The 576,716-nt window shown below is 36.5% G+C and overlaps 3 protein-coding genes, 2 long non-coding RNA genes, 2 other non-coding genes and 1 pseudogene across 22 annotated transcripts; 1 reads left to right on the top strand and 7 right to left on the bottom strand.

Annotated features, from left to right (window-relative positions):
* Positions 1 to 29,832: 29,832 nt before the first annotated feature.
* Positions 29,833 to 79,679, bottom strand: Kcnmb4 (potassium calcium-activated channel subfamily M regulatory beta subunit 4). The gene is made up of 3 exons (XM_063255136.1): positions 79,209 to 79,679; positions 58,332 to 58,459; positions 29,833 to 30,763 (listed from the first exon to the last, which is right to left on the bottom strand). The coding sequence occupies exons 1-3, from the start codon at positions 79,542 to 79,544 to the stop codon at positions 30,595 to 30,597; spliced, it is 633 nt and encodes a 210-aa protein (XP_063111206.1). The 5' UTR covers positions 79,545 to 79,679; the 3' UTR covers positions 29,833 to 30,594.
* Positions 79,680 to 90,268: 10,589 nt separating this feature from the next.
* On the bottom strand, positions 90,269 to 183,269 carry Cnot2 (CCR4-NOT transcription complex subunit 2). 4 transcript variants are annotated; one of them, XM_063255131.1, is made up of 16 exons: positions 183,129 to 183,269; positions 156,451 to 156,523; positions 135,117 to 135,239; positions 123,487 to 123,553; positions 114,677 to 114,824; positions 113,807 to 113,989; positions 111,539 to 111,618; positions 108,838 to 108,963; positions 106,986 to 107,110; positions 105,993 to 106,113; positions 105,750 to 105,906; positions 102,581 to 102,642; positions 102,442 to 102,491; positions 100,625 to 100,725; positions 99,086 to 99,230; positions 90,269 to 91,432 (listed from the first exon to the last, which is right to left on the bottom strand). In XM_063255131.1, exons 1-16 carry the CDS (start codon positions 183,131 to 183,133, stop codon positions 91,346 to 91,348), a joined length of 1,653 nt encoding a protein of 550 aa, XP_063111201.1. In that variant the 5' UTR covers positions 183,134 to 183,269; the 3' UTR covers positions 90,269 to 91,345. The 4 variants fall into 4 exon arrangements, with proteins under 4 accessions (XP_063111201.1, XP_063111202.1, XP_063111203.1 ...); XM_063255132.1 differs by having other exon boundaries at positions 156,451 to 156,593; positions 183,129 to 183,265; XM_063255133.1 differs by lacking the exon at positions 183,129 to 183,269 and adding an exon at positions 144,708 to 144,765 and having other exon boundaries at positions 156,451 to 156,593.
* On the bottom strand, positions 98,031 to 98,133 carry LOC111753338 (small nucleolar RNA U13). Its single transcript, XR_002788153.1, has one exon. It is a non-coding gene; the product is annotated as a small nucleolar RNA U13 (small nucleolar RNA).
* On the top strand, positions 183,121 to 455,373 carry LOC111758592 (uncharacterized). 13 transcript variants are annotated; one of them, XR_010049366.1, is made up of 13 exons: positions 183,121 to 183,301; positions 184,474 to 184,529; positions 195,858 to 196,012; positions 197,464 to 197,681; positions 239,773 to 239,887; positions 397,805 to 397,912; positions 412,281 to 412,434; positions 428,527 to 428,672; positions 448,564 to 448,822; positions 450,797 to 450,905; positions 451,002 to 451,678; positions 451,790 to 451,819; positions 453,157 to 455,373. It is a non-coding gene; the product is annotated as an uncharacterized LOC111758592 (long non-coding RNA). The 13 variants fall into 13 exon arrangements; XR_010049367.1 differs by having other exon boundaries at positions 450,794 to 450,905; XR_010049369.1 differs by lacking the exon at positions 448,564 to 448,822 and adding an exon at positions 429,232 to 429,426.
* Positions 255,243 to 256,066, bottom strand: LOC100720811 (high mobility group protein B1-like; annotated as a pseudogene).
* LOC134477360 (uncharacterized) lies at positions 268,863 to 322,780 on the bottom strand. The gene is made up of 3 exons (XR_010049375.1): positions 322,573 to 322,780; positions 318,325 to 318,380; positions 268,863 to 268,956 (listed from the first exon to the last, which is right to left on the bottom strand). It is a non-coding gene; the product is annotated as an uncharacterized LOC134477360 (long non-coding RNA).
* Positions 430,146 to 430,247, bottom strand: LOC111753336 (small nucleolar RNA U13). The gene has a single exon (XR_002788151.1). It is a non-coding gene; the product is annotated as a small nucleolar RNA U13 (small nucleolar RNA).
* A 4,062-nt stretch (positions 455,374 to 459,435) lies between the features above and the next one.
* Myrfl (myelin regulatory factor like) lies at positions 459,436 to 575,786 on the bottom strand. The gene is made up of 27 exons (XM_063255582.1): positions 575,741 to 575,786; positions 547,147 to 547,295; positions 546,829 to 546,968; positions 539,331 to 539,501; positions 532,203 to 532,270; positions 531,854 to 532,109; positions 531,065 to 531,156; positions 524,765 to 524,915; positions 522,258 to 522,453; positions 519,215 to 519,291; positions 517,799 to 517,909; positions 515,616 to 515,706; positions 509,129 to 509,329; positions 500,957 to 501,065; positions 500,091 to 500,200; positions 483,229 to 483,392; positions 482,565 to 482,628; positions 478,119 to 478,204; positions 475,078 to 475,152; positions 474,925 to 474,977; positions 474,661 to 474,828; positions 466,271 to 466,330; positions 465,616 to 465,703; positions 463,479 to 463,553; positions 460,221 to 460,341; positions 459,831 to 459,905; positions 459,436 to 459,715 (listed from the first exon to the last, which is right to left on the bottom strand). Exons 1-27 carry the CDS (start codon positions 575,784 to 575,786, stop codon positions 459,629 to 459,631), a joined length of 3,084 nt encoding a protein of 1,027 aa, XP_063111652.1. The 3' UTR covers positions 459,436 to 459,628.
* Between the last annotated feature and the right edge of the window lie 930 nt (positions 575,787 to 576,716).

Raw genomic sequence — 576,716 nt, 5'->3', positions numbered from 1 at the left:
TGCCTTTGTTGCTTAGAATTGCCTTTGCTATTCTAGGTCCTCTTCTGGTTCCAGATGAATTTTAGGAGTGATTTCTCTAGATCTGTGAGGTATGCTAGTGGCATTTTGATTGGAATTGCATTAAATCTGTACAACAATTTTGGAAGAATAGCCATTTTCCACAATATTTGTTCTTCCTATCCATGAACAAGGGATATCTTTCTATTTTCTGAAGCCCTTTTCGACTTCTTTTTCAGGATATTATAATTTTCCTTGAATAGATCTTTTGCTTCTTTTGTTAGATTAATTCCCAAGTATTTCATTTTCTTGGATGCTATTCTAAAGGCTGTGGCTTCTTTTATTTTTCTCTCAGTGGTTTTAGTGTATAGTAATGCTATGGATTTTTGAGTGTTGATTTTGTATCCAGCTGCATTACTGAATTTATTTATTATGCCTAGGAGTCTTTCAATGGAGTTTTGGGGATCTTCTATGTAGAGTAGCATGTCATCTGCAAATAATGATAATTTAACTTCTTCTTTTCTTATCCTTACTCCTTTTACTTCTTTCTCTTGTCTAATTGCTCTGGCTAGTATTTCTAGCACTATTTTGAATAGGAGTGGTGATAATGGGCATCCTTGTCTTGTTCCTGATTTGGTAAAGGCTTTCAGTTTTTGGCTATTTAATCTGATGCCGGCTGTTGGTTTGTCATAGACAGCTTTTAACATATTGAGGTAAAGACCATCTATTCCAATTTTCTGTAAGGTTTTTATCATAAATATGTGTAGGACCTTATCACAAGCTTTTTCTGCATCTATAGAAATAATCATGTGGTTCTTATTTTTGGCTCTATTGATATATATGGTGGATTACATTTATTGATTTGCGTACATTAAACCATCCTTGCATGCCTCGGATGAATCCCACTTGTTCATGGAATATAATCTTCTTGATGATTTGCTGCATTCTGTTTGCCAAAATATTGAGAATTTTTGCATCTATGTTCATTAGCGAGATTGACCTATAGTTTTCTTTTTTAGTTGGGTTTTTCTAGGGTTTTGGTATTACAATAATGTTTGCTTCCAAGAATGAGTTAGGGAGAATTATTTCCCTTTTAATTTCATTGAAGAGTTTTAGGAGTGTTGGCATTAAATCTTTGAATTTCTTGTAGAATTCTTCAGTAAATCCATCTGGACCTTGGATTTTCTTTGTTGGTAAGGATTTAATTACATTTTCAATTTCATTAACTGAAATTGGGTTATTCAGCAGTTTTATATCTTCTTGACTCATCTTTGGTTATTCATATGTTTCTAGGAATCTGTCCATTTCTTCTGTGTTATCAAGCCTATGAGAGTACAGGTTTTCAAAATAAGTATAGATGATCTGTATTTCCACAGGGTCTGTAGTGATTTCACCCTTTTCATTCCTTATTGCATGAATTTGAGTTTTTTCTTTCCTTTTTTAAATAAAGTTGGCTAGAGTCTTGTCAATTTTATTCTTTCAAAGAACCAACTCTTTGATTCATCAATTCCTTGTATTATTTTCTTAGTCTCTATTGCATTGATTTCTGCTCTGACCTTTATAATTTCCTCCCTTCTTTTAACATTGGGCTTGACTTGTTCTTCTTTTTCTAGATGTTTGAGGTGTAGCATCAGATTGTTTATTTGTGTTCATTCTGTTTTCCTGATGTGGGAGTTCACTGCAATAAATTTTCCTCTGAGGATTGTTTTTATTGTGTCCCATAGGTTCCAGTAAGATGTATTTTCACTTTCATTTGCTTGTAGACATTATTTAATTTCTTCTTTAATTTCCTTATTTAATTTCCACTGATTGCTCAGGAGTGTATTATACAATTTCCATGTGTTTGTGGGGTTTTTGCTGTTTCTTTTGTCATTAATTTCTAGTTTCATGGCATTATGATCTGATACCATTCATGGGATAATTTCAATTCTTTGCATTTACTTAAGCATGTTCTGTAGGTTAGTACATGATCTATTTTAGAGAACATTCCATGTGCTGCTGAGAAGAATGTATATTCTTATGTTGTTGGATGGAATACTCTGTATATGTCTACTAAGTCCATTTGTTCACAAGTGTGATTCAGTTCTGTTATTTCTTTGCTGATTTTCTGTCTAATTGATCTGTCCCTTTGTGCCAATGGTATGTTAAGGTCTCCTGTTACAATTCTGTTATTGATTATTTGATTTTTCATTTCTGCTAATATTTGTTTTGTATAGCTGGGTGCTCCCATTTGGTACATATGGATTTGGTACATAGATATTTAAGATTGTTATCTCTTCCTCTTGAAGTTTTCTGCTAAGTAATATGTAGTGGCTTTCTTTATCTCTCTGGATCATTCTTGGTTTGAAGTTCACATTGCCTGCAAACAGAATAGCTACCCCTGCTTTTTGGGGGGATCCTATTGCAAGGAATATTGTTTTCCATCCTTTGACTTTCCATCTATGAGTTTCCTTTTGAGTTAGATGGCTTTCCTATATACAACATATGGTTGGATGTTGTTTCTTGATCCACTCTGCCAGTCTGTTTGTTTTAATTGGTGAATTGAGGCCATTTACATGGTGATAACATTAATATACATGATTATAACATTAGTGGTTATAACTGATTAATGGTTTACATGGTTATAATACTAATGGTTATAACTGATATATATTGGTTTACTTTTGACATGTTATCTTTCTGCTATTGATTCTTTACCTTTCTGCTCTGTTTAATTGTTTTCCTTGCTTAGTGATTTTTTTCCTATGTCTGTCTAGAATGTCTTTCAGTATTCTAGGTTGGTTTGGTGGTCATGAAGTTCTTCAGCTGTTCTTTGTCATGGGAGTATCTTATTTCTCCATCCATTTTGAAGAACAGTTTTTCAGGGTATATCAGTCTGGGTTGGAAGTCGTTTTCCTTTAGGTTCTGAAATACTTCACTCCATGATCTTCTCAACTTCATTGCTTGTGTTGAGAAGTCTGCTGTGGTTCTCATAGGCTTTTCTTTATAGCTAATCTGTCTCTTTTCTCTACCAGCTTTTAATATTCTGCTCTTATGTTGGACTTCTGGGATGTTGATTATTACATGTCTGGATGTAGTTTAATTTTGGTTATGGTTATTTGGAGTACTAGATGCCTCACAATCTGTATGCCAGTTTCTATTCTCATGTTTGGGAAGTTTCAGCTATTACGCCTGTAAATAGCCTGTTGATATCATTTGTGTTGTCACCTTCCTTTTTGTTTATACCCATCAGTCTTATGCTGTTTTTCTTTGCATCACCTTGCAGTTTTTGAATTCTTATTTCCTGGTTCTTTGTTATTTTTAAAAGATCTTTCCTTTCCTGTTCACTAGCTGCAATCTTGTCTTCAAGGTCTGAAATTCTATCCTCACTTTCATTGAGGCAGTTCCACCAACTTTCGATGGAATTTTTGATTTCCTGTATACCTCTTTGAATCTGCTTCATGCACACTGTTTGTTTCTTATATTGTTCATTCAGAGTTTCCATCTTTTTGCATTGTTCCTCTAATTTTTTAACTATGTTTTCTTTAGATGTGTTTAGCATTTCTTTCATTACATTTATCATTTCTTTTACCTGAGAGACTATTTATGTTTTGAGTTTTCTTATAGCTTCCCAGAGTTGTTTTTTTACTTCAGTTGTTATTATTTCAGGAATTTCAGGTGTATGGCTTATATTTTCTTTGTGTCCATATCTCCTAGGCTTGCTTGGGTTGGACTGGAAGTTTGAGATTGCATTTTCCTCTTTTTTTTTTTTTTTGTCATTTTCCAATATTTTGGGGTTTTGAGCAATGTTTCAAAGCTTCTCCTATGCACTGGGAATCACCTGGCCCACTTTTGGCTCCCAGGGAAGACTGCAGGCAACTGCTAGCCACTTGGAATTCACTGAGCATGGGCTGGTTAGGCCTGTGGGGACTCCCGTGCATCCCCTGGTAATTTCAGATGTAGAGTGTGGTCTTACTGGCAGGGAGTGAAGCTTCAAGGTTTCCCTGTGAGCTGGGATTCAATCCATGCATGTGTTCAGGGCCTGGGCTGGATTCCGGCCCCTGATAGTTGCTTGGAGTTCACTGGGCATGGCCCAGTTAGACCCATGGGTACCTCCCGTGCGTCCTAGCATGATTTCAGAGGTGGGACGTGGTCTTACCACCTGGGAGCAAAGTTCCAAGGTTTCCTTGTGAGCTAGGATTCACCCTATGCTTGAGTTCAGGGCACGGACTGGATTCTGGCCCCTACTAGCTGCTTCTATTTTTACTTCTGCTACCATCTTGTAGTAAATTTCCATCCACTGACTCCCACCCTGTCCTTAGTTATATATTCTACTTTCCCTTGTTAGAACTGGAGTTGGGTTTAATATCACTCCCTCACTACAGTGGCCTTTATATGTATTGCCAGGACTCCTCTTTGTATGAGTACAAAATCTGAATTAATAAGTGTCATGAATATTTTTTTCCTTAACAACTGCAATGATGTAAGAAAGTTTTGTAAATTATTTAATAAAAACATTTACTTCCCTCTTTGCTCCTGAACTCCTGATCCCAAGAAAAAATTTGGCATCTATTTCAGTCTTTAAGAAAGCACTAGCAATTACATGTTTTCTGTCTCTATTATTCTGCTGCAAGGCACTGGTGGCCAAGAAGTTTCTCTGTCTTTTTTTTTTCCCCCTTTTTATCGGTACCAGGGATCAAACTCACAACTGCCTGCTTGCAAGGCAGGCGCTTATGCCGCTGAGCTAAACCCCTAGCCCCCAAAGTTTCTGTGTCTTAAGGCTTAGCAAAGAGCTAAGGTTAAAAAAAAAAGCAAACAAACAAACAAAAACAGACAATAAGGAAATGGACAACACAACTGTAGAAACAAAAGGCATTACAAATGGAGAGGGTCAGAAGCCTAAGTTCTAACTAGACAACGCCATTTGGAAGCAATACAAATTTTTAAAGATGTATTTTGTTTCCTGTGACAATTGATGGTCTTCAACCAAGTGAACCATTCCTACTGCACTCAGGAGAGAAGACTACAGAGAAAAATGAGCATACACCTTCAAAGAATAACACATCAGGAATAAATAAAAGTGAACAGGGAATGGAAGAAATAAAATGAATGATTCTATTTTGTTGTCCAGGTTTGGTATAAGACTGAAGAGAAGATGACTGGGGAGTAAAACTAAAGGAAGGGGCAGAATTTGAAAGAGCATTTGAAGTCTTAGACCTCTTTGTTTTGTTGTTTGTTTGTTTGTTTTTTTGTCTTTGTCTTCTTTTCATTTTTATCGGTACCAGGATCGAACTCACGACTGCCTGCTTGCAAGGCAGGCACTTATGCCGCTGAGCTAAATCCCTAGCCCCTTTAGACCTCTTACAGTAACAGGATTTTCACATTCAAGATGTTCCAAGTCCTGTTTAAAATGCTTAGTCAGGCATGGTGGTGCACACTTTCTCAGCACTTGGGAAGCAGAGACAGGAGGATCACCATGAGTTGGAGGCTCAAAAACAAAAACAAAGAAAAGCAAAGCACTATAGATGAGCTGGAAATGTACCCCAGTGGTACAGTAAATGCTTAGCAAGGTCTAGGCCTTGGATTCAATACCCAGCACCACCTTTAAAAAAAAAAATCTATACACCTACTTATCTATATCTATATTCAATTAAATAAAAATACAATTTAAAAAGAGGATCATATTCAATTTCTGAATGGTCATTAAACCTGTCATATTTAGACAGCTTTTTTTTTTTTGCAAATTTTGAAAAGTTTTCAAAACTATAGTCTTACTATCTTTAAATATCACATAATACAATTTAGTAAATACCCCAAATAAAGAAGCAAATAAAGAAGCAAAGGCACAGAAAAGATGAAGAAACTTCCTAAAGTTGAGCAGAGTCAGAATGATGGCTACTGCATCTGATGTACAAACTGGGTGGTAAATGTTCTATAGAGATCATCTAAATTAACTCTTCATGCAACCTTTATTTTAGACTTCTGTATGGAGAAAGGGAAACTGAAGCTTAAATAGACAAAATGAATTTGCACAATGCCAGCTAGTGCCAAAGTTCAGCTTTCAATTTGGATCCCTCTGACTTCTAAAAGTGACCTCCTTATCTCTGTGTCAGTGTATCTGGAAGTCTAGTTCCCAGGCCGCCAGCTGCAGCAGCAGCATCTTGTTAAAAAGGTAGATTCTTAAATCAGCATATTCCATTCCTGTTGAATCTGAAACCATTGTGTTGGAAACCAGCAATCTGTACTATCTTAACAAGCCCTCTGGGTCACTGCCCACTGAGTTTGGGCAGCCTCTTTACTTTATAGCTTCCAATCAGTCAAATCTTTTTGGAAAGAAACACTACAACATGCCCTGCTACACAGAGCGATAGTAATGTTAATATTTTTGTGCCTTAGAATATAACATTTTACAGCTGTTAACAAATATTAACAGCTAGTTTGTTATATTCTACTCAGAACTACTTTGCCTGCATTATTTCATTAACCCTCTCCAACCAAATAAATAAATAACTTGCTCTAGGTCACATGGCTCACAAATGTCAGATGCTTACCTTGTACATGGATGGTGTCATTCTAGAACTTGTGTTCTAACTACTTCTTAGTCTTTCATGGGGTGGAGAAAAGGTAAAAGAAGCTTCACAGCTTAAATTAAACTCATCATAGGGCTTCTAGCTCTCAGTTTGGCTTTTCAGGCTCATGTACATGCTGTAAATCATTTTTTTCTGCATTATCTGATTCTTGCTAAGAGGTATATTTTTCCATTATCCCGGATGCAAATGCCTGTAGGTCTCAACAAAAATTGAAGCTTTCATGTGGTGAGACACCTTAGAAACTCCCTTAGACTGAAGCTTTCATGTGGTGAGACACCTTAGAAACTCCCTTAGAATCCAAGGCCTTTGAGCTTGTCTTGTGTCTTATTACTAACCTCAGAAAGGGCATCTCTCTCTGGAATTCCCTTACCCGATGGAGAAATCTTTTAAAAGAAAAAGAACTGTCTTAAACCACCAACCCCAGAAATCTCATCAAATAACCAAGAAAGAAAATCACCAGAGAAGAAAAGAAACTAAAGGTCATCATCACATTCAAGTAGACTTTTCACCTGTTCTGCGGATGACTCGCAGGAATTATTTGAGGGACTTGATCTACATAAGACAAACCGTGTCCACCCCACATATTCCTTCCTTCATCCCTCCCATAGCTCACCATGGAGACCCTCCAGAATGTCACAGGCACCTCTCATTCAAGTCTCTTTCTCTGCATGGGATGAGGCATTATTTAAGCTTCAGCTATCTGGCTTTTGATGTTACCAACTTTGTATGAGTCTGAGTCTACATACATTAAACAGCATATCTTTTCTCCAATTAATTTGTCCACTGTTGGTTCATTTCAGTGGGACTTTAAGTGGCAAACGAGACTTTCTTCACCTCTCCAATGCTTTCCCTGCATTTTGGACTGGAGTGATAGACAATTCCTTCACCTAAATTCTATGATATCTGTTCCCTCTGGGACTCTGGAATGCACTACTGGACAAGTTATAATAAATTCTTAGAGTGAAGGAACAGTGATTGTTCCCTGGAGAACTAATGGGTCAACTGACAACAGGGGGCATAAGGGATAAAGCACTACCCACAAAGAAGAATCCACAAATACAGTGGAAGAAATGGACCCTAAAATGCAGCTTTCAACTCTCAAGAGATTCTAGTAACTAAGGGGTATAGAAATCAGGCCCTGATGACAGTTGACAAAAAGAATGCAAATAAAACAATCCCCTCCCATATGTTTTGAGCAAGCAAAACAATGGAAGCAAACATTACCTCAGCCATAAAAGGGCAGAATTTGATAGGGAGACTAGGATCTCAGAGGTGCTATTGCTACTGTGCCCCCAAACTACAGCCATAGGAAAGTTGTAATAAAATTCTCACTTATTTCTTCCCATTTGGGTAAAGGCAGGATTAAACATCATCCACAGGCCCAGCAGGAAACACAGGGTACATCCAAATGAGACAAGGAAAGGTCAGCAAAGGAACAACTGGCCAAGAGGTGGGCAGCCTTCCTGGCTGCATTAGGATTTCCCTGGACCAGAACTCTCTGCAGCTTCCCAGGACCTCAAGGCCAAGGGCTGTACATGTACTTTGCTGGGCAGTATAGTACAGAAGAAAGCCATGGGATTAGAAGTAGAGCAAAATATGATATTGGATACATCTCAAGGGTCAGTTGCTTTTTCTGCTCACACTTCATGAACATGATGAAGTCATTCTTAGTACTAAGCATTACTGTTTTGATCAAACTTGCAGAGGTTCAATCCTTCCCCAAACCACTGTCCTGCCCAGTCAGGCCCCTCACCATCTCTCCAAACCCAGAGGTCTCTGTACTTCTGTCTGGCAGTCTAGTGTGTGTCCCACACCACCACGAGCCTAATTTCTCTAAATTACAGAGCTGACCACTGATGCCCAGTTACTCACAAAGTGCAGTCCAAGCTCCTTGGAAGTTGTATAGGCCTTCTATGTCACAGCTTGTGCTTTCTTCCCCAGTTTTAGCTGTAGTCACTCTTCTCCTTGCAATTTATTGTCTCAAACCATTTGTTGTATCTCAAAATGACTCCTGCAGTTTTGCACATTTTTCTTCCCATATATTCCATTTTCTATATATTTCCTAAAATAATTCTCACCTCTTTTCTGACACCCAGAACCCATCTCAGGGAGGGTAGAGATGGCAAGAAACTCATTGGCTATATTTTACCATAACAAAGGTCACAAATATAATTCATTTTAAACTTCTACAAAGTTTAATTAAAATCACAGAGATATGATAAGAACAAGAGATGCAAACATGTTTCCTGTTGCTTTGAATTCAAGCTATAGTGAGTAATGATAATTGATTCAGTGTATAGACATGCATCACTTAAATTAGGGATACATTATGAGAAATGCATCAATAGATGATTATGTCACTGTACAAACATCAAGGAGTATATTTAGTCAAAATAAGATGGCTATGGTATTAGTAGGCAATATATCTTAGGAGACAATCACCAATGTGTAATCCATCATTAAATGAAACACTGTTGTGCAGAGAATGACTGCAAACGACTACAATGCATTGTAAAGGAATCTTTAAAAATAAATCTTTTCACTATTTTGTTAATTGCATTCTTTTGTATTGCTGAGAATTGAACGCTGGACTCTGCACATACTAGTCAAGCTCTGTACCACTAAGCTACATCACCAGCACCATCACAATGTGTGCAACCTCTGAGACCAGCTTCTGACCTGTCCCTCAATTCATCTCATAGCAAAGGCATGATATGACAACAAGTCAGAAGAAATATCTTGGACTCTCTGATCCTCTCAGCCTTGAATTTATGTTCCCTCGGCCAAACCAAATTCAGTTGCAGCCAACTAGAAGATTTGGGTGACACAAACCAGACAGGCCAGCACAATGCTGGACAAAGTGGGCAGAGAATGGAAGGAGAGTGGAAGGCCAGAACTAACTCCAACTCTTCGGTCTGTGTTGGGTTCCCTTCCTTTGATATTCCCTAAAGCACTTACATCTCTGCTACCTTTCAGACAGTTAGTATATGTGCTGCCAAGTAGGCATATTTTTCAGGTGGTTAAAGAAAACTTTATTTTTATGCTTCTTGTAAAACAGTGTGAACTTTTTACAAATATATAAACTGCTTGGGAGGAGGATGGATCATCTTTTTAGTGTGCATCCAGGACACCTAACATGATGCAAGACTCCAAGTGTAGCCTCAGTAAACATGTGCTGATATTTCCGAATAGCACCAAACTGAGGAAAGAATAGGAAATGTCCAACCCTTCCCCAACCACACTCTGCACACCCTAGTGACAGAGACAAACTTGGAGCTCTGTGACCCAGGGTAACACAGTTAAAGAAGTCTCTCCACTTCTCTATGTTCTAGAAATGATTTTTTATTCTTCTCCACATGACTTACATAATGTACTCTCTTTTTATTTATAATAAGGTCAGGTCTAAACCGTCTAAATTCTCATTCATTGACTTATAAAGATTAAGTAAATTCTGTGGAAGCACTAGGGGAAAAAACCTGTTACTTTGATTTAACTAAACTTTACCTAAACTTCTCTCCTTCACCCAGGCCCCTGCGTTTTGACCCACTCTCAGCTTGGGCCCCCATGCATTCCCTTCTTAGTGGCACCCTCTGAGAGTAGGGTCACATGGAGTAAAGCATCCTTTATTCAGTGGTCTGGTCACACCATTACTAGTTCATTTCACCTCCCCGCTACTCCCTTCTTTCCATCCTTCTTTACTCCTCTCTACAAAAGTCCTTTTCTACCTGATATTGAAGTGCTTATAGATTTCATAGAACATTCTCCTTACTGAAATAGTCTAATTATTGTCACATCTTTTCCCCTCTTTTGCAATAGTCCTTTCAAACGAAACCTCTGCTAACTCAAGTCCACATCTATTGTGTCCAACACTGGTTTGGATTGTTTGGAGTATACGTCATTTCTCACCCATACAAGGTTCTAGACATCCTCATAGGCATAACCCAGAACCAGCATCTTCAAACAATGTTTGGTTCTAGTGACATAAATAATAGGAACTCTGAATAGGAGCTTCTACAACTTTTGAGCATATCTTCATCATCATAATCTGAAATTGATATTCACAGTAAGCTTTCTCAAGGACATAAAGTGTTGCAGTGGAGCTTCTCAGAAAATGTGTATTAGACCCAAGACAGCTGAGTTCTTACTACCTTTACCTTTGAGAAGTAATGCTGCTCTCTAGAGCTGGTTATACAAAAAGACCTATCCTCTCCACGTTATAAGTTCATTTTACTTTATTCTACTTTTCATATAGCATGTATTTAATTTCTCTCAGGACATAATATTTATACACCATCAATACCGATAAAAAAAGGAAAAAGACAAATAAATGGTATGACTGGTTGAGCCTAGGGCCTTGAAAACTAGACAATCTCTACTACTGAGCTACATCTCCAGCCTTTTTCTCATTTTGAGGTGGAATTTCACTATACTGTGCAGGCAGGACTCAAACTTGTTATTCTCCCTCCTCAGTCTTTGCACAAATTGAAAGTAAGAGCATGGCTAGCTGTACATTTTATGGAATACATATCATAACCTAATACATGTTTATAATGTGCAATGATCAAATCAGGAAAATAAGCACTTCAATCTGTTAAAAAAAATTTATCATTTTCATCTGTTGGGGATCTTGTACTCTCTTAGCTATTTTTAAATAGATCATAGATTGTTGTGACTAGTAATCACTTTCTGTGCCGTTGAAAACTAGAACTGTGTTTTAGTGGCCCTTATTTAACTTCTCTCAGTTTCTCTCCCTCTTGTAGTGACCACCACTGTACTCTATTCTTCTCTGCAATCAACTTTATAGTTTCCACAAATAAGTGAGAACATGTATTTATCTGACTGTGTCTGATTCATTCATTACACGTACCATAATGACTTCCAGGTCAATCCATGTTGCTGCAAATGCCAGGATTCATTCTTTCTGATGCTGTATAGTGTTTCATTGTAGATATGTGTATACATATATTTTTTCTTCATCCATTAATCCAGAAATAGTCACATCAGTTGACTCTATATCTTAGCTATTGTGAACAGTGGTACAATAAGCATGAGAGTACAGATATCTCTTTGTATAATAATTTCATCTCCTTTGAATATACACCCAGAAGCAGAAATTCTGGATCAGAAGATAGAAGTTTTTAGTTTTTTAATGGAATATAAAAGACCATTTTAAAGCTTATCTTTTTTAAGCAGTTCTGTGGTGCTTGAATCTGCTTTACAATATCCTTCTTACTAAATGCTTAATGCATATTGGGAAACACAGTAACTCGTTTCAGATTCAAACATCTGAGGGAAAACATTTCCCTCTCCTACAGTAAATATACCCTGCCTACAATTTCCATCCACTGGTCGTAGTCTTCCATTTTGGATTTTGGGAGTTGAATTGTACATCCTAAAAAGTTTATATGATAAGTCCTAGCCCCTAGGACTTCAGAATGTGACCTTATTTGGAACAAAATTATTGTAAACAGTTAGTTAAGATAAACTCATACTAGAGGGGGATGAGTCTCTAGTCCACCATGACTGAGCTCCTTTAAGGTTAATTTGAATACAGGTTAATTTGAATACAGAAATGCACACAGGAAGCATGGGAACACAAAGGCAAAGGTTAAGTGATTCATCTACAAGCAAAGGAATTCCAAATATTGCTAAAAGCTAAAAGACAGACTTAGGACAGATCTCATCCTCACAGGATCTCATTTAGGCCACTCACTTTGTGGTATTTATTAATATAGCCCTAGCAGTGGGTCAGGAGTATAGCTCAGAAACATGGTGCCTGCCTGGTAAGGGTGTGGTAGGGAGGTTGATTCTCAGTTCCAAACAAAACAAAACAAAAACAAAATCCTAGTGTCTTGGTTACTTTTTTCTCATTGCTGAGACAAACTACCTACACCCAAAGTTAAGGAAGGACAGGTTTATTTAGCTCACAGTTTGTGGAGGTTTCAATTCATAATCAGCTGGCTCCAAAAAAGGGTGGCACTTGGCATAGGGTAACAACAATTCACGGGAGTGGAAAACAGCACATGCAACAAAAACAAAAGAGGAGGAGCCAGAGAGAAGACTGTTTCTGTCCCTTATATTGTATGAAAGTCACACCCACTTGGGTGTAGCACTCACATCCATAATCCCAGCACTGAAGTATGAGTCATTCACAAACTCTAGACTCAACCATAAGACCTAGTAAACTAACTGAGAGTTTTAAAAGATAATAGTGACATATGTTGTCCAAAAACTCCATAATTAACTTTTCATCAATACAGTGCTATAAGTATATACCACCGATATTGTTATCTTATTATTCTCATATAATAAAATAATGGGCCATCAAATCTCAGAATTTCTGAGCTACAAGGAAAGGGGAAATTAAGTTTATAAACAGAATAAGGCTGCTAATCAACTTCAAATGGAGATAATGTTCTCAATTATCTGGGTGCAGCCAACATAATCACAAGATTCCTTAAATATTAAACAGGGACATAGAAGAGAGAAAACCAGGAAACAACAGTGTGAGAAGGATTTGGCCCAATTTTTATCCTTTTGAAAATGGAAGAATAGAATGATGAGCTAAGTAATGCAGAATGCCTGGAGAAGCTAGAAAACACGAGGAAATGGATGCTATTCTGGAGCCTCTAGAAAGAATTTGTCCCCACTGACATCTTGATTTTACCCCAGTATAACTCATTTTGGAGTTTAACTTCCAAAAATATAAGATATTAAATTTATGTTGTTTTCAGCTATAATATTTGTAGTAACTTAGTACAGTAATAATAGGAAACTCACATACTCTTGTTATGGTTGGGATCTTAGATGCCCCCCAAAGGGCTTATTTTCTAGAAGCTCAGCCCCCCAGTTTGTAGTGCTATCAGGAGGTAGTGAAAACTGGAGCATGTATGTTTATTACATGCCTTGCAGGCTGCCTGTGGTCCTGGACAGTTAGTAATCTGGTTTCATAAGGCCATAAACTTTAACATTGTTTTGAGTTTAACTTTTTTGTTGTTGTTTTGTTTTGGAACCATGTCGGTGTCGCTCCCGGCCGGCAGGAAAGACACATGACAAGGTCTGACGGTGGTCAGGCTTTTCTTTATTCTCTCCTACAGTCTGTCCCGAAGCCTCTACCGGTCCGCTCTCCGCGGCTCCTTCCGTGCTTCTCTTCTCCAGGGGTGGAGGTACTGGCTATATCTAGGATTGTGGCCTCCAATCAAATCAAGGCGGGTCGCATAAGCTGATTGGCTAGCAACATTAGTAGCTAGGCAGACTACCCTGCGAGGTGGGAACTTAGTGGGGTGATAGGGATCAGGAAGCAGGAAACAGGCGCCACACAGGCGGGCTCGATGAGAGGGGTAATCTAGCTCAGGCTTTTGTACTTTCCTACAGGCCTCGCAATCACCGCGTCTGATGACTTGACAGTGCCACGGCTCCCAACAGAACCAGAGATCAAACTCATGACCTTGCACTTGCCAGGCAGGCGTTTATGCCCCTGAGCTAAATCCCTGACCCTTTAACATTGTTTTGTAAGTTTTAGCAATGTTCCACATCTCAGTTGCATGTTGGCAACAATGAGGGGGTGCAAAGCTAACTCTACCATTTATACCTACTACACACTCGATGGAATGGAAACCCACATGTATCAGATGTTACATGTGATTTTGTAAGTTGATAAGTAAAATGTAGTGATTCCTGATAATATTTCAACTTATATGAAGACAGGCATTTATTGTAATATGCAGAAAGGTAAATTTTCTTATTGAATTTTAACTTTTTTTGGGTGTATTTGCATACCCACTCTCAATCAGCAAATATATTCTTGTGAAATTTCAAATGCAATGTATAGAGTTTCAATCAGATGTTAAACTTGAAGAAATATTTGCTTATATTCCTTTCCTGGACTGTTGTAAGATCTATCTTCCCAGAGAAAATACCCTTTACTTTAAAATTGTATCTTATCCATGTCACTGGACTTTGGCAGTACATACATTTATTAAAAAACCTATTTTCAATGATGATGCACATGAAGAGGAAAATTAGAAGCAAAAGTTCTGAAAAGCATCTTGAGAACTCACCAAGAATTGTGAACACTTCCATCAAACCAAACATTGATACACTGTAATTTCACAAAAACAAAGTCAGATATTCCACTAATTTTATGTTTGTTTTCCCCTTTAAAAAAATTCTAATAAATGTAAAAAAAGTTTTGTTATTTATATACATCAACTGTATTATATACCTTACATGTGGCCTAAAATAATTCCTCTTCACTCAATGTGATCCAGGCTAGGGAAAGAGATAGACATTTATGCTCTAGAAGGTAGGATGTAAGCATTGTAGGAGGAAGGGTACATATTGAAATGCTGTCCCGGCCCCAACCCCACCCCTCACTTCCTGGCCATAAAAGGTGGGCAGCTTTCCTCCATTAGGTCGGTCCACCGTGATATTTTACCTCACAGCAGATTTAAAAGCGGTGAAGCTGGTCTGACATGGACTGAAACCATGAACTAAAACAAGCCTTTCCTCCTTTAGAGTCTTTCCCCAGGTATTTTGTCACAGTGGCAAAATTCTCACTAACACAGAAAACTGATGCTGAGAAGTGCAGGTCATTACTATGATTGTACCTTCTATGTGGCATACTTTTAGAACTTACTGGCAGAAACAGTGTAGAAAAATTTGGAGAAGGAAGCTCAAGAAAGCCTCGAATGTTGTGAGCAGAGACTGATGGGCAATTTTGATAGGTGCTCAGAGGTCACAATGTTGATAGGAAACTGCAAAGCAGGCTCATTAGATTTCAGGTGGAAATGAGGAAGAACTTACCTATATTTTGTCCAGGCTCTGAAATTTTGTATGAGGCTGAGTTTAAAGGTGAGAGACTACTTTACAGTGGACCCTGGACTTACAAACTCATTTTCTTTCTGAGGTCTGGTTGTAGTTCAGGTTGTCAACTGAAGGCTCAGCTCCTTATACTACGCTTGAAGTTTGTCTTATATACAGGCGGATCTCGGTATCCTTAGAGAGACATTGGCCCAGGATTTCTCAATTAACCCCTCATGGGAAATGATGTTGTAATGTTCCTTCCAGAACTCTTTCAGGATTAATCTGTATCTAATCAGCACTCAGGAGGCTGAGGCAGGAGGATCATTGCAAGTTTGAGACCAGCCTGGCTGCAAAGTGAGCTCAAGGCCAGCCTGAACTGCACAGGGAGACCCTGTCTCAAAAACAAAAAAGAAAAAAAGGTTTGTATCTGAAAGGATTTTGCCCTAAAGGGGACACTGCAGCGGTGGGAGGTTGGGAGGCAGAAGGTCACCTTCCCCACCGCTAAGCAATTTACCTGTGGAGCTAAATAAATTCCAATGAGCTACCTGTGCATCAGTAATGTCCCTTAGGCTCCACCCCAAACCTAAGCTATATGTATGCCCCCCACACCACGCTTCTGGCAGAGAGAAAGCCAGACCTCAGTGGTTGGGGAGTTCTCGCTCCACATTCTTAAAATAAAGGCCACCTTACTTTATATTCTGTCTTCTAACTGCACTGAAAACTCTTTCAGTATCTGAGACCATCTGAAAGCACAAGGATCATAATGTAAGACTTTGGCCCTAAGTTAAAATCAAAATTCCTATTATAACCCACATTGTTCATATGTTAAGCTGGTAGAAACTACAGAGTTCACTGTATTAGGTAGAAAACATTTCTACAGCATCTGGGCAATGGCATAGGTATTGCTTGCTGCTTTCATCAGATTAATAGTGAAAATAAGTAATAAAAATAGAGTTGTAGGTCTTGAAAAACTTGCAGTTTGGCCCCAAAAGAAGCACAGACAAGGTTGGAGCCAAGGAAGATGTAACTTTTGAAAGAATTGGCACTATCAGAAAGAAGCCAATGCTGGTGTGATGTCAGCACTGAAAGGTTTTTGCCCTAGTATAAAAAACTGTACAGTTGTGGCAGGGCTCTAACATGGCAGAAGGCCAAAGCAGAAACGCATACACTTCCTCCTTCAGTCAGCCGTAATTGCAACTGCCTTTCCTGTCTGCGTGCAAAGAAAATTCCAGTCAGTTCCTCACATGTCATCAAGGTCTGCCCCATGCGCCACTTGTGATCAGAGGTCTTATATCCCTCTGCCTCTCTGTATGCAGTGGAAGGAGATAGTCCAGCCACCATGGGTTGTGTGCTCCTTTCCACATCCTGAGTAAATGCATTCTTTACGTTTTTACTTTTCACTTCTCTAGTGCCCGAAAAGCTCTAACAAGCACATACCTGTAATCCCAGCTATTCGGGAGGCTATAAGTAGGAAGACTACACATTCAAGGCTAGTATGAACAATTTATTGAGTTCAAAATTAAAAAAAAAAAGCTAATAGAACTTCCCCTTAACAGTATATGAGAATCAATTATATTATGCGTGATGAAATGAATGGCTACTTTGAAGAAAAAGACATTATGGTGTCCAATGTGGATACTGTATCATCATGCTGTGAAATCCAGTAATGCTATTATTCTTTGTTCAGAGTGGTTTTAGCTTGTTTTCAATATACATGAAGGTATGGACAGCTAATTTGAACCAGAACAAGAGACATTACAGCAGCCATTGTTGATTTTCCTATTGCCTGTAATGCCTTCATCCCTCTGTTCTGATCAGTTTAATACTATTTTGTTCTGTATGAATTCGCTGTATGTGAAGATACGGACAACTGTTTGGAAGAAAACAAAAGACATTACGGTAGCCACCATATATATCCTATTATCTTGCTTTGAAATCTGTGCCATTTACATTGTGTTCCTCTGATCTACTTTGTTCTGTTTTGTTATGTTTAGTTTTACCCTCTTAAAAAAGAAACAGTTCAAAACATGGGATGCCTGATGTTATGAAGTCTAGGAATTAATGGGAAGTCTTCCCATTTTTATTTTTAAAAGTCCACTAAACCTTGTATATTATGTAATATAATATGGACTATTGCACGCTAATCATTTTCAATAAAATATAATGTTTTTATAGAGCAAGGATTAAAAAATAGTAAATTTGAGAGAAGAAGTACTTTATACCAGTTCAATAGGAAAACTACCTTGAGGGCCTTGTAGAAACTGCCAGACCCTACCTACCACAGACTCAATGGTGTTAAAGCTTTAAAGTCCTTTGAAAGATGGCTTTGAGAAGCGAGCACCACGGTAACCTGCTTACAAATGCCACCCAGGAAGTTACTCCCCAGGATTTCCTTCACTGTGCTTAGCCATTCAGATACTCAGAGGATACTGAAGCTGTGGTCTTCAGTATCACCCATACAATGCTGCTTTTACAAGCGTGCAGAGTTGTGGTTTCCTCCCAGGTTTCAAAGGAAAGCTAGTATGCGCCAGGGTTAGTGTTTCTGCAAGCAGCCTCTGAGAGGGTGATGTATGAAGCTTTGTGAGTCAAATTGAAGTTGCATTGGTGACTCCAGGAAGTCAGAGATGCCAGAAATGTGGACAGTCTCTAGGAAAAGCCACAAGCAGCAAGCAGAGCCAGTGCAACAGAGAGGTTATGTGGGCAGCTGCTATGTAGCAAGGACAGAGGAGCAGGGCTCTTTGGGGATTACCATGTCACCACATGCCCTACTTAATAGGTAGAAGTGGAGCTACAAAATTTAATGTCTATCTTACTGGGTTACTGTCTTGCTTTGGTCCAGTTCTCCCTTGCTATTCTTCTATTCCTTTTTAGAAAGGAGCTGTTTATCCTATGTCATTGTATGCTGGAAGTATGCAACTTTCTGTTTTTAACAGGACTTGATAATAATGTCTCAGAAAAGATTTTGAATTTGGGCTTTTGTGTAATACCAAAAGTGTTAAGACTATAGAAACTCTTGGAGATGGACTAAATGGGTCTTGCATTACAAGACAGACATGAACCTTTGGGGACAAGGGGTAGAATTCTATAGTTTGAACTGAGATGGCCCTTAAAAGTTCATATTGAAGGCTTAATCCTCAATTGGTGATGCTTTTGGGAGATAGTGGAAACTAGCAGGTGGGCTTACTTTGAATAAGTACTACTGGTATGACCCTAGAGAGTGGATTTTGCCCCAGTTCCGGGTGATGTCTCTTTCTTTGTCACCCTCCCATTCCTCCTTGGTCACCAGAAGATGAGCATCTATCTTCCACTATCCTCCACCATGCACATCTGCCACAAACTGCCTCACTGTATGCCCAAGTCACCTGACCAACTGGCCATGGACTAAACTTGTGAGCCAAGATAAATCTTCCCGCTTTTAAATTGATTTTCTCAGGTATTTTGTCACAGATATGGAAAGCTGATTAACACAAGTTCTAATCCCTGTTCCATATGACAACTTTCAGATATTTATAGAGATATTATGTCCTCCTTTAGTCTTTCTAGGAAAAGAGTAGTTTCATAAAGTAGTCCCCACATGACAGTTTCCAGTATTAAACCCATCCTGAAAAATATGGCACCCAAGCTGAAGACAGTGCCAGTATAGATCTCGTATCATTTTTGTGAATTTCAATCAGTCTTTTGCCAAAATGGGAATTATAACTCATAAAATTTAAGCAATACTTTTTGAGTTAGAAATGTGGTAGTTTTCTTGTATTGACAAATTGGCTGTGAACTTAATGTTCCTACAAAATGAGTCATTTGAGTTGGAACATTAATTTATTTGAGCAGCCAGGTCCACATCACACTGAAGAAAGTGTCATTACTCTGTCCCTATACAGGTCTTCTCAGAAAAAGTCCCTGTGCTTGACTGATACCAAGGGCACAGGTGTCCTTTCTGCTCTCCTGCCCCAACTCTCTGAGCCCAGAGAAAGCAGTGCACCTGTGGAAGAATGTACAGTTGCCTGTTTTTCTCAGCAAGCGAAATAAATTACTTCTCAGGGGCCACATGCTTTGTATGAGATAGGATCTTCATGAAAAAATAATGAGTAGAGATTGAATCTTCAGGTTTGAGATAACCCACATGGCCAGTGAGAAGTGTTAGTGCATGATAACAGGTAAGCAAAGATAAAGGAACATGTATAGTTCTCACAGGAGTGTTTTGCTACTGGCTGTGTTAGTTACTTTTCTCTCATTGCTGAGACAAAATACCTGACATCTAAAATTAAAAGAGGGAAATGTTTATTTAGCTCACAGTTTATAGAGGTTTCAGTCCATAATCCATTGGCTCTACAGTGGGATGGCACGTGGTAGTGGGGCAATCATTTATTGCAACAAAAAACAAAAGCAAACTGGGGTGGGGGAGGGGGAGACTCTTTCTGTCCCTTATATTGCAAGCAGAGTACCTGCCCTAGGCAAGGTACAATACTTCACCCTTAATCCTAGCCAGGACGATGCCAAGCCAATTAGAGGATTGATTTAATAATCATACACTCTTAATCCCAGCATTACACATTCTAAATTCAGCCATCTCTGAAAAAGTCCTACAATCTTATGAGGCTTTTTTTGATGGTGGGGGTCATGGAGACACATATAGAGCTTGTTGTTAAACACAGCCATTATTAAAATTTATATAAGCTTGTAACTTAAATTTTGTTAAAGATACATGTAATAAACCATCAGTTTCTAATATACATTTTAGTATTGCCTTGAGATGTTTTCTTTTTTTGATCATATAACTGTATGGTTGAAATACTACATAATGCTGTTACTGTATATCTAGTGCCTTGTAATCAGCAACAGTGGGAGTATTTACACCTCTGAAATCAGCAAATGCTATAAATGAGGGCACCCTTTCATCCTTGGCTTGCTGTCAAACGTTTCCCAGCACACTACTTCCCCACAAAACGCCTTCCCATCCTGACCCCAGGATATAGCAGCACTGCACCCATGCATCTTCAGAGAGGACTGCAGTCATTGCTCTCATCATTTCATCCAATAATTATAAAGGGCAATGTAAACATTTCTGTAGATGTTTTTCCTTCTTTTAAATGTGTGAGTGTGTGTGTGTGTGTGTGTGTCTTTGGAAGATCTTATTCACACATTTATATGTCATCTGTTTCCTTTAAATTTCAGAGTCAATTTGAATTTTATAATAATAGAGTTGGCATGTTGGATATGCTGTCTCAGAAAGCAGTTTTAGGAGCTACTGGGGATATTTCAGTGTATTCTGGTGTTTCTTTGGTCTCTGATGGATGGGACCAGATGAGAAACCTACAAGGGTATCCCTCTTCTTAAATTATTTTTTTCATGATACTGGAACATGTAAAGATACACCAAGGTTTCTCCTGGACTTCCAGGTTCATTAACCTCATAACTTAATCAACATCCCCCTGTTTACTGGTAACTCTGCCCACTGGTAACCCTGCCCCAAATGCTTTTGAGATGTAGTGTTTTCCCCAATTAGGGAATGTAGTAGAAAGGAAATCTGTTTAATCTGTAAAATATTTTTCATATTTACTGTTAAAATAGTATACAAGGATGAGAGGTGTAATTCAGTGGTAGAGTGCCTGCTTGGTATTCAGCAATTCACAGCACCAAGAAAAAACAAGTCAGATAACCATAGGTCCTCCATTGAACGGAACATCTTCTGTGGAGGCTAAAGAAGGAGGAATGTAAAGGGTTGAACTCTTCCCTCAGCTGATTGGTGGCAGTGGAGGGGAAAAGAAATCAAAATGTAGATGAGAAGGAGCAAGAGTAGAGGGTCCCACCAGGCCGGTGGATGAGGAGTCAGTGATGACCTGTAATTCAGAGACAATGTGGAACTCACAAGTTGCTCAGAGGTCTCAGTAATAAAGGGCTAGGGGATGAGGGGATTTTAGTATAGCTAACATTCATTGAATACCTTTATTATGCCAAGAGCTATATTAAACACTAAGCATTTTTAAAGCATTTTGCATATATCCTCTTTCCATACATTATCTTACCATTTACCTTAACTAAATGACTCAGGAATAGATTTTATTCTCAAAGTATATAACAGATTTCCAAGAAAAAGATTTAGAAAATCTGGTTAATAATTATATGTAAAGAAACTCAATTTTATTTTATGGCTTCAAAAAGCTACATAGAGCCCAGAAAAGGATATTAATCAAATAAAAGGATATTAATCAAATAAAGCTGAGTTTATTAAATTTATCAAGGCTGAAGAGACTACTTGGATAAAATCTTGGAAGCAATTTAAAAAGGAAGTTAGGGAAGGATATTTATAGGATTTGGGGATTCAGGCCCAAGTGGTTTAAGCAAACTGTTTTAAGCACAGAACTTATTGGGACTGAGCCATACTTCTACCGGAAATCTTCCTTGTGTTACTTTATAATGGGATACAAACCACCTCTTACACTGACTGCTTCCACCCAATCGTCACAAGCTTAAAACAAGATATGCAAGTTCAGTAACTGCGGTCTGCTACAGGAGACAAATAGCCAAAGAGAATCCCTGTTCTGTTTGGTGAATTACATACATTTGTAAAATTAGGCAAAGAGAAAACAATTTATAGGTTCCTAAAATGGAGAATTGTATGCAGTGCCTTTGGCAGGGGCTTTGAAAGACTGGATACCTTTATTTGCTGTGAACATGAACTGGCATTTCCTGACATTAATATGTATCTTCCTTTTCTTGATTTATTACATCTCTATTACCATGAATGCTGCAACTCTTGATGATAGTTACACTTCTGATGCTTAATATCACTTTTTCACAGGAATAAAAACACTTCGCCAAAACTTCAAACATTTCCAATTCCTCCACTGACTCAGGGTGGTCTTGCTTGAATTTCTCATCACTTCTTGATGTTTGGATGTGCAAGCCCTAAACAGAACTTTTTCCATCTGCAGATATGTGGAGGTTGCATGATAATATTCACCAATCTCTCTGTTTTTGTAAGCACAGAGGAAAAGCCTTCATAAAAGTTAGTATTGGTCAGAAACTTGGTAAGGAGACACAGACTGTATTTTTTATATTCCAAACTTTTTATATATAAAATTTTGCCTCTTTTTAGAGGACTCATTAATCATACAAAAAGTTTGGAATATAAAAAAATATAATCTTTTTAAAGAAGATACATTAATCATGAAAAAAGTATCCTAGTCATTTCCAACAGACAGGCTGGACAAAGAGGGTTATATTCTTTGGATTTCATCTCTGAGAAAAAAAAGAATCCCAGAAATTGCTCTGTATCAAAGAAAAAAACACATCTTTTAATAATGTTAGAAATTGTAAAATATGGTGGAATGGAAAATTTCAAAATGGCAGTATATTAATACTGAAAGAAATAGAGAATTCAGAAGAATATGTACTTCTTCAAATAGGTGGTAATTGGGCCCAGGGATATAGCTCAGTGACACAGCACCTGCCAGGAAAGCACAAGTCTTGAGTTTGATTCCAGGTACTAATAAATAAATAAATAAATAAATAAAATAGGCGGTCTTTAAGAGTGGAAATAAAAACTACCAGTACTAGAACTTCACTTGTCTTAGATTCAGGAACTTAGAAGTATCTGATTAATAAAAACACAAATTGTTAGAGAAAATTAGTTTTGAAAACATTCTTAACTGAAATAATGCTATGCCATGACCATCATCACCACCTTCACTATAGCCATCATCACTATCATTGTTGTATTTATCGACTGTTATGCTTTATATCCAGATGTCCCCCAAAGTCTTGTGTGCTCACAGATGGGGCTTTTGGGAGGTAACTAGATCATGGATGTGTGACACTCATCCCTGGATTAGTTCACCGGTGGTTTTGAACGGGGGTGATGTTGGGAGGTGAAGAAGTGGGTCATTGGGGATGCAGCCTAAATAGACACATGCTCCTCCCTTGATCCTTCTGTGCTGCTGTTGCCAGAAGCTGATTCTCCTTCCTTGGCCCTCAGCCATGCTGCCCTGCCTTGGAGCCAGCCACCTATGGAATGAAACCTCTACAGACTGTGAGCCAAATTAATTCTCTCCTCCTTTAAATTGTAGGGGTTCAGTATTTTGTACCAGCAATGACAAAGTAACTAAAACATGGACTATATTGAGTACAAGTGTTTGTATATCCCTCATATTGTTTCATTCAATCATCTCCAGTGAGAGGGTATTTGTGTATCAATATCAGCTTCATTTTATAGTTGAGATAACTGTGCAAATTAGCTAACTTCTTCACTGTCCCACAGTTAGCAAGGAGAATTAGGATTCAAACTCACTCAGACTGTTCAACTTAAACTCCCTGCTTCCATTTGCTGTTTTTTTTTAAAGTTCTTCATAAGAAACCAAATTCATCTTAGTAAGCTATTGTACTCTATTCTTTTATAAAATCTTACATATCTTAATGTTTTATTTCTTACAAATTTTAAAATTTTCAACATTCTAGGAGACCCAGTATTTCATATAACTGGAATGCATTCAGAAAGATAGTGCTTCTTTTTTAGGAGGGGCACAGGGTCTCATACTGTAGTTCTGGCTAGCCTTGAAATTACTACACAGCCTAGGCTGGCCTTGAACTCACAAAAATCCTCCTGCTTCAGTTTCCCTGATACTGAGGTTAGAGGCGTATGTTATCACATCTGGCTTGGAAATACTTATTTTTTAAATAAAAGCCTACAGATTCTATTGTACATATACTTTATTACAAAATCTTTTAGCCATTCCTAACCCATTTCTATAATGATTTTACCTACAATGGCCCTTTACCTCTACCTTCTTTAAATGTCATAAAAGAAAAAAATTTTCCTGTTTTTTTATTAGATTTTAAGAAAATTCTGATTAATTATAATCATAACTAATAAAATCAAGCTTAATTAAATTTTAATCTTAGAAAAATGGAAAGTTATCTACATTTCAAGAAACAATCATTCTTTTCAGGATCCACTGTCTTCTCATATCCAACAGAGTTTATATTAATATATATATATATTTCCCATCCAAAAAAAGAAGGGTAGCAAGGAAGTGTTCATTGTCCTCACACCATTAGAATTCAAGCTTTGGAAGGCCTAGTTTGTTAACTAATGGTCAACTTGTAACACCCAGTTGAATTGAATCAGCACGGTTTTGGATGTGGAAGGCCCACTATGGATTGTTGCCAATACCATAAAAGGAGAACTGAAGGGGACGGTGGGGTGCTGTTGATTTTCCTGGAGAAGCTTGACATGCTGGTTTTCCTGAAATGAACTCAGTTCTCACTGGGTCCTTGCTGTGACTGTGGATGGCTGCTGCTCTCTTTGGGGGAAGCTCTGGTCCTTACCTTGAGCGTTGCTTCCTGGCTCCATTGTAGATCCCTCAGCCTGCTGTCACTGATCCTTCATCCTGCTATCACAGACTTTCTAGCTTCTACCACTTTGGCTCTTCTTTCAGTGCAGATCCTTGATACAGACTTGCATATAGATTACTGTCATCGGCTATCCAGCTCTAGCTGGCCTCACAGAGCACGCTGTTATGAGTTCTAGGTCTTCAGCTGGATTCTTTGAGTATGTAGTGTGTGGATAGACCTTTTGTGCTCTTCTGCATTTCTCACTTTTTGAGTGATTATAAAATAATCCTGTATGTGTTGTGTCAAATCTATTCCCTTGTGAATCCTGACCACAATATGACTACTTAGCAAGAGGCTAATTATCCAAAAGATATACACAGAATTGATGCACAGAACTTTTCACTTCCTAAAACTATACACTTACTCCTAACTTCTCTTCCTCTAAACTGACCACTGAAAAGAGACACACTAGAAAAACAATGAGGAAGTACAGCAAATCCCTGGACAACTTCATGGATTATTTCTGAATAACTACATGAAATAAAATAAATCCTATGAACTACTGTATTGGGGGTGTGCTACAGTGACTAAGCCTATATTCTTACAAGTTTTGACACTAGAATTTGTTGGATTAAATTCAGCTTCTGGCCCAATTCATTGGATGGAGAACTAATCACCAGTAAAACTATATTTGGAGATAGGGTTTTCAAATAGGTATTTAATATTAAATGAGGTCAGCTGGGTGTGGTAGCGGTCCAGTAATTCCAGCACTCTGTAAAAGTTGTGACAGGCAGATCACAAGTTTGAGCCCACCCTAGGCAATCTAGTGATTTACAAAAACCTGGTTTAAAAAGGAAGGTGTTCTCGAGATGTAGCCCAGGGCAAAGTCTGTGCAAAATCAACTCCTATTACTGTGAAAGAAGTTAAATGTGGTCATAAGGGTGGGTCTCAAATCCCATAGTACTGATGTCCTTAGAAGAGGAGAAAGAAATCCCAAGAATGCACCCTGTGAGAAAAATCTTAACAATGGACTCTCTTAAAGTCAACAAGACCCAGGAGGGATTCAAACTGCTGGCATCTTGAACTTGAACTTCCAATTTCTAGAAGTGTGAAAAACAAATTTCTCTTACTTAAGTCACCTAGTCTTTGGGATTTTATTAGTAGTTTTAAACACAAGTGGAAAAGTGCCATTGTAACTAAAATTTAAAATGTGTGACTTTGGAATTATTGTCAAGCAGTGGACTGTGAGGGAACACATTGAGGGATTTGATGTTTTAACAGACCATTAGGTAAAACTGTCACCAGCAACAGATCGAAAGGCTGAAAAACTATGGGGGAAGTGGAATGATGGGAAGAAGTAGAACGATAATGTACATTGGCCATTGGTTAGTAAGGTGCTGTTCTAGACCATTCTGTGTTGCTATGACCAATACTCCAGGTCGGGTAGCTTACAAAGAGGATTATTTAGCTCACAGTTGGTTTAGCTCCGAAGCGTGGCCCCTGCCTGCTCAGCTCTGGTGATGGTGCCATGCATGAAGGAGGCACAATTGTAGGGGCACATGTGAAAGTGATAATCAGAAGTGAAGAACATTACAAGAAAGATGCTAGTCTTTACAATTTGCTTTTGTGGAATCAAATCCAGTTTCATGAGACTTGAATGCATCCCTTCTGAGGGCTGTGCCCCATTACCTCATCTATTAAAAGTTCCACTCCTCCACACCATTGCATTAAAGACTGAGCCTCCAGTATGAGTGTCAGGTGCACAAATGATACCTGAACTATAAAGGCATACGCTAAATAGTTGAAGATGAAAAAGCAACGAAACAAAACTTAAATTTAAAAATGGTTTGCAAGTACATATATAGCTTTTTAAATAAGCTGTGGCTATGCTCTGAAATTCACCTGTTTCTGTACTCCAAAGAGCAGATGTGATTATCAGTCTTTCATATGAGTCTCCATTACGGAACTACTGGCCAAATAAGGAAATCAGTTCTGTAGAAGAGACTAGATAAAGGCTTTTGCATTTGCACTTAAACTTACTGTTCCAAAAAGCTTTAAGGTAGCTGTCATTAAATTGAGGCATAGATGTAAAGGTGAATAGTGACTGTAGGCTTAAGAATAACTCTTTGGTTATAGTCACTTTTGATTAAAAACAAATGGATCAAAGACCTACTGTAGTGGTTGTTTTGTTTTTGTGGTGTTAGTGATTGGGCCCAGAACTTTGCACTGAGCTACACTGCCAGCCTCCTAACCACCCCCGCCGCACCCGCCACTGCCCCCTTATTTCCCCGCTTTTTGAGATGGGAGTCTTGTTTAATTACTAAGTTGCCCAGGATGGATGTGGACTTTTGATCCTCTTTGCCTCAGACTCCCAAAGTGCTGAGATTACTAGTGTGTACCACACTGGGCTTCTCAGTTTTTGATGGTGTTGTATCCTCAATGCTGTGATCACCCTTAAAATGCTAGATCACACTCCACCACCAAAATTCACGATACAGCATTATGAATTGAGTTCAGATATTGCAACTGAAAATTTCACACACACAGACACACACACATACATACACACACACACACAGAGGTTATGAAAAGGTTCATAATTCACATCCTTTAGGGAAACAACAGGTTCCCAAGTGGATCTAAAAATCGTTAAACTGATTTGTAATTTATTACTCTTGGGTGTGAGGCTATTCTTGGGTGTGAAAGTTCCTGCAAGCAGCCCAGGTTTGTGTGAATTGAACTTCTCACTGAGGCCAGAGGAGGAGCCACTCCCAGCTTTTATCAGCTTCGCACCTAGCTGTGGTCTCCAAGGGGAAAAAGAGAAAGGTGAAGCTTGTAAGTGGTCAGAAATCAAACATTAAAAATGGAGTTGCGTCCTCATGACAGCCAAGTGAACCGCAGTTTATGTTTGTGACCCATAAAAGCTTATGTTTGCTTATCCCTAAGACTTAAATTCCTAAAAGCAATTTAAGTTTATAAATCTGCACAATAGAAAGGGTAGGCAAGGAGGCTGCAAAAACTGTAATACTTCTTACAGCTGATTTGGGGGTCGATTAGTAAGAAGTCCCTAAAGCTCAAACTAGGGGTCAAAGAAGACACTGAACATGGGAATTCTCTACCACAGCAAGCGATCTTTGCCATGTCTGCTCATGACTGCTGTCCATGTTGTCATTTACTCCAGGATTCATTTCTCTTCCCCGCTGGACTTTTGGTAGCACGTGTCTAGCTGAAGATAACAAGTGTCAGCTCTCCTTGAAGCTAGATATAGCTCTAGTAGTTCCTGATCAACTGTGGACATAGGGGAGGGGCAAAAGTTCCCGAGAAAGCTTGCTTTCAACTTTCTTTTCCAAGCTGGAAAGTTGCTGTCTTTCGAGGCAGCGATGATTATGGAATGTACAAGTCACATGATAATGAACAAAACACGGCAGACTAATCCTGAATACTTTAGTTAACTTGTAAAACAGAGGCAGCCAACTTGCTCTTGACACATTTACAACAGTACTTTGGGGTGGCTAGGTGAGGGAAAAATAAATCTGTTTTACACAAGTTATCATATCTTGGGACCCTGTGTGATATTGCAGCTCTACAAAAAAATATTGTTTCTTTACTTTTGCAATCTGAAATTTCCTCTTCTTGTTCTCTTGGGTTTTACCTTTAATGAAAAGTGTGCCTATTCATTTTATGGTCAACTTCACTGGATGAGGAGACTCCTAGAAAGGTGATTGGATGACTGAATATGTGTTAGGAGGTGGGACCCAGCTGGAGGTGGGTCATCCTCCCAATGGAGATATCTCTTGCTGGTGCTCTTCTCCTGTTCTCTGCTTCTTGCTGCCATGAAATGCGCAGCTTTCTTCCTCAAACCCTTCTGCCATGATATTCCTGCCTTATAGTCAGTTGACTGTGAACTGAGCCCTCTGCAACTGTAAGCAAATTTAAATCTCTCATTTATGTAGCAGATCTCAAGTATTTGATATCTGCAGTAATGGGAGTGTTGACCAATCAACTTGGTTATAAACTAGGAGACTCAAATTTAACTGCCTACAAATAACTCAGACCTTAAACCTAAATGTGACCTTCTGTATTCAGTGTGCTTTTCCTCTTTTTCAAAAATCAGCCTACAAATATAGTTGTATATATTTCTTGTAGATAAATGGAAGCATCTGGTTAACATAAATCATAAGTATGAAACTGACAAATGAAAACTCAGATTTATATATGTCAATTTTTTTCTAACATAGATACATGTCCATACACTACTGTTTGATGTACTCCCTGTAATCAATTAATTGTACATAATTGGATAAAGATAGAATGAATAAAGTAACTTCATCTACCATGTGATGCAAAGATGATTTTCTCGATTCCCAGTTTCCTGTTAGACTATGCTTCAAAATAGTTCGCTGCGTTGCTAAGACAACAAGGATCTTGCAACAGAAAACTGGGATTGAAGTCAAGGCAGTTAGCTGCCTCAAAGGATATCACAAATAATGTGTTCAAGGCCATTTTTCACAGGCCTGTAACACTTGAATAAAGCAAAAAATGTGATTGCACTCATCCAACATTTTTCCAGAGGACTGGGGCATCCTTGATAACTTGAAAATATGAGTGTGTAGACTGAATCAGAAAATATCATTCTATTAATACAGATGTTCTAACGCCCTGTGGAAATAACTGAGGAACTTGTCCTTAAATTCTACTTTGTCTTATTCTAATAGACGAATATCTGTAGAAGAAGCAAAGCAAAACAACCATGGTGTCAGCCATTTCTCCACTAAAGACATATATTTCATCTAAACAAAGGTTTGATTCGAGGTAGCAAATAAATATGGTAGATTTGATATTTGATGAGACCTGTGACTGATATTGGAATTTGAGTTTACGAACAGAGGCAAAGAAGAATGTTCTCCTCAGTGCACTTTGATCCAGGCACAGGAAGCTCAGCACCAGCAGTGGAACTGTAATGCATGTCCACGCTCCTCTCTGCAGCTTTGCAATCTTCTTATTGTAATACCCAAAGCATCGAGGCAAGCTCAAAGAAAAACAAAACGCTTGAACTGACTTTCAGTTGTTCCCTGACCTAAAAGAAATGAGAAATGAAAACAGCCTTTAAATATAAGCTGTAGAGTCTCCCTCATATTATGTGTATTTTATTGCACCAAGATAAAAATCCATCAAAAATAGCACAAGTACAGGACCTCTGTGCTCTCAGAGATTGGACAGGCCTTCTTCAGAATCCTTCTCTCCAAAGAAGGAATCCTGTGAACAATACTAGTGAGGCAAAGTCAGAGGATAGAGAATGTTTTCCCGACCCTAGAGAGAAAGAGAAAGGAGTGGAGACTGAGTTACCTTTGCTCGAGCAGGCATCAAAAGATACTCTTTAATCGTGAAAATCGGAGGTTATGCAGTAAGGTCAAGAGTTCTGTTGGAATTCCACTGTTAAGTAAAAGTTAAATCTACAGTCAAATAAGAAACAAAAAATCTTGTTTTTTTTAAATCCTTAGTGTTCTAAGCATAAAAAAGGAAATAGAAAAGAACACAGACCACTCTAGTTTAATATTTTTAAGTAGCAGAAATCATAATGGTTTGTATACTACACTATACAAGTAATATACTGTCACTTTCCAAAGAAAATCAACTTCTTATAGGGTTTTTTGGAACAGTCACTCCATACAGCTAAGGCTTGACCATTAGCCATCACTATGACACATGGAACATAAGCTACGAGGTTCCAAGTCTTCCAATTGTGCCTGTTTCTGCTGCCACTGAGACAGGAACCTCTCGGAGACCTGTCATGGCCCGTTCCATCTCCTGCGCCAGGAAATGCGAGCTCTGCAGGTGCGCGTGTGCCCACACGGGCAGCTTCTGTGCTTTGTTCCCATAAGCCTGCTCCCCTTTAAGAGAACTTGCGCTTCTTCATGGATTCTGCTTTCACCGCCAGGCTCTTGGCACAGATGGTCAGGACCACAATGAGAACACCCACCACAAATGTCACCAAAGGCCAGAGGAAGCAATGCAGAAGGACGATCTCATCATGTGTGCGTTGCAGGAGCACATCATCTGGTCTGCAAGACAGTGGGCAATAGGAAAGAAAGTGGTCAACCGGCTCAGCATGGCACTGGAACCTTTGCAACCAGGAGCCAAGCTTGCTTCCCAGCCCAAAGAGAGTAATTATTCTTGAAATGAAGTCCTCATTCTAGCCATAAATACTGTACTTTGTGGTCAAATCCATTTCAGAAATCATGAGCTCTTGAATCAAGTAACTGGCGCAAATTTGCACATCACTTGTCATTTGCATGTTGCAACTGTCAAAGGTGTAGCCATCACTCGGGCTATTATGTTCCTCATTGTGAGTTGTTTAATCATTCAATTTCCTCACTTACCCTGTAATATTTATTGGTCAAGCACTTTAACTAATCGAAAAATTACTGTTGGATAGGCTTTCTCCAACAAACTTACACTGGTCTTCAGAGCTTAGATCAGACTCGGATACACTTAATTCAGAAGGGGCTGGGGACTCAGCAGCATAGCACTAGCCTGCCAAGTGTGAGGTCATGAGTTAGATTCCTAATACCAAAAAAAAATTTTTTTTCAGAAAAAAATGTTACTTAAAGCCACTGTTTGGATTGATCAGACAGATGGAATAGCCTTCAGGTCACTCTGTTTTGCTGTGTGAACTACAGGCTTTTATTAAAAATGGGCAATGGTTGAACTGAATATATTTTTCCATGTTCCCGAGTGTCAGGATTAGTCATCATTCTGAATTACTGAGCACATCCCTAATTTTGTGATACTGGGTGCTGAACCCAGGGCCTTGCACACAGTAGTCAAGCACTCTACCAGTGACACATATCCCCAGCCTTAATCACTTTATCTGATAAATCTTGAAATCTCTTAGGAATATACTTGTCTTATCAATGTGGGGCTCTGTTTTTCAAGTCCTATGTTGGTCTCATGGATAGAAAGTAAAAATGAGATGTGCACCACAAGTCATGGTCTCTTCTCTAGCACTAGAGGTTTCCTGGGAGTTGAGCTTTCATATAAAAGGTTTGTTTTACAGGATACTTCAATTTCATCTGCAGGAAGTTTTGTTCAATTATAGTAGTGGCTGTGCCTCCTCCAGAAAGAGGAGGAAATAGTGCAGACTAATTTGCCCAGCTGCCTTTAAGAACATCACAGGCTTCAGAGCACAAGGACAGTGTTATTTAACAGAGAAACGCATTCCTGAGGAGCACTCATTAGGCAGAGCTCTCATAATTCAGAACCTATATTCCCAGAGGACTGATAAAGGCCATTGGGTATATTTTTTAACCTATAGTGAAGCTTCCAATGTGGCATTGACAGAAATAGTTACACAGACTGGCTTTGGAAATTATCTTATGCTTTCATTGCTTTTCTTTGTTACACAATTTCAAAATTTGCACATAAGGTGAGATTTTTAAATGACATTTTATTTCACAGCATTTCAATTAAAATTTATATTGAATGAGGGCCACGTTATTGGAACAATTAAAGCTAATATCCCAGTTTGCAGAAATTACTTGTTTCCGAATCCTATGGTGTCATGGTTTATGTCTGTATCCCCCAGGCCTCATGAGTTTGCATTGTGCATTTGTGATTGGTTCATTGTCTAGTGCTTGGATTGATGGTGTCAGTGCTCCACCCACACAGGGGTGGAGCCAGGATATGATGTAATGGCAGGAAGAAGATGTGTCTTGCTCTTTGCCGGTTCCTATTTGCTGTTTGCAGCCACATGCTTGCTACTGATAAGCTTGCCTCTTTTGAAGACTTACTGTCCAAATATATTGTTAAGACATTATATTACTGGGATCTGAAAAGTAGAGGCCATGGTACCAAAATAAGCAGGGCACAGGACAGTTCCTCACACTGCCATGATTCTCTTTTCAGCTGCAGTTACTCACAGCTGCAGAGATGGCAGCTATGTTTGCAAAGATAAAAGCTGTCTTCTAGGAGGATCTTTCTAGGAAAGACCACTTTACTGCTCCAGTATCTAGTGATACAAAGAGGAGCTCTAGATTCATCAGAAGGGATGTGCGTGAGGAGGTGAACAACAGTATGAAAGTACTCAGTGCCACTTGTTATGGTTTGGACCTGAGAAGTTCATACAGTGGAAGATTGGTCCTCAATGTAGTCATGTTGAGAAAAAGGTCATTTGGGAAGTAGTTAGATCACTGGGCTGTAACATCATCAAAGGATTAACACCCTGAGGGACATAACTTAATGCAGCACTGGAAAATGATGTAATTTAGGAGGTGGGGCTAAGTGGAGGAGGTAAGGCCCCAGGGTCATGCCTTTGTTTTGTCCCAGGACACTTCCTGTTTCTTGACCTCTTTCTTCCCCACCACCAGAAAGGAAGCAGCTTGGCTTCACACCACAGGCACCTAGTTATAATGTTCTGTCTCATCACAAATCCATGGCAGCAGGGTTCTGGAACCATAGACTGAAATTTCTGATACTATGAACCCAAACCACCATGTTTTCTCATTTAAGAATGCTGCTTTCAGGTATTCTGTCACAGCAAAAGACATGTGACTAACACACCACTAAACCGTATACTTCAAAATAGTTAAAGTGTTTTTAAAAAGGGAAGAAAAGAGAGGAAAAGGGAGTGGAAGTCTGGGATTTTTAACAATATTTTAGTAAATGTGCATGTATTTCTGTAAGTAGTATGTTTTTTGCAGCTAGTTTTCTAGAAAAATGCTTCAATGTGTCTCGTCCTTTGCATTCCTTCTCCAGTCACTGCAACTGATGCTGAGTCCTTTCTCACAATACTGTACAACCAAGTCAGAAAAACAGGCCAGATGAGAGAGGCTGAACCACCCCATACCTATTTTCATAAACAATCTTCTGAATAGGTACTGAAAACAACTATGAATTTAAAAAACAAAACAAGAGGGGTGACTAACTGGGAAATGCTCATCTGAGAATTTTATTTTGTTCAGATGTTTCTTGGAATTTTACCTCTTCTAAGAACGTGCAGGCAATACTTTTTTTTTAATTTCAAATCACAAAACGTCATCCACTTTGAGTGAGTCACGATGAATTTGTAATTGTTTCAAAACCTTTTTTGCGGTAGAAATATTATGCATACACACATTTCTTTAAAAATAATTCATGTCTGTTCTCATTTCATGCAATGCTAAGAAGCCCCCACTGTCTCACTTAATAGGAAAAATTTATTTCTCTGATTAATATAATTATTTCTGATTAATAATACTTAAATTTAGCACTGGGTTCTATGATGTACTGAGATTCTTTGAAATTAGATCTTTGTTCTAAATTTGGCTTACTGAAATTGGTATTGTAGTGCCTTAGTAGGAGGCAGTGCCTTGCCTCAGTTTCCTCTAATTTTACTAGGTAGGCAGCTCTTGGATTGGTTAGCCAAAAATTATAGAGTGTGACTTAGAATTCAGATTCCATAATTATAAGTAGATACTGAAGATTAACATGCAAGAATGCCCATTAAAAGAAACATGATTATTCTGTATCTAAATATCTTTACAAAGTAAGCAAAATCAGCTATGGTGATACACACCTGTAATCCCAACACTCAAGAGGCTGAGGCAGAAGGATTGTTGCAAGTTTGAGAGCAGCCTGAGCTACAAAGTGAGCTCAAGAACAGCATGAATTGCATGGTGAGACCCTGTCTCAAAATGACATGATAAAATAAAATACAAAAAAAATTTAAAAAGCAAGCAAGAGGTACAAATATAAAAGAAGAGAAAGTGCTGTATGTAATCTCAGAAAAAAACTTTCTAAAGAATTTGGCACTACCCTGAGTCTAACTTTCAGAATATATTGTGACAATTATTATTTGCTTTTGTTTTTTGAGACAGGATCTCACTATGTAGTTCAGGCTGGAGTTCAGCCTGTAGTTCAGCCTCAAACTCACAATGATCCTCCTGTCACAGCCTCCTGAGTGTTGAATTGTGATAATTATAATAGCATTTTTCTTGTTTTCTGAGTTTTAATCCTTGATTAATTGTATTATAATTCAAAGTTGTAGGATCCACATATCTGCTTTAAAAAAGCCCTGCTAGGTACATCTATCCACACTTAAAGAACCATTGTCTAAAGTTGTATAGTTTTTAAAACATACGAATAAACATAATACTTATTTAGTTACATCCTAAATTGCCTAACTGACACTATGTCCAGGGCATTTTCACGATCTCCACATACTGTTACACTGACTTTGTACTGCATAGAGGAAATCTGGGGTCAGGCAGGGGGGCTGTGAGGGAGACAGGCACAAGGCTGGGTACGGGGCTGAAGGGATGGCTATGCAGATCATGCTGCCCTGGCCCACAGGATTCCCTCTGTTCTAGATGGTACAAAGATACTTCCCTGGCTAGAAGCCAGAAGCCAGTGAAGTACTAGTCAAATAAGATAAAAAGATAAAGATTTGGTAATACATCACTCAAAATATAGAAAACATTGGTGACTTTGTCTCACCAAATAGGAGTCTTCCCATTCTACAGTGTTTTTTCCTGTTGACTACCAGGGGGAAAAATGATGATCTTTCTTCATTTCTTTTTTACTTCTATAATAGAAAGGAAGATTTCTTAAATTTAACCAGCTTATAAAAAAAATCTGAACTGCATTATAATTTACTAGTATTGGATGATTCAATTCAAAGGGCTTTCTCCATGAAATCCTAGAGAAAACATGAGATCTTTCTAGATTTGTTATTGTTGCCCTAAGCACATAATTTTTCTTTTATGGAGGAAGCTAGAAAGTTAAGATTTTGGCCTACCTCGGCATGATGATACAATGTTCTTAGGCTAACCACACTCCTAATGCCTTGCCTTTTTTTTCTTACACATTTCTAACTTATCCTCTAAATCTTCTCCATCCCTCGGGTATGCTACTGTGCCAGAGACCTGGGATCCCCACGTTTCTGTGTGTGTGTGTGTGTGTGTGTGTGTGTACTAGGATTGATGCTAAGTATGTGTTCTATCACTGAGCTGCATACCTATCTCCAATCCTCTCAATCTTTAGGAATGCATTCAACTCTTTTGAAATAGACATATGATACACAAGTGTCAATCAGGGGCCTACATTTACATATCAAATACATGATAAGGCATGGAAAACTTTTCAGTTGTGAAGTTTTATGGATTTTTATAAGAAATAAAGGACAGGAATTTGCACATATGCATTTTGGTGAAATCTTAAAGCCTAAAAGTACTTCATCATTACTTCAATCAAAATAATTCCACAGGCGTAACTTCATTCCCATATGCCAGGTCTCCGGCACAGAGGCATAACCGAGGGATACCAAAAATGTGATCATTTTATCCTCCAGCCTTCTGAACAGTGTTATCTAGGCCTGCTTTAAATCTTAATTATTATATATAACATGACCTATTTCCAAAAAAGAATCTGAAATAGATAACAAAAATTCAAACACAATAAAATCCTTAGTCTGACTGTCAAGAACAAGTACAATGTAATTAGGAGGGAGGAAAAAATAAAACCCTAGACTAAGAAAAGAATTCTTCCCAAAAGAAATGTATCTCTGACGCTCCCCAGCACCCAAATGGAGGAAAAAACGTAGTAAGTCACCCAACTGCTGTTATTACAAGGAAACATTACAGTTTTTCAGAATAAACTTTTTGCTGTCACTAAACTATAAAAATTTTGCATGCACTTTCATGTAAGTAATCTGTGTAACAAATTTAAAAGGTCTTGAATAGCAGTTTTACAAAGCTGTCTAGCAATAAAATCACTTGAGAAGTTTTTACAATACTGATTTCAAGGCTTCAGACACAGATTTCAAAGAGCTTTCCAGGCAATGCTGACAGCTGATCTCATCTGGGAACAATTTCTGAGTTAACCAATGCTTTTAAACATTAAATGTATCCCCCTAGTTTAGGGTAACAGTTTAAGACCCTCGTCACTGAGGAGCCTGGAGTACAAGCACTGTCCTTTGTCAGAGGAAATTCCCGTTATTGAGGGTACAAAATGAAATTTTATAATGAAAACCAAAGACCCTGACAAGCGTTCTTCCCCAAGTGCCTTTATCTGCTTAGAGCTGGGTTTCAGACAGCCTCAGAAAGATCTCCACATAAGTCTCAAAAGTATAAACAAATATTTACATGAAACACCACTGGTGAAAGAAAGACCACATTACAGATTTGCAGGCAGAAATTACCAGTCATTAATACCTAATCTAGAAATTCTTGATGTGGGTTATGTGATAATCAGCTTCCCACTGCTATAACAAAATATCTGAGACAACTAACTTATAAAGAGAAAAAACCTATTGTGGCTCACAATTTTGGGGTTCAGGTCCCAGTTGGTTGGCTCCATTAATGCAGACCTATTGTGCCACCCTGCAGGAGTATATGGCTGAGCAAAACAGCTGACTTCATCATCAGGAAGCAAAAGGGAAAAAAAGACCCGGATCACCCTATCCCTTTCAAGGGCATTCAGTGACCTAAAGACTACTTTAGGCCCTATCTCTCAAAAATACCACTATCTTCCAGTAATGACACCCTGGGACATGAATAACACAAAGGTCTTTGGGGGACACTCAAGACCCGTATAAGGGTATTATTAAATGTTGTAAGTTTTGTTAGGTACATTCCATGAGCTTTTTAGAAGGGTACTGAATGAAAACACACCCATAAAAATACCTCAGTTGATCTGTTGATAATGGTTGTTAAAATATTTCAAAAGTTTATTTTCTTCTAAAAGATGTTAAGGTGGTATAATTCAGAGACAGAGAATGTGCTTAGCATCATGTAGAGTTTAATTCTTCATCAAAAAAAAGAGTTGAATTTTGTTTTGGCATAACTGAGTTGTTATTATTGAGAGTAAATACCCACGTGTTTTTACTTGCTCTTGGATGCAATCATAAGACCTTGCGAAGAGAAGAGACAAGCACGCCTGCCTGCCTGCCTCCCTAGGTGACCATGGGAAGTACTTGAACAGCTGATCAACAAGAACTAGAATGTAAAGGTCTTCTGAAGTATTTCTGTTGAGTTGTTATACTGTGGGGACTCATTTGTACCCCTGAAGTTGGTACAAAAATTAAAGATGAAGACATGTGAGATTCAACATATGCTCAAAGAGGATTTTTAGGAGTTTCCCTTATTTGACTAACAACGGCAAATTCTGAGATGTGAGGCCACTACAAATTTCCTCTCTAGGGGTAGTTTCGTGATCCTAAAGAAGAGAGAAAGACCAGCGATGCCTGCAAAGACCAACATTGTCATACATGCATCCTCTGAAAAATCCTAAAGAAATCCATTGTCCCTCCCATTGAACCTTTTCTCCCCGTACCCTGGTCCCTATTAAGTTATATATGAAACCTTTGAATCTATCACTTCTCACTTTTCTCTGAAGCTCCTGTGCACATAAAATTGTATACCTTTCCTCCTGTTAATCTTGTTAGTTTAATTCACAGTTCTCAGACATAAACCTGCAAGAGTAGAGATCCAGTGTTATCTTCTTCCCTACACTATTATAAGTTCACTTTCTGCTCATGTGGATCTAGCAATGACATTGTGATAAAGGCTTTTAAAAGCATGGGAGGTGATATATAAACTTTATGGCTGGGTGTTGTGGAATATGCCTATAATCCCAGCACTTGGGAGGCAGACACAGGAGGATCACCATGAGTTCAATTCCAGCCTGGGCTACATAGTGAGAGCCTGTCTCAATGACAACAGCAGCAGAAGCAGCAGCAACAAAAAATTTTAAAAACAAAAAACATTCATGGCTTTGCTCCATAGAAGGCTTCTACTTACGAATGAAATACTGATTATAGAGTTGTGTTATTCACATCCTTGGATTTTCCATAACTGTCTTCTCCAAGCAGATTAAATTGAGGTAGTAAAGTGTCATTGCAAAAGAGTGGCTCCTCAGTATTACCTGCTCTTTGTGAAGGAATTTAAATCAAATCCAAACATGCAATATCTAGAGAAAAAAATTGCATTCACTTTTGCGGGCTATGCAGCAAACTGGTAGGTGTATTATTTTGCAGAAACAAGGAATGGAATCAATTAAAAGGAAGAAATATAGGTAGGTTCATTTTGATACAGAGAAAGAAACAGCCTTGCAAGCTTAGGACAGGGTTTCAGTCATGAACCTAAGTTAGGCAAACTGGGTTGAATATGGGCTTTTTAGCTTGTTAGCTACATGACCTTGAGAAAAATAGTCTTTCTGAGTCTTAATTTTCTTATCTGTAAAATGGGAATAATAATATCTACTTACTCCCAATGAGTAAATAATGTAATGTATGTTACTGTTTTTTTTTCTTTGAGACCTCAGAAGCCATTTTAGCTAAAAATTTCTGATTTCAGGATTTTACAAATCAGGTTGAGAAACAGACACATAAAAAAATTACCACACAGTATGTATAAAACTTTTTTAAAGTGTGCTATTCTGGGAGAACATAACTGTAGTTTTCCCCAGGATTTTCTCCAAAGACCTGGTTGACATAATTATTTGTCAGGGCTATATCTATGGGGGACAATCATGTTAATCAGCAGTATCTTACTAGTTATTGCTGTTTTTGTTGTTATTTGCTTTGCTGGTGATCAAACCCAGAGTCTCTCACACAGTAGGCAGGTGCCTTAATCAGTAGTACAGCTCTTGCTTAGCATGAGCAATGCCTTAGATTCAATCCTCAAGGAGACTACTATATCTGTATCTATATAGACATAGATATGGATAGATAAGATAGTTTATGGAGTAAGTTTAGGGCTCTAACTTGCTAATCAAGCAAGTGTAACTGAAGTTTTATGTTTGCTCTTGCTTATCTCTGCCTGGGATGTACATAATAGAACTGAAAATAATTATTTGCTTGTTAATGCCTGTTCTGTGTGTTAACTTCTGTAAGCCTTCCTATGCAGGACTGGAATGCTGACTGCTAGGGACATTGTAACTGAGATGAAATGAAGACGACTACATTAAAGATATTTTCACTTAGGGGCTGGGGATTTAGCTCAGTGGTATAAGTGCCTGCCTTGCAAGCAGGGAGTTGTGAGTTCGATCTCTGGTACCGACAAAAAGGAAAAAGACAAAAAAACAAAAAAAAAGATATTTTCACTTGATCAAAGGAATGTCCTGTGACTCTCCCTTCGCAGTGTTTAGTTGAGGGAGATATTGGGCAAGATACTACTAATGTTTAAAATCACTTTTTGATTTTAATGAAAACTATCATTTTCACTCCTTATTGAGCACTAGGGATTAGGTAACCCAAAGAGGAGTGACTTGCAAATCAGAAGGATCAAGAAAGTCTTAAAAAAAAAAAAAAAAAGGAAAATCAGTGAATCTGTTTTATCCTAAGGTCAGCTGGGCATTAAAAGACTTTATAATTAGAAAAGTTTTGTTGTTCATTCACTGAAAAACAATGGAAAGAGAATTTTTAAATTAGTTAGATATTCTCCAAGATTAGACTTAGGAAACCCACTAAACTTATGTGAAATCCTTTTTCTTTTCTGGTGGGGCCTGTGAAGTGCTCAGGAAGAGTGCCCTGTGTCACTGGCATGTCAGGGATAAGCCATGCTTCAGAGGAGGGTGTACAGTCCTCTGAATTCATCAGAGATCGCCATTTTAGAAACCAGATCAACTTGCTTCCAGACATTCTTGTGTGCTTTTCTTAAGAAGAGTATTCCTGTTCTTCAGGATAATTCAGTCTGTGGTTTCTCTCACTTACCAAGTAAGTTATTTATTTTATAGAAGACTGTGGTCTTTTTTCTTTGCTAAAGTGTTTAAACTTAAGTTTTAAACAGAAATGAAAGAGGAAAGAAGACACATACTATTTGAGATAGATTATTCTTATAATAGTTCTTATTTTATGTATCTACTTTGCAGTTATAATTTTAAATCTGGTATTTTAAATCAGTGTGGGGAAGATGGACTATTAAATGCATTTGTATTTGGGTAACACTGGAGACAAAAAACCACATTGAGTTCCATCTTATTCTTCACCCCCCCACACGTTCACACAAAATTCCAGATGGGTCCGAATTTTAACTATATAATGACACAGTGTGATTTATACTAGGACATCAAGTACTCAGTTCACTGACTAGGACAAAACACTGGAGCCCCTTATTTGTTTTGTGTAGCCAAATGCCAAAATGGAAAAAGAAATTCTTATTGAAAAGACTGCATACTCTGAAAAGATCAATCACTGACCAAAGGCTCTGTGTCCTTTGCTTCCTAAATGGTGGAAAAGATGGAGGAACCTTCTCTTTGAAATGAGTAAGATGATTATCCAAGGGACTAATGGCAGACAAGTTCTAGGTCTGCCCTAAACCTGATTCTAAGAGCCCTGCTTGTCACACCTGAAAGAAGTCAAGGCTGACACCAGCAGAGTGACAGCACACGTAGAAAAGGATGCTTTTGAAAGATCACTTTGAACAGCTACATTTTGTATCATTTCCCTAAGCTGAATCATGTTCTCAACCCTCGCTTTCGGCAGAGGACATGGAAAACGAGCCGGCGATATAATCACAGATCACACACTTGCAACGTGGGTGTGAGAAACTGTTTCTAGGGAGAAAATGACAAACATACTGATGTACCCAAAATATGCATCTGAGCAGGGATTCCATTGGATGCTTGGAAGGCTGGCAAGGGCTTATGAATTTTGGTTCTCAAGGAAATGAGGTGGGTAAGGAATCCCCTCGAATGTCACTGCATATTCTTACCATCTGAACAATACTGAGAATACCGTGTGCAGTTGAAGCATGACATTTAAAAAGAGGTCAAGAAACATTTTCTTCCCCACAATTTTTGATACAAAAACAGGATGACAAAGGCTTTTTATGTTAAAATTGAAGGGGAGGGGATGAAGCAAAGGGGCTTTTGGTGCAAATGTCCCCCAAACACAATGTTGTCCGTGGGTATCCCCAACTCCACAGAGGATGTTTTTCCAGGAGTTCCCATACCTAGGACAGCAACAAGCTCAAAAAATGTGAGTGAGATAGGACACGAGTTCAAGGAGGGGAGTAAAAATTCACATCACAGAATTTCAGTTAAATAAATGTTGTGTGTGTGGTAGTGGGGGCAGGATTTTAGGCATCAAAGCAATTTTTTTCAAAGGCCACATATATTTGTTTGAAATTGTAGATGCCAAAGACGTACTTGCATAAACAATCATGTGTATTTACTACTCGTGTTTTTACAGATTATGCCAACTATTTTCAGATAATTTCCAAGAACAAGTGGTCATATTTACTATTTTCTTTGTTATTACAGATTTCCTGTTTAGCTAAAAGATATTTCTAGTTCCATCGGTTTCACTGTATGCATGCCAACTGTTCTCGTTCCTTCAACTCAGCCACCCCGACTCAGGTGTGCAGCCTTCCTGCAGGAGCCTTCAGACTCTGCTCCTCCCAGGCCCACTGTTCAGCCCTCGCAGGGCAGGAAAGGCAGCCAGCAGCAGCTGAGTCAATACTGAAGGAGTTGCAAGTAGGTAAGCACACACCCTGCTTTTTTCCAAAATTCTGAAAAATGGTCCTGTAACTTATTCCAAAGTAATTCATTCCATGATTTACTCTCAGTAAATCACAGTAAATGTCTGATTAGGTTAAATTCAGTCAGTGAAGGAAGTCAGTTGCCCACAATTTCTTTTCTTTTATATATAACTCTGACATCAGTATTACACTATTATTTTGGCAGTTCTGAAGAGACATATCCTGGGTGGGGGAAAATTCATTTGAGTAACTTTTGATTATGAAAGCTCAAAAGAAAGGATACTTATTATTATAATGCTGACATTCTAGAAGGTTACCAATGGTTAAAAGCCTATTTTGTTACAATGTATTGTGCACCAGTTATTCTTTAATCAAATAGTTGCATAATATGATATGCTCTGCTACTACATGTAAGAAGATAAAAACAGGCTAGTATTTCTATCAAGGCTAGCAATGAATCATTCATCCTAACCCTTAAATTATACAGTAAGGAGCACAATGAATAATAACTTTACATTCAGTTCTGTTGTAGTCTGTTAAGTATTATATTTCTTAGTTAAAATTCTTCAAACAGAGAGAAACTAAAGATGGTGGATCAGTAAACAGTGAAATAGGGAGCCTCTCTGAGAGAACACCTCAGATGCTGGAACAAAACATACTGGAGAGGACCACACGGAAGGAGATAGACCCTCTTGACCCAGGAAGAAACTAAAGGGAAAGGAGCCACTTGGACTCACAGTTGTGGCGCTCTTGCTGGAGCTGCTCAGACTCACAGTCGCAGTGCTCTCACCACCAGAGCCGAAGTTGTGCTGAAGTTGAGGGTTGGCAAGACCAAGAGAAAGCAGAACTGGCGTGGAGACCTGCACTAACCCGTAGTGAGCGCTCAGAATTTGACCCTCCCCTGGGAAAGGCGTGACCCACTAGATGACATAATGGAATTGGGCAGGACGGGCCTGAACAAGGAACGGCAGTGACTTCAGTTGGTTGCTCCCTGCCCAGAGAAGATTGGTGGGATTTGCTTAGATGGGTCATGCCCCTGGCCAGTACCCAATAGCCAGAGACAAAATTGTCCCCAACGTTGTCCTGAACCGGTTCCGTCTGCATGGCACACACTAACATGGTGAAGGCCTGTGCTGGTTGAAGGACTTGGAGGGGAGGGACCAGCCCACACCACCCCTGCTTGCACTTCAATGACCAACAGCAAACTGAAGAGGGCAACCCCTAGCCAGTGCACTTCAGAAGAACCATAACAAACAAGGAACAGGACTGGGACCTCCACCATACATCTATATGGAAGAAACCAAAAACATGACAAGAGAAAGAAATCAGAGAATGCCTCCAGCCCCCAACCCAGGGAATATTGGTCCAGGAGAGGTAAATACAGAAGAGACTGAGGGCAGCAAACATGCAATATGGGACATGACATCAGCTGATACAAAGAAATATCTTTGTGACATTATAAATGAACTAAAAACTGAAATATTAATGCAAGTAAAATAAGATATAAGAAGATAAATAAAAGAAATGCTAAGCACCTCTCAAGAAGACACATATGGAAGAATGGAAGAACACACACACAAAAGGGGAGAGATGTTCAAAGAAGAATACAAAAAAAAAAAAAAACTAGAATACATGAAACAGATTCAAAGAGATTACCAGGAAATTAAAAACACCACTGAAAGCTGGAAAAATTGCCTGAAAGAAACTAGATTAACAAAACTTGAAGATAGGTTTGCAATGTGTGACTGCGGAAGGAAAGATCTTTTAAAAATAACAAGGAAATAGGCAGTAACAATACAAAGGCTAGAAGACGACAAGAGGGTCTGTAATTTAAGAATAAAAAGTGTGAGTGAAGAAGTAGGTGCAAATGCAAAGGAAATACAAAGGCTATTCACAGAAATAATTAAGGAAAACTTCCCAAGGATAGGAAAAGGAAATGATATTCAGATGTATGAGGCATACAGAACTCTAGCCATCTACAACCAAAACAGATCTACACCCAGAAATGTAATAATCAAGAGCCCAGAAATTCATCACAAGAACAGAATATTAAAAGCCATCAGAGAAAAGAAATAAATCACCTATCAAGGAAAACCCATCAAAATCCTGACAGACTTCTTGACACAAACCATCAAATCAAGAAGAACCTGGAGTGAAGTATTCCAACCCTTGGAAGAAAATAACCTCCAACCTATATGGATGTACCCTGAAAAATTGTCTCTCAAAATTAATGGAGAAACAAGATGCTTCCATGCCAAAGAGGAACTGGGGGGAGTTCTTGACCACCAATCCAACCCTACAAAAAATACTGAAGGACATTCTAGAGAGAGAGAAAAAATACCAAGATTTCAGGAACAGTGGCAAAGAGGCTTCAGTGAATGGGGCAGACAGTGGAATGAAGGCGAGAAGTAGAAAACCAATGGAAGAAAAGTAGCAGAGCAGAAATGAGGCAGAGAAGGTTGGCTATAATCTCTAACATAGATGGCCTTGATATACTAACAAAAAGAAATCCCAGGCAGAGTAGAACAGGAGACAGGGTCCATCGAGACGCTTTGTACAGGAAATATAATTAACCTGAAAGAGGATTTATGTACCAAAAGTCAAATATGAGAAAACAACGCTGTATGTGACAGGGAACCAGAGAGAAACAGGAGCAACTCACCCAGCACCTGCAGATAGGTTGGAAAGACAGGATACTTTTGTGCAGTAGAGAACTACTCAGCTATAACAAAGGAAAACCTTGAGGCTTTTGTAGGTAAAGGAATACAACTTAAGATCAAGCCCAGGGCAGAAAAGTTTATAAACACTTGGGTAAATAGCAGGTTGCCTCCTCTCTCCCAATCTAAAAACTAAGGGAGTTACTGGGACTGGAGGAACTGTCTAAAAAAGGCAGAGAAAATTGCCAATAGTGTATCAGCATTTAAAATCCACATTATTCTCACTGCTCTGTTTAGTTTGATTATATTCTGTTCCAGTTTGTCTACTTGTACTAGATTTGAGGGCACAGACAGCTATCCCCAAAATAGTAGGATATATTATAGTAACTATCCTTAATTTCCTATTAACTTAATATGAAGCCCTGTATAACTTACATTTTCTTATTATGACTGATTTTATTTGAATCTGGTTTGTTAGATTGCTGTTTTGTATTGACTGACTTTATTCGAATCTATGATTGACAGTATCAAGTCTGAGAGTATAGGCAACTACTCTGAAGATGACAAGATTCATTAGGACACCCACTCTGGTTTGACTATTACCTGCTTTTGAAGTCTTATAGTGTCTGCAATGTTTTGTTTTTATTAATATTGTTATGTACTGCTATGTTCAATTATACTATGCCTGCTGATATAGACAATTCTATTGAAGATAACAAGAGACATCATAGTAACCAGTGTAGATCACCTTGTATTATAGTTTTATATGACTTTTTTGTTTCATGTTTTTCTAGGAATTTGTTTTTTCTTGTTTTGTTTTTCCCTCTAATAAAAAAAGGATAGATATACGTGAAGAGAGTCATGCATGCATAGAACTTCTAAACAGTTTATGAGAACTGATTATATAATGCATGATGAAATGAGCAACTACTCTGAAGAAAAAGAGACACTAGGGTACCCATTGCTGATTCCGTAGCATCATGATGTGAAATCCAGCAATAATATTATTCTTTGTTCAGAGTGATTTTAGTCTGTTTTGTTTTGTTTAATTTCAACATACATGAAACTATGGACAGCTATTTTGAAGAGAATGAGAGACATTATGACAGCCATTGTTGACTTCCTTATTGTCTGGTCTTGAAGAGCTAAAATGCCTTCATCATCCTGTTTGGATCTGTATTATACTATGTTGTTTTGTATGAATTCACTGTATGTGAAGATATGGACAACTATTTTGAAGAAAACAAGAGACAATATAATAGACAGTGAAGGTCTCTGGTTGTCTTGCTTTGAAACCTGTGTCTCTTACATTGCTTTCTTATGTTCTGCTTTGTTCTGTTTAATTTTACCCTCTTTAAAATAAAATTAAAAAGACAAAAAATTCTAACAGATATTGAAATACTTTTGAATAGTAAAATTAGCTAAATTAATTTTTAGGCTCTTTTCCATGCTTATGACTATTTGAAGAAAAAGTACTACGAAGAAATATGCATAACACAGTTGTGGCTTACAGTTGAATAACAGAATTATAAAGCTAGAGTAATTAGAAAGACACTAACATTCAAGAAAATAGATGGAAGTAACCACCAGATTGGTAGACTGAATATGGTAAAGTTTGAAAAATCACTAAAAATTATAGGCAAAGTATTCCGAGGGAATTTAATTGCTTTATTTTCTTTTTCCATGAGTTTAGCATTAATATCCCACCCAGAGACTACTCCATCCAGGATCTTGCAGTGATAATGACATAGAGTAAAGGTACATATCTGTGATCCAAGACAGAAATACATAGGAAATCAACTTTTGCTGTTATAAGCTTCCAAGGTTTTCAAGTTGTTAGCATAGCACGTTTAGCCAGGTTAAGGTAAGGATGTTGCAATTTCACTAAGTAACAATAGGTAATATCCATCATGGTTGAAACTAATTCTCTCTCTCTTTTTTTTTTTTTTTTTTTTTGTCTTTTTCATTTTTCCTCCGTACCAGGGATCGAACTCACGACTGCCTGCTTACAAGGCCAGGTGCTTATGCTGCTGAGCTAAATACCCAGCCCGAAACTAATTCTCTCTTAATCTAAAGCACAAGAACAATTTTCAGATGTGAACATGGTATTTTGAAAGATGTTCTTGGTACTCTTTTCTCTTTAAGTCAGCCATTCAACATCTGGAGAACATCTAGGATACAGCAGGCACTGGGCCAGCCTGTGGGTATCTCTCTCTCAGCTATCAGTTGAGGATACAGGCACTCTCCTCTTCAGTCTTTACTTCTACAACCCAGCATAACACCACTGCATGTGCTAGATGTTTGTGAATGCCTGTTAGTTGCTTATGATTGAAGTGCATTTCAAAATTCAATGGATATTCATACACAGTGAAGAGATAATGAGGAATAAGAGTACTTAAATTTGTCTGGTAAAATAAAAAAGAAGTATCTTGTGAGCAGATGTGAAAGAATAGGAGTGTAGAGTTTGGGGGACAAAACAGATAATTTGTTGGCAGAAGACATGCACATCAAAGGCACAAATGCTTTGGCCTGAAATATCACATTATTTTGCCACCAATGGTAACTTCAACATGGATAGTGGCAATTTCATTGATTAGCTTTAATAGAGCTTCTTATGTTACCGTATTCCAATTCAGACTGGAATCCTGGCTAATGGTAGCAGCACTGCAGCAGGGGTTAGAAACACTGAACTCTGGAGGTGAATGAAGAGGCCTGAAGTTCATCTCAAAGAAGAGTAGAATAGTGAATTTTAGAGGTTGGGGAGGCATGAGCAAGAAGGGAGGGCAGAAAACAAGCCACAAAACACAGGGAAGACTAAATTGTAGCATTGTATAGCATTTAGGGTGACTATAATTCACAGCAAGCTAGTATGTATACATTTTACGAAGAACTGGAAGAATTTGCTTCAATTCATAGTTTAGACAAAGAAAGGATAAATGTATAAGAAGGTGAAAGATACTAATCATCATTTGATCATAACACATTTTATACATGTACCGAATCATGTACTTTCAATATATGTATAATTATTATGTGCCAACTAAGAGAAAAGAGGTTTGAATTTTGAATCTTGACAGCTATGTGCTTTAGGCACACTCTTTAATCTCTCTTCAGTTCCCCCATATATGAAGTGAGGCTTATAATTGATAATGCCTCATAAGATTATAATTAATAATGCAGATTTGGTGAGTTGAGATGTATAAAGCACTTAAATAGTTTCTGGCACAGAAGAAGCCTAATATATAGGTGGTGACTATTTTTTTTTTTTTTTTGGTCTTTTTGAGACAGGGTGTCTGTGCAGTTCAGGCTGGCCTTGAGCTCACTTTGTAGCTAAGGCTGGTTTCAAACTCACACTGATCCTCTTGCCTCAGCCTCCTGAGTGCTGGGATTACAGGTGTGAGCCACCACACCTGGCTAGGTGATGACCATTATTGGACAGGAAGAAGGAAATAGGTCCCTGTGTCTCATTCTTTTCTAACATCTTCATCAATAACTTGAATAAGGGAATTAAAGCCACTTTGACTTACTATTAAGATAGTCTTAGGAGAGAAGGAGCATGAATCAATATGATCAGTACCAGAATCAACATCACAGTAAATATAATAGACTAGGTCAGTCAAAAGCAACAGTATGTATTTATATGGGGATACCAAAAAATCTTGCATATAAATCTTGAATGCAAATCTTTGAAGTTTAGAAATGGGAGGAATTTAATGGCAGCATTTGCGAAACAGATGTGGGGGGAGGGTAGTAAGTTTAATTAATGATCAGCTCTGTATGAATTAACAGTGGATTACAGCTGCCAAAAAGCTAGTGCTGCATCAGGCTCAGTGACTCAGTTTTCACTTCTAGAGTGCACAGCGGTAGTAGAAATGTCTTGCCTTCCTCTGCACAGGCTAGCTCGGCACACTGTAGAGAACAACACAAATAATGAAAGGTCTGCTGCACTTGAGACTGCAGCAATAACCATGCTTTTTAAAAATTGTAATTGCAAAGATTCATATTATGAAACTTGCCAGTTCAAGCGCACGGTTTAGAGGCATTCATTACATTCATAATGTTGTGCTGTCAACACTATGTCCAAATTTTTTTCTTCACATGAAACAGAAACCCTACGATCACTGAGAAATGATTCCCCACTTACTTCCTCCCAAGTCCCTGATGACTTCTAACCTACTTTCTGTCACTGTGGTTTTGCCTTATGTAGGTATTTCCCAAGATGAACTTCTTGATACTCAAAAATGTTTGACAATGGGTTGGGCTTCTCCAGGAAGTGATGTCCACTGTCATCAGTTATTCAGGCAGAGTGAGAAACGCTTTTCAAAAAACAGTGAGGTGGTAGAGACTCACTTAGGGTTGGAGTAAATGACTGGAATGTCTGTCAATCTGTGAACCCCACAACACATTCCCAATGTGTCACAGGCTCCTTCTGGCCCCATTTTACCTAAGATGAAACTGAGGCAGAGCTCTTCAATAAGTAGCCCAGGGTCATTCAGTGAGTCATGAAGAGAGCTATGCATAGAACTGAAGTCTCCTGACGCGCAGCCCCGGCCTGCATTCCACCATCTGATGGTGCTGTACTCTGTGACCTACTTGTCCGACAGCACTTGTATTTTTCCTCCCAAATTCCCTCAGGGATTTGTTTGAAGGCTGTGTAAAGCATCTTAAATGGAAAGTGATTTGATAACATCAAGTTCTTAACTTTATTGCTCTGATGATAAAAGTTGTTAGAAGATGAATTTCCAAGCATAAAACCACTTTGATTAACCATCAGAAATCAGCCCCTCAAATTCACATTTTAAGAAATGTGTGCTGTTTTGATGTCAGCTTGAAAAGAGTGCTGGAATGTATTCCATATATATTCTACAGCATGCTAGAGAAGCTACAGCAACACTGTTTTTTTTTTTTTTTTTTTTTTTTTTTTTTTTTTTTTTTTAGTACAGAATTGGAGACCATACAGAGACTTCAATTCTGATGTAATCTCTCTTAATATGGAACCAGACACAAATGTACATGAAAAAGACTGAATTTGGACAAGATTCCAGATTCACTGTTTTGTTTCTTAAGACTCATGATATGTCACTGAACTCAGTTTCTAAAGAAAATGCAGTATGTTCCTTTTAAAAATAATTATGGAAACATTCTCTTCTCCAATGACAAATTAAGTTTCTCAGAGTAAACAGAAAACTAAGTAAGTTTTTACCAAATATAAAGTATCTTATTTCTCTTATTTAGTAATTCACTAAAAGGTCAACAAAATTTCCCTAAGCAATTTATTAAAAATTCAGGTCTTACACTTAGATGTACATTATTTATTAGGATTTGCATCCTAAGAAGTTCATAAGTAAAGGTGAAGTTTTTCTTAGTAATTTGTCCTATAAACAACAACAACAAAAAATGTCTTGGAAGTCAATAGTACAATTAGATTCCACATAGAAATAATTAAATGTGCTTTTAGAGCTTCATTTGTTTTTAGAGTTATCTGTTCCTAGAACGCTGCTACAGCCTAGATCTAAAATGTTCTCCTAAAGTCCCATGTGTTTAGAAGGTGACTGGATTATGGGGTGCTGCAGCTGACCTGAAGTTAGGAGGCTCAGCCTGGTTGGAGTGGGTAACTGGGGCATGAGCTGGAAGCGGGTACTCGGGTCCCCTGCTTTGCCTTTCTCTGCTTCCCATGGCATGGGATGAGCAGCTGTCCTCTGCCCAGTCCCTTACACTGTGCTCTTTCTCCCTTGGAGCCAGCCCAACTTACTGAATCCTTTAAAAACTGAGTTAAAATAAACATTTCCTCCTTTAAATTGTGAGTACTGGCTATTTTTCCCAGTGATAGGAAAGTAACTAATATAAATGCAAAGAAAATAAATACAACTTGCTAATCATTTTTTACTATACTGGTTATAAATATATTCACATGCATGTATCTAAGCATGTAATTCTTGTTACGCACAAGAAGTAATCCAGAGGTAGGCAGGTCAGTTGCCTGAGATATTTTAAATTTTAATGCTCAGAGATGCTTCTATTTTCCCTAAAATTTCTTTTCCTAGTATTTTCTGGAAGATTCCTACTTGTTCTTTAAAATTCAATTCAAAAATTTTTTCTTTGGAGGCTTTTCTGCATCCATGTCTTATCTCCATCCAAGCAGATTCAGTACTGTACTGTGTGCACACCTATATCTAACATTAAGGTAATTCTACCTGTGTTCCGATTACTTACATGTTTGTCTGCCTTACTAGGAAATGAACTCCTTGGGGAAAGAAGCAATCTTATTATTATCATTGGCCACCGATGCCCATATATAACAGGTAAGTAATAAATACTTGTTGGATAAAAAAAAAGAGTACAAATGACTGAAGTGATGGCATTTTTATGGATGAATTCTAGGAAATAGAAAAGAGTAACACTATGAAAGGAAATTAATAATCTATTTTGTGGCAAGAAGATCTCTGTACCTTCTCAAATGGTGATGGCTGTTTCACAGAGAAAAAGTGGAAACACATATGAATTTTCAAAATAATTTAAGTTTTGCTTTTCAAATTGAAAACAAACTAAAAATTTTTAAAAATATTATTGGCAAAAATATTTCTAAAAATGCATTACACATTTCCTTGCCTTTTAAGGAGACTATGTTGAACCAAATTTAACTTTTTTTGATGACTCACTGTCATCGTTATGAAACTCAATTACTGTTAAGGTAGGAAGACTGTCTGCTCCTCTATTAAATGGCTCCAGACTGTTAACTATTTATTTCTTTACTAACTTTCACTCTCTTGCGCCATTCGGATTTTATCTAGCATCTTAAATTGCTGCAATTGTACAACCTTTCAGAATTACAAGGTCAAAAAAAACCACAGAATTTGAGAGCTAAAGGAATCTTGGAGATCGCTTAATCTATCAGTCTATCAAATTTTATAAATAAGATGACTAACTCTAAGTAAGCGAGCAGTCCTTTTCTAATTGGTTGCTTTTAATTTTCTATTTTAATGGTTTTCAAACTGTATTGAGAAGAAAATTGTATTCAATTTGAGCTCAGGTCATTGTGTTCATGTTTCTTTAAAACTCTAAGGTAAAATATACACTAAGGGCAAACTCAATTTAAAAATACATACTACAGGCTAAGCATAGTTTGAATGAATTTAAAAATTAAGACATATCCATTCGGTATTACAGGTATAATTTTTTAAATTAAAACATGTCTTTTTAGTTTCTTGGGTGTTTTATTGATTTATTCATTAATAAATCCTAATTACTTACTCAACACATAAGCCTTCAATCAAAGAATAACCAGGCTACTCACTAATTGTTTCTTAATTTTTAGAAATTTATAAGGTAAAGGAAGAAAAATACATATATTTATTAAGTACTCACTATTGTGCAGGTGCTATACTTACCAAAACAAAACAATACAAAAAACCCTTAAGATACTCAATGTTACCCTCAGCTTATAGGTGAGGAAACAGAAATTGAGTGATTTATGCAAGCTGTATAATTAGGGAGGGGTAGAAGAGAAATGTAAGATGCTTGATGTCACAAGGCTGCTGCCCTTAAGGAATTCACAATCGGTAAGAAGAGAAAAACAGATATTCAACTAACTCTATAACAGTGTGATAAAAAGTGACCACGGTAATGTGGGCATACAGAAGTAATTAAGTATATCTGCTTAAGTGAGAGAATACAAAAAAAAAATTTAGGTGAATTTTAATGGTAATGACAAAATGCTAGCAAACACTTTTATAGGCGTTACTGTGGGTTAGGTATGAGTCATTTCATTGATCTCTTCACAATAATCTTTTCATGTTCTTCTTCTGCAAAAGGAACTGAGGCATAAATGGGCTGGCTGATTTCAGTGTTCATCTCAGAACACTGCTAGGGTGACTTTTTAAAAGTGAAAAAGTGGGGCCGGGGATATAGGTCAGCAGCGTAAGTGCCTGCCTGGCAAGCACAAGGTTCTGAGTTCAATTTCCAGTAAGAAAAAAAAAGCTTTAAAAAAAATGAAAAAGGTGAGGGTGTCCCCAGGTGAGGGAAGAGGCACATGAGCAAAAGCCTCCAGGTGCATGGCAAAGAGCAACCTGAGGTGATCAGAGCAGGCGGTGAAAATAATTAAACACTGCTACCATGCCCTACCAGCACTGGCTACCTGAAAGAGAAATCTAACCTGTGCCTACTTCTCTCTCCAGTATCAACCCCACACCTTTTCACTCCTAGTTCTCCTGCCATGGTGGTCTTTTGGGTCCTAAAATTCACCAAGCTCCTTCTTGCCTCAGAACCTTTGCACACAGTGATGCTTTACTCTGAGGCACACTTCCTCCCACTTCTTATTTAGCTAACTCCTGAACAAGTTAGGTCTTTGAATTTTCCCAGCAGGTTATACAGCTAGGCCCTCAGGTGTTCCTTCTTAGTTAGTGAGCATCACTCTGCTTCGTGATTGATTACATTAATGTTATCACTCCAGACTGTATGCTTGCATCAGGAAGGCAGGAACCAAGTCTGTCGTTTTGTTTGCTAATTTCTTTCTCCCACTGTTTTGTTTTTGTTTGCCTATGACTGGTACATGACTCAATGGCAAAAGTTGAAGCCTGGATTGGAAGAGCCTTGCCTTTATTCTATGGACAATAAAAAGGCAAATAATTAATCAAGGATGATGAAAAAATCCAATAGAGGTTTAAGTAAAGTGAGACAAAACCTAATGTATTGTGAGTGATAGGCAAGAGAAAGATCAAGTCTGTAAGACCAACTCAGGGTCATTTCAAAGTTTAAAGGCTTGAACTGTCGTCAGTGCTGCTGGGACAACTGTGTTGTCAAAAGACAACACAGATGATGGCAAGATTTATTCACTTGATGAAAAGCCATGTGTATTTGTGTATAAGCCTGCTTTGTGAGCTCAGTGAACTCTGTCCAGTCAGATTTATAAAACAAAGTATTAAAAACCAAACTTGTAGAGAAAAGTACATGTTGTCCATAAGAGGAAATTTTCAAAAGTAAAGATCGAGCATTCCTCTTTCTTAGATCCAATGAGGAACAAATAACTGTTTCCCAACAAACTTTCTCCTCCTTAAGGGACAGCCAGTTAAGGAAAAGGTAAAAGAGAAGTATTTGAAAGATACTATCTATACAGGGAAGCTTTCTGGAAATGGAATGGGGGCAGTAAACCATGCTTGTTAAGGGGTCAGAGTTGGGTTTTACTGAGAAAGGAAAAGCCAGGGAAAGGCTAAGGGGAGAAAAAGGAGCTCAGGAGGACTTTATTTGCACAAATAAGTATAAAAAAAGGAACCTACACATGGAAAGAGATTGTGAGTGTCAAGGCTGAGGGAGGCAGAGAACTGAAAAGTAATTAAGACAACCCTGAAAGACCAGACACAGGCTGTGGCATGAAGCTGTCGCAGATGACCATACAGGGACCAGCCCAGTGGCAGGCAGGGCTACTCTAGCTATTCTGGCCGTCGTGGGTTCTGTTCCTGAACAGCTTGACTTGATAAGGTTTAAATAGTAAAAAACTAAGATTCCAATAATTTTCATCTGAGATTTTTAAAAATAACATCCTTTTCTTGAAAAATGGAAACCTTTTGGTAACTATTCTCCATGATTTCCTGCATTTGCGTGAAAGCTAAAGGTTACTTTAAATATAAAGTTCATCTTACCAGAGCATCTGGAAGCCGATACAGTACGTGTATTTCAATTTCATATTTAGCAGTAGTAAAAAGTGTAATAGAGTAGATGGCACCAGGGAGCTGCCATTTCTCACACCTCCTAACAGCATTCTTGTTTCCTCTCACATATGTCACAATGAAAGAGCCAAACTTGAAACTTCTGCTCCTCCAGAGTCACTTAAAAATCATGTCTGGAGCACTCCTAGGCTGTGACAGACCACCCCTACTTCTAGCTACACCTCTGTAGTTTAGGAGAGGAGCAGTGAAATGATAGAAAATGAGTGTATATTTTTTCTGATGAAACTATGAGGCTTAAATTTACTGTACAAAAATTGATACAAGACATAGCCCATGATTTATTCAACCCCCTGATTTACTATGTAATGGAACCCATAAAACCCTAAACAACAGGTTTCATAGCTCTGGGTTGGTGAACACAGCAAGGCACTGGGAGGAGAGTAGAGAGGGTATCTCACTCAGTCTTCTGTCTGGCTGCTCTTGAGTTTCACCTAAGACAGTTAAGCTGGCTTAATAAGTCAAGTGTTTCCCAAGCCCTGGGAGCCGCCCTAGCACAAATTACTGAAGCAATTACAAGGAGCAGGACTGTGAAAACTGCCACCTTAGTGTAGGATGGTCAAAAGCATAGGTGGAAACTTGGCACCTAAGACTGCTCTCTAGAAATGGGCACAGTCTGGTAGCACTGAGACCTTTTACTTATAGGTTCTGATGCTAACTCGAGTAGACAGATACTGTCATAGAATGAACTATTAGACTAGCTGGTGCCCACAGTACACTGAAGAGCTCTTGGAGTGGGAAACTCTGCTCATTTGTTGTCTGAAGTCTGTGATGAGAATATGGAAAAAAGAATTTTCCCTTCAGCGTACAATATAAATTTTAACTCTTTTTAGATAGTTCACACTAGCCTGGAGAAATAGCCTTTCTTAACTGTATACTGAAGATACACAGGGTTCAAACGCTAATAAGAGGCAGCCTTCATAAAACCCGATACCAAAGGGGGAAAGGAGAAGTTTATAAAGATGATCACCAGCTGGTAGGACAGCAGGCAGAGAGGGTACCCTGTCTGCCTCCAACTGCAGGCTGAGGCTCACCCACATTTCCACTCAGAAACCAGTTCCCGGTGCAGGGCCAGAAGCTTCAGGAAGTCCCCAGTTCCACAGTGGGGGGCTCGGTCCGAGCTGTGCTGCCTGCTGGGCCTCTTCCCTGTCACCTCACAGGAAAACTCTCCCTATTTCTTGACCTGTTGACTTCATTCCATCTCATTTTCTTCAAGTCATGATCCACTGTTATCTCATTTACTACACAAATTCAATTATTTCTTCCTAGGCAATTTTAGTCTATAGCAGGTTCACTTCTCTGTATCCATTCCTGTTCTTTCAAACTTCTTTACCAGTAATGGAAAACTTTTATTTTGTTTGGGTTTAGTTTCATTTATGTGGTAAGAATATTTTTAAAATGAGGTCTCAGTCTTCAGCATACAATATAATACTATTTGACTGTGGTGCAATGCAGCGTGGCAGATATCTAGGACCTACTCATCTTACTTGATGGACTTCATGCCTACTGGTCAATAATTTCCCATTTCCTCTTTACTCCAGCCACTACTACCTTACCATCCTTCTGTGAACCTGACTATTCCAGACACTTCGCGTACGTGGAGTCAGAGTCTCTGCCTTACTATGACTGACTCACTATAATTAGCATAATGTTTTCAAAGTTCAGCCATGTTGTCACAATTGTAGAATTTCCTTTTTTAAAGGCTGAATAGCATTCTACTACAAGTATATACCATGTCTTCTCCTCCTCCTCCTTTCTTTCTCCTTTGCCTAAAATTGAGTCTTACTATGTTTGCCAGGCTGGTCTTGAACTCCTTGGTTCAAGTGATTCAAATGATTCTCCTGCCTCAGCCTCATGAGTATCTTCGGGTGTGGGCAGACCAACATGCCTTGCAGGTACTATGTATTTTTTTATCCATTCATTCATCTATGGACAGTTAGCCTATCTTCATAACTTGGCTGTGAATTGTGAATATTGTGGAAATGAACATAGAAGTGATCATATCTCGTCAAGATTCTAGTTTCAAGTATTAGTCTTGAAATCCATATCAGATTAGTGAATCATTTGGTAGATCTTCAAATTTTTAAAGAAACTCCACAGTTTTCCATATTGGCTGCTGTATTATGTACTCCTACAATGTGCACAGGATCCAATTTCTTCAAGCCTTTGCAACGCTTGTTTTTTGTTTTTTGAGAATAACCATCTTGACAGGTGTGAAGGCCTATTAGCATTTCTCTGATTAGTGGTGCTGAGCAATGACTTATACACCTGTCAGCCATTTCTCTATTTTGGAGAAATGTCTGTTATGCCTTTAGCCTATTTTTTAATCAGCTTAATAGTTTTTTTTTCGTCATTCAGTGGCAGGAGTTTCTTACATATTTTGGATTTTAACCGCTTATTAGACTGTGGTTTGCAAATATTTTCTCCCATTCTGTAAGTTACTTTTACACTCTGCCATTTAGTTTCATGCAGTTCACAGAAAATTTGACTGAACAGTTTCACATGTTTTTACTCATTCTAATATAAAAATTATTTTCATAGTGCTCACCATGGCCTGGTAATTGCCAAAAACAGTGAATTCTCTCACTTCTCAGCATCCTTCTTCTTCTTATTTTTTTATTTTTGTCTTTTGGAGACAAGGTCTCACTATGCAGTTTAGGCTGCCCTTGAACTCACTTTGTAGCCCAGGCTGGCCTCAAACTTCCAGCGATCCTCCTGCCTCAGTCTCTGGCGTGCTGGGATTACAGGCATGCACCACCATGGCTGGCTTTGCATCCTTCTCAACTACTTCCTTCTCCTTAAAACAGTCCCTTTCAAGACTATTCTATTTTGACTCTCTGGCTCCTCCTCCACCTCTGCCTTCAACTTCAATGTAATCCTGTCAGCATTTCACTTCTCACTCTGTGTCCTCCCAGTGTGCTTTCTTTCTCATTGCTACAACCATAGCTTGTGTGCCACTGATTCCCAGATCTGTATAACACTGCCCCTGACTTCTTGGTTCTGAACTAAAAGTCAGTATTTTTAGCTCTTTCAGTGTACCCTCCAGCTCTTTTATCACCCTAATTCTGCACACACAGAGCTAGACTATCGCCTCCTCATATCCACTTAAATTTGGCACCCTTCTTTTCCTTACACTGGTATTGTCATTAAGTTCTATTCATTGTAACTCGGAATGTCATTTTGCTATAATAATGCCTATTTGCTACTCTACCACTATGACTTGTTAGCCTCTCATGTGGGACCAGGAGTTGGTTAATATGAGCTCTGGGAATCACATCACTGGCTTTTATTTTTTTAAAAAAAAAAATCTTAGGGGGCTGGAGGTTTAGCTCAGCGGCATAAGCACCTGCCTTGGAAGCAGGCAGTCGTGAGTTCGATCCCCGGTACCGATAAAAACGAAAAAGCCAAAAAAAAAAAAAGAAAAAAAATCTTAGCAGCTGTGTTCACTGGGCAAGTTATTTCACCTCTGAACTCCAAAACTCTTGACCAATCTGCTCACTGTTTAGCTTACATGCACCCAGTACCATTCTCCAAGTCCACTACTAGTATACAATGTTCCCATTTAAAGGCACTGCCATTTTTAGTGTATGTAGAGAGCAAGCTCTATGATAGGAGTTCTCTCTTTGGCTGTTTTTTCAGTCTTTATATTACTCATCCCATACAGCAAGAAAGACTTTTTTTACATTCTTGAAAGCATCTTCAAGTTGTACCTTTTACCAAGTGAACACAAAATATGAATTGCCAGTGTAACAAATTTCATAGGATACAGTATTAATATGCACATAAATATTAACCTACCTTTGATATTGATTGAAATAGCAAGTAAATGGTTGGGAGCCAATTTCATCTTTCCAGTACTGTTGCCAATTCATGACATTTTCCAAGTTCTTCTGATTTTCTCTCTTGCAAGGAGGGATATAGGAACACTAACAAAATAAAACACAGAAAGTCAACATTATTCTATGGAAGGTTGAAACATAGTCCTTTTATCCTCAAAACCTTTGTTTTATCATAGAATACTGGTAGAGATTGATGGGAAGGTACAGATATAACGGGCAACCACTGTGCTGGTTAGAATTAAAGGACCATCTTGATTGCTATGAATGAGCTAAAGGTGTCACCACTATGCACCCTGGTTTTTCCAAGGCCGCTTATCAGCTCGTGACCTAACATTATGATTCTGAGACAGAGAAGTTCCAAGGAGCACTCTAGTCATCGTGCCCATGGGGCAACCTGCCAAAAAGTCATCTTAATGTGATTGAAACAGCTTGTCTGGGGCTGTCTAGAAGTACCCAGAGCCTTTAGCATCTTGCATTTGGCCCCAGAACTCAGTTCCTAGTACCTTCCCCCATTTGTTTTTTTAGAGAGGTGGTGTTATCTGCATAGTAAATCTAAATTAGAGATAATTTGAAATATAACCAAATTGAAATTACTATCTTATATTTTAAATTTCTAATTTGGTACAATGAAAAAAATTCCAAAGGTAAAAATACTTTCAGTGGTTAGGTTATATGGATATTTTATTTTATTTTGTTACTATTGGGATTGAACTCATGATCTCGCACTTGCCAGGCAGGCACTTGTGCCACTGAGCTAAATCCCCAGCCCCTATATGGACATTTTATAAACAATGAGTTATAATCTCATAGAAAATTAAAAGCATAACATGGCATACTATACAATAGATGAATATAAAAGAAATGTTGATTTTATCCCTAATTCCTATCTGTGGAACCTTGATAGTTTCCTCTTTAACTTTTAACTAACAAATCAGGTGTATAGTTTTTCTCTGGATATTGCTCTTAACTAAACTTAAACTTTCTTTTCTTACATTTGCGGGCCTGGGGATTTAGCTCAGTGGCATAAGTGCCTGCCTTGCGATTGTGAGTTTGATCCCCGGTACCGATAAAAAGGAAAAAGACAAAAAAAAAAAAAAAAAGATTCGCTTCTTACATTTGCTTGGACAAGAGAATCTAAAAAAAAAAAAATTCTTCTCAAATACAGAACTGATGTATTTTCCCAGCTGATAGTTTTCCTAGCCATCCACTGACAAACTAGTTCTCTTAAAGCGACTCAGTTACTCTAAGCAATGTACATTCAGCAACACGGCTCCTAACTCTAGAAGTTAAAATGAACCCTTACATTCTAGCAATTTTCTCCAATTCAGTCTTTTATAACCATGAAGATGTCAGCTTATATTTTTTGTTTACAATATGCTATCCACTCAGATGCTTAAGTGATCGAGCTTATGTACTTCTTACAACCTTCTAGTGATCTCCATTTTACAGATGATGAAATTCAGATTACTGTTACCTCCGTGACTAAAACTAGATTCTAGTGATTACCACACTTTACTCTCAGATGTATTACCAGGAGCAGAAAAAAAACTAATACATTAGATTTGAATTATTAGTCTGAGTCACATTGTTCTATTAAGATGTATAATGCTTCTTTTTATCTCCTGGAAAAATTCAAACTTTAGCATGAGGTTTGTAGTTCTTTCTGATATAATCCCTGCAGGCCTTCATCCTCACAATTCTAGGATACAGCCAAAAGAAGCACTTACTTCCCAAATCTGCCCTGTGTTATCACATCTACCTGTAGGAAACAGGCTTTTTATCTACTTTTAATGCTCTTTTTCCTTCTTTCAAGAGTCAGGTCTGGTGTTACCTGTTGGGGAGCCTGCTCTTGCCTGTTCCATTATTACACTGTCCTTTATGCTGCCACGGGAACTGAACCCCCTATCACAGCCAGACTCACACAGCATTCACACACAGGCGTTTTAGGTTATCCTCCCCAGTTGGCTGCCAAGTAGAGAACATTTTTCTTTTTCTCTTTTCTGTACTTCATATTAAGAGCTATGTCTGGTACTGGTGAAGTTTCAGAAATGTTGGCTGAATGAGTTAACACTCTTAGATACATTTTTATTCCTAATGATGAAGCTATTTTTAGTACTTCAATCTTTTAAAAAGACATCAACAATATAAATGCATTTAAACTTTTAGCAAACTTTGTTATTTGTATTATACAAAACATACGTATGCATCTATTATATTTGCAGTGTTATAGTTTTAATAACTTAATCACTGAATACTTATCTTGTGCACATATTGCTTCACTTCTATTACTGACAGCATTTAAAACTAAAATTTTCTATGAAATTAAAAATTCTGAGTTCCTTCTAAGCTGCAGTTAGACTCAGAAGCAAGGAAGACTATTTTATGGGGCTTCAGTCTGGGTTTGTAAAGTATCTGTCTGCCTAACTGACCTTTTCTGGATTTTGTTTTTCTAATCTGTAAAATCTCAAAATAATTTCTAGCTCCACAATTCTATAATTCTGTTCTTGGTAACATAACAAGGAAAAATCCACCATAAGGCAGAACTACAAACAGTGGTGCAGAATTTTTACCAGGAGGGATTCTAACCACTGGGGAGCAGGCTAAGAAGCCTAAACCCACCACTCCAGCTAGCCAGGAGGGTCAATGTGGTAGGTCCCTCCTTGGGAACTTTACTTTTCTTAGGAGAATATGCATAAAGGGACCATGATTTTCCTATTGTTCATTTCGTACAATGTGTTGGATATTTCCTTTCTATTAAAATATTTTTTTCTGCACAATTTATAAAGTCTGAAATGGTGCTAACTTACTGTACTCTTTCTAGAAAGGAGAAATTTCCACTTTGGAGCACAGATCCTGTTGGGTATGGACATCTAAAACCTTATCAGATTCCTTTTAGCAATGAGTTTACTTGACAGAAGAGACAGACTAAATATTTTAGGAAATAACAACAACCAAATGTGATCAAAGCATATTTAAAGTTTTACAAATTAACAGTTTGAATTCTTTATTATTTGGGAAGAAATGAGTATAAAAGAAATACTTTCACCAAATCTCAAATCTTAAGATTTACCAGGAGAATCACACCTACGTGTTTTTGAAACAGGCAAAAACTTTCAGTAAGTATAAAATATTTTGTGTTAAGGTTTCATTTGGAATGAAAGAAATGTTTCTTGCTTTTAGGAAAAAATGAGCTAATGTGAAAGAATTTGGAAAGCAAAGTACTTTTTTATATTGTATAAAATAAATGAGATTAAAATTCAAATTTTTTTATGGATTGCATTTTTCCCAAAGAGTATCATAGCTTAAATAATAATCACATAATATTCTAACAATTTTGTAAAGCTCACCTTGTTTTGCAAGGAAACAATTTCAAAGTCTAAATTTTTTGTTCTTAACAATCACTTTCTCAAATCTTTTGTTTTGCTTTTTTTTATAGTGTTTTTTTTTTTGTTTTGTTTTGTTTTTTTTGTCTTTTTCATTTTTATCGGTACCGGGGATCAAACTCACGACCGCCTGCTTGCAAGGCAGGTGCTTATGCTGCTGAGCTAAATCCCCAGCCCTTTTTTGTAGTTTTTTGAGACAGGATATCACTGTATAGTCCAGGGCTGGCCTCAAATTCCTGGCAATCCTCCTGCTTCAGCCACATGTAAGTGCTGGAATGCAAGCTTGTGCCACCACATCCAGACATTTCTTAAAGCTTTTTTTTTTTTGGTGGTGCAGGGGATCGAACTTATGATCTTGTGCTTATATCACTGAGCTAAATCCCTGGCCCAAAAATCTTGATTCTTAATGTCTCTGAATTTTCTATGAAGCCTGTCTTAGATTCTCTATACACTTTTCTCACTTACAATCAAGACTGCTAGAATTTAACCATAACACTGGAAATGAAGATTTAAAGGAACATTCCTGGAAAAAGAATTAGGGGATTCAGTCATACAAATTCCTTTTTTTTTTTCTCTCTAGGTATTCAAGCCAGATGGTTTTCCTGGCTCTGTAAAAGGCTCTCCATGATTCCTTCTCCTTTGGGGAGCCAGAAATAATAATCTCTGTAGGATTATCACCATCGTGGCTAACATTTATTGTCTATATGGTAAGCAACTCATTAATCCATATAAATATTATAATCACTCTCACTGCATAAATGAGGCAACAGAGGAACAGAGAGGTTTAAGAAATTTTCCTCAGATCACAATGGCAAATGGGGAATTCAGACTACAGCAGGTTCTTAACACTGTTCCACAGTACTGTCCACATTTCCAGGTGGTAGGGCTTTTCTGTGTTGTCTTTAGAGATCCCTGATTGAGGTTAAGGAGGTGCCCTGCCCCTTGTAAACCTCCTGGAGGCCAGTGTAGTGCTTCCATAGGAATGGGATTGATATAATTCAGATGACTGATGAGCTGAAGCAGAAGGTGCAGCCTTCTGCATTCCTTTATGTCCTCAGAAAATGAACTGTAAGTTTTATTTGTGCCTTCCTGTCCTGATTCGGCTTCAGGATTGATTTCTGGAGCCATGGATGAAATTTTGCTTAGGTGAATTTATGGCTGTAATGCCTTTGATCATGGAGGACAATACGCATTTCCTTGGAGAAACATCCCCATAATTTCTGACCTATTTTGTTTTTACTTGTAAAGTCAACACTGTTTTCACTTCTAATATCCTCACCCAAATACCTCCACTAGAATCTGTGCTGTTTGCCTCCTGAATTTATATAAGACCATTTTCTTTAAAAAGCTGAGAGGAAAAAAAAGCAAAAAATACATTCATGAACAAAGTTGATGGAACTGAGTGAGCTATTCTGAATACAAATACATAAAGGCTTCCAGTGAGTTTATTAAGAAACATTATGATCAATTGACACGAAATGTTTGATTACATACTTTTTACTTATTTTTTCATTATCTTTATTTTAGGATTTATCAAGATTTATAATAGCACTTTTTCAGCCTACCACAATGGATTTATATTTTAGTAGAAGCTTTCTTGAATAGGTACTTTGTCATAAATATCTTGAGGACTGCATTTCAATTATGTGGGCAGAGTAGGCAGAATTCACTTTCTTCTTTTACTGAGTCATTTAAAAATATATTGCATGAACACGTCGTCTGTTTAATTAAGTATTTTGTGAAGCATTATCTAAGAAACAAATAGAGAAATTTTTTTCTCTGGTTTCTTTTTTGAATTCATTGGTTCAGAGGAGTATGATTCAAAGAATTAATACTAGAAAGGGTTTTGCTAGTTAAACATTTTCCAAACACGTTTGGTTAGAAAATAAATTAACACATTACCTACTAAAATACAGGTTGAGTTACATTTCATATAAGTCCCTTATTTTTAGTAATCCTGTGAGAAATCTGTATCAGCTGCAACTTTGTAACTTAAATGTTATTTTGATAACATAAACATGTAATCAGAAAAGCTCTATAGAATAAAAAATATCACTGAATCACATAAATTCTACAATGCTCACACACACACACACACACAGTGTGTATGAAGGTAGGTTAATCGAAAAAAATACATGAAATTATACCTCAGCTAAAAAATAAATTCTAGGGCAGGGGCTCCAGAACGTAGATCCATATCTGAATGTTAAATGAAAACAATCTTATAGAAGAATTTGAAGGGCAAATAAATGGCTTAGAAAATGTGAAAAGCAAGGCTAGCTATGAGCAGAAATTAGAACGAGCTCTTAGGTGATAGGAGGCTGGGTAGAAACCGACCAGTGTGATACACCGTTTATTAAAGTCTGTTCCACAGAGACCTGTCAAAAAGATTCACCTTTCTGAAATTCTGATTCATTAAGATGAGGAATTTGCATTTTAGCAGTTACCCTGCTGCCTTTAAATGACAGGTTTTTAGAACTGATAATTTATGCAACAAGTCATTCTTGCTTGCTGAGTGCTGGGTAGGGAGTTATTACTCAGTCCTCCCTCTCTACCTCCCCAGGAGCATGCATTATAGTAGTGGGACATTTTCACCAAGTGCTTTGTGATTGCAACAAGAGAATGGGAATATTTTGGCCATGGAGGTAGGAGAGGTGGCGTCACAGAAGAGATGACTTTTTGTTTGTCTTATTAGGGTTGAATGGGAATTTGCCTGTTAGGGAACAGGCTGGGAAGGTGACATTCCAAGTTGGAATGGAATGGGAAAAGATTGTGTAAAGATATTCCAGAAAGACTGAGTCATCTAATATGCTTGAAGGAGAATGGGCACGGGTGATGGCGCTGGAAAATGCCCAAAAGAGCTGACCTATTACTCACCAAGAAACCTTCTCTCTCAGATGTTTCTGGGAAAAGTTGCTCACTCTCTCCCAGATAGTATTCCCATTTACCCACCAAGAGTGTTGATACTACTGCTACTGGTTTTTTGTAATTTAATAATATTCATTTAATTTTTGGACTCAGGCAGATATTATTAAAATTGAGAAAAGCTCAGAATGTTCCACCTTCAAAAGAAAATAGCTCATTTAGCTTTACAGTAAGAAAATAAAAATACCTGTCTCTGCCAAAAATAGAGGCTGCATCTGAGTAGAAGCAGCCAGACCAAAACAAGAAATTATCATCTGAATGAAGTTCAACATTTATTACTTTTTAACAAGCATGACAGAGCATGGAAAATATTATTTGGTGGCTTATGATCAAAATTTTAAAGTCCTAAGAGTATAACTCAGTGGTAGAGTGTAGGCTTAGCATGTGTGAGATCCTGGATACAATCCCCGGCAACTAAATCAAATGGAAAAAAAAAAAAAAAACCAAAAAACTCAGGAGGATGGACAATACTCTATGCAATATAAAACACTGAGATGAAATTTCTTAAATTTTCACACATTTTCAAATTCATTAATAGCACTATGTGTTATACTATGTATTCTAAGGTACACAGGTTCAACATACATACACACACACATAATATTCCATTAAATATTACAACCATCATTTATGCACAAAAGGATGTGACAAACTCTTTCAATAGTTCCCTAGCACCGGGAAGGATAAATGACATTGATGAAATCTGGTACTCCTATTTGTAGCAGAACATATTTTTTAAAGATAGTTAAACTAATATACATTTCATCTCACATACTCTTACAGTGTGAGACTGACCCTTCTCTATGGAAAGCTGAAGCATCATTCTTCTCTTTCCTAGAACATTAAGAGCCCCCAATGACAGCAGAAATGGTGCAGTGTGACTTTTAAGGCTAGAGAAGAAGAGGTGATAAAGCTTCTGGTGCATGTCTGTCTTGGGAATGCTTATCCTTTGAACCAAACTATTCTGTGAGAAAGCCCAAATTAGCCAGTGCAAAGAGATCACATAAAGGGGCTTATATGGCAAGGAACTGAAGTTGGAGTCCCCAGCTAATAGCCAGTATCAACTGGCTGACAGGTGAGTAAATGAGCCTTCAGATGACTCCAGTTTCTAAGTGTTCCACTTGGGACCTCAAGTATCAATGTGCTCTGCTTGAATTCCTGAGCACAATCTATTAACACAATAAAACAATGTGATTCCAGGAGATCTTCAACAGTAGATAATGGATTATTAGAACCCTAGGCCTAAAATAAAATAGGTGGACAATTTTCTAAGGTTCTCTTTGATTGTATACCAGAGTGCGCTCTGGTGAAATAAAGGCTTAAATCAAGGCGATACCCTTCAGGACTTTTATAATTTATTTCCTTGGCATCATATTTAGAAAATCTGTTTATCCCCCGAAATTAGCTATTTATCTGTATTTTTACTTTCATAATTTATTTTTCTGCCTATCACCTTTTTATCCAACTAAAACTGTAATTTGGGGGGAGGTACTGGGAATTGAACTCAGGACCTCATTCTTACCAGGTAGGCCCTGCACCACTAAGCTAATGTCTAGCCCCTAAAACTGTAATTAAAGTTAAGAAAATTTCATTTTTGAAAATTCTTAATACCTTGCAAATAATTTAGAAAATTTATATTTAAATATATGTTTTTCAAAATAGTAGGCTGGTCTTAACACACTTTACTGAATAAGATATCTGTTTATAAGTTATTTGAAACACCAAAACATGTACAGCAAATCTCTATTATTTTGGGGGGTCTAACAGCTATATGGAAATATAATGTATACAGCATTCAATTCATGCAATTGAAATGTACAATTTAATGGCCTTTAGTACATTCGCAGGAGGTACACAATCATTATCATGATCAATATTAGAAATCTTCATCACACCGAAAGATACCCTGTACCCTTTAGCTATCATATCTAATTATCCTACACATTCTAGTTGTAAGCAACCATTAATCTATTTTTCAGTCTCTATAGATTTCCATATGCTGGACTTTTTAGGTAAATATAATCATATATATTTGTTTGCTTCCTATACTTCCAAGGTTCATTCATGTTGTAGCATGCTTCATTCATTTTTACACTTCATTTTTACAGGTGAATAATTTTCCATTATAGAGATATAACACATCTTGTTTAATCATCAGTTAATGCATGTTTCAGTTATTACCATGCTTTGTTATTATGAATAGCTCTTTCATGAAGAGTCACAAGCTTTCTGTGGACATATAAATTTGGATATATAACTGGGAATAGAGCTGCTGGGCCATGTTTAGGAATCAAACTCAGGACCTTGTGCTTGTCAGCCAGGAGTTTATGCCACTGAGCTATATTCCTGGTCTGTTGGGTCACATTTCATTTTCAACTTTGAGGAACTGCCAAACTGCTCTCCAAAGGGGCTACATCTTCAACATTCTTAGCAGTAATGTATGTGTGTTCCGATTTATCCACATTCCCCACAATACTTGTTCTTGGCTTCATTAAATAACAACTCTTAGTGAAGTCTGAAGTGGCATCTCATTGCAGTTTAGATTTGTACCTCCCTGATGACTAAGGAAGATGAACATATTTTCACATGCTTTTTGGCCAATTGCATACCTTATATATGAATGCATACCCTTTGTCCATTTTTCAACTGGGGTATATGTCTTGTTGTTCGTGAGTTGTAACAGTTCTTTACATGTTTAGATATCAGTGCCTTACCAAATGTTTTATTTTTTTTCAATTTTTTGATGGTTTCCTTTGAAGCACAAATGATTTTAGTTTTACTTATGCCCAATTTATGTATTTGTCTTTGGTCATTTGTGCTTTTGACATTATGCCTAATCCAATGCTATAAATATTTATGCCTATGTTTTCTTCTAAGAGCTTTAATTTTTAGCTTTAAATTTTAGCACATACATTAGGTCTACGATTAACTTTGATTAATTTTTGTATACAGTGTGAGATCAGATCCATTCTTTTGCATGCAGATATCCATGTTGCAGATTTTTTTCCTTGTTGAATGCTCTTGATGCTTTATCTGGAATGAATTTGTCCACAGATGTATGAGTTTATTTCTGGACTTTCAATTCTACTCCATACATTGCTAAGTCTATCCTTATGCCAGGTCCATAGTTTTGATCATTTTTGGGAGCTGTCATCTCAGACAAGGTCATTGCCTCTCATGAGTTTGGCAGGGTCCCGTCAGAAGTGTATGCAGCTCAGAGAGCTGATGCTCAAAGTGACTAGCCCTTCCCCCGAGATAATACAGACAACAGCTTTCTTGTTCATTGTGTAACCACCAAGGAATGATGTTTTGTTGAAGACTTAGTTGTTCTTCCTGTTCTGAATCTTACCCTACCCCTAAAATTCTCTCTAAACAGCCTCTGAGGCCGATTGTATAAGTAAACACATTGCAGTTGTTGGGCACCTTCTTCCAATCAGGAGAGAGGCCACACCTGATCTCCGCTCTCTGTATCTTGACTGTTGTTTTTGTTTCTTCCTCCTCCACCATCCTCCCTCTGGAGCTTCAAGCTGTGCTGGACATGGCAGAAAACTAGTTTTATTGTAAATATTGAAATAAGGAAATGTGAGTCTTCTCACTACATTTTGTTTTTTCAAAATTGTGCTTTAACCCTTCTGGGTTTCTTGCATTTCCCTATGAATTTAAGACCAACTCATCAACTTATGAGAAAAAAATCCAGCTGGACTTTTTTCAGCTAAATCTGTAACTCAATGAAAGGAATACTGATATCTTACTAATAAGTCAACATAAGGATTCTTTTCATTTAAGTCTTAATTTCCTTTAATGATGTTTTGTAATTTTCAATGTAGGTCTTATACTTTTGTTAAATTTATGAAATGCATTCTCAGGTATCTTATTATTTTGATATGATTATAAATAAAAATGTATTCTTCATTTCACTTTTGGACTGTTGCTACTGTATGAAAACATATTTTGTATATTGAGCTTATATTCTGCAAACTTGCTGAATTCATTTATTAGTTCTAATGCCCCCTTACCAGAAGCCATCGATATAAGAGGAGGTGATTTTCTTTCACTTTAAAGCAAAAACACCCCCAGAAAAATCAAGAAGCAAACAAACCAAAAAAAGAACAAAAGCAAAATGACAACAGCAAAAAACAACACCACCAATATAGGGTTTCAAAACAAGATGATAGGAATTTAACAACTGCTGTCATATTGCATATTGTTATCTTCTAAATAATTGCTCAAGTTATCAGATACAGGAATAAAACAAAACAATAAAATGGAGCAAAGTGTTGGATTTCAAAAACAAGACAGAAGGAAATGCCCCACAGATGCTATAATGCATACTGTTATCCTCCAAATAGATGCTCCCACCTTTAGGGTTGCAAAGTTAATCACACAATAAATCATTATGTTACCTATTTTTTTTTTTTTTTTACTTCAGTTCCTCTTATCTCAGTTGGAGCTCCTCCAAATTAGCTGGTTGTTTACAAGGGCAAGGGAGCATTGCTCTTCTGGTCTCCAAGCCCACTTGCAAGGTGGCTCATGGGAAGGCATGGGTTGGCTTCCTGGCTTCCCTCTCAGCTCACATGGCTGCTTCTGGTTCATGGGAAGGCATGGGATGGCTTCTTGATTCTACTCCCAGCCTGCATGGCTGCCTCTGGCTCACAGGAAGGTGCAGGTTGGCTTCCCAGCTCCCTTTCTGGTTTGCATGGCTGCTGCTCGTTCACAGGAAGGCATGGATTGGCTTCTTGATTCTCCTCCTGGCCTGCATAGCTTCCTCTAGCTCACAGGAAGGTGCGACTTAGCTTCCTAGCCCCGCTCCCAGCCCGCACGCTGCCACTGGCTCACAGGAAAGCATGAGTTGGCTTTTTGATTCTCCTCCTAGCCCACATGACTGCCGCCGGCTCACAAAGATTAGGTGATTTTTTAACCAAAACTGTTATTTCTTCTTTTTTCATCTGGTTGCCTAATTGCTCTGGCTAAAAACTTCCCTGCTTTGTTGAGCAAAGTTAGGATTAGTAGATATTTTTCTTTTTGCTCATCTAGGGAAAAGTTTCCAGTGTTTCACCATTGAGAATATTAGCTGTTAGTTTTGCACAGGTGCCTTCTATCAGGTGGAGGAAGTCTTTTCTACTCCTTTTTTTAAAATAAAAAATCCTGATCATACTTTGTCAGTATTTTTCTTCATATATGGAGAGAGTCATGTTTTAATATCTTTATTCTGCTAATATGGTTTATTACATTCATTGATTTTTGCATGCTGAACTTTGCATTTCTGTAACAAATCCCACTTGTTCATGATACATAATCACAGACCACTTCAAAAAACAGGACAAGGAAGCACTTCTCAACTCATTATGATGACACCAAAATCAGATAAAAACACCACAAGAAATTTATACACTATATGAATACAAAAATTCTCAACAAAATATTTGAAAATAAAACCCCAAAACTTACAAAAAGGATTATATATCATGATAAAGTGAGAGAATGAGGAATGAGTGATAATGTATATGAAATTTATTAGCAGTTGATGAAAATATCCTGGAATTAGAGTGGTGACAGTTAAAAAACTATGGGAATTAGTAAAAACTGTATTCACTCAAAGGACAAATATTACTTATATCTCAATTTCTTTTTCAAAATTAATTTCATTAGTACTTTTTTTTACCCACATAACAATCCCATGCATCACTGGGAATTTATTCCTGTACATATCTTTTTTCCCCATTTCTCTCCCTTCCCTTCAATCCTTTCCTTCTCCATCTACAAAACCATGTTTCTATTGTTTTCCTTCTATTCTTTTTTTATTTTTTTATTCCTATCCCCTTCCTGCTCTTCCCTTTCCCACCTCCCTTGTTGATTTTCCCAATTGAACATTTTATTTCTACTTTCCAGTATTTATCCTCCATTTTGGTCCTTATTTACTCTTTGGGTTTCTCACACAAGAGAAACAGTATGCTATTTAAATGTGTGTACAATTTATTTCACTTAAAATTATGTTTCTGACATGCATCCATTTACCTAAAAATGTTTCAAGTGCATCTTTCTTTTGGCAGAGTAGTATGCCACTGTATATAAGACCACATTTTCTTTATTCATTCATCCATTGATGAGCATATGGGCTGTTTCCAAGTTCTGGTTACTACAAATTGTGCTGCTATAAACATGGGTGTCCATGTGCCGCTGTGGTCCAATACTTTTAACTCTTTCATGAAGATACCTAGAAGAGGAATAGGTAGGTCAAATGGAATCCCTAGTTTTGGTGTTGTGAGGAATCTCCATACTGCTTTTCATAGTGGATGACCAATTTACACTCCCACTAACAGTGGAGAAGGCCTCCTTTTTCCTCACAGCCTCAACACCCTTTTCATTGGTTAATTCTTGATGATAGCCTCTTCTACTTTATCTTTTCCTCCTTCCCACTGCCTAGAAGGCAAACACAACACAAGACAGGAAAAACATGTTAAGGGCTCATAGAGTGAAAAAGAGTGAGGACCGAGGTCTTTTAAGACCAGCTGGATCACAATGGCACGGTTCCACAGCAGGCAGGGTGGTGCATACCTGTAATTCTACCTGAAGCTGAGGCACGAAGGTCACTGAGTTTGAATCTAGCCTGAACTACACAATATACACATACTGTCTCAAACAAACAAAGTACTAAAAGAAAACTATGCTACCATTGATAGGAACAAAAAACCCTCTAGTTTGTGGGAATAATGCTGAATTTTTTCACTATTTCTTAACCCTTGAAATATAAAAAACAAAAGGTAATGAAATTAGAGTTGAGAATTTAGCTTGTTTTCAGTTGTTTAGATAGATCTAATTTGAAATGAAATTGTTCTGATGAAAATTTACACACATGTTGATTACAAAGGGAAAATGGATTAAACTACTTTCTAGAATTGAGTTTTCTCCAATGAAATACAGCATCAGTATGTGCTGCTGCAATATAATTAGATCAGAACTAGGGATTGGATAGGGTTTCAGTCCACTGACTCTACTGCCTCAATTAGATGAATTAGAAGGAAGAAACAAGTCTGGCTATTTCTTTGCATGTGGCTCAGCATATGGAACATCTTCCAAGTGACCTAATCTGCTAGATTCTGTTAAGAAAGTAAATGTAAAGTGAACTTGTTTACTTTATAGACAAAAATAATTTAATAAATGTAATGGTTTGTAATCATAACACTGCTTGTTTTAAAAGAGCAAAGGAAGGTATTTCTTCAATTTAAAAGTAAAAATTTTTATGCACTGATTTACATGTCCTAGAGAAAGTTTAAGGCACAGCATGAAAGATGGTTAGAAACATATGCAATAATAGCCATGCACAGGGGCGCATGCCTGTAATCCCAGCACTTAAGAGGCTGAGGCTAGAGGATAGTTGCAAGTTTGAGACCAACCTGAGCTACAAAGTGAGATCAAGGCCAGCGTGAACAGCATGGCGAGACTCTGTCTCAGAAAGACAAAAAAAAAAAAAAAAAAAAAGAAAGAAAGAAAGAAAATAAACATATGCAATATTAAAAACAATTCTGTTCAGTATTTTACTGTGAGCAATTATAATATAAATGTACTGGATTTAGGACCTGAATTGATCATGAAATTCTGTTAAAGACTGAAAGAAAATGTAAGCCTAGGGGAAATAAAACTTGCCATCTTCATTCATAAATGAACGTCAAAAACATTTTATTATAAATAAACAAAATGTGTCAAAAACTTACTAAAAACCTCATAATTCTGAAGCACGTCTGTGATAAAGTAAATGCATTTTTCTCAAACTATTGCTAAAATGTATTGCAAAATCACAAATCTCTTTTGATTTTTAGTTTCTAATTAGTTTTCTGATATAATTTTTGGAGACCTTATAAATATCATTGAGATCTTCATACATTGGGGCTGGGGATTTAGCTCAGTGGCATAAGCACCTGCCTTGCAAGCAGGCAGTCGTGAGTTCGATCCCCGGTACCGATAAAGAAAAAGATCTTCTTACACGACATCCCCCAACACAGGTTGGGGTTGGATCATGAAAAGTAACCTCATATATATGGATTTCTGTAGATTAGAGTGTTTCTAACGAGATGTAACATAGATGAATAATTAATATATTCTGACCAAGTCTTTGAATACCTAACTGTATCAGTCACCTGCTTAAAAATGTTTTAGCTTCTGTATTACTTTCACTGTTGTTACACAAACTCAGGGACTTAATACAAAACAAATTTATTTTCATAATTCTGGAACTCAGAAGTTCAGAAGCAGTCTTCCTGGGCTAAAATCAAGACTCCAAGTGGGCTGCATTCCTTTTTCAAGGCACAGGGGAATATCTATTTTCTTACTTGTCCCTTTTGGAAAAACAGGTTGAGACTGCCTGCATTCCTTGCGTCACACCCCTCTTCCTTATTCAAAGCTACTCACAATGGCTGGAGAGTCTTTCCCAAATTACATTACTCTGACTGTCTCTTACGCTTCTGTCTTCCCCACTGAAATTCTTGTGATTACTCTGGGCTTTACATGCATTATTCAGGATAATCTTCTATTTTAACATCAACTGATTTGCAGCCTTAACTCCATCTGTAACCTTAGTTCCCCTTTGCTATGTAACATAAGATATTCAGAGATTTTAAGGATTACAATGTGTACACCTTAGAGAAAGAGCATATTATTCTCCCGTCCATGATCCCTGAGAGTCCACCAAATCCATGCTGGTTGTGAAGGACCTCTGCACTCCTGATACTCCTTTGCCTACATCTACAACCCTGCCTCCAAAACTTCTCTCTACATGTCCAGTTGCAGGCTGCCAGTGTACCTGCTGACCTCTCCCAGTGCACTGCAAATTCTGACCACACACAGCTTGGGTCCTGGCACTTATTTTACCGTGCTGTTCTTTCTCTTCGTCCCCCACCTCTTTCCTTACGACTAAGACGAAAAGTTTTCTCTGAAGACTCATGGCACCTATCTTTTTCTCCAGGAAGCCTCCTCTCTCAATATTCATATTGTCTCACCAGAACCTGTAGAACTTGACAGTTTGCTATGTTTGACAGTTAACTATTATCCTCTGGTAGATAATCTTCTTGAGGCCAGCGCCATGAATTCATCCCCATTTGTATGTCTGATAGACACATGTAAAACATAATCCTTGATCTTCAGCTACATTCCTCCAATCCTGCTTCTCTAGTTTTTCCTGCCCACTAAAGTCCCAGCTGTGCTAGCCTTAGAGTCATCCTTCACTCCTCTTTCCCACACTACCCATTCATCAGTGAATTTTGCCAAGCTACCCAGCTATCTGTGATCTAAGCCATCTCCACCTTCTGTCTATTCTGCTGGACTCTGTTTCCAAACGTGCCTCTGCACCTGTCACCTTATACAAGTAAGGGTATGTGCATGCATGTATGCACACTCAGGCACATACATGTGCACACACAAACTATATTTTCAACTCAGCAGCCAGTGGAATCACACAGTTTTTAAAGTCTAAATCTTATTGTATCTCCTCCGTGTCAGGTGCTTACCATCATGCTTAGAATAAAATCTGAAGTCCTCTCACCCGGAGTCTCCCGGTCGCCATCGCCACGTTATTTGAGACTCCTTTACAAAAGAGCATCTTGTGCTTCTCCCACCACGACCCATACTTTCACCCTACTTGAATTTTCTTTATTCACGTATCATTACATGACATTATATTTATTGTCTATTATCCTCCATCAAAATGTAAGCTCTATGAATGCAAGGTCTCTGTTTTGATCTCTTTTCTAGTCTCAGAACCAAGAAGTCCATACAGCATATAGTACTTACTAAACATTTGTCAATCACTATGGAAATCAATACGGAGATTGCTCAAAAATCTAAAAATAGAAATTCCATTTGACCCAGATGCATGTCGTCCAAGTATCCTGAAAGAGGGTAAAATGATACCTGCACACCCATGTTTACAGCAGCATAATTCATAATAGATAAATTACAGAGGCAGCCTATATTAACTGCCATCACCTGATGAACAGATACAGAAAAATCTATACACTGGAGTACTACTTGGCAATAAAGAAAGATAAAATTCAGTCATCTGTAGGAAAACGGATGGATCTTGAGACCATAATACTGACAGAATAAATCAACCTGAGAAGGTTAAATACTGCATGGTTTCTCTATGAGAAACCCAATATATAAGTAATTTTAAGAAAAAAATAAGAGATGATAGGAAACAGGGTGTAGAGATGGGAAGGGGATCAGGGAAAGAGAGGAGAGGGAACCCAAGGTGAAAAAAGGGGGAGTAAAAACATTCAAGATATGATACGTATATGTACCAATTCTCTAAGAAGTGTGTTAGATTATGTATTAAAACATACACTACTAAAAAAGACCTGGGTAATAAAGAAAAAAATTGTCAAATGAACAAACATGTTGCCCAGTTTTATGCTCAGTCTTTTTTTTTTTTGAGACAGGGTCTCACTGTAGTTGAGGCTGGCCCTGAACTCACTATGTAGCCCAGACTGCCTCAAATTCACTGTGCTCCTCCTGCCTCAGCCTCTTGAGTTCTAGCATTATAGGCGTGTGCCACCAAAGTACTTTGATCATCAGAGACCCTCAAAAAGCATTTGCTCAATTGAATTTTATACACATTTTCAAATACTATTTAATATCACTGAAGAAAAATGAGGCAAGCTACTTCATAATAATATAATTACTGTACAGCAGTGGTCACAACTTAGCCCTTTATTACATACTTCAATAAGATGGACTTTCCTGAACAACAAAGTACTTTTAATTGAAAATATATTTCAAAGAAAGACTTTTACAAGTTATCCCAGAAGGCCATGCTTTCTACACAGTGTATTGGGACAGAGTGTATCACTGTAAATCTCAAGAATATCAAGAAGGTGATTCTACATCATAATGCCTCAAAGTAGAGGACATCCAGCTATAGGGAATGTGCCCATAGATTCTTTTTTCTGTCCTTTTGAAGCAGGGTCTCGTTAAGCTGTATAGGCTGGTCTTGAGCTTCCTTATTTAGCCCAGGCTGGCCTCGAACTCACAGCGATTCTTCTGCCTCAGCCCCGGAGTGCAGGCATGACAGGCATGTGTCACCATGTCTGGCTAAAGCCTGTATCTTTTCTAGTCTTACCTAAATTCTTCTCTTTAATATATTTCTTTCACTTTAGAGTTCTAGCTTCTTAGAAACAGCCTTATCCTTTATTTCTAACTTTTTATTACCAAAAGAACAAATAAGCTCAAACATTAAGTGTACATATAGTCTCTAATCATCTCTTTTTCGAGTAGATGGTTTGCTTTATCTTACATTGTTTTATCCTAAAACCACTAAGAGAATGGTTTTAAAAATGCATTCTTCGGGGCTGGGGATTTAGCTCAGCGACATAAGTGCCTGCCTTGCAAGCAGGCAGTCGTGAGTTTGATCCCCAGTACCAGTAAAAACGAAAGAGACCAAAAAAAAAAAAAAAAAAAAAAAAAAAAAGATGCATTCTTTTTGTGAAAGCAAATGTCTAGAATTGTGTGCCTCGATTTCATTTAAACTAAACAATGTTAAATAATCATGTCCAATGTTAAATAATAATTTCCATAATTTTAAATAGTCATCTTTCTTCAAATTTCCTTTGTCTTTTTTTGTAATCAACCTCCTAATATTGAGTAGCATGAACAACTTTAAACCTGAAAACACAAATGTTAATCAGGTAATCCTTTTTGGTTCTAATGCTGTTTTTTCACACAGTACATGATGATATTTTTGTAGACAGTGGTTTTCACCTCTTTCCCACATAGTAGAATCACTTGCAGAACTCTGAAAAACCAAAACCAAAACCAAAACCAAAACAAAACAAAAAACTCCACCAATACTCAGGAGCTATCCAAGATCAAATCAGAATTTCTCTGAGGGTTGGATCCAAGAACAAGAATGTCCTTTTGAAGTTCCAGATAATCCCACTGTGCAACCACAGCTGTGAATGCAAGCTCTTCATGCACAAAATTGTGAGTCTAATGATGGGCACAGTAGCTGACCAAAAATTAAGGTTCTGCTATGGTTAATCCACACACCAAGTCATCTCTCTGGAGATAGTTAGTTATTATATACCTGGATATACCTACTGCTACAGGCAATAAGGATTTGATACAAAACAAAAATAACCTGAATAGCACTTAAAGACATTTTAAAGAAATAAGCAAAGATTGTTATCTTCTTCAGAATCTGCGGCTTAACAAGGTATATATCTGTAATATGCTTTCCCTCCCCTACATTTTACTACAGCAACCTCAAGGGAAAGAAAACCTATTTTTTTTCTAGGAAGGGATTGCCTCAGTGGATTCTTATTGTGGTGGCTCTTGAAAAAGAAGGTGGAAGGTGGGTAGGATCCACAAAACAAAAGAACTGGCAGGAAACCAGGCCTTCAACAAATAGATGAGTAAGATAAAGCAAAGCAAAGATCTGGGTGGCCAAGATGTATTAGGGATGAGTGACCGGGCACCATCTAATTGCAAGGGCACATTGCAAGTAATCAGCTTATGTACTTGACATTGCTACAGTATTTTGATTGCACTAAATTTTTCCATCACTAATTGTTTTCAGAAATTCTAAAATTGAGCATTTTAACTGATCAAAAATAGCTGATGCTAAAGAGAAGACTTATATTCTATACATGCTACAACACATCAAAAAGAGGATACTATTGATTAAGACACATCAGTTTGGCTGAGAAAATGCTCAGAATTGTAGGAAATATTATTTATCACTTTCTGTAACATGAATACATTACTTTCCAGTTCTGTCATTTTCTGAATACTTCATTTAATAAAATATGGTTCTGTTCAGGTACTTCACCAAAAACCTGTTGCCAACTGGCAATGGCACTGGGAAAAAAAAAAAAAAAACCAATTTGCAAGTGAGCAAGAGAGAAATTGTGATTGCTTCCAACCAATTTAAAAATCATTGTCTTAATGATTTCAATTTACTAATTCTGCCATGTCCTGCAAAACTGCCTAGAAATTGTAAAGAAGTCTTTGTGTAGTAAATTCCAATTTGCCAGTCATGATTCGGTAACTATTTACTAGTGTATGTACAGTTATTAGTGACTGAACTACTATCTTAAAATTATTAGTGATGTGTCACCAACAGAAACAACTCCCAAGTGATGAACATAATTTCTCAATCACTACTATCACTTCTTGGTTTAATACTGAAAAAAGTTTCTATGACTCTGAGACTTCTTTTTAAATTCCTAAGCATCAAACATTAATTTACATCATCCGTCCTTGAGATAGTATAACCTCCACGCCTAAGTATTGCACGCCGTATTCTAAATTCTTACTCCTATACTTACTGCTTCTGTTTTATCTTCGTATTGAAGACAAATTACTATTCATTTAACAGAACTTTTCTAAGAAGTCCTAATTTCAAAAAGCTTATTGCTATTTTCCAAAATTCAATTTATTATTTAGGAGACAAGATCATGACTTTTACTGTAGATAGTAAGCTTGTATTAAGCACTTTAAAAATCCTGACTCGTATTGTTTAGATTAGTATAAATGTAGTTTGTCATGCTTAATAGAAAGTTTTCCTTTTCTTTTGCACTAGTTTCCTGCTTGTTATTCAAGGGTTGTCCTCACAAAGAAAAAAAGCTTCAGGAACTTTTAATAACAGATATCCCTTCGCTTTGACAGTTAAGCAACAAGGACAGAACCAAAGATGAAGGCAGCAATGGTAACCCTTCCAGCAGAAGCAGGTGCACGAGAAAACTCAATTAGTTCACAGGCAGAGGACACTGCCTTGCTCTCTAGGGGGAACAGTTTTCTGAGTCGGCTCTGCTCTCCAGTGCCTGAGTCTTAACCAGGTGGGTTTCCCTTCCTCCGCCCCCACATTTTGCTTAAGACAGGGAAAGAAGTCACGAAATGACTATTTGGTATATTCACTGCAGACTTTCTGCTTTCAGTAAGTTTTAACTTTGGCAGGCCGCACTGGTGATGACAATCTATTAGGATACCTCTAGATATCCTCTCCCCAAATGGGCCCCCAAGAAATTTCGCATTTGGTGACACGGTGGTTGCCGACCCCCCAAAACTCTTTAGATACCAAGTTAATTTAAAATGTCTGGTGAGAGCTAGAAGGCAAACAAACACTCTCTGTATAAGTTTGGAAGCGCTAAGTGGCCCCCTGGACGTCCCGTCGAGGGTCTGTCCATCTGAATTCTTAAGGCCAGTACAAGCTCTGACCGCCACCGGCCCTGCGCGGAAGCAAAGGGATGCCCGCTGCCCTACAGCTTTACCCGAAGAAAAAGTTTACTTTCTCTGCTCCTTGCATTTCTCCAAACCCCGGACCTGGGCTGGGTCGGGTCTCAAAATCTGAGACCCAGGCAAGAGAGGCGTGTAGACAGGGAGGCTGTGGGACACTCCCGCTAGCAGGTACAAACCACCGAGGGCCGGGCGTGCGCTCCGACCCGCCCCGCGGGCTCTAACCCCGCGGCTGCCCCGGACCCCGGCGCTCCTGGGGAGCGAGGCGCCCTCCACCGAGCTGCCGGCGCGGGGCGCGTCCTTACCTTGGGGTTGGTGAGGAGCTGGTGCTCGTCGCTGTGCAGCAGCGCCCTGGAGTTGGACTCCGAGTTGTTCACGTAGACCTGCACGCAGGGGTACTGCGAGGTGCCCCTGCAGTCGGCGCCACAGGTGAAGGTGCACTCGAACACCTCGCCGATCTGCTGCACCGACAGCACCGTGCAGTTGGCCGCCGTGGCTTGCAGATCCTGCAGCGCGGGACTGAGCCAGCAGAAGCCGAAGATGAAGAGCGACACGACGCCGGAGATGATGAGGAACAAGCCAAGCCGGATGCTCTTGTCCTCGGCTTCCGTGTACTCGTAAGCCACCCGGAGCTTCGCCATCGCCCCCCACTCTCTCTTGGCGGCGGGCGCGCTCCTCCGCCCCCTTCCGCCCCCGGCGCCCAGCCCGACCGCCTAGGGCTGGAGGAGCAGCCGCCGCGCGACAGCAGGGGAGTGGGCGGCGAGGGGGCGCGCGCGAGAACAAAGGGGCCGCGGCCGGCGACGCCCCCGGGCTCAGCGGCGCTGCTCCCCCACGGCCCAGCCGCCGCCCGGGCCCCCGGTGCGGCCCGCGCTCAGAGCCTCGGGCTCCCTCGGGCGCGGAGAGCGCGCCGACCGCTCCCGCCTCCGGCGCCCCCTGCCAGCCTCCGCCTCCGCGCGCTCCGCGCCTCCCCGACCCCGCCTCCTCTCGCCCGGAGTCTCCCGGTCGCCATCGCCAGCAGCCAGCGAGTCTCGGCGGCCTCGCCGGGCACCAGCCCCGAGGCCGGCAGCGGCTGGGGTGGGGCAGGCCGGGGCTCCCCCGTGCGGGAGGCGGCTGCGCCCCGCCCCGCCCCGCCCCGCTGGGGGCGTCTTTGGCTCTCCAGCTCCCGGCTAAATCCCCGGGCCGAGACCGCCAACTGGAGAGAGCCGTACGCGGAGGGAAAGTTAGAAAACGTCGAGAAGAGGGTGAGGCTAGCGCGAGCGGAGCGGCGGAATCTCCAAGTCCAGGCGGGGAGCGGTCGGCCAGCGCGGGGAAGCGGGCGCGGGCGGTGCAGGGGGACCCTGGCGCTGCCCCGGACGGACGGACAGACAGACGAACAGAGGCGACCGAGAGCGGAAGGCGCGGGCTGGGTTGCGCCCCGCAGGTGCCCCCGCCGCCGCCGCCCACCACAGCCTGGTTCCCAGCCCCGCTACCAGCGAGTGCTCAGGAGTGAAGGGCAGAGTCCGGCGGAGTTTACCGTGGAGGCTACACGCGACGGGGCACGACCCCGCAACTAGAAACGTTAGGAAGACTTGGCTGCCTGCGTCCTCGGTGGACCTCGCGGGGGGAAAAGGGCAGCTGGGTGGACCCCAGCTTGATTCACCCCCAGGCCTGGGGCTGAGACCAAAATAGGTGGAGACTTGGAGCTTGAAAAAGGAAAAGAGAACACTTTGCTCCATCAGGACCGTCCCAGCGCTGGAGAACCTATTCCTTTGTGTTGTTATTTAGACTTGCCAACCCCTGCCCTGCACGCCCTGGGGTTTGGTAGATGAGCTTTCCAGAGGCGCTGTGTTGGCGACAGTGGCATGCAGACCCACTTTGGGAGAGGTACTGTTTCTGGAGAGGCGCTCTGGTCTGTTCTTTTTGTTGCTCCTTTCACCCTTGCCTGTTCATGCATCCCTTTTGTGACCTTTGATAAGTTGTGGTTACCTTTTCCTAAACCACATTTCTGCCATAAAACCAAACTTTTAAGTATTATGAGATACGTTTTGAAGAATAAAGCCACAACATTCACCTCTTTTCAGGTACACTAGATCTTAGCCTTTTTAAAAGGCCAAGAAGCCATTCACCTCTTTTCAGGATATACATAGCTTTCTCTTAGTTTGCAAATCCCCAAAGAATAAACTTTTTGTTTTTTTGATGGAACAAAGCCAGTTTTAACAGAGTAGTGAAACTGGTACAGAACTTCACAGAAGAATAAATCTTAAACTGAATTTTGCCTCTGATGAATGTCAAACACAGAATCCTGGAATTACTCTTTCCTGAACTTTAGATGTTACTTAATTGGTATTGAGCACTACATTTTTTGTTATTTTGTACCAGGAATTAAACTCAGAATTTTGAGCTTGCCAGGAATGCTATTGAATGCCTCTGGGCTTTACTGAAGTTTTGATAAAATATTTCTAAAAAATGGACAAATCAAGATTAATTACAGGAAGACCCTAAAAGTGTTTTTCGGACTAAGAAAAGACAGGGTTCGGAAAACTTCCAAATAGAAAGGTACTATATTCTTTAATACCTGTCAAGTTTGAGGAGATTACATTTTTTTTAAATTTAAGAATTATTTTTTTCCTTTTCTGCTGTCACAAAGACAATTAAGATTACATTACCTGAAAGGGAAATTGAGTGTAATGGTTGAAACAAATTAACCTGAAATCAGTCTTCACTTTGAAATATTCCTTTGCAGATATTCATTTTTCTTTTTAAGGCTTAAGCCTCACCTAACGTTGGAAACAATGCTGAGCAAGAAATCCCAATTATGCAGAGGGATTGAGTTGAAGGCAGAAATGATTCAGATTAATGCTCAACACAAGGATGGGGGGACTCAGACTAATAAATGATTCACCTTTCAATGATTCTAGACCTCTGAGTAGAGCACAAAACATTTCAAAATTGAAGATGTTCTTCAAACAGTATCAGAAATAATATTAAATACATTATCAAAAAATTCTATCAGTCTAAACTCAAGAGCTTGCCAGGTGTGAGACCACAATGAGACCAAGTCTCAAAAAACCAAACCAAAACAAACCAAACCAAAACTTAAAAGAGATTTTCTAGTTCTGCATTTAGTCATTTTTTTCCTTAGGTTATTCTCAAAGTAGTTGAATGAATCGTTGCCATCCTCCCTGGTTAAACGTTTTCCAGTTTCCTATTTTAAAATTAGCTTGTGTTATTTTATTATTTTTTGAGGCAGGTTCTCTACACTTCAGGCTGTCCCAGAACCCATTTCTGTATGTAGTCCAAGCTGGCCTTGAACTCTCAATAATCTTGTCTTTACCTCTGGAATGCTGAGATTACAGGTGTGCACCACCATGCTGGCTCTTACTGCAAATGAAACATATCAAGACACTTTACAAATCAATTTGTTTTTATCCTTAAATATTATAAACGCTTGTCTGTTATTACACCTCCTTTACATAAGGTAGGCTGCCTTGTCTTACTCCCAAGGAAGACAATACATGAGATCCTCAGTTTTAGAAATCAAGCAATCAGTGATGTAAATCAGAAAGCCATGGACTTCAGAAATGCAAATCTGAGGTCATTTAGCATCACTCATTCCCTGTGAAAGGGCAGAGGCAGCACCAAGCAGCAGCTAGTATTTTCTCTAAATAGTGTTCCACCCATGAAGATGCTAGTCAAAACCATACTCTTATGTGTATTATTGCCTGTAGCAGTTTCAGTTGCAATATTTTATCTTGTATAAGTAGATTTTTATTAAAAGGTTAAATAATTAACAGAAAGCTTTTGTGTCCCAGGAGTAGAAATTTAAGAGCAATTAGGAAAGTGTTCATAAACTTTCAAAACACTGACACATTGTGAAGTATTTCAATGTATTACTACACGCTCAATTAAAACACAGGCAAGGAAATTTAGTGTCATCACTTCTTTTCATTAAAATTCACATTAGACCTCTGTATCAGGATGATTAGCTAAAATATATGATCCCACAAAGAAAACCATGTAAAAACATTGCTTCTTTTTGATCTAGCAGATACAACTGTGGAAAATTTTATGTGGTCCTTAAAATGTTTAGTTGTACTAAATGATTTCTGGCTTGTGGCTACCAAGAAATTAACTTTCTTTACATGTCCCATTGTGAATGTGAAACATTTATTAGAATTTTAAATGCAAAGTAAATTTCCTTTGTGGCCACTATTTTTTATTTTGACTGGACTAAATGGTACCTATACTGAATAATTATTGGTGAGAACACTATTTCTAGATACTTTAAGAGTACATGTAGAGCAGAAGATCCTATTTAGTTCAACATTAACATGGAAGCTGTTGAAGACTTATTTTGTTTGAAAGAGTATTTAAATTTTTTTTTTAAAAAAAGTTTAAATGTAGACTTGCCTTTTTATTTTCAAGAGGGAAAAACCCAGTGATAATCATTTCATGTTAGGAAATTCTTAATATCATACCAGTAAATCTTTTAGTTACCAGCTCCTAAATTCTCACTCACTGTTGTATCTTTGAAGTTAAGCAAAGTTCTATGGGTGATATATCTATTTTTATATATCTTATAGTCTTGTGAGGAACAAAATTCAGAGCAATCAAGTAATTTTTCAAGGCTCCACACATCAGGGCCAGGAGATTGCAAGATACATTGTTTTTTTACTATGCTACTTGTAAGAAGTTCTGATTTTAGTAATAGTGTAGGTAATGTAAAAAGCATTTGCAAAAGATTTCAAAAGTATGCATATACTTATATTCAAGGTTAGGGGGCCTGGGATATAGCTCAGTGGCACAGCACCTGCCTGAGTCATGAGTTCTGTCCCTGTACACACATACACAGGGTTAATCAAAATCTCTGTGAAACCTAATTATGAAGGAGAAAGTAGAGGGTTATGCAGCCAATGACTAAATCTGGTACTCCTGTTTAATCAAATTTGCATTGAAAATAGCTTTTTTCAGATGCATAGCATTTAAGTAATACTGTCTTCTGTGAGACAGACTAAGTGAAGTATTTAGGTACTTGTGGCTTGATAGGACTAAAGCTAGATTCCAAGTAAATATATTCAGGGGATATCTAGAAGTTACTAAATCACATCATTACAGGACTCTAGGGTCAGACATGTTATCCTCCTAATGCAGAAAGTCATCTAGTATTTCTAATAAGTTTTTCTTGCCTTTTGTTGCACACTTTCTGTGATAGAAAAACCATTAACTTTTGGGGAGGCTTTACAAAACTGAAGTACTTCCTTACTGTACAGTGAAATCTACTTTTGTCATAATATCCAAGTGATGGTTCTTATTCTGCCCTTTGGTTTTCTATAGGATATGGAATACTTAGTATACAGGAGTGGTGGTGAACCTATGGCACATGTGCTAGCGTAGGCTATTGGTATTGTTGAAACTCTAAAAGGTTCACCATCACTGTATAAATCCTTACATTTGACTCCACTGTAGATGCAGAAAGATAGCAATTATCTTTCCCAGACCTTTTACTAATCTTCCAGTTTCTTCAGTATTATTTTCCCACAGGGTTTAGGAAATGAAGGTTCTGTTCTTCCTCAAAAGGGTTAAGAAAAACAAGTAATTCAGAAATGGAAAGAATATCCACTTTAACATTCTTTAAAACACTGAACCTTTTCCACATTACCTAATCTGCAAACACTTCTAGGACAATGAATGTTATTTTCCCCACCAACATCACATAAGTGTAGAAAGCCAGAGAAATGATTTTGCTTAATCTTTGAGAAAACCTGTGTCCCCAAATAGCGTTTTGCAGGTCATCTAATATTCAAAATTAAGAATGAACTGGAAAATACTTTACATAAAAAGGCAGAAATGAGTTTTGCAAAGTGGCATAACTTGCATTTTAAAAAGATATAACTTTTATGTAATTATTTTTAGGTGTAATCATTTGGAGACATTACTTAGAACAGTAAAGTTTTCAGAAGAAGGGAAATATTTAACAACTCAAACAGTGCGTTTTTTATGCTTTTTTTTTTTTTTTTGTCGTTTTCCTTTTTATCGGTACCGGGGACCGAACTCACGACTGCCTGCTTGCAAGGCAGGAGCTTATGCCGCTGAGCTAAATCCCCAGGCCCTATGCATCTTTACATACAGTAATTAACACTACCTTCAAATAAATGTTCAGTATGTAAGATTTAAGAGTTAGCTTCTAAACATTTTGGATGCCCAAAATCTTTATTTCTATATGCAAGACGCAACTATTTGTCATCCTCTCATGCAATGGTTTCTTCAGAAAGGTATACTTTTGAAGAATGTTTAGAAGTTTTTCTATTGTAAATGACCATCAAGAGACCTAAGTAAAAAGAACTGAAGCACACTCATACATTGTGGACACAGCATACTTGAAACTTGAGGCATTTCTTCTAAAAATGTCTGAAGAACTCCTGTGTTATCAAATTATCTTACGTATGCACTAGAGAATAGGTTGACCTATTGTTTTCTCCAGTTAGTAGCCATAAACAGAGACTGCTTCTAGACTTACTAATATTGACTTGATAAGAAAAACATACTATAAAACCCTGTCATAGTACCAACAAAATTGGATAGTTGGATTTTTAAACTTCCAACTAATGAACATACTGATTATATAATTGCTAATAATAGTTTTTATGCATACAGACTAGCATGGTGATCCAGTGGTGATCTTGGATACAAAATCTAAGATCCATCAAAAACATTCCCAGACAACCAAGGTAAAGTAGCTTTGTTGTTTTATACTTAAGAATGCATTTAGCTTCCCTGTTTTCATACTATGTAATGAATAATACGACCTCTGCATTAGAAAACTGCATCTTGTCAAAAACGAATGCCTCTGATGGACAGGAAGTATACGAGGTTAACTTATAGCATTTCACCATAACTTGAGTTTATTCTAGTCAGTTCTTGTACAGTAGGCAGTGTGAATGGTAGTTCAGTAACTTTGGAAACCAGTTTTGGTGTCCCTTTCCTTTATTCCTAGACACCGAAAATCATAGTATCTGAAGTTAGGTCCTAAAATGGACCTAAATATTTCCTAAGTATTTCCCAGGTGATTCTCAGGTATATTAGTTTCAGAATTACCTATATAGAAGACAACTTTGATTTTAGTGAGTTCCCTATGGCAGCTGTAGTGAACCTATAGCATATGTGCTACACCTGGCCATTTATCACTAAAAGCTCAAAAGATCACCATTCCCCTAGTCATGTCACAAACTGAGCCTTTTAAACACCAAATGACTGATTTTCAAAAATAGGAAATAGTACTCAATTTGTGATTGCTACTGTAGCAAAGAATGCACACTAATGCAACACCATGTTTATTTCAAGCTAACAGTCTTGATTTAAAAACAATTTGAATGCAGAGCTAAAATACATGCATTTATGGTGAATATACAAAACATACTTTTATTTGTTGTGTTTTATTAATGTTTCCTTTTCCTAATATCAGGGAGGGGGGAAAACTAGGTAAGCTGAATAAAGTTGCCTTTTTAAACTTTGATTTAAATTTTTCAAATGCATATGCTTTTAAGTACATACTTTTTATCCCTGACGTCCCCAGCTTCAGATCAAGAAAAAGGTATGTATCAAAGCCTAGAAGTTATCAAATCCCAACTTTTCATTTAAAAAGTTACTCCTGTCAATGACAATTCTACCATCCAATTTTTTTTTTTTTTTTGTGGTACCAGGGATCAAACTTATGACCTTGAGCTTGCTAAGCATGTGCTTATGCCTGAGCTAAATCCTCAGCCCCTTGGGCTGTATTTTACAGACATAATCCTTTCTTCATGAAGCAGCCAGTACCCTGGGACAGTTAACAAAACCATAACTTGTCTCATTCGACTTCCTTCTTTAACACATCTTCTTCCTAAGTATTTCCAGTATTTAAAAACAATTGCCACGTCTCCCCTTAGTTGTCCTTTGTCTCTCTTCTTAGGTTAACATTTCATTAATTCTAAAATATGCACTTTACTCATCTAACACTGACACATCTTGTAATCAGTGGTTTGTCACATTTTAACTGTACTTTTTTCCTTAGTGGCACATAAAATGGTATACAACTTTGGGCAATTAGGTTTGCTGAACTGATTCTCCCACCCCCTATACTTGTTCAATTAAAATCATCAAAGCTATTCAGTCCAATTCCTTACCTTATGCACAGAAAACTGTCCAGCCAGTCTTCTTAGTTATGTTTTATGAGGCTGAGTCCAATGCTTTAAAAGCTAATTTCAAAATCTTAATTACCAGGCAGGTTTGTAACTCAGTGATACAGTTTTTGTCTAGCATATATAAGGCCTAGGATTCAACTCTCAGCACAACACACACACACACACAAAAGTACATTACTTTGTACTATTACACTAACATCTATTGATCCTTCTACTCTTCTGTAAGACAAGTGAACCCTGCCATCCACTGAGAGCTTGTGTATTTGATACTTGAAGATGAATACTAAGACTTTCAAAGTTTATTCTATAATGTTTAGCATTCCTACTTTTTTTGGTAAAATTTTAAATTTATTGAAAAATGGATACTAAAAGCAACCTCATGATGCTGTCCTTCAGACAGTATATAATAACATATGTAACAACAGTATTTCTTATAGGCCAAAGGCCTGCCCAGCTACTTCTCTTTAAATACAGCATCCTAATTGGCCCTGCCATTTTGGATGTGTGGTGACTATTTCAAAGACAGTGAAATTTCTGTTTTGTTTAAAGCACTGCACTTTTCTTAACATAGCTTAATATTACATTTGTATTATTGGCAATGGAATTCATGATCTGCTTATGAACCACTTTTTTCTATGAACTACTCTTAAGGCATGTCATATTCTACTGTCTTCTTTAATCATACAAACTGTAAAAATAAGTAACAGCCTGCTTCAATGTACTTTAACTTGATTCAACACCACACTATAGGGTAAGATTTAGATACTAATGTTGGCTTTCAGTGTATTTATGTGCGTTATCTTCTAGGTCTGCTAACTACTTGTGATATAATCTGATTCACTGGTAATGCCAATGGCAAAGAGAGCCTTGTGACATACCATTTAGGATCTACGCTCCAGAAAGTAAAAACATTTCAATGTATGGCTTATCTTATTCTCCAAAAACATACAGTGGTAGGGATCAAACCCAGGGCCAAGATCCTACCAGTAAGCTGTATGTACCCATGAACTATCTCCATTAGTGGATCTCTGCTTTTTATAAACTACATAGAAAAACCTTGGTTGACAGAATATTTATTACAGACACTGTCTTTGTTCCATACTCATTTAGGTTTTTAAGGGCTCTTTTTGCAAAATGGATGCTATTATTAATGCAAATCTAAATGAATCCTTCAAAGTATGCTCAGATACTTATTTTATGGACAATAGTAAGAATGCAAGACCTATGCTTTGTGAAAGAGGATTCAGAGAAAGGATCAATTTTAAGGTAGAGAGGAAATTTGAAAATTAACTAGAAATGCTTAGATTATTATGAAAATGAAATTACAGCAAGGTAGTAAATTATTTCAAAGCCCAATGTTTTAATTTGTACATTTTATTTTCAAATAGAAATAATAAATTGTACCATTCAATCAACAAGTATTCATCGAGCACCTTCTATGTCCCAGTTTCAGTGGCAAAAAAAGCAAAAGACAAGTTAAGTGGTTGGCTTTATATATATATATTTTATATATATACACATTATATATATATAAAATAATTTAAAGTTTCAGTTAATTAAATTGATTAAATCTAAAGAAGTTTTACAGTGAAAAACTCCTGAAAATGGAGTTTTAATATATAAATTATGATACCAGCTTGAAGAACAACAGATGTTTGCCATCAAACAGATTAAAGAACCTCCTTTTACAACTAAACAGCTTTGGTTTCCAAAGGGCCAATTATAGTTTAATCTCATAATTGATGTAACATAGAGAACGTATCTATTTTACTAGCTATACACGGAAAACTTACCAAATTAAGTATCAGGAGAAAAAAAAGCAAAATATAATCAGTTTAAATCAACTTGTGTATGTGTATTGCCACAAATTACAAAGTCAGGGATGTAAGTTTAATAGGCTAATGTAGTATTTTCAGTATTTTAAATAGGAATCATTTAAAAATTGTGTTCAAGTCCACTTGCTGATAATCAACAAGTTATAAGAATTGGTTAATAGGCAAGAGTTTCCTAATTCTGATGATACATGATGAAAAGAACTAAAAAAAAACCTGGAAAATGTGCATTAAAAATTCTCACCTATGGCAGTTAAAAAAAAAAATTAAAGCCAACACAATAATCCACTAAATATGACCTGTCTTGGTTTTCTGAGCCATCCATGTATTACTAGTCACGGCCATGCTTTGAATGAGACTTTAATGTTGTTTTCATAAGAATAAAGATTCCTTACCATGTTTTTTCTTCCTACCTTTTTCTCATAGTTATGTAGGAAAAGTTATTTTACAAGATAAATTATTATGAAGATGTAATCTTTTTTTTATCGTTTTAATTTTTTCTTTTTCTTTTTTATCGGTACCAGGGATCGAACTCACGACCACACACTTGCAAGGCAGGCACTTATGCCGCTGAGCTAAATTCCCAGCCCCTAATCTTTATTTTTTTAAGCACACTGATTTCTGGGATTTTACTCTGGTCAAATGTAACTGTGTCATTTTTGATACTGAGGAGATACTTTAGTTTAATTCTGAATAAAAATATCCTAATTTTTATGTTCCTAGTATCCCAAAATACATAGAACATGTAAATTTTAAATCCATTTTACATTACTGATACAGCGATGTCATGTTTAATTTTTAAACATGATTTGATAAATGTTAATGAACTTTGAGTCTTATAGAAAAATAGGGTAGAAATGAAATTTTTATAACTCAAAATTCACTTTTTCCTAATTTTCTAGCTGTAGTTCTGCTTTGGTAACCTCGGTCTTCAGATGGTTTCATATATAGTATTTTTATTTATATGAGAAAAGAATCCATCAGTTTTCAAATATGGACTATCCCACCTCACTTTTTGGCTTACCTTAATTTGCACATTACTTCATAAAGATAAATTTCAAAGGTCTAGCAAGAAATTCTTCACAAACGTATTCTGATTGGGTCCCGAGAATGTTCTGGATGTTTTACTACTAATGTTGTCATAATCCATTTAAATTTTTTTCTGTTACTATTTAAGATGGTCTACATTTTTTAACCTACAAGTGAAATGAGTCACTGTGGTTCCAATAAATTACTTGCTGGAAGCTGAAAAAAAAAGACATTTTAAATTTAATCACACTATTCAGTTTGATATTTATAAAATTTCAGGTATTTCCTCTATTTTTCATGTTGAAGAAATAATTTCACAATTTCAAATCAAAGTCAACACTGCAATGAGGAGAGCTTTTCTACTTTATTACAAAGAGAAGAAGCCTTTATGTGGTCAGAAAATACAAGATTGATCTTTTTCTCTTCCTATGAAACGCTGCTGTTCAAACAGCCAGAGTGAATTGTCTCAGTTCACTTCTTTAAGTCCCATCACATTCACTTGGGTATGGATGTCCTTGGCTGCTGAAAATCTGGCCCTTTAGTGCACAGGGCGACAAAGTCCCCTGACCAGCAGTTCCAGAATGTCCCATTTTCATATATTGCATCCATGCACACCTCCTAAAAATGAGGTACAGCAGGGCAAACATTTTCCAAAATAGATGTCATATATATAATATATACACATTCGTACATACATACCTTTATTCATGTGATGTCCAAAAATTTAAAAAAAATGTACACATTTATTACAAAATCGTAACAAAGACTGGACAGTGTTTTGCTCATTCTGGAAAGATGAAGCTCAGTAATAGCACAACCCTGGAGACCATCCAGAGATTGTGGCAATATCTTTCTTCTCAACAGTCAGATATTCTTGCATTTAAGATTGGCGCAACTGCCTTTCAAAAACAGAACGGGAAGTAAAATGAAGGAAGCAGACCTTGCTCATCTTTCCAAATGAAATACGAGAAGGATCTTCACATAAAAATGCACAAACATTTGTTATTTTATTACCAATAGTGCTACAATGAACAATGCGAATTTTGTGGTCTAATTTTGTAGAGTCTTTTGTGGGTTTTTTTGGTTTTTTTTTGTTTTGTTTTTTTTACATTTAAGAAACTAAATGGTAAACCTCTGTCAGTGTACTTGCTTGTTGTCTTTACAGACTTAAGTCTGTCTGCTGGCAAAAAAGAAAATAAAGGAAAAAATTCAGACCCTGCTCAAACTAGAAAAAAAAAATTACAAATTTAGTTGTTGGGCAGCACATAATTAGTAAGGCAGGACCTTAAATGGTGACCCTTTGCGTAAGCCAATTGCCAGATCCTCAAGGAATTAAAACCAGGGTGCCTGAGCCACATCAGTTCTGCAGTTAGGTTGAGTATTGTGCTGAGACAGCCATACCCCAAGAAAAGGGAAGTCATTTTAGAAGGCTTGCTGAGCAGGGTTGTAGTTGAAGGTGGATGGCAAGTGAGGCCGTTCTTCTAATTTGTCATATTCCAGATGGAACTCCTAAAAAAAGAAAATAAGAAATTCAAATAATTTCATCCCTTTTTGGTATCAAAATTCTGTCAGAATATATTTTACTACATGAACAATTAAAACATCTACATACAAAAATGACCACAGACATACATATACAAACTGTTTGCTAAGCAGAATACAGCTTAAAGAAAAATGTGTAGTTTTTGCTAAGTACAAAGATATTACTCATAAAGATTTACTTACTGAGATTCTGTGCCCTTCTAAACTTAAAAAATAAATGAGGAAATTACAGTGACTAAGGTAAAGCACAGAAAATTACACTACATTTAAAATAAAGCCCCCACTAATAAAGTGTAAAAACCTAAAACTTTCCATGAAAAGTTTAAAAGATTTTTTTCCAATTTATTACACTTTAAATTTTCCAATTTATTACACTTTTAAATTACACATGTCCAGAACTTACATTTTATAAACTCAAAACCCTAAATTAAAGATAATTCAACTGGCACAGTAGCAGGTAGTAGTACATGGCTATAATCCCCTACCTACCTAGGAAACCAATTAATTTGAAGGTAGCCTAGGTAATGTAATGAAACACTATCAGTACAAAAGAAAAAGGGTGAAAGATGTAACTCAGGAGTAGAGTGTTTGCCTAGCATGTACCAGACCCTGGGCTCAATCTCCAGCACTGGAAGGTTGGGGGCGTACTAGACAATGATTTTAATATATGCATACCTGAAGACTAAGTAGATTTCTCATTTAATCAAATCTTCAAAATATTATACTGACTCCATGGATTTTCAATTTAGGAATAGTAGCTTTTTATGCTATTTTTCCCTCAAGTTCAAGAATAGAGATGTATCCTTTTTTTCCTCTCCTTTTTTCTTGTTGGGACAGGGTTTCACTGTGCAGTTCAGGCTATCACTTGAACTCATTTTGTAGCCCAAACTGGCCTCGAACTCACAGTGACCCTCCTGCTCAGCCTCCCAAGTGCTGTGATTACAGTGTGCACCACCACACCTGGTGAGACGTTCGTATATTTTAAAAAAGAAAGCCAATACAAATTCATCTGCCAACTCCAAAAATGAGATGTTCTAAAATTGCTATATAAAATTAGCACAGACTACTACTGTATAACCCCATTTAAAGAATTATGAACCTTTATATGTAGCAAGTATTAAAAATTAAAACAAGTAACATTAGCAATCGTGGTTAACATATTTTGCCTTCTGTGTCTGGATTCAAACAGAATCCCAGTGAGTATTTCCATTACTAAACTAAAATGAAAACTTAGATAATAATAAATTTTCAGATAAAGAACCAAGTATTTAAAATTAAAGAACATTATATTAACAATTACAGATGTATCAGATATAATTTATCAAAAGCCTAGTAGTGCCTATACTGGAAATATTGCTAGGAGTATTCTAATCTTTATATTCACTCTGTAAGGTAGAAAATTGTTATTTTCACTTCATAGGAGAGGAAAAGAGGTTCACAGTAAATTATCAAAGTCATACAATAAACAGCATTTCTGGGATTAGGACTGTGACACCAAAGTGTGCATCTTTTCTAGTGCACCACATTCTTTTTAATATGTTTAGTTTGAGATGCAAAAATGGATTTCATTACACCTTAACCCTGATACATGGTTGAAAAATAAAATCCCTTGACAAAAGTTTATAAAGAAGGTGTACTATGGTAACATTAACCTTTTTTTAAAAGGATTTATGATACTAACTAAAGCAGGGGTTATCAGCTTACCAGTAAAAATGAGTGAACACCAGAATCATCATCACAACTACGTGTTTCCTGGACTACACTACATAGCTACTACTTTCACTTCCCACTCCTGTCTAACAATTAAAAGAATTTTATTTTTTGGCTAAAGATGAAGATACAAATAAGCAAAGAAAATTTTTTTGAAATTAAAACTGATACTTTAATTTTCAAAGTGTATACTGGGTGAAAGACTTGTTTGTAATTTTAACAAATCATAAGCTTAACTATGTAAGTTACATATATTAAAATTTTCATACTGATGAACTAAAATGTATTAGAAGTTAAATGAATTATCAATAAATGCACATATTTTGTCTACCTACCATGGAAAATCTAGGGAACATAAATAATAATTACAAAAATCTGAAAGGTTTTTAAAATAGAGATGATTTAGGTCAAATTTTATCTGATCAATTATAATATATAGGTCAATTTTGTCAACTGACTTTACTTTTCTGGCCTTCCGTGTATTTTTATCTTAAAATATATAAAATATATTAAATACGCTTGTACTTTTTGTTCACAACTTTATGTAACTTGATTATACTATATACAAGCATATTCTTTTCTGTAGGATTGAGAAATATGTTTGTTTGGTACTCCATTATCTAATGATTGGACCAGAACCAGGTCAATAATAGCTGATAAATTAATAAACACAAGTTTTCTTCATTTGCTATAGGAACAGAACATAGCTTTCATGTAATATTTTACATTTTTTATTTTTTATTTTTTGGTACCAGGGATTGAACTCACGACCTTGTGCTTGCCAGGCAAGTGCTTACACTGCTGAGCTAAGTCCCCAGCCTTTCAGATAATATTTTAAAATTATGTATCACAGGGCTTATTTGCATATTTACTTTTAATAGAAAAATAATTTTTAGGTTAAAGTACAATGACTTGAAAGAATATACATTATATATATATATATAGTACCAGTGGATCAAACTCATGACCTTGTGTTTACCAGGCAAGCAACTGAGTCGCTGAGCTAAATTCCTCATCCAGCTTTTAAAATGACTTTTTAATGACTTGAGTTTCCTTTCAAAAATAAAAATCAGGGTATATGTTTTCAAAAAGTTAGTTGCTTAGTTCAAGGAGAACTCAAATTTGCTGGATTCAGATGATGAAATTATTACAAAAATGTCACTAATCTACAATAAAGACACACTGTAGGAAATTAAACTCTAAAAACAACCTGATTTTTACTTATAAATCTGTATGAACTTAAATTTTAGGAGTACAAAACTATCTTAAATGTACTTAATAGAAAGGCTTTGAAGAAAAACACGTATTACCAAAATATAAAGATACATATTAATAAAGTTAATGGAAAAAAACCCACCAGATTTATACTAAGCTATGATACAAAAATTCCTAAGCATTAGAAATCTTGCTGGGCCAGGGATACAGCTCAGAGCACAGCACTTGCCTGGCAAGTGTGAGATCCTGAGTTTGATATCTGATCCCTGTCCCAATTCACTGTGGAAGAAGTTACTTTAAAAGTCTTATTCACTAAAGAAGCAACACAATAGACAAGACAAAGGGAACTGGGGAAGAGCAAAGGAAAAATAAAAAAGAGGATAACAAGCAGGATGAATTATAATCAAAATGCCACATTGCCACATTGAAAACCGGCATTTTGTAAAATTAGTAAGTACTAATATATATTGTAAGATAAAAATAAAACTCATTGAGATTATATATACTGTTTAAACTACCACAAATCTCTAATGGAATATGAGGTTTTTTTTTGGGGGGGGGTAGTAGTGGGGACTGACCTGTGTACATGACTACATACTTAACTTTATTAAATTTTTAAATTCTGAGAGAGGGTCTTGTTAAATTGCCCCAGCTGGGTTCAAACACGAGATTGTCCTGGCTCAGATTTCCAGACTGCTGGGATTACAGATATGTGCCACTACAGGTAGCCAATTCTAACAGAATGACATGGGTTAACAGATATAACTGCTTTTCTTTTTTCTTTTTTGTCTTTTTTCCTTTTTATCGGTACCGGGGATCGAACTCATGACTGCCTACTTGCAAGGCAGGCGCTTATGCCACTGAGCTAAACCTCCAGCCCCCAATATAACTTTTTAGAAAGATAAGGTTATCTAAACGAATAAACAAAAAACAATTTTTATGTACACTAGCAATCATTCTCTAGGCAACTCTGTAATAAATAGATCTGACTCTAGATCCATAGGGCCAAAAAATTTTAGGGATAAATACATCTGATTTAATTCATCTAATGCTTTAGTTTCTATGATTTTTCTAAAAATATTAAGTGATTTTTTAAAAAATCACACAAGATACAGTCTAGATTTAGTCTAGACTGTCTAGTCTAGAACAAATCTAGATATAGTCTAGATTTGTTCAATTATCTTACGATAACATAATATTTTATTAATTAGAATACCAATTCATACTGCAGGTTCCATCTGAGTTGAAGCTACTCAATGAATGTTTTTTACGAACAATAACCTACCATTTTACAGATGGTGACTCTCAAGTTGATGTAATACATGTCATATTCATGAATTTTCTGTAATTATATGAAGTCTGCTAATAAATATACTATGAATAACACCCAAATTTCTTAATTGCTAAGTAATTTTCTGTGAAAGCACTGAACACATTCTTAAAATCCCAATGTCAAAAATTTTATAAACACATAAGTTCATGAATTTTATTTCAACAAAACCAACAGGTCAGCTGCTTAATAGGTAGAAACTAATCAATAATTCTTGTTTTTCATCACTATGAAAACAATCTGGAAGAGCATTAATGAAAGTGGCTAGCAAAATTTACGATAAGACCTTTTAGTATATAATTTCATAATATCATCAAATGTAATTTTCCCATTTCACAGGTAAACTTTTTAAAGTAAAGGTGCTCAACTACATATGAAATATCAGATAAAAACAAAAAATTATTTTACATGTATTACATATAATATAAACTAAGGTATATTTTAGATAAGTAGCTATAGTTTTCTTTAAAAATAACAATTTTCCTATTCAGGGAACTGTCAACTAACTGACTTTTACTTTTTTATAAAAAAGTAAAAATGCCCATATTAATGCTTTGTTTCTGAATATTTTACTTTTGGGAAAACTTAAGTCTGGAAAACTGATTTTCTGACCTAACTTGATTTCCCTATACATATCTATCATTAATCAAGGACTGATCAAAATATAAAGTGAATGTTTAAATTAAAATAGTAAAAGATGAATTTCTATTGATGCTCCTCAAAATACTTGTGATGATCAATACAGAAGTCAACTTGAGAAGTTTAGAAATTTTACCAAGAGACCCAGCAGGGAGCTAGGATTCTTATTTTGTTAACATCCTCAACTGTGTAAGAGGAGGGCACAGAGGTGGTATGAGTGCTACACCTGCCCTGGAGGTGGGGATGGGTAGCCTGCTCATGATGTAAGGGAGAAGAGGTTTGTTTTCCCTCCTTTTACTCTGGCTACTTTTGCTGGCTGCCCCCTTGAAGTGCTGGCTCTCCCATGCCACCCTGCTTGGAGCCAGCTGATTATAGACCGAAACCTCCACAAAAAGTGAGCTGAATAAACCTTTCCTTCTTTCATTTTGGGTGCTGGGTATTTTGTCTCAGCAACAAGAGAAAAGTAATCAAGACAATAATTTATTCCCCTGAACATTAAACACTCAGCCCATAGTTCTTTCCACTTTTTAAAAGTAGTTCAAGAAGTCTTTTAAAAAACCAGTAAAAACAGTGACTCTTCATTTACCTGTTCATCAGATCGAGCATATGCTACTTCTAGCTCTTCCCCAAAGGCAAAATAACATGAAAAGCGAACATTCTGCATTAGTTTAGAACAATGAAGGTACTTTGACAGTACAACTAAAGATACTCATAAAAGAGGACTTGCAGAATGGCTTCAAACAAGTGATAAAAGTGAGCTAGACTAAATGGGTTGGAGGGGCAGTTTGAGAGCAAGTAATTGCAATGTATTTTTTACTGTAAAAAGATTTTAAAAATGTAAACATTCACTATATTTTTAAACACATTATGTGTATATATGTAAGAATATATACTGCAAGTATATATTCTCTTTTTACATATGTGAGTTTGGAACTTACAGTACTACTGAGCAAAAAGCTTCTAAATGAATGAAGAAAACTTCCGTTATTTACTAATGACTTTTTTCCCTTCAAAGATTATTTTTCTGTTTTGGAGATCCTCTAATTCAGAAGTGACTATGGCCCTGGACTAGGTCAGAACTACCTGAGATAATTTGAAAGCTCATTAGAAATGTAAATTCTCAGGCCCCAAACCCACAGACTTGCTACCTAAGAGAGTGGAGTCACAGTTCAACAATTTGTACTTAACATATCTTCCATATAATTCTGGTACAAGTTAAAAGTTTGAGAACTCATGAGTTAAGCAAGTAACAATTAGTTACAATTTTTCCATGTTTGAAAGATTAGTAGAAAGTTGTAACAATGATGATAAAAACAGCAACAACACAATCACTATCAACTACTAGCACCACCATAGATCAAATACCCAATATAGGCCAAGCGTTGTATTTAGGGTACGTGTGCATGTGTATTAAAATCTCAGTCTTCATAATAACCTAGAAGAAATTACCATCTTCATTTTACAAAAAGGAAAAGGCATGGGAAGAAAACTTGTGCAACATCAAAGCAGAAATAGCAGAAACAGGAGTTAAATTCAAATCTAAGATATAACAGCTATAGCTGTTACCAAGAAACCTAAAAATAATAATAACAAATATTCAACCTCTGGTAGTTTATCATTTTTGTGGTTATTTGCTGGGCTTATCCTTTGCTTTTCTTTTCTTTTTTTTCACGTCAGATAGGTAATGTGCCAACGTCATAACAAGGTTCAAAGGAAACATGTCATGCATGGAGCATGAGCACCCAATCATCACCCTTATGAACCTGAGGAGGGCTTATCCTTTTCTTTATCCAAATTTTATATAACATCTTCCTGGGATGTCAAACATTTGAGGTATGTAGCTGGTGAACATTCTACACTGCCTTTTTGAAGTATAAATATTTTATCAGCTTAATATAGCTGATTGAAAATACAAACCCACATATATACAAACCAATAAATTAAATATTCCAAAAAACTGTTAAATATGTTTTTCTTCTGCTTACATTTACCAAAACCAAATAAAACTAATTCAGTTTACAATCGCGAGTCACTGATGGAAAATTCATTCAGCAAAATACAACTGGTTCTGTGAAATTGGATAATGGGGCTACATTTTCCACTAGGGGGATAATTCACAAGGGACTAAACACAAGTGTGAGACATGCATTGACACAGATGGAAATTTTGCACTTGAAACAGGATTTTTGTGAGGCACAACTGCAAACTATAAGAATCAATCTTTCCCCACCATCCATTTTTCTTCAGTATTTAGCACAGTAGTCACAGGAATAGTAATGGCTAACACTTTCAATTTTCTTTATTTAAACAATTTGCAAATAAAAATTGAGGTATCTTATCTGCAATGAATGTAGGTTTAAAAAGCATTTACATATTCCTTTTATTTTCACCTTTGCTTAAACTAACAATATATGAAAATACATATTTGGGATCTTCATTTGAAATTCAATAGACACAGAAATACTTCAAATGGTACCAATTCAGGTGATATAATTATTACAAATGTTACCAAATCTTGTATAATATTACAAAATCTTTTACCAAGTTTAATAGTTTTCCCATATTAGTGAAATGAAATATTTTTGAACATTCATTTGGAGATAAAAGACTTGGTAAAGATGTAGCACATTATTGGAACACAAGTACTGCTATACATAAACAAATTAAAAAGGACACTTGTTTTTTAAAGTTTGAATTAATATACTTGCACATGGGGAAAAATATACCTTAGCTACTTTCCTCCAGTTAAGACAGTCAAAGAAGTAATATGTTCCCCTCTCATATGTATTGGTTTTCATTGTTGGCTCCATGCCTGGTGCCCTGGTTATCCATACTCGTTCTTCTTTGTGGTATCGCCAATCACGGTTAAAACTTCAATTTTTAAAAGAAAAAGATTATTAAATTTTGGTTTATATCAAACATTTTGTACATTCTATAAAGCTTTCTCAGAATAATTACATGTAACATACATAAATATGGGTGCTTCGCAATCTGACTTGAAATAAATGTATACTGAAAAACTATCAAGGAAGTACATTTTTTATTGAATAACAGATACTAGTTATGTAAATAAAATAAAAATTTAAAAGTTCTATGATTAATAGGATAAAAAGGAAGACCAAATAAAGATGTACTATAGAAACCTGGTCCCCCATTCCCCAAAAAAGAAAGAAAAGAAACCTGATTCCTTTCTTGGTTATCTTAACACTCAACAGAAACTAAATGTTATTAAACCAAGCAAAACCTTTCTTCCTTTTTGTTTTGTTTTGGTTTTCTTATTTTGGGACAGGGTCTTGTCATGTAGTTCAGGCTGGGCTTAAACTCACTATGGAGCTCAGGCTGCCTTTGAACACAAAACAATTCTGTCTCTGACTCTTCAGTGCTGGGATTACAGATATGTCAGCAGGCCTGGCTAAAAAGTCAACTATTTGGATTATTTGGTATGAAACTACTGTACAAAATCTATTTAAATTGTTTAGATTTATCTAATTTTCAAGCTGCTGAAAACAGTATCAATTTTGAAAATTTTGTGTATTACTTAATTTTTATCCATTTTTATTTGAGTCTAAATTCTAAAAAGCAAAGTAGATATTATCAGAATTTATCCAAGAACCAATGAAAATTTATCATTTGTAAACCACACAAGTAACACCCAAAGGGGATGTTAACACAAATTAACTTCCATATAAATAAGTGTTTTCTTGACAACACAAGGAGGTAGCTTTTAGAAATAATTAGATACGAGAAAAGTGCAATTACAAATAAGTGACACATATATTACCAAAATAGTCAATTTTATAATATAAAGTATCTGAAAAAGACCATTTATAAAAATACTATCAGTAAATCTACGATACTGAATGTGGACCTTATTTCATAAGCAACTGAAAAGACAACAAATATGCAGAAAACCTTGCTGATAATCAACAGATATTAAATAATGAATTCTGTCTAATCAGTATACATGGTCTCACAGGAACCACAATCATGACTCTTAGCTTATAATTCATACAAAAATTAAATTAATCAAGTCTATGACTGAAGTCAATTCTGTCAAATTTATAATGAAGATCCTTTTATGAATAGATTATAAAGACATGGTGATATACAGCTTAGATCTAAATTATTTTACCTAGTATAAACTATTTAAATTTCTTGAACAAAGATTTTCACTTAAAAAAAGTATAGCTATCATCATTGAAAACAGTTTTCAAAACAGTCAAGATCCACTACAGTGAAAAGTGATTAAAATATTTTAAACATACAGCTCTACTGCAGCTAGAAGTTGTAATACGTCTCCTCCATTCATGTAATAGAGATAGAAGAGAAGGTCTTCTCCATATCGGCCAAGTTTTATTGCAGCCAGCTGTAAAAGAAAAATTTTTATGAAATGCAAAACAAATTTTAAAATTCTAATATATAACTGCTACTACTAAAGTAAAAAATGGAAAGATAAACAGTACAGAAATTCTTTATAGCAGACAACTGTTATCACATGTTTGCAGACAAGTAATATACAATTTTAAGAGCTAAGTCATTTAAATAATTAGGCAATTAGATATACTAGCAGGAGGAAAAAAGCTAAATAAAAATTTCCAAGGAAAACCAAATGTAGATTATCATCTAATGACAACGCTAAAATAGGAGACCTAGGCCTGTAATCAAGTCTTAATTCTATTATTAATATGACCACATTCAAGTTATTTGGTATCTTTTGAGCTTTGGTTCTAAAATATGGACAATAGTAAATGGGTTACTAAAAACATACATGAAATTAAATTGAGAGTATCTAAAAGCATCTTGCAGCCCACATAGGCAGATTATAAGAAGTGTTTAATCTACATCAGATAAGGGATTCACAAACTGCTTATATGCTTTCAGCAAATCATAGGTAAGTACAAAACCATACAGATGACTTCATTTTGGTTAAGTGAATGATTGAAAGATGACTATATTTCCCTACATGAAGTAGAAAACAAGTACATACCAAACTGTAAACAGAGAGTGAATTCAAGTCTCAAATTCTTAATTACAATAAAACTTAAAAGTGCTCCAAAATAAAAATTTATCTATATTGCTCTAAATGTTTACTTAGCTGTTACAGCTTTTCTGTTCAGCTTTACCAATTCATGTGGCAACTGTCAATGCACCAAATTCTTTTTCATATTGGCATAAATAAAGGTTGTGGAACTATAGCAAAAGAACCCTTCTGAGGTGGCAGCAAACTGCATAATCCACAAATGTAAAGATACAAGCATTCCCTTTATTGTAATTCCTGCTTTCCAACTACTTAAATATTAAAAGACATACTAAAATACATATATTGTTCTATTTGTCTGTCTATAATATCAACATTCATTTGGCTGTGCAGTTGCATGGATATTCACAATGTATTCATTTAATTAAATAACTGTATTTATATATATGTATAACATACAAGTATTTTTACTAAATGAAATCAATGTACAAGATTAAGATTTAGATTCCATTATGTATTTTTCCCTAGCAGAAAGGAACTTCTTTTAGCTTTTTCCTCTAAAAACAATGTAATGTGTTCTTTCTTAGATCAAAAAAGATTAAGGCTATTATTTTAATAATTACTTTATAACTAAAATTACAGGTAGTTAAATCAGTGGAAAAGAAAAATGGAGAAGGGAGGAAAGTCACAGTAAATCATTTCAAAAGATATATGTTATTTCATTAAAATCACTACATAATACTTGTAAAGAAAAACTTTCTTATGGGTAAAGGCATAAAATGAGACTATCACAAGAAAGTTCATCTAATGCTTTAAATGAGCTTACTCCCATCAATTGTAAAGTTGTACCTTTTTATTAATTATAATAAATATTTTGCCAGTCTTAATATTGGTTTGTTTTAAAAATATTACACAGGATATCATTAAGACATTAAGATTATAAGCAAAAATAGAAGGAAACTGCTATACATAAATTGAATGGACATACAAAAGCATACCCCTAAAACAATTGCTAGTTCAAAAATACGGTGTCTGAACTGAAAACAGCACCTGAAAAATAGATAAAATTCATGCTGACTGAGTAGAATAATAAACTACACTCACCTTATCCCTAATGTGAATGTTCGTTAAGTACTCAGATGGAACATGGAAGTCTGGATAATAAAATAAAAAAAGCCTTATTAACTGATTCTCAGTTATAAATATTTTCTTAAAAGTTCTGAACACAAACAGATTTTCCTACCTATGTCTTGAGGTCGACAAGGTGAAGATGCCCAGGGTGATGCAAATTTGGGGTAGAGATTTCTGAATAAGGGGGGGAAAAAAAAACCACTTTGAAGTCCAAAGTAGAAAAATAGATTTCTAACTTAATTTCAGGAAAACTAGGAAAAGCAGACTTCAAATGTAAAATGAGCATCTTTACTTTTAAGCCCCTTTCTTGGGTTTACTGTGGCTTATACAGCAAAAAACTGCAACAGTTATCTATCTATAAAATGAAAAATACAATAGGATTGCTCCCATTAGTATTCCTGCAATACAATATAAATGACATAGTGTATTATAATATATAAAACATAGGATTTAAATTTTTGCTAGACTTCAACTAAGAATGCTTTAAACTCAACAATACCATGTTTGCAAGTGAAATTACTTTTCTATTTATATGCACCTCCACCCCCCAAAAAATCAGTAATTAATTATGAGAAAAATTTCCAATTCATCAAATAGATAGAGTGACTACTATATATGCCTGGCATTATTTTAGGTACTTGGGATACACAGTGAAAAAAACAAAGACTGGAGCCAGGCAAGCATGGGGGTGCACGCCTATAATCCCAGCACTTAGGAGGCAGAGGTAGGAGAATCACTGTGAATTTGAGACCAGGCTGGGCTACATAGTACATTCAAGGCCAGCCTGAACTCCATAGTGAGATCCTGTCTTAAAACAAAACAAAACAAAACAAAACAAAACAAAACAAAACGCTCAAGATGAAGACTGGTGACAACATGAAACTTACTTCTAGTTTCATATTGTACATTGTAGAAGGCAAGTAGTGGAACAGATAAATAGTAATCTTTTTTAGGGGAAATTCTGGGAGAAGAGATTGGCTGCTCAAGAGAAGTCAGTGTAGGTCTCATTGAGAAGATCAGATTTGAGCAAGCACAAAAGAGTATGAGGTAGCTAATCATATTAATTATTTGGTAGAAGACTATTCTCCTTAGAAAGAACTGCTAGAGCAAATAAGGTAGATATATGATTGATATGTGAGGTACACCAAGAAGGCCAGCCAAAGTGGAAAACTGAATAAAGGGAAAAGATGTTGAGTGGGAGCTGTGGAGAAATACCTTTTGTAAGGCTGTAAAAATCTGAGCTTGCAATTAAATTCTTACTGGGTAGAGTAAGCAAAGGAGTAATTTATCCAAAATGTATTGTCCTGGTTCTTATATGAAGAATGTGAATGGGACAGGGGAAAGAGAGAACCAGAGATACTTGGTGTTTGGTAGTGGACTATCAATGTAGGAGGATGATCAATCAAATGAGAGTGGTATCAGTTTTAAGAAGTGAGAGAATGTAGTCAGATTTTGTATGTATTTTGTGAAAAGATGCGATATGGTATATATAAAGAAGCAAGGAGTTAAAGATAAAGTATGCCAAAGTATTAACTGAGATTGGGAAGGCTATAGCTAGAGTACATATAAGTAAGACCATTCAAGAGATGTTTAATTGCAATGGGATCCAGAAATTCTAATTTCTGTTGAGGACAGAAATCAGGAATGGAAATAAAGGTTAGATTTCTCAGTACGTAAGAGTCTATAAAGTGAGGCTGGAAAGTTATCGAGAGGAAGTAAAAATCTAACTCAAAGAGGTCAAGAAGACAAGGAAATATCAGCAAAGGAAACTGCAAAGAATCAACCAGTGAAATCAGGCAAAAATGGTGTATTCAAATTCAAGGAGAAAGGGATCACTTAAGTGCTCACATAAGTTGAATTTGACTCACAGTCATCACTTGGCGACCTTTTGTGAGTATGGTTGTAATGGAATGGTGGAGGCAAAATCCTACTAAATTGGGCTTAACAAAGAGAAACGGAGAAAACAAACTGGAGAAATCTAGATGATTCTTTGAGATCTGCCTCAACAGGAAATAGAGAAATGGGATTTTAACTCCAAGAGAGGCTGGATCAAGAGAAGTCATTTTTTTTTTTTTTGTCTTTTTCATTTTTATTGGTACCAGGGATCGAACTCACGACCACCTGCTTGCAAGGCAGGTGCTTATGCCACTGAGCTAAATCCCCAGCCCCAAGAAGTCTTTTATAAGATGAGAAACAAAAATGTATCTATGGTTGATGTACATGATTCAATAAAGTATAAAAATGGTCCTATCTTTGAGTTTTTGAGAGGTGTTAGGCAGAAAGCATGATCAACTACAGTAAAGCAGTGGTCAAAGATAAGAACAAGTAGATGCAAACCATAACAAGCAAATCTGGTGGCAGGATTATGCTGATGCTCTCTCTTTCAATTGCTTTCACCTTTTTTAGTAAAGTAGAAATAAAAAAGGAAGGTTATTCCTCTGTAGGGACAGAGGGACAGGTTTTAAGAGGCTTGTAAAATCTGCAAAAGAGCTAATGGACTAGCTATGCCAGGTATGATTATGACTGGCAAAATTAGGGATGTATTTTTTGAGGTTACCAGTCATGAATACAAAGAGAAGACCGGACAGTGAAGTTGGACATATTTCTCTAGCCACATACAATATAACACAGGTTAGGAAAGGAATCGGTAGAGAAATAACCACAACTGTAGTTGTCTGGGTACCATGCAAATATGATAAAGTGGGAGAAGGGTGAAGAAGTCGAGAAAATGAACAATTCTGACTTACTAGTGATTTAACAACAGCTAAGAAAGTAAGTTCTCCAAAGAACAGAGACAGGCTATTGAGTAACAGTGAAAAGGCAGAAGAATCAAATGAAAGGTCTCATGGAGTCAAAAGATTATAGGAGTTAGCAAAAGCACAAAAGAAACGCAAAATAGGGTAGTTAGAAAGACTGCTAAGCATGAACTTAAAATTATGGAGAGACTACAGTTACTAGCAATGAGTATGGTTCAGGTACAACGAATGACATGATTTTAGGGAAAAGAGATTTAAGTAACCAAGGTTTCAGGATTTTGAAAAGATCACATACATGTATATTAAACATGTCAAATTGTAAAAGAACTAATATTGCAGAGTAACAGTGATTCAGGGGTTAATTTGAGAGGGAATTATTCAGAAAGCAAGCAGGTAACAGCAACAACGAAGGGACAAAAGGTGATATAATTGGATGATGTTAAGATTAAAAACTAGAAATCTGAAATTAAATGCTATAAATATTATATAAAATAGGGAAGGGGAAAAAAAAGAAAGAAAACTTACTCAGGAGAGTTCAAATTGAGGCCTAATGTTGTTAAGTCACTTCCTAAAGCAAGATGTACCATTCCTGGGTCTGTCTCTGCTGCCCTGATAAATGTTAACAGGCCAATCATTCCAAATTGGTCCGTCACCATCCCTTGAGGAATGTTAGTAACCCGACCTGGATAAGAAAAATAGTCATTTTACTTCTAAGGAAAAATAAAGAAAATATATTTTATAATACTTTTGACATTTATAGAGTCCCACCATCAGGTAACACCTGGATCCCTTTTTTCTGCTGATTATTATTTTGTGTTGTTGAACTTTTATCGCCAGGGAATTTGGGTCCATCTGTACTTGAAGTTGTCTTGCCAGATGTATTCAAATTCTAGCATGAAAAAAATTAAGCACGACATTAAAATGTGGTGAGGTATACAAACAGAAGTTTATACCCTGCCATTCATTTATTTTATTTACCTGGTTTTTAAGTTCTATATGAACATTGTTTCCATAACTGTTTTATCATATACAAATAAATCCTATATCCTCCACAATTGAGCAGTACCATGGACAAAAAAAATAATTCTCATTTACCTCATATTTTAAGTCACAGAAAAATATCTTTTGTTCAGGGCTTTAAGTTACTATTTTTCAAAGTTTTCCTTTACTAGAGGAATTACACTTGGTACACTACCTAAAGTATCAGCAAAGGAACCTCCAAAACAAGCTAGGAACACATGAATTTTTAAAATTCATACTTATTGAATCCTTGGCTAACAATCCTCTTTATTATTTATTTTAATAATATACAAACTCCCATCACACACACAAAAAAGCTAATTTCAGTTTAGTGTGGAAAAAATGAACACATTTGTTAAGTCAGAAAGAAGCTGAGTTGCCTGAATCAACACAGGTATTAAAATGCGTATAAAGATTCTTCAAGGAGAAAACTTACTCAAGAAAAACACAGCTCCTTAGAAGGCTATATTATCAAACTTCATGGGATCCAGCTGACAGGGACTACAATAAAAGTCTAAATTAACTCTGAGAAGTTCAACAGAAATTTGCAAACCTATATGAAATAGGAAAAAAATAGGCTATCTTCTAAGTTACAAAGTTTTTCCATATTCTTCAGAAGTTAGATTATTACAGATAGTCAAGATAAACAGTTTTGTAATAGTATTTAGTAAGTAACTGTTAATACAAGCGAAATCTGAAAGGAAGAAAACTACATTACTCACAGAAGTTTCAGTTACTTACAGATTTACTGTCATCATTACTTGATGTTGGATCTTTATAGCTGGAACCAGGTAATGCCGGAAAATCTTCGTTGTGTATTGAAAAGTCTTGGGATTGCTCATTTGCTGGTTTTGTTACCATCCCAACTACGCAATAAAAATAATTCAGAGAACTGTAATTGATATCTATGGTATATTACTACACATTACAAAAAGTTAACTTTCTTCATAATAATGTACCTAAAGTTTTAACAATATGAAAGCACACCTCAAAAAATTAGTTTTGAAAACAAGAACTACATTTTATGTACTGATTTATATAAGTAACTTAATACAGAAAATAATATAAGGGGAAAATGTGACAATTTTGTCATTCTAATCTAATGTCATACATAGATGTTCAAAATTATGATTTAATATTGGTAATGATTATTAAAAATTTTGGTTTAAAGGCTTGCTTTAAATATCTGACTAGATATAAATACCAGTAAACTGTCAAATAAAATGAACAAAAAAATTTTAAAAGAACATGTCAGTATTCTACTTGAAAGTGACTTACAGAGTGAGCAAATTGCAATCAATTATAAAACAACTCCATATTATTTCAGATTTTCTCGGACTCCATGTTATAGATGTAAAACATGCAAGAACTGGGAAGTAATCCTCCCACTATACTTGGCATTAGTCAGGCCCTCATTGGAGAACAATATCCAGTTTGGGGCTCCACAATTCAAGAACGATATGGAGAAACTAGAGATGGTCCAAGGAGAGCAACGGGAATGATTAAAGGGATGAAAAAATGGACCTATGAGGAAAGGTTAAAAACATTAGAGTCTGAACTGAGAATCAAGTAGCTTGGTACTCAACTTTCAGGGCAGATCACTTTGTTATTTTTTGAGAACTATTTGTAAGCTTTAGACTATAAACAATAAAGTTTTCCCTTCTTCACATATAATTTGTATTCACATTCTAAAAGTTCAGTAATCTTTTATTAACAATGGGAAAATATTAGTTTTAAATTAAAATAAATTGAGTTCTCTAAGTGAAATGCTTTGCTATTATTGGTCCCTCTCAGACCTTTCCAAAAGGAAACAGCTATACAATATGGCTACAATGCCATCACAGAACTTTCAAGTCTAAATTGCTTTGTTTTTACTTTATATATCTTTTTATTTTTATTTAGTTTCTATCACCAGTTCTCTTTTCCACTAGAACCCATGAAAGTGGGGAATGAAGGATACTGATGAAGACTAACAATCTATATAAACTATACAAGTCCATGAGCTGTGGTTCTCAACAGTGGGCAATTTTTCACCTAGGGAATATTTTCTAATGTCTGAAAACATCTGTGTCATAATGGTTGGGCGGAGTGTGCTGGCAGTGGAAAGTTGAAACCAGGAATGTTAAACATTCTATATAAACTGGAGTATCACCCTTTCCATACCCTCCTACAAAGAACCACCTAGCCCAAATATCAACAATGTGAATCTTGAGAAACCTTAGCTTAGAAATTTTTGTATTCTTTGAAAAATATGAGACCAATTAAGAAAAGGTAGACCACAAAATAAGCGACTTAAGATGAATTAATACAGAAATGCAGAAGAAAATAACTTCTGAGTACTAATGAGGACTTGCTCATTTGGCTTTTTATACAAGTTTTACCATTAAACTTTGTTGTCATGGAATTCTCAGAAGAAAAACCAGATTTCTAATATCAATTCTGACAAAAAAATTACACTAACTTGATTAGAAAACAAATACGTACCACTATGTACCTATACAATCTGTGCATATGTACATGTGTGTCTGCATGTACATATTTGTGTACATGCTGCAGAAAGTTTCTACTGCCCATCATTAAAAAGTTTAATTACCATAAGGAGCTCTGCCAGCCAAGGGATTTATTAATGGAGTTGGATTACCACTTCCTTCCCTTCTGTTTCGGTCTGCCAATGCTGGAAAATCTGAAAGGTCCAATCCTGTCACATTTTCACTTCCGTCTAAATAATAAGAAACAGTACTAGTTATTGATTTCATAAACATTTAAAAAAAAGATTGTAAAATCCAAACAATATAATATGAAATGCCTTCTCCCTAAATATAGAGCACAATACTGCATATACATTAGTGCTCAAAACATAATTGAGGCTTGAATTCATGTTAAAGAATTTCATGAACAATTGAAGAAAGCAATACATAACCAGCATATTAAAAATCCAAAACTCTATAGAAACTTACTGGGTACTATTTCCACCATGGAAGATTGTAATTTAAAATTCATAGTTAACTAACAGAGAACATGAAAGAGATGAATGATACAACTGTTCTTTTCACTATATCCATACGTAAGCTGTTAGCTGGAACGCTTGAAGCTTCAGTCACACACACGAGTAGCAAAGACATTACCTCCTACAAATAGCCAGAAAGATACAGGTGCACACAGGGGAGAGAGAAGCCTCAAGGACTTCTGCCTTGTAGTCTAGTGGTTTCATATGCAAGTGTGTGTGTGTTTTGAGGACTGAGGATTAAGTAGGACGGGAGCACAGCTCCCTTTTCTGAGGAGTGGGTAAAAACACTGTATAAGAATATGCTATAAAATCAGAAGTTTATATTACCTATTACACAGTATGCGCTCAATAAATATATACTACATAAATAAAATTTACTTTTAAAAATTAAATTTAACCCAACTTCTCTATTTTGCAAAGTTATACCCTGAGTTTTCCCCCTCAAATTTTATTATTCTTATAATCCTGCATTTAATTTTTGAAAAACCTAATTTTCTATCACCAATTCAACCCATGCTAGTTTTTCTTTAATCATTGATCTTGTGTTTATTTCACTTCTGTGTTGTTATTCAATTGATTTTTATTTCTCCTTGAATTTTATAATTGAAAGAATCTCAATTATTATTTCTAGATTATTTTCTGACAGAAAAACAAGTGACTCCATTAATGCTCCAAGTCAAGTGATAATTTAAAAATTATAAGAGTTAAGATACATCATGACTCATTGTTTAAAAAAAGGTTTAAATTTTCAATTAAAATACTATCACCTGAACAAGATAATAGAAATTGAAATGTTACATACTCTTTTAACTCATAAAACAACCTCAAATTATTTATATCTAACCTTTATCTCTACTGACTTTTAATACTCATCTTTAAACAGAATTTAAAATAGTCATTATTAGAGAATATTTTTAACCAAAAAATTTTAATAAATTATTTAATAAACAATTTGTATTTTAGGAAAAGACTTGAAAATCATTCTCCTCATAACTAGTAGAAACAGAATTTTATTTGATTTAGTCTTTTTAAGACAGGGTCTCACTGTGCAGTTCAGGCTGGCCTTGAGCTCACTTTGCAGCCCAAGCTAGTCTTGAACTCACAATGATCCACCTGCCATAGCCTCCCAAGTGCTGGCATTACAGGATTGCACCACCACACCTGCTGGAAATAGAATTTTAAAAACAATTCTAAGATTTTATAGCAGTGTATAAAACCACAACTCAGAATCTAAGATGGCATTGTTTGACACAATGAATGTCCCACTTAAAAACAAAAAAAACCTTCCAATTGAACTATGGAATGCAGCCTGATTTCATTGTTATTTAAACACAAAAAATGTGCATTTTAGAAACAATAAAATACTGTTGTATTTAATATCCTGAATACAAAATTCCCACATATGAATGGTAAAATCTGGAATTTTTCAAACATTTTGATACATTGTTTGATCAATCTATGCTGGAGCAAATATTAACATCCAAAAATTAAAAGCCCATAGCTAGAAATACCATCTCCTTATTAAATCTTCTGTGGAGCTTCTGAAATATGGCTCATCTTACTAATTCTTCTTTCACCTACCACTTCCTTTACATGTATTTCTCTCCCAACAATCCTCAATTTTGAACCTATAGTCATAACAGCATCCTTTATTTTCTTTCTCAGCAAAGTCTAGAAGTGAAGATGAACGAAACTTGAAGCAAAATACTAACACTATTCTCCATTTTCTTCTGCCTGGAATAGCTGATAAAAGAAACAAACTGTGCGAACTTTCTGTCAAAACTAGAAATGGTTTTCCAGGCTTTAAATTTTATATGTAAAACTGGATTAAAAATTCTAATAGTTAAGTGCCACAATCAGTATTATCAAAACTAGGATATGTAAAGGTTCTCTATCTAGGTCTCTTTACAATCAGATGATTATCCCACCTAACCAAGTCCAGATGGTATATTTTCACAGTGACAGACCCAAGGACAGGAAAAGTTTTGAAGCAAGAGACTGTGAAGAATAAGTATAGCTTAAGTAAATGTTTGGGCTTTGTCTTGCTGTTAAGGAAATAATCATGATGTTGTCACACGAATCACTACGGTAACAACACGCCAAATGGAAAAAAATTGCTTACTGAATTAAATTCTATTTCTGGCAATTTCTTACAAAATTCAGTTTCACCACATAACACAATTTTTAAAAAAAGTGTACAATATATAAAGACCAGTATGTTGCACTGTTTTATATTTTAGAAATCTACTGTATTTTTAATAGGATACTAGCTCCAGAATAAGCTTACCTGTTCCATTAAAAATGTTACTTGATAAGGAGTTATTCATTCCAAATGCCTGATTCCTGTTCATTCCAAATCCAGACATACTGGGTACACAGAAAATAATTTTAGATATACAGTAAGAACACTAACTTTGAAATGAAAAACAAAGTGTACGCTTTTGGTCTCATATAAAACAACAGTATGCTTCAAAATGTTTACTGATTTTATTTTTCTGAATTTAATCTTATTTTTATTTAAAAAAAAAATCTCTGAAGTCCTTTCATGAATAAGTTAAAACCAAGACAGCTCACACAAATTAACTAAAAAGCAAAGAATTTACATATGAACTTTGAGGGAAACTAAATTAGGGGTGTCATTTTATGTTCTTGGTGAACCAGTTGACTAAATATTATACGCATATAATCTCAAAAATATTCAGATAGGTGCAAGACTATCCTTCCTGAATACTTGTTTTCCTTGCCTTATTTGCAAAGCTTGCTGTTTTTCATAATGTATTTTCTTTCATGTAGTATGTATCTTTCCCAACTAAAATACAAGCTTCTCATGGACAGAGACCATGTGATATTATTCATCCTTGGATTGTCTTCCCTTTAGCATTTATTGAAATAAAACAGGCATAGGGCCAGGGATTTAGCTCAGTGGCCTAATTGTCGGCCTGGCAAGCGCGAGGTTGTGAGTTCAATCTCCGGTACCAAGAACAAAAATAGGCATTCAATAAATGTTTAGTTGACCTGAATTAAATGGTGCTTTGTGAATTCAGTGTTCCATATGTAGTGTACCTTCCATCTACTTAGTAAAAAAACAATAACAAAAATACCCTTTAGAGTACCCCTCTATTTCTGAATTAATATACAACTAGTATTTGGTAAATAATCACAAATGCTCCCTTTTTTATACAGAAAACTAAACATGAAAGGAAAAGAAAAACAGGCTACACTAGAGCAAAGTCAAATAACTAAAGAGTGCTAAGAATTATTAGTGCAGAGTCTATAATGAAACGTATATCCTTAGTTTCAAGTAATCATCTGGTAAAAGACAGTTTATCAGTGTTACAAAACAGAGCCAACCCATTTGAAGATAGCAGTTCTTTGCCTAAATTTCTAAAATGAACTCTGGTCAAGTGACTTTTTGGTAAAATATGTAACTGATGAAACAACACTCTAGAATAGGTAAGTCAACAGAAACATTTGTTTAATATCAAGTCAGAATTGTCAATGATATAGATGTTCTCATACAGAGTAAGTGTTCAAAGATGAAAACATTTTATAATCAATATAAGTACCAATAGTAGAAATAACCAAGGCTCTAAATTTTCATGTGGCATTCACAATCTATAAAGAAAGTATTTTTTAAAAATGTGAAAAAATATGGAAAGGCAAAAACTAAAATATATTCAATGAGTGATATTACACGAATTCAGAAAGATGCAATAAAGCATAAGAAATACACTGTTAGGAAACTCTTAAAATGATAACTTTGACAGCCTTCATAAATAATAACTTATTTAAAAATTAAAAGCAATAAAATTATAGCTGAAAAAATCAAAAGTCTACATAAAGGAATCAGAATGTATAGGATGACGATTTAGCAGAAAATGAGCTAAAAATCTATTTTAATTCAGATTTTATAAGTGCAAGACAGAAGTAAACAGGTGTGGTAACAACTAAACAAAGGTCTTCACCATTTCCATAGTCCTCAACTTAAAGAAACAGTTTTTGCAAAGAAATCTATCTTGAATGTGAACTCCTATATAAGTTACCGAACAGCTTGAAAAATACTAAAAAAATGGGTAATTTTTACTGCTATTTGTATAGCATATGCAATAGACAGTACAAATGTCCTGTCTTTTTATTTTGAAGCCCAAGATACAACATACTGTTTTAAAGTACTCTATGATTTTAAAAAGGCTTTGGTCAGTGTCTCCACCTCATTCATGAACCTAAAGCTCTTACCACATATGTGCCTAACCTAACTTAATAAAGCAATTATCAACAAAAATTTGCCTGACAATCCAAGAATAATTATTCTCTAAAAATAAAATAAAATAAATATTTAATGTGCTTTCTAAAATCAAACATATTTTCTAAAAGAGTGTATCTTTAGTTTTGGGGGAGTTAAAAGTTATGATTGTATCACAACCACAGCTCCTAAATGTATGATCAAATACACCTGATACAGAAGCCAAGCTTCAAGAATAAAGTGTTGAATATGAAAAAGCAAATCCAAAGATATCCAAGAGACAACTATATACAGTATCAATAAATATCTTACCTGTTCACAGTAAAAGGCTGTCGAGAAGGCTGCTGCTTTGGCATACATATTATGCTTGGCGAGCTTCTGTTGGGGCTACCTAACCCTGAACTGCTCATGCTATTTGTTCTGCTAGGAATTCCAATTCCCTGACCAACCTGGGAGTGGTTCATCATATTCCTAGGATTCATAGGCAAAATACCCCTGCAAAAGAAGTCCATTATACTATATAAGCTTTCTATAGTTACTCATTAATATTCTATATAAATAATCAATTGCTCTAAACCCAGAATCTCAAAAATACTTTTCAAACTGTATTTCTATTTTTTATTAAATTCCTGTGTTTTAGTCTATTCTAGCTCCTTGAAATGAAAAACCAAAGTAAACAAACAAACAAAACGCAGGTGGGGGGGATTAAAGTGAAATTAAATTAAGGTGATAGCTAAGATGATGAACTATCAGTGTGAGTATGATACAAATTACAAATGTACTTTACATATTTGGAATAATTTTACTCAAAATTCATTTCACTGTATCTTCTTTATACTAAATATGCATAATCTATGTCATGTTTTACTTTACTCACACTTAAAGCCATGATGTGGGGGCCAAGAAGCAAGGATTATAATTATATGGGGAGCCACTTGCACGTTTCAGGAATTAACCAGGTAGATAATTAACCCTTAATATTCACCCAATTAACTAGTAGGCTAGTTGGAGGATAAAACATTTGGTACTACATTTATCAATTTGTAAAAAAATAAAATGAGCATAGGCTTCCCCGACTATGCACTGAACCAGAAAAATTATGTAACTATCTTATTAAAAAATTAAAAGCTTGCTTACTACACAGATACAGTTTGAGAAATATTCTGGTCCATCAATAAATACCTGCTTGGAGATGGAGGCGTGTGAAGTGACATTGTTGGTACCCCTGTTGTTGGCGTGACGTGGCTCGGTAACTGAGTGCCTTGTGATAAGCTGCGATTTAACTGAGGGGTATTGTTGCTCATCCCCCTCATTGGAAGGCCTAGTGCACCTAATAGAAAGATTCAGAAGAAGGAAATTCATTGCCATCAGGAATGAAATTGTCATCCATCTTCTGGAGCTGGCAATTTAAAACATTTTTAAATGACCTAACATAATATGCAAATTTTAAATGGATAAATTCAACTTACTTCAAATGGACTCTAATTCTAACAAAATATTCTAGTCTGAAGTTTAATACTTTGAATATAATTTTCATATTTCTATTTTACAATAAACAGTGTCTATCAATGGTTCTAATACTAAGATACATTACTATGAACCAATAGTTTTTAAAATTATTAAAGGTGTATTTGTAAAGTACATAGACATACACCTTTAAAACATTTTACAGTCATGTGGTCTGAATTCACAACTGATGTACGCAGAAAGATATTATCCCCACTTTGCTGAAGTAGCTTTAATTTTTATATACTTTTAAAAATGCATTTTGAACAAGTATATAAATGTATACAAATTTATCAATATCATGTATTTTATAGATCCAACATAAAATGCCAAGAACTGTTAAAAAGCTTAACCTGACATAGATATGAAAGGCAAAAAAAGGGTAGACTTTCAAGGTATTATATAGCACTCCTGTGACCAGCTATAGGGACAGACATATCCCATAGATACTCTTTTTAATACCGCTAAGGGTTTACCATTCAGATATAAAACATGAAATACCCCATTTGGATAATTTTTAAGATGTATGACACTATTTACTTTTATTCAGATAACATGAAATATATACTTCTTAATGATTCATAATTTTCCTACAGACAGTTCATTTTGTATATTTATGTTTTTTCCTTTATCCCTCAAAGTAAGAATATACGGCTGTCATTTATGGTGGCATCCTTTCCTCCATCCTTTTTTTTTTTTGGTCTTTTTCCTTTTTATCGGTACTGGGGATCGAACTCACGACTGCCTGCTTCCAAGGCAGGCGCTTATGCCCCTGAGCTAAACCTCCAGCCCCATTTCTTCCATCCTTCTAATCTGTATGTTTAGTGCTCTTTTTAGTATGCTAAAGAATAGTGCACTGGTCAATGAAACTTACTGCGAATGAAAATTAAAAGCAGTAAGTCGGAGAGCTAATCAATAAATAGATGTCTTTCATGCTGTGGATTTAAGGAAATTTTTCTTTTCCCTTTTTGATCAAATTTTGTGTCAAATAATTTCACAAACCTGAAGATTTTTAAAACTATTGGCTTCTAAATAGATAGGAGTTCTATATATACCAAGCATATTTTCTTTCAAATATCTCTGTAAACTTTATTTTTCCATATACCATAATAATGTGTCAATTTCTAAGAGATCACAAGGATTTCACCTTTAAGTATCTGGAATTTGGCAATCTGATTTCTTTAACATGCCTAAAGGGAACTGGTCTAGATTATATTAGTCATTACTGACTGTTATTCAGTCACTACTGAATGTCTATTCAGCATACTGAATGCATGTTTGAATTCTGTGACCATGAAAATGGCACTAGGGGCCAGCAGTTTCTATGACTCTTCAACAAAATAAGGGATAACACGAGATTAGAAATTTGCTCATTAAAAATTTCTTAAGAAATCAAGTCTTTCCTCTTGCCCAAGCATATCAGTTTCCCTCTAAGCCTTCTACATGCTCCCATAATGAACCACCAAAATCATACTTTTCACATTATTCAGTCGAACAATCAGTGGGCACCTATTATTTGATATTATTTGATATGCACTATACTAGTTGCTAGAGACAGTGAACAAGATAGAAGGCTCCTAGTCTCAAACAGCTTAAATCCTACTCCCTAAACAAGATGCTCTTAAGTTACATGCAGATTTCCCAAAAGAATGTGCTTCTTACAGGTACTGATAACACACACACACACACACACACACACACACACACACACACACACTCAAAACAATATCTTATGCATCTTATAGAAAAAAGAAATCTGAGTGAGTTAACTGACTTTTCTATTCATTCATTACTATAAATATATGTTTACCAAAAATCTAGTGCTTTTTGGCCTCCTTTTAAAGCACTGGTAAAACTCTCTGAGGACTATTCACTATATCTCTCTATACATACTATTCTATGCTATGTAGTGAAAATTTGTAATATCAGAAATATTTTAGACAGTGGAGATTATCAAATATTAGCAAAAAAGTGTGGGAAAGCAAACAAGAATGGATAAGAATACTTAGCAAATTAAAGACTGGCATACTTCAATTAATTTATGATACTAAAAGACTATGAAATAAAAAGTATTACTGTTTAATTTTAGTCTACAAAATTTACCTTTTTCATAAAAGATCTAATAAATTCAAAATGTCTGAGTGGCATTTTGTGGAACTATGAAGAGATCATAAAGTAAAAACACCACTACAAAACTAGGTATGGTGGTGCATCCCTGTAATCGCAGTACTTGTGAGGCTGAAGTAGGAGGATCACTGTGGGTTTGAGGCCAGCCTGGGCTACAAAGTAAGCTCTAGGCCAGACTGAATTGCATGGTGAAATCTTGTCTCAAAAAAACATATCAAACCAAACCAAACCAAACCATCCCACACCACACCATTATAAACTGAATCATCAATTTCTGAATACTTAATGGGGTTAACTTTATAAACTTAAGTGCTTTAAAAGAAATAGCAATCAAAAGGAACATGAATATGTAAAGATTTATCTTAAGGAAATAAAATATACAAAATCATCAAATGTGATTTATTTGAGTCAAACTATTAGAACTAGAAAAGTTTAGGGGAGAAGAAAATTTAAACTTATCTCCAAAATATTGACTTAAGAATAGAATATACAAGTTAAAAAAAAAAAAAAAAAAAGCAAGAAGTTCCCCTTCCTCAGAGGGGACATAAAAGACCTAGAGAAAAAATATAAATATGCACAGATGAGCTTGTGCATGAGTTAGCGAATGGAAAGAGCAGAATAAAATTTGTTGACTACCTAACTACCAAACATTATGCTACTATTCTATTGCTTTTAGTTCTTTTTAACAATTCTATAGAAAAAATATCTAAGCCTTACTTCATAGGTTTAAAAAAAAAAAGGACAAACAAAAACCAGTTTAAAAGGTTAGAACTGTGAATTATTATTTTTTCTTTTAGGAGGACTGTAAGAACACACTCTAAAATCATTTAGCAGGGTGCTACATAATTAATGAACAAACTCAATTTTTTATTGATCATTTTTCAGAAACCCTAAAGAATATGATTTAAGACATAATTCCACAAATTATTTCAGGGGCACAAACTATGGTACATCTCTCTCTCTCTCTCTCTCTCTCTCTCTCTCTCTCTTTTTTTTTTTTTTTTGTCTTTTTATCAGTACCGGGGATCAAACTCATGACTGCCTGCTTGCAAGGTAGGCGCTTATGCCACTGAGCTAAATCCCCAGCCCCCAACTATGGTACATCTCTTAAATACTTATGGCAAGATGTGCCACTATAGTTGTTACTAACTTTTGCACTTCCCAGAGAACTTCAGTATATGGGTCCTATCTCCAAAAATTATGATTTAGTCTGAGTTTAGGTAATTCATGGGTAGTAGAATTTTTAAAATTCAAGTGTGCTGGAAATACATGCAAGACTGAGAACCACTATTATACAGTATTGAGTCTAATCACAATAGTATAGAATCCGAATAGTTTAGTCTTTAAAATTTTGCCAAGACCCAAACAACTTGCTCTAACCCTGCTTAACATTTTTGTATTTATATATTAAAATACTTGATTTATAATCTTCTTCCTTCTTTCCCTGCTCCCCTTCTCAAATCTCTCCCTGTACCTATACTACTCATATCATTCTTTTACTAAGAATACTTTTCTTGTTCCACAGAGATACCAAAGACTATTTAAAAGTAAATACATAAGTACTATAGTTCAGGTATCTTTACACAGTCTACACAGTGTTTCTGAATGCATGTAGGAGCGACCACTAATTTAGACTTAGGAAGAGATGTATCTGTGATCAGAAAAGGTTTCTTGAAGGAAACATAATATGAACTAAGTAACAAAAAAGATTTAACTAGGCATTCAGATGGTGTAGGCAGATGTTACAACAGTTCAATCTGAGAAAATGACAAGATATATGAAAATAAGGACAAAAAAGCTGGGTAAAATAGCTGTGGCTACTCAGGATGTTGAAGCACACAAGAGTTCTGGGCTGAGCAGGCAACAAATAAAAGGAAGAGAAAAAAGGACAGGATAGGTAGGAGGAAAAAGTGGGGGGGAGGAGAACAAGTCACACACCTGGAGGAATGAACTTACTCTCTAGCTGCTAAGAATGTATGAAACAAGAAATATGCGATAATGCCAACCAACTTTTGGTTGGCTCTTCATAGAAGTTCCACAGGATCTTTACCTGTGGAAGAGCTGTGTGCATCTTTCAAATATACTTTGTACTTTTCCTCAGCCTAAATACCTGTTATAGACTACTGATACTCATTCAGGTCTCAAACCTTAGAAATTATACTCGATCCCTCTCTGCTACATCCTACATCATCAAGTCAAACCAGCTCTACTCCCAAATATTCCAATCTGACCACTTCCCAGTAACTCCGCCTCTAACTCAAGTTACCCTATTCTCTTGCAGGCTACTACAGAAGTAGCCTTGTCCTTTGTGCCTTCTCATCCAGTTCATTTTTTATATAGCTAAGCAGATCATTAAAATTGTATGTTCAAAATTATCTGATGACTGCTGCTTCATTAGTCTTATCTATTACGCTGGGCCTCTTACTCCTCCTATAACTCATTAAAATTCATTCTTATATTCTTGAAAATTACAACTGTGATGCCTGGTGTTGGTTGTATTTGAAAAGCTCTCCTTTACATCATCCCAAGGACTTCGTCTCCGTAACATTTAGTTTTGCATTCAAACATGACCTCCTTAGGGACACTCTGCCTGTTCCATCTAAACTATTAATCCTATCCACTCATCCCATTAACTTGACTTAACCTGTGTAGCACTTGTTACGAGAGTTAAATTATTTACTTAGTTGCCAGCATGTTTACTCTATCTTTATTAAAACTAAACACCATGAAACAGAAACTATTATTTGCCATATTCTTACTAGTTCTTATTATTCATTTAGCTCTTGGAATAATAATCACATTCAAAGTGGGCACTCAAGTACATGATGTTCAATGAATAAATCCTATAATAATGTCTTCAGTAGAGTGCTCCACAAATTCCCGACATCTATGGATTGAACATAAGTAAGTTCTACCATGTAAAATGGCCCTGTAGGGTCATGAAATTCAGTGAGTAGTATTTAGCTTGTGGGTTTTAGAGAATCACAAGTTCTCAACTCATACATAGAATTATTCTTGTTATTGCAATTCTAGATCTACAGTTTACTATTTACATAACCTTGGGCAAGTCCCTTAATCTCTTTTGAAAATTAAGAAAGTTAATTTATATCATATGCTTAAAATAACATCAGGCACAGTAAACAAATATTTGTTGTTTAGTTTTTTTGGGGAGGAATTTTTTTTTTTTTTGTATCGGTACTAGGGATCGAACTCACGACCGCCTGCTTGCAAGGCAGGTGCTTATGCTACTGAGCTAAATCCCCAGCCCCTGTTGTTTAGTTTTTATGTAAAACATGTCTATGGAAAGAAAGTTCACAGGTAGTCTTATGGTGAAGATAAAATAAGATTACCTCATTAAATGATTATTTCATCACAGAATAGCTCTTAAATTTGGAAAGCAGCAAAGATCTTGAGATATATCCCATAGAAAAGTGAATACTATAGTTCTTCGCTGAAATTAATTTAACAACCTAAGTTTTCCTAGCCTTGATGCTAGGACTACTCTCAAAGCTATCCTATGATGTATTGTTTTGAGGACTAAAACAACTTTATTTGGTTTCTTGAAAGTCAATTTCAAACATGGTCTCATCTGTGAATTCTTTCCTTAATCATTCTTAAAGACAGTGATGATTCCTGCCTTTGAAATATCCAGAAAATTCTCAACTTCTTACCGTATAGTAAATGTATTTAGTGTTAAATTATATATGGGAACCCTATTTTGCTCATCACATATTCAACAAATGTTTACTGAGTGCTTGTTATGTACAGAGTACTGAGGACATAAAGGCAATAAAAACATGCAAAAAATAAAACTAGTAACATCACAGGAGCATATATACTGTACAAAGATGTCATAAAGGGAATAAATGGTTGCGTCTACATAGAGTTGCAGTGTCTAGCATGAAATTCAATATCTGTCAAATTCAATTCTTACCTCCTTTTGAAGCTTTATAACCACAATAACACACTGTGCTTTTCTCCCCAAACCCTAAAACACTGTTCATACCATTCCATACATGATACCCATATATTATTATCATGGGCTGTTAAGTAATAATTTATTCATATCTTAACTTCCTCAACTATAGCATGTGTTTAAAAGCGAGACTTCCCAGTGTTCAGTACCAATGACTAAACTTTAAGAGTCTGTTAAATGGCTAATGTGGAACTGACTTGCTCGCTTTAAGCTTGAAGTGATCAATATGTATCTTTCATCTATTTACACTGTTAACAACAACACTCTTGAACCACCTCACTTATGCTTTGGTTTTCTACAAACCCAGGAGCCTTTGCATAGGACTTCTTAAAATGAAAGGTCAAAGAGATGTCTGATAGAAGCCTGAAACTATGCCTGCTGCTACTCTAAAGCTAATAGTCCAAACTATAGGAAGAACTATTTCCTATCCCAACTGGAGGCTGGACCCTTGAGAATTCAAATACGAATGTATATAACAGATTCATCTGAGAGTTAGTTATATGCCTGTAAGACAGTACCACAAACTGGGAAGCACTCAATAAATGGTACTTTCTTTTTCCTTCAATTTTATAAGGCTCTCAATCCTACTGGTAAAAAAGCACTGCAACTATATCATCTCTTAATTTCAAAGCCCTGACTATCCAGTAGAAATTCATTCCTGAATCCCTGTTCATTACAATCTAGTAAACAATTTCAGTAAGTTCAAAAATCTTTTAATCCTAAAGGCATACTTCAAATCTTATGAACACATTCACAAAGATAAATAGAGAACACCATGGAATTTAAATATTTGAATATCTCGATGAAAAGTTAACTTTTAAGATATAATACCAGAATCCGAGATCGTATAAAGCTCTAGTCCAGTATTTTCAGGTTATCTCAAGCAGCAAATGATATTCTACCGAAATCTAGAAAGCCATCGGTTTAAATAGTTCTATACTCATTTCATGAGAAACACTCTTGTTTATTTCAGCAAGTCTTAATTCTGAAGAGGATGTTCTTCCTTCTTCAGTCTTCTAACTTTTCTAACCAGTAGAACCCACATACAAGTACCACAAAATCCTACTGAACTCGCCCAATATAAATACAAAGTTAATGGTGGTACCACAATGCACACGGAAGAAAGAACTTTGATTTATGTCAGTCTTGATGCGTTGTCACAGTAAGCTGCCACTAAAAATGGCACTCCCCTCTAATCCTTTCTCTCCACACTTAAAGTCAATTCCTCAAATATAACATTCTGACTTAAAACTATTAAAACCTTGACTCTCACTCAAGTACCACATGGAAACTTGAAACACAGGCCAAACAGAACACTGCTAGTTAATAATATTCCTTCAACAGGATAAGCATTTCTTGATAAATAAGCAATATATTTTCTGGGCAACGAAAAGCTTCTAAAATGCAATTAATTAGAAAAACCTGTTAAAGGAAGAAGAAAGGAAGGAAGGATGGATTTGTGTGTATTTACTAATTCTGTTTTAGTAAAACTTTGTTTCATAGATAGAAACAATGCTTATATACAAAATTAATTTCGTTGCCCACTAAACTTTAAAACCTATATGTAGAATAAAGTGGCATGACAAGGTATTCTAATACCTATCAAAATTTTTTATTTCTCATTATACAGGAAAGGTTCCAAGTCAATAAGTGATTTTTGTTTGAAGCTGGTTAATACTGTCAGTGCTCAGATGTCTCCTTCAGTTAATTATGATATATAATTGACTGGAATTTATACTTTTAATACCCCATTCCATTAATGGAAATAAGAAATCAATAGATTGTTAACACTAATGGAGAGGATAAATCTTTTTAATAGGTAGAATTTTTGAAATTTGGAAAACATGAAGATATTTTGTAATTGAGAATTTTATAATAACTAATATTTATTGAGCGCTTACTATGCGCCAGGCACTATGCTAAGCGCTTTAAAAATATTATACTTAAAGAAAATCTTATATAATGAAAAAAGAACTGAACTGTACATCAAAAATTTAAGATTCTATGAGACAGAGCTAAAGCAGAAGAAAAATTATGTGCTAAACAAAATATAAAACATCTACCAAACCAAATAAAAAACAGTAATAACCCCCCAAACCTCAGACTTTAAGTTTCTTTAGTTGAAATCAAGTAGAGTATCTACTTTTGTTTACCACTTTAAATATAACACAAAATATGTCAAAATACATTTGAATTTATCCTATATTCAATTTAGAATTAGTGAGGGCTAAAATAATGAGGTTTCTCTATGTAAATTTTTAAAAAAATACTAAAAAGTATCTTTTTTGTTAAATCCTACAAACCAAAAGGGCGGAGCTGCTTGCCCTTTAACAGTTACTTTTCTCTTTAAATAAATATCCCAGAATAAATACAAAATTCTTACTTTGTTGCCCGTATAAACTTGCCCCAAACTGAGACAGCTGACCTGATGTAGATGGCGATGCCAGCATCTAGAAACAAATTAATTATATTAGAGCATAAAGAACATAAAGCATTTTATTTACATTTTATAAATCTGTATTTCATATCACAATGTTAGCCTCTAATCCACACTCTTGTTCTTCCTAAAATATAAATATTATGTAACAAACCCTATTTTTTGTGAGAATACCATCAGTAAATGAAACCAAATTGTGCAAATGGAAACGTTTTAATAGTTTTGAAGTTTTTATAACATTACACTAAACTAAATTGTATCATCACTATTCACATGAAGAAAAGATTCAGGCTAAGCTAACAAAAACATACATGCAACATCTCAAAAAGTAATCTCTGTAAATCTGTAAGTAAAATTTCTTGATTCTCAAATATTAAATTATAAATTCAATTTAATACTTAGAGAAATTTTGTTTTTTCTAAGAATATTTCCTGATGTTTATATACAAATAAATGATTTATAGCAAAAGAAAAAAAAATCTGTAATTATACATTTTACCATAAAAGTGGAGAGGTGCAACAGTAGAAGATAGAAAAAAATGCTTACAAAAACGTAGACATGATAATGATTGATAAGGTTAATGAGTGACAGAAATTTCCAGATGCTCGTTACACAATGCCTTTCAGCTATGGCACTAATATCTTTTTTTTTCTAATATCTTTTTTCATAGTAGCATATAAAGTATTTGAAGGCACGTTACATTCATGTAGCATGCTATATTCACTCACATTTCGTAGATAGATGTATAGTAAAGATACATATACATATATATACATGTATGTATCTGTGTATTCATGTAAATATGTTAGATATTTAGGATGAGTAAATGAAAATGTGTATGTTGTGTATTGTTGTATTAGACAACGATCAAATGCTTAAATTAAATAAGATATGGACCATGTCATCAAGAGGCTTATATCTAATGGATGATACAATTACATTTGAAGCATAGTGTGAAAAATGTTATAAAGGAATTATAAAGCATCCCTGGAGGAAGGTAATTGTGATACCTACACTAGGGTGAGGTATCAGTGAAACGTTGTAGGTATTAACATCTGATGAAGGGTCTTCCAGGCCAAAAATAGGTAATAAGGTTAATGACACAATGAGAAAACAAATTAAGACATAGACTGTACAAAACAGGCTAAGTAGGAAAGGGAATAACATTCACCCATAAATGTAAATATAAGAATGAAAAACAGAACTTAAAGGCCTCATTGCAAATGGCCTTCTTAAATATCACGTAACTGACAAGCAACTATGACAATAAGGAAAACAATATTAAGCAAGAAAGTGACAAGATCAAAATGGGCTTTAGGAAGAAAATTCTAAGAGTCAAAATGAATGCAAATTTACAATATCAAACTAAAACAGCATAAGTGAGACTACAAACAAGATACCCTGATACCGTAGAAGTAAAAGCACTTCATGTCTTCCTGAACTAGTTGTGGTATAGCAAAAAGTGAGTGCGTGGGGAAAAAAAAAAAAAATCACAAAGCAGAGAATTATCAAAGGCTGCTCTGCAGTTTCCTAGGAAGGAAAATCATGCTGACATAGTTAAGAAAACTAAGAGGAATCTGTATATAGATTCAATGTAATTCCAATCAAAATACCAACAGCATATTCTACACAATTAGAGAAAACAATCCTGAAATTCATATGGAACCAAGAGAAACCCAGATAAAAGCAGGAAGTCTTGCAATATCTGACATCAAGCCATATTATAAAGCAATACAGTAGTGATAAAGAAGGCATGGTACTAGAAAACAGATATGTGGATCAGTGGAACAGAACAGATACAGAAACTCTGCAGACACATTTTGCTGTTTGATCTTTGACAAAAGGGCCCAAAAGCACAACTGGCAGGAAAGATAGTCTCTTCCACAAGTAGTCCTGGGAAACCCATTACCTGTTTGCAGAAGACTGAAACCCTAACCCTAACCCTAACCCTAAACTATCTCTTATCATATACCAAATTAAATAAAAATGGAATCAAAGATCTAAACACTGAAAGGGAAACATTAAGACAATTGGAAGATAGGACAGGTAAAATGTATAAAGATATAGGTGTACGAAAGGATTTTCTAAATAGGACCTCAACTGCACAAAAAGTAACATCAACAAGTGGACTAGAGAAAGGAACAGACACAGAGGAAAAAAATACAAATAGACAATAAATATATATGAAAAGATGTTCAACATCTGGCTATTAGAGAAATGCAAATTAAAAGAATGCTAAGATTCCATCTTACTCCGAAAGAATGGCAATCATCACAAAATCAAACAATAACAAATGCTTCATGGCTGTGATTAAAAATGAACCATCCTATAGTGCTGGTGGGAATGCAAATTATTACAAACATTATGAAAATTCATATAGAGATTTCTCAAAGAATTGGAATTAGAAATTCTATATGACTTAGCTACCCACCTTCCAGCAAGCTTCCCCAAAGAGCTTAAGTCATTATATTATAGCAATACATGCATACCAATGTTTACAGAAGCACAATGCACAATACCTAAATCCTGAAAGCAGCCTGTAAAATCATCAATGGATGACTGGATAAGGAAAATGTGGTATCTATATATAATGGAATACTACTCAGCTATAAAAGAATGACACATTTGACACATCTGTAGGAAAATGGATGCACCTGGAAAATAGAATGTTGAGTGAAATTAACCACACATATAAGTACCGTAAACCTGAGTGAGGCAAAGTACAAACAAAGAAAATGGTAAAGAATGCACAGAAGGGAATAAGGAAATGGATTTTTTGCAATAGGGAAGGGGTCTAAGGGAACAAGGCTGAGAGGTGAGGGAGAAGGAGGAAAGGGGAAATATGTAGAACAAAGATGTATCATGTACAGGAATCTAAGAGCCTCAAGGAATATAAGCATTATATGCCATAACATGAGCTAAGGTTAATAATACCAACAAGAATGAAAATCAGGAGGGGGAGAATTAAGAGGAGGAAAGGAAAAGGAAAAGAAACAAGCTATGTTGAGTACATGAACCCACTCCCAACATGACTAGAAACTACATGTACTGCAAGCTCTCACTAATAAAATTTTTAAAAAGAAAAGAAAAAACCTTTGAAGAAAACACTTTAACAATGGCAGTGTACAACATACATTTCATGTTTTTATGTCAAAATTATTGTTGTAATTATTCTGAAGTTTGTACAACTTTTTAGCCACCACTCCAACATCAGTGCTTACAGCAATAAATTTTCTAATAAAACATCAAACTTTATATTTTCTTAAATTCAGAGTTTCCAATGTCGACAATTACTCTAACAAACTCTATACATACTCTTGAATCTTTTAACCCAAAAGATCAAAAGATACCTACTCAAATTCTTTTCATTAGCACTATGGTCATAACTTACCACATTAACTACAAGTATTTTACAAACATACTAAACATTCACTTCCAAATTGCAAAGAGAAAATAAAAAATGTATAGTATATAGCAAAGCTTTAGCTGCAAACTAAAGGTAAAGAAGTCTATATAAAATACTGAAAAAATAATGACTTAATTATCATTATCAGCTATAAATGTATACAGTTGTTTCTAAAAGTTCCAAATACTGTATAAAATATTGGCTAGTAAGATTCCTTGGTTTAGAATGGAATGCTCCATGAGTATTTTCAAATGGACAATTTAAAAAATGTTACTCTTCTCAAAAATTTATGCCTAGTAAACATTCATTTAATATCCGAAGAATATACATTTTAGTATACTTTTTCACAAAAGTTACACATGTACAAATAGATGTATACATGTACAAATACAAGTGTGACAGTCATCACTACTCTCAGCATGGGAACAGGGAATAAGAAAGGAGAGGGTTACAATATGCAGGTAGAGACGTTGTGATTTCCAAAGCCTATGATTTGATACTAACAGTAAGAGGGTGATCAGTTCACCATCATGTGTACATTAAACATCATTTTCTCTATTTTATATGTGTACAAGTTAGTAAAGAGTGCTCTGAAATATGAAAAGAGTTTAATGTTACATTTAGGATTTTATAATCTTTAATATATTCATGTATTGTAAAAACTACTGCCTTAAAATGTGTCAAAAGTGCAAATAAATAATTTCTTATATAATCCACACCTAATGATATGTATTTTTATAATCTGAAATAGTGCTAAAATGGAATTTAACATAAGAATGTGAATGAGACAAAAATGGTTATGGAGTATGTCCTGGCAGAGTAATACTGAGTGTTGGTAGACAGCACAAAATTTAAACATCTCTTAAATGATAAAGAATGAATAATTTAGAAAAACATAACTTTCAGATCAAGAGACATATTACAGTAAGGATTGTGGTATAAGCAGAAAGAGTCCTATAAAGAAGAAAAAATTTCCAATTTGAATCTTGGTTCTTCAACTTACCCAAGGAGCTCTGGTTTCTTCCTGTAAGAGGAAATAACACTACCTACCTCACAGAGCTCAAGTGAAGATTAAGAAATGGAACATGGTGCTTAACAAACCATACCAACGGCTGCTAAATTAGAATTCAATCTTTCTCTCATTGTAAAACATCAGACAGAGGAGTGTTCAGCCTCTGGAAATTCAAAAGATAATATCCTAAATTTATGTAACGTTTTGTGCAAGGAGCTAAAGAAGTTTGTCTTGAGAAATCATAGGTAAAATAAGGTATAGAACTTGGTTCACAAAAGGTAAAAAAACTAAATGTCACATAATCAGTAGAATGATGAGACCAAAAAGTAGGTTATCGTGTCTGTAGTCTAAAACGATCATAATTATACATTTTCCATATTTCAAAAAATATACAATATACACTGTAATCAAACCGCGTGATAGTAAAACTCTGGAAGCTAGTAGAGGAAAAAGTAATGTGATTCTAGTTATTTATTTTTCTGATTCAAGAGAACCCTTTGTCCTTTAAAATAGAAAATCAACAAATCAGAACTACATTTAAAATAGTATTTCCACTGTTAATAGATCTAACTCTGGAACTCACTCAAAATTGTGTTTAAAAATATATATTTGAGGCAAGGTGCAGTGGCTCATGCCTGTAATCTCAGGACTTGGAAGGCTGAGGCAGGAGAACTGCTGTGAGTTCCAGGCCAGCCTGCATAGCGAAACTGTTTCAAACCAACCCAAACCAAACCAAAAATCAAAAACAGGTAACTTTAAAACTGAATCTGACTTCTTTTAGACCTTTATGACCAGAATTAAGTATTAAATCTTCCATTTCTCTCATGCTTCCTAACAGTGATTATGTCTCTTAAGTTACTTCATCTAAAAAAAAAAAAAAAAAAAAAAAATCATGAAAATATTTATAAGAAACATTAAAATCAGCTTGGTTAAGAAATTATTCTCGTGAGGCTTCAAAACACAATTTTATTAAATAAAAATTCCCTGACAATAATAAAATTGAAATAATCTGTTTCAAAATAATATAAAAATTCATTGCATAATATAAAGGTATGCTGATAATACAATTTCAAAAGAAAAAATTATTTCTGACTATATCTTAGCCAAAAAGAGGTAAACAGAAAGGAAGAAAAGTATGTCCAGACACATAAAGTATCTACATACTTAGAATCCTAAATCTACAGAGAATCTGGAGGACATTTTAAAATTAAAAACAGAATGCTTTAGAAACAAACAAACAAACCAGAACAAAATCTAGCAAACTGGCACAAAAAGAGGCTCGGAGATGATAATATAGTAAAAGAAAAAGAAGAAAAGAATAGGGGCGAGGGTACCAAAATATAAAGCAGTCATTAAGTCACAAAACCGACAGCTTATGAATCATATGCAATAAAATTACAAGTTTTACTATGTAGTCTAAGTAATTTTCACTGAAACCATAGAATTATATATAGAATATTTTTCAAATAGTGAAATATTTAATGCAATTAATTCCCAATTCTCTGTATTAAGTATTTAAGAGTCAAATTTTCACTATTAAGAGTCACATTTTTACTAAAAATATGTTAATAAACATCTTTATAAGCCACTGAAGTGTGTTTTGGGTTTTTTGTTTGTTTGTTTTTTTTGTGCTGGGTATTGAACTCATGACTTTACACTTGCCATGCAGGCATTTATGCTGCTGAGCTAAATCCCCAGCCTCCTTAATAAACATCTTTAGATTACACTGAATTACGAATTAGACCCACAGTACAAACTTACAGAAAGACATATGACTTAATTCTATACTTTTCTAAAAGGTTATATTACCTTTACACAGCAGTCACCTCAATGTTCTCTCAAAAAAAAAAAGCTAGAAATCCTCCCACCTTACCAAAACAAACAAACACACAAACAAACAAACGCTTTGTGGCAGTGCAAGTTGAGCAAACCTAATTTAAAAATCTGAAATCCAAAGAACTCCAAAATCTAAAAATTTCTGACTACCAGCATGATGCTGAAAAAGTATCAGATTTTGAACATTTTGAATTACAGATTTTAGATACAGGATGCTCAACCAAAGTCTATGTAAATATTCCAAAACTGGAAACATTTCAGATCTCGAGCACTTTGGGTAAAGGATACTCAGTCTGTAAAGTAGGAATACTTTCTTGTTGTTTAGATGATGATGATGGTATTAAACATTTATAAACATACTAATAATGTATTTTGTAGATAAGTCATTTTATGCCCTTTTTACAACTAAGCTTTTATTTTTAAAATTGAGTCTGAAGTTTATGTGAATATCAATGGGTTTAAGAGGTTTTTACAAAGTTCCTTTCAAATAATTTAAGATTTCAATTTCTTTAGAAAATATTCTTGATTTATTTACATTTAACTTTTATGACTTTTAGTTACATAAATATCATTGACATTTATATAATTGATATTTTCTTTTAAAAGCTTACACAATGATTTTTTAGGTATTTTGATAGTCCTACCTGCAAATACTTTTATTTTTCAATATTACACATTCCCTCTCTGTCTTTAACATTCATTGACAGTTTATATCTTATTATAGATTCTAAGATCATGGCAGTATATTAGGAAAAGTTCCTGTCCCGTTAACCTTACATTTTAGTGGAATAAAGAGGACAATAGACAACTAATAAGCATGTACTCTGAACAGATGCTATGATCAAATAGTTAGATGTTCAGCCAGATGAACCTTTGTATAAAGTTAAATACCAATCAGAGGGATGACAGTCGTGGTGACAGAAGTAACTATTTCATTATTACATTCTAACAAAATGTTATTACTGGCATGAGAGAAATCTAAAATTATCACCAACTGCAATAGAATAACACTATATAAAGTGAGGTATGAACTAAAAGATGGATATTGAAAGCTTTATGTTGGTAGAGCAGAGAAAAGTGAAGTAGCTGCATACAATTGATTCCAGAACACTAGGTTTCAGAAGGGTTATGATCTGGAGTTACTACATTTCATTAAAAAAAAAAGATTTCAGACTGGGGGAAAAAATAAAAAAAGAAACTAGGCATAAGTTCACAATGATTTGTCAAAATAAGTATTCTTATTAGTGTTAAGATTTTTTAAAAGCAGATGTCACATCTCATGTCAAAACAGCACACATTTAAACAAACAAAAAGAGATCCCAAGTTTGATTCTCAAATGATTATGCATAAGAATTGTCAAAATGAATACAAAAAGACAAAAACTTTCAGTAAATGTATGAGCAATTAAAATCCAAATCCATATCTGAAAACTACATGCTAGTTAGGTTTTTCAGGTTTTGTAAAGTCAGAAGACTTTACCGTAACAAGCTGGTTTCTGTCTATGAATTTATTTAGAAAGATAAAAATATCTGAGGAACCTATGTCTGTAATATGTGTAACATCACTTTAGTAAAAAAGCAAGTATATATTCTATTCTGTAGAAAGTCACATATATAGCTAGAAGAGCAAACGCAAATATGTATTCTGTAGGAAGTCATATATATAGCACTACAAAACCATCTTTAAAATTAAGGAATACTTCTGAAGAATTACTTAGCCATTTAACTAGCACACAATTTCAAATAGAATGTTTCCTGAAATACATATACAGTCATGCAGATGAAGTAATCTACTCTATGGATAAGGGAGTTAGCAGATCTGGATTTTTGCATTTAAGTGTATAGTTCAGTAACATTTATTATACTGATTTAAAAGACATTAGTTTAATCACTTCTTGGATACCATCAAAAGATATTAATTACTTCAAAACTACTGCTTCCTCTCAAAAATAAATAAAACATACAAAATTAGAAAATCAGAATGCTATTAAAAATTATAGAACAATATTTATTGAACATCAGTTTATCTAAAAGTTTTATAGTCATTCACTCAATCCTTGCATCTATTTATGCTAACGTTCCTATATTACAGGCAAGAAAACTGGGATACATAGACTGCAGAACTCATGTTGCTGAGATATATATACTCATAATAGTAGATTTCCAAAGTTCACATCCTAGTCACAAAACACTAATAAAAGTGCTTTGCAAGGCAGTTGGCTATAAAATAAATGCACACAAAAGTATCCTATAGATCAGTGAAAATAAATAGGAAAAATGAATGTAATGACAACAGTAACTATAAAACTCAATCATTAGAAAGTATAAAGAGCAATAGAACTAAAGACAGATTTTCTTCTAAATGGCTGTCAGTACTATAATGAGATGCAATAGTCAGAAACATTGTTATACAAAAAAGGATGTGGAAGACAATCTAACATGTGTATTCTACAAAGCTAAAATTAATAGCGATTCAAAACAAACTGCTGTTGTTTACACACAATCAGTACAATCAATCTGTTAAGTTTAACATCATACCCAAAACACTAATGTATATTAAAAGGAATATTTCAGTTATCCATAAATGAATTGCCTAATTCAGAATAGGCAATAATTGCCTGCAGATTGAATCCAGCATACTCCCTATTTTTCTAGGGTATGTGAACTGAGTGGTTTTTACATTATAAAGTTATGTACTCAATTTTGCTTCTTACTCCACAAAGCCCATTTACCATCTGATCCTTTAAACGAATGTTTTCTGACCCAGGATCTAATTAAAGCATAAAAAGTACTGGGGAAAATGGTTAACTTCACAAAAGAAAAAATATATGGCACCTCATAATTCACACTTTAAAATAAAACATATTTCTGATGGATTTAAGTTATGAGGAATAAAACATAAAAGAAGGTATTGGAAAAAGTTTTTCCAATCATGATTTCAAAAACTGAAAACATTAAAAAAATCTTCACCAAGAAATGATAAATGTTTGAGGAGATATGTTTAATCTGATTTAACATATAATGTATACATGCACCAAAATGTTAGTTTATACTAGTAATACATACAATTTTTATATATTTCTATGTATCAGTTTAAAATAACAGCAATTAAAATTTTACAAACTAAAACGTTGAAAGGTCATATTTAATAAGAATGATAAATATTTGTATACTATTATACTATTAAATGCCATAAACTAAATTCAAGGTGAATGACAAGAGGTTATAACCTTAATGCATGGAGAATATGAACAAATGAGACTCCTGATGTTATAGAAACATTAAATGGCATAAAAAACGGGTAATCGGGGCTAGGGATTTAGCTCAGAGGCATAAGTGCCTGCCTGGCAAGCACAAAGTTGTAAGTTCGATCCTAGTACCCAAAACACACCACCAACAACAAAAGGGGTAACCAACCATGGAAAAAAAATACAAATGGTCAATAACTATATGGAAAAGACGTAACATTTTGTGTATATTTGAAATTAGCATTTTTAATATATATAATAAACTTCTGTCTAGTGCTGATATTATATTTGAAGGTGCAGAGTAAAAACTGTTGTTAGTTTCAAAAATTTAAACCATAATATTTTAAAATTAAAAGTATTCAATAAAAACAAAAATTTTAGTAGTCAATTATTTCTGATAAGATTAATTTTTTGCACATGGTATTTTATTTTAGAAAGTAATAGCAACTGCAGTAATTAAAATATAATTACTATTTTATCACCATTTTTAAGGGTAAAGAAACTAATGATCCAAGTTGTTTTTCTAAAGTAGACCCAAATAAGTAAATGTATCACTTTGGGGCCCAAAACCTTAAGTTGTATGTCATATTACACCTTAAGTTTTAAAAAAGCTTTAGGAAGTAAATCATTCTGTCAGTTCTGTGACAACTAGATTGGAAAGGTAACCAAGACATATGAATATGGGTTTGAATATATAGACCAACTGATTTAAAAACTCCAATATATGTATAGTATTTCTGCTTTTCTAGAAGACAGATCTTGGCATTCATTTCCCACACATGCAATGTTTCAGAATTCAGTTTTAAGTATCTTCCTATTTAAATAACTGCTTTTAATCAAACCATGGTTATTTCACTACCACTTTTGTATCAAATTTCACTTTCACAGTATAATCACAGTAATACACAGATATTTTACTTTTATAATTTTGGCAATGATACTACCAAATACATATCCTCAATTATTTAATCTATAAAATCAATACTTAAAGACAGAAATCAGTAGATAATTCAAATAAATTTACAGTAAATAGCAAATAGCTAGAAAGGCAAGTAAGAAAACAAAATTAAATGACATTAAGGTATACTATAACTTATTAAGGCTTATATTTAAAACTTATATACTTTAAAAGTAGCTCTAATAATAAAACAATTGATAGTTTACATCAAAATGATACAATATTCATAAAATCAGACAAAAGAAAAACAGAAAAATGAGAAAACAAAAAATTAAATTTCTAACAAAGGTAGGTCAACTTAATTTGTGAAATTTTAAAAAGACAATGGAAATGATTTACTAATAGTTAACTTTCAAGAAAAATGAGCGCATTTGTTACATACCTTAGAACATTATCATTTCTTTAGTATGAATCTCATTAGATTAAACAGCTAGAGGAAATTGTTATGTGGATAGGAAAATTAGGAATAGCAAAGTTCATAAAGTTTGAAAGTAGGAAAATGGACAGGTACAACGTAGGAGAATATGCAATTGGTTTAACCACAGGGTATAAAATATAATCTACAGGAGCTTAATAAAACTTGAATTGAATTTACTTAAAAATGCTTTATAAATATTCTAATTATAACTTGGCTATATTCTAAACTTTTATGACAAATCAGTTATTGAACATACAATTTATTCTTCTACCACATTTTAAATATAGTTTTTCAACTTTTTTGTTTACTGTCTTACGACAACTACAAAGAAAGTCTCCACCTAAGGTCTACAATTACAGCCAGATTATGCAATAAAAAGAAAACTGTTCTGAAACTTGCCATTGTAAGTTTGCACAAATCTGTTCTTTATGTTACAAATACATTTAATATAAAACTTACTACTCATGGTAATTAACAAAAAATACAGATAACTTGTGACCTTCCTAGCACAGTATTAACTAATTTAAAATACATTTCCCATTAGAACGTAACTTCTTTGTCTCTAACCTAGGACCTACTGCTATGTCTAACACACAGTCATGAGCAACAGACATTATCCTGTGGTTCATATACTACTTTTCAGGAAGGAGAAACAGATAGATATTACTGAGTAAATGCCAATGTAATTGATCAACTTACATCTTTTTCTGACCGATGTGGAAACATAGAAGACTGGCTGTAGTACATGTTTTCATCATGGTAGTCACTGTCGACCCCCTCTACAAACTTCTTTCTTGAAGCACCAAACATGCTGTTTGTCACCTAAACAAAAATATTACTTTATCAAGAAGAATATTTTGAAAAATGTTCAGCTGTACCTTACTGCTATATGAAAACAGAAAAAAGGAAGCACCACTAAGTGTCAGAACTAGATCAACTAAGGGGTAAAAGTCATGAATCTATCTACAGTGATATAAGATTAGTTGTTTATTTCTGAGTCCTAAAAGAAGCAAATCTTACAGACTATTTTATGCAACAGTCTTACTTATTTCTAAGGAACTAAGTTATCATTTAGTCTTGAAAACGATAACCTCACAATTTTTTGATGCACAAATTTAAAAAAGTTTGCATTCAATCAGTAAACATCTTGACATGTTTCACTATCATCATCACTATACTACTTTAAAAATTGTTTTTCAAAACATTTTATCTTTATTAAATTTATTGAGATTCCAAATTTGGTATGTTTTTGTATAGCCATTATGATTAAGGATATGTTTTCTATTGTAAGTAAAAATGTACAATTTCTTTTATGTCTCATTTCAAAATAGGATACTGTAATCACCAGTATTTACCAATGGACAGACTTTATAGACCGTAATGGCCAAATTTTACATGCCAACTTTGCTGAAAGTACCCATGCTATTTAAAAATTGCTTTCTATCATAAATTCCCTGGTAAATTTATAGGAAATTAATTTATGCTTCTTAATGAGACATGAGATAAGGTTTCTCAAGCAGATAATGACAGATAAGTTAACCATTATTTTGCTGTATATATTAGTTTTTGGGCAGTGGACTCCATGATGAATTTCATATGATCTACTGTCTAATATTAAATGTGAGTTCATACTAGGATACTATGTGCCTATTCACCAACCTCCTGTGTACTTCTTAGCAGTGGGGGCAGGATGGTAGTGATGGTATTGGGTTTTTATAGTGAATTCAATTTCAGAAAAACAACAGTAGGAAAAAAATCACTTTAAAATGTACAAATTAAAACAGTATCTATGAGATTATAAAAGTCTGTTTTGCAAACATTAAGAACACACTTAATTCTCTTTACAGCACCTTAGAATTTATAGCTTTAAGTGCTAAGAAACAATAAAGTTCAAAAAATGACATTAAAATTACATAATTCAATAAATTTTCAGGTGAATATCTGGGCATCTCACATCAGATTTTACATATATAAATTAACTCAAATGGATGTAAAGCAAACTCTTCTATTAACAATGGTTGTAAAACATGCATCAGTAAAACTCATTACAGATTCCTAGAATTCCAAATCTAAAATCTGCATAGAATAAATAATTTCTTGCTTAAATATCATGCAAGATAAAAATGACTCCAACAAACACAAGTTCTTCTTCCACTTATCCCAGACGCTTAAAAGTATGGAGGGAAATGGGAAGAGGAAGAAATAGAAAGAAAATGCAGGAATTCACATTGATTCATGTACTCTGATATGGTAATACTTTACCAGTGAGAATTCTTATACAGCTTCAGCAAAAAAAAGACAGGTAAAAAGAGAATATTCTGCTCATCAAATATGAGCAGAATCTATCTAAGATGGTGCAGGAATGAGAAAAAGAATTCTGATCCTGAGAAGAGGAGGGAGATGGAAAAGGAAAACAAAATTTTCATGAAGCTGGCTTTGTTTTTTACTGTACATAGAACTATGGAACAGAGTAGGAAGATATTTTAGAATAGTCAGGGATGGTGAAATTGGAAAGAAAAGAAGCACAAATATAAATGAACCAACCAGGCAAATACCTGGAGGAAGAACAATTCCTACAGAGGGAGTCAGCAAGATCATTTGTGGTGAAATTCAAATAGCATGAATTAAGCAGCAAATGTTAGAAATTTAAGTCAGAGATACAATACTGGTAAGGCCCAGAATACGCAGTACCTTGCAACCCTGAAGGACTATGGTCTATCTTCGGTGTAAGATGGGAAATGAAGACAGTCATTTGGAAGAAATTTAAAAATGACATAATTTGGTATATAGTTTTAAAAACCGATTCTAGTTCATCACAAGAGATGGACTAAGGAGATAATTACAATGGAAGCAGAAAAATGGGTAAAGAGGGTGATAGATGTAACACAGCTTGGAAGAGAGGCCATAGAAGAGGTAGTGAGAAGTGGCTGCATACAGGACACACTTTGAAGGGTTGATAGGATGGAATAAATCAATGCATAATGGTGGTAGTACATAAAAGTATTCACACTTTCCTTCTTGTGGAGAATAAAGTTAGAGTAACTTAAAATCAATTTTGATCAATTTCAAAGAGGATATGTCAATATTATTTTAAATCAGTGGTTATGCCATGTACATTAAACTCAATTTGAACCCACAGAAATTTTTTAAACTAGGTAAAATTAAATTATACTTCCTCTCACATTTTGGTGCTATCATCTGTTTCTTCTTTGTAAAAGTGAATCCTTTTTGTCTGAGTAACTACTTTGAAGATAACGAAGCAGAGTATATTAATTATTTTTCTTAGTTTGTTATGAGATTTTATCATAAAATAAAAAGGCTTAAAAATTTTTGTTGTGGGGCCGGGCATTTAGCTCAGCGACAAAAGTGCCTGCCTTTCAAGCAGGCAGTCGTGAGTTTGATCCCCGGTACCGATAAAAAGGAAAAAGACAAAAAAAAAAAAAAAAAAAAAAAAAATTTGTTGCTCTAGTATGTATAATTTGTTGGCTTTTTCAAGCAAACATCCTATCAAAGGCTTACAAATACTTTTGTTACATTAACCACCTCTTAATCTCACACCTGATTTTTAAGAACAAGCAGAGATTAGGATTTTTCTAAAAAAGAATGATAAATATATATACTCAAAGTATATATATTTTGTTTCTTTTTTCAGTACAGATCTAAAATATTCAATCAACAAATATATCTACAAGAACCAAGCAGCATCTTCTAAAAAGTAATTAAACAAGTGCACTTACATTAATTTTATCAATCCTACTCCAGAATGAGTAGCCTCAAAAATAGTAAAGAGAGGGGCTGGGGATTTAGCTCAGTGGCATAAGCACCTGCCTTGCAAGCAGGCGGTCATGAGTTCGATCCCCGGTACCGATAAAAATGAAAAAGACAAAAAAAAAAAAAAAAATAGTAAAGAGAGAATTAGGCTAGGAAGCATTAAATTGACTGATATTACCCAGTTTACTTTTTTATCATTATTTAGTTTGGACTAGCAATAAATTCTCATGTCATAACAGTGTCAGAATAACTGCAGGAAAAGAATCTGCAAAACTTCCAAAAGAGAGACTCTAATCGACTTCGGAGATAGTGAAGTAGCCCTTGATACAGAAACATGAAGGTAGGACCTGCAGCTTTTTAAATGATCAAGGAAATAAAAGTAGGATATCTTTTAAATGTAACTTGAAAATACATGTATGTATAAATATCACCATGAAAGGGTGAAAAATACAGATTTTATCCAAGGCAGACAATATTTAATCAAACACAAATATACTTCAGAGAACTGTAGAGATCGTTTGCTGAAAATTTTTATTATCTAGAACCCTGTCAAATGCTATGCTAGGAATCCTAGATATGGAATGTTAAACATGGAATTCTACTCTACAAACACATCCCATGGCACAGTGGTGGCGTCCTGATAGCACATACAGACTAACTTCAAAAGCTTTCTCCATTTCTTAACTCAAGGTTCTAGTAGCATATTGTTAAGAGTTGCCTAACATTTCCTCTTGGAAAACACAACATAACAAACTAAAATTTGAAATTAATTTGCTGAGTTATTTTCCTCTACACATCCATCAAGTTACATGCTTTTTTCACAGTGGCTTTTACATTTGTCTTTTTTTGTCATTCTTCCTATCCTCACCTTAGTTTAAACTATGGACTAGGTGTTTTTTGTTTTAAGCTTAATAACTAATCTCCTCTTACATTTCAGCAAACACTGCTGAACGTTTATTACATGAGTTATGCAAAAAACTTTGCTAAACATATGCTGAATAAATAATAAATCCAGTGTTGAAAAAGCTCATTGTCTAGGGAAGAGACAAACATGTAATTAACAATTACAATACGAAAATTTTGTACAGTCCCAAATAAGTACCCAAATAAGGAAAACATCTAACTTGAGGGAAACAATGAAAAGTTCTATTATAAAAGAAGTAATGTCTGGACAAAAGAAGAGAAGGAGGAGAAAGGGCAGGAAAAGCAGTGAGGAAAGGAAGGTGGGGAGAAAGAGAGGAAAGCAATGTGTGAAATAGAAGGGAGCAAACTGGCATAAGAGAAAGCATACGCAAGGCTTCATAAATGAGAGAAGGCCTAGGAAACAAGAAAACTTCCAATGTGCCCAACCAAAAGGATGAATGGGACAACAGTGCTGGATGAGCAAAAGCAAGTATGGACTGCAGGGCTAGGCTAGGAGAAGAAGCACATAGGCAGGGAAAGCAGGTACAAAAAACTTTCCTCTATTAAAATTTTATTGCAATTCTGTGATCTTCAACAACTAACCTAAGCTAATCAAACTCTTAAATATTAGTCACACGAATATCTTTCCATCTCTATTGTCATTTATTAGCACAAAATACTTCAGCCACCAATATTAACCTATGCTTTTTCCCTTTAGATCCATTCCCCCTCATCATTCAACATAATTTATTAGGTAAAAATTTCTTTACTTTGTGGATGTGCTGATCAAAATTATTCAACAGCACTACCAAATCAGTAAATCTAACACGGTCCTATGTAATTGCTCTGACTTCTCTATTCACAGATGTCCCTATTCCTAGCAGTAAACTCCTGCCACACTTTCAGTTACTCAAACAAGTCCTCCCTTCCCTGCCTCAAGGCCTTTCTACATGCTGATACAGTTCCTCTAAGTATCTTTTTTCTCACTTTACTCTGAAACTTTCATAATGAGTTAAACCTTCTATGTGCATAATCACTAAAAATACTCTATCATACTTACAGCTATACAATAATTATTGGTCATGCACCAAGCAATATTTGAAATGTTTTAATCACCTAACAGTTTAACTCAAGCATCATTCAGGTAGTGTGTTTATGTACTGACTATATCTAGCATGGTGAGAGCAAGTGTCATTTCAACTGGTCAACTCCTGAACTGAGTAAGTTTGATGAAGTTGTCATTTTTATATTTTCTTTTTTACTTTCTTATAACAGTTAACTTTTAAAAATATGCAATTTTTGGTCATCCTATAGTAATTAGACTGGTAAGTGGTTGAAATTTGTCTATGTAATATCATACTGCTGTGAATTCAAAACAATTAATTGTCCTTGAGAAAGCTGAGGGCCATAGAAATTAGGGAACTTGCCCAAGGTTATGTATCTGATAAGTACTCACATGGGTATTGATCCCAGATGATCTATTAGAGTACTCTCTTTCAAACATTACAGTACACTGACAAACATACAACTTATAACTTAATCTGTGTTTTTTTCTGTGTGAAAAGTAGAAAAGATGAAAAAGTCCTTATTTTGTGGTAAACAATGGGAAGTATTTTATGTCATAATCAAATATTTTTGTGTAAAAAACATATTAGCAGAAGAAAGAGAATGTACTGACTACAGAAATGAAAAAAGAGCCAGCCTGTACAAGATTGGTTATTCCTATTTTAGAAAAAGTTAACTTTAGAACAAGACTGTGCTTTAAAAAATTATGTCAATTAAAAATTATTTATCAATGACTCAATCTGAGTAACACTTTGGCCATGCTTTTAAGATTAGGATATACAGTATATCAGCTATCGTTTATTCTATTTTGCTATGCAATTTTATTTTTTTATAGAAAAGTGTTTTTTATATTTTCTTTATAAACATCTACTTGTATTACATGAAAACAAGGTTGCAAGCCTATCACATGAAAGACCTTGGGTTAAAAAAAAAAAAAAAAAAAAAAAAAGAAAGACCTTGGGTTCAATTCCTGACAAGACAGAGAGAGAGACACACACATAGAAAGAAAGAGAGACAGACAGAGTGAGGGAGAGGGAGAAGGAGAGAAAGAAAGATTAACCAATGCAAGCCATCAGGTTAAAACCTACTTAAAAACTATACATGACATTTTTCCACATATCAAATGAACATTTCTAAGGATTTCCTAAATACAGTGAACATAATTTAATCCTCCAAGGAATTAGGATGATAACAACCAAATTCTTCTACATTTCATTATAAAGCCAGTACCAGAGACAATGCAGCGTTAAACAGGCCTGATATGTCTAGAAACTAGATTTTTTCAGAAAGGGCAAATCCCCAATAACTTTTGGGTTTTTTTTGGATTATCTAACAGAGAGAGGAGTTCTAGTGATGACACACTGTTAAAGTATCCCATTATAAAATTATATCAAAAAACATTAAAAATATCTGTACTAAGACTTTTCACCACTTCAGAGGCAACAAATTTCCTTTCTTGGCTAGAGTTTGTATTCTGAAGAACAGTGTGCCAACTACAGGTCAGACAGTGCTGAGAAGCAGAAAAAACACTGTCCCTTTCTTATAGTTTTCCTAGTGGAAATTTTAATAATTTGCCCTGTTTGCTAAAACAGATTTTATTTTAACTTATAACTTTCCTTCCCAACTCCATTTTCAATACCAACAGACATTTCATAAACATATATGCATAATTTTTCACTTATCTACAAAGTAGGTAGAAACTAATAAAGCTTATGCTCCAGTATACTTAATATTTATTTGACTTTACCAAGAAGTAATAATCATGAGAAGTCATAATATTTAAAGATAATCTAGTATTTTTACAAACGCCCTTTAGAAGGGAAAATAGGATAAGCAATCTACAGAACTAGAATATGTCTGTATCAGTTTATTGCTACAACTTGAAAATACTAAAGCCCAAGAAGTTTTGAGCTCCTTATCCTAATCTAAAAACCATTATAATTTTAAATTTAATTACTCAAAAAGACTTTAAGAAAAAAAAAAAAAAGCACACGAAAGAGATTAAAAAAAAAATTCTACCTTCTCAAAGAACAAAGATTTTAATTACTGAAAACCTTTGGAAAAGAACAACTGCCAGCACTTGGGAAGCTGAGATAGGAGGATTGCCATGAGTTTGAGGCCAGCCTGAGCTACACAGTACAATGAAGTCCAGCCTGTACTACATAGCAAGGCTTTGTCTCAAAACAAACAAACAAACAAACAAATAAAAGAATGATCTCTTTTTGTATAAGAAACATATTACCCTAATTCCTCCTGGTTCTAGATTACTCTGGGGCTTGGTATTTCTCATATGATAAACGTTCATGAGTTTGCCTACAATGGTTCAAAAAAACTAAACGTTTAGATTTTAAAATGTAAAATTTTAAATCATCAAATCAAGAGCATAAAAATAAAAGCAACTCCTATAGTAGTTTTGGAAAATACAGACTATCCAACAAATATTCAATAAAAGCCTTAATGAATATTGAAGGAAGCTAACAGGTAGAGATGTACAAGAACCATGACTTCAGTTAAAAGGTTTTGTAGCAAAAAACTAGGGCCTATACAAACATTTGCATAATCATTATTTTTGGTAAGCAGCCTGGCACAGAGTCTTTCCCACGGATTACAGATATGTTTTGTGTATTTCTGGAGAGCTCATTTTTAACGTTCTCCCTCCCAGAAATCTCAAATCAAAACAATGAAAAAACCCTAAAATTGTATAGATCAGGGTGCAAGAGGAGTCATTATTTTTCTGTACTTTGGTGTTTGAGGCAGCTTTGTTCAAATGTTATTCTCAAAAACCAGAGGTATCATATTCTTTAACATGCAAAAATATACACATTCTATAAAATATTATTACTAAAATGTCCGTAAATGCCATTCATCAATTTGGTTTTGATCTACGGTGGGTATGCTATTTATGCTTTAACTTGATAAATGGAATTTTTGTTGTTTTCCATAATCTTAATGTATGTAGCAATAAGTTTCATACAGATTCAAACTTGAATCATCAACTAGAAAGCTTTAAAAGGTAGGCATACCACTCTAAAACCAAAGCACAAATCATTTACAAGTCTTAATCCATAGGAAAAAGTTAATATTCATACAACCACAAGTTATAGATGAAAATTCATACAATAAAGAACAAAATTAAAGAGATTTTTTTTCTTAAATATTAGGGCATAAAATTGCAAAATACAAATAGAAGGGATGTAACAGTGAAAAACATCTAAGGGTAGGATATAAAACAAATCCTCTAAGCACAAAGGCAATACTCTAACAAAAGTGAGTATTTTAAAGTTAATCCTTAAAAGAACAAGAGGGAGGACTGGTCTAATAAAAAGGAAGAGAAGGATCTTTTAACATGTACAAAACAAATGGATCTATGGTCTTACTTTAGTGAGGGAGTTAAATAAATTCAAAATAGCTATGAATTTAAGAAAGTGGGATTCTTTATATTTAAGACATTTTTCATACCTGAAATATTAGTGGGTGCTCCAATTTCTTCAAACCTCACATACTCTCTGATCTTACTTCTTATAAGCTATATAAAGTTTTTCCTGACTTTAATTTTAAACATCTCATTATATGCAAAAGGATCCACAAATCACATGAATATGAATTATACAGAATAGATCTGGGCAAGCTAAGGAAACAATTTTCAAGCACTTTCTAAAAAGCAAGATCCTCAAGAGGTAGAAACAGTTAGAATAGTAATGAAGATCCAGGCTGCATCCATATGAAATTATTTCTAAAAATCACACCTTAAGACAGAAAGCATGTGTAATATTAGATCATGATTTTTGGTACAAGGAAGACAAACAGAAAATGATAAGGCCTTCTTCAATCAAATCAACTTCTGTCATGTGTTCTCTCTCTTACACACACACACACACACACACACACACACACATAAAGATTTGGTGAATATATTCATTCAACAAATGTTGCTGTCTGTATAACAGATACTATAGCTTCCCTGTATCTATACCTACTTTTTTTAGCCTCAAACCGAGAAGTCAACAGAAATGTCCTGGTCCTCCTGTCAAGCCTTCAAAGATATTGAACATTTCTATTCCATAAAAATTCAAAACATAAACTTGCCTAAAACCTCACGAAGCCCCAACCTCAAACTACTTCCTAAAACCTCAAGAAAAAAGTAGCAGCTTTAAAATTGATGAAAGAAACCTAAACTCCTTTTGAGATCATGTTACAAGTGGCAAAGCTGCATTCTATGGATGTAGGCCTTCTCTCACTTTTTTCTTAAGTTTCTATTCTAAACACCAGGTTTCTGGTCCTGCTACACTCTGTGGAGAATACAAAGATTTTTTTTTTTTTTAAAACTAACTTTTCTCTATATTACAGTTGTTTTTCAACTTAAGCTTAACTATTTCTTACAATGCTAGACTTTTATGTAATCATTTATGAAACAATTTTTATGAAGAAAATAATTTATAAGAAAATTATTATTTCTAAACTAACAACTCATGGGTAAAATGGCCCAACATCCACCCTCAAAATGTTGATGACCATACCAGTTTCCCCCAGCTTTTCCCACCGCATACTTACCTGTGCAAGTTCTTTCAACATTTGCTACTCTGGGGATTTGAAAGCTCAGAGCTGGAGGCTGAAGTGAAGAAGGAAAGGTTGGAGGGTGAGCCATGGCACCAGCCCCACACTAGGAGTTCCCCTGAGATATTACAGCAGGGTTGACACCATAGTTCTGAAGTTCAAACTCCAGCAAACGATAAGAAAGGAGTCCAACCAGAACATGATAAACGATGAAATTCTTCTGCTCTTTGAAAAATAAGGAAATCATGCTATAAAGATATGAAGGTCCATTTTCAACATTATGACTCCCTGTTCAACTGTTCACTATTACCCGACCCCAGAGTTATCTTTTAGATTGTATTAAAGAACAGAAAGCAGAGATCTCTATAAACCTGCACACTTTTCCAGACAATGCAACAGAGCTTACCTGGCCATCATGAAAACATCGTAAGACAATATGTTTAAATATTCTGGCTAACTGCTCCTTGTATAATCTCTTACTCTGCTGAGTATTCAACATTAAGTCTGAGGACTTCATACCTGTTAATGTCATCTACCAGGAGAAAAAAGTTGGGACTAGAGGGATGTACTTCCTAAAAATGAACCACTGAACTTACAAAAAGTAGGGATAACTCTGGTGGAAGCATATACCTTGGTAAGAAATTAAGTGTTTCATGCTGATAAAAACAAATGAACTGTTCCATTAGAGGGACAGTTTATCAAATGAAGTGATAAAAAGAAAAATGAAGATTTTTAAAAAACAAATCATCTGAAAATAGAATTTAATGTCATGTGCAATGAATTCCCCTGCCCTTTCTTTTTCCCAATGTCAGACTGAATATAGCCATTTGTGTATGTTAGGGAAGCATTCTACCACTGAGCTACCATCTTATGTCTTATTAACTTTTATAACCTCAGATACTCAATTATTTTTACTTCCCTTACTTAACATTACCCCTTCCCTCAACCACTTACATTTAGTTTTACTTCTTGTATCTTTTCTAACCTCACACTTTGTCTTTCACAAACCAATGTCATGTCATGTTAAATACACTAGAGTGTCTTATAATTTTGATGTCTGGTATTTCCTCAGACTAGATTGAGGTTATGTTTTTAATATAGTATCATAAATGTGCTATGACCTTGAATGAGTCACATGTGATGTACATATATTCCAATATTTGAGCAATGTATTAATATATCTTCAGATACTAACTTTGATGTTGGTTATGGTGGCATATTTGCCAATTTTTCCCAACATAGTTTTCTTTTTTTTGAAACAATTATAATAATGTTTTAGAGAAGTACTTTGAGAGCATGCAAATATCTACATGTTCTTAAATTTTTGCCTATTAACTATAGCACTGATCCAAGAATAACACCTCTGGCACCTATACGGTGGCATTCTAATGGTGATTTTCTTTCTCATTCCTTGTATAGGTTAACAGAAATACTTTTTAAAAATAAGTCCATGATCTGTAAAAAAACCTCTTAAATATGATGAACACAGAACAAACAGTATTTAGACCAAAGTGATATAGGGAAAAGCGATAATGGCTCAAATTCAAATTCAAAATTCTTTTGCACTCATTCTTTCAGCTTCATCATCGTGCTTTTGGCCTCGTAGAAAAGGTTTAAAATTTCATAAGCCCCAAGCATCCCCTTTTAGTGTTTCTGGCCATAAATTTAAAAACTTTTTTTTCCCTTGAAAAAGTATCTTTGTATAAACACTTTACAACACTAATTTATTGAGCCAAATTAAACAATAAGGATATAATACCAATGTACACTGAACACCACCCTATTTTATTTTGGTTTTGATTTTCTGATACAGGTTTTTTTTTTGGTGGTACCAGGGATGGAGCTCACAACCTTGAGCTTGCCACACAGGCTTGCTTAAGCCACAGAGCTAAATCCCTGTCCCCCTCAACTGGTTTTTGCAGTATTATCTAGGCTAAACTCAAACTTAATTGTCCTGCCTCAACTTCCTGCACTGAGGCTGAGTCCTCATGGGATTACATGGATGCACAACAATGCCAGTTAACACAGCTTTTTTGAGTGAAAACTACTAATTAGTAACACTATTATCTCATACAGGAAGATGACTGACTATTGAACTCATGGGGCTATTAGACTTGAGGGAATCTTGAGGGAGACAATTAGGATAAAACATTTGAAATAAACACATGAACTCCTTTCAGGGCTAACACATGGCTGGGATCTGTTCAGGCTCCTTCCAACAGGTACTCAGCACACTAAGAAAAGCACTGCCTCAGTAGTTGAAAAACTAGCTCTAATATAAAGGTTACTCAAATGGGAAAAAGACTACAAGATGGAAGGATGGGAGACGGAGCAGAGAGGAAGAGGATGCAAAAAAGAAATAAGATGTGTGAGGTACACGTAACAACTCCCCACACTAGTTCAAACACATACATGTCCACACACATACAAAAAGGAAATCTCAAAAGAATTAAGTATATCAAACACTAAGTAACTTAAATACTCACAAATTTCAAGAATTATCAGAAATAAATATATACAGAGTCCACCAAAAAATGTATACATACTTCAAAAAGAGAAACATTTTAATATTAAAATACTTTAATACTAAATTTACTAAATATTAAATTAATACTAAATTAAACATTTTAATACTACATTTTACTGATATATCATGAGATTAACACTAGTTACCTTTGGTGAGGATTCAAGTGGTGGCCATTACTTTTGAAACAATAATTATTTTTCTCTTCCTAAAGTATGTATATATTATTTTGGTGGACTCTGCATATTCCAATAAAATAAAGTCTCAAGGATTTGTAGCTAAATTAAAATCATTTGCTACTTAAAGCAATAAAATGCAACAGGTAAAAGGGAGAGAAAAACTGAAAAAAAAATCAAGAGAACACACAGTGTGGAATGACAGAAATGACACAAAAATTACATAGAGGATAGTTAGTACACAATAACATAGTAGAAGAATGGCATGCTGAAAAGATAAGCAAACTTGAAATCATAACAAGATTATTATTAAAAAAATTAGAAGAGAAAAAATGGATTCTATAAACAGCACTTCAGAGCACACTCATATATATGTGCAATTAGAATTGCCAGAGAACAGCAAATACAGAAAAAATATATAAAGAAGCAAAGGACAAAGAAGTTCCCAAATTTGTTACAAAACTATATGGACAAAATTTCAAGAAGCACAGCAAACCCCAAGTAAGAGTCAATGAAAAAGAATTAGACCAAGATAGATCACAATCAAAACTATCAAATATAAGTAAAACAAAACAAATTTAAAATAGTAGCCAAAGAAAAATACTATGTTCAGCAGATTTTTCAAAAGAAGTAATTCCAAAGACAAAAAAGTACCATCTTTAAAATTCTAAAAGAAAAACTGTCGACTATAAATTTCTTTTAAGAACAGAATATATTTATTGAGAGAAAGAAAACTGTCCAAAAGATAGACAGAAGGGGCCCCAAATGGGTTGCTGAGGACCCCACCTTTTGTGGGAATTTTTATAGAAGAAAACCACAAGGTAAGGCAAGCCTAAGGTGTAGAAAAATGGGAACTCACAACTATATATCTCTTTTTTTTTGTCTTTTTCCTTTTTATGGGTACCAGGGATCGAACTCACGACTGCCTGCTTGCAAGGCAGGTGCTTATGCCACTGAGCTAAATCCCCAGCCCAACTATATATTTCTTAAGCTTTTAAAAATGGGGATAAAACAAAGACATACAAAAATATTAAGTGTTCATCACAATCAGAAATGTATTACAAAAAAGTTTTTAGTTCTTTAGTTAGAAGGAAAATAATAACAAAGAAAGTAGAAAAATGAATCAGAAAGAAAGAAAGGAAATAAAAAAGGAATTAGGGAAGAAAAAGAACCACCAATGCTATAGTTGTAGATAATTATAAAATCAGAAATAATACTACCATTATCCCTCAAAATTACAAGAAACAAGATTATGTAAGTAGAAAATGTTTACTTTAGGAAGTAAAAATTTAACTGAGACCTATCAAACTATTAAAGAAATCAAAATGCTCCATTCAAAAATAATTAAAAATGCTGCATGAAATACTGATGCAAATATTTACTGTCTACTATATGCTAGATATTGCTTTTGAATAGAAATATAGTAGTGAATAAAACAGTTTAAATGTATTGTTGAGCCTGATAGGAATGAAGGGAAATTGAGCAAACATTTTAAGTATATAAACAAATAATTGGTACCACAGTAACATTCTGTAGCTACATTAGCAGTACATAAAAATCAACAGTGTCGTAGTGTGTTTGTCTTCCAAGCACTATGGGAGGCTGAGGCAGAAAGACGACAAATTTGAGTCCAGCCTAAACAATTTAGTAAGACTCTACCTCAAAATAAAAAATAAAAAGAGCTGGGAATGTAGCTCAGTGCAATGGCCCTGAGTTCAATGCCCAGTACTAATTGGGGGGGGGGGGGAAGACATGAGACAACACGTGACGGGGGCAGATAAAAGGTGGGATCAGCAACAAAATGGCACAAAGAAAAACTTGGTAAAACCTCAAAACATCTAAGATCAAGGGACAGTAAAATAGACCCTAAGAAACAAAGTAAAAGCACTAAAGATTAGTGATGAACACAATACAAAAACAAATTTAAAAAATATCTACAGGAAGTTAAAAGTTGATTTGTAGTAAAACTGATAAGTCCCTGGCATATAACAGAAAAATGAACATAGTAAGCAATCATAAGAATGAGAAGCATTTTGCAGAGAAAAACTATATTAAATAGTAGCATACTTTATCTTAATAAAACATACCTAAAAAATTTCCTTATTAAACATATCTAATAGTTAACAACTTAAAGCTTTCCTTGTATAACAACAGATTATTATTAACATTTCTTTTCTACTTTGTATCAAAAGTATTAGTGAGCAGAAAAGAAATGCAAGGCATAAAAGCTGTAAACAAAGTTTCAAAAGTGTCATTTCCAAATCATGTTTACATACATGAAAAAAAAATCCTTTTTCAAAAAAGTTAAGCTACCCTGATAGATACAAAAAGCCAATTTAAAAGGGTAACCTACTTTTATTTAGCAATAGCCCTATAAAATACAATCTTAAAAAATACCATTTACAACTCTTACCAAAAAAATCAACAAGAAAGTACTGCAGCATAAATTCAACTGAAGATCTGCAGTATATTGTTAAAAAATATAAAACTGGGCAAAAGTACAGAAGACCTCAATGTATAAATTCATGGACAGAACAAGTATGATATACCTATTAACTCTTCCCCAATAAAGATAAGATCATGGTGATTCTATTTGTAAATTCAATACTTTTTTGTTGGAGGAGAGTCTTTTCAAGAATATTTTGATTTTTTTTTTTTTTTTTTTTTTTTGTCTTTTTGAGACAGGGTCTCTCTATGCAGTTCAGGCTGGCCTTGAGCTCGCTTTGTAGCCTCGGCCGGTCTCAAACTCGCAATCATCCTCCTGTCTCAGACTCCTGAGTGCTGGGATTATAGGCATGAGCCACCATACCCAGCTCAAGAATATTCTGAGTTTGTCATAGAGCAAAATGGCTAAGCCATTCATGAAAACCAAGATTAATGGTGAAGCATGATTATTTAACACAAAGACACAAAATTTTAAAAACACATTGGTACAGGCACAGAAAAACAAATCAAAGAAATACAACAGAGACAGAAGAAAAAAACCTATGCATATAAACATAGATGACAACACAGCTAGAGAACTAGCACTACTGATTAATTAAAGAAGGTAGAACAAATTGACACATGATGTTAATAATGAATTGACTAGATAAGAGAGTAAAGGAAACTAGATTCCTCACACCATACACAAAAATCAATTCTGGATGTATTAAATTTAAATACAAAAGACAAAACAAAAAAATCTAGACTTCATTGGAGAATATCTTATTTCATAAAAATCAATTCTGGATAGATGAAGTTTAAATACAAAAGACAGAACAAAAAAATATATAGACTTTACTGAAGAATATCTTATTTAATTCCAGTAGGGAACAATGTCTCAAACACCATCTCAATACTGTGAAAACATTTAAATTCCGACATTATCAAATGTTAGATCAGAATGAACACTGTGGACAGAACTCAACATTGGTACAAATGCTCTCGATGATATTCCTAGAAAACTTCTTGTGAATTTAATGTTCCTGACATATTAGGGTATGGGTTTTTAAAAGATAGTATCTCTAATTTCATGTAAGCTCCCTCTTCCATTGTTTTCATGTTGTGTTTGAAAATATAATTTGTTTTCTGAGATTTTCTGGCTCTATCCCTCTCTTCCATTTTTATATGCACCTTCTTTTCCCAGTTGTCTCTGTTGTTTGCTCCCTGTTTTATTCTAATTTCTTTCCTTGTGCCGTTCCCCAAAGGCAACACTAGTAAAATCATTCTCAAGAGTTAAGATCTAGGCTGCGCCAGTGACTTTTAGCCTTATCACAGGTCCCTTGTGCAACCTAATGTAATTGACAAAATCTATCTCAAATTGGCTAGTTGTACTTACCAATGAATACCCACTGGATACTTCAAGTGTCTACTCCTAGCTTCATCATACAATGTGTATCTACATTTTTATTCTCAAGAATTACTAATGTCATTATTTTGTTAGTTTTTCTCTGCCAGTATTTTGAGGTTCCTTTGGATACCAAGTCACCAATTTTGTTACCAAAATTTTCATGAGTCTTGGTTTTGCTACCTAGGTGTTCTATTTTTATGAGAGAATTCAAAAGACTAAAAATAAAAAAGTTGCCATGTAAGGTCTCTGATAGTATTTTAAAAGATAAGTTTACTTGCTTGTGCATTTTCTCTGGTTCACAGATGTATCTGTAGCAATGTTAATTTTTCAATTTAATGAGTACATGCATTCCATATTCATAACTGAAGTAGATCGACTTATAAGTAAAGTACTTTACTGAAGGAGATTACTTAATATTTTATGCATAAAACCCAGGGCATAAATTCTCAAAAGTAGCCTAGGGAACACAGAAGGGTACCACCAGATTATTCTAAATCTTCTTGGAAAACAGTAGCAGTTGTCAGATATCATGTCAACTACTACTATAAATGACCTGGCCTAAATACGTGGCAGAAGTTCTTCTGGCTTAGAGGAACTATAGGAAAAAATTTATCAAGATACTAAAGGATGTCATAAAGCAAGGGTCTTAGTCAAACTTGCATCCCATTACAAAATAAATCAGAAGAGCAACTTCAATTTAGCAGCACTACTCTAAGTGAATGAAACGTAAATCATCCATTCTGAAAGGTTTTTTTTTTTCTACTACCTTTCTCTTCACCTGGTTAGACACAATAATTCACAGTCCTCTGTTGATTTCAAGAATTTTAAGAGGAAAGAGAAAACAACTGTAAACCAGTGCACTGGATTCAGACATGCACTTTTAAAACTCCTTTCTGCAATCAGGCACTTTCACTCAATGCCAAACAGCAACAATAACTCCAACCTCCATTTTCTCTGGGCGCCAGATCCGCCCTGACAAATTTTCAGCTGTTAAGTATACCCCATTATTGAAAGTTTTTATATTTATTATGTATCTTTAATACATATGCTGTAGACTCTAAGATTGGATGCTAATACTATTTTTAATCATACAAGAAAAGTAGCCATAAAAGTCAAAAGCTACAACTATGACTAAAATATTGTAACTTATGAGACCCATCTTGGACTGCACAGAGACAAACATTTTCAACATTATGTAATGTACAAAAAATGGGAAGTGACACTTTATTATTTATTTACACATATTTTTGCTCCAGTATAAAACAAAAAATGTTAATTTGTATATAGTATAGTATTACATACTAAATAGAAACACGTCCACTAGTACATTTATACATGTTACATAATTAGGTAACTTGTGTTATCAATGCTTTGTATTATGTAAAATCTTTGGTAAATAGACAGATGTTGAATCTTTATGCAGTATCTGAGAAAGTGTTTAGATGTTTGGATGGACTGGACCATCTTTTAAATATATCACCATAGGTATAATAAGCAAGCTGCAAAATATACATTCGTTAAAAACAAAGACAAATCACATCTGCACTTATAGTCATTAGTACCTCTGAAAAGATACACATCAACCCTTTAACAGTAAAGTTGAAAAATGAGCTTTATACTGCATTTTATAGCTTCTGTATTTTTCTTCAACATCTTTGCAATTGAGGCAGTTTTTACTTTTGTGATTTAACAAATCAATATAAAGGAAATGACTTCATGTTGAAAAGTTCTGTTCATAGGGGATGGGGGTTTAGCTCAGCGGCATAAGCACCTGCCTTACAAGCAGGCGGTCATGAGTTCGATCCCCGGTACCAATAAAAATGAAAAAGACAAAAAAAAAAAAGAAAGAAAAGTTCTGTTCAAAGCAACAAGAGTGAAATACCTCAGAAATATTAATTGGCTATTCAGCACATATCGCTATTTCTTCTTTTCCATTATTTCACTGTTTTAATTACACTTACTGAAAAATACGCATTGAGCAGCTATCTCTATATACTAAGCACTATGCTATGTATGGGCAGTATCAAAATAAATACAGTCTTACTTTTTAAGAAGTGTAATACATACAGCAGTGTAGTCTAATGCAATTTTCTGCAATGATGGAAACATTCTGATCTACATGGTTCAATATGGTAGGCATTAGCAGCATGTAGCCACTAAGCACTTGAAATGTGGCTAATATGACTCATAAGCTAAAATTTTAATATTACTTTAAGTAGTCATTTGTGGCTAGTGCCTTTAGTATTAGGTCAGTATAGTTCTATAAGGAGACAAAGACGAACAGAGAACTGCAATGTTATTATGGCAAATACTACACTAGAAGTATGCAGAAAGACTAAAAGCAATGGAAAGGAACAGGAGTCCACTGCAGAATGATTTATGGAAAAACTGCAATCTAATTCTTGAACTATGTGAAGATAAGATATTAAATGAAGGAAATCAAAACAAGTGAAAGCTTAAAGTATAAAAGCATGTTACAAGGAAACTAAAATCAGTTTTTTAAAACCAAATGGAAAAATTCACTATTGGGAATAACAGAAGAAACACTGGAAAACAAAACAAAACAGAACACCATGGGAGATCAGAACACAATAAAACTATGTGTGATATGTGACGGTGAACCTTTTAGAATTTTCAGTGATAATGGTCTACTGCAGCACTTGTACAATAGGTTATAGCCACCACTGGTCTCTAGGAGCTTGAATAAGAAAGTCACTGATCAGTAAGACAGATTACTAAAATGGTTTATATTTAAGCATGCTAATATCTAGGATAAATTAGCAAAGTAAAGGAAGATAAGAAAATTCTAACAAGAAACAAAAGGGAAACAAAAAACAAGATTGTATCTCTTTGAAAATAACTTTGTAACCCTCTCAAAACAAATGAACTAATGAACTGTGAACAATTTAACTAATTGTCTTACCATATACCAACCTGTGTATGCAAATAAACTTCAACTACTATATCTAAACTTCAAATATCTAACCGGGCTTAAATGTGCAGTGAGAAACTAAACATATAAAGTACGTATCACCATGAAAATCAGTACCTCAACCCATGTTAATCTGAAAAGCATCTTTACCAGAGAGCTAAGAAAGCATGTACCTTTGTGAACTAATAAATTGTGAAGGCTTTAATTCTGAGGTTTTAGGTAGGCCTAAAAGGAAATGAGTGAACTGCTATTCTTTTTGTTATATTCAGAAATATTATCCCATTGAATACTATCCCATTATCAGGATGCTTCAAGAATCAAGTACTCTCCAAAAGCTAAAGCCCTCAAAGATAAATAAAAAGTTTTAAATATGGATTAAAAGAAAATCTCACTTTAACCATGAAAAATAAAATGCTTCCAAAATAGAATTTTTAAAAATTAAAATCAGTTTTGTCTAAGATTACACAGTCTCTAAAACACAAATGTTACTTTGATGAGTTAACATCCTTTTGAACATTATGCTATGAATCCCATATGCTCTTAATATATTTATCATTAACACTCAACAAGAAATTATATCTAGATACATTTTTCAGAGGCTTCAAAATAATTTTATAATCCAGATTTATACAACTGTTATCAGAATATTTCAAAATGCAGAAGCATCATTATACAACAATAAAAGAAAAGGCAAACTATTGTCAGTCAGCAAAACTACCCAAAAGATATTTTTCTGGTAACCTTAAAAATCTGTATTATAAGTAATGTGACTAACATAATAGTAATAGCATGAACAAGAATAAGCCCATCTTTTTATGTGTGAAATACAATTGTTTTATTCCATTCTTAAGTATAAATTATGTAATTCTACGTGAATGTGGTTCTGTGAGGTAAATTAACTACTGCAAAATTGAACAAAATGTCTACACTTACATTTTACAAACAGTATTATGAACACTGAAATGCCACATAAACTAGAATCAAAAATTTCTTTTTTGGGTGGGTTGGGGGGAGTAACAAGGAATAAAACTCAGGACCTTGTGCTTGCCCGGCTATATCCCCAGTCCCTAGAATAAAAAAATTCTTAAAATACTTTGGCAGAACCCATCAAAAGATGCAAAAGCCCAAGAAGATGGTTGTAATACAAATTATCAAAGTCAAGCCTTTGAGGACAAATCAGAAGAAAAAACTACAGAAAGAACAGCATAGTTCCTGCTTACTCTGGCTCATTAAAATCATAAAGACCTGGCAAGAAACTTCATAATCAAGTTAGGTGAAATACAAAGAACATTAAGTATTAAAGTATCTATTGAGGACAGTGCCTAAAACCAAGACTCAGGTCTTACAATCAAAGACACTTTGTTATTATAAACCATAAAATCTAATTTCTTTTCTGTTCATATTCCCATTTTAAGGAAACAAAGAATTGAACAAATGATTTACAAATAACAAACTTAGCCAAGACTGGCTTAGCCCACTGTCTTCATACTTGAGGAATGACACTGGTGGAGTGAGGCGAAAGGAAGGTTTTTATTTCTACTTGAGCTTCATTTATTCTGTGTTCGGTATTACTAGATTATATATTTTAAAAATGTAACTACCAATGGTAAAGCAAGTTTCCTTTAAAAAATTAAATTCATATGTTATTCATTAAAAAAAAAAGTTTAAGAGTACTATCTTTAGAATTCACCTGCTAAGGAGTTGAAAACAAACAGAAATGTTTCAACTATTTTTACGACTTCCTTACACACTGCATAAGGGATGGATACTATTAACCAACTTATTAAATGAGAGAACAACAATCTGGCATAGTCAGTACAGCAAAGTAATAAAAATTTCACAAAATTTGGATCTACAAATATCTTGGATCTCTCATTTTTATTTTTCCTCTATCTGTCCAATTGTCTATATTTCTGTAGTACTTTTATTATGCAAGTTATAGCCTATGTCTAATGTTTTAAGGTTTTTAAGAATGTGTAAAAAAATCAACACTTCATTAGATGAACTATTCCTCTCTGAATCTAGCCACAAACTATATATCAATCTGAGTTTTGACATAAACATTAGAAAAATTTTGACACCAAAAATGTATGAGTATGCTTTATTTTGAAAAATGTTTCCAATTATTAACTATCAAATCCAATAAATATCCTTAAAATTTAATCAAAATTTCTCAAATTGAGTATAAGCTGAAATATACTAGTTATAATAAAATACAACATTAAAACAGTCTGTGTTAACTATATGACCAATAGAGAAAAAGAAAAAAGTCTTACCTGGTAGTTTCTTTTCTCAGATAATGTATGTCCATCAGTCCTCACCATAGAGTCGTGTCCTTTCCTCACAGTACTGGAGGCAATCAAATAGAACTGTCACTCAAGGGTCGTGTCACAGGAAGGACCGCCCACCAGTTCTCCCTCTAGAGTGGAATTATCCAAAAGCCATCAAAATTACTAACATGTAAATACAAGAACAGCAGCATATAAATATCTACTAAGAGACACAAAAACAATTAAAACAAAAACAGTCTAACTCATCTGTCCTCTTAAACAATTAGGGATGGCTAGACTGGTGGACATACTTTGAGATAAAATTATTAAATATTAATAAACCTTTCCTCTCACTCCTACTTTCAATTAATTATGAGTGTCCACCAGGCATCATACACAAGGATAAAACTTAAAGTGAATATAATAGGTCACCCATCAATTACACCTTTTCTTTTAAATAATCACTGGTTAATCTCTTAAATATCCAATTTATTCACACTCACTTAACTAGTTGACTAGTTAGACACTTAACTACACATCACTTGCCCAAATATTTAAGTTTTGGATAATACAGATATGACTCATTTATACAGCTACTGATCCATACCATTCTGTTTAGTCCTATGCCACTAAATGGGAATGTGTTATATATTTTAAAATGATTAATAAATGTTAATTCAATATTCCATTAAACTTTACTCCAACAAAGAACGAACACTTTCATGTCTGTTTTTGTCCTTTAGTCCTCTAGTTCATGTGTACTCCCAATAAAATTCAGATTTTGATATTGGTTTTTGTTATATCAATCTCCCCCTCTCCCCCTCTCTCTCTCTCTGAGACAAGGTCTTCCTATGGAGTCCAAATTGGTCTTTAACTTACTATGTAGCCCAGCCTGGCCTGGCAATTCTACTGCCTCAGCCTCCCGAGTGCTGTGATTATAGGCATGCCCAGTCTTTTAAAAAAGTTCATTTCCAAACCAGAACAGAGATAAAGAACATGACTAAAGTTTGTGCACTTCAAGTAGAAAATTCAGTGAAGCATAAGTGGTAGTCACCAGAAATGCTATAATGAAAATAAAAGTTCAAAAGATTCAAGCAGAGTGCCTACCAAAAATAATTTTTAAATGTTTTCAAGACAAGTATCTTTTACTTAAGTTTCAGTAAAACATCTGCCCTAAAAGAATAGGATGCATACTCAGTGAGCTAATGTTGCTAGCCACTATGATTTACATTCAAATTTAGTGATTACTTAATATTTGAACTGTATTTTGAGGAGATAATTAAACATCCAATATATAAGGACAATGAATCAGTATTAAAGGTGATAATTATGCATATGTGTGTGCTACCTCTAAAAAGCTACTTGTTAAGGGAAGAAAACATTTTTAAGGATAACAACTCACTAAAATGATCAAGTTTTTAAAAGAATCCATATGATAAAAACCTATCCTCTGGTTCCTACTTAATATATCTAATCATAAAATTTAGTTCTACTCAGTTTTGACCATCTTACATTTTATAAGTTTGACTGAAAAACTTCAAAATGCCTGACTCTGATAAAACTGTAATTTCTTCTTATCCAATTTATATATACTTTTATAATTGAAGATGTCTCTCAAATACAACATGGGAAAAGTTTCTTTTTTTTTTTAACCATATTTACTACTATAAATGTAATCCTTATCATTTGGCAAGGAATTGGATTGTTCAAAAGGAAAGGCTACCAAGTGAACTATATGTTCAAGAATAGTTAAGTGATACACTGGCTCTAACTTTTATCTGTCACATAAGAGAAAATTATCTTATTATGCATTTATAAAACCTTAATCCTTTTAGTAAGTTTTGAAATAGTATCCATCAACACTAATGTATTGAAGGTAACTTTGAATTCAATGGACAACAGTACAAAATCTCAGTGATTACTAACAGAGTAAGAGTATTTTCCTTCTTGAATAATGCTTATGTGCCTGCGTATTTTACTAATTTCAGCAAAAGATGTATTTAGAATCTAAAATTAAGCAAGGGGGCAATCAACTCAGGACCCCTACTATCAGTCGGTCTCTCTCAGACAGAAGCTTTCTTTTTCTCAATAAATATAATTCTGCCCTAAAAGGAAAAAAAAAAAAAAAAAAAAAACAGCAAGGTAATTTTCAATACCTTAATGCTGTAACAGCTTTAAGAATACAACCTAATTAGGCCAAAAAAAAAAAAAAAAAAAGAGAGAGAGAGAGACTTGAATTCTTATACAATGATATCTTCTTTCCTCCTCTTGGAATAACTGCAAATATTTTATGGCCTTTGGTTTCAGTCCACAGCCAGTATATACTCTAGTCAATATAAGAATTAACATTCTATATTAGAATAATAGCTCCTTTGGTAAACAAAGGGAAGATTTAAACCACTTTATTTTCTTCCAAGTACCCATGAGAAGTCAACATTCATGAAACCCATGAAAAGTCAGCACTACCATCACTGTATTAAATAAAAATGCTGTATTAAATAAAAATAAAAATGCACAAATGTATACATTTGTGTCAATACTCTTCATAGGAATGAATGAATGAATGAATGCACAATAAATGAAAGACGATGGAGTATATACATGGGATAGAGTACATGGAAAGGAACAGGCATGCCAGGCATGTCCAGTTTGCACTCCTAACTCCCATTAAAAGTTAAGAAGCTTCGGGGGCTGGGGATTTAGCTCAGCGACATAAGCACCTGCCTTGCAAGCAGGCGGTCGTGTTGATCCTTGGTACCGATAAAAATGAAAAAGGCAAAAAAAAAAAAAAAAAACAAAAAGTTAAGAAGCTTTGTCTTGGGCTGCACATAAAATACATAATTAAAGTAACAAAAATTTTTAAATATTTTTATTATAACATTAAGAGGGGGTCAAAAAAGGCAAGCTGCAAGTTGGGCATATCACCATTTTCCTGAAAAATCCTACAAATGATCAAGTCAAAAAAGACAACTATGCATTTGTAAAATTACAATGAAATTTTCTACAAAGCAAGTTATGTCTTGCATGACAGAAACAGAGAACAATTATTCTTCTACCTTAAATTACCAGAAAAGTAGTTTAACAATGGTTTTTAGACAACAGTTGTAAGTAACAGTCATCTCAGGACAGAAAGCATCAAGAAAATGAAGCGAGTTCTATTAGTTTTCCCAGTTCATTACTTACATAGTTCTAGGATTGATAACAAAGGGAAAACAAAACAACAACAACAACAACAAAAACCAGAAAATGAGAAGCTAATTCTCCCTTCCTGGAGCCCAGCACAACCCATGTGGATCCCAAGAAAAGAACAAACCAAATTCGCCCTGGGAGGAGTAACAAGAACAAGAAGCCAAATCACTCTTCCCAGGACCTGGTGTAAGCTATGTAGGTCTGGAGACAACAAGCCAAATTTGCCCTTCCTGTGAGTTAGTAGAAGCCATGCTGGTCTTGGGAGGAGTAACAAGAAGAATGAGAAGCCAATTCTCCCTTCCCTAGGCCAACCAGCATGCAGTCTGGGAGATAAAGAACACCAACCTCACCCCTACTTCCCATAAGCAACTGGCTGATTAGACAACAGCCTGAGCTAATAGCATCTGAGGTACCAAAACAACTAAATGCTTCTGTTGTTTGCATGACTTTGCAGGCTTGAAGCCAGTGGTCTGGGCATCAATTGAGAGGATAACTGTGTGCAGTGTAGCAAATATGGGAGATTTCCTTTTGTTTTGTTTTGTTTTTGAAATCTAGTATTATTCTCGATGTTTTGTTTTGTTCTGTTTTATTCAATGTTTTGTTTTGATCAATTTCATTCTGTTTTGTTCAATTTTGTTACATCTGATTATTGTTGATGATTCTGAAGAATACAAAAGGCATTATGATAGCCACTGTTGATTTCCTATTGTCCTGTTTTGAAGTCTTATATTGTCTTTTGCTTTTTTGATTCACTTTATTCTGTCTTGTTTGGTTTTATTCTCTTTAAAAATGCTTTCATTATTTTGTTTTGATCGGTTTTATTCTTTTTAGTTTTGATGATTTTATTGTATATGATGGTATGGACAACTATTTTGAAGAAAACAAGGGACATTACAGTGGCTATTATTGATTTCCCATTATTTTGTTTTGAAGTCCTGTAATGTTTTCATTTTCTGTTTTGGTTGGCTTTGTTTTGATTTTATTTCCTTTAAGATAAAAATTAAAAACAAAACAAAATAATCAAAGCTCAAAGCTCTCATAAAGCTAAATCAATGGTCTAAAAAATTCCAAGTTAAAGATACCAGGGTAGCTAGAATTTGCAGGACAAACAAGTAGAAGAAAGCAGCAAAGATAAAGTGTGTCAAAGATCTGAAGAGAACTCTCTGAAGAATCATTTAAACTGAGGGATGATCTGTGCGTGCAAAAAAAGTTGTGTCTGGACAAAAAGTTTCTAAAAAGGAATAGTCAAAACAATCCTCATGTTCATATTTATATCACAAGGACAACAGAAGGACAACAAGAAAATCAAGTACAGTTGAGAAGGTAATAAATACTTCAGCAATCAAATCAAACTTTAGAACCAAGATGTTGTAGAATGGCACTAACAAAGCTCCAGAAAGATCAAACTGATTCTAAGTAACATAACTGTATCCCAAAGCAAAGATCAACAATATGTAAAATAATACAACAAACTCTTAGCATAAAAACAAAGTAAACTGTTTTTAATTTTTAATTTTTTGGTACCAGGGATTGAATTCATGACTTCGTGCTTGTCAGGCAAGTGCTTATGCCACTGAGCTAAATCCCTAGCCCAAAAATAATGTAAAACTGTGTCTAGCTTTAACAAAAGACCAGGAAATACAATCTATTACAAGGTGAAATGTAAGAGGAAATAAAATTCAGCAACAATAGAGACGACAATAGACAAAAATAAGAAAAACAAACACTTGTCTCTATTCTACACAAAGAGAAAGAATGAACATGATAATAATTCAAGATATAAAATAAGACCCCAAATGGTAGTGCAAAGGAGTTTCCTTGCAGTCACAGAGTTCTGTATCTTGGTTCACATGATGGTATCACAGGATAAGAGAGATACACGGAAGAGGAAAGCATACAAAAGCAGGTGAAATACGAGTTAGAGCTGTAGCCTAATTTTATTGCCAATAAATTTCTGGTTTTGACAATGTAAGGCAGTATTTTTAGGGACAACTAAATTATGACATATAAACATTTGTAATTTCTAATTATTGAAAATTAAATTTTTAAAAGCTCAGGCTGACCAAGAGATAAAAATTCAAATGTAAAGAAAATAAACTGGGTAAGGTTAATAGATTAGATGTAGCAAAGGAAAAGTCTAATGAACTTAAAGACACAGCAGTAGGAAAAACCCAAAATAAACACAATGAGAAAAGGAACTGGGGGGAAGAAAAACTAGGAGACTAAACTATGGAAAAGTATTAAGCAGGACAGTAAACCACAAGACTTAATCAAGAGGATTAACATAAATGTGACTATTGTCCCATGAAGTGGAAAGGACAAAAAATAGCAACTATGTTTTTCTAAATTTGATGAGAATTCAAGCTCAGCAACAACTTCCAAGGAGAACAACAAAACCATCATAATATTTCAGAGCAAAATCACTGATTTTCCAGTTTTTAGTCTTTTGAGTAATCTCCACATTGATTTTCACAGTGGGTGTACTAGTTTACATCCCACCAATAATGTAGAAAGATTTCCTTCTCACCACACCCTCAACTCAGCATTTTATTATTTGATTATTTGATCATGGCTATCTATTCTTTTGGGGGTAAGAGAGACTCCCAATGTTGTTTTAATTTGTATTTCTCTGATGGTCAGTGTGCTGGCCATTTTTTCATGGTTCTGTACTTCTGTGATAAAGTGGAAAATCATTAAGCATGGCTGTGCAGGATGACATTAGGCTTCTCATCAGAAGTAAGGCAAGTCAGAGACAGTGAATAAAACTTTTTAAGTACAAAAGGAAAAACAAATTATCACTAAAGACTTAAAAAGCTCAGCTAAAATATCTTTTGAAAACAAAAGTTACTGCAGCCACTTTAGAAGACAATTTGGCAGTGGCAATATAACCATAGGCTCACCATACAACTCAAGTGTTTGTGCCCTGAAGTATTTTACCAAGTGAACTAAAAATTTACATTCATATCAAAACTAGTACAAGTATATTTGTACCATTGAAGAAGTCCCTTCAATAACAGATAAATAGTATATCCATACAACTGATTACTTAAGAATTCAAGAATTCATTTATTCAGTAGTAACAATATATGATAAATCCCGCATTTTTGCTACAGCAAAGAATCTAAACTAAAACACTCATCAATGATTCTACATATAGACATTCTGGAAAAAACAAAACCAGGAGGACTAAAAAATAAAATCAATTTCTCTTCCCTGGACTTAATTTTACAAAACTATAAAATAAGGTGACTAGGGGCTGGGGATTTAGCTCAGTGGCGTAAAGCACCTGCCTTGCAAGCAGGCAGTCGTGAGTTCAATCCCCGGTACTGATTAAAAAAAAAAAGGTGACTTACTTACATGAATTTTTAAAAGCATGCAGCTTCATATTTTGTATTTTAAATGTGTTATAAGGATAACTGACTCAGAAAAATAGACAATTATAGCTGTCTTTCTACATTTTTTCTCACACTCCACTGATCAACTGACTTATAACAATGTCCACACAGTTTGGAAGTTGGATGGTACTTAAAATATCTGTAATTGGTAGCCATACACTTCACTTTTAAGTTAAAACATGAGTTTAGTCAGGTTAAGGAATCTGAAACAGTTAGATTTTTAATTTTTATTTTGTAAATACAGACAACATTATATTCCAGTCTAAGTACTCATTAGAAACAACCCACTATTAGAAGATGTGACTAGTGTCACTGGAACTCCGTAAAAGTCAAAAGTAAATACACTCAACCATCTTCTTTAAAACCTAGAGTTTCTCAAATTCTAAAACTATGTCAAGAAACATTAATAGAGATTGCAATCAGACAAAAAATTCCTTGCTATTCTGACCTGTTAGTTTGATCACATGCAGTTTTTTTAGATTCTAAGTTAATAACTAGCAGTACCTCCAAGAAACATTAGCAAACAAAATAAACAAATAAAACACAAGAATTATAGTTTCTATAGCAATTACGCCACACAGAGTCTCTGAAAACTGCTATGTTAACTCAAACTAGTATTTCTGAATATTTCAGTATAAGTTTCACAGGGCAATAAAACAAAATCTGTAATTATCATGTAAGACAAAAAGTTGCCTATACTTACCAAAATTTTTTTTCATTATTTTCTTGAAATCAATTTACACTCTGGGCATCATACTTTAAATATTTAACAACTTAATTTTGTGTGTTTTTGTGTTTGTTTTCTCTATATTTGTCACAAATATTCCAAGCTTTCTCTGTACCTGACATAGTTCTATATGTCTAAAAGGCTTATAATTTCAAAACACTTGAAATTTTCTTCTATAAAGGGTTAGATGCCACAATGAAATAAAGGGAGCCCTACTGAACTTAAAGGATAACAGTTCAACAACTTCTGAATCACAGGCTTAAAGGGCATTTGTTTTAAGAGTTGAACTGGAGTCTAAAATTAAGACACCAGAGGAAATATCTTTCTATAATAGGCCCCATTTTTCTATAGTCTTCATCATGTTTAAATAAGTTGTTTTAAATTACTGTGGGATTCAACTTGTTATTCTATATGAAAATATTAACAGGTGCATATTTTACTTCATAGCCTATAGCAGGAGCAGTGCAGAAAGTGACTCAAGGACAAGCAACTTCTTCAAATGCAAAAAAAGAAAAAAGAGGTATTAATTTTTGGATTTAACAGCATAAAGTTCATAGAATAGTTTTGATGCAATGGGGAGGCACTAACTAGATTTGGTCCACAAAACATAGACATTTTTCAAAGAATTCTGCTATAAAAGTCAGAGAAAAGAGAAAAAAACAGGAAAAAAATGTGAAGTTCAGAGAGGACTTTTAAGACAGAAAAAAGTATGGAACAGCAAGAAGAGCTGATGTTACAAAACGGGAGTGTTATTACTAGAGTGATGGCTTAGAGATGCAAATGGAATATGCAGGACAGACTGGCCTAAACCACAAAGACACACTGACATAAAATAGATAGTAAATAAGACAGATTAAAGTATGTGGGTAATAGCTTGTTTTCTTAATAAACAGCTTGTTTTCTTAATAAAACAAGAAATTAGACCACCATCAGCTGAAAGGATATTGGAGGAGATGTCACAGGCTTAGGAGGCAGGAAAAAGTATGAAATACTCTAAGAAAGTGGGATAATGAAGAAATTCAAGGGAATACAGTGAGCAGAAAAGTCAAATAATGCTAAGAATCCACTCAAGTTGATGTTCTTCAGACACACACAGCTGCAGGGATGCAGGAACAAGTGTACACATAGGTAATGAGTATAATGACACATACAAAAAGCAAGATCCAGGATATAGGGAGAGCAAATTATTATGAATATATAAATATATATGTATTTTAATTTGTCAGAAACAATAGAACAATCACCAACAACGAGTGGAGATGAACAACTTGGGGTAATACCAACAGTGGCCGAGAGCTTCACAGAAATACAAATGAAAGAGTGCACTGTTAAAAATCACTGTCATGACAGGATAACTAAGCCCATGTCTAGGTTGCCTTCTCTGATACAAGACAACAGGCATTTCATACTGCAAGGGATATTAAACTTTTAAAGTAGCTCAGCCAAGCCATTAAAAAAGTAAACAAGAAGTCCTAAAAGAGGAAAATCGGTATCCAAAGATGTTGCAATACCTTATATAAAATGCCTTCACCCAGGTATGACATATGAAGAAAGGATAGCAGTAATAGAAAAGAGGAAAAAGCAGTCAACAAAAACTATCTGTATGAAGGCCAAGGCAATGAAGACAACAAAGAAAAAAATTTAAAAAATGTTTAATAATTTAGGGAAACAATGCTTAAAGAAGGAAAGCATGACACAATCTCATTAAATAATCTTTAATAAAGATGTTCAGAAGGACCAAATGGGACATTATAGTGTTCACAAGCAATATAGCAGCACAATTCATAATACAGTAGCTAAATCTTGGAAGTGGTCTATATGCCCATCAACAAAGGGATAAACAAAATGTGGTATTTATGTACAAGATTAGTACTCTGCCATAAAAAAAGGATAAACTTGAGTCATTTGTAGAAAAATAAATGTACCTTGATACCATACTCTTTAAGTGAAATAAATCAGACACAGATGCATAAATATTGCATAGTTTCTCTTCAATGAGAAACTCAAAATATAAACAAAGCAAAATAAAAGACAGCTAGCAAAATAGAGATAAATGTTTTGTAAAAGGAAAGGGACTAAACGATAGAGGAAAAAGAACAGGATGAAAAAAGAATTCAGATGTGTTATGTACATACACACCCTCTCTAATTCATAAAATTGCTGAAAAGTTAAATTTGATGAAAAGCATTAATCCACATGTTTAAGAAACTCTAGAATAAATGAGACTAATTCTTAGAAATAACACACTAGAAGATGCTAAAAGCCGAACTTTGAATAGCAAGGAAAATGCGACATGTCACACACAAGGATCAGTGAGATTAATTGACTACACATCAAGAGTGGTGACTGAAAAACTTTTGGATGACACATTCAAATGCTGAAAGAAAAAACTTGTCAAGGAGAAATTTTATATCTAGCTCAAGTATCTTTCAAAAAAGACAAACACATATTGACAGAATCCATTCCTATTAGACCTTATAAAGATAATTATAAAAGTATAAATGCAAAATTTTTCTTAAATTGTGTAAAACATAAGTTGTCTAAAATAATGTTAGCGTATTGGAGGGCCTACAGCAATACTGGAAAGAGTATTTGACTGTAACAGCACAAAATGGGAGAAAGTTAAGCTATTTGAAATAAAAAAAGGAGTAAGACAGCAACATGAATGCAGGATGAAAATACACAAAAAACAAGAAGGTTAATACAACATTTAGTTAGTATATATGTACTCTCCTTTATTCCTTATTCCTTTAAATAAAATGAAACTAAGGTAATAACTGTTGCAGCATATTGTTGGATTTGCAAAATATAATTATGTGTATAATAACATCAAAAAAATGAGAAAAAGGGAAAAAGGAACAGAGAGTTTTTGGAAGTATGGTTTCTGTATCTGAGATTAAATTAGTATAACCCAGTGACTCTAATTAAGATGTACAGAATAAGCCATGTAGCAACAACTAGGAAAGTAACACAAAAGAGTATTGTAAAAGTATGAAAAGAATTAAAATTAAAATCCTAAAGCATAAAAGTCATTTAAGGTAGTGCATACTACCACTCCTATCTTCCTAGCACTCTAGGAAGCTGAGGCAGGAGGCTCACAAGTTAAAGTTCAATATAGTCAATTTGTGATATAGCAAGACACTGACTCAAAATAAAATTTAGAAAACCATTAAAGATAAAGAGAAATTTTCATTATAATATATGGGCCAATCGTCAGAGAACTATACAAATTACAAACATGAATCTATGATGAGACACCCAAAATAACAAATCAAACAATATACTGTATTAATAGAAGACAAAAGCCACATAATCATATCAAACAATTTGAAAACACCCAACAGCCCTTCATGATAAAAATACTTAAAAAACAAAATAGAAGGGAACTTCCTCTAACTAATAAAATGTAACTATGAAAAACCAAATTATATATTATAATTTATAGTGAATGACAATGATTTTATCAAGAACAAGATTAAGCTGTTCACTCTTGATGCTTTTATTAAACATTTTATTGAAGACTCTTGCCAGAATAATTAGGCAAAAAAATGAAATTGAAAGCAAACAATGGGAGGAAGTGAAATTGCCTCTATCTGCAAATGACATGATCATATATATAGAAAATTCTAAACAAGTAACTGAAAGTGACAACATTTTACAGCAGCTTAATAATAGTTTAGATTTTAATACTGACAGTAAAGTAACATTTTACACCAATTAAATTAAAAATTTTACAAAGATTACAGGGCACAAAAAATCAATATGCAAAAGAATTGCATTTCCAACATTAGCAATGAGCAATCCAAAAATGAAATTAAGAAAGCAATTCCACTTCCTAATCAGAGATTAAAATGGAAAAAGCTTACAAAAGAACAAAATTTATACTCAAGAACCACACTGTTTAAGAAATTAAAGGACTAAATTGAAAATTATCCCATATCGATAGGTCTTAAGATGGCAATATACTCCAAATTATCTCCTAATCAACACAATCCTTATCAAAATTTCACTTAGGTTTCTTTGCAAAAATTGATAAATCTAAAACTCAAGGGACATAGACTAATCAAACAATCCTGAAAAAGAACAAAAAATTGGAGCAATATCATATTTTGTTTTCAAACTCAAGTTTATAATCCAAAAATACTGGCATAAAGATACAAAGATAAAATTGAATTAACAACCTAGACATAAACCCTCAAATATGTATTTGATTAATTTTAAATAAGGAGGCCAAGATAGTTCAAAGGAGGAAAGGTCAGACTTTGAATAAATAAACTCTAAACCCTGCACAGTTTTTATTATTAACTCACATCTTCACACAACCCATGTACATATTTAAATTCAGCAACATACAAATCCTAGAAGTTTTAGCATCCTGCTGCTAAAGAAATACAGGAAAACTGTGGAGGATATCAGTTGTACCAAATATGCATTCATTCATCAAACCCTTCACTACCAATAAGACTAGTGCTAGACCAAACAACAAAACACAACACCTAGCCAACAGAAATGAATGCTTCATGCATTTTTAAAAAATCATGCTGTAAAGAAGACACAAAAGAATACTTTTATATTCCATTTACTTGAATCCCTTAAAAACAATCTGATCCACACTAACAAAGCAAGTGAGTGGTTGCCTGGTTTAGAAATGATTCACTGCCTGGGTCACTGCTTGGAATCGGTGAACTTTGTGGATGATGGGAGTGCTGTTTATTTGAATCACAGTGATAGCTACACAGGTGTAAAACTTTGTCAAACCTCAGAGAAAGACACCTGATAATGTTCTGTATTAATTCCCTTAGCATACTTAATTTAAAAATAAAAATGGTTAGTTGTCTCTATGGACATTAAAATGAAAAAGTAGCTCTTGCTTTGAGAAAGAATACCTTACTAGAAAATAAGATACACACAAAGAATTTTCCCAATATTTCCTAATATTTAATTATCACATTAACTTGCTAAAACAAAACTTCAGTATAATAAAAGTCATAAGAAATCAGAAGCAATACTAAAAGCACTAACTCCTTGGTCTTAATTACATAATCCTTCTAGTGTAAGATTTAATTCAGCAGGTCTGGGGTGTAGGTCAGTTGGCAGAGCACTTGTCTAGCATACATGCAGTGCAGCACCAGCCTCAAAAACAACAAAAAAAGGTTAATCAAGCCACCTGTTTCTTTACTAGGTTGTAATTATTCTGCAGATTTAAATCATGTATGAACTTTCACTACTATACATGCACATTTTCATAATCTAACTGAATTACATCTTGTTTCCCAGTTTAAGAGTTATTTCTATACACTTGGCAGTTTACTTCATGGTAATACAAGTGATACACATTATTCAATAGAAACTATGTTTCAAAATTTGAACTCTGATCTTTTCCTGGGACAGGACTATTCACAATGCTGGACTACAGGCACAGGGGGCACAGCTCCCAGTCAACCAAGTGATCACATTAGTAAACAACAGATACTGTTTTAGAGCACCCAGTTGCAAAACGATGATGTCCAGTGGTTTAAATGAATTAACTGTACTTTTAATTTAAGATTCTTTCTTTTTTGTTTTGCTTGCAGCACTGGGCGTCTGCAATGAGTTACATGTTTTGTTTGAACCTAGGGTCTCTGCAATGAGTCACATCTACGTTTTTTTAATTAATTAATTTTTTTTTTTTTTTTTTTTTTTTTTTGAGACTACAGCTTGCTAAATTGCCCAGGCTGGACTTGAACTTGTGATCCTCCTCAAACTTGTCTTGGCCTCCCAGAGTGCTAAGATTACATGGGTGCAGTGAAGGTTTAATCAGAGTACTCATGCTGTAAACTGAAGAGCATCTATAGTGGCTTCTCAATAGAATGCTATTAAACTGGGGAATGAATTCAATTTAGTGTAACAACTGTTGAACAGTATATACTTTACCCTGAGTAAAAGCCAAACTTTATGACTGCTTACTAGCAAAAGTCCCATTTGCATAGGTTTCCCATGTTTTCTGTACCCATTCTCTTCTTTTTACACTTTAGCAACACATATTTCCTTGCAATTTTTAAATCATAAGACAAAAGAAATACTACACACGCAGGATATTTACTCTGTTGTCCCTTCACAGAATCCTTTTTCCCTAGATTTGTACAGAACTGCTTCCTCACCTCAAGCTCATCCGTTCGCCTTCTGGGAAAGGACTTCTATTAGCCTATTTAAATCTGTACCCCAAATATACTCCATATCCCTTTGGTTTCAACATCAACTACCAAACAGTATGTTTTATTTTGGACGCTATTATATTCTCTTATGACAAGTACCTAGCACATAACAGGAATTAAATAATTGGTATATTAATATGTAAATCAGTAACGAAGTACTGATTTATATATTAATAGATGTTACTTTCTTTACCTACTGCCCACAAAGCAAACCACTCATTATTTTAAAATACATCCACAGATACTAGTAATTTTGAAGTCCTCCAAACTGCGTAAGCTTAATAAATGATAATGCAATAATATGATAACACTTTGCACTTTTATATTAACTAAGCCAAAATTTTTCTCAAACTACATTTTTCAGTTTACCCAGTTTAAACCACTTGGTGATCAATCACAGGATAATATTTCTGTATATTAACTTTTTCTTATATTTGAGCAATATTAAAGGCTTACTGCACTTCCTCCAAGTATGGAATGATACCTGGCATGAGACCCGATTATTACAACATACTATTACCCTTACTCTTTTTATTCTACTTTTCAATGATAATAAAAAACATAAACAGAACTATTTAAAATATAAGTGATTATACAGTGAAAAACATTCGTGTCCAAAAAGCTAAAATACAATTTTTTTAACCTCTTATTTTTTGGAGACAGGATCTCCCTATGTCATTCAGGGTAGCCTTGGACTCATGCAGATCCTATTCAATGTTCCAAGTGCTGAGTGCTAACATTATAGGCACACATCACCACAACTAAACTATCAATTTATACTTCTAAAAATTTAAAACTTTGTTTTTATACTAGATTCAATATGATTGACAATGAACTGAAAGTAGACAATTCAAACAGCTGCTAAGAATATAAATTAGTTACAGCTCTGATTAAGAAGAAAAGCAAGAAAACAGCAAAAGCTTTGGAAAAAAATCTGTTGTACATTTAATAAATATTTGCCAGACCCTGTTTCAAATAGACAGTAAACAAGACTGACTTGATCCTCCTATTCATGATCCAGTACTGGAACGAAAAACAAAATTTTTAGAAGTTACTTAAAACGCAGATTATTGAATACTTGGAAGGCTGAGGCAGGAGATCACTGTGAGTTTGAGGCCAGCCTGGGCTACAAATTGAGTTCAAGGCCAGCCTAAATTGCACAGTGAAACTCTGTCTCAAAAAGATAAAAAAAAAAAAGGGAAAAAGAAAAGAAAGTACAGGTTAGTAGCTCTAATACAAAACCCAAAATCTGAAATGTTCTTATTTTCTGAAAAAAAATTTTAAGTATCAATATAGTACTTAAAAAGGTTCAAATTTTGGAGAATTCTGACTTCAGATTTCTCCGATTAGGGATGTTTTTACCTGTGAAGTCTATGTAAATGTTCCAAAAACGCAAACAACTTCAAATTCTCCACACTTCTGTTCCCAATCATTTTAGATAGAAGAGGATATTTAACCTGTAGATCCTACAGGAGGAATAGTTTAAAGGGAATTTTTTTTTGGTACCAGGGATCAAACTCAGGATGATGCACTTGCAAGGCAGTCCTTATGCCGCTGAGCTAAATCCCCAGCCCCAAAGAGAAGTTTTTCAATGAGAATCTTATTACACTACAGGCTATGATAAATGATACACATATTTACTCCTCCTTAAGTATTACTATAATTACTGTTACATGCGACAATGTTAAAGCCTGGTAAGTCATTTGACCAAAAAAAAAAAAAAAACACAACAATTAGCTAAACCTAGTGTTAACTCAAAAATTCATACACTTGTATACTTTGGTCATTAGACACTGTTTTGAATGAAAACTGAAAAATTGAAAAATTCTTACAATGTGGGCTTTGTTTTTGCTGTCACTAATTCAGGTTAAAATTCAAGGAGTATATCCAAATTTTTCTATCACAAAAATAAAAATAGTGCTTGTCTCTGGATGCCTCCTTTTTCATCCTTACCAATTTTTAAAATTTCCATATCATCCTATTGTCAGAGAGAAAACCAAGAGGCTGTAGCACTTACATATAGACATACACAGGAAATGACAAAATGATATTTGTCCCAGTTAACCGTTCTGAAAGTTACTAGGAAATGATTTTTTCCCCTTATCTTTACTTTCTACTTTCCTTATAAAAGTATATTATTATTACTTTTTACCATGTATCTTCTTTATCACATAACCTTCCATTTTATTTATAGCATATAGAAAATTTTAAAACCAATACTTGATAGTGCTTCCATGCTATAATATATAAGACAAGATTCTGAAATTATAAAATAGTAAGTAATAAAGAAACTATTCTAGTATGTTTTCTTCTTTTTAAATCTTTCGCTTACTTTATAGATCCTAAGGATTTAACTCAGAGATGCCCTACAACTGAGCTACACCCTCATGCCTTTTAAAATTTATTTTGAGACATGGTCTCACTTAATTGCCCAGACTTGCTTGCTTTGAGTTTGAGATTGTCTGCCTCAGCTTCTCCAGTAGCTGAAATTACAGAAGTAATCATACACTGTTTAAATCTTCCCTGAAAAAAACATCACCTCAGAATTCCTAGTCACTCCAAAGTATATAAAAATTTCTCAAATTTGAGCGTTTAATGAAAATCAAATAAACTGTTATTTTTCGGAGCCAATTGATACATAAGGTAAACAAGCCATTTCTAAAATAACACTACAGCTGACAGGCAAAAATTTTTGTATTGTATTAATATAGGGATGTAGACTATTATGAAGACTGAATTTTCTAGTTATATCTAGTAATTTTCCAATAATTAATCAAACAGCTGATATTGAAAACTTCTCTAAAAAGTGCTAAATTATCTTTCTGATCCAATAATAAACATAATGAATATAACTAAATATGTGATGACTGAGCATATTGCTGGGCCTGACAATCATGATTAAACTATCAAAATTATAAGTGGTATTATCTTAGCCGGGATCTGCATACTTCAGGTTTACTTCCTTCTAAGTTTCATAACCAATGTCTTATAAAAATTATTTGCTTAGTTATTATGAAAAAATTGGAGAAGCAACCTAAGGATGTAAGTGAGAATTTCAGTTTCTAGAATTTCAGTATTTGTTTTTGCAGAAAATATACTTTACTTGATTGAAAGCAGTTTTTATAGCAGTATAAACTTAAATTATCACCAAACCCAACAAGAACCCAAATAACTAGATTTTACAGGAATGGCAGCAAAAATACCTTTCCCTTCAAGGCACAGCATTTTCCACATTCATTATTTTGTGATTCACCTTGCTAACTTTGCTACTGCTGCTACTTAATACTACTCTGCTTTCTTTGTGTAGTTATTTATTTTTCATGTCTCATTGGTTCAGTATGCAAAAGATCTTACGGATTTCAGAAAAAGCTATTCAGCCATATATTACACATAAAGAATATATAATAGTTTTGAGCTATTGTATTGAAATTTTTAATGCTCTATAACTAAACTACAAATGAAATTCATAAAAGTATGTCACTTACAAATATGGTTAGCTAATGATGAAAAAAGTACATAGTTATAAAAATGAGACTAAATCAAAGACTAGTCATGACCCCCACTGAACAAAAAACAAAGATGAGATAGACAACTATATACTTATAAGCAGGAAGTACTGAATTAAGATTTCATTGTGCAAAAATATCCAACTGCCATAAAAAATGAACACGATGATTTTTGCCCACTTCAATAATCTCTCAACTCCCCTCTCCCAAAAGTCCAATAAGCCTGACCAGACATGTACCCATCTATGATCCCAGGACTCTGGGAAGCTGAGGCAGGAGGATCCCAAGTTTGCCTAATCCTGGGGCAAATGAGTGACTTAGTAAAAACCTGTCACAAAATCAAAAATAAAATAAGGGTTGGTGATACAGCTCAGTGTGAACACCAGGGTTCAATGGCCAGTTCCACCCAAAAACAAACAAATGGTAAGCCACAAATTTAATAAAAATGCATAAAAAGCAAAGCACAGGAATATAGCAGCATCATAACAGAAAAAATAAATGCATTAATCACACATCTTAGAAAAAAACTTGTTTCATTACAAGCACAATAGGCATCAGTACTGTAATGCTTTCAACATGTTTCATACTTAACAAACAAAACACTTTTGCTTTCATTATCTCAATTATCAGTAACACAGGGAGGCATAAATTATTTAAAACACTGAGTCCCTTTAGTACTAATCGATTTGCTCAAGCATACAGATAATAAATTCATAAAGCCCAGACTAAGATCCATCCTCTGAATCCAAGTGTGGAATCTTTCCAAAATAATCTATTATTTCTCCATTAAAAATAAGACTAAACTTATAATCAAAAATAAATAAATTGACTGAATTTCTCCACTTTTAAAAATAAATGTCAGGTACTGCTAAATATTTCCTCTGAACTTCCAGAATTTGGAAATACTGACTCAGCATGAAGGAAAAAGGGAAAGAAACTAACACTGTTCAGATCTACTATTTGGAGTTTCACAGCATCTTAATTCATAAAATAGACCTCAGAGAAAATACTTTATCCCTTTTTAAGAAACTTGAGGCAAAGAGAAGCAAACTCCTGCAAGTAAGTCCACAGTATTAAGACTGTCAATAACAGACATGCATCTTCTCTATCCCTTTTAACAAAGAAATTAAGTAGCACTTATGGTGCACTGTGCTGCACAGAGAACACTGCTGATTTGTTTATGTTGCTGCAAATATAATACTCCACAAAAAGTCACCTAAACAAAATTCCTAGTAAGAAAAACATGTCTAGACTCTTTTAAGAGCAAAGCTGTGTTCTTTTGGTTTACACTTGCAAATCTGATACAAGAAGGGCATAGTGTACTCAAATAAACTGTAGCTAGTTCTCCTATACTTCAGAAGCTGAACTTTAATGTAACAAGCTCCACTTTAAAAACAAAAACACACACACAAAATTCTAAACCCTTTAATCAACTCTATGACATAAATGTTATTTATCCATATTTTTCAAATAGGAAAACTGAAATCTAGAGATTAGTCACACAGTTAATTAAAAGCAAAAGACTAGCAATGTCAATTCAAGCTGGCCAGTTTTAGAGACTTTAGCATAATCATGTACATTTTCAGCAAAATATAACTGTCTTTAATAGAAAATGTTATCACCAATTCCATTTTATTTATCTAAACAATGAACTAAGTAGACATGCAAATCCCATGCACAGACACATTAGTTTTGGCTTTTTGAGATGCTATATAATGAATCCTACCAAATGATTTGCTCAAACTATATTAACAGGGAATCAATTCTTTTTACTTAAAAATATTCATTAGCTTTCTTCTGCATGGCAGAATTAATACACTGGCATTCTAAAAATCAATGCATAACATAAACAGTATTGAGTAACATATATACATATATATATAAATAAAATAAAGCAAGCACAATATAACAAATAGATATCAGCACCTGTGACTGATTTTATCATTGATTTGGTTATGTTGGTACTAGCCTAATTTATCCAAGTAATGTTAAACTTTATGCCTATAAATTATACCAAGTAAGTCATATTTTGCCTTCTCCAAAATTTATGTCACAAATTCCAAACCACTGTCAAAAATGGATTATATGTCACTGATTCACATACACATATCACAAGTTCTTCAGAAGATGCTAACTACAGAGTCTAAAAGTTAGATAATTCTTTGCAAAAATCCCACTAATATGAGTACGAAATGTTTAATTCATCTAATAGAGGAAAAAATCCTTTAAAACTGAGAGGCTTAGTACATCAAGCCTCTACAGTAATTTCATTTGTCAGTCAACTGCAGAATCTAAAACCTACCCCAAAGCACAGATCTGATCATTACTCTCACTGCTTTAAAAAAAGTCAATGGCACCAAAGAGACAGCGTAAAAGATAAAAGTTTCTTACACAGTGGCTTTCTTTACCTAACCTGTCTGAGATCCAGAATTCCATAAAGACTTCTACATGTTTATTCTACAAACCCAGCATATTCTCCAAAATATAATGCTGATTCCTATCTTCTTCCCTGGCAGTGAATTCCAAATCACCCTTCGTACCCAGTTCAAGTATCACCTCTCTGAAACTAACTCACTAACTCCGTCCAACAAGGTTACTTGCCTTAGATAAAAGTCTACCTACAACTATAAAACTAAAAATTCCTAAGATTTTGCTATTTTAAGGAAACATACATTGAAGAATGTCTTTAATTGACTCTCCTGTACAATTTACTAATAATACAGATCTCCCCAATTCTATCAGATCTAGAAAATATTGTCAATATCTTAATGAAAAGTAATCTTTCCTGCACATAGCTTCTGATAAAATGTATTAAAGACTACAGGGTACATAATATCATTAGCAGTGAAATGACAAAATTATGCCTTAATCATTTCTTCTCCTTGTTAGTGTTTTCTCCACTTTAAACTTTACAAAGTTTCTTATCTTAAAACATGCAAAGTTTGATCCTATCTCAAGGCCTTTTAGTTGGCCTGGAAAACCATTCACCCAGATTATCTGCATGGTTTTCTTTTTCAGTTTCCACTCAAAACAATACCACCACAGAGGTCATTTCTCAACATCTTCTTAAAAATAATCTCTATTCTTCCAACACTACTCAACTGCTATATTCTCAACCCCTTTAATTTCTTTATAAGTTATAGCTGTCTGAAATTATGTTTACTATCTAGCTCCTCCTCCAGAATATTAGCTTGATGAAGATGGAAACTTGATCACCATCATATTTCCCAAATCGATAACAATCTATAACAGTGAACATTCAAATTACTAAAGGATTTAGTTGATGAAAACACCTAAACGATAACATCCAACCACCAGAACCTAAAATTTAAATTAAAACAACTCGTATCCAAATACTATTCAAAAATTCTATGGAATTTTGCATCTGTACACAGAAGAAAAAGTATTAATTCTTTAAAAGTAAAGAATTTTAAGGCTTAGAAGTGACTTTAGAGATTAGAGGTCCAGTGGTTTTCAAACTGTGTTCTGAAATACCTTAAGTGTTTCATAAATTTGTGCTTCACATAATCACTGCTAGACTGGCTTACAACTGTTTACATATACTATATACATCTATTTTAGGAAGTGCGACTCAAATTTAAAAACACTATGGAGACTGGTACCTTATACGTTGGGTTCACTGGTTTTGCTGAAGACCTCTAAGTTTAGGCTGACATATTTAAGAGTAGACCTATGATTTCTTACTAAGTACATGAAGATTAAGAAACTGTAACTATTTTTTTCATACCAGACATGCTCACTCACAAAATTATAAAATTACATCCTTGAAACATTATTTTGTGCACTACTAAATTATGGCAATGCTCAAGGAATACCTGCTTAGCACATGATCTCCTATACCAACTGTGCAATAAGAAAAGGTGTAAAATGTGGTATATGTTACCTATTTTAATACAGTATTAGTTTTTTGTTTCTCAATGCATGTTTACAACTTTTAAAAATATACTATCAAAGTTGAAACAAAATTTCCTATCTCTCAAGCTTCTCTATCAATTTAATTAAATATCCTGAATCATCAAGAAAATCAAGTAACGACAAAAACATCTCTTTTGCTTATACCTACTTAAACTGACACGCTGTAATTTTCTCTATGGAGGAGTACTAAAAATAAATAGATTAGACTTTGAGTCTGTGATGAAAATGGCCTTCCTAATTCCCAACTTCTAATTGTCAAACTGATCAAAAGAGCCTAATTGTTCTATCTTGATAAATGTTAAAGTTAACATCAAAATAACAACCATATAAAACTGAATAATGTATGTGAAAATGTTTTGCAAGCCGTAAAGCATTTTTAAAATATTAAGCATCATAGCCAAAGAAATCAGGTCTTTCGAAATGCCATGGTAAATAATGAATAATAATATTTTGCTGGTCCAAAGTAAAGGAGAAAAGAAGAAAAAAAGTAAACACTAAATCTGTATGAAGGCTCAGAATTATGATTTACAATGTAAAAAATAACACAAAAGCACATTCCTGCCAGGTATGACACAAAGCCAAATGTTCCTCTCCCCAACACACTGTATTACATAATCAGTTATTACATTTTGTCCAGATGCTTATTCACAATGCAGCTATGTTTCTACATCTAAATATAGCAGAAAAATGGTGTGTCAATGTTTGAAGAAAAAAAAAGTCTATTCATTGTTACCAAAACTGCTAGTACATACTTCTATTTTACTATTCTTTGGCATAGTGAAAATTTACTAAGTGAGGATCCACTTTCACATAAGGCTTTCCATTCAGTAAAAGCAGAAAAAGATTGGCATCTTTAGTACAGGATCAAATTCTTCTTAAAATTCACAACTGTATCTCTAGCAGTTTTAATCATTAAAAAGTCCCTGGGAAATATATGGACAAGAAAAATGTATGAAAAAATTTCTAAAACTATAATTCAGTATTAGCATCACCCCTAAATGCCATTTTAGCTATCACTGATACTGTTCTGATTTCTACATTTCTGAAATAGATACAAGGTTGGCTCACAATCACATACCCAAACTCTTAAAGGCAGGACATTTCTCCAAATTACAATTTTTTTAGATTTTTAAAATGGTAACATTATATCTTCCTTCTGGCAATTTAGGTGCACCTGCAGTCAAAACACATTCCTAAATAAAAATGTTGGACATTAGTTAAAAGAGAATTAATTCCTGTTGACATTTGCCATGTTTACAAAAAAAAAGCAGTTTTTGAACTTTTTGGATTTGGGGCCTCTAATAAAAGATACATTAAACCACCTTATCTAATTTCCATAATTATGATGGTATTAAAGCTAGAAAATTTCCACTCTGCATTAAGTACTAGAGCAGGCAGTGGGAGGAAAAGGGTTGAGGCAGGGAGACCCCACAGATTCTAATTTTATAAACTCCAAAGCTACAATAATAGGAGCTCACAGTTAAGTAGTAGAAAACATATATTACCTTATAAATACAAATACAAAATATCTCCTCCAACTAGTGATACAGTAAGAAATACACATCAAATCCTGCCAACAGCAAAGCAGGGTTATCAATTGCTCTATTACTAAAATTCTTCCATTAATTCATATTAACCCTACGCAGTTTTCTAAAAAAGGATTGAGAAAGTGAAAGAATACAGAACACCCTTCTCCCTACATTTTCAAATTTGTTGCGTCTGATCCGTGGATTGAGAAGCAAATACACTGAGTGCATTGTGTCAAATGACAAGCAACAGCCCTGTCTAAAGCATACTTACTGAGAACTTACGAAGTACTATGCAGTATAGGGAGCCCCACGACTCTACGTATACACAAGACAGTGTTCCCTCAGGTGCTCACAGTCCAGAAAATTATGGTGGAGAGTAACATGGCTATGAATTACAAAACAGTGTGACATGTTCAATAATGGGACTTTGAAAAATAAAAAGCAATATAGCAGAAAGATTCTACAAGTCAAGAGAAATTTCATGAAGAGAGTGACACTGTAGAAAAGTTTTAAGAGCTGGGCATGGTGGCACAGTCCTGTACTCCCAGCACTTGGGAGGCTGAGGCAGGAAGATCATTAAGAGTTCAAGACTAGCTGGGGCTACAAAGTGAGTTCACTGCCAGCCCGAACTGCACAGGGAGACCCTGTCTAGAAAGACCAAAAAAAAAAAAAAAAAAAAAAGTTTTGAGTTATAATTTTATCAAGCAACACAAAAGTGACAATTAAGACACTCCACATACACTTATGAATGAGGAGAAAAAAATCTAGATCAACATAATCTTCAGTTTAAGTATATAAAAATTGTTTCTATAAAAGAAAAAAATCCTTTTTTCCAGATAATGGCTTTATGTTTCTATATTATAAAAACCAGCTCTTACCAAAAATATTGCAAACAAGTTTATTACTGCACAATGCAGCAGTCCCCAAGTGGTATGCTAAGAGATGTGTACCTGTGTTTCATAAAACAAACTGTCAGAAAACAGTAAAAATTTTACTTCCAGGTATATCTACTAGTCATAAGTCCACCTAATAGTATATAAATAAGCCTTATCAGCATTATTTTTCATAAGACTTGAATTTTAAAGCAGAAACTGAAAGATGTCAAAATTGGAAAAAAAATTATATATTATTTAAACTGAGATAGTTGAACTAAGAAAGCCAAGATACGAAATAATTTTTTTAAGTTAAAACCTTAATTCTTCTTGTATTTCTTTTCAGACACAACTTACTACAACAAAAATCAATTTTAGCACAGCACTTTCCGAAATATGTAGTACTGTACATGTTACAATAACATTCAATCCCTTCAAGTATCACGGGTAGGAATCATCCTTGGTGAGGTCAACAACCAGGTGAGGTCAACAAACAGGTCACAGCACCAGATGCCTTCATCAATACTGTACGTAATCCCAAACATCAAAACATAACTCAGATTAATTTCTGTCTTCATAAACGTCCTGTCTGGTCTGGTACCCTGGTTTCTTTTACCTCTTTTCAAAATCTAGCAATGTAGGTTAAGAAATAAAATCGTAAGTATTAAGACTGCACCACTATATGCATAAATTGTCCTCAAATGTCTATTTTAAGTAAACATGTGCTATCTAACATTTGCTTTTAAAACTGAATGGAACAGTTAACTTTCTACCGATAAAAATTTTAACTGAAAATACTATTACTCAACATTGTTTTTAAAGAGCAAAAAGTGAAGTACATATTTTTTATTTTCCTACATTATCAGAAAATCTTATGAAGCAAACTTGTCACTAAAAAGGTAAAAATAAAACCTCCCATGGAGTGTGAAACATTCTGTAATCTTTCAAAGTACTGTACTTTTAATATCAGGTATCTCTTCTACTCAAGAGATAAAAACCGGAACAACCAGGTTAGAATTTCTAACGAAATCTCCTAAACCTGAAGTCCTTAGTTTTGAACAAAAAACACTTTCAAGTTTTAAGTATAAACACCTCTGAAAAATCAAAAAACATATTAAATATCCAAAATTACAAAGTGAAAATAAAACTTAGTTCTTTTAGGGCAATTTATCATTCTGAATTTTATCAAGATCAGAAATGGAATTTTATCATTTCTTAAATGAAAAGGATATAAATTACTCATACATGTACTTTGACCTTTTTCCCATGATATTAATTTATGTGAAGGCATAAAAGAAACTGAAAACTTTTATAGGCTGCATTTATTATTTGGTTAAAACAGGCAATTCTCATTCTCCAGGATAAGATTATGCTACCCTTCAAATGTACAGAAAAGACCTCTACACACTGTATACTTAGAACGAAAGGATTCTGTCAGCAAATGATGCCTACATTAACTTATTTATATTGATAGAGCACTGTGAAATAGTTTCTCATTTCCTATTTAAAAATACAAAGATTTATGAAAGAAAATGGAACTCAAGTCTTTGGGGAAAATGAGGAAAAACACTTTAAAATTAAATGAAGATCTTGCAAAGTCAAGAAAGACATAAATGGAGTGGAAGGAACTTCTATTTTTTCAGCATATGCTGTGTTTCTTTTACTTTTCATTCAATAGTACAAAAATACTACAAACTAGAGTGTAACATACAATCTTAATGACCTTGGTCCATTAAGAAACATTTCAATGTAACAATTTTAATGTAGCAATTTAAACGTTTGAATGTAGACATTTAGCTATTTCAGTCTGCTGTGACTCTAATCTAAATCTGAGATAAAGTTCCTCTTCAAAATTGCAAGAGATGCAGTCACTTATGTTTGGAAAAGAACTGTTGTCAAATATATCAAGTTGTTCCAAACTCAACACAAAGCTGGTATGTAAATAGTTATGCTTAAATCTCTCTCACCAGGTCACACTACCTACACTGCTGTTTTAAAGGCAAACGAACCGGTGCCTTTTAATGATTCCTGAGCTGCAAAAAATCCTGGTATCAAGAATGAAAAGAAACGTGTTCAATTTTGAACATTAAATTCAAGTAAGTTCCGATGGTTAATGAATTCTGTTTGTATCACTGTGCTTACTTACTAGGAACTAACTAGACGATTAATACAGGAATAGGGCTCTAACGAAGAGTTTTATAAACATGTTGAACTTAGTATCTGGATGTTGAAAAGTAAAGATGTCTCCTAGGATTCGGACAAAGTTGATGTTTTAGGTTCTCCCCACGACAGTGATACCCGCATTAACACTTTTGTGGTAGTAACACTGTACCCACAGGCACTAGAATAAATACAAATGCAAAAAAACCCTAGAAATGTTTTTACAAATGAAAACTAATTTGCTTTCATTAAGGTTCAGATACCAAGGACTAGAAGCTTTCTCCTGGATATAACGAACAGTACCTCAATTAAAAAACATAGGGACCTCTTTTTATCTTACTGATTTCTTCCATGAAACTTTTAAGTTACATTTAAGAGCAAAAGGTGGAGAGGCCCCACCGGAAGTGGAAACCTGGGGCTTGCAACTTCACAAACAGGCGTCTCGGTTTCCTCCGGCGCCCCAGGACCAAACGGACTGTCTCTATAACACTAAAACATCCTCCGGGTGCAGTGAGAGAAGCATCACAGTTGCACTGTTTCTCCTTCCAACATGCACCACTCTCGGTATCCCTGGGCCTGAAGGCTCCCGAGACCCGTTATCCACTCCAGTGTCCCCCATCTTATACACAAAAACAAAAACACACAAGTGGCATATGATGTGCGTGTAACTGAGAGACATGTGAAGAGCCGGGGATCCGCAGCAGCTGGGACGGTGGCAGAGCGAACTAAAGTGGGCCTGGACTCGTTGGCTCCCGCCGCTACCGCCTTGTCTTCTACCCCAGGAAACAGCGCGGCGGCAGTGGCTACTACGCGCTGGCGGGAGCCCCAAGGAGAGGAGTCCCAGGAAAACCCAGCCGCCCGCGGATGGGACCCGGCCTAAGATCTAGAGCTGCCGCTGCAGCGGCCGGAGCACAGCGACGCTTTACGTCCACCCCCCCCCCTCACACACCCCCTCCCTCCACCACCGCCACCCCCCTCCCCGCCCGCTCCGCTCTCCCTTTCTCGATTGGAGCCGAGACAAAAGCAACGGGAAGCGGTGGGCCGGGACGCTACCCGCGGACCCCGGGAGGGACTGGCCCGGCCCCGAGACATTCCCCTGCCCTGCGGGGGCCCCAAATCCGCCGCCCCCGCCGCGCGCCCCGCTGCCAGACTTCCGAAAATTTGCCAAAAACTCACCGCATGAATTTTCTTGTCCCGCGGATCCAAGATGGCGACGTATCCACCGCGGAGGCTGCTGGGAGCAAGACCTTTACCCTCTGACCCCCGTCGTGACCCCCGTCGCTCTAGCTTCCCTTAAGGCGGCAGCGGAAGGTGGGAGCGGCGATTGCTCATCGGACACAGGATTGAGGGTGAGCAGGCCGCTTCCGCGCTCGTGTAAGCTCGTAGGTAGACGGGCTTCACTCTCCCACTGCCCTCACCGCGGCAGCACTGATTCTTACCGATTCTCACGGAGGCTTGTAGCCCACTGCTGTTGTTACAGATACCCGGGCCTCTGCAGCCAAGGCCCGGTTGCTTCGCGCTGGGCCTGGGCTATGGGTCCGAGGCGGGCTGTGGGGTCCAGGGGCGGGGAATGGTGAGGTAGCGTCGGCCCGCCCACCGGGGGGACTCTGAGCGTGTTTGTGTTTGTGTGGGACACCCCGCCCCCGCACTTCCGCACGGATCGGGTCCCCTCCTAGTTGCCACCTTGAGCAGATCTGACTGCTGTCTTTTCCTCCCTCAGTCCCTGCATCCTCCAGCGCCCTGTTGGCCGTCCCCTTTCCATCCAGAGTAGTGAGTTCCCCTGTGCCGAAGCAATTAGTGCCTACTCACTCCCTCTTCCTTTTATTTATTTTAACCTGGTAGTAGGAAGTACTAAGTAGGTTTTTAACGCAGTGTTGAGCAAAAGAACTTCAGTGGAATTACCTTTGCGGCCTGTTGTTTAGTTCTTGCTCCTGAGTCCCCTTGGTGAGCCTGAGCGACCAGCCGTGCCATCAGCGAAATCACTTGACATAGTGATTTTGGTGGAAACCTGAAGGAGTGAAGTCTGTGTTTCCACAAAAGTAGCTGTCACCAAAAGTGAAACTAAACTTACTTTCTTTGTAGATATCTCCCTTTATTTTGTGTGTCTGTAAACTTCAGTTTTTATAATTATACTAGATATTTTGACTGAAGAATGTTACGCATATGTGTTTTGGAATTGTGTAGTTTCATAACGTGGAAACTTTTGTTTCATTGATAGTTTATTAATGTACAGTTGGTTTAAAGTAAATAAAACTTATTTCCGCCTTCTTCCACCTTTCCTTCCCCGAAGAGTCATTATAACGCAATTTAAATTTAACACTGCAAGCCAAAGGCAAGAAACAAAGTACAGTAATCTTACTCTGAAGTAAAAGTTTGAATGAAAGGTACTTTGATCTGTTAGCAGATGTATAAATTTATTTAAACTCCAGAAGGTGCTCTTGTGGCCACTAGGATATGTATTACATTGCCCTTCAATATTCATTTCTTTAAACGTTTACTGACTTTTTTTTTTTTACTTTAGGAAAGTTTGCAGGACAATTGTCGTGAGTGTCTAGAGCACTCTGAACTCCGGGCAAGGTAAACACGCACGCCTTGTCGGGACACGGGGGGTACAGCGCTTGGAAAAGAAAGACAGGAGAGACACCTTTGCTGTCTGCACCGCGTTACACTGCACTGCACTGCACTGTACGCACAATCTTTATTTTAGGATTCATATATAGTAAACCCGATCAATTCACAGAGCCCAGATAATTAAGTAGTGAAAAGGCATTCTTTGTGGCAAGCTACAACGTGACAGACTACAATGTTTATTCTAAAACTATCTAAGTGAAGTAAATAATCACAACCAGTTCTCACAACTTCTCTAGCCCAGGAAGAAATTCATTAGCTCAAGAATGTTGTTAATTTGTCTGCTGTTAGTGTCACAAAGGGTGGCCAGCCACTTCCTCAAGACTTCTGCAAAACAAAGCCAGCTCACAGTATGGATTCCAGAGGGTGAGGGCTCACTGAGAACGGGCATTCCCGTTCTACCTCCTTCTCGCATACCAGGGCGGCTATTGTAAATTGCAGGTTAGAGGGGGTTGGGCCTACAAAGTGACACCTCATCCCCCACACTTCCTTCCTTTTTATTTTTTAACAACAATTTCCATAAGATCAGGTTATTAATAGCATTTCGTCTTATGTAGTAAAAATACACAAGAACTATGGCAATGAGAACTATAATTAAACTAAGTCCCATGCCACTAAAAGTGTGGGTAATGCTCTGCCAGATTCCTTTGGAATCTAATCTTTTCAAAGATTGAGCAAGCAATTGCGCGAATTGTGCTAGAGATTTATCATCATTTTGCTTTGCAAAATCCTTGTCAATTTGATTATGCAAAGATTCTATTTCCTCCTGGGCAGAGGTGTTTCCATTTAAATACATTCTAATCATTTCCCATTCATGTTCTGTCTGATTATAAGGTCGTTGGGTTATACAGAAAGTAGTTGAATTCCAATCACATTTTAAAAACACTTGATGCTGAAGAGCCAATATTTTTCTACCCATCCATTCAACTGTTTGTTTAAGGAGGTCTATTTGTTGTTGTAGTCTGGCGTTTATCTGCCACTGAGTTAACCAAAGTTTATGAGAATTCTCATGCCATAATTCGACAACATGTTTTTCTTGCAAAGAGGTTTGTAAAGCTACTCCTGAGACTGCTGCTAGAGAGGCTACAGTTATCAGACTTAACAGTACAGCAACCACTATTCCAATAAATCTTTTTGTACGTTTTAACAGATGTTTAAAAAATTCAGTAGTAACAGAAATTACCGGGTCTTGAGACCAAGGTCGAGTTAAATTTACAGGCAACCAAATATGAGTTTTTTGTTGTAACAGCATAACTGTATAAGGCTTAGTGAAATTTAGTGTGTTATTTAAGCATGTAAACAATTGACAATTTAAACAAGTACAAGAAAAATGTGTAAAATTAAAAGTTCCCACTAAAAAGACATAAGGCAGAGGTGCACAAACAGTAATATTATACATTTTAAACCTAGTAAAATTATAAGTAGTAGATACAGATCGACTAGTCCCTGAATATGAAACATTGTACAAGGTTACAGGTTGCATAGCGGCTGGGATCTTTCAAATATGATTTTGAAGGTGATGAGGGTATTCTTCGGCTGCAACAGCAGGGTTAGCGATTCCACCATCTCCCCACCACAAGAGAGCCGTCTTTTGTTGAAATATAGGAGCTCCGTTAGTTATTTTCTTTGGATCTGGAAGACTATACACAACAGAGAGATTACATCTTGTCTCATTCCATTCAGCACATCCATTAACGAATTTTCCAAATGGTCCCCAAATAATATACCCATCAATATTTTTAGCAAATTTTCCCATACATAGTTGCCAAATTATGGGATTATAAGAAATATTTTTATAAGTGAATTCAGGGCATACAGGAAATGTATTTGTATCAGGTGCTGTTAAATTTCTCCAGGTAACATTAAAGGTTTGAGCAGCCAAGGCTTGAAGCCTTGTCCTTTTGTTGCCTGCTTTTATTCCATGTTGAATCCAATACTGCCATCCCAGAGGGATGCAAGGCGGTTCCCCAATGCAAATAGGCCTTTGATTACCATAATAAGTAAAATTGAATAGTGTCCCATCATCTTGATTGTGGGGGGTTAAATCAGCCCACGGTGCTGACAAAATTTCTCTAGGTGTGGTATAAAGTAAAATATCACTAGTTCCCCATTTTACAGGTTCTAATAAAGGGGGGTTTGGAATATATGCCCAGTACGAATGCGGAGGTACCTCATTCCCCGATGCAACGGTGAGCAAGGCACATAAAGCTAAAAACAAGTTTTCAGGGTTTAAAGGCTTTCCTGCTTGAAGGACAAGCCGTTGCCCTTCTATGGTCAATTTTTTTAATTGTCCCCATGTAGGGAGGGGATTTAAATTTGGTCGCTGTGAGCGGCGGGATTTTCTTAGCTGTAATCTGGCCATGGCTGCGATAGGAACAAACTCAGCATCCTCAGCTTCTAGCTGGTTTTGCGCTCGCTTCTGAAGGCACGGTTCCGGTTCCTTGGGGAGTTGTCTCCGGGGCTGGTGAACAGGATCTGGAGACGCGGGTCCTGATCCATCGTCCAGGGACCCACTGCTGAATTCCATTTTCTGTGGAGATATAACCAAAACCTTTCCCCCTATAGAGCAATGTGCCCCTCTCCCATTCAGCCTCTGGAGCTGTTTTAGTCCAAATAGGTTCATTAATCACAAAAGGCTGTTGTTGCTGTTCAAAATGTTTTTCAGCTCTTGTTAATATTTCACCTTGTGGTAAATTGAGAAAATTTAAAATAAACAATGCTTGATGCAGTAATGTTTTTGGACTGTTTTGCAATTTAAACAGTATTGGTATCTGAATATCCTCCTGACTCCTCCTTTTTAATTTTTTAATTTGCAACTTAAGAGTGCCATGTGTTCTTTTAACAATAGCTTGACCCTGGGGGTTATATTCAATCCCTGTAATATGAATAATATTATGGAGATCACAAAATTGTTTAAATGTTCTGCTAGTATAAGCAGGTCCATTATCTGTTTTGATTTTAGAAGGAATTCCCATAACTGCAAAAGTCTCCAATAAATGTACAATAACATTTTTAGTGGATTCTCCCTGTTGAGCAGTAGCCCATAGAAATGAAGAATAGGTATCAATAACTACATGTACATAAGAAAGCCGACCAAAAGAAGGTACATGTGTAATATCCATTTGCCATAATTCATTAGGTTGAGTTTCTCGAGGGTTGACACCTGCGGGAATAATTCTTAAATGTAATGGTCTACAAATAGGGCAGGCTTTTACAATTTGTTTAGCTTTTGTAAAAGGTATCTTATATTTAAGATGCAAATGTCCTGCATTTGCATGATTAAATTGATGTTCTTTAACGGGTGTGGTGAACATAACTAAGGAATCCACTGCATTGTTACCTGATACTAATGGTCCGGGTAACTGAGAATGAGAACGTAAATGAGTAATAAAATAAGAATGATTTCTTTTTTGAACATGTATTTGTAAATTTTGAAATAAAGACAATAAAGCAGGCTTATTAGAATATAACACAGCTGAATAGATATTTGTCACTACTCCAACAGAATAGGCCGAATCGGCTATAATATTAATAGGTTGGTTATGAAAATCTAAAAACACTTGTAATATAGCAAAAAGTTTATTTTGTTGTACAGAGTTAAAATTTGTCTGACGTACCCAGTAAGATTTTTGAGTCCAATATGCAGCTTTATTTTTAGATCCATCTGTAAATATAGTCAAAGCTTGTGGAATTGGCTGTACAGCTAATAAGGTATTAACCACAAATTGTTGACGTCTAAAAAAATCCCATAATTTACTTTTAGGAAAATGATATGAAAAAGTTCCCATGAAATCTGCTAAAGCAATTTGTAAGGTTTCAGTAATTGACAACAAATATTCCCATTGTTTCTTAGTTAAAGGGATAACTATATTGTTTATATCTTCTCCTATCAAAGTTATAGAACGAGCTCTACCATTTATAATTAAAGCTGCAACCATGTCAATATAAGGCATAACATTTTTAGATTGCTTAGTTTTAGTGAATACCCATTCTACTAGCATAGCATTTTGACCTAAAACTGCAGAGGGATATTGAAAAGTATTAATAATATATAAAGTTAGAGGCAATTTAGGATCAATCCTAATTAAAAATGCATCCTTAATTTGTTGTTCTACAAACTGTAATTCTTGCTCGGCTTTTGTTGTTAAAGAACGAGGGCTGGATGGATCTGAAGAGCCCTGTAGAGTAGCAAACAAATGTTGTAATGCATGGGTAGGAATACCTAGTGTGGGACGAAGCCAATTAATATCCCCTAATAATTTTTGAAAATCATTTAAAGTGGATAACTTATCTCTCCTAATAGACATTTTTTGTGGAATCACCTTTTGTCTAGTAAGAATATATCCCAAATAATGACTAACTTCTTTCTTTTGAATTTTATCCTGTGCTATTACAAGTCCAAACGGAGAAAAATATTGAGGTAAAGTTTTTAAAATATCTTTTAAAACATTTCTATCACTATATGAGAATAAAATATCATCCATGAAATGAGCCGTATAAACCTGAGGCCATCGTGCACGCACTGGTTTTAATGCTGCATCAACATAAATTTGACATATAGTTGGGGAATTTTTCATTCCTTGGGGTAAAGTCCTCCATTGATATCTTTGATAAGGTCTTTGATAATTTGTTTGAGGAATTGAAAAAGCAAACCGTTTTCTATCTTCTGGATGTAATGGGATGTTAAAAAAACAATCTTGCAAATCTATAACATATACAAACCAACCAGCAGGGAGCGCTGAGGGTAAAGGAATACCGGGCTGAAGGGCTCCCATTTGAATTAAGGATGAATTTACAGCACGTAAGTCCGTTAAAAGTCTCTACTTGCCTGATTTCTTTTTTATCACAAATATTGGAGAATTCCAAGGAGATGTGGATGGTTCTATGTGATGTAGAAAAAGCTGTTGATCAATCAATTCCTGCGCTGCCTGTAACTTTTGAGTAGTCATAGGCCACTGATCTATCCAAATTGGGTCATCATTTTTCCAATTAAGCTTTAAAGGATTTATTTCCCTAGGCTGTAGAAACATGTAAAATATTAAAAATGTATATAAGCTCCCCATTGTTCTAATACATCTCTTCCTAAAATAGAAACTGGTACCTCTAAGATATAAGGTTTAATAACAGCAACTTGACCCTCTTCATTTTTTATATGTATATGCATTGTGGCTTGTCTAATTGTATTTACTGGAGTTTTACTTACTCCTTTTATATTACATGGAATAATAGTATAAGTAATATGAGAAGGCCAATCAGTAGGTTTAACAATAGTAATATCCGAGCCTGTATCTATAAGAGCCTGAATTTTCTTATGCTCAATAAAAATATTAATAAGAGGTTGTTGTTGAGATAATTTAGCTGTCCACATTACATTAATAGGGTTAGTGCTGCCGAACCCTCCTGTTCGCTGAACAACAGAGGATCCTATTGGGATATAAGGCAGTAAAATGAGTTGAGCTATACGTTCTCCCTTTAATAATTTATAATCTGTAAGTGAGGACATCAGAATCTGAATTTCTCTAGTATAATCTGTATCTATAATTCCTAAGTGAACAGTAATGCCTTTTTGATTTAAACTAGATCTACCCGTGAGCAAGCCAAAAGTTCCCGCAGGCAGAGGACCAAAAATTCCTGTAGGAATTCTCACGGGAGATTGTCCTCCTCTTAATTCTACATCTTTTAAGGCTGGTATGTCCACTGCGGCACTGTGTTGGGTGGCTGGCTGTAGGGAGAATACGGTAGAGTTACCCCATTGATTTGTCCGGGGCCCGGGGTAGGGCCCGTTCTCCCGTTTCCCTTTTGTTCAGCTGAATTAACTTGTTTACTCCTGCATTTACGAGCCCAATGATTTCCCTTCTTGCATTTTGGACATAAGCCAGGAGCTCTAGATCTTTTTTTTTGATCATTGCCTACAAGTTTTGGACAGGCCCTCTTTACATGTCCTATCTGACCACAATTAAAACATTTTAAAGACTGTTCCTTTTTAGATTGCCAATTAGTCCACGTGGTTGCCATGGTCTCAGCAAACAGTTGCATTTTCCTAGATTCTGAATTTAAATCTTTACATTGTTTTATAAAATTGTCAATCGTTCCAGTATCTTTTATTGGAATTAAAGCCCTTTTGCATTCATCATTAGCATTTTCAAAAGCTAACATTTTTAAGAGATGCTCTTGTAAGTCTTGTCCCACTACTGTTTTTTCTATAACATTTTGAAGTCTTGTAACGAACTCAACATACGGTTCATTGGCTCCTTGCAGAACTTTAGCCCAAGATCCATATTCTGATCCTTTAGGCCGTATTTTATCCCAAGCTTTTAAAGCAATATCTTTTAATTGAGCATGAATCTCTCTTGGAGCTCCTGCCTGATGCTCAACAGTATCAAAGAAACCTGTACCAGAGAGCATGGGATAAGAAAGGAGTCTAATATTCGGATCTCGATCGTCAGCATTTTGTCTTGCCTTTTCCGCACAACCTTCCATAAACCACATGTGCCACTGTAAATATTCTGGCTCCTTTAAAAGAATTTTGGCCAAGGCTTTCCAATCATAAGGAGCAAGATTACCATAGTGATCTGCTACTGATGTTATTAATTCTCTAGTGTAATGAGCCTGAGGGCCATAAAGGGTTACAGCCTTTTTTAATTTTGCTAAATCATCCATATTAAATGCTTCCCATCTAGGGGGAACTGCCTCTCCATCTATTGGCTGAGGCCTGATTACAGGGAAAGCAAAGGCAGGCTTTTCCTCATCAGAATCCCCTAATTTTGGTAAATCAGCCAAAGCTAGCTTGGCTTTACTCCAATTAGGGTTAGATGGAGGAGGTGCAGAGGGAACTACAGGCGGGTTCTGCTTAACGGAGAGTTGTTTCACCTCTTGTGTTAAATGCTGTATAGCCTGTAAAATTGGGCGATTGTCATAATTTGATATTGCTGCGGCAGCTAAAGCTGAGTCGGCTGTAGCGGATTTTACTTTTGGTTTGGACGCCTTTTCACTACTTAAAGCGATAGCGTCATTTTGAACTACATTCTGCTCCTCCTCTGTGAGGGGCAATTCCTGAATAACTGGCTTAATTTCTAGTTGAAGATTTTCTACAATATGTTCATCTTCCATAGCTTTTAATAAAGAGTACACAACCGACCAAATAGCCCAAAAACGTAAAGGAATCTTTTCCTCCTGTTGCATAGCCCTTTCTATACTAACCCTTGCCTTCCTCCATACTTCTACATCCAAAGTTCCTTCATCTGGAAACCAAGGATTATATTCTTTAATTGTATCAATACACATATCCAAGTCAGCTGACCTGAGCGATATGCCATATATAGATAATAAATGTTTAAGAATTTTTAAGAAAGGAGAGGAAGCAGATTGTCCCATTTCCCCGTAATAAAATTATACTTACCTTCCTAAGCGATCTTCGGAGTCCCTGTTCGGGCGCCACTTGTCGTGAGTGTCTAGAGCACTCTGAACTCCGGGCAAGGTAAACACGCACGCCTTGTCGGGACACGGGGGGTACAGCGCTTGGAAAAGAAAGACAGGAGAGACACCTTTGCTGTCTGCATCGCGTTACACTGCACTGCACTGCACTGTACGCACAATCTTTATTTTAGGATTCATATATAGTAAACCCGATCAATTCACAGAGCCCAGATAATTAAGTAGTGAAAAGGCATTCTTTGTGGCAAGCTACAACGTGACAGACTACAATGTTTATTCTAAAACTATCTAAGTGAAGTAAATAATCACAACCAGTTCTCACAACTTCTCTAGCCCAGGAAGAAATTCATTAGCTCAAGAATGTTGTTAATTTGTCTGCTGTTAGTGTCACAAAGGGTGGCCAGCCACTTCCTCAAGACTTCTGCAAAACAAAGCCAGCTCACAGTATGGATTCCAGAGGGTGAGGGCTCACTGAGAACGGGCATTCCCGTTCTACCTCCTTCTCGCATACCAGGGCGGCTATTGTAAATTGCAGGTTAGAGGGGGTTGGGCCTACAAAGTGACACCTCATCCCCCACAGACAATAAAACATTTCTTTATGTCTTTTTTTCCCCTTTCTTCTTTCCCTTCCCCTAAAAGTGTCTTCCTTGCGTTTTCTGCTTTCTCTTCCTTCTTATATTAACCTCTGATGTAAAATAGTGTGTTAAAAGATTGTCTCTGTGTGAATGTAATACATATGGTACGAATGTAGGCATATATAAAAACATTGCTGAACCCTTTAGCCCAGCTATTAACAATTCGAAAGTATAACTGTTAGTGACTTGGAGCCATAATATGAATTTAATTTTTTTTTTTTTTTTTTTTGTACCAGGGATCAAACTCTTGACCTCTGGCTTTACCAGGCACTGAGCTAAATAAGATGAAATATTATTTTAAAAAAAAAAGTGGGACAGGTATTTTGTTCAGTGGCATGAGCACCACTGAGGCCAGAGAGATTGTGAGTTTGATCCCTGGTACCAAAAAAAAAAAAAAGGATACAATTATATAGTAAGTATTATTTACTATTTTAATCTGTTAGTTTGACATATATTTAGGACCTTATTCAGACCTAAAGATGGACCACATTATTATCCCTGTATTTACTTAAAAAGCTCAAATTTTTTTTTAAATAGTCTGAACATGGTAAAATGAGAAAAATCACTCATAAGGAGACAGATCTGATTTGAAAGTTTTATTACTTTGAGTTTTTATTGGAAAAGATAGAACAACAAGCATTTTCATACTGAATGTGTAGAGTAGGAGTAGAAAAAATACACTAGTACATTGCTTTCTTTTATTTTCTTTTACCGGAAAGTATTTCAAACTGATATGTATTTGTGTTTCTGAAATATGTGTTAAATTTTTGGTACCCCTCAGAAAAATTGCTTAGATTGAAAAAAAATACTTTATTAAGAGAATGAGTTGGTATAACGTTTATGAAAGATATAAAAATGTTAAACTTTAAGTAGCAGTATTATCGACGTTTAATAACCCAACTTTGACAAAATATGTTGCACATTAATGTAGTCTTCAAGGAGTAATTTTAACAAATGATTATTTCTTGATAGTACTGGCAGAAGTTCAAAGACATAGAGCTTCTTAAACTGCTCAGAGTAAGTTTCTAGAGTGCAGTTTGTTAATATGTATCAAAAACCTGAGCCTGTGCTTTTGTCCCAGCAGTTCCTCTTCTAGAAACTGTATCATAAGAAAATGAGGATGTGTGCAACAAACTGATTGCAAGAGTAATCTTTACTGCATTGTTTACTGGTTAGATGAAGCAACTTGCATACTATGAAGTATGTAGAGAAAATTTGAAATGATTTATGGTCAAATACAAAAAGTTTTAAAATATAATTCTAATTTTAAAATTTTTTAAACTTACTTTTTTTCCTACATTCCATAACTAAGCACCAGGTCCTGTATATTTTACCAAATATGCCTTCATTCCACCCTTATGTATTCGTACAGCCATCCTTTTAAGTTGTAACTATAATTCTCCATCTGAAGTTTTGAAAGAACTTTTAGAACTGTTTGTCTTAGTCATGTTCTTGTCACTGGTACACAGTATCTGACACCTACAACTTAAAAGAGGAAAAGTTTATTTTGGCTCACTGTTTGCAGAGGTTTCAATCCATATTTGTGTGGTTCCATGGCAAAGCAGCATGGCAGAGGAGAAACATCTCATGGAGTGGTGGGAAGAAGCAGAGAGAAATCAAAGACAAGGGAGGGAGTTACAGGCTTCCAGACCACACCCCAGTGACCCTTGTCCTCCAGCAAAGCTTCCCCTCCCAACAGCACATTTAGCACTATATATACATATCTCAGTGGATTGATCCACTGGTGAGTACCATACCACTATGATCTAGTCACCTCTCCATGTCCCCACCTTGAGTGCACAAGGCTTTAGGGAGACATTCTGATACAAAGATCTTCCGGTATTTTACCTCTAGTGTTTCACACTATTACTAGATGTTGCTTTCTACTATGTAAGTCTTAGGAGATTTACCGACTGTGTAAAATCTTTGTAATGATGCCTGTCACCTACAGGGTAAAAATATAAATTTCTTCCATGAGACAAAATGATTTAATTAGGATAAAATGTAATTTGGAAATAGTTACAGTGGCAACAGAAGTAGCAGTTCAATGCATACTGAGCATTTAAAATATATTTTTATATTAACTCATGAAACTGATTTCTTATGAGGTAGGAAATGCTAATATACATATATGTTTAGAGGCTGTATTTTTTTTTATTAGTTGAGAGAAGGCTGGTGTGTCAAAGAGTACTTCACTGAGTAGCTGATTGTTTTATGTTGAATGGCATGTAATTTGGGTTGATAAAAAGGATGGTTTCAGAGTAGGGCATAATAAGCAATACTAGACAGTTTGCTAGGATTGCCATATGAAGTACCATAGACTGGGTGATTTAAACAAAAATTTCCTTCTAGAGGCTAGAAGTCAAACATGGATACCTTTTTTTCCCATGTTTTCACATGATCTTCTCTTTATGTTTATATGTCTCCTAACTTGTTATTTTTTATGGTACGGGGTATTGAACCTAGGGCTTTTGCACTTAGTTATAGCCCAGTCCTGTCTTTGTTTTTGCATTTGTTTTGGTTTTTGTTGTTCAGACAGTGCCTGCCCTGAATAGAATTTTCAGTCCTCTGACATTCACCTCTGTGCTGAGATTATAAGTATGTGCCCCAGTGCCTGACTTTTTAACTCATTATGAGGACAGTAGATACTGGACTTAGGGTCCCCTATGCAACTTTATTTACCTTAATTAAATCTTTACAGTCTGTCTACAAACACAGTTACATTCTGAGATAGTGGAGATTAGGATTTCAACATACAAATTTAGAAGGTGAAGCTACAATGCATATCAGAGGTATACACAGAAATGAAAATGGACCACTGACTAGAATCAGAAGGGACTGATGGGATTTATTTAGGGTAGAGTGTCAGGATTTTGGAGTATTTTAAATGCCAGGGACAAGAGTAGACATGATGGTTTTAAATCATGCCTAATCCAGGCCATTTCCAGTGCGTTATTAGCACCCTAGAAAGACGGAGAATCACATTAGAACAGTTTGTACTGCATGTCTACACTTTGTGTCATATCCACTCCTGTCACCTGACTTGACTATTCTTACTCAGCTAGAATAATTACTTCAGATACATCCTCCAATCACGTCAAAGTTAAAATGCTATGTAAGTTTTTAAGTCAATTTAATACAATAAAATATTTCCCCCATCATACAGAAGCAGCAAAACAATACTTATGCTGTGTTTTCTCAACTACAGTGAATCCTCGAGTTATGACCAGCCTGACATAAGAACAACTGGGGTTACAACCAGAATTTTAGGTTTACTTATGAAGTCTTGAATTACAACCAGATTGCTGGCCACTTCTGCAGTTGTAAATACAGACTTTCAAAGCCAGAAAAATGAATATAAGTGTAAGTAAGCATCGCTCTGAGCCCAAATATCTGATGTTAGTACCCTTCCAAACAATTCCCATCGGGGCCGGGGATTTAGCTCAGCGGCATAAGCACCTGCCTTGTAAGCAGGCAGTCATGAGTTCAATACTCAGTACCGATAAAAAGGAAAAAGACAGGGAAAAAAAAAAAAAAAAAAAACAATCACCATCTTCCATTTCATCCTTTTCCTGCAAGCCAAACATACCAACTTGATTGGTGAGTACAGCATGAAATTGTTGTTTCTGGTAAACTGAATACATTTTGAAACTTTTTGGTGGCAACAGCAGGAGAATTACTTGTGTTTCTGGTAAATTATACCCATTATACAACCCTTTTTTATTATGAAAAGATTAAAATTAAAAAGGAAAGATAATATTGGTTTACAACCAACTTGAGTTACAGCCAACCCGCATGAACAAATTGAGTCTGTAAGTCCAGGGTCCTCTGTACTTCATTTTAGGTGAATGTTTACATCGCATATACATAATTTCTATACGTAGTTTTAGAAAATGCACAAAATCATGAAAGTATAATACCTAAAAATACTTTTTAAAGCCCAGAACATAGTGTACTTTAGCTGAAACATTGACCATTCTAAAATGAGTGTCTAAGAGCTACAGTGGTACAATCTGTTAGCACATAGTACTTACATAAAATATTGTCTGTGTCTTCTGGAGAAAGGGACATGTTCAATTGTTTGTATTATTTTTAAGATCACTTGGTAGGTCTAAATCTTCCATATATAGGTTGAAGTTACTGTTAACTTACAAAAGCACTATATTGCTTGAGGATCCTTATTAAAACTTAATCTCAGACGTTTGTGAAATATCATGATGACTACAGTGACATTATAAGACATACCCACTTCATTTTTCCTGAATTTGTATATTTTCTCTACCTTTATTTAATTATATCCTGGTTGTGAATATAAAAGTAAAGACAGTGGATTTTGAGAATAACAGAAAAATGCTTCCACATCTTAACATAAAGCTCTGTTTTGACTCAATATTCATTTGTCATTCTAGTGTGATTTTCAGTTATGTGCCAAGCATTTGCATTTTGTCTTTCAAAGATAGGAACACCAAACTGTTTTTCTCTATTCTCTCACACTGCTAAACCTTCTGACAACAGATGTATGGGATTATTTCCCATATTCTATACTCAGCAATTAGTTCTCCAGCCTACACCACTTAGGTGTATCCTAATTTAATTCTGACCCTACTTGACCCTGTCCTCAGGTGTAATTTGTTAGAGTGACTTTCAGAACTCAAAGAAACACTTTATGTTTATCCATTTGTGTATAGGATATTACAAAGTATATGGGTGAAAGGGCCTGGAGATTTCATGCCTTCAGGTATGTTTCCTTCTAAGTGTGTCCATGTGTTTAACTCTAAAAGCTCTCTGAATCCAGTTTTTTTTTTTTTTTTTAGCTGTTTGTGGAGACTTCGAAGCATTAACATGATTGGTGACATCACTAGCCATTGATTAAAGTAATCTCCAAAGATTCAGGAGGGAGAGGTCTGAAAAATCCAACCCTGTAGTCACATGATTAGGATCCCCCTGGCAACCAGCTTCTAACCTGAATCTATAGAAGCCCACCAGGAGTGACCTCATCAGGACAAAAGATTTTTCTGCATAGTATTCCCAGGTATTTAGCAGCTCTCTACCAGAAACCAGGCGTAAAAACCAACCCTAAATATATATCTATATATGCTATTATAAGTTGTAATTAACATATTGTGATATCTATATATTATCAATTATAATTAATACATTGTCACTTAGTTCTCAAAAGAGTGATGAGATACAGTATAATCATGCCCTTTCTCAGTCTTATTATATGCCATATGTATGAACCAGTTCTTTCACAGTTCAGCACATTCACAACGTGGGTATAATTTATATTCCACGCAGCTGTGAACTACCAGTGGTACATGCTACCCAATGGAACAATCATGCATGTACTACAGATAAGAATGTGTTAAACTTTTATGACATATTTCCCTCTCAAATATCCTCATCCATGTGATAAGTTTCTGTTATTGTACATCATCTTTTGGAATTAATCAGAACAGTATTAAAGTGACTTAATTTTGTGAGCTGTATGCATCATTCATTTATTTATTCTTTATCATTGCCAGGACAATTTAATTTACATAGCTTGGCTATAAATGAAAACATGGATACAAATCAAGTGAAATCATTTATTTATATCTTTATGTCTTCCTTGTGATCTAAAATATATTGGTTTTAGATGAATTTTGAAATGAAAGTAAACTAGAAGATTTTTATGGAAAGTCACAGATACTAACGCATGTGGTAGTGAGTCTTTGGAGATTTGAGGAGTAAAGCTTTATGAGATGGAAGTTTTCAAGTAACTGAGATCTGTAATTTTATGCATTTAGGACATATAAGCTGTTCATGCTTGGGTAAATTGCTTAGCCCTTCCAAGCCTCAGTTTTGCTACATCAAATTTGTGCCTAGTAGCATTATTGTGCCTTTCGAGTTGGAAAAACTTTATCAGATAGCATGTGAAAACAAAATGAAGCAAATACTCAAAGTAATAGTTGCTTTGTTTATGATGATAATTTTTTATGTGGAAGACTACATGTAATCTAACACTTCTAAGTAGAGAAACATAGTAATTACTAATAAGGCATTTGAAAGAAAATAGAGTATGTAAGTGACTATTACAGAAAGAAATGTGCTAGCTAGCTGTTACCGTATTTTCTGTTGAGATATCAAGAGTAATCAGATAAGGTAGGAAAGTGAAACATTGCTAAGTGATTGTATTTTGTACTATCAACTAGTGATCGTGTTTTATTTTCTTGCCATTTGAATATTTTAGACAGTTTTTACATAAATATATTAACTAATCCTTTTAGCTCACATGATGGTACAACCTTTTACAATTACTACAAGGGTTTTTAAAGACCTGTCACAGTTAGGTGTGTTGGCACACTCATGGAAGCTAAGACAAGAGGATTGCAAATTAAGTCTCTCCTCGGCGACTTAGTGACTTAGTGAGATACTGCCTAAAAAGCTTCAACAAAAATTTTTTAAACGGTTGAGAATGTATTCAGTGCTAAAACCCTGAGTTCAATCTTTAGTACTGCAAAAAATTAGAAGACCTGATAGAAGGACCTCACACATAGTAGGCAGTTTATCATTAAGCTGTTTCTCCAGCACAAAATTAATCACTTATTAAAAAAATACTTACAAGAAAATAGCTACTAAATATTTGCAGTAATTCTCAAACTTCACATTTTTAATGCCTTACATAAAGTAGCATCTATAGTCATAAAATATTTTAAGACTAAGGGGCCAGGGATTTAGCTCAGTGGCATAAGCGCCTGCCTGCCAAGCATAAGGTCATGAGTTCGATCTCCCAGTACCACAAAAAAAAAGAAAAGAAAAAAAATTTTTAAAAAAAAGTTACTGTACTTTACTAATAATACTAAAGTTTCTGTTATTATCTGTATTATGAAAGTTACTACAGCTACTGTGTCTTTGATAAAGGTATACCTGGAGGAATATTGTCCCAAAACTTTTCCTTTTAAGCAGCCTACAGTATGAAGCAGTTCTTTGGTAAACCATGTGTTAATCTGTTGTCCAGTGTTAAATATTTGAGCCTGGTAATTTATCAAAAAAGCTCCCAGTTTTGGAGGTCCAAGAACATGGCACAGACCTCTGCCTAGCTCTACTGAGCGTTCCAATAGAAAATAATAGCAAAATGATAGGAATGTTGTATGAAAAAACTCACATTGTCTCTGGCAAGACAAGAAGCCAGAGAGCAGAGAAAAACTGGTCTTGCCCTTCTATACTTATATCAGTTCTTGCAAAAACTAAGATCTCATAAGAACTAGGTTAACTCTTTGCAGGTATAGTTTCCTCAGTCCCCTAACAACCTCTCACTAGGCTCTACTTTAAAGTTCTGCAGGCTCCCAGCATCATTACACTGGGAACCAAGTTTCCAGCAAAACCTGAAATCATATTCAGACCATAACAACTCACATAAGTGAGCATAGAACAGTCATGGCAAGACCCAGAGAATTAATTAATCACTGTTAAACTTAGCAGCTGCCCATGAGAAGATATTTGATATGAAATACAAGAAAAAGTCATAAAACATCAGATTTCTAAATGGTAGAGCACTTCTTTGGCAGTCTGACCCAAAATCTGGGAATGTTAACAAAAATGCCTTCTTTCTGTACTAACAGAAGAAAATCTGTATATTAAATCAACGTATATCATGCATATTTTACTTTTTTAATTACATTGAGCTTGTATGAATTTATATAGTTTCTTAATGGAAAGAGATTACAAAAGGAAGAGAATGAAGGAGAGAAAAACCCATGATGAATTTCTCAATTCTTCAGTACGTTAGTTTTGTAAGCAATTGGTAAGTGTTCTTTTATAAAGGAATCCATTGTAAATTAAGCATAGGAAATGCAAAATCAACCAAATAAATTTCACCTTTGGAAAATTTCACCACTTGTTATGTGTTAATATGTGTTCCTAAGTGTTTTAGTTTTTTTAATGAAGGTTTCAGTAAATATCTTACAAAACATGATTCCTAATTGTGTTTGATAAGGATATCATACTTAAAAGGCTGAGTCTGGGTTCCAACACTTATTTAAAGATTGAGAATCAACAACTTTATAAGGGGTTGATGTGAAATGTGAATTGTGTATCACAAAAGATGTTTTGAAAAGGGCCAGATGAGAGATTTCTTTTACTGTAAGTTTTACAATATTTTAAGCAAGATGTTAAACTAACATCTAAAAGCAGGACAGTACTGTATAAGGGTTGGTCAAAAAATAGCATGCTTTAAATTTTTTAAATATTCTGGAAAAAGGCATTGCCATTAATCCCCTTCATAATATCTTCTTGCTTCACACACAGTTATCCCATTGTCCTTGCTACTTTGTGGGTGTCCTCTTTCATGAGTATCTTTACAGCAGTTACCAAAACTATGGTGAATGCTGCTACCAGACGCTGTCCAGTGGTAAGGCAGGCTTAAAAAAATACCCTCATCCCTCTTATTCATTGGATCTTGCACCGTGCAACTTTGTGCTCTCCCCCAAAGTTAAAATGACCATGAAAGGTAAATAGTTTTAATGAGTTCAGGGCATTAGGGCACAACTGAAGACATTTGCAAAAAACTTTGAGAACTGCTTCAGAAAATGCCAACAATGATGAGATAAGTATGTTTGAAGAGGGGGAGTTTTTTGAGAGAACTTAATGGCAATGTGTCTTTTCTCTAATATTTTTTAAAAAGTTAAACATTTGCTATATTTTTATTACACCTCATAGTTACAGCTGTTTTGGTAGATACATGTATGCTATGACATTGAGAGTTTTTCATTTCCTATAATTATGATTATACCTCAAAGCTGAGAATATAATATATTAAATGCTCCTTTTCATAAGTTCAAAAATGTTAAATAGGCTAATTGTTTTACACTAAGTAATGTGACAAGCCTATCAGGGACTAAGATTAAAGGAGACCTTTTAAAGAAACAGTATTTGTAGATAAGGGCTCTGTCCAGTATGTAGTTGGAGTGAGAGGAGGGTGCTTGAAGAGAATCAGTTCTAAAGATTGAGATTACTAGTAGAAAGAGATGCATTTTTTTGAATATTGGCTTGGTAGGAGACTTGTTGAGCTCTGGGAGCTGTATAGAAGGAAAATAATTTGAAAGACATGATAGACTGAAAGAGGACTATGATAGATTGACAACTGGTGGTCAACTTGTAACATTCAGCAAAACTGAATCAGCATGGTGCTGGATGTGGAGGGACCACCTGATGATTTTTGCCAGAAGCATAAAAAGAGAACTGCAGGGGAAGAGGATGTGCTGTTATTTCCTGGAGAAGCCTGTCACACTGGCTTTGCTGATACGAATTTGGCTGTTCTTAACAGAGTGCTGAAGGTGCCTGCAGTTCTTTTTGGAGAAGCTCTGGTCCTTCCTTTGAGCATCACTTCCTGGCTTCAGAACAGATTCTTCACCTCACTGGTACAGACTTTCTAGCTTCCACCACTTAGACCTTCAACTGAAGGTCCTTGATACAAACTTGTGTGAGACATTTATGTGGACTTTAGCAGCTACCCTCATGGAGGACGTTGCCATGGGCTGTAGGTCTTCTGCTAGACTCAGGCAGGACATTGCCATGAGATCTAGGCCCTCAGCTGAATTCTTTGGGTCTCTAGTGTGTGAATAGATCTCCTGTACTCTTTTGCATTTAACTCTTCGGGTGAACATTGTAAAGTAATCCTATAAGTTATGTGTCCTGCATTTAATCTTTTCAATTGCAAACCCTGACTACAATAGGCCAAGACAGCAGGAAAGTGACCTCCATGAGAACTAGTCTGTGTGGCAAGAATAAAAGATTGCTGTGGGTGATAGGAACGCCAGAGAGTTAGATGAGATGAACTATTTTCTCAGTATGGAGACTACATCAAGAGGAGTGGAACAGGTAAAGATATCCAAATGACCACCACCAGGAAACTAGAGAATTAGAGGCATCTATGGGCTCCCCCCTAAAAAACCTCCCTGGAGAGCTACAGCTTTTGGATACTGTCACATAATTTAATCAATATCTAGTTAATGAGAATTGTGTTTTTCCCTAGTAAAAGATAAGCATTGGCCCTTTTCTTTATCCCTTCTGTCACAAAGCAAATGCACTAAGCCAAAAAGGGAAAGCAGGTGTTTGAAAGCAAGATTCTCCCACACAACTTCCAAGTCACTAGTGCTCTCCTCAAACAGGAAAGAGTAGAAGAAAAAGAGAAGAGGTTTGCAGTATACTATAGCTTGAAGCTGGAATGTTAAGATTGACTCTTTAATTTTAGATTATAATTGTTTTGAGAATCTAAAATGATTGAAAATCTGTGATTACCATTAAAGGAGACACCACTCAATGGAAAAATCATTAATAGTTATTGGCATGTTTTCTCATAATCCAAATTAAAATGTGTAGCTATGTTAAAAATTCAGAGATCAGTATTAAACTAGTTTTTTATTTTTCTAAGCAAAAGTACTTTAGATTTCCTAAGAAGAAAAAGATCATATTTTTAGTTCTATTAAAAAGATAATATTTGAATAAGTCAGCTGTTATTTTCTATGAGTGAATGGCATGAGCTTAAATTTTTCATAGTTTCAATAGAAGATTCAGCCTTATTAGTTAAAAATTGTGCTTTACTGAAGGAAGCTAGTGTTATATAAAATAATTGCTTCAATCATTAATAATCATTAGACAACTAGGAAAATAACACCACAGTTTACATCTGTCAGGCAAGCTTATGACTTTAGAACCTAAAATTTACAACATTGCAATATGCTTAATCAAGCTTGTTTAGTTTACATATTTTTATAATGTGCAAAGTGAAATTTAACCAAGAAATTTTCAAGCCAATATGTTGCAACAGATTAATAATCCTTTTTCTCCCTGAAATCTTTATAATAGTTAAGAAAGACAAATCATCTTTTGAATTTTTAGGCTGGGTACCTAATTAACTAGTGCAGGAAATTGGTAAATAGGCATTGAAATTACCATTGTAACAGATGTTTATAAAACAGTGTACATAATTTTAAATTTCAGTCCACCTAGATTGCTCTCTTAGATTGTACAACTTGCTGTTGGCCTAGAGAGACTAGATCACTGAATGAAATCTCTTCTCATATACTTTTTCTCAATTTACTATGTGACAGATGGAGTACCTTAATTAGCAAAGCACACCTTAGTCTCCCACTTGTGAGCTTAACCCATAAAATAAAGCAGAGAAGGAAAACGATAAAGCATAGAAGGAATATAGGACTCTAGGTAGAGTGTTGAAGGTTGCAGGACTGTAATACTAAACAGAATGAAAGAAAAATCCTCTCTGAAATCACTGAGTAGAAGCCTGGAGGAGAAAGAGTATAAACCATTGAGTACCGGGGGAAGAACGTTCCATGTTACAGTCAACATACAGTATAAAGATGAATAAGGCCTGAAAGTAGTGAGCAAGTTGGATTCTACCACGAGACAAAAGAAAGAAGTGAGAAGGAGGGAGGGAATCCTATGGAGAAAGGTACAGAATCTCAATCATATATCACTGTAAGCTATCTTGGTAAGTTTTAAATGAAATAAGCCATTAGATGTGAAGTAGAGTGATATTTTGTTGGCAAGGTTTAACTGAAGTATAGTAAGAAGCAGAAATAGGAAGGGCAGGTGTAATGCAAGAGCAATTTTCTAAATGAAAGGTGATAAAGATTTGCACTAGAGTTGTAGCAAAGATGTAAGAAGCAATAGATTTCTGAATAAAACAGAGCTCTCCAATCGTTTATCATGTTTTTAAATAAAATTTAACAAATATTTTACAATCATTTGTAACATATTTCCATAAGTAAAATGTTTGAAAATTACAGGTAACTGAAAAAGAGCAAAAGTGACTCAGAATTTGCTCTTAAAATGTAATTAATAGCCTTTTATTCCTTCTGTGTGTGTGTTTAAAAATACCAATCCATTTTACCAAATATAATTTTGTTAAACCTCTATTTTTTGTATATTATGATCATTTCCTATTTATTTAAATATTTTCCTGCAAGCCAGGCATAGCCGTGCATGCCTGTAATCCAGCACTCAGGAGGTTGAGGCAGTCATTGGAAATTCGAGACTGTCCTGGGCTACAGAATGAGTCTAAGGCCAACCTGAACTGTACAATGAGACCCTGTTTCAAAAAGACCAAAACATTTTGTTTTTCCTGCAACATATTGTGCCTGCATGGTAAGTGTGCATTTAACCAAAATATAGTGTTATTTAACCAGGATATAGTGTTATTTAACCATTGTGTACGTAGAGTACTTTATTTAAGTAGTTCTCCATTGTTAACCATATACACATTTTCCAGTTTTTTGTATTATAAATACTACTAAAATGAACACCTTTGTTGCTTTATCTTAGAATTGACTGCTGAATTTGAACTAAGAAGAAACCAGAAGGCAGAACTGTTACTGTAAACTGACAACTTAGATTTTTTTCAGCTATAACAATAAAAAGATTATTTACATCTTATGCATACTGACAGATTTTATAGGATACCAAAACTATTTCAATGAGAAATATTTATAAATTTTTGCTTAAAACTGAATAAGCATTCATGTATTTAAGAGTTTTTCTATTTTTAATAGGCAGTTGACCAATTGGAAAAGCTGTTAATATTTTAAAATTTCACATGAACTGTAGTCATGTTGGATCTCTGCCACCTAAGCTTTTATAACCTTCTGTTTATTGGACATTATGCCCACTTGTAAGACTTAATGCCAGTTTCTAAAAGTAATGTTTAAATAAAAAAGGGCCATTTATATTCTTTGGAGTGTAAACTATCAGTTAAATTATTGTACTAGAAACTGAACCTAGGCCCTTCACACTGAGCTGTATCTCCAGTCCTTTTTTTTTAATGCTTTATTTTGAGGTAGTACCTATGTCACTTTGAATTAATTTTTTAAGAATCCTTTAGTCATTTACTTATTTGAAGTAACTTTAAGTATATGTAGAAAACAAAATATGAAACTTGTGGCTCTACTAAGAAATAAATAGAATGCAAGAGTAATTGCATATGAAAAAGTTGAAATTAGAAAAAATGCCATAATTTATGCTTGAAAAAACACTTAATGTACTATTGAAGGGGAAAAAACCTAACATTTACTTGGTAACTATTCTGTATGAAATGCTTTTACATAATTTGGGCATGTAATTATCATAATAGTACTATGAAATAGACTTTGCCATCCTTCCTTTGCAAATCAGATTAAAATCTCACTAGAAACCAAACATATTAGTATTATTTCATTTTATTAGTAAATATTCTACAAATATTTCAAGTGACTAGTTTTAAAAGTTATTTTCCTCCTCACTCTGGGCCCCTCCCTAGCAAAAATTTTGTGAAGTAAATACTAATGTCCTGTACTATCATGCATAGTCAAAGAAAATTAGTGTCACACAAGTGTAACAATTAGATTTAAATTCAGGTATGCCAGCTTCATATATATATATATATATATATATATATATATATTTTTTTTTTTTTTTTTTTTTTTAAGAACTTACAGTTTTAACCACCAGGTTATACTGACAGTATTTGGGTGCTTTAGAAACCAATTGTTTTCATTTTGCCCACATGCTTCCAGTGTGTCCTTTGGTTTTTATTCTACTTAAGCCAGTCTTTTTTTCTTCTTCATTAGTTTCTTGTTAATTCAGTCTACATATGGAATCTTGTTTCTTTTGTTATCTACTTTTCATCCTCCCCACTCTAGCAATAGTGATAATGGTAATTATAACTGCTGAACTTACTGGGCACTTAATGTACCAACTATCTTAATCCAAGTGACAACTCTGTTTAGGCAAGTATTACTAACTCTGGATTTTAGTTGAGATTTCTGAGGTTTAGAGAGGTAAAGCAATGTATGTTTATGTTTGTATCTAAAATACCCCCCAAAATCACATGTATTCAGAAGTGGGGCATTTGGAAGGTGGTTGGAGGGGGCACTAAACTCATCAGTGGATTAATCCCACTGATGATTTATAATTCAGTGTGCCGTTAGGAGGTGGCGCCTGGTTGAAGGAGATGGGCCATTGAGACTAATACCTGGAAGGTATGTTCTTATACCTGGCCTCTTCTCTTTTTGTTTCCTAGATTGCATGAATTGAGTAATTTTTTGTCCTATGCCTTGCCCCACATTGTTTCTGCCTCAAAACCAACTAACCATGGACTGATCCCTCTAAAACTGTGAACTAAAATAAACAAGTTACGAGTGTTCAGGTATTTTTTCCCAACAACATGAAAGCTGACTATTGTATATTCTCATATTAATAAATGGTAGATCCTGCATTAGCCAGATCTGCCTGACTTCACAGATTCTCCTTCTTAAAAAATTAAGTTTTTTTTTTTTTAAATTAAGGTATAATGTACGTACTGAAGTGCCCTACTCTAGTTCTATGAATTCTGTTATGTTAGATACCTGTGTAGTAATCATCAACAACATTCTCAGGGAAGAGGCTCTCCTAGTGCTCCCTCCCCATAGATAATCCTCCAAAGGTAAACATCACTTTGATATCTTTCACTATGGACTTGCTTTGGTTATTATTTTGAAATTTTGTATATTTTATATTTTATACTCTGGAATATTATTTCTTTCCAGTCCTTTTTTTTTTTTTTTTTTTTTTCCCCAGTAGTGGGAATTAAACTTGTAGAGCTACATCTTCAACCTTTTTTATTTTGAGGCAAGATATTGCTAAGGTGGCCTCAAACTTACAGTGCTGCTTCAGTCTCTTAGGTAGCTGGGATTATAGACATGCAGTACTGCAGTTGGTTTAGAGTCCTCACTTTTAATGACTAATGGATACTTTCTCCAACTAAACTGCCAGATTCCTGGTCCAGTTTCCCTAGGTGAGTGACTAGTGCCCAATTTCTTGCTGAGTAGCTAATGTTAGTAACATAATAAGCTAATTCTTGCTAAATTAATGGGGAAAATGGATTAAGTTACTTTTTAAAAAAATAATTTATTATGTTTGACAAATGACTTGAAGCCTAGAAGAATAACCACTATGAAAATTTAAGGAGAGTCTGAGAGAATTTTTAGGAGAGAATATAGGAAGATTTTGATTTTGTTAATTATATACTGTTTTTAATTAGTTGTCTTAACTTTTGTGGCAATAACAAAATTCCACATTTCTATTATGTATATACTGGGCAGTATATATATATATATAACAGAAATCTCTCACACAAATGAAAGGTGGGGTGTTTAAAATCAGGAGACCAGCATGTTTTGTGTCTGGCAAAGGTTACCTTATGTTTTCCCAATGGCTCCTTGTTTCTGTGTCCTCACATAGCAGAATAAAAATTTAAAAGGGCATACATACAGTAGTTCTAATTATATATGATTATTTTATTTTATTTTAGTATCAAGGAGCGAACTCATGTCCTCAAGTTTCCCAGACAGGCACTTAACGTCACTGAGCTAAACCCCTGGCCCTAATCCTTTAATTTTAGGAAAGAACCTCATAGTATATAAAATGAAACACAAGACTGAAAAGAAACTAAAAGTACATACATAGTCTAAGCAAAGACAGTTGTGTAAATTTTGTAGTCTTGGGATAGAGAAGTGTCTTAGTCTGTTAGTGATGGTAAAACAGTATGCAAGACTGGATAATGTTTTCTGAAAAGAGAAATTTAGACCAAGTTACTCCCAGATTCCTCATCCAGTGAAGAGCTGTTCATTATGAGTGGTGTCATCCAAATGTCCTTACATGGAGGAAGGAGCAGACCAAAAAGCAGACACTCTTTTCTCATGTAGCAAAGTAAAAGAGCAAGAGATTATTTCCTTTTACTGGAGTTGTTTCGTAAGGGCACTAATTACCTCCCAAAGATTCTCCTCTCAACACTGTGGCATCTGTGCTTGAGTTTCAATGTGAATTTTGAAGGTTATAGAAATTAAACTAAAGATCAGGTATTTAGCTCAGTGGTACATGACCTGCCTGACAAGTGCAAGTCCATCAGTTCAATTCTTGGCACCAAAAAAAAAAAAAAAAAAAAAAGACAAACCAGGAAAACCAAAAACAGAAACTAAATCAAGTATACTAATATACTAATTCTGTGTCTTTTAAAATTATTTATAAAATTAAATTTTTACATGTACAAATGAAATTAACATTTTACAGAAGTGTTACATGCATAAAAAGATCAATGTGACATGAAAAATGAACATTGAAATTATAAAAGTTTTGGGTTCTGTTCCCTACTCTACAGTTTACTAGTTTATTACCTGACTTAAGTCACCTTATCTTTGAATCAGCGTTTAATATCAACATAAATATATTTTACATCCCTGACATCTTAATGTGAAGAGCAAATATGAAATAAGCTAATGAATGTTAGTGTGTGCTTTCTAAAGCCTCATAAAAATATGTACATAACTGAGGATGGGGACAGAGAGAGATCCTTCATAAAACAGCAAGTACAGTTATTGACATGTGTAAAATTGAATATTCTGACCAGATGATGTAATAAAAAGCCTTAGCAAAGTTGTTTTTGAAGAACTACTTTAATAATGTAAACTACCAGTCACTCGGTTCAACTTTGTCAGGTCTCTTTAGTAGGTGGATTTGTGAATGTATAACAGCAATTAGCAATTTGCTTCCCCATTTCATTTGATCTTGTTCTTACATTTCACATCTTAGTTCTAAATTTTCCTGGAAAACCACATGTAATGTTTTACGTATATCACTTTCCTTAGAATTTCTTATGTGGAACATAAATTTGTTTAGAGAATCTCCTGTGACAAGAATTACCTAATTGCCAACTCAGAGTGTGAAAAATGTATTATGGAGAAAAATGTGAAATAGTTTCTTAGGATAACCATATTCCTATTAATCTATAATCAAGGAAAAAATGAAAGGGTTGGGTAGCAGTGATGGGTAATATACTGGGCTTTATTTTGGAGTGCCACATACTGGTAAATTACTTCAAATGTTTCAAAAATAAAAGTAAAAATGATGTTGTGACATTAGAACAACTAAATGATTAGAGAATGACATCAACAAGATGGTAGAACAAGACAAACATTTATCTTCTCATAGAAACAGTCATACTTCAGAATACTTTCACAAGAGCAAGAGAATCTAGGTGAGAGATTAAAAAACTAGAGGTAGCATAAAACTTTTAAAATTAATAAAAGCTGCATACAAAAGGTCAACAAGGACACTTACACATTATTCTGGGCTGTAGTTTAAATATATCTCCTCCAAAATTTAGATGTTGATTTTTTCCTAGAAGTGCCAGATTTTGAAGCCAAGCAATACTGGGAGACAGCCCTTTTAATTTTTAATTTTATTTTTGAAACAAGGTTGTGCTGTTTCCAGACTAGCCTATAATTTAGGATCCTCTGCCTTAGCTTCTCAGGTAGCTGAGATTGTCAATATGGACCACCACATACAGCTCAGGTGTTAAAATTGAATAAGTAATGCTATAGAGTGCAGCCTTTAGAGGTGATTAGAAGAACAGGCCTGAACTGAAAATTTCATGGATACATTTAAGTAGACTTTATCAAGCCCCAAAAAGAACTAGTGAGATTGAAGACAGATCATTGAAATTAGGCATTGGAAAAGAAATTGGAAAGGAATGAAGAGAATCTATAGGACTTACAGAATATCATCAAGCAAACGAAAATTTACAAATAAGAGTTCTAAGAAGAATGGAAAAAGAAATTGAGAGAAAGTTTCTCAAGTTAGTAAAGGGAAATGAATCCCTGAAACAGTGAAGCCCAAAGAACACTAAATAAGTTAAATACAAAGAAAGCATCACTAAAAGACCTTATAATCAGATTCCCAAAAGTCAAAGATTAATATGTCATTTTGAAAACAACAAGACACTTGTCAGTAGGACCATTTAAGATGATTGCTGAATTTTTTAACAGAAAGCTTCCTGGTCAGTAGAAAATGGGTGATATTTTTGTAGTGCTGGAAGGAGAAATAAGCAAAAATCAAAGACAAACAAAATACCTCAAAAACATCCTTGGCAAAGATCTTTTAGAAATGAAGAGAACATAAGGACTTTTCCAGGCAAACAAAACTAATTTAAGTTCATTACCACTACATCTGCCTTGAAAAAAACATACAAAAGTGAGTTCTTAAAGTTGGAACAAAAAGATATTAACTAATAACATGAAAACCCATGAAAGTATAAAAATCACTATAAAATTTAAAAAGTCAAATTGAGGAGCTCCGATGTAAGTCAGTCCCAGGGCATGCTGGAGTCAATGCCCAGAAGTGAAAAAAAAGATAATACAGAGCCCAGAATACTAGTTCTATTACGGTAGTGCATGCATTACTTTTTAAACTCTAAGAAGTTGAAAGACCTCCAGGAGTGGTTGCATGCCTGTATTCCCAGCTATTCCGGAGACTGTGATGAAAGAGTCACTGAACAATACAAGCCTCGTTTCAAGAAAAAAAAGACAATGGTAGTAAAAGTTATTAAAGTTGTAAACATAGCTATAGTAAAAAATATTTTATGAATTTTATACAGTAACTTTATGTACAGTACAGAAAAGATATGAAATGTGACAGAATGTAAAATATAAGAGGAGTAAAAGCTGAAGTACAGAGTTTTTTATGTGGCCAAAGTTATGAATTCAAAAGAAACTAGTAAGAAGATTCCTTATGCAAACCTCATGGTGACCAGAAAGAAAGACAATGGCAAACAAAAGATAAAGGAAAAAATCAAAACACAGCTACCAAAAAGAAAGCTCCTATCAAATTATAAAAGAAGTTTTAAAAAATAGACTTTTAGAAAGAAACCACCAAGATTAAATTATATATTGCCTACAAGACACTTGCTTCAGCTATATAATCAGTCACACATAGGCTGAAAATAAAGGGATGGAAAAAGATACTTCACGTTAAAGTAAAGGGATAAAAAGAGATTCCATATAGATGGTAACCAAGAGAGCCAAGAGTGGCTCTACTTACATCAGACAAAATGTATTTTAGATTAAAAACTTGCAAGAAACAAGGTCATTGTATACTACGAAAGGTGTCAATTCATCAAGAGGATATGTCATTTATAAATAAGCACTCAATATTTATATACCTAAATAAATATGAGAAATATTAAAAAGTTGAAGAGATGGGAAGCAACAGTAATAGTAGGGAACCTCAATACCTCACATTAAAAAATGGGTATGTCATTGCAGACAAAATAATACGGAAACAGTGGATTTGAAAAACAGTATAAATGAAGAGCACGTAAGAAACACACAAAACTATCCACAGTAAAAGTACAGACATTCATTTCATACGCACAAGGATCATTTTCCAAGACTTAGGCCACAAAACAAGCCTCAACCAATTTAAGAAGATTAAAATCAACTGCCTTCCAAGCAAAAAACTGAGATGTGATGAAGCATTTCAGTACTATAAAACGTTAGGAAATCAGTAATGAGGAATTTTTTTTAAATATGCAGAATTAAACAACATATTCCTAAACAACCAAGGAAACATTTAAAATTTTGAGCCAAGTGAAAATACATATACCAAAAATTATTAAATGGAGAAGTAGTCAAAGAGTATTGTGTAGCAATAAATCCCTACATTAAAAAAGGCCAAACCTGGTACACCTGGCACAGGTGTAGTCTCAGCTACTGAAGAAGCACAGGCAGAAACTCTGAAATACAGCATCATGAGGAAGACAGGAAGGAAATGGGTCAGTGGGAATTGAAGCCCACAGAGAGAGCAAAGAAAAACCAAGGAAGAAGAAGGCGGTAGCTGGAGGCACCTTTGCCCCGAAATGGAACTCACTGCACAAGAGGAACTGTTCAGAGTTGTGATCCTACTGTCAGTAATGGGGTCAGCTGGCGACCTTGGAGGGCTCTGCAGAGAGACATGGCAGTGGAAGGAAGCGGCAGACATGGAGACTACACTGGCTGATAGTGCAGAGGTCTTAACCCTCCTGGGGAGAGCTATTTTGGAGACGGGCCTGCCTAGCTTAAAATTCAGAACTGCTGCTGACTGTGTCTCGCAGCTCCCAACTGGGAGCAGACCTGTGGAAATTGCTTAGACTGTGACAAGCCGAATGAGTCTGGCCTCAGGGCAGGCCCGCTGAGATTACTACCCCACCAAAAAGCAATGCTAACTTGCTGGCATAGATCAGTGTGATTCCAAACTCTGGCTCCACAGGTTGTCTGCTAGTGGACCCAGAAAGAATCCTGAAAGTGGACTGTATTTTTTTTTTCTCTTTCTCTTTCATTGTTTTGATATGAGTGTGAAAGTGGTTCTTAACCTTTTTATGAGTGTGTTTCTGTTCTGTTCTTCCTGTTATCTTTTCCATTTCTCTTTTCCTTCAGTCTTCTGCACCAGTTTGAGCATGTTGGTGTGATCTCCCTTTGTCTTCCAATCTTTTAATCTCTCTTTTTCCACTTCTGTATTTTCGCTGTAGTCCATTTTAAATTTTAACCCTCTAGGGCAAAATTGACAAATTACAGACTTATATATTGCATATAATTATCTGGTTTGTTTTACGTTTTGTTACATAATCATAAATTAGTTCATATGGTTAAAAGTTGCAAATTAAGGGTTAGCTCAGTTTGTTGTATTCTAGGCTGTTTTTGATGCTATTGGTACCAGTATAGCCAAAACTAACATATTTGTTCTAAGCAGCTAGTATTCCATCACTGAGATGAACTAAGAGTCACAGGAAATACAGTGGCACAGTACCAAAGAACCAGGAAGGAGGCCAAACGAGCAATGATTTCTCATCTCCAACAAACTGAAGCGGTAAGATCTTCCAACAGACTCAAAAGCCAAAAACTAGCTACACCTGGAAGATACCTCAGCGTATTCATTACCTAAGTGTACTAAGTACTACCAATGAAGTAACTCACCATAGGCAATTTACAAGTATCACCTTAGGAATTAAAACTAAAGAGAGACAAGAAAATGCGAAGACACTTAAGCAAAATGCAACCCCAGACATCCAGTTCCACTAAAGGCAAATTCAGGGAACAATCAGGTGGGACAATCCAAAAGCCCCCTACCAAGTCTCTCTGAAGTGGTAACAAGCAACTAAATGAGGCTCTAGAAAAAATGAAATCAGAAATAAAATAGATAACTAGAGATCACCAAAATACATACCATGCTTAGCAGTGCTAAAGCAGACACAGACAAGCCACTGTGGTAATCAGTACGGAGATTCCTAAAAAAACTAGGATTGGAAGTACCATTCAACCCCTTCCTGGGTATTTTCCCATAAAAACTGAAAAAGTCATGTCTCAGTGATATAAGTGCACCCGTGTGTACAGCAGCACAATTTGTAATAGCTAAATCTTGAAAACAACCAAACTGTTCATCAGCCATAGAATGGATGAAAAAAGATGTCTTTTTATGGAATGGAATATTACTCAGCTATAAAAGGGATGATCTTGAGGCTTTAATAGGTAAATGGAGACAATTTGAGACTCTTCATAAGTGAAAAATCAGACTCACATTTGTAAATACCATATTGTCTCGAATATAAAAAAATTAAAAATTGAAAGTAATAAGATTCAAAATATGTAATACATTGTGATAATGAAAGGGAACAAAAGTGCTCTAAAGGATATAACTGTATGTTTTAGTGTGCAAGATAGATAACTACATGACCAAGTTTTTTTTGTTTTTGTTTTTTTCATTTTTATCGGTACTGAGGATCGAACTCACGACCGCCTGCTTGCAAGGCAGCTGCTTATGCCGCTGAACTAAATCCCCAGCCCCTTGACCAAGTTTTTGTTAGTTCATCAAACAGAATAGTTTGTACTGTTATTGTTTGTCCACTTTTTATGCTTTGATTTTGTGACAAGCAACTACTTCTAAGATAACAATATGTAACTTATCAACTATTGATTTCTTTTTTAAAATTATGTACTATTTCTACCTTTTTCCTATTATTTTTTTTTCTCTAAATAAAAATAAAAGCACAAACAGGCAAAAAATAGACAAACAGGGAAATTATAGAAGCTCAGCATAGGGAAAAAATGCAATCCATAAACAGATTCAAGCAGATATCCAGGAGAATAAAAACTTCATTGAAAGTATTCAAAGTAGGGGCTGGGGATTTGGCTCAGCGGCATAAGCGCCTGTCTTGCGGGCAGGCAGTCGTGAGTTCAATCCCTGGTACCGATAAAAAGGAAAAAGAAAAAAAAAAAAAAAAAAAAAAAAAAAAAGAAAGTATTCAAAGTAGATTAGGCCAATGTGAGAACAGGATCTCAGCTATTGAAGACAAGCTTGCAGTTAGTGACCAGGAAAAGAAAGATTTCTCAAAAACAGCAAGGGAGTATGACAAATTGATCCAATAGCTACTAGATGAGACAAAGAATAACTTAAGATTGATTGAAATCAGTGAACAAGCAGGAGACACCACAAATGACATTTAAAAATGTTCACAGTTATGACAGAAAACTTCCGTAGTAGAGAAAGAGAATTTGACATACACATAAATGAGGCATATAGAACTCCAATTAACAATGATCAAAAAAATCTACAGCCAAGCGTATCATAGTCAAGATTCCAGAAATTCAACACAAGAATAGAATCCTAAAAGCTATTAGAGAAAAGAAAAAAATCACCTGTAAAGGAAAGCCCATCAAAATTACAGCTGACTTCTCAGCACAAACTAAAATCACGGGGAGCTTGGAGTGAAGTACTCCAAGTTTTAAAGTAAAACAACTTACAACCCAGACTGATATGTCCCACAAAACTATCTTTCAAAATTGATGGAGAAATAAGATACTTCCATGACAAAGAACATCTGAGGAAATTTATGACCACCAAACCAGCACTCCAAAATGTTCTGAAGGACATGTTAGAAAGAGATAATAAGGACAACAATTCCAAAGAAGGAATCCACCACAGAAGGCAAACAATTGGGGGAGGGGAGAGGTGTAGAGCCAGCAACAAGAAAATAACATGACAGGGATAAACCAATACATTTTAGTTACAATTATCAATGTTAATGGTCTTAATTCACCAGTCAAAAGACACAGACTGGCAGAATGGATCAAAAAGCAAGATCCAACAACATGCTGCATACAAGACACATTTAATTCAAAAAGAAATTCATAGATTGAAAGGCAAAGGATAGAAATCTCTACTTTGTGTGATGGGAACCCAGAAAAAAGCAGCAGTAGCTATTCTGTTTGCAGACAAAGTGAGTTTCAAGCCAAGACTAATCAAGAGAGATTAAAAAAAAGTCACTATATTCTTGTAAAGGGAGTAATACAAGAAGAGATAACAATCATAAATATACATGTAACAAATACTAGTGCACCAAACTATTTAAGACAATTGCTAACAGACATGAAAAGTCAAATAAGCCCTAAAACAAGTGTATTTGGAGATCTCAATACCCCACTGTCACAAAAAGCCCTAAAATAATTGTATTTGGAGATCTCAATACCCCACTGTCACAAAAAGATAAAGTAGACAATTGCAAAACAGAGCAAAATCAAACTTTTAAACAAATGGACTCAGTAGATGTCTATAGACTGTTCCACCCCACAACATCAGAATGCACATTATTCTTAGCTGCACATAGGACATTCTCCAAAATAGACCAGATAGTGGCTCATATAACACGTTATACAAAGGAATTGATATTATCCCATGCATACTGTCAGACCACAGTAAATGAAATTGGAAATTTGTGCCAAAGGAAACCACAAAAACTTCATAAACATGATAATTAAATAGCACACTACTGAACAAGCAACGGGTTACAGATGAAATTAAAGAATAAAGTAGACAGCTTTTACAGTTGAATGATAATGACAGTACAACATAGCAGAGCTTTGTGGGACACAATGAAAGTAGTCTTAATAGGGAAGTTTATAGCAGTAAATGCCCATATCAGGAAAGCAGAGCAAGTACGTCTCAACAACTTAATATTGAACCTTAAACTTCTAGAAAAAGAAGAGCAGGATAAGCCAAAAGTACACATGAGGGAGGGAATTCTAAAGATCAGAGCAAAAATTAACATACTGGAGACTAACACAATACCAAGAATCAAAGAGTTGGTTCTTTGAAAGATTAAATAAAACTGACAAACCCTTATCCACTCTTACCAAAAAGACTCAAATCCATGCAATTAGGAATTAAAAAGGTGAAATCACAACAGAAAACTATCTATACCTACTTTTAAAACTTATGTTCTAAGGAGACAGAAAATACAGAAGAAATGGACAGATTCCTAGATATGTATGAATGATACAAGCTGAATTGAGAAGATATAAAAACCCTAAATAACCCAGTATCAATAAATGAAATCAGAGATGTAATTAACAACCTATCAACAAAGAAAAGCTCAGGCCCTGATGGATTCATTGCTGAATTCTACAGGAAACTTAGAGAAGACCACCACTTCTCAAACTCTTTAATGAAATTGAAAGTGGAGCAGTACTTCCAAATTCATTACTGGAAGCAAGCGTTACCCTGATACCAAAACCAGGGAAGGACCCAACTAAGAGAATTACAAGCCAGTTTCTCTAATGAACATAGGTGCATAAATCCTTAATAAGATACTGGCGAACAGTGCAGGCAATCATGTAGAGAATTGGACAAAATGATCAGGTGGGATTCATCTCCGGGATGCAGAGATGGTTCAGCATAGGTAAGTCAATCACTGTGATATGCCATATTAGCAGAGCTGAGGATAAAACTCATATAATTATCTCAATAGATGATGAAAAAGCTTTTGACAAAGTCCAGCACCCTTTCATGATAAAAACCCTACAGAAAATTGGAACAGATGGTCTTTATGTCAATCATATAAAACCCATCTAAAACAAACAGCCAACATAATACTAATGGACAAAAACTGAAAACAGTCTCAAATCAGGAACAAGTCAAGGATGTCCACTGCCTCCACTCTTATTCATCATTGTCCTGGAAACTGGTTGGAGCAACTACACAAGAGAAAGAAATAAAAAGAACAAAGATAGGAAAGGAAGAATTTAAACTATCATTATTTGCACATGATATGATATTCTACTTAGAAGATCCCAAAAATACCACTAAAAAAAAAAACTGATAGATTTATTAAGCAAATTCAGTAGCGTAACTGGATATAAAGTCAACATTCAAAAATTAGTAACCTTCCTGTACATGAATAATAAACTCACTGAGAGGGAAATAATACATTTCACAATAGCATAAGAAAAAATGAAATACGTAGGAATCAATCCAACAAAGGATGTAAAAGACCTCTACATTGAAAACTACAGTATTCTAAAAAAGAAGACTGAAGAGAGTATTAGAAAGTGGGATAGCTATCCTGTGTTCTTGAGTAGGAAGAACTAACATAGTGAAAATGGCCATACTTCCAAAACTGTTACACAGGTTCAGTGCAATCTCAGTCAAATTCTAATAGCATATCTCACAGAATTAGAGGAAACAATCCTAAAATTCAACTTGAAGCAGAAGAGACCTAGAATAGCAAAGGCAGTCCTGGGCAACAAAGACAAGACAGAGGGGAATCACAATCCATGACTTAAAATTATACCTTAAAGCTACTGTGTTTAAAAAAAAAACAGTGTGTGTGTGTGGCGGGGGGGGGGGGGAAATAGGGATTTAGCTCAGTGGCATGAGCACCTGCCTGGCAAGTGCTAAGTAGTGAGTTCGATTCCCAGTACAAAAAAAGCAAAACAAAAATAATGTGGTACTGGCAATAAAATAAAATAAAATAAAATATACCCAAAGTTCAATGGAACAGATTAGAAGATGCAGAAAGAACTCTAGACGTAGGTAAGCCACTGTATCTTTGACAAAAATGCCAAACACATTCACTGGAAAAAAGCCTCTTTAATAAACAATGCTGGAAAAACTGACTCTACACTTGCCAAAGATTATAACTGGACCCATGTCTTTCATCATGTAAGATCTTAATATTAAAACATACATTAAATCTACTGGAAGACACAGTAGGTAAAATTCTTGAAGACATTGGTGTTGGCAAAGACTTTATGAACAAAACTCAAATTGCAAAAGAACTGTCACAAAGAATCAACAACTGGGATCTCACCCTATTGAAAAGCTTTGGCACAGCAAGAGAAACCACCAACAGTGAAGAGACAACCCACCATTGTGAGAGAAAATGTTTGCCAGCTGTACCTCAAGGGGTTACTATTGAGAACATACAAATAACAAAAAATATCAGTCATCTCAGACTTAGAGAGCCAATCCAAAAATGGGCATCTGAGATGAATACACACTTCTCAGGTGAAGAAATACAAACAGCAAGTAAATATGTGAAAAAAATGTTCAACATTACTGATCATTCAAGAATGCAAATTAAAATAACACTTGAGGTTCTACCTCACTCCAGAATGAATGGCTAATATCAAGAAATCAAGCAATAACAAATGCTGGAGAGGCTGTGTGGAAAAAGGAACCCTTTTCTACTATTGGTGGGAATAAAGACTGGTGCAACCGCTATGCAAATCAGTGTGGAGATTCCTCCAAAAACTAGGACTAGAGATCCCATTCGACCCAGCTATTCCCCTTCTGGACATCTTCCCAAAAGAATTTAAAAATCATACCATAGTGAAACATGTGCACCCATGTTTATAGCAGCACAATTTGTAGTAGGCAGATCTTAGAAACAACCTAAATGCCCATCGACTGAGGAATGGATAAAAAAGATGTGAAATTTTAAACAATGGAGTTACTCAACCATAAAGAAGGATAATCTGGGGACTTGTACAAGTAAATGGGTGCAACTTGAGACCATACTCATTAGTGAAATAAATAAGACGTGTAAACATCATATTGTCTCATCAGTATGAGAAGCTGAAAGAAATAACATATGTATATATATATATATATATATATATATATATATATATAAATAGTTAAGATAATTATACTACTGATTTCTCCAAGATCATTGAAGAGAAAGATTTGTGCCAGTATTATTTAGACAATTGAATGCAAATGTCTTGTGCTATGGGTAAATGACTTGGGGATGACCACATGCAATGTATGTACCATTGTTGCCCCTGATTGACATGTTCAGAAATTTTATTTGTTTCTTTTTCTCATTGAAATAAAGTGGATTTGCAGAAGAAAAAGCAGAGGCAAAAGGCTTGCAAGGTAAAGGCCAGTCTCAGAGACATTGTCTTGTCTCTATATAAACAAATAAGGCTTGGGATAGCATGAGGACCTGGCTTCAATCCCCTTATCATTATAAGTGACATCTCAAAAACAACCCAGTTTTAAACTAGAGAACTAGATACCAACTCAACTAAGTCCAAAATTAGTGGAAAGAATGAAATAATAAAAATCTGAACAAAAATAAAGACTGGAAAAATGATGAGACAAAGATGATTTTTCAGTAATATAAACACAATTGAAAACTTAGCTAAATTAAAAAGACTCAGATGATAAAGGACAGAAGAGATATTATAAGTGATACTACAGAAATAAATAGGATCATGAGACTACTATAAATTGTTTTGTGTCAATAATTACATGACCTAGAAGAAATAAATTCCTAGTAGCATATGACCAACCAAAACTGAACCATGAAATAATACAAAATTTGGAGCCAAGTGTAGTGGCATACACCAGCACTCTGGGAGGCTGAGGTAGGAAGAGTAAAAGTTCAAGTCCATCCTGGACAACTTCGCAACTTGACCAGACCCTGTCTAAACAGAAAGACAGACAGTCAGACAAAAAAATCTGTAAATGTACCTCATTGTGAAGGCCCTAAATTCAATCTGCAGTACTACAAAATAAGAAAAAAAAGAAAAAATTTTTTAAACAGATCAATATTGACAAAGCAGATTGAGCCAATAATTTTATACCCTCCAACAAAGAAAAGGTGATTTCACAGGTGAATTCTATACAACATTTTAAAAATTGTGAAATTATTTTGAAAATCTTTCCAAAAGCTAAATAGTTACAAACTCATTTTACAGGGTCAGGATTAACCTGACACCAAGACTAGACAAGCAGATGGTACAAGAAAAGAAATGATGGAACATTTTCCCTAATGGACATAGATGCAGAAAAATGTTATGTGTCCTGATCAAGTGAAATTTATCTCTGGGATACCAGGCATTGCAACAGGTGTGAATAAATGCAACGCATTACATTAAGTAAAGGACAGAAGCCATATACTTACCTTAGTAGTTGCAAGCTTCAACATTTATTTCATGATTAAAAAAGCAACAACATTTGAGAGAGAAGGATGTACCTCAGTATAATACAGACCACATATTACAAGCCTAGAGCTAAAATACTTAATGAAGTAAAGTTGAAAGACCTAGACTAAAGCAATTATGTCCTGTCTTTCCACTTCTATTCAGCAGAGTATTAGAAACCATACAGCAATTAGGCAAGAAAAATAAAAAGCATCCAAATTAGAAATGAAAAAGTACAATAATCTGTTTACAACTGATTTATAGAAAATTGTAAAGACTATCAAAAAACTTATAGATGAATAAAATATTTAGTAAAACTGCATGATACAAAAGCAACATGAAAATCAATTGTTTCTATATACTAACAATGAACTATGTCAAAAATAAAAAAAATCTCATTCACAACAGCATTAAAGTATAAAATATTTAGGAATAGATTTAGCTAAAAGGCAGAAAATTGACACACTAAAACTAAAAAGATGGTTAAAAGAAATTAAAGAGAACAATGATATTCCATATTTAAAGATTAGATGAATTAATAATGTTATCCATATTTCTCAGTGCAGTTTACAGATTCAATGCAATCTCTAGTAAAAGTCCAACAGAATGTGTTATACATATAGAAAAAGAATCCTAAAATTCATATAGAATTACAAAAGATCTTATGTAGCCTAAACAATTTTGAGCAAGAAAAAAATTGGAGGTGTCAAATTATCTGATACCAAATATACCACAAAGATAAAATGGACATGGTGTAATGCCAGCACTCCAAGAGGCTGAGGAAAGAAAATCGCAAGTTCAATACTATTCTGGCCAACAACTCAGTGACCCTGTCTTAAAATGTGGAAAAAGGGAAAGGGGCATAAAAACAGAGACCAATGCAATAGAATATAAAACTAAGTTATAAGCCATGCATTGTGGTCAACTGACCTTTTCAAAGTTGCCAAGAAGGAAAGGAAAGTTATAGAAATTTTATATTCATATGCAGAAGGTTGAAATTGCAAAAATCAACTCAAAACGAATTAAAGACTTTTATTACATACACTGGCTGACACTGTACAGTAGATGAAAACATAGTAAAAAAATGTCTTAATATTGGCCCTGGTGTTGAATATTTGATATGTTCAGAGGGTTAGCTCTTGTATACTGTTGTTGCAAATGAAAACCACTTACAGAGATTCCTCAGAAAATTAAAAATAGAACTACCATGAGATCCAGCAATTCTTTCATGGATATGTATCCACCAAAGAAAATTAAATGAATATGTCAAAATCCTCCAGTTTATTCCAACATTATTCAGAATAAACCAACATATAGCATCAATAACAATGTCCATCAATGGATGAATGGAAGATGTGCCATTTGAAAAATGTGGAAGACTCTGTGTGTGTGTATCTGTATCTGTGTCTGTGTCTGTCTATACAGTGGAATATTATTTATCCTTTAAAAGGAAGTTCTCTCACTGGGACAACATAGATGAACTTGAACATTATAATGAGCCAAATGCAGAAAGACAAACAATACATGATCTCAACATGTGTAACTAAAAAATGGAACTCATGGTTGCCAAAAGCTAGGGAGTAGAAAGGAATATAAAGATATCCATCAAAGGGTAGAAAGTTACAATTATAAGGGTAAGTTCTGAAGATCTAATTTACACAGGCATAATATTCTATTACTTGAAATAAGATGAGAGAACAGATCTTAAGTGTCACCACATACACAGAAAGTGGGAAATGGATATGATGATTATCTTGAATTTAATCATTTCATGATGTCTGTATATCAAAGTACATTATACATTGTAAATATATAATTGTTATTTGTCAATTGTACTTTAGTAAACAAAGTAAAAAACAGCAAGTTATTTAAAAAAACACTAGAATCATTGTGGAAAATTGTGTTGTTTTACTAATTTCATTCAATTATGAAAGATATTTTCTCACAGATAATTCCATATTCTGAACTCTATTCTGGACTACCAAAAGTGTGCATTGAGTGTTTATTGTGTTAATCAATTAAATATTCTTTACTAGGCACTGGTTTGCAACAGGAGTTAGTGAACAGGAGAGAGAAGTTTTCCTGACTTTTTGAAACTTTGAGTTAAGACTAAAAAGAAATAAAATGACAAGTGGATTTCTGCGATGATGTGAGCAAACCAAAGAGGCAGAGAATATTTGGTGTCTATGCTTTGAGGTAAACTCCTGTCAGGAAAAGTACTTTTGAAATCTTTAAGCACTTATTATTTATTCCCAAATGAGCACAGTGCCTAGAATGTAGTTTGTTAACAATCAGCAAATATTTGCTGAATAAAAGGATAAATTAGATTTGGTTATGGCCTTGAATAGATGGATTGACCAGAGCCAAACTATCACCAACTTTTCTTTTTCATCTGTTGTAGGTTAGTCTGACTTAAAAATACAAAAATATGATAGGAAACGTACTGGAAATGTATGCAGCATAATTGTTTCCTTTTAAGCTGATTCATTTTATAAACCTAATTGAGACACTAAATACAGATGAAAATGATGACTCATTTCAAGGCCACATTCAATTTACTACTAAATTACCAAAAAAGCAGGGCAAAGGTTATATACACAAAAATAAATCCAGATGAGATCAGGTGTGTACAGGTTAGTATGGCCATAGATAAAGGTATAAATGAGTTGATGTGTCATCTTAATTTTTTTGTACCTCAAATTTCCAAGTTCTGCGATTGAGCCAACCCATAAAAAATCAAATAAAAGGTATTCAGAACTGCAGACACCTTAGATGAGGGACTGTTCTAAAGGGTCTATTTCACTACCATGCAAACATTTATTGTTGCACTACAGTAATATCTTTATGCAGTCCTGCTGCATTGCTGTATCATGTGGCCTCTACTAGAGATGAGGGTCTACTAGAACCTCCATGAAATGAAATAATTGGAAAAGTAAAAATAAGATGCAAACTTTTATGGAATAATTAAGTGTTAACTTTAAATGTGATAGAATAATAGGGAAGAGAAATAAGTTTCACTTTTTTGAAACTTGCTTTCATTGATAGCATTTTATGCTGCATTCAGCAGATCTACCTGTCATGTACATGTTTTTTACACCCATAATCATATAGGAATAACATACCTACAGATACAACCTATGAGTATTTATGAGTATGGTAGAGATTATGGCTTTCATATATCCATTCTCTCCTTTTTAAATAAGAGAACCCAGGCTGGTGATATAGCTCAGTGATGTAGCACCTGCCTGGCAACTGTGAGGTCCTGAGTCAGAGTACTGCGACCAAAAAAAAAAAAAAAAAAAAAAAAAATTAAAAAAAATAAGAGAACCTTGATTTTTGTTTGGAGATATTGTTATCCAGAAGATTATATTTCAAAGTCTGCAACTTAACAAAAAGTCACAAGCTTTTGCCAATGAATTTAAGTGAAAATGTTGTATAGTACTTCTGGAAAACTCCCCTTGGAAGGGAAAGCACATATATTTATTCTTTTCTCTCTTCCATTTTGCTTTTTGAAATATAGAATAGATAACTAATTAAAATTCATATTGGACCAAGAGGACAAAGGCCAAAGCTGAAAATTGGAAACATCTCAGTTCTCTGATAATTGTAAAGCCACTGGATCAGCTACTTCTTGACTTCTTTTCCATGAGAAAGAAACATCTGTCTGGTTTATGACTTTGTGTGGTTTTTTTTTTTTTTACTCTGTTGAACTTCATCCTAATTAATCTTTTCATTATATGTCCTTTGATTAGGTAAGTACTCTCTAGTATCTTTCCAGATCTAAATTCCCTTTATCTATAACATTTTTTCATATCTTTGAGTCAAGGCCCATTCTCTTAAATTCTGATCCTCAAATAATACTTGCTTCTCCCCTTCTCCAGATATTCTCCCTCTAAAGAAGAACAGCTTTATTTTAGCTGAGCTTTTCCTGGTAGGTGCACTGTGCCGCAAGATGATAGACCACGTGATTGTGATGACAGACCACATGAATGTGTTTATCATGAGTAGTCATTTGGTTATTCAGTCTTGTTTCACAGAGGGGATGAATAATCAGGTTGAGGCAGAAAAGGCTAGCTGTCTACTAAAATTCATTCACTCAATGAACTGATGTTATTTGCTGTTAAGCATAGAATCCTCTTTAAATGGTGTTTGTCAGAGGCCATTTACTCCCATGGTTTTTGTTGCTTGCCCCTTTAGAACGAAGCCAGAGTTTTTTGTAAAGTTTTTAAGTTTTTGACTTATGCAAGATGTACATACTAGTTTGCACTTCACATCTTCCAGTTCGAGAGTCACTTTGTAATTGAAGCAATTAATCCTCCAATATGAGAATATAATGAGTAAACAAAACCCATGGAAAAAAATATATATATACATACATACATGTCAATCAGGGCTTTCTGGAAACACTTTTTAAGATGGAACTTAAGTCAGAATGAGGGAAAAGATAGAAGTCTGTGGATATGTTGTGATAAACTCTTTAAAGGCTCTTAAGTCAATTAGTAGCTCCTGTTCAATCTTCTCTTAGCACAGTCTAAAAGAAAGAAGCTTTAAAACACTAAAAAATTAGACTATCTGTACATATAACAAATCCATATCTAACCCCTTCATTGTACAGATGAAATGTCCAAGTCTTGACAATTTGACTAACTTAACCAAGAATATAAACTAGTTAATATGAGGGTTAGGATTAAAACTCAGATCCCTTAACTGCTAATCTAATGGATTTCCTCAATATTAGGGTGACTTAAGTCTAGGCACTAAATGTATGCTTATAGAAAAAAGCAAGAAAGAAATGAGAGAAAAGATGAGAGAGGAGAAATGGACGGAGGGAGAAGAAGACAGAGGAAATGAATAAGGTGGATCCTGCAAGCCTGATACCAAACATGGGGAATATGCAGGCTGTCAAGCTATGTTATCTCTTATGAAATGTCGATTTTATCAACTATATTTAAACAATATTATCTTCCAATGCTGTTGAGCAAAAGAAGGGATACACACACACACACACACACACACACAATATATATATATATTTGGACTCAGACTTCTTAAGTATCAGATGATATAATATTTCAAATCCAGCTTCATCTGATTTGGGCAATACTTTAAAGCAGTAGTCAAAGAATGAGTCTGTTGTTTCATGATGCCTGACTGGGTGCCACAGGAGTAAAAGTAAGGTCATGTTGGGTTTATTGGATATTTGTTCCTTATTTAGACTCAAAAAAAAAAAAATGAAGAGTAACATAACAAAGTCCACTGAAGATCTAAATTAGGAGGCACTGTCAATTGACTGAAAACCCAAGTAAAAGAGAGTACAGTATACCCCCATGAAGTCAGGTTCAGAATTCTCAGCTTCAGTCACTAGTGGGTTATTCCTTAGAACCTAACTAATAATTGTTCACAGAAGCCCCACAATTTTGTGGAAACCACAAATAATCCTCTGCAGTTGTCTTACTGGCAAGAGTTTGCAAGTAGCTAATCCAAAAGCATTATTTAGTTCTTGCTGCTGATTGGCTGCTGCCCTGTAACCCATCTACAGAGAAGCACCAACATCCACTGGTTTTATTCTTAAAGCTCTAAGATGCTACCAAAATATCCTGCACCTTATAGGACCTTATTAATACAGGATTTTATTAAATTACATAACAGAGGCAGCATATTTATGATTTAAACTATAAAACTAGACATTTATGGGCATTTTTCTCACCATATGTGTAATTTATTTTCACAATTTGTGTGTGCTCTAGAAACATAACCTGGGTGAATTTTGGGAGTCTACTGTAAACATAAGTTTAAACATATATGCCAGGAAGATAAAGTGTGAGTTTATCTCAAAAGCAACTAAATTGCTTGGAATTGAAATGGTTTCTAGCAATTCTACAAATAGAGGATAATAATGACAAGAAAAAGAAAAGGAAAATAATAACAGTTTCCAAAAGTATACAAGACTGCAATTTTGAATGGAGAAAAAAAATAATAAAGTGCAAGTATGTATTTATACATTCATGTAAATGCCATGATGAAACACAGTACATGTTTGCTATGAAATAAATTCTTTCAGAAATCAAATGCCACTGAACAGGAGATGGACCTCAGGCAAAACTGGATGAAATTATTTTTTTCTTTTTATTTTTCATTTTAAAGAGATAAGACAAAAGAGGACACAACAAAGCAAATCAGATCAGAACAATGCAAGTAACACAGCATTTTACCACAAGACAACCCATAATTAACATTAACTACCATAATGTCTCTTTCTTTGAAATAGGTGAGCATAGCTTCATATACCATAGTATCAAACATAACAAAACAGTATAAAACCACTCAAGAGAATGAAAGCATTACAGGGCTTTCAGAAACCAAATAACAGAACAAACAGTGGCTACTATATTACCTCATTTTCCAAAGAAAATTTGTTTATAGTATCACACATAATAATATCCAATAAGATATAATAGAACCACAGGAAACAGAAAAACAAAACCATAGTAGGACTTTGGAGTAAGATGATACTAAATCAGCACTGGCTATTCTAATGTCTTGTTTTCTTTAAAATAGCTGTTTATACTATCACAGATAATAAAATCAAACAAATTAGGATAAAACCATTCTAACTAATAAATGCAGATATTATAAGGCTTCAGAACAATATAATGGGGAATCATGATTACTATAAACTCTTATGTATTACCATTTCTTACACTAGGGAGACTATACGGTATTTATACTTATGAGTTTGAATTATTTCACTTATGAGTATGGTCTCAAGCTGTGCTCGCTTATTTATAAATATCTCAATGTGATCATTCTTTATAGCTGAGTAGTACTCCATTGTATAAAAATACCACAGCTTTTTTATCCATTCCTCAGTTGATGGACACTTAGGTTGTTTCCAAGAACTGGCTATTACAAATTGTGCTTCTATAAGCATGGGTGCATATATAATCACTGTGGTATGATGTTCTTAGTTCTGGGAATATGCCTAGAAGTGGAATAGCTGGAACAAATGGAACTTCCTAGCTTTTTGAGAAATCTCCAGACTGACCTCCAAAATGGTTGCACAGTCTATACTCCCATCAACAGTGCAAGAGAGTTCCTTTTTCCCCACAGCCTCTGCAGCATTTGTTATTGGTGGTTTTCTTGATCCTGGCCATTCTTTCAGGAGTGAGATGGAATCTCAGTGTGGTTTTAATTTGCATTTCTCTAATGAGTAATAATGATGAACATTTTTTCATGTATTTATTTGCTATTTGTATTTCTTCACCTGAGAACTGTGTGTTCATCTTAGAGGCCCATTTTGGATTGGGTCTTTGAATTTTGGGGGTCTGATTTTTTTAAATTCTTTATATGTTTTAGAGAGAAGTCCATTGTCTGAGGGGCAGTTCACTAAAATCTTTTCCCAGTTTGTGGGTTTTCTTTTCACTATGCTGGAGATTTCTTTTGACATGCAGAAACTTTTTAATAAGACATGATCCCAGCTATTGATTCTTAGAAATATTTCCCATACAGTTTGGTTCCTGTTCATGAATTCTCTACCTACCCATATGTCTTCAAAATTTTTACCTGTCTTCCAACAGATTTAGTGTGTGTGCTTTAATATTCAGACCTTTGATCCATTTAGATTTTATTTTAGTATATGGTGATAGGCATGGGTGTAGTTTTAGTTTTCGGCATGTGGAGAGCCAGTTTTCCCAGCACCATTTATTAAAGAGACTGTCGTTCTCCCAGTGAACATGTTTGGCCCCTTTATCAAAAATAAGGTGGTTGAGTGTGTTGGTAGTTGTGGTTGTATCTTCTAATCTATTCCATTGATCTTCAGATCTGTTTTTATCCAGTACCATATTTTATTACAGTTGCTTTGTAGTATAACTTCAAGTCAGGGATTGTGATGCCTCCTGCCTTGCCTTGGCTGCTTAGAATTGTCTTTGCTATTCTAGGTCTCTTTTGTTTCCAGATGAATTTTAGGAGTGATATCTTTAGATCTATGAGGTATGTTGATGGTATTTTGATTGGAATTGCATTGAATCCTTATAACAATTTTGGAAGGATGGCCATTTTCACAATATTTATTCTTCCAAGGGATGTCTTTCCACCTTCTGAGATCCTCTTCAATTTCTTTTTTCAGTATATCATAATTTTCCCTATATAGATCTTTTACTTTTGTGAGGATAATTTCTAAATTTTTCTTTTTTCTTTTTTTTCTTTTTGGTTGCTAGTGTGAAGGGTTTGGCTTCTCTTATTTCTTTCTCTGTGATTTGTTGTTAGTGTATAGAAATGCTGTTGATTTCTGAGTATTGGTTTTGTACCCAGCTACATTGCTGAATTTATTATATCTAGGAGTCTTTCAATGGAGTTTTGGGGGTCTTCTATGTAGAGTATCATGCCATCCACGAATAATGATAACTGAACTTCCTCCTTTCCTATTTTTGCCCCTTTTATTTCTCTCTCTTGTCTTATTGCTGTGGTACTGTTTCCAGTACTATTTTAAATAGGAGCAGTGATAAGGGTCATGCTTGTCTTGTGCTGATTTTAAGGTAAAGGCCTTCAGTTTTTGGCCATTTAATATGATGTGGCTGTTGGTTTGTCATGGATGGCCTTTATCATATTGAGGTAAAGACCATCTATTCCAATTTTCTATAAGTTTCTTAGAATGAATGGGTGTTGGACCTTATCGAAGGCTTTTTCTGCATCTATAGAGATGATCATGTGATTCTTACTTTTGGCTTTATTGATATGGTGGATTACATTTATTGATTTACATATGTTGAACCATCCCTGCATGCCTGGGATGAATCCCACTTGGTCATGGTGTATAATCTTCTTGATGATTTGCTGCATCCTGTTTGTCAATATTTTATTAAAGATTTTTGCATCTGTGTTCATTAGGGAGATTGGCCTATACTTCTCTTTTTTACTTGGGTCTTTCTAAGGTTTTACTAGAGTAATATTTGCTTCCAGGAATGAAAGGGAAGAATTGTTTCCCTTTCAATTTCATTAAAGAGTTTGAGAAGTGGTGGCATTAATTCTTCTTTGTATTTCTTGTAGAATTCCACAGTGAATCCGTCTGGCCCTGGGCTCTTCTTTGTAGGTAAGGACTTAATTACATTTTCAATTTCATTAATAGGTTATTCAGCAGTTTTACATCTTCTTGACCCAGCTTTGGTACCATATGTTTCTAGGAATTTGTCCATTTCTTCTTTGTTATCGAATCTATGAGCATAGAGGTTTTTGAAATAGGTGTTGATGATCTTCTGTATTTCCACAGTCTGTAGTGACTTTGCCTTTTTCATTACTTATTGCACGAATTTGAGGTGTTTCTTTCCTTTTTTAAATAAGGTTGGCTAGGGGCTTATCAATTTTATTTATTCTTTCAAAGTACCAACTCTTTGATTCATTGATCTTTTGGATTGTTTTCTTAGTCTCTATTGTATTAATTTCTGCTCTGATTTTTATAATTTCTTCCCTTCTTTTGGATTTGGGCTTGACTTGCTCTTCTTTTTCTAGATGTTTGAAGTGTAGCATCAGGTTGTTTATTTGTATTCATTCTGTTTTCCTGATGTGGGAACTCAGTGCAATAAATTTTCCTTTAAGGACTGCTTTCATTGCATTCCACAGATTCCAGTAAGTTGTATTTGTATTTTTGTTTGCTTGTGAGTATTGTTGAATTTCTTCCCCTGTGGCCCACTGATTACTCAAGAGTGTGTTATTCAGTTTCCATGTGTTTGTGGGATTTTTGCATTATCTTTTATCATTAATTTCTAGTTTCATGGCACTGTGATCTGATAACATGCATGGGATAATTTCAATTCTTTTGTATTTATTTAAGTATATTCTATGAGCTAGTATATGGTCTATTTTAGAGAATGTCCCACGTGCTGCTGAGAAGAATGTATATTGATGTTGGATGGAACACTCTGTATATGTCTATCAAGTCCATTTGTTCACAGGTGTGATTCAGTTCTATTATTTCTTTTTGATTTTCTATCTGGTTAATCTGTCCCTTGGTGTCAATGGTGTGTTAAAAGTTCTCCTGTTAGAATTGTGTTATTGCTAATTTGATTTTTCATTTCCATTAATACTTGCTTTGTATAACTGTGTGCTCTGGAATTTGGTGCATATATATTTAAGATAGTTATCTCTTCCTCTTGAAGTTTCCCCCTAACCAGGATATAGTGACCTTCTTTATCTATTAGGATCATTCTTGGTTTGAAGTTCACATTATCTGCCAACAGAATAGCTATCACCACTTTTTTGGGGGTTCCTGTTGCATGAAGTATTATTTTCCATCCTTTGACTTTCAGTCTGTGAGTTTCCTTTTGTGTTAGATGGGTTTCTTGCAGACAGCACATGGGGTTGCATATTGTTTCTTGATCTATTCTGCCAGTCTGTTTCATTTAATTGGTGAATTGAAACTATTTACATTAATGGTTATAACTGTTATATATTGGCTTATTGTTGACATGTTATCTTTCTGCTGTTGCATCTTTATCTTTCTATTCTGTTTAGTTGTCTACCTAGCTTAGTGCTTTTTTTTCTTAGGTGTATCTAGACTGTCTTTCAGTATTGTTTGCAGAGTTGGCTTAGTGATCATGAAGTTCTTCAGCTGTTCTTTGTCATGGAAGTATCTTATTTCTCCATCCATTTTGAAGGGCAGTTTTTCAGGGTACACCAGTCTAGGTTGAAAATCATTTTTCTTTAGGATCTGAACTACTTCATTCCATTCTCTTCTTGGCTTCATTGTTTGCATTGAGAAGTCTGCTGTGATTCTGATAGGCTTTCCTTTATAGGTGATCTGTCTTTTTCTCTCTAACAGCTTTTAGTATTCTATTCTTATGTTGGATTTCTGGGATGGTGATTATTTTATGTCTGGGTGTAGTTTTATTTTGGTTATGGCTATTTGGAGTTCTATGTGCTTCACTAGTCCTAATGTCAGTTTCCATTCTCTTTTTTGGGAAATTTTCGGCTATTACTTCTGTCAATAGCCTCTTTATATCATTTGTGTTGTTCCCTTCTTTTTCATTTATCCCTATTAATCTTATGTTGTTTTTCTTTGCATCATCTTGCAGCTGTTGAATTATTATTTCCTGATTCCTTGTTATTTTTAAAAGATCTTTCCTTTTCTGTTCACTAGCTGCAATCTTGTCTTCAAGGTCTGAAATGCTATCCTCACTTTTGTTGAGTGAGTTTTGACAACTTTCAATGGAATTTTTGATTTCCTGTATATCTTTGAATCTGCTTCATGTATTCTGTTTGTTTCTTAAATTGTTCATCCAGGGATTTTATCTTTTTTTTTGTTCCTCTAATTTTTTGACTGTGTCCTCTTTAAATGCATCTTCTTTTACCTGGGAGATTATTTCTAGTTTCAATTCCTTTAAAGCTTCCTGGAATTGCTTCTTTGTTTCAGTTGCTGTTATTACAGGTATTTCAGGTGTATGACATATATTTGCTTCTATTTACATGGCTCCTAGGCTTTCTTGGGATAGGCTGGAGGTTTGAGATTGCATTTTGGTCTTTCGTTTTGTCATTTTCCTATATTTCTGTGTTTCAAGGATTGTTCCAAGGCTTCCTCTGGATGTGTTGGAAATTGTCTCCTATGCACTAGGCTCCTGGGACTGGATAGTGGTTGCTGAGCATGTTCCAGTCAGGCCCTCAGGTCCTTCCGTGCCATCTTCAGTGTTCCATGTAGCTGGGCAGGCACCTAACCACTGTGGATGATGGGCTAAAGCTCTCCCTGGGCAAAAGACCAGTGCCCCGGACCTCCCTTCATCTGCTGTCAACTCCTGTAATTGAAGAAGGTTGCTGTGTTTAATATAGTCTGTCCACAAAACCTCCCTATGCTAGTCTAGTGTGCTGGGAGCTGGATGAGTCCTTGAGCAATGGGAGCAATGATCTTAAAATCTCCTGAGGCTCAGGATGGCACGTGGACCCCTCTCCCCAGCTTCCAGCTGAGTTTCCTGGTTTGAAAGAAGGTCACTGGGTGTGGCCTTGGCAGGCTTGAAACCTGCTGAGTGCAGCTTAGTGTGGCTGGGCTCTGGGTGGGTCCTTGAGCTCTGGTAGTGATGATCTTAAAGTCTCTCAGGGCTCGGAATGTTTCATGGACTCACTCCAGCTGCCAGCTGAGTTTCCCAGTTTGGAAGAAGGTCCTGGATGAAATTATTGAAGTGCCTTTTTTTAAAAGCATAAATCGCTATTTCCTTAGGAAAGGAGTCCACTAAATATGGCAAGAGATTTTCAAGTTAGAGGCTGGCTAACTTGAATCATTAAAAGATCCGGATAGACAAATCTTCGCTAATTCAAATGTATATAAAGACATTGTCCTGCAAAAGTACAATAGAAACCATAATTGATGAATCATATATAAAAGGGACTGAACTGAAAGGAGGAAAACAAGCTGTAGTATGACTTTTAGTAAAATTATACCTGGCCTTCAGTTTTAATGTGATATTCTACTTTATAATAAAGTAGTCAATATTTATCAACCTGGATTCTTGGGAGCCTAAAAGCTACAGCTTTACATGATTTCCCAGAAGAGTTAGGTATGACCTGGATACAGATTTTCCCCTTCTCTCTTCTATAAATCTGTTTAAAAATCAAATAAATATGGCCATCTGGAATGCTTTGCTCTTCCCAAACCAGCACATATGCTGCTTCTGATAATTTTCTTAGACCAGCAGGCTGTTTTGACAGAGGGCACTGTGTCAGCATTCATTTACTTCACTTTTATGAACCAGTCCAGGGAATCTTTAACCACCATCCTATTTCTTTTGCCTACTCGGTTCTGCATATCTTTCAGATTTAGCTTAAAAAGAAATTCAGTGAAATGTCACACTCTTCAGATTTTTAAAAACAATTATATCATATGTACTGTCAGAGCAGTAAATGGAGCACCAACATCTGTGAAGGCACAATGATAATTATAAAGAATTCACTGAGTACAGAAACAAAACAATCATTTGAAGGGTAGATTTTCATGTTCAGAAAACTTCAAATAAGTGTTTATGATTGAAGGAAACATTTTTAAAGTTCAACTAATATTTATGGGGTTTATTTGTGAGTACCTATTATATGGATCATTACTTTGCACTACTTTGGTTCTTACTGGGCTTGTGCCTCGGTGGTAAACGTCCTCAGTTCAATCCCAAGTACCATAAAAATAAATAATAAGATTCAAATACATTTCAGTCTTAGTCCATTTGGATTTCTATAAAAATGCCATATATTAGGCAATCCATAAATAACAGAAACATGCTTACAGTTACAGAGGCTGAGAAGCTTTAGATCGAGGCATTAGTAAATTCGGTGTTTGATGAGGACTGATTTGAGCATGAAACAGTCCCCTCAAGCTGTTTTTGTAAGGTAGCTTATCCCATTCATGCAGGAAGAACCCTCAAGACCTAATCACATCCCAGAACTACACTTTTTAATACTATTGTATTGAATAATTTCAACATATAAATTTTGAGTGAGGATAGTTATTCACATCACACCCTGTGGTTCTACTGGGGATAGAAAGGAATGAAACATAATCACTGCTTTCAAGAGACTTAGTTTACATAAAATAGATAGTTATATGGGGTGAAAATGTGGTAAGTGTAATGAAAGAAGTAAGCTGTGGATGCACATAGGGATTTGGAAAAGTTTTCTTTAGGAGTGGCTTTTTTTTTTGAGACAGTTTCTCACTGTGCAGTTCAGGCTATCCTTGTACTCACTTTGTAGCTCAGGCTGGTTTTAAATTTTCAACAATCCTCCTGCCTCAGCCTCCTGAGGGCTGGGTCGATAGGCATGCACCACCATACCTGGCATGAATGAATTTTTTAAAATTTTTATTTAAAGAAAGACTAAACAATACAGAAAATAGGTAGAAATAATACATACTTTCAAAGAAAAAATGAAAAGTAAGAAATCACTAGTTGATGATTAAAAGATTGTCCTTTTACAAATAGTTATTCAGGATACTAAAGTGGGGATTCAAACAGTGAGACTGCAACCAGTTCTGTTCAACTATCCAACATAAACTTAGAAATATGGTTATCAACCCTATACACTTAAACATACATGCAGTTATCCATATATTCAATTATGTTGAGATTGAACAAACACAAGCAGGCTAATATCACTCTGAACACAGAATAATACTATTTCTGGGTTTCATGTTATGACACTTCAGGATCAGCACTGGGCATTTTACTGTCTCTTTTTCTTCAAAGTATCTGTTCATATCATCATGTGTCATAAGATCAGTTCTCATAAATTGTTTATAGATTCTATACATGCATGAGTCTTAACATGTATTTCTATCCTTTCTATATTAGAGGGAGAAACAAAACATATTCCTATAAACATATGAAACGAAAAAGACATATAAGACTATTATATGAGGAGTTCTACCATAGTTCCTGTGTTGTCTCTATCATCAGACATAGTATAATTGAATATATCAGTACATAACAGTATTAATAAAAATACAACTTTGTATATGGTATAAAACTTCAAAAGCAGGCAGTTATCAAACCAGAATGTGTAATGTAGAATCTTGTTATCTTCTGTGTAGTTACCTATACTCTCAGACTTGATACTATCAATCATATCAGTTTTGAATAAAATCTTTTGATATGAAACAGCAATCAAACAAACCAGATTTAACTAAGATCAGTCACAATAAAACAGTATAAGTCATACAGGGCTCCAGAGTAAGATAATAGGAAATTAAAGATGACCACTGTGATATATCCTGATGTTTTTGGGATAGCTGTCTGTGCCCTCAAATCTGATGCAAGTGGACAAACTGGGACAGAATAAAATCTATCAAAAAAAATCTATCTAAGGAGAGGGGTGTGAGTAATGTGGGTTTTAAATCCTGATACACTATTAACAATATCTTCTGCCATCTTTTTAAAGACTCTCCCTTCCCTTTCACTTTCCCACAGTACACTGTGAATTTTTGGGTCTGACCAAGATCCTTGGTTTTAAATTGGGGAGGTAAATAGCAACCTGCTATTTACCTAAGTGGTTCCGAACCTTCTCTCTCCTTGACTTGATCTCTAATTGTGTTCCTTTACCTATTAAAGCCTGTCTTTCCAACCTAGCCACAAATACTGGTTTAGTTGCCCTTATTGCCCTCTGGTTTTGTGTCACAGAGAGCATTGGTTTCTCATATTTGATTTTCAGTCCATGTATTCTTTTTCATGTTAATTATATCTCCTATAAATAGCATCTCAGTAGAACCTGCTTCCTGATCTACTCCATGTGTGGTTCTTTTTTTTAAATTTAGTGTATCAAGGCCATCTCTATTGGAGATTATAACCAACCTTCTCTGCCTCATTTCTGTTATGTTCTTTTTTTGCCATCAGTTGTCTGCTTATCGTCTTCATTCTGTTTCCTACTCCATTCATTGAGGCATCTCTGCCACTGTTCCTGGAATCCTAGTACTTTTCTCTCTCTCTAGAATGCCCTGCAGTATTCTCTGTAATGTTGGATTGGTGATTGTGAATTTCCGAAGTTCTTCTTTGTCTTGGATGCATCTTGTTTCTCCATTAATTTCTAGAGGCAGTTTATCAGGGTATATCAATCTGGGTTTGAGGTTATTTTCTTTCAAAGCTTGGAATATTTCACTCCAGGCTCTTCTTGACTTGATAGTTTGTGTCAAGAAGTCTGCCATTATTCTGATAGGCCTTCCTTTATAGGTGATCTGTTTCTTGTCTCTAACAGCTTTTAATATTCTGTTCTTATATTGAATTTCTGGGATCTTGATTATTATATGCCTGGGTATAGCTCTGTTTTTGTTGTAGGTGGCTGGAGTTCTGTATGCCTCATATATCAGAATATCATTTCCTTTTCCTATGTTTGGGAAGTTTTCCTTAATTATTTCTGTGAATAGCCTTTGTATTTCCTTTGTTTGTACCCCTGCTTCTTCATTTACATTCTTTATTCTCAAGTTATAGATCTAGCCTTTGTATTGTTACTGCTTGTTTCCTTGTTATTTTTAAAAAATTTTTCCCTTCATAATCCCACATTGCAAAACTGTCCTCCAGTTTGGATAATCTATCCTTAGTTTCTTTCAAGCAGATTTGCCATCTTTCCATAGAGTTTTTAATTTCCTGGTAATCTCTTTGAATGTGCTTGATATATTCTATATTTTCTTTATATTCTTCATCAAATGGTTCTCTCCTTTTTGTGAGTTCCTTCCTTCTCTGTCTGTGTCTGCTTGAGGGGTACTTAGCATCTCTTTTATTAATCTTCTTATATCTTGCTTTACTTGGCTAAATATTTCAGTTTTGAATTCATCTATGAGGTCCCAAAGATATCTCTTTATGTCCACTGGTGCTGTGTCTGATATTGCTTGTTTGCTGTTCTCATTCTCCTTCGTATTTACCTGTCCTAGGTCAATGTTCTCAAAGTTGGGACCTGGGGACTTTTTGTTATTGCTTCCTCTTCCCATCTTTTTTGTTTCTTCCAGGAGGCCCCAGTTTCTTTCTTTGTTGGTTACATTTTCTGAAGCATGCTGGCTGGTGACCCTTCCCACTGCAGTTTGCTAGTGAGTTGTAAACAGAGGCAGTTTATGCTGGCCCCTCCCCTCTGGATCAGTCAAGCTGCTGAGGCCTGCATGGTATTACTGTGCACCGCCTCCCCTCTGGGGCAGCCAAACTTCTGAGACTTCACTGCATTAGTGTGCACTCGGGAAGGGAGCAACTGACTGAAGTCACTGCTGCCCCTTGTACTTGCCAGTCCTGCCCAGTCCCAGAATGTCATCCGCCGGAGCCCCCTTTCTGCGGAGTGGCTCCACTCCCATCACTCACCACAGGTCAATGCAGGCTCCCTGCCAACTCAGCTCTCTATTAGGCTGACTGAGCCCCAACCTCAGTGTGACCACGCCTCCAGTGAGTCAAAGCAGCAGGACCTCGGACAGCTTGGCAAGTCACCCGCGGTGGCAGAAGCACTGAACCTTTAGCTGTTCCAATAATAGTACCAGGACTGTATGTTTGATTGGTTCTTCTCTCCTTAGTTTCTTCTTGTGATGAGAGAATTCATCTCCCTCTGTATGGGGTTCCCCATGCTGTATTATGTTGAATTCTAAGTTGACTATCTCAGGAAGCCTCTGTAGCCAGCTGTTATTTATCTGCCTTCTTTGCAGCATGAATGACTTTTGAAACAAGTCTTGAGGAAGATGGAAGAGGAGAGAGGGACAACCACTGAGAACATTTAGGGTGCTAAAAACATGAGAGGAATATGTTGAATAGGGGGAAATGGTGGCTGAATAGCAGAACTAGATTGTCTCACATAGCATACTGACGTGTTTCCTAGATTTTTGATGCAATGTTTTATTCTAGCTGAAAAATTATGTTACAAAAACTTTAAAAACACACATCAACAAGGTTTCTTTAAAGTAAAATATTGAACTACTGGATACTGAAATATGCCACTGTGCATATGACTCTCTAAGTAGGATGCATTTTTATAGTTTCTGTCCATAGAGCACTTATCAAAGACTGTGTTTAGGGATTAGAGTTTGGAAAAGCATACTTTGGCAGGAAGTGAACAGATTTTGGGGGAACCTTTAAAAGTTTTATATAGATCATTAACATGGGAGGATTTGAATTTTGTAATTCAAATGGTAATAGTGGTAGTACTTCAAAATTCTCTGGCAATCATGTAGGGTATCATTGTAAGATGACAGAATTGATAGCAAAACTCATGGAGGAGACCATGTTTTCAAAGTAGCAAAAATGAGGACCTGTAGTCATGTGAAAGTAGGATAAGAGTTTATGAATGTCTAGAAGGTTTCAATGACAGAACTTGATGGCTGAATGTAGGAATTAAGGGATAGAAAAGATTCAACTTATAGAGAATCAGATGAATGGGTATCAGCAATTAAATAATTAGAAGAGGAGTAATGGGTTTAGGAAGGATGTCTTGAGTTTAATTTTCCAACAAGCCAAAATTGAAAAAATGTATAGGACATCTAAATGGATATTCTAAGAAATACTTCTCTTCTGTGTAAAGCTTTTATTAAGTACACAGATCTTGATATTTGATAATATTCAGGTAGGGTTGCAATTATGAGAATATTAAAAATCACCCAGAAGGAGTGGTACAATGAAAAGAAACATGGGCCAAGAATAAGGATCAGAGGATTTCCAGCAAAAATATTCACATACATAACAACTTCAAAATCTTGAGTCAACTCAAGCCATAAATACAAGTTGCCATTTGAAAGGCACTGTTAGACATACTTCAAGGATAAATTTTGTACCTCTCTTTCATGTCTTTCTCTAGTTAGACTTTATGTTGATCTATATCAAGATCAAAATAATCATTTTGTTACATATTAAAGCATTCTCCACTCCCACTGTAACTAAATCACTGAAATTTTAATTTTTACTTAACTTCAAAGTGCTTCCTTCTTTTACCTCCCCTTGAAAACAGCAATTCAGCAGCAAACAGATCTGAACTAAGTTAACTTATTTGAGTCTATGATTTTTCAGACTGCTAGTGGTGGGTCAAAAATTTCTACATAAAAAGGACTTAATGAAGCAATGTGGTTGAAAGAAGGTGCTAAGACAAGGTTCATATAAGAAATGTTTAAAACTAAAATTGTATGTTACTTTGGGGTATGTGGGGGTTGATAAAATTTATTTTTTATAAGTTACTTAGTCTGTGGCATTCAATTATAATAACAGAAAATGAACTAAGAGACATGGAGAAAAAACCTGTGGGATAATAAATGAAGACTATTAAGATTGAATGTAGTCTTGAATTCAGAGTATGATTCTCTTACTTACCCATACTAACAAATAGAATTCAAGGTATCCAATTAAATTTGAATTTAATTAAACAATAACTTTCATTATGAATATGCCATATAAGTTTAGAACATGCAGTAAAATTTTCCTTTTTTCTTTTTAAATCTGATATTCAAATTTAAGAGGGACATCCTTTTTTTTCTAAACCTTACAACTTTTTAGACAAGTATACTTGCTATGTATATATGATTTACCAAGTCCATCTTTTTTTCCCCTTTACTCTGTGTTCTCCCAGGAGCTGACTCTTATAATCATTGTTTCATGCACCCTCTTGACACTGACAGTGGCTTCTTGCTGAATCCAGGAAATGGAAAGAAAAGAAGAATTGACAATAGAATGAAAAGGAGAGGGTAGGTTCACCTTCTACCTCATTTCTGCCTAGTGAAGTGTCTCTGCTGAGGGAACTATTTCTCTTTAACTAGTTCATGCATGATATTTCCTTTTATGTGGCATTAAATTCTGTTTCTTTTTGGACCTTAGTTTGAAAAGCAAATCTTTTTAAATCCATTGAACCTTAATCTCTTTTTTTTCTTCTTTTTTTTTAATTTTATTTAAGGAGAAAAGAAAAAAAGCAGAGAAAGGGTACAAGTTATACAGATTTACAGAAAAAAAAGTGAACAGTAGGAAATCACTAGTTAATGGATTACATATTGTCATCTTAGAAATAATTGTTCAAGTCACAAAATTAAAGCTTGTAAAATGGACATTCCATCAATGATACTGCAAACAGTTCTGTTCAATGATCCAATAAAACTCTGTGATATCATTTTCTATCTTATACACTTAAATATACATGCAGTTATATAGTTTAGAGCACTTTCTTTTCCTCTCTTTTGTACCATGACTATTACACATTTTGGGTTTCATTGCTCCCACGGTTCTTACTACTTTTTTGGAAGAGAGTAAAACCAAATGTGACATAACAGAACAGAATCAGTCAAGTCAAAAGGGTGGACATAATAGATAATGTAAAAACATAATACAAGGTGATCAACAATGGTTACCATAATGCTTCCCCCTATCTCTAATAGAATTGCCTATATCGTTAGTAATAATACAATTGAACAAAACAGTAAAGAATAAAACCGACAAAACCAAAACATTGGAGACATTGTAGGTCTTCAAAAGTAGATAAAAGTCAACGAGACTGGGCGTTATAATGAATCTCATTATCTTCACAGCTGATGCCTAAACTTTCGAACCTGATACTATCCAGCAAAACAGAATAGGGGAACATCAGTTAAAAACCAGATGGTGAGAGTAATACAGGGCTTTAAATCGAGCTAATGGAAAGTCAAAGTGGGTTACTATAATATATCCTGCTATTTTTTCCTTTAATTAAAAGGATAAAGATAAAAAAGTAAATAATGGAGTGGAGATTGAGATAAAAGAGGGCATAACAACGAAACAGCGCAGTTCAAAACATAACCATTTAAGCAGAATAATGTTTCACCACCAGATAATCCTAACCTAAAAGTAGTTACCATATTGTCTCTTTCCTTGAAATCCTTGAGTACAACTTCGTATACTGTAGCATTAAGTATATCAAAACAATGTAAAACCATTTAAGAGAATGACAGCATTACAGAGTATTTAGAATCAACTAACAGAAAATGAACAATGGTTTCTGTATAATCTCCTTGTCTTTAAAAGTTTTTTGCTTATAATATCATACATAATAAAATCCAATAAGATACAACCTATTTAGACCATTAGAGACAGAAGAACAAAAGCTAGATGAGACTTCAAAACAAGATGATACTAACTCAGTATTACCTATTAAAATGTCATTTTCTCCAAAATAGCTGTTCCTATCATCCAATCTTCTCTGCCTCATTTCTGTTGAGCTCTTTTTCTGTCAGTAGCTGTCAGTTTGTCTTCTTCATTTTGTTCTCTGCTCCATTCGTTGTGGCCTCCCCGCCACTATTTCTGGATTCTTTGTATTTTTCTTTTTTTAGAATATCCTGCAATACTCTCTGTAAAGTTGAACTGGTGGTTGCAAATTCCCCCAGTTCCTCTTTACCCTGGAAGCACCTTGTTTTTCCATCAATTTCCAGGGACAGTTGTGCAGGATATCTCAATCTTGGCTGGAGATTATTATCTTTCAAAGCTTGAATTATTTCCCCCCCACGCTCTTTGTGATTTGATGGTTTGTGCAGAGAAATCTGCTGTAATTCTGATGGGTGTTCCCTTTTAAGTGGTCTGTTTCTCGTCTCTGACAGCTTTTAATATTCTGTTCTTGTATTGAATTTCTGGAATTTTTATTATTATATGCCTGGGTATTGCTCTGTTTGGGTTGTAGGTAGCAGGGGTCCTGTATGCCGCATACACCTGAGTATCTTTACCTTTTGCTAAATTAGGAAAATTCTCCAGGATTATTTCTGTGAGTAGCTTTTGTAGTTCACTTGTTTGTGTCCCTACTTCTTCTTTTATGTTCTTAATCCTTAAGTTATGGATCCTCTTATCATCTTCTTGTCTTTGTATTATTGCTGTTTGTTTCTTTGTTATTTTTAAGAAGTTTTTCATTTCATTCTCCCATATTACAAGTCTGCCCTCCAGTTCAGATAGTCTTAGTTTCTTTCAAGCTGTTATGCCAGTCTTCGATAGACTTCTTAGTATCTTGGTAGTCCCTTTGAACCTGCTTCACGTATTCTATGCTTTCTCTGTTTTCTCCATCAAACAATTCTCCCCTCTTTTTCTGTTCTTCCATTCCACCATCTGTTTTGTCTTGGGTGGTGCTTAGCATTCCTCTAACTATTCTGCATACTTCTAGTTTCAGGTCATTGATAACTTGATTCCTGAATTGGTCTATGAGGCTCTCTATATGGCGCTTTATGTCTATTGGTGCGGTGTCCGCTATTGCCTGTTTCTCAGAATTGGGGGCCGAGGAGCCTTTCTTGTTGCTGCCTCTTCCCATATTCTCTGTTCCTTATATATGCAAGCTTATATAAGAGGCCCAGCTTCTCTCCCAGTCAGCCACAGCCTGATTGAATTGCGCCGGTTAGGTGTTCCCGCTCACCGCTGCGCACCAGGGAGTTACGGACCAGGCAGTCTACGCGTTGCCCCTCCCGGCCACCGTCAGGCTCTGGGATCTGGGTTGGGACAGCCTACTGGGTCCGCGGGCAGCGTCAAGCAGGCCAGGCATTTTTCACCAATCGCGCCCGAGAGGGGGATGTGTGGCTGGAGTCGCCACCACGCCCTGCTCCCGCAGGACTGCTCGGGCCCAGAAAGACCTCCGCTGGAGTCAAACTGTGGTTGAGTGTCAGTTTCTCTCACTCACCTCACCACAAGTCAGTGCACGCCTCCCTGCCCGTTCTGTTTTCGACTCCGTTCGCAGATTGCCGTTCTCAGAGCTTCCACGCGTCTCTCTCCTTGCTGAGCCGATGTAGAGGCAGCCAGCCGCCGTGCGGCAGGAAATCCAAATTGCGGCTTCCAATGGCGCGGGGTCCAGCCTCCACACCGAGGCTTTTCTGTTCCTATTTTAGCGCCAGGACTGCATTCCAAGTTGGTTTCTCTCAGCCCAGTTCGTTCCTGAGTCAGCAGAGCATATCTCCACCTGCTTATATCTCCTTAGTCCGCACCATTCCTGGCTTCTGAGCCGAGTCTTTCAGAGAGCCTCTGGTAGTTGCTGTTATCTGTCCACCATGTTCTCCCGGAAGTCCCTTAATCTCTTTTTGTAAAATGAGAAAAATGATCCTTTCCTTGCACATTTTTTGTAGTCAGATTATATAAGTGTATACCATGAAGAAATCTAACATTTTAACTGGTATTTAGTATCCTATATCTGTAATTTTTTCAAGCTGTACTACAACTGAATAGTGACTGTTGAAAACAACCTAATATAGATAGCAACTATGAACTCCTGAAAAAGTATAAAGGTCATCTTTCTGAAGGAACTGGATAATTATTCAGCAGGTTGATCCTGGGGAAGAGTTACTTAAGTGAAAGAAACAGTATTGGATCAATTTTTCATTTTTATAGTCTTTAAATAAAGGGCGGTCATGAATCTTAGCAGATTGGAAGGTTTAAAAATCCAATAAAAAACTTATAGCCTAACTAGCTGAAGAATCAGAGTTTAGGGCAACTATAGCCACTAAAAATAGAGGGAGAAATTCCAGAAAGAAATGTTCTAAAACTGAGGCGATAACTCCATCTATGAACTGTGCTCAAATTCCAGCTAACCCCCTAAATCATACCTACATGGAGAAGGTTCCAAAGGTTAACTAAAACTAAAATAGTGGCTGAGATTCTAAATAGCTGAGATTTAAGCTTGTTGACTGTTGCTTAAGAGTTAGAAGTTTGAGTTTCTCAAATTAAATAATAAAACAAATGAGTCAATACTTTTTAGAGACATCAGAGAATCAAGAATCTCTCCAATACATCATTTACACTGTCCAAAATATGACCCACAGTAACTTGATGAAGAAATTGGGAAAATGAACAGTATTGAAAAGGAAAGGCAATTGGTATAATGTGACCTTTAAAAAAACTCCAGATGTTGTAAATACCAGATAAAGATTTGAAAGTAAAAAAACTAAAGATTTTGTGTAAAAAAATGGTCACAATGCATGAAAAGAATGGAAATCTCAGAAGAAAATAGAAAAAATAAAACTTATAGAATTGAAAAATATATCTGGAATAAAAATATTGAATATGATTAACACAGAAAAAATTATTGAAGATGATTAACAAAAATATAGTAGAATAAAGAATAAATTAAGCCGGATATAACCAAAGAAAAGCCACACCTAGTCTTATCACTATCAAACTGCAGGAAATAAAAAATGAAGAGATAACCTTGAAAGAGAGCTGAGGAAAATGACATGTTGCATACAATTCAGATGATCCTTAGGGCTGGAAACATAACTCAGTGGGAGATGTTTGCCTGTTATGTACAAGTCCCTGAGTTTGATCCCTGGCACCATAGAACAGCAAATGACTGTTGACTCCTCCTAAGTAACCATGAGACTAGGAAATAAGGAAGCAGCATCAACTAAGTTCTGAAAGAAAAATAAAAACTTTATAGAATTCTAAACTCAGCCAAAAACAACAAAAAACTTCAATAACAAAGGCAAGGAAAAGCACATTTTCAGATAAAAGAAAACCAAGAGAATTTATTTTCAGCAGACCCATACTGAAAATTCTTAGGGCAGATGCAAATGGAAACAGCTAACAATTCAGATCTGAAGGAAAGAAGACCTTTTCAAATGGTAAGTCTGTGGGTAGGTAAGTATCAATTGCCAATTGACATAAAAATATTATTTCTTTATGTTGTGTTACTTTACAGTACATAATGTATACAAATGTGTGTAAGGTAATATTAGATCAGAAATTTAAAGTAAAACACCTACCTTTGAGGGCAGATTTGAAAGTACACAGTAATTCAGATGCAAGTTTTCAAAAGAAATTGCCAAGAATTAATTAGATGACTCACCATATTATGAGTATAAAAGATTTGAGCTTTTGGATGACTGAAGATTTTTGAGGATGATTAACATACAGAGAGTTCACTATGCTCTTAACATCAACCTTTTCCACCTGGAGATATTGGGATAGTATGTCAACTTAAGTTCAGTGAAAGGGGCTTTAATAGGACCACTTGGATAATTAGGTATCTGTTCACTGTGGCAGAAGAGCGTAAGTAGATTTCTTGATTTATTGTTTACTCATTTAAGTCAGGCTCATTGAGGTTTAATTTACACACAGTTAACTGTTATAGTCAGAGTCTATAAGGGAAAGATATAATACAGACACATAATTTATAGGGTTACTTTATAATATTCACCCAAAGAGTAATACAAAAGAGTTCAGGAGATCTGTCCACACACCAGAGATCCAAAGAATCCAGCTGAGGGCTCAGATCCCACAGCAATGTCTTGTAGAAGTCCTGCTGACGATCTATAGCCCATGACAGTGTCCCCTATGAAGCCAGTTGGAGGCTTAAAGCCCACATAAATGTTTCATGCACGTCTATATCAAGGATTTGTACTGGGAAATGCTAAGTGATGGAAGCTAGAAAGTCTGCACCAGCAGGGTAAAGGATCCGTGCCAGCTGACTGAGGGTTCTGTACTGGAGCCAGGAAGTGATACTCAATGTCAAGGCCAGAGCTCACCCAAAAACTGCAGCCATCCTCAGTGACAGCAAGGACTCATGAGAATGCCTGAGTTCATATCAGGAAAACTATCATGGAAAACTTCTCCAAGAGAATCAACAGCATACCATCTTTCTCTCCAGTTCTCTTTTTATGCTGTTGGCAACAGTCCTCAGGTGGGCTCTCCTCACCCGCACTATGTTGATTCAGTTAAGTCAGCTGCTAAAAGTTGACCATTAGTTAATCCACCCCATTAACCTTCTTTAGCTGTACAGTCCTACGGCAAATGAGCTTTGATACATTATTACCTCTCTCCAAAAGTTCACTGGTATGCCTTTGTAGTCAATAATCTCTTCGTACTTCTAGATGTTAACCAATGTGATTTGATTTTTATCTCTACAGTTTTGTCTTTTTCAGAATATCATATAAATTGAGAATATCATATAAATATATATCATATAAATATATTGCCTTGTGTGTCCATCTTTCAATTAGCATATGGCTTTTGAAATTCATCCCTGTTGTTACATACATCAGTAATTTTGTGAAGGTGCATAAAGTTTGTCCGTTCATTAGTTCGAATTCTTGGACTGTGCTATGGTTTCGATGTTCCTGCCAATACCGATGTTGAAATTTAATTATCATTGTAGTAAAATTAAGAAGCAGAACCTCTAAAAGATGATGAAGTCATACGGGCACTTCCCATGAAAAGTTTAAGGACATTAGCAGAGCAATGGATTAGTTATTTTGGGAGTAGGCTCCTCCTAAAAACATGAGTTTGGCCCTGTTTCTCTGACTCCTGTGTCCTCACTTGCCCTTCTGGTATATTATAATGGAACAAGAGGATTCTCACCATGACCCATCCCCCATGTTCAGAACCATGAGGCAAATAAACTTCTGTGGCTTATATTTACCCAATCTATGGTATTATGTGATAGCAGCAGAAAATAGGACAAGACAGATTGCTTTCAATTAAAACTGGTTTAAGCATTGTGTTTTGTGTTAAGGTTTGTGTATGTATGTCTTCATTTCTTTGGGACAAGTAGAAGGATTTCTGAGGTAATATGTTAAGTATATGGTTGCTTTTATTGGATTGCTAGATTTTGTTTTGGTTTTTATTTTTGGTGTTGAGGATTTAAACTCAGGGTGTCAGGTGCACGAGGTATGTGCCCTACCACTGAGCTACAGCATCAGCCTCTGGATTGTTATTTGACTATCCTTGGAAAATCTTCCAGCTGAGTTGACAACTGCAACAGGAGAATGTGCTAAGATAAGGAATAGATGAATGTTTACTGTGGACCAGAGAGTCTTTGTATCAGTTCGTTTTTAAAAAAAAAAAAAAATTCAAGGGCCTGAAGCACAAGCAGTAGTTTATTTGCTCACAGTCTGCAATTTGGGCAGGCACAGGGCTGACATCACTGTTGTGTTGGCTGAGGCGTCTCTGCTCTGTGCTACTGGAAGATCTAAAATGTCTTTATTTCTGAATCTGGTACCTCTGCTGGCATGGATCAAACACCTGGCTGAGCCTCTTTCTCTCCAGAAGCATAATTGGACTTATTTACATGATAACTCTGGACTCCAAAAGGGCAAAACACCAAACTGAAACAAAACAAAACACAAGCTAGATTTCTTAAGATATATATCTGAAAATCACACAGCATCACTTTTGCTGCATTTGAATGGGATAATCCCACTTAAAAATAAGGAAAAATAGACTGTCTCTTCATAGGAGGAGCAGAAAAATACATTGCAAAAGAGCAATGAGATGAAGGGAGGTTACAATAGCTCTAGGGACAATTTGCCTTAGCAGAGAAAGAAAGAACTTTCTCATTTCTTTTCCCTCTTCTCCCTTCCCTATACCAGCTTCTACTCTGGAAGAAACACAAAATCAGAAACCAAAATTAATAATAAGGGGAAGAAAATCAGGGCAAGAAAGAGGATGATACTCATTCCTACTTGCTATGTCTAGCTTGCAACAGGTGTTTATGACAGACAAGAAGGTTTTAACATTAGAACAATTTTGGAGTGTTGATACTTTAATTATTGGACACTTATAATTACTAAACTAAGACTATATTTGTGAGTTCCATGATTATAGGACTTTGCATAAGGGTAGGCAGGAAAAAATATGAGGTCTGCCTGAGTTTTAATCTAAGGGTAGGAAAAAGACTACATAATAAAGCTTGAAAAAATCATGGGAACACAAATCTTTAAAGTTACAAGTTGTATAGTGAGGGTTATCATAAGTGAGTTTTCAGTTTAAGAATCATTGAAAGATGAAAACTTATTGTAGCCAGACAATTATTATCTTATGACATACAGTGAAATATTCCATTACTTACTAGCTATCTTAATTATCTTTCTCATGGCTGAGACAAAAACTCCTGACATGCAATGATAAAGGGGGAAAGGTTTAGTTATCTGACAATTTCAGTCCATGATTGGCTGGTTCTCAAGCAGGGCCGCCACTTGGAAGAGGGGCAGCCTTTCATAGTGGCAGATGATACCAAAAGCAACAAAAGAGGAGGGGTCCAATTATGCTTTTGGAGAGAAAGGCTCAGACAGGTGTTCTATCCATGCCAGCAGAGGCATCAATTTGGAAGTGAAGACATTTTATATCCTGCAGTAGCACAGAGCAGAGACGCTCCAACCAACACAACAGTGATGTCAATCGATTCCTTACATTGTATACAGGCTGCTTGCCCTAGGCCAGATGTAGCACTCACCCTTACTCCCAGCATTAGCCCATGAATCAATCACAAACTTTAGATTCAGCCACCTCCAAAAAGCCTTCAGCCCATAACTACTGAGGTTTTCTGGGGGATAGTAACACACAAACTAACACCAGCTATGTGATCCTTGGACGAATCCCTAAATCCCTCTCTGGCTTATACTTTTCATGTGTAAAATGAAGTAAATACCTGTCTTGTTGAAGAGTTGTAAGACTTAGATAAAATGCTTAACATATTTTCTGACAAATAGTAGCTTTCAAATGATGGTTATCATCATCATCATCTACCCTAAGTTACTTGTCTTGAGTTAAATTATTTTTTAAGAACTTGTCCTATTCTTTATTTCTACATGTTAGAACACACTCATATGTGGGCTTTAAAAATAATATTTTAATGAATCCCATAGTACCCTTAAAAATGCTAAGTATACTGATCAAAATATGAGTGTTCAATAAATAATGGTTAGTATTATGGGTGCTTGAATGTAAACTTTTTTCCTCTCTTCCTGCAATATACTAGCTATAACATTTCTGATATACTATTTAATTTTTATAAATGTTAGTTTCCTCATATGTAAAGTATAGCCTTTACTTATATTATGTGTCTCAAAGGATTTTGATGAATAAAATCATTTTTGAAAGCACCTATATACACTATACAAATTAGTATTATTCTTAATCATTGCACAGATACTCTTTTTATAAGTCTTTTGCAAAATGCTTTTGAATGGTACTTTTCTGTGAGGATACAAAGCTGGTACCTGCACTTATAATCTGCTTTTTAAAAGTAAGTGTAGGGCTGGCACTGTGATGCATGCCTGTAATCCCAGCATTCAGGAGGTTGAGGCAGGAGGATCACCATGAATTTGAAGCTATCCTGGGCTACATAGTGAACTCAAGGCCAGTCGTTCGAACTACGTAGCAAGACCCTGTTTAAAAAAAATAAGAACAAAATTAGAGCAAAACAGAAAATGTTAGTCTGTAGTTTCTAGTTCTTATGCACAGAAGCTATGATTTAAGGATTCTATGATTTGCAATATTCTATTAGCCTGCCAATATTATTTTCTCTTTGATGTTAATATTTCTTATGTTACCTGACATTTTTTAGAGTTTCTGGTAGTTAAAAAAATGAGCTGAAAATGCCTTCAATAACTTGTTTTTATAACTCGGTTGCTATTATCCCAGCTTGTCTTCCTCCAAATCAGCCAGTTGCCCACATGGAACTAGGGGAGGAGGGCCCTTCTTGTCTCCCACCCTCACACCAGCTGGATTCTGGGAAGGACGGGCTAGTTTCTTGGTTTTCTTCCCAGCTCACGTGGTTGCTGTTGGATCATGGGAAAGGTAGGCATAATGGCTACATCATTAACTATAATTTTAATATTCTCCATAGATTTTGATCACCTCATGTAAAGACCCCTTAATAATAATAATCATTCCCTGTACAATATGGAACAATTTTGTTGTAGAGTTTTGTAGTACATATCATATCTATTATTCAAAAAATGTGCAGTGACAGAGAACTTTTGAGAATGACTAGACTGACATCCTAATTGTACATATGAAGAAACGGATGACTTTCCCAGGAATACAATGCTGACTCATGGTTCAGGATGATATAGACATGAGCTTAGTCTTCCAACACTTAGGCTTGCATTGTTTCCACTCCCACACAGACTGAAGTTAAATAGTTATGTTAAAATAATGAAAATGCTTTATGTTTATAGTGAAAAATAAAATTTTACTTGAAAGCATTTTTCTATCTTAGATACACATGAAAATTACCTGTAGACCAGTTAAAACTACCAGCAACAGACTGCACCTCAGATCAACTGCATCACTGTATCTGAGGATGAGCTCTAAGAATTACTATATTTTCAGTACTTCCTAGGTGATTCCAGTAGGCAACCCAATTTGAGAACCATTGTACTAAAATAACAATAATGAAGAGCAGATGTCCTCTGCTCAACTATTTCTGACTTCTTAGTTATACTTCTAAAGCAGTTGCTCTGAAAGTCTGGGCCAAAGACCAGTGGTACTGGCATCACCAGTGAGCTTGTTAGAAATGCACATTCAAAAAAAAGTTTAAAAAAAAAAAAACAACACCTTATGCTGGGCTGGGGATTTAGCTCAGCGGCATAAGCATCTGCCTTGCAAGCGCACTGTTGTGAGTTTCAATCCCTGGTACAGATTTAAAAAAAAAAAAGAAATGCACATTCAGGTGGTTAGTGCAGTCCAGTTTATTGAATCAGCATCTCTGAGGATGAGGCCCCGGGTACATGTAGTTCTTATTCACGTTAAATTTTGAGGAGCAATGCCTGTAAGCCTTCATTTTTTAGGATTTTTAGCAATTTCCTGAGTATTTGTTACTATCTACATAATATGCAATGCTCTTTCTTGATTTGAACATTTTTTATTTTATCTATTGACTTCCTGCCATGGCCAATGAGAATTTATTTAGTTCTTTGTGATTTTTATTCTTTCTATCATCCCTCCCATGAAGTTATAGCATAAGTTTTTGCTAAGTCAAGTAGCCTGTCTTTGTATTATATATACTGTACAAAAAATATAATTCCTTGCAAAACTAAAAATCTATGTCTACATTCCCATTCTTATATACTTACAGATTTTCCCAAGATTAATAAATGTCTATTTTATTAGCTTATTTTCTATATGTCTGTTACTTTTTAAAATATGCTCTACTACATCTATTATATACCTACTAATATAATGTTCAAACATCCAGCTCTGAGATAATCTGTCCTCATTTGGAAATACTTTCTGTTAGCCTTCCATCCTCCTGCTCTGATCTGGACTGCATATTTTCTGAAGTTAATTATAGAGCTGACATTTTGAAATTCAGCATAACCTTTGATCCCTCTCCCACATGCACAATATATATAATCTGCAGACAAATATACTGCCTCTATGTTCAAAATATATTCATAATCTGACCCCTTTTTTAATTTTTTAAAAAATTGTATTAGTACATGTTTGCAGTACACAATGATTACATTCATCGTGGGAGTTGGTACTTATACATAATGCATCTTAATTACTTTTACTACCCTTCTCCCCTTGATTGACCTTCTTTGCTATCATCCTTTATTGTTACAGTAGCCTCTTTATTTCTTCCATTCCCCTTTAGTTTATACTTTACACTGCAGTCATTAAAGGCAGATCTTAGATTATGTTTCATATTTTTATAATTTAGTGTAAGTAGAAAAAAGAACTATAGATTGTGACATGTTTGTTTCTTTAAGAGTATATGGCAAAGGGGGCTGGGTGTGGATAGGCACTGGTGGTGGTGAACAGATTCAATACCATATACCTTCTCACTGATTGCCCTAGATCAATCAAAGTGCCTTTGATCACTAGATCAAAGATATGTAAAACAAACAGAAATTAAATATGCCATGAATATCTACTGTATATTGTGAGATTATAGAAGACATAATCTTGTATCTATGAAAATTCACAAATTTCCGTAGAAGATAAAATATGTATATATGTCACACTAACAGAACAAAACAATTTTTTTATTATTTAAGAAAGAAAAAATAAAAACAATAATACAGAATTTCAAAACAAGGTAATAGAAGATTTACTTAGATAATAGTTAATATGTTACATATGGTTGTCTTCAAAGTAGTTGCTCAGAGTATAATATAGGCATGAAAAATTAATCAAACAATATAAGCACAAACTATTATTTTCAATGAATAGAAATTAGTAGTACAATTACACATATATATTTTTCCCTTCCTTTTTTTCTGTTTTCCCCCAACTCAGTTATACTTTCTTTTTGAACAATTTCTCCCTATTTCACAATGTCTATTGTACATTTTGGGTCTTATTTACTATTTCCATTTCTTACACTGGGGACACAATATGTATAAGTCTAATTTATTTGGTTTATGAGTACGGTCTCAAGTTGCATTCATTTACCTATAAAAGTTTGTCCTTCTTTATAGCTGACGAGCACTCCATTGTATAAAAATACGACATCTTTTTATCCATTCATCAAGTGATGGGCATTTGGGTTGTTTCTAAGATTTAGCCATTACAAATTGTGCTATATATGGGTGAACATATATTACTGTGGTATGATATTTTTAATTCTTCTGGGAAGATAGCCATAAGGGGAATAGCTGGGTCAAATGGAACCTCTAGTTCTAGTTTTTGAGGAAACCCCACACTGACTTCTACAGTGTTTGTACCAGTTCACACTCCCATCAACAGTGGAAAAGTTTCCTCTTCCCCCAACAACCCCACCAACATTTGCTATTGGTTGATTTCTTGATCTTGGCCATTCTTTCTCAAGTGAGATAGAATCTCAGTGTTGTTTTCATTTGCATTTCTCAAATGACCAATGATGTCAAACATTTTTCCATATATTTATTTTTCATTTTTATTTGAGAAGTGTGTGTTCATCTCAGATTTCCCATATTTATATGAGAAACATGTGTTCATCTCAGATTCCCATATTTCGATTGGGTCTTTGAATTTGAGATTTCTGATTTTTTTCAATTCTATATATGTTCTAGATATAAGTCCTTTGTCTGAGGGACAGTTGGCTAAAATGTTTTTCTACTCTGTAGGTTGTCTTTTCACTCTGTTGGTAATTCCTTCTGATGTGCAAAAACTTTTTAATAAGATCAAATCCCAATTGTTGATTCTTTGAAGTACTTTCTGTGCAGTTTGTGTTTAAGTCATGAATTTTCTACCTACACTTATGTCTTTAAGATTTCTGCCTATTTTGTCTTCCAGTAGATTTAGTGTTTCTATTTTAATATTTAGGTCTTTGATACACTTTGACTTTAATTTACTGCATGGTGATAAACATGGATCTAGTTTCAGTCTTCAGTGTGTACAAAAACCTGTTTTTTCAGCACCATTTCTTAAAGAGACTGTCTTTCTTCTAGTGAGTTGTGTGGCTCCTTTGTCAAGGATGAGGTGGCTGGGTGTATTTCTAGTTTTGTCTGCATCTTCTAATCTGTTCCACTGATCCTCAGGCCTGTATTTTTTTGCCAGTACCATGCTGATTTTATCACAGTAGCTTTGTAGTATTATTTTAGGACTGGGATCTTAATGCCCCCTAACTGGTCTTTGTTGTCCAGGATTGCCTTTACTAATCAAGGTCTCCTTTGGTTTTAAATGAATTTTTAGAATGTTTTCTCTGTATCTGTGGTTAATGTTATTTTGATCAGGTTTACATTAAATTTGTATAATACTTTTGGGAGTATGGCTATATTCACGATATTGGTTCTTCCTATGTAAGAGCAAAGATATCTTTCCATTTTCTGATATCTCTTTAATCTCCCTTTTCAGAATACTGTAACTTTCAATATATAGATCTTTTACTTTCTTTGTTAAATTGATTCTAAGTATTTCATTTTTTTGGATGCTATTGTGAAAGTCTTGTATCCCTAATTTCTCTCTCCTAGAGTTTGCTGTTTGTGTACAAGAATGATATTGATCTTTGAGTGTTGATTGTTTTATCCAGCAATGCTACTGAATTTGGTTATTAAATCTAGAAGTCTTTTTGTAGACTTTTTAGGGTCTTCTATGTGGAATATAATGTCATCTATGAATAATGATAATTTAACTTATTCCTTTCCTATTCTCATTCCTTTTATTTGTGTTGTCTATTTGCTTTGGATAATGTTTCCAGAACTGTATTGAATAGGAATAGTGATAGTGGACATCCTTGTCTTGTTCCTGATATTATAGTGAAAAGTTTCAGTTTTTGTCCATTTACTATAATGTTCACTTTGGTTTGTGATAGATGGCTTTTATCAGATTGAAGTAAAGACTATCCCGATTTTTCTGTAGAGTTTCTATCACAAATGAATGTTGGACTTTAACAAAAGCTTTTCTACATCTATTAAGATGATCATGATTTTTGTCTGGTTCAACAAGATTTGATTAGATGGTAAAACTACTATTGTAAGCACCTTAGAAGTTAGAAAGATACAGTGCACCATTTGGGCTGACTAATCAAAACACTATAGAGAAGGTAAAATTTGAGTTCAATTTTAAAATATAGATGGTACTTTTACTTGTAAAGACTGAATGGAGATATTTATTTACTTACTTACTGTAGTGGAAATTGAACCCATGTCCTCACATTTGCTAGGCTATATTAGTGAATTATGTTCCCAAGCCCTTGCATAGAACACTGTGTAACAAGAAAATTACATTAGGGTTCTCCAAGAAACTGAACCAATGGGATACATTGTGTTATGATTTAGATCAAGAATGACTCTCCAAACTCTTCAGAGGCAGGACTTTTGGAAGTGATTGGATCATGGGGCACTATACTTAAATGTGCTATTAAAAAGTGCAGCCCAGTTGGAAAATTTTGGTCACGGATCTTGTATTCCTGAATCAGTCACATCTTCTGTAGATTCTCTTTAGTTTATTGTAGGCTTACTCAATACTTTAAAATGAATATATGGATATGGAATATATTCATACATTCTATGGAAGAAATGTTTTTACAATTTCTTCACTAGATTGTCACTCTATTGACATTTTTATTTTACTTTTTTAAAATAAAAAATTGTATTTACTTAGAAGCATTCAGAATGTCAACAAAACAGCTGCAACTGTTTTTTTTTTTTGCAATTAGAGTGGTATGCAGTTAACAGAACAACAATTCTTTCATATAAGCTGCATCAGAGTCAACTGAAGATGAAAAACTATCATCCCTATATATAACTAATTTGTGCTATGCACCACAAGAATCTGCTTTAAATTTCCATGCCAATTTATAACCCCTGTACTGTACCAGACAAGATTAGTGACTATTGAAAATACCACAAGGATAGTGCTATCTAAAGACACCTTTGGTAGTGTGTTAACTATACAAAAAAGACACTGTACAGTTTAAAAACAAATCTTACACAGGCTTGCATTTCAAATTTCTTCAAAAGGAGTGAGTTGTGTAGTGTTGGGCGTGGGGGTTTAAATGCTTTGTAGACAAGAATAAAAACTGTACTAGAACCAACTTATTTATCATCTTCTTCCTTTTTTTTCTTGCTTTTTTCAGCCTTGACAACTCCTTTTTTGCTGCATCAGGTTTTTCTTTAGCTCGGTAGGCAGCAATGTCCTTTTCGTACATTTTTCTTCAGTTTAGTAGACTTCTTCTCATAAGGCTGCTTGTCATCTGCTGCAGTATTATTCCACATTTCTCCCAATTGCTTTGTGACATCACTAATGGAAAGGCCAGGATGCTCTCTTGTAATTTTTGGATGGTATTCAGAACAGAACAGGAAGAAAGCTGAAGGAGGCCTCTTGGGTGCATAAGGATCCTTGAACTTTTTGTTTCTTCCTTAGGAGAAATACAAGTTTCATTTCTCTTTCATAACAAGCTTTGTCTGTCTTTCCCATGTCTTCAAATTTTCCTTTCTTTGGCGGGCATGGTCTTCTCTGAGCACTCTGAGAAGTTAACAGACTCTGAGAAGTTAACAGAAGCATCTGGGTGCTTCTTGGCAAGTTTGCACGAAGAATGTGTATGGTGACATTTTGCTTCTTGGCTTCTTAGAATCTCCTTTGCCCATGCTCACTTGCTTTCCTCAGGGAGGCACGCAGTTGCCCCGTGCCTGCTTGGCTCTCACTTGCCTACTAAGCTATGGAGCTTAGTGCACTGTAGTGGCTGTGAGAGCGGCTGCCATACGCAGCCTCCTCAGTCTTACTGCTCTGAACATTACTCTTCTCTTTTCCTTTTTGAGGATAATTTCACTGGTATAGAGTTCCAAACTTATTTTGTAATCTTCTTTCAAAACTCTTCTTGTTTGTATGGTTTCTAATGGAGTCTGCTCTAATTTTTATCCATTTTCTTTTATTCGTAAGGTGTTATGTTCCTTTCAAAATGTTTCCTTTGCTTTCAGTTTTCTAAAATTTATGTATTATATGCCTAGTTGTGCATTGCTTTGGTTTTCACATTTATACTGTTTAAAATTTTTGGAACTTGGATCTGTAGTATAGTGCCTGCTGGTAACTAGGAATGTTATTGTTTATTATTGCTTCAAATATTTCTTTTGTTCTGCTTCCTCTTTTTTCTCCTTCTTTTATTGAATTTGCACATATGTTAAACTTTTTGTTATAGTGCCACCATTATTGGATGATCTGTTCTATTCTTTATTAATTTTTTCCTCTTTGCAATTCAGTTTGGAAAGTTTCTATAGAAACCTTTCTAAAATCACTGATTTTTCCTTAGCCACATTAAGTTTAAGGCAGTCAAGCCCACTGAAGGTGGTCTTCTTTACTCTATTTCTTTTTCTGGCATTTCCTTTTGATCCTAAGTTCTATCTTTTTGTTTATATTACCATGAAATTTTGCATTTGTTACTTTTTCCACTACAACTTTAACATATACTTTAAATCTTCTCTTATAATTCCAAGGTCTGTGACATACCTGAATCTGGCTCAGATGGATACTTTTTATTTTCAGACTGTATATTTTTGTATTTTTTATTATGCCTTATAATTTTAAGATAAAAGCTAGACGTGTTGCAACAAAAAATAGGAACTGAGACCAATAGGCTTTTAGCAAGAGGATGCAGCTACGAGGTGTGTTGCTAAAGTGTGTTACAGCTATGTGCTTTAAAGTTTTCTCGTGTTTCTTTTCCTCATCTCCATTCCTAAGGAATCATACGTGCTTTCCTTCAAGAGTCCCTTCAGCTGATTCTTCAGCTGTAAGTTGCTGTTATAGTAGAGACTTGCCAGTTTGGTGATAAGAGTACATAAGAGGTAATTATGAAAGTAAATTATTATTTTATAATAATTTAATTATTCTGTTACTGGGCAGTGCTTTGGTCTGCAGCCTTGACAAGTGTTTTCATCCTTCCTTCAGTGGTATAGCTTTTATCTCTTACTCTGTGTTCTCCCTGGCCACAATGTTTTCAACTATTTCTTATGCCTTTTTCTCTATTAACTTGTGGTGTTCCTTTCTCCTTTTCACTTAAACCAGGAAGACAACAGGGGGCTGGAGGAGTGGGAATTTTTTTTCCAACCTGAGATACCTTCTTAGAATTATACTCTGGCAAAGACTCTTTCTGGAGGGTATACTAGGTGTGGCTTGTAATTGTTATATTCCCCTACCCAGCTACCAGAACAAAGGGAATTTTCTGGCATCCTCACCAAGAAAAATTGGAAAGACTTCTAGAGACAAAGTTCATGAAACTGTAGAGTTTCCCAAGACACTATCTTTACGTGCTTCTCACTTTCATATTGGTCCACATTCAGTCTCAAGCAATTTATCGGCAACTTCTGATTTTCATGTGTTCCTGTCAGTTTATATTTCCTGTGATTTCTAGTGCAGTTGAACAGATACTAGCTACACTCATTCTCAGGAAGTTTGTGTCTCCCCAGATTTCAGGAAGTCATTTTGCTTCTAAGAATTAAGTTCTCTGATGAATCCTAAGAAAGTCACTTAGTTTTACTTTGTCCAGATTGTTCTTGTAAGGATGTAGTGGCAATATCCAAGCTTGAATGAAACCAGAGGTTTTCACTACTGACTTTTAAATTTCCATTGCAGTTTGGTTTTAAATTTCCATTGCAGTTTGGATAAGTAAAAAGGTGTTTGTCCAAGAACTATTGGGAACAGAGGCAGTTTTGGGCATCAGTAAATAAGAAAAATAGGAAAGCTTTATCAGTGAAATTTTAGCTGGGATATCTCCACTGAGGTGAAGAAATTTCAACTGTTTTCAATATCTGCATTACTCAACCTAAAATTCAAATTTCAGGAATCATGAAAACAAGTGTCAGGGGCAGCAGGAATTTCTAAGTGAGGAGATAAGTAACAAAACTATCCAAAGAACATGTACAACAGAATTAGATTACAAGATGTGCCTGTTTCTTGGGCTTGCTTTGCTCACAGCCTGTGGCATTCCTCGGCAGATGCTCCATGTTCCTGGTTTCTTGCCTTTGAAATTTGGGTGGAAATTCCCTTATCCTACATCTCTTGTACCCTGCTTGCCTATACAGCTAGTATAATGTGAACACCAAGCTCTGCTGTCAGTTTAAGCAGAAGCTGAACCATTTTGCACCACGACTACAGCAGTTTCTGAACACCTAGATGAGTGAACAGAGTGAACGGAATCTCAAAGAACCTATTTCCTGGGTGGCCTTTCTCAAGCAAGGAGCCCAGAAGCTCTCTTCTCAAATGAAATGTTTACATATTGCATCTTTAAGCATGTCATGGGTGAGGTCTTGATAATTTCTGAGATACCTTTGAGGTATCTTTCTTTTTATCCTTGTTCAGAGTACTTGGTTTTTTATTAATGGTGCTTAATCTCTTTATCAACCACAGTGCCTATAGCCCTAACTTTATACTTAATCTTTTTTGGCTAAAATTCAAGTGTTTCCAGTATTTCTGTCCTGGGTTTGTTGTTGTTGTTGTTCCCTATCTATTCTATAAATCGGATTAAAAGCAGCCAATGGAGATCATGCAACAACCTTAATGTTGGGTTACTTGAAATTTTCTTCACCAAATCAGTTAGTTCACAACCCTTAAACTAGCTTTCCACAAAGTCTTAGGACATAGACAAAATATAGACATTTTTGCCAGAATATAGCATATATGACCTCTGTCTATTTGACTTCATTCCCAACTTAAACCTTTTGAGTCTGGTGTTTATTGTCTGCATTCCGATAAGTATTTTTGGTCATCTGAGCTCTAATTAGAATCACTTACCAGGCTCTGCTTACAGTATTCTAGGGCTTCTCTAGGCTCCTCTCTCCAAACTTTTCCAAATACCTCCCCCAAACCAGTTCTAAACTACCAGGTCGATATAGTCATAGTAAGAACCCCAATTCTGGTACAAATTTTCTGTATTAGTCTCTTTCACAAAATACTTGACCCCTGCAGTTTAAAAGAGGCGAGGTTTAATTGAGCTCATGGATTCAGTCCCTGGTTGGCTCTCTCTTAGGAAAAAATATCTTCATAGAAGAGAATGATGGAAGAAAACTGCTCAAACCACAGCAGCTAGGAAGTAGAATAGGGGAATAACATTAGAGGAAAAGGGACTCAGGACCTGATATATCCCCAAGGTCATGCCTCCATGACTCATTGAAACACACACAGAAATGTGCTTTACTAATCTTCTAGGCAGCTCCCAAGCCAATCAAAATGACACGTATGGTTGTCTGGCACAAGCAATAAGCCAATTATTACGAGGACAAGGACGTTCAAAATAAGAATGTATGTAGCTCAGTGATAAAGGTTCATTCATTCATTCATGAGGTTTGGGGCTTGATCCTTAGCAAGAAAATAACTCTAAAATTCAGCAATCTAAGGAACTAAAAATATTTTTAAAAGTGATTTTACATGTAAGAATACATGGAGCTAATTAAATACAGCATAAAATACTTGTAATGAACAAATATATAAGGCTTGTCAAGAGATTTAGAAAGTTCTGGTACCCTCTGATTATTGTAAACATGTTTTTTATTGAATACATACAAATTTTTTGGATTATTGTTAAAACATCACTAAGATCTATAATATTGTATGATTAATATGAATAATTGTTTACTTTAAAAATTATTGCTTCTGAGTGTGGGTATATGCTTATAATCTCAGCTATTCTGGATGAGGTAGGTTTATAAATTTATGGGGCAACTGAAGGAGGTCCTGTCTCAAAGGAAAAAAAGGCAATGAGGATGTAGCTCAATGGGTTCAATCTCCCATATCATGCCCCCTCATTATTTCTTTACACATATTTTTATTTTATAATATTTTGTGGTTTTTTTAATGAGGTATCAGTATTTTTTTTTAAGTTTAGTGATCTGTTGTACTTCATAGTCACCACTGGCAATAATAAGGTATTGTCTATTTCAAAATAGCTAAAATAGATTTTATAATATTATTTCGTTTATTAGTACATGTTTATAGTATAATAAACAGGTAAACTAAGACAGATTGGAGTCATAATTTCTGACTCTTAGTACTCTAAATGTCATAGTCTGTTGGTTTTTCTCTGTAGCCAAGGGCTTGCATTTGAAATCCCAACAAAATTCAATTTAAAACTATAAATTTCTTCTCTGATAAAAGAGAAGCAATCAAACATAATTATAGTAAATTTTCTTTCTCATTATTCCTCAGGGAGCTTGGATTTAAGTCACACTGTGGAGACTAAACTGTCCTTTAGGGAATAAAAAGTTCAAACATTACTGAAATAAATTTTTAAAAGGAAAAAGACAAAAAAATCCCCCAGGTTTTTGACTATAATGCTTTGTAGATGCTATAGTGAGAGATCTGTAATAAACTAGTATTCTGTTAGCTTTATATTTTTTTGAGAAAATGAAGCATCTGTAGAACAGTTCAACTGGTATTGAGGTATTTTTAGTGAAAATACTACATACTTAGGAGAAATCTAGTAACAACATTTAAAGGAAAAAAACCTCAGACCATTTCTTTATCTATATCAAGAATACAACAAGATAAACATATCAATTTAAACCTTTAAGTTAGAATAAATAAGTGTGTTTGATTCAAAACTACTGAATCAAGCACAAACATAGCATTCCATAGCAGGCTAAAATGATACACATTTTGTATCTTTACTTTAGGCCCTACCTGTTAGAGTACTAAGTCATTTTTTTCTGAGAGTAGAAACTTGTTTCTAAATAGCTCCTTATCTTTTCCTCTTTCTTATTGTATCTTCCTGATGTAATATGAAATCAGTATAATAAAAAGGCAGTCATCACCTCTGATAACTACAAAATCAAATGTCAGTGTTGATCTCAAAAGAAGTCAAACATAGATAACAGTTACATTAACTAAGACTTTTTTTTGTACCAGAAATAAAACTCATGACCTTGTGCTTGCCAGGAAGGTGTTGTGCCACTGAGCTATATCCACAGCAAGATATTTAAATACTGTTAATTTTTTAAAAATTGACAGGCCATTAGATCCAAATGCCTTGGATCTCTGTGTAAGAAAACTTTAGTCCATTTCAATATAAACACTAAAACAAAATGAACTTAGCCAATGAGAAATTACCAACCAACTTTGAACTGAGCAGAAATCAACAGTAAACCTTATCTAGGGACTTTCCATTTTAATCAATCAAATATATTTTTTGTCTTGCTTTCTTAAATAGTTTATAAAAATTTCCCCCTTGTGTCCTACTAGTGGAGTGCTAAACTGCTTGCAGGGTGATTCATAAATTGCTATCTGCTCAAACTCTTCAAAATTTTCATGTGCCAAAGTTTATCTTTTAACTGTTCACAATTATTTGATTCAGAATATATTTCCTATCACTTTGTATGTTTTGTTGCCATCAGACAGTAACTCTCTGCAGAAACACTGATGAGTGTTTCTGAGCTATGTAATGTCTATGATTATATACATTCATACATTCATCAAATATTTACCTATTATTTAAATGTTCAATAAACATGTGAAAAGATGCTTACCATCATTATTTATTGTAGAAATGCAAATCAAAGCCACAAGAAAACACTACTTCAGACCTGCCAGGAAGGCTTAAAAGAAAAAAAAAGGACAGACAGTAACAAGTGTTGGTGAGGAAGTGGAGCAATTATAGCTTTCACTCCCTATTGATATCCTATCAGTGGTATTAGAAAGTAATGCAAACAATTTGCAAAAAAAATTGGCAGTTTTTCAAAATGTTAAAGGTAGAGTCACTTGCAGCCTAGTAAGTAGGATCCAATAGTTTCATCCCTAGTTGTGTACTCAAAAGATAGAAAAACCTATATCCACACTAACATGTATATATGATTATATATAGCATTATTTTCATTGTGGTCCTAAAGTAGAAACAAATGTCCACAATATGATCAATAAATAAAATATGATATATTCATATGATAGAATACAGAAATAATGTACTGATACATGCTACAGCATGGGCAAACCTTGAAATATTATGGCAAGTAAAATAAGTTGGACATTTATATAAAGTATTCAGAATAGGCAAATCTATGCCAATAAAAAAAATGGGTTAGTGATTTTCAGGGGCTGGGAAGAGGGAGAGAATGCAAAAGTAATTGCTAATGAATGAGTAATTTCTTTCTGAGGTAAAAATGCTATAAAATTATATAGTGGGTTACAGCTATACAACTTAGTTAATCTATCAAAATGATTTGCATATTTTAAAAGGATGAATTAAATTGCATTATTTCTGTTATTCTGTATTACTGTCCATTCTGTGCTAGAAACTTTTATAAGTTCTAAAAATAATGTAAAAAATGTGCCAAAGGTCCTGGTCTCAAAAAACTTGAACTAAAGAGAAAAATCTGTTGGATCTAAACTTGTGTCCTTATAGGCTACATATATTAGAGTTCTGCCACTTTTGCCAAGGGAAAATTTGGTAAAGTCACATATTATCAGAGAATACAGAATTTCAAGAAGATAAGACTGAGAAAAATCATCAGACACTGCAGAGAAGTAAAAAAAAAGATGAAAATATATCCTTTGTGTTTGACAGTTAGAAGGTTTATAATCTGTACAATGTTTTGGCTAATATCTAAAATGACCCCCGTGGGGCCAAGGATATAGCTTAGTGGCACAGTGCCCGCCTAACAAGCACAAGGTCATGAGTTCAATCTACAGTACAAAAAAAAAAATTAAAATGAAATGAAGTTACTTCTAAAGCCTCATGTGTTTGGATGATGATTGGATTTGGGGGACATTATAGTTGACTTGCTATTAGGGGATAAGGTTTGGTTTAAAAAGGCAGGTCACTGTGGCTGTGACCATGAAGGATATATCTCTTTTCCTGGCTTCTTCCCTTGCTCTCTGCTTCTTAGCCACCATTATGTGAGCAGCTTTCTTCTGCCAGCTTCTTCCTTCATGACTTCCTATCTTAAAGTCTACCAACAATTGACTAACATCATGAGTATTTTGAGTATTTTGCCCTGGCAACAAAGAAAGTGACTAAGACAGATTTTTAGTAGCAGAAGTCAGTGATTGTTGTGATTCTACCTGACTATGTAGTTTAGAAGCTGGAAAGGTTTGGAGATGCTGGTTGGGGAAGTAGATTTAGAATGCTCAATCCAACATTGTTAGAGTTCAACAGACAAGAATGTTCATAAAAAAGCAAACTCTAAAGACCAGATTCAGGAAGTTTAAACAGGAATAAAGGACTCCACTGGCAGCACTGCCTATGTGTGTTGCATTCTGGCAGATTTGTCTACATTTTGTTCATGTTCTGAGACTTTGTGGGAGACTGAGATTAAGGATGGTAGACTAATTAATACGGCAGAGGAAATTCCTAGGCATTGTTGAGGCTGTGCTGCAGATACTGTGGGGGGGTTTTATCCAGGTTTATACTGAAAATCAGAAGCAAAAGCCTGTTGGGCAATTGTCTAAAAGGGAAAGCAGTGGCCGTTTATCTTTTATCATGATTTGAAACCCCTATTGTTTTCATCATTCTGTTTAGTTTGGTTTTATTCTGTTTCAGTTTTTCTTCTTGTATTAGATTATATGGTATGGACAGCTATTCCAAAGATAGCAGGATATATTGTGATAGTCATTTTTTATTTCCTATTAACTTGATTTTGAAGCCCTGTATTGTTTTCACTGTCTTGTTTTGACTGATTTTACTCTATTCTGTGTTGTTTGCTAGTATCAAGTCTGAGGATATAGGCAACTACTTTGAAGATAATAAGATTCACTATGACACCCATTCTGCTTTAACTATTAACTTCTTTTGAAGTCCTGTAATATCTCCAAGGTTTCATTTTTATTGGTTTTGTTTTGTACTGTTTTGTTCAAATTTATGATACCTGATGAAATGAGCAATTCTTTTGAAGATAGCAAGAGGCATTTATGGTAACCATTGCTGATCACATTGTATTTTGTTTTTACATCATGTACTATTTCATCCTTTTGTTTTGACTGCCTCTATTTTGTTTTGTCACATTTGGTTTTATTCTCTTTTTAAAAAATAATATGAAGTGAATGGGTAATAAAACCCAAAAGTGTAATTGTTATTATAAAAAAGAGAGGAAAAGAAAGTGCTCTAAAGGATATAACTGAATGTATGTTTAAGTGTGTAAGATAGATAACCATATTACTAAGTTTTTGTTGGACTGTTGAACAGAACTTTTTACAGTTTCATTATTTGAATGTCCACTTTGTCACTTTGTATGCTTTAATTTTGTAACTTTGACGACTATTTCTAAGATGACAATATGTTTCTGTTTTCATTTTTTTCTCTTTAAATAAATTTTTTTAAAAATTGGGAACGTTTTCAGTTTCACTATAAAAAAGAGCCTGCAAAGTAGGTTCTAGGGAAGAGAACTTGGTTACTAAAAAGATTAGCATTAAAAAGAAGCCAAATATTTTATTATTTTTTAATTTTATTTTGAAGGTAGTAAAAATACAACAGAATAAGACAGAACAAAGCCAATCGAGACAATGCAATGAAATTGGTATAGACTTCACAGCAGGATACTGGGATAGTAGTAATAGGTACTATAATATATCTTCACAATATCTTCACAATATTTATCCAGTCAGTTAGGTTTAGTGAAATCAAACCAAAATCAGAACATTATAAAACCAATTGAAAGAGAGTATTGAATAGAGCAAAACAAACATAACAAAACAAAACAGTGTAAACAACCTTTGCCTTCAAACAAGATAAGGAGTAAATCCCTCATATGTGCTATATTGCATATGGTCATCCTCCCAAAAGACGCTGAAATATCTATCCGCAGTTGCTATGGCAGGAAAGAGGAGAGTTTGATTCTCAGCCTGCATGCCTGTAGGCTCACGGGAACTGGTGGTTCTTCTCCTGCCTGTGCTGGGGGGGGCGCTTACCAAGAGGGCAGGAAAATAAGCTGCCTAAGTTCCACCATGACCAGATCTCAGGAGCACTGGTTCTCCTCCTGGCCTGTGCCAGAGTGCTTACCAAGAGGGCGGGAGAATAAGCTGTCTAAGTTCCATCATGACCGGATCTTGGAAGCACTGATTCTCCTCTTGGCCAGCACCGGGGGCGCTTACCAAGAGAATGGAAGAACAAGCTGCATAAGTTCCACCATGGCTAGATCTTGGGAGCTGGTGGTTCTCCTCCTGGCCCACCTCAGGGGTGCTTACCAAGAGGGCTGAGGAATAATATGTCTAAGTTCCACCATGGCCGGATCTTGGGAATGCTGGTTCTCCCAATACTTTTCATTGGGAAATAGAAAAAATGGCTTTAAGACATATGAGAAATCAGCAAGACCTCTTCCTTTGCAGATTCAAAAATGTAAACTTTTTAATGGAGAAGAGCTCCAAGGCACTGTGCTCCAGAAGGGTCACCTAGAACATAGATTCTCTAGAATTCAGTTCCCAATGCTCAGCTATGCAGGTACTCAGAGGTAGTCATGATTCAAGGTGACTTGGCTACTGCTTGAACTGGTGGCAGATCTCAGAATCATCCATGTCATGCTGGTTTTACAGACATACAGAATGCAAGAGTTGTGGGGGCAGGTTTCAGAAGATCTGGGTGGTCAGATAGTGTCCCCTGAAAGGGCAGTGTGCGAAGCTGCGAGAGTGAAGCCAAAAGAGCAGTGAAGACCCCAGAAAGTTGGGCCAGGGACATGAAATGCCTGAAGCCACGAGGAGTAAGCCCAAGACACCATTGGGGGAACATCCACTGGTAAAGCCATTGCAGTAGGACCAACCAACTTGATGGAGCTTGTATCTCACCACAGCTTATGCTGAGCACTGTACATAGAGCTGAAGTATTTAATCTTTCCCTACTGGGTTTTAGTTTTGCTTTGGTTTAATACTCACCTGTTCTCTTCTTCATCCCTTTTGGAACAGGAATGTTTTCTCTATGCCATTATATGTTGGCAGTGTTTAATTTTCTTTTTGAATTTTATAGGAGCTCACAGCTTAGAGATTGCTTTGCATCTCAGAGGATATTTTGGATTTGGACTTTTTAGCAATGCTAGAGCTGTCAAAACTTTGGTAATTTTAAAGTTGGATTAAATGGGTTTTTGCATAAAGAGATGTGCATAAATCTTTTGGGGGGCCAGGGGAAGAATTTTATGACTTATATTTAAGATCACTCTAAAAGCCTCATGTGTTTGAGAGATGATTGATTTATGGGGGCATTATGGATGACTTTCTATAAGAAGATAGAATCTGGTTGGAAGAGGCAGGTCACTGTTGCTGTGACATAGAATGATATATTTCCCTTTCTGGCTTCTGCTTTTGCTTTCTGCTTCCTAGCCGCCTAACAACTTTTCTCTGTTGGACCCTTTCACCATTACTTTCTGCCTTGGTTCTGGTGAACTACAGACTAAGAACACGACCTGAAATAAACTTTTCTTTCTTTAAATTGTGACTATCAGGTATTTTGTCTCATTGACTAGAAAAGTCACCAAGACATACATTTTCAATGAAAAAGTAAGGTTAGAAGCAATTTTACAATGGTTGTACATAGCATAATGCATACCAGTTGCTAAAATATTTGTTAAACTGAATTGACAAATAAGCATACTGTGAAAAATAAAAACAAAAAATATAAATTATGCATACAAAGTCTGTGTGAGAGGGAAAATGGTGGTTTAAGGATAAATATGAGTAAAGGAAATCTAATTTTAATATGATAAATTAAGCTTTTGTCCAAAAATTACCAATAGAGAAGAAAAGTTTCAAATGGTGAGAGAGGGAGAGAGAGACAGACAGACAGACAGACACACACACACACACACACACACACACACAGAGAGAGAGAGAGAGAGAGAGAGAGAGAGAGAGAGAAGATCTGAAAAAGTTTGGGTGGTTTAGTATCAATAACAGAGTAATTAGCCATGCATAGGTGATGCACATCTTATTCTCTGTGAAGAAATTAGACTTTATATAGATGGTAGTGCAGGTTTATCTTCAGGGATTAGTAAGAAATTAGGGAAATAGTATCTAATGGTCTTTAACTTCTTTTTAATCAAGCAGCTAAATCATCTACAAAAAACAAAGATGTACTATAGGGAGCCAAAGAAGGAGGCTTGAAGATATCAATGAAAATCTGAAAAACAGTTGTAAGGATTGGGAATAAAAACTTACAAAAACAAGGGAATCCAAAAGTCATGGCTTATAACATCAAACCTGCCACAAGCTGCTTGTGTTAGCTAATTATAGGAGACATGACATAACTGAGCCTAATTGCTCATTAATTGCCTTCTCACAGGGATGACATAGAGAAGAAAAAGACAATGTTTAGATGTAAAAAATTACATTTTAAGACATAAATACAGTGAAATGAACCAATGACTCCAAGATGTTGCTCTGGGCTTCTGAAGAGATTGATACTAAGGAAGAAGATGATAAATTCATGTCCCATGCTGTCCTCACCTGCAGGATGGTATCTAATATAACAAGAATAAACAAAAAATATTTGAACAGGATAATGAGAAAGACCCTGTGATTTGAGCAAACTACTGTTCTAATATCTAGGGGAAACATTCTCCAAGGATAAACACAGCAGACTTTTCATATTCACTAATGTAAATTTAGCTTAATGAAAAGAATTTCATGTTATGAGTAGAAAATGTGACTAGAAATCATTATAATAGCATTAATGATAGAATAACTGAAGTATGAATAGTCTAAAGATGCCATTACTGAGAATATTAACCCATTGCTGTAAGGCAGAATTATAAGGAATTGAGAAATTGGGTGATCTGCTTCTGGAATTCCACTTCTGGGGAATCCACTTCTGGTCCTTGAAGAAGGACCTGAGTTTTGTGGAGAAGAGGGAAGGGATGGTATAATGTTAGATTAAGAACATAGGTAGATTGCTCAGCAGGTAATTTCCCTATTGACTATGCTTCAAAACAACTTCTTATCTGATACTCAATGTGTTATTCTGACTTTGAATACCAGTCATGTTTTATTTCTGGCTTGGACAATTGCAAACATTAATGTTGGAACCATCTGAGTAGTCTGAGAATCCTTCAGAAACAGGAGATTGGAATTAGTACAGTAATATAAAACAAAATGAGTGTGATATCAATTGGGGTTGAGATACGTGTAAGTTCAATTATTCATAATTGAATTTTGGACTAGATTAACTACCATTTATTGAGTACCTGTGCTATGCCAGATACTTTGGTACGTGTTTTATTTGATTCACACAATAACAAGGTAAGTATTGAAAATGATGGAAAATGAAGTGAATTAGATACATTCCAAACACTTGACTATTTAACATAATGGGAAGTTCCAAACAGGCATGTTTGTACAGGAAATGCTTGGTAAGTCCAGGGATAAGGAGATGGTGTCATTTACTTTGGGCTTCATAGCAGAGATTAAGACTTGAGTAAAATGTGGGGTATTGGTAGAGAAGTAGTCATAAAAAGCTTGTCCTCAACTTGCTACCTTTTCAATCACTAGCTGATATCACTATGCTAAACAAATTAAAAGAATCTAGAATCTCATGGAGCTTGCATTTTAGTGATTTAGATACATTATAAACAAGTAGACAAATGTCATTTCAGATTGTCATATGGCTATGAGGAAATTGTGGTAGCGAAATGGGGAAGTTACCTTCGAGTGATCTGGAACAGCTTCTCCCAGTAGGCAAAATTTGAGAGATCCTCCAATACCGTGAAAAAGTCAGCCGTTTGAAGGTCTGGCAGAAAACATTTCAGATAAACAAAGTAAACATTTGGGAATTACCTAACTCCTTTTAGCATTTAAGCACTCTGTGGTAGTTTGTTTCTAAGATTCCTTTGTACATATATTGGGTAGCTTGTTATGGATTTTTCAGTTTCATTCCAACTCTTACAGAGAGATATTTCTCTAGCTGTGGCAGGTTATTTACAAAGACAGCTAGCCACCACAGTCCTTCCATTTGTATATAGGCCCATTTTTGCAACTGTGATTTTACTATTTCTCTCTAAATCTTTTCTCAGAACCCATTGGTCTGGGAAGTCCTGTGACTTTGCTTTTCCATTTATGGAATTTAGAGAAAGTAACATTGTGAGACTTCTGAGCCTAGACATCAGGAAACCTCTGAAGCTTTTGCTTTTGCCCTCTTGGAATGCTGCTTTTACCACATGAGCAAGCCCCAGCCAGTCTCCTTGAGGTTCAGAGACCACAAGAAGACAGAGGCCCAGTGAAAGCCATCATCAACCACCAGATTTTTGATTAAAGCTGTCTTGGACCATGAATCCTAAGTGACCACCAGATGATAGTATCCTCATGAGTGTTCTCCCATGAGGTCAGCAGGTGAATCACTCTTGTGAACCCAGTTCAAATTTCTGATTTACAGAATTATGTGCAAATAAAATGGTGGTTGTTTTAAGCCACTGTTTTTTATACAGCAATGGCTCATTAAGAAACTGACTATGCTCTCAAAAAAATCTTTGTTTTGAATTCTATGTATTCTTACTCTGTCCTTAAAGCTTCTATAAGAGGTCACTCAAAAAGTGCCAGAAAATATTATACTATGCTTTCACTCACTTTAAAAGTTATTTCACTTCAAGTTATTTCATCAAAATTGAAACATTGGTTCTACATGTGAATGATTCTTCCTGCATTATGCCAAACTAACAGGCATATTATTCTGCTAAACATGAATGGACAGATTTAGAGCCCTTTCTTGCTGTTTCCAAGCTCTTGCTTTTCTGTATTGTGGTGGTTAATTGATTAATTGTGAACTTGCGTGGGGAGCGCCCACCTGAATGAGTCATCATTGTTCTGGGCATGGAAGACCCACTGTAGCTTCTAGTGCCCACCCTTCAGCCTCCTGGCAGAGACCGCTTGGTCTTCCATTGTGGGTTTTTCAGCCTCTTGATGCATACTCATACAAGATATTGCCATGGGTTCCACACTGTAACTGGATCCTTTGGATTTCTAGCACCAGACAGATCTTTTGCTCTCTTCTACATTTGACTCTGTGGCAGCCATTGTAGCCCAATCTTATAAATCTTTGTGTCCTGCATTAAATATGATTCAAAGCACATGCAGTCTTTTGAAGAGCTTGACCCAGTCCTTCAAGCTCTTATAAGCACAGATACATTTAGCAAATGATCTGAATTCCTGCCTTAGGAACCTTCTTTGTGATATGCCACTCACCAAGAATGAATATCTATTGTTCTGAGTACTGGACCCTTAACTACTTTTATCTATTGATTCCTGGTGTTTCAGATACTAGCTAATAGTTGACAAAGTAGTTAGTAGTCAAAGGCAATTTTCAGTTGAAACATTATGAAAGTATAATTGAGAAAAACAGAACCCACATTAATGAAGAAATCATATGTAGTTTTCTGTACTATGTAGAACTGATCTTAAGTACTAAATCTAGGAAAGATCTGAAAACATTGGTTATGTTTTTCCACTTATATATTTATAACCTATTTATGATTTTCCAGTGCTCTAGTTATGTTTGTTTTTTGCTACTGAACAGATTCAGGCTGAATAATTCTTCTTCAGTTTTAGAGGATGCCCACTAGAGCTCATTTTAGATACCTTCTCTCTTTGTTGGAACTTTACTGGAGCTAATTCCTGGGACTACAACTATGATGGTATTTTTATAAGGATTTTTATAATTTGATGAGTAGAAATCAGTTTCTAATATGAATGGCCACTGAGAAGTCTCATGTCTTATAATCCCTCCACTCTGTGGTTATATAATGTGTATCATTTGATAAATATTCCTTTTCCATTATCTTGTCATTATCAACCGTGATGAAAACTATTGATTTGCTAGTCCATTGGGGAATTTGTGAGGTTTATCTGAGCAAAGGCACTTACACATGGGTTGCGGTGATCTCTCAAGTGATTTCTCTGTTGTCTATGCTATACCATGACTGATTTTTTTAACACTAGAATTTCTGAATAATATCACAGCCTTCTTTGACTACCTTTTTTTTCTGTTTCTAAGCTTTTGTACCTTTTTAACCTTTCAACTTCCCACTTCTTGAAGAACAGTTCTCAGTTTAGTGTAGGAATAAATGGCATTTCCTGAGTTCATTTGTTGAAACTATTCTATAATACCCTGAGTTATATATTCAGATTTCCACACTTCCCCATATGCTTTTGGTGATTAATTACTCACACATTCTTTAGGAATAATGTTTTAAAAATGTCTTTTAGTTATGGTATTATAGTGCATGAACCTGCAAGCATTTTTAGATGGGACAGATAAATGCCACTTAAGTGCAGATTTACAAAAGGTAAATATTTATAGATTTGTATATCTATACAATTTTATTCCAAGATTTTTTAATGATTCCACCTTATTAAATTCTATATGTCAGTTTCCACGTCAATCTACATACCCAAAGAAAGTAAAGTCTGTATGTGAGAAAGACATTTACATTCCCCATGTTAATGGCAACACTATTCATAGTAGCCAAATCTAGAATCAATGTAGATGTATGGATGAATAAAGAACGTATGATATAAATGTATACATGTGAATTTTTCAGATATAAAAAAGAACGAATCCTGTCACTTATTGCAAAATGAGTAAAACTAAAGAACATTTGATTAAGTGAAATAAACCAGACACAGAAAGCAAATTCTTTCTCATATGCAGAAGAGAAAAAAAGTTGATCTTAAAGTGGAAAAGAATAGGATAGTGATAACTAGAGACTAGGGAATAGAAGAAGTCTGATTAGTGAGTACCAAAATACAGTTAGATAAGAGGGATAAGTTCTAATGTTCTACCCCACTGTGAGGTGATTATAGTTTACAGTTAGCTGTAGTATTTTATGAAGAATCAGAAAGCTGAAGCTCCACACATAAAGAAATAGGGGCTGGGGATGCTCAGCGGCATAAGCGCCTGCCTTGCAAGCAGGCAGTCATGAGTTCGATCCCTGGTACCGATAAAAAAAAAAGAAAAAAAGAAAAAAAGAAAAAGACAAAAAAAAAAAAAAAAGAAATTATGAGACAGAAATGCCAATTAACTTGATTTGATTGCACATTGTATACAAATATTTGAAAATCATACCATTCCCCATAAAAGGTATAACTGTTATATGTTAATTAAAAAGAAAAAGAAAAGTTAAAAAAATAAAATGTTTCAGTGCCAGATTATCAGTGGTGGTGGCTTTTCTGGAGTTTATGTGTTATAATAGGAAAATAATCACTAAATTATTACCAATTGAAGGATAAAAGGGAAAGAGCAGAATGAACTACAAATATATATGGGATTTTAGGTCTAAATTTTAAGACATTTGAGAGAGTAGGAAGATAGTGCTTTCTATTTAAGAGGTCTTCCTTTAGTAAAGAAAATAAACTCTAGAACAGTATTCCAAATTTACAGGTAAGATGTGGTCAGGATAATAATTTTAATTACACATCTTACATGTTGCCATTGTGAAAAACTAGTATGATACAGAAGCATGTAGAGCATTAAATTAAATATCTCTTATTTTATTTTGGGTTCCACCAAAAGCAAACACTGAGAAACTTGAGTATAAGTACTGTGATTGATAGGTGATCCTAGGAAGCAAATGAATCAAGTGAAATAGGGAAGAGAGAAAGGCCAATAAATGGTATAAATAGGTTGCTATTATAGATAACTGAAGCTCAGTCCAACCGTGGATCTTCTGAAGAATTTTGTAGAATTAAAGAAATGTACTTAACAATTGTTTCCCTAAACACTGTTCTTCCCTTTGATCTATTTGTTTACTTTTTTTTGATACCAAGATTGAACTCATGACCTCAAGCTAAAGCTAAATCCCCAGCCCCTATTTATTTACTTTTAGCTAATCTTATCTTACTGTTTTATTCTAATTGCTATGTGTTTTCATTTCCAGGAGAATAAATTCCCTTCTCTATTATTATTCTTTTTTAAACTTAATAATGTTCATAAGTGTTCATAAATTTTCATCTATGTAATTATTAGAATATGATAGTAAGATGCAATTTTAAAAAGTTCTCATATTGGAGGTATAGTTCATCAATACTTACCATGGATTCTATCTTAAGACCACACACACACACACACACACACACACACACACACACACATGCACACACTGGATCAGAATTGCTTTGCTTTATAATTTTGAGTCTTCCTATCCAGAAACATGATATATCTCCACTTAGTTGGTTATTTTATGTATTTGTATAAGTTCTAGTTTTTTACATAAAACTTTTTCACTTCTTGTTTCAATTATCCCTCAATTTTTCTCCTCCTTTAGAAAAGACAAGAATTTATTATAATAAGGGTACACGAGTTTCAAGAGAATCTTGCAGTTAGAGCGAAAAACTGATTTTTATAAGGGTTTGAGGATACAGAAAACTCTATGCAACAGATATGATTTTCTAAAGCATTTCTCCCTTGGATCACTTAGCATCTGTGGGTTTTCTGGAAACACCTTTATTTTGTTTAATATTACATTTACAATTGAAATTTTGACAAGACTACTTTGGCTTATGGAAAGTCTTTAGATTTAGGTGAAAAAGTGATAAGGAGATTGGGGCTCATAGGAGTAATAACATGCTTTGACATCGGAAGGTTCATTGCTAAATTATGAGTTCTACAGAGAGCAAAGATGTCTTTAACCAGAGTTCTTTTGTTAAGGTTTTTAACCCTTTTCTTCCCAATGGGAAGCCACTACATTAGCCCAGGAAAATCATATCATTGACAATAGACAGAGTGGTCACATCCATAATTGCCTTGAAATGAGCAAGATTACCCATCGGGGTCCCTTGAGTTTGCTGATTGTCAGGAGTAGGTGGCCTATTTCCACGGGCTGATAATGGAATCTGAATTAGGAAATAAGCTCTAAATAGGGGTGTGCAGTATTATTCACTCTTCAATTTTTACTGTTACTATGAATGTGGTTTTTGCTTACACCTTTTTTTTTTATACATAAGTAGTGAATTCCTTTAATTTACTGTGCCACAGCATCCATTCTGAAATAAACTAGAATTTCTTACACCAGAAGGAGGGCTTATTCACCTTGAATTCAATTTCCAGCTCTTTACCTATTCCTGTTTTTCAGTGGGGTCAATCCAGATAATTACCTTATACAACTGTCTCCTGCTGAATATATCTCTTTACAAAAGCTAGAGGCAAAGGAGTTGACTCATTCTACTTACCTTTTACAAACTGCACAAACTGCCTAGATATGCCACAGTGACCACCTGTCTGTCATAGTAAGACCTCATGGAACTCATACCATGTTGCTTTAAATCAACTGATTAGAATTTCCTAGAAGAAATTTGCTTGGGCTGGACACCTATAAAGGTTTCAGTCTGCAAGTCTCTCTGTCACTCTCTCTTTCTGTTGGACTCCACCTGCTGGTTTAGTGTGTATATCCTGGGTGGTTCCCTTGTTCTTGTAGACCCTGTGAAGCATGCTTTTCTCTCCAGGATCTGTAAGTCATAGACTTGTTATTTCATATGAATTATTATTCTCCTCTCTATCTTACCTGATCAACACGTCAATTTCTAACTTCATTGCTGGTCAGGGCATTCCCAGAAAGTGCCTATCTTGGTGTAGGAATAAACTACATTAGATCAAGTGTGTCTGCTCGTATAAACCAGTTAGAAGGACCCTTGTGGCATTATGTCCTTGCTCAAAAAGTTTTGGATTTTGGAACATTTCAGATTCTGGATTTTGGATGAGAGATGTACAATTATCTTTATTATTCACTAGTATTTACTAAAGTTTTTTATTGTAGTCTATTTGATGGAGAACATTAAAATTAGAAAATTGTATTCCAAGGAACTACATGTTATAGGAATAGTGAAAATTAGAACAGAAAATCATAAAGAGAAAGCAAAATGTAGTTAAAGCAGTCAAAAAGGAACTTAACTCTTATTTATCTCTTGGAATTAAAGATGGGCAAGAGAGCAGCCAAATTGTGTCTCTTGCTGATCAAAGAGATTTGAAAGAGAGTGGGAAGAGGTAGACATTTGCTGGTTACTAACCAATTAGCAGCTGGATAGTTATGCAATCAACTGGCAGAAATGAATTGCTTTCTTACTGCCTACAATGTATTGTTTTGCAGATTATTTCTAATTTTTTCTTGAGCTCTTTCTCTAGAAAGTGGCTGACAGGGCTCCACTGGAGGTGGCAGTGAATGTTTCCAGTGTGCTTCTCATAGAATATTTCTTTATCCTAGTAGACAGCATAATACCTAAGTATCTCACAAGTGGAAGTTGACCTCATGTGACATGTTGCAGTCAAAATACAGGCACACTAAATACATTGCACATAATTTCCTTTGCCATGTAAGATGAATATGAAATACAAATAAATTTTACGTTTAGATTTTCTCATCCCATAATATCTTATTATGGTTATACAAATATTCCAAAATCCAAAATCTCACATAGTTCTAGACTGAAGTATTTTGGATTAAGGGATACTCAAGCTGCATTAGAAGCAATGACAACAAAAATCTAGGTTGAAAAAGAGCTCTAGATTGATGTAAGTGCTGAATTTTTACCACTAAAGTGGTAAAGCTTTACAAAAAAGGATAAGTTTTTAAAAATAAACAGCATTTCTTTTCAGATAGCAACATCTTTCTTGTCATTGTTACTGAACTTGTTCTTCATCATTAATTCTGTTGACATCAAGAAGTAAAATAGCTTGTGTAAAATTCCCAGGAATTATTTTTATCTTAGCAATCTATATATTCTACAATGTAATTATATATGTCTTTGAAACATTCAAACATAAGTTTTCCTAAAAATGTGATATTTTTAGTCCTTGTCCTAATCCAAATCAAGTACTTATTATCTTACCTTCTCACTCCTCATGCATAATTTTTCACACAATTACTTATCTTTCTGAATTTATAAGTAAATAGTAATATGGCATTGTCATCAAGAGGTTTGAAATCAGACAGAGCCTTTGAGTCCCACTCTTTCAATTGTTAGATTGGTAAGTGGATGAACATTACTGATTCTAAGGTTTAGTTTTCTTCTTGTAAGATAATAATGATAGGAATCTCTACCTCACAGAATTGTAAAGATGAGATGAGTTTCATTTTGTCAATTAGTGCATATTATTTCTATTCTATGGGAAAATTATCAAACCTCTTTAAGGTTTAGTTTTTCTCTTATAAAATACTAATGGGGGGCTGGAAATATAGCTCAGCAGCACAAATGCTAGTCTGGCAAGAGTGAGGTCACGAGTCAATTCCTGGTACCAAAAACAAAAAGATAAACAGCAAAACAATAACAGCAAGCTCAAGGTCATGAGTTTGATTCTCAGTACCCCCCCCCCAATACTAATAGGAAGAATATCTGCTTCATAAAGTTATAACAATTAAATGAGGTACAGTTTGACAGTTAGTGCATACTATTGCTCCTATTCCTACATTTTCTTATTCCAGCCATGATCTTATAACCCATTTTTTTGTTAAATATTCTAACTTGGATGGATTTAATAAAATACAAAATCTTAAGGAAATACTGAACTGTATGATTGCCTCTATAGCATTGTCCTCTTCCTTCTAATAGTCTAATCTGGTAATCTAATTGGAACCAAATAAAGTCTTATTATCTTTAACTATAAGAAAGATATAGCCATTGATATCAGTAGGAGGCCACACATTAAGAAACCAAGACAGAGCTATGAAATAAAAGACCAATAATAACTCAAATTGTGGACATGAACTGGAAATATATTGTATTAAGTCCTAAGAGATAAACAAATCTGTAAAATCAAAATAAATAACCCAGTGGTTGTCTTGCTGTCAGTTCAGGCTATACCAGATTACTTGCTGTTTCTTATCTGTGTTATGCAGTTTATATCTCTGAACTTTAGCACATGCTGTTTCATCTTCCCAGAATTTCTTCTTCTTTACTACTTTTGTGCACTTAGTGAACTCTACCTATTGAATAATACAATGTATGGATGTTTTCTTAATACAACAACTTTATGTACATGTACTTTAATAAAAATTTCTAAAAACTGTTTCAAGACTATGAATGCCAAACAAATTAATCATTATTGTATTACTAAAATATACCAGAGAAAGAGAAAACAATTGAAATCTAAACAAATATTCCTGTGGTTTTACAGCCAAAAGTTATCTAACACAACTAGAAATATTTCACTTTTCAAAATTGTACTTTGTAAGATACTACATTTTGTCTGTTTCTGCCATCTGCTTTAATCAACTGGAACAGACTTGATGGAATTTATGCTATTTGTGTCATTTTTATGTACATAAAAGTCCAAGCCTATGGCAAATATGTATTTGTAAAGAAAAGAAAAAGTCAAAGCTGCAAATATAGTATAAAAGCTTTCATTTAAAAGCACACTTTAAAAAAAAAGATAACAGCTAAATGAAAAAATTTGCCACTATAAAACACAAGTGTCGGGGGCTGGGGATTTAGCTCACTGGCATAAGCACCTGCCTTGCAAGCAGGCAGTCATGAGTTCGATCCCTGGTACCGATAAAAAGTTAAAAAAAGTTAAACACACACACACACACACACACACACACACGTGTCAATTAACATATACAAATAGTTATTACTTTACTTTATATTTACTCTAATTGAAAGGTAAAAGCTCAGAAATATTTTAGCAGTTTTTATGCTCTTAAAAAGGTAGAAAATAATGACATCTTGCTTTTTCTTTGACTTTATGTCACAAACTCTCATCCTGAAAGTTGTGTAGCATAACAATTCCCAAGACCATGATAGGACTTTTCCTTATAAATTTGAACTATCATTTTACCCTTTGACAAGTCAGAATATTCTTTAGGAAATGTAACAAAGAAATAGCAACAAAAAGGTCTGCATATTTCATGCTCAAAACCAGAGCACATTAATTTATAATGCAGTACTTAGATATTATTAACAATTATATTAATAACAATTATATTATTAACAAAGATATTATTAACAATTATAACGTCTCTGTTTTTACTTTTATTTTTCCTAATAGTTTTACTTTTTAGTAGGCATACTTGGTACCATTCATCTGATCCCTAGTCCAGTTCTTTGCCTCTTAGTGAATATTACCATGCACAGAATAAGAAAGGGAGAAGAAACTAATAAGCATAATGCTAAACCCTTTCAATAATGATCTCACTTTACCTTAGAGTTCAGAAAAATCTAAATAGTGCAGGTATCTGTCTCTTCTGGTCATAGATGAAATGTAATTTTTATAGGTTATCCATTTAGGCTATTGCTTTTCACTGCTGTCCTTTTAGCCTACTGCTTGTGCTTCAAGCCTGAGTTTACAATTACCAGTGCATCCATCCCATATGACAGAAGATCCTATTCCATTTTAAGAAGTAGATGTGTGGATAAAAATCCAATTTTCCCATTGCTTCCATTAACAAACAGATGTGTCCACAGAATATAGAGTAGTCCCAAAAGAATAATAAAATAGCTCTTAGAAAAGCAGCAAGCATGTCAAGTAATTATGTTAAATAAAAGTATCATTATGAATATATCCCTGAGAAAATAAACATTTTCCATATTATCATTAAAATATTTCCTTGCATTCAGAATTTTTGAAAGGCTATCCATAAACGGTAGATTACAATCTAAACATTCTGATGATATCAATTTAGCAACTTCCTCTTCACCGTTCTCCCCTACAAAAGCTCTGCTCACGTAGGGTTTTTCCTGCTATTACCTGCATATACCATACACTTTTGCCTCAGAACTGTGTTAATTCACTGTTTTCAGTAAGCTTCTGTTCACTTTCCCTCCACTCTTACTACTGTTTTTGTTCGTGTTTAATGAGTACTGAGTTAACCCCTTACATTTATTACATTATTTAATTCTCACAATAGCCCTATAATATAGGCATCCTCATTCATAAAAGTTAGGTAACTTCTCAAGATTCTCTAGCTAGTAAAGTGACAAAGGTGAGATTTATCTCGAGAGTTTTTCAAGTCAAAGACAAGAAGTGTTTAGCTACTAAAATATAAACACTTTCAAATGTTCATTGACTACTGGATGAAACTCTGAGTCTCACTGTTGACCTAGTTCCTAATCCCACATTGGTGACACAGCTATCTGCACAACAGTATGTATGTATTGCACTTTAAGTGTGTTACTTTTCTTAGTCACCTTGCTCACCCCTGTGACACCTGTCATTTAAAAGAGGAGAGGTTTATTTTGGCTCACAGTTTCAGGTGGTTCATTCCAGAGCCTGCCAATTGCAAGGCAGAAATGGCATGGTAGAAGGAAGGCTTGCTGTAGGGAGGAAGCTGCTCACATCCTAGTGACCAGGAAGTAGACAGTGAAGGAAAGTGTGGCTTCTAAATAGGCTCCACTTCCTAACTGTAAGTCAGCTGTGAGTACATCTGGCTTTTAACTCTTCAAATTCTGTGTTACAAGGTGAGAATATAATGTAGAGATTAACAATTTACAGTGTGGATTTAACTGCTGTGGTTAGAATCTGGCTCTTTGCTCTTAGGTGGCTTTACCTTTCTAAGCTTTTTCATTCGTAAACGGGAAGAGCTATTTTTTCCATACATCATCATAAAGATTAAATGAGATAATATGTAAAAAATATCAAATTAAGAAATGCTAGTAACTTAACCTGTTTTTTTTTTTTTGCCTTTGGGAAACAGAGGTCAATAAAATACTACTGTTCTCAAGAAACTTCCATTTTAGTAAGAGCTACAACTTTCATATGAATTTACAACTATAAATGTGATAATAATACAGAATTGTATTACATGATACTCTGAGCAGAAATGAAGGGAGAGCCTATTTCTGTCTTTGAAAATCAAGAGAGTAAAGTTGGACATGGTAGCGTACTCCTGTAATCCCAGCATTTGGGAGGCTGAGGCAGGAGAACTGTTTGGAAGTTTGAGACCAGCCTGGGCTAAAAAGTGAGCCAAAGGTCAGGCTGAACTATATAGCAGAACTTGTCTCAAAAAGACAAAAAAATAAATAAATAAATTCAAGAGAGTTAACAGAGGAGAGGTGATATTGTATACTTTGTTCTTTCTGTTTATTACTTCTGTTAAATTAGAACTGATGTAACAAATAAAACATTAATTTAAGCAGGCAAATGATCAGGGTAGGTTGCTCAAAGATGTTCTGTTCAAGCTGAGTCCTGAAGGCATATTAAGAATTAAAAGTAATTTGTTGAAATATTTAATGTATATGGCAAAAAATTCATGTCCTTAGATTTCAAAGGGATACAACAAATCATAATATATAGTGAATTGAAATAAGTAACCTAATGATTAACCTAAAGGTTCTAGAAAAGCAAGTTAGACCCAAGGCTTGTACAAAGAAGGAAATTCTAAACACCAGAGCATAAATTAATGCAATTGAGACTAAAAAACAATACAAAGAGTCAATGAATCAAGCAGTTGCTTCTTTGAGAGATTAAATAAAGTAGTCAAAGCCTCAGCCAACTTTATCAAAAGAAGAAAAGACCCAACCTATGCAATTATGAGTACAAAGAATGAAATCACAACCAATGCTGCAGAAATTCAGGACATCATCAGTACCTAGTTTGATAATCTGTGTTCTAAAAAGATGAAAACACAAAAGAAATGGACAGATTCCTAGTATTTGGTAATACATAGAAATTATCAAATCTCAATCGAGAAGATAAAACATTCTAAATAATCCAAAATCAGTCAATGAAATTGAAGAAGTAATAACCTGATAGATTCACTGCTGAGTTCTTAAGAACTTTAAAGAAAATCTCATGTCCCTACTTCTAAAATCTTTAAAGAAATTGAAAGGGAAGCATTAAACCCAGAGCCATTCCTAGAATCAAGCATTACCCTGATACCTAAAACCAGACAATTCAACTGAAAAAAGAGAACAGCAGGCTAATCTCCTTCACAAACATAGATGCAGAAATCCTCAGTAAGACACTGGTTTTTAAAAATGTGGCAAATCATCTAAAAGATAATACAACATGTCCAAGTAGGATTCATGTCAGTGATGAAAGGATGGTTCAAAATACGGAGATCAGTAAATGTAGTAGACCACATTAACAGAACCAAGGACAAAAAACAACATGATGTCAATAGATGCAGAAAAAGCATTTGACAAAGCCCAACACCTATTCATGATAAAACTCCAATTAAGACTAACTGATCGAAAACTGGAAGCTTTCACTCTAATATCAAGAACAAAGCAAAGATGATCATTATGACAATTTCTGTTCAATAGAGTTCTGGAAATATTAGCCAGAGCAATTAGACAAGGGAAAAAATAAAAGGAATATGAATAGGAAAGAAGTTAAATTATCATTATTTGCTGAAGACATGATACTCTGGAGAAGACCCCTAAAATTCCACCAAAAGACTCAGAATTAATAACCAAATTCAGTATTATAACAGAATACAAAATCAACACTCAAAAATCAATAACATTCCTGTATAAAAATAAACCCACTAGGAGAGATCAGAGAAATAATAATTTTCACAATAACATCAAGAAAAAAAAATATTTAGGACTCAATCTGACAAAGGAAGTGAAAAATCTATATGTTGAAAACTGTAGCACTCTGAAAAAGTAGATCAAAGAGGATATCAGAAAAGATACCTCCTGTTCTTGAATAAGTACAACCAGTACAGTGAAAATGGCCATACTTGTAAAACTGTTAGGGTGATTTAATGCAATCCCAGTAAAATATCAATAGTAGGGCCGGGGATTTAGCTCAGCCACATAAGCGCCTACCTGGCAAGCACAAAGTTGTGAGTTTGATCCCTGATACCCCCCCTCAAAATAGTATACCTCACAGAATTAGAGAAAAAAATCCTAAAATTCATATGGAAACAGAAGAGACCTAGAATTACAAAAGCAATTCTTGGCATCAAAGATAAAACAGAGACATCACAATCCCTGATTTGAAGTTACATTACAAAGCTGCTATGATAAAGCAAAACAAAACAAGATACTGGCCCGAAATAAATGGCCTGAGAATCAATGGAACTGAATAGAAGATGCAGAAACAACTCTAAACATACTCAGATATCTTATCTTTGACAAAGGGGCCAAATACTTTTGCTGGGAGAAAGATAGCCTGTTTATTAAGTGATGCTAGAAAAACTGACTTGTCACATGCTCAAGACTGAACCTAGACCCATGTCTCATCATACTCTAGGCTAAAATCAAAATGGATCAAAGATCTAAATATAAAAACAGAAACAATCTGTAAGAGAGTGGAATAGGTAAAACTCTTGACTACGTAAGTATAGGCAAGAATTTAATGAACAATATCCAGATCACATAGGAAATAGTCCAAATAATCAACAACTGGGATCAACATCAAATTAAAAAGAAACAGCAAAAGAAACCATAATAGAGTGAGAGACATAATGGAAGAAAATGTTTGCCAGCTACTCCTTACATAAAAATGAATATCTAAATATATAAAGTCCCTTTTAAAAGCCCCCCAAATTAAAAGACACAATCCAAAAATGAAATGAATAGACATTTCTCAGATGAAGAAATACAAACAGCAAATAAGTACATGAAAAAACTTCACATCACTGGTCATTCAAGGAATGCAAATGAAAATAACACTGAGATTCTATCTCACTCAGAAGGAATAGCTATCATCAAGAAATCAACCAATAACAAATGCTGGTGAGACTGAAAAGAAAGAAAACCCTTTCTCCACTGTTGGTGAGAGTGTAAAATAGTGATTTCTCAAAAAACTAAAACTGTGATTCCACCAGGTAGGATGATACACACCTGTAATTCCAATTTGAGAGGCTGAGACAGGCGGAATGCTGTGAGGCCATCCTGGGCTAGAGTTTGAGGCCAGCCTGAGCTGGAGTTCAAGGCCAGTTTGGACTACTGTGTGAAAAAACCAAAACAAACAAAACACTAGAGGTTCCATTTGACCCAGCCATGCGTCTTCTAGGTATCCTCCCAAAAGAATTAAAAGCATCAGGCACAGTAATATATGCATATCCATGTTTGTAGCAGCACATTTCATAATAGCTGAATCTTGGAAATAGCCCATATGCCCATTAACAGATAAATGGACAAAGAAAATGTTGTACTTACATATGGCACAATAAAGAATAATAATAATAATGCCATAAAGAATGATAAACTTGAGCCACTTTTAGGTAAATAGATGCAACTTGAAGACATAATATTCAGTGAAATAAATCAGATGCACAAGTTTAAATACTGCATTGCTTTTCTTGTGCAAGGAAATGAGAGTATATAAGGAGCAAAACAGAATAGACATTGGGAGTAGGAAGAAAATGTTCACAGGAAAGGGGAACCAAGCAGGGGAAAAGGAGAAGGAAAAGGAGGGAAAAGGAATTTACAAGTGAGAGAACACCAAAATGGAAACAAAGCTTTTGTAAATGTGAAGGGGAAGATCACTTGAAGAAAGAAGTTGGATAATGGGGAGAAAGAATTAAGATTGTATACAGGTAAAACTTCCTATGATGAATGTGATCAATATGTATTAATATTTTAAAAAACAGTATATAAATGTGATATGTAATATATGCTTCTTAAAAATTCAGAATCTTTGTTAAAGCAAAGCAGTTTATATGGATTACAAGAGAAATTCTTACAGAGGAAATACAAAATTTTGTCTTTTAATAAAATTGCAATGAAAATGAAAAAAAGGATCACTAATAAGTATGTGAATTGTTCAAAACCCTAAAAAGCATAGACATGCAATTTAAATATAAAGCCATTTTCACTTACTAAGTTGAGAAAACAATTAAAAATGTACATATAAGTATATATGTGTAAGTGTACTTATTTTCAGTGCAGTTCATTACTGGCCAAAACTTGATGAAATGGGCATGATCATAAAAATAATTTGGCAACATGTCTCAAAAGCTCAAACCATTCACTGATAGGACCACACACTGGCTTAGGCCTATAATCCTAGCTACTTGGGTGGCTGAGATAAGTGTATCCCTTGAGTCTAGGAGTTTGATATCCCATCTCATCATATACATATAAAATATTGATTATACAAATAAAATTCAATTCATGCATGTAATGGCATGCTATGGATACTTGAAAATGACTTTATAGGAGAACGTTTAATGACATGAGATATTGGTAACAGATTATGAAATAGTATATGTAAATAATAAATTATCAGTAAGATGATTAATGCATGGAAAACGATGTGAAGAATATAGGCTTATAAAGAAGGTTTAATTTAGAATTGATCTATAAATGACAAAATTCATTGTTATTCTTATTTAAATTTTTCTGGGGTGTCAGGTGCACATGTACCTTTGGCAGATGGAGCCTCTGGACCACCACTGAAGACATACAGGTGAGGCGGTCCCAGTGCACCAGCACACATGAAAACCACATATAGAAGACTAATCCCATTCCCCACATCCAGAGGCCAAGATCAGCTCCATCTACAGCACAATTCTCAAGGCAAACTTGGCTGGAATACCCAGAACATTTCAGGGATCTGACTTGGACAATATCACGGAACTGTAAACACCAGAAATAGTTTATTACTTTTATTCTCCCTTGTCTGTCAGACTAGCTATCCTTTTCCTGTATGGTTATATTTTGTCTTGTTTTATTTAGTATTTTGTGGTTACTTTTGTCTTTGTGGGAGAGGTTGAGTTTTTCTTTTTGGGGGGTCTCCTTTTTTTCCTTTATCTTTTCTTTCTTCTTTTCCCCCACTGTTTATGTTTCTTACCTTTCTGTTTTCTTCTACTGCTCCTCTTTCTTTCCTCAACTACCACTTGAATTTAACCTTGCAAGTGAGGAAACACTGTACATCCATTTCTGATTACTCCTTCACATTGTATTTCATTCTATCCCTCCTGTGTCCTTCAGTTTCTCAAAACTTGGATGATCACCCTTTGACCTCTATTTTTTACCTCATCTATCACATCCTATCCTGCCCCCTACCCATCTTAACCCTCCCACCTTCCCCACATCAGGGTAAAAATCACTCCACTACAGGTAAAATCACTGCATGTGAGTACATGGCATATGCTTGATTTTGTTAGATAGCTTTAGAGTTTGCTCCTGTAATTGGAGGTAGCAGATTAATGATTACCATGGTTTATCAGTAGTTAAGCTGTACTTGAAACTATTGTTATTACTAACCATACTACTTTGGCAGGATGTCATATATGTTTTAATCAGTTTTTCTGCTATGATACAAAACTGTGATTGTATGAGGTCACAATTATCACCACAGTCCAGTACCAAAGGACTGGGTATTGAGACAAATAGTAATTTTGCATCCTTTACAAGTTGGGAGGGTAGGTTCTCGGGATAACTATAAAGAGCCACTTACATCTAGGGGACATCCCTGAAGAACAGACATCTCTTAGGGAATGCTATCAATAAAGCTATCTACCATAAATTGGTAAGTGTTAACATAGAAAATAAAATAAAATTAAAAAGTGAAAATATGTTATGTGATGTGTTGTTTGTTATGTGATCTCTTAATCTCTACAAGATTCAGAAGGAATGTGCAACACCAGACACCCATCGCCCCCAGGACAAGACCAGAGAACACTGAGAAATGAATGGAAATCAAACACTGGAACTTTCTGAATTGATAGCAACAGAACTGAAAAAAAAAACAAAAAAGTGGGAAAGGTGATAGAGAAAATACTGTCTCAGGCACAAAAAGAAGTGATGCTTAAAATTAAATATATTTAAGCTGATATAGATAAAAGAATAGGTAAACTTAGAGAAATGATGGAAACAAAAAATGCCCAACAAAGGAAAGATATGAAATCCATGAAACAGATTCAAACAGAAATCCAAGAGATTAAAACTTCCATTGAAAATATTTGCAACAGACTGAACAATGGAGAGGATAGAATATCAGAGCTTGAAGACAGAATTGCAGCTAGAGATCATGAAAAGAAAGGTATCTTAAAAATAACAGGAAACCATGAAAGATGAATCCAACATCTACAAGATGAAGCAAAAAAGAAGAACATAAGATTGATTGGGGTCAGTGAGAAAGCTGGAGACAGAACAAATGCCATAAAAAATATTCTGCACAGAAATAATGGCAGAAAATTTCCCAAGAATGGATAAAGAACTTGACATACAAACAAATGAAGCATACAGAACCCCAAATAGCCATGACCAAAGTTAAGCTACATCAAGACATAATAATCAATATTCCAGAAATGTAGTAAACCAAAGTGAAAATGCATCAAAGATCTAAATCTTAAAGCAGAAACACTGAATCTACTGGAAGACAGAACAGAGAGAAATATTAAAAGCATAGGTGTAGGCAGAGAGTTCATGAACAAAACTCAGACTGCATGGGAAAACTTAAAAGAATCAACAATTGAGATTTAATCTTATTGAAAAGTTTTTGCACATCAAAAAAATTACAAATAAAGTGAAAAGACAGCCCATAGAATAAGAAAAAATCTTAGCCAGTTGTCCCTCAGATAAAGAACTTATATCTAGAGCATATAAAAATTATAAAAAACCAAACCCTCCAAATTCAAAGACCCAATCCAAAAATGGGTATCTGAGATGAATGCACACTTCTCAGATGAAAAATATGAAAATATATTCAACACCATTGGTCATTTGAGAGATGCAAATGAAAACAACACTGAGATTCCATCTTTCCTCAAAAAGAATGGCTATCATCAAGAAGTCAATCAATAACAAATGTTGGTGGGATTGTGGGGAGAAAAGGAACCCTTCTCCACTGTTGGTGGGAGTGTAGACTGATACAACCACTATGGAAACCAGTGTGGAGACTCCTCAAAAAACTAGGCTAGAAGTCTCATTTGAGCCATCTTTTCCCCTTCTGGGTATCTTCCTAGAAGAATTAAAGTCATTATACCACAGCAATATATGTGAACTCATGTTTATAGCAGCACAATTTATAATAGCTAAGTTTTGGAAACAACCTAAATGCCTATCAACTGAGGAATGGATACAAAATATGTTGTCTTTTTATACAATGGAGTACTCATCCATAAAGAAGAAAAACTGGAGACTTTTGTAGGTAAATGGATGCAACTCAAGACCATACTCATAAGTGAAATAAATCAAATTCACATGTATAAACATCACATTGTCTCCCTAGTGTCAGAAGCTAAAAGAGTAAATAAGATTCAAAATGTACAGGAAATATTGTGGAATGGGAAGAAACTGTTCAAAAGGAAGGAGAAACTAAGATGAGTGAAAAAAGAAAAGAAGAGAAAAGAAATATATATAACAAGACAGGATACTCATAATGGTAATTTCTGTTAGTTCTTTGAAAAGAAAGGTTTGTCCTTATTTTATCCATTCTTCATGCTTACAGCTTGTAATCTGAGCAAGTACTTTGAAAATAACAATACACAAAGTATAAACTGTTGTTAGTCTCCTATAATCTTGTTTTGAAATTTTGTATCACGATTTTTCTTGTTTTTTCTCTTTAAAATAAAAAATAAAATTTTCCATAATTGTTATATTTATTTTATACTCAAAGATAATTAGTAGTTATTTAAGCATCATTTTTCTGTTTGAATGTCTATTTCACCTAGAAAGGTATAGGTCCCTTTATATTAAGTAATGTTATATTTATATATTAAAAAAATTTATGTTAGTAATTTATGTGGAAAAGCCACTAAAATATTTGATAACTAATAATACTGTATTTCTAATGATTAGTGTTTGTTGATAAAAATGTTTTATTTCATCAGTGGATTTTACATTATTCTATGCACTTCTTATTAAAAGTGAACTTACGTTTATAACTTTCAGTTCCTGTCCTAGTCTGCTATACATTTTTTGTGAAATACAAAGATTTTATTTCATTTTAAAAACAAAGCAGAAAAAAGAGTAGAAATAGTACAGAATTTCAAAAAAAAAATAACAGTAAGAAATCAGCACTAGTTAATATATTACTGTTATCTTGAAAGTAGTTGATCAAGTTACAAAATCTAGGCATAAAAATGGAAAACTAAAAATGACAGCACAAACTATTCTTTTTGATGAATTAACAGAGAATTAGTAATATGGTTATCTGTCTTGCACACTTAAACATAGATACAGTTATATGTATATACCTACAAGTTGTTCTTTCCTTTTGAGCAATTTCTTTCCTTTTCATTATTACAATATCTATTATACATTTTGGATCTTATTACCATTTCAGTTTTTGTTATTATCATTACTTATTTTTTACACTAGGGAGACCATACAATATTTACAAATTTGAATCTGATTTACTTCATTTATGAATATACTCTCAAGTTGCTTCAATTTACTTATAAAAGTCTCAAGATCATCTTTCTTTTTTAAATTTTTTTATTTTAAAGAGATTAAGACAGAACATAACAGAGCAGATCAGAACAGAACAATATGCAACACAGTATTTCACCAGAAGACAACTCATAAGTAACTACCACGATGTCTTTTTCTTTGAAATAGTTGAGTATAACTTCATATAAAATAGTATGAAACATATCAAAATAGTATAAAAACATTCAAGAGAATGAGAGTATTACAGGGCTTTTAGAACCAAATAACAGAAAACAAAAAATGGCTACTATATTATCTCATTTTCCATAGAAAATTGGTTTATACTTTCACACGTAATACAATCCAATAAAGTATAACATGATACAGCCAATGGAAACAGAAGAGCAAGAGCACAGTAGGACTTCAGAGTAAGATGATATTATATCAGTACTGGCTATTATAATGACTTGTTTCCCTCAAATTAGCTGCTCATACCATCACAGATAATAAAATCAAAAAACCAGGACAAACTCATTACAACTGCGATCATTATAAGCTTCAAAACAATGTAATGGGGAATCATGATAACCACAAACTCTTATGTATTCTTACTATTTCCTACAGTAGGGAGACTATACAGTATTTATACAAGTGAGTTTGATCTATTTCACTTATAAGTATGGTCTCAAGTTGTGCCCATTTATTAGTAAATATCTCAATGTGATCATACTTTATAGCTGAGTAGTACTCCATTGCATAAAAATACCACAACTTTTTAATCCATTCCTCAGTTGATGGACACTTAGGTTGTTTCCAAGATCTGGCTGTTACAAATTGTGCTGCATGGGTGCACCTATGTCACTGTGGTATGATGTTTTCAGTTCTTCTGGGAATTTGCCCAGAAGTGGAATAGCTGGGTCGAATGGGACCTCCAATCCCAGATTTTTGAGGAATCTTTAGACTGACCTCCATAGTGGTTGCACCAGTCTACACTCCCAGCAATAGTGCAGGAGAGTTCCTTTTTCCCCACAGCCTCTCCAGCATTTGTTGTTGGTAGTTTTCTTGATCCTGGCCATTCTTTCTGGAGTGAGATGAAATCTCAGTGTTGTTTTAATTTGCATTTCTCTAATGACTAGTGACGATAAACATTTTTTCATGTATTTATTTGCCATTTGTATTTCCTCATCTGAGAACTGTGTATTCATCTCAGATGCCCATTTTTGGATTGGGTCCTTGAGTTTCGGGGATCTGATTTTTAAAAATTCTTTATATGCTTTAGACACAAATCCTTTGTCTGAGGGACAGTTCATAAAGATTTTTTCAAGTTTGTGGGTTTACTTTTCACTATGCTGGAGATTTCTTTTGACATGCAGAAACTTTTTAATAAGAGGCGGTCCCAGTTATTGGTTCTGGGAAGTATTTCCTGTGTGGTTTGATTCCTATTCGTGAAATCTTTACCTACTCCTATGTCTTCAAGATTTTTACCTAATTTATCTTGCAACAGATTTAGTGTTTCTGTTTTAGTATTCAGATCTTTGGTCCATTTAGATTTTAGTTTAGTATATGGTGAAAGGCATGGGTGTAGTTTTAGTTTTTGGCATGTAGAGAGCCAGTTTTTCCAGCACCATTTATTAAAGAGACTGTCATTCTTCCAGTGAACATGTTTGGCCCCTTTATCAAAGATAAGGTGGTTGAGTGTGTTGGTAGTTGTGGTTGTATCTTCTAATCTATTCCATTGATCTTTGGCTCTGTTTGATTCCAGTACCATGTTGATTTTATTACAGTAGCTTTGTAGTATAATTTCAAGTCAGAGATTGTGATACCTCCTGCTGGTTAGAATTGCCTTTGCTATTCCAAGTCTCTTCTGGTTACAGATGAATTTTAGGAGTAATTTCTCTAGGTCTATGAGGTATGTTGATGGCATTTTCATTGGGATTGTATTGAATCTGTATAACAATTTTGGGAAAATGGCCATTTTCACAATATTTATTCTCCTTATCCATGAACAAGGGATGTCTTCCCATTTTCTGAGATTTTCTTTGATTTCTTTTTCAGAGTCTTACAGTTTTCCCTGTATGGAAGATCATCATTTCATCTTTTCTGAGTAATGTTCCATTGTATAAAAGTACCATACCTTCTTCATCAATTTTGCAGTTGATGAGCATTTTGGTTGTTTCCAAATTGTGCTGCTATCCATGAGTGTGCATATATCAGTGCGGCATGACCTTTTCAATTTTTCTGGGAAAATACCCAGGAGGGCAATAGCTGGATTGAATGGAACTTCTAATCCTAGGGTTTTTGTTTGTTTTATTTAAAAGGAAAAAGAAACAAAACAAAACAAAACAGTATAAGGATACAAGTAATATAGAACTACAAAAAAAAACCAGTAAGTAATCACCAGTTAATAGATTACACATTATCATCTTAGAGATAGTTGCTCAAGTCACAGGATCAAAGCATACAAAGTGAACATTCAAACAGTGTGACTGCAAACAGTTGTGTTCAATGATCCAACCAGAAACATTAATATGGTAATCTATCTTAACACACCTAAACACACTTGCAGTTGTATCCTTTAGAGGATTTTTTCCTCTCTTTTTTACAACAAAATTTACACATTTTGGGTTTTATTACTCCCGTAGTTCTTATTACTTTTTTTGGAAGAGAATAAAACCAAATATGATAAAACAAAGCTGTCAGTCAAAATCAAGGATAGACATAGCACATGATGTAAAAACAGAGTACAAGGTTATCAACAATGGTTACCATAATGCCTCTTGATTCCTTAAAAAGAATTGCCTATATCATTAGGTATTATAAAGTTGAACAAAACACCACAGAACAAGACCAATAAAACCTAAACATTGTAAACATTACAGGACTTCAAAAGAAGATAATAGTCAAACCAGAATGGGCATCATAGTGAATCTTATTGCCTTCAAAGTAGTTGCTTATACCCTCAAACTTGATACTATCAAACAGAAAGGAACAGAGTCTAATCTGTCAAAACAAGATAGTGGGAGTAATACAGGACTTCAAGTTAATAGGAAATCAAGGAAGTTACTATAATATATCCTAATTTTTTTGATTTTTTCCTCTTAATTAAAAAAATAATAAAAAAACTAAATAATTTTTTAATGAATAAGGGAGAGATTGAGATAAAAGAGGACATAACAACATAACAATACAGGCCAAAGCATGACAATTTCAGCAACCTAGTGCTTCACCACCAAATAACCCGACTTAATAGTAGTTACCATAGTGTCTTTTTCCTTGAAATATTTGAATATAACTTTGTATACTATAGCATCAAATATATCAAGACAGTGTAAAACCATTCAAGTGGATGAAAGTATTGTAGGGTATTTAAAATCAGCTAACAGAAAATGAACAATGGTTTTTATATTATCTCTTTGCCTATAACAATTTTTGTTTATACTATCACACATAATAAAATCCAGCAAGATACAACATGATAAAAACCTGTGGAGACAGAAGAGCCATAGTTTGGTGGGGCTTCAAAACAAGATGATATTAAATCAGCACTAGCTATTATGATGTCTTGTTTTCTTCAAAATAGCTGTTCATTTCATCACAGGCAATAATATCAAGCAGCCCAGAATAAAGTCATTCCAATAAATAAGTGAAAACTTTATAAGGCTTCAAGGAGACGTAATGGAGAATTATGATTACCACATACTTTTATATATTTGAATCATTTCTTATACTAGGGAAACTATTTGGTATTCACACATGCGAGTTTGATTTATTTCACTTATAAGTATGGTCTCAAGCTGCACCCATTTATTTATAAATATCTCAATGTGATCCGTCTTTATAGCTGAGTAGTACTCCATTGTATAAAAATACCACAACTTCTTTTATCCATTCCTCAGTTGATGGACACTTGGGTTGTTTCCAAGATCTGGCAATTACAATTTGTGCTGCTATAAACATAGGTGTGCATATATCACTGTGGTATGATGCTTTTAGTTCATTTGGGAATATGCCTAGAAGTGGGATAGCTGGAACAAAATGGGACTTCCCATCCCAGCTTTTTGAGAATTCTCCAGACTGACCTCCACAAAAGTTGTACCAGTCTACACTCCCACCAACAGTACAGGAAAGTTCCTTTTTCCCCACAACCTCTCCAGCGTTTGTTGTTGGTAGTTTTCTTGATCCTGGCCATACTTTCTGGAATGAGATGGAATCTCAGTGTGGTTTTAATTTGCATTTCTCTAATGACTAGTGATGATAAACATTGTTCCATGTATTTATTTGCCATTTGTATTTCTTCATCTGAGAAGTGTGTATTCATCTCAGATGCCCATTTTTGGATTGGATCTGTGAATTTTGGGGGTCTGAGTTTTTTTAATTCTTTATATGTTTTAGACAAGAGTCCCTTGTCTGAGAGAGAGTTCACTAAAATATTTTCCCAGTTTGTGGGTTTTCTTTTCACTATACTGGAGATTTTTTTTGACATGCAGAAATTTTTTAATAAGAGGTGGTCCCAATTATTGATTCTCAGAAGTATTTCTCGTGCGGTTTGAGTCCTGTTCATGAATTCTCTACCTCTACCCCTATGTGTTCAAGGTTTCTACCCAATTTGTCTTCCAATAGACTTAGTGTTTCTGTTTTAATATTCGGATCTTTGATCCATTTAGATTTTAATTTAGTACATGGTGATAGGCATGGGTCTAGTTTTAGTTTTGGGGCAAATAGCCAGTTTTTCCAACACCATTTATTGAAGAGACTGTCGTTCTTCCAATGAATCTGCTTGGCTCCTTTATCAAAGATAAGGTGGTTGAGTGTGTTTCTAATTGTGGTTGTATCTTCTAATCTATTCCATTGATCTTCGGCTCTGTTTTGATTCCAGTACCATGTTGATTTTACTACTGTTGCTTTGTAGTATAACTTCAAGTCAGGAATTGTGATGCCTCCTGCCTTGCCTTTGCTGCTTAGAATTGCCTTTTCTATTCTAGGTCTCTTTTGGTTCCAGATGAATTTTAGCAGTGATTTCTCTAGATCCATAAGGTATGTTGATGGTATTTTTATTTGGGATTGCATTGAATCTGTATAACAGTTTTGGGAGAATGGCCATTTTCACAATGTTTGTTCTTCCTATCCGTGAGTAAGGGATGGCTTTCCATTTTCTGAGATCATCTTTAATTTCTTTTTTCAGTGTATTATAATTTTCCCTGTATAGGTCTTTCACTTCTTTCATAAGATTAATTCCTAAATATTTCATTTTTTTGGTTGCTAGTGTGAAGAGTGTGGCTTCTCTTATTTCTATCTCTCTGTGATTTTATTGTTAGTGTATAGGAATGCTATTAATTTCTGAGTATTGATTTTGTATCCAGGTACATTACTGAATTTATTATATCTAAGAGTCTTTCAATGGAGTTTAGGGGGTCTTCTATGTAGAGTATCATGTCATCTGCAAACAATGATAATTTAACTTCTTCATTTCCTATCTTTACCCCTTTAATTTCTCTCTCTTGTCTAATTGTTCTGACTAGTACTTCCAGTACTATATTAAATAGGAGTGGTGATAAAGGACATCCTTGTCTTGTGCCTGATTTTAAAGTAAAGGATTTCAATTTTTGGCCATTTAGTATGATACTGGCTGTTGGTTTGTCATAGATGGCCTTTCCTATCATGAATGAATGTTGGACCTTATTGAAAGCTTTTTCTGCATCTATAGAAATGATCACGTGATTCTTACTTTTGGCTTTATTGACATGGTGGATTACATTTATTGATTTACATATGTTGAACCATCCTTTCATACCTGGGATGAATCTCACTTGGTCATGGTGTCTAATCTTCTTGATGCCTTGCTGCATCCTATTTGCCAATATTTTATTGAGGATTTTTGCATTTGTGTTCATTAGGGAGATTGTTCTATAGTTCTCTTTTTTAGTTGGGTCTTTCTCAGGTTTTGGTACTATAGTAATATTTGCTTCCAGGAATGACTTAGGAAGGATTACTTCCCTTTCAATTTCATTGAATAGTTTGAGGAGTGTCGGCATTAGGTCTTCTTTGTATTTCTTGTAGAATTCCACAGTGAATCCATCTGTCCCTGGGCTCTTCTTTGTAGGTAAGGACTTAATTACATTTTCAGTTTCATTGATAGAGATTGGGTTATTCAGCAGTTTTACATCCTCTTGATCTAGCTTGGGTACTTCATATGTTTCTAAGAATCTGTCTATTTCTTCTGTGTTATCAAACCTTTGAGAGTAGAGGTTTTCAAAATAGGTGTTGATGATCTTCTGTATTTCTGTAGAGTCTGTAGTGATTTCACCTTTTTCATTTCTTATTGCAAGAATTTGAGCTTTTTCTTCCCTTTTTAAAATGAGGTTGGCTAGGGGCTTATCGATTTTATTTATTCTTTCAAAGAACCAACTCTTTGATTCGTTGATTCTTTGGATTGTTTTCTTAGTCTCCATTGCATTTATTTCTGCTCTGAATTTTATAATTTCCTCTCTTCTTTTGGCTTTGGGCTTGACTTGCTCTTCTTTTTCTAGCTCTTTGAGGTGTAGCATCAGGTTATTTATTTGTATTCACTCTGTTTTCCTGATGTGGGAACTCAGTGCAATAAATTTTCCTCTGAGGATGGCTTTCATTGCATCTCACAGATTCCGGTAAGTTGTATCTGTCTTTTCATTTTCTTATAGGTATTGTTTAATTTCTTTAATTTCCCCTGTGACCCACTGATTACTCAAAAGTGTGTTATTCATTTTCCATGTGTTTGGGGGATTTTTGCAGTATCTTTTATCACCAATTTCTAATTTCAAAGTGCTATGATCCGATAACATGCAAGGGATGATTTTAACTCTTTTGCATTTATTTAAATATGCTCTGTGAGCTAATATATGGTCTATTTTAGAGAATGACCCATGTACTGCTGAAAAGAATGTGTATTCTGATATTTTTGGGTGGAACATTCTGTATATTTCTATCAAGTCCATTTGTTCACAGGTGTGATTCAGTTCTGTTATTTCTTTACTCATTTTCTGTCTCGTTGATCTGTCCCTTGGTGTCAGTGGCGTATTAAGGTCTCCTGTTACAATTGTGTTACTGATAATTTGATTTTTCATTTCTGTTAATAGTTGTTTTATATAACTGGGTGCTCTGGAATTTGGTGCATATATATTTAAGATAGTTATCTGTTCCTCTTGGAGTTTTCCACTTAACGAGTATGTAGTGACCTTCTTTGCTGTTTTAAAGTTCACATTGTCTGCAAACATAATGGCTACTCCTGCTTTTTTTTTTTGGATTCCTGTTTCATGAAGTATTGTTTTCCATCCTTTGACTTTCAGTCCGTGAGTATCCTTCTGGGTTTGATGGGTTTCCTGTAAACAGCATATGGTTGGATTTTGTTTCTTGATCCATTCTGCCAGTCTGTTTCTTTAGATTGGTGCATTGAGACCATTTACATTAATGGTTATAACTGTTATATGTAGGTTTATTGTTTCGCTGTTGCATTTTTATCTCTCTGTTCTGTTTAATTACCTGCTTTGCTTAGTGGTTTTTTTTTTCTTTGTGTATCTAAACTGTCTCTTAATATTTTTTGCAGGGTTCGGTTGGTGTTCATGAAGTTCTTCAGCTGTTCTTTGTCATCGAAGTGTCTTATTTCACCATTGATTTTGAATGATAGTTTTGCAGGGTACATCAGTCTAGGTTGGAAATCATTTTGCTTTAGGATCTGGAATACTTTACTCCATGCTCTTCTTGACTTTATTGTTTGTGCTGAGAAGTTTGCTACGATTCTGATAGGTTTTCCTTTATAAGTGAACTGTCTTTTCTCTCTGACAGCTTTTAATAATCTATTCTTGTGTTGGATTTCTGGGATGGCGATTATTATATGTCTGGGTGTAGTTTTATTTTGGTTGTGACTATTTGGAGTTCTATAGGCTTCACTGAACCTGATGTTGGTTTCTGATCTCATGCTTGGGAAATTTTCAGCTATTACTTCACTAAATATCCTCTTGATGTCCTTTATGTTGTCCCCTTCTTTTTCATTAATCCCTATCAATCTTATGTTGTTTTTCTTTGCATCATCTTGCAGCTGTTGAATTGTTATTTCCTGATTCCTTGTTATTTTTAAAAGATCTTTCCCTTCCTGTTCACTAGCTGCAATCCTGTCTTCAAGGTCTGAAATTCTATCTTCACTTTCAATGAGGTGGTTTTTACAGCTTTCAGTGGAGTTTTTGATTTCCTGTATATCTCTGTGCATCTGCTTTATGTATTCGGTTTGTTTCTTATGTTGCTCATCTAGGGATTCTGTCTTTTTGTTTACTTCCTCCAATTTTTAAACTGTGTTTTCTTTAGATATATTCAGTATCTCTTTCATTTCTTTTATCATTTCTTCTTTTATCTGGGAGATTATTTCATGTTTGAATTCCTTTAAAGCTTCCTGGAGTTGCTTGTTTATTTCAGTAGCTATTATGTCCAATATTTGAGGAATATGGCATATATTTTCTTCTATATACATTGCTCCTAGGGTTTCTTGCGATGGGCTGAAGGTTTGAGGTGGTAATTTGGTCTTTCATTTTTGTCGTTTTCCTATATTTCTGTGTTTCAAGTGTTATTTGAAAGCTTTCTCAGGGTCTGTTGGAAATCCACTTCTATGTTCGCAGCTCCTGGGACTCTGGCACCCAGTTCCCCTAGGCCACTGGGCCTCTGGAACTCGTGGTGCTGGCCTCCCTGCTTAGAACTCCACAGTCCTAGATAGGCTGGGTTCCAGGAACAGTGTGCATGTGTGTCCACCTGCTTGCTTGGAACGCCACAGTTCTCCGAGCACAGCCAGAATGGGCAGGTGGATGTAGGCACCTCTGACCTGCCTTGCTACTTCACTGCACCCAGAAGGCTTGAGGATCCCGAATAGGCTAGGCTTTGGGGAGAGTGCATGGGGCACTTACCCCAGGCCACGGGGCTCTGGAACTGGTGATGCTCGCCTGCTTGGTTAGAAATCCACAGTCCTCCAGACAGGCAGGGAGGCAGATGCAGGCACCCCAGACCCCCCCCCCCAGTCGTTCCACTGCACCCAGACGGTGTGAGGGTCCCAAATAGGCTGGGCTCTGGGAACCGTGTGTGCCAGCTTGCTTGCTTGGAACTCCACAGTTCTCTGAGCACAGCCAGAACGGGGAGGCGGATGTAGGTGCCTCTGACCTTCCAAGGGTTTGCGACCCTCAGAAGGCTCGAGGGTCCCAAACAGGCTGGGCCAATCCTAGGTTTTTGAGGACTGTCCGTACTGATTTCCACAGTGGCTGCACCAGTCTACATTCCCACCAACAGTGGAGAAGCATTCCTTTTCCCCCACCTCTTTGTCAACATTTGTTATCAGTTGATTTTTTGATGGCAGCCATTCTTTCTGGAGTGAAATGGAATCTCAATGTTGTTTTAATTTGAATTTCTGGAATGACCAGTAATGGTGAACATTTCTTCATGTATTTATTTGCCATTTGTATATGTTCATATCAGAAATATGTGTGCATCTCAGATACCCATTTTTGAAGTAGGTTTTTGAATTTGGGGGGCTTGATGTTTCTTAATTCTTTTTATGTTCTGGATATAAGTCCTTTGTGTGAAGGACTGCTGGCTAAAATTATTTCCTATTTTGTGGGTTTTCTTTTTACTTTGTTGGTGATTTCTTTGAAGTGAAAAAACTTTTCAGTAAGATTAGATCTCAGTTGTTGATTCTTTTAGGTTTTCCCATGCAGTATGAGCTTTGTTCGCACTGCATCTCTGCCTATGCCTGTATCTTCAAGTTGTTTACCTAACTTGTCTTCCTGTAGATTTAGTGTTTCTGTTTTAATATTTACATCTTAATACAAAGTTTTTTAGAAAAAAGCTAAATTACTCAAAATCAACTTTAGCTCCATAACAAACACAGAATTTAGCAATTTAAAATAACATTATTTCTCATGATTTTGTGAGTTTTCTAGGATTTTTCCTGTTCTGGGCTCGTTCAGCTGATCTTTAGGGTCCATTATTGATTTGGGTATAGCTGAGAGATGTAGTTTCACACTATGTCTTGTAGTTGACTAGATGTTAGTCTGGGAAACAGGACTGGACATAGCCACATATCTCTTATTATCCCCCATTAATCTGAGCAGTTTCACACAGTGATGGTTAGTGTTCCCAAGATCAGCTAGAGAGCATGCCTTACAGCATCAGCACTCTCAAGCCTCCACTTGCCTTTTGGGCACTACTGTCTCACTGACTAAACCAAGAGACATAGCCAATCCTAACTTTCAGAGGTGGGGAAATAAATCCCACCTCTTATTGGAAAGAGCTGTAAATTACATTATGAAACTGTGCGTGCATGTAAAGGAGAGAAAGAATTAGTTGCATTTTTGTAAAATCTAAAATTTATAATAGTGACATTTATTGTAATTGGAAAAGATATTTCTAGATATACTAAAACATATGTAAAATTTGAGTATATTTTATAGTATTGACATGTTATTAAATATATTTAATTATTTTGTTATGTTTTATTGAAAAATAGAAAGTGCATCCATAGCATGCCCTATAAAAGAAAAAGGCATAGCCTATCTGGCCAGGCAAGTTCCACTAGCTGAAGGCAATACTCTGGCAGAGAGTACAACTGTGAACCTCTGGCATGTGATATATAGGCTATGGATGAGGCACCATTAGAGAACCACTATAAGAGTGATTCCTCAAGGTATGTTCCCTCATCTAGTTATAGCTTATGATAACAAAATAACCTCTAAATTATTAGATGCTATTCCTTTCCTTTTAGTTTCCTTTTAGCAAACTAAAATGAAACTCTAGTAAGCAAGACAAAATTTAGTAGGTACTGAGATAAAGCACTACAACACCAAACCACATCAACAGCAGTAATTGAACTCTTACTGTGTGTCAGGTTCCCTATTAGACATTGGTGAAACCATGATAAACAAAACAGGCATCACTGTCTTCCACAAGGGAGTCTGAAAATATAAAGGGTTAATTACATATTGTACATTTCAGTATAGCACATGAATAGATTTTGCATTAAGGTTCTCTTTTCAGAAGTTATAAACAAGTGGTGGTGAGCCAATGCCATGTGTGCTGCAGAGGGGTGTTATGACTGAAAGCTCTAAAAGTTTTGCCATCACTGCAAAGCTACATATAGATTTTAAAAAGAGAGAAAAAGAAAACAGAAACCCTAAATCCTATTATTTTATGATTACATCACAATGAAAAATTGTATCTGTACAATTTATGTCCTGAACACTAGTATTACTACACATTTTGAACTTTGTGCAAAGACTTTGGAAGGCAAGATGCATTCTTAGTAAATTAAAAAATATTAATCACTTTTCATTTTTCATATTTCAAAGGGTTATTTGGGGCAAAAGCATGTCATTAATACAGATTTTTTTTGTTTTTTGACTAAAGTTTTCTATATTTTTTCACAATTCTCATGAAAATGGAAAAAATTGGCTCACTTGTCAATAGCATTTATAGAAAATAACTAATCTTTAAATACTTAGTTAATTCACCCAAATTAGAGAATTCAACTACAAGGAGTAGAGCAAAAATGCAAAATTTTATGATCCTTCTACTTGACTCAGAAAGTATAAAGCAATGCTAGACAAAAATATGAAAAGACTGTATTTGTCTTTGGTGTTCTTGACCTCTCACTTTACTGTCCTTTTCCCGTCATCTTGTGTTCCCAGGGTTTTCACATGCATTTCCCTCTCTGTTTCAGAGGAAGGTCTATTAAATTAGCTCTAATTTAATGTCACCTTCCTCAGGGTATTCATTTGTCAACAAGGGCTCAAGAACAAAGTCATAGGACCATGAAAATTGCCAATTTAAGAAATTTATGAATTTGTATAGGTTTTTAAAATCCAGTTTTCCTTTTTTGAGAAATAATATTCCAATTTCCTTTCTTGAAATTACTACTGCCCTATTCCATGCAAACCTGGTGAGACCATAAATTATAATATCTACATCTACTAGTCTGAAAGTAAACGGGTGACTCAGTGTAGGTCAATCTGACTCTTTCTTCGTGGTTTTTTCAATCTTTAAGGGATTGATGCAGGGTTGGAGGCAAAGCAATAGCTGTCTCCTCCTGATCCATGATGGTTCAGGAGGCAAAAGTTACTATTTCTGAGACTAGGGAAATTGCCTCATTTTTAGTCAGTCTGATTATATCGCTTCAAGCTTTGTTTTGCTTTACTTCCATGATCACCCAGTAGCCTCCCAGCACGTTCTTTTTTGCTTAGATTGGCCAAAACAGCTTCTGTAGCTTACAAACTCATATCAGATGCAGCATATACAGAGATGTGTGTCTCTGACATTCTTTAGCATTTTTTGGTTAAAATGCTTCACGTGAAAAAAGAATACAGCAGGAATGCAAAGTAGAAGCAACCCTCCTTAGAAGTCTCTACTCTTCTAAACATATACTTATTCCTAGAGGAATAAGCTGGAGGCTAACGCACTTTCTCATTAACTATGGCTTCTAATTTGGTCTCTTAGCATGCAGTCAGCCTCTAGGCTTTGGGGTCTATTTAGGGTCACTTAAGCAGAGACCACATCTGTGGTAGCTGAATTATCTGGCTAAGCAGCCTATACTCCTTGGATAGTTGCCAACCATATGCTAGATCAGTGCCTGTTGGGATGGCCTCATTTTGGAAGACTAAATGGTGAGAGAAATTAGAGCTGAGAAAAGAAAACATGGGTAAAGAGCCCAAGGAATTGGCGCAGCTGGGTATCATTAGCAATAATCAAACCTTATTCAGTGTAAAAACCAACAGGAAGTGAGATGGGGCAGTGTGTACATGTCTGTGTATGTAAGTTTATGATGTATTTATGTTTGTGTATATGTATCTCTGTAAGAAAGTAAATGTGTAATAACTTTAAAAATCTTATTTTTTGACTACTTCATCCCTGTGTTCCAGTGGAAGTGTTTGATGTATTGAAAGCATATAAGAATTTCAGTGTTTCAGGCAGTAACTTTTATGCTACGGACTTAGAGGAGGATTAAGTAATTACATTCTTAGCAGGGGAAAGAAGTGAATACTAAACAGCTGCTGAGAATTTAAGAAGCTCCAAACAGATCCATGACAGACTCACATCTTTTTCCCACCAGTTATTACATATTTTATAGTGATATTTCTTTTTCTTTTGAGACAGGGTCTCACTATGCAGTTTAGACTGGCCTTGAGCTCAGGTTGATCTCAAATTTGCAATGATGCTCCTGCCTCAGCCTCCCCAATACTGGGATTACAGGTGTGTGCTACCATACCTGACAATGTTTTCTGATTATAAAATAATACTTTCATTTTAGAGAAGAAAATCTTAGAAACCATATGAAAATTATATAAACTATATAGTCATCCCTCAGTATTCAGTGGGTTTCAGGATATCTCATGCATGGAATTTGAGGATATTCAAATGTTTCATATAAAATGACATAGAAATACTATGTCTTACAATCTTTGCACATCCTCTCATACTCTTTCTTTCATTTCTAAATTTTTAACAAGTTTTCAGTCTGTGGTTGGTTGAATCCATGACTATGAAACTCTAAATATAGAAAGCTGGCAGTATATAAAGAAGAAATATGTGTTTATATATAATGGATAAAGATATTCACTATAAATACTTTGGTATATTATTTGCAGAATATACTTAGTAAAACAATCCAAATTTGGGATTATTAAATTTAAATCAGGAATTCTTAATTGAGAGTATGTCTTTGGTCACTGATTTGCTAAATAGACACAAGGCAAGAGTTCCCTTGGAAGCTGGTAGCTCTTTTTGTTGTTGTTGTTGATGTTGTTGATGACAGAATCTTACTCTGAAGTTCAGACTAGACTTGAACTTGCAGTAATGCCCCTGCTTCTGAGTACTGAGATTACAAGCATGTGCCACCACACTTGGTTCCTTGGTAGCTCTTATTTTAACATTATAAAAGATTTTAGCTCTTATTGTAGCATTATAAAAAGATTTTAAAATCATTGTCTTGGGTTGGGAGAAAAGATGGCGGATAGATAACAGCAGGCTACACAGGCTCCTGAGATAGTCAATTTAGATTCCAAAAATAATACAGGATAAACAAGTTCAAAAGTGAAGTATTTAAAAATAATACTCCATTGAAAGCTGGCAGTCCCAAACAGAGGGAGGTGGATCCTCCTGACCCTGCAACAACAAACTATGCTGAAAGATTAAATATACAGTCCCGGCACTGCTATTGGAACAACTAAAGTCTCAGTGCTTTCACTGCAGTGCTTTAACTTGCATAGCTGAGACTTACCGAGTTACCAAAAGCCTGCTGCTTCAACTCACTGGAGAAGCACTTGCACTGAGGATGGGAGTCAGCAAACTGAATGGAGAACTGAGTTGACAGGGAACTTGCATCAACCTGTGGTGAATGATGGGAATAAAACCCTTCCATAGAAAAAAGGGCTCCAACAGATGACATTCCGGGACTGGGCAGACTGGCAAGAACAGAGAGCTGCAGTGACTTCAGTCAGCTGCTCCCTTCTCAAGCAGGATTGGTGAGGAGTGCTTGACCTGGGTCATGCCCTGGACTGAGACCCAATAGGCTAGCCCAAACCAAGTCCCTATGCCTGGTGGTGCACCCTAATGCAGTGAAGCCCTCAGCAGGTTGACTGACCCTGAGGGGAGGGCCCAGCATAGGCTGCCCCATTCAGTACCTCCGTAGTACACTGCAGTGGGGAGCACCTAGTCAGTGCACTTCAGACAAACTGTAACCAACAAAGAAAGAAACTGGGGCCTCCTATATATGCCTGTATCGAAGGAACAAAAAATATGAGAAGAGGAAGCAACAAGAAAGGGTCCCTAGCCCCCAACCCTGAGAACATTGATCCAGGAAAGGTAAATGCAAAGGAGATTGAGGATGGCAAAAATGCAATATCAGACATGGCACCAGTGGACATAAGGTGATATCTTCAAGACTTCATCGACGAGTTCAAAAGTGAAGTATTTAACCAGGTAAAACAAGATATAAATAGAATAATAAAAGAAATGCTAGGCAATTCCCAAGAAAAAACAGGTGGAAGAATGGAGGAACCCAAAAAAAGGGGAGAATTGTTTGATGAAGAAAATAGAGAAAACATAGAATGCATGAAGCAGGTTCAAAGAGATTACCAGGAAATTAAAAACTCCATTGAAAGCTGGCAAAACTGCTTGAAAGAAACTAAAGATAGATTATCCGAACTGGAGGACAGCTTTGCATGTAGAATCTTTAAGGAAAAATTTCTTAAAAATAACAAGGACACAACCAGTAACAATATGAAAGCTAGAAGATGACAAGAGGATCTATAACTTAAGAATAAAGAATGTGAATGAAGAAGCAGGGGTACAAACAAAGGAACTACAAAGGCTATTCACAGAAATAATTAAGGAAATCTTCCCAAACATAGGAAAAGGAAAAGATATTCAGATGTATGAGGCATACAGAACTCCAGCCACCTACAACCAAAACAGAACTACACCCAGGCATATAATAATCAAGATCCCAGAAATCCAATATAAGAACAGAATATTAAAAGCTGTCAGAGACAAGAAACAGATTACTTACAAGGGAAAACCCATCAGAATTATGGCAGATATCTTGGCACAAACCATCAAATCGAGAAGAGCATGGGGTGAAGTATTCCAAGCCCTGAAAGAAATAACCTCCAGCCCAGATTGATGTACCCTGAAAAATTGTCCCTAGAAATTAATGGAAAAACAAGATGCTTCCAAGATAAAGAGGAACTGGGGGAATTCTCAACCACCAATCCAATTCTACAGAGAATACTGTTGGACATTCTAAAGAGAGAGAAAAGCACCAGGATTTCAGTGACAGTGGCAGAGAGGCTCCAATGAATGGAACAAAAAGCGAAATGAAGACAGACAACTAATGATGGGAAAAAAGCACAAAAGAAATGAGGCAGAGAAGGCTGGATATAATTTCTAATATAGATGGCCTAGGTACACTAAATTAAGGGGAAAAGAGAGAATTGCAGGCAGAGTGGATTAAGAGGTAGGGTCCACCAAGAGGCTCTTTAGAGGAAATATAATGAACCTGAAGAAGGGTATATGGACCAAAAATCAAATATGAAAAAACAGAAATTTATGTGATAGGGAACCAGAGAGTAATAGGACCAGTAACTGGACCAGTATTTATGGATAGGTTGGAAAGATAGGCTTTAATGGGTAAAGAAATACAACTAGAGATCAAGCCCAGGAGTGAGAAAGTTCAAAAAGATGTAAATAGCAGGTTGCCCCCCTCCATATAAAACTGAGAGTGTGTGGAGACCCAAAAATGCACAGTACATCCTGGGGGAGTGCAAGGGGAGGAATAGACTTAAAAAAGACACCAGAAGGTATTGCTAATAGTGTTACGGGAATTAAAATCCATATTACTCACACCATTCTGCTTAGATAGAACTTATTCCGTCCCAGTTTGTATACAAGCACTAGATCTGAGGGCATAGACAGCTATCCCAAAAATATCAGGATATAGCACAGTAATCATCTTTAAATTCCTATTAACTTAATCTGGACCCCTGTATAACTTATACTGTTATATCATGACTGATCTTAGTTAAATCTGATTTGTTTGATTGCTGTTTGTTATTGACAGATTTTATTCAAAACTGTTAAGGTTGATAGTATCAAGTCAAAGAGTACAGACAACTATATTGAAAATGACAATGATTCACTACGATACCCATTCTGGTTTGATTTTGAGAGACAAAACAATACAGAAAATAGGTGGAAATAGTACACACTTTCAAAGAAAAAATAAACAGTAATAAATCACTAGATGATGTTTACATATTGTCCTCTTACAGATAATTGTTCAAGATATAAATGTGGAACATATAAATGGGAATTCAAACAGGGAGACTGCAAATAGTTCTGTTCAACTATCTAATAAAAACTTAGTAATATGGTTATCAATCCTATACACTTAAACATACATTTTTTTTGTAGTTCTACACTATCTGCAGAGTTGTATTTCTATTCATACTGTTATGTACTGATATATTCAGCTATACTTTATCTGATGATATAGCCAATTCTATTGATGATAACAAGAGACAACACAATAACTATGGTAGAACTCCTTGTACAGCAGTTTTATATGTCTTTTTAGTTTTATGTGTCTATAGGAATATGTTTTGTTCTGTCCTGCTTTGTTCTGTTTCTCCCCCTAATATAGAAAGGATAGAAATACATGTTAAGACTCATGCTTATGAAAACTGATCTTATGACACATGATGAAATGAACAAATACTTTGAAGGAAAAAAACGCACTACGGTACCCAATGCTGATTCCAGGGTGTTATGATGTGAAATCCAGCAATACTAATTTGTTTTAGTTACTTTTTACTCATTGCTGAGACAAAATACCTGAAGCCCAAGTTGGAAAAGGAAAGGTTTATTTCTTACAGTTTTTGGAGGTTTCAGTCCACATTCAGTTGGCTCTAAGGCAGGTGGGCATGGCTGGGTCGCGGTTCATGGTGGCTGCAAACAGCAAACAGGAACCAGCCAAGAGCCAGACACACCTTCTTCCGGCCATTATATCACATCCTGGCTCCACCCCTATGTGGGTATAGCACTGATACCATCAATCCAAGCACTAGACAATGAACTATCACAAATGCACAATGCAAACTCATGAGGCTGAGGGGCCACAGACGTAAACCACGGCACTATTATTCTTTGTTCAGAGTGATTTTAGTTTGCTTTGGTTTGTTTAATCTCAACATAAATGAAGATATGGAAAAATGTGTGTATGTTTAAGTGTATAGAATTGATAACCATATTACTAAGTTTTTATTAGATAGTTGAACAGAACTATTTGCAGTCTCCCTGTTTGAATTCCCATTTATATGTTCCACTTTTATATCTTGAACAATTATCTGTAAGAGGACAATATGTAAACATCATGTAGTGATTTATTACTGTTTATTTTTTCTTTGAAACTGTGTACTATTTCCACCTATTTTCTGTATTGTTTTGTCTCTCTTTAAATAAAACTTTTTTAAAAAGGTTGAAAGCAAAGTCTCAAAGGGACTTTTTTTCAGAGCATGGCCATGTTCACTAGAGGTTATTCACAGTGGTAAAGAAGTAGAAGCAATTCAAATGTACATTTACAAAGGAATGGATAAAGAAATGTAATATACATGTAAAAAAATCATTGTCTTGAAGATTTCCGTTTTGAAGCTTAAGTATAGTATTTTAATTTACTCCTTTAAATTTCATTCTTTACTACACCAACTTCTCTTCACCTTCAAACGTAAGTCAAAAGCTCTTCCAGCTACACAATTTCATAATGTACCTTGAAAGAGGAAGAGATAGTCAATAATAGCCAAATATTTACCATGTGACAAGTACCACACCAAATATTTTCATGTGTCATCTCATTCAATCCTCACAAAATCTTTTGAAATAGATACTATGACAGCTTATGCTTTTCTGCTGAGAAATCTAAAATCTCAGATTAAATGACTTGCTCAGAATTGTCATAAATTAGTCACTAGCAAAGCTGAGATTAATTTAGATTTACCTGATTTGATTCTTTTGTATTGCAATGCATAAAGGAAAAATGGTACTGGCTGTGCCTAGACAAAATTATGAAGGCAAAAGTCTGTATTTTGAGCTCTCAATTTCCATCCAATCAAAACTCATTTTGAAAGTAGCATTTAAAAAAGAGAATATTAAGACATTTTTGTATTAAGATAGGTGATATGCTCTGAACAGCATATCATTCTTTGGAACACTGACATCTTGGACATTACAGCTGGCAAGATACTTAGTGTGATCTAATTTAATTCCTTCAAATTACAGATAACAAAAATCTGAAGCCTAGAGAGTAAGGTATAATTTTTGGCAATCACAGACTATAGCCTAGAATCTGAGTCTCTTGATTCTCTCAATCTATAGTTTTCTGATCACCCTGAGTCCTTTTCATTTTATAATGTATAGAGAAGAATTTAATGAAGCAAAATGATTTTGAGTGGACTTTTGAGGGCATTGCTTTTATATTTGCTAGATGGTTCTCTGTAGAGTCGATTCTTTTAGGCTACGTAGTGACTAATGCTTGCTGTTGACAGCCTTGTATCTTTCTGACATTTTATCAAGAGAATCATTTGAGATTCAGCCAGTTCATATCCTTAAGTCTTAAAATTCCTATAGAAAGCTTTTCTGTAGTACTTCCTATATATTGTAATTTAACTGTAATTTCTAAGATGAAGTTATCCCTGAAATAATTTCATGTCACAATGTTATTCTCTTTCTCTGGCTCTATTTATTTTTAGCTTTTAATATGGAAAAGTATGTCAAACATAAAGTAGCCAAGTGTAAAGTAGTTCTTCATTGGTTTAATAGAACAGGTAGTTTAAAAAATAAAAGGATACTGACCAAAAAAAAAAAAAATAAATAAAAGGATAAATTTGTGCATTTAGGTTCCTATCTTTTGAATCTCAACTTGCTCTCATCTGTGTTTATTTCAGAAGAGTTTGTTCTAAAATTTCTGCAATAGATGCAATTCTTCTCAAGCCAGAACTCAAAGCAATGTATTTAAGCTTCCTTGCCTTTGGTTTCTACTTTTCCCACTGGTTGGACCTTAAATTTTATCTTAAGCCTCTGAATTTAGCTTCTCAATACAGTTAAGATGCAGTAATAACAAAAACATTTCTCATTAGGACAGAAATGATGTGAACACATTATTGACTTAGTTTTATTTTGATAAAGTGAACTGGAATTCCCAGAAGATTTAACAAGACTAGGGAGAGCAGATGTTATCGGATTTGTGGATTTATGAAGTAATCCTGACTCAGTATACATTTTGCAACACTCAGCTATTTCAACACCACACCCAGGACACTAATTATAGTGTGCATTTCAAATAAACACAGATGGAACTTCTATTTTGAGGTAATTTCTTGGAGTTTATTAAAGGCTTGGATTGTGTTAAATGAAACATGGAGAATATTTAAATTGCGATTGATAAATAAAGATAATACATTATATTGTAGAAATCTAATCTGTCACTACTTTAAGAAGGAAAGTATGATTAAGGAGTGGTCATCTTTATATATGTCTCATATTAGGAATACTCATGGGGCTAGGGATGTAGCCTAGTGATGCAGCACTTTCCTTCAATCCATGCTACCACCACTGCCGAAAAAAAAAGGAATGCTTATAAGTTATGCAAAAATAATTTCATTTATATTTATGAATGTGACACAAAGGGAACATTTGTACATTTTAATGTTAGCTAATTGCACATTATTTTTTATACCTATTGTATATGGCACAAAATTTTTTTTTTTTTATTTAAGAGGAAAAAGAGAAAAACACAAAACAAACCAAAGCGGTGTAAGGGTACACGTAATACAGAACTACAAAAAAACAAAACAAAACAAAACAAAAAAAACAAAACAAACAAACAAAAAAAACATAACAGTAAGAAATCACCTGTTAGTATATTACATATTATCATCTTGAAAATAGTTCCTCAAATCACAGTATCAAAGAATACAAGGTGGACATTCAAACAGGTAGACTGCAAACAGCTGTGTTCAATGATCCAAAAACATTGATACAGTCAGCTATTTAACACCCCTAAACACACTTGCTGTTATATCCGTTAGAGCTCTTTTCTTTTTTTTTTTTTCCCTCTCTTTTTTACAACAAAATTCACGCACTTTGGATTTCATTACTCCTTAGTGCTTATTACTTTTTTTGGGGGGGGGGGAGAATACAGTCAAATATGGCAAAACAAAGCTGTCAGTCAATACCAAGGATAGACATAGCACATGATGTAGAACAGAGTACAAGTTTATCAACAATGGTTATCAACGTTGTCCCTTGTTTCCTTAAAAAGAATTGTCTATCTCATTAGATATTATAAAGTTGGACAAAACAGTAGAGAACAAGACCAATAAAACTTAGGCATTGTAAACATTACAGGACTTCCAAAGAAGACAATAGTCAAACCAGAATGGGTATCTTAGTGAATCTTATTGTCTTCAAAGTAGTTATGGCACAAAAATTTAACAACATTTATGTAACCAAAAATGTTCACTATTTCACGAGAGCAATAAAAGCCAAAGGGAAAAAGGTGTTTTTCACACTTTCTCTGAGACATCTTCTTCTGAGATATTAGGTGTTTGTAGTCTTATTTTGGGCTTGGATTCATTCATTATTAAATACTCACTAAATGTCCACTATGTACCAAGTACTGGTCTAGGTTTTATTATAAAATAGTAATATGTACATTGGCTCTGCTACCTGGAACTTCCTGTCCCATGGATGAGATAAACAAAATAAGCAAACAATTATACATAATGAATGTTCTGTAGAAGAAACAGAGAACTCTGATCAGGATTATCTGGAGTAGAGAAGATACTCAAGGAAGGCCTCAGTCAAAGATGATATTTAAGTGGAATGCATGATGAAGTAGATAGTGGTAGGATGGTACTCTTAATTGTTACCATTTATTGAATGACAAACTTTAGATAAAGTATTCTGTTATATTATTCAACAATCATATTTATGAGGCCCACATTACAGGTAAGGAAACGAAAAAGAAGCATAGTTACCTATTAAAAAATGAGGAAAGGGGGTGACTCCAAAATTCATCTTTTGAATCAGTAAAGATATTTCTAGAAAAATATCATAAAGAAATGGCCAAAAATATAAACACAAATTTATGTAACAGGGCAATTCTCTTAAGTCATTGTTTTGAAATTTTTACTAGTCTTTTATTGGGGAGTGAGGAGAGAGTTTAGATTGAGCGTCATTTAATAATACTCCTTATTTTCTATTTTAATGATTTGCATCTATTAAGATGCTAGAAAAGTGATCATATTTGATCATATTGAACCTGGAAAATAGCAAAATAATTGAGAAGAAAAGGAGCATGTAAAGACAAAATACAAGAAATAATTAGAAGACATGAATTTTGAGTAATGGAAAAAAGTCTTTTTTGTTTTGTATTAGCCTGAAAGATAACATTTCCTCCACTATTTAAAGCTAATGAGAGCTACTGGGTTATTCTAAATACAATTTAAGAGGTACTTTCAGACATTTCAGGAAGTTTTAACAGAGTATTCACATATAATTATCATATTTCTAACATTTCTTCAGTTCCATAGATTTGTGCAAAATATGAACAGAAAGCCAAGAGTAATAAAAACTATATTTGATGAAATCTAGATACGTGAGCCTGAAAATTGCCATTCTTTTAATGATGACTCAATAAAACAGGAGAGAAAATGCAAACTCAGTCAATAAGAATATTCATCTTGTTCCATGGACTAATTTTGACCAATTTAAGTTACAGTCCTATAGGAGCTAAGTGCTAGACGAACATGTTAGGAAAATTACTCAAAACTTGGAAATAGAACAAAAAGAAAACAAATCAATGGACGGCAGTATGACTTTAAATATGAGACAGTAAAGGCCACCTGAGGTTTATATAGAGTAGGTACTTAGTTTTTCTCAATGATATTATGATTAGATGCCCAGATAAGGTCACTTTTTAACTTAGAGACATTATTAGGTAAAATGTAGATAAGATGCAGTGGTTCCTGCTGGGACAGATATCTCCAGAAATTTATAGACTATTGGTCATTAACCATTTATATCTAATTATAGTAACCTTATGCTAATATTTCTTCATTAGATTTTCTATAAATTCCTCTACTTCTTAACTATTCTTTGTTTTTTCCACTAAATAAAATCTTGTATGTTAATTTTATATTAACTTTTGAGAGACTGATTTTAATTTTGAAAATTATACTTTAAAAAGTCTATCTTCATGACCTAGTTTTTTAAACTGATGTGTATTGATTATACTTTGCTATACTTATTTGATTTATAACTTGCTATATGTACATGCCTATTAGATTAGCCTTTGCTTTTATTTTTATAATAGATGCTTTTGCAAATAAATCCTCAGAAGCTTTAATTAGGTAAAACATTTAAATCTGGTGAGTCCAATTCCCATTAGTAGCCAGGACCCTAGTGCCCAGAGTAGACAAAGTAGGCAGAGGCCAATTTATTATAGCAGAGGTCATTTTGCTGTAGCTGACAAAGTCATAGATCTTTCTATATTGCATTTCCTCCTTTACCATACTCTCCTTTTATTGTCATGTAAACATGTTGCAGGGTATTTTGAGATAGATTTTTTAAAATTAGCAATTGAATTTGTTTGTCTTTGTTATTTACAGTTAAGTAAAATGAATGGATACCCAGTCACTAACAACACAGCGTATGCTTGAGTTCTATTCTTGATAGTGTTGTGCTGATTTTAGACAATGTAGATTTCCCTTTAGCAAGCAGTGTTCATCAATCAATTATTCTACTTCCTACACTAGAAGGTAATAATAACTTGGTGCAGTGCTTTATGCATTTGGGAGGCTGATATAGGAAGATTACTTGAGCCCAGAAATTTAAGACCAGCTCAGGCAATGTAGCAAAATCCCATCTCAGAAAGAAACAAAGAAACAAAGAAAGAAGAAAAGAAAGAAAGAGAGAAAGAAAGAAAGAAAGAAAGAAAGAGAGAGAGAGAGAGAAAGAAAGAAAGGTATTAGCTGAATGTGGTGGTGCACGCCTATAATCCTAACACTTGCTGAGGCAGAAAAATCTCAAAATCAAGGTCAACCTGGACTACACAGTGAGTTCGAGGCCAGTTTCAACTCCCTGCTTCAAAAAATGAAATAATAAAATAAAATAAAATTAAATTAAATTAAATGGATTAATGATAGGAAGTTGAGATTGTTTTGAATTATAAGCAAACTCTTTGATATAAATAAAATGACCTGGTAGAAAAGCCACTTACTGATCACATCCTACATGTCTACATTCCTTTACTTTTACAAAAGATGATGCTCATCTACTAAAGATGTTTTCTGTTTGTTGGGTTAATGTGGTCTGGATATGGCAGCTTTAAAATTTTCAGCTCAACGTATCCCTTTAATAGTTTAAAGTGATAACTTGACCTTTCCTATAGGGCAATATCAACCCATCAGTATCTTTTATTTTTGTGCAGTAATTGAAATGTAACTACTACAACTTTGCCTGATCAGCTTGTAACCTCATACGTATTCTGCTACCAGTATCTATTACATTTCAACCTATTAGTCTTCTTTCTGCAATGGCAAATGACTGTGTGCGGAGATGTACTAGGGTTGCTATGTTACTGAAAAAGAAAATAGAGTCTCCCTTCCTGATTTATGTTTTCTTGCTATCAGCAGTCAAAACATTGTGAGGTTTGTAGATGCTTAAATTCTCCAAAATTTCTCAACTCATTAGGCTGATTTGATCATTACACAATGTATATGTGTATCAAAACATCACATGGTACTACATAAATATGTGAATTATTTTGTGTCAGTTAAAACTAAACCACAAAATTTCAGGAATAGTAAACTCTAAAAAGAAAGGTTCAGATAAGAGTGAAGATACGCAACCTTGAGATGAATTCTTAGCCTCTGAGTATGTTTCTTCATTTGCAAATGAACCCAATGGTGACAGTATGTTTCACACAATGGTTTTTAAGATGAAATAGACTTTTTCCCCCATAAAAGGTCTATCTTCTTAACCAGAAAAAATAAAGTCCAAAATAGAGTACAATTAAACTTCCCTTAATACTTAAAATCATTTATGCTTATATTAACATTTTTTCTTAATATAGTATTCCCCCTCCTTTTTTTTTTTTTTTTTTTTTTTTTCTTTTTCTGGGAATTGAACTTAAGACCTTGTTCTTTTTTTTTTTTTTTTTTTTTTGTCTTTTTCGTTTTTACCGGTACCAGGGATTGAACTCACGACTGCCTGCTTGCAAGGCAGGCACTTATGCCACTGAGCTAAATCCCCAGCCCCTAAGACCTTGTTCTTGCCAGGCAAGCACTCCACTGCTGAGTTGTATCTCTGACCCTAACAGAGTATTTCTCATTAAAAGTTATAATACCAAGATCTCTTATTATGTCTTGACACTTTAACCTTGTCAAAAACAGTTATTGGGACTTTTACCAGGCACTAACTGGTGGAATGATGTTTGACAGGTCAATTAACCTCTTCTATATTTTCTTAAGGAGGTAGGTGTAGAAGTAGATGATAGAAAAGATTTATTAAAAATTTTTCTTTTTATATTATTTATTTATTGTGTGACTGAGACTCAAACCCACTATCTTATGCATAAAAGACAAGTATTTTCTAATACTGAGCTATGCCCTTGGGCCACATTTTTTGAGTTATTAATTTGGACTTCAATATAGTGTCAGAAATAAAAAATTTTTAAAAAGCCAGTCTAGTGTTTTCCAGGTAGTGTTGGACCTAGGTCTGTGCTGTTCACACTCAAAAACCAATACTTAGGGGACAAGAGTTGTTGACAGAGGAGACGTCTTAAAAAGTTAAAGGCTTTTGTTCTCAAGTCCCCATCTTACAGAACTCAAAAGCACAAAAGGCTTGTGTAGGAGGGAAAAGAGGAGCAGGGTTATGTACTGAGCTCTGGGTTGGGCATCCAGAGTATGTCTCTCTTTTTTGCTTCTTGTTATTTCTTCAGGTTATGACAATCAGCCTTGGCTTCCTGGGGGCTGGTTCTTGTTTTCTAGATGGACATACAATGTTTCTATAAGTTAAACCTCTTAGCACTTCAATTACTGTGTGTTAGTTGATGCACAGATCTAAAGAATAAGGAGGGAATGTTGTACAATGTAATATTATTTGAAGGTCAACAGACATTCTGAGTTCTGTAAATCTGAAGAAAGATTATGTAGTAGTTTATATCTTAATTCATAAGCAACTTTTCTTTAGAATTTGGAATGCTGGAGAAAGGGAGGGGATATAACCTTGCAAATGGTAAAGGGAAGAATATAATTTTGCAAAGGACAGCTCAAAAAGGAGCAGCTACAGGAGCTTAAAGGCTCTAACTAATCCATTAGTTTTCTCTTAAAATCGTAACACTCTACATTAGTGTTTATAATTCATAAACAACTCTCAGCAATAATATCATCCTCTCAAACCTAATAATGTACAGTGCATAACAAGTACTCAGTACATGTTTTTATGAATTAGTAATGTAAATGTTTAATCCTTCCTACTTCTGGTTGGGTTTTTAAAAGTATAGAAACAGTAAAGGACTAGAACAACTTTTGGTCTTCACTAATTTTAATTGTGTTCATGATAGCAGAACATCAGGAATATCTTAACAGCTTTACAAAAATGTGAAATATGAAAAGTTCAGTGTATTTGGATAAGAACTGGTGTCTAGTCTGGATTCATTTATTCACAAGGAGAATATTTCATTATTACATATGAGAAGTACTTTGTCATCTGTGAGGTGCTTTAAAATGGGGTATTTCCTCATTCTTTAATTAATTTATACAACTCTATGTACTAGATTAAGTATTTCCCTGAGTATTGAATTGGAAAACTGGAAAGGTTGACGTACATTTATGCTCATGCAACAAAGCCTACCAACCAGGACAGACATGACAAAATGGTGGTTAATCCAGCAGCAGTGAATCAAATGGAAGGACTGACCTCCCTAATTATTTTGGTCACCTTAATGATAATAATAATTATGAGTTAGCCTGCTCACTGATATCCATAATAAAGTTGGCCAAAATGTGTGCTGCCATGCACTTAACTAAAGTCAAAATGGGTCAAAGATCTAGATATTAAAACAAACATTAAATTTGTTGGAAGATGAAATAGGTAGAAATCTTGAAGACATAGATGCAGGCAGAGACTTAATGAACAAAACCCAACCTACAAGGGAAATATTACAAAGAAGGAACAAATGGGATCTCACCTTATTAAAAAGCTTTTACACAACAAAAGAAATCACCAAGCGAGTGAAAAAATGATCCATAGAGTGGGAAAAAATTGTAATCAACTGTCCCTCAGACAAAGGACTTATGTCTAGAACATATAAGAAATTTAAAAAATCAGAACCCCCAAATTCAAAGAACCAGTGCAAAATGGGCACCTGAGATGAATATACACGTCTCAGATGAAGACACACAAATGGCGAATAAATACATAAAAAAAGTTCAATATCATTGGTCATTGAGAAATGAAAATTAAAACAACATTGAGATTCCACCTCACCCCAGAAAGAATAGCTATCATAAAAAAAAAAAAAAACCAATAACAAGTATTGGTGGGGCTGTAGGGGAAAAGGAACTCTTCTCTACTGTTGGTGGAAGTGTAGACTGACACACTGTGTAAATAGTGTGGAGAATCCTCATTAAACTAGATTTAGAGATCCCATTTGACCCAGCTATTACCCTTCTGGGTATCTTCCCAGAAAAATTAAAAACATGATACCATAACAATATATGTGTTCACATGTTTATAGCAGCACAATTTATAACAGCTAAATCTTAGAATCAACCCAAATGCCCATCAACCAAGGAGTAAAAAAGATGTGGCCTTTTCATACAACTCAGCCATATAGAAGGATGTACTGGAGACTTTTATAGGTAAATGGATGCTACTAAAGACCATACTCATAAGTGAAATAAATCAGACTTCTATATGTAAACATCATATTGTGTCTCTAGTGTGAGAAACTGAAAGAGTGAATGGGGTACAAAATGTACAATGAATATTGTGAAATGGGAAGAAACTTTGCAAAAGAAAAGATGGGAGAAGGTGAAAAGAAAGGGAAAAAGAAAAAAATATATTTATATCAACACAATTAAGCTAGTTATACAGCTAGTTTCTCCTAGTTCACTGAAAAGAAAGGTTTGTGCTAATATTGTTTGGACAAGATACATGCCTATATCCTGTACTCTGAATAACTATTATGAAGATAACTATAGGCAAGATATTAATTACTGTAACTCTCCTACTAACATGTTTTGAAACTCTGTTTTATTGTTACTTCAGTTTTTTTCTCTTTAAAATAAAAAAATAATGGTGTGGACTGAAACCTAGAAAATCTAGAAATAGTCTTCTGCCAAAGATAAAAACTGTAATCCAAATGAATTGTTCAACCTTTCAGAGCTCTAGTATCTGCTTCTGTAAAATTATATTCCATGGTAAATGGTTTTCATGTTTCCTGCTTCTTATTATTGCTAATTCTTATTTTAGTCATGCCTAAAAATGTTATGGATATTTCCTTTTTATTATTATTTTCACAGTATTTTTATGTCTTCTCAAATCTATTTGGAACAGCGTTTTAAACTGTTATTTATTTTTCACTTACTGATTATTACATTGTAGGTTAAACAAATATGTGCCCTGGATTTTATAGTTTGATGTTTGAAATTTTGTTTCTAAAGGAAATTTAAAGACACTGATAATAAAATATATCCATGTAGACAATAAACTAAGCGGGTTATTTAATAATAAAATTGATTTTCTTAAGGCTGTCTACATTAATAAGTCAAAATGATTGTATTTCTAAGATTGCATATAAAGAAATCATAGAATTAGACTTCTAGTTTAATTAAATCATATTTAATAAGATTTTCTTGAATAATTCATCATCATCAAACATTTAAAATATTTCAAAGTTGAGATAAAGCAATATTCCAAACGCATCCTCACAGAGAGAAACTCTGGTTAAGGAAATCAAAGAAATTATATTCTGATATTAAAATTGATAAAGGCTGCTATTGTCTTCCAGGATGATTTGAGAAAGTGCCCACCTTTGAAAATTATAAATGTAAATTAACCTGGAGAGGATATTCATGAATCAAACTTTAAAAAAACCAAAGCAAATTAGGACCTATCTAGGATGTCACATACTCTCATTTACTTGTCAACATTTTTCGGCTGCAACAAAGATCAACTAACCAAGAAGTGGCAACTCAGAGAAATGTCTCAGGACCAGAATTTCTTGAGGTATCGATCACTGAGTTTCTGCAGCTGTACACTCCTTGCAGCTCTACTAGTGTTGAGTATGTTGGGTACATTGATATTGTACAAAATCAGGATTTTGTTAGCAAGACAGAGGAGACAATGGCTTTTTTGTTAGGAAACAATCACTCTCATTTGCACATATTGGGCAGTGCACTCACACCTGATTGATTTCCTCTGGGTTCCTACCTATTCAATCATGATTTCCAACCTTACTTTCGAAAGCTATAAAGGTAATTTCTTTCTCTTGAGTTACCTGGGCAACCAAAGTATGCACTCCAAAATAGGAAAGATTGTTGAGCTGGACACTACAAGAAGTGGGGCCAGGTATGATGGTGCAAACCTATAATCTTAGCTACATGGGAGCTACATGAGGAAAGAGGATTGCTGTGTCTCATGCTGGAAGCATATCATTTTAGAAGTCCTATTAAAACAACGATACTTGAGCACTGAAAGCACAGGAAGACTTGGCCTACATCAGCTCAAATTATATTTTTGCAGGTCAAGATGGCAAAGGTGAAGTGTGGTTGGAGGCTGCTGGAACTCATCAGATCTTTCTTATTTTTTTAATGTTTTAAGGCCAGTTATGCTTTTTTTTTTTGAGTAAATCCTACAACCAGTTGATATATTTCTGGTTCCCCTTTTAAGACACGACCTAGATCTTTGGTTTCTTTTCTTTACTGAAGGCTCTAAGAACGCTACCTTTCCTTTTTTCTGCTTTGCATTACCATTAATTATTCCATAATTTAGTTTCATTTTTTTGCTAGATGTTTAAGATTGAATATATGATATCCATCAAAAATCAACCTATTCTTTTCTCATTAAGGTCAGTGAGGCTCCTGTGGGTTTTTTCCTTCACTGGTTATATCACCTGGTAGAACAGATCAGGTTCTTAACCATTTGGCTTCCTTTGAAAGCTTTGGTGATATTCTCCTTTTCCAGAGACCTTCCTATTTGCAGAATACATTAGTTGTGTGGTCTCTAGTCCTTGTCTCTAAGGTCTTCATCACCTACCTGAATAGGAGGTTGGGAAACTCACCAGAGTTGTAGAGCCCATTTAAGGAGGATCCTGTTGTTTCCTGTGTCCTGGATGACCTTGGAGAGCAAAGGATAAAATATTGGCTTTTAGCCCGTTTATCTTTTTTAGCTTTGGTTTCCAAGTCTCAGTCCTTGCACATGCAGAAGACCAGTTCTACAAGTTCTGAAGTGTGTTTTAAATATGGCAGTGTTTAAGATATTGAGGACACCTTGAAATATAGTGAGATCAAAGGACAGTAATCCCCTTTCTTTTAATAGTGGTGTTATGGATTCTGTCTAGATGTTCCCCCAAAGCTTCATGCACTCATAGTGGGGCTTTTCCTAGCTTACTAGATCTAAAGTGTGTGATACTTGGATTAATGATGGTGATACTAAATTAGTTCATTGATTAGAATTAGCATAGTTTTGGTTGTGGTCAAATGAATTTACTGAGTGTGGGTGACAATACTGAAAAGACTTGTAACCTGGATGGGATTAAAGGGAAAAGCGGGCTCACTGCTATTTGCTTTCTGCTTGCTGCCTGTTGGACCATGGACTGATTCTCCTGTTCCATGCCTTTGTGCCATGCCATGCTGCCTTGGAGTAAGAAAATACATGCAGCTAGAAAATATAATCTTTAGTGAGTTAAATCAGATATAGGAGCTAAAATACTACAAAGTTTGTCTCATTTGAATAAGGCAAAGTACAAACCAAGAGCACAGTAAAGGAGAGATAAAATGACATAAGAGGATAAACCTCTTAGAAATGGGAAAAGTTCTAGAAGAACCAGGGGGAGGGAAGAGAAGAAGTAGAAGGGGAAAGAAGTAGAATTAAAACATGTCATTTACAGGAACCAAATAGTCTCTGTGAATGTAAACATTATGTGTCACAAAATGAGCCAGGATTAATATCAACAAGAATAAATGGGGAAGAAAATTTGTGGGGGAAGGGGAAGGGAGAGAGAATTTAAAAAGAAACAAACTGTGCTGCAGACATGTACTTACTCCCGAAGGTGATTGTAAGCTGAATATACTGCACATGTATACTAATAAAAAATTTATTTAATAAAATAACAATAAAAATTATAATAAGAAACTTTGAGATAAGCTTAGCAACTGACAAAACAATTATTGTATTGTATACAGCATTTTAGGATAACTATTGTGATTAAGAGAATTAGACCAGGATCATCAAACTTTTTTACTATCTTTCTGAAAATGTATTTGGCCTTTAACTATAAGGAATAAAATAATTTTTATATAATTTACAGCTAATAGTTTACTTTTCACTAAGTATATGATATTAAGAGTTCCAGGATATGTTCCTTAGGTGACCAATGCCTAATTCTTTTATTATTAAGGTGACTCTATCTGAAATACAAATTGTCTGGTACATCTAAGTACTTCTGTTTAAAGATAGTCATGATTTAATAAGGAACAAACACAGACCTGCAACAATCTATCATGACAAATAATTTCTGTTTAGAAGATACCAGCATGGTAAATTGTTCTCCCAAACTTTGTATTTTAGGAAATTGGTAAATTTGGAAAATAAATGTAATTAATATACAAGCAAATCAGTAATAATTAGAATTCCACATACATAATTAAAGTCCTTTATGTATTAACTTAGGTTTTACTTTTGAAGTAGAATATAGAGTTTAACAGTGCTAACAAAAATCAAAATAAAATACAATGTTAGACATCTCAAAAGTTTAGAAAATGGCATGGAGACCACAAATAGGTTGATTACATAATGTTCAAGTGTAACTAACTTATGCAATAACAAAATGCTATTTAGTCAAAAACCAACTGATGTAGACCAAGTTTTAAATAATAGACTGTTCAAACGATTGGACTCATTTTAATCTTAACCCATACAATCTATTTGTATAGTACCTTATAACAAAAAGAAAAACTGTCAAATGTTTTATCAATCATTTTATATACTCACAAGTCCAATGCATATTGTATAAAAGAGAGAACTTATTGGTTACCTTGCTTGTATCAAAGTTCTTTTAGTTTTACAAGTCTTGCAAAACATTAAGGCAAATATCTTAGTTATGTGACAATTTTAGTCCTCAGAACTACACACATATCTAGTCACAAGTCTACCGAGTGTCAAATATACTATAATAACTTAGCACAACAGTTGCTTATTTAATCAGTCATAATCAGATTTAACCAGAATTATATAGTGTTTATCTAAGACTTCACAACATACAGACTACTTAAACCCTGACTCTGTTAAGACTCATTTTGTTAAAAAATTAAATATCTAACAAACACATTTTTTTCTTTTTAAACCATTTCTTTATAAATATTATTAAAAGCAGACCAATATTTTAAGAAAAGCTTGTTGCTTTCAGCATAGAAAATAGATTTTATTTCATGTCAGTGGAGTCTCCTTTGGTCTTAGGAAGCTACTAAATAACCTTTTAAGTTAGAGCTAACATCATCACATATGAAAATTGTATTTTATAAAGGCTCTGTCACTTATTCAGAATCTCTACAAACTGTTTGCTTCCTTGTTTTCACTTTTTTTACATTCTGAAACAATCAGTCATTTAGGATAAAATATTATTTTACTATACAAAATTCTTTTTCATCCTAAAGCATTTTCTTTTCCTATAATCTTTCTTATTATAAATATCTTTCTACCAATAACCTGTTTATAGTTCCCTGTCTCCCATATACTGGTTTTGTCATGTGTGTTAATATTCTTTACACTTACACTTTAAAACAATTCTTGATGCTTCTGAATTTGGGCAATTCAATCAAGTTTCTAAATAAGATAAAAGTCAAGACACAGCTTAAAGTTTTCCTGCTTGACATGTAGAATTATATATTAGCATGTTGACTTTTTTTCTTGTTTTTTGAGACAGAGTCTTGCTATATAATTCAGGCTGGCCTTGAATTCACTATGTGGCCTTGAATTCACAGCAGTCTTCCTGCCTCTGCCTCCCAAGTGCTGGAATTACAGGCATATGCCACTACACCCAGCCTAGAATTTTAACTTTTAATAATCTTATATGTAGTGAAGACTCAGATAATAAAAATCTTAAACTTATTTTGCATCAACAATTTATGAAAACACATTTAATACTCAAATGTATTATCTTTTCATTAAATTTAAGTAGCTAATAATGCTTATATTTAGTTTTTAACCCAGATGTTTTATTATAAATGTTTAGGAACATTTATCTCAGTTATATCTACTGAATTTACTTTTAAAACTTATTTTTAAATTACTGATGACAGATATCAGATATAGTCATCATTTAAAGATTTTTTTGGTCAAAGCAAAATCCTAAAGTCAAATAGCTATACTTAGAACAGACACAAACCAGATTTATGTAGCTTTTTTGTTAAAATTGAAAATTTGAGACAAAATAATATGATAAAACGAATTTGTTAATTTATAAAGAGAAATTTAAATTACATTTAGGGCAAGATGAAATCAATTTAAATCACTTATTTTTATGGCTATCTTTAACATGTTCATTCATAAATTCCATATAGCCTTTATAGCTACTTGAAATTTTAAATGTTCTTCCCCCTTTTTAGTCTCAGAGTAACAGTTAATACACAGATATTACCATTCAATTAGAACTCGCTAAAATAACAGACTTTTAAGTAAATTTGTATTCCCAAATTATCACAGAATAAGCAGATGGCTGTAGAAGGAGAAGTTAACTCTGCAATCATAGGTTAAGAATTATTTTAAGTTGTTTACCAAAAAATGTTAAACTTGGCATGCCAAATACAAAATATTAATTTAAAACATAGGATCCAAAAGTGAATTTAAAGATGCAAGAGCTATCTATACCAAAATATGGAGTGACAGTATCCTTACAAAAACTGTTTTTAAGAATTCCATGGAGAGTTTCAAATTTTGTAAAATGCACCTCCCAGGACTCATTTTGAGATCATCATTTTAATTCCAAAGGATGTCATAACTATGCAGTATTACAAAAGAAAATCACCTTTTATTAGTTATATATTTATAGCTAGAAGTTAATTAGTCAGCCAATATGTGTTTCAGTGGATTCTTGGAAGATAGTAGGATCAAGTTGCCCACTTTCGGTTTTTAAGGAAACCAAAACAAAACAAAGGAACCAAAACCAAGCAGTACATTTTCTAAAAACCAATTTTTCCCAAAGGAAAAGCTGAGAATATGGTCCTTTGACTTTGTCTCATGCCAAATCACCTCACTGTGTTCAAGCCCCCAAGACACTGAAGTTTCTGACACGCACATCTGCAAGACTTACCCTGTTGGATCTGTTGATCCTTCTCTCAAATGCGTTTCCTTTTCCCCAATGAAAGCAGTGGGAGGAAATGGGAAGTATTTTGGGTGTGAGGAAAACAACACTGTCGGTCCAATGGGGAAAGCTGGGGCATTCACCAGTCATGGAGATAACTGAAGAAACTGACTTGGGCAGCTGCATATTTTTCACCCGCACAAGGAGATTTGTCCAGTAGTCCTACGGCCCTCATTGGCCCACCAGGAGAAAATTCCCTCCTTCACTTGTCTTTTTTTAGTACCAAGTTAAACCTGGAATATCTGCCATTCCCTGTTAAAACAACAGGAGAAAAAATAGCTGAAAGTCTCTATTTAACTTTACGATTACAGTCTAAGAGTTATGTGTACACAGAACTAAAAGGAAGAAAAATTTTATAAAAACATAGGATGAGTTAAAAAATAGAAAATGAAGCAACTGCAGATTCCTTTTCTAAAGTTACTTAGCAATTTGGGGGCAGTTCCCCTCTGGTGAATTTGAAGCAAGTTTTCAGTTGTTGCCAGCCATAATGTGCTTCAAAAAAATATTTACTAAACTAATTGTAATAAACATAGATTAACCACCAGAATAACCAACATAAGCATGTATAAAACATATAAAAATTATATAAACTCAGAGTGCACTTTCAGACACAACAACCAGAATTTCTCCAAGTATTTAACATAGAAACAATTCCTTTTTTATTTATCCTTCAGTGAATAAATGGACATTTACTCATATATCTTAATTTCTCTGAAAAGTCAAAAGGAGCAGGCAGAGTTGGAGAAAAAAAAAGAGAAAGGAGGAAAAGAGAACAGCGCAGATCACACACAGCAATTGCTTTTGGTCTAAGGCAGCAGCCAATACAAAAAAGTCCAAGAGGCTTGAATCCAGCACACAGCCCCAAGTCTGACCCCAATCCAGGGCTTTGGAGAGAGAGAACCAACACCTCTGCAAATCTAACTGAGACAAACCTACAGGGCCCTATTATGCAAGTCCTGATTAGTTTTAATTCCCAGAAGTCATAATTACAAGATTGATCAGATTTCATACATTAAATTAGCCCTGACAAACCAGGATATTCAAGATAGACGTGAGGGAAAGTAAAAAAATAGACTGGGGAATTTATTACAGGGCTGCCATCCATGCCCAAGGACTCACTTGTTTGTTGTACACAGTAACATGCATGACTGATTAAATCTGGGAGTCCATGTGAATTTTGCAGCAAGGCTTAGAGAAGTCTCATTTTGAGCTTCAGTATGTGGTCCCTGGCTAGTGTGGGTTCTTGCTTCAGTGATAATGGAAATTAAAACTGAAGCAAAATCATGAATTTTCAGGCAGAAGCTTTAAATGGAAAGTTTATTGTAGAAAAGAATAACAGTCCCAGAAAGAAGATATATAATATATGAAAAGATGCATAATGTTAGTCTTTTGGGAAATGCAAATTAAAACATGCACAAATCACCATACCTTCAGGCAGGGGCTTACACCACTGAGCTAAACCCCCAACTATTCACCACACTTTCAGTAGAACAACTAAAATAAAAAGTTGCCATTGGCAAATATCAGTAAGACTATGGAGCAACTTGAACTATTTTAGTCACTGCTGATGAGAATAGAAAACAGTGCAATTAACCTTGAAAAATGTTTTGACAGCTGCTTAAAAGATAAACAAAATCTACCATACAATCTGCCCATTTTACTTTTAAGAATATAAATAAATACATAGGTCCGTAAAAGAATTTATTCATTAATATTCATAGTGGCTTCATTCATAATAACCCTAAGCTGAGAACAATCCAGACATTCATCATAAGTCAGTACAGTATATAAAAGAATTATTCTGAATCCATATACTGAAATAATAGCAACAAAAAGTAATGAATTACTGACTCATGTAATATCAATAACTCTCAAGAGCAGTACGCCAGGTGAAAAAACTGTAGTGTAAAACACTATATATTATATTCTTCCATTTATAGAAAAGTCTAGAAAAGACAAAACTAAAGTGATAGAGAACAAACCAGTAGGATTAGGGTAGAGATTAGTGGTAAAGAGTTTTTCTAGCATGTGTGAGGCTCTGGGTTTGATCTCTAGCAACTCACTCACACACACACACACACACACACACACACACACACACACCCCAAAAACAAGAGGAAGAGAGACAAAGAATAAACAGATAATCCCACAGACTGAGTGGTGGGAAAGAGGTTGACTCTAAAAGGATGCAATCTCCCAAAACAAAAATCCAGTCAAAAACCTGGCAAAAGAAATGAATAGACACCTCTCAGAAGAAGTACAAATGACCAATAATTATATGAAGAAATGTTCAGCATCACTGGCCATTAGAGAAATGCAAAATGCAGTTCAAAACAACACTGTGATTCCATCCTCTCCACAAAGGATGGCTGTCATCAAAAACTCAAACAGCAACAAATTCTGGCAGGGTTGTAGGAAAAAGAGAACCCATCTACACTGTTGGTGGGCCTGTACAGTAGTACAACTACTGTGGAAATCAGTGTGATGGTCAATTGTGAAGTCAACTTAAATGTATTACGAAATGCCTCGTGGATTAGTGGGTGTATCTGTAGATGATTGATATGTAAACCACAAACTAAGTATGGAAGACCCACTCTAGATGTGAGGGGCACCTAGTGATTAATATGCTTGTAGCCTAGAAGGAATGCAAAGCACAAGAAAAAGAAAGTCTTCCCTATCACCTTTTCAGAGGAGCTCTGTCTTTGCTGTTGCCTTTGGATGTCTTCTCTTGTTCCTTCAGGTTTCCAGTGCGCTCTTCAGCCTTCAGTGCAGAGGGCTGCTTTCTGACCAGATTCTCACACCAGGTTCTGCAGTGAGCCTCAGGCCTTCGACTTTTTACTGGATCCTCTGGCTCTACAGCATACACACAGCCACTTTGCATTCTTCCAACCACCTTTCTGCAGGCAGCACTGTAACCCTAAACCTACTTTGTAAATCCTTTATATATCATATGTAAATATATTTTATATGAAATCTGTTTTCCTAGTCAGCCATAACATATATAGTCAGTATGGAAAGTTCTCAAAACGTGAAAAATAGATATTCCATTTGACTCAAATGTCAAAGGTATACCCCTTCAAAGGTATTTTCTTAAAACATTGAAAGATATGATATTACAGTGATACATGTATATCAGTGATTATAGAATACAATTAATAATAGATAAATATTGGAAGCACCATGTATCTCCATCAACAAGTGAATGAATAAAGAAAATGTAAATATACACACTAGAGTACTACTCTGCCATAAAGAAGGATACCTTGGAGTCTTCTGTAAGAAAATGGATGCACCATTGAGACCATAATGCTAAGTAAAATAAATCAGACACAAAAAGTTAAATGTCACATGATTTCCCTTATATAGGAAACCCAAAGAATAAATAATTTAAAGCAAAAAGATTGATTATAGGAAACAAAAATATAGATCTTTGTCGAATGGGAAAGGGATATAGAAGTGGAGAGAGAATGGAGAAAGGGAAGGAGAAGGGAAAATAAAAAGAATTAAGATTCATTATGTATATGTGGCATCTCCCATAAAGATTGTATTCATTATATATTACAAACATACTAAATAAAAATTAAAAAACATTTAATTTAAAAAATTAAAAAAAGAAATGAAATAAGTAAACAATTTAAAAATTGTTAACAGAAAAAAGACAGACACAAGGAAAATTTGGAGAGTGAAGCAAATGTTCTGTACCTTGATCGTAGGAATTAATGTCCAAATTCATTGAGTTGTTCACTTAAAACTTACAAATTTAACTATGTGTAACTTATTTGTACAAAAATGAGTTACATGGTTTAAAAGATTCAGTAAATTACTTAAAAATTACTGTCAAAATTTGTTGCCAATGAATAAATAATAAAAGATTGGTAAATATAAAAATTTGGATAAAACTTGTACTTTTAATTTGATAAATCTTTGATTTGTCAATACAATTTAGATGAATCAGAATGGGAACTCACAGTTGTCTCATGTATGAATGATGTAATAAAAAATTTTTATGAACCATGTTAAATGTACTACTGAAAAATAAAGGACTTGGCTTTTATTACAAAGTTTGTTGCACAAATATAAGTTTAGGTGTTTTAAATTCTTTTTTTTTTTTTTATGGGGATTGAATTCATGACCTCACACTTGCTAAGCAAGGGCTTACACCACTGAACTAAGCTCCTAGCAGTAGGTGTTTTAAATTCATGAAATGTTTGTAATTCTTTTTTTTTTTTTTTTTTTTGTCTTTTTCCTTTTTATCAGTACCAGGGGTGGAACCCACGACTACCTGCTTGCAAGGCAGGCACTTAATGCCGCTGAGCTAAATCCCCAGCACAATTCATGAAATGTTTAAAACATATCTTTAAAAAATGATTTCTTACCTCATTGCTTCTCCATAAACTAACCAGCTTTATCTATTAGTCCAGAAGATCTAAAGGATTTCTTCTGGCCAGTTTTATCTTCTATACCTGGGTCACTTGACTGCCATTCTAGGGTTTCTATCATGGGCAACAGATTAAGAAACTAACATAATCCATTGAGATGCCACATGATTGACTTATTACATTTTCCTGGCTATTCAGGTAGAAAGTAAAAACATAAAGCAAAACAAACCCCTATCACAACCACTATTCCAATTAGCTCAAGTAATGAGCTGATTAGAAGGGCACAGGAGATCATTAGAAATCCAGAAAGGACTCAAGAGAACAGGAAAATGGAAATATAATCAGGCCTCCTGAGAATACATCAGATAGCTACAATCTCTATGGTCACATAGTGTCTTGATTATTTCACTCTATGCTGCTACATTCTACAACTTTCCTTAAGCTGTTCTTTCTATTATTGGAACCATGTGTATGGGGTTGGGAATGGTCACCAACTCTAAGGTCATATCAGCATTTGGAATTCAATGCCTACCTCCATTTAAGTGATTAAATTTTTATCTTATTGGTCCAATTCCACAGAGAAGATGTAATTGACCTTGCTTGGTCAGCTAGGTCTGGGGATCAGGTTTTCTTGTGTAAAGAGTGTGTTGGAAATCTGGATATTGTGTTTTAGATCGAAAATGTCCCCCAAAGCCTCAGATTTATGGATGGAGTCTGGTCAGACAGGGCAGGTCACTGGGGCACAATTTAGAAAGGTATATTCTTGTCCCACGATCACCCCAGTTCCTCTCTCTACTTCCTGTTCACCATAATATGAGCATCTTTCCTCTGCCTGAATCTTCCACCAGGCTTTTTGTGGCTTAGAGCTGGCCAGCCACGGACTGAACCCACTAAAATTATAAACTTCCATGTGTCAGGAGTTTTCTCCCAGTAATGAGAAAGTGACCAATACAATGGCCATGTAACTTGTGCAGTTGCATAACATCACAGGTTCAGGGGGCTCTGCACACTCCATTTAATATTGTATTGTCACTGTCAAATTCTAAATTTTTGAACAAAATTTCATATTTTTACTTTAGACATGCCTTTATAAATTATACAGCTGATTACACTGCTTGGCCTAGATACGAGGCAAGACTTGGTGGTAAGGGGAACTTTCTTTCCTATATTGGCAGTTAGGGAATATTTTCTGTATTTTACAGTCTTAGTTTTTACCATTAACCTTTTCCTTTATTTGTACTTACATTTTGGCTTATTATTCAAATAATCAACAAATATTGACTCCTTCTACATGTTAAAGTTATTCTAGGCACTGGAAACATTTGATGAATTGAATAGAATTTCTTCAGTCACGGAACATAATGTCACTCAAAGTGTACTCTATCAGGTTATCAAGGAACTGTTACTCTGCCTTTACAGAGTACCTGGCCTTCTTTCCTGGAGTTTCCTATATATTCCAGTCAGTATCCAAGTAGATACAATTGAAAGGCATGCTGAAACCTTAGTGCAGAAACTAGGAAAAAGAGGAATTCAGTACTAGGATTAGTGGGTTTTGCATGAAGTGTCCTTTTTTTTAAAACCTTACTTTAAGCACATTGAGTTCTAGTAGGTTGATAGTCGATGCCTAATATGGCAGGTCTGACAATCATAATAAGCTTGCTTCCAGATTGCATTAATATCCAATTTAGTTTTATCTAACAGGAAGTAGAAGTAAAAAACCAGGGTGTAGTAAAACTCAGAGAGAGAGAGAGAGAGAGAGAGAGAGAGAGAGAGAGAGAGTAACACTGTGGTTTTAATTCCTGAGATTTACTTCATAGCAAGCTGGCTAACAGCTGGGAGTATAAAGAGACAAGAGCACAGCTTCTTAATGGAGAGTGTTAGAAGACCTATGAAGGAGACTGTGATATTACTCAAGTATATGTCCAGGACTGAATAAAGATGTCACATGGAAGCCAGTGCAGAATGCAATGCGAAAGACCTTAGAGAAGGCTGAGATCCCAGGACTCTGCTCAGATCATGGTTAGCACAACACAGTGACTATCATCAGACCCAACCATCTGCTGTTGTCTCTGTGTTGTTCAGATGTTCCTCTTACTCTGACAGCATCATTAGAACATCTTTTATGATTTGTTTGCTGCAATAAAACTAGTTACTATAGTGCAGGCTGCTAAGCTCTACCTCTCTTCCTTTAGTAAGAGAACATCTGAACTTTGGCTTGTTACCTGGCTGACCAGCTTGATTGCACAGAATCTCCTGCAACAATATGCAGCCTACAGAAGACTGTCTTGTTGATGGGATATGAATGGAAATGACATGGGCAAGTTAAGCATTCCTTGCTTAAAGATAATGCTTCACTCTTAAAACTCCATCTTTCTTTCTTTCCATGGGATAGCAACTAACAGGATCTTTGATCTAAAGAATGACAACAGTCTGAAGATGATGTCACCAAGTAAAGCCCATTTACTAGGATTGGACCATTAATTGAGAGAAATCAACTACTGTTTAACTCACTGTGTTTTAGGGTTCCTTCAGCAGCTGTGTAGCCTACATTCTAACTCACCACTTTGTTGAATATCTGTTTTTTACCAGGGACTGGATTATAAGAACTTTGTTTGTATCATTTCATTTCATTGTTCAACCACACTATCAACATAATATTTATATCTCTATTTACAGATTGATAAATTGAGATGGGAAGGGTTAGGGATGGAGAGAATGGGAAGGAAGAGAAAGGAAAGAGGAAGTAAAAAATATAATAAAAGCTAAGTAAATTGATTCAGTATTTTATAGCTATTAAATGACATAAGAACTGTTCAACTATGTAGTCTTTAATGATTTAGCTACTGAGAATTTTTGGAATTTTGTTTCACCCTACTGGAAGTGACTTGAAGAAGGTTACCCGCTAAAACATTCCTCTCTGATCTGTGATTTACTCAGTGGTGTAAGTGTCTGCCTGTCAAGCATGAGGTCACAAGTTTGATCTCTGGTACCAATCAAACAAACAAAAAAACCATTCCTATCCTTCTATCCCACTATCCTAATCAAAAAGAGTAGAGTATACATATTATTATTTAAAGTAATTAAACAAGTATAATGAGATACTTATCCAGATATCTTATTTACCCTTTGCATTGTCTGCATTTTCATCATGTAAGAATCTTAATAATACTATTACTGTATATGGCTAAGGAGTCATTTTCTGTAACAAGTTTCGTACTTTGAGATAATTTGAGGAGAAGCTTTGAGACTGTTAGAAGAATTAACCTTTCAACTATAAAAGATTCTGACTGTTCATATGTCTTTTATAATTATCAGAACATGTCATTAGAATACGTGAATACAGTCTCTATTTACAGGTATACTATGATAAATACATACTGCTTTATTTATCTGGAGAAGTCTCAGTAGCAGGAAGAGTATCAGTTAGGTTGAATCAAAATCTAGTAAAGACTCTAATTGAGAACCAGGAAGTTATAAGATTAAAGTGATATTAATATCTTTTTTAAAAAAGTTTATTAAAGGAGAAAAAGAAAAAAAGCAGAAAAAGGGTAGAAGTTATACAGAATTTCAGGAAAAAAACAAACAGTAGGAAATCACTAGTTAATGGATTACATATTGTTATCTTAGAAATATTTGTTCAAGTTACAAAATTAAAGCATAAAAAGTAGACATTCAAACAGTGAGACTGCAAACAGTTCTGTTCAATGATCCAACAAAACTCAGCAATATCATTGTCTATCTTATACACTTAAATATACATGCAGTTATATCATATCGTTTAGAGCACTTTCTTTTCCTCTTTTGTACAATGCCTATTACACATTTTGGGTTTTATTGCTACCACAGTTCTTATTACATTTTTTGGAAGAGAGTAAAACCAAATATGACATAACAGAACAGAGTCAGTCAAATCAAAAGGGTGGACATAATAGATAATGTAAAAACATAATACAAGGTGATCAACAATGGTTACCATAATGCCTCCCGCTATCTCAAATAGAATTGCCTATATCATCAGTTATAATAAAATTGAACAAAACAGTAAAGAATGAAACCAACAAAACCAAAACATTGGAGACATTATAGGACTTCAAAAGTAGATAATAAGCAACCAGAATGGGCGTCATAATGAATCCCACTATCTTCACAGCTGTTGCCTAAATTTTCAAACCTGGTACTATCAAGCAAAACAGAATAGAGGAATATCAGTCAAAACAAGATGGTGAGAGCAATACAGGGCTTCAAATCAAGTTAATAGAAATTCAAAGTGGGTTACTATAATATATCCTGCTATTTTTATTTATTTTTCCCTTAATTAAAAGGATAAAAATAAAAAAGTAAATAATAAAATGGAGATTGAGATAAAAGAAGGCATAACAACAAAACAGTGCAGATCAAAACATAACCATTTAAGCAAAATAGTGTTTCACCACAAGATAATCCCGACATAAAAGTATTTACCATATTGTCTCTTTCCTTGAAATCTTTGAGTATAACTTCGTATACTGTAGCATCAAATATATCAAATCAATGTAAAACCATTCAAGAGAATGACAGTATTACATGGTTTAGAATCAACTAACAGAAAATGAACAATAGTTTCTGTATAATCTCCTTGTCTATAAAAGTTTTTGTTTATATTATCACATATAATAAAATCCAATAAGATACAACATGTTAAGACCTATGGAGACAGAAGAACAAAATCTTGATGAGACTTCAAAACAAGATGATACTAAATCAGCATTACCTCTTATGATGTCGTTTTCTCCAAAATAGCTGTTCCTATCATCCAATCTTCTCTGCCTCATTTCTGTTGAGCTCTTTTACTGTCATTAGTTGTCAGTTTGTCTTCTTCATTTTGTTTTCTGCTCCATTCATTGTGGCCTCTCTGCCACTATTTCTGGATTCTTCATATTTTTATTTTTTAGAATATCCTGCAGTATTCTCTGTAGAGTTGAACTGGTGGTTGCATATTCCGCTAGTTCCTCTTTATCCTGGAAGCACCTTGTTTTTCCATCAATTTCCAGGGATAGTTGTACAGGATATATCAATCTTGGCTGGAGGTTATTATCTTTCAAAGCTTGAATTATTTCCCCCCATGCTCTTTGTGATTTGATGGTTTGTGCCGAGAAGTCTGCTGTAATTCTGATGGGTGTTCCCTTGTAAGTGATCTGTTTCTTGTCTCTGATGGCTTTTAATATTCTGTTCTTATATTGGATTTCTGGTATTTTGCTTATTATATGCCTTGGTGTAGCTCTGTTTGGGTTGTAGGTTGCTGGGGTCCTGTATGCTTCATACATCTGAGTATCTTTACCTTTTGCTAAATTAGGAAAATTCTCCTGGATTATTTCTTCGAGTAGCTTTTATAGTTCATTTGTTTGTGTCCCTACCTCTTCTTTTATGTTCTTAATTCTTAAGTTATATATCCTCTTATCATCTTCTAGTCTTTGTATTATTGCTGTTTGTTTCTTTGTTATTTTTAAGAAGTTTTTCATTTCATGCTCCCATATTACAAATCTGCCCTCCAGATAATCTTTCCTTAATTTCTTTCAAGCTGTGGTGCCAGTTTTTGATAGAGTTTTTAGTTTCCTGGTAATCTCTTTGAATCTGCCTCACATATTCTATGTTTTCTCTATCAAACAATTCTACCCCCTTTTTCTGTTCTTCCATTCCACCATCTGTTTTTTCTTGGGTGGTGCTTAGCATTTCTCTAACTCTTCTGCTTATGTCTTGCTTCAGGTCATTAATAACTTCATTCCTGAACTCGTCTATGAGGCTCTGGAGATAGCACTTTATGTCTATTGGTGCCGTGTCTGCTATTGCCTGTTTCTCAGGATTGGGGGTCGAGGAGCCTTTCTTGTTGCTCCCTCTTCCCATATTCTTTGTTCCTTATATACACAAGCATATATAGGAGGCCCAGCTTCCTTCTCTGTCAGCCACAGTCTGATTGAATTGTGCCAGCTAGGTGTTCCCGCCCACTGCAGTGCACCAGGGAGTTATAGACCAGGCAGCCTATGCAGGGCCTGCCCCTCCGGTCAACCTATCGAAGTCTTCAGCGCTAGGGTGCACCTCCAGGCGCTAGCCTACTGGGTCTCAGCCCGCAGCGTCACTAGGGTAGGCACTGCTCACCAATCCCACTTGAGAGGGTGATATGACTGAAGTCACTACAGTGCCCTGTTCTGGCAATTCTTCCTGGTCCCAGAATGTCCTCTGTTGGTGCCAACTAGACCGTGGGAGAGTCCCAGTTTCCCTCACTCACCGCAGGTTGATGCACGGTTCCTCACCCGTTCCGCTCTCAACTCCGTTTACCGATTCCCGTTCTCAGAGCTTTCGCGCGTCTCTCTCCCTGCTGAGCTGATTCAGACGCGGCAGCAGTGACAGGAAACCCAAATTGCGGCTTCCAATGGTGCGGGCTCCAGCTTCCATGCTGAGGCTTTATCTGTTCCTGTTATAGCACCAGGATTGCATTCCCAGTTGGTTTCTCTCAGCCCAGTTCTTTCTTGGGTCAGCAGGGTATGTCTCCTCTTGCTTAGGATTCCTCACTATGCATATGCACCATTCCTGGATTCTAAGCTGGGTCTCTCAGAGAGCCTCTGTAGCTGCTACTATCTGTCTGCCATGTTCTCCTGGCCTTGACATTAATATCTTGAAACAGTTGTGAATATGTGATATTGGCAGTGAGAATATAATCTAAGTTACATAATCAACACATACTTCACTCTACTAGTTGTCAGACATTATGAATTACGTAGGGCTTCATATACAAGGTTTTATGGTTTTCCTTTTTAACTAGGTTATTACAGTGAAATATTACTTTGATATTATAGTTTATTCCTTTGGTTTTCTTGATTGTAGATATTCATGGTGCATCTTTTCCTGCTATAACAGAATATCACTGACAGGGCAATATGTAAACAACAGAGGTTGATTGGGTCACAGTTCTAGAGGCTGGAAGGCCCAAGATCACATGGCTCTGGCATCTAGTGAGTGCCTTCCTACAGTTTCATAATATGACAAAAGACCAAGTGAGTACCTGAGAGATGAGTAGGACCATGGAAGAATGATCTTGAAGATATTCAGAAGTCCTTGGGGTAAGCCTGAGTCAACCTCAAGGATCTTGAAGGCAAGTTTCCATAAAGGAACCTGCAAGACCACAGGATTTGCTCTTCAGGATTGCCTAGGGACTCCACTCTGCATTCTGGTGCAGTGCTGCTATGCAGCCCTAGGCATAGATGAAACAGGCCCAGGAGAAACTATGTGTCTGTTGATTTGAAGGGTATGAGCTATGAACAGTAAGTGTTGGTGATGTCCTTGGTGCTGACTATGCAGGTACACAGAGTGCACGAGCCATGGGATCACAGCTGCCTCTCACCTAGATTTCAAAAGATGCATCAGACAGACTGGAGCCTCAAGCAAACTTATTTCAGGTTCAGATTCACTACAGAAAACCCCATCAGGGCACAGTTAGGCAGCCTGTAGCACTGAGATTTTCCACTACTATGCCTATTAGAGCTATAGGCTGGGACATGTCCCCAAATCAAACTGTAGGGACACTGGCATTCAACTGTAAGGGGGAGAAGCTATAGACACAGGGAGAAGCTATAGACACAGACTCCCACCTATGTACGTTTCTGGCTGAACTGAGCTCTGCAAAGCCATAGGGCTGGGGGGCCTAAATCGTACCCCAAGTGGCATGTCCTGGTGTAGGACACAGAGTTCAAAGAGATTATTCTGGCACTTTAAGATTTAATATTGTTTTCCCCAAATAATAGGGTTTGGGTTTACTTAAGATCAGTTACTCTTTTTTTCTTGTCTATTGCTTCTTTTTGGAATGAGAATGTGTGTCCTATGCTTGGCCCATCATCATATTTTAAAAGTAGATAATCCATTTAGATTCATAGCCTTACAGCTGGAGTAGCATTTGCCTCAGGTGAACTATCATTCATATCTAATTTCAATGAAATTCTAGATTTTTAATTTTGAGTTGCTGGTGGAGTTAGCTAAGGTTTTGCAGCTATTGCAATGAAAGGGAGGATGTTTTACAGTGAAAAGAATACACATTTTGGGTATTAGGGATAAAGCTGTGGTTTAAATGTAGCCTCCAAATTCATGCATTGGCAGCTTTATCCCCAGTGCAACAGTGTTAGGAGGTGTAGCTTAGTTGAAGATGTTTGGTATAAGAGAGCTCTACTCTTAAGAAATGGATTAATGATGACTATAAAAAGATTTAAAGCTGTGAGTTTGATGTCTTGCTGTCTTTCATCGTGTGGTATCTTGCAACGATCCAGCAAAAAGTCCCTCATCAGATATGGCGTTTGATGTTGAACTTTTCAGTCTTGAGAACTGCAAAAAATAAATCTCTTCTTTTTAAATGATGCAGTTTCAGGTATTATTTTATTGCAGTGCAAAATGAACTAAAATAAAATTTTTTCAGATCAACTTCTTACACTCAGTAATATGTATTTAAGATTTCTCCATGTCTTTTCATGACTTGATAGATTATTTCTTTTTATTTTTTTAGAATTTTTTTATTTTGAAGAGTAAAACCAAACGAGAAAACAAAACAAAATGAGGTCGTTCAAAACTACAGGATGGACATAGTACATAATCTAAAACTACAATACAAGGTGATCTACAATGATTATCATGATGTCTCTTGTTATCTTCAATAGAATTGCCCATATCATCAGGTACAATAAAATTGAGCATAGAAGTACAGAACAAAATCAATAAAAACAAAACATTGGAGACATTATAGGGCTTCAAAAGAGGTTAATAGTCAAGCCAGAATGAGTATCACAGTGAATCTTATTGTCTTCAGAGTAGTTGCCTCTACTCTCAGATTTGATACTATCAAATATAACAGATTCAAATAAAATCAGTCAAGACAAGACAGTGAAAGCAATACAGGGATTGAAATTAAGTTAATAAGAAATCGAAAATGATTGCTATAGTATATCCTGCTATCTTTGGAATAGCTGTCCATGCCATCAAATCTAGTATACATAGACAACCTGGACCCAAACTAAAAAGAATGATGAAAATAATATGGGTTTCAAATTATAATACAAGATTAACAATGTCCTCTGCTTTCCCTTTTTAGGCAATTCTTCCCCTTTCACATTCCCAGGGTACATTGTACATTTTGTATCCCATTAATTCCTTTAGATTTTAGATTAGGGAAGCAACCCACTATTTATGTAATTATGAACCATTTTAACCCTTAGTTTGGTCTCACATTGTATTTACCTACCTACCATTTACCTACAAGAGCCTCAATGTTTTCCTTCTTTATAGATGAGTAGTTCTCCATTGTATAAAGGTGTTATGTCTTTCCAACCAATCTGTAGCTGATGGGCAAGCTACTCACCTTTTATCAGGTTACCTGTCACATAGAGCATTATTTTCTCATCTTTGACTTTCAGTCCATAAATCCTCTTTAATTATATTTCTTATATAAATAGTCTTATATAGATCATCTTGATGGACTCTATCGCCTGATCCACTCTGCCTGCATTTCTTTTTATTAGTGTATCGAGGTGTATCGAGGCTATCCATGTTAGTCATTATGGCCAATTTTCTCTGCCTCATCTCTTCCATGCTATTTTTCTGCAATTGGTTGTCTACTTTTCCCCTTCATTATAATGTGTGCTCCATTCAATGAGCCTCCTCTGTTGCTATTCTTGAAACCATGGTCTTTTTTTCTCTCTCTAGAATGCTCTTCAGTATTTTTTGTAAGGTTGGATTGTTGGTCATGAATTCCCCCAGTACTTCTTTGTCATGGAAGCATCTTGTTTCTCCATTAATTTTGAGAAACAGTTTTTCAGGGTATATCAATTTGGGTTGCAGGTTATTTTCTTTCAGGGCTTGGAATACTTCACTCCAAGCTCTTCTTGATTTGATAGTTTGTGTCAAGAAATCTGTCATAATTCTGATGGGTTTTCCTTGATAAGTGATCTGTTTCTTTCCTCTGATAGTTTTTAATATTCTGTTCTTGTGTTGAATTTCTGGGATCTTGATTATTATATGTCTGAGTGTAGATCTATTTTGGTTGTAGCTGACTGGAGTTCTATATACCTCATATATCTGAATATCATTTCCTTTTCCTATGCTTGGGAAGTTTTCTTTAGTTATTTCTATAAATAGCCTTTGTATTTATATCATTTGTGTTTACCCCTGCTTCTTCACTCACATTTTTTATTCTTAAGTTATAAATCCTCTTGTCATCTTCAGGCTTTGTATTGTTACTTCCTGCTTCCCTGTTATTTTTAAGAGATCTTTCCTTTCATGATCACATGTTGCAAACCTGTCTCCAAGGTTTGATAGTCATCTTTAGTTTCTTTCAAGCAGTTTTGCCAGCTTTCAATGGAGTTTTTTTAAAATTTTTTTATTTTTATTTTTAAAAAGGACTGGAGAGTTCCCACAGGTCTCAAACCACCGGATCAATTGGTCCAGGCAGTTGGGAAACCAGACTCGAAGGAACCGCTGGGCTAAAGCCAGCCCTCAATGGAGTTTTTAATTTTCTGGTAATCTCTTTGAATCTGTTTCATGTATCCTAGATTTTTTTTTATATTCTTCATTGAAGGTTTCTCTTCTTTTTCTATGTCCCTCCTTTCTTCCATCTGTGTCTTCTTGAGAGGTGCTTAGCATTTCTTTTATTATTTTTCTTATGTCTTTCTTTACTTGTATTAGAATTTCTGTTTTTAGTTCTTTTTTTTTTTAATTTAAGAGGAAAAAGAGAAAAACACAAAACAAACCAAAGCAGCGTAAGGGTACATGCAATACAGAACTAAAAAAAAAACAAAACAAAACAAAACAAAACAAAACAAAACAAAAAAACATAACAGTAAGAAATCACCTGCTAGTAGATTACACACTATCTTCTTGAAAATAGTTCCTCAAATCACAGTATCAAAGAACACAAGGTGGACATTCAAACAGGGAGACTGCAAACAGCTGTGTTCAATGTTCCAAAAACATTGATAAAGTCAGCTATTTAACACCCCCAAACACACTTGCTGTTATATCCGTTAGAGCTCTTTTTCTTTTTTTTTTCCCCCTCTTTTTTACAACAAAATTTACACATCTTGGATTTTATTACTCCTTAGTGCTTATTACTTTCTTTGGGGGGGGGGAGAATACAGTCAAATATGGCAAAACAAAGCTGTCAGTCAATACCAAGGATAGACATAGCACATGGTGTAGAACAGAGTACAAGTTTATCAACAATGGTTATCAACGTTGTCCCTTGTTTCCTTAAAAAGAATTGTCTATCTTATTAGATATTATAAAGTTGGACAAAACAGTAGAGAACAAGACCAATAAAACTTAGGCATTGTAAACATTACAGGACTTCCAAAGAAGACAATAGTCAAACCAGAATGGGTATCTTAGTGAATCTTATTGTCTTCGAAGTAGTTGCCTATGTCTTCAAACTTGATACTATCATATAGAATGGAACAGAGTCTAATCAGTCAAAACAAGATTGTGGGAGTACTACAGGACTTCAAAACAAGTTAATAGGAAATCGAAAAGAGTTACTATTTATATATCCTAATTTTTTTGAATTTTTTCTTTAATTAAGACAAACATAAGAAATGACTAAATAATTTTTTTTGAAACAATAAGGGGGAGATTGAGATAAAACAGGACATAACAATATAACAATAGAGGTCACAGCATGACTGTTTCAACAACCTAGTACTTCACCACCTTATAACCTGACTTAATAGTAGTTACCATAGTGTCTTTTTCCTTGAAATATTTGGATAAAACTTCATATACTCTAGCTTCAAATATTTTCATATCAAGAAGCCCAGAATAAAGCCTTTCTAATTAATGAATGAAAACTTTATAAGGCTTCAAGGCCACCTAATGGGGAATCATGATTACCACATATTTTTATATATTTGAATCATTATTTACATTAGGGAAACTATTCGGTATTCACACATGCGAGATTGATTTATTTCACTAATGAGTATGGTCTCAAGCTGCGCCCATTTATTGATAAATATCTCAATGTGATCCTTCTTTATAGCTGAATAATACACCATTGTATAGAAATACCACAACTTTTTTATCCATTCCTCAGTTGATGGGCACTTGGGTTGTTTCCAAGATCTGGCGATTACAAATTGTGCTGCTATAAACATAGGTGCACATATATCACTGTGGTATGATGCTTTCAGTTCTTCTGGGAATATGCCTAGAAGTGGAATAGCTGGAATAAATGGGATTTCCAGTCCCAAATTTTTGAGAAATCTCCAGACAGATCTCCACAAAGGCTGTACCAGTCTACACTCCCACCAGCAGTGCAGGAGAGTTCCTTTTCCCCCACAGCCTCTCCAGCATTTGTTGTCGGTTTTCTTGATCCTGGCCATTCTTTCAGGAGTGAGATGGTATCTCAGTGTGGTTTTAATTTGCATTTCTCTAATGACCAATGATGATGAGCATTTTTTCATGTATTTATTTGCCATTTGCATTTCTTCATCTGAGAATTGCATATTCATCTCAGATGCCCATTTTTGGATTGGATCTTTGAATTTCGGGGGTCTGAGTTTCTTTAATTCTTTATTTGTTTTAGACAAGAGGCCCTTGTCTGAGAGAGAGTTCACTAAAATCTTTTCCCAGTTTGTGGGTTTTCTTTTCACTATGCTGGAGATTTCTTTTGACATGCAGAAACTTTTTAATAAGAAGTGGTCCCAGTTATTGATTCTGGGAAGTATTTCCCGTGCGGTTTGAGTCCTGTTCATGAATTCTTTACCTACTCCTATGTCTCCAAGGTTTCTACCTATTTTGTCTTCCAATAGATTTAGTGTTTCTGTTTTAATATTCAGATCTTTGACCCATTTAGATTTTAATTTAGTACATGGTGATAGACATGGGTCTAGCTTTAGTTTTCGGCAAATGGAGAGCCAGTTTTTCCAGCACCATTTATTAAAGAGACTGTCGTTCTTCCAGTGAACCTGCTTGGCTCCTTTATCAAAAATAAGGTGGTTGAGTGTGTTCGTAGTTGTGGTTGTATCTTCTAATCTATTCCACTGATCTTCGGCTCTGTTTTGATTCCAATACCATGTTGATTTTACTACTGTTGCTTTGTAGTATAACTTCAAGTCAGGGATTGTGATGCCTCCTGCTTTGTCTTTGCTGCTTAGAATTGCCTTTGCGATTCTAGGTCTCTTCTGGTTCCAGATGAAATTTAGGAGTGATTTCTCTAGATCTATAAGGTATGTTGATGGTATTTCTATTGGGATTGCATTGAATCTGTATAACAGTTTTGGGAGAATGGCCATTTTCACAATGTTTGTTCTTCCTATCCATGAGCAAGGGATGTCTTTCCATTTTCTGAGATCATCTTCAATTTCCTTTTTCAGTGTGTTATAATTTTCACTGTATAAGTCTTTCACTTCTTTCGTAAGAGTAATTCCTAAATATTTCATTTTTTTGCTTGCTAATGTGAATAGTCCAGTTTCTCTTATTTCCCTCTCTGTAATTTTGTTGTTCGTGTATAGGAATGCTATTGATTTCTGAGTATTGATTTTGTATCCAGCCACATTACTGAATTTATTTATTGTATCTAAGAGTATTTCAATGGAGTTTAGGGGGTCTTCTATGTAGAGTATCATGTCATCTGCAAACAATGATAATTTAACTTCTTCTTTTCCTATCTTTACCCCTTTTATTTCTCTTTCTTGCCTAATTGCTCTGGCTAGTACTTCCAGTACTATATTAAATCGGAGTGGTGATAAAGGACATCCTTGTCTTGTACCCGATTTTAAAGTAAAGGCTTTCAATTTTTGGCCATTTAGTATGATGCTGGCTGTTGGTTTGTCATAAATGGCCTTTATTATATTGAGGTAAAGACCATTTATTCCAATTTTCTGTAAAGTTCTTATCATGAATAAGTGTTGGACCTTATCGAAGGCTTTTTCTGCATCTATAGAGATGATCATGTGATTCTTATTTTTGGCTTTATTGATATGGTGGATTACATTTATTGATTTGCGTATGTTGAACCATCCTTGCATTCCTGGGATGAATCCCACTTGGTCATGGTGTATAATCTTCTTGATGATTTGCTGGATCCTATTTGCCAATATTTTATTGAGGATTTTTGCATCTGTGTTCATTAGGGAGATCGGTCTATAGTTCTCTTTTATAGTTGGGTCTTTCTCAGGTTTTGGTACTAGAGTAATATTTGCTTCCAGGAATGACTTAGGAAGGATTGCTTCCCTTTCAATTTCATTGAATAGTTTGAGGAGTGTCGGCATTAGGTCTTCTTTATATTTCTTGTAGAATTCTGCAGTGAATCCATCTGGGCCTGGGTTCTTCTTGGTGGGCAAGGACCCAATTATATTCTCAATTTCATTAGCAGAGATTGGGTTATTCAACAGTTTTATATCCTCTTGATCTAGCTTTGGTACTTCATATGCTTCTAAGAATCTGTCTATTTCTTCTGTGTTATCAAACTTTTGAGAGTAGAGGTTTTCGAAATAGGTGTTGATGATCCTCTGTATTTCTATTGGGTCTGTAGTGATTTCTCCTTTTTCATTTCTTATTGCATGAATTTGAGCTTTTTCTTTCCTTTTTTAAATAAGGTTGGCTAGGGGCTTATCGATTTTATTTATTCTTTCAAAGAACCAACTCTTTGATTCGTTGATTCTTTGGATTGTTTTCTTAGTCTCTATTGCATTGATTTCTGCTCTGATTTTTATAGTTTCCTCTCTTCTTTTGGCTTTGGGCTTGACTTGCTCTTCTTTTTCTAGCTGTTTGAGGTGTAGCATCAAGTTATTTATTTGTATTCATTCTGTTTTCCTGATGTGGGAACTCAGTGCAATAAATTTTCCTCTCAGAACGGCTTTCATTGCATCACACAGATTCCGGTAAGTTGTATCTGCATTTTCATTTTCTTTTAGGTATTGTTTAATTTCTTCTTTAATTTCTTCTGTGACCCACTGATTACTCAAGAGTGTGTTATTTAGTTTCCATGTGTTTGCGGAATTTTTGCAGTATCCTTTGTCATTAATTTCTAATTTCAGAGCGCTATGATCCGATAATATGCAAGGGATGATTTCAACTCTTTTGCATTTGCTTAAATATGTTCTGTGAGCTAATATATGGTCTATTTTAGAAAATGATCCATGTACTGCTGAGAAGAATGTGTATTCTGATGTTGTTGGGTGGAACATTCTGTATATGTCTATCAAACCCATTTGTTCACAGGTGTGATTCAGTTCTGTTATTTCTTTGCTCATTTTCTGTCTGGTTGATCTGTCCCTTGGTGTCAGTGGTGTATTAAGGTCTCCTGTTACAATTGTGTTACTGATAATTTGAGTTTTGATTTCTGTTAATAATTGTTTTATATAACTGGGTGCTCTGGAGTTTGGTGCGTATATATTTAAGATAGTTATCTCTTCCTCTTGGAGTTTTCCCCTTACGAGTATGTAGTGACCTTCTTTGTCCTTTATGGTCATTGTTGGTTTAAAGTTCATGTTGTCTGCAAACAGAATGGCTACTCCTGCCTTTTTTTGGATTCCTGCTGCATGAAGAATTGTTTTCCATCCTTTGACTTTCAGTCTGTGAGTATCCTTCTGGGTTAGATGGGTTTCCTGTAAACAGCATATGGTTGGATTTTGTTTCTTGATCCATTCTGCTAGTCTGTTTCTTTTGATTGGTGCATTGAGACCATTTACATTAATGGTTATTACTGTTAAATGCTGGTTAATTGTAGGAATGTTATCTCTCTGCTGTTGCATCTTTATCTTTCTGTTCTGTTTAATTATTTGCTTTGCTTAGTGCTTTTTTCCTTTGTGTATCTAAACTGTCTTTCAATATTTTTTGCAGGGTTCGTTTGGTGTTCATGAAGTTCTTCAGCTGTTCTTTGTCATGGAAGTATCGTATTGCACCATCTATTTTGAATGATAGTTTTGCAGGATATATCAGTCTTGGTTGGAAATCATTTTGCTTTAGGATCTGGAATACTTCACTCCATGCTCTTCTTGACTTTATCGTTTGTGCTGAGAAGTCTGCTGTGATTCTGATAGGTTTTCCTTTATAAGTGATTTGTCTTTTCTCTCTGACAGCTTTTAATAATCTATTCTTGTGTTGGATTTCTGGGATGGTGATTATTATATGTCTGGGTGTAGTTTTATTTTGGTTATGACTGTTTGGAGTTCTATATGCTTCACTGATCCTGATGTCAGTTTCTGATCTCATGCTTGGGAAATTTTCAGCTATTACTCCTCTAAATATCCTCCTGACATCCTTCATGTTGTCTCCCTCTCTTTCATTAATCCCTATCATTCTTATGTTATTCTTCTTTGCATCGTCTTGCAGTTGTTGAATTGTTGTTTCCTGGTTCCTTGTTATTTTCAAAAGATCTTTCCTTTCCTGTTCACTAGCTGCAATCCTGTCTTCAAGGTCTGAAATTCTATCTTCACTTTCATTAAGGCGGTTTTTACAACTTTCAGTGGAGTTTTTTTATTTCCTGTATATCTCTGTGCATCTGCATTATGTATTCTGTTTGTTTCTTATATTGCTCATCTAGGGATTCTGTCTTTTTGTTTAGTTCCTCCAATTTTTTATCTGTGTTTTCTTTAGATATATTTAGAATCTCTTTCATTTCTTTTATCATTTCTTCTTTTATCTGGGAGATTATTTCGAGTTTGAATTTCTTTAAAGCTTCCTGGAGTTGCTTGTCAATTTCAGTGGCTATTGTGTCCAATATATGAGGTGGATGGGATATATTTTCTTCTATATACATCACTCCTAGGGTTTCTTGAGATGGGCTGGAGGTTTGCGGTTGTAATTTGGTCTTTCGTTTTGTCATTTTCCTATATTTCTGTGTTTCAAGTGTTATTTGAAAGCTTCCTCAGGATCTGTTGAAAATCCCCTTCTATGTTTGGAGCTACTGAGACTCTGGCGCTGCGCTACCCCAAGCCATTAGGTCTACAGAACCAGTGGCCCTCCTCTGCCTGCTCAGAACTCCGCAGTTCCAGACAAGCTGGGCCTCAGGGACACTGTGCGCCCACCTGCCCCTTGGAAGCTCCACAGTTCTTCAATCGCAGCCGGGTTAGGGTACTCACCACAGGCCGCAGTGTTTCAGGAACCTGTGGACCCTCCCTGGTTGCAGAGATATCCACAGTCCTCCAGACACATGGAGAGGCCGATGCAGGCACCCCAAATCTGCCCAGCTCCTCCTCTGCAGACCAATGGCCAGGCGCGGCAGCTAAACAGGCTGGGCTAGGCTGGTAGTGTGGGCCAGCCCACCTATGGGGAGCTCAGCAGGTCTCCAAATGAAGCCGGAATGGGGAGGCTGATGTGGAAGCCTCAAACCCACCTCTCCCCTTCACTGCACCTGGAAGCCTGAGGGAACTCCAGCAGTCTGGGTGCAGATATCCAGAGTCCTCCAGACACGCAGAGAGGCCAGTGAGGGCACCCCAGATCTGCCCAGCTCCTCCTCTGCAGGCCTATGGCCAGGCGCGGCAGCTAAACAGGCTGGGCTAGGCTGGTAGTGTGGGCCAGCCCACCTATGGGGAGCTCAGCAGGTCTCCAAATGAAGCCGGAATGGGGAGGCTGATGTGGAAGCCTCAAACCCACCTCTCTCCTTCACTGCGCCTGGAAGCCTGAGGGAACTCCAGCAGTCTGGGCGCAGATATCCAGAGTCCTCCAGACACGCAGAGAGGCCAGTGAGGGCACCCCAGATCTGCCCAGCTCCTCCTCTGCAGACCTATGGCCAGGCGCAGCAGCTAAACCTGTTTTTAGTTCTTTTATAATGTCACAAAGATAATTCTTTATGTCAGATGCTGCTTTCTCAGGCACCACAGGTGTCCAGCCCCCTTCTGTGTTTACCTTCCCTGGGCCAGTAGTGTTTGTGTTGGGGGATGGAGATTTCCTTTCTTTTTTCCTCTTGTCATGTTTCTGGTTTCCTCCAGACAAGTGGATATTGGGGCCCCTGGCACTTCCTGTATTGGTTATAATTACTCTGAAGCATGCTGGCTAGGAATGGTTGCCTTCCCCAATCTGCTGGTGACCACTGGGGTACAAGCAGGAGTGGAGCAGTCTGGCCCCTCCATTCTGAACTGGTCAACCACTAGGAATCTTCACCACATTATTGTGTGTCATGTGGTCAGGGCCTGTAAGGGATAACTTTAGGGAAACCTCGTCTTTCACTATTGGATCACATACAGGGGCAAGACTCAGTTCAAGCAATTCTCACCAATCTGCTCTGTGCTAGCAGTGGCTGAATGAAGCTGGCTGCAGTTCTGGTTCTGTGTTTATCTTGCCTAACTCCAAAATGGCACCTGGCCAATCATCCACTCCTGTGGGATGAATGAGTCCCCCACACTCACCAGGAGCCAGTGCAGTTCTCCAGTCCACTGCTCCCCTCTGCAGTCGTGTCCTTCTGCCAATGCCCATGGGCTTACCAACCCCCAACTTCACCATGACCGTGCATCTTCAGATTCCAGGGGCTTTTTGCATGCAATGGGACTGGCTCTGGTGACAGTGCACCTGGCTACCACCTTCTGTCCAAGTTTTTCTCTTCTTTCTTTCTTTTTTTTTTTTCACTTTAGTTTCTTCCTAGGTCAAGAGGATCCATCTCTTTCCATCTGGTCTTCTCCAGAATGTGATATTCCAGCATCTTGGCTGTTTCTCTCAGAGAGGCTTTTTACTTTGCTGTTTATTGATCTGCCGTCTTTCCAGCTTCCCTTTCTCCATTTATTGTTTCACAATTTTCTTTAATCAGAGATTTGTAGCTTTATTTATGTGGGTGTTGTACACTGTTAGATTTATACTTAAGTATTTTATTTTGGAGGTTGCTAATACAAATTTTTTTTAAATTTCAAATTCACAGTTCATTGTTGTTATATATGAAAATAATTGACTTTTGTATACTAACTTTGTATTATATAACCTTGTTTTACACACTTATGAGTTTCAGGAGACTGTTTTTGTGTATCTCTTTGGTTTCTCTAGACAGTCATACAATCTATGACCAAAGATAGTGGATATTCTTTTCTCATCAAATAATTCAAGCTATAGGATGTTCAGGAAAGATAAATATTTTCTGAATTACAAACTTAAAAACAGGCAAATTTGCTGTGTATTCATAAAATAATATCAAATCTAATCCATCCCAAAGAAAATTTACAATATATATTTTGAGCTACTACTCAAGCATAGGAACCATCTCAGTGTGGTTCAAATGCAAAAATATCATCTCATGCTTCAAACAGATTACAGTGTAGTTATGAAGGGAGAACCACGCTTGGGCTCTAACTGAAGATTTGTCACACCTTTTAGCTTAATTATTTAATCTTTCTGGGTCTCAGTTATTTCACCTGCAAAATGGATGGATTTAAAAATGCTATACAAAGCATTTCTTGGATAAAAATTTCCATGATTCTAAAGGGGAGGTGGAGTAGACACTGATTTTTTGGTGTGCAGTCAGCATCTACATTCTCAATATCTTGGTAACAGACATCTCAGTTTTGTGCAGGCTGTCACTCACTCCATGTATATGTGACTGCAGGGAAGCAGATGTTCCAGGGGTGGATCTGACAAGTGTGTGTGTAAACTATTCTTCTTGTCAACAATTGTTCTAAGAATAATGGGGTAAAATTCTGGTAGTGGTATGTGAGAAGAAATATGAGTATGTTGAAGTTATGCTTTTGAGAAAAAATTCCTTTCTCTGATGACAGAATTACAGAAAGATACATTTCTTCTCTTCTGTCCATTGTCAAATTGATGGATAGCTTTCCATTCTGAGGATGACACTAATATTGAAGATGATGGAGTCTAAAACTGGATTTCTTGAGCTGATGTACATACCATGTAGCCCATCCTAAGATTATTCCTTTCTTGGTCATAACTATAATTTGTGACTGAAATTATGATTTTTTAAAGTTATGTAACAGTTACTATTTGATTATACATTTAAGATATAAAGGATGATAATGATGATGTTCGAAGGTAGTACTGATTATTACAATTGAGTGTCCATTGGGATTTTGTGGTAGAGTACTGATGAAGAAAGAATGTTTGTTTGAAATCTTAAAAGGTGGATGTGATTACGTTATGTGTGGGAAAGTAGCGAATATCTGTTATTTGTATTTGTTCAGCATTTATTTTTTCTTCTGATTTTGAGCATTATTTTTATTTTCCTTTGAAGAATCACTTTTCATTGCCTTCACCCACGGTGTATGTGTGGAGGTTACACACCAAGGTCCATGCAATGGTGAATAACAGATTTTAGGTCATTTTACTCAGTGGGAAAATTACCCTTTGTCACCATGCTAATTAGTGACAGGTGTAGCAATGTATTTAATGGTTTTATGCTTGTTTAATGAGACTCAACCCTGAAGTTTTGGCAGGGACAATTGAAAACTAGATTTGTCTTTTCCCCTAGAGTTGTGATACTGGAAGAGATATTGGTTTGGTGCTTCTAGTGTTTATCTTGCTATCATAAGGGATTTACTTGAGACCAAAACTAACCAAGTAAAAAAGCAGAGTCATGAGTTAAAAGGATAAAGAGATTAAATTTCAATGACAGTTTTTAAACTCATTGATTTAACTATTGAAAAAGCAAATGTACTTTTCAATTATATGAGACAATAAATACCTTCCCCTAAATTTTTATTTTATTTAAATTTATATATACATAGTTTTGAGACAGGGTCTCACTATAGTTCAGGCTGGGTTTCAACTCACTGTGTGGCTCAGATTGGCCTTGAACTTGAGGTTATCTTCCTGCCTCAGCTCCCAAGTGTTTTGATTACAAGGACCACCACTTCCAGTTCTCTACTTTTAAAAAGTTAATTGGTATTAGTTTTCTTAACAAGCTAAGAATATCTATTAAGGTAAGAATTTCATGAAGGCAGAAATGTGGATCAATACTTTTCCTATTTGAAATTTTTTCCAAATAAATTGAAGCTTCTTATAACGAATTTTAGAGGAAAAAAGACATTTTGCACTTCTTACTTTTTGTAGCTGGAGCCTGTGTGAATCAAACTGTAAAAGACAGATTAACAGGAAAACAGCATATAGATGTATTTGATATTAATATTTTTATGTGGCACAAGAAGCTTTGTAGAAGGAAATAAAAAATTCCAAGGAAGCAGTTAGACCTTATATATAATTCTACAAAGGATAGTAAATTAACAATAAGTGGAAAGATGAGTCTTGGCTAGAGATAATAAATTATGGGACTGAAACTACAACATATATGGAGGAAACTAATGCAAAATAAGGGTGATTTTAGTAAGAGATGTTTATACACACTCATCTTGGTATTAATTCCTCATCTTTGATGATAAAAGTGTTCACCTCCTCCTGGTACAAGAAGTTCACTTTTCCTATGAGGAAATTATGTTCCAATTTAAGGTGGAAAGGAGGAAGCCAGAAAGTCCTTCTTCTATCTGTTGTTTTCCAGAGTTTTGTAGCTCAAAATAATCAAAATACCAAAGTGACACATTTGACAGTGGTGTGTCCTAATCCTTTTCACAGTCTATCTCAAAAAAAGGCATTCAAAACACCTTGTTAATGTTAGTTAGATTCTGTTACTTTATGTACTTACCTCTCAAAATGAAAGGTTACAGGGGGAACTAGTAGACTGTAACTTTCTAACAGAGGAAAAAGTCACCTAAAGTTTTTAGAGTTTGTAAGTATTTCACAATATTTTAGTGCTTGATTTGAAAATGATTTTTAGTCTCCAAGAGTCCAGGGGTCTTGGTTTTCCAGGGATGTTATTGGGAGATCTTAAGACCTGTGGGGAGTGGGGCCTAGTGAGAGATGCCTGCAGGTATGCCCTTGGAAGAAGGTATAAGCGCTCTGTGTGCTGGTGGCTCACTCTTTAGCAATATAAATCCTCATACAGTTGCACAGTGTGCTCCTGCCATGGTGCAGCACCTTTCCCCGCTTCACCAGAGACCAACCTGGTCACAGACTTGGAGGCTCTAAAACTGTAAGCTAAGTAACTTCCTTCTCATTCTAAATATGTAATGATGAAAAGTGAATATGATTAGTTTTTATTATACATTTTATACACATTTTAAGAGAAAATGAAAACATTACTCAATTTTAAGTGCAGGGTAAAATCCATATCTATTCACTTGTCAATCCTCTTTACTGTGCATATTACTTCTGAGAGGAAACGAAAGCATCATTCTAAATATATGTATATTTACTCTATAATCCTTCTTCCTGTTGGATTTACTTTGGATCCAGTTCTCAAAGATGTGCTCTAAAACCTTTAATTTAAGCCTAAAAAACAAATGGACCTCAGGTATCCAGGCTTCATCCTGAATTCTAGGGAAATGCCACTTGGTTACCCAACTCATTTCATCTATCAAAATGCATTTAAAAATTGTTTCTATATTCTTTCTGACTTTTACCTGCTTACAAAATATTGATAAGCTTTGTCTGTTATTTGAAAAAAAAAAACAAAAGGAGATTTCCTGAGGTTGACAGTAACTTCTACATCTCTCCCTTTCTCAAGTCCCAGGACAATCCTCTCTGAGGTATGATAGACTTTATAGAATTATAATGACATTCAGAGTGCTCTCAGGGCTCTACACCACAGAAAGTATTTTTTCCAATATTATAATTTTTCTATGATCTTTTTATTGCAATGTCCTCTGAAGTACTCAGAAAGACAAGGTCAACATAATTGGTACTTTTGTTTTGTTCTGAGAAGACAACGTTTAGACTCTGGAGTTCAATAATATTGCGTTCATTCTTTCCACTTTATATCATTTCCTCCTGAGGTACTCCAGAGGGATTTATACAATATTTACCCATTTGCCAATACACGGAGCTCCTATATGTAGTTGTAGTATTCAGGGTTGCCATTACACTAGGTATGACCGAGTTGGTTCTTAGATCTGAGTTTGGCCCTAGATTCTTGCTGTGATGCTGCAACCACACTGATTCCTGAAAGGTGCTGATGTTGGAGGAGAGGTAGGATGCATGCAATAGATAGAAGAACTCTAGACAGTTTTTATAAGGTTGCAGGCAGGCCCAAATAGAATCATCACTAAGCGTTCATAACAAGTTGGCAAGGAATTACTTATTCCAGAGCCAACATTTTAGAGCCCAGAGCTACAGAAATAGATTAAATGTGAGCATAGAGGAAGTATAGAAGTTCTGAGTATTGCCCAAATCAATTTAAAAGATTATGAAAGGCAGTGCTAGACACCAGTGAAATATGGACTACAAGGGAAAGGGACATAGGAGAGTTCAGAGGTAGAATAATACCAAACTCGGGTCAGAGTGTCTCATAATTTTGCCAAACAGTGGCTTGCTTTCAGAGTTAACCCCTTCAGTAAAAGGTTAATGAAAAACTACTTTGAAGTTATTCCTCTCTTCACTGAGATGCCTGCCATGAAGAGTTTTGTTCGTTTTGTGGTCACCTTTGAGTTTGTCCATCTCCTATGTGTACAGAACAGTTTTATGCCATGAGTTGTAGACTGGTAAGTAAAATTAAACAATAATGTTCACATTTTAGGTCAGAACATTTATTAGCTCTAGTGAAGAAACCCAGTTTGTTTTGATGCAATTTATGCCTATCATACATTTCAAGAAACAGTCTTCCTTGTAGCTACAGATAAAAATTTTTTGTTTGCTAACTCTACCAGACCTCTATCAAAAAGCACAAATAGTCTCGTTGACTGATATTATTTGGAAAAAGCAATTGTTTAAAAGAGAAAGAGAATATGTAGACAATGGTTTAATAATTTGTATATCAATTTTGCCAGGTAAGTGGCCGTTGTTAATATATAAATTAGTGTAGAAAGAGTATTCTGAATAATGTATAAATTCTGGAACGCTTAGACAGAACCAGGCATATAAAGTCTCTCTACACACTAAGCAGTTTCCTATAATCTAAAAAGATCCTAAGATGTTGAAAACATATGAAATTACCTCACCATGCCACAGGATTTTGAGTCATTCCCAATCAAAGATTTTCTTTGATGTTTAGGCAAAGATCTCCTGCCAAACAGGTCAGCAGAAGGCAGGAACTGCAAGCTCTGGAAGATATGCCTACATGTCCAGGCATGCCAGGTGTTGCTCAGCTATATAATACTCCTATTCAATGGGTAACTTCAAAGATTTTGATGCAGTCTGCAATAAAACCCTCCTGAGAATATACTAGTTTACCTACTAGAATAAAGTTCAAGAATTGTTGCAGTAGTATACATTATGTAGTCTCCAAAGTTTTTGAAACCCAAGACATAGGTCATGCTTTAAAAACTAAGGATATGGTATTTAGGAATATTTCTGTATTTCTAAAAATCTTATTAATGGCCATGACTTCTAGCTAGTAATTTTTTAGTAATGAATAAAGATATTAACTCTTTTCATGGCGTTCTTTTTTGACATAATTGAGTTCTCTCCTTAACTTTGCTTATATTGTGGAAAGTGAGTTTTAAAACATAGAAAACTCAGTGAGTATGGATAATAAATACCACCAAAATGAACAACTGTCAACTTTTATTTCTCGTTTTTTTCTTTTCTACAATCTGTTTTCTTTTTGTGTCTCATTCTTTTCCCTTTCTCCAAAGATCAACATCTTTATTATGTTCATACCAATTATATTTTTATCTTTGTATTTATTTTATGTTCTATAGATTCACTTGGAGGCTGGGGATTTAGCTCAGTGGCATAAGCGCCTGCCTTGCAAGCAGGCAGTCGTGAGTTCGATCCCCGGTACCGATTAAAAAAAAAAAAAAGATAAAGATAAAATAAAAAATAAAAATAAAATATAGATTCACTTGATATTACTGCAGCCATCTTGAGATATAACTACTCTAAGTTTCCCCAAGTAGCCGTAATTAGGTTTTCTGGCATAATTTCCCAGCAAATTGTAAATAGATTGTTAGAGTGATGTGGAGAGCATCACAGCTGAACCCTGGCCCAGGAATGTGCCTTTTTGATATTATCTTAAACCATGTGCCAGATGCAGTGGCACAAATCTGTAATGCTACTAAGATTTGGGAAATTTAGTGATTTAGCAAGACCCTATCACAAAATTTAAAATAATAAAAATGACTGGGCATGTAGCACAGTGCAAAGGCTCTGGATTCAAATTCCAGTACTGAAGACAAAGAAAAGAAAAAGATAAACTAGGTACGTTCCAGTCAGGATAAAGTCACATTTGCCCTAACCCATAAATAGGTCCTCTTTCTGCCTCAAATCTCAGGGATCTAATTGGCCCCGCTGTCATCTAGGACTGCTTGTAAGTTCCCAGAAAATAGCTTTCTGTGCAGTCCTACATCTGTATCTTTTTCCTCTCAAGGTACCTCAGGGCTTCTCCTCATACACTGAAACCATGTTCTTGAGCAAATGTATTTTAACATAATTTTTGTAATACTCTTCATAAATGAGAATGAAATTTTCATCTTTTCCTTTCTAATGCTTATCATTCTTTGCCTTTTACATTATGTCTTTGGATAGGAACTATAGTTCAATGTTGAATATTAGTATGACTGTAGGTATCTGTGTCTTATTTTTAGTTTTCATGGAAAATTTTTAATCTTCATGGAAATATTTCTAAACTTTCAATGTTTAGACAAATATTTGCTGTCAAGTTTTAATAGATTCACATCATTAAATAGAAAAAAATTCCTTCTTATTTAAGGCTCAATCCAGACATGACGCTCCCAATACCCAAAGTGCAGAAGCATTATTCTTCGCTCACACTGGGGCTGCCTGCAGCAAACACAGGAGGTCTAAAAGACATAAGATGGAACACAGAATCTGTAGGCATCTGGACATCTAAAGGTACCCAAGCATTTGCACTGGATGCTTCAAAGACTGCCACTGAGGCACAAAACATCGAAAGAGCTTTGACCATTGAAGTTTACTAAGATCTTCTCACCTAATGTCCTTTGTCTTCTTTCAAGCCCTATAAAAAAATGCCCACTTCCCTTTGCTCCCTAAAGAATACCTTTTTACCTTCTGTCTGCCTGCACCCAGGTACAATAGATTCTACAGCATGTTGCCTTTGAACAAGCCTGGTGGTCTCAGCTGGTCTGTGCCTTATGCTGTTCCTTAAACTTGTATTTTTATTTTTGGTCTATTTGAGACAGTTTCACTATGCACTTCAGGCTGGCCTTAATCTCACTTTGTAGCCCAGGCTGGCACTGAACTTGCAGCAACCCTCTTGCCTCAGCCTCCTAAGTGCTAAGATTACAGGTGTGTAACCCCATACCCAGCCTTCAATGCATTTTTTGAGTTTTTTTTTCCTGCTTTTTAAGAGTAACATAGGGTTTCTCTGTCAGTTTCTTAATATGATAAAAATCTTTTAGTTTTATAGATTTTTCTGATGCTTAATGATCTTTCCTTTCTTAATATTAATCTATTTGGTCACAACTCACATACACCAATGTAATTGTGTATGACAATTTTAGATCTTTTTAATTCACTCATTTAGCAAATATTCACTGAGTACTTCCTGTGTGCCAGGCACACGGAGAATAAAAGTACAACAGTGAACAAAACAAATTTAAAATTAATCTTGACCACTGTCTAGCATATTAAAGGAAGCAGCCAAAGAGTAAGTGTATTAATGGGATGTTAGATAGTGATTTGGATTGCGATCTCTGTCAAAGAAAAGACCAGGAGAAAAGGCATGTGAAAGCTGTGAGAAGGACTGCAGGTGTGGCCAGGGAAGGCCTGGCAAAATGTGCATTAAAAGAAAGGCCTATTGGAAGTGAGGGAATCTGACTATTGTACTGTGGGCGAAGAATATTCCTTAATGAGGAACCAGAACTTAAATAATTTTGAGGCAGCAACATTTCTGATAATCTTGAAAAATAATGTAAGTATTTTCTAGAAAACAGCCCATTTCATTGAAATATTTAAATTTATTAGAATATAATTACCTATAATGCTTCACTGTTGTTTAAAACAATTGGATTTTCAACCCTAATATTGTTATTTATTTATTTTTAGTTTTTTCTATTTTACATTAATAATATTTTGTTGCTTGAACTGAGAATTAAGTCCATGGCTGTTTGTCTATTATGTCTTAAGTATATGAATTAGATAAAGATAATTATTACTTATCAAAAATACATCTAAAATGTTTCAACCCAGGTAAAGAATTTTAAATATGTTTATTTTAAAATTTTTGTTAGTATATATTTGCAGTACATTATGGTTACGTTTCATTGTGGGGAGCTGTACATGCACATACCACAGTTTAATTCTTACGTCCCCTTCCCAACCCACCCCTCACCCTCTTTCCATTTCTGTTTCGTGCATTTGTTTGTTTTTTAAGACCAGATCTCCATGTTGGTCTTGAACTCCTTGGTTCAAGCCCCTTCCTGACTCAGCCTTCCCAAGGAGGAAAGTGAGAAGAGGCCCTATAATCTTTGAATGGAAACTGAAACACTCTCTGCCTTTCAATCTTACAAATAGTGAAATCCTTGCTCCTCATGATGGGAAATACTTGCTGTCAAAGTACTTTCCCAAGGAGAGAGACACTGAGTGTGAGTGATGCTTCTCTTGCTGCTTAGGCATGACAGCACCACTCAAAGGTTTCTAGTTAGTTCTTTAAATTAGGAATGAAGGTTGCTTTGTTTTGCAAAAGAAAAAAAATTGAGGGTCAGTGAAACAGAAAAAGTTAAAAAGAAGTTCTAATTATTGGGTATTTACTGACTACTATCTAAATAGTAGATAGCACTACTATCTAAATAAATTACAGAACTCTCAGGGCTGGGGATTTAACTCAGTGGCATAAGCGCCTGCCTGACAATCACAAGGTTGTGAGTTTGATCCCCAGAACAAAAAATAAATAAATAAAAATTAAAAAATAAAACTACAAAACTCATAATACTGTCCAAATAAAGTATTCCAAGTGCCCTCACTCTGTGACTATAAAATGAGAAACACCACCAGAGATAGAAATTATACTTAATAAAGATTTTGTAGTTAAAGTTTGCACTCTCAGGAACTGTTTCAACGAGTAGTAATATGTAAATCCACCCCAGCAGGAAGCAAGGAGGTCCAAAAGACCATCAAGCAAGGAAGAACAAGACAAGTATAGAAGAGCATCCAGACAGGACAAAGCTAATGATTTCCACTTTGGCCCTCTCAGTTTAGAACTTCCCTACATGGGCTGAAGTGAACGCTGTATATTATTTGTAGTTTGTCTTGTTATGAATGATTGCTTAGATTGATAGTAAAATAAGAATATGTGATACAGTATTTATCCTTTTATTATCAATATATAATCTAGAGTAAAAAGCTTCAATTAGGCATTGTTAGTGAAACCTGGGGTGGGGAGGATTCATCTGAAAATTTCAGTCCATCTTTATCACACTGACAAACTTTAATAAACTCCAGTGCCCTAAAGTAGCCAATTCATACAAGTAATTAATTTTTCTCCTTTGCGTCTAGAATACAATTGGTTATGTGCCACTGTCTTTGGATAAGTGAAAGATAATATTCAAGTCATTTTTGGTAGAATTTAATTTTCTTATTGAAGAGGCCATTAGTAAACATCTTTGAAGGAAGATTTGTCCCATGTGGTTTCACTGACATACTAGGATGTGTTAAACTATCATTTCTTGCTACTGGCACTTTTTACTCAGTTACGTCAAAGTAGTCTTAAAAGTAAGGCACTAACTTTGGACCCTAAAATGTATGGATTGAAACTCTGCTTCTGCCATGTCCAGGCTGATTTCAGGAAAGTTCTCATCTCCCACCTATGACATGTAATATGATATAATAATATGATATGCTATAATAATCATGCTTGCCTTGTAGGATTGCAGAGGTGATTTCATGAAAAAACAAGTGTACAACAGACCTCACTCAGCATACAGTAATAACCAGTGAACAAATGTAGTCATTAACCACTGCAGAGGACACCCTGAGTACCCCAATGCAAGCTTTCTCTAGGGGAGATTGGAGCTACCGAGAACCATTAAATATTTGTCTTGTATGGAGCCATCTGGCATTGATTATTTTAGCTGCACATCCTAGGGCCTCACTAGGGTCATAAATAAAGGAAACAATAATTCTCCTCTAGCCACTCAGCTGCTAACGTTAAGGGACCTGAAATTTTACACCCTCATGGATAACACAGAGAAAGCCTTGTAATAGAGTACCTATCACACCTTTGGTGACTGGTAGCTAAGGGGGGAGGAGCATTTGGTATGCCAAAGGGCTTTATGCTATCCATTAGAATTGTGGCCTCCTTGAGTTCTTGTCATAACCTGCAGTGGTATTTTATGAAAGAATTAACCCCAAGTAACTTTTGCAGCAATAAAACAACATGCTGTGGAAAGGCTTGCTCATTTTCTGCATATATTTTATTGCTATGTAAAACATGAGGAATGAGAAGGTGGGAGAAAAAAAGGCATATGGAGAAGCAGAAGATGGGCAAAAAAAAAAAAAAGAGAGAAAGAGATACTTGTCCTATTCATTTTATTTCAACTAAATATGTATTTTCTAAGTCTCTTTTTCTGATTACAATAGGATTTTTTAAAAATTAAAAATTGTGTGTTGTCCCTTTCTGATTATGGATAGATAATAGAAAAGCATGCTAAATAAATATTTTAAATTCTCCATAACACTACTAAACGGATATAAATGTTTTCAAAGTTTTGTGTATTTGCTTTTAATATGTATCCTATGTATGCATCTGAGGATGATATTGAACATATAATTTTATTTTCCGTTCTTAAATTATCACTGTTAGATACATTTTTTCAGGTTATTTAAAAGTCTTTGCTTTTTTTTTCAAGACAAAGTCTATGTTGACCAGATTGGTCTTGACCTCCTGGGCTAAAATAATGCTCCTGCCTCAGTTTCCCAAGTCTGAAATTATAAGTGTGTGCCCAAAACAAAAATCTGTTGACAGATAAATTTGACTAATCACCACACCATACACAAGAATAAGCTACAAGTGAATAAAAGATCTAAATGTTAAAAAATTGGTTTTTCTTATAACCTTGGTTGAGTGAATACTACATATAAACAATTTATAATTAAGATGTAGTAAAAAAATGGAATTTTAATTGTGTGAAAAATAAAAACCTTTTGCATGGTAAAAGCAAATAAACAAAAAACCCACAAAGACAGAGGGCAAACAGAAGATTGTTCCAGTTCAATTTGGGCTATGAAGTGAGTTCAAGCCAGTCTGAACTGCATAGTAAGACTCTGTCTCAAAAAGACAAAACAAACAAAGAAACACTCCCCAGATTATTTATATAGAATACTTTAAGCATGTAAAGACATGTCTAATTTTATTCATAATAACAGAAATGCAAATGAAAGAATACCAAGATACTATATTTAATGCATCAGATCAACAAAAATTTAAAATTTTGAACAAGGCTGAAAGGAAACAGAAACTCTTATACATTGCTGATAAGAATGCAAAATGATATCATCCTTATGAAAGATGTGATACCTATTAATACATGTGCCTTTATCTTTTGACTTAGTTATCATTTTTTTTTTTTTTTTTGTCTTTTTTCTTTTTACCAGTACCGGGGATCGAACTCACAACTGCCTGCTTTCAAGGCAGGTGCTTATGCCACTGAGCTAAATCCCCAGCCCCTGACTTAGTTATCTTATGATGTATGTCTAAGAATATGAAACTATGTAGGCACAAGAAGGAACATTATTCATAATTTCCAAATATTGAAAACCACCAAGTACATAAAACAAGAAATAAATTTAATAAACTATGATACTAACATTGTAAAAAGAAGACTATCTGTATGAACTGATACAGAATTCTAGGATGTATTAACCACAGAAGGGTTGGTGTGGTATGCTATCTTTACTGTAAGAAGACAATGTCCCTCATTATTTTTATTAATTTTGCAAAAATGACAGCAAGGATAAACCAGAAACTAAATGAAAATGATTGTCTACTATAGTGGAAGATGATAAAAGAGACTGAGGAGAAATCAACATTTCCATATAAATATATATATATATATATATATATATATATATATATGTATTTTTTATTTTTGGAAGCATGATAATGTCCTACATATTTTTAAAAAATAAATTAAGATTTGAGAGATGTCTAAAATTAAATGCAAGCATAAACAAATGAGTCTATTCTGATTCAAATAAACAAGAAAGCAACAACTCTTTTGAGTTGTTGATGAAAATATAACTAATCCAATTACTTTTTTGAAATAGGTTTTTTTGATATAGGATCTCACTATGTAGTTCAAGATGGCCTTGAACTCACTATGTAGCAATGTTTGATGTTGAACTAAAGATACTTCTGTGTAAGACTGTCAAGTGCTGGGAATATCTGGCATGTGCCATCACAGCCAGACTTAATCCAACTACTTTTTGACTGTGTGCATTTTTTTATGTTAAAGATAATAAAACCCAACAAAATAAAACAGAATAAATCCAATCAAAATAGAGCAGTGAAATTTGTACAGAATTTCAAAGCAAGATAATAGGGAAAGGACAATGGCTATCACAGTATATTTTTACTATCTTCGCAATAGTTGTCCATTTCATCAGATATAGCAAAATCAAAACAAAACAGAATAAAACCGATCAAAACAGAACATTGAATAAAATGAAACAATTAATTGGAATAAAACAAAACAAAACAGTGAGAACAGTATTAGATTTCAAAGACACGACAGAAGGAAATCCTCCATATTTGCTGTATTGCGTACGGTTATCCTCCCTATAGAAGCATAGATGGCTGGCCTTAGGCTTGCAAAGTCAACCAAACAATACAAGCATTCAGTTGCTTTTTGCGCCTCAAGTTGCTATTAACTCAGCCTGTTCTCCCAACCAGCTAATTGCTTATGGGGTAGAGGGGATGGTGGGGGGAGTTGGTGATTCTCAGCCCACACACCAGTAGGCCCACAGGAGGTGCTATCTGACTTTTCTCTTCTTGGACTCCATGTGGCTTGCTGGCTTACCAGAGGGCTAAGTTGGCTTGATGGTTGGCTCCTCCCAGTCTCCAAATGGCCGAGGCACTGTCTGAATTTTCTCTTCCTGGGCCCTGCATGGCTTGCCTTGACCGTGTGCATTTTTAATGTCTCTCATTATGTTTCTAGCTATCCTCAAAGAACTTCTGGATCCAAGCAATCCCCCTGCCTTAGCCTCTGAGTAACTGGGACTACATATGTGCACCAAGCATCTCTGTAATTTAATATATTCTGTGACCTGCAGAATTCTAAGACAGCTCCCAAGATTCTCACCTATAAATACTTCCTTTATTGGATATTGTCGAAACCCATGAATATGGTGTGACAGTTGCTCTCTGGTTAGGTTATATGAGCAGAGTCATTTCCACCATTATGGTATGTTACATTTGACTTCATAAAGAGACTGGGGATTTTCGTGCTGGCTTTGAGGAAGCAAACTGCCGTGTTGACTTTAAAAACTATACATTATAGCTAGACTTCCTAACATATATAAAATATAAAACATCTACTATAAAAAATATACCTTTCTGTCTCAAGGACCCTCAAGCAATGGCATCCCATCTAGATCTTGATTTCTAACTACCCTTACTGCTGAAAGAAGCCATGGCTCCATAGAGAAATGACTTTCTACAGCTAGCATTGACAAAGTGTTAATAAGAACCTGAAACATCTTACTGTCCCTGAGGAGATAATAAAAGCTACTGCTAGAGTCATGTCAAAAGGCACAGGAGTCGCTTTAAGCATTAAAATAAATAGGAATACTATAATATGATAATTCACTGAATAAACTAATAGTCTCTGAGTCCGAGGGTATGTGTGAGAGAAAAAAGGAGGGAGAAATGGAGATACAGAGAATGTAAAGGAGAAAATATTCCTTTCGGTTGAAAGTTACTAAATACCGAACAAACACAGGAATGATGGAGTTTGAAAATCACAATTTTGAAGCTATCACAGTAAAAAGTGATGCAGGGAAGATACATTAGTAGATCCTAAATCTAAAGGGGAAATGTTTGATGACAAACAGATTTATAGTGTTTCAAAGTATATCCCTATAAATTTCTAGTTAATTTCAAAAAAAGAAAATTAACTATGCTAGAGAGACTAGAAACAGTGGAAAAAATACAAATTGAGGAAGTAAAACAACTTCCTGTCTACTATAGTTATATCAGTGCCATAAAAGACAAAGAAAGGTTGAAGAGAGTTCTTTCAAATTAAGAAAGTTCAAGGAGGTATGACAGCTAGAAAGAGTATGTGATCCTAGACTAGATCTCAGGTTGGGAGAAACCTTACTATAAAGGGGATAAAGGACTATCGAGAATATATTAGATAAAAGTATTATATCAGTGTTAAGTTGTTTTGAATTATGTAATTGTACTGTGGTTATCTAAGAGAATATCTCTAGTCTTAGGAAAATATAGGGATGAAAAGCCATAGCAAGCACAATCTACTTTCCAATGGTTCTGGTGGGGAAAAGATGAAATCTTAAAAATATGGTGAATGTTTAAGCTAAAAAAAAAGTTTAAACCAAAATACTCCCCTATACTTCCCTTTACTTCAAACACACTTATCCAATTTTCTGGCAGTTTCTTTTTTTTAATTTTACTCTAAAGAAAATAAAACAACAGAAGACATAACAAAGCAAATCAGAACAGAACAATGTAAGCAACACAGCACTTCACAAGACAACCGGATATTAACACTGTAGCTACCATAATGTTTCTTTTCTTTGAAATAGTTGAGCATACCTTCACACACAATAATATCAAACATAACAAAATAGTATAAAACCACTCAAGAGAATGAAAGCATTACAGGACATTCAAAACCAAATAACAGAAAATGAACAAATGGATACTATAATATCTCATTTTCCATAAAAATTTTATACTATCATGCATGTTAAAATCCAATAAAACACACCATGAGAGGACCAATGGAAATAGGAGAACAAAAGCATGGAAGGACTTCAAAACAAGATAATATTAAATCAGCAATGGCTGCCATCATGTCTTATTTTCTTCAAAGTAGTTGTTCATACCATCACACATAATAAAATCAAGCAAAACAGAATAAAACCATTCCAACCAATGAATGAAAGCATTCTAAAACTTCAAAAGCAATGTAATGGGGAACATGATTACCGTGAAATCTTATGTACTCTTACCGTTTCTTACACTATTCTGAAGCAGTTTTGGAAGTCCTTTTTGGTGTAGTTACTGGGTTATGGCTGCCCCAATATCTTGAATGAATTCAAAACATTTACCTTTCCTGGTCATTCTGGTTTTGGAGACGAGCCCAAAAGTAGCATAGTGCCAGAACTGGTGGATAAAGTAAAGAGAAGGACACACTCTAATGGTTTTACAGGCATGCTTTTCCATCACATTTGATGGCACTCAAAAGAATTTGCTGTATTTTTTATTACACCATGTAAAGTACACTCATGAAAAAGAATTTCCAGAAATGCTTCAAAAAGTGATGAGAACAATGGGATAAGTGTGTTCCAAGTGAGGGGGAGCCTTTTAAGGGGCATTAGTGGCAATGTGTCTTTTACTGTAATAAATTTTGCTTAAATGTTTACTGTAGTTTTCAATCACCCTTTGCATTTTACACATACACATACAGAGTAATAAAAGAAGATGCTAAAAGAATTTAAGTATGGAATAAATGGCTTATGAATATTCTTGTGTTAGTACTTTTATACAAGTTAAAAATCATTTCAAAATGAAAAGCAAAGTAAAATTTTTCAAATAAAATTCTTTTCACATATCATTTATATTAATTCCAAAATATTCTACTGTATGGATGTACTACATACCTCCTTATTTTGTGATTCAAACTTTATTTTTAATTTTTTACTATTTTAAATAATATAAGGATACACATGGGTCTTTGTAACTCTGATTATTTCTTTACTATAAATTTGTAAAGCCAAATTACTTAGACAAATAGTTGAAACTTTTTAAGGCTTTTAACATCCTATATTGTCAGAAAGCTTTTGGGAATCTGTATATATTTATATAGTTATTCCTCCATTTTATTCACTTGTTCATACCTACTTGCAATGTTTTGTTCATATCCCTACTAAACAAAGAAAATAACTTTAATTTATATCTTCTAAATATATAGGCAAAAGTTCTATTTTGTTATTGAATAAATTACATTAAGATTGAGCATTTTAATGCTCTAACTAGTCACTCGTATTTATTTGGGGATATTTCTACCTATGTTTTCTGCCCATTTATAGGGATGCCATGGATTTTTGTTTGTTTTTTAAGTATTATTTCTCTCCAGAGAAGCAATAGTAATACTTTGCCACCTTTATTAGAGAAGAGGATGAGTGGTTTTTGACACCTTGGCACTGATCCTAAAGTGTAAGTGCAGGCTGAGCAGAGAAAATGCTATAAGCTGCAGGAATCTTAGGTAGCAGGGCCAACTGGGCCAAGGATTTTGTTACAGGGAAAAGAGAAAGTCTAAACAACATGAAGATTAGGGAGAATCTTCCCTAGGAGGTACAATTCATGGGTCTAATTAATCCTATGGCAAGAGGCCAGAGCAGCAGTCCCTGGCACACAGGGCTGAAAATGCCTCCTCCACAAGAATGCAAATCTTATCTCTAGGTGAAACCTACTCCTCTTGTAACATCAGCGTATTGGACACATGGGAAAGAACAGACTTTGAATATGCAAAGTGGCAAATTTTATCAGTTGTGAAAGGAAGAAGTCAGCCATATTTCTAATGTCACTGAGAGGGGAGGCAATTTGCACAGAAAAACTCCACCTCCCATCCCTAGGACAACTGCAGAAGTATATTTATAGATGATAGACAGCTAACCAAGCATGAGTGGCATTCTGGTGAGGTTGGTGTCAAGAGACCTTCAAAAATAAAAGTTTGCTATGATCTTTGGCCACACCTACTTGGAGACTCTGTTATGTTGCTCTCTCTCTTTTTTTATTTTTTATTTTTATTTTTTGCCTAGAATAATAGCTTTAGATCCTGGGCATTAATTTCACCCTCCCTGACCCCACCTATCCCATCTCATTGGTGTGGGATGGGTCTGTGTCAATCTCTGTCTCATTAACTCTTTAGGAGTCTCATGATAAAATAAGGTCCACAAGAGAAGGCACCCTCCATGTTGAGACAGACAGCTAAAGCTGCAGCAGCCAAGGGGCCTTCAGATCTGTGTCAGCACTGTAAACGTTAGAATGCCCCAAAGCACAATTAGTATGGAATTTAATTTCTTTGAACTTTTAACTCAGAAGAACCAGAAAATCTGATTTCAGACATGAAACCCTCTGGAGATTTACATCTTTTACTTTACTATGAAAGGACTTTAACTTTCAGACTTAAATTTCTCCTTAGAAATTTGATAACAAGAAGTTCATTTATATGAAAATATTGGACAATCATATGTTATTTTGGGGATACTTTAATAGAATTGTATCATTGCAAAGGCTTCTTGTAAGCTGTGCCAAACAACATGACTACACATAATTTGGAATCAGACATGGAACAAGAATATGTTTTCTGTAATCTTGGAAACAATGTAATTCATGAAAGTCACAATATCAAGGTGATTGTTATGGGACTTTATTGATTTTTTCCACCTTTACCAAGAAAACTGTTCCCCCAAAGAGAGTGGGAATATGTGGTCCTATTATGTGTCTAGAAGGGGGAATCAAAATAGTTGTCAACAGTTCTGTGGCTCCCATAAACCCTTTATTTATGGATAATCATCCAAGGATTCAAAATACTGTTATTTCCTCTCCCCTAATTTCTGACCTGTTATATTCAAGAAACTCACTTTCTAAATGGAAGATAAAAGTTATAGCCTTGCTACAGGTGTGAAAATGACAAGTCATAGTCTGGACATCTTGAAGACCAAAACTGTGGCTGTGCATTTTTCTTATGGGTAAGGCCAGGGGTAAAACAGCCTGCAGAAAAGCAGCAGGGAGAGATGAAGAAGCTGCTACCTTCATTCAGGCCAACAGTTTCGTCTACTTCAGAAAGGAACACAATTATAGACCTTTGAAAATACTTCTCTATTTAAATTTGTGATTTACATGTAAACTAGATTTTGTCAAAATGTGATTGTTGGTCCTAGGGTCTAATATTACTGTGATTGTCACATTTTTTCCTTATTGTTTCTAATTTTTTATTTTAAAGATAATAAAATAAAACAATAAAGCAAATCAGAACAGAACAATGCAAGCAATACAGGACTTCAAAACAAGACAACAGGAAATCAACAATGACTACCATAGTATGTCTCATTTTCTTCAAAATAGTTGTCTATACCTTCACACATAATAAAATTAAACAAAACAAAACAGAACAAAACCAGTCAAAACAAAAGAATAAAAGCATTACAGGACTTCAAAACAAGATAACAGAAATCAACAATGACTACCATAATGTGTCTCATTTTCTTCAAAATAGCTGTCCATATCTTCACACATAATAAAGCCAAATAAAAATGCAATAAAACCAATCAAAACAAAAGAATGAAAGCATTACAGGACTTCAAAACAAGATAATAAGAAATGAACATGGCTACTATAATGTCTCTTATTTTCTTCAGAATAGCTGTCCATACCATCATAAAATCAAACAAAACAAAATAAAACCAATCTATAAATAAAAGAATGAAAACATTACAGGACTTCAAAACAAGATAATAGGAAATCAACAGTGGTTACCATAATACATCCCATTATCTTTAAAATAGCTGTCTGTACCATCAGACACAGTAAAATCTAACAAAACAAGATAGAATAAAGCCAAACCTAATAATTATGAAAATGATACAAGGATTCAAAACATGATAATGGGAAATTAACAGTGGTTACTACTTTCCCTTTTAGGCATTTCTTCCCCGTCGCTTTCATAATATCTATTGTGATTTTTGAATCCTACTAACTCTTGCTTTTATGCTACAGAGATAACTTGGTGTTCATTCACATGAGTCCAAACCATTTCATCAATAAGCAGGATCTCCAGTTGCATCCATTTACCTCTACGAACCTCAATATTATCCTATTTTATAAATGGATAGCTTTCCATTGTATGAAAATACCATATCTTTCTTATCCATTCTGCAGTTGATGGGCAAGTTACCCTTGCTTTTTTCCGGTCTCCTGTCACATGGAACAATAGTTTTCTCTCATTTGATTTTCAGTCTGTGAATTCCCTTTCAATTTAAACATGTCTCTTATATACAGTATATTAATGGATCTTGTTTCTTGATCCATTCTCCCTGTGTATCTTTTTATTGATGAACTGAGAACATCTACATTACAAACAGTATACATTGGTTCATCTCTGCCATGCTACCCTCCTGTTGCTGGTCCTCCACTTTCCCCCTCCATTCAGTTGCCTATCCTGTTTGATGATCTTCCTCTGCTGCTGTTCCCAGAACCATGATCATCCTTATCTCTCTCTAGAATATCCTTCAGCACTGTCTGTAGGGTTGGTTTGGTAGTCATGAATTTCTTCAGTTGTTCTTTGTCATGGAAGTGTCTTATTTTTCCACCAGTATTGAAAGATAGTTTTTCAGGGTACATCAATCTGGGTTGAAAGTTGTTTTTCTTCAGGATTTGAAACACTTTGATTCAAACTCTTCTTGACTTAATGGTTTGTGTTGATAAGTATGCCATGATTCTGATTGGTTTCCCTTCATAGGTGATCTGTTTCTTTTCTCTAACAGCTTGTAATATTCTCTTCTTGTGCTGGAATCTTGATTGATATGTCTGGGTGTAGATTTATTTTAGGTTTGGCTAGTTGGAATCCTATATGCTTTGCTTATCTGCATGACAGATCCTTTCCCCATGTTTGGGAAGTTTTCTGCTATTACTTCTGTAAATATTCTTTTTTATTTCATTTGTGTTGATCACTGCTTCTTCACTGATACCTACCACTCTTAAATTATTTTTCTTTGCATCATTTTGTAGCTGTCAAATTGTTATTTCCTGGTTCTTTGTTATTTTTAAGAGATCTTTCCTTTCATGATTGCTAGCTGTCTTCAAGGTCCAAAAGTCTATCTTCAATCTCTTTCAAGCAGTTTTGTCAGCTTTTGATCGACTTTAATTTCCTGGATATCTCTAGGAATCTGTTTCATGCATTGTAATGCCTTTCTATACTGTACATTCAAGGTTTCTATTATTTTCCTATGCTCCTCTTTTTTTTTTTTTACCTATGTCTTCTTTAGATATGCCCAACAATTCTTTCATTATGTTTGTGATTTCTTCTTTTACCTGAGACATTATTTCTGATCTAATTAGTTTTCCAGTCTCCTGAAGTCATTTCTTTACTTTAGTTGCTATCCTCTTGGAGATTTCAGGTGTGAATTCCATTTTCTTCCATGACTATATCTCCCAGACTTGTTCTGTGTGGTCTGGAGGTCTGAGATTGCCTTTTGCTCTTTTGTCTTGACATTCTCCTGGGTTCCTCCCAACAAGCTGGTTGTGGGGTCCCAGGCACATCTGATGTTGCCTGCCCCTCTGAGGTGCAGAGGAATAGGCCAGTCACCTGAGATTCTATGAATCCAAATTCCCGGAGAGGTAGCAAGGCATGGGGCAGGCTTCTCCAGTCTCATGCAGCTCCACTAAAGCTTCCTTGATGGCCAGGGGTATATGGTGGTGAGGCTGTTTCTCTTGGTCTACCTACACTGGAACTCCCCTGATGGCAGCAGGTACAATAGGGTGTATGTGTCTGATTCTTCTGGGGTGCTGGCTGCCTGAAGGAAGCAGGCGTCTCCAATGCTGGTCTGTGGGTGCACTGGGTATATCTGGCTTTGTCTCCCTACTCACACTGGCTGCCCGCAGGAAGCAAACTTTCTGATGGTGGCAGCTGGTAACCAGGGATACATCTGGCTGCTTCTACCTGCCTGTGATGGCTGCCCATAGGAAGCAAGTTTTCTGATGGTGGGTGGTCGGTGCACAGATGTGCATCTCTGTTTCTAATTATTTAAATGTAAAATTGGTAAAAGTTGTATAAGAAGCCATTTGAAAATGTCATGAAGAATTCTATAAATCTCATGAGGGGTTTGAATGCCACAAATATTCTTCATTTCTAGCAGCCTCTTCTCTGAATAAACTGTTTACTTTCCTTAATCATGAGTGCAATATTTAATTTTTAAAATGACTAAAGATTAATAATAAACATGGAATTTAGAATTTCTGAACTAAGCATTTCAGAGAAGGCTCTAGTTCTCATTGTTTGCTGTGTTAGTTTGCTAGAGCTGCCATAACAAAAACCACCAACCAAGCATAGTGTATTGTCCCCCAGCTCTGGAAGGCAGAAGTCCAAAATCAGGATTTTAGCAGTGTTTATTCTTTCTGAAAACAGCAAATCTTTTCTACTTTCTCATCTAGCTTCCGGTAGTTTGTTGGCAATCTTTGCCATCCCTCACCTGATAAAAGCATCTTCCTATTCTTTAGATTCTTCTTGACATTATTTTCTTTCTGTCTGTGCATCTATGTCCAGATTCTTCCTTTTAATAATGATGCTAGACATACTAGATTACTCCCCTCCACTTTTCTATAAATTCATTTTAAGCAATTACATTTGTAGCAACTTCCAGTATACTGGTTAATATTTAGGCATTTGAAGCACATTATATCATTTAAGATATCTGCTGTTTCAACACCAGTGACAAAAGCTGAGGGTCACAGTACTTCAACTGCTTTTCAAAAAAAAATTAAAAAAAAAAAAAAAGAAACTACATTCAGATATGTGTGTGCCTGACTGCAAAGCCTGGGGCACTTTCTTCTTGGCATTCTCTTTGTCTCTGCAAAGGTAAACTGTTATCAATAATGGCAATCATGATCATAATAACAATAGCTCATGGACATATTTCACCAAAGCAATTGCTTCTTCTAGAATACAGCAAAAACAACAGATTGAAACAATCAGTGAGTGACGTTTCTGACAGTGTGACATATTCAAAGCTTCAGTTCTGCCTAAACATTCACAGCAGGACTTTTCTTCAAACAGTGAATAGAGGCTAATTTCTAAGAAATAAAGGGAGAAAAAAATAAATAATAGGACAGAACTCAAATATTCATGAATGTCAAAAATTGAAAACCATTTCTGAGAGTTTTATAACAGATATTGCAACCTCCCATGTGCCAGATGCTTACTCAGTCCAATCTACTTCAACCTTACCACAGTCTTGCAAGTTCCTAGCCTTATTATCTGTTTTACAAAGATGAGGCAGAAGACACAGTCTTACTTTGAAACCCAGTCTTCAAACACTGTACCCAGCTGTTTCTCACGGAACAGAAAAGTTAAACCACCGAAGGAGAGTTCTATGTGATTCAAATTACGTTTTGTAGCCAATGTTTTTTTGGGTGGAGGTATTACAGTGATTATAGCAAAGGATCCAGAGTCCTGTGAGCCTGAGTTTGAATTTCAACACCAATTAATTACATGACTTAGGCAAACTGTTTACCCCTTCAGTCTCCTAAAAAGCTTTTAAAAATTGAAATAATAATACTTTTTCCATAGAGTTATTATGAAGATTAAAAATCAAGTGACAATCACTAGAGGAGAGGTAACAGCTATTAAGTTTATTATTACTACACAGCAGATATAACATGCTTTTGAGCTGTACTCAGTTATCTCCATAATTTAGGAATCCTGTTACCTGGAAACTTCTCACTCCATAAAGAAGGTTCAAGTGCTTTAGGAAAAGGACAGATACTTATTATAATAAGGATATTCTTGCTTATTTTTTGGGTAGACATTGAGGTAGGACAATAACTTCAAAAGCCAGAATTTTCTAAGAAAGACATTTTTTAAAAAATTTCTTTTAGCTTCATTTGCATACAGACAATCAGGTTTGAATGGCTAAAATATGGACTTCTGCCATTGAGCAGGGAAGACTTTCCTTAAAGAGCCTCTTGGCTTTCTACTTAGGCTAGGATGAAGATAAAATAGAAAAAGAAACAGAGGTCAGGGAAGAAACAAAGCCTAAGAAGTTTGTGCAGTCAGATATCAGAGTACAAACCTGTCCCTGCCCCACAGTGTTGGGGAGCATTAGAAAGCCCCTCCAAAAATCAGGTAGAAGAAAGTCAGAAACACCCAGAGAAATAGGAAACAACCAAAACATCAAGGCTAATGGCTAGTTTCCCTGGGTTGGGTATGATGTGAGTAGGCTACAGGCTTTGGGTTTAGGTTAATCACTACATCCATGTGGCTTAGGAGCAGGTGCATGCATGCAACAGAAAGTAACAAACGCCTAGGCTAATGAGCCTTAGCCATGTTCCTGGTTCCCTGAAGCTCAGGGACAGCTGAAGACAGGCAGAGAAGTCAGCAGAGACATTGAGGTCAGAGATTAGCAGAAGTCTAGCATTTGAGCAAAGTGTAGGGTCTCTTACTCCAGAAACGTGCAGTAGAAAACAGGTGGTGGCACGTCTCTTTACAAACTGGAACAACTGCAGCTATACTGTCTCTCCCCGTAGCTAAAATAAAGCCTGTAGACCTTCCCCTCCCTTCCCTTGAGGTGCAAGGACAAAGAGCAGGACTCCTAAAGGCTGAGCACTTACCCGAGGCATTCATGATGAAATTGTACAGCTCAAACCACAGGTCAGACTGACATTATTGGATTGTACTAAAATGTAGTGTATTTTCTTCAGTTACTTGGTGACTTGGGTGGTTCCTGCATAGAAAAGAGAAGACACAGGAAATAATGAATAAAGTTCCTTTATATATGTCTCTAGAAAGAACTGTGTGAGTTTTCTAGAAATATGTCTATAGCATATAATTATAGCAAGTATTGGTTAGAATAGAAGGTTGTCTTCAGTGTATTATGAGACTTAGAAAAAGAGGGAGAAGTTAAGATTGTCACACAGAATTGGAGAAAGGGAAAATGAACAATGTAGTTTCTTGTACTCAAAAAAGGCCTTTGACAAGAGAAATGAACACTTCACAGAGGAAGAAAGACAAATGGTCATCAAATATATGAAAATATGTTCAAATTCTCTGGCTATTGGAAAAATGCAAATTAAAACAATGTTACAATTCCATCTCACTCCAGAAAGAATGGCAATCATTAAGAACTCAAACAACAAATGCTGCATGGCTGTGGCGAAAAGGAAACCTTCTTTCATTTGTGATGAGAATGTGAATCAGTATAACCATTATGGAAGTCAGTGTGGAAGGGAAAACAAAAAGGATAAAGAAATGTACAGGAACCAAATAACTACAATCAATATAGACATTGTGGCCCATCACAAGAGCTAAAACAAATAATATCCATAGAATTGAAAAATGAAATAAAGAAGTTAAAGGCTGTCTTCAGAAGCACCCAGACAGGAATGCAAGCCAGTGAGTTGGGGCTAGCATCATACTTCTTCCATACACAAGGAAATTGGGATTTTGGGAAATGGCCCCCAAAGCTAGGTCTCCAGCTTTTACGGGGGGGGGGGGGGGCATAAAGGCATGGCAGAAACCAAGTGAATAGGTGAGTGTTGTAAGTTGACTTCTCTGAAAGTAGATACTGAGAGTTTGGAATACAAGCTGTTTAGGAAGCAATACCTATCAAGCAAGTGGGGAGAAAACAGGGTAGAGGAAGAATTTGAGCTAACCTGAAGGGAAGCTAAGAGTGAGAATTGCCTAACAGTGTAATGTTGGTCAGGGCTTCATACTAGCACCACACTCAGTTCCTGACAAAGGAACTCTGCCATCGCTTGATCACTGTAGATCTGAGACTATGAAGATCCCTGTACAGAATTGAGTACTCCATCTGGATACCTTAATCATACCTATCTATTCTCTACACCTACACACTATCTTTAAGAGGAACAAAAAGCATACTGAAGCATTTAGCATTGATCTGAATCAACTGACCAGAGATTGAATTACCTAAGGAGATTTTAAGTGACTGAACCAGACTAGGATTCTATACTTAGGCTGAAAATTGTTTTTTAATTTTCTGCTATCTAGCAGGCTAAGGGAACGAACATCAGATAATAGTTATCAAGGACACACTACATAAGATTTGCACATTTGTGTGTTTTGTGAAGGACACTGCATTTATTACATTAACAAGGAAAATTAAGCTCTAAATTTCAGTTAATAAGATTTTTAGACTTAGAGGGAAAAAGTTAGATTGGAATAGGAGTCAGGATTATGTTTTCTGAGAAGATCCAACATTGGGTTTCTAGATTTGGTAGGCAGTGTAATTTTTTACTCTGGCTTACTTTCTACATTAATATCTGAAATGTTAGGTGTATATTTGTTCTAGCTGGACATTAAAAATACATGTTAAACAAAGCTCAAGATTTAGTAACCTAAAAATTATTCTGACTTCTTGCTACTATGAGAATATATATCCTGAAATAACAAAAAATTATTATAGTTGATTTTATTCCCTACAAATATTTCAAATACTGAAACCTTTGTCAGCCAGAGATAGAAGAAAATTAAATTCACATAAATCTCTTATAAGCAAATCAAAGTCAAAAGCAGCAACACTAAAACCCTGGGATCAGAGGGTGGCAAATTGTGAAAGCAGGTCATCCATGGTGAGAAACACCCCACACAAACATGTGCCCCGTACCCTTCGCTCGACCAGCCCCTGGCACAGAATCGATGGACAGAGATTTCAGATGGGAGACTTACAACCTTCCTGGGCTATGCCAGCTCTTGGAGAAGGATGTGAGATGACAAAAGTTACAGCACAGAGGTCCTGATTCAGAGTAAACTTGTCTTGGGTTCCTCCCAGGTTTTCTCCTCTTTCAGTTCAGAATGATTGTTTTCATCATGGTCATGAAAATGAAACTCAGAGAGAAGCTGTAGCTCTGTCTCTGAATCCAATTGTCTTTCATAGTGACATGGAACCTGGAGAATATTGTGTAATGCTATCATATCTTTCAACCTCCGTAAGAGTCTAAAAACAAGTGTCCTTATCTTTTACCATCTTCAGAACTCCATCATGTTGAAAACAAAATTGATAATAATAATAATAATAATGACAGAGCATGGTGATACACAACTGTAATTTCAGTACTCTGGGAAGCTGAGGAAGGAAAACAGCAAGTTCAAGCCAGTCCTGGTCAATATATCAATTTATTATGGCCCTGTCTCAAAACAAAAATAAATATAAGAATAAAGGGCTGAGAATGTAGCTCAGTAGAAAAGCCTTGGATTCAATCCATAGGATCACAGATAATATACTGACATTAACTGAAGGTTCACTATCCCAAATACATTACTGGTGTTTTTTCTTTTAATTCTTCCAACTTTTTATCAAACAGGCACAATTATGGTATCTTAAAGAGTATGAAATTCTGAGTGATTAAATAACTTTCCTAAAGTCATGCATTTAGGATATAACTAAAAAACAGAGGATTCCCAGGTGAAGAAAACTTACCAAACACGGATAAATTGGCATTATCTTGTCTTTAGAATTCTGTAGACATGTTTTAGCCTGGGTTACCCAGAAAACAGAGCCTGAGTTAATGAGCTAGCAGTTCTTCCATATTAGAGAATTCAGTTTCATGCATGAGGGCAGCAGAGAGAAGGAGAAAAGGGAAAGCCCACTGTATTATCAAGTTCAAAGTTACTAAGACTGATCAAATCCACAGGCTGTCAAACAGGAAGTCGTATCACTGAATTTTGAGGGAATACGGTTTCCTCAAGAGGGAAAAAAGTGAAGTGTTTATCTGCTGTCTGCTTTTGCATTAGTAATGTCATGAGAACAAGCATATCAGATATAACCCTGCAAGTCTACTCAATATGTCCTGGAGGCTGGTCCCCAAAATTGCCCAAACTCAGAATGTGATACTGCTCATTACAAGTTTCCTCATGGAATCTGAACATTGCAATCATTACTAGAAGAGGCTGCATTACACCTCAGAATCCAAAGACCCTCTAGGGTAGAATGCTGCTGACTGTATTGTGATACAGGACACCTGAGTGATAGTCATTGCTCTCACGTTAACCAATTGAGTATGTTCGAGGAAATGGACTACTCACTTTGGCTTGCTAATTTTAAAAAAAGAAGAAAAAGCCTTTGGACTCAGCATAAGAAGTCGGAACAACAAATACATGGAGTGCTGGAGTTGTTTAGGGAGCTTCCCAGACTTTAAAACAGAAAGGCAGGTGTACAGGCAGGGGTTTCTTCATATTACTGAGGAAGAAGTGTGATAGAGAGGTCATGACTTCCCCCAAGTCACAGAGTTAACAAGCTGCTGAGACTACGGTTTAGTTTCATCCCAATTTAAAGCCCTTTCTTTTTCTTGAAAACAAAGTTTAAATGACACAAACAGTGTGAACATTACTTGTAAAAAGTTAAAATATTTCCAAAAAGGAAAATAGTCCAAAATTCTTTTTGGAATACTGCCTCCCTCTGCCCTGACAAACCCTTCCATGTCATAATAAATAATAAATAATAAACATCATTTTAGTGTGTATTCTCTCAGGGTTTTTCTGTATGTTTATACATTATGCATGTGGTCAGAGAGGGTATAAAATATTGTTTACAAATGTATATATGTTTTTCTACAAAGAATGATGGTATCACTTTGAAATCATTTTTTAAGTCTCCTTTTTATTTAAAAAAAGATTTTTGCAATATAGCCGGGTTAGTACATGGAGAGTGATCTTATTCCCTTTAGCTGCTGCGTACTATTCCATGCATAGGCATACTGTTTTAGTGAGCCGTCCTCCCACTGATCGATATTCAGTTTGTTTGTTAGCCTTTATTTCTTTTTTTTATTTAAGAAGAAAAAGAAAGTAAAACAGAAAAAGGGTACAAGTTATACAGAATTTCAGAAAAAATAAACAATAGGAAATGACTAATTAATAGATTACATATTGTTATCTTAGAAATAGTTGTTCAAATTACAAAATTAAAGCATAATTTAAAGCGTAAGTGGACTTTCAAACAGTGAGACTGGAAACAGTTTTGTTCAATGATCCAACAAAACTCAGTAATATGGTTATCTATCTTATACACTTAAATATATATGCAGTTATATTCTTTAGAACACTTTCTTTTCCTTTCTTTTGTACAATGACAATTACACATTTTGGGTTTTATTACTCCCACAGTTCTTATTACGTTTTTTTGAAGAGAGTAAAACCAGATGTGACATAACAGAACAGTCAGTCAAATCAAAAGGATGGACATAATGTAAAAACAAAATACTAGGTGATCAACAATGGTTACCATATTGCCTCTTGCTATCTTAAAAAGAATTGCCTATATAATCAGTTATAATAAAATTGAATAAAATAGTAAAGAATAAAACCAAAACATTGGAAACATTACAGGACTTTAAAAGAAGATAATAGTCAACTGGATCATAATGAATCTTATTGTCTTTACAGTTGTTGCCTATACTTTCGAACTTGGTACTATCAATCAAAGCAGAATAGAGGAAAATCTGTCAAAGCAAGATGGTGAGGGCTATACAGGATTTCAAATCAAGTTAATAGGAAATCAAAGTGGGTTACTATAATGTATCCTGCTATTTTTTTATTTTTCCCTTAATTAAAAAGATAAAAATAAAAAAGTAAATAATTAAAAAAGGAGATTGAGATAAAAGTGGGCATAACAACAAAACAGTGCAGGTCAAAGCATAACCATTTAAGCAAAATAGTGTTTTCACCACAAGATATCCTGACATAAAAATAGTTACCGTAGTGTCTCTTTCCTTGAAATCTTTGAGTATAACTTCGTATACTGTAGCACCAAACATATCAAAACAATGTAAAACCATCAAGGGAATGACAGTATTACAGGATAGTTAGCCCCAACTATCAGAAAATGAACAATGGTTTCTGTATAATCTCCTTGTCTATAAAGGTTTTTGCTTATATCATCGCATATAATAAAATACAATAAGATACAACCTGTTAAGACTGATAGAGACAGAAGAATAAAAGCTTGATGGGACTTCAAAGCAAGATGATACTAAATCAGCACTAGCTATTATGATGTCTTGTTTTCTCCAAAACAGCTGTTCCTACCATCCAATCTTCTCTGCCTCATTTCTGTTGAGTTCTTTTTCTGTCGTTTGTTGTCAGTTTGTCTTCTTCATTTTGCTTTCTGCTCCATTCATTGTGGCCTCTCTGCCACTGTTTCTGAAGTCTTGGTATTTTCCTTTTTTAGAATATCCTGCAGTATTCTCTGTAGAGTTGAATTGGTGGTTGCAAATTCCCCTAGTTCCTCTTTATCCTGGAAGCACCTTGTTTTTCCATCAATTTCTAGGGACAGTTGTGCAGGATATATCAATCTTGCCTGGAGGTTGTTATCTTTCAAAGCTTGAATTATTTCCCCCTACGCTCTTCGTGATTTGATGGTTTGTGCCAAGAAGTCTGCTGTAATTCTGATGGGTGTTCCCTTGTAAGTGATCTGTTTCTTGTCTCTGACAGCTTTTAGTATTCTGTTCTTATATTGGATTTCTGGTATTTTGATTATTATATGCCTGGGTGTAGCTCTGTTTGGGTTGTAGGTGGCTGGGGTCCTGTATGCCTCATACATCTGAGTATCTTTACCTTTTGCTAAATTAGGGAAATTCTCTTGGATCATTTCTGTGAATAGCTTTTGTAGTCCATTTGTTTGTGTCCCTACTTCTTTTTTTTTTTTATCGGTACCGGGGATTGAACTCACAACCGCTTACTTGCAAGGCAGGTGCTTATGCCGCTGAGCTAAATCCCCAGCCTCCCTACTTCTTCTTTTACATTCTTAATTCTTAAGTTATAGATCCTCTTACCATCTTCTAGCCTTTGTATTATTGCTGTTTGTTTTCTTATTTTTAAGAAGTTTTTCATTTCATGCTCCCATATTACAAATCTGCCCTCCAATTCAGATCATCTATCCTCAGTTTTTTTCAAGCTGTTATGCCAGCTTTCAATAGAGTTTTTAGTTTCCTGGTAATCTCTTTGAATCTGCTTCACCTATTCTATGTTTTCTCTAATTTCTCCATCAAACAATTCTGCCCTTTTTTTCTGTTCTTCCATTCCACCATCTGTTTTTTCTTGGGCGGTACTTAGCATTTCTCTAACTATTCCACTTATATCTTGCTTTATTTCATTAAATACTTCATTTTTAAACTCGTCTATGAGGCTCTGGAGATATCGCTTTATGTCTATTGGTGCCATGTCTGATACTGCATGTTTTCTGTCTTCCTTTGTGTTTCCCTTTCCTGGATCAGTGTTTTCAGGTTTGGGGTCTGAGGACCCTTTCTTGTTGCTCCCTCTTCGCATATTTTTTGTTCCTTCCATATAAGTGTATATAAGAGGCCCAGTTTCTTTCTTTGTCGGTTACAGTTTATTTGAATTGCACTGGCTAGGTGTCCCCGCCCACTGCAGTGTACTAGGGAGACACAGACCTGGGCAGCCTCTGCTGGGCCCGACCCTCCAGGTCAACCTACCGAAGGCTTCACCGCTATCGTGCACCTCCAGGTGCTGGGACCTGGTTTGAGCAAGCCTACTGGGTCTTAGTGGCATCACACAGGCCAGGCACTCCTCACTCAATCCCGCTTGAGAGGGGAATATGCAACTAATGTCACTGCAGCGCCCTGTTCCGGCAAGTCTGCCTAGTCCCAGTATGTCCTTTGCTAGAGCCTTCTACTCTATGGAAGGGTCCCCATTCCACTCACTCATCACAAGTCAATGTAGGGCTCCCTGCTAGTCCCACTCTCAACTCCGTTCGCAGATTCCCACTCTCAGAGCTTTCGCATGTCTCTCTCTCTGCCCTGCAGATTTGGACGCAGCAGCAGCAGCAGGAAATTCAGATCGCAGCTTCCAGTGACACGGGTTCTGGCTTCCACGCTGAGACTTTATCTGTTCCTGTCAGGATTGGCTTTCCAGTTGGTTTCTCCTAGCTTAGTTCATTCCTGGGTTGGCAGGGTGTATCTCCCCTTGCTTAGGACTCCTCATACCGCACCATTCCTGGATTTTAAGCGGGGTATCTCAGAGAGCCTCCATAGCTGCTGCTATCTATCCACCATGTTCTTCTGGAAGTCCTATTAGCCTTTATTTTTATTCCAACTTTGTGCTCTGTTTCCAAATTTTATGGATAAGTTGTGTGACCTCTTTTAGCTCAAAAACTCTGTGGCATGAAATAAGTGAAATTGGTATGAATCTGATGACATAATAATCCACTCCAGCAGCTCATTTATCAGGCAATTAAACAGCACCAAATTGTGAAATGTGTGTGTTACCATTAAAAGGATAGAGCCAAAGAGCCCAAACAAAAGAATCTAAACAAGTCCAGGCAGGGTAAATGTCTCTCTGGTAACATGGCAGGACCCTAACCCAGTGGTGGGCAGATGTGGAGAAAGGGGGAATGGTACAGCAAAGGTTTCTTGGGGTAAGTGATGCCTAGTTTATAGTCACCTAAGTATGTGACTCAAGGAGTTGTGTGGTTATTTTTGTGTAGTTATCTTGATTATAGAAATTTATTGTATGGTAGTTACTGAGGTTTAATATGGTATCATGCAATGTACTTGAGACTACACGTATAATATTTTTTAGTTCTAATGATGATCCTTTAGAGCAGATATTTCTTTTTTTATTGCTGAAGCAGCTTGAGGCTCGGAGAGGTTAAATAATTTTGCTCTAGGTCTGACAATTCAGTCAGACCAAGGTTCAGCCCATGCTGTCTACCTGAAAAATGTTTAGTTTTTTTTCATTGTCATCAATTCCCTTTCATATGAGGTAGTTCAGAATACTCAACAAAAAAACAACAGAGTCCCACCTGGTGTAAAATCTGTCACACCCAGTCTCTTGGTTACTTCTTCAGTTCATCTTCCACTCCCTGCCCTGATGTGCAGCTGAGGAAGTATTTACCAATCCCCGATAAAACTTTGCTACAAGCTTTTGCACATACTGTTTCTTTCTTCTGGATCAATCTTCTGTTTCCTGAACAGAAGGCAACTCTGATTTATCTTTTAGCTCAAGCATCACTTACCCCAAGAAACCTTTGCTGTACCATTCCCCTACTCCCCACATCTGCCCACCACTGGGATAGGGTCCTGCCATGTCGTCCCATGGTGTTATATGTTCACTTTCTTAAAGTATTTGATGTAACAAATCCTAAATATCTGCTAGTAGCATTTGTTCCTGTAGTACACAGTGAACTCCTGAAGATCAGGAATCACAGCTTACTCTAATTAGACCTCTAGTCCTAGCATAGTGTCTAATATACAGTAGGCATTTGATAAATGTTGATGAATAAATATATCATAGGGTAATCATGGCAGAAGTGAACCAGAAATGGACTCTTTATTTCTGTACTTTCTGATTGCCTCCAAGATAGACACTTTTGCTAATCTGTTGATCTTCCTAACTCACTTTCCAAGATCGCAGGCATTTTTCTCTCCATCGCAATTTGGGAAGAACCTAGCCAATAGAGTTTGGGAACTTGATGTTAAGAAAGCCTGGAAACTTCAGGGATAGATTGTCCAAGGATGGAACGGCTCTTCTTTATGAGAAATCCAGATTTATTTCATTTATAAAAGATAGGGCATCACTCTAGTCCACCTAAAGCAGGGGGAGAAATACTAAGGAAGAAATGGAAGGTGAATTTTACTGAGAAAAAAATTGATTGTAGAAGAAAAGTAATGAAGGTACCTTAGGAAATGTCAAAGAAAATACATCATTCCATAGTTTACAAGAACACAAATCAAAAGATTCACACCAGAATGTGTGAGACATAAACAGATTTTTCAGATTATAGATATCTCCACTGTACACATCTTTGCTTTTCAGTTAGAGATTATTTGATAAAAACAATCTGTTTATTTCAAGTTTGCCAACATAGCTGTTGTTTTGACAGTTCAAGAAATGCCTCAAGTTGCAGAAATTTGGTGTCCTAGACAATGCTTAAAAATTGTTCACTTTGTGTTTACTAAATCTTAGAAAGAAAAATGTAGAAAATGCCACCAAAAAGAAACATACACCCCAGAAAAGGCTGCCATCTCCATCTGATTATCCAACTACTACTAAAAAGTAAATAGTAATAATTAGTTGCTATTATTGAGTGCAAGGATTTTATTACATGCTAGATATTGTACTAGATTCCAGGAATGGAAAGGAAAATAAAATAGATTTGCCTTACCACTGGATAGCCAGATGTTAAACAGATAATTGGAAGGTATATACATCATCAAAAGGGTTATAAAAATAGAGTGATCTAAAGAAATATTACTTCAGATAGGTAGCCAGGGACAGCCTTTATGAGGAAGTGATATTTAAAGTGGGACCTGAAGAATAATAAGAGGGAACCAGATGAATATTGGAGGGAAAGGAAGTACAGGTAGAGGATATAATATATGTAACTATGTAAATATCCTGGTATTAGAAAGAGCTTGGCCTTTTCAAGGAACTGAAAAGAAGGGCTGGCTGCCCACTGTTTTCCTCTTGGTCCTCGGATCCATTCCTGCCCCTGGTACGCGGCCACTACAAAGGCCTGCCTCCTGGAGTCATCAGATCATTTTTCCTTCTGGCTCTGCTTTCGCCAAGTGAAAGGAATAGTAGGAGATTTGAAGGTAATTCAAAAGAAGAAGCGAGGGTATTCCTCCTAGTGCTCTTTCTGGCTTAGCAGAGCTTCTTCGGCCAGTGGTAATGTCCCTGTAGCTTGGAGGTTGGGTTCTGGAAGAAACATGAGGATAATTCCTCACCCCTCTATTTTGGGCTTAAGGTAATTTTCTGGGGCAATCATCCTTGCGGCTTAATGATATCTATGTGTATCACAGTGATGTGGTTATGATTCAAATTGACCTGGCCTCTTCCTTCTAGAAGGTCTTATGCTTATTACAGAGAGGCTAAAAATTTGTAGCATTCACACATAAAAGCTCCTTTCTTCTATTTTCCCAGTAAAGAAGAAAAATTTTAATACTGTGACCATTTCTGGAACAGATTTCAAAACTCTGAAAGTTTTAATCAGGGCAGCCAAAATTTTAAACAATGACTCACATGATCAGAAATCCACATGGAAGCAGCTGTCTGAATTACTTTTTTAGTCACACACGACAGCAAGTGGAGTTAACCCTAAGCATAGAAAAATTTCACATCACCTATAATGAATCAAATATGTATGATTTATATATAGGTAGTAATACTGTTATTGCTTGTGTCTAGATGTCCTCCAAAGCCTCATGTGGTCATAGGTGGGGCTTTTCAGAGGTGGTTGGATCTAGAATATATGATACTGTTAGGATTAAGGGCACTGTGATTAATAGTGAGTGCTACCTACCCTAAGCAGCCTGGATAAGATACGAAGGATAGAAAGAATTTCGATTGTTCCTTGCTTGCTTGCTTTTGCTGTCTTCAGTCTTCCCTTAAATGTTTCTCCTCTGCGATGCCCCTCTGCCATGCCACTCTGCCTTGAAGCCAGCCAATTATGAACTGAAACCTCTACAAACTGTAAGCCAAATAAGCTTTTCCTCCTTTAACTTTGGATATCTGGTATTTTGTCTCAGCAGTGAGAAAAGTAACTAAGACAAATAATTTTCACCAATTGAGCATTAATTCTATTCTTACCTCTATAATAAATAGTTCACATATAATACTGAATTTTCATGGTAGATAAAAATTGCCACCATGCATGGTGGCACATGCCTGTAATCTCAGCACTCAGGAGGCTGAGACAGGAGGATTTCCATGAATTCAAGGCTAGCCTCTCAAGAAAAAAAAAAAAAAGAAAGAAAGACAGAAAGAAAAGAATCCCTACAAAATTACTTTCAGCATATTAGTTGTTTCTATTCTGTGGAAGGGAAGCTGAGGTTTAGAGTATTATGAGCCTTAAGATAAAAGAGGTAATGATTGTTACAAATTCACATTTGTCTGAATTTACACAATATTATACTATACTATAATACCTCTTTTTTGTCAGGAAATTCATAATAGATGAATTTCATCATGGAATTTAGTATTACAAAACTGGTGTTTGAATTCTCTTTAGCTTAAATTTCCTCAGTAATTATCCATTTAAGTATCATCAGCAATTATCCAAGACTCCTAATATGTGACAGCTGGTAATCAGGTAGGAGGAAGAAGCTTTTTAGGTTCAATCAGTCTATGAATTTTGAGAAAAAATAAAATAGATCTTCAACAAATTTTTATCATTTCTGTTTTTTAAATAAAAATTAGAGATATATTGCAGTGGCCCCAGTTGGATATTCAGGATATATCTCTTTTTTTCAGTACCAGGGTATTCATACTGAGCTACATCCCCAGCGTTTTTTTATGTTTTTATTTTGAGACAAGGTCTCTATAAATTTCTAAATTTTCTAAATTGCCCAAACTGGACTCAATCCTGCAATCCCCAATCAGTTTTCCAGAGTGCTGGAATTATAAGCATGTGCCACTATGCTTATACCCTTGGATTCAACAGTTTGAGCTACAAATCAGGCGTTCTTTATCACGACAGCACACATGAGAGTATTTGGCAGTAGCTCGTACTAACTGCAATAATTCGCTTGAGTGCTATGCAGAAAAAAAAACCTCTGTGACAAATCAGCTGATGATTGCCTTGACATCTGGCATGGCTTTGGGAGCACAGTGAATGCAGAGGAGTCCTCGTGCCTACTATCCTGCTGCATTACCCACTACGGGGATGGCAAAAATGTCTTCACACTTTGAATTTCTTCTACTGGACTTTCCCAGCCAGTTTTTCAAACTTCTACAAAACAATGATATTTTGGTACAAAATCCTGGATCTATTTTAAGGAAAAAATATTCTTTTATCCTTTCTTTTTTCTGTTTTTAAAATAGAACCTAGGAAAAAGAAATGAAGGTAGTTTGAGTTTGATCATGTCTGCTGATGGAGACATAGGATGAGTGGCGTCACACTACACATATTAGACCTGAGGACTATGTATTTGTAGAAGCTTAGTGAGGCAGATGTGCAGTTCCTCCATTGCCTGTTGCAGTCTGGACAGTGCAATGACCTCTCAGAATCTGTAGTCCAAATCTGTGGGCTAAAAAGCCCCATATTCAGGAAGCACAAGCATTCTCCTTTGGAGTGATGATGGCCTGGGGTCTGAACCCTGCTGAACACCACATCCCCTCTTTCTCAGCACTTAGGGTGGATGGGTCCAGATCCTCCCTGCTGTGAACAGGATCTCAGGTCCAAGTCAGCAGTTTCAGGTGTCTGACATGTGGAACCTTGGTCTCCAGCCTTGTTCCTCCACTCAGCATTCTCTCTGGATCTTTTCCAAATGGTCCCTGCCATGCAGGAAACAAACTCACTCTGGGAGATGTCTGGGGCCAGGGTCAGAAAAATTAACCTTTATTTTTCTTTTGAGCATAAACACAAAGACTTCTAAGTACCATCTAGAATTCAGACTATCCTGTCAAGATGTATTTACCTGGGTCTTTGCCAATGCAGGTCATTTATGCCATTGTATTTGTTAGCCTATTGGTCAAAAACAAACAAAAATCAATCATATTGATCATTTCATGGCTAAGTCATTCTCTCCAAAACTTCTTCTGTCTTAATCCTTGATAGTATAATTATATACCAATATGATTCTCCCAATAGCCTGATAACCAGTTACTTTGAATTTCTTTGCTCCAGTGATTTTTTTTCCACCCTACCAACAGCCACCCACTCTTATGATCATATGTAAGCTTATTATGTATTATCAGCAATCGCCACTCCTTCGTTATCTCAATTTTATTCCCTCTCATGTTGTCTTTTCCATATAATGTTCAACTACAATAACCCTTTGACCTCATTAGAACTTACTGGTCCTAATACCTTTCCTGTTTGCTTCTCTTCTTCCTTAACTTAAAAAACTGACAACCATGATCACCATTTACTAATAGTACACCACTTGTACTATTAATTCCTCTGTCTCTCTCTCTCTCTTTCTCTCTCTCTCTCTCTCTCTCTCTCTCTGTCTCTGTATCTCTGTCTCTGTCTCTTTCCATTAACTTGCCAAAACAGCCCTGGTTAAACCTAATCTTCTACCTATTCTGTAAAGCATTTGACTAAAAGGAAGCACACTGCCCTTTGATCAGTTCTGCTCTAAATTCATGACTGTAAACACTGAAGTCCTTGATGTTGCCTGGAAAATTCACTGTATTTCTCTGATTCATTCTCTGTTTTTCTTTCCTGAACAACTATTTTACATCATTCGTCTCCTCAAACCCTCCACAAGCCTCTTGCATCCGTGTACATTGCCCTTTACCATAGATAACTCATCCATGCACCTACCTAAAGCTAAGATATTACATATCCACATACATATTGATCCCAGTCCCTTTCATACATACAGTTACATAACTCTAGTAAATTTATTTTCCTTCTCTGACACACTAATTTTTCTTTTTTGCTGGACTATTTCTGTAAGCTCCTAAACTTCTGTATGATTTCACCCATTAAAAGCAACTCTTTTTATCCTTGTCCTTCACAGGCACTGTCCCATTTTGTTACTTGTAGCAGCTCAAAAAGAGCTGTTTATATTTGCTTTTGCAATTCCGTCCCTCCTTTCTGTCCACTGTAGTCAGGACTTTGCACCCATAATTCCACTGGTGCTGCTCTGATCAACTTCAACAAGGTCTAACATCACTGAGTTCAGGAGTGAATTCTCAGGAGCATTTGGCATGGTTACTCTCACTGTTTTCCCTGATACACCATCTTCACTTAACTTTCTTTCTGATACCTTTTTTATTCTACCTTCTGGGACATCGTGCAATCTTGATTGCCTTCAAACTTCACTAGTAATTTCTTATTTTTTTCCTGCCAATTCCATCTTTTCTCCCAGACTTCTTAATATTGACTCTGGAACTTGGATTTTGCCCTTCTCTTCCTTTCTCTTACCTGCGTCCTTGTTGATCTCATCAAATCTCTGTAAACTTCATTAATTAGGATTTCATTTATACTCTAAGACTAGTATAATCCTTAAGGAGTGAATATCCTGGTGATACAATTATTTAGGTGTCCACTCTGCCCTTCCATGAAAACAAAATGAAACTTGAGTATCTTCCAACCTTCTGAAAACTCTGGTAATTGTTCAGTTTATTCTCCAGAAGTTGCTGTCATCAGATAAAATACAGTTGGAATATACCGGTCCTAAAAGTATTATGTTTACTTGACATTTAAATTTAATTGGTGCCCTGTATTTTTATTTACTAATATGCTAGTATTTGTTTTTTACCCTTTCTTATAGAATTTCACCCAACATAGGCTTCACTTGGTGTTTAGCTAAGAACTCAGGAGCTCTCTATGTAGATTACAGTGCTCATTCTCTATATAATTTTTACAACTCCACTGTGTATGGTCTTCCAAACTCTGCCTTAAAGTCCTGAAATTTCAATGTCTGTCTTTCAACTCAGTGGGAAGACTGCACTCCGTTTGGGCACCCTCACCATTTGCCTTAGTTCAGAAAGAGAACAGAGAAGAAAATTAAGGCAAATTTTAGGCTTCTGCTCATTGATTCTTCTCCTAGTGATCATAGTTCTAAGCTTATTGTCAAATCCTTGATTATAATGTTTATAATTATGCATTAAAACTTTGTAGGTTTTCTATATATGTAATTATATCATCTACACATCATAATTTTTCTTTCTTTCCAAAATCAACCTTTTGTATTATTATTTCTATATTGTAAACTCCATGAAGGCAGAGATATTTTTACCTCTTCTAAGTATTTCAGTGTTCTTGATCTCCATGATCTGATAGGTAAACATACAATACAAATTTGTTGAGGAAATTAGCATAGGATAATAAGCAAGATCTCAGGTTTGCAGTCAGATTTTCTGGGTCTGAGTCCTCCTGACAAAACTACTCATTAGATGTGTTGTCACATCTCTGAGTTGTTTCCTTAGTTCAGTTCTATTTTTCATCAAAAAATTGATGAGATGATAGTAGCTACATATAAAGTAGTATTGATTAAGTGACGTAAATAATCCATAAAGTGAATTTAATAAGGTGACTGATACATAGTAGATTCTTGATATATTTTTATCTTTACTACTATTTCTCTTGTCTAATTACTTAGTTATACAACATAAAATAATTGTGGTAATAATCAATTTCTACTGCATATAAGAGTCATATTTATAGAGTTTCACCATTAAGGGCTGAGAGCCTAGCTCAGTGGTAGATGTGATTTGTATGTGCAAGGTCTTGGGTTGGATCTAACTTCAAAAAAGGAAAGAAAAAAAGAAAGGAAGGAAGGAAAGGAGAAAGGAAGAAAAAGGAGAAGGAGGGAGAGAAAGTGGAAGAAAGAGAAGACTGGAGAAAGTGAAGGAGGAAGGGAGAGGGGGACAGCTAGCTGGATGTGATGACATATGCCTGTAATCACAGCAATTGGGAGGCTGAAGCAGGAGAATTGTTGTGAGTTCAAGGCCAAACTGAACTACAAAGAGAGACCTATCTCAAAAAAAAAAAAGAAAAAAAGAAAAAAAGAAAAAGAAAAGAAAGCTACATAGATACAAAAGAAGGAAAAGAATTTCACCAGCAAACATTGTGTCAGCTGTTGGTGTGAAATAGACCTTTTCTTTTAAAGATTAAAAAATAATAATAAAAGCATTTCAAAACAGGTTAGCAGGAGAGTTACAATAATTAATTGTTGTCTTCATAGGAGTTATGCAGAGTACAAGAAATAAGCATGATGTTGTGTCCAAGCTATATTATCACAAACCATTCTTTTCAATGAAATGAGAAACTAGCACTGTAACTATCTTAACTACCTTGTGTATAAATATATTTTTGTCTTTTTTCCTTTCTTTCTTCCCCCTTTCTCCCATCAAAGTTTGTCTTTTCTTTTGAATAGCTTCTTCCCAATTCACAATATCTATTGTATATTTTGTACTCCATTCACTTGTTAAGCTTCTCTACACTAGTGAGACAATACAATGTTTACATATATGGGTCTGATTTATTTCACTTATGAGTATGGCTTTGAGTTGTATCTGTTTACCTGTAAAAGTCACCAGTTTATCCTTCCTTGTGGCCAAGGAGTACTCTATTGTATAAAAAGACCACATCTTTTATTATCCATTCCTCAGTTGATGGGTATTTCATTGTTTCTAAGGTTTAGCTATTCCAAATTATGCAGCTATAAACATGGGAGCACGTATTTTGCTGTGGTGTGATTTTTTTAAGATTTCACTTTAAAGAGGGTAAAATTAAACATAACAAAACAGAACATAAGAAACCAATGTAAGAGACACAGATTTCAAAGCAAGACAACCAGAGATCTTCAATAGCTATCATATTGTCTCTTGTTTTCTTCCAAATAGTTGTCCATATCTTCACATACAGTGAATTCATACAAAACAACATAATATAAAACAGATCCAAACAGGATGATGAAGACATTTTAGGTCTTCAAGACCAGACAATAAGGAAGTCAACAATGGCTGTTGTACGGTCTCTCATTCTCTTCAAAATATCTGTCCATATCTTAACGTATGTTGAAATTAAACAAACAAACAAACAAAAAAACCAGACTAAAATCACTCTGAACAAAGAATAATAGTATTTCTGGATTTCACATCATGGCACTACAGAATTAGCACTGGGTACCTTAGTGTCTCTATTTCTTGAAAGTAGTTGTTCATTTCATCGTTCATTATATAATCAGTTCTCATAAACTGTTTAGAAGTTCTACACATGCATGAGTTTCTACATGTATATCTATCCTTTCAGTATTAGAGGGAAAAACAAAACAAAACAAGACAAAACAAAACAAATTCCTAGAAAAACATGAAATGAAAAACACATATAAAACCACACTACAAGGTGATCTTTAATGGTTACTATGATGTCTCTTGTTCAGTAGAATTGTCTATATTATCAGGCATAGTATGATTAACATAGGAGTACATAACAATATTAATAAAAAATTGGAGACATTATAAGACTTCAAAAGCAGTTAATAGTCTAACCAGAGTGGGTATGCTAGTGAATCTTATCATCTTCAGAGTATTTGCCTATACTCTCAGACTTGACACTATTGATCATAACAGATTCAGATAAAATCAGTCAAGAAAAATCAGCAGTCTAAACCAGATTTAAATAAGATCAGTCATAATAAGACAATGTAAGTTATACAGAGCTTCAGATTAAGTTAATAGGAAATTAAGGATGGTTACCATAGTATATCCTGCTATTTTTGGAATAGCCCTCAAATCTAGTACAAGTAGACAAACTGGAACAGAATATGATCAAATTAAACAGAACAATGAGAATAATGTGGATTTTAAATCCTGATACACTATTAACAATGTCCCCTGCCTTCCTTTTTTAGATAATTCCTCCCCTTTCACTTTCACAGGGTGCATTGTACATGTTGGGTCTCACTAACTCCTCTAGTTTTTAGATTAGGGGCAACCTGATATTTACCTAAGTGGTTCTGAATCTTTTTACCCCTGGGTTTGATCTTAAGTTGTATTCTTTCACCAACAAAAGCCTCAAGGTTTTCCTTTGTTATAGCTGAGTAACTCTACACTACACAAAAGTGTCATGTCTTTCCAATCTGTCTGTAACTGCTGGATGAGCTGCCCCTATTTCCGGTTCCTTGTCACATAGAACATTGTTTTCTCATATTTGATTTTCAGTCCATAAACCCTCTTTCAGGTTAATTATATTTCCTATACAGAGCTTCCTGATGGACTCTATCTCCTGAACTACTCCCCTGTGTTTCTTTTTGTTAGTGTATCAAGGGCATCTGTGTTAGAGATTATAGCCAAACTTCTTCTGCATCATTTCTGCTATGCTATTTTTCTGTATTGGTTTTGTAATTTCCTCCTCCATTCCACTATCTGCCCCATTCATTGAGGCCTCTCTGCCACTGTTCCTGAAATCCTGGTATTTTTTTTCTCTTTCTCTCTAGAATGCTCTTTAGTATTTATTGTCTGATTGAATTGGTGGTCATGAACTCCCCCAGTTCCTCTTTGTCATGGAAAAATCTTGTTTCTCCGTTAATTTTGAGAGACACCTTTTCAGGGTACATCAATCTGGGTTCAAAATTGTTTTCTTCCAGGGCTTGGAATACTTCACTCCAAGCTCTTCTTAATTGGATAGTTTGTGTTGAGAAGTCTATCAAGATTTTGATGGGTTTTCCTTGATAGGTGATCTGTTTCTTTCTCTGATAGTTTTTAATATTCTGTTCTTGTGTTGAATTTCTGGGATCTTGATTATTATATGTCTGAGTGTAGATCTATTTTGGTTTTAGCTGGCTGGAGTTCTGTGTGCCTCATATGTCTGAATATCATTTCCTTTTCCTATGATTGGAAAGTTTTAATTATTTCTATAAATAATCTTTGCATTTCATTTGTGTTTAGCCCTGCTTCTTCACTCACATTTTTTATTCTTAAGTTATAGATCCTCGTCATCTTCTAGACTTTGTATTCTTACTGCCTGTTTCCTTGTTATTTTTAAGAGACCTTTCCTTTCATGATAACACAATGCAAACCTATCTTCAAGTTTTGTTAATCTATCTTCAGTTTCTGTCAGGCAATTTTGCCAGATTTCAATGGAGTTTTTAATTTCCTAATAATCTCTTTGAATCTATTCCATGTATTCTAGGTTTTTTAATATTCCTCATTGAAGGAATTCCTCTCCTTTTTCTGTGTTCCTCCACTCTTCCATCTGTGCCTTCTTGAGAGGTGCTTAGCATTTCTTTTATTTATCTTCTTATATCTTGCTTTACTTGTATTAGAATTTCAGTTTTGAGTTCATCTATAATGTCACAAAGGTATTTCTTTATGTCAGCTGATGCCATGTCCAATATTGCACATTTGCTACCTCTCTCTCTCTTCTGTATTTACCTCTCCTGGGCCCATTTTCCCTGGGTTGGGGGCTGGAGGCTTTCTCTTATTTCTTTCTCTTGTCATGTTTCTGGTTTCTATACCATATAGGTGTATGGTAGAGGTCTCAACCCCTTTCTGTATTGGTTATGGTTCTTCTGAAGCACACTGTCTAGGGATTTCTGCCCTCTCCATTTTGCTGTTGGTCATTGAGGTGCAAGCAGGAGTGATGTAAGCTGGCCCCTCCCCTCCAAGGCAGTCAACCACATTAGTGTGTGCTGTGTGGACAGAACTGGTTTGCGACAACTTCAGGGACAATTTCGTCCCTCACTACTGGGTCCTGGACAGGGAGGGTGGCCCAGTCTAAGCAGATCCCACCAATCTGCTCTATGCAGGGAGCTGCCCACTGAAGTCACTGCCCTTCCTTGTTCAGGCCTGTCCTGCCCGATTCCAATATATTGTCCAGTCAGTCATTCCCCACTCCCAGGAGGACCAAATTCTGGCACTCACCACCAGTTAGTGCAGGTCTCTATGCCAGCTCTGTTCTTCATTGGGCTCACCAATCCCCAACTTCAGCACAACTGCAGCTCTGGCAAGAGTGCCACAACTGTGAGTCTGACTGGCTCCAATGATAGCACTGTGACCATGAGTCTGACTGGCTCCAGTGAGAGTGCCACAACTGCATTTTGGACTGTCTCTGGTCAGAGGACATCTGGCTCCAGCCTTGTGCCCACGTTTTTCTTTTCATTCCTTTTTTTTCTTTTTCTTTTTCCTTTCTTTCTGTCTTTTTTCCCCCTTAGTTTCTTCCTGGGTTGTGAGAATCCCTCTCCTTTTATTCAGTCTTTTCCATGGTGGTAAATTACAGTGTCTGAGCTGTTTCTCTCAGAGAGGTTCCCTACCTTACTACTTATCTATCTGCCATCTTCTCCAACCTTGTGGTATGATGCTTTTAATTTTTCTGGGAAGATACCCAAAAGGAGAATAGCTGGGTCAAATAAGACCTCTGATTCTAGTTTTTTTTTTTTTTTTTTTTTTTTTGGAGGGATCTCACCCTGATTTCCACAGTGGTTGTACCAGTCCCTACTCCAACAGTGGAAAAGGATTCCTCTTTCTCTATGGCCCTGCCAGTATTTACTATTGTTTGATTTTTTGATGATAGTCATTCTTTCCTGGGTGAGGTAGAATCTCAGTGTTGTTTTAATTTGCATCTCTCAAATGAACAATATTGTTAAACATTCTTTCATGTATTTACGTGCCATTTGTATTTTTTAATCTGATAAGTATGTATTCATCTCAGATGCTCATTTTTGAACTAGGTCTTTGAATTCGAGGGTTGTGATTTTTTTCAGTTCTTTTTATGTTCTAGATATAAGTCCTTTATTTGAGGGACAACTGGCTATAATTTTTTCCTACTCTGTGGATTGTCTTTTCATTCTTGGTTATCGGGGACCTGACCTAGGTCCCACATCTCCCAAATGAGTGTATGGTGAAATGAAAAAAGTGCTATTATTTTAGGGCTCCAGGAGGATCAAAACACTCTGCAAAGTTTCAGACTTTGGGAGATAAGCCAAGGAATGTCTCTGGGTGGCCTGTATTTATTTAGCATTCAAACAAGAAGGGGGTTGGAGTGGGAAATGCAAAAAACCTGAATGGGACCATAGGCATGGTTCAAAGACTTTTCCAAGTGACAGGCTATGTTAATTTAGGAGAAATATCCTAGGAGAAAGTCTCCAGGTGACTTTCACTACAAGAATGAAATGTCTGCCACTACAATCTCTATCTTATTGATTGGGGTTTGAGCCAGGTGTTCTTAGCTGTGGCCTATCTTGCCCTTTGAGGCACCTCTTTGTTCTCAATTCAGTCATGCCCTGTCCATGCTATGGCCCTGCACATGTAGTCAGTTTCAACAGCTCGAACAGTTCATTTCTTTTTTTGTAAAAAAAGCTTTTCAATAAGATGAAATCCAAATTGTTGATTCTTTGCAATATTTCCTTTGCAGCCTGAGTTTTGTTCATGAAGTCCCCAGCTACAGTTATAGCTTCAAGATTTCTATTGTCTGTTCCAGTAAGTTTAATGTTCCTATCTTAATATCTAGAAATTTGATCCATTTTGACTTTAGTGCATGTTCATAGATATGTGTTTAGTTTTAGTCTTCAGCATGTAAAGGGCCAGTTTTTCCTGGGCCGTTTATTAAAGAGCCTATCTTTCTTCCAGTGAACATGTTTGTCTCCTTTATTAAGATGGTGGTTGAATGAGTTTGGGGTTGTGTTTGAATCTTCTATTTTGTTGCACTGATCCTCATGCCTTTTTTTTTTTTTTGCCAATACCATGCTGATTTCATCACATAGCTTTTTAGGGTAATTTTGGGTGTGGGAATGCAATGCCTCCTGCCTTGTCTTTGTTGCCCAGAATTGCTTCTGGCATTCTAGGTCTCTTCTGGTTTCCAAATGAATTTTAAGTATGTTTTCTCTAGATCTGTGAGGTATGCTAATGGTATTTTGATTGAGATTGCATTAAACTTTATAGAAATTGGGGAGTACGGTCATTTTCACTGTTTTGGTTCTTCCTATCCATGAGCAAGGAATATCTTTCCATTTTCTGATATCCTCTTCAAACTCCTATTTTAGAATACTGTAATTTTCACTGTATAGTTTTTTCATTCTTCATTAGATTGATTCCTACATTTTAAATTTATTTTAGATGCTATTGTGAAGGGCATGATTCCCCTAATTTCTCTCTCTTGAGTTTGTTGCTTGTGTACAGGAATGCTATTGATTTTGAGGATTGACTTTATACCTACTACACTACTAAGTTTGAACATTAAATCTACAAGTGTTTTGGTGGAATTTTTTTGGGTCTTCTATGTAGAGTAGCATGTCATTTATAAATAATGATAGTTTAACTTCTTCTTTTCCTATTTTTATTCTTTTTATTTTTTTCTCTTGTCTAATTGCTGTGGCTAATGTTTCCAGAATTATATTGAATAGGAGTGGTTATAATGGACATCCTTTTCTTGTTCCTAATTTTAAAGTGAAAGCTTTCAGTTTTTGACCATTTAATATATTGCTAACTGTTGATTTGTCATAGATGGCTTTTATCAGATTGAAGATCATCTATTCTGATTTTCTGTAGGGTTTTTTATCATGAATGGGAATTGGACTTTGTCAAATGCTTTTTCTGCATCTACTGAGATGATCGTGTAATTTTTGTCTTTGGTTCTGTTAATATGATGTATTACAATTATTGATTTGCATAAGTTGAACCATCCTTGTATCCCTGGGATGAATCCCACTTAGTCATGATGTATAATCTTCTTGATGATTTGTTGCAGTCTGCTTGCCAGTATCTTGTTAAGGATTTTTATATCTAGATTCATTAGAGAGATTGCCCTGTAGTTTTCTTTTTTGGTTGGGTACTTCTGTGGTTTTGGAATCATAGTAATCCTTGCTTCCAGGAATGATTTTGGAGATACTGCTTCATTTTCAATTTCTTTAAAAAGTTTAGCGTAAGTGACATTCGTTCTCAAAATTCCTTGTAGAATCCAACAAGGCCTGGTCTTTTCTTTGTTGGTAATTGTTAAATTACAATTTCAATTTCACTGGCTGATATTGGGTTATTTAGGATTTTTATACTTTCTTGATTTAGTTTTGGCAACTCAATTGTGTCTATGAATCTGTCCATGTCTCCCATGTTTCTCATATTATTAGAATATAAGTTCTCATAGTAGGTATTGATGTTCTCCTGGATTTCTGTGGGGTTCTTTGTGATTTCTCCTTTTTCATTTCTAATTGCTTGAATTTGTGGTTTTTCTTTCCTCTTTTTGATGAGATTAGTGAATAGTTTACCAATTTTATTCATTCTTTCAAAGAACCTACTTTTTATTCATTCTTTCTTTATATTGTTTTCTTAGTCTCTATTGCACTAATTTCTGCTCTTATTGTTATAATTTTATCCTTTGCATGAGTTTTGGGTTTGATTTATTCTCCTTTTCCTAGAAGTTTGAGGGTCAATATTAGTTTGTTTATTTGGGCTCATTCTGTTTTCATGATGTGTGAGTTCATCACTATAAAATTTCCTTGTAGGACTGCTTTCATTGTGTTCCATGAATTTCAGTATGTTGTTTTGGAATTATCCTTTAATTATACATACTGTTTAATTTCAACTTTAATTTCCTCTGTGACCCATTGGTTGTTCAGAAGGGTATTATTTAATTTCTATGTGTTAATGTAGTTTTATAATTTCCAGTTTCATTTCACTGTGGTCATATAGTTTGTCTGGGATGATTTCAATTCCTCTACATTTACTTAAACATGCTTTGTCAGCTAATATAAGGTTTATTGTGGAGAATGTCCCCTGTGCAGCTGAAAAGAATGTGTATTCTGATGTTTTGGAGTAAAACACTTTGTAGATATCTACCAAGTCCATTTTTTCACAGGCTTGATTTAATTCTAATATTTCTTTGCTGATTTTTTCTCTAGTTGATCTATCTATTTGTGAAAGTAGGATATTAAGATTTCCAACTACAACAGTGTTAGTGCTTATGCGATTTTTCATGTCAGTTAATATTTGTTTTATGTAGTTGGATTAACCTGTGTTATGACTGTTATCTCGTTTTCTTCTTGAAGTTTGCCCTTAATAAGTACATAGTGACATTCTTTGTCTCTTTTGATCAGTTTTAGCTTACCATTTGAATTGTCTGCAAATAGAATAACTACCCTTGCTTTTTTTTCCTGGGTTCTTGTGGCATCGAGAATTGTTTTCAGTTGTTTGCTTCTAGCCTATGAATTTCTTTTTGGGTTAAATGTGTTTCTTGAATGCAGCATGTTGTTAGATCTTGCTTCTTGACTCATTCTTCCAGGCTGTTTCTTTTGATTGGTGAGTTGAGACCATTTATAGATGGTTATATCTGATATATAGTTTTTTTTTCATGTTGTTTTCCTGTTGTTTATTCCATCTCTTTCTCCTCTATCTAATTGCTTGCTCTTCCTCGAAGCTGTTTTTATTGGTACTCTGTGTTTGTGGTCTTCATTATGTCTTTCTAATATATCTTTCAGAGAATTCTGGTTTGGTGGTCATAAATTTCATCAGATGTTATTTATCATGGAAGTTTCTTATTTCTCCATTGATTTTGAAAGATAGTTTTATGGAGTACATAAATATGAGTTGAAGATTGCTTTCTTTTAGGGATTGAAATATCTTACTCTAAGCTCTCTTTGATTTGAGGGTTTGTATTGAGAAGTCTGCTGTGATTCTGATGTGCTTTCTTTTATAGATGATGTACTTCTTTTCTCTGTGCTGAATTTCTGTAATCTTAATAATGCACTTTGGTATAGATTTATATTGTTCATTGATATTTGCATTTCTTTATGCTTCATTTATCTGTATGTCAAATTCTTTATCCATATTTGGGAGATTTTCTGCCATTATTTCTATAAAGAGTTTTTGATAGTTTTTGTGCTGTCTCCAGTCTTAGGTTGTTCTTCTTTGTTTCATCCTGTAGGTGTTGGATTGATATTTTTATGGTCTTTTGTGGTTTTTAGAATATCTTTCTTTTCCTGATCACTAGTCATGTTCCTGTCTTCTAGATCTGATATTCTATCCTCATCTTTCAATGGATTTTCTAGTCTCCTCATTTCTGTTTGGATCTCTTTCACTGATTTTACTTCTTTTTTTATGTTTGACATTCTTGATTTCCATCATTTTTCTGAGCTCCTCTATTTGTTTATCTGTGTCTGCTTTAATGTTTTTTATTTTGATAGTTATTTCTTTTTGCACCTTAGATATTATTTTTCTATGGCCTCTCTCATTTATCCTTTTGTTGCTGTTGTTGTTGTTTATTTGTTTACTTCTGCTATCATTTCAGGGAGTTCCATTTGTTGACTTCCAATTTCCTCTGTCTCTTTGTATTCTGGACTTGTCCTGAGTGGGCGAGGCATTTGGTATTGCGTTGTGCTCCTTCATCTTGTCATTTTCTATTTTCAATTTTATTTTGTTTTCTGTTTTATGCATGTAGATTTCTTATGTTAGATAGCCTTATCACTGGTGTCTAGACTTTCCTAATAAGTGTCAGTTCCTCCAGATGTTTTCTAGATATATGTAGTTCTTGGTCTTTATGTCTATCCCTAGAACTTATCTTCCTAGTATATTAAGATTCAGGAGTTGTTATCTGTTTGACTTAAGGTCCATTCCTTTGGTCCTGAACTATGGTGACAGCTATGACCCCTTACAATTGCAGTATTGTCCTAGAGCAGGGGAAACTGGTAATATGAAGCATGATATCCTGGTTAAAGTAGTTCAATTGGCACTAACAATAAGCTCAAATGCAGCCTTGCTATGACAAACTGTGGTAACTATTAGCCTGATATCCATAGCCATAGGAGAAAGGTCTACAGAAATACAATACAATCCTACTTATACCAGGAACTTGTATGCAATGATATTCCATTTAATAGAATTATTTCTTGTTCAACCACTTAAAATTATAACAATATAGTTTTCAATGTCAGAAAATTCTATTACTGAGGTGATGAAGGTCCAAATGATATTTTCAGAATTAAAATACTCATCATAAAACCACGTTTTCCACTTTAAAACTCATCAGTAAATTCTCACAATATCTGATATCTGAATTGTGATGAATGCAGGAGATTTCAGAGCACTGAAGCTACTTTATGGTTCAACGATGTAAAAAATGTGATGTTATCCTGAAAGAAGAACATTTCGGCATCAGGACTTTGGACTTTCTCCCTTGCAATAATCATACAATGGCTTGGAGTTAATCCTAATCCCAAATGTTTCATAACTCCTTCTGATGTGGCCCAGACCTGCCTGCTTGGCAGTTTTTCTTGCTGTTTCACTTTGTCCACTTTCCAACTCAGATTCTGAGGCCAACAGCCTCATTTTATGAAAGTGTTTTATGCAATAGGGATTAACATTTGTTGTTAGAGAATATTAGAATTTCTTGTTCATTTCAGTTCTGAAATAATAGCTCCTAAAAGAAGCAAATCAAAGAATCACATTTTACCAACTCACAATCCTTACTCTGATAGATTTTTTCCCCCAAATTTGGGCATTCACTTATAAGAAAATTTCCATAAAATCATACCAATCAAATCATGTCATTGTACTCTGAAAAAATTGCTTTTTCTAAAACGAGTAAATTAAGTGAAATTGGCACTGTCTCAGGAAATTTCCAATCTTTTGGCTTAAGTTTGAAATGTGCTCTTTCAGTTTTCTGGTTTAACTTCCATGTATTAATTGGCCTTTTGTACTTTTCACCACATTAAAACTTTTTATTAATGTTATGAATATAATTATTTCCAATTGTTCTTGAGTTAAGCTTTTTTTTTAAATTTTGCAGAGGTAGGAATCAAACCTAAGATCTTGTGCATGTTAGGCAAATACTCTACCACTGAGTTAAATTTTCAACCCAGGATTTCTAGATCATTCTTTTTTACCACTGTTTTCCTTAAATGTTTGAGGTTTTTCATCTAGATGCAGAGAATGTTTGATCTCTCTTTTTTATATTTGCCACGTTCTTTAGTGCATATTGCTGTAGGTGTGGTTCTAAACCTGTTAGATAATTACTCTGAGGGCCAGTACACTATTTCACCAGTGCCCCCCATCCTGTGACCATTACTACATAATACCAGAGCCATTGCCTGAAGCTGACAATGTTTTCTTCTCACTGGTGTCTGTAGCCAATGTAAAGCTACACTCCAGAAGGCAGCAATAAAACTTGAGTGGTTTATTGATGAGTATCTGCTTTGGAAGTATTCCCCAGTGGCCTGTCTATCTGGGCCAGTTATTTTCAAATATTTATTTGCTAAGAGAACATAGATTCTGCAAATATAGTCAGAAAATAAACTAATTAAGAGGACCTGTCAGTGCAGGGCTAAGGCCAAAGCCTGGCTGCTCAAGGCACCTCATCCCCTGCCTGTCCCAGCACAGCACTGGGAGAATAAAGATTAAACTCTCTTTGTTTTCTTTGTCTCTTAGTGTCACTGCATAAATATATGAGAAAACTTTTAATGTAACTAATATTTAGTGTTCTTATTTTGACAATGTAAGTATTGTTGACTTCTGAGTCATACTGTTTATCAATTTTGGTGCAACTTTTAATTTTTCTGAAAGTGAGTAAATGTCTTTTTTTGTTTTGTTTTTTTTGCAGTACCAGGGATCAAACTCATGACCTTGCACTTGCCAGGCAGGCACTTGTGCCACTGAGCTAAATCCCCAGGCTAAGAGTAAATGTCTTGTAAATTCATTTGCTTAGTAGTTTTATGTCATAGTTTTCCAGAACACATTCAAATGTGTGTTACCTGCTTGAATATGTAATTTTCAAGTGCTCAAACATCTAACAAAACATGAGTTTCATTCAAATTTCCTACTCATCAGCTTTAGTGAGCTGTGTGTTCTGTAGGTTTGTGGCATGTCTCAGGCCATGAGCCTATGACTTTCATTTGGGGGTCCCATGGCCCTGGATGCCAGTTTCCTCAGTGCTTAGCTTATTTCTTCTGCTTACTAAAGCACATGCCTGATCAGCCTCCTGAAAAATGAGGCATGGAAGATAAATACTCTTGCTATTGGAAAGTGTCTTATTATAACCTCACACACTGCATATAGATTTCTAGCTTGGAAGTAATTTTGATCCGAAATTTTAAGGTAATATTCTGCTCTATTCCAGATTTGTGTCTTCATAAGGATGCATATTGCTATGTGTCTTTTTATATTCCTTGTATTAAGGATAGGGTTGGTTCTTTTCAGTTCTGGAAACTCTAGTGTCTTTGGTTCTGGGAAATGTCCTTGTAGTATATACCTGAGTAAGATGCACTTAAAGATTAATTTTAAAAGAAAGAATTAGTTGAATGCCATAAAGGAACATTGACTAAGGACAAGTTTAGAAGACTGATTAAATTATCTATGCATGACAATGACAATCATGCATAGGCTGAATCTGCAACTTAAAATACTAACCAATTTCCTGAAGAGGTCCAACTTCAAATGTTTTGAAAATAGTCTACCTGTAAAATTATATGTATACATAAGGGGCAAATCAACCGTCTCTTAGTCTAATTTTTCCATATGGGGAACATCTACTAGAGTAATATTTTGGCTTCTCTTTTTGCTCCTTGCTTGTTTTTTTAGGAAGTAAATTGATTATGTGATTGGGTGAATTTGAAGAGAAGAAACTGAGTACTCTCAGCTCTGCACATCTGGGATCCCTCACTATTTTATTCAATCTCTCCATAACAGGTGAGAGATCCAATTTTTTTCTGCCATGCATTTAGGAGCTTATTTCTGTAAGGAAGTGTATTTTTGTGACTGGTGAATAAGTTGTCTGATTAAAACTTCTTTTTGAGGAAAATCATTGTATCTACACACACTGTGTTTTCTAGTGGCAATATTTCTAAAGGTACTGGTTAATCTCCACCTAAGTGACTTTTATATCTACCTCTGAATTGACTTTAAAATCAAGAAAGGAAATATTATTGTTTCCTAAAATCCTAGCATGTATGTTATCAGGCACAGGATGCATATATGTCTGCGTGTATGTGAATGAGTGTCATGGATATTTATTTACGCAAACCATAGATGGTTTAAGGAATTCAAGAGCAATTTTGGTTTTTGCTGAGTTTCCTTTCTCACTGACTTTAGATCCAATTCCCACATTACATGTGAAACTTCCATATATTGTTCCTGGCAACAACCGAGAACAGTAAACCTCACACTCACCAGGGCATGCTCATAGCCTTGTGGAATGAGTCCTGTCAATGCTACAAGTGACCTTTTTCATTAATAACATAGAAGACATCTAAATGGGTTCTAACTGTAATGAATTCCTACAGGATCCAATTTAGTGAAGACATTCACCTTAATGCACTTCTGTGACAGTCATATATTTCTAAAATAATAGCTGAGTCCCTGCTATTAATCCAAAATATCAGATTTGTTAGAAGAGTTATGACCTCTTTACCTTTTCAGTTTGACAAACTTTTCCCTTTAACAAGTATCTACATAGTCTTAGCCTTTGCAGATATACTATATGAACAGATCACAGAATGGGAAAAAAATGCTGTCACATTTTTTCTTAAACAGAAGGTTTTTTTATCCATCCCTTTAATACCTCTAAAAGCTCTATAGAGATTTTGGAATATCTCTTTGTATAGACTTGTTAGTGGTTTCTCTAGGCTTTGCATTGTAGCATGATTTTACCAGTTTTAATAAAATGTAGATTACCTCCATTTAGGTCCCTTGTCCTCCTGTGCCACACTCCTATCTTAGTTATTTTCAATATGTACACTGAGGACTACAGATAACATTAAAATTTTGCTTCAATTACTTAATACAATTTGCAATACCCAAGAATAAGATATTATATTTACCCATATTTTTACTCTTTTATATGGTTTATTTCTTCATTCTTGATCAGATTTTCTTTTATTTAATTTATGTTTAAAGAACTTATACAATTTAAGTTAGGTCTGGTACAATAAAATCTCCTTTTCCTTCATGTGATTTCTTCTCTATCTTCCCAGCAATAATTTCATTTGATGTAGGATTCTGGATTGACTTTATTTTCTTTTTCTGCATGATGAATTGTGCTATGTCAATTCCTTCAAGTCTCCAAAGTTTCTGATGAGAAATTTATTACCATTTCAATTACCATCCCTCTATACACAGTGATTCATTTCTTTATAGTTACTTTCAATATTTTCTCTTCATCTTGAATCTGTCTAGAATAAGACTCTAATGTGCCCAGACATGAACCTCTTTGGATTTATCTCCCTTGGAGTCCACTTATCTTATTAAATCTATAATTTTTGTCTTAATCAAATTTGTGGTATCTTCAGACATTATTTATTTGACCACCTGTTCATCTTTGCACTAGCCTTCCTCCCCCTCTGGAAATCCTGCATAAATGGGAAGCCTAGATTGTCTTTTCTTTCAAATTCTTTTGGTTGTTCAAGTTAGGAAAGCTTTTTTATTTTTTTAATTAATTTATTTTTGGAGGGGTACCAAGGGTTGAACTCACGACCTTGCATTTGCCAAGCAGGCGCTAACACTGCTCAGTTAAATCCCTGGCCCCAAAGTTCAACTTTTCTAGGCTTCAGTTATCCAATTTGCTTCTGTTTTATTTATTCTGTTTTGATTCTATTTAGTGAAGGTTTGTAATTTTTAAAAAATATATTTTTGAGGTTCCTGAGGCACCTCGGCCTGTGGTGAGTGCCCAGCACAGTCTGCCCAAATCTCAGACTGTTCCGGACCCCCCAGGCTTCTGGGTGCAGTGAAGTGGAGCAGTGGGTTAGAGGCCACTACAGCCGCCTCACCATCCCGGCTACACTTGGAGGTCTGCTGAGCTCCCAACGGGTGGGCGAGCCTACACTATCCCCCAAGCCCAGCCGCGCCTAGCCATCAGCATGCAGAGGAGGAGCTGGGCGGATCCGGAGTGCCTGCAGAAGCCCCTTTCTTTGTCTGGAGGACTGAATATTTCTGCAAGCAGGGAGGGATCGCAGGTTCCTGAGGCACCTCGGCCTGTGGTGAGTGCCCAGAACAGTCTGCCCAAATCTCAGACTGTTCCGGACCCCCCAGGCTTCTGGGTGCAGTGAAGTGGAGCAGTGGGTTAGAGGCCACTACAGCCGCCTCCCCATCCCGGCTACACTTGGAGGTCTGCTGAGCTCCCAACGGGTGGGCGGGCCTACACTATCCCCCGAGCCCAGCCGCGCCTAGCCATCGGCGTGCAGAGGAGGAGCTGGGCGGGTCTGGAGTGCCTGCAGAAGCCCCTTCCTTTGTCTGGAGGACTGTGGATATCTCTGAAAGCAGGGAGGGATCACAGCTCCTGAGGCACTGCGGCCTGTGGTGAGTACCCTAACCCGGCTGCGATTGAAGAGCTGTGGATCTTCCCAGGGGCAGGTGGGCGCACAGTGTCCCTGAGGCCCAGCTTGTCTGGAACTGCGGAGTTCTGAACAAGCCGAGGAGGGCCATTGGTTCTGAAGGCCCAATGGCTTGGGGTAGCGCAGTGCCAGAGTCTCAGTAGCTCCAAACATAGAAGGGGATTTTCAACAGATCCTGAGGAAGCATTCAAATAACACTTGAAACACAGAAATATAGGAAAATGACAAAACAAAAGACCAAATTACAACCTCAAACCTCCAGCCCATCTCAGGAAAACCTAAGAGGAATGTATTTAGAAGAAAATATATCCCATCCACCTCATATATCAGACACAATAGCTACTGAAGTTGACAAGCAACTCCAGGAAGCTTTAAAGAAATTCAAACTCGAAATAATATCCCAGATAAAAGAAGAAATGATAAAAGAAATGAAAGCGATTCTAAATATATCTAAAGAAAACACAGATAAAAAATTGGAGGAACTAAACAAAAAGATAGAATCCCTAGACAAGCAATATAAGAAACAAACAGAATACATAATGCAGATGCACAGAGATATACAGGAAATAAAAAACTCCACTGAAAGTTGTAAAAACCGCCTTAATGAAAGTGAAGATAGAATTTCAGACCTTGAAGATAGGATTGCAGCTAGTGAACAGGAAAGGAAAGATCTTTTGAAAATAACAAGGAACCAGGAAACAACAATTCAACAACTGCAAGACGATGCAAAGAAGAATAACATAAGAATGATAGGGATTAATGAAAGAGAGGGAGACAACATGAAGGATGTCAGGAGGATATTTAGAGGAGTAATAGCTGAAAATTTCCCAAGCATGAGATCAGAAACTGACATCAGGATCAGTGAAGCATATAGAACTCCAAACAGTCATAACCAAAATAAAACTACACCCAGACATATAATAATCACCATCCCAGAAAGCCAACACAAGAATAGATTATTAAAAGCTGTCAGAGAGAAAAGACAGATCACTTATAAAGGAAAACCTATCAGAATCACAGCAGACTTCTCATCACAAACAATAAAGTCAAGAAGAGCATGGAGTGAAGTATTCCAGATCCTAAAGCAAAATGATTTCCAGCCTAGACTGATATATCCTGCAAAACTATCATTTAAAATAGATGGTGAAATACGATACTTCCATGACAAAGAACAGCTGAAGAACTTCATTAACACCAAACCAACCCTGCAAAAAATATTGAAAGACAGTTTAGATACACAAAGGAAAAAACCACTAAGCAAAACAAATAATTAAACAGAACAGAAAGATAAAGATGCAACAGCAGAGAGATAAGATTCCTACAATTAACCAACATTTAACAGTAATAACCATTAATGTAAATGGTCTCAATGCACCAACCAAAAGAAACAGACTAGCAGAATGGATCAAGAAACAAAATCCAACCATATGCTGTTTACAGGAAACCCATCTAACCCAGAAGGATACTCACAGACTGAAAGTCAAAGGATGGAAAACAATTCTTCATGCAGCAGGAATCCAAAAAAAGGCAGGAGTAGCCATTCTGTTTGCAGACAACGTGAACGTTAAATCAACAATGACCATAAAGGATAAAGAAGGTCACTACATACTCGTAAGGGGAAAACTCCAAGAGGAAGAGATAACTATCTTAAATATATACGCACCAAACTCCAGAGCACCCAGTTATATAAAACAATTATTAACAGAAATGAAAACTCAAAATATCAGTAACACAATTGTAACAGGAGACCTTAATACACCACTGACACCAAGGGACAGATCAACCAGACAGAAAATGAGCAAAGAAATAACAGAACTGAATCATACCTGTGAACAATTGGGTTTGATAGACATATACAGAATGTTCCACCCAACAACATCAGAATACACATTCTTCTCAGCAGTACATGGATCATTTTCTAAAATAGACCATATATTAGCTCACAAAACATATTTAAACAAGTGCAAAAGAGCTGAAATCATTCCTTGCATGTTATCGGATCATAGCGCTCTGAAATTAGAAATTAATGATAAAAGATACTGCAAAAATCCCGCAAACACATGGAAACTGAATAATACACTCTTGAGTAATCAGTGGGTCACAGAAGAAATTAAAGAAGAAATCAAACAATACCTAAAAGAAAATGAAAATGCAGATACAACTTACCGGAATCTGTGGGATGCAATGAAAGCCGTCCTGAGAGGAAAATTTATTGCACTGAGTTCCCACATCAGGAAAACAGAACGAATACAAATAAATAACTTGATGCTACACCTCAAACAGCTAGAAAAAGAAGAGCAAGTCAAGCCCAAAGCCAAAAGAAGAGAGGAAAATATAAAAATCAGAGCAGAAATCAATGCAGTAGAGACTAAGAAAACAATCCAAAGAATCAACACATCAAAGAGTTGGTTCTTTGAAAGAATAAATAAAATCGATAAGCCCCTAGCCAACCTTATTTAAAAAAGGGAAGAAAAAGCTCAAATTCATGCAATAAGAAATGAAAAAGGAGAAATCACTACAGACCCAATAGAAATACAGAAGATCATGAACACCTATTTCGAAAACCTCTACTCTCAAAACTTTGATAACACAGAAGAAATAGACAGATTCTTAGAAGCATATGAAGTGCCAAAGCTAGATCAAGAGGATGTAAAACTGTTGAATAACCCAATCTCTGTTACTGAAATTGAAAATGTAATTAAGTCCTTACCCACCAAGAAGAGCCCAGGCCCAGATGGATTCACTGCAGAATTCTACAAGAAATACAAAGAAGACCTAATGCCGACACTCCTCAAACTATTCAATGAAATTGAAAGGGAAGCAATCCTTCCTAAGTCATTCCTAGAAGCAAATATTACTCTAGTACCAAAACCTGAGAAAGACCCAACTAAAAAAGAGAACTATAGACTGATCTCCCTAATGAACACAGATGCAAAAATCCTCAATAAAATATTGGCAAATAGGATCCAGAAAATCATCAAGAAGATTATACACCATGACCAAGTGAGATTCATCCCAGGAATGCAAGGATGGTTCAACATACGCAAATCAATAAATATAATCCACCATATCAATAAAGCCAAAAATAAGAATCACATGATCATTTCTATAGATGCAGAAAAAGCCTTTGATAAGGTCCAACATTTATTCATGATAAAAACTCTACAGAAAATTGGAATAGATGGTCTTTACCTCAATATAATAAAGGCCATTTATGACAAACCAACAGCCAGCATCATACTAAATGGCCAAAAATTGAAAGCCTTTACTTTAAAATCAGGCACAAGACAAGGATGTCCTTTATCACCACTCCTATTTAATATAGTACTGGAAGTACTAGCCAGAGCAATTAGGTAAGAAAGAGAAATAAAAGGGGTAAAGATAGGAAAAGAAGAAGTTAAGTTGTCATTGTTTGCAGATGACATGATACTCTACATAGAAGACCCCCTAAGCTCCATTGAAAGACTCTTAGATACAATAAATAAATTCAGTAATGTGGCTGGATACAAAATCAATACTCAGAAATCAATAGCATTCCTATACACGAACAACAAAATTACAGAGAGGGAAATAAGAGAAACTGGACTATTCACATTAGCAAGCAAACAAATGAAATATTTAGGAATTACTCTTACGAAAGAAGTGAAAGACTTATACAGTGAAAACTATAATACACTGAAAAAGGAAATTGAAGATGATCTCAGAAAATGGAAAGACATCCCTTGCTCATGGATAGGAAGAACAAACATTGTGAAGATGGCCATTCTCCCAAAACTGTTATACAGATTCAATGCAATCCCAATAGAAATACCATCAACATACCTTATAGATCTAGAGAAATCACTCCTAAATTTCATCTGGAACCAGAAGAGACCTAGAATCGCAAAGGCAATTCTAAGCAGCAAAGACAAAGCAGGAGGCATCACAATCCCTGACTTGAAATTATACTACAAAGCAACAGTAGTAAAATCAACATGGTATTGGAATCAAAACAGAGCTGAAGATCAATGGAATAGATTAGAAGATACAACCACAACTACAAACACACTCAACCACCTTATCTTTGATAAAGGAGCCAAGCAGGTTCACTGGAAGAACGACAGTCTCTTTAATAAATGGTGCTGGAAAAACTGGCTCTCCATTTGCCAAAAACTAAAGCTAGACCCATGTCTATCACCATGTACTAAATTAAAATCTAAATGGGTCAAAGATCTGAATATTAAAACAGAAACACTAAATCTATTGGAAGACAAATTAGGTAGAAACCTTGGAGACATAGGAGTAGGTAGAGAATTCATGAACAGGACTCAAACCGCACGGGAAATACTTCCCAGAATCAATAACTGGGACCACTTCTTATTAAAAAGTTTCTGCATCTCAAAAGAAATCTCCAGCATAGTGAAAAGAAAACCCACAAACTGGGAAAAGATTTTAGTGAACTCTCTCTCAGACAAGGGACTCTTGTCTAAAACATATAAAGAATTAAAAAAACTCAGACCCCCGAAATTCAAAGATCCAATCCAAAAATGGGCATCTGAGATGAATACGCAATTCTCAGATGAAGAAATGCAAATGGCAAATAAATACATGAAAAAATGCTCATCATCATTGGTCATTAGAGAAATGCAAATTAAAACCACACTGAGATACCATCTCACTCCTGAAAGAATGGCCAGGATCAAGAAAACCAACAACGACAAATGCTGGAGAGGCTGTGGGGAAAAAGGAACTCTCCTGCACTGTTGGTGGGAGTGTAGACTGGTACAGCCTTTGTGGAGGTCTGTCTGGAGATTTCTCAAAAAGTTGGGATTGGAAATCCCATTTATTCCAGCTATTCCACTTCTAGGCATATTCCCAGAAGAACTGAAAGCATCATACCACAGTGATATATGTGCACCTATGTTTATAGCAGCACAATTTGTAATCGCCAGATCTTGGAAACAACCCAAGTGTCCATCAACTGAGGAATGGATAAAAAAGCTGTGGTATTTCTATACAATGGTGTATTATTCAGCTATAAAGAAGGATCACATTGAGATATTTATCAATAAATGGGCGCAGCTTGAGACCATACTCATAAGTGAAATAAATCAATCTCGCATGTATGAATACCGAATAGTTTCCCTAATGTAAGTAATGATTCAAATATATAAAAATATGTGGTAATCATGATTCCCCATTAGGTGGCCTTGAAGCCTTATAAAATTTTCACTTATTAATTAGAAAGACTTTATTCTGGGCTTCTTGATATGGAAATATTTGAAGCTATAGTATATGAAGTTTTATACAAATATTTCAAGGAAAAAGACAGACACTATTGTAACTACTATTCTTTAAAAAATTATTTAGTTATTTCTTACGTTTATTTTAATTAAGGGAAAAATTTAAAAAATTAGGATATATAATAGTAACTCTTTTTGATTTCCTATTAACTTGTTTTGAAGTCCTGTAATACTCCCACGATCTTGTTTTGACTGATTAGACTCTGTTCCATTCTGTGCGATAGTATCAAGTCTGAGGGTATAGGCAACTACTTTGAAGGCAATAAGATTCACAAAGATGCCCATTCTGGTTTGACTATTGTCTCCTTTGGAAGTCCTGTAATGTTTACAATGCCTAAGTTTTATTGGTCTTGTTCTCTACTGTTTTGTCCAACTTTATAATACCTAATGAGATAGACAATTCTTTTTAAGGAAACAAGAGACAACGTTGATAACCATTGTTAATAACCTTGTACTCTGTTCTACATCATGTGCTATGTCTATCCTTGGTTTTGACTGACAGCTTTGTTTTGCCATATTTGACTTTATTCTCTCCCCCCCCAAAAAAGTAATAATAACTAAGGAGTAATAAAATATATATATATATTTTTTTTTTCAATTTAAATTTCATTTTTTAAGATAATAGCATATCTGTAACTTTAGATAGATATCATCTTTGTGTAAAAATTATTTTTGTATAAAATATTGAAAATCGTCTTTATTAGCTATTTTGAAATTTGTTATCAACTATTGTTTTCCTACTGTGCTAGAGAATATTACAAGTTACTTCTATTCAACTGCACTCTGTACCTGTCAAACCACCCCCCACGCCACGCCTTAACCCCTGCGACTCTTCCCAGGCTCTGGTAATCACTATCCTACTCTTTACATTTTTGAGATCAGTATCGTAACTTCCACATATATTGAGAGCATGCAGTATTTGTTTTTCTTTGCCTGATTTATTTTACTTAAAACAAATTTCTCCTCTATTTCTGCACATGACAAATTTCACTCTTTTTTTTTTTTTATTTAAGAGGAAAAAGAGAAAAACACAAAACAAACCAAAGCGGCGTAAGGGTACACGCAATACAGAACTACAAAACAAAACAAAACAAAAAAACATAACAGTAAGAAATCACCTGCTAGTAGATTACACACTATCTTTTTGAAAATAGTTCCTCAAATCACAGTATCAAAGAACACAAGGTGGACATTCAAACAGGGAGACTGCAAACAGCTGTGTTCAATGTTCCAAAAACATTGATAAAGTCAGCTATTTAACACCCCCAAACACACTTGCTGTTATATCCGTTAGAGCTCTTTTTCTTTTTTTTTTTCCCTCTCTTTTTTACAACAAAATTTACACATCTTGGATTTTATTACTCCTTAGCGCTTATTACTTTCTTTGGGGGGGGGGAAGAACACAGTCAAATATGGCAAAACAAAGCTGTCAGTCAATACCAAGGATAGACATAGCACATGGTGTAGAACAGAGTACAAGTTTATCAACAATGGTTATCAACGTTGTCCCTTGTTTCCTTAAAAAGAATTGTCTATCTTATTAGATATTATAAAGTTGAACAAAACAGTAGAGAACAAGACCAATAAAACTTAGGCATTGTAAACATTACAGGACTTCCAGAGAAGACAATAGTCAAACCAGAATGGGTATCTTAGTGAATCTTATTGTCTTCAAAGTAGTTGCCTATTTCTTCAAACTTGATACTATCATATAGAATGGAACAGAGTCTAATCAGTCAAAACAAGATCGTGGGAGTACTACAGGACTTCAAAACAAGTTAATAGGAAATCGAAAAGAGTTACTATTTATATATCCTAATTTTTTTGAATTTTTTCTTTAATTAAGACAAACAAGAAATGACTAAATAATTTTTTTTGAAACAATAAGGGGGAGATTGAGATAAAACAGGACATAACAATATAACAATAGAGGTCACAGCATGACTGTTTCAACAACCTAGTACTTCACCACCTTATAAAAATTTCACTCATTTTAATGGCTGGATAATATTCCATTTTATTTATTCATTCATCCATTGATGGCTGCTTCCATATTTTGGCTATTGTGCAATAAAATATAGAAAGGAAATTTCTGTTTAACATATTAATTTCAATTTCTTTAGATATATATCCAATAGTGGGATTGCTGGATCATACAATGGTTCTATTTATAGTTTTTAAATGAATTTCCACATTGCTTACAATAATGACTATATTAATTTACATTCCCATTAACAGCATCTCAGAGTTTCTCTTTAGCTTAATCCTTGCCAGCAATTTTTTTGTCTTTTTTCTTAACAACCATTCCAGCTGGGGTGATATAATGTCTCATGGTGATTTTCGATTTGTAATTCTCTCATGTTTAGTGATGCTGAGCATTTTTTCATCTTTTTACTGGCCCATTTTTATTTCCTCTTTTGACAACTGGTTGTTCTGTTTCTCTCTCTCTCTCTCTCTCTCTCTCTCTCTCTCTCTCTCTCTCTCTCTCTCTGAGATAGTGTTCACTGTGTATTTCAGGCTGGCTTTGAATTCACTGTGAAGCCCAGGCTGACCTTGATCTCATGGTGACTCTTCTGCTTTGGTCACTTGAACACTGGAATTATAGGTGTGCATCACCACAATTTGCCCATCCATTGTTAATGGGAGGAATTTTTTAAAAATGTATTTTTCAGTTCTGAAGCTTTCATATTTTTCTCTTTTATATTTCCTGTGTCTATTCCCAGATTTTATACTTTTTATTTCTTTCAAATATGCACATACCTGGTTGCTAAACATCTTTATGGTGCCTGCTTTAAATCCTGTCAGATAATTCCAGCCCGGGTTTCAGCTCCTTGCCAGCATTTGTAGGCTGCCTTTTCTACTTCATGTTGAGATTTTCCTCATTCTTGGTACGATAAGTGACTTCAAGTGTATCCTGACATTTGCGGTACAAGGTTGTGAGACTGTTTCTTCTTCAACCTGCTTGTTTATTTTTACTGTTTATTTTCATTTCTTATTGTGGTTGTTCAGGTTTCATCCTGTTCAATGTAGCAATTATAGCCCATCACACTTTTGAAATCTCATTTGAACAGTTGTTTGCTTTTCTATACAAAAAAACCCCTTCTGTGAGGACCCATGCACTTGGGCTAGCTTCAAAGTCCACTTTAAAATTAGGAAAACTGGGAAACTAACATTTGTGTGTTCACTGGTTTCATTTAACATTTCCTCTTTTTTTTTGAGATTTAAAATACTGTATTATTTATCTTCTTTTACTTAAGGCTCCCCCAGGTTGTTTTAATCTGTCTAGTTCAGCTATATTCTCAGCTGTTACTTAAAACATAGGTGTTTAGCTTTTTAAAAATACTGCCATAAATCTCCCTCAGATGTGAAGCTGTGCGGTGCCCCAAGGCTCTCCCCAGGCCTTCGCTCCCAGCCCACCTGAGCTGCCAGCTGCCCCTGGGTCGCCCTTCTCCATGGTAGGAAGCTCGTTCTCCCTCACAGCTCCTGCAGCGCCTTCCAGGAGGCGGTGTGTGCTGCTGCTGCTCTTGAGAGGGATGTAATAGCTTCTAAAGAGTGGGCAAAATTGCTTTTGCACACTGTGGAATTATTCAGCTGTCAGAAACAAACAGTAAAATCCAAATTAAACAACTTGCCCACCTATACCTCAGCTCTAGGCCCTGGAGAAGAAAGGTCCCTGGGCCTCTGGAAAAGAGGGAGGAGGACAGGGAATTAGAGTGAGGAGATGGCCTGTGGGGTGGGGACTCACACTGGAGGACCCAGAGGCCCCTGAAAAATTCTAAACCTGAATGATTACGGAGAATGTGAGAAAGTGAGACAAACACAGGCACAAGAGGAGAACAGGGCAGGAGGGTGGGCAGTGAGGACAACTGGTGATTCTGCAGGTGTGAAGAGAAAAATAATAACTGTTGTACTTGAAAGTGAAGACGCTAACTACTGTGTGGTAAGAATAGTTAACAAACAACCTATCTCTTTTGCTTTCTTAATTTTAAAGTGGAAAGTGAAGTTACCCACAGTGCCTTCTGTTCTTCTGGAAGAGGCTATATTTTAAAAAAATTTAACACCCAAACAGGAGTTTTAACAGTATGGTATATTTTAATTGTTTTCATTTACAAATTAATACTTTTACCATTATAAAAAAAGGACAATGTAATTATGTTTCTCAGTAAGAAATGTCCGAATTCTCTTCTTTAAAAAATTAAAATCTGTGATGCAGTGTCCTCTGTTTGTAGCAGAGGGTGAGCAGTCCCTTCCCTCAGACCTCACTGTGTAGCCTTCGCACTGAGTCCGTGGCCCCGCAGGCCGCGCAGGTCTCCATCGTGGGAAGCGTGGGCGAGGAGCCTCTCCTCCCAAGTAATTGGCCTCCCAGGTGCAGCGTTGAGCAAGGGGAGCCTGCTCCCCACTGTGACTCATGTGGGAACTTGCTTCGGTTGGCTTCCCTCCTCAGGCAGATCAGACACCTGCGGGTGGCCTAGTGCATGTGCAAATAGAGGTCCTCTGGATTTGGCACACCACACAAACCTGTTCACAGGCTGGCTATATGGTGCGGTGGAAAGGAGGTAGGAGTACCAGAGAAGACAATCAAGTTCCATGAGCAGGAATGAGGGTCTGGGCACCTAAGGAGCTGAGGGAAGGAGGCCTCTGATCAGGGCAGGCCCTGCTAGGCTGGTGCCTTGGAGATGGGTGTGTAATTGTGTGCACACAGTGTGTCTTCAAGTTTATACAATAGCTGCCAGTGTCGCCATCCCTGTACCTTCTGCCTCCTGTGGTGGCTTCTTCCACAGTGTCTCAAAGCTGGCCGCTCTAACCTCCCAGGTAACTTTCTGGTCCCTGCCCATTCTCCCATCTTGTTTCTGTTTGTGGATTTGGTTATTTGGTTAAGAATCTCTGACAAAAATATGTTTCTTTATCCTCAACCCCAAATTTTTTTCAGCAGCGATCTCTCTGCCAGTTAGTGAGGGACTCTTTAGACCTCAACGCCTCTGTCTTCCCTCTTATCAAACCCCATCTTCAGGAGATCTGATAAAACCATTTGCACTGAGGAACACGATTGTCACATTCCCCCTCAATGTGTCTGCATCTTAACAAGCCTTGAAGGTTTTTGTCAAATACAACATCTAAGTGCGTAATTTCATGCATCTACAGAAAGGGAGACCCTCTATGGAGGGCTTTGTAGGAAGAAAATCAGCACAGGTTCAGAATTTTAACTAAACTACCAAATACAGATAATACCTACACAAAGAAGAATTTCAGGTTTAAAATGAGAGAGTGCCTCTACCCAGCCCAATGCCACACAGAATTTACCTTGGTAAATGTCACCTGCTGTTGCAGTAGCTGTTGTTAGTACTTGGTGTTGCTGTTATACAAAGTGCTGGGATAGCCAGCAGAGAGACCAAAGGTACAATAGCAATACAGGTATCCAGACTCCAGGAGCTCAACCTAAAGGAATGTTATTTGCATCTGGACAGCTTGGTTTACCTTCCCCAAAATAATATCATGCTTTCTCATATTGTGGCTCAACACACTCTCCAGACCCCACCCACCCACTCAGTTTTGAACCTCCCACTAAGCTACATTCTCAGCCCTTATTTCTGTTTTTTATCTTGAAGGAGAAGTTTCCCAGGCTGGATCCAAGCCTGTGGTCTTCCTGCCTCAGTCTCACAGAGTGCTGGAATTACACATGCCATCCAACACACCTGACTCTCAACTTTCTTATCCTCCCTCTAACCTCTTCTTACATTGTCTCCAAGAAACTCGATGAGTCCAAGAACTTGCCCAAAGTGCACTCCCAGACTGGAACAGATTTTTTTAAATCAATGTGACTGAAAGTATGTGTATCACAGCAAAACACACTAAAAAAAGCAAAAACAAAAGCACATCCATACCAAGCTTCAGTTAGAGGAAAACTTATGATTTCAAAAGAAAAACACTTCTAATTTTTAAAAATTCAAAACGTACATTTGAGTTTAAATTCAGAAAATATAAGCCAGGTGTGGTGGCTCACACCTGTAATCCTAGTACTCAGGAAACTAAAGCAGTGAATTCGAGGCCAGCCTAAGCTACCTAGCAAGTTCCAGGCTAACCTGAGATGTGAAGAAACTCTATCTAAGAAAAGAATAGAACAAAGAAAACAAAAGACAGCAAAATAACAAAAAAAAAGTCACTGCAAATACAATGTAATAGAAATTCATCAAAAATACTTCATAAAAGTGAGCTTTTATTCTTACTGTCATATTAGAAGTCATATACCAGCCTCTCTCTCTCTCTCTCTCTCTCTCTCTCTCTCTCTCTCTCTCTCTCTCTGTGTGTGTGTGTGTGTGTGTGTGTTATGGCGTGGTTAGTAGAGGGATACTCAGCATAAGTAGACTGAAAAGTTCCATGTTGCAGGATAGCCTCCATAAAAGTGAAGACTTAATTAATTCAAGAGCACACCTGTCATTTTAATTACAGTTCTGTCAAGAAATTTTAGTGGCTGTGAGAGATGTGGAAGTAGAATTGCATTTCACCTTCCCTGGCACATTGGAGGACGAACTTTGCTGCACCGATTTGACCTCTCTCTGCCTCTCTCCGGGACCTGGTACCAGAAGCCAGGATTCTAATTAAAGTGAGTGGCTCTTTTTCTTGCTTATTTCACAGTTTTGTCATTGTAAATGAAATCTATTTTACCATCTAATGGTTAACTGGTGGTTGTTGATATATACATATACCCTACATTTCCATGGCTCATGTGGGCAACCCAAGATCTGAGCTTCTCCTAAAGGTCTTCCTACTTTCTGTCCCCTTAAAGATGGAAAAGTGATTGTGACATTGACAGTAAGGCCGCAGGAACAGGCCTTGCGAGTGTAGGCAGAGGCTTCTAGTCCTTCAGTGTGGCAGTGGAGAGGCCCTGGAACTTCAGCATTCTGTGACTAGGGAGTGGTGACAGTGGGGTCTTCACTCTGGAAGCTCCTATTCCAAATACAGATGCATGTGTGGTGATTCATGTCACCAGACAGGGTCTGAGGAGATTCCTCTGAAGAGGTCGTGGGGCCCTCAACTCACCCCCACTACACACACAGGTAAGTGTAGGTCCACTGATGCCCATCACAGAAAAATAATTTTCAGGATGTAACAGTGAGAGGCACAGAGAAGTTTATCAGGCAGAATTTAAAGTACACACTTGGAGAAAATAAAGTACAAGCCCTCAAGAGAGAGGCACGTTTTGAACTGGAGCTAGGTGTGCTGAAATGGTCTTGGCCGTCTCTTCAAGATGGAGGCTCTTCCACCTGTCTGCAGGGGCCCCGAGGGGCTGGCTGTGGTGATGCAAGCCATTTACATGTGTGAAGTTAAGTCCTGCTGCCAACGGTACTGCTGATTTCTGGGGAGGAAGGTCTGTGAGAGGAAGGGCAGTTTGCAGGTAATAGATACAGACCCAGAGCCCAATTAACATATTTGTTTAAAATCCTTCATAATATTTCCTTTCTTTCGTTTTTCTTTTTTTAAATTTTTATTTAAAGAAAGAAAAAAAAAACAGAAAAAGGGTAGAAATAATACATAATTTCAAAGAAAAAATAAACAGTAAGAAATCACTAGTTGATGATTACATATTGTCCTCTTACAAATAGTTGTTCAAGATACAAAAGTGAAGCATACAAAGTGAGCATTCAAACAGTGAGACTGCAAACAATTGTGTTCAATGATCCAACAAAAACTTAGTAATATGGTTATCAATCCTATACTCTTAAACATACATGCATTTATCCTTATCTTCATGTATGTTAAGATTAAATAAAACAAAGCAGGCTAAAATCACTCTGAACACAGAATAATACTATTGCTGGACTTCACATCATGACACTATCGGATCAGCACTGGGTACTTTAGTGTCTCTTTTTCTTCAAAGTAGTTGTTCATTTCATCATGCATTATAAGATCAGTTCTCATAAACTGTTTACAGGTTCTACGCATGCATGAGTCTCTACATGTATTTCTATCATTTCTATATTAGAGGGAGAAACAAAATAAAGCAAGACAAAACAAAACATATTCCTATAAACACATGAAACAAAAAAGTCATATAAAACCACAGTACAAAGTGTTCTATAATGGTTACTGTGTTGTTTCTTGTTATCTTCAATAGAATTGTCTATATCATCAACCATAGTATAATTGAATATATCAGTACATAACAATAAAAACAAAACATTGTAGATAATGCAAAACTTCAAAAACAGGTAATAATCAAACTAGAATGGGTATCCTAAACAATCTGGTCATCTTCAGTGTAGTTGCCTATACTCTCAGACTTGATACTATCATCATGACAGATTTGAATAAAATCTGTCACTACCAAACAGCAATCTAACAAACCAGATTCAACTAAAATTAGTCATGGTAAAACAGTATAAGCTATACAGGACTTCAGATTAAGTTAATAGGAAATTAAGGATGAATACCATATTATATCCTGCTATTTTTGGGACAGCTGTTTGTGCCCTCCGATCTAGTGCAAGTAGACAAACTGGGACAGAATATAATCTATCTAAATAGAGTGATGTGAGTAATGTGGGTTTTAAATCCTGATACACTATTAACAATATCCTCTGCCTTCTTTTTTTAGACTTTTCCTCCCCTTTCACTCTCACAGGGTACACTGTGCATTTTTGGGTCCCACCAACTTCCTAAGTTTTTAGATTACGGGGGGCAACCTGCTACTTATCTAAGTGGTTCCAAACCTTCTCCCTCCTGGACTTGATCTCAAGTTGTATTCTTTTACCTACAAAACTTATCTTTCCAACCTATCTGCAGGTGCTGGTCGAGTTGCCCCTATTACTCTCTGGTCCCTGTCATATAAAGCATTGTTCTCTCATGTTTGATTTTCAGTCCATAAACCCTTTTTCAGGTTGATTATATTTCTTATATAGAGCATCTCGGTGGACCCTATCTCCTGATCTATTCTGCCTGTGTTTCGTTCCTTTTCTTCTTTTTTTTTTAGTCTATCAAACCCATCTATATTAGAGATTATAGCCAACCTTCTGCCTCATTTCTGCTATGCTATTTTTATGCCATTAGGTGTCTGCTTTTGTCTTTCATTCCATTTTCTGCTCCATTCATTGAGGCCTCTCTGCCACTGTTCCTGAAATCCTGGTACTTTTTTCTCTCTCTAGAATGTCCTTTAGTATTCTCTGTCGGTTTGGATTGGTGGTTGTGAATTTCTCCAGTTCCTCTTTGTCTTGGAAGCTTTATTTCTCCATTAATTTCTAGAGACAGTTTTTCAGGGTACCTCAATCTGGGTTGGAGTTTTGTTTTTTTTTTTCAGGGCTTGGAATACTTCACTCCAAGCTCTTCTTGATTTGAAGTTACCGTGATTTTGATGGGTTTTCCTTTATAGGTGATCTGTTTCTTTTTCTCTGATGGCTTTTAATATTCTGTTCTTATATTGAATTTCTAGGATCTTGATTATTATATGTCTGGGTGTAGCTCTGTTTTGGTTGTAGATGGCTGGAGTTCTGTATGCCTCATACATCTGAATATCATTTCCTTTTCCTATGCTTAGGAAGTTTTCCTTAATTATTTCTGTGACTAGCTTTTGTATTTTCTTTGTTTTTACTCCTGCTTCTTCATTCACATTCTTTATTCTTAAGTTATAGATTCTCTTGTTGTCTTCTAGCTTTTGTATTATTGCTGCCTATTTCCTTGTTATTTTTAAGAAATTTTTCCTTTCATGATCACACATTGCAAACCTGTCTTCAAGTTTTGATACTCTATCTTTAGTTTCTTTCAAGCAGTTTTGCCAGCTTTTAATGGAGTTTTTTATTTCCTGGTAATCTCTTTGAACTTGCTTCATGTATTCTAGGTTTTCTTTATATTTTCTTTATATTCTTCATCCTTTTTTGTGTGTTCCTCCATTCTTCCATCTGTGTTTTCTTGAGAGGTGCTTAGCAGTTCTTTTAATAATCTTCTTATACCTTGTTTTACTTGGTTAAATATTTTACTTTTGAGCTTGTCTATGAGGTCCTGAAGATATCTCTTTATGTCCACTGATTCCACGTCTGATATTGCATGTTTGCTATCCTCAATCTCTCTTGTATTTACCTCTCCTGGATCAATGTTCTCAGGGTTGGGGCTGGGGATTTTTTCTTGTTTCTTTCTCTTGTTATGTTTTTGGATTCTTCCATAGAGGTATATCCAGGTGGTCCCAACCTCTTTCCTTGTTGGTTATGGTTCTTCTGAAGCATGCTGGTTAAGGATTTCTGTCCTCTCCAATTTGCTATTGGTTCTGAGGTGCAAACAGAGGCAGCATATGCTGGCCTCTCCCATCCGGGTCAGTCAACTTGTGGTGTCCTTCAGTGTGTTAGTGTGCGCAGCAAGTGCAGAATTGGTTTGGGGTGACTTAGTGGATCCCAGCCAGGGGCCTGACCCAGGCCAAGTAGATCCCACCAATCTGGTCTGGGAAGGAAACAACTGACTGAGGTCACTGCTGTTCCTTGTTTCTGCCAGTTCTGCCTGATTCCAACATGTCGTCCAGTTGGTGGCCCCTTTCCTGTGGGAGGGTCTGATTCCCAGCACTCACTGTGGGTCAATGCAGGGTCCCTGCCGGCTCCATTCTCCATTGGGCTCTCAGGCCTTTGATCTCAGCACGACTGCAGTTCCAGCGATTTGCAGCTGCAGGAGTTCAGGCAGCTTGGTTGCAGCGGCAGGAGTGCAAGTTTGAGCACTGTGGTGAGAGCACTGTGACTGCTAATCTTGGCTGCTCCAGTGGTAGCCCAGAGACTGCACGTTTGACTGATTCTTTTCCCTTTAGTTTCTTCCTAGGTCTAGAGGATCCATCTCCCTCTGTCTGGACCTCCCCACAATGTTTTATTCTGGCATCTGAGCTGTCTGTCTCAAGGAGCCTCTGTATTCTGCTGCTTATCTATCCGCCATCTTTAGCTCCTCCCCTCTTTTTCATTCTTTTCTTTATTTTTTGGAATAAGTTTCCTGGAAGAGAAAAAAGGCTTGAGTAGCTTTTGGGTCTAGAAGCTACAGTTTTTCTTAAAAGTATAATTTTAAAACTACGAGTATCTCCTTGCTGCCTATCTTTTGTTTCTTCATTCTACGACTCAGCTGGGATTGTTACTGTGTAGGCAGCCTCAGGGTCTAGTTTCTGTCCTCTCACAAACTCTGTAAACTAGCTAATAAGTTTAATATGTTCATTTTTAAAAATCTGAACCAATTCCAGAACCTTCTTTTGTTTTCTGGATTGTGAAGTAGCAGTTAAAAATAACTCAATAAGTTACAGTCATGCACATGGAGTGTCCAAGACACCATTATGTGATACAAGGAAAGTACAGAATCACAAAACAAAATGCTGTATTTGTTTACATGTGTGTATATTTGGAAATGCAAAGGAAACTTCTGGGAGAAAACACCCTCAACTCATCATAGTGGCAGCCTCTGGGGAGGGGCCCAAATGAGGAGGAACCCACGCAGACTTTATCCCCTTTTACCTTACACAGTTTCGCTTGAATTTTTACATGCAGAATGCTTTCAATTACTGCTTTTGTACTCAATATAGAAAAACAAAATAAGCAGCAATAAGAAAGTCAGTGGGCTAGAATTAAGCAGAGACCGGAAGTCTCCAGCTCATTATTAGCTTGATTCCATTCAACTAATGTCATAAGCATCGCCTGTCTACTCAGCACCCTGATGGCAAATGAGTAAGGAGGGACCTCTGTTACCTGTGACCAGAGAAGCAGATACACAAACAAAGTGAATGACATACAGTGTTGTAAATGGAAGACAGCTACACAAAGAGGCTAGTGGGCAGAAGAGACCAAGAATGGTGGTTCTGTATCCAAAAAGAATGGGGACACAGTAGAGCTTTGCTCAGAGTTGAAACAACATTTCAAGTCTTGAAGAATAAACTGAAAGAAAGGAAAAAGAATTCCAGGTGTGTGAGGTGTTTCTTGAATAAGAGCTGGATTATTGTTCTCTTTTAGTTCATCCACACAAAGCTGCTTTTATCTATGTCATGGATAAGACAGTCATTTACTGCATTAACAGAGGAATTATGCAAAACTAGAGTCACATTTGGATTGTTTAATTTGAGCCTAAATAGCCCTGGGGGGCACAGGCAGGTCCTGATACCTTCCTCTCTGGGAGTCATGCAGACCAAGAAGCTCCCAATCAGGGGTACCATCAGCACCTTTCCCAGGTGTGGGTGGGCATTCAAAGATCTCACTGGGCTTTAAATTATGCAGGTTGTTTGCCTGACACAACATTGAGGGGGAGGAAGTAGGACCTCTAAGAAGACATGACTTGATTCAGCAATAAACAGGGGATTATAATCTGGGGTATGTGTCCTATGACAGATCATAGACATATCCAGAGAGGTGAAGCAAAGGGGAACATTTTAAAACTAAAATCAGGAGGGTATTGTAAGTTGTTCAGAGACAACTATCTTTGGCTTTAAGGATCAGTAGAAAGGGTGGCATGAGTCCAGAGTCGAATAGGCAGTTGCTGAGCAGATGTTTTTGCAGAAGTATATTTGTGTCACATTGTATTGGCCCATGTACAAGATTATGGTTTTCAGCAAGTCCTTGTAATGACTTTTATTATAGATATGTGTTGTGCCTTTATGGTTTCTTGACTACATTTTGTTAACAGAAATGACTCCATTTTGACTTTGACAACTTTCACAAAGCTACAAAGAGCACCAGATAAGGCTGCATAAACTCTGATGAGTAAACAGCCAACATGTGCCTTAAATTTCCTGTGCCTTAAATTATCTTATGCCTTAAATTTGTGACCCAGTTCCATCTTCTTTTTTTTAAAATTTTATTTAAAAGGAAAAAGAGAAAAAACAAAACAAAACAAAGTGGTGTAAGGGTACAAGTAATACAGAACTACAAAAAAAAAAAAAAAAAGCAGTAAGAAATCACCAGTTAATAGATTACATATTATTATCTTAGAGATAGTTGCTCAAATCACCTGTTCCATCTTCTTAATATCATCTTCCCTCACAGTTTCTACTCTGTGCCATCCAGTGGTTAATATCTCCTAAAACTACTATCTAGACTTCTGCCTTTTCTTCTGAGCCAATTTTTACACTCTAGTCAGTCTGATTGTTCTCTTGAGGCCAGTCCGATGCACTTATCCTGCCAGTGTAATGACAGAAGTTGGCTGCTTGATGAGTTATTTTCTTTAGGTAAGAGATTCATATTTTAACTATGTCTCCAGAGTAAACAATCTCTTACTCCAAGAGAAACACAAATAGATAGGAGACTTGATCACAGCATACCCTTCCCAGCCATCCCGGTCAGATGTAATCACCTGGGCAACACAGCCACTACTCTAAGTCATCTTCTTGTCCAGTCCAGTTAGATGTCTATGTCAGCTCCCCACCCAAAGTGTGTGACCCTCATGAGGGAAGTGTTCAGCCAAGAACTTGCAGTAGTGAGGTTCAAGGCAAATCACTTCCGACTCACTCATCCAACAAATCTTTATAGAACTGCAACTGTAAGAAAGACACTGCTAATTCTAGGGATATACAAACCAGTCCCTGCTCTGAAAGCGCCAGTTCAGTGTGAACCAAACAGTTCTGTCTCATGCTTTCAAACAGTTTACATCTAGTAAGAGAGAAGAGATGATCTAGGCATAAATAAACCCACTGCAAACCAGACACTTATAAATACCAGGACTCCCCGTGCTGCAGCAACAGTTCAGCTGAGTGCAATAGATGGACAGCTGCAGGCTCTGGTTATTGGAAGAGATCTGTATTGTATGCAAATACAAATGGCTTTTGTTTTTATTTTCTTAAATTTACTATTTTATTAGGAAACATTTGAATGGTACATAACAATAAAGCAAATATCCTTAATTCACACCATCTGGATCCAGAGATTATTAAAAATTTTAGCATGTTTACTGTGGTTCTGTTTTTAATAAGGAAATAAAGATGAGAAATAGAGTTGTAATCCCTCTGAAACCTCTCCCTCATTCTATTCCCCTGTCTCTATCCCCGAAGTCACCACATTTTAAAAGTTGTTTTGTCTCCTTCTCATTTATACTCTTAATCCTTTGGTTCCATTTATTGTTCTTGTAAATATAAATAGGTTGAGAGTGTGATTTTAGAATTTGCATATATGCACCTATGATGTGATTATATACATTTTCTTTGCAAAGTACTTTTTTAGTATTTAACAATTTCATGCTATTTATTTGTTGACTAACTTCAATTTGCTTTAAGATAAAAATACAAACATAATTTGAGATTCCATCTGAGGGATCACTATTCCTCAAGCCCCTTCCTACATACTCAGATCTGGCTAAGACTCCTTCACAGTGGTCCAGGAGCACTTTGCTTGCTGATGCATTTTTGTGTGTGGTACTGGAGATGAAATTCAGAGTCTTTACACTGAGTTTCATCCCTAGCTCTTTTATTTTACTTAAGCTTGAGACAGATCTTGCTAAATTGCCCAGGTGAGGCTCAAATTCAGTCCTCCTACCTCAGCCTCTAAGAGTTTTGGAATGTGGCATATCAAAAGAGACCCATTAATCTTTAACACAGGAATCTAAATTCCTTAAAAATATAAGCATGTCCATATGCACGTACGTGTATTTTTGTGCCTATATTTAAAAGCATTTATTTATTTATTTATAGTAATTGAACCTAAGGATTGAACTTCAGCTTCAAATATGTTCAACAAACTCTACAACTGAGCTATACCTCCATCCAGTAAAAATCAGTTTCTGAGGACCCCAGTCATTCTCTTAATTATCTACGTTTTAAGTAGACTTCTGATAAGCTCACCTGTTATTCTACCACAATAAGAACCAAAAAATTGGAATAAAAAGGGAGGGATTGCCATCTGCTTATAGGAAAGAGTATTTGTAGCAGCAGTAAATGGGAGCCAAACAGAGATGACCAAAACTTTAGAAAAAGCCTGAGAGTCTGGGGGTATTTGCTATAACTGAGATCTACAATTAAAATGCTGATTCACCAAAAAAAGGTTAGATTGCACTGCATAGCCTCTGGCTAAGAAGACAGGGAAATGCATAATGTTATGAAAGGTAAAAAGGAAAATGGTATGCAATAAATTTTTTTGGATATGCCATCCCAATCCAAAGTTTAATAAATGAGCTGTCGTATGTATGTATTTTTAATTGTTTTCACTCCACACTCAAATGATCCTAGCTTTTCACTTTAAAGCAGATGAGTCAGAACACTTTATATTTTTCTCTTCCTAAAAAACCCCACCAAAAAAGGGGAAAAGTGAATTACTTTCATGGTTCTCAATCAAGTTTTGGAGGAAATAAAACAGGATTTTCCTCAGGCACCTTTACTACCTCCCAGGACAGAGCGTACTCCTGATGTCTCCAACACACAGCCCTTTGTCGCCAAAGGGCAGGCTGCATAGCAGAGGCAGATCAGAGAGCAGGGCCTGGGACCTCTCAGTCCTTTTTCTACACTCCTGAAGGATGACAGCCTGGGTACAGGCAGCCTTTGTCAGCCTCCTCATTGCAGGAAGTTAAGCTAGGGATCTCTGGGAATATACACAGAAAGCCTGGGTAGCTCATCAAATTTATGAAAGCAGGTTCATACAGGCTCTCCATGGGCACCTTTGCCTGGATTCCAGGGCAGCACCGTGCAACATTCTTGGTGATGGCTGGATTTTCAGACATCCAGGTCCTAACACCTCAGCTGGAGTCCTTACACAGATCGCCCTGCCTCTAGATCTGGCTTTTAGCTTTACAAAGATCAAGCGCAGCACCCCCAAACCAACCCCTGACCTGTGGTTCACTGTTTCCCTTCAGCTCTCAGAGGCCCAGCAGGGAAGCCATGAGTGACAAGCTCTTGGGCTCTGCCCAGTTTCTCCACAGTTGGCCTTGCTCAGAGGAATTCAACCTCATCCTTCCCAGTAAATCCACCCTCTTCGCTCTGCCAGAGGCCTGTGCTCAGGCTTTGAAAACAGACTGTCTGTGGAGCCCAGAGCAAAGGACAGGACGACCTAATGTGACCGCAGGAGGGAGGTGCCCTAAAGCCTGAGATGCTTCTTAGGACTATCGACACAGTAGTGGCCATTCATTAAGCTCTTTGGATGTTTTTCAGATATGAGCTGCATGACTTGCTTTTACATCCTAACCCTTGTTTGTCAATAACTGCTTTACTTTATAAACAACTGAGACTTTTAAATATATTACAAATCTCTGTATAGTTTAAGAAACCCAGAGTATTGAATCACTTTTCATATCACTTAGCTCAGTGACAAATGTTGTCCACAGATTAAAATAGGTTACTGAAATATATGTTCCTCAGAAGTTCAATACCTGCTTAGCTGAATATATATATATATATATATATATCCAAACTCACCTAAAAAAAATAATGAAGGGAACAACAGGTTTGCTATCCGGCCTTATTAATTCCACAATTAATATTCCAGGTTCATAGATGATCCAGGGCTGCCCCAATCTCCAGGGACAGAGAGGTACAGAGAAGGGTAGAAAGCTCTTTACAAAAGGCAGGTGTTAGCTTGAGATACTTGTAAATTCTCAATAAAAGAACAAGTATTTATTTATTCACCTATTTTTGTATTGCTGGGATTAAAGCCAGGGCCTTGAACATACTAAGCAAGTAGGCTACCATTGAGCGCCACCCTAAGAAATGCTTTTGAGTGTGATTTTGTAGAGTAGCTGTAAAGATGAATTCATGCATGCCAGAGGACATCATGGTTACTACCAAGAGAATGCTTGACTATAGGAAAGGGAATGAAATCAGTGGATAAAAGATGAGAGACTAACAAGGGACTGAGTCTCCTGGAGATTTTATTCAAGGCCTCAGACCTGCCCTGGCTACCAGGTCTACTCCAGAACTCCTCATTTATATAATCTTTTCTGGTTAAGCAAAACTGACTTGATTTTCTGTCACATACAACCAGAAAGAGCTGAGAAATTTGGTAATTTTTTGACATCATAAATTTTCTTGACATTTAGATAAGCAGACCCACAAAAAACAGCTTATAACTCAAAAAGGCTACGGAACATAATTAGCATATAAGAAAGCAGAATAAAAAGATTACAGGAAGGGAGTAAGGCTGCCTTGATATAATTTGTGCTATAGATAATAATGATAGCTAATTATACCTAAAACAAGCAGGACACTCTTTTGAATGCTTTGATATATTAAGTAACTTAATCCTTCTAAAATGCTGCTGAGGTAGTGTTACTCTCCCTGTTCTGCAGATGAGGGAAACCAAGCATAGATAAGATACATGAATTGCCTAATGCTGTACAGCTGGGGAATGGAAGATGTGGCATTAGAACTCAAAGTAATCTGATTACCGAACTTTAACCAATGTACATGACATTACTCTTTAAACAGAAAAGAATTTGCTGATAATGACTGGCAGGTAGGAAATACTGCTTGTAAAAATCATTGTAAATACTGTGCTTCCTCAGATTTGTCACATTAAACTCTCAGTGATTAGACTACATAAGAAAATGAAACTTCAGTAAGGAAAAGCCTACTGATTTAAGTTTTATTTGTCTGAACTTGAAGACAAAGAATTATAAACTGTTTCATTCATCTACTTAGAAGATCTTAAGAACAAACATTGTAAAATTTGTTACAAGAGAACACAGAAACAAAACCTATGCTTAAATCTACATTCTGGTCAGTAAATAGGGATAGAAATATGAAGAAAGAAAAAGAAGGTAGCTTGAAAAGAGAAAAAAGATCAAAACAGTTAAAAAGCTATAAAGAGACCAAGCCCATAGGCAAAGAAAAGCTGATATTACATAATTGAAGAATAAAAGCATACACAATTGCAAATGAGACACTGTGGGAAGGAAAGAAAGAAAGAAAGAAAGAAAGAAAGAAAGAAAGAAAGAAAGAAAGAAAGAAAGAAAGAAATACAGAGAGATGGTCAGAACCCTGAGGACAGCACAGGTCTGTTTGGTTTGCTAGTATTTTCCTCAAAGTAAGCACTGGAGAGACAGTGGAAGGACCAAGAAGGAAGAAGAAGCTTGCTCCTCTCCATCTGTTCCCATTTCTGCAAGTATCATTTCCTGAAAGTTTTCTCCCTGAAACAGCTGTTCTAATCTGCAGCAGGAACTAATCAATTTGCAGCTTTTAAAATTTAAGACATCGGCCTTCTCTTGCTGGCTGCCATCATCAGAAGGCTTGCTTTCTGTAGGAAGCCAGTGTGAGCAGGGAGATGCAGCTAGGTAAGCCTCAAGCACCCACAGGCCACCATTGGAGGCCCTTGCTTCCCTCAGGAAACCACCACCCACCAGGAGAATCAGACAAACACACTCCTACATGCCTGCCACCATCGTGGGAGTCCCAACGTAGACACACAGGCTGAGACAAGCAGCCCCACCATCACACACCCCTGGCCATTGGGGAAACCCCACTGTAGCTGCATAAGACTGGAGAAGCCTGTCCCATGCCCCACTACCTTCCTGTAAACCTGGGGTCAGAGAAACCCAGGTGCCTGTCCCATTCCCCTCTACCACAGAGGAGCAGCCAATATGGGAAGGGCCTGGGACCACATAGCCAGCTTGTTGGAAGGAACCCAGGAGAATGCCAAGACAAAACAGCAAAAGGCAATCTCAGACCTCCAGGCCACACAAGTCTCGGAGATACAATCATGGAAGAAAATGGAACTCACACACTTGCAATCTCCAAGAGGACAGTAACTGAAGTAAAGAAACAACGTCATGAGACTGTAAAAGTAATCAGATCAGAAATAATGTCTCAGGTAAATCACAAACATAATGAAAAAATTGCTGAGCATATCTAAAGAAGACATAGATAAAAGAGAATAGCATAGGAAAATGATGGAAACCTCGAATGAACATATAGCAAAGAATTACAATGCATGAAACAGATTCAAAGAGAGATCCAGGAAATTAAAAAATAGATCAGAAGCTGGCGATTCTGTTTGCTTTCAAACAGAACCAAACAGACCAAAGATAGACTTTCTGACCTTGAAAACAGGATTGCAGCTAGCGATTGTGAAAGGAAAGATCTCTTAAAAATAACAAAGAACTAGGAAATAACAATTCAGTGTAAGACTACACAAAGAAGCAATATTTAAGAGTGATAGTTATCAGTGAAGAAGCAGTGTAAACACAAATAAAATAAAGAGACTATTTACAGAAGTAATAGCAGAAAACTTCCCAAACATGGAGAAAGGATCTGGGATGCAGATAAGCAAGGAATATAGGACTCCAATTAGCTATAACCAAAGTAAATCTACACCTAGACATAATAATCAAGATCTCAGAAATTCAGCACATGAACAGAATATTAAAAGCTGTTAGAGAAAAGAAAAAGATCACCTATAATGGGACACCAATCAAAATCACAGCAGACTTGTCAACACAAACCATCAGGTCAAGAAGAGGTTGGGGTGAAGTGTTTCAAATCCTGAAGGAAAACAATTTCCAACCCAGATTGACGTACCCTGCAAAACTATCTTTCAAAATTGATGGAAAAATAAGACACTTCTATGACAAAGAACAACTGAAGAATTTCATGAGCACCAAACCAATCCTACAGAGAGTGCTGAAGAATAGTCTAGAGAGAGATAAAGATGACCATGGTTCCAGGAACAGCAGCAAAGGAGGATCATCAAATAGGACAGGCAATTGAATGAAGGAGACAAGTAAAGGGCCAACAACAGGAAGATAGCAGGGCAGAAACAAACCAATGTGTGCTGGTTGTAACCATTAATGTAGATGGCCTCAAGTCAGCAATAAAAAGAAACACAGGGAGAGTGGATCAAGAAACAAGATCCATCAATATATAGTATACAAGGAACATGTTTATTCAAAAGGAAATTCATAGACTGAAAAACATAGGAGAGAAAACAATTGTTCCATGTGACAGGATACCAGAAATAAGCAAGGATAACTTGCCTATAAACCACAGAATGGATAAGAAAAATATGATATTTTCATACAATGGAAAGCTATAAGCTTTCCATAAACAATACAAGGATTCAAGCTACAAGCTTTATAGCTATACCCAGCAATAAAGTAGGATAATCTTGAGGTTCTTGTAGGTAAATGGATACAACTGGAGATCATGTTCATAGGTGAAATGGTTTGAACTCATATGCGTGAACCCTAGCATTAAAAAAAGAGTGAGATCCAAAAAGTACAATAGATATTACAAAAGTAATAGGGGAGGAGACACCTAGGAGGGGAAGGTGATAACCACTGTTAATTTCTTATTGCCTTGCCTTGAATTCTTGTATTGCTTTCACAATTTTGTTAGGTTTGGTTTTGTTCTATCTTTTTTTGTTAGATTTTACTGTGTCTGAGAATGTGGGCTATTTTGAACATAATAGGATGAATTATGATAATCATGGTTGGTTTCCTATTATCTTGTTTTGAAGTCCTATAAATGCTTTCATTCTTTTGTTTCATTGATTTTATTGTTTTGTTTGATTTTATTTTGTATGATGGTATCATCTATTTTGAAGAAAACAAGAGACATTATGTTGGTCATTGCTGATTTTCCATTGTCTTGTTTTGAAGTCTCATAATGCTTTTATTCTTTTGTTTTGATTGGTTTTATACTATTTTGCTTTGTTTGATTTTATTGTGTGTGTGAAGGTATGGACAACTATCTTGAAGAGACATTATGGTAGCCACTGTTGATTTCCTGTTATCTTGTTTTCAAGTCCTGTGTGGCTTGCATTGTACTGCTCTGCTTTGCTTTATTTTCTTTTGTTGTCTGTAAAATTAAAAAAATTAAAAATAAGACATTTATTTTTTATTGGTACGTGTTTCCAGTACATAATGTTAACGTTCCTTGTGTGGCTTCGATACTCATACATAACACTTCTTAATTCCTTTTTTGCATTCCCTTTCACTCCCTGCCTCCCCTCCCCACTAAATCTCTTTATCTCCTTCCCATGTGAGAAAGATCTCTCTCTCTTTTATTTTATTCTTTATTTATATTTTGAGTTTCTCATACACGAGAAACCATGTGATCTTTAAACTTGTGTTTCTGATTTATTGCATTTAACATGATCTCAAGTTGCATCCATTTTCCTACAAGTAACTCGAGCTTACCTTTATGGCAGAGTAGTACTCTGTTGTGTGTAAACACATTTCCTTTTTCCCTTTTTCCATTCATCTGCTGATAGACATGTAGGCTGCTTCCAAGATTTAGCTCTTGTGAATGGTACTGTGATAAACATGGGTATGAATGTGTCTCTATAGTACAACGTCTTTAACTTTTTTGGAAGTACAGTGTACCCAGAAGGGGAATAGAGCTGGTTCAAATGGAACTTCTAGGTCTAGTGTGTTGAGGAATCTCCACACTGATTTCCATAGTGGTTGCTCAAGATTACATTCCCACCAACCCATAGAAGGGTTCCTTTCCCCACTCCTCAAAGGCTTATGAGAACAGGTGAGTAAAGTACTTAGACTATTGCCTTGATATAGCAAGAATTCATTAAAAATTAACTCTCTAATATACAGAGAAACAAAAGAACATTTAGAGAGTAATACTGGAGGTCACTCAGACAGGCTTTCATGGAGCAACACCATGATTTTTTGACCTTTGAAGACTTTGACAGGTGTATTCAGCTTTAGGGCAAAGTTTCCATCTGTTATAATATCATTGAATCTAAGACTCAACTGATTGCCATACACACTATAAATTTTGTGTATTACTAGAAAAAATAAGAAATTACTACCAATTAAGTTATGGCATGATATTGATTATGAAGTTCATTCTGATATTAGAGAAGCTAAACTGTGAAAAAAGATCTCAGGGTTGATGAAAAGCAGTATTTACACTGAATCATAGCAAATGCAAGATAAGCCTTGGATGGCTCTCTGTCCCTTTATCCCTTGCTGTATAGAATGCACATTAATAATACACACATATATAGACCCTAGGAGAGAGAAGGAAGAAGTGTTGTGTGGTCCAGATGAAGCCTTACTTGAGAATCATTGAGGAAACAGTGACAAGTGACAAGGAAAAGTCTTCGGTTTGGTTACTGTTTTAATCAAGTGCTTCTTCACCCAGCAAAGCCTTCCAGTTTTTCTAAGCAAAATATTTCCTGTAGACATGGTTAGTGGTCTTAAATCAAACTATACTGTGCTCAAAACTCTCTGTAGGATTTTATACATCATGCTTAAACTTCACTACAAGAGTATGGTTCTAGAATACGGTTACAATCAGAAAAACAACAATTGTAAAAATAACACTTCATGTGTTAATGTGTTTTCAGCACAGGCTCTTATTATGACTATCCCTGCCCAGCCCAAATCACCCTGGGACAACAGCCTAGAAGTGAGTCCACATTGTGCAGATTCAAGTATGCCTTGTTCTGTAGCAAGTCATGGGCAAGGAAATGAGAGAAGAGGGGAGGGAAGGAGAGGATTAGAAAGGAGAAAAAAATTAGTGACTGGTCAGAGGAAGGGGGAAAGAGAAAGAAAAGGAATGAGTTTAAGGCTAAGTAACCCTTGATCTGAAAAAGACTAAATGAAAACTCTTCAGAAGGTGTTCGATGACTGGGGTTGATTTTCTTTAATTTTTACACAATGCTCAAATAGAAAGACCTGCATTTTGTCTCTCTATACCCCCTAGCTGGGGCGCCCCATCTGAATGTGGAGAATTGCAGTAGATCTTCTTTTAAAGTTTTGTGCACTTGTTCAAAAACCTCACTGTTCTGTGTCTTAACTTTTTTCCCTCAATTTTGTGAAGAGGAAAAGCCAATCCCAACATGGGTGTGTAAGCTGCACAAGGAAGCAGACGAGGACTTAGTGGACACTGAAGATGCTTGTCTTGTGCAAACAACAGTGTCTCTCAGAATCCTAAGGAAATTAATGGGAAGAACACACCTCGGCTTGGTGAGGAAGTTTGACTGAATGTTACATGTTGCATGCTCTATTTATTCTATGCTTACATTGTGACATTGTGCTAAATACCCAAGATGCAAAGACTGATTATAAACTTTTAGGAACTCACAGTCTAATCAATATATAAACTATCAATGTATGCTTCCTCAAAATACAACCAGCCTTGAAAGACCAGATTCCAGGGGAAGCACAGAGGAGAGAATGAATTAAAAAACGGTTGCCTCAGGACCTTGGCACTGTAATTCTCCCGGCTAGGCGCTCTCTCTTACTAGATATTCTCATGCATATCTTACTGGCCGCATTCAGGAGCAAGGGTAAAATGGAAAACTGTAGGTCACTGGCATTCCCTGAACTCTCCAGTCAAAAACTTGTGCCTGGTCTCTATCCATAATGCTTAGACTTCCTCACTGGTAGCACTTCTCCTCACACGTGTGCCAGCTTTCTTCTGTGCTGAATATCTCAGATGTAATGAATATTTCTCAATAATATATTCTGAAATAAGACCCTTAGAAGTGGAAATCACGGACCTCCTCTGTGACTCAATTACCAGTTATGATCCCCCTGGAAAACGCAATGCAGATGTGAAGCTCCACAGAGCACCGCAGTGATGAGGCTGGCGGGAGAAGTCAAGGACAGTTGTGCACCAGCACTGACTGGCCCGGCTCACTGGAAACAATAGTCAAAAACTGCATGAATTTTTCCAAGCCATTTGGAGCATGTTGCTAAATTTAAAATCAGCCACAGTGTAAGTATCCAAACCACAGAAATCAGCCAGCAGTACACATCAGGGCTTCTTTTTCTTCCATAAAGTCAGTTCTTGAGCTTTAACACCATTGTCAAGGACAGGCCTCCTGGGTTGTGGAGAGGAGCTTCCACAAATGGTTCCTTTAGCCAAAACTACAATGTGTTGGAAGAAGACAGAAAACAGTGTTTTCCATGATCTGTACAACAGTTCCATGCTTAACAACTTTCTAAAGCAGAGCTCTGCAACTTTTCTGCAAAGGGCTAAATAGTAAATATTTTTTACTTCATGGGCCATCTGGTCACTGTTGCTACTGTTCAACTCTGCCTTAGTAGCCCAGAAACATATGCACAGAATGAGTGCGGATACATTCTGACAGAATGTTACTTACGGAGTTTGGGATTTGTATCACTTGCATATGTCACAAAATATTCTTTTGCTCTCCTTGCAACCATTTGTAAATATGAGAAAACATTCTTAGCTCATAAGCAGAGGTCTGGATTTGGTCTGTGGGCTGTAATTCACCTAATGCTGCCTTGAACTACAGCATACTAGGCAACACCAAAGAAGGGAAGATGATTCTCATGTCTTGATTAATCATAATAGCAACTCGAATTATTGAGTAGTTTATTCAATAAGTGCTGTGGTAGAAGATTCATATACTTTAACTCAATTTATCTCTCAGATGATCTTTTCTTTTCTTTTCTTTTCTTTTTTTTTCACGTCAGACGGGTAATGTGCCGAGGTCGTAACAAGGTAGAAAGGAGGCACATGTCATGCATAGAGCATGAACACCCAATCATCACGCTTATGAACCCGAGGATCTGATCTTTTATTTTCAAGAACAACAATAGCTATATAGGTTTACAGAACAGGATGACAGGAATTTAACAATGGTTGTTACATTGCATGTGTTATTTTCCAAATAGCTGCTCAGCTTACCAGACAGATACAGGAATAAAACAAATCAGTAAAATGAAATAAAACATTGAATTTCAAAAACAAGACAGAAGGAAATCCCTCACAGTTGCTATAATGCATATGGTTATCATCTCAGCCTGACTTCCTTCCAATCAGCCCTGATGCTGACGTTGCAGGGCAGGGTGTTTCTCTTCTTGTCTCCGAGCCGCACACTGGCTGGTTCACTGGAAGGCGTGGTTTGGCTTCTTGATTCTCTTCACATTCCCCATAGTGGCTGCCCTTGCTGACAGAAAGGTGTGGTTTGGCTCTTAAAATAATCTTAAATAATGAAAACGAATATTGTAACTTAGAAAAGGAAAACGAGGAGCCAAGATCACTCAGAATATAGTAGAACTGGCTGGGGTTGGAACTCGTTCTTGACTAGTTTGAGAGTTTGCATGTGCCACCCTTACCAAAAATCCCAGGTCTTTTTTGTGGGGAATAATCCCCAACATTTGCCACCAACTCATGTTTGTCCTCCGCCAGCCTTAGATTGCAGCCAGCAGCCCTCTTTCCCTGTTTTCTCATGGGGGAAGTCAGTGCCTGTTTCCTGGAAGCCATCAGCAAGCTTAGCCCAGAAGAACAATAAGATGAGCTAAGCTACATTTGTGACTTTATCTTTTTTAAAAATAACTCCATAAATATGGAACTAGGCTGAGTAGCACTTGCAGTATCCAAAAATCAAGCTAAAAAGAAACATCAATGTCACATGAGCACGACAGCAGGTCTCTAAACTGACAGAAGACAACTCTAAGCTGGTGAACTGCTTCTCCATCTCTGCAGCTGACAGAAAAAGCTAGGAGCTCCACTTCTGAACATATTGTAAAATAAGGGGCAAAGATTGAGAGGGGACAACTGATTCCTGGCAGAAAAAATGAGTTTGTGTGTGTGTGTGTGTGTGTGTGTGTGTGTGTGTGTGTGTTCATTTATGGAAGTAGTATCCTAAATATTCAGAAATGAAAAACAGCATAGAGTATACAATTTAATTGTTCTTAGAATATCAAATGTCATGATTTCTATAATCATCTTATAACCACTTCAGTTTAAAAATTGATGGACCAGGGGCTGGGGATTTAGCTCAGCGGCATAAGCGCTTGCCTTGCAAGCAGACAGTTGTGAGTTTGATCCCTGGTACCGATAAAAAGGAAAAAGACAAAAAAAAAAAAAAAAATTGATGGACCAAATACAAAATGCTAATATTGATATATGTTGGTGATTTGTTAATATTGTTAAATACATAACTTATTAAGAAAAATTTTAAATGCCTGAAACAAATAGCATGATTAAACAAAAGATCAATTTTGAAGAACATAAGAAATTTTATTTCACTTGAATTCTAACATAAATCTGAGGATGGTGGCCTGGGTGCCATTCAGTGGTGACCTGACAGTGATTTTCCAGTGTAGGTTGGCCCTGGCTGCTCACAACACTTCCCTTGGCCATCAATTTACTGAGCTTGGAAATAAGCTTAATCTGTCCTTGCCAGTAAACCTCAAAACTCCAGGCACACATAAAAGGAAAGTTTAGTTCAACTCTGAAAACCAGAATAAACATTCCCTGGCTTGTGGAGAAAGCTGACTTGTACCCTGACATGGGAAGCCATCCCTTTAAACAAGCAAGCATGATGTCTGCTTAAGCTTGAAAAAGTCCACTCCTGGCTTAGGCTTCAAAGGAAGAACAGGTATCAGAATGAGCATGACTATGAAGATTGACCTTACCAGTGCTGTGAAAAGTTTAAGGAAACTGACTTGTCTACTACCATTTTGGTGGAAGTATAAATTGGTGCAGTCTTCCTATAGAAAACCCAGAAATGCGTAGAAAAACATTTTGTAAAAGTCTCTGATGGAGAAGTCTCACCTTGGGAATGCTAACTACTGTCAAACTTACAGCACTGATAAATTTAAAATACCTTGAATAATTAGCCATAGGAAATCAGATAAATAATCATGGCATGTCTACACAATGACCATGAAGCCATTAGCTAGGATGATATGGATGAGTATTTGCAGATATGGAAAAATAGAAGCTTATATTTTACTCAATGAAAAAAAAAAAAACCCTGTAGCTCTTCTAATTCTATCTGTGGGGAGTGTGTGTGTGTGTGTGTGTGTGTGTGTGTGTGTGTGTCCTCTTAATCATAGCCTTCACAGAGCTTGAAATATTTAGGTCTATTTCATTTTTTCGAGACCCTTAGTACATTCTTCTTGTTATTTTTCCTCTAAACATACAGTTACTTGTATTTATATATAACTGATAAATGCAGAGAGGAGAAATGACAAAATTTGTAATCATTTTTTAACTGTTTACATTTAATAAATAATATTTTTATCATAAAAAATTCTACATATACGTATTTCCACATAACTATTAGTGTTTGTTCATGGGGAAATTTTTATTTGCCATACACTAAAGATGTGTGATCCTAGAATGCATCTGAAGTGTAAAGTGGTATAGTGAAGTTTTTCCTCTCCAACTTTATCATGGTATATCTGACAGCTGGTGCTACAAACAGGGGAAATACTCTGGAAAACAGTTTTTCTTTCTTTGTCTTTGTATCTTTGGTTCAGTGGTATCTTTGACCCATGAAAGACTCTCCCTTATTTTACTCATAAATTAACTTATCTGAATTAATTTCCATTTGTATCTGTCACCACTCACTTTCTCCTTTCACCATAGGCAAATACTTTAATATATTTAGTGTACATCTTTTTATTTGCATGTGTTTTTGCAAACTTTGTAATCTTTTACATGCATGTTTTACATGAATGACTATGTTAAACATCTCACTCTATTTTCTACTTTTTTCCAGTGAGCATTAGTGGGCTATATTTTGCTAGGATTCATATTTCTGTATGCATATCTAATCCACTATTCCTAACTGCTACATAATACTCAATTATGTGCTTATCCACATTATAGACATCTGCTTTCTCCCAATGGAAAACATCCACAAGTAATATTGTAATTAATATTCTTGCATAATTTCTTATGCACCTGTATGAAAATATCCCCAGGATAGTAGTTATATAGTTGCAACATAGAATGTGTACATACTTAACTAAATTCTGCAAGGTTCTTTTTTTTTTTTTTTTTAATTTTTATTTAAGGAGAAAAGAAAAGAAAGAAAAAAAAACAGTGAAGGGGTACAAGTTATACAGATTTACAGAATAAAAAAATGCGCAGTAGGAAATCACTAGTTAATGGATTACATATTGCCATCTTAGAAATAATTGTTCAAGTCACAAAATTAAAGCTTGTAGAGTGGACATTCCAACAATGATACTGCAAACAGTTCTGTTCAATGATCCAATAAAACTCTGTGATATCATTTTCCCTGCAAGGTTCTTAACAGAAGTGTTTGCCAGCCTATATTTCCATTAGCACTGTGTGAAGATTCTTACATTTCCACAGCCCCAGAACAGGAATAATTTACAAAAAAAAATCAAGATATGGAGCGCTTCTGCTTTAGACTGTGAATTTTCTGTATTTTCCTCCTAGGCTAATTGCCTGACCTCAAAACAAGAAATCCTGAAAGTTGGTACTGAGCATGCCCATTGTCTGAGTTGTTAGATACATCAATGTGCTCCTCAGCTAGCTGATTATTTGATGATATTCATTGTGTATTAAGTGCAAAGCTTTTTGGTAAGGTGGGGGATTTTCATATGAGCTCTCCCTTCTTTGTATTTAGAAACTATTGTGGGAGCATGACATTAATTCAAATTCTTATAAACAAATGATAACAAAAATATAATGTTGCAAGGAAGAATCCTGGGAAGTTGTGAGGTGATGGAAATGATGGGGAGACAGTGGGGTAAGGTCCCAGAGACTCTCTCGTGAGAGGTGGAGGTGGGTCCCTCGGCACAGCAGCAGCTAGCCCCATCTGTCGAAATGCTTTTGTAGCCTCCTCAAGTACATGAGCCCCAGATGCCCACACTGCTTCTCAGCAATGCAGCTGGGACCAAGTTCGAACCTGTGAGGCAGGATCCTGGAGAGTGAGGAATGGTGCAGCCACCCGGCGGAGAAAATGTGTCTGTAGAATAAACTGGTAAGTTTTTTCCAGCAGAGGGAAAACAGCAAGTTTAGCATCACAAAGACCTGGATTTGAATCTTACTGCCCTTTTATCAGCTAAAGAAATATGTGCAAGTTAATTAACTCTTGGTTTCCTCATGAGTGGAAAACAGAGATGATGCCAACTTTACAGAGGCAGTAATTGAAAATTAAGATTCACCAATAAGAAGGGATACCGTGTAACAGTAACAGAGTATAAGGTGGTGGCTAGCTATTCCTGAACACTTAATTGGCTGACATTTTACTTGACTTCTCTCTTCTATCCTTAGTGCCTAAAGGGTTGATGTGGGCACATAAGCACTTAGAACAGTGCCTGGCACAAAAACAGTGATCAAAAAGTGTTAGCTACTATCACAGACACTTTCCCATTCTATCACTGAGGAAACTGAAACAGGGTTAGTAAAGGGCCAAAATGTGCACAGGAGGTGATAGAATCAGGATAAAACACAATCACACTCTGCACTGTGCCCCCAAGGTAGTGTTTGTCACAAAGGGCCCCCTCCATTCCCTCTCCACCTACCTGGGTGCCTTCCCGCCCAACCCTGTTCCATACTTTCCTCCCTGGAGGAGTGTGTGGAGGGCCATGAGAAGATCCATACGGAGCTTCAAGTGTGGGCAGAACTGTCAGGGAGAAGAGGGTATCCAGTGTGTTCCTGTGCGTGTACACACACACACACTCGCACACTCGCACACCCCGATGCATGCAGAGAGACAGAGAGACTTTGTAAACACTTTTGTTATATGTGAACAGCAGGTTGTAATTACTGTAACAACTCCTAAACCGACACAACACAAGACATTCACCTCACCACTGTGCATTCTGAACATCTGTGACAAAACCCTTTGGATTTCATAAGCCTCATTTAAAACCAGAAGTAATTTAAGTAAGTTAAAAACCCCACTACATCACATCCTCACTTTTTTCTTGAAGAAAACAGGTAATTTACTGAAATTTACTACCTATTTAATCTGAAACTGGGCAGAATCTAGGTTGTTGAATTTTGGGATGTAAGTAGAATTTTCTTTTAGACAAAACAAATCAAAGAATGAAGAAGCTCAGTGTGCCAGAGAGAAGATAAATCATTTGAAATGGATACATGGGAGCATGAAACTTTTTTTTCATCTGTCTGTCTGTCTGTCTGTCTGTCTGTCTCTCTCTCTCTCTCTCTGAGTAACTTGTTTTCCAAGGAAGATCTTCACTCAGAAGGAGAAATCTGTTTTTTGCAAGAGTGCAGGAATTCTCTTGAGGTCCCTTAAGGGTCTGTAGAAGGTACAGTGCTTAAATAACAGCCCAATGAAGGAAGAACCTCAAGTTTCTAACCACTTTTCTCAGGCTCTCATCCCATCCTTTTCCTTCTCCTCCCCTGGCCCTTTGAGTTTTTAACCCTAGGATTTTTTTTTTTGGTAACACATGCATTTTCAGAGAGCATACTAACCAGAAATAGGAGGGTTTATTTTATAAGCTCGTCTAAATAGCTTGGGCTTTCAGCCAGGTGCAGAATAGATTTTGGCCAGCATGGTAACATGCAGAACTAAGGAAGAAAAAGAAAATCTTCAGACAGTGCAGCACAATGCCTGCTCAGATATGTAGACCCTTCAGCTCTGCCCTCAGAAAAGGGTGATGGGTTTATTCTCGAACAAAGACTGATGCTATGAAGAAATTGCTGGTCTATCTCTGCCTCTGTCTGTCTGTCTGTTTCTCTCACTCTGTCTCTGTCTCTGTCTCCCTCTTTCTGTCTCTGTCTCTATCTCTCTGTCTCTCTTTGTCTATCTGTCTGTCTTTCCCCTACCCCTAACTCCCAGGATTGGGAGAAAATGGAGGGAGAAAATAGGGATCATTTAAATTGGGTACAGTCCATGTTAATGAGATAATATCCCAGAATTGATAAGTTACAGAAATAAACCTAAAATAAAGTAAAATAAACCAATCTGAGAGAAAATTTTAAAAAAATCTATTTTTAGGATATGTTTCAAAATGAAGGAACTTTAAAAATCATAAATAAACACATTTTTCCTGCTGGTTATTTAGAACAATCTATTGTATTACTCTTTTCCACCTCTGATTAAAACAATCCCTTTTCTCCTGGACTAGAATGCCATAAACAATGAAAGGTGTGTGTGTGTGTGTGTGTGTGTGTGTGTGTGTGTGTGTGTGTTGAATTACTATCCACATAAATGCATACTGCATGTCATATTGATTTTCTGGTAACTCAACACCAATTCTTGGCAAAGTACCCTGGGAAATTCCAGACTTGGAAATGCCTTTCTGGAAGGTCATGATCAAGATGTGTACAAATCCAACTGTATTTCAAACAATTCCTAGGTTCTCTTTTTTAAATCAGAAAACAGTTTCTTTTTTAAAGCAGAAAACAACTTATACACTGCTTTTTCTCACTTTTGGAACAGGTATCTTTCATTAAATTTCTGGTATTTTAAGAATTTTGCCTAACCCTAGAAATGTTTCAGAAAGAAATGTGACAAATGTTACCACTGAAGCTCTCCAGAGATGCAAGACTGGCACTCAGGAGATCAGTGATGGAAGTGGACATAAATGCTGAGTTTCAGTGCTCTGTTTAGTGAGGAGTTCAATGCACATGATCATTCTCTGGATCCTCTGACATCAACCTATTCCTTGTGATTAGAAAAAAACAGTACTTAACATTGCAACCTATTTTATTTAGCATAATAAAAGGATGCTATAGCATTTGATTTTTTTTCTCTTCAATATGACATTATTTAGTCTATTCAGTCCCGAAAAATAATTTAATTCAGCTCACATCCAATAATTAAGTGTACGCTAAGTTGCTGCAATGAAACAGGGAAACTGCTTCTATTACCCATGTACTCCCAGTGGGAAGGTCGCTGCACCTTAGAGGGCTAATTTGCCTCAGCTAAGGTAGGACATATCATGTACAGTAAAACTTTCTATTTTAGCACTGAACTGGCACTTTTTTCTTGCTTTTTGGATGGCACATACATATTCATTTTGCAAAGCATTCCTCAGATTATGTAGCTGAGCTTATCAATAATTACATATTAACTACATAATTTGAACTCTCAGAGAGAAAAACTTTTAAGTCACAAAAGAAAAAAAAAAAACACCAAGTGGTCAAAACTTGGACTGGAAAGTTTGCCTTCACATGATAATCTGAAGGGGAAATAGATAAGAAAATATTATTACTCAAGAGCTGCTTGACTATCAGCAATAGGATGGGCAATCTGGGGACAACTAGGCTAATCCTTCCCTGTGACAACTGTGATCTCAGTAGGCAAAATTGACCTGTAGACACTGAGTGTTTAGCAAATAAACTTATTAAAGCATCACTGTGATTGGTTTTTGGTCTAGGCGTGCCAGTGTCTAGGTTGGGCTTGCTTCCTAGAATTGCCTGGTGTTTCACATTTGCCTGCCTCTTACGCTTGTTCATGGTCAGTGCGCCTGGAACCTGGGCTCTGAGACATTTGTGTTTTACTCCTGTTCTGAGTGTCATGTACAGGAAGATCTGTCCCACTTCTTTTAGGGATATGATTCCATGAATAGAGTCATAGAGTGTCCATAAACACCGTGATGGCTCTGGGGAAGGTATGATGGACCGTGATGCTTGTACATGTCTCTGTTCCTAACTGGACTGTGGACAGCTTTTCAGCGACACGTGTATTAGTCATCAGACTTCAGTGATTGAGGCAAGTCTCAATTTTCAGTCTCAGTGGCTTAATACAGTAAAGGTCATTTTTTGGGGGAAAGTGTATGATCTTTGGTGTGCCTGTGTGTGTGTGTGTGTGTGTGTGTGTGTGTGTGTGTGTGTTTGTCTCTGTTTATGCCTGTATCTTCGTATCATAATCTAATAGGAGTCTGCTAGGGCTTATTTACTCTAGACAGTCACTTAAGCCTCCAGTCTCATCCATCCTGTGATATCCTGTGACATCTCTGAGAGCCTTAGAATCTTCTACTGGCTCCTTACCATTTGGCTGGCAGAAAAAGAAAGAGAAAGCCCCCGCCCCAGGATTAGGAGACAGGATGGTGAGGGTTGGGACTGGAGATGACAAACATTATTTCCATCCACTTTCTACACGGGTACTTCCATCACATAACTGAGGAGAAGCTGTCAACAATCACACACTTTACTTTCTAGTGGACCGAAATCCAGCTAGGCACTGGACTTATGCAGGGAATGTCAACTAATGATCTGCTTTGAGCATCCTGCTTATACTTGGACTATTCCTGATCTTAAGCTTCAGTGCAGCCCTGCAATTTTACTAGCTGTGTGACCTTGGGGAGCTTACTCAACCTCTCTCAGCTGGTTTCCATGCAGGCATGTGTCTAAAAAGAGCAGGAAATGGGGCTTGGTGCCACATTGGTGCTTTCTTTGCTACATTAAAAATCATGTGGTGTCTTTGTGTGTGTTATGTCTGGCATGTAAAAGTATTCAAATACTTGCCAAATGAATAAAATAAGTTATGTAGATTAATTAGGATGGGCTGGATTCCTTTAACACAAAGAAAATTTTGGCCTGAGTAGGTTTGAAATGAGAAGAAGGGAGTTATTTGGAGAAAATGAGAATTCAAAGAGTTGCCTAGAATTATTGACTTGAGTCTTTTGATCCAATAACTAAGTGAATAATGTGTGTGCAAAATCAATCTTCTCTACTTCACTTGCTTTTCCTCTTTTAGTGAATTGCTTCTTTCCTTATTAGATTCCTTTCTAGTTCTATTTGCTTATTCTCCAAAGAGTATGCCAAAGGTTTTCCAAACTCTGATTCTGCTTTTCCTTCCGGGTCATCAATAGCCTTTAGAACACTTTTATCCTGCAGGTCATTAGTGGCTTAACAAACCATAATAGACCTCAGATTGGCTTTAAAACAAACAAATGCCGCACAGATGTACACTTCAATGACACATCCTCCATAAAATAAGCAGTCTCCTACACAACGAGAATATAAATGTAGTACCCATTATTATAGGAGATGCCTATCTCTATCCATTAACTTGAATGTGCCAGAGCTTTACCTTATGTTTTCTCATTTCTTTTACATCAATTTCATTTTTCTTTTAAACTGCCAGCCTACCCAGCCAGTGAAAAGTTTTATTTTAGTCACTTTATAGCTAGCTTAGCTCTATTTCTGAGATAAGACCAGAAAGCAAGCAAATCCTTGAGACCCAGAACCAGGAGACCGGACAGTCTGATCACCAGTTCCTACTTGGCCTGGTTTCTCCTGAGTTTCACGTTGCCCAAATCTAAACCCAGAGGCTTTGGGCTTCATGCTGTGCCAGTGGGAAGGGTGTCTTTGCCTGAATCTAGTACTTCAGTGCCAAAGATTTTCCATGATCTCTCACCTGAGGTCTCACCGGCAGGGAGGTGTTCAGGGAGCTGTGTCTGGGAAGTCCTGAGGGTGAGGAGTACAGTCGATGGCTCTCTGTAAGGTTTCTTGTTACTGCTTTGGGTTGTGCTAAGGCCCCATCAATTTTACCCAGCCTGATTCTGTAACATCAGTGCTAATATCAACATAGTAACTACTTATGGGAAGACTTCAGTTAATTCAATCTGCCAAAGGCATACGGTAAGGAGACAAATTCAGTAGGACTTAAGAATCTAAATTTGTATTGCAGTGAAAGAGTCTAGAGCAAAAGTTACACAATGCTAGTCAGGAAAACCCAATGTTGAATAAAATAGGGTGAATTTAAATCCAATGCACGGCAGCCTAAAGAAACTTTAATCCAACATCCAAACTTGGATTTCACCTGTTTAATGCTCATGCTTGCTTTTTACTTGCTTTTAGGCTCTATTTAATTTATCTGTCATAATTAGAGTTGTCATCTCTAGACATGACAGTCTTTAGAAGTTCAGACATTTCTTTACTCATAAATAAACATGGCCACTTCATAAAGAATTACATTCAGTTTTTCAGTGATAGTAGGTTTCAATCTTTACCAAATATTATTTAAAACTTCTTTAAAGACATTTAGATTTCACATCCTAGATCACTAAGTAACAACAGTAATGACACCTTCTCTAGGTCCCAAGTACTCACCAGCCAGTTTGGTCATTATCACTACTCAGTGTAACAGACTGCTTTATTATTAATTCATTTTCATAGAAGGAAATACTAAGAAATTATGTAGTTTGCCCAAATTGTCTATTAAGTGGTAGAAATGGAGTCATAACCCAGGCTATTGTCTAACAGTCTTTAATACTTTCTGTCCTCTGCTTGTATGCATCTTGACTCTATTAAATCATATTGTTTTATTTTCCCATTTGCTCAAGGACAACATCTTAAATGAACATCTGGATACAATATTGTTGCCAAAAACTCTTTAGAGTGCATTCATTTGAATTGAAAAGATTTTGTCAACAGTTAACCCCTTGGACAGCCTCTCAGGAGAAAAAAAGGCAGGACAGTACAGATTTGAAAAGAAACATTTTTTAGTAGCTAGCAAATAGGAGTTACTTTGTGTCATCCTGCAAAATCAATCACTTGGAGGCAACATAAACCCTAGCAGCAATGTTATTCTGTCTTCATGCTAGCCATTTACAGGATCCAGAGAGGAGAAGGAGTCAGTTAATGAGGTTGCATGTTTAGGTCATATTCCTGATCAAGCACCAGCAGAATAGGGAAGATCCAAGAAGTCCAGATTTCAGCATATTTGCGGGGCCAGAGAAAGAGCTGAGTTTAGGAAGGAAGCCAAGACTATGAGTCCCCTGATTGAGGGAGGAGGGTGCCAGTGGGGTGATATAACTAATTCAAAGGTAGGTCTAAAAATAGGCTGTAAATTCTCATAGATGGGATAGTTACAAACCATGATGGGTACAACTGGCAAATGGCAATAACCAAGATCTTTGTCTTGAGCTGCATATATTCAATTAGGGAAGACACTACATAGCCAGTAGGTATTGTAGCCAGGTGTAGCTATGATTGCCATGATTGCACCATACCAATTTGAGATTCAGTTTCAGATTCCCTAGGCACTTAATGGCCCAAGGCGAAGTTGATAAAGGCCATAAATGAGGTGCCACTGCAGAAGAGAGGAGGAAGAGAAGCTTGCAGATGCCATTCAGCCTGGAGAGAATAAGGGAAGTTTCAGGGATTACGGAAGGCTCCACAGACAGGTGCATTTACACTGTGCTTGAAGATTAGGAGAAATGCTGATGTATGGAGAACAGAATATGAATTATAGAATGGAAAAACAAAACCCAACTACCACCCAAAAATGGTTAAAACAAAATGGAAACATTTTGACTTATGACTTATGTGTCTCAAGGTTCTAGGATAGGTCTGGCTTTAAGCCTGGCCAGGGTTCTTGGTCACTGTATTTTCAGGTCCTGGTTTCCCACTTTCTTCCCTTTGCTTCCCGCTGCACTGGCTCCTCCTTTGGGCAGCAGGGCTGCAGGATGGCCACAGCATCCGATGGCTGGGCCAGGTGTCTCTAGGAATCATTCTTAGCTACCATGGCAGGATTCTCCTGTGCAAAGGAGTTTAGACTATATCCCAACAGAGTCAGTCTATATGCTGAAGGGGTGAAGGTTCGTATGAAAATAATAAAGCAATTGCTTTTATGGGTCTGGGGGGGGGACTGAATTTAGGGCCTTGTGCATGCTAGGCAAAGGCTTTATCACTGAGCCATACCCCCAGTCTTGCCTGTCTGTTTCTGTACCTATTAGAATAACTCTATTCAATAGTCTGAATTCATCTTCATATTCACTGCAGCCTTTGGTTTCTGTGTATTTATGTGTATGCATTGACAGAAACAATTTTTTGGACTGAGTATTAACATACAAATTGTTCCGCAACCTATAATTGTTCCAGGTAGTCCTCTCCAAGACAAAACACATTTAAAGACATTCAGTGGGAAACTGAGAACCAGTCAAAGATCTCTGGGCGTGCTCTGTAAACAGGCAAACCAAGCAAGCCAAACTGGTGAAAACTTTCAAGCAAGACAGTAAAGGTAATCAGTGAGAAATCTGACGAGAAGAAACTGGGCTGAGAAGTGAGGTTTAATGGGTTAGAAGCAGCTAGAATTCTGTAGCTAGTTTCTATAAAAGTTCCAGTTTTCTAGAACATAATGAAGAGTCAGAACTACAGCACCTCAGTGGTATGCACCAGTAATGCCAAGACTCTGGGAGGCTGAGGCAGGAGGATGACAAATTCAGTTCCCACCACCATCACCATCCTGAGCAATTTAGCAAATTAGCAAGATCCTGCCTCAAAAAAGAAATTCAGAACAAACAAAGAAAAACAAGGCTGAGGCCATATCTTATAGTAAAGGCTCTAAGTTCAGTTCCAGGCACTGAAAAAAGAAAAATGAAAGAAAATAGAAAGAAAGAAAAACAAACAAACAAATGTATATTTAAAAAAAAAAGAAACATAGAAAGAAAACATGTTCCTCAAAATATGCCATCGTTGGCGTACGGGTTGATTTGAGATGAAAGCAATGAAGGAACAGTAGACAAAGGAAAAGGTTTTTTATTTTTCCTCTGTCTGCCTAAAACTGGAAAATAATTTCCCTTTGGGAAAGTGTTCCTTTTCCCTCTTTTTTAAACCAGGAAAAATAGCATGTCTTAATTACCTAAACAACCCTTTCTGCACCAGTCTGAGACCACCAAGAGGAATCTGCATAACAAACCTTACTAAAACAGCCCTTGTGGCAGCTGGCTTTGCACACAAACTGACCTCCCACAGAGGGACAGTCCTCCTCGGACTGTCCTGTCTTCTTGGTAATTTATCACCATTTGTTAAAATGTCATAGGAGTAATCCGAGCTGAGGGCCTTTTTGGGATGTTAGCCTCACTTCCCTAAGGCCTCCATACGCATATGAAATGAGCTATTTTTTTCTCTGTTAATCTCATTTGTAGGGCCCCAGCACTGAACCTAAGGATAGAGAAAAACCTCTAAAACCCCAGGATTCTTACAGAATCAAAAAGCTTTGTTTATATCCTTGCATACTAAATGCTTAATAATATTATTGGTTTCTTCATGCTCAAGAAACATAAAACTTTGGCCCAGCTATTCTCCTTGTTGGTATCTTCCCAAAAGAATTAAAGACATCTTATTACTGTGATGCATGCACACACATGTTTATAGCAGCACAATTGCTAATAGCTAAATCTTGAAAACAGCCTTTACCTGTATAACAGATGAATGAATGAAGAAAATGTGGTATTTACACAAAATGGAGTACTACTCTGCCATAAAGAGGGATAAACTTAAGTTAATTTGTAGAAAAAAGGATGCACCTTGAGACCAAAATATCAAACGAGGCCTGGGTTATATGGCTCATCAACACAGCATGCCTGCCTGATAAGCACGAGGTCATGAGTTCTATTCCTGGTACCAAAAACAAACAAAATATCAAATGAAATAAATCAGGCACACAAGCTTAAATATCATATGATTTCATTTACATAAGAAACTCAAAATATGAAGAGCAAAATAGAATATAGACAATAGGAAGTAGGGAGATAGATCTTTCTCAAATGGAAAAGGCATCAAAAGTTGGAAGAAGGGGGAGAGAAGGAATTAAGATGTACTATGTGTGTGTAACAACTTCACATAAGGAATGTAAATATTATGTACTACAAACATATACTACTAACTTTTTTTTAATTTAAAAAAAGAAATTGAGGGCCAGGGATGTGGCTCAGTGGCACAGCACCTTCCTTGCAAGTGCAAGGCCCTGAATTCGATTCCCAGTACAAAAAACATTTTTTTAAACACCAGATGGTACAACCATATCCTAGATTCATTTCTAGCTCATGTTACTTTTTTCTAAAGGTGGCCTGTAAATTATCTTCAATAGTGTATGAGCAAATTATTATTTCCTAATATGATTCACACTGAACATTTATTGGGAGCTGAGTGTGTGCACGCCACCAGCACGAGGTGAGCACTAATAACACTCTTTACACATGAGGAAATCAAGACGCAGGGATGTGGCATAGCCTCCCTAAGGTGATAGGGCCTGCGTAGACTGTCACTGTACCACCTCCTCGCTGATGGAACTGAAGACGGGGTGGGGATAAACAGATGAGAAAGAAGACAAAGGAAAGGAGTCTTTGTTGAGCAACAGGTACTCAAATATTTGCTCAGTGAATGACGACATGAAATAAAATGGAATGGATGGCCAAGAAGACTAGACCTTCCCGTTCTCAGACCTCTTCAGACATTTCAGTATCAGCGAAGAGGGCCAGTCTTTTACCCTACTCAGAAATTTGCCAATCCTGATTTCCTATTGGCTTAACATCTTGTATGAGGCGGTTGATGAAACTGCTGTGCATCACATTGTTGTATATTTTTCTCTTTTTCTTCCTCTCGTATAATCTAGATGATAGACCAACTGACTGAGTAGATTGAATTCTTTTTGATCCTACAGTGAATCTACTCTAAGGCTTTTATCTGTGAGCAAGCTGGATGGAATGTTTGCACAGTGAAATCTCTTAGAACAAAATGTGATCCCTTTTGCAATCATTCTGCCCAAAAGCACATTTATAAGTAAATAGGTTCCACTTTGTTCCTTTCAAATCCTTGTTTCCATCACTCAAGTACAGAGTTCTAAAAGATTAGATTATTTTAAATTATTTGAATGCTATTTGCTGGCACTGTGCCCTAGTTTTCCTGAGTCATATTATTTGTGTTCATTCAGATTGAGAACTTCCATTAGTAGTTAAATCTTTTCTATCTTTTTTTCTGAAATTAAATGAGGTTATACCCCAGGACTGCAATATGAAGAACCTGTATTAGAGAGAGTAGAGAACCCCCAAAGTTACTTCCAGTTCTCCAGAGAGAATCTACTAATCTACTATCTTGAGTCAGATTTCCTTTAGTTCATAGTTTGGCAAAATAAATTCTTTTAGGAAACTATTGCAGTTTTGAAAAGGTAACACATAAAGAGACACTTCTTGAACTGACTCACAACAGCCCTGATAATAAAGGAAGGGGGTCTTTTACACCCAGAATTCCTGGACTGATTCTCTATTACACAAATACGACTTTGGGACATTTGTCCTATCAAAAATTTACTTGGTCTGGGGCCAGATTTAAACTGTCTTATTGCAGACCCCCTTGGCTTTGCACCAGATGTAAATGAAGAATTGAAAAGAGCACATTTCTGACTGGTTCTGCACACAGTACTCAGAGACTGCAGAGCCATACTGGATGTTGTGTTCTGTGCATGTGTCCTGGGTCTCCATGACTTTGACGGACTTTTATCTCATCTTCTACTCATTGACATACACTATTTGCTCCATGTAAGAAATGACACATAGAAAACGAGATTAAGATCTGAAATTTTCTCATCAAAATCAGAGCCAGAGAATTCAGAATGAAGAACAAGGTCTGAGCAGTGGCTGATATATTGAGACAGCCATTTCCAGGCTAAGACGAAGTAGATCCAGTGCATGCAGTGCCAGCTTATCAGCAATTTCTCAGTGCTCAACACGCACTGACAAGTTTTTGAGCTTTGTATCCTTCGTAGACCATTTGCATTTGGTTTATGGGTCAAAGATTCTATCTTTAAATATATTCATTCTAATGAGCAGTCAAACTTCTTTTTTTCCTTTTAGCGAAGATTCTAATGTATTTCTAGGCTTTGTTTTTCCTTCTTGTAAATCATGCCTTTTAAGGTAAAAGTTTTGGAAAGAAAATCCCAGTTCATTTTTTATTAGACTAAATACAAGCCTGAAAGAAGGTCTGGAAATTCTGTCCTGAAAGGCTCACAGCTTTGTCTTTTAAGAGCCATTCCTGTGCGCAGCATGGGCATGGAACAGAACTGCAGCAGAGAAGTTTTGGGTTTTCATTGTAATTACTTATCAGCATTTTTCTATTCATGCCTTAGCTTATGACTCAGAGTCACTGGCATTCTCTATTGAATGTGATTTTTCCCCCTCTATCCAGGTCTTGAAAGTCAAAACAGACGAAGGTTCAAGTTTCTCATAATCTCTTCCATGCCGATTCTTTCATTATTTTTTTTTAACCTTGTCTGTTTCTCTAGCCACAATGAAATAAAAGAGGCATTCTAAAATGGTCCTAATCTTCACAGCAAGGACTCAATAGCAAATAGCACTTACCAAAAGATGTTTTTCCCCATGTCAAAATTTAAAATGTATGTGGTATGTGTACTTAATGTCTAAAAGAATCAGAGAAGGATAAATAACAATCCATAGAAAATCAAAGTGTGTGTGGGTATGCACGTGTGTCTCAGTGAGTATGTGTGTGAACTCACGTACATGCACTGACATCCTTTGCATTCGGTTCTTCTAAATGTATGTATATGTGTATTTACTGGCACATGGTTTGGTTACCTATATGTATGGTGAGGTCGTGGTTAGTGGGACTAATCCTTGCATCTGTGGTGGAGACTGGAGTGAAACTAAAGGCAGGCACTTGATTTTCCTTAACAAGAGACAAAAAAAAAAAAAAAAAAAAAAAAGCAAACAGCCAGAAGAAGCGTGATGGCTAAACATGGTGATTCCAAGTTTTCTATGTTTCTGAATGAGGTTATATAAGTATACATAGCTTCTTCACAAAGAAAACAGGAAACCTCAACTATGATTCTACAGCTAGTCTTTGCTCAGAGTCCAAATTTCACTATGTCACTTATGCAGCATCTAAAGATCTCAGGTGCAAGCTTGTCCCTTTCCTGTATTTATATCACTCTCTCTTCTTTTAGTTTTTCATTCTTGTTTTTTTTTTTTTTTTTTTTTTTTGTCTTTTTCCTTTTTATCGGTACCGGGGATCGAACTCATGACTGCCTGCTTGCAAGGCAGGCGCTTATGCCACTGAGCTAAACCTCCAGCCCCTGTTTTGTTTTGTTTTGAGACAAAGTCTCACCATGCAGATTGGTCTTGAACTCACCTTGTAGCCTAGCCTGTCCTTGAACTTGAGACAATCCTCCTGCTTCAGCCTCTGGAGGGCTAGGACTACAGGCATGCACTGCCCCCTCCAGCATTATCACTCTGTTTTCTGTAAATCTCTCTTACAAATTTATGAATCTATGGTGGAGTCCCACATTTTGCTGTTCAATAAGGTTGGGCAGAAGCCTGAGGGAATCAACCTAGACAAACTTCCTGTCAGATAGGTGCAGATAGTAGAGATGCCCATTGACCAGGCCTGGAGGATTCTGGTCTTTAGCCAGAAAAGTGTGTCTGGTGAAAAATGTCCCAACAGCTGCAGGAAACAGAGCCCAGAAAATAATAACAGCAAATAATTTACAGAAAATATAATCATACTCCTGCTCTACTGTGAAGAATATTGCATCACCAAAATAATGAAAATGCAAAATATAAATTGTTACATAATTCTGATATATATATTCATATGTATATATTCATATATATGAAGATGAGGTAAGAGGCAGATCTAAAACTGATGAACAATGGCAACACATGCATATTATTCATAAATATAGACCCTGAACAAGAACCATGACAAAACAGGACAAAGTAGCTGCTTTTGGACAGGGAGAAAGTACGCATGAAAGAACACAGCTTCAGCAATCCACTTACTACGCTTATCTCACTCTGAAGCCATGTATATGTATCACTTTGATAAGACATTTTTCTAAGTTGATTGTTGTCCAAAACTATCCAAATGCATAGGGAAGCCAGTATTTCTAACTTTTCATTTCCTATCTAAGGCAAAGCTACCACCACCACCACCATCACCCCAATACAGAGCCTTTCTTCATCCCCTGTGAACCACAAACATTGTATCTGGAGCAGTGAATTCCCCTGGACTAGGTGATTACAAAGGTCTCTTTCTCCAGGTTTCTGCATTTTCTTCACACACAGATTTTATGCACAGAAGGTGTTATCGATAGTATTCTTGAAGGAGGAATTTGTGTAATAACACTGAAATAATTTGCAATAAGAGGCTTAGCTTTTAAGGAAGTATACCCCTTCAGTTGCCAACAATAACCATAAATTTGTGTTCTAAATGAAGATATAAATATTAACTTGTGAAACGTTAAGCGACTCTTGCTTTTAAAGGATGAGTAACAGCCCCTTGGGAGTTAATACCGTTCCCCACTTGAATTCATTTGTACTTCTTCGCTGTTTATTTGCACATACTTGGCTTCGCATAGGTAATAAAAGATTTTTATTTCTCTCTGGGCTTATCCCTTAGTTACACACCAGATGCCTCACCTGAAATCTGAAGACCAGGGAGAGGCTGCTCTAAACAATTCTTAGAGCCAGAGAATTCTCTGAAGACAAAGGTTTTTAAGTCCAGTTGAAACAGAGAACTGTACAATGCAGAGGGAAGAACAGCTGCTATCCAGTTCTCTAGCCCTCACCCGCAGCCGCTACCCCGTCCCCCAGCTCAGAGAAACTAATTTCTTACTGTCCTCAGGGACAGAGATGCCAAAAGCACTCACTTCAGCCAGGTAAGCTGTGTTGATTCTAAAAGCAACAATGTTTGCCTCCCGAGAGTGGCACCTACGGCTTAGATCAAGCTTTTGTGTCTTTTGCATTTCGAAGCTCCTGCTGGGACAAATGGGCAACGAAGATAAAGTGTGGTGGTTGCTTAGTCAAGAAGGTCAAAAGCAATGTTGCCTGTGGAACTGTACTCTGTTATCAAAGAACAATTACAGGCCCTGAGTGGCAGGGAGTATGGTGACAACTCTCTAGTCACTATCAGAGAACGGAAATCAGAGCTGCTCTGTTATCAGCTCTACTGTTCCCCGCTTTAGTCCTCGACTAGCAAGTGCTACACAGTGAAGCCTGCATAATGGTTTGTTAATGAATGTTGAAATCACTTCAGCTTCCTGGGCCTTTGTGTCTTCTTATTAGGAATAAGGAGATCGGGCTGTGGGGAGTTAAAAGGATGATTGCTAATACTTATTTAACAAGTACTGGGCCCTGTTGTGAATTAATTAAATCTTTTGTCATAAAAATTATATTATTTCCTTTTAACATATAAGAAAATCAAAACACTGAAAGTTAACTAACCAACAAAGAACCCCACATTTGGTAAGAGAACCAGGATTCAAAATCTCAGTCCCTGCATTAATCCAGTGTGCTTTTGTGAACTTCTAGTGTATGTTGCTATTATTATTCTCATTTTGTTAATTGTTATTATGAGAAGATGTTTAATCTCTAATCTTTATATATAGACTGCATTACTTTTCATAGTTTGGTCCTCTGTATTTGAGGCTTCAACACCACTGAAAAGCCTATATTATCATTAAAATATTAAAAGTAGGAATATTTTTTTACCTACGTTGGTTGGTATAAAGTAGAGAATAGCAAATATACTGGGTGACAGACTCACCACCCAAACATGCTACTAAGAAACATAAAGCTACCACTCTAGCAAAATACAAGGAATAGGAATAAATACAGTACAGGAGTGCACTGATGAATACATTCTCTGAAAATGAAAGCCCCCATATGGGCCATTTCCCTGAGGAATATTATAGGCCACCAACTGAAGGACAACAGTGGAAATCAGTATGGAGATTCTCAAAAAACTAGGATTCGCGGTCCCATTTCACCCAGCTATTCCCCTTCTGGGATTCTTCCAGAAAGAATTAAAAACATCATACCACAGCAATTTAAGCACAAATGTTTATAGCAGCATAATTGCTCATAGCTAAATTGTGGAAACAACCCAAATGCCATCAGCCAAGAAATGGATAAAGAAGGCATTTTTTTTATATTATATGATAGAGTACTACTCCACCATAAAGAAAGATACATTTGAGATGTTTCTAGGTAAAAGAATATACCCTGAGGGCATATTCTTAAGTGGGGAAAAAAATTGGACTCACATGTGTAAACATCACATTGTCTCACCGGTGTCAGAAATTGAAAGAGTAAATAAGGACCAAAATACACAATAGATATTGTGGAATGGAAAAAAATTATTCAAAAGAGAAGAAGAAATAGGATGGGGCAGGGGAAAGGAAGGAAGGGAAAAAGATTTTCAAAAAAAGATGAAATGGTTTGATTCTCAGCACCAAAAACAAAACAAAACAAAAAAATGAAATGGAAACAAAATAAAGGGAGGAGAGGGGCTTGGGAAAGATATAGCAAAATATATACATGTACAGATTCCCTATGATGAATGCAGTCATTATGTATATCTAAAATGTACCAATAAACTTAGTTTAAAAAAAAAAGTGAAAGACACTGCAGAGGCCACAGTTGTGTGGTAGCAGAAGCACAGAATTTGGATTCAGCTGGCTGAGTATAAATTTTACCAGCTGTGTAGCTGTAGGCAAGTCTGATTGCCTTGCTGAACCTGATTCTGTTTCTGGAAACAGGGATGAGTCAGACATCTCACAGACATATCATGAAGACTGAACGGGCTGACAGAGGACATGTGGCAAATTCTAAACTTTTGCTCTTCAAAGCAGGTGCCCAGACCAGCATGGTTAACATTGTGTGGGAGTTTGTTGGAAAGCCCATTTTCAGGCCCTACCCACATCTGCTGCAACAGACTCTGCACTTCAACATGATTTCCAGGTAGCTGGGAGCACCCTGAAGTTTGAGGAGTTCTGCCCTAAAGCACTAAGTGAAGATCTTCTGTTGCAATCCTGAATCTCTATTTTGTTTTCATAGATTGCCAAGAACGTTAAACGTGACTAAATCTAAAGGACTGAGCTGTTCCCAGATGTTTCCACGTAATCCTCTTCCCAAACTTCTCGATGAACTCACCAGGCATGGGGCAAGAACACCAGCCACAGGAGTGGGTTATTTCTGGAGAGTTTCCTCTGCTCATGAAGGGACCTTCTGAGAGAATCTTGACCTTATAAAATCTTGTGCTTTTTTTGAGCTAGAAGAACCAATAAAATGCAAACCCACATGTATACAATACTACTCCAGCCTTGGGAAAGATTGTTAAATCCGAGACTAAATGTAGGTGCATGCCAAAGTGGAGTTGAAGTGGATTTTAATCTTTCCTGCTCACAGTGCCTGAGGGCAACAGCTAAAGGCAGCAACTCAAAATGGGAGACTTCTTACCATAAATCTGTCCTTCATTAAATCCTTGGTATACATAAGACACCCATGATAGGTGCTCCACCAAAACCTGTTGTGAACTGAGCTGAACTGAACTGAGTTGAATTGAATTGAATTGAATTGAATTGAATTGAATTGAATTGAACACTTGATCAGCTTCCTAAACTGCCATTAAGGTTTTTAGTATAACTGTAAACTGGGCCAGATTCTGGATATATAGGGTATAGGAACTCCTTGACTTTTGGCTGGCTTAACTGTGTTTTACAAGCACATGCCATGTAAGTGAACGTGCACACACATAAATTGTTACAATTGTTATCATTATGTTGCCTTCAATTCCTAGAGTCACAAACTAATCTTTTCTCTTTTTTTCTTTTTCTTGGTACCAGAAATCAAACTCACAACCTCGAACTTGCCAGGTAGGTGCTTTGCCACTGAGCTATATCCGCGGCTCTCAAAACTAATCTTGGAAACATGCACACTTTATTAATCTGTTGGAGTGTCATAATAGAGAGGCACTGGTTCAATTTGTAAATTACTTATGCAAAAAAAATTGTTTGCATTTCCAAAGATTTTTAGTGTCTCAACTACAGAATATTTTAGTTGAGTTTATTTGTCCCTCTGGACTAGTGGTATTTAGATTTTCATTTGTTTGGACACAAAAGAAAAGAGGATGAGAAAAGCTAATGGCATTTTCTGCTGGAAAAATGAGGTGCTGAGGGGTAGCACAGTTACCTCCAAAGACCATGATTACAAAATGCTCCCAAAGCCCAGAATCATGGGAACTGAAGAGCAGCCAGTGTGTTCTTGGACGCATCTGCATTTCTTGAAGATGCTGTATCAGATGGTTTTACTTAAAGGTAGGATTATGTAAAAGATTTTTTGATAACTGGACAATCTGACAGAATGTGCCCCCATCTGTTCACATGTTTTTATTTACATTTTGCTTTAAAATTTGTATTTACCCAAGATTCAAGCATCTCTGGCCATGCAGTGAGCTCGCAGGGCTTCCTGCATGAAAAACCAACAGGCCCATGCTAGGTAAAGCAAGGCGCTAGGATAAGGAGCAGCTTTCAGGGTAGGGATTATTTATAATACAGTGAGTCCAACTTTCAATCATCCCCTGATTCCAGCAATTTAAACTCAATCTGGGGTGAGTCCCTGGAAGAGGAAGCAGGCAATAAAGATCTCTGAGCAGTGCAAGATGAGGTTCAGATGTCTCTAGATCCAGCCCTCTGTTAGCACAAAGACCAGGCAAAGCCCTCAGCAAGGCTGCAGAGAGGAACTGAGGCTCAGCCACTGATGGTCAGTAACACACTGCCTTCAGCAGCTGTTCGTAGCATCTTTGGTAGATGCTGATGTGTGAGCAACTGGGTTGCTGTGTGGAAAATTTTCAGTCTTAATAAGGGTCAGTATTCATTATAACTATTTGGGTATGTGGCAGAATCCAAATTCAAGCTAGTGGAAAGCTAAAATGAAATGTATTAGCCCACCTAAGTCCTTGAGAGCTATGTCTGACATAGACATCTCACTCTCATATCTCAGTTCTTCATAGCTTTATGCCAGGCAGTCCACCATGATGGTAAGGTGGTCCCCAGGCCCACTCCTACAACTTCGTAATTCCCACACAGAATTTGCTTCCAGAAAGGTTCTGATGGGCCTGGCTTGAGTCTTACAGTTAGCCAGAAGCCAATGATTGTTGCCATGGGAATGCAGTCTCTTTTATGCAGGCTCCAGATCATGTGTTCCTCCCCAGAGAGAAGAGATGGTATTGGCTTCACCTGATTCACAGACAGGGAGAGCCAGAAGATGATCGTTTCCTTGAAGAAAAAATTAAGCTTCTGCTACAACAAGAAGGAGGAAGTCATACTGCCAGAAATTTTAAGAGATTCTCCCAGCCTTTCTCATCATGAGCACTTGAAACTTAATAAGAAGCAAACTTCCTTTGGAAATGAGAGCCTTTTTCATTGTAAAATGGGCAGAGTGACCAAAGACTTAGAGCCTTCGCTCACTGCTCAGATTTCATCATCAGGCCTCCACCATCAAGAGAGACAACAGAATCTGTGATTCAGTCACTGTCCCGGGGCTCGGCTCCCCACCCACTGTCTCCTTGCCAGTTCACTGAGTCACCCATGCTCCACCCAGTGCGTTCTGCTTTTCCCACAGTTTCCCGGACTCTCCTGGGACAGATGGCTGCTCTCAGAGCTGAGGAAAAGAGGTGACGTCTTTTAGAAACAAAAGCACCTCTCCAGCCCCGCCCTGTGCACAGCTAGCAGAAGAACTGGCTAAGGAGGTGGGGTGGGGATTACTCACTTTGCAGTTTCTGCCGCACTGAGGACCAGATTCTTGGGAGTCTTTTGTTTCTGCTTTTTTTCAAATGTGCTGGGGATGTACCTAGGGCCTCATGCATGTGAGACAAGTATTCTACCTCTTAGCTACATCACTAGCCCAAACATCACATTCTTTGTTATAAAGGATGGATTCACTCATAATTATAAAAGATGGACTCACTTGTACCTTTTGCCATTTCTCTGTTTAAAACAAACAAACAAAAATAAATAAATTCCTGTATTATCCTTTTAGTTCACTGGATACCAGATAGCTCAGGGTCTCCTCCTACTCAAAGCTTCCCTTTTTCTGCTTCCCATTCTCTTTCTTATTCGTCTGAGAGGCAGCATTTATCACCTGCACTCTCCTAGCACAATGTCAGAGACATAGTTACAGAGCTTTTCTTATGATGTGATGGCTACCTAGGTGGCTACCTATCCGCAGTGACTCTTTAAAAAGTCAGCCATTGCCCAATGTGTCTCTTATTATATCAGGGTACTGTATACAGAGGCAGGCACACAGAAATTCCCACAAAGGTTTATGCAGTGAGTGAAAGATTACATGACTGAAAATGGACAAACAGCTGTAGACTTCAAGGTGAACAGACTGTTGTAGCTTGGCATAACTAACGCCATCTTGTGCCCTGTGTTTGACTTGTGCCCTGTATTTGACCCAGAAGAGTGAAAAATTACTCAGGGTACAAGTCCCATGAGAAAAGCAAAATGAGCTGCACCCACAAGAGAAAAAATTAACCTGCTCAACAAAGGAGCAGGATACAGATGTCAGCCAAAATTAATGTAAGATTCTAGCTAAATTGTTTCCAACAGGATGTCTTGCTTTGTGGTTATTTGCTTTAAATGCCCCGTAACCCTCCAGTTCAGGACCACTCGGTTTGACTCTGGAACATGGGTTTATGCACATGGTCGCTGAGCTCAGCTAATAAAATTCCAAAATTTATCAGTTTGGCTGCTTGGATTCCTATATTGTTTATGAACCCACTTCACAGATGAGAGTTCAACAATATCGGGATAGTCTTTGGTATTTTTGCTTTCATTTTTTATGCTTTTATCTCCAGGAAATGACTCAGAGTCCTTTTCTTTTTAATATAATCACCAGCAGGTTCCTTATTGTAGATAATTCCAGATACTGCTTTGAAAACCGACAGCAACCACACTTAACAGGAAATGTTTTTCAGTAACTATAGAAGATGACAGTTCTGAGATATTACATCAATGAAAAGGCTACAGCAGCCTAATTACTGACATAATGTGTTCAATGTTTGGATACAATAGGAAACATTCATTAAATGCTTTGTGATTAATCTGCAATCAATTTAGATGCTTATGCTCTTGTGCTATACAGAATTAAATGCAGCAATATAAATATAAATAATGAATAATAAGCTGTAGGATTTTGGAATCCTCTAACAGACAATGGGCCATTCAGGTTTTTGTAGTTTCTATTGAAAGTCATTTAGAGGTGTTTTAAATATATTTGAAGAAAGAAATAATAACATAATAATAATCCTATCATTCCAAAGAGTAGTAATAAAAATAATCATAGTAAAAGAGGGAGAGGAATTCAAATCTGTCTTAGTATACCTTCTTGCTTTACTCCCTGGTAAATAAAGAAGACAATGTTTCCATTTGTGCACTTTTCATTTAATAAATGTTAATTAATAATCTATTATGTTCTAGGCAATGTTTTCCAAGTGAAGATTGTAGATAATTATATAAATAACTTACCCTAACTATAGTGAACTGAAACTCACTAAACAAGAGAGAATCCAATGTCTTATTTATTCCTTCAAAATAATGCCTTCCAGTGACCAAAGTTAGTGATACCCATGTTCATACAGTACCTCCTACTTTACAGAGAGATTTCATATATATGTACTGTCCATGGTCATCAGGACTATTATGAATACAATTTTGCAATTGAGAAAGTGAAACTTAAAGAAGTTAGGTAAATCATTCCAGGTGACACCAATGACAAGTTATTGAGCACGGACTAGCACCAAATCTCCTGGCTTTGAGTTTAGTTCTCTTCCTAATTATTTTTCATTTTAAACAAGAAGTCAGAATGATGGAGTTATAAACCAACTTCAGAACCTAACTCTGATGAAGACATGTTATCAAGAGTGTTTCTAAACTGCAACCTCATTTTATACTTGTCTAGGGGCATCAAAAAATTGGTGGATTGAGACTGTGATCTTTGGCACCCATCCCTTTCTTCAAAGTATGTCATAAGAATTAACCGAGGATATTCCATTCACAGAACTCAGCCAAGAATAGATGGAGTTGTATACTCAACACTGTTGATAAATTGAAAGTCTCTGAAGCTGTGTTTCCACAAGCTTTAAACAAGTACTCATTAAAAAAGCACTAGATTCTAAATCCTTGGATGCTTTTTGAGAGCTCAATTGACTCTTTCGAATCAGACACAAAAATCAATGATACATGCCCTTGAAGAAATGAAAGCTAAAACACTTTTAGCTTTGCCAAGTGCAGATTTTACCGGCATGCTCCTAAGAATGAAATTAATATTTAGCATTCTTAAGTGAGCTCTTACATCAATATAAATAGATGTAACTTAGTGGCTGGTGACAGAAGATTCCACCCATGTCTGTTCCTCTGCCCTCCTCCTACTCTGTATTATGACTAAATGGTCTCTAATCAGCTTACAGGTCCTCAAGAAATATCACTTACAAAGCCATTAGTGGGTTAGTATTTTCTTTGGTGGGTCAATATCTGAGCTGGTGGTCTCTCTTAAACCCCAAAGAGCCATGAAGAAAGGAAAGCCTCTAAAAGGTAAGTGAAGTAATCTTGTGGAAAGGAATAAAATTTAGCACCAGAAAACCTGGTTTACCTCTTTTTCTTGTTTAATTTCTCTGTACCTCAGATTACTAATATGCATAATGCGGTTTCTCAATACATACGGTCTTGGAATCTTTTGATAATATTTAGGAATAATTCCCTTCACTCTCAACATCACACAGTTGTTGAATCAAATGAGAGGAGGTCTTTGAAAGTGGTTTTATAAATTGCCACAGGATCACATCTTTATTTTTCTCTTTGAAAATCTTTAATTTTACAATAAAATTATGTGTTGCTAGAAATCTGTCAGTAAGATGAACCAAAAATTATGTAATAAAAATAAATTTATTTTATTTTTTAGGAAAAATAAATTTAAATACAAATGTATAAATGGGTAAGTTAAGAGCACTAGAAAGTGTTTTATTTTTAAAATGCTGAAAGTTTGAGTGAGACATGCCAAGAACTGATAGCTTTCAAAATCATGTTTTAGTCTTTTTATTAGTAATAATGAACTTATTGCAATTCTATGTTACATGATTTTTATAATATTCTATAATTTGGGAGTTAATGAAATCATGCATAGAGTTTGACCTTAAATAATTGACAAAGCAAGGAACTAAGATACTTTGAATGACTTGAAGTTAAAAATGATACTTATTCTTCATGGCTGAATCTATACTATGTTATCATCCTATCTCTGTAAGACACTTTCGTCTGTGACACTCCCAGAATTGTCTTGTTTTTAATGACACTGACAATTTAGAAAAGTACTGTTCTGTACTGTATTTTACATAATGTCTCCCAGTTAGAATTTAACTGAGTTTTTCTCATGAGTAGACTGGGCTTATGAGTCTAGACGAGGAAGTCTCCAGTAGACATTTTAATTACTGGAGTTTAGGGAGACACAGCCAGGCAGTTTTTCTGGCATGAAGAAAAGCCTTTTTGCCTGAAGAAGCATGAACCACAGTGACATCTCACAGCTGCAAGAGCGCTGTGAACATGAAGAGACTCTTCCAGCCTATCCTCCAAGAGGATTTACTCATTCTAGGAGCCCGGGTCTGTTCACTAGCTGAAATCACCCCTGAGGACTTCCAATGCTATCTCCTGAATGTTTCTGTGGAAGAAAAGTATTGCCAGTCTTCTTAGGGAATTTAATTAAAATAAAAACAGTACTCACTCTATAGAAATGCACTCAGAGGCAACATTACTGACCTGAAGTTGATATGTGAAGCCTCCACATTGTCCTAAGCATAAGGGTATGAATAAGAACATGGGATTTATGGTGCTGGTAAATGTCCCTTTACTAGAAGAAAAAGTCAATTTATGAAATCTCTCTCACACCAACAATCTGAAATTCTACTAAAACATGGAAGAAAACTCCAGTATGTGGACCCAAGCAAACTAATACTACAGCTCATAGAAACACATCTGAATTTGAATCTAGGAAACTGGAGGAATCCCAAAAGACTTCTTGCAAGAATTAACTACCTTATTCCATTTTTGCAAAGGCCGTGCTGTTAGTAAAAGGAAAAGCAGCTTCAAAATATAGTAAAGTATAAATATGATGTGATACACATGCATATGTTCTATGTGCAGTTTCGCTTCTATTTTTGATGATAATATCTTGATTTATGTGCATTTAGTTACTTAAATCCTACTGTAATCGTCATAATGACTCTGTCCTACACTGATATAATAATAAAAGCTTGTATTTATTGGAATATGTCTTTGATTTATATACTGCATTCATTTATTCCTGTCTGATGTAAGCGCTCACTATCTTTGTCTAAAGATGAGGAAAGTAAAGCTTAGGAAATTAAATAACTTGCCTGAGGAGACACAAATAAAATCAGAACTTGAATGCAATGCTAAGACTGGCTCCCAAGCTTAAATTATACTTATGTTTAAAAGTTTATTTTAAAATGCCTGTGCCAAGCGAGAGCCATGTCTTTCTTCTTCTTTTATTAATTATTGAAGTTTCCATATGGTATATATTTAATATCAGAACATAATAAGGAGGATAATATATAATTACTGCTGACTGCCACTGTGAAATAAAACAAAGAGGCACAATCTAATTGATTATCAAACCAATCATAAGGTAAAAGAGCCACACACCACCACTCTAAGCTCTGGAACCACAGTGAGAGGAACTTGGCTCTTCATCCTCTAAAGCGTGGATATTTAGAAAATTGTAGACAATGTAGAATATTATTATATTGAGATCTAGTAATCCAACAAATTAGGAGGCAATTGCTATCAAAAAGATGTTTTTTTTACTTATCACTCCCAAGACAAGAAGTTATGCTAGTCCATGGGAGGTCACATGGGAGGACAGAGTCTCTCAAAGTAAAGGGAGTAGGAACTGAAGGTAAAAACCTTTCTGATAGTATCCAAGGAATGTGCAGGCAAGGCTTTAGGAGCTGATTTAGGATTAGATAGATGAAATGATTTCAGTGGTGTCTAGGCACAAGAGGGTATATCCCACCACACAAAAGTCTAGTGACCATCAACCATTATAAAACTGATTAGCAACTCTTTCACTTAAATCCATTTCATTAGAAGATACATTTTGTACACTGTCATATTATGGGCATATTATACATACACAGCCAGAGACAGAGAAACAGTTTACTTAAGTGTGAACTCAGTATCACACACTATCTCCTCCCGCAGGGTTAACCCCTCATCACATATTCTTAGAGTCTAGATTTAGTGGGTTCAAGTTGACATGACCTTTTTTTTTTCAAGAAAGCTTTGAAATAGAGAGTTAGACCTTTTTATTTTGGCCTACAGCTTCCTTAAAACAAGAAGCAGTGTCTTCAAAACTAACGGTACTCTTTACTCCAAAAAATGTTTTCTTTACAGTCAAGACAAAATCAAGTATCACATTCTTTCAAGTTGCAGCAAGTACTTTATTCTCCTCATTAATGTCTCAAAACCATTGGAAACCAAAGTCTGAAAAGTCCTTCAGCAACAAATGTGTTTCACAGAAAAGATGAAAGAACTTTCAAGAGACTATCAGTGTCTGTTAACTGTATTCCTGAAAGTTTTTCTTTGGTAAAAACACCAAACTTGAATAAATTAGGTACAGCGTCGATAGAAATAAAAGAAATAATCTGTGAAGAATATTCCAGCAAAAAAGGGATCCGTTGAGCAGTTTGCTAAATCCTGTCAGAACAGGAGAAAAGAAAGATTAATATAAAAATTAACTGTAGCTAAAGCATTTCATTTATTCCTTTAGTGGTCAATTTTGTACTAAAGAGAAATGAAAAAGCAAGCTTACCGGTGCAGCTACACGGAAATGGTATGCACTATCAGAGAAGAGGGCCACGGGAAGGTTCCAAACGTGCTGATATCCCTGAATAATGAATGAGAGAGACCCATTTCATAACCACATTTTCCACTCAGTTGGTGAGAGCATCGGCTGAAAAGTATTCCCTTGACTAGGAGAGGCATGTGTGATAGCAGCTTTTGATTGGTGTCCCTAGAATAGTCTGAAGCTTCTAAAGGACACCAGGAAGACCGTTACCTAAACCTCATGACTACAGCAGCCAGCACCAGGAAGCATCAACCTTTGGTTCAAGATGTCCCTCCCACAAATGGACACAGAGGCTATAATTCTCAACATAATTCTGGAACAGGAGAATAATACCAAGGATCCAGAAAACATTACCTGTGTCATGCCCTGGTAGGTGTCTCCATAGGTTTGAGCCCCTTTGGTTTCCTTTTTATTATGGTAACATATATTTCCAACGGTGACTTGGCACTGGAAGACTATCAATGGTTCTGTTGTGCTTCAGGAGACAAAGAAAAGAGGGCAAGTAGAGAAGCAGTTACAGGTTCCTAGCAGGCCACATTTGGTTAGACAGATGGACGGGAATGTGACTTAGAAATCCCGTGAAGGTTCACAGAGTTCATTATTATACAATCCTCAGTGATAGCACTAGGCTCGCTCACATCTTACTACTAGAGAGAAACCTACTCACACATGACTACCGAAATAGCGCAGAATGGTTTTTAAAACCAACCATTCTGTCCAAACCACTTTATATCAAAACTTCTTATGCCTAAGGAATTTGAGTAATTTTTTGATATATCATTCTCTTCACTGGCAACTGAATTTACACGTATCTGAAACTTGTAAGATTTTAGATTTTGAAAGGCCTGGACAGACATTATTTGCAGTAGCAAAGCAAACAGATATAAGTAGGGGTTTGCAGGTGCGTTCCATTAGAAATCACCAGTATTCAAAGTTATCAGAATGGAAGGATGAAAGAATGGTTCTCCTCTGAAAATCAACTCATCAATCACTACAAAGAGGATGAGATATATTTCTCTTTGGAACAATCCTTTTGTGCAAATGGAAAAATCCTACATCCTTAATTGAGTCTACAACTTAGTAATCCCCCATTACCCATGATGCTACATTCCAAGACCCCTAGTGACTCTTGAAACCACAAGTAATACCAAACCCTATATGTACCATCTTTTCTCTTATACATACCTATTTATAATACACCTTAATTTATAATTAGGTACAGTAAAGAGGTTGACAACAACAATAATGAAATAGAGTAGTTATAACAGTATACTCTTGAAAGTGTTTCTGGAATTTTTCATTTAATATTTTTGTACCATGACTGACTATGGATAACTGAAATTATAGGAAGTAAAGCTGTGGGTAATGGGGAACTATTCAGTGAATTATTTTAAAGTCATCTCTGTTTGAAAAATGGTTCATAGACTAACAGGCTTGTTTTAGTGGCTCAAAGCAATCTTCTGCCACTTGAAGCATATAATATTTCATCTTATTTTCTTCCTTGAAGCTAGGAATAAAATTCCTAGCATTCTAGGTTATCAGGGAGTGCTAAAGAATATTGTGTAAGAATAGCACACTTAGCATGTAAAGGTAGTACATTTAACATGTAAGAACAGTACACTTAGCTTTTGCTCTGCCTTGAGTTATGAAATATTATGGGCCTGAAACAAACCTTTACAAGGCTAGCAGCTGGGCTGACTGTCATTACCTGATCATCCAAACAAAGCTGATGAGAAAACAAATATGGAGCCCAAGTAAAACAGAAGAGATGGGGGGTGGGTGATAGAGGAAGACTAACTGACATAGGGAAACTGGGGGAGAGAGGGGAGGCCAAAGGAAAAGGGAAGAGAGGGAGAAAAGGAAGGGGAAGGAGACGTGGAAATGTGGAGGAGGAAATAACGGAGACTAAAATCAAGAGATAACACATTATCATCACAGTGAGTGGCTGCAAGATCTTTTAGTACAATGGTTTGTCTTAACATACCATAATTACCTAAAATACTAAATAATAATAAATGAAATTAGAGTTCAGTGATTTGGGAGAAAAGAACAATACAATAAAAGCTACATCTATGGGTGAGAAGGAGTAATGTCACAACAGATCTCATCCCTGGGGAGGCAGAAGAGTGACAGAAGAGAGGGCTGTATTTGAATCCCAGCCCTACTGTTTCCCGCTGTGTTTCAGAACACACACACACACACACACACACACACACACACACACACACACACTTTATCTCTGTGTGCCCATGAGTTTTCATCTGTAAAACATACTGGAGAAAAAAAATACCATCTTGGGGAAGTTTTGTGAGGATTATATGACCCAGGAATTCTGTGTTCAGTATCTGGCCCATAGTCTGCTCAGCAAATGGTGGGTATAATTTCACCAGTATTAACAATAATTCCACAATACCTCTGTGTGTTGGTATAATGTAATACTCATTTTACAGAAAAAGAATGGTAGATCTGAGAACATATGTATCTTTTCCAAGATCAAAGGGTTAGTAAGTGACAGGAACAAAATTTGAAAACTAGTCTGCCCAATTCTAAACTCTGATTTCTTATTCTTTCTTTTCTTCTGCCTTCTCTCTCTCTCTCTCTCTCTCTCTCTCTCTCTCTCTCTCTCTCTCTCTCTCACACACACACACACACACACACACACATGAGGGCAGTGTTTGATTGGTTTGAGGTTTTCTTTCCTGTCCTAAATAGGTAGCCTCCCCACCAAGGAGCCGGATTACAAAAATTGATCAAAAACTCGAATGCTTAAATTTTACAAATTTATTAGAAGACACATTGGTACTAATCTCGATCAAAATATTTCTTCCTTGCTTTGAATGTGTGTATCCCATCATTACTGCCACTTTCTGAAGCAGTTCTGCAAGTCCTCTTTTATAAATGTCTTTATAAGATATGACCAAAAATACAGTGCTGTTGAATACCATTCAAGGGAAAGCCAGGCTCATAAAATCTACAGTGTGTCCTCATCCATCCAGAGACTTTTGGCCCTTCCCCAAAGTCAAAACAGGCAGACACAGACATTCAAGAAAAAAAAGACTCCCAGAAATGTTGTAGAAAGGATAAGCGTGCTCAAAATGAGAGAGTATTTTAAGGGAGCTTAATGGCAGTGCATTTGGGTGTTCCATTGGCTTGGTCTTTTTGAGACAGGGTTTCACTCTACTTTCAGACTGGCCTTAGACTCACTTTGTAGCCCACACTGGCCTCAAACTCATAGCAATTCCCTGCCTCAGCCTCCTGAGTGCCGGGATTACAGCTATGGCAATGTCTTTTACTGTCATAATTTTTTTTTACTTAAACACAATGCAGTTTTCAATCATGCCACATTACTCTTGTTCCCTATTTTGAAGGGAGACAAGCTGTGAGCTTGTCCCCCTTCTCACAAGCTTGAGTGTAGCTTGGAGCCCACAGTTGCCTGCAAGTCCGGATGCTCGCTGCCCTTGCTCTGGCCCCCTAAACCAGCCACAACTCCAGCGTCAGTCACAGACAGCTTTCTACCTCCTAATGGGCAGGTAGAACTGCAAAGTACATTCAGACTTGCCGTTTAACTAATAATAAAAAATGAAAGAAATATTTGTAGAGCCATGTACTTACTTGATTTCCAGAGAGAATTTGACTTCTGTGGGTGTGTGCTTATTAACAGGAATACTGTAATAATAATATCCAGACCTAATGGTGAAAAAACAGGGAGCTGAAAATCAAAACATGAAGGAAAGAATTTTTTCCACTTACATGCTCTGTAAGTTGTGAAGTATTGCACAATAAGTATAGAAAATAGCTAACCTGATATTGTTAATAGTTTTTCAGAGACATGCTTGCCAAATTTCACGAGGTCTCATTCACATCTTAATATTAAATGTATCACAAGATTTGTAAATTTTAGAACACATGGAAAAAATGGAAATTCAGTTTCTAAACCAAATGCACAAAATTAAATGCACAGAAAATAACTTCAGTTCCCCTTACAAAGGCACAGATTTCAGAAGACACATGAAACAAAGATCTCAAACTCGTAATCCTTCTAAAAAAGGACCATTGAAAGGAAAACCAGTGTTTCTACCACAAATTACTCCCTTTTAGAAAATACTAATGGGAAATATGTACTTTTAGAACCCAAATCTGCCACAATTATTATAGCCCTGATTACCACTTAGTAATGAAGAAAATTGTAAAAACAGAATTTGTTATCTATAGGTTCCTCCTTACCTCTTCACTTCTAATTTAAGAAAGACACGTTGAAAAAAGGAAATTCCATTGATTCATATTATACTGAAAACTTCTAACAAAACAGCATATTAGTATCCAACACAACTTCTCCTTATAACTGGTTATCCCATAAATTATATGGAGAAACGACTTAAAATTAGATTAAGTGGGAAAAAGAGCCAGGCATTTTAGATTCTAATTACTACTAATTACTACTAAACTAAATTGCTAAAAATGTGCAAGCAAAAATATAGTGAACTGAAAAAACTGGTGTTTCACAATGTACAAGAATTTCAAAGCATCACTTTGTTTTGATTATTCTCTATGATGATTCTTCCAATATCTATATGCTTCACAGCAACCCAATTCACTTGATAATATCCCCTTCTTATACTTGAGAAATGAATATTCAAGGAACATAAACATTTTTTACTAGGATCTAGAACTGAATTGTCTGGTGCTTTTTCATTGTCACCCTACATATTAATATTAGTCACTGATACATGATCAGAGGCAAACTGATTCAATGTGATCAAATTTTTTCAAACTCACTGAAAACTACATAATAGGGGCAAATGACATGAACTTCTTAGGGCTTTTGTGAGAATGTGGTAATATAGGTATCATAAAGCACTATACAAGTTATTTTTATAACTCAGGAATATCAAGCATAAACTCTGCCAGATTGAAAGAGATATAAAGTTGAAAACCCATAACATTTCTTACACCAGATCAAAATACAGGCCTTGCCTTTAACCCAGCAGACAGCCCATGAATATTTATCAGATTAACACAAATAATTCCCTATTTTTAATGTCTATAACCTGCATTTGTGTTTATTGAAGTAACTTACCTTCTGTGCTTCCAGGCATATATCATTACATGTATAGGTATACATATTACATGTGTGATATGGCACACACTGAAGATAGGGGTTGCTGATAACTTTTGAAATACCTAGCCTTTGGGGCTGGGGATTTAGCTCAGCAGCATAAGCACCTGCTTTGCCAAGCGCGCACTCGTGAGTTTGATCCTTGGTACCGACAAAAAAAAAAAAAAAAAAAAAAAAAAAAACTAGCTTTTTTTTCCTTCTTACTGATAAAGCTTTAGATAAGGTATAGCTTTTCATCACTGAAAATAATGATATCCTTTGTTATTAAGATATACAATGTCAGCTCACTCATCACTTGGGGCCATCAGTAACTATGTCTTTCTTGTCAGTAGCTTTCATTAGCAACTCTGTACCTACAGTATGTGCTCTCAGAGGCAGCCAGAGTTTTCCCAAGCTTTTCATTTCCGACTTAGCCATAAAACCAGACGACTGAAAGCACTAGGGCAATGATTTTTTGGCATTTGCTATTACCAATTATTTTATGATTCCCTTGTACTCATGTAATCACTGGTATTCACTTAAGAGTGATGTAAATACAGTGATTTCACCACATAGCTTTCATTTTCATCTCAGCCTCAAACCTAGTACTCTGAGTAAATTCCAGAATCAAGCAGTATGATGAGGCTTTCCTACCTGCAATGGAGCTCATTACTGCAATACCGACGATCAATTATGTGCTGGATTTCCGTTATTTGTATAGAACTGATGGATGTATCAATCCCTGATTTGAAAGGAAGTACAAAAACCAAAGTAAACTCTCCTGCAGGGGAAGAGGATTGTGCTCTGGAGCAGCCCCCATATTGCATAATTCAGAATTTCCTAGATGAATAGATTCCATTTACACAATTAAAAAAGGAGAAAGGAGCCACAATTTATTTTATTTTGTTGTTTTTATAGGAAATTTTAAGACAACTAATAAGAACCCAGTCCCCAATAAACAGCCCCATAATAGTCAAAAGAATTTCTGGGCCATGGAACTCCTACTATATCCAAATTTACAGAAAACCAATGATGCAGTGTGAAATGCAACTTATTTCAGAAAACAGAAAATGAACTAAAAATACATATACTCCAAATAAAAGAACTTCTAGCAAATTACTGAAATCCATAGAGATCAGTCACGGCTTGCCTACCAATGAGTGACAATTTCCAGTGCCTCATTAATGGTTAAGCTGTACTGACTACAAAACGGGCTGCAGGCTTTGCTTCTGTTCTCCCCTCCAGTAATGCTTTTATTGCTTGTGATTCTGCTCGGCCCCACAAAGTCAAACAGATAATGTCAACTTACAGTCACTCTGCCAGTCGGGACTGATGAATTCGCTTCTTGCCATAAGTGATTTCCTTTTGTCTTATGAAGAGGAAAAACTTCTGTTAGTGTTGAGGGCTTGCTCAGCACGAGAAGAAACCCCGCATGCTGTAGTCATCTCTGTGAGTTGAATGTTCCCCACCTTTTCTCATTTCAACCCTCTTCTCCTACCCTGTTTCTTACAGGTGTTGTTTATTCTTCCCTCCTCCTAGCAGCATTTTTTCCGGGCTGAATGGTCTACTCCTGAATCATGTGTTGAAGCCCTAACCCCTTGTTCCTCAGAATGTGACAACATTTGGAGATAGGACCTTTTAATGTGATGAAATTAAAAAGAGGCTCGCAGTCTAACTGGTGCCTCCTAATGGGGGATAAAGGATAAATGGGGAGACGCCAAGGTTACATGCACAGAGGAAAGGTCACAGGAGGACCTGGGGAAGTAGGTGGCCATCTGCCTGCCAAGGAGCAAGACCTCAGAAGAGTCTTAGAGACTTAGAGACAACAAGATCTTGGAATTGTACTCTCTAGAAATACGAGGGAACAAATGTCTGTTGTTTAAGCCTCCTGGTCAGTAGCGTTCTATTATGGCAGCCTGAGCCAACTAAAATACCATCCTGACAAGGCTGGCAGCTCACAGCTCCCACCTTCCCATTGCCATGATTATTACTGAACCACCCACGTGGTCATCAGTCAGTGGTAAGGCTGTTACTAGACTGAAGGGCTTATCTCTGTGTTGTCACTTAGCTTCTCATGCATTTTCTGCCTTTTCTTGACCATGTCAGAGTAGGGAACCCCCATTAACATTCTTTAAGTCCTCTGTAACTCTTGGCATAATGCCTTCCATCCATACTATGAATGTCCTTTTCTTTGATTAATGGGGAACTAATGGTAGTCTTGTTTTTCATCTAGTTTCTGAATTAACAGTGTTGCTAATCAAAATCAGATTTAGGTTACCTGGATTCTTTTCCATGCAACTTATTGTTACTATCTCAACATCATTTATATTAACATAAAAAATGGAAATAAGTCACCAGAAAACCTTGTGATGGGGAGTCTCGCTAACTTTTGAGACTATCCATTCCTCTGCTGGGCAGTGCTGAGTATCAGATTTAGAGCCAGCACCTACTTTTCTGCTCAGTCTTTTGATCCCCACATTTCTACCTCCTGTGTGAGCAGAACTGACCTTTATTAGGCAACTGTTCTGACCAGCCCACACCTGGATCATACCTGGTTGCTGAGGAGCATCTTTTTTATTTGGAGTAAAATCAAGGATTGCTATAAATATAACCTTTGGAAAGGAGACAGGAGAAAGGAACAATAGCATACATATTGGAAACTGATTTCTGAACTATTCTTGGAAACCTAGAGGAAAGCAAGAAGACAGAACTGTTTGGTTTAACAAACGCTTTAGAGTTGAATGCAGGTACCACGAAGGCCCACCTTCAAGGGTACATTTGTCCCTGCTGGTTTTTCAATCCTGCCTACTTCCATGGTCTCCCTGTCCCATAATGCATCCTATTAAATGAGAATATGATTCAAAAGCAGCGAGGATAGTGAATATATGTGAAGGAAAATAAGAACAAGACTATCTCTACAGTAAAATAATGAACTGTCCATGTCTATACAAATAGAATTGGGATCTCTAATTCTAATCTCTAAATCTCTAATTCTTATTTAAAGAGAAATAAAATTTGGAATACAAATTGAAGGTGTTCTTCCATATTATAGAAAAGTTTATGAGACATGTATTTTTGCATTAAGGGATAAAAATGATGATTACATCTACTCTGTATTGACTCATTTTATGGGAAATTGTTCTAAAGGCTTTATAACAGTTTGGGAGAGTGGCTGTCCATATCTGACAGATGAACTAACTGAGGCACTAGGAGGACAATCTGTGGGTAAGTAATGGAGAACTTCCAATCCAAAATCTGATTCCAGAGTCCACAATTGTACTACCCTGGAAACTATGCGAAATATGATCCATAAGGGGGAAGAAGTGATTTTAAAGCTTAAAATAAAGAGTAGGTTGCAACCAATTGAAGAAAATCAGATCACTGGTGTGGGGTAAGTGCCAGGGAATGGTTAGGCCCCTCGCATAGCTGAAAAGACATTTTTTAGAGCAATTTGAAAGCAGTCACTGTTTAGACTATCATTGTTAAGTCTATGAGAAAAATACGTATCTTTTAAAAGCAGATAGTGAAAGCAGCTATTTAGTGGGTTGCTAAGCAAATCTGACAGGAGAATTTTAGGACATTTTAGCATTTACGTTTTAAAATTTGCTGAAGTCTATGTTCAAGTGTCTATACCGAAGTTTAGGTCAACAAGTAAAAACAACAGGGCAGAATACCCCAGGACAGGGGCTCCTAACCATCTCCGGCCCAGCCAGTGCCTCCTGACCCAGGGCAAAGTGCCCCTTTACTTGCCCACTCAGCTGGCTGGGAGCACCCTGAAGACTGCCCTGTTCACACTGTGTTTCCCAGACAGGCAATGCTGAGCCCTCTGCAGGTGCTCAATAAATATTTGTGGAAGGGGAGAAGGAAGAGGCTCAGGGAAAGAGGAAGGAAAAGAGAAAAAGAAAAATATGTCCTCTTGGGGAACACACTCAAAGGGAAAATTCCCAGGACCTGAGAGCAGAGAGACACTGAGGATGGACGTGGGGGACGGGCTCCTTTACTCTCTTAGCAGCTGGGAGGAAACAGAACTGAAGCACACGGCAAATCCTGGGCCTCCAGTCCGAGTATTATGCTTTCTATGAAGAAGAACCAGATCTTGAGATATGAAAATTTTCTGCAGGAATCAACCTTGGCTTCACTTTCCGTATAAGTGCACATGCTGCCCAGAAGGTCTCCAGCTTTCCTAAATTCCAGATATTCCAATAATTCTCAGGCGCATGTCTCCTACTATTAGTTGTGCTGAAAACTGCTCCCACAGAAGGCTATAAATTTGCAAGGCAAATGAGACACAGAGATGGGAAACCAAGACTTCTCTGTCTTATCTGTTTTCTACTTTTCGTGTTACTTTCCTACTGAGTTTTCAGGAAAAATGGCTCATCATAAATTCTGGCAATGCAAGTGCAGATTTGCCTCACTTTCACAGAACTGCAGTCAGGTTCCTGGAGATAGAGAATTCTATAAATAGGATTGAGTATCTGATGGGATAAGGTGCTTTTTAACAATCATAAAGAGGTGAGGCTGAGAAGAGATAATCTTGCAAATTAAAATTATGATAGTGATTTTTAAAAAGCAGAAAATAAATTTAAAATTCCCTACAAAACACCTCAAATTTGTCACTTCTCTGAAAAAAGTCTCTTAACTCTGAAAGGCTGATTATTGGAGAACCATAAACCCTCCTGTTGTCACATGGAGGCAGCTCTTGCTTTATAAATGCCTTCTACTAATATTCACAATAAACTTAATATACATTCCCAGCAGTTTCCATTCGAAAACTGGAGATACATTTTACAACTGACAAATAAGACCTCCCAATAAAATAAACTGAAACTTCTAAAGGGGAGAGATTTAGGATGGTGTCCAGCCAAAGTATATCCTGCTGTGGATGCCAAGTCAACACACAAAAATCAATAGTGTTCCTGAACACCAATAATGAATTCACTGAGAAAGAAATTAGAAAAGCAACCCCACTCACAATAGCACAAAGACAAATTAAATAATTAGAAATTAACCTGAGTAAGGAAGTGAAAAGCCCCAACAACAAAAATAACAGTATTCTGAATAAGGATATTGAAGAAGACTTCAGAAAATGGAAAAATATTCTCTGTTCCTGGGTAGGAAGCACCAAAATGGCCATACTTCCAAAACTGATGTACAGGTTTACTGTTAACTCAATCAACTTACCAACATCATTCCTCACAAAGCTAGAGAAAACAATGCTAAAATTCACAGGGAAACAGAGGGACTGAGAATAACAAAGCAATACTGGGTAACAAGAGCAAAGTAGGAGGCATCTCAATCCCCAACCTGAGGTTATATTACAAAGCTACAGTGATGAAAACAGTATAATACTTGCACAAAGACAGACAGGTAGCTAAACAGAACAGAATAGAGGATACAGAAAAAACCCCAAACACATTCAGCTATTTGATCTTTTATAAAGGCCTCAAAAACATATACTGAGAAAAGAAAACTTGCTTAATAAATGGTGTAAGAAAATTATCTATATACATGGAGAAGATTTAATCTATATCCATGTATTTTATGACATAGTAAGCTAAAGTCAAATGGATCAAAGAACTAAATGTTAAAATGGAAACACTATCTTCTAGAAGACAAAAAAGTAATTCTTGAAGATGTGAGTGTAGACAAGGACTTTTTAAATAGAACCTCCATGGCACAAAAAATAACACCAAGAATCAAAGAATGGTATGAGGTTAAAAATTTCCTGCATAGCAAAGGAAACAACCAAAAGACTGAAGAGATACAGAATGGGAAAAATATTCACCAGCTATTTCTCAGAGTACTAACATATGGAATATATAAAGAATCCAAAAAAAATTAGGCCATTGCCAAATAAAAGACTAGCAAGAATGGGCAAGTGAAATAAACATTTTTCAGAAAAAGAAGTACAGATGGCCAATAAATACATGAAAAAATGTTCAGTATCACTGGCCGCTAGAGAAATGCAAATCAAAACAACCCTGAGATTCTATGTTATTCCAGAAAGAATGACTATCATCAAGAAATCAAATGGTAACAAATTCTTATGTGGATGTCAGGAAAAGGAATCCTTCAGTATTGTTGGTAAGAATGTAACTTAATACAGTCACTGTGGAAATCAATATGGAGATTCCTCAAAACACAAAAACTAGAAATCCCATTTGACTCAGCTGTTCCTCTTCTAGGGATCCTCCTGAAGGAGTTAAAGAGATCACACTACAGTGATATATATAAATATCCATGTTTATAGCATCACAATTATAACAGCTAAATCTTGGAAGCAGCTTTTATGTCCATCAACAGATGATGGATTAAGAAAATGTGGCATTAATACACAGTGGAGTACTACTCTGCCATAAAGAGATAAACTGAAGTCATTTGTATTGAAATGGGTGCACCTTGAGATGATAATATGATGTGAAATAAATCCAATACACAAGATTTCTTTTTCATGAAAAGCCTATATACATAGAAAAATAGGAGGTAGATAACAGAAAGCAGGGAGATAGATCTTTCTCAAATGGGAAGGGGATCAAGAGATGGAGGAGGGTTGGGAGAGTTGGAAAAGAGACAAAAAAAAAAAAAGAACTGAGATGTTATGTACATGTACCAACTCCCCACAAGAAATGTAATCATTATGTACAGCAAATATGTACTGATAAAAAACAAAAACTTAGAAAAACATAATGTTGTGGTAGAGGGTGGATATTTTCCTACTTGTAAAACTGTAGTAAAGGTTGAGTTCCAGTAGAACTTATTGGATGCTTTCTTTCTTCTATCTGAACCAGACTCATACCAAGAAGTCAGTGAGCTCCACCGATCAATGGCTGAGTTGTTTAACACTGGGGACCATTTTTTTTTTTTTTTTTGACATTTGCTTGTCTCAGTATTCTGTGTCTCTAAAGTGAAATGAACATAAATTACAGATCCTTTTAAAATTTTATTTATTTATTTATTGGTGTGGAGGTTAAGACAGGGTCTTTTTCTTTGTTTGTTTTGTACCAGGGATCGAACTCACAACCTTGTGCTTCTCAGGCAAGCACTTGAGCCACTGAGCTAAACCCCCAGCCCTACAGATCCTTTTTTTTTTTTTTTTTTTTTGGCTTTGTATTTAAAAAAGAAAAAAATCTCACAGATTAAAATACAGTCCCTTATATCAGCTGGTTCCTGAGAGTAGAGACTCAGTATTCTAAAAATGCTTCCCAGTTCCTGATTAGTCCAACTCAATCCGTCAAGTGGGAGGCTGGGGTAGTGGCGGTAGGATTGGGGAGCAGGTAACTTTTTAAAAACATGTACACTCACTTGCACAATCAAAGATTCAAAAGAAAAATAATGACTTGAGCTCAGCATGTCATAAAAATGCTGATTTCCCTTTACTTAATTTACCGTGTCTCACTCTTCGGGGAGGAGGCTCACAAAAGTTTTTGGAGGCTTAGTAAACTGTTGCTATGCTCTGCATCCCCCTGAGAACTTTTGTAACTTTTTTAAACTTTGGATTTTTAAAATTTTTACTCTCTAATTTTTAATTGGTCTTTAATGCCTCAGAAACATCTGATTGAAAATAATAGTTGCCACGCCAGCTCCTCTTGTGCATACTGGAGCCCCTGGGTTGTACTGTGCCCTGGATGGGTATGGGGGAAAATGTACCAGAAACAGACAAGGAAACCTTTCCTGAGAGCCCCAGAAATATCCTGCACTGGGGACATCTTGATGGCTACACACCTACTTGGTTGAGAGGTAAGCACAGAAGGGAATTTCTAGTACCATGCAGTGGAAACTTTCTGTATTCTGTACAGTTACTCTCAGGCACATTTTTAGCCATAGAAGCTGCTATTTCTGCCTGTTGGACACAACCAGGCAGCTTAGAGCTTTCTCTAGGAGCTTCCCCAGATGTGGAAACATAAAATGAGCAGACACTCATTGTCATGGAGAAGACAGCTACAAACCTTCAGCTGTTCTTCACAGTATTCTCCTCAGACGAAAAGCTGCTTGCTCCGTGGAGTGAATTTATTCAGGGACCAACAAACCCTCAAAATGAAGAATGGACCAGAACGTGGCCTCTCCCTGCTTAATATCCATAGCTATCAGTATATCTTTCATAAATGGGCAGTCCCATCTAGGGACTGCTCTGCAGGTCATCAAACACCCTCAGGGGAGATGGCAAAAGTAAGTGACTTTCTGTGTGCTTTCATAATGATGAAGGCTTCAGGGATTTTTGTGATAATTTAAATTTATAGTTAAAAACATTGAGACTATGACAACTGACACCACCTTTTTTCTTCAAAAAGAACATTTATCCTCACTCTGTAGTGAGGCATCTATACTCAAGTTCAGTCAAACATTGTTTTCATGAGGACAAAAGTATTAGCCTTTTTTTTAAGTGTGGGAGAAAACTCTTGCCTCAGTTTCTTTACTAGGAAAAAATCAGGCTAATAACAGTGACTACCTTCTAGTCTTGTGAAGGTTAAATAATTTATGTAAGCTGCTTATGAGAATGCCTTGCATAAAATAAAGTATCTCATTATATCCATGATAATGGCAATGATAATTTGTAGGAGCTATTTGTCTGAGACTAGGATATGGAACAATATCAAAAGGAAAGAAAATTACATTATTTCCCCAAAAGTTTACCCACTGATCATATTCTGCATCTCAGTCATTAGGACTGTTTAAAAATGTTTTGGTTCATCTTTCCCAAGTACACCCTTATCTGTCTTTAAATTAGATATGACCAGTGTGACTTGCTTTGATCAATAAAATATCTTCAAAAGTCACATGTTACACCTGGGAGGAAGCTGTGAGAGCTAGTGTATAAGATGATTAGGGGTTTTTTCCCCCCACTACTACAGATTTTCTGGAAGCATGTATTGGAGACAAAATTTCCATCACCTGGGTCCTGAATGACATGATGACCCAGAACCATCTTTTGACCCATATTTGATATGTACATTGAGTCAGAAATAAATTCTGAAACCATTATTATTTGAGAGATGTTGTTTTGACAGCATCCTAATAGATAAGTCATGCTAATATGTATTGTTATTAGTACTATCATTGATATTTCAGATATTTGTAACATGTGTATAGAAAGAGACTTCTAAATGTAATAGTAAATTAGCATATATTTGGAAGCATTGTATTTGATCTTACAGAAAGAGTTACATTTGTGGCCCTCAAACAAATTTTTATATTTTAAACATGGAGCCACTGTTATGTGAAAAACAACACTGCATTTGTGCACACTCACACACGTGTATCTAAAAGGAACATGAAAGTACTCTGTAAAAGCAAGTTTATATTTTTCATTGGCTTAAACCTTGCCCTGCACTCCAGAGTTTCCAAACTTTTACTTTTTTCCCTAGTTGGTTTGGATGTAGAGCTCACATACCACATTTTTAAAATTCTAAGTGATCCAAAAAATTAACCCACATGAACATAATTGCTTCACTTGCGCCACTGTTACCATCTGTGTTGGCAATGAATCAATGTGACACTTTCACCTGGTGAAAATTACAGGCTTAAATCAACCAAAACATTGCAGAATGATCCCCAGTTTGTACATTTGTGTTTTCAAAAAATAGGAGATAGGTTGAACCATATCTAAAGCCATTATCAAATTGTTCAGCTAAATACTGACAAGTATTTAACCTCAAGTATAAACCTCAAAGCCTTGCTTGTTTCTCTTTGAACGTTATTTACCTGTCCAGTGCATTTCCTTCTCCTGGGGATGCTTCTGCTCAGGATTTGAAGACATTCTTCTTACCCAGATGGGACAGCAATAAGTTTCCTGACACGGCAGGATCTCACAGAAAGTAATTTCAGGTCTGTCTAAGGAGGTCTGCGTGGTGGCCAGAGATGTATGAGGCCCTGCGAGGCATTGAGCAGAGGGGAGGGAGGGCTGTTTCTTCTGTTGACAGTTCCAAGGGAAAGACAAGCTGGGTTTGAGGGGAAGGTGAGCTTTACCTGACGGGGTTGTGGTGGATGGCAGGACCACCTGTGGAGAGCTTGTGATATTACTGAAGGAGAAGACAAGACAGTTAATGAAAGATGTCTCCATGAACCCCTCTCCAAAAGGAACAAAAATCTCAGCAAAAAACAAAAGATCTGAATTCTCACCTTGGAGGAAGATTTGAAACATGCCGGTTTTGATCTTTTAAGCTCAGTATGTAAAGGAAGACTATTGTCAAGGCACTGTTAAGGGAGGGAAAAAAGCATTATGTGACAGATTTGTTTCCAGATATATCTCACACATCCAGCTGGCCAGAGATGTACTCTGAGAGGCCACACAGATGGGAGGAGGGGGAAGGGCAGCTGTAGCTGGCACAAACACCATGGAAACCAGCACAGTCGGGCTTTTCTGCCCTAGTGAGAAAAAGCCCTGAGCTCCCTGCAGCTCAGAAGCTCCTGGAGTACTCTATGCTGATGGATTTTTCCACGTAGCAGGCCCTGGCCTGGCAGGCTGTCTCAAAAGCATCTGTCACTAGTGGAAGATTACAAGAGGAAGCATGTAAATAGCTGGAGACAGCCCTCTGCTCCGTGCAGGAATGAGTCAGGCCAGAGATCACAACCCACTGGTGGAGGGCATCCGCACAGTGGCACTGGAAGATGAAAGGAAGCATCCACAATGGATGTCAAAGTCGTTGGCCTCCGCTCCAACATCTTCCAGCTGCCTGTCTTTCCAGAACACAATATACCACACTGGGCAGAGGAAGGAAAAGAAATGCAATAAAGCACACATTTCCACACCACATGACTTCAAAATAATGATGATGTCTTTCCTTCCAAGAATCTGTATTTCCAAATAGAAGCTTTTCTTAAAAGCTTCTGGAATTTGGAAGCTACTCCTAACACTGCTCACGCATTCAAACAGTTCATGTTCTTCTCTTTAAACCCTCTCATGAGTTACATGGGGAATTCTGCTAAGTGTAGTCTCACTGTGGGCTGGCCTTGCCACGGTTCACCTGCTTGACTTCATGCCAGCTGGGCTTCACACCTTAAGTCCAAAGTCAATTCCTCATCATTTTATTTCCCATCAAAAGTGGTGGATTAGGGGCTGGGGATTTAGCTCAGCGGCATAAGCGCCTGCCTTGTAAGCAGGCAGTTGTGAATTCGATCCCTGGTACCGATAAAAACAAACAAACAAACAAAAAAAAAGTGGTGGATTTCCCATCACTAAGTGTACATAAAGAAATGTGACACACATTTAATTCCACTCATGAAGAATGAAGTTTTGGTGTTCTTAGCAGCAGCTGATGACTGCCCAGCAGGCTCTGCCCTGCATGGGAAATGCATGCTGAGCCTAGAGAAGCATCAGACAGAACTCAGAGTACCTTTGCTGTGGTGTAGTCTTCTTTATTTGGTACTCTTGTGTCACCCCTTCTCCAACTCTCCATTACTAATCCTTAAATCTGATTTGTCTTTGGTGTATACCTCAGGGCACAGCACAGAAAACTCTAGGCTAGTGGTAGCAAACTTTTAGAGACTAAGTTCCCAAACTGCAATCCCAAACTCACTTATTTATTGCAAAGTCCAACACTTCAGTTAAACTTGAATACTGAAAAACAACTCATACATTTGGTCTGCATACTAACAGAGAGGGCTTTGCATGCCCTCTGCATCACGTGTGCCATAGGATGCCACCACTGCGCTAGGCCCAAAGGAAATGGACATCTGCTCCCTTCTTTACAGCAAACCCTGGTTTGACTCTTCTTAGTTACACCACCACCCAGAAACAAGATAATAAGCATAATACATCCCATTTTTGTCTTAGTAGTGGTCAACAATTTTGGAATTCAAAATAGTTGAAAAACATCTTTAAAAGCAGTCTCTTCACCCCGATCTAAATTTCCTTTCACCTTTCCATTTGGGTTGGAACCCACTATATAGAGAAGGTGAAGTGTGTCTGCTAGAACTAGCCACTCACCCTCTTCTGCTGGGGAATTTCTGTAGGAGAAGATAAATACTTAGGAAGGTGAGAAAAAGTACAAAGCCTCCTACTGGAATTTTTGTGGTGTGGCATCAAAGGCTTGGCCACGGTCCCACAGTGGGCAACAGTGAGTCATGCTCAGTGGCAGAGCTTATGTTTAGCATGTTCAAGACCCAGAATTTAATCCTCGGCAACCCCAATGTAGTGAAAATCCTGAGGGGAGAGAAGGGGCTAGGGATCTGCACTGCCTTCTGAGACTGGAAAGCTGCTGCGAATCGAAAAACAGGAAGCATCTTGAGACCCTAACTTGGCTCTCTAAAACAGAAGCCAGTCCTTTCCTACGATCACAAATGATTTTTCCTTTCACTATCTGAAAGGAAAGAGTCTCTAAAGATCCAGAAAAAGAACAAGCAAGACGGCCAGGGCTTAGCCGCCAAGGCAGCAGCAGGAGCCTGAAGACCAGAGGTCCCAGAAGGTCCCTTGTATTCTAACAAGAGATTAGTCCCAGCTCCAGGCAACAGGGATAAGGATGCTTTCTGCTTTTGCTTGGTTTAACTTCTCAGTAGATTTGGCTACAATTTCTATCACATTAGGTTCATTTCATCCATCTTGGTGTTCCTTTGGTATAAAGTCATCCCTAAAAAATCCTAATGAGTAGATTGCACATGACTTCCTACTTATTCTTGCCCCTCAAGTAAACAGAAAGGAAAACACAGAGTTGGAGAAAATAATTTGCAAAGCTAAGAGAAACATAAACACATGCACAGCGCCTAGTTTGGTACTAAAACCCAACTGTTGATTGTTTAAAAATCCATGAGTTCATATTTAAGCACAGAAAGCCTGCTTTTTTTCTCCAAACTGTGAGTTTTAAAGATTCTGAGCCACTGATGTGCAAATCCCTGGTATATGTGCCGCAGCAGGCACGCAGCCCTCTGTGTAAGCCAAGGGTATGAGCTGGGTTTTTTTTTTCCTAGACTAAAACCTCAGTGTTCAGGTTTAATTGCAATGTTGGCACTTAGCAATAAATAAGTGGGTTTTGCGTTGCAGTTGGGCACTTGGTCTCTAAAAGACTCACCATCCCTGCTCTAAGTTAGTTTTCAAAGGTAGATTCCTGGTTAAAGGCTCCTAGTTTTCAGAGTAAATAGAAAGTCAGTTTCCAATTCAAATATCAGGGAAGTAAAAGGTGGGAAAGAAGAAAAGTGGTGTTAGAGCACATTGAAGTTTTTCTTACCAAAATGCCATCACAGCGATTAGAGTTATTATCATGGTCTGGAAAATCCAGTTAGGACACAACAGTTTTTTTCCTGAAAAATAAACCTATACAAGGTTCGTTAATGCAGAGTGACAACTCAGTACAAAAGCGTGAGAAGGAAACCTGGGGTCTGCTCCCAGCAGAGGTCTTTCTTGCCTGTGCTTGCCTCAGTTTCCACCTCTACTTCTTTCATTCAGAGTCTTCCCCAAGCCCCACTCTTCCCTTGGTACCCCAGGCTGCAGCAATCTTTCGTTTCCCTGAAACCCTGCAGGACAATTATCACTGCCATTTACTGCATGAGGTACTTATCCTTGCAGTTTTATGACAGAAGACACTGCCAGACCCAGATGTCCATCTCTTAATAGAATCCTTTTGGAAATCAGAAGGTCTTCCAGTTAGAACAAGTAAATCCTAGTGAAAGGTTTCAGACATCGTAACAGATCATAGAAAAGACTTTTGTGACACAAAATCTTACTAAGTACTACTTATAATAATACATCAGACTATTTATAAGGACAGCTCTGAGCTGGTGACTTATTTATTCAACAAATACTTACTGAGCACTACTACACACAATGCTATAGGAGATATGAAGATTAGGAAATTGCCAGTGAAGTAAATGCGACACACATTTACTAATACATATTGACATAAAAAATTGTACATAGAAAATGGATCAATTTCACATGATGACCAGCTGTGAAGCTTGAGGAAATTCAGATAAAAGGTTCTCTGTCCACTGAAGGTGATCCTTAAACATGAGTTTCCTACTGAGATTCCTGCAGTCTAGAATCATGCTTTCAGTCAGAAAGGTATTAGCAGGGTGGTAGCAATTACAAAATACCTTTAAGCAGGTCTTTAATTGTATTTCTTGGGTTTACTGTCTGATTTTTTAAAAAGAATTCTTTGATGTAAAAATGAGGTAAGATTAATCACATACTTTTGAACAATTACACAACCTCTTAGGACTAATATAACTCAATCATTCATAAATATCGCTGAAAACCAGTCTGAATACTAAGAAGTCAATGGTTAACATAATTCCTATATCTCACTGGAACTGTTCTATGAAATTTATTGAAGTGATTGCAGTTAAATAGTATTCAGAGAACAAGTGCTTCCCCTTCTGACCTATACTTCACAGCTGCTAGAGTTTTTTAAATCTCCACTATTTTGCTCAAAATCCTTTGACCAAGCATTAAAAAAAATGGCCTATGCCCTGGAGTCAGACTGGGAGTTAGATTCTCAACAAGTCATCTACATGTCATTGGCCTTCATTTGCCAAACAATAAAATAAGAATACTAAATAATACTTGCCTACTTTTCAGAGTTATTCAGTGATTCAGTTAATACCCAATTACTTTAAATAGTTCTCCAATTCATACATGTGTAATAATACTATGGCGTGTACTGAAAATCTAAAGATGTTGGAAAATTCTGTTTCAACAGGTCTTATTTGGAGTGGACTAGGGGCTGGGAATCTGTGAGACGTGGGATAATGACAAGTATTTCTCTATGCTCATTTCTCCCTTCTCCTCATCTCCCCCACATACTCTGAGTTCTAACTTGAACACTGAGGGTCTTCCCACCTCAGTCCACTACTGCATTCCTTAGCAAGAATCAATAACCTACTTCTTAGAGGTGGAGAAAAAGAGCAAAGAAAGAACTAACTAATGGGTTGGGTGAGTGCTAGATCAGGAGAACTCATCTTCCTCCAGAACGTGTCTTGACCAGCTCTGGGAGCTGTGTGGAAGTCAAGGCAGGTCCTATCCAGGCTTTCTACCATCTCATAAGGCCCATCGACTGCCCACAGCAAGCACTTTGCTCACTAGCAGCCCCCACTGAACTCTAGAATACATTCCCCCACCTAACCTTGTATATTTTAATGACCCAAGAAGGCCCCAAAGAACAGAGATCACCTAGTGGTTGATGGTGGTATAGGAGGGAGAGTAAACTTCATAGAAAAATCTGAGCTCTCCTACCAAGCAAAATATAGGGGAGCAAATCACTCCACTTTTTATACTTTATCAGTTCCCTGGAAGAGTCTAACACACACCAAAATACACAAATGACTAAAATAGAAGGCTTGAAAACATTAACAGCTACCAATATATACCTAGCACCCATACACTCCTCTGAGTGCTTTACATATACTAATGTACACAACGATCCTCACAATCATCCTTAACAACACTACAAGGAGGTGAGTATTTTTACCATCCTCTGGGATTTTACAGACAGGGAAAAGGAGGCACAGGAAGGCTAAGTTCCTCATCTAAGATCACACTGCGAGTAAGTTACAAAGATATGATTTGAGATGAAATAATTTTGTCCCACAGTCTAAGTCATTAAATATAATGCTATACTGCCTCCTTTTTCCTGTCTGTAAAAAAATGAAGCAAACACAATAGAAAGGGTCTTCATGGCTTGGCAAATGAGCTCCTTAGCTGGCGGTCCAGGAAATCAGAGTCTAACATGTATCTTCAGCCTTATCTTCACTATCCTCCCTGACTTCCACTTTCTCCCTCAACAAAGCCAGCTCCAGAATTCCACTGGTTTCATCTGAAACCTCTCCCCCTCACCCTCATTGGATTCTCAGCTCTCCAGCCAAAGCATACTCTGCCTTTCAGGCCAGGCTGTTGCAAAATTCCTGCAGCACTGAGACTCTGCTGTATATACCACATCTAGGTAAAACTGTTCTTTGTATTTTCTCCCCCTCTTCCCTTAGCTGTCCTATAATTCCTTAGGAGCAGAGATCACAGCTTCACAGCTGACTTATCTTGGCCTCCTGTTGGCCCCTCACAAAGATTGCAAGTGTTGAAGTTTAATGATTACATAAATTCTGGAACTGGTGACCATACCCCAAGTTCCACCTCATCCATACATCTAAGACACTGAACTACTTAATGTTTTTATTTAAACTGTGAGCCCTCAGAGAAAATCTTCAGACTGAGATCTCTATTCAAATATTCATTTCACAAGTATTTCTTGAGTGTCCACTATGTGCTAGCCCCTGGGGACATACAGGGAAGGCAGATCCAAGGCTTACATTTCCGACCATACATTTTTGTTAATATCCTGAGATAAGTGCAAAACAAAGAAAAATTTTATTTTCCTAGTGTAAAGTAGAAACAACAGAGATTGGAGATAACCAAATTACATCTATCAGGGTTGTTGTGGATGTATATACATTCCCACCATTCTACTGTAAATTGTTAGTACGAAGGACATCTCTCCTACACATTTTTAGTATTTGGTGTTTGTTTGTACAGACACTGTGCAAAGAGCTTTAGCAATCTTATCAATGATTTTTGTGAGACAGACACTATAATCTGTTTCCCAATGTGACATCGGGAAAATTGCCCAAAACACTTCTGCAAATGTATTTGTCCATGTGTTTGTTTTTATTGGTATACCAAGAAGATTTTCGGTGGCATCATATTTTGCTAGTTTTTAGTAGAAGAATTTTGAACTCTTTCTGAATCCTTTTAGAATAGTTTAACATATTGTTGCATGAAGACAATAAACTGAGCCGCATCCTGAGTATCAGGTCAGCCATTATAAGGTACCAGATAAAGCCATGCATAATCACTTCTGAAAGGCCACCCTTGGCCAGTGATAGATCAGAGGGAATGAGCTGAGTTTCACAGCTGTCTGTGAATTGCAGCTAGGAAGAGATTAACAGCTTCTCTCTGTAACACATCTTTGTAACAGAAAGGGCATCCTTCCAGTTAATAAACAATTAGCTTTCACTTTTTACTAGAAATGTTAACTAACGTCATGTAAGTTGCTTTTATTCATTAATGAAAACATCGCATTTTAACCTTTGAAAGCAAGTGAATATCTATCCTCCTATTTTCATACTTAGTATTACATATCAAAGTGTAAAACGAGATTTGAGGATTAACTGAAGCCAAATATGAGGGATCAGGTAAGTCAGGCCATACACATGGACTTTGCAGCCCACGGCTACATGCAAGTGGAAACTCTTGAATTTCACCTGATAGGGATAATACAAACAAGCAAATAAACAAACAAAACCTGGCAGGATAACATTTCTGAAATGGATATGTTTTGGACACCTTTCTCAAAATGTTCACTCTTTTAAAATATGCATTAAAGGGCTAGTAAACACCTAGAGTATTTAAGGATTAAAAACTAGGGGAATTGAGCTGGGCGTGGTGGCTCACGCCTGTAATCCCAGCACTTGGGAGGTGGGAAGATTGTTGAGAGTTCGAGACAGCCTGGGCTAGAAAGTGAGCTCAAGGCCAGCCTGAACTGCACAGCGAGACCCCGTCTCAAAAAAGACAAACAAACTAAAGGATCTATCAACAAATAAATGGAGGAGAGATTCTTAATCAATTTTTCTAAGACATTATTTTGCATAGAAAATATTATCTCTTTCATAAATTGAAGTCTCTTTACCTTGTTGGAGTTTTTGGGAATAGCCCTTCTTGGAGAAGATGTACTAACAGCTCTGCTAAGTTTGCTTTAAAAAAAGAGAGAGAAAATTGATTACTATTCACATGCCTTTCCAGGAGTTATATGACAAAAGCTCAGGCTGCCACAAACAAGGCAGTATGGTTTTCTTTTGTAATAGAGTGATAATTCGAAAAAATAAAACAAAGCAACTGGAATCTCTCTGTGAAGAAAAAGCCTTTATTAAGCATAAATGAATGCATTTACCATTACATTTCTCTTTTTCTCAGAACTAGACCCCAGGACTTCCTTCCTTAATTATTTCCTTCCTTAATTAATAAAAATAAATAAGTTTTTCCCTCCTGAAAATTGAACATTGTTTTCTACACTAAGAAATACGGCTTCTCCTTATGAAAAGAGAAGGCATTCTTTTGCTAAAATTTAGCTCTTGCTTGTATAACAACTTCTATTACAAAGATGTCTCATGTTTCATTTTTAAGGAAGCTGCAGAAAAAAATTTAAGAAAATTATTACATAAGGCAGTTGAGCTCTAAAATATTCTAAGAGAAGGAAAAGGATTTTGTTATCCAGTAGACCGTACAGTCTGATCTAGTTATGGAAGGAGCCCACTCTTTCTTTCCTGAAACTTCTATGAACATGCTGCACATACCTGATTGAACTTGCTTGGCTGGCTGAGGACTTGGAACTACTGAGCCGCTTTAGCCTGGCCAGCTTCCTATTCCATATTTCTAATTCTTCTATTCTTTCTTCAAGGTTGTTGGTTAATTTGCAGAGCTGCTTCACAGCCCCTACATTTTCCATGAAGATTTGGTCCTAAAAAAAAGAATAGAGGGCACATAAATTTATCGTTTGAGGCTACCAGGAAACTTGCGATATCCCATTCAAAGATAGAGCACACCATTGATAATGGTTATACACTTAAACCTTCAAGCTCATTCAAGATAAATCTAGAGTAGTTTGAAACTTGAAATAGTCTTGCTAAACTGCTGGCTGTGATGTAAAACTGCTTCTGTTCCATTTGCAATAAAAGGGAAATATGTCCTTGTAACTTAGGAGACAGATTGGAGCTGAAGGATATGGTTGAGTTTGGAATCCAAAGATTTATTTTCAATGGCTATTATGCTATATTTAAAACCCATAAAAAGAAAGACAGAACAGACTTACAAATGTTGATTTGTGTGCTCATCACTAAATCTCTATTTTAAAAAAATGATCCCAGCTTTCCCGGTTAAAATTGTGCATCAAATTGTACAAGTGAAAGAGACAGAAATGAAGCTCTGAGCTTTTCCTCTGAGTTCTGCAACCTACTAAATGAGAGGCCTTGGGAAAAATGTAAGAAGAATTTTAGACTTCAGTATCTTCATATATAAATGAGAGAGCAATCCTTGAGGTGCTAATTTCTGCTTTCACATCTTATATACAATGTATATTTTAACCCAGCATTTTTACCCAAACAAAAATTTTAAAAACACAATTCTTTCTGTTCAAACAAAGTCACTGACACATAGAAAGAGGAAACCAGCTAAAGCCAGAGAGGTTAGGCCATGACCTTGTCTACCCACATTCTACAGTTGTCATGTGAACGTGTGCATCTATCTCTCATCTAAAAAAATTTTTTTAAAAAACTGGGAAACTCTTGTGAGGTCACGCCCTTACCCCATGACTTCTCTTTTTTCTCTTTCCTCTTAAAAGTTCAAAGTTTCGCAACACTCCCCGGGTATCAGAGAGTCTTGTCCACTAGACTACTACTGTAAAGTGAAAAGCCCAAAACCAGTGACTCAAGAGTGTTTATAGGCAGGAGGTCAAACTCCATGCTGCATGTGTCAGAGATTCTCATCACACACACACTGGAACTCAACGTTTCCAACACAGGAAAGCAGGAACTCACAAAGAATCAACAGCTAAACACTACAGATTGTTAAGGCTGAGTTTATGTAGTTTAAAGACAGATGTGTTTCGTGAAGGACTCTCAGACTCCCAGATCAGCCGCAGTGATCTAATGAACCAATCTGAGCATTTCTGACCCCCATGTGTGAGCCTCTATTCTAGCAGTTACCTCTGATGAAAATGTCCTCAAGGTCAGTCCAAGTCTCATCAAGCCCAAGACTTTGCTAGATGCCACTCACCAGATGACACTTTGTCATCTACGAGGTCCTCACAGTATGCTCAGTTCCATTACTTGGCCATTTGTCCTGTCTCAAGTGTGGCATGCTTGCCTCCCTGTCTGTGTTGTGAGTTTGGGAAGGCAGCCATCCTGAACCCTTACTTGATCATCTCACCAGTGATTAGTACTCGACTTTACCCAAGACAAAAGCTCAGTAAAAACACAGGAAAGTGAACTTAAAGGTGCTGAGTTAACAGTTTAGACAAATAGGCAGAAATCTTTCCTATTTAGAAAGTAAAGTGACAAAGCTTCATAACTGAGGTCTATATTTACTTCAACACTTTTTATTACAAGTCAGCAGAAAACCTTATTGTTTCATTAAACTATTATACACAAATTCGTTAAACTATTATACAGTAGAATTTTTTAATATCTAGCAAAATTATATGTGTTATTTTTATTTGGGATCAGTAATTTCACTTTTTTAGGAATCTATTTAAATCCCTGGGGAAAAGTAAGAAAAAGGGTTAGTGCCCTCGTCGTGGGCCAGGAGGAGAACCACCTCTCTTGAGATCTGGCCATGGTGGGACTTTGGCAGCTTATTCTTCTGCTCTCTTGGTAAGCACCCCTGGAGTGGGCCAAGAGGAGAACCAGTGGCTCGGGGAGCCTACCTGCACGAGCTGGGAATCAAACACCCTCCCCCACCCTGTAGCTACTAGGGATAGATGTCTCAGCATCTCTTGGGAGGATGACCATATGCAATATAGCAAATATGGGGGATTTCCTTCTGTCTTCTGTTTGAAGGCAAAGGTTGTTTTCACTGTTTTGTTTTGTTTTGTTATGTTTCTTTTGCTCTATCCAATACTCTCAATTGGTTTTATAATGTTCTGTTTTTGGTTTGATTTCACTTACACCTACTTGACTAGACAACTATTGTGAAGATAACGAGATATATCATAGTATCTATTACCACCATCTCAGTATCCTACTGTGAACTTCTGTGCCAGTTTCACTGCATTGTCTCCATCGGCTCTGTTCTGTCTTGTTCTGTTGTATTTTTATTACTTTCAAAATAAAATTTTAAAAAAAGAAAAGTAAGAAAAAAATCCTAGACTGATATCCACTCAAGTATTCATTATCAAGAGCTTGATGATAAGCTGTAGTGTTCACACAGCAGTGTAATAAGAACTGTAAAGAGGAATCGTGATGTGTCTGTATAAAGTCTAGGATATAGTAGTAGATTAGAAAAAAGGTGCAGAACACCATGTGTGGTACTCTACTTTCTGTCTAAAATGAAACAGAATACTAAAAAATCAAAATCCCACATATTTTCTTACATTAGAAAAAGAAAAATAAAGGGCTGGGGATTTAGCTCAGCGGCATAAGCGCCTGCCTTGCAAGCAGGCAGTCGTGAGTTCGATCCCCGGTACTGATAAAAAGGAAAAAAATTCATTTAAAATTTTTACACAGCATGGGAAAGAAGAAAATGTGAGTGAAATGGATTGAAGCCAGACTCTCTGAATGTACCTTGCTTTATAATTTATCTTCAGGACAATGTGGGTATGTTAGATAAAATATAATTTAACCAAAGCATCCCACAAAAATAAGTAAATAAACCTAATTTGATACTGAATTTCCAGTTTAATCTTACAAGGAGTACTTGTTTTCAATGCCTTCAAAGTATATTGGAAATGGTAGCCCACGCCTACAATCTTAGCTTTCTGGGAGACTGGCACAGGAGTATCAAAAATTCAAAACCAGCCTGGGAAACTTCGTGACCTAGTAAGAGCCTATGTCAACATAAAAACATTTTTAGAAAAGAGGAGGGGATATAGCTCAGGGCAAAGACCCTGAGTTCAGTCCTAAGTATCACAAAACAATAAATCTTCAAAACGTGGTAGTTTAATGATTCTTAGATGGGTATATACTAAAGGGAGAAAACATAAATGATGTGCAAAGAAAATATAAATTGTTTAATAATCATATTGCTAGTAATAGTAGTGATGGATTATATGCACATGCACCACATACATTATAATTGGTTAAAATAAATACGCAATTATGTCAGGAACCACAGCTTTTATCATTTAAGAAAAGAAATATAAATTCAAAACATTAAGTAAAATCTAACAAAACTAAACTTAAATTAGCAATATTACAATCAATTCCTGCTATATTCTATTTGAAAAAATGATATATAATATTTTTTCTAACTATATCCACTACAAAAAAATGGGAAAAAATATTTCCCCACCTACTAACAATGAGTAACATCATGCTGTTAAATAGTCACTAAATGGTATTCCCACCAAAAGGACTCAGCGCTCATTGGAGAAGTAGGGAGTCCATGTTTGGGGTTGGAACTTATGGCTTGAACCTGGAACAGCTTACAATATGTGAACACAGAGGCAGCATCACAGAGTTTTGTAGTTGTCAAAATGACTCAGGGCCAAGACTTTTCATTGATTAAAAACAGAACATCAAAGGACTAGTTACTGTAGTAGATCCAAAAATTAAATATCTTTTTAAAGCATCCAGAATCTTTTTTGGAAAACATTTAAATAAAGAATGAAATTGTATCCTACCTTTCCTGCATATCAGCTACATATTTGATAGGGGAAGTTCTTCATTTTAGAAAAATTTCAGAAAATAAAGAAGAAATGATTTAAAAAGGGCAAAACAATGGATCTTGGCAATGAGTATTAATGGCTACTAAAACCCTATGCCTGTATATATACAAATACTGGAGAAATTTCAGCACCACTTGGGATTTGATGATATTAAAGAATTTCTATGCATTTGTATGTATGATAATAGTATTGTGGTTCAGTTCTTATGAGATGCTCCTTTCATTTTTAAAAAATGTTAATGTATATATAATAAAATGATACAATGTTGAGGTTTTCTGTAATAATATAGTTGGGGGAGAATATTTGGTAGGGGATTAAATAGGATTTTTTTATTAAAAAAAGATTAAGATAAAAGAGGACATAACAAAACAAGTCAGAATAGAACAGTTTAAGCAGCATAGTGTTTCACCACAAGACAATCCGACACAACAGTAGCTACCATAGTGTCTCTTTCCTTGAAATAATTGAGTATACCTTCATATACTATAGTATCAAACATAAAAAGACACTGTACAAACACTCAATACTCAATAGAATGAAAGTATTACAGGGTATTCAGAATCAACTAACAGAAAACAAAAAAAGGTTACTATATTACCTCCTTGTCTATGACATATTTTGTTTATACTATCACATATAATAAAATCCAATAAGATACATGATAAAACTGATGGAGACAGAACAAAAGCTTGGTGGGACTTCAAAACAAGATGATATTAAGTCAGCACTAGCTATTATAATGTCTTGTTTTCTTCAAAATAGCTGTTCATACCCTCACAGACAATAAAATCAAACAACCCAGAATAAAACCATTTCATTTAAAGAATGAAAACATTATAAGTCTTCAATATAATGGGGAACTGTGATTATGTATTCTTATCATTTCTTATACTAGGGAAACTATTCAGTATTTATACATGTGAGTTTGATTTATTTCGCTTATGAGTATAGTCTCAAGCTGCGTCCATTTATTTATAAATATCTTAATGTGATCATTTTTTATAGCTGAGTAGTACTCCATTGTATAAAAATACCACATCTTTTTTATCCATTCCTCAGTTGATGGACACTTAGGTTGTTTCCAAGATCTGGCTATTACAAATTGTGCTGCTATAAATATGGGTGCACATATATCATTATGGTATGATGTTATCAGTTCTTCTGGGAATATGCCTAGAAGTGGAATAGCTGAAACAAATGGGACCTCCAATCCCAGCTTTTTGAGAAATCTCCAGACTGACCTCCACAATGGTTGCACCAGTCTAAATAGGATTAAACAAGACCTTATGGCTGGAATCTGAGTGAGTCATGCATGCAGTTTATTACTAGTCTATTTAATGTTGTATATATTTGAAATTTTTCATCAAAACATTTTAAAAAATAAATTTAAAGCAAAAATTTTAAATTCTCCAAAAAAGTGCTCCTTTTTGTAATCCTGGTACAGGTTTTGCTTTATTTCCAAGACAAATTAGAAGCACTTTCAGTGATTCTAAAACATAGTGAACGTTATTTGATTATTTACTACATTTCGACCTTAAAGAGCCTGATGCGATATTGACGGTTTTACTTAGGATGGATCATGTATCAATTCATGTCCACCCAGCAACCTGAAACAGATTTCCAGTTAGTGTCTCTGACTCCTGCCCATGCCCTGCTTCTTGACAGTGTGCTTTTCTTGTTTGGGGATTCCACTTAGTTAAATCCATTTCAGGATTCTGCAAAGTTCCCCACAAAATAAACTCTTAGATGAAAATCTAAAGTTGGGCTTTATTCAAAGCCCAACTAATTGCCAGATATACCACTGCTAAAGACCATTTCTCTTCCTTGAGCAATAACTTTTACAATGTGAAATTATAGGCAATATTTATTCCATGATTTTATTCCAGAACCTCAGTCCATGCAACATCAGGTGCATCATTTACCACAAGGAGAGGTTTCAAGCCCATGTTCTCTTTTACTGGGAAAGAAATAAAGGCCTCTTTCAACGTCTCACAACTTTCTTTGTGATCAGGCTTAGTTACCCTTGTTCAGTGTTGCTGAACGGGATAAGTCATCGTTCCAAAGAGAGGAGAGTTTAACCCCACTGCCTGTTTGTGCCTTGATAAACAAGCTGATTATCTTCAGACCTGCAAGGATCCAAGGAATTGCAGAAACAGACTCCAAGAGTTTCCTGGAGGTGAAACAGGGGGTGAAGGGCCTGCCATCGGCCAATTCCCTGCCACAGAAAACGGACCAACATGGGTGGAGTCCAGTTTGCCATCTCTAGCCAAATCATGAAGCCATTTCCTTGAAGATGATTAAATCCCAGGGTTTGGCAATCCGCTCACATTCCCACAGGCATTTCCCTACATGGCGTTGAAAGTTAGAACTCATTTATTTATTGTCTCTAAGAGAGACCTCAAATAAAAGAATGAGCTGGAAGTTATCCACTCTCTTCCTTTCACTACAGAGCAATACGGGCCCTTTCATGACATGAACCACGCATCACTGGGAGATGTTAATACATTTAATCACCAAATAGGTACTGAGTCACTAGTCTGCTAGAGAATGGCTTGTGAGTGAGGTGTGGGCCCTGTCTTCAAGAAGCTCCCTTTTCCAGGTGTTCATTACATAGATAAATGTGACTCTAAGTACATAAACAGGGAACATTATGTGCTAGTTCCAAAGACTAGAGGTGTCATAGTAAGTTCAACAGATAGCCAGTGCACACAGTGTGAAGGGGGTTCGTATGGTAAAAGATGAGTTTTAGTAAGGCACCTATTGTAAGGCAGATAATAGCTCACAAGTGCCTGTGTCATTTTCATGTGCATTTATACTGACCATACTGCCCCAAGCATCCATTTGGAAAATATGTTCACTTTGTTCATGTGTAACCTGATCACCAAATGAGTATTTCAAATAGTACATAAAAGAGTCTTGCATGAATTAAACCAGGCACTATTTTTCCTCTACAGTCTCACCAGTAAATTATGATGGCAAAATTGGGTTAATCATTTTTTTCTCATTGCAATCATAAAGTTATTTTTCAGCTGAGGAGTGAGCCCTATTTAAAACTGCTAATAGCTGGATAGAGCTGAGTAATTAAATTAGTATTTGTTATAAAATTATGCCTAGACAATGATTGATGTCAAATGGGTCCTATGTACACCCATCTCATCTCTAGTAAATTCGGTTTCATATGGAGCCTTTACTTGTGCATTTAAAAAAAGCTCCAAGCCAGGCGTGAAGGCACACACCTGTAACAACAGCTACCATGTGACTTAGGCAGGAAGATGGAAAGTTCTAAGCCAGGCTGGGCAACTAGCAAGACTGTGCCTCAAGATAAAAGGGGTTGTGGGTGTAGCTCAGTGTCAGGAGCCCTTGATTAACCTGTGAGTTTAATCCCCAGTATCAGGGAAAAAGGTCCTCAGGCATCTGTGATGCACATTCCTGATCAGAGTCCCCTCACAGAGATCTCTTCACTTTCAGAGAAAAGGATATATTTAAGGAAACTATATTTTTAAAGATTGGTATATTGGCTTTACTGTGATGATGGAGAACAGAAATCAGAACTTCAAGTATTTTAGCCAGAGTCAGCTCCATGACATGCTCTGGAAATTTATTTTTTGGTAATTTTCCATTGGGTCCTTCACATCAGTGAAGGCCATAATTACAGTCAGAAAAGTGGTAGTAAATTTCCTCATCTTTTTTTCCTCTTGAAGAGGAAAACACATGAATTATCTGCCTCCACATGGGCCTGCCTGGAACACATACGGTGCTGGGAAATTTGAGCTGAAGAAATCAAAGCAGACTTTTTATCATTATTGACAAGTAACTGCATTTCTGCAGACATTGCTCGTATCTCATGCGGCAATATTAAAGTCCCACAGTGGGTGACATTGCAGCAAAACTTCCTGTGGTACAAAGGAGCCTTTATCATCAGTCTTCATGATCTGCTTTGGTTTTGGCAAAATCACGAACTGAGACATTAAACAAGCAAGCTTTTTTTATTGGAAGAAGCCAAATGCCAAAAACAAAGAGGAGTGTAAGTAGGACCAGTGACAATAGAAAGAAAAGGTAGCTTGGAAGCTTTAGGACATGTTGGTCATAGCATTGTATGACAGTGTCTTTCAGAAACCAGCTGAGTTTTCAGCAGGTGAGAGAAGGAGAGGCTTCCATTACGTACATATTTCTCTCGCAAAGAGGGTAACTCCTGAGCTCATTTTCTGGCATGTCTCATGTTGACCTTCACTTTATCTGGAAAGAGCATAAGCTTCCTAAATTTGTTTTAAAATATGCACGTGACTGTTGTTCTTCTTTTGCCTTAGAATTGTTGTTTAATTTTTGTTACTTTTGGTTAAATGCATTTTTCTGTGAGAAAGGCTTAAATCCTTCGACTGAGACACGTTTCCAGTTGAACTGGCATATGTTCAGTTTGTTGTGTTTTGTGATTTCTTGGCCTCTCGTGGTGACTGATGAGCTCCTTTGCAACGTGTTGAGGATGTCTATGATACCCTTTGGACGACCCAGTACCTGATACCTGAATTTAATGTTCAATTAGTCAATAGAATCAATCGTTCTTTATTAAGCACCTATGATGTGCTTGATATTCTCCTACATATTAACAGGGGACAAAACAATTAGATAAAGCAGTCTCTTACTCTCCATAGAATATTTTCCAATGAGGGAGATTTGATCAATAAAACAACAAACAACAAACAAGTCATAATTCTAAGCTCTACCTAGCACTAGGAAAGAATACCAGCCATTGAAATAAAAAATAATTGTCACTATGTAAAGCTACTACTATAGATTTAGCATGTTAGTTTTATTTTTGAGAGCACTGGCAAAGAACAAAATGATAGTCAAATAAAAACTGCATTTGCATTCTGAAAAAGATATAAAACAATGGCACACTGGGCCAAACAATAGACACAGTGGGAACCTAAGCAGCTAACATAAGAAAGAGATGCGCTACTTTATTACTAATACAGAAAAGGCAAAAATAAAACAAGGTGATGATATTTTAACAATCAGAATTGCAAAATTTAGAAAGGCTGATAATGTTAGGTGCTATGAATTAGAATTGACCGACAATCTGACAGCACTTTCTAGACAAGCCAGCGTGTTTCTCATACCCACAGGTACCTGTCTCAAAGAGAAGCTCCTGTTTCATTCATGTCCGTCCCATTCCCTCTGCTCATTTGGGTTTTTGGCACTGTGCTGCCCCAGGTCATCCCATCCTTTTCGCCCAATCCTCTGAGCACCACAGGCCTCCTCTTCTCCTGTAAGCCCTAGCTGGATATGTCTTCAGAGCTTCTTCTGCCTCTTGCTTCTCATTCTGTATGAACCCAAAAGCCTGTGGGACCATGCAGGTAACAGCCAACAGCAACGAGTGCCCCTGAAGAACCTAGTCGGGGAGCCTCACTCCATGCCTACAACTTCTCATGTTTCAAGAAAGCCAAAAGTCTGAAACTGGCGTGAAGATCAGCTTTTTTAAAAGTAGGCAGCAAATTTGAAAGTCTTAAAAGCATCATGATAGAAAGCTATCAGCAAGCCAGATTCGAACACAGCCTTTCCATCCATGACCTCCGCCCACGGGCTTCCTCTTAGAGAAGGCAGCAGGCCCAGCTGCTCGCCCAGTTCCTCTGTCCTTGTCACCCTCTGAACATTCTCATCCGACTGCTCAGCTGATACCTCAAAGTCAAAACTGAACCCATCTTTCCCTCAGAAAAGTCATTTTTCTGTCAGATGTCCTTAGGTTAAGAAAATTTCTACTTTGCCTTTTTTTAACACTCAAAAAACTAGGCTTTTATATAAACGAATTCTTATCTAAAAAGTATCAGATACTGTATTAATCATCACAGAGTTGAGACATATTTTCTGAACTCCGCAATCTCACTTTACAGCAAAGGAGACAAGAGAAAGTAAATGACAGCGTGCTGTGATAAAAACTATAGGACGTTTGTCTTCAGAGGCCACAAGGAGTGTAGCGACAGGATCAAACCAGGCATCACACAACTCCTTTACTCACTCCACCAATATCTGTTGAATTTCTACAGTATAAAAAGCCCTGGAATAAAAGCCACAATAAAGTATAAAAGAAGTAACTTTTAAAAACATTTCTGGTCTCACACAACTATTTAGAGAGCTTGTCAAAGAACAAATAGGCAAATAAACGGACAATTTTGGTCAGGAAAAAATACTTTCCAAGCTGCTGTGAATAAGTTTGTAGTTTGCAAATAGCACAGAGACTCCGCTGAGGGGGTTGGTGGGGCTGCAGCCAGTAGCACCCTTCCTAATTAGTGCAAAAGTACTGGCCCCCTGGGAAGTGACCCTGAATTTTATAAAGGGGACTTGAGTGATGCAGAGATTATTTCAGATGGGTACGGGGGAGGCCAAACAGTGAGAGGACAAGATCTTCTACAGGGAGAAGCTTTTATTTATTTATTTTTTGTTTTGTTTTGTTTTTCTTCTTTGGTTTGAGAATCAGAGGAAATGGCTGGTGTGGGAGGACCTCACAGACAAGATGTCCCTGTGTATCTAGGTAAGGGAGACCACGGAAGGCCCTGAGAGAGAAAAGGTAAAGAAGCAGTACAGGAAACGGGAATGTTCCATGAGGAATACTGGGAGGCGGCAGAGGCTTCCAAGATAAGGACACAGCACACATGTGAACACGCTGTATTCTGAAAAGGCCCAGCTTGCTTGAAGAGAGGTGAGCTCACTGTGCCAGGTAGCTCGTGCATAGGTGTTAAGGGGTTGAGCGGTTGGTATGAGTGCCAGGAAACTAGTTAGGAAGAGAAGAGTTGATCCAGATGATGAAGAGTTCTAATAGTCTGTAGCTAATGAAAAATCAAATACAGGGAAAGGGATTATTATATGATCAGAGATTTGTTTTGGTGGTTTGGTTTTTAAGGAAAATAATTCTACTGGCGACTAGCAGGATAGTTAGGACATCATTGTGGAAAATAAAAAGAAAAATAAAAGAAAAAAGAAAAAGAAAAAGAAAAAGAATAAAAAAGAGAGCCGAAGTGCTGGAGACACTGCCAAAGGAAGACAAGTAGGACTCAGTGTCCATCTGAACACTGTGAGTGGGAATGGAAGACTCAAGAGGCCGTGCGCCCGCCCTTGGTCACATGTTCACCTGGTGGAGAAGTCCACCAGGGCCTTTCTCCGCTTGTGTAAGGCTTCCCTCCTCCTTCCGTTTACGAGCCTCTTCCTAGACTTCACATGTCCCTCTTCTTCCTCTGGACCGATGGAGTACTCGAAGGAGTGTCTCCCCAGCACCCACACTGTAACTCAGAGCTCTGATACTCATGGAATTACCTTACCACCCCTCCCAAGAATATAAACTATGTGAAGACAGGAGCCAAGTGTCACTCAATGCTCCCATCAATCAAATAGACAATTTCCTGGCATGTTATGATAGAAGGAGAAAAAATAGACAAGAGAGTACAAAGGAACTATATCCTAAGTAATAGTAGGATGGCCTATAGCATCAGTTTAAAAAAATAAAGCATGTTACGGAACATGGTGGCACACATCTATAATCTCAGCACTAGGGAGGCTGAAGCAGAAGGACGGCCATGAATTCAAGCATGGGCTACAGAGTGAGCTCAAGGCCAACCTGAACTGCACACCTCAACCCCGTCTCAGAAAAGAAAAAGGCACAATTTGTCTGAACTAATTATTCACAAGACATATCTGATTTTTGCACAGACTCAGTTGTGAATTAGTTTAAAGCAACTCTCATATATACGGAATACACTGCTCTTATCTGAAGCACACCTACTAATAATTCCCAGAACAATAACCACTTACTCCCACGTAGTCGGAGAAACGAGTAAATGACATTTCCAAGTGAAGATATAGATGAAAAAGCTAAAAAGGCAAAGCCCTGTGTCTCTTATCCTCAGCATCAACCCTGGCCTCTCAATCTACCTCCCACCACTGAGCTTTCCCTGGTGCAGAGGAAACCAAGAAAGGTTTATGAGAAGAAGCAGATTATCAAGATCAAAAATGTTTATCTTGCAAGGTCATCCCTCCTGTTAAGGCAGGGAGGAAAGGCTGCTCGTACCAACTTAGACAAACACTACTAACTCTGGCTAAGACGTAGGCAGTCTGTACAGATCCAGCCATTCTTTCTCCTATTTTGGTGTAAAGTTGTAACACACTTGTGAAAATGATGCAGCAGTCACGGAGAGCAACATTTCAACATTGTCACAAGCATGTCTAGTTCATATTTTAGGCTCTAAGAAAATGTTTTAATTAAAAGGGATCCGATGGTGGAAGAGAAACAGAGTGAGAAATGGAGAGACTGTACCTTAATCTGACCTTTACCAGTTACACAGTATGTGGAGCCCAGAAATCTTAACAAAATCCCTTAAAACAAGCCGCCAGGGTGTGGCAGTCAAAGCTACTACAGTGCCCATGGGAATGAATAGGAGACCTGGAAAGCAGGGGGCTCTTGCTAATTCCACAGTTAACAAAGAGCATGGGACAACAGGAGGCGAATTCCTTGGATTCCCAATGAGTAAGAATAGGGGGGATGCTGTGAGCACTAATGGTGCTGGGAAGAGATGTCCCGTGGTGCTGAGGATGGGTCAGCAAATGAAGTCTACCGCAGGCATCCAAAGAACAGTGCTGGGCTTTCCCTGCCTCATCAGGGTGGAGCTGTTCAACTGGCTTTTGGAATAACAGTTTTCCTAAAAGGTTGTGGCCTTAAGGATGTTTCCACAGATTATAACACTGCAAAGAGAATCACAACTTTTCCCGTTTGGACTCTGACCACTTTCACTTATTTATGGACAGAATTCTACCTTCACGGTTTTCTCCACCGGTGACACTGAACTGGCTGCCTGGAACTGTAACATCACCCTCCTGCCTTCCTAGACATCTGGGTTTGCCTTCCTAGGTACCAGCCTGGGTTAAGGTCTCTCCTAGGAGAAGGAGGTGGCCCTTGGACCTCCAGCTGCTAATAGCTCCAACCATCCCACTCAGCTCACCTGGGGATGGGAAGCTTCTGCAAGGCAGAGGTGGAAATGAATCACTTTGCTGAACAATGACCATCCTAAGGCCCTGGAAAGATGAGTGACCTACACATGGTTCATGAACGCTCCTTTCCTAAGAGTTCTAGGGAAGGCCACATCCAAAAGTGTTTAACTGCTACTTTGGTAGCCAGGTGACACACTCCCCAACTACCCGCTGACTCATGGCTATACATTCCTTTCCTCTCACTGCAGGAATCTTGCAAAATGCAAGAGTGGGGGTGATTTTACTATACAAATAACTTTGAACATGCCCTTTTTTATTTTAAAGTAATTTACTGGAAACGTCAGTACTCTATTATTAAAAATAAATTTCTCAGCAAGGTTGCAAGACATAGTCACACACAAAAATTAATTGCTTTTCTTATACACTAACAATAATCTGAAAAGGAAATTATTTACAGTAGCATCAAAGGATAAAATATGTACTAATTTAACTAAGGTGTAAAAGGTTTATACAATAAACACTATAAAAGTAGTGAAAATAAATTAGGGAAAGCATAAGTAAATAGAAATATGTCCCATGTTTATGGATTCAAAAACTTAATATGATTACAATGTCAACATTACTCAAAATAATTATACTTTAAAGGCAATGCAAAATCACAATGATGCTTGTTGCAAAAAAAGAAAAATTCAGATCTAGTAATCACAAAAGTCAAAGAAATCTTGGAAAAAACAAAACTAGAGGACTCATACTTCCCAATTTCAACATTTATTATAAAACTAGAAAAATCAAAACAGTGTGATGTTGGCATAAATATAGAGATCAGTGGAATATAAAGACAGCCCAGAAATAAGTTTTTCTTTTTTTGAAAATAAGCTTTTTCTTTTCTTGCTTTGTAATTCAGGATGGCCTTGGCTGGCCTATGTAGCCCAGGCTGGCTTTGAACTCATGTCAATCTTCCTGCCTCAGTCTCCCTAGTGCTGGAATTACAGACATAGAAATAAACTTTTATAGCTATGGTCAAATGCTTATTGACAAGTGTTCCAAGACCATTCAATCGGAAAAGAAAAGTCCTCTCAACAAAAGTTGAAACTGCATATTCCCATACAGCATCATCAAACTGAACTCTTACCTAACACTAATTCAAAATAGGTTAAAGACCTAAATTTAAGACATAAAACTCTTAAACATAGATCAACATTTCAGAAACATTGCCTTTGGCAATCATTGTTTTTGGATATGATTACCAAAGGCTAACAAATGTAGTAGATGACATCAAATTAAAATTTAAAAACTCCATACATAAAAACACTCTCGAGAGAATGGAAAGACCGTCCACATGAGAGAAAATATTTGCAATAATGTATCTGATACTGTCCCACAGGGGATTTAGAGGCCCCGTGCCTGCCTGGCAAACTTGAGGTCTTGAGTTCAATTCTTGGTACCAAAAAAAAAAGAAAAACAGAAAATTCCTAACACTCAGCAACACCAGAACAACACAATTCAAACACAGACAAAGGATTTGAGCAGATATTTCTCCAAAGATGATTCACAAATTATCAATAAAATATAAAGAGATGCTGAGCATCGCTATTAGGGATATGCAAAGCAAAACTATAATGAGATATCACCTCACACTCATTTGGATGGCTACTCTTTAAAAGTTAAACACAGAAAATAGCAAGTATTGGTGAGAATGTGGAGAAACTGAAATGTTGGAGCATTGAAAGTAAGAATATAAAATGTTGCAGCCACTTTGGAAAACAGAACGGCAATTCCTCAAAACAAAACAAAAAAATCACACATAATGCAGTGGCTCCACTCCTGGATATATATCCTCCAACAGCTGAAAACAGCGACTCAATATATGTGTCATTTATACCCACACTCATAGCACTTTCATTCAAAATTCATTTTATTAAAATGTGAAAGCAACCACAAATACACAAATGGACCAGTAGAGTGTAGTGTAGACGTGTAGAGGAGCATTATTCAGCCTTTATAAGGCAGGAAATCTAATATATGACCCAACAAGGATGAATCCTGAGGACATTATGCTAAGTAAACCAGCCACAAAGAAGAAATACTGTATGATTCCACTTTCATGAGGCACTTACCCCAGTCGAAACCATACAGACAGAAAGTGTAACATTCTGCTTGCCAGACGCTAGGGCTAGGGAGGCATAGGAAGTTATTATTTAAGGGACATCAAGTTCCACTTTTAGAAAATGGAAAGAGTTCTGAAGACGTAGAGTGATGACAACTGCATAACACTGTGTCTTTACTGTCACTGAGCAGCACACTTGACATTGTTTTAGATGATAAATTTTATGTCGCATGCATTGTACTGCAATAAAAAATTGGAAAATAAGTACATAAATTCCTCCTGCTTTACCTCACAAATGACATGATACCCTAGGACTGCCACAGAGCAATTAAAGAATTCCTTCTGTGTGGATGTGTTCTCTGGGAAGAAGGCAGTAAGTCAGCTTCTACCGCTCAGCTTTTGCAGCCTAGGACTCGCCAGGCCTCCAAGACGCTGTCATTGAAGTGCTTTGTGAATAAAGGCTTTGCAGAGGATGATGGAGGTGCCTAATATGAAAAGGTACTGTTTGTTTCACTATCTCAAGTGTGGCTTGTGTCCTGCAGGGTCGGCAAGACTAGCATATCTGGAGGTTAGTTAGAACCGCAGGACCTCGTGGGTCTCACCCTATTGCTGCAGAATCAGAATCTGCATTTTAATAAGATCCCTGGTGATGAGTGTGTACTTTGAAGTTTGAAAAGCACTGCCCCCATGAACTGACAAATTATAGTCTCCACGCAGATATCTCTGCCCACAACTACAAAATCCCTATGGCAATCAGGCTTTCCTCTCAGCACAAAACACAAAACTGCAATGTAAAGCAAGTCAGCAGCAGACTGAGTTTGCAACCTTTGCAAAAGATGCAGGTTTTCACAGAATTGATGGATGTGATATCAAGAAATTATTCAAATCATACATACTGTATCAAAAGCAAGAAACTGACAGGCTTAGACCAGGGAAGGGGAGCTAATCTAGTGGCATCAGGACTTTGCTTCAATGGGAACAATTTGAATATCAAGGAACTAAGAGGAGCCCTACGGAAAAAATGAGGCCTATGAATATCTTCATAAAAATGGTCCATTTTATGATTATACTATGAAAATCAAATATAATTTCACCAAAACTGTGGTCAAAAAGAAAGGCCACATTCTATCTTTAATCATTGAGAAGGAACACATTTTATACTTATAATTTGTGAAACAACATAATATATATTTTTATAAATTTCAGTTACATTTTTAGAGTTGAAGTCTAGTCAAAGTTTTTGTCACTGTTCAGTGCTGCCTTTAATCTTTGTGTTAAGAGCATTCATATTAAGTGGACTTTTCCAATGCCAGTTTTCCTCCAGTGCTGAGGTGAAATCATTATTGTGTAATCCTTTTTCTTTTTCTCCTATGGGACATTTCTTTTTATTACATATTGACAAATACAGGTGTGCATATTTAAGAGGCTTCAAAGTGATGTTATAATTTTTTAATACAGTGTGGAACAATCAAGCCAATGAACCAAACCACCATCACCTCATACAGTTGGCATCATTTGTGATGAGAACACTCCTATGACACATCTTTTTTGTGTCTGTAATTGATATACTCACTTTACAGCTAGACGAAGAAATCTTTTCTTTTTTATGTGCATTTGTCAGGCAGGTGTTTCAGCTCATTGAGCCACCACAGAAAGGGCTTATTCACAGAACAGAGATCTATACAGAGATTTATTACCTTATCAACCATGAGGAAGTTCTCCAGCTTCTCTCCATTCTCACAGGTGACATCACCAACCTCTCTCACGGCTCTGGGCAGGATCTCTTGCACCTCCTGGGCAATCATTCCTATATACAAAACACTCCAAGTGCTTAACCAGAGAAAGACTCATTGGGAGAAAATCCTGGCAGGTCTATGTCAAGGTGTAACCCTGCTAGTCATAAGACATTGTTGGCAACAGAGTTTATTCCAAAGCTTTAACTTTGATCAACAATACATCTTATGCAAAGTGGAAACTTTGAGCTAAGAACCATTCTAGGATTCAAAGAGGGAGTGTAGTTTTTTCCCCTATTTCTATTTAAAGACTGACAAATGTTGGAAAGGGTGAGTAAATACCTTAAAATTCCTGTAATAGAGGGAAAGGTAGGGAATTAGCTTGATTTTTTTTCTTATGGGAGGACTCTGACCCTTATATATTCCTTCTTTCTTTAGGATTCTTGGGTTAGAGAATGAACAACTTTTTGTTTATACTTTGTCTTTCCTAGATCGTCCTACCTACCCTTCAGCTGCTTCTTCTGTTCCCAAACTGCCCAGTGTACCCCTCCCAGTTTGAGCTACTATCTGCCCCATCATGAGCAATAGGATTCCAGGAGAAAAAAACAACACATTCAGAATACTCTACTAGGAAGCATTCAGGTGCAGGAATAGAGGTGTTAGAAAAGATGACACAGAAATTCTTTAAATTCAGAAATTCCTAATGTAATGAGTATGGATTTCACAGAGGATGAGTTAGGGCACAGAGTGTTATCAAACACCATAGTAAGAGGAAATTAAGACGTTAGTGGTTGACAATACAAAATTCAAAAGGAAATTCATGTGTGTACCTGTTTGATGGGCAGTGTTTATTCCCATTGCAGATGCAAATTCAGGTTTGTAGTCATATTCAACAATCCTCATTTGGGCTATTCTTCTCAGCTGTTCATTTGTGTCAACCTAATTTAGTTAAAGAAGAACAGATTTACAGTGTATAGAAACTGGTTATTCTAATCAATGCCAGCAAGTGTGAATACTGACAATAGGACTCTTCTTTTCTTTTGTCCAAACTAGTGTAAGAGAAATTTCTCTTTAGCCTTAGAGGAGCTAAAGTTGTAAGATCCACATCAGTGAATTCCATTCACTAACTACTAAAATGACCCAGGGTTTTTGCACCTCAATTATGGGGCAAAGGCTTGGTCAGTCACTGTTCTTCCCTACTTCTCTCCCCTAAGAACCGAATCCTCCTTTTGAGAGGAAGTCTTTCACTTTGTAGAGAAAACAATAGTTATTCTGAGTCACAAAGCATCATTTTTGTTTTTATTTTAAAGAGAAAAAAACAAAAAACAAGAGACATACAAACAACAACTACAAGAACAACAAAAAGACCCCCAAAGAATAATAAAATATAGGCTTTCAAAACAAGATAAGGGAAATTTAATAATGATTATAATTCTGCATATTGTTTTCTTCAAAAGAGTTGCTTGGATTACCAGATATAGACATGCAAAATTGATCCAATCATATGAGCATTAACTGTTCTTTTCCAAGAACTAATAGAATTAGTAGTCTAATCATCTTAGCTATTTTATGTACATATAAACAAATTTACATTTTTTTCTTTTCCCCTTCCTTCTTTTCTCTTTTCCCCTATCCCAGTTATTTTTTCCAATTGAGTAGTTTCTTACCCTTTCACAATATCTATTGTAGATTTTGGATCTTATTTACTCTTTCAGTTTCTTATACTAGGAGAGACAATATGGTATTTACACATGTGACTCTGATTTATTTCACTTATGAGTATGGTCTCAAGTCATCCATTTTCCTATAAAAGTCTCAACGTAACCCTTCTCTATAGCTGAGTAGTACACTATTGTATAAAAATAGCATATGTTTTTTATCCATGCCTCTGTTGGTGGGCATTTGGGTTGTTTCCAAGAAGTGGCTATTATAAATTGTGCTGCTACAAACATGGGTGCACATATGTCACTGTGGTATGATGTTTTCAGTTCTTTTGGAAAAATACCCAGAAGCAAGAGAGCTGGGTCAAATGGAACCTTTACTCCTAGCTTTTTGAGGAATCTTCACACTGATTTCCACAGTGATTGCACCAGCTGACTCTCCCACCATCAGTGGAGAAGAGTTCCTTTTTTCCCAAAGCCCCTCAGGCATTTGTTATTGGTTGATTTCTTGATCTTGGCCATTCTTTCTGGGGTGAGATGGAATCTCAGCATTGTTTTAATTTGCATTTCTGTAATGACCAGGGATGCTGAAATTTTTTCATATACTTATTTGCCATTTGTATTTCTTCATCTGAAAAGTGTATATGCATCTCAGATGCCCATTTTTGTATTGGGTCTTTGGATTTTGGGAGCCTGATCTTTTTAACTTCTCTATATGTTCTAGATAGAAGTCCTTTTTCTGAGGAAGAGTTGCCTAAGATGTTTTCATAATTTGGGGGTTTTCTTTTCACTCTGTTGGAGATTTCCTTTGACATGCAAAAACTTTTTAGTAAGACAAGATCCCAGTTGTTGATTCTGGGAAGTATTTCCCGTGCAGTGTGATTTTTGTTCATGAACTCTTTATCCACCCCTACATCTTCAAGATTTCTACCTGCTTTGTCTTTCAGTAGGTTTAGTGTTTCTGTTTTAATATTTAGATCTTTGATTCATTTTGACTTTAGTTTAGTGCATGGTGGTAGACACTGATCTAGTTCTAGTTTGGGGCATATGGAAAGCCAGTTTTCTCAGCACCACTTATTAAAGAGGCTATCTTTCTTCCAGTGAACTTGTTTGGCCCCCTTGTTGAAGATAAGGTGGCTGAGTGTATTTGTAGTTGTGACTCTATCTCTAATGTAGTTCATTGATCTTCAGGTCTGTTTTGTTACCGTGCTGATATTATCTCAGTACCTTTGTCATATAACTTCAAGTCAGGGATTATGATGCCTCCTGCCTTGCTTTTGTCGCCCAGAATTGCCTTTGCTATTCTAGGTCTCTTCTGGTTCCATATGAATTTTAGGAATGATTTCTCTAGATCTGTGAGACAAAAGCATCATTTTTCAAATGAGACCGGTTCATAGCAAAACTTGTATTTACAAACTGAAAATGCAGTGCTTCATTCAAGGATCTATATTATCCAATGGCTTTTAAACATTTGTTGAAGAAAATTCCTTCAAATGGATTTCAAGTCTAAATGGTTCAACTTCTGGTCCCTCTGGACTCAGAGCTAGGAAGCTCTGTCCCTGAGGTCACTCTGGTGAACAAAGGCCCCCTCCTCTGAGATCCATGCTCTGCATTCCTGTCATTGCAGAGTCCTCAAACTAATTTCACTGGGTCCCAGGATAATGCTAACAACCACAATATAGTGAACAAGCCAAAGAATTCCCTTGTGGGTTTTTTCATTTTTGCTCCTTTTTAAATGACTTGTTGAAACTAGCAGAATCAGTTTTCTTAATATTACTTGAAAATTTTAAAAATGGGCACCTTTCTCAATATTTTTTTAGACTATTACCCAGTTGGGGCTGAGGATGTAGCTCAATGGTAGAGCACTTGCCTAGAATATTTCTGGGTTATGGAACCAGTGGTATATTGAAAAGTAGAAATATAGCTGGGCATTCATCCATGTGTCAAAAGAATCAAACACAATTTCGTTGTTGCTGCTGCTACTGCCGCTGCTGCTAATGTTGTTTTAAGAAAACCCCCGTTACGGCTGCCCGGCTGCCCGTGTCTTCCTTGACCTACCCTGGGAAGCAGAGGAAAGCTCGTCCCCAGTCAGGCTGCTTGTGACAATCAAGGCCGGTACTCACTTGGCTAAAAGAATTAGCTTTACTTCAGACATGTATCTAATTGTATAATTTTGAGTTTCTTGCTGTTTTAATAGCTACTGTTAGCAGAAGCTAAGATCAATTGATTTATTATTTGTTTCATTCAATTAATATATATCATGCACTATTAAATACTGGAACTTTAAAAGATGATTGCTCTTTTAGAAGCTTCTGGTCTCGACAGGAAGACAGATGGACGCGTCACATATAATTATATTACAGTGAGAGAAACACAGGGCATTGCTGAAACTGTGACTGTCATTGCATCTCTGAGGAGTTATCTAAACTATTTTTAGGGGAGCCAAAAGAAAGCTTCCTGGAGACGGTGAAGCCCAAGCAAGGGCTTGGCTTCTCACAGTTCCTCAAGGATATTCTGCTGTTTTCCCCTCAGGTTGCTTTACTTGCCTTAAAATCTCTAGCTTTTCCTCCTCCAATTTAAACATCCCTTGCTGGGAGGACTTTTGGCCTTCAAGCCGAGGAAGTGTGCCTCTGCTTTCTGTGCTTCTTGCACTGTTCTCCTTCATGGAACCAATCGCAATTATCACCAGACAACTAGCTGTGTCAATTTTATTCTCTGACTTCCCCTACAAGGTACACGTCCTGAGAGGATGGAGATTATCTGAGCTCATAGTTTACTGTTCATTGCCATATTACCAATTTCTACTGCAACACTTTGAACATTTGTAGGTGCTCAACTAATAGTGGAGTAAATACATTGATAATTTTAAGTTACAAGTAAAGGAAAGAAATAGACTAGGGCATGGGTAAAAAAAATGAGACTAATGTAAGAATTATAAACAGAGAAAACATTAGGACACAAGTCCCAAAGCAGCAAATCTCCTAAATGAAAACTGAATAACCAAGACAAAGTTTAGGATTACAAGGCTTTAAAATAAAGGCCAAAGCAGGGAAGGACTTAAGGCCACAGTAGGAAGGAACAGTCACAATTTCACATACTCTGTGCACATATCAACCACTGTGAGCTTCATTACTCATTCAACAATTATTCCCTGAGTAGCTCCTGTGTAACTGGTGCTATCCTAGGCACTTATTTGAAGTTCAGATGAATAAAAGGATGGATTGTATATCTTATTCTCAAGACCTGCATTATGCCAAAAAAAAAAAAAGTTGACAAAATCCTCAGGGGAGAAAAAAAAAGAAGTAAAAGGATGAAAATAGTGAAATGGCAGAACACTTCCTAACAGAATTAGAGAGGGCAGTGAGGGTATGATGAGGGCACCTCCTGGACTGGCCCGGCACTGCCCAGCCTCTTGCCCACCCCACAGTGCCAGCAGTCCCGTGCTGCTTTCTCATTGCCCCCTTGCTTCCTGCACAACCTGTGCCCAGCAGAGAGCAAAGTGAGCTGGTCCCTTTCCTGCAGGTGGAAAGCAGGGGCACCCACAGCCTCCTGCAGGCTGCCCACACGGCAGAGACGGAAAATGACCCCTGGTTTCCCCAAAGACCTTTTTAGACATCGAATTAGGTTTTCTAGTACTATTTTCATTGTTCTTTGGGTGGATGTTTTATCAAATAAAATTTTGAGAATCAACCTGAAGCTCTAAACACCTCCTGTTTCAGTGTTCCTCAAAAAGAATGCTCTTCTCATTTTTAATGCTGACTCATGGACTTCTCAAAGCCTGATTGATCCCAAAGCCAGAGAGATACAGGCCACGTTACAAGTTCTCTGTGGGCAGAGTTGGCCTAAGAAAACAAGACTAAGACAAGACTGTGCTTTCCTGGACTCCTCTCAGGCTCCCCACACAGGCCAGCACAGAATGTAACAACACATGTTGAGTAAGAAGCTAGAATCTGAATTTGGAGGTCTGAGTTGATCTTACAGCAGATTTGGAAAGTTTTGGTCATGAATGCATTGGTCAGCATGATCATGCTGTCTCACACCAAGGTTTCTGTTATTATCTCAAGAATTGTACCAGAGAGAAAGCCTTGCAGCCCATAGGACTCTGGTGTGTTCAGCAAAGGCAATCTTACTACCTGTGGTCTGGTTATGCCCACAGCCTGACATCAGCCTGACCCTCGGCCTGACATCAGTCACAGCTTAAGCGACGTCTGCTCACACAGCTGAGTAACTTTGGCTTTGTTCCGTGGCCCTGAAGATGACTTTGCATTTTAGCTCTCTTCAGTCTTTCCCACGACCACTTTTGTCTTCATCTGGCACGCTGGCCGGTGTGACTGGGAGAGAAAACCTTTGAGTCTTTCATCTAAACTGATTGCTTTTTCTGGGTTTTATTTTTAATAGCTTGCTGTCTTTTTTCAGATTGTTCCACAGAATTTGACACTTTCAACTTTTAACTTCCTCATGGTTTTTCGTTTTGATTTTTTGTTTTGCATTGGCATTAATATTTTTCACTTCCCCACTGCCGTTGGTTCGGGGCAGATCCTTTCCTCCGAATTCAGCTGAGTTTTCATGTCACACTGTCAGAGCTGTGTTCCCCTCTCCAGCCTCTACTCACATCAGTAGACACAATGCCAAGTTAAGCTACTTTTCACCACTAACTTCATCCATAACCTGCTAGTGTTCCAGCTGCACAAGTCCCAGTCACACCTGCATCATCTTTTCTCTGTCCAGGATGTGCGTATGAATAAGTACCAAACATCTCCACATAGATAATCATGCGCTTAATGCACCAAGCAACCTTTGTGGCCCTGAATGAGGAGACACACAGTCGGGGAAAGACAGCAATCTGTGTTCATTCTCCCTGATGATGGAATTGAGGAACAAGATGAGCTGGTCTAGAAGCCGGCTCTGGTTGGCATGCATCCTTAGACAATGGGGAAACACCTCCAGTTCTGTGCATGCAAATCAACCACAGGTCACTATGATTTAAATGTTCGTGTTCTCTTCAAAATTCACCTTGAAACTTGATCCCCATTGTGGTGGTATTAAGATGTGGGGCTTTTGGAGAAAATGATCAAATCATGAGGTCTCTGGCCTCAGGAATGGAACAAGAGCTTATAAAAGACTGACGAGAACTAGGGTAAGCCCTTTTGGCCTTCGCATCCCTTCAACCTGTGACAATCCCGTGTTCAAGGAGCACTTGGGCAGCACAGAACAAGACCATTGCCAGGTATGGAACCTTCTAGCACCTTGCTCTTAAACCTCCCAGCTTCCGGAATGAAGGGAAAGAAATTTCTATGGTTTATAAATCATCGGACCCAGTTCATGACATTTTGTTACAACAGCCAGTTTTCCAGAGTATTTAGGAGACTGGCTCTCTCTTTAATTAAAAATTCAAAAAACTAAGGCTGGTCATGGTGGCACACATCTATCATCCCGGCTACCCAGAGGCTGAGATGGGAGGGTCACTTGAGCTCATGAGGGGAAGAGCAACCTGGTCAACACTGTAAACTGAGTCAGGGAGAAATGAAGATGAAATTCACACATCTGTCAGCACTATTATCAGTATTATTTCATTGCTTTCATCTTTGAAATAGATGGTAATGGGGACAGACCAATTTTCTAGGCAAATATATTTCATAAATGTATATAGAACAAACATAAAATTATTAATATAATGAATATAAGTTTTATTTTGTATAAGTGAAAAATAACTATTGCTTTGCCTTGTATAATTAATAAACGCCCCACATATATGAATTTAGAAAAATCTCTTGACATGGGTAAAATAATTACGACCATCTCCTGTTCACAGACAAAAGAGAATAGATCGCCTCCTGGTGAAGGAGTCATGGGCTGGCAAAATCAAGATAAACCTCTAACCTTCTAACCAGAGACTGGAATTCTCTTCATTCCATCCGGTTTCTACGAGCACAAAGGGAGGAGAAGAATTTCACTATAGAATCCAGACTGGCATTGCTTCTTATTTACATGGAGATTTTTTTAAAGGGATATGAGAGTTCCAGAAAATCTTATTATTTTAAATTAATATATTTTCTTTCAATCAAGGAGGAAACTTGAAGACTTCTGACAAAAGGAACAAATGTGCAAGCTTCGTGGTAGCAGTGAGTTACAGAGGAAGTTACCTGCTTGTTGTATTCCATTTACACTTCAGTGAGACTTGGTAGGGAACAGTACAGTCAATCGCAAGGCTACACTTGAGTAGGTGTGATCTGAAATGCAGACAGCTTATCTCTCTCTAAAATCCAAAGGCTCAATATCTAGGACTGAATCTGGAAATGTATGTGAGAACTTTCTAGTCTTGTGTTCCCATCTGGCCAGCAGGTCCCAGCTCTTCTAACGTGAACCACAGCTTTCCTAGCATAAAAGTCTACAATTACAACCATTCTTTGGAATTCTCTCAGCAAAGAAGGACATTCCTTGGCTGGTTTAGAATAACCAATGCAGATTTGCAGTGGGAAAGGAATGCATTCGGGAAGAAGGGCCAACGATTAACAGATTAGGTTTGCTATTAGCTAAAAAAGTAAAGGAAAGCAGAGAGAGCAGTTTAAAACACAATTCTGCACAGCCTCAGAAATCCTTCTGAAAGAAGCAGAGTGAGTGAGAAAACGAAAAGGTGGTGGGGTCAATGAGCAGGAAACAATTTCAGTAATGAGGGAGCTGGACCCAGGAGAGTCCTAGCCCAGGGGTTAGAATCGTCATCCTAATCATTCTGGTCCACATAGCAAGTGTACTTTCCAAGATGAGTGTGCTTCATCCCAACTGTGTGAGACATTCAGAGTAGACTCAGGAGGGTCAGGAAACAGCCACATTCCCATCTTAGAAGACTACAGTTCTATGAGGTCCAGCATTTTTTTTTTTCTGATATTGAGGACTGAACCCAGGATCTTCACCCTAAGCTATTTTCCCACCTCAGCCCCCCTTTTTAAAATTCTGAAACAGGATCTCATAAGTTGTTAAATTGCTTGAGGTGAGCTCAAAACATGCAGTCCTCCCGCCTCAGGTGTGTAGTACTATGTCCAGCTTTCATATTCAGCATTTTATCCAGGGCCACATGGCCAGGGAAGGCTCCAAGCAAGGAAATGATTTGCTGATGTTTAACCCTGATTCTGATTTCTGCCAGATGACTGTCTCCACAAAGCAGGCAAGGTCTCCACCTGGAACCCCAGGACCTCTCAACCTCTTCCTCCCAGGTCCCTGGTACCAGTTATACAGATCACCTTCCCCATGAATCATCTTTCTCTGAGAAGCAGTTGAGATGCTTCTGCTTTTCAGTTCTGACTGGGTCAATCCCATGATCCGCAGCCTACCCCTTGAACTCACCTCCTGGATATTCTGCTTTGCTCGGCTGTCAGAAGGATGCATGATTGTCCCCATCACTTTCATGTTGCCACAGACAACCAGGGCTTCATCTGGTGTATCTGTGTTTATTCCTATTCGACCATGACAGACAACAGACTCTGGGACTTGTCCTCGCTGCCACAATACATCATTGTCATTTTCAAACTGCCCAGGGTTAGAAGCCTGGAAAAGTACATAAACATATTACATTAAAGTTACGGTAGCAAGAATAGACAATCATCAGTCTTCCGTGCAAAGGAAAGCAGAATGTTACTTAAATCTTTTGCATGAGATTCCTGCACTGGGTAGAATTCAACATAATCTGAATAACTGAGCCCCCAGGAGTTCAAGGAAGATGTTCCCTGACCACCCTGTGCCCCACGGCAGGAGATCTGTATGCTGTGGCTCGGAACATTCAGTCTCTGTTGTATTTTTCTGGAACTGAGAATGTGATCAGTTATCCCAAGTGGATGATGAAGAAGCAGAAGAAAACTTCAGATGACTCTCTTTTTAGGGATAATAATAATAATAAATTAAAATAAGAATATCATATGCTTCTAGTAAAGCTCAGATAAATAAAAATACCTTACATTTCATTCGTCCTTTATAGTTTCAAAGTACTCATCTTTGTGATTTCATACACAATTGACAAACAAATAATAATACAGGTATATTTACAATACTTGAACTATCCCTGAAACACAGATGATACTGAAGCAAGCATAATAACAAGACTTTGTGTGCTAAGCCACACTACAATTCTATGGTATAGGTGCTATTATCCTCATTTTACCGATACTGACACTCTGAAAGGATAAATTGCCCAAGAACATGTAGCTAATAAATTCTGGAGCCAACTCCATATACTACTTCTGATTATTAAATAAGGACTAACTTTACCTGTTTTATGATGTTGCCAAAAAGTATACCCAGCAGACTTTGGGACTAATCAAGTTCTGAACATTTTACTTTTTTTTTTTTTTTTTCAGTCTTTTGAGACAGGAGTTTGCTACCCAGTTCAGGCTGGACTTGAACTCACTTTGTAGCCCAGGCTGGCCTTGAACTCACAGTGATCCTCCTTCTTTAGTCTCCCAAGTGCTGGGATTACAAACCACTATGCCCAGTGACTCTGAAATAAAATTCTTGACCAAAATATTTTCCACTGCACTGCCTTCCCTTTTCCCTGCTTCTCTGTGGCTGCTGAAACTATTTCCAAATATCTTTAAGTAGAGAATTCTAAATCCCTCAAAATTCTTACAAGAAAATGAACTTGCTTTTGAAATGGTGTTCTATCAATGTGATTTTTATGTGTTTGAGATAGTTGGTTATAAATCAAAACGATTGAGATCCTAACCCTCTAGCAAGTCAGCACTAACAGTGATTTCAATTTTTATCTTGCAAGTAGTCTCTGAGCCTTTGCCAGCACAGCACCTGAACACTCGAGCTTATCTCTGAAGACCGCTCAGGAAGCAAAGGTTTCCTCATGGATGAGAGACTGGACGCCTAGAAGCTGGGGCAGGAGGGAAATTCATATGCCATATACTCTCTTGGTATTATTTGAATGTTTTGCTATATGTGTGACCCACTAAAAAAATAACTACAAGGAAACACAAAGCATAGTTCTTAGTTTGGGTTCAGCTAAAGAACTTTGAGGTGTCTTTGACTTCCTATTTTTAGCTCCCCCTGTTTGAACTGTGAGTTTTCTTAGAATACTCAAACATGGATATTTGATAGATAAAAGCATTGAAAGAATATAAAGCAATGTTATCTTACGTAAATTTTCTTGAATAAAGAGATTTTCTGCAAGATCCCTGGAGTCCCTTGAATGTGAATGCCAAATTGGCTTTGTCTCAAACCCTTTCATAGTGAGCAATCAACTACATCCACAGGTATGCTGAGGAAAACGTTAATGTATTTTCTCTATGCTGGACATAATGAGCCGCTCCATAGAAACAAAATAGGACAGTGATAGATTTTTTGCTGTTGATGATGTTAATGAGCTTTGGGATAATTATTATCATACTGGTAACTCAATACTGGAACAGCAGATTTAAGTAGAATTGATTTTTTTGGTTACAATTACACTATTCCACTTGGCCTTCATCAAGTGAAATCTCAAATCTCTAAAATATGTTCAAATCATTTTGGAAAACAGCCCCTGACCTATAGTGTTCTGTTATATATATATAGCCCTAGAGAGTGAGTCCTTTGTCAGGAATGAAAATATGACTATAAGATCTATAAGTGTATTTCCCCTTTCTGTACTCTGCAGTCTTCATGATGAAAGCTAACTGCAATGCATGATCTTTTTCCAGAATTCTGAGTTTCTGTTCCTATGTAGTCTAATAGTGGTTGGCAGGTACCAAGCACCAAATGAATCCAATAAAGCTTCTAAAATATTTTACATTATTTGTTTCACAGCCTAATATATTTAGGGAAGACCTGAACACTCTAGTGTTATGTTATGATACCAACTGGTCATGTGATCTTGATACAGTGATTAATTTTTCTGCACCAGTATCTTCATCTGTAGAATAAAGATAATCATGTCTTCTTCTTTACCCATTCCAGAGGGTTATTGTGGGATTAACTGAAATTATGTGCACATGAACAGTTTGCAAAAATCAGGATAAATAGGCATAAATTTATCCCTCAATGTGCTCTACTGAGCACAGCAATCAGTGTTTAACCAGTAATCGCTTAATCTGTTCTCAGCAATCACCTGCAGCATCCCACAATCCCCCTGGCACTCTGTTCATAAAGAAACCAATGTAAAGGGTGCCCCCTGCAGGTATTTGGAATAGGAATCAGTATCACCAGTGATTTCAGGCCTGTTCTAAATAGAGAATGAAAAGCTGGAATATTTTTGTATTTTGTTTTGCTTGCATGTTGTTTTTGCTTTACCATTGTTTGGAATTCTAAAGAAGCAGCCAACAAGGTAACAAGAAGAGCTTGATCTGAGGTAGCAATTAGGAAATCAAGTTTTACAGCTTTTGAAAGAGTTACCAAAAATGGGTCTAGAAAAACTGTCTATCAGTGCCACCCAAGGGGTTGTCTATAGTCAGCACACCAGCATTTTGTGGTAGCTTTTCAGAAGTACATATATTCAGGCATCCCTGACCTATTAAGTCAGAAACTCTGGAGGTGGGCCACAGTGCCCGTATTTGTGGAATTCAAAGGAAAGCTCTGTTGAATTCGAAGTACAAGCGAAGCATATACTCGGCAAACATTCATCTGATCTCCAGGAAAGGGGTTTGTGTGTGTGAAGACAGACAGACAGACGAAAGACACAGAAAGTAGAACAGTGGTCAGAAATAGGCAAGAGTCAGTGAAGATGAGTGGGTACAGAGGCTGCGCTGCTCTGTCCCCATCCCTTTCCATGCATGTGACTACACTGTGTCTCGTCTCTTCCTTCCTCCTAAATGTTGGTCTCCCACATTCAGTGTGGCTGCAGAGAGGGAAAGGAGAGATCGGAGGATGTGGCCATTTCTGTTCTTCTCGGAATGAAACTGGAATCACTTAATAGTTTTTCAAAATGAGAAAATCCTAGAATGTCTTTGAAAGGCAGACAAAAGTAATCATCCCTCCTGCTTGCAACAGCACTCAAACCAGGTTTAATTAAGTGTTTCGGAAGGAAAGTGGAGCCAAAGTAAAACCTAGTTATTACCAAGGGGAGTCTGAAGAACTCCACTGGGGAACACTCCCAAAAACAAAGACCTGGGAAATAAATCTATTCTTTGCAGTAAACCTTAATTTCCATTAAATTGCCCAATTTACACCACAGGAACATAATGTATTTCCAAAGCTGCTTCAATTGAAACCCCATATGAACAATTCACTTACTGGGTCTTGCCCACCATTCTCTCTCCAAGGAGAACCTCGGTGTCCTGGATCCCTCCTGGAAGCCTGAGCCTCATCAGTGCGTAGTCCTCATACAGTGGCCTCGCCACATAATACAACACTTATCTCTAAGGCTGGGAGGAATGGTTCTTAGTCTGCAAGTGAATTTGGCTTTACTAAAGGCAGTTTATAGCTTTTCCCTTACTGTATCAGGTCTCGTAATGTCTTTAATTATTAAATTTGTCTTTCTGTCCTTCACTATGCTGCTCAGATTAACAGAATCAGGCTACAGCCCAAGAGGCTACATTCAGCTATTGTGTAGGATGCAGGATGATCGACCCTCTGCCCAACCCACTGTATATACCAGCGGTGGCCAACCTGTGGCACGCGTGCTACAGAGGGCTGCTTATACCACTGAAAGCTCTAAGAGGCTGCCATCACTGGATGCACTGTGCCCAAACATCCCCCTTGAGACTATGCACATTTCTAAGACTCTCCAAATCAAACAAAAATGCCATTTCTTACATTCTTGGGCAGTTTAAATGTTAATTAAATAAGCTAAAAAGTTTGCATTCATTTTTACTTCTGTGTTTGGAGGTTAGAATGATAATATTAATAATGATGTAATTTCAGCTGGCAGTTGCAAAGGGTTTGCATTAGCATTACATTTTCTTCTCATTATTTTGGGGATAACTTTTGTATCACTCAGCACACTTACAGAACAAGGTATTCTCTTTAACCAAAGAAGAGACTTAGGTGGAAGCTATGAAACTTGGGATACAATCACTTTAAAAATAAAAATGTAGCCAGGATGGTAGCACACTTCCAGCATTCAAAAGACTGAGACGGGAGGATCATCACAAGTTCAAGACCATTCTGGGCTACAAAGTGAGTTCAAGGCCAGCCTAAAATGTGTCTCAAAAAGACAAAGTAAATATATAAACAAAATCTACTTTTATGACTTTTTATTAGTAAATGGCATTTTATTAGTAAATAGCAATTTAATATTTTTATATTCATTCTGAACATGAATTACAGAAACTTTTGACTTCTCAGAGTGAATTATCTTTGCTCTTTGAATATAAGGAGGTGCCAACCAGCAGACAGCTTTTTGCTAAAAAGAGCTCCACAGAGCAGAGCTGCCTCCCTTCTGTTGCTGTTCTGAACTTGTACAGCAGCCCCAGCAGAGCTTTGCCTGCAAGAATGGAGAAGTCCTGTCAGTGAATTACTCAAAGTAGCAGGTGACTAGCAGACTGCCTGGATCCAGCACAAGTCACACAGTTCAGGACAGCACTGTCATGAGATAGCTTGGAAAAGAAAGGCATTGTCTGTATTTATTCTTTCTGAAGACAAATTGGAAACAACCAGCAACCTAGCCTTCCACACTTGACAGCAAATCATTCCCAGATTACAGCAGGCAAGATGTCAAAGACAGCCCGACTCAGTGAGGCAGGGACAGGCGTCTCTGTGTTGGCTTATGGCCAAAAGAGAGGGCTTTCCCGTATGGCCTTAGAGGAGCCTTAGTTACCCAAGTTTATATCAGGTCCAAGGGTGTGTGTGGCCAGCCCTCACATGCAGATATCTGAACATACGTAGTTCACCTCACCTCAATTCTCCCATACGTCACTGCCTATAAAGTTTTAAGAACTGAAGGATTTCCACCACTAGGCAGCGTATTATTTTTAATTGACTAAAAAAATTACAGAGAGCCCTTTGTTTCAGGACAGTTTGAGGCTGGTGAGGACAGACACCACTTCCCAAGACTGCAGGGCCTTTTCCCCAGGGCCTGCAGTTAACAGTCACACCCGTGGGCATGCCCTCAGTGAATGCTTTTCCCTACTGGAATTTGCACATCCTCCGTCATCATTTCAAAGACCTACAACAGCACGGCCCCTGCTGGGTGCTAGGCCTGTGGTTACCTGTTACTTAATGCCTCTGGCATTCTCAGCAGTGGCCAGCCTGGCCTCACACAGCTGCAGCTGCAGCTGCCAACAGCTTTATTTTCTTGTGGCTGCCAAGTCTCTCATCCACAGCTGTGACCACTCAGCACAATGTGCTGAGCCGTTCCCGTGTGCCAGACTGTGGCCCAGATGCCCAGGGCCCACTAGGGCACAGAAAGCCTTCATAGAACTTTCCCTACTCTGTAGGTTTGGGGAGTCAGTTCTTTACTCCTGTGGGGGTAACCAATATAATGTAAATGTGTAACAGTGTAAAGTGATCTCATGTACAGATTGTCTAGCTCAGCCCTCAAATACTGTAAAAATTATGATTTCCCACCCTAGCACCATGAACATTTGGGAGGAATAATTCTTTGTGTGGAGTTGCCCAGTACATTGTTCAGTGTTGGGCAATATCACTCCCTAGTCTCCACCCACTAGATGCCAGTTGCAACAACCAAAAATACTCCAGACATTACCATAAGATTCTTGAGGGACAAAATTGACATCGGTTGAAAACCACTGTGTGAACACTAAAATAAATGTTTCTGCTTATCATCACCATCATCACCATCATCATTATTACCACCGTCAAATAAAAAAAATACTTAAGTACGTCATTGAGAACTCAAATTCTTCCTCCAGCAGAGAAAATCAAGTGGAATTCTGAAAAAGCAAAGAACAAAGCTTACCCGTACAATGATCCTTTCAGAGACATGGGCAGACAGCATATAAAACTGGTCTTGGTGAGCAGCATATAGTCCAACCACCAATTTGAAGTACCTAATTCAGAACCAGCAGACCAATATCAGCACATCGGAGAGCAGAGGCATCATTGGTGTGATCAAACACCCCCACTAGTCAATAGTAAACCTTCCTAGACAAGTTTGCGTTTCCCTTCTGCTCTTTGTTGCATTCCAATGACACAAGAGCTACTGATGTACTTGCTACCGTCCATGTGTACTGGGGTGGAGGTATTTGTGTGCTACTGGCAGGCGCCAAAGCAGCAGGAAAGCAGCTTTCCCTGGAGAGAGGTCCCACTGGGGGCTGGGCTAAGCCCACTTGTACGACTTGACCAGGCCTCACCCATTGCATGCTTGGGCCTCAGCATAGCACTGCTCACAAACACAACAGGAACCCACCAGAAGTCCTGTGTCTAGAGACACCCAAGCCATATGTCTTGGACCTTAAAGATCTGAGCCTCCCTCCAATTTTTCTCAAGGCATTTTCATCACTGTTATTTGAATTGTTTCTTCACAGGGACAGTTGATGAGCCAAGCTTGGGATTAGACTGTTTTTTAAAACTTAAAAAAAAAAAAGAGGCTGTGGCCCTTCCAGGGGGAGGACCACTAGCATCTCCTGAGATCCACACCATGTTGGAACGTAGGACGCTGGGAAACCAAGCAACTAGCCTGCCTCCCTGCTAAGCAACAGTGAGCCTACTGGTGCACAGGCTGAGAGTCAATCATCACGCTTCCCTATCCCCCTTCTCTTGCCCCCCGTTAGCAAATGGGAACCAGAGATCTGAGCATCTCTTGGGAGTTTGACCATAGCAAATAGGGGGGATTTCCTTCTACCATCTCTTCGAAGGCAAATATTTTTATTACTCTTTTGCTTTATTCTGATTAATGGTACTGCTCTGTTCAATATTCTGTTTTGATAAGTTCTATAATGTTCTGTATTTCACTTTATTTTGATATACGTGATTGAAAGTACAACTATTGTGAAAATAATGAGATACACTGTGTTACCTGTTACTGTTATCCCAGTAACCTGCTGTGAAATTCTGTGCCAATTTCACTACACTATCTCAGTTGGCTTTATTCTATCTTGTTCTGTTGTATTTTACTACCTTCAAAATAAAAAAAAATAAATAAATAAAAAACAACTAAAAAAACTTTTAAAAAATCTGTATCAGGAAAGTTTTTATTTAAAACCTGTGTAAAAAACTTTACCAACTTCCCTGTTATAGTCTATGGGAACTCCTGTTCCTATAGAGTCTGTAGGACTTTTGCTGTGTCTAAAATAAATCAGTAACAGCAATAATTGTTACCATTATTGTGATTAACTACCATTGAAAACTCAAACTGTGTTCAGTGCTGGGCGAAGCAGTTTGCCTACATTATTTCACTTATGTCCCCAAAACAACTTTATTGGAATAAGATACTGCTATTGCCCCCCCCCCCTTTTTTTTTGTCTTTTTCATTTTTATCGGTACCAGGGATCAAACTCAGGACTGCCTGCTTGCAAGGCAGGCGCTTATGCCGCTGAGCTAAATCCCCAGCCCCCTATTGCCCCTGTTTTAGAGGATAGGAAAATAAGTCTCAGCCACATTAAAGTATATGCCTAAGGTCACTCACCTAAGCAAACAGAAGCACTGAAAGTTCAAACTCAGTTCTGCCCAACACCAAAACCTGTGGCTTAAAATCAATGGTTCTGCAACTTGAGCCCGAAACAGAATTATCTGGAGCATTTGTTAAGATACAAATTGCTAAGTTTCACTTGTTGAGTTTTTTATTCATCATCATTTCTCAGCCTTTTGGCTAAGATCAAGTGGAGATTTTTTAGTCAAGAGGGTCTTGGTGAGGCTGGAGAACCTGCATTTCTAACAAATATTTAAGTATTGCCATCCCCATTGGTCCTGGGAACCATGCTTTGAGAACCACAGGTCTAAATCATGAAGGTAAAGGATTTTCTGTTTAATCAGAAGGTTACAGCAGTGTTTGAGGATCAGCACACAAGTTTGAGGACTGTGGCCAATCTTCAGCCTCAAACAGTAATAAAGCATGAATACATGAGGACCAGGGGGTCCCCAGAGGCCACTTCATGCCAGATGGTGGCCTGACCCTCCTGGTGTGCACACTGATACTGGTACCTCTGGTCAGGATTTGGTTTCCCCTTCTTTCTCATGTTGTTTGCAGTGGTTTCACTGAAGTGTAACCGTCCCAGCGTTACTTTGGTGACTTGATCAGCGAGGAGGTCAATTCTAGAACACAGAGCAGAAATACCAAGAGATTATACGAGAACACAGAGCCTTTGATCATATCTAACCCACTCTCAGGCTCTCAAGGTGTTTAGCTGTCAGTGCCCATCACAATGTAGTGGAGTTTGCACTGATTCCTAGTCACTGATCCACAGCCCAGGCAGGAGCGGCCACCAGGAAAGGTCACGGAATGAGTTGAGACTGGGAAGGGCTCACTCAGCAGGCGCTCTGCCTGGAGTTTCTGCTTCCTGGTGCCATATGGTCCACACACACTATACGGGCTCTGTGACCTCCACTGTGGAAAGAAAGGTGCCTTGTACTGCACCAGTGTCATTAATGCAGAACATGCTTCTGCACAAGCAGCATCTCTGGGATCCTCACGAATGCTGTGGCTTTCCTTCCTGTGTTTGTCCTCTCTTAGCCTGGTAATAGTGGGCAACTTCCTTCAAAAGAATACCACACAAAGGAAAACCATGCATTCTAAGCAAGCTGAGTGCTGTTTGTTTGAGTGCCTGGTCTGTATAAGCTGGTCTGTCCAGTGTTGGGCCATTCTCTTCCAGCTCACATGGGAGTTAATGAGGGTCGAGACACTGAGATGTCTCAACTGTACCCCAGCCAAATGAGACAATGCACGAATCATGCTTCAAGTCCAAGAAAAGAGGACCTGACTTTGGACTGCCACACTATGGAGCACACTACTAGTAGTGCACACTTTCTATCTTAAGCCTGTCAGCCATCTATCAATGTAGCCTTAAAAATGAGAAAAACTGAATTGTGTGCATGGCATGGAGTGGAACTTTGCAATTAATTTGGTCAGTATCATGGTAATTTAAATGAGAAAGGAAAAATAAGACATGGCTTATAATCTTTAAGGAACCAAAGTTGTTAGCAATGTGTTAGTACTAAATGACTATAAAAGAGATTTTTTAAAAAACTAAATCCTTTTGTTAATAATTTTTGTACTGATTCCAATGATTTTACAAATTTTATTTTTGTTGATAAACATATATTCACAATACAACAATAGAATGCCTCAGTTCACAAATGCTTCTGTTCACGATCAATTCACACATACAAGTGTTAGGCGAAATTTTTCTTGTATTCATGAATCTCACATCAGGTGACAAACATGATTGCAGCCATCTTCTCTGAAATTGTGGAACAAATTAAGTTTGTGAACTGAGGTAGCATCATCTTAAACTACTACAGTATTACTGCTTTACATTCTACAGTGGGTTTCATCTTAAATAAATTAGACATCAGATCTTCCCAAACATTGACCAAGGAATTCACAAAAGAAATTCTTACTTAACAGGACTGAAAATCCTTTTGCTTCTATCTGCCTGGGACTGTTCAATAGCAATTATTTGATTGGTGGCTTCTACCTGTATGCAACAATAAAAGGTAAATTAATAGCAATAACTTTATTAAATAAACATTAACTACTACAGATATGTAGGTACTAAAAAAAGACACCAAGGCATCATGTTAGGCTCTAGCATTTAAGTGCAAATCACTGAAAAGACACAGAATACAGTGGCCTCTGCCTGCAAGCAGGATGTTATTGATGAGAAAACAAATAAATGCCTTGTAAAATTAGATAATGAAAACACAATACAGGGCCTCAGATTTAGTCAGTGGCACAAGTGCCTGCCTGGCAAGTGCGAGGTCCTGAGTTTCATCCCTGGTACCCTCCCCACAAAAAACGAAGCCACAATACAACTCAGCATCCCAAATAAGCAGTGAATACAGTGAGATGGTAGATGACTGAACTACAGGAGAAATATTCAGGACCAATGCAGCTCAAAGAACACACAAATTCTTTCATTTGTTCATTTATTCTACAAATATTTATTGAGCACCTACTTTGTGCCAGGGACTGCTCTAAGCATTAGAGAGAAGAAATGAACAAAATTAACAAAAATCTTTGCTCTTTGGGGGCTTACATTTTAGCATGAAGAAATAATAATACAGAATAAAAACATATAGGAAATGACATTTATTCAGCATCTGCTACATACTCTTCTTGCTAGCCCATGAATAACAAGTAGCAAGGGCATGAGACCAACCGGTAATAAACAGTTTACATTTAAAGAGTTGTAACAATCTTTCTGGAAAGAAATTGCCTAGAACCTTAACAATTAAGAAACTTAACAATTTTCATATCTTTAATGGGTGAACTCTCTTTTTGGAATTCATCATCATGCAAAGATGTGTGCACACACATATTAGTGCAGTTTCATTAACAAACATAAAAATTAGAAATCAGTGAAACTTGCCACATTCCTAGTAAGCTGTGCAAGCCGCCCTCCCTCCAGAGAAAAGTCAGCATCTCCAGAGAATTGGCCATGCTGGGACTTGGGGGACGAACCAAGAAATCAACTAGCCAGCCTTCCTGGTAAGCTGTGCAAGCCATGTGCACTCCAGGGAGCGAACAGTCAGACAGTACCTCCTGTGAGCCTATCACACATGGATAGCGAATCAAACAGCATCTGTATCCCTCCCTGCCACTGCCTCAAGCTACTGGATCATTCTGAGGTCAGCCTGAGTTCTGAGCTCAGCAACTAAGGTACATAAAGCAACTGGATGCTTGTACTGTTTGGTTGATTATGCAGGCCTGGGGCCAGTGGCTTGAGCATCTCTTGGGAGGATGACAGGATGCATATAGCAAATAAGGGGGATTCCCTTCTATCTTGTCTTTGAAGTAAAATATTATTTTCATTGTTTTGCTTTGTTCTGATTAATTGTTTTGCTTTATTCAATGTTCTGTTTTGATTGATTTTATAGTGGGTTTTTTTGTGTGATTTTGCTATACCTGATGGAATGGACAACTATTATGAAGATAACAAAATATACTATGGTAGCTATTATTGTTTTTCTGGTATCTTGCTTTGAAGTTCTGTACCAATTCTGCTGCATTGTTTTGATTGGCTTTTTTCTATCTTGTTTTGTTGGATTTTACCATCTTTAAAATTTAAAAAACAAGTTTAAGAAATAAATGAAACTTATATTAAGAATAAATATTACATATTCATACCAAGGAAAATTCTATTATCTTTGTAAACAATATTTCTATGGGACCCTCAATAATATCAATATTATATTGATATTACGAGGGTTAACAACAGGAAAAATTAGACCACCAAAAGGCAGATCCCAAATATGACTTAATTTTGTCTGCCTATATTTCTATTATGTATCAGAATAGTCACAACTGACATTTTATTCACATAATCAGAAAAATGAGTTCTGTTGTTGACTGGTTTATTTTTAAAGAGCTCAGTTCAGTAGCTAACCCAATTTTAGGAGATTTCATGCCCAAGCTCAGGTTAATCATTGCACTGAAATAATGTAGATAGTGGATTCTTTTCCTCCTAAGGATCTGGATATGCAGTAATAACCTAATAAATACTCTTCGACTTCCTAGTCACACTGCCTGCATTCTAAACCCAGCTCAATCATCTGCTATCCTAGATAAACTGACTAACATCACTGGGCCTCAGTTTCCCTTCTCTTAAATTGTGGAAAAAAAGTGTTGATTAAATTAGTGTTCTCTGGCTCCTTTTAAATCAGAGAATTCTGAGAATCTGGTAAAAATTGTGAATCTCTTCCACATGCTTTGTTTCTCTTATACTAGAAACCCAAAGAGTAAGAAAAGAGTGAAGCAAAAAATACAAGACAGGAAGTAGGGAAATGAACTTTCTACAAGAGGAAAATGATCAACAGATGGAAGAATGGGGGAGGTGGGAGGGCAGGGAGATGATAAAAGGAATTAAGGTATGTTAGGTGAACACATCAATTCCCCAGGAGAAATGGAAGCATTATGAACTAATAAAAATATAAATACATTGAATGAAAGAGAAAATGCACCAGCATCAATAACAATAAAATAAGAATAAATAAAAGAAGTATGAGACTTACATACAGAGAACTAGAAAAACTACAGCTTGAAGTGATGCTGTGCCAGTTTCTGAGCTCAGGAATTGGCAGCTTCTACCTCCTGGATCTTGGAACAGTTAGTCTTAAAACCCATCCACCATGCTGTGAGGAAGCACAAGCTATCCCATAAAGAGGTACATGTGGGCAAGAGCTAAGGCATTTGAGCTCCAGCCAATGTCAGCCTAAATGTAATAAGCATAAGAGATGCCATCTTGAAGGTATCCAAGAAGAGCTGCCCCGAGGATGATGCCTGATATGACTAGTCATCTACACAAGCTGTAGATTTGTGAGTTAGATAAATTATTGCTATTATTTTAAATCACTAAATTTTGAGACGGTTTATTATGCAACAGTGGACAACTGGAACTTACTAATGTCGATTAAATGCAAATTGAACTAAATAAAATTTTACCTTAATTCCAAAAGCTTTCAAGTAAAACATTTCTACTGGCTTTAGGCCCATTTGAGTTTCAACAAATTTTGGACTTCCCCAAATTTGGATGTGGATCGTTATCTGGAAATGGTTCTTCTTTTGACAAACAAAAGCTTCATCTGCTGGAGAGAAATTAAATCCTTTGTCTGTAACAACTCGATAGCCCACATCAGGTCTACGAAGAAAGGAATCAAGAAACCAATTTTACAAATATTTTCAACACATTTTCTTTTACAATATCCACTGTATAAACATTTCAAGAAAATGGAATGTTTACTATATCTAATCCATTAATCCCTTAATTTTCTTAAAGACAAAATTAAGATAATCTTTCAAAACAGCTAGCTCTCTCCCAGTTTTTTTCCTTTCTTGCAAAAAAGTACAATTTTTGCCAAATGGAAGCATTATTTCCTCAATCTGTCTTTCTCCTTTGTGCTTTCTACACTTTTAATTTGACTCCACAATTCAGTAGAAAGATATAGGCTAGAAATTGCAAAGTCATAACATTACTAAGAAATATCTGAGAGAGAATTAATCTCTTTTCTCTTTAAAAACAAGTTTCTAAATTTTATCAGCGATACCATACTCAGTAGTATGAATATGAATGAATGCATATTCAGTCCATTGATGGTTTAGAATAGCTTTAAATTAAATTAACTAGAACCAAACACTCTACTGATGGAAATCTGTTTTCACTAGAGTATATTCACTTCCTCTTATTCTTTCAATCTGGTTGCAATACTGAAAACTTACTATGGTGATTTCTGCTAGGAAGGAAAATGGAGCAGGAGTAGAATTAACTACACTATTGCTGTATTTGTCATTGCTGTTTTCAATAGAAATACTTAGTATGCAGCATATGCTTTTAAAAATACTTTAAAATGTTAATAAAAATAAAACAAATACATAATGTTTTCAAGTAGAGAAGAGAATATAAAAATTAGAAATGCTTTTTTTGGTGGGTTCTCCATTCATATTATAGTATGGAACATACATTTTAACTCAGCAATATTCCTATAACTGTATTTTTTTTTCCCCTCAGAAAAGAAGCACTTTCTCCAAACCATGAGTGGAGGAGGTAAATGTTCACTGCTCTACTACTGGGTAGATCTTTGCCTCCTGGGATCGCAAATGGGCTATTTTCCACTATAATACACAATTTAAGTTCCTAATTTTTGCTCTAATTCCAGAAACAAACTATTAATGGGCCTCAGGGGAAAACAGTGTTCATGTCCTTTGCAATTCACGTAAAATAGCTCCCCGAAGGATCAAGTCATTGTTTCATTGATCACCTTCAAGTAGCTGCTTAGTCAGAAACTTCACAGTCACAGTGCACACCAGCAGCAAAGGGAAATCCAGTGAATAAGAATCTGATAAACCTACATGTATGGTGTTACCTGGGAACTTTATATTGACCCAGGTTGCTAGAATTAATCTGCTAATTTGCTCTTCTAAAGGCCAGATGGACAGAATTGCATAGATTTTAATATGGAGAGCAATAAGATCTGTGTTCATTGAGAAAACCAAAGGAAATTTTTGTGAAAAAAAATTCTAAAACAAGGTTTGATTTACAACTCAGCTATGAGAATTAGTCTGGGTAACTTCATATAGTTTGTTTTAAGGAAATATTTCTTCCTTCTAGTTTATCCAACATAAATGTTCTAGTAATAAGCTTTGCTTTGTTCTAGTAATAAACTTTTGTAAAATACCAAGAAAGCCCTCAAATTTATCAATCAAAATTTCTAATTTTATATTATATTTATAATGAAAATCCTACTTAGCCACTGGCATATTTTAATGTGAAACATTATTATAAGCAAGAAAAAGTATAGAAAACTTAGGTAGGCAAATTGTGTCTTAAGGAAGTAAGTGATGGTTGAAAGGTTAATATCAATAATGCATGAGTCCACATTTATTTTTAAAACAAAATATGGTAAAACTTTGCTAGTTTTAGAATAATTTGCATGCTTTCATTTCAGCCTCTGAATGTAAAGAAACCAGTGGCTATAGCTAAAAAGCTAACCACTCAAAACATTCAGGGTATGTTGACAGTGAGCCTGAAACACTGATTCACAGTACAGATGTTCAGGGTAGTCACTGGCTAATAACAATTTCACTTGGCTCCCAACAGTGTCCTCTATGGTATTCGAAACTGACTGAGTGAGTAAATGTTAGTGATTTGGGGAAATTCTGTTTTCCAACTTAAATTAAACATGTGGTCCCAGAAAAATTCCCTTTCCCTCCAGCATTTAGTGGGTAAATTATGAGTTAGAATTACAATTCTGGGTTCCCAAAAGCCAAAAACCTACGTCCCAGCTATTCATTAGTCAAGAGGCAAAACACAGGTGGAAAAGGTCATTGATCCACCCCTTGACCAGGGGTACCATCCAAGCCCTCATGCTGAGATTTAATTGTTCTTTACACACACACACACACACACACACACACACACACACTCACACCAAGGTGTTGCTAAGACCACTTACAGTTTTTCATGATGACAGTTTAATAAGCTATGCCAAGGAACACTTTGGTACGGCTGCCACTTCAGAGCCGGGGAGCCCTGGTCCGCAAGCATCCCGTTCTGGACCTCACTGTCATGGTCCCGTACTCTGCTGCTGTGACTCCTACTTGTCACTGCAATGGAACCAGTAGGTTACATTCTTCCTACTAGACTTTTCTCCCCAGACTCATAGGCAGCTGCACAGAGTTCATGAGTAGGCCGCTTCTAAGGGTAGAGTGCCTGTGGGTGGTGCCAAATTCTGGGGGGCAAGAGGAATGCTGCTGCCCTGTGTCTTCGTCTATAAGGAGAGCAGCCTGCTGTCACAGTGATCTGTAAGAGGGTCTGTGTAGTATTTCCTCACCTCCACTGTGTGGTCCCAGTCCCCCCAGGAAGGCAAATGACCCAGGCTTGATCAATCAAAGTACAACATTCAGTACTTTAATTGAGGATGACTGCATGGCCTAATCTGATTCAAGTAGAGGTATCTCAGCACTTCCAAAGAATGCAGGTTTCAAGATTCTCACAGTTCTCCTTGAGGTTTAAACCTACAGGATACATTCCTAAGAGCTGCTGGCACCATTGAGGATATGAGGGGAGAGGCCCTGTGGGCATGAAGCCAGCATAGCAGAAGAGAGAATTCACGATGAAAGACAACCAAGCTTGACAATGATTTAAGCTGGGAGCAGTACTAAATGTTTAAGTTACAGGAGCCAGTAGATTCCCTGAATTTTTGTTTGGTTTTGGCTTTGCTTTATTGCTTAGGGTAGTTTGAGGTTTTTAGTTTTAGTGGGGTTTTTTGGTATGTTTGTTTTTTGTTGTTGTTAATTTTGGCAATATATCCTAATTTGTTGCAGGTCTTTGTGGCACCAATATTCTGATGTTCCAAAAAGCTTTTTGAATTTAGATGACTTATTCACTTATGGTCTTACTTCACTCAACTGAAAAATAGAAACTGAACACATGTGCTGCTCATCTTGCAGAGAACAATACAAGTGAAAGCACTTCCAAAGTTAAAACCAAGAGAAAGTAACAGATCTCGTTAGTATGTAGTATCAGCATAAGAAATTGCCACTTTTGTTCAAAATGGTCAATAACAGCAATTTTACATGGCCAGCCACTATTTTTGCATAACCGTTAAAGTTGTCTGTCTTAATTTGAGTATGCCTTCCAAACCATAGGATTTAACCTCAGTTTTCACGTAAAATGTGACTGGTACTTTAGCTGTTTCCTTTCTTTCTAACATTCTTACCACCATTTTTGCCTGACATCAGGAGTGAAGGAGAAATGGTTGGCATTGGTGACCAGGTGCAGGTCATCAGCAATAACACGGAAATAGATGTTTGCTTCTCCTGAATGCACCGCCAGCCTGCAGCACGGCAGATGCAGGAGAAAGGCGCTGGGTTTTATTTTACTCCTCTGACTGTTCCTTTACATTTCCACAAGGTACTTCATAAAATAAACAAATTGAACTGCTCTCAAATGTTACAGGAAAATTCTTTTTCCTGGAATCTCATCATTAAGTGTCACCTAAGCAAAACATATATATATTAGTCTTTGTAAAACATCTGTACAAAAGAGATTTCTTGGAACCCCAAAGAAATTTCTTCCCATCTAATAACACCGGAGGTGGGCACTGCAAGGACCTCCACGTGTCCTTACTCCTCCAAAAGCTACCTGGCCTACAATGTTTTTAAAAATAAATCACGGGGGCTGGGGATTTAGCTCAGCGGCATAAGTGCCTGCCTTGCAAGCAGGCAGTCGTGAGTTCGATCCCTGGTACCGATAAAAAGGAAAAAGACAAAAAAAAAAAAAAAAAAAAAAAAAAAAATCACGAAAATAAAATCATTTCATAGTTCTGCTCCCACCAAATTCAAAGAAAGCAGGAAACTAGCTCTTCCTCCTCTCCTTCCTCTCTGCTGTGACAGAGAGAGTCAAGAAAGATCAATGTGAGACTTAAATACGCCTGATACCTAAACACTCGCAGGCAAATTATTTATTCTCTCTGAGCTTTGAGTTCGCATCCATAGAAAGGGAATAATCATATGCCACCTCCTAGAGTTGTTGAAGGGATTCAGTGAGGAGGTGTCTACAAAGTGCTTAGCCCACCAGCTGTCTGCCACCAGGGAGCATCTAAACAATGCCACCTTTAGGTATCATTAGTGACCCTGGTAGTATGCCTATCCTGTTTCAGCCACATGACTTAGGTATTCCTAAGAAGCCATGGGGAATAGTTCCACTCTTGGCCTTCAGCTACTCTGGCTAATGTAAAAAAACTATCAGATGTTCCCAGCTGAATACCAGCTGACATAAGCCCTGTGGCAGTCAGGCCAATGTTGCATGGCCATAGGCCAGCTCTATTCCACCAGACACTAATAGGGACAGTGGTCAGGAATTCAGGGCCATTGTCACTGTCCTCAAAGATAATGGCATTACCTGCTTTTTCCCATCAATACAGCGAAGATATCAGAGCAGCCACTCAAACAGAGTTACATAGTTGTGGCTTCCCTAGGAGTTGCTTATCTACTGGAAAGGCCCTGGGAAACATAGGCCCACATTGAAATACCAACTCTGAGACCAGAGCTGGGATTTCCTACTCCTTCTAATCATAACAGTTACTATTCTGAGTCATTTCTATACCACAGCCACTGTTCTTAACTCTTTAACTTACCTCTAAGGGGAGGATCATTTTTTTCAATAAATTTCCTTTATGGAAGTATTCTATACAAGAATAAATGGACACAGATCATGAGCACATGATTTTATACTTGTTCATGAACGAATTCAACTACCACATGGTCAAACCGTAGGATACTTTCAGTCATCTAGGAGATACCCACATGCCCCCTTCCAATAATTACTTTTTCTTCCCCAGATTGACCATTGTCCTGAAATCTAACAGCAGAGGAGAACTTACAGCAATGGAATACGATTATATGACCTGTTATGTCCTAGCTTCTGTGGCCTGATGTTATGTTTATGAGCTTCATGCATTATTACTGCACCAGCAGCTACTTGTTAATTTTCACTGATTTCTCGTCATATAAATGTGCCACAAATCACACTGTTGTTAGTGGCCATTTGCTACTAGTAATGGCCAGTTTGTGGCTATTATGAGTCATGCTGTGGTGGACATTCCTGCACATTGTCTTTGGAGAGCATGTACACACATTTCTGCTAGGTTTATTCCTGGGTATGGAATCACTGTTTGTAGGATACCCTTCAGGAGATGCTAGTAAAGATTTCTAAAGTGTATGAGGCAAAGATTCTTAATCTCATTGATGTGAAAACTAAGCCACAAAGATCTGACATAACTTGCCCAGCGTCACAGGGCTTAAGCGAAAGAGAGTGGTTTTTCAAATTGTCTTCCTTTCAAGTTATCTGAGGATCACAGGAGAAATGCTAACACACAGAAGAAGTGTGAACATAATAAACTGCCCAGCTTCCAACCTTCAGAGGAAAATGACAACTTGCATTTGAATGCTTTTCAAAATATCTTGCATACTTTGCTTTTAACACTCTCAGAGATAAGTGACATAGAAATTATGACTCATTTGCTAAGGAAAAATAACGCTGTGAGTGTCTCAGTCTTAGAGGCAATATAGGCACTTGTCTGACTCGTTAGGGTGAATTCAGCCAGTGTACCTCTCACTGTGGGCCAAAGGTCATGACGGGGCTGGAAAACCCTTTCATATTTGAGGTTAAAACTATAAAAGGGTCAAAACAGGCCAATGAGGCCAGGAAACCCCTTTCATTTGAGAAGTGGAGCCAAAAACCAGCTAATAAGAGCCTGCTCATCAGCAGGTTGCTTTCCAAACAAGATTTTTACATCTGCTCACAACAACCTGGTAACTGTGCATTTGATGCTACAAATGGACTCTTGGAACCAATGTTTGTTGCCTAGAAGAAAGAAAGTCATTAGGAAACCTTATTAATTGATTTAGAATGTCTTTTTCCCATAGAAAACTGGCAATCCTGATCCCGTCTATACACATGGTTGAAGCTCTTCCTTCCTCCACCAATGTGTACTCTCTTTAAGACCTTGTAAAAACCTGGCAACATCAAATAGGTGATCACCACCTATAAGAACACGTTAGCGAAAAATATAAGTGGTGATGAAAACATGGTATTTTGAGCCAGGCGTGGTGGCTGGCGTGGTAATCCCAGCACTCGGGAGGCTGAGGTGGGAGGATCGTTGTGAGTTCAAGACCAGCCTGGGCTACAAAATGAGCTCAAGGCCAGCCTGAACTGCATAGCGAGACCCCGTCTCAAAAAAGACAAAAGAAAAGGAAAAACCATGGTATTTGGACTAAGTTCTTACCTTCATCCCCCATCCCTTTTCCTGTGAACCTGCTCATTTTTATTCTTGAACAGTTGTCTGGCAACTATTATTTTTAGTCAGTTTTTCAGTAACCTTTAAATAGGAAAGAGATTCGTGGATTCCTCACTGTTGGGATTCTTCAATTGCTCCCCCTAAGCTTTCTCCAAAGATGATGAAAAAAATCAGTGTCTTGTCCATCACAGACAGACAGCAGCAGACCATCATCTCAGGATGCAGGTTAACTTTAGAATGATTTGAGCAACAATCTGGTCCACTGAGGAAACTCTTAGAAGGTTTAAATGACTACCCTATATCCCCCAGTGAGCTGGTGTATCTGCAGGAGAGTGAACAGATGGTTCCCTCATCTGGCTAGGAATTTGCTCAGCATTTATATTTGAGACTCATAAAAAAAGCTGCAGGCAAAGAGACAGGAATCCCTGAAGAAATTAGGGTAATCTTCCATAAGAAGGTGGACAAGGAGCTCTGTATTATCCACAAAGGGACTCTAATTAGCGCATTATGTTGCTATGGTTGAAATAGCATTTTGTTTCTAAGGTGTGGGGAGCAGAGAAATGACTGTTGGCCATGGTGGATCCATGTAAAAGGAAAGGAGGCTAAAAAGCCAGGTGTGGTGGCACACTCGTGTAATCCCAGCACTTGGGAGGCTGAGGCAGGAGGATCGTTGCAAGTTTGAGACCAGCCTGGGCTACAAAGTGAGCCCAAGACCAACCCCTGAATGCACAGTGAGACCCTGTCTCAAAAAAAAAGAAAAGGAGATTGTAAGAGGCTTTCTTTATAAAAGGGCTGGAAGCCCAGCACCATTGTGACACAGACCTCCCAGAGGACAGTGATAAATTAAACTTGACTGAAAGGGTGGTATCTTCCTCCACTGAAGGACCCCATCTGGCCATCCTGGAGGTAAAGCCAGATGTCTCAGTCCAGCCATGGGACTGTTAAAGGCATAGGCAGCAGCACCCACTTGGTAAGACAGCCACATGCATCTCCTTTGAGAGCGGCATAAATCTGTACATTTGGGACAGGAGTTGAAGGAGCAGCCCCAAGAGGAAACCCTGGACTTCTTGCCAAGCTGACTCATGGCACAGTGAATTGGGGGTGCTGTTCATTCTGCTTATGGAGCAGAGCAGCCTACTTACAGTAGTTCATAAAGTTGGCCCAAAGATTTATCCTTTTCCCTATAAAATGCTGTGGCATTTGGACTATGGAAGGTTCTAAAAGTTTAAGTCTTCAGACTCCAAAAAGCCAGTCTGTTTCCATGTTGGTCAGGTCTCCAAGCTCACAACACAATGTATCGCATATTACACAGGACCAAGATCTAAATAGGCTGACCATTTTGACCTCAGATGGTTCTGATGGAAGACTTCTAAAATAATTTTACAAAGTTTCAAATATCTACTGGAAACTTGCCAATGTGCAGCCTTTCAGTGGAGACTTTAAGCCACAGCCTTGCATCTCAGAGTATCTTCCAAACATCACTAGTATTGATATCACCTAGAAACGTGTTAGAAATGCAGATTTCAGACCCTCACTTGGATTTATTCAGCTATAATCTGCATTTCTGCCAAGATTTCTGTGTTAATCCATGTCATTTCCTGTGTTAAAATGAAGGAAAGTGGCACAGAACAAAGCAACAGTCACACCCTCAGGTTCTCAAAAGTGCTGTGCCATTCCCCCAGGCCTGGAGCCTAGGTCCTCTGAGACTTGTTCCTGAAATTGAAAGGCTGACATTTCTCCCACACTAAGAAACAGAAGGAAACCTCTTCCTGCAGGTGCTGCTATGACCCAAACTGCATGAAAGAGGAAAGAAAGAAACTCCTCGAGCCTCTCGCTGCCCTTGTGTGAGAAAGAACATCATTTTGTAGGACTGTTCAAAGCCCTGTACAAAACTGTGATCCAAAGGCCAACGCTGCGATAGCCTCAGCCTCATCGTGGCCCGGGTTTGCTCACCTGGTCTGCAGGGGTGGGCCCACACTGCGCAGTCCCCGGAGTCCTCCAGTGTCTGCATGTGCTTCCTCTTCTTGGCTGGAGGCAATGAATCTCTGAAATCAAGAAATTAAAAGGAAGATTAGGATTTTTCTTTGCTTTACCAATTACCTTAACTTGAATTTAATTTTCCAGGTCTTTGCTTTCCATTTCTTATATTCAACACTAACTAGTTGAGGTTCCCAAAACCCTACCAGTCTGAAGCTTAGTTTTCCTTTAGCCAATGAATTTGAGGTTTACCTACCTTAAAAAATAAACTGACAACATTTTAAAAGGCAGAAGACTCACTGAAACTGAAGATACAGGTATACATGTTACACCCAAGAATATTTTTCCCATAGAGGTTGGCCTCAATTTTTAATGGTCCTCCAAAAGGAGAAATAAATGGGAGAAAAGAAAGACAGATGAGACGACTCTATTAATGCTTAGCTGACAGTTTTCCAAGCGCTCATCTCCAAATTTCCCTGTATCATCTGGCTAACATATGTAACCGCTGTTACTTCTACCACCTGGAACCTTCCTGTGCTTCAGACATTTTACTTTTTGTTGAATGAGCACTTTGGACTTAGTGGGATTTTAATTAAGAGCTTGCCTAAGCCAAGAACACTGGGGCGCGCCACGTCCTATTCACGTCTCAACACTGCCATCTCCTGGCCAGGCTCCCACTGCAGTCTCCCCACATCGCTACCGGGTTTCTGACTGCTCCATCTCTTTCTGCTGAGATCTTTCTGAACTAAATATCTTGCCCTTTACCCAGGGATGTGGCACAGAGACTGCTGGTGATAAGAACAGCTTGTCCCCAGATAGGAGGACCCCGACTGATCCAGGAGGTTGGAGGGACTGGTGTTTGGGTAACAGTTGTGAAAGCTGTCATGGGTTTGAGCAGAGTCGCTCATTCCAGACATGCTCTGCTGCAGGTTCACAGACAGCATCCCGGGGGCCGCTGCGGAGTGCAGAAAAGCAGCGGGAGTCCTCTCAGGTGTAGCCCTTGTGGTCCCGTAGCTTGTACCTGGCAGAAGACGAAAGCAAGAAACATCTCTATTTTGTACCACTCACATTCCAGAGAGTAACAGCACAAGACACACTGAGCATCTGCACTCACCTTTGACCTGTGGAGGCGAACATGGGTCTGATGTAGAATAGGGTGGGGTCTCTGGGAGCTGGCGTTGGCTGCAGATTAGAGAAATGATTGCTTTCTTTCTTATGCTGTTCCATCACAAATAGGAGGCAGCTCTCCGTGTACAGCAAGCACCCTCAGTACTGATACCAGCTGCTGAGGGGTGGGAGTGAAGCCCATCAGACCACACTCAGTGTCATGCCATGCTAAGTGACTGGGCTTTGAGTCCCAACTCTTTGACTTCTTAGATTTGCATCCATGAACAAACAACCTCTTCAGGCCTCTATTTTCTCACTGACAAAACAGAACTAATTATTATGTCAAAATAAAGCATCATTGTGAGAATTGAAATGTCTATATAAGTCTATAATGTATTACCCTCAATATTGTGAGTGCTCAATAAATTTCAATTAATATTTTTTTTTCTTTTTGGTGCTGGGGACTGAACTCACAACCTTGTGCTTGGAAGGTTCGTGCTTGTGCTGCTGAGCTAAATCCCCAGCTCTTAAAATTCTTATACCACAAAAATGGTTGTACATATGGCTTGAGCTAAGGCCATGTAAAATGTTGTTGCTAAATGGCTTTCCATCTCTATATGTTCTGAAGTGTGTATAGCTCTTAGAAGTTCAAAAGTTTACAAAAGAATATTTTTAATACATGGGGAAAAATAACTTTTTTCTGTTTCAAATATTGAGGTGCAAGTAAAATTGCATATTTTTTTCTTTTTCTTTTTCTTTTTTGTAAAATTGCATATTAAGAAATGAAAAGCCTATGACACTGGAATCACAAAAAAATCTCTAAATTCAGGGATAAGATAAGGTTGGAAAACAGAGTCACTAAAGCTTCAATTAAGAACCAGTCAGACCATTATATCAGTTTGTCCCCCATCACCCCAAAACGAGTGAAATGAAACCAGGAAATGGTACAAGGTTACTAGGTACTGTTAAGGCCACTGATGAGCTGCTGGCCTGAACATGAAAGGGTTCATTAAAAACCTAAATGCTGAATGTGACATCTCCCTCAACTCTGCTTTGAATGCAACCAAACCAATATTTCATGAGTAATAAATTAGAACTCTGCTCCCATGAAAGCTTAAATGTACTCAAGGGCCAAACACACACAGTATGTTAAGTTACCAAGGAAATAGCCCATTCCTATCTGATCACACTGTAATGAAATTCACCTTTTAAGAATTTTAAGAATTAATGGTGATTTTGATACAGAATTTCTTAAACAGAAACAAGGAAATACCAGATATTGTTAGAAAGTCTTTAAAATTAAAGACAGAGCACAAACAAACAGATAAAGAATACAGATACAGAAATACAGAAGAACCATCACAGCTCTTTTGCTTCCTATCTGACTGACCTCTAATACGACTGGCTCCACCAAACCTGATCTTTCTGCAGATAAAAACTCTGAACATTTGGACATTAAAAAACTTACCCACAGATACTGGAAAGTAGCCAAAAGTAGCAAGATTCTGGAAGGGTACTGAAATTTGGAGGAAAATATTAACGAACTGTGGGTTACCTGTTTGCAGTTTTTAGCCTCAAAGTCTAATCGAAGTCAAAGCACAGACAGTCTAAAACTCCAATAAAAATCCAGCCCTTTTAGGCTGAACAACCAGAAAAGAATGTGGGATAAACAAGATTGCTGGAAAAATGAGAGGGAATCTTGGAAAATACTGATACCTACATAGGAAGCCAGATTCTGTGTACAAGAGCCCAAGTCTCTTGCTGATCCTAAGCCAGCCATGTGTGGGGCAGAAACTGAAATAGGAGCTTCTTTCCAAGAGACAGAGTTTATAGTTTGAGTCCACACAGAGTAATTCCTTGCAAAAATATATGCATATTCATTCTTTAGAGAAATGTGAAAGAAGCCCCGTGTTCAGGGACAGTAGTTCATCAAGCTAATCTTTTATTTAATTATATTTTATACTCTTCCATGCTAAATCCATTCTTGGTATGCTCAGAGAAACTTAGCAGTTTTTTTCAGGGAATCTAATGAAAGAATGGATGAAATAGACCTTCAAAACTAGGCAAATCATTAAAACAAGGCAATGACAAACTCCAGAAAAACACTGTTCTTTGGGATTGTTTTTGCACTCATTCCTGCTCACAATCACCATACCAGAAATGCACACAATGCACAGCAGACTTTGTACTTTGAACTTATCTCTTACATGAATGAATTTGCATAAAACAGGTGCCAGAAAATGACAAAACACCTCAGTCATTCACTGAGAGGCCAACTCTGTCTCTGGCTTCTATTGGAGACACTTGTAAAACCAAGAGATTCTTAGCAACTGACTTAAAAAAGAGAATAATTTGCCTCCTCTTGGAGATAGAACATGTTTGTGTCTTTGGAGGATGAACAGAGAAAACTGTCTCCTGGGAGCTGAATTTTATACAAGTTAAAAGAGGAGAGCATGAGAGACTGTTCCCTCTAAGTTGTATGTACACTCATGACAGCCACATGCTGCCCCCAAAGCAGCCAGTGTTTCTTTTACACTGTCACCTTGATTTAGCACCCTGAAGTAGACTGAGTGCCTACAGCCTGTGATTCTGCTGTGCACTGTGCAGGCCCCCACATAGTATCAAAACACAGTCTTCATGTGAAAACACCAGTGAGACTACTTACAAATTCAACAGCCCAAATCTGAGTTTGCTGTAATGAGTCTCCCAGTGCCTTCACCAACTGGCCCTGCACCAGAGCTCCACTGCACCCCTCGGTGACCTCAGTGCAGTACAGTGCCTGGAGCAGCGCTGGTGTTTAATAACTAGCAAGTGCTTTTTAAAAGAAAACCATGGAGAGAACCCAGCCTCACCAGGAAGTGATCCCTGCCTGAAAACCATATCATTTTCATTGTTTTGCTGGGTTGGGTTTCATTCTCTTTTGTTTTGTTTGATTATGTTAAATCTGATGGCATGAAGAGCTATTTAAAAGATAGCAAGACATTATGGTAACCATTTTGGATTCACTATTGGCTTGTTTTGAAGTCCTTTATCACATTCATTGTTTTGTTTTTATTGCTTCTATTCTGTTCTGTTCTGTTTGATTTTTACTATGTCCAAAAGTATCTGCAGCCCTTTTGAAGACAACAAAAGGCATGATTGTTGATTTTGTAAGGTTTGAAGGTTTAGAAGTCCTGTAGCACTTATACTGGTTTATTTTGATTGGTTTTATTCTATTTTATTTTCCTTGGTTTTATCCTCTTTAAAATAAAAAATGGGTTAAAAGAAAGAAAACTATGTACTACAATGAATATTCTGCATACATAATTTCCTATGTTAAGAGCAGGCTCTCCAGACCACAAATCTGTGATGACAGTGGCCTTCTCCCACTTACCACCCCCCACTTCCTCATTCTGTTCTTATGTCTTCATCTGACTGCATGACCTTAGACTATCTGTCACTGTCTTTTTTTCCCCAGTGGAGTGACATGACAGCAGTAGAGTGCCAAGAGCGAGAGGAAGGGGAGGGCCTGCCCCCAGAAGCTAGCAACAAGGAAACGCATTGTCTGCGGAGAATTTAGAAACAATACTTAACCCTCTGCGGAATCAAGCTATACTATACTATACTATAACCAATTCTGAAAAAATGCCTGTGGACCCTTCCAGAGCAGACTGATCCCAACACATGGCCTTTTGTAAGCTATTGACAAGGATTCCGAATGTTTCATTTAGTACTGTAATTCATCCCCCAACTATAAAAATAGTTGTCATTGAAGATATTTTCCCTAATTTTTCATGTGCATGATATATTCCCCATACACATGAACTTTCACATTAGGAATTTCTGTATGTTTCTGCACACACACTATGCACTCCATAGTACCCTAGAGGTCAGTGTATGGTAGGTGCTTTATAAATATTGATCAAGTTTGGTTAGCATTTATACCTACCCCCCTGGATGGCAAAGGACCTTGGAAGAAATATCAGCGGGTAACAGCCCAAGAAAACCATTTCATGATAGAACAGCAGAAACAAAATAGGAAAGACCCACTCTTCTCCTTCCACTCTGTGTTAGTGAACTGCAGGGATCTGTCTCTTTTGTCACCTATCTTCTGCTGCTTTGGACAGAAAGGACCTACATGGAGAATCTTCTCTAGGTGAGGTATCCTGCTAACCCTTGTTTCATTTAATCTCTACAATCTCTCTATAAAAGGGTACTGCTATGGTATTCTTCCTACTCCAGAGGCAATAAAACTGCGGCCTGATGAAGTTAAACAATTTACTCAAGATCATTCATCTGATGATTAGCCAAGCTTGAGTTAAGAGACCTACCATCAGAGCTTACCCTCACATCGCTAACCCTATTGATTATTTTAGGATATATTGTTTCGTACAACTCTCTTTAGAATTCAGGCGTTGCAGAGTAGTGTTTTAGCCCAATCTTCCTTTATAGAGTTCCTCTTACTATATCAAGTTGAGATCTGGAGTCAAAGCAGTCAATGGACTCAAATGCCCATTAGCAAGCTCCTCCCACTGAGCTGCAGGCATTGCCTCATTCCCTGTCGCAACATCATTATAAAAAGTTTATCAGCCCTACTCTACTGAGATATGCATGTGGTGTCAGACTTGTAACTCCTTTTGCCATCCAACCCTGATAAACCTAGTCCTAAGTAAAACCTAAAATATTAGGTGCATGAGCTCAATCATTATGATGAAATAAAATGAAGCCTAGAGTTGATTTCCTCATGACCTAAGGTATCTCTGAATCGTCCTTATGAGGTTGCTATTCAAACATCTTCCTCACAGTTCACCACGCTCAGTTTTCTTACCCTCAAGGTCAGGGTCAGGACTCAAGGTCAGCCTAAAACTGGTAATATCAACCCCCACTGAGTACACATGCACCCGTAACATTTCAGTCTGTTGTTGACTGTGATCCCATAAAACTATGTCATTTAGTGACACCATGTCTGTCTTAGCTTGTGTATACATGCAAAGAAATACCTAGTGATGTTTTCCTGAGACTGTATTCCCACCATCAAGTGATGCAGGACTGATTGGCTGGAGCCTTGAGAGGCTGGTGGGGAAGGAAGCATGTTTACAGGATCTAACACAAGTCTTCTGAAACTATAATCTGGATATGAAACCCACAAAATCTTATCAAAAATGCAGATTCTGATTCAGCATTTCTGGGTAAACGTAAAGATGCTACATTTCTAGTCTCCAACCGAAACTCATGCTGCTCTTCAGCCCTCGCTTTCTTTCTCTCTTTCTCTCTTCCTTCCTTCCTTTCTTCCTTTCTTTCTTTCTTTCTTTCTTTCCTTCTTTCTTTCTTTCTTTCTTTGGCAGTGCTCAAGATGGGATTCAATCCAGGGCTTTGCCCAGGCTATGTTAGGCAAGTGCTATACTGCAGAGTTACATCTCTGGCCCTCGTCACTTTAAATAAGAGAACAAACAAAACATCTCTTAAAAATTAACTAGTCTTTTTTTTCCCCAGAGACTTCGTTCACACACACACACACACACACACACACACACACACACACACACACACAATTATTTTTATTACAACCTCCAGCATTTTATGCTGCCCCTTCAGTTTCCAGCTCCCACTCTTCAAGCAGTGCTCCCCACTGTACTTTTCTCAGGACATTCTACCAACACAGTGTACCGATGTACCTAGCAGGTGACTGGCTGGCTAACGTAGGAAATCAGAGAGGACCTCAGCTTTCTCCTCTAGACAGTTAGCAGCCTGGACTCTTCAGCATGAGGAAATATAGGGTTAAGGGTAATTTACAGAAACTGTCACATGCTGAGAGGACTGGCCCCTGTTCCACACACAAATTCAGTTTCACAAGAGGATAAGAAAGTCCTGAGTAGCATATCCCAGTGCTCACAAGGAACACATGTCACCCAACAGAAGTCAATGGCCAGAAAATCTGAGGAAGATACAATACTATTTCCCTTCTCCAAGTGCACATTAGCACATCAAAGGCTTTGAAAAGTCTTACAGTAAATATGCTCATTTAATTTGGTTGCCACTGAATCACAAGCTTATTTATAGATTATGAAACTTTTCCCATAGCACCTATGGGACACGTTTTCTATTAGAACATTTAGAAAAAATCTGTTTTACGGAACCTATAATTTCACCTTTTAATATATTTAAGATTTTAAAATCTACCTAAGAAATTCAAACCTCAGCTTAGCAATTTTATAGTCTAGTAGTTTCTTAAACGATTTAAAGAGTTGTCATTGATACTTTTAAAGCCATAGTTCATAGGCAATTTAGTAAAGAAGTAATCCAGGGTTTGCAGTAAGCCAAGCTCTGCTGTGGGTGTGTGTGCGTGTGTGTGTGCATGTGCAAGATTACATCCTGCAGTGGGGAGAAACGCTGCACAGAGCCCGGCGTCTCCAAACTTCAAGTGTCTACACAGGGAGCAGAGACACGGTGATCTCTGAACAAGCCCACATCCCGAGGTCAGGGCTGGACCTGTTTCCGCTTGTCCCCTCTCACATTTTATTGCAGCCCTCATTTTACTGCCTGCGCTTGTGCAATTTTTATCACATAATGACAGGTTATCTGATCACAGGACTCTTCCAGAGTGAACGTGATCTCTGACAACCTTTACACAACTGTGGCTCAACTCTATTCTGAGTCACACCTTTTGATAGATAATTTAACATGCCTTAACCGTATTTCCCTGAGGCCTGTATTTCTCCAAAATATTCCTTAAAGTATCAGCCTAAAAACTGCATGCAGGAGAAAAGACATGTGTTTTAAAACCAGATAGATTCTCACCCTGCTTTCCTACTGATTGACCTAAGGAGTGTTGCTCAACCTCTCAGTACGAATTCTCTAAAGGACTCACACTCCCTAAGTTGGTAACAATCCAATGTATAACTTAAATGGTGCCATATTTATTCAGACTATTGAATTTTTGCAATGACATGAGTTGGGGAGAAGATAAGGCACTTCCCAGAAAGAAAGTTCCAAGTCCATGTATCCTTGCTGGTGAAATATACCAAAGATTTATAGAAGAAATAATACCAATTCTATCTAAATTAGTTTGGAAAATAGAGCAGGATAAAACACTTCCTACCTCATTTAATTATCTCTTTTGAAAACATCAAATAAAGAGATTGCTTTCATTACTCACAAGACTCCCAAATCGAAGTCATTGCCCAAGAACTCTTCCAGTAGACTTGTATCCAAGGCTGGGTTCTCCTGAGTGCCATTGGCTCCCTGGGCTGAAGACAAGTTGAGACTCTTTAGAACTATGAAGATTTCAGGAGATGCTGACAGCTTATACTCGAGAATTTCAAAGCAACTAAATAGCACCATGCAGTTATTGTGAATGTGGTATTTCTTCCATTTAAATATTTCCTTCCATTATTTCTTTTTTTCTTTCTTTATTACATGAATGTAATTATTATATATTGCAAATACATACTAATAAAAAAAGAAAATAAAAAATAGACTAAAAACAAAGGTCAAGCATTAAAAAATTACTGTCAAGACAGAAGTTAATTATCCTCATACAGTACAAGCCTGTTACACAGATAGTTAAGTCAGACACAGACCAGGTCTTGTCTTGTCCTAAACCAAGCAAGAACAAACCGAAATTTCATGAATGCTTTGAGTTAGGAAAGCTGCACATGCCAGCTCTTGATGATAGGATGTCATCTCCCCATAAAGCTGTGGTTAGAAAGGGTTACACTCTCAGTGGTAAAGCAACCTCTATCTCCCCAAAAAACAGAACCAGTTCATGTACTTAGACTAAAAAGAGATTGGCTAGGTGATGGCAACAGCCTTCTTGCTAGCAAAATCTGAAGACAGTACATGACATCACATGGTAAGAAATAGTACATGCACATCTCTGTGTCTGGCCTCTGCCCCCTTCTTATAAATCTACCAAATGGGGATGGGGATTTAGCTCAATGGCTCAAGCGCTTACAAGGTAATGAGTTCAAATACCAGTACCAAAAAATAAAAAATAAGAAAATAAAATAAATCCACCAAGATTTCAGTCATGGAGGTTTCACTCTAAGGACCTTGTTATCTCAGATATTATTTTGCAAAAGCCCCACTCCTAAACACCACATTTTAGATTAAGTTTACAACTTCTTAATACTGTTAACACATGAATTTGGGGAATGAACTGCGTGAGTTCAGGGGAACAGGCCATATTCAACCATAGCACTACTTAACTCTGAGTCATCCCTTTCTTAAAAAGTACTCCAAATTAGGAGTGGTGGTACATACCTGTAATTTCAGAGTGCAGGAGGCTAAGGCAGGAGGATTGCTGCTAGTTCAAAGGCCAGCCTTGGCTACAAAGTGAGTTCAAAACCAGCCTGAACTGGATAGCAAAATCCTGTCTCAAAATTTTTTTAAAAAATTTACTCTCACTTTTTAGTGACTCTTAAATCTTGTTTCTTATCCAAGAAAAAATTCTTTAGAACTGATATCTCTAAAAGTAAAGAAACGATTATTTTAACTGCTATAATTTCTCCAGTTTTTCTTCGACTTTCTTTTACCATTAAATTCAAATAACATTGACACAGTGCATGGAAGATAAGATCTATTTGTTATAAAACTATTTCCATCCATCTATCTGTAGATGGTCTGAGAGATGGTAAAATCATATTCCACCACTATTAACTCTGGTGAGAGTATAGGATTTAAAATAACTTAACTTTTTTTTAAATTTTTCATTTATTTATTTATTTATTTATTTTGAGACAGGGCTTCACTATGCAGTTCAAGCTGGCCTTTAGCTCACTTTGTAGGAAAGGCTGGTCTTGAATATGCAACAATCCTCCTGCCTCAGCCTTCCAAGTGCTGGGATTACAGGCATGAGCCACCATGCTCAGCTTCATAACTTATCTTTTTTTAAAGAATTACTTTACACCTTGGGAAAAACTGTGTACAACTTCAGATAAAATGCTCTTCTAAATATTTTTTAAAATGAAATTGCCAAATAGGGGCAAAATAAAAACAATGTCTGTGGAACAGCTAGACCCAAGCCTCTTCCTGTGAGTCAGCACCTTTTGCAGCCTTAGGGGAGAGAGAACAAAGGCACTCTAGCAAACAAGCCCAGTCTGAGAACCAGTGCCATGTGCGGGCCACCACCAATCTGAGAAAAACCAGACGCCAGCCCCTTACAGTGCTCAGCTTACCAATACAAGAAGTACCAATCCCACCCTCCCACCCTTCCGTAAGCCACTGGTTTATCCAGAGAAACACAGACTGTGATGACAGCTATTGTCATGGTTTATGTCGGTAGCCCCCAGGCCTCATGGTTTACATTAAGCATTTGTGACTGGTTCATTGTCTAGCGCTTCGATTGGTGGCGTCAGTGTTACACGCACATAGGGGTGGAGCCAGGATATGATGTAATGGCAGGAAGAAGGCGTGTCTTGCTCTCTTGCTAGTTTCTGCCTTGCTGTTTGCAGCCCCCATGATCTGTGGCCCCGCTGTGCCACTCTCCGTTGGAGCCAACTGAGTATGGGCTGAAGCCTCCAAAAACTGTAAGAAATAAACCTTTCCTTTCCCAACTTTGGGCATCAGGTAATTTTGTATCAGCGGCCAGTAAAAAGTAACTAAGACAGCTATGAAGATGAAATGCAATTGGATGCCTGTGGCGCTTTGGTGTTTCACTAGCATTGCAGGTCTAGGGCCAGTGGTCTGATCATGGATTCAGAGGATAATAGTAGGGAGTGTAGTATCTAGGAGGGGATCTCCTTCTGAGGGTTGCAGCCATTGTTGCTTCCCCATGATCTTGTTTTGAGGTTCTATATTTTTTCCATGGTTTTGTTGGGTTGGATTTTATTCTCTTTCGTTTTGTTTTATTTTGTCAAATCCAATGGCAGGAACAGCGATTTCAAAGATACCCAAATATTTATTATGGTAGCAATTTTGAATTGACTATTGGCTTGTTTTGAAGTCCTTTATTACATTCATTGTTTTTGTTTTTATTGTTTCTATTCTGTTCTATTCTGTTTGATTTTTACTGTGTCCATAGTTATCTGCAGCTATTTTGAAGATATCAAAAGGCATTATGGTAACTATTATTGATTTTATAATGTTTTGAAGTCCTGTATCTCTTATACTTAGTTTTTTTTATCAGTTTTATTGTTTTATCCTCTTTAAAATAAATAAATAAAAATAATATCTAAAATGGCCTTGCAACAAGTAGGAGAATTTTTCATCCATGACCATCAGCCATGCCTTACTTAAAAGAGCAAGATCCCACTGGAATCATGCTTCAAAGCCTTAGTAACATAATAACTCCTCCACTGGTTTTACAATTCTGAAACATAGAGAAGGAAAGAAGATCTTCAGACATTTTTATGAAACCAGCATAAATGAAACAGATGCCAAAATTTGACAAAGATGAAATGCATAAAGAAAACTCTGGACTAACCTCAATTGTGAATATTATGCCCAAATCCAAAAGAAAATGTGGCCAAATGGAATTCAATATCAAGAGAAGAGTCTATCATCAAGGAACACAGAAATGATATAATACTAAAATTTATGTTTCTTAAGTAAAACCTTGATGAGTGCCAGAAGGCATTGAGCATTCAGCATTGATTCCAATGAATACATCTTTAAGAATAAATATGTTCATACATATATATACATTGTACTGCACCTATTTCTTATATATATATGTGGTATTTATTATATTATATGTGTATTTATTATACGTATATATGTTAATTATTTTTAAAACTAGAACTATTTCCATTAATGTTAGGTAAGTACTTTGTTACCATGTTACTACTTAATGCACAACTAAATGCACTAGCATCACATTTAATCAAAAAAAGAAAATTAGAAGTATGAATGACTAAAAGGTGGAAACAGTTTGCACAGGACATTCACTTTACACTTACACAATCAAAGCATACTAGCTAAAACTTAATGTAAATAATAGACAACTTCAGTAAGAAGACAATCACAAAAGTAATACATATCAAAAACAATATATATTCTACTTGGAAAATTTAAGATTCCTCATAATAAACTTGATAAAATAAAAAAAGAAACTCTTAAACTCTGATTCATAATTAAAGGAAGACATGAACAAATAAAGACCACATTTTGGATAAAGTGGTACAAAGAAGTGTAAAGGCTTAGATGTTCCTTTATTCCCTCCATGATGAATTAGGGAGTTTATTAGGCTTCTAATTTTCATGTCTAGAACATAAACATGGATTTATATACATCACGTTATTTTGAGGACCTTGCATGTATAGGGCCTTCAATCAGCTGGAAAGTGGATTTTACTTATAAAGTCTACATCCAAACCACCCTGAATGCACCCAATCTTGTCTGACTTTACTTATTGATAACTTACAATTGGTTCAACCTACAAATTTAACACATCTACAATTTAAAATTTCTTCAAATAAAAAATTGTTCTCAAAGAATGTAATGTGAAAATACCCAAGGGAATAAAAAATAAATAAATGCGAGATATTTACTAATAAATACATGAAAATAGTATAATTGTTTTGTTATAGCAATAAATCAATCTTTTGAACAAAATAAAGTGTGTAATTTGGGGACTGTAGGTAATGATGAATGTAGCATTTCATGGTAATAAAAAATGACCAGGTTAAAATCTTACTTGTACATTAAAATGAGTTCCTAGTTATGTGGAAAATTTAGATAAACCATAATATTAGAAGAAAATAGGAATGTATGTTTGCATATTTTAGAAGGACAAGAGGATTGTCAAACCATAAGGGGGCCAACAAAAATGCACAGAAAAAAGTCTAAAAATTTTGACCACTTAAAAATTGAGTTTTTCAGACTACATAAAAGCAAGGTTAAAAGCAAATGTTACCTCTTAAATTTTTAATGAATAATTCCCAACTCAAAACATCTTAGTGATTTCCTGTCTCCTGCTCAATAAAAGTTTCATGAGTGTAAAAATTATAGTTGTCTTATTCATCTCTATAACCTCATCCCTTAGACCAGTGACGGCAAAACTTTTAGAGCTTCTAGTGATAACGAACAGCCAGGTGTGGCACATATGTCATCGGTTCATCCACTACTGACCTAGACTCTTTCCCTGGCTCACAACTGAGAGTCAAAATACATTTGTTGAGTGAATGAATGAATGAAATACCTTCATTTTAAAGGACTAGACCAGTGATCCTTTGTCCAATCCTTTCTGCCATTCCTGGGTAGAGTATATCAGCCCCTTACAACCAAAGGGCTTGAAACCTGAGTTTTCTTCAGTGTCTACTGACTAAACTTTGTCTTAGCAGAGCAGTTTAAGTGGCATGAGAGCTTTTCACCCAACTTACAACTCCCATGTGACTGTTTGGGAACTTTTTATGCCACTATAACTGCACTGGTATTTCTGGTTACCAGTAGCCAATTACTCAAAGCCAATATTCTTTGGTTAAGCAAATGCAAACAATTTATTTGTGCTAAATGCAGTGAGGAGTCAGTTTTACTGGAATCAACTGCTTTGTAAATCAAAGGACTGACACACATTTCGTGATGTGAGTATTGCCTTTGGAAACTCCAGATCTCCATTCTTGGTTGTATCTTTTGTTGGGTAGAATACTTTGCTTTTCTAGTGCATTATAATATTCCAATCTTTAGGATCAAATACAACAGGTTTTTTTAATTTTGACTTTTTATCAACAGCCTGCTGTAAAAAGGGTTTTATTTTTCATTATATTAAATCTGAAATAGATGACAGATAATGAGGTCTTAAGAAATTTTGTGGGTTTTCTCCAGGTCTGATTTAGCTTTTCAATGTGTTGATTCTCTGCCTCTGTTCCAATATTTATCAAGTTTTATGCTGCCTTCATAAAAAGTATTTGGAAATAGTCTATCTCTTTGTTCCTGAATTGTGGAAACAGTAAAGAAAAGGTATTACCAACTCTATTTGGTGACATGTACTAAGAAAAAATGGATGGACCATATCCCCAGTGTCTCCTGGATTCATAAAAAGATTCTTTAAAGTTGTGATAATCAGAAATGACTTGCTAGAGAAATTTAGCCTTCAACTAAATTTTGAAGAATGGATAGATACGACAGAGATGACAGGACAAAACATTATTCTTCCATTAATTCAATCAATACTTGGCATGTGCCAAGCACTGCACAAGATTGTGGGGATACTGCAGTGATAAAAAACAAAATGAGAAACTTCTAGATGATTTGTAATCCCAGGGAAGAAAATACAGTGACTGCAAGGGAAGAGTAGCACATAAATGACATAGGGAAAGCAATAAATAAATACAGTTCATTCAAGCAGTGACAAAAATGAAACAGGGCAGGGTAATAGACTGTGTTAGAGGGTCGTGCTTTCAATTTTGAGCCTCTCATTGGCAGGAACCAGCCATAAAAATATCAAGGATAGAGCATGCCAGGCAGAGGGACGGACTAAGCCAAAGTCCTAAGGGCTGAGCAGTGCTTAGTATAAGAAGCAAATCATTCCAGTAGCCAAAACCCAGGAGCACAGAGTAGAGGAGGTCAGAGCAATGGAAAGCCTTTGAAAAGGTACGTGATGTGCCCACATGTTTTAAAGTTCATTCTAGCTACTTTAGGACAATAAGGGGACAAGAACAGAAGGGAAATCAATATGAACATTACCACAGTTGTACAGGGCCAGTCTGGACTTCTTATGTTGGGCTAAGCAAAAGGATAATCATTTGACCTGAGTTATCTCATTTAATTTTCAAAACGTTCTTATAAGGTGGACATCAATATTAATCCAAGTTTACAAATAAGACCAAGTGATTTAACAGGTTAACTAGTTTTCCCAGAGTCCCAAACCTTGCAAGTAACACACAGGGAAGCCAACCCAGGCCTGCTTTGATTCCTAAGCATGCTTTCACGACCACTGCATCAGGGCTACCCACTCTGTGCTCCTTTGCTCTGCCAGGAGTGCCAGCCAACTGCAGGGCTGACTTGATTCTGCTGCTTCTCTGGGCTTTGGACAAGGCGACTACTAAGAAAAGCAGATGGAGGGAGGAATCTCTTTAGTTTCTCACTGAAGCTCATGCTGGTGTCCCATCTGTTCTATGTAGCACCTCTCCCCTAACACACACATGCACACACATATGCACTCACACACACACTCACACAGCTCTAGATAGAAATAGGTGGCTCACAGATTCTAAGCACTGACAAAAGTATCACTTGGGTTATCACATTAGCATCACTTGGGTTATAACACCTCGCCCTCTTTCAAAGCCTAAATGGCAGATGGCTCCTGCTCCCAGGATATCCCTTGGGTGGCTGGTGCAAACACCTTAATGAACATGGAAAGATCATTCCTGTGGTAGTCAACTTTCTCTAGGACTCCAAAATCACATCTGTGCTTTCCAAGCCCAAAGGAAATTAATCAACAAGATAAATCCATAGTGTCAGATAAAACTGTTTTCAGGATGTTTTACACACAGAGAGCAACTCTCAAATGGCTCTTAAAATAAATCTCCTGCTTTTAAAAATAATCACTTTGCTCTAAATGTCTTAAACACTTGTTTGTAACATCCAGTCCTGCAAAGAGTACATGCTGGGGCATTCCACTTCCTGCCAGGAAGGTTCAGTTTCCTAGTGGATGCCACCTGCTTCTACGTGTATCCTTTGTGGCTGGGAGAGGCTGCTGCAGTCCTCCTCACAAGAGAAGAAGCTGCTCACACCCGTTGGAAGGATCAGAGAAACTCTTCTTGATTGCTCTCAAAAAGTAAGACCCCGCCTCACCCTGGTTCTCGGCCTCCCTTTCCAGGGACAGTTGCAAGATGGTAACCTGCCCTGCTGCCTTGAATTTATACAGGTAAGAATCAATCAGGGTTATAAGGATCAATTCACTGGGGAATATGCACACAAATACAAGTTGTATCCACAATGCCACTAATAAATATACTTATGTCTTTGATGCTTTTCTAAATTGTAAGTAGGAGAGTCACAGCAAAGAGCTGCCTTCCCTTCCTCGTTACCTCTTGCTCTCCTAACTCTTTACCTCTTCTTACACCATCCAACTGCTCAGCCAGTGTCATGCAGAGACCCTTCTTTTTTCCATCAGACAAGCTCCATTCCCACAGCCCTGGTAATCCTGAGGCTGCCCTGTTCCTTTCCACTCTTTCACCTGTTGTGCGACACAAGGTTGCACAGAGGGTTCGGACAATAGCCAGGATTAAATGTGGTTGTCACAACAGTTATAGGTGTTTAAGAATTCTAAATGCAATAGTGAAGTGCCCTGGAGTGAAGAGCACTCAAATGATTACTCTTTAGATTTAAATAAATGTATTTTCCATTTAGGCTGATGTTCTTGAAAAATCAGAGCAGAAATGGTAAAAGGGGATGATGAAGAGGACAAGAAACCAAGTACTCCTCTCATTTGCTAAGGAGAATGTATTTCTTGGAAATCCACTGAAATCAGAACAGGACCTAAAAACTAATATTGGTAGCTAGAGCCACAATGAGTTTAGAGTTAAATGAGTAAAGATTATATTTTCTGTTGGGAGCCGCAGCCCCGAGCCCGGTCGCCTCACTTGGCGGACGTGAGGCCTGTAGTAAAGAGTAAAGCCTGAGGTAGATTACCCCTCCCATCGAGCACGTTAGTTTCCTGCTTACCGCGTAAGCAACCCGCTCAACAATATAGTCTGCCTGGCAACTGATGATGTTAGCCAATCAGCTTGCCTTGCTCACTTTAACATGATTGGACACTGTATCCGTATATATACTGGTGCCACCCCTGGGGGGGAAGGAGAAGCCCGGAAGTAGAAGCCCAAAAGGAGCCGCGGGGAGCGGACCAAAGGAGGCTTCGGCTGGGAGCGATCCCAGGGCAGGCTGTACGGAGAAGAAAAATAAAAGAAAAGGTTGTCCACTGCCAGACTTTGTCGTGTGTCCTTCCTGCCGGCCGGGAGCAGACATCGACATTTGGAGGCCCGCACGGGGACTGATCACCCCCGAGACGTGACAGCGGACAACGCTCCAGTACAGAGCTGCGAGACAGGTGAGTTGGGGATAAGCCTGGGCTCTGGGTGGCGCGCACCTACAGGGCTTTTAGACTCCCCTCAGGCTCACGCGTAAGTGGCGGATTCCTTGGGCCTCACGCGGTGAGTAACATATTAAAAAATGGGAAACATGCTAGGTAGTAACATTAAGAGCGAGGGTGGTTGTGGAGAAAGCTCTCAAGAGCTTACAAAAGTACGCAGGGTATTTGAGCAGGCCCAGTCAGGGAGCTCCCGAGAGGGGCCCGTCAAGGGGAACAAAGATGCTAAGGAGAAGGACGGGGCTCTAGCCTCGGAGTCGTCTGACTCCGAGGACGAGGGAAAGTTGAATGGCAAGGAGGCCAAAGAGACCAGCTGTCAGGAGCCTAAGTCGCTCGATAAGGAGTCACAGGGTTCTTTCCCAGTAATTCAGGGTACCACAGAGCCATTTGTTGACTTTGTGGCCCGAATGCAAGATGCTGCCGATAAGATATTTTCTGATCCGGGAGTGGCTCAACCGCTGGTAAGGCAGCTGATTTTTGAGCAATGTACAAAGGAGTGCAAGGCAGCGATAGCTCCTCATAAGAACAAGGACCTCAACGCCTGGATTAGGATATGTAGAGAGATAGGGGGGCCGCTCTCCAACTCGGGAGTGGCTGCTCTCCTGGCCGCGGCTGTACAGCAGAGGGGACCTCGCGGGTTAGAAGGGGAATGTAAGGCTAAAGGGTGTTTTGCCTGTGGGGAGCCAGGACACATTAAACGTCATTGCCCAAACAATGCAGATGCTAGGCCTCGCCCTAGGAATGAAGAACCATATGTTTGTGGGCGATGCAAGAGGGGATCACACAAAGCTGAGGAGTGTAGGTCGGTCTTTGATGCTCAGGGCAACCGTATTTGTGGACGAGATGTTAGAGGGCCAAAAAACGGCCAGAGGGGGCCCCCTTCACAGGCGGGCCCCCGCCCCAGAGACAGGACAGCTCAGGATGGCAGCCTTCAACAAGGGCCACCCCTGGGTCAGCAGGTGTGGACCTCAGTGTCGCCTCCAGACTTATATTAGTGCCTGATATGGGTGTTCAAGTGGTTGAAACCACCTTTAAGGGACCGTTACCCGAAAATTCCGTGGGTCTGGTGATCGGGAGATCCTCCACGGCCCTTCGGGGTCTCATAGTAGTCCCGGGGGTCATAGACTCAGACTACACAGGACACATTAAAATTATGGTTCAATCTCTTGTGGGTACTATGGTAATCAATAAAGGAGACAAGATAGCGCAGCTCTTGCTGCTCCCCAGTCTCCACAAGAGATTTCCCTCAAAGCAGAAAATTAGAGAAAGTCAAGGTTTCGGTTCCTCAGGGGAAGTCTTCGAGGGACTCCATATAATACTTGATAAAAGGCCCATGCTCTCACTTAAGGTCAACGGCAAGAGTATAACAGGGCTCCTAGACACAGGAGCTGACCGTTCCATTATCTCTAGAAAGGATTGGCCCTCCAACTGGCCCACCAACACTGCAGATAACACGCTGCAGGGCCTGGGGATGGTGTCAGCTCCTCAGGTTAGTGCTTCAACCCTGCTCTGGTGCGATGAGGAGGGTCATCAGGGCCATTTCCAACCATTTGTGTTGCAGTTGCCAGTGTCTCTATGGGGAAGGGACATCCTCACTCAGATGGATGTCACGCTTACGTCAAACTGCTCCCCCCAGGCTAAGGATATACTCAGGAACCAGGGATATACCCCCGGCAAAGGCTTGGGCAATGCCCTACAGGGTCGGACATCCCCAATACCAGTAGAGAACAAAAAAGGTAGGCAAGGGCTGGGTTTTTCTTAGGGGCCGCTGAAGAAGCTCTCCTACCCACTTCGATCAAAATCACCTGGAGGTCAAATGATCCGGTTTGGATACCTCAGTGGCCCCTGCCTAAGGAGAAGCTATTAGCCTTGTCAGAAATAGTCAGTGCACAACTTAGATTAGGACACATTAAGCCGTCAACCTCCCCATGAAACACCCCCATTTTTATAATTAAGAAAAAGTCTGGCAAGTGGAGGCTGCTCCATGATCTAAGGGCGGTCAACGCGCAGATGCAGTCCCTGGGGGCGGTCCAGAGGGGGCTGCCAGCTCTCTCAGCCATCCCTCAGTCCTGGCCAGTTTATGTTATAGATCTTAGAGACTGTTTCTTCTCAATCCCCCTGCATCCAGAGGACACTCATAGGTTCGCCTTTACTTTACCCACCATTAACCAAGAAAGCCCTGATCTCAGATACGAGTGGATAACGCTGCCCCAAGGTATGGCCAACAGTCCCACTATGTGTCAGATTTACCTTGATTCCCTACTGGCCCCCCTACGGAAATCCTTTCCCAAGATAAGATGTGTGCATTACATGGACGACCTTTTGCTCAGCGGCAGGGACCCAGACATGCTAAATAATATGCTCGGCCAGTTGGTCGAGGCCCTGAGACAAGCTAATCTGCATGTTGCCCCCGACAAGATTCAGGGAGGAAAAATGGTGACCTACTTAGGCGCAAAAATCTCCCCTATGCTAGTCTCTCCACAAAAGGTCACCATTAGGACGGATGGCGTTAGGACCCTAAAGGACATGCAAAAACTATTGGGAGACATTAATTAGATTAGGCCATATTTACATATACCAAATTCAGATCTCAAACCCCTGTTCGACCTTCTGAAGGGAGACCCAGATATAGCCTCCCACAGGAGGCTCACTCCTGAGGCAAGAGCTGCCTTACAGAGAGTAAAAAAAGCCTTAGGTGGGGCTACCTTACACAGAATTAAACCAGGGCGACCCTTTGATGTCTGTTTGCTACAGACTAGTCTACAGCCCACAGCGGTGATTTGGCAGAAAGGACCATTACTGTGGATACACCCTAAGGTCTCACCTGCAAAAGTCATAGAGCATTACCCGGAGGCAGTCGCTTCATTGGCCCTTAAAGCGCATGATAGAGCTGTCCAACATTTTGGCTCAGGACCACAAGCCATCCGAGTACCCTATACCGCCAGCCAGATCAAGACCCTGGCTGCCTGCATAGATACATGGGCCATTCTGAGATGTGTTTTCCATGGGGATATAAACAATCAATACCCTAAAGACCCTATCTTGTCATTTGTCACTCAGCACCCTATAATTTTTCCAAAGGTTACTGCCTCTGAGCCATTAGTCCCAGCAACTACAATATACACAGATGGCTCCAAGACGGGGATAGGCGCCTATGTGATCCTAGGCAAGCCCCCGGTTACCATACAATTTGAACCTGATCAGCCTCAGGTGGTAAAACTGCAGATCGTTAAAATGATTCTTAAACGGTTCTCAGAAGCCATTAATATTGTCTCCGATTCTAGGTATGTGGTCAATGCTATACAAGTGCTTGAGACTGCCGGTTTAATTAGATCCACTTCCACAGTGGCTGGGCTGTTCCTGTCTATCCAGACATTGCTTCAAAACAGACACCATAAGGTCTTCACCACCCACATAAGAGCACATACATCCCTGCCAGGGCCTATGGCACAGGGGAATGCGGCTGCTGATACTGCCACTCGCCCGTTATAGATTTTTACCTTACTAACACCAATCGAGCGAGCCCGTGCCTTCCATGATAAGTTTCATGTCAATGCCAGGACACTAGCAAACCATTTCCATGTTTCCAGAGCAGATGCACGAGATATCGTGCGACTATGTGACTCCTGTGCCACATACAAACCTGCCATACCGATGGGAGTAAACCCTCGAGGTTTGATCCCTGGTGATGTTTGGCAGATAGACATCACACATATACAGGAGTTTGGGACTCTTAAATATGTTCATGTTTCCACAGACACCTGTTCTCACGTCATATTTGCAACAGCAGAAACAGGTAAAAAAGTGTCTAATGTGATCAATCATTGCCTGGCGGCTTGGGCCGCATGGGGCAAACCAAAAATATTAAAAACTGATAATGGACCAGCCTATATAGGCAAAGCCTTCAATGAGTTCTGCAAAATGATAGAGGTTCAATTAAAACATGGTATCCCATACAATCCCCAAGGTCAAGAAATCATTGAGAGGGCTCATAAAAGCCTCAAACAAATTTTACAAAAACAAAAAGGGGGAGTAGGCCAAGGCCTGGCCCCAAAGGCACGATTATCCATGGCACTATTCACACACAATTTTTTAAATTTAAATAATGATAATTGCTCCCCAGCCGTGGAGCACTGCAACCCTTCCCCCAACCATAAAGGGTGGGTGAAGTGGAAAGATGTCCTGACAGGACAGTGGATGGGCCCGGATCCAGTGGTCAGCTGGAACCGAGGCGCGGTTTGTGTTTTCCCACAGGAATCGGGACGAGAACCACTGTGGGTACCGGAGAGACTGACACGGGCGACAAAGCCCTCGACTGAAGATCAGACCTGCCCTACCGGAGATCCATCACAGACCAACCAACAAGATAAATAAAAATAGCGGTAGCCCAAAATAGACAAAAAGATCCTCAGGCATATGCATGGCTCGCTCGCCTAGCCTACGACCGAGTCTAGGGACGGTGAGCTTCCCACACTCCTCCTCTAAAAAATTATGATATAGCAGGGTAGGAGAGTCAATGACGGGTAAGAGCGTACTCCCCCGGTGCGACTCAACCTAAGCCAGGCCCTACCCCATCCTGCACGTAAGCCGCTGGACTGTTAGATGCTGCCCAGGTCTAAATTTCTCTCCGAGGGGATTTCTTTACGGAGAGGAAATGAGTGCAAGCTTGTGTGCATCCAGGTTCCGTCCAGTTTGTGCCTGGCCCTAGAAAAAAGACGAGGGCCTCAGGGCCTTGGCAGACCATGGGACGGCCGACCAGGGTCTAAGCCAAAGACCTACGGTGGGCCTACACATAGGGCATAAGCCTCTACACCCAGTCCAAAAAGGGCTACGATGCGCACATTCATAAAAAATAAAAAAGGGGGAGATGTTGGGAGCCGCAGCCCCGAGCCCGGTCGCCTCACTTGGCGGACGTGAGGCCTGTAGTAAAGAGTAAAGCCTGAGGTAGATTACCCCTCCCATCGAGCACGTTAGTTTCCTGCTTACCGCGTAAGCAACCCGCTCAACAATATAGTCTGCCTGGCAACTGATGATGTTAGCCAATCAGCTTGCCTTGCTCACTTTAACATGATTGGACACTGTATCCGTATATATACTGGTGCCACCCCTGGGGGGGAAGGAGAAGCCCGGAAGTAGAAGCCCAAAAGGAGCCGCGGGGAGCGGACCAAAGGAGGCTTCGGCTGGGAGCAATCCCAGGGCAGGCTGTACGGAGAAGAAAAATAAAAGAAAAGGTTGTCCACTGCCAGACTTTGTCGTGTGTCCTTCCTGCCGGCCGGGAGCGGACATCGACAATTTTCCATGAGATATTTCTAATCATCAGTTGACTAACTCATCCATTCACTTATGTGCATATTTATTTAATGTTACTGTTAATGGAAGAACATACAACAATGTGTAGGTGTCAACTTGTACAAACTTGTGCAAATCTCATCCCAACTTCATAATTAGTGACATTGTATTAGTGGTAAACTGACCATAGTGTGAGTACTTATACCATGGAAACTGGCAAACATCATAAATCAGGGATGATTGTTTTCTCCCACCAAGAACGTGCAATTAAATGTGTAGAAAAAGGTCATAGTCCAGCAAGAGAATCAAGAAAATGAGCAGTGCAAGGTGTTAAGCATGGTGATGAACATATGCTTGAATTCTATGGAAGCTTCATTGAGGCTGGCCAGAAGTGAGCCGAGGACTCTAGGACCAAAAAGAATACATAAATGAATTCAAGCAATGGGCATCCAGACTCCTTTGGAAGTGTGTCAGCAGTCTGGCCACAGTGAGGAGTCAGGCGAAGAACATGAAGAGACTGAGAGCAGTGCCCCTTGTGGACTCCACCGTCAGTTGTACCTATATTTAGTTCAACCAGGTAGCAATTATGTGCTGTATATCTGTCTCTACTTAGCTCTAAGCTCCTCTAGAGAGCAGAAATTGCCTTTTATTGTTCATATTCTCAGTATCTACAAGATCTAGAACACAGTAGTTAACTAACATTGAATTTGCTGCCTGAATACATAAAGCTCTGAATGAATAAATGTGACTGCGAGGGATGGAAAGAGTATCTACAGACACTGGTAGACATCAGCTTTCAAACAGAGAGGTAATGCAATCAGGTTTATAACTTTAAACAGTTATTCAGCCTACAGTTGGGAGATTGAACTGAAACTGGGAAGATCAGAGCAAAGACTAGTCAGGAACACTGCCAACATTGGCATCCCTTCATTATGTCACTCAGCACACAGTGGACACCTACTGTGGGCCAGGTACAATGAACACAGACAAAGAGAATTAGTAGTTAACGATCTTGGTTCTACAACCAGGCCTGAGTTCAAAATCTTACAGAAACACTTCTGAGCTGTGCAACCTTGGGAAAGTTACCTAGTGTCTCATGCCTCAGTTTCCTTTATATATAATATGAGAACAGTAAGAGTATAATGAGACTAATAGAGTTGTTCCAAGAATTAAATGAGATAACACAACATGTTTAGCAGAACTCAGTAAATAGCACTTTGTGTCACTGTTACCAGTTTCTGTGCTTAAGTTTATAGACCAATGAGAAAAGCTGACATAAAGACATATACCATAGTAACATGCTGTGACAGTGGAGAAAAACATAGGCACATTATGGGGCAACTCGATGACTCAAAAAAAGAAAAGTGGTGCCAGAAAAACTTCTAGGACAGAGGTCAATGAGGCTACAACAGTCAAAAGAAGCAGATCCCGGGGTGTCAAATGCCACGAGACTCTGACCTGGTGCACGAGAGAAATGGCCAGGCAGAGGAACAATGTGCAGCATTGTGCAGGACACAGCTTGTGCTGATCTATGAGTTTATCTATTGGTCCAATTTTGTATACAGTGATGGCACATTGGTTGTTTAAAACTAGCTAGAGTGCAACTATTAAACCATGGAAGCTGGAAAATACTACAAATAAGGGGTATTTATTTTCCCTGGCAAGAGCTTGTAGCTAAACATTTACATCTTCTCATGTGAGTAGTGTATTTAAGAGAATAAACCACTGGATTTTATAACTGGTTAAAAGTAATCGAAGAAATTCTCCCAGTTCCTCTCTTGATAATTATGCTTGTACCTTGAGATAATGAATGAGATGTGGGCAAGGAGCCTGGAGTTCATCCACTCAAGGCCATGTCATATTAATCCTGTTTTATGTACTCTTAGAGATATAAATCAGCACAAGGGCATTGTACCCAAGCGAAACTCCACCTAATCATCTGGAATCTTTGGAGTCTCCTTGCATGGTTAGTCCTGCATTGATCTAGGAAGAAATTAATGAGTTCTTCCCAGAAGAGGTAATGTAACCCATCATTGGAAGTAGTGATGAAATTAAAAGAATCTCTTTGGACTTTAACATGATATGAGTCACCTGGAATTTACGCAGCTGATAAAGATAAATTAAAATATAACTTTTATTCAACTAGAGTAAATACTTCCAGCACATGTGTAACAAATGGCAGCTCCCACATGGGCTTTCTGTAACTGTTGAACATGCAAAATTCTAGAAAAACCTGTCAAAACTTTGGCTGCTGGACTCTGAGAACAGTAGAAGACATCAAAGAGCTTGTGTATCCCCACCAAGATCCAGCCAGGGTGGTGGACTTCCTCTCCTTTCCTGTTTAGCGACCTGATGGGAGGTTAGGGGCTCTCAATGCACATGTGTATTTTGAATTCAACTAGACACATACTTAACAAAATTGCTCATTCATTCATTTATTCAACTCCCAATGAATATTTAATAAGTGCTATGTGCCAGGCACTTAGGATAGAATAGTAAGCAACGTTTGTCTCACCTCAAGGTAGAACAGAGGAGCATAGACAAGTTAGCAGTACAGTGTAGCAGCTGAGAGGAAAAGTCTGACTCAAGGAAATATTTAGAAGGAGTTTTTAAAAAAATCACTTCCCGTCCTTGTATAAGGGATTGAACCTAGGTCCTTCACACTAAGCCACATCCACAATCTGTTTTATTTTTAATTTTGAGACAGGTTCTCTCTAAATTGCTAAGCTTCCCAGGATAGTCTCAAACTTGCAGTCCTCCTGCCTTTCCTAGCATGCTGTAATTACAGACATGTACTACCACACTCACCTGGGAGGGACTTATAATCCAATGGTGGGGACTAGGAAAGGTCAAAGTTGAATTACAGTAGCTGTAGAGAAGATAGAGAAAGAGAAAGGGAGTTACTTTACTATTACACAGAGTTAGAGTAAGTTGTACCTAAGAGAACAACAGTTCCTCAATTTGCTAACCTAGAGAAAATCAAAATTTAGTATAAAATGACTCTGCTCTCACCCTTCTCAATAATATAATTTGGAAAAATATAGAGAAATATAGAGACAACAAACTATTCGACCATGCTGGCAGCTAGAAAGAGGTGAGCAAGGCATAATATAGTATGAAAATGTCAGAAGCTAATCTGGAATAACTGGATTGATGGCTGTCTCTAACAAGGAGAAAATTAGTAGATAAATATATAAATTTGCATTGACTTTTCTAGTGATGCAATTATACAGAAACTTTGCTTGCAGATGAATAGATGATAAAGGCATAGCTCTTTTATCGTAAGAAAGAATTAGAAAGACAATGAAACTAACAAGGTATAGAAGTTGGACATATAGAATTATTGAACATAGAACTAGGACGGTAAAGTCCCTGCTTCTCTGTGCATAGGTCAAACCTTGATGACATGGGACTTATGCTTAAGAAGATTGCTGACAAACAAGAGTATGCAGCAGAAAAGGCAAGCCATTTGAGAGATGGACAATGGAGAAGAAGAATATTTAGTACATTTAGGAAACACATTATGTTCCAATACTATGCTAAGAATTTTACCAATATTCTTCCGTCAATCAGATAACTACTCTATCAAATCGTGCCACACCCATTTTTCAGAACAAACAGTCCTAGTAAGCATAAATATTGCCCAAGTTGTGGGCATCATGGTTGTCATTTCAGGTATTTTCTACCACAACATACATGTTCCTAAACAATCTTACTTTCTGTAGATTCTTACAGAATAATAGAAGGATGTGGAGTTGGAGAATACAACTAAAAGTTCATAAAAGCAAGATTTTTAATTGCAATTTAAATAACATATTAAATTATTACCAATATTGTTAAGCACCTCAGAAAAACTGAGGCATTTACCTTTCATAAAAGGGATGCTGGTTGCAAAGAATTGCAGTTGATGAATTATGAAGGCAAAGGAAGAAGGGGCAGGGAATTGGGATTATGATAACCAGTTTATTACAATTTATCTGGTAGATCTGGATCAAAAGCATCCTTCCTTGGTTCAAAAAGTCCCTCTAACAGGTGAGACATATTAGCGGGAAAGAAAGTGAGTGTGTCTGCCAATGGTGTGTGTCAAGCATAACTTTGAAATGCTATGAATCCAATTTCCTTCAGTATTAATGTTATTAAAATTCCATATAAATGTCTTTTGCTTTATCACAAATTTAGGCAGTACTCAAATAATGAATGATTGGTGATTGGCTCAGTATCTTTATAAAGCTTCCCTTATGGTATTTGCTCAACTTCTTGTTGAGTAACCTAAAATTTCAAATGGAATTCAAGGAAAAAGGGAAAATGGTATGTGTGTTATATGATGTAGCCTCTACTTTTATGAGACTATTTCAGTATCTTCACTGGTAAATCATCATGGTCACTATTGTAGTCAGGGGTTGTACACAGAGAACAATTCAGATCAGGACATGGAGTTTATAATATTTTTATAATGGTCACCGGAAGTTAACACAGGAGAATGCAGGAAATCTTTCCGCAACACCAACGACATAGATTATTTAATCAAGAGTCTAAACCCCATGGCAATGTCCCACATGAGTCCAGATAAAAACCCAGAGCTCAGAACAATGCCTCCACGAGTCCAACTGGAAGTCCAGAGCCCACAAGAAGGATTCACTCGAGTCTCTTTTACAGATTCGTGCGGGGAAGACCCAAAGGTCAGCGGAGGAAGCCAAAAAGTCTATGCCAGCAGGATAAAGGAGCTGTGCTAGTGGGATGAGTGTTCTACACTGGAGCCGAGAAGTCACACTCACAACAAAGAGTGGGGCTGTCCTGAAAGGCACCACAGCTGTCCTTAGTGATACAGAGGCCCCAAGCTTCTCTGAAGACAAGCACAGTCGGGTGCGTGCCAGGAAGCAGCGTGACGAGTTCATCCTGGAGAACAGGCAGCACATGTCTTCCCCTCCGGAGCCAGGAAGCAATGCTCGATGTGAAGACCAAAGCTTCTCCAGGAGAACCGACAGCTCAGACAGCAACTCGTAGAAGAACTCACAATGTCTCCTTAACGCCTCAATCCCTGTCAACACCTCTCTTCTTCTCCACCTATTTATCCTGGCAACCCTCCTCAGGTGGAGCATCTTCTCTCAATGCATGCTGAAGTAATCCAGCTGGCGTTAAGCTGATCAGCAGTTCTCAAACCGTAACAGTCACATTTCCTCTTTGAAATTAGTGATTTGAAAAATAAATTAACCAAGATCCTCTGACCTTTCAGAGAACCTGAGAGTCCATTTTTCAAGCAGTTTTAAATCCATACAGCTAAGCCTCCTTCTCACACCCAGCCTTACAACGTGATAATTAAACAATCGTGCTTTATTCATTTGCTCTTCAATAATGTTAATATATACCAGAATGAATAAAATATCAGAAGAAAAATGAAACATAATTAACTGCTTTTAACCAATACTAGCTTTAACTGTTGTCTTATTTTTCTCATAGCTAAGACAAAATACATAACACCCATAGTTAAAGGAGGAGAGGCTGATTGTAGCTCACAGTTTTTAGTTTCCAGTTGATAGGTGATTGACTCCAAGGTAGGAAGGCACGGCAGACAGATGCCACAGAGGAGAAACAGTTCATGGTGGCAGAAAGCGGCAAGCAGTAAAGTAGCAGATCAGCAAGCCACGACAGCAGCCCTCTTTCTGTCCTTTCTAGTCTAGCCAGGTTACATGCCCGTACGGCAAGTAGCACTCAACACAGGGTGGGCCTTCACATGACCCGTACTGAGAACTAGGTCAAACCAATCAGTTGACTAATTTAGTTTCAAACATCCTTTATCCCAGCATTACACACTTTAGATCCAGCCACCTCTGACAAGCCCCATCTATGACTGCATGAGGATTTAGAGGGACATTTGGACCCAAGCTATGTCAATCATGAAGATAAATTTGGGAAACAGAGGCTGACAAAATTGTTTTAAATGGTATAGGAGCACATCAGATGATTTCATTGATTTTATATTCAAAGCATTAAAAATATTACTGTTCTGGTTTGAACTATTAAAAAGTCTAGTACACTAGTAGCTGATGACATTAAAGGCCACTGGTGCCAAAAGCAGTCTGCTGCTGGACAGTGGTGGCAACAGAGAATGGTGGAGAGCAATAGAGAACTGCCAGGAGCCATCCTCTCCACCGACCGGAAGAGTTCCTGTGATCCGCTGCTAGCTGCTTGCTTGGAGCAGAAAGGAAGGCTGTTAACACTAAATCAGCTGTCAGTGGCTGACCTTCAAAACCTCTATCTATTAACACTAAAAAAGGTGACAGCTATGGGTTTTCAAACGGTAGGTCCATAAACATTTAAAGAACTACATTTGCCAATTTGTGATTTCTGTATGAATTGAGCAAGAACCTTCTGCTAGTTGACGGCATCTTTATGCCTGTAGGATACCACCTTAGAGGGATGTAAAGAAGAAGCCAAATAACAGTGACAACTGTCAGCAGGCTCAAGAATGAGCCAACTTACATGCCGCTAAGAATCCACACTAGCTGGAGATAACAGCGAGTAAGTAAAGGCTGAAAAGACAGACGCTGCCCCCTCTATTGGGAGAAGATGTAGAGTTAGGCAATCAGTGGCCAGTCTGGGAGATTATGAGATGGCTAAGGGCCAAATGGAAGAGAAGGGATGAAAGGGGAGGAGGTTTTTCCAGAGACCGATTATGTTTAATTATTTTTCTGACAGCTACCCCTAGACTATGGAAGTTCGTGAGCGAATGCAGATGGGAAGTGCTGGGTTTGAAGTAAGACAAAGGTTTTGTCTCAACCCCAGAATTTAGCAACATGATCTTAGATGTATCTCAACTTTTTAAGGCTCATTTTTAAAAACTGTACCAAATTCTTTCTTCCCAGAACATGCAAGAGCCCATTGAGAATGGAAATACAGGTTTGTGGAAATACCAAACTCTATGAACAAGTGTAATACAAATGGAAAAATGAGAAGCTTTGAAGATGGTTAGGAATGAGCTGGAAAAATAAGTAAATGCAAAAACTGATGAATGTATGTGGGTTTTCATTTTTTCCAATATTTCCATTAAAAAGCCAGCATGGAGAAGACAAGTTGTGAACACTGTTTCACAGACTTGACCTTCTCACCACCATACAAGGCTAGTTCACATTTGACTCAGAAACCTACTTCTCTCTCTCTCCAGGGAATGCTTCTTAAGGCTCCACAGTTGAAATATATGAATAATAGATTCCCTCTTTTCATGAGCTGAAATCAGCATACTCGTTCTCAGACAGATAAAAAAAGAATTTCAAAGTACATTTTTATACTCAGAAAAGCCTTGACTAGCTACTACCTCATGGAATTATAGTAGATTTTTAATAGATTTTAAGTATTCTTTCTACCCCTTCCCACATGTAGAACATTTTATGTGGGTTACCAGTAGATTCATTTCAAAGCAACAAGCTCCCTTAATTCCACAAGGGAAAAAAAACAACCAGATCATTGTCTCCACTTTTTTTCCTACCTATGGAATACTGCTGCATATGTAAAATACATATGGGGATAAAGGGCACTAAAATTTCCAACACGATATGTTAAGCTGCTTTGATACTATTTTTAAACAAATGAATAGAGCACTAGTTATGTAAGTTAAAAAAACTTTTTCATGTAAGTTGTGCTGGACATAGCCATGTTTATAGCACCACAATTCACAATAGCTGTATCTGAGAAATAGCATATATGTCTATTGACAGATGAATAGATAAGGAAAATATGGTATTTGTACATTACATTGCCATAAAGAAAGATAAACTCAATGCATTCTTGTTGAAATGGATGCAGACTAAGAGCATAATGTTAAGCAAAGTAAGTCAGACACTTATCATTACATGATAAATACTCGTTCGTGAGAAATACTCTATATACAAATAAAGAGCAAAATAGAACAGAAATAAATAGTAAGTAGGGAAAAGTTTAAATACTTTCTTGAAACACTTATTTTACTGTTTCAAAAAGATATGTGCTAATTTGTTTCATTTATACATTTATACTACTAATTTATTTAACTTCATTGAAAAGAAAGTTTTGTTGAAGATGATGATAATGCAGTGTGTTAACTATCGCTAGTCTCATTATAAAATTTTGTTTTATTTTTTCATAAAATAAAAAACAACTTTCCTCATAAAATTCCTTGAATTCCTTATAAAATGTTAAATAGTGATATATTCTTTTAATTATTTTTGGGCTACCAGACTTTTATCTAATGATTATCCTTCAGCAAAAACAAAGGATTTCAAAGGTTTGATCTCACTTAAAGTATTAGAGAATTTAATTAAGTTAAGAGCCTTAAAACAAGCTTCTCCAAACCCTGCCCATGCACAGTTGAATGACCTGTTTGCAATCAGTGGATATCAAGGTCAGCAGATAGCATTTCCAATATGAATTTAACTCCATCTCAGCCTTTCCTTCAAGAACAACACAGATCATAGATAAAATGAAAAAAAAAATTCTCCCCTAAAATGAATTCTCAGTCTCTCGGATTCAGAACTTCTTATGGACTTACTGTAGAGTTAGTACAAAATGATTTAGATTGTCCAATGACAGAGCAGTTGTAACAATGTATTTTTTTAGCTTTGATTCTATCCCCACTTGAGGAATGCCAGATGAGTCTTAGGAATCCGGTATTAAGTTTCACTGTTCTGTCTTTTCTAAAAAATGTTGATTTCAAGACAAACATGGGAAAGCCAAACCTTTTGCAATAAAGGAAATTCTCAGTACTTTGTCCTTTGTTGCTTGGCAACTAAGGCTATAAATGTATTTTATGATTATAAAGACTCTGGAATTAATGTGAACATATAAAAGTCATAATAAGTCCCTGGAGGCAGGAGTATTTCTTTGAAAAAGAAATGTATGGCTCTCTGTGTGTAACTTACTCATTCTTGTTTGAAAATAAAATAACTTTTTTTGGCACTTGCAAATATATTAATAAAAATCAATAACTACCGCTTATTTTATCATTTAACATTTTGTCTTTAACATCAGAGGGAACTGTTATCCATATTTTATAGGTGGAAAAAACTCTGAAAGTTTAAAAGTTATAATTAGCCTGAGGTCACATAACTGAGAAGCAAAAGACTAGAATTCAAAGCCAGGTTTGTGCAAATAAAGGTTTATGGCATTAACCAACACACTATGGGAATTCCCAGTATGCATGTTTCTTGGCTGTCAATATTTAAAGCTATTGACAGCACTGTGGGAGTGACATCAATTCCATTGATCAAGTCACGTGATGTTCTTCTTAGAATGAAGTACTTACTGTTGCTATATGTGATACTTTTAAATATTGCTAATACCAGAGTATCAAATATGGAGTTATTAAGTCTTGCTGAACTTTTTGCCCTGAGTCTGAATGACAAGATTAAAAGTCATATTCTACCAAACTTCTATGCAAACCCACCTACCTAAATTCTCCTCTAGGATTTTGTTATACACCAAGTAGTACTACAGATCAATATTGGTTTTTTACATCTTTTTACATGTTAGTGGCCTTATCTTTTGAGTTTCTGTAGCTGCTTGTTCTGTAAACACAAACCATTGCCTTTCTACCACAAACACATTATCTTATGATGCTGGGAATGAGCTTTGCCAAAAAAATGCCAGATGGTAGTAAAGTACCAGCTGCTCACAGCCCAGAATAATTTTCTATAAAAATTATCAAAAAGATACTTAACAGGGGCCATAAGTTCTACAACTATCTTGTAACATTTTATATATATCTATATCTATATCTATATATTTATACTGGGAATCAAACTCCCAATCTGGCACCTGATAGGCAGGCACTGTGCCACTGAGATATATCCCTGGTCCTGAGAAAAACCTTTTTTGTTTTATTTATGCTTTTTTTTTTTTTTTGAGATAGGGTCTCACTATGTAGTTCAGGCTGGCCTTGAACTCATTAAGTAGCCCAGGCTTGCCTTGAACTCACAGCAATGCTCCTTCCTCAGCCTCCAAAGTGCTGGGATTACAGGCCTGGGCCACCAAGCCTGGTTTGCAACTTATTAAGAAGAAATTATGCACAATAGCTAGGTATGCAGACCTTCAGAATCAGACAGATTTCTGTGTTAATTCAAGGTCTGATAGATAATAGTAGTGTTACCCTAGATAAAATATAAAGCTTCTCCGAATTTCTATTTCCTCGTCTGTAAAATGGTTACCATCTTATCTGCCTGTTCATTGTGTTGTGCAATTTTGAATTAACACAACTGAAGGTCTTAGTACAATGTCTAACACAGAGATGAGCATTCTCTAAATGGCAGTGGTTTTCTTACTATCACAATCTGCTTCAGCGAGCTGCTTTGTAAGAGTAAATGTTTTTCTTAAGCATAGAATACTAATAATGCTACTTCATTGGGCAATAACAATAGGTCAGACAAAGGACTCTACACACATTTTTTACTTAATCCTCAGTCCTACCCCATAAAGTATTTGATGGATGATAGATGATGAGACAGTCTCAGAAGAGCCCAGTATTTGCCCAGGCAAAACCCTAAGTATGCAATAGAAACAGTATTTGAACCCGGGGCATCTAAGAACAAGCCTGTACTCTACCATATCACTCATCACTACATATGCGGGCTGGCATCAACAGCTCAACATTAATGTGTGTGATTTTAAAAGTTTCCAGAGTTGATATGGATGGCCTGTGAAATCCAGCCTTTATAAGAGGAAAGGGCTGTAATCAGACAACCTCCAACATCATCCCTACAATCCCGGGTCTATTATCTGAACAGTGTTTCTAGCACTGAGACCTCTGTTTTTACTCAGGACTGCAGCTTCTACTCCTCTTTAGATTGCTAACATCTAGTGACATTCAAGAATTGATCCTGATTTTCAGCTCAGCTCAGCTTGGCATCAGAAATCTGAGTTTCAGCCTGAATCTCTTCTCTTTAGTTTCCAACTCTTCCCAGCCCCAGTTTGCATCTCCACCATGCTTTCACTGAGCACCACACCTCCTCTGTGACCTTCCAACCTATAAAGAATTCCTTTTATGAAGAAATAGGGATACTCTAACAGAGGAAAATTGGTACTAGGGGTAACACAGAAATTCCAAGAAGAATCTACATAAAACGAGGAGTTGTGACTGTTTTACCAGAGCTGATCCCAGGCCTGATATTAAAATATCTGTAAAGACGGATTGGGAATATTGTTTAGAGGTACATTTCTTGTGAAACATAAACAAGGCCTTAGCTTCAATCCCCAGCACCCTAAAAATCTATTGTTTTGGTTTGTACCTAGACGTCCCCCGCAAAACCTCATGCAGTCGTAGATAGGGCTTTTCACAGGTGGCTGAAGCCAGTGTGTGATGCTGGCATTACAGATGTGATGCTGGGACTCACTCATAGTGCAATGGTAGGATTACAGGTGCCTCACTCTGGGGTGAGGGCTACCCGCCCTGGGCAAGTAGCCTGGAAAGAATATAAGGAACAGAAAGAAGGCTACTGTTGTTGCTTGCTGCCTTTGCTGTCTTCTCGATGTCGTGAAATGTTTCTGCTCTGTGATGCCTCTCTGCCGTACTACCCTGCATTGGATCCAGTCGATTATGGGCTTAAATCTCTACAAACTGTGAGCCAACATAAAATTTTCCTCCTTTAATTTTAGATACTAGATGTTTTACTTCAGCAGCAAGAAAAAGTACCGAAGGCATCTGTAAAGAACCACAATAGTGTAAAGGGTGCTAATACAAAGGTATAGAAAAGAGCCACGTAAGTATGGGGAATTTTGCTTCTAAGTTTGCCTGTGAAAACTTGCTAAATGAAAAAGCAAGAAAAAAACATTCTGGGAAGAAGGCATAGTCAAGGCCTCAGTGCTGTAAAAGGTAGAATATATTCAAGAAACTATAAGTTCAATGGAGTTAATATATAGATAAAGCAATATTACTAAATAATGATGATGATAACAAACAGTAACCCAAGTCCTGTTTTGAGGGTCATGTATATTGCATCATTTCACCTTCAATAACTCTGTCAATACTAGCATTATCCAAGATTTACAGATACAGATCTGAGTTTCAAAGAGATTAAATAATGCTCCCAAGATCACACCACTTTGGGGTGTGTCAGAGTTAAAACTCTGGCCCTATAGTATCTCTTGGTCACTACATCTGTGTGTCTCACAGACGTGAATATGGGGGAGATCTCAAAGATAAGTCTCCTTGAAATGTTATCTTGAGACCATTATTCCAAGCTGAAACAATGTAGATTCAACAAAAAAGTTTAAATAATGACTTTTGGGTGAATCAATAGCAATGTGAAAGGCGATCAGCTCAGGATGAGAAGTTAGGAGGTTCTTGCAAGAGGTGGATGTCAAGAAGGCTTAGCTTTGCAGATGAAAGATACTCTATTCCTGAGGTTTAAGATTTGGTACACAATTACTGACAGAGTGTAGGATGAATTGTCAAACATTATACCTCTATTTCTAATGTAAGAGGGGCTATGATTTGAATGTGTCCCCTCCAAAATTCAGGTTTTACCAATGCGACGGTCTTAAAAAGTGGGGCCTTTAAGAGGTGAGTAGACCATGAGTCCACCTTCCTCTTGAGCCAGCTTGCTGTGTTGGTCTTTTGCGTACTGCCACATGAGACTCTTACCCACCATATAGCAGATGCTAGAACTTTGCTCTTGGCTACCCAGCCTTCAGAACTGAGAAATATATGCCTCTTTCTTATAAATTATCTAGTCTTGAGAAGTCTATTATAGCAGTACAAAACAGACCAGGACAGAAGGTTTGTTATAGAGCAAAGCATGCAGAAGACGGTGAAGACTGGATATAGGAAGGGGAAAGATAATGAGTTCCAGGTTGAATGTGTTGATTTGGAGAAGCTGATGGACACCCAGGCATATGCACGTGTGCATTAACTGTACACACAGGTCTGGAACTCAGCGAAAGGGACTGGAGATGTTAATCCATGGGAAGCTGCACGTAAGCTTGGGTAGCACAAAGAGAAACAGATCTCCGGAGGAGACAAAGAGAAGAGTGGACTGACTTCAAGACAGTGAGAAGAAACAGGGAGTCTGGATGAGAATAAAGCAAGGATACCACGGAAGCAAACAGGAGTGAGCTCCTATGAGTTAACGATAGGTGACAGTGTCAAGTATAGTGTGAACTCCAGGAGCCTGAGGGCTGGAGATCTGTAATGTGATCTAGTAATGAGAAGAAATTTCAGGAGAATAAGCTGAAGTAGAAGTAGGATTAAAGTGGATGGAAAGTGAGGAGAGAGAAGAGTGGGTGTTTCTGAGTTTGATGATAAAAGCTGAGTGGAAGGTGGCGGCAGTACTGAATCTCCTTACTGACTGTGGTCCCTTGATTTCCCTATTACACTTCAGGAAGGTTTTATTGTCTTCCCTGCTCCCTTTGAAGATATCTTTTAGTGTAAATTATTTCCAAGCTCTTTTATTAGCAAGCTAAGCATAAATAACCAATATTGTGCAAATATTGCACATCCTAATAGATGCATCAACAACTCTACCCTTGGAAGCATTTCTTCAAATGCCTCTGGCCTGAGATTTTCAGCAACAGGTCCTGAGAACAAGAGAAACCCCAGGCAAAAATCTAATCACCTTTTCCTGGTAAGGTGAATTTGTCATGAAAAGTTAGCTGGTTTTCTATTTCAATGATAAAACTGACAGAAGATTTCCAAGAATTCTCTTGTTGTTGCTGTTGCTAGAATGCTGTTTTGGAGTAAGTATTATTGATATTGTCATAACTCAGAACAAGAAGATAAAACAACTCTTTATCACCGTTCATAATCAAACTATCACAGTGACCTTTCTCATAATTTCACATTTTAGTCAAGTCTATGAACTTGTAGGCTCAGATTGTTAAAATGTCCCCTAGTCAAGAATCTCCTACTTGATTTCAAGCATACCCTCTCCTTCATGGGCTGCTCCAGATTTTGGCTCTACCAGGAAGGGACAGGTAACAGAAACAGCCTGGAAAAATTGTAGTGACCCCTAGTTTTTTCAGAGTTATGGACTGTACCAAGGAGATGATTAAAGCTGTAGAAGTTTTCTTATAATTATCAACATTCAAAAACATGTATTTTTACCCAATTCAGAGGGTTCAATCCCCCCACCAATACCTACAATCTTATTGCAGGTTAAGGACTCTGGAAATAGAATAACATTTTGTAAACCAAAAATGCAAATTAATATTTGACAGAAGCAATAGCGCAAGTCTGGAGACTGATTTTTTAAATATCTCTAGTGGGTAATTTAACAATAGTAACCAAAGACCTAATTTAATTCTTTTCTTTTCTTTTTTTTTTTTTTATTGGTACCAGGGATCAAACTCATGACTGTGCACTTGCAAGGCAAGTGCTTATGCCACTGAGCTAAATCCCCAGCCCCAAAAGACCTAATTTAAAAAAAAAAAATCATGCCTGGAGAGAGAACAAGGCCACACCAGTAAGCAAGCCCTGTCTGGGGACCAGCACCATGCGTAGGTTGCTACCAGACTAAGAACAGCCAGGCACCAACTACTTCCAGTGCACAGGCTGGCAAACCAGAAGCATCATCCCACCTACCTGCTCCCCTCATGACAGGCTTATCCAGAGAAACACAGGCTGTGATGACAGCTATTGAGGCGAAATGCAACTGGATGCCTGTGATGCTTTGGTTTTTCACTAACATTGCAGGTCTAGGGCCAGTGGTGTGATCATAGGTTCAGAGAATAGTGGTGCTCAGTGTAGTACCTAGGGGGAATCTCCTTCTGAGGGTTTCAGCCATTGTTGATCGGTCTTGTTTTGGAAGTCCTATATCATTTCCATTGGTTTTCTTTTTTGGGTGGAGTTTTATTTGTTTGTTTGGTTATGTCAAATCTGATGGCAGGAGCAGCTATTTCAAAGATAGAAAGATATTTATTATGGTAGCAATTTTGGATTTACTATTGGCTTGTTTTGAAGTCTTTTATTCATTGTTTTGTCTTTATTCTTTATTTTACTGTTATGTTCTGTTTATTTTTACTATGTACATAGTTATCTGCAGCTATTTTGAAGATATCAAAGGGCATGATAGTAACTATTGTTGATTTTGTAATGTTTTGAAGTTCTATATCTCTTACATTGGTTTGTTTTGATTGGTTTTATTCTGCTTTATGACCTTTAAAGTAAAAAAAAAATCATGTATATCCACAGTTTTTATTTTAAAAAATCAATGACAGTACTTTCTAAGAAAATTGAGTAACTAAAGATTTTGAGGTAAATTTCATCACATTTGTATAATACACAACCACCAACAGAGTGAAGAAACCACTCACAGTGTAAGAAAAAATGTTTTCCAGCTGCTCCTTAGACAAAGGATTACTATCAAGAACAGATAAAAAATTCAAAAACACCAGACCTCCCAAACTAAAAATAGGTATCTGAAATGAATACACACTTCTCAGATGACGAAACACAAACAGCAAATAAATATATGAAAAAATCTTAAACATCACTAGTCATTCTAGAGATAGCAGGCAAAACTTGAAAGCCAGTTCAACATGAACAAGAAATGGTTAAATTAAAAAGCCTCCCAAACAGAAGTTGTTGATAGCTCACAAGGTCTAAAACCAAGAGAAGAATTTCCCTTACTCTTCACTACTCTTTCCAGACAAATTTTCTTGCTTCTTTCTGCACAAGCTTTAATTCCTTTGAACCAGAAGCAAAAGATTACACTACCTCCTACCATGGATCTACAAATTTTTTGGTCATTCTCCCTTTCTCATTGGATACTTACACATTTGCATCTTCTCCCTCTATCCAATGCTACTCGTTCCAAAATGCTGATTGCTTCAGCACCCAGCCAGTAATATGCTGGCTTTTCAGAGCCTTAAATTCCCCACCTCCAAATATTTTTTCTCCACCTCACCTAGCCACCTCCTCTTAGGATTCTTTCCAAGGACTCAGTAAAAGCAAGGGCATGTGACATCTAGGCTCAGGTATTATATTTTCTGACCACTTATCCTTTTTGCTTATCGATACTTGAATTCCTCTTCTTACCAGCTTTGCACATCCACTTATTCCCATCCGCTGAGCCTGTTCTACTTCTCACAGCTCCTCACTCCACTTCTCCCATTACTTCTTCCCTTCTCTCCCAACTAGTTTCCCAGCCCATTTTTCCAATCACTCCAATCTGAAGACTTGACACTCTCTTCCCTTCTCTCTCTGGTACTCATCTGCAAAAATTTCAACTTTATGTAAGCATAAATCTCACTAAAACTAACTGACCTCAAATCACAACACTGACTAGCAATCCTACTGTATGCCTAGCAGACTTTCTTTCCTAGTTCCTGTATTGAGCTGAAAAGTGGCCCCTGCAAAAAAGCAGGCATATTAGGAACCAGAAAAGGTGACCCTCTTTGTGAAAAGGGCCTTGGAGGATGTAATTAAGTTATGGATCTTAAGTCATCCTAGATTTCACTGTCCCCTAAATTTCATGACAAGTGTCTTTAGATGAAAAGAGAAGAACTCACAGAGAATCTTATGTGAAGATGGAGAAAGAAGTGAGAGGGATACACTACAGAGGACTTCCAGCTACTGTGTGACACTAGAAGATGGGCTTGAAACAGACTCTCCTGGAGCCTTCAGAGTTAGGGCTGCATTTCCAGTATCTTGATTTCAGACTTCTGGCCTCCAGCATGGTGGAGAAATAATTTTCTGTTCTTTTAAGTTGTCAAAGTTGTAGTTGTTTGCTATGGCAGCCTTCAACTCTCCACAAAGATAATTTCAAAATTTAGTCTCTGTCTCTCTGTCTCTTTGTCTGTGTCTCTCCCTCTCTGAATCTTTAAATAGTCCCCTACCTTACCCAGTAGGACACCTCAGACTTTAAAGCTGAAATAATTTATCTCATTTTCTCATCCTGACATTTACCAAATAACTGTGTCTCTCTAGATACCCTACCTCTCCTCTTATGGAAAGAGTTAAGCTTGCTGCTCAAGGACACACGCTCCTGGTGCTCTGGATGCCATCCCTCCCAACCTAGTCAAGATTACTCTCCTGCAATTATTCCTCACCTTCTTCTGCATTTATTTCTCTAAACTGAATCATTTCCACCCACATACCAGGTTCCAGCATCTCCTATCCTAAAACATCAAAGCAAGATCAGTTATTAAATAAAACTCTGCTCACTGCTCCAACAGCTGCCACGGTTCTCTGTTGCTGCCACCACAAAGCTTCTCAAAAGCATTATCACTTCTAGCCCTTTGCCTCCCAGTCTCTCTTCTGCTGGAAGACTGGGTTCCCCACCACAGGGAAACCACTTGTAAAGGTTACAAGCAGCCTTCTTCCTGAGTTCTGCAGAGAAGTGCGTGGTCTCTCAGATATATTAAAACAATTAACTCTTTATGAAACACTTTGCTTTCCTAGCTTAACATCATACTCTCCTTATGGTTTTCCTCTCTTTTTACTTCACATTTCTTTCCTGCTTGCTCTTTCTTGGATACCTAAATACCTTGGAGGGATCTTTCCTCTATCTATACAACTTTCCTGATGACCTCATCTAGTCTCAAAGGCTGTAACACCATTTATAAGCTAGGAACTCCCAAACAGATACAAACAACCCAATCTGGTCCCTGGGTTTCAAATTCAACTACCTAACAACTTCTTCATCATTTCTACTTGTTTATCTAAAAAACATTTCAAATGTCTCAAATCAATTCTTGATAATGCACACATACATGTATACACACATGTGTGTGGACATATTCTTTCATCCTCCAAATCTGAATACATTGACCCACCATCTATGAAGCGTTGACTACAACACATAGGCACCATCCTTATCAGATTCTTCTGTCTCCCGCACTCTCACAGTCTATGCTCCAGTTCTCCTGCCTGCTCTCCTGCTTAAAACTCTCCATGAGTTTTCCATGGCATCTAAGAATAAAAATTCTAAGTCCAGCATCTTATCCCACCTTCACCGTTGTCCTTTATTATCCTCTAGCCACCTCAGCTTCACTGTTCTTCCACTACGTCACTCCAAACCCCTCCGAGCTCAGTGACTTTGCACTCACATCCCCTCTGCCTGGAATGTTTTCCCATGAACTAACGTACAACTTGCTCCTGGTTATTATTCAGGTCATCTCCTCTGCAGATAGCACAGTGCAAGTAACGCACTCTCCCTCCCCTCATCAGTCTCTGTTTTCATCAACTTGTTTTATTTTTTATATTTGATTATTTTTTGAAATTATCTTTCTTATTTATTTCTTTAATGTCTCCTCCCTTCAGTTAGAAAACAAGCAAACACACAAAAAAGCACCCCTAGGGGCTGGGGATTTAGCTCAGTGGCATAAGCACCTGCCTTGCAAGCAGGTGGTTGTGAGTTCTCTGGTACCGACAAAAATTAAAAAATTTTTTTTAAAGAAGCACCCCTGTAGGGCAAGGTCTCTGCTTACTTAGCCCTAAATCCCTATCTATCAGGCTCATGAGAGACACTCAAATATTTATTGATCGACTGATTGAATGAACAAAGGAAGGAATCATGGTGAACCTGTAAGGCACTTACTGTGTGGATGACCTTTAAACAAGCTATTTAATTTCCCTAGGCCTCATGTTTCTCATGGAATATAAAAATTCTGCACAGAGCTATTTTGATGGGAAGTGGAGAAAATGATAATTAACTATGAAAATAATTACTGACCTCTCCATGCCAGTCATTATGCTTCATGACCACATTTTGAGATAATATAATCATCTTAATTTTATAAAGAAGCTAAGGCCTACCAAGATTTACAAAACCCTCGTCTCAGAGACTGTAAGTGGCAGAGCAAAGATTCATTTTGTAGGATGACTGATTCAGAATCCATGTTCCTGTTATTCTATATCCAGCACATAAGAAGTACTCAACAAATAACAGTTATCACTGTTAATCAGATTGTAGATCAGGAAGTGCCAAGCATTTTTTGTAAACAGCCAGATGGCAAATACTTGAGGTCTTTCAGGCCTTATGGTCTCTGTTACAGCCACCACAGTGCAGAAACAGTGCCAGAAACAATATGTAAATGATTAGATGTGTTCTGTTAAATTTCACTTGCAAAAACAGACAGCAGGCCAGAGCATATCTTAATGATCTCTGTTGTAGATCAGCAAGAATAACTAATGATAAGAGATGTTCAGTTTAGGTTCCATGAAAGTCCATTGCTAAAACATAAAAGTATGTACAAGTAATCTCATGTTTGTTTTAAAAAAGCCTACAAGATTAACACCAAAATGAACACTAATTACCACTAAATGTGAAATTACTAGTAATGACTATCTTCTTTTAAGTTGTTTATGTTTTCCAAAGTTGCCTGTAGTGCAAATGTCTAGCTTCTAAGGTACAACAGAATTTGCCAGAAATTCAGCTCTACCTCTTAAGTTAAAAAGATGACAATATCAGTACTAACAAAGATGGTGACTTATTTGATCCAAACAGCATAGACGTTCTGTGAAAACCCTTTGAACTCTTGACTCCGTAGAGCTGTTAGGTGGCATTAGATCATTTGCCATTTACTCTTCTGCACAAGCACAGGTTGTACTGGGACAGAAAGAAGAGGGCAAGATGACAGTGGCTGTGTGAGATAGTGGTGATTCCCAAAAGTGAAAGAAAGGGAGGAATTGAGAGACTGGCCTGACAGCAGAGATACTCTGCCTGGAAAGTCAGTGGACACCTTCCGCCCTTTATACTGCAATCAGCTGCTCAGCGCTTCTGAGTTTTCTTTCAGGAATTCAGAAACATCAGCAAATCAGAATGAGTTTCACATTTTAGAGTAACAGTAGACAGAAACTACTGAAGGCATTTATCATTTATGTAGGTAATAATGAAATCTGGGCTTCTGATTGGCTCAATTCTTTTAATTTGTCTCTGTTGCTTCTGTCCTATTCACTGAATCATTCTGCTAGTGCACATTTTTCTTCTTCTTATATTTGAATTTTCTGGGTGACCCAAACCTATTTAGAATCCAATAACTTTTAATAACAACAGTTTTGTGGGCTGCTCATTAATTAATTAATTCTATAAATATGACTGAATGCCTGCTATTTGAGATAATTTTTCTCAGCTACGTTCCTTCCCTATTGAACAGCTCTGCCTCAGGTCCCTTGAAGCCTTCTTAGATGAAGCCTCTTGAGACTGAGCACTCTGGTCAGTTTTTCTGCTCCAAAGGCTTCAGTACTTTTTCCATTTTCCCAAACACTAGGTACTGCCCTGAGTTCCTACACAGCTCTCGAACAGCAGACGTCTTGGCCTTTCCTCTTCTCCAGTGTTTCACTGTCATCTCGTGATGAGTGCCACCTAAAGAATTTATTTAAATCTTACATAGGAAGACAGGGCCAGAAAATGTTCCTTCTTCCCATAGATCTTCCTTCGTCCTCAAGATCTCAGGAGCCACTGGATGGTTCCTGCCTTCCTACGGATCCTGTTCTAAGGCTTCATCAGGGGAACTGGAGTTTCAGTCTACTAGTTTATAAGAAAAACAAACATTAGGAGCTTTCACGGACAAGGCCATTTAAACCAAGATGATAATGTCCATTGTGATGCTCTTTGACACAAAAGATGCTTGTCAAGAAAAACACATTATTTAGATTTTGGTTTCTTACAAAAGAGAAAATAAAGACAGCTTTCAGGTGTATAACAATTTGACTTTCAGGATTTGGGTTTTTTTATGTGAGTTTGTATTTAATTAGAAATACTGACAAATCAATGGGAACATGGGATGCAACAACTGGCCTTCTTTGTTACATATCTTGTTTTGTTGTGCTCATTTTAAGGAAGATTTGAAAAAGGTCCAGGCAAAAGAAATTATTAAAATCTAAGGAAAGCGTTTCAAAGCCCTCCCAGCTACCACCCAGAGGAAATGGTTATGTGTTTAGATGTTCAGTGTTGGCTGGATAGTGGAGGGAATTTTTAAAAATTGATCATTAGGTCTTTGGCTCTAGAAATAAATGAAGTAAGCTCTTTGCATTAACAGAATGAATTGGTAATTTCTCATTTAAAAAAATATGGATGCAGCTGTAGAATGAAACATTGCTTCTGCTCAAATAGCAGTTCCATGCGATGTATATATAGCCAGGCAAGAACACTGAAGCCATCTTTGCTTGCCCAGTGCAAATGTAGGCCATGCTGACTCGGACACTGTCCCAGGGAAAACTTGATGGGATAGCTGCTATGACTGAGGGAACATAGCAATTTTCTTGGTTTTATGTTCCTTTTTGCGATATCTGCCAAAATTCAAACCATGAAAACTACCAACTGTATTGATTGGTTCTGATAGTGACCTAGAATCTCACTGCTTTTTTGGTAAGATCTATTTCTCATTAATGTTAAATATTTTGTGTGTTGTCTGATCAATTCTATTCAACCCTTAAATATCTATTATGTGTCAGTTATTTTTAAATTCACAAAATGCCAAGACCACTTCTTCAACGTGCTAATTGCTACCCTCCGATACATCAGCTCTCCACACACTCTCAGTGTTTCTCATCTTCTCTCCTGCAAAACACTGGAATGTGTAAAAACTACAGCCAGGTTTTTGAGCATAGCTGGTTGATGAGGTACTTAAGGCCACAATGATAATGAATCTCCCAACGGTGCACCAAAACCATGTCACAGAGGACACATCTTTGCCACTTTCAACAGAGCCATTATTAGAATACCAACCCACAGCAATGTGAGCACATTTCCTGCCATTTTAGGTTCTTTAAAGGAAGTTGTAACCAGGTCCATAATACACAATGCCCTTGGGGAGAAACAGATTCAACCTCAAAAGCAAATCATTGTTCAACTACACATTTTCAAAAGTTGTGGAAATAAAAAAACCACAAAGATGAGATGGAGTAGGAAAAGTTGTTTCAGGCTCTTTGTATTTATTTATAATAAATAAAAATGTTTAAGTAAAATCTTACATTTTTCTTATACTATATTCAATAACTTTAGAGACAAGACAAATCTGAGATAATCTGAAATGTAGGCAAGTCAAAGAAATAAAATCCAGCACAGGACCCTAATGAGTAATAATAATGAATATCCTGACACCTTTATTCTTTTAACAACCACATTATACAAAGGAAATCCTATCCTTCTTAAGTCTCGGTCCATATCAGCGACTTTTTACTACCAATGAAGCTTCCTATTTCAGGAGAGTTATCTTAGTATGATAGCATTTCTTAATAATTAAGACAAAGTTTAAACAAACACCAAAAAGGTGAAATCACGATAGCAAACAGTGACATTTCTCAGAAACAAAAACTTGATATTGGAAGCTTGGCTTCTTACCTTCAAAGAACTGTTGCAGGGCTTCATTTTCACCCACCACATCCATGATGCCTTGGTGGCAGTAATATTTCCTTTTAAAACAAAGGTTACCGAACCTCAGGAAGTGACTGCCGTCCTCTCGGCTCAAACCCTAGGAGTGCTCTTAAAAATCATTTTCTTTTTATTGGAGTAAAGCATATCTTTAGCCATTGATTTGTCCCCAGAAAGATGGTTAAGTTCTCAAATACGATTATAAAACCAACAGGATCTGCAACTGTACAGAAAAAAACTACAAAGAGGGAAGTGGCAGCAAATTCATCTCTCTTAATGCAGGAAACTGTTTCTATTTTGCCTTATGTCTTTGTTTTAAGAACCTTTGTCCTTAGTGACACATATAATTACATAAATGGGCAATAAATACAGACTCTTATCTCTATGTGTCCTTTTACACCAATATATTTATATCTCTACCTTTATCAACCAGATCCATTTAGCCACTACCAAGATTTTCTTTAATAAAGAAAAAGGAGCAAATCAATATAACCATGTATACAAACATAGCAAGTAATTTTAAAAGACGTGTGACAATGAAAATTTAGGATTTGTTCAATATTTCCAAGTTGTATAGCAAGAACTTATGTTCTTCAATATACACCAACTCTTTCCCCAGAGTTTTCCTTTAAAAGTATCAGCCAAGTAATCAAAGTCTCTCTAAATACAACAAAGACTGCTTTATTAATTTAATAAGGATTACAACTGAATGTATTTCATTGATAGTAGATTTTACTCCAAAATATACAATTAGATTCAAATAAATGATTTTCCCTGCTTAGCTACAATTTATTTAATAACATCCTAAGCAGAATGCAAGTAGGAAACTAGACTTTCTAATCTCTTTCTAGTCCCTTTTCTCTTTTATTTTGGAAAATTTAAGAATCTGCAGAATAATTGAAAGGATAATATCATGAAATACCCATAAACTCTTTACTAATTACTA

This window comes from Cavia porcellus, unplaced genomic scaffold (genome assembly GCF_034190915.1).
Source record: "Cavia porcellus strain 051 isolate PalLab524CR breed Dunkin Hartley unplaced genomic scaffold, mCavPor4.1 scaffold_8, whole genome shotgun sequence".
Taxonomy (NCBI): domain Eukaryota; kingdom Metazoa; phylum Chordata; class Mammalia; order Rodentia; family Caviidae; genus Cavia; species Cavia porcellus.
This window is presented reverse-complemented; position numbering and strand designations above follow the sequence as displayed.

What these genes read in the sequence shown, in the direction of transcription:
- Myrfl (XM_063255582.1), bottom strand. Translation starts at nt 575,786, where the DNA reads ATGGATGTGGTGGGTGAAAATGAAGCCCTGCAACAGTTCTTTGAAG. An exon ending in TCTCTGTGCCACATCCCTGG is followed by an intron (nt 531,157 to 531,853) that starts GTAAAGGGCAAG and finishes TCTTGATTTCAG; the next exon opens with AGATTCATTGCCTCCAGCCA. An exon ending in CAAAGCAGAATATCCAGGAG is followed by an intron (nt 501,066 to 509,128) that starts GTGAGTTCAAGG and finishes TAACTAAATTAG; the next exon opens with GTTGACACAAATGAACAGCT.
- Kcnmb4 (XM_063255136.1), bottom strand. Translation starts at nt 79,544, where the DNA reads ATGGCGAAGCTCCGGGTGGCTTACGAGTACACGGAAGCCGAGGACAAG. An exon ending in AGCTCCTCACCAACCCCAAG is followed by an intron (nt 58,460 to 79,208) that starts GTAAGGACGCGC and finishes TTATTTTGTTAG; the next exon opens with TGTTCCTATATCCCTCCTTG. An exon ending in TATTTCAATCAATATCAAAG is followed by an intron (nt 30,764 to 58,331) that starts GTAGGTTAATAT and finishes ACTGTCTTGCAG; the next exon opens with ACCAGATGATGTGCTCCTGC.
- Cnot2 (XM_063255131.1), bottom strand. An exon ending in ACGCCTCCATCTCCAAGCAG is followed by an intron (nt 113,990 to 114,676) that starts GTATTTATTGAT and finishes CTTCTTTTGCAG; the next exon opens with GGGTATTTTGCCTATGAATC. An exon ending in TTGTCGACCTCAAGACATAG is followed by an intron (nt 102,492 to 102,580) that starts GTAGGAAAATCT and finishes TTTATTATCCAG; the next exon opens with ACTTCCATGTTCCATCTGAG.